This window comes from Homo sapiens, chromosome 14, assembly GCF_000001405.40.
Source record: "Homo sapiens chromosome 14, GRCh38.p14 Primary Assembly".
Classification (NCBI taxonomy): Eukaryota; Metazoa; Chordata; class Mammalia; order Primates; family Hominidae; genus Homo; species Homo sapiens.
The window spans coordinates 77660520-78237235 of record NC_000014.9 but is presented as its reverse complement, the minus strand read 5'-3'; the positions used below and the strand labels follow the sequence as shown (position 1 = coordinate 78237235).

Here is a 576716-nt window from a genome sequence, read left to right as displayed (position 1 = left end):
TGTCACTGACAAACTAGCAGAAGCTTCCATCTCATATGGCCACCTACACCCAGAACTCCCTGTAACCTGAGCCTCATGTCTTACCCACCTTTGCCATCAATGCTCTCCACACCCATTTGCCCATGCACTTGAACAAAGGCATAGGATATGGGCTTGTTTCTCTTCTTGTGTGTTTTGCAGGTGGACAGAGGCTTGTTCTTATACAAGAACCTCAGAAATGTGCTCCCTCAATTAAACTGTACCCCTCCAGACACCACACCATTAGGGCAAGCTCACATAGTCAGCACTATCTATCTTAATACAACAGCAAAGGCTCTACTGCATGTAGTGAGGGAGGTTAAGGCATGAATTCTCTCAAAGATATAAAAGTAGTTCAGGCTAGTGAGAGAGAACATGGGCTTTGGAGGCAGGCACAGCTGAATTTAAACCCAGACTCTCATTCCTATAGCTATTTAACCTTGGGCAACTCTCTTGAGTCTTTCTTCATCAAAAAAAAGGGGGGGGGGAATAATACCTATCTCATAGGGCAGTTTTGAACTTCATGAAATTTAAAAATTTATAAAAATGTAACTACTTTTGGAAAATTATGCTGGCAGTATCTACTAAAGCTGAACATTTTTACCCCAGGACTCCACAATTACCCTTTTAGGTATACACGAACAGAAATGCTTACAAATGTCCAACTGAAAATATGCATGAGAATGTTCATGGCAACACTATTCATAATAGACAAAACCTAGAAAATCACCCAATGTCTACCTGCAGTAGAGTGGATAAATTGTAGTCTATTCATGCAAAATACTATACAGCTTTGAGAATGATTGCTCTTCATCTCGACAGAAGCGTGGATGAATCTCACATACATAATATTGAGCAAAGTAAGACACATACTGTATGTGCTTCATTTATGTAAACCGAAAAGAGGCAAAATTATTTATTCTATGCTGTTAAATGTCAGAATAGTGGTTAATGATTAGAAGAAGGCAAAGGGGTGAAGGAATCCTGTTTCTTGATCTGGGTGATTCTGCGTAATGTGTTCAGTTTGTGAAAATGCAACAAGGGAGCTGTATACTTACAATGTATGTGCTTTTCTCTATGTATGCTATATTTCAATAAAAGCAACTTAATGCACTTCCTGATACATATATATGTTAATCTATTATTTTTGTTATGTCACTTGAAGAAGGGTTTTAAAGAAAATTATTACTAGTTCCTGTTTTGTAGGCTGGAACTTCCTTCTTACAGTTCCCCAAGTCAAAACCAACCTCTCTTCTAGAAAACTAAGGGCAAATATCCACCATGCTTTGCAATAGGAAGCTCACTGTCCTCTCTTTTGAGCCCACTCTATACCCTAGTCCTCTCTCCCATAATTTGGTCATGTCTAGGAATACCACCCTTCTTGCATCTTCTCTTCTTTTCCTGAAATCTGCGGAGCTGATCCTAGTCTTAGTCACCAAGCCTTACCCTTTAGGAAAAAGAAGGGGAAACAGCCTCCAAGGACCTTAATTCTGTTCTTAACAAATGGACACATAGAAAAGAGCATTTGAAGTTTATATTGTGCTGAAAGCGGAATGGAGATGGGGAGAGACAGGAAGAGACTTTTTTTTTAACCTTTAACTATAACACTTTTTTTTTTTTTTACTAAAAACTAAGTTTTCCCAAGAACTAAGAAGTCATGTCAGGCTAACCTAAATTCCTTTTCTGTCAAGAATACTGATCTGTTATGGTAGAGATACACATGAGTTATATATGGACTTCAGCAGATCTTCTCATGATATGAGAACTGTGAGGCAGACAGACCAAGAAGACTGGTCACTGGCTAAAGAACAGCATTCAAAGAAGGCGCAAACCCATTAGGACACAGGCTCTTGTGGGAGGTCAGGCCTGATCTCATCTTTCATGTTTATCAAGAGCCCCAGTGAAGATGGAGAGAGCCAAATAATCATGTGTGTAGATGAACTGACACTGAGAGTTATGAGTGTGCCAGGTGAGGCTGAAGGGACTCCAAGAGATCATGATAGGCTAAAACTACAGCCTATATCTAATAAGACAAAATTTGATGGAGATAAATGGAAAGGAATGCAACTTGATCCTCCAATATAAACAACCCATAAGGATGGAAGGTACAATTTGTAACTATATAGTAAACAAGAATTGAGAAATTAAATTGACAAAAAGACACACACACACACACACACATATATATATACACATATATATATATATATATATATATATATAAAAGCATTTGTGGCTGCCAGATAATCAAATGTAATTTTAGACTATGTTAATTGAAATATAACTTATAGGAAGAAAGAGATCATCATCTGTGTCAATCTGACCAGTCACTGAATTTTTATTCTGAGTCATACTCTGAGAAAGGTGTAGGTAAGCTGAAAGATAGTGAATGAAAAGAAAGTTTTTCATTTATTTTGTTTAACCATGGAGCACCCATGTTCCAGACATACAGATAAATAAATAAAAATAGCTCAAGCCCTGAAAGGCACTTATATGTTAGTAGAAAGGAAAGACATGAGCCTAAATAATATAAGGAGGTGGACCAAATGTGAGAAGCAGACTCTGCCAAGTGTGGGCTTGATATGGTGATGGTTAGCCTCTAGGGTCCAAAGTAGAAGACTGGTGCTAGGATGAGTGCCCCTCTCATGCAGGCGGGATAATGTAGTGGTTAAAGGCATGGGCTCTAGAGCCAGACTTCCTGGGTTCAAATCTCAGACCTGCTACTTGATGCCTATGTGACCTTGAGCCCATCACTTATCCACTCCATGCCTCCGTTGTCTTCTCTGTGAAACAGATGATAACAATGAATTATCATACGTAGGCACTTAGTACAAGTGAAAGCCCTTAGGACAATGCTCAGCACAGATAAGTACCAAATAAATGTTATCTACTGTTGCTGTCCACTGTTGTCCTTGATGCTTATTATTTCATGCTAGCAGCATGGCTAATGTTGGTGTCTCATGGGATGTATTAGTCCATTCTCAAGCTGCTAATAGAGACATACCTGAGACTGGGTAATTTATAAAGGAAAGAAGTTTAATGGACTCATGGCTGGAGAAGCCTCACAATCATGGCAGAAGATGAAAGAAGAGCAAAGGGACATCTTACATTGGGGCAGGCAAGAGAAACCTTGTGCAGGGGAACTCCTCTTTATAAAACCATCATATCTCATGAGACCTACTCACTATCAGGAGAACAGCTTGGGAAAGATCTGCCCCCATGATTCAATTACTTTCCACTAGGTCCCTCCCATGACATGTGGGAATTATGGGAGCTACAATTCAAGATGAGATTTGGGTGGGGACACAGCTAAGCCATATCACAGGGACTGCTTAGGGAGAATAGGCTGGGTAGATGGACTTCTTTAAATTTCATTCCAGTGTCACAGACAATGTGGAGAGTCATACATGAGTCTCTATAGGAGAAATTTTTGGAGGTGTCAGGGTGTTTGGGCTAACACAGGCAATGCAGCAGTGGCAGGAGCAGTGTCCACAGGAGTAGGAAGCATTCTTTTTTTTTTTTTTTTTTTGAAGCATACTTAAATTGGAAAAAAGATCCCACGGTTTCTCTATTGCCCTCCAGGATAGAATTTTGTCTAGTGAACGGAAGTTCTACAGAGAGTATTTATGTCTTTATCTTAGAAGCAGATTACCTCCAAATGAAGCAGGCTCCCTGTTACTGGGGATGACCCAGAAGAGACTGGACATCTTTAGGGGTTCTATGTCCAGTACTAAGTAGGTCTATACATGGAATACAATACAATCCAGAGGAACAAGATGACTCAGGGCTGGTGCGGTCAGAGGTTTCTCAGAGGAGAGGAACCTGCAAGGAAACTTGAAGGACAAGTAGGGCATAAGCAACTGCGGAAGAGAAATCTGATGTCAGGGAAAGACCACTAGATTGGAAGTCAGAACCAGACTGTCTTTTCACTAACTATTGGCCAAGCAACCATATGGATACCTCTGGATCTATTCAATTTTTTATTCTTCTCCTATAAATTGGGAAGAACAATGAATACACCTTCCAGGATGTGCACATCAAAGACTACACAAAGGACAGAAATAATCATGCCCTCTTACCATGCCTTGACAATCTTCTAAGGTTCATACCAAAAGCAACTCATGGCAACAGTCTCTTTTCCACCTACTACCTATACTCCATCCCCAAGGTAGCCTAGTTGTTGCACCCTGAGTTCTCTAGTGGGTGAAAACCAACAACAACAACAAACTCTTCTCTCACACACCAAAGAACTCAGGCCTTGTAAGGTGCCAACAGGCTCCCGAGCAACCTCAGTACAGCCAGGAACCCAAGAAGCTGTGGCCATTTACTTTTCAGCCTCCTCCCTTCTCTCACCCCCTCCTCCCTGGCCAGTGGGCCTCCCCAGCCTGGAGTTCCCAGCCATGGTTTGGAAAGCCATCTGGCTGCTGGGAGAGTTAATAATTTATAATGAAGATAATCACCCTTCAAGATCCTCCCCTCTTGGGACCATTAAAAAAGATTCAATTGAAAGCCAGTGAATTCTTTACATGAGGGGATAGGGAAGAGAAGCAGGGAGGGCTGGGGGAGAGAGAAAAAATGGAGAGGGAAAAGGAGGGGAAAATGAACTAGGTGCTTAGCTGATCTTTCCCCACAAAGCGGGTAAGGGGAGAGGAAAATTATTCAGCCCTAGAGGACAATCTTATCCAGCTTTCGCAGCACCAGCCCAGCAAGAGTGCAATTTACGAGTCTTTTCTCCTAGCCAACTCTCTCCACACAAAGAGGGGGAAAAAAATCAAACACATGTAAGAGAAGGGGAGAGAGGCGCAGACAAGAGAAAATAAGCCTGCCCAGCAATCATGTCTGGGGCTGCTGGGAGGGCTCTCTCTGTTCTCTTTCCAGGACACAGTAAAGCCCCCACTGTGCTAATTATTCCCATTACTTGACAAATTCTCCATTAATGGAGCAAGAGGTGCCAGAGCTGGTGAGGAGAACAGAACAAACTGGCAAAGGCTCTGGACAGATTTGAACTGTGTGAACCCAGACCAGACAGCCCCCAGCTTCACCACAGGGTGAATGTGGGGCCTGGCACAGCCCCATCTACCGGGCACACCTCACAGGTATGAGGCACAGACCACACCTCCTGCAGAGCAATGTGATGCCAGGGGGCAGGAAGCAGGGGCAGCAATGTGCCCACAAAAGGTATTTCCAGGAAGGGTTACAATGGGGGTGAAGGCTGAGCCTGGGAGCCAGGAGCAGATGACACACAGCCCCTAGAAAGGGGACAGTGTAGATCAGTGTGCTCAGGACCCAGACCCATGACAATTTGGTCCTTTTGTGATTTTGGAAAGCCAGTGGAAAGGCTGCTACACAGTTCTTCCAGCACACACACCTTACAACACAGCAGCAACAGCAAACACTCATAATACACTTGCTCTGGGCAACGCGCTATGCCAAGTATGGTACACGTGAAGTCATTTAATCCTTACAAAACCTCTATGATGTAGGAACTATTATTATCCCTATTTTGGAGATGAGTAAACTGAGGCCTCTGGAAAATGAAGTCATTTTTCCAAAGTCATATGCTAATAAGGGTGCAGATCTCAGCTCCTCACTTCCAAAATGACAATGAGGAGAAGGAACAACAGTCATGGCAAAAAGGACCACAGCCATATTCAGCCTATTTATTGCATGAATTTGGCCCTATGTGTAGCCAAGGACAAGGCCATTAAGAAGCTCATCATCCAAAATACAGCAGAGACTGCAGCCATCAGGACATGCATGAATCATGTATCTTCAAGGCTTTTGTGCCTCCCAAGCTGTATGTGAAACAACATTACTACATGAGTAGTGCCATTCATAGCAAGTAGTCAGGAATCACTGTGATGCCTAGAAGGACCAAACACCCTCACCCCAATTTAGAGCCAAGGCACTACACCCCTGACCTCTGCCAAAGTCCCTGTAAGAAGCTGAGTCCTCAAGGACTAAAGAAAATCTATTCTCTGGGGGAGAAAAAGAATATGGATACCATATGTTGAATGAATGAATGAATAACCGCAGAACTGGGTCTAGCTCCAGAGTTTATGTGATGCCCCTCACCCAATCTACCATCTCTCCTCCTCTACCTTCAGGCTCCCCAGGGTTTCCTTACCCGTTGACAGGATGTTCCAGGTTTGGCCCTGCATCCCAAGACCTCACAGGGGAGGCCGTAAGCTGCACTCCTATCAATTCTACTACACCAGTGTTTCTTTTTCTCTTGGACTATATACGGTTCTCCCAACAGGTATCCCTGCTTCCACCTTTGCTCCTTATGGAATATTTTCCATACAGCAGTCAGAATGACCTTTTAAAATGGAAGTCATCACTCCCTCATCCAAGACCCTCCAGTGGTTTTCAACATACTCAGAATGAAATCCAAAGTCCTCCCTGTGGCCTTTGAGACCCCACATGGCCACGGTCTGACACCAGCCACCTTTCCAGTCTCATCTACTACTCCTCTTCCCCTTGTTCACTGTGCCCCAGCCATGCTACCTCCTTGGTGTTTTCAGAACTCAATAAGTGCAGCCCAACCTCAGAGTCTTTGCAATTTCTTTTCCCACTGCCTGAAATGCCCTTCTTCAAACCTTCTCATGGCTGACTCCCTCTTCTCTGGGTCCCCACACTCCAGTGTCTCCTCTAGGACAAGTTTTAGGACTTGCAGAGCTTAGAAGGATGGCAGGTTTAGTGCCTGACACAGCTAGCATTCCCCAGCCTTCTCTCCTTCCATAGGAACTGTACCCCTCCATGTCACCCCAGCCTCTCCATCACCTAGGAAAGAAGAATAAAAGATGCAGGTCCTCCCGACAAACAACTAGACTTCAATTCTGCCCTTTGCTGAGGAAGTCACTGCCAGAGAGAGAGAGAGAGAGAGAGACAGACAGAGACAGAGACAGAGACAGAGGTGGCTAGAAGGGATCTAGGAGGCCAAGACGGGCAGATTGCTTGAGCTCAGGAGTTTGAGACCAGCCTGGACAACATGGTGAAACCTTGTCTCTACTAAAAATACAAAAATTAGTCAGGTGTGGTGGCTCATGCCTGTAGTTCCAGCTACTTGGGAAGCTGAGGCGGGAGGATCACTTGAGTTCAGGAGGCGGAGGTTGCAGTGAGCCGAGATCGTGCCACTGCACTCTAGCCTGGGTGACAGAGGGAAACCCTGTCTCAAGAAAAATACAAAATAAATAAAAATAAAGGGATCTACATTGGAAAAGCACTTTGGTCAGATGAACTTAGCATCCTTGTCAATGGCTGAAGAGAACTGGAGAGGGAACAGTGACCCAGTGAGCCCATCTGTTGCAACATCCTTAGGTCCCCACTTATTATCCCCTCCACTGCCAACCCCTAGAGAGTATATGGTGCTACCAACCCTCACACTGTGTCCTGTAGGAAGACATAAACATGTGAGGCATAAAGAAGGAAGACAGTGGCAAAGAAAAGACACAGCAAGAGGGCACACTTCAGACCCTCCCAGGCCAGGGCAAGTATTAGGACCTGCAGAGCTTAGAACGATGGTAGGTTTAGTGCCTGGCACAGAGTCGATCATAGACATGTGCTTGCTGACTGGACTAAGGTGGGAAGCAGACGGAAATTTGAAGGATTCAAGGGAGGGATTCTGGTTCGGATCACTAGCAGACCAGTTCTAGAACTTCACCCCTGGCAGTAGAATAGATCACAGATGCCCCTCCTGGAAGATGAGGAATACCAGATCTGGAGAGGACAGTGAAGATCGCCAGCCCAAGCCCCTCATTCAATAGATGAAGAAAGAAGAACCCCAGGGATCATCAAGCAAGTGTGCAAGATTACATGACTGGACGGTGGCGGAAGTGGCACTACAGCTCAACTATCAGGACCCTTTGACCGGGTTTATTTCCATTATAACAGGGCTTTCCTTTCTTAAGCCACAAGACTCTGATTGAAAAAAAAAAAAAGAAGTAAACCCCAAAACATAAGACAGTTAAAAGCAGAGCTTCTCTGCAGAAGTAGGAGGTGGAATCTTGCTTCCCAGCCTCCCCCATGACGGCCACAATAGTCATCAAGATTTTATAGTGTGAAACTCTACAGAGTCCCAAAGAACAGTTTCAAAACCACTGCACCTATACCAACCTCAACATTTAAGGGACCATCCCTAGAATCTCCTACTTTCCCCTCAAAAAGCCACAGAGGAGCTGTCATTTGCACAAATGTGCAAAAAAATTCTTGAACAGATTTTTCCTTTTTACTCATTTTTCCTTTTTACTCATTTCCTTTTTACTGAGTCTTATAACTTTTGCCAACCTCACACATCTGAGCATGAGGGAACCATCAGTAAATACTCATTTGGGGGACACATTCCTTGAGGTTATCACCGTCCGCATGAAAGGGAGTTGCTCATTGTTTGCCCTAGATTCCCCTGTAGTACATTTCAAGGGGTGTCCCTGCCCCAAGGTTCTGGTATTCTGGGATTCAGTTAAGAGCTAGACTAGAGTCAGATAAAACTGGATTCTTATTCCAGAGCTCTACCACTGAGGAGCTTTGTAACCTCTGACAATTACCTAATCTCCCTGAACCTCAGTGTTCTCATTTGTAAAATGCGAGAGGTAATATTAGCACTTACATGAAAGGGGTATTGTGAGGATTCAGTATGGAATAAAATGCAATAGGCTCCCAGCACAGACTGGTAGATAACAAGCATTCAGTAAATGTTAGCCATGACCATTATCATCATTACTATTTTTCTGTTCACCTTACTCACGCTATGATTTTAGAGATCTAGCCGGGCACAGTTGCTCACGCCTGTAAACCCAGCACTTTGGGAGGCCAAAGCAGGCAGATCACTTGAGGTCAGGAGTTCGAGATCCCCCTGCTAACATGGTGAAACCCCATCTCTAGTAAAAATGCCAAAATTATCTGGGTGTAGTGGCAGGCGCCTGTAATCCTAGCTACATAGGAGGCTGAGACAGGAGAATCGCTTGAACCTGGGAGGCGGAGGTTACAGTGAGCGGAGATCACGCATTACACTCCAGCCTGGGCGACAGAGTGAGACTCTGTCTCAAAAAAAAAAAAAAAAAAGAAAGAAAATTCAGCGATTTCTCCCATAATGTTGTGTAGTGGTTTGATTGGGTTTGATTGTATTAATGTCTCAAATTCTTCACTCTCCCCATCTCCATACCCTTGGCAATTTAACATCACTGAGCCCAGCCCTGGACACTAAGCTCAGACATGTGACTTGCTTTCGCTGAATGGCATATTAGCAAAAATGACACCAGCAGAGGCCTGAAAAGCATTTTCATATTTTCTGCTTGCTCACTCTTGCTCCTTTGCCATGAGAACATGCCCACGCTCGCCTCCTAGAGGATGAGACACATAGAATAGAACTGTCATCCCAGTTTTCCTGGCCAAGGCTTAAACTCTATGACGTTCTAGAGACGCAGTCCTGAGGCAGCTAAGGAAACTTAAGTCCAAGTCTTAGCTCCAAATTTACTACGAGCACTTAACATAGTAAGTTAAGTAGAATGGAACTTCCAAGCCTATAAGCACCACGATGTACTTCAGCCTCGTCTGCTTCGGTGTTAACTGCCTATGCTGAAGGACGTCACCGCAGAGAACCAAAGAGGTGGGAGGTGCTCTGGTGAGAGCCCTAGGCTAGTGGGTGTGCAAAGTCAGTGAGCCAGCAAAGCTTCCTGTGCTGTGAGCTGAGAATGGAAAACAGGCAATACGCACAGAAACCATCATATGTAACATGCACGGAGCAAACAAGTAAGTACTGACTGCATACAGCAATGATCTCATAAGCCTGATTAGAAAAGCTAGGCACTAATGTGTATAAAGTAACTCTGTCTCATCTAACCTCCATATGACAAATAAGGTGTTTTTTTTTTCAACTCCCATCTACCTATGAAGAAACTGAAGCTCAGAGACAGAACATGGTTCGTTCAGGGTCACAAAACAGTAAGTGATGCAATTGAATCTTAAATTCAAGCTTCTGAATAAGTCCCATATTTCTGTCATATATCACACTGATTAGTATTATACCACTGCTTCTGGGATATGTTAGATAAGGTGGCAAAATACATGAATCTTCCCTACACGTGTTCACAGCACACTTCACTAATCAATCATTAATTAATCATGGTACCATAATGTTGAGCCCAGAGGGAGCTTCAGAATCCTTCTCAACCAACAGTCTAAGAAGTGCTACCTTCCCATCAGTTGCAACAGGCATATGATATAAAACCTATGGGCTCATCCTGCAGTAATTAAATGCATTTGGATGGCACACAATGGGCCCACCTATGCCAGACTCTGCCCTGTCACAGTGAGTTATTATATAATATCAAACCTTCTCATCTAGGGATGCTAATCCAGAATTGTAATAATTTGAATACAGTTTCCATGATCCTCAAAAGGTAGAAGCCCCAATTACATCTTTCTCTACCAAGTTTCAGGTTTTACTTAACAGCAAAAAAAATTTCAAAGTTTTTTTTTAATTAAAAAGTCAGTATATTTTTCAAACCCAAGACTCAAAAAATTATTCTATCAGCATGGCTTCAACTTCTGGGCTCACTGGATAATTCTGGAATGTTTATGGTCCTTTATTTATGATTCATTATTATACAATCAGGACTAATACAATCTGTAATTTTGCATTAGTTTTCCCATTTTCCTTATTAGTACCTATTTATATCTTAGCTTTCAAAAACCTGCTATGCTTGAAAGGTAACAAAACTCTCTCTCTTTTTAAAATACCCATCTTTCTGCTATGCCAGGATGGGCATTTGTTATTCCAGGTTAGATAAATCTTTTAATATACGCAGAAAGGTGAAGGTGACAAGAGGGAGTTAAGCGGTCACAACCTCCATTTCATTCAACACAACGCGCCCTTATTCATTCATTCAACAAACCTCTAATAAATACCTGCTACTTGGGCCGGACCCGGTGGCTCACGCCTGTAATCCCAGCACTTTGGGATGTGAAGGTGAGTGGATCACGAGGTCAGAAGATCGAGATCATCCTGGCTAACGTGGTAAAACCACATCTCTACTAAAAATACAAAAAATTAGTCGGGCGTGGTGGCACGCGCCTGTAATCCCACCTAATCAGGAGGCTGAGGCAGGAGAATCGCTTGAACCCAGGAGGCAGATGTTGCAGTGAGCGGAGATCAGGCCACTGCATTCTAGCCTGGGCGACAGAGCAAGACTCCATCTCAAAACACACACACACACACACACACACACACACACACACACACACACCAACACACACACACACACACACCAAAAAAACACCTGCTACTTGCTAGGCACCCTGTAAGTTCCTGGAGTCCCAAAGATCCCAGCCAGGGTTTAGTGGGTGAGGAGAGATAGACATGTGAGCAGTAACCATAAGGGGAGGTGATAGATTAAAGAATGAATGGTTTTGCTAGACCCGGCCACAGGGGAGGTGTCCCAGCAGAAGGAAAACCACAAGTAAAGACAGTGGGATAGGAAAGATCATGGGATGTTCGGGAAGCCATAAGAAGTTCTATCTATCTGGAATGCAGGATGGGTGGGAGCGAATAGTGGGAAAAAAATGTAAGGCTAAAAAGTCTTGTTGGAAAAGCCAAAATTGACAAATGGGATCTAATTAAACTAAAGAGTTTCTGCACAGCAAAAGAAACTACCATCAGAGTGAACAGGCAACCTACAAAATGGGAGAAAATTTTCGCAACCTACTCATCTGACAAAGGGCTAATATCCAGAATCTACAATGTACTCAAACAAATTTACAAGAAAAAAACAAACAACCCCATCAAAAAGTGGGCAAAGGACATGAACAGACACTTCTCAAAAGAAGACATTTATGCAGCCAAAAAACACATGAAAAAATGCTCACCGTCCCTGACCATCAGAGAAATGCAAATCAAAACCACAATGAGATACCATCTCACACCAGTTAGAATGGCGATCATTAAAAAGTCAGGAAACAACAGGTGCTGGAGAGGATGTGGAGAAATAGGAAGACTTTTACACTGTTGGTGGGACTGTAAACTAGTTCAACCATTGTGGAAGTCAGTGTGGTGATTCTTCAGGGATCTAGAACTAGAAATACCATTTGACCAAGCCATCCCATTACTGGGTATATACCCAAAAGACTATAAATCATGCTGCTATAAAGACACATGCGGCCGGGTGCGGTGGCTCACGCCTGTAATCCCAGCACTTTGGGAGGCCGAGGCAGGTGGATCATGAGGTCAGGAGATCGAGACCATCCTGGCTAACAAGGTGAAACCCCGTCTCTACTAAAAATACAAAAAATTAGCCGGGCACGGTGGCGGGTGCCTGTAGTCCCAGCTACTCGGGAGGCTGAGGCAGGAGAATGGCGTGAACCTGGGAAGCGGAGCTTGCAGTGAGCCGAGATTGCGCCACTGCAGTCCGCAGTCCAGCCTGGGCGACAGAGCGAGACTCCGTCTCAAAAAAAAAAAAAAAAAAAAAAAAAAAGACACATGCACACGTATGTTTATTGTGGCACTATTCACAATAGCAAAGACTTGGAACCAACCCAAATGTCCAATAATGATAGACTGGATTAAGAAAATGTGGCACATATACACCATGGAATACTATGCAGCCATAAAAAATGATGAGTTCATGTCCTTTGAAGGGACATGGATGAAACTGGAAATCATCATTCTCAGTAAACTATCACAAGGACAAAAAACCAAACACCTCATGTTCTCACTCATAGGTGGGAATTGAACAATGAGAACACATGGGCACAGGAAGGGGAACATCACACTCTGGGGACTGTTGTGGGGTGGGGCGAGTGGGGAGGGATAGCATTAGGAGATATACCTAATGCTAAATGACGCGTTAATGGGTGCAGCACACCAGCATGGCACATGTATACATATGTAACTAACCTGCACATTGTGCACATATACCCTAAAACTTAAAGTATAATAATAATAAAATAAAACAAAAAAAGTAAATGTAGGTATGACAATGTCTCATCAAATAGAGAATATTAATAAGGAGATAACTTTAAAAGTTAAAAAAAAAAAAAGTCTTGTTGAGGGCAGAGTTCCAAAGGTCCTGGATGCCAAGCTAAGAAAGTCTTGGGGAGCTGTTGGAAGATTTTAAACAGAGGGAGTGATGAGACAAAGTCTGTATTTTCGATGGTGTGGGACCCGGTTTTGAAAGGAATACAGCAGGACACAGACAGACTAATAAGGTGGCCACGGCTCATATCCAGGGTAGATAGGAGAGGGGCCCGGGCTTGATCCCCGTGCCTAGTTCTCAACCATCCATGGCCATTCTCAATACGCCTGGGCAGCCAGAGTGTCCCAATACCTGAAGCCACATCCTATCCAGATATATAATCCAAAAGAGTGAGAATGTAGCAAATAGCCTCCTTTCTAGACTCCATACCTTACCTTGGAACTGCCTGATTTTCAGAATTCCTGATCCTGTCCCAGGTCAGCATGTCCAGCCCTCCCAACCTCTGGCCACATCTCTACATAAGCCAGTCCCTTTGTCCCCCTATCCCTCAGGGAAAGAGTTATCTTGGATGCTTCAAATCCTCCATGGAGTTCAGGGTGCTCTGGGGATAGTGGACCAAAGTAGAAGAACAGGCACAACCCAACGCTGAAACCTGAACATCCACCTCCAACATCATCAGAACAAAGGATAGCCAGATGTTTGAATCCACTGGGTGCTCTAAAAAGCAGCCATCCCATCCTAAGTATAAGGGGGAAAAAGCACTATTACATTTGATATAAGCACATCTAGGAGGGTGGGAGGGGAATGACCTTCAAAAGAAATTCAACAAGAATTGATCCAGCAGAATTAGTCAAGCCCACATTTCCAAACATGTGCTCCATAGAAAACCAGTCCCACAAAATGCCCTGAAGGCAAAAAGAGAAAAGAAAGAAAAACATACATTTTAGAAGCATCAGACTATTTTCCCCATTTTAGAGATCACAATGAACAATAGAATATTAAAGATTCCAAGAGGCCTTGTAGGAAAGAAATCTGAATGAATGCTTCAGCCTCCCCCTTTTGCAGGTGGACAAACTGAGGTCTGAAACATTTTCACGTGACTCTGCATTGTTAGTTAGTGTTCCCAAAGCTGCAAGTGAAGTCATGCAACCCTCTGGCAAGCACTGTGTCTCACACTTCATGAATGCCTAGTCATCCTGATTAATATTCAAGAGGACCCTAAATATTTGTTGAGTGACATTACCAAAAATAAGTTTTGAATTCTTTTATGTGGAGATGGATATACTAACTTGTAAATTTTTCATCATGCATTTACTCACCCACTCAAATGTATTTATTGAGCACCTATTATGTTCTGAGTGTGCTGCTAGCACTGGGTATAAAGCTATGAATAAGACAAGTCCAGCCTTGACTACAAGGAGCTTAGAGCCTAGTGGGAAAGTGAAGATCAAGAACTTCAAAAAGTAGTGAGAGGCTCTGCAAAGAGAAAAAGTGTAGGTCTGATGTGCCCCACCTCATCCACCTTTCTTGTAGAGCCTCTCTTTCCAAGGATGGATGTTATTTCTATCACTGTGTCTCCATTTAAATAGTTTTCTTCCCACACTCACCCTCTGGCTTCCTTATTTGTAGTGCCAAAAGGAAAAAAAAAAGTTCCCAACACCCTGCCAGAGTAAAAGCAATTGTGAAATCCCAAGTATAGTACAGATCTGTGACCACCTCCCCCTAAAACTATCTCCTCCCCGGGAAGCATCTGCCCTCCTCAGTTAGTCCGGAAGGGAGAAGCACCCAAAGCCTCATTCAAGGCGATGTGGCGGCTGGTCTTTACAACACCTTCCCAAAATAATAAGGCTTTGTGGGAGTTTACCTCGGGTGAGCCCACGCTCTTCTAGCAGCTGTGTGTGTGTGTGTGTGTGTGTATGTGTGTGTGTGTGCCCTTTATTCCTAAGGCTAGGACCTCCCTGCTCCAGCAGCTGCTCTCTGGCCCTGGGTAGCCAACTGCCTCCCAATGCCTCTTTCGAATTCTTCCCTCTGTGCCCTCCAGAATTCCCACTGTTCATATTTGACTCCTCACAATACAGAAAGCTATGCCTTCTCTAATCAAATGATGTCTCTGCCAAACACTCTGTGTTGGGGCCATGTGTATCTCAGGATGGGAGCAGAGTAGACAGTATCCTTTCTTCCCCTCTGTGCTTATGTCATCATTCAAGGGCCTCATGCCATCTGCAACCCCACCTCTCTTCCTCTTCACAGCTCTTACCTACCACTTGTAGTCAATTATGTTACTGTTCAGAAATATTCACTCACTGTCGCCTCCTGCCTGCATGGGTGGAGTCTATTTCCCCATATCTTGAATTCTGGCATGGCCACATGATTTGCTTTGGCCAAGGAAATATTAGTGGGTGTGACATGACCAAAAGTTTGAAAAGTGCTTGCTCTTTGGCACCTCTGCCCTCACGATGAGATAAGCATGCCTGTTCTAGCCCACCAGTTCCAACAGGTCAATGACCAGAGCTATTCCAGCCACCCACCCCAACTATGAACAACCTAGATCAGCCAAACCCCATCCAAACTGCAGGTGCAAGATCACTGGAATTACCTAGATGAGTAAGGCCTAGATCAAACTGCCTCCAGATGTGGAAGCTAAATCAAGGCTTACTATTGCGTATCATCCAGTTTTTTGTGATTGTTTGTTATGCAGTAATAACTGACCAATATATCACCCCAAGATTACTCTCCCACATCCACTGAGATATTTAACTGGCTATGTTTCCCTCTGTACCCTGACTCCCACTACTGTGATCAATGCCCATGTGCTCAATGCCCTGGCTTCATGGCCTTTGTGCCTCCGCTCCAGTAACCTGTACCCTTTTTCCTACTCCCTTATCACCGACCTGGACTTCAACCCAACCCAGAACTACCTCTCCAGCAAATACCTATCTCAGGAAAATCTTATTTCTATCTCCTGTCTCTTCCTAACCCTCCTTGCTAACCTCACCAAAGCTATACGGCACCCTAATCTCTTCACTCACAGTCTATCATCCCTCCCATACTCCATTCTCTTCACTTCTTACCTAGAAGAGGCTGCATAGTCAATCATTACCTCATCCCCTGAACTTCCACCACCCCACCAGTTCTCTATCTTGAGGAATCTAAGCAACCACTTCCCCTGCTCCTGAGCAACAGATAGGCACTAGAAACCAAAACCCCATCTATGCCAACAAATGCAACTACAATATGGTTCTGTCACTCTCAACCTCAGCTACTTAGCAATCCTTCAACTTTTCCCCAATATGCTCCCTTCTCCAGCTCTTCTAAACCCTTTTCCCCTTCCTCATTCAGATGCCACAGGGGCTCCTTTTTTACTGAAAAAAAAAAATTGAGGTTTTTAGTCATGAAGGCCTGTGCTTCTCTCCCCTCTGGCTACTCACTTTCTCTCCTACCTACCTTCCCTACTTCCCTTCTCAATGAAAAACGGTCCCTTTAAAACTGACTTATCCCCAGTGCTCTTTCTCCAAGCCCTGCCACCTCCCTGGGACCCTGTTCTATCAACACTTTCTTGAACCTCTATAGGCTCCCCACTCACCCCCTGCCCCCAGCAGCATGCCAGTTACCTTAAAAGAAAACGGGACTCTTCCCTCTTCCCTCGCCTTGAAGATATTCTCTGTAATCCTTTTCTCCATCAAAACTCATCATCTCCATCTCTCCCTTTCTATCCTCATCCTCTGCATTCCGGCTTCTGCCCCCACATGTCCCTGACTCACACAGCTCTCCCCAAAGTTACCAGTGGCTTCCAAAATACCAAACCAGAGCTTCTTCTCAGTTCCCACCTCCCAGGCCTTCCTGCTGCATCTGCTGCTTTCGGGCCCCCTTCCTGGCATGTTCGGGTGCCTCCCCTCCTCCCTCTCTGCACACCTTTGAAAGTCACTCTCAGGTGCTCCTTTTCTCCCCACCACCCTTCAGATGTCAGGGTCCCTGGAGCTCCATCTCCAGATCTCTTCACAAACTACCCACTCTCCTTGACCCTCTTAGTCCTGGATGCCCCCTAGACAACTCAGACATACTCTGACTACAACCAAACTCATTGTTTTCCTCCTCCACTTCCTCTCTTAACTGTTCCTTCTGAATTTACCTTCCTTAGTATTCTCATCCACTCAGCAGGCCCAGCTAGCAACCTGGGCATTATCCCACGCTCTTCATCTCCTCTCTCTCACACTGTCACATCCAATCAATTTTCTTATGTTCTGATGCTATCTTCTCAATATCCCTCCTCCTTTCCTTCTCTCTCCTTTTCTCTTCTATACCCCTCTTCCCTTCTACCCTCCATCCCCATCCACCTCAGTAACTCAGTTCAAACAGGTCTTCATCAGTTGGATTATTTCAAAAGCCTAATAGCTGATCTTTGTACTTCCAACCTCTCTCTCCTTCCAACTCTCCTAACGTACTGCTTCCAAGCCAGAATTAACTTTCTAAAACTCACATTTAAAGAGATCACTCCCAGGCTTCTAAAGAAGCTCCTTTCTGCCAATAGGAAAGAGTCCAAGCTCCTTAGATTCAGATTCTAGGAACAAATAACATTTTTGAAAACTCACCAGATACCCAGCACTGTGCTCATCTTATCCTTGCATAAATCCACTGATGTATTATTACTTCCACTTTAGAGGTGGGGAAAATTAAGACGTCGAGTCTAAGTAACTTGTTCAAGGTCACACAGCTAAGAGGCAGGGCCAAGATGAAACCCAAGCCTTCTAACTTGGATCAGGGTGCTTTCCACTGAGTCCTTTATTGGTCGGCCTTTGAGATTAATAATTTGGACTTGGGCTACATGGTCTTCTGTGTTTATCTGATGAGGTTTCTCAACAGTGGCCTTTTGGAAATTTCTCACCCTATTCAATGTCTCCTGGAAACCAAAATCTCAGTGGACCTCACTTTAAGAGGTCTAATTTTCCAATCCTACTAACTTTAAATTTAACATTGGGTTAAAAATCTCAGCATCAGATGTCACATGAAATTTCCACTGATTCTCCCCATCCCCTGGAAATAGTCACCCTGTATATTGGACAGGAATTGTTGGGGGCTGAACTGCATCCCCCCTCCCACCAAAACTCCTAACCCCAGTACCTAATGTGACTGTATTTGGAGTTAGATTATTTAAAGAGCTAACTAAGTTAAAATGAGGTCCTTAGGGTGGGCCCTAATCCAATCTAACTGGTGTCCTTATAACAAGTGGTGACTTGGACACAGATACACGCAGAGGGAAAGCAATGTAATGACACGGAGAGAATACAGCCATCTGCCCACCAAGGAGAGAGGCCTCAGAAGAAACCAGTCCTGCCAAAACCTTGGACTTCAACCTCTAGAACTGTGAGAAAATAAACTTCAGCTGTTTAAGCCACCCAGTCTGTAGTAGTTTGCTATGGCAGCCCTCAAACCAATACAGAGGGGCTCTCTTTCAGAAATCCTCAAGGATTAAAGGAAACTCTCACAGCTTAGGTACCCCATCACTTCTGACTCTTCCAATCCCAAAGGTAAGAAAAAGAAATGAGGGAAGGTAGAAAATTTGAAAAGCCAAGGAAGGCCCTGCCTTACAGATGCTATGAATTAGAATTGTGATGCAATTTCATTCTTCTTAGCAACTGATTGAGGACTCCTGGGGCCTTTGGTATTGCTTTATTCTAGAAGGATTAAGTTCTTAGAGAGAATTAGTATCCCAGAAAATGGAGATGCTTTCTAACCAGGACTGGGGGTCTACCCTGTGGCATCTGGCCAGGTTTCTAGACTTATAGATGTCATGGGGAAATAAAATTTGACCCCCTACAAAAAGAGAATGTGCCTAGTAAGGACATAAGATTAATTTTTTATTTCATCAAGTAAAGACTTTGGGAAAAAAAAAGAGAGCGATAGGGTCTTTCTTTGTTGCCCAGGCTGGAGCACAGTGGCGTGAGCATGGCTTACTGCAGCCTCAACTCCTAGGCTCAAGCAATCCTTCCACCTCAGCTTCCCAAGTAGCTAAGACTACAGGTGTGCGCCACCACGCCTAGGTAACTTTTTTTTTTCTGTAGAGACAGGGTCTTGCTATGTTGCCCAAGCTGGTTTTGAACACTGGGCCTCAAATAAAGGCCTTTTTATAAAACAACAAACTACAAACCAGTTAAAAGAAATCACATAAGTATATTATATACACATACATATATGAACATGGATAAATCTTTAAAAATGTTAAAGAAAGGAAAATAGCAAGATGCAGAATATGTGATGACACTGTTTATACACATTAAGACAATGCTATTTAAGCCAGATGTGGGGGCTTATGCCTGTAATCCCAGCACTTTGGTAGGCCAAGGCAAGCAGATTACTTGAGGTCAGGAATTCAAGACCAGCCTGGTCAACATGGTGAAACCCTGTCTCCACTAAAAATACAAAACTTAGCCAGGCATGGTGTACACGCCTGTAATCCCAGCTACTTGGGAGGCTGAGGCAGAAGAATCGCTTGAACCTAGGAGGTGGAGTTTGCAGTGAGCCAAGATCGCACCGCTGCACTCCAGCCCAGGCGACAGAGCAAGGCTCCATCTCAAACTAAAAAAGAAATACTATTTATATACATTAAGAGAATACTCATGCACAATACAATACCACAATACAATACCATTCAGACTTGTAAATGTATGAAAAAGAATGAATAATATTTCTAGAAGGATGCAGGTCAATATCATGATTATTCTTCTCTTTAAAATAGAGTTTCTCAACCTGAGTGCTATTAACATTTAGGACTAGATAATTCCTTGTTGCAGGCTCTCCTTGCATTGCTGGATGATTGGCAACATCCCTGGCCTCTACCCACTAGATGACAGTAGCACCCCCAAAACTGTCCTGGTTGAGAACCACTGCTCTCAGCAAAAAGAGAAGATAATGTAAGTGAGAAGATGGTTAACAATAATTTTTAAATCTACATTTGTAATATTTTTGTTCTTAAAAAATATTGTTAAGAAAATATATGTCAATTGTTCATTTGAGTGATAAAAATACGAGGGTTTGCTATTTTTCTGAGTCTCATACATTTATAAAATAAAAACTACCATCTATGAGAACTATAATTTTGTGTATTAAAAGGGTAATTTTTAAATCAAATAAGCAGGAAGGCTAGACTAAGATGAGGTGTTGTGGGCTGAGAAAGACATGTTGAAGTCTTAACACCTGGTACCTGTGAATGTGACTTTATTTGAATATAGGGTCTTTACAGATGTCATCAAGTCAAGATGAGGTCATACTGGAGTAGGCCGGGCTGCAAATCTAATCCCTAGTGTCCTTAGAGGGATAGAGAGATGTGGACACAGAGACACAGGGAAGACAACCATGTGATGATGGAAGTGGCCACTGGAGTGAGGCCACTACAAGCCAAGGAACGCCAAGGATTGCCGGTAACACCAGAAGCCGAGAAGAGGCGAGGAAGGAATCTTCCCTAGAGCCTTCAGAGGGACCGTGGCCCTGCCAACACCTTGGTTTCAGACTTCTGGCCTCCAGAACTATGAGCTAATAAATTTTTGTTGTCTTAAGCCACCCAGTTGCTGGTACTTTGTTAGAGCTGTCCCAGGAAACTAATGCATAAAGCTATGCTCCTTTTCAAACTCGCTGCATTGCTGGGGAGGTCTTCATTCTCCTACCAACCAGTGAAAACATTGTCTCAAGCCAACTTGCCTTTGCCAGCCACAGGGAAGCTCAGGGGCTCTGGCCAGCTAGAGAACAAGAAACCCTGTAGCTTCCCCACTGCTGTGTTGTGTAGTGGTAGAACAAGATGGGAAAACAGCAGCATTCACAGCAGAGCTGACACTGGTTCTGTGAGCTTTGCCAAGTGGGACCTCAGTTTACTCATCTGAGCAATGGAACAAAAAGAACAAGCCACAGAGACATCTGGAGGACAAAATGAGATCATGTATATGAAAAGGACTTACAAATGCAAACTGTCATCGGCACTAAGCTGTCATTTCACACCTGGACCAAAGAAAAGACAATTAGCCCCAGAAAAGACAATTAACTTGATACCTTTAGGAAGAAAAAAAAAATCTGTCTTTGAATATAATTACTTTTATACTTGCTTGGGAAATCTCTATCCAGTCTCAAGAGGGTTAAAAATGAGGAAGGGAGACAGATACACACGGAAAAATGGCCGCAAAAATAAAACCAATTAAAGTTTTTATACCATGCTCCCTAAAAATTTTTAACAAAACTTTCTCCTCTGTTTCCTCTTTGATTGGTCATCTTGGCAGGAAATTCCCCATGTTATCATTACACACAGAGCAGTTTATCAATCACTGCTGAGGCTGAGTTTTTATTATCTGGAGCTATGGCACCCAGACCAAGCCCTGGGAGGGATGCCCTTAAGAAGGAAGAAGCAGGAACGGGGTCAAAGTTCAGAACCCAGAACAGATGTGGGAGATCCAAAGAGTGGCCACCTAGGTGCACAAACTAACCCCTGCCCCCCCCACCCCCCTGCAGCACAAACGAAACCCCCCCAGCACAAACGAAACTTCCCAGCACCAACAAAGCAGCGGCAGGAAACAGCTGTGGACAAGGGTGCTTCCTAGTCTATTTCCCCAGTTCCAACAGAACTCCAGTTGAATTTTTCTTCTCTTTATAAAGACCTCCAGAATGCAATTTCCACAACCTTTGTTGCCTTCTCTATGTCCAGCATTTAACCATTCTGAATGCCAGAAAGTTCTTTCTGGGATCTAACAAATCTTTCAAGCTGGAGGCCATGCCGCCTCCCCTTGCTTTGTGCCCTGTTTGGGAGCCTGTCTGGTAATAGCCTCCCCTTCCTGATTTGAGCTCGTCCTGTTCATGAAGACTGATGGAGCTTCCTGCTGAAAGGAGCCTTTAGACATGAGGCAACCCCTTCCTTCCACTGATGAAGGAGCAGGGACCCAGAAGCTAAAACACTGGTCCATCCCACAGGTCTCCTCTCTCCTCCATAGAGCCGATGCTCCAAAAACGTTTTAGCTCCTTTTTAGAAATACATAAAAAGATCTCATCTACAGGGTCAGGGGGAGAGGGCCAGAGTGGGCTCGGGAACAGGATCAGCAACAGGGTCTGGACAGTACCCCCATCCACCCCCATCTCCAGTGGGTTTAGGCTTCTTTGAAAATACTAAGACGTGGCACAGTATTGACATTTGTAAAATACTTTAGAGTTTACAAAAGAGCACTCTTTCACATATTATCTCATTTAATATTCAAAGTTTCCATTTAAAATGCACATGACCACCCCCATTTTACAGACGAAGAAAGAGTCCTACAGGTTAATGGTTTATTCAAGGTCAAATCAACTCTGAGAAGACAGCCCATATGGAACCCAGGCATTTGCCTTCAAATCTCATGCTCCGTGACCACGCAAGGCCCCCCACAGCAAAGAGTGCACTCGAGTCAGAATCGAGAAACCAAGGTGTGAGCCCCAGCTCTGGCGCCCCTTGCCATGTAAACACGGGGAAGTCACTGGCCTCCTGATGCTTGGTCTCTTCTAATGCAAGACAAGGAGGCTGGGCAAACAAGGACTTTGAAAGTCACTCCCACCTCTGGAGTAGTGTGCCTCGCTCTGCCTTGTATTTTGTTTCAACACTTATTTTCTTTTTACTGATCGAATATCCACTTATTCTATTTACCACCCTCTTTGTAGATTATCCACTAGACCAAAACATCATGACTAAGCATCCCGAGTGTGTCCGGCATGGAGGCACAATGATCAGCAAAGACAGAGGTAGCCCCTGCCCTTGTGGAGCTTTTAGCCTATTGGAAAAATCAGGAATTTTGGAAATTTCTGATTCCAGCCAGGAAAGATGTGAAACTGTGACTGTAACAAATGCCACCAAGGCACAATGTACCATGTCTGAACACGGTACTTAAAGAGCACTAGGAGGGGACTCCAGCCCTCCCTGAAGAAGTTACTCTTGTGCAGAGATATGAAGGAAAGAGACTCTTCTGGAAGAGCACCCCAGGCAGAGGAAACATCATGGACAAAGGCCCTGTGGTAGGAATGAGCAAGGCAAGTGCAAGAGACTGAAAGGCCAGTGGGGCTGGAACAGGGACAGGGAGGAAAGCATAGTAGGCAATAAGAATGGAGGGCTAGAAAGGGCCCAGACCAGGCCCAGAAGGCAAGGATAAAGGGTGCAGTCTTTATGTGAAGAACAGTTGAAACCACTGGAAGGGTTTAGGAAGCTGGAGGTAAGGTAGAAGAGACCACAGGAACAGACACATCAGGGTATCCTTAGGTAATGAAGAGGGATCTGCTACTATGGGCCTGCTGCCAGCAAACTCAGATAACATGCTCACATGAGCTGAGCAAATCCCACTTGCTTGGACACTGAGTTTCTGGCGAATAAACAGACAACAGTTCACTATAGCTGTCCCCGGGTCTGGAAAAATATGTTTTGCTCTCCCTCCCCTCTCGCTGTGTTTCAGCAAATGCCTCATTGCTCTCTGGGTGGCCTGGCCCTCCCCTATGAGGGTAGCCATGGAAGTGCACCACTGAGATCTCTTTCAAGAGGACATGCCACAGAGAGCAGAGTTGACAACAGCACAGCTACCACCTTTTGGATCCATCACTGCATTCACATTGCGGCCACTCCCCCAAAGCTGCTTCCAGCCAACAACCAAGCACATTGGAGTACTCATGCCAATCCATTCCCATCCAATTCAGGATTCCTCTAACAATCAACTCTTGCTTGGGGACTTCCCATCAGCCTGGCTGAGACTTTCTCAGAGCTGGGCTGCAGAGGAGGCTCTTCCTACTCAATCTTTCCTTGCTGTCTCCTTTCACTGGAGTCAGGTGTGCATCAAGGTCTGAACACTCTCCCTCCTTCCTGCTCCCTCCCCTTTAATCCTACATAGGCATCTCCCTCAATAAGATTCTTGCATGTCTAATCAATCCTGTTTTGATGTCTGCTTCTTGGAGAACTCATCCTAATTCCCCTTCCATTCTCTTCCCCCATCTCAGATCAGTCTTCCTAAGAGGACTAAGATGATCCCCACTAACCTGGCCTGACTTCCACAGGGGCTCTCTGGGACTCAGGCAGCACATCCTGTCCTTTCTTGTAGCATGCTACCCAAGGCCTAGGCTTCTAGCCATCCTAAACTATCAAGAACTATTTGTTTCCAAGGAAAGCACTAGATGAGTTTTGCCAAAGCTGTGGTTCCTCAAAATCAGCCAAACCAGGGAGCTCCTCAGAACAGTTTTTTAAGCCATGTCCATAAAACCCAGGTCCTTAGAGATGCTCTAAGTGGGTCTAACAAAAGGGAGGCCTAGTTGGCAGGCCCTGGAGACCCCCAAACCACATTTTAACCAGAAAAGCTCCACTTTTTTTTATTTCATTTTGTTTTGTTTTTGGTATTGAGATTCTATGTAAGATTTCATTTGACCAAAAAAAAGTTCCACTACCAAAAGTAAAAATATATCTAATTGAAAAACTGCTACCAGGGGACTTTTTCTTTCTGGTAATGGCAGGCTATTACCATTAAAAACAACTAAAGATCTGGATTAAAAAGCACAGTGTATCTTCTTAAAATCACCAAAATGCTGATCAGATAGTAAGGAAAGACTAGTCTAAAAGTGAAAGGAAACAGGAATCCAGACAAGTATGAAAATCACTTTTGCCCTGAAGACATCTTGTGAGTCTGGCAAATTTGATCTTTATTTTGACAGCCTGGCAGGGCAAGAGAGAAAAAAATCCACAACCAGAACCCACATGAAATGGGGAGACCAAAAGTAGACCCTCCTCACAATAAGCTGGGCCCCTAAGGGTGAGGATAAATCAGAAATTGACTAGTCCTCAAGAGAATCTACAGACTGGGTTTGAATCACTTGTTTTTGAGGAAGCCTCAAGCCATTAATTTCATTTAAGGGTGGGGGCAAGATTTATAGTGCCCTCAAGTGTCTGCCAGAAAAATAAAATAAAATTGTTCTGTAGAGGAAGGCACCTTCATCATCTCAGGCTTAAGTTATACTTATAAATCATTTTCATGTACAATGACCAACATGCAATCAAAGATAACCAGACACACTGTGAAACCACCAGTGAGAACCATTAGAACTAACAGATATGAATGACCATCTCTCTCTCTCAGCTCTGAGACCCTATTGGTACTAGAAGTGTCTCCACTGAGTCACAGTAATCTAGTTAGTTGTGCTCAGAACACCACTCTGAGATCTGCCAGCTCCATCTATACTTTCCCTTCTAACAAAGTAGGAGGCTCCATTTGCTAGCCAAGAAGCTCCCATACTTTCTAAAGGACACCCCCAGACCCTAAGCATATGATCCCAGAGTCAGCCTTATGCTTTCACTGTAGGGAGGAAGTTCTACAGTTCCATCCCTATGGAAAGATAAAACCACTTATACCATGAAGACAACAGTGATTCCCCTTCGGGCCACCCCTACAACAGCATAGCCCCCCTTTTCCACTTTCTTCCTCCTCCCTAACAGTTCTGACCCTGTCTGCCCTCCCTCTTGATCAAGACTGCTCTCCTAATTAAAATAAACAAATGTCAGGAAGCAATTACTGCAGAGAAAGAGGCAGACGTTAGAATAGTGGCACTCTGGTATTGCATTAAGCAGTAACTTGCTATCTCTTCAAAGTTTCTGCACTTTAATTAAGCATCGTTATAGACAGGTTCAATGAGCTTTGGAGTGGGGTTTATCAAATTAGCTTCTCACAGGGCTGATGCTGTGTGATTGCAAGAGGTGTTCCTGATGCAAGGCTCAGCTGCCTGAGAGGGCCCAGGAGGGGAGCAAAGGGCAAGAAGGCCCAACTCCACTCCCTTGGCAGACCAGAGGAGGGGGTGAAACTCTACCCACAGTGGTGGGGAGGGTGAAACGGTGGAGAAAAACTAAGTGAACACTGAGGTAGGATTCAGACATCCCCCAAGCTGAGTACCTGCTTTTTCCCTTCATCCCCCTTCTGTGTGTGCCACCCACAAGAGCCTAGCCCAAAAGAGAAAGACCAGACTCTAGGAGGTGACAGGACAAAGAGTGAAATCAGACAGATCTCAATTCTAATTCTTCCTACAATCCAAATAACACTGAACAAACAACTTTTCTGTGCCTCAGGAGTTTTTCTCTTCATTTGCAAAATGGAAGTAATAACAGCTAACAATTTTTGAATACTCACTATGTGCCAGGCACCACTCTAAGCACTTTATGTGTCTAATTCATTTAATTCTTCTCTCTGGAATACTATAAGGTAGGTATGATCATTACCCCATTTAACAGATGAGAGGCTGGAGGCACTGGGAGAATAAAACTGCCCAAAGCCACACAGCTGGTGAGTGGTGAAGCCAAAACTCTAACCAGGCAGCCTGGATCTACAGCACATGCTCCCTGGTGGTCACAAAACACCACAAAGCAAATTAAAAAAACGATTTGCTCGACAATAAAATCAGATTTACCACGGCTGCTTGCAACATAGATAAATCTTTAAAATGTTATGCTGAGCAAAACAAGACATAAGTCCATTACATAAAATTCTGGAAACAGAAAAGTCCATAAATAATGACAAAAACTACATCGTGGTTGCCTGGGGCCAGGGGTGGGGACAGCAACTGACCACCAAGAGGCACAGAAAAACTTTTTGGGGGTGATGGAAATGTTCTCTATCTTGACTACGGTGTTTGTTACACAGGTGTATACATTTGCCAGTACTCAAATTGTACACTTAGAAAATTGAGGTACTTTATTGTACATGGCTTACACCTCAAACAAATTTTTGGAAACCTACTTACTAAATGAATGAACACAAAAATATAAATGGCAGTGTTATGGCCTGAATGCTCACATTCCCCCACCTAAGTTTATATGTTGAAATCATCCCCAGTGTGATAATAAGAGGTGGAGCCTTTGGGAGGTGATTGGGTCACGAGGGTGGAGCCTTCATGAATGGGATTAGTGCCCTTACAGCAGAGGCCAGAGGAAGCTTATTTATCCCTTCTGGCCCTTCTGCCATGTGAGCACACATTGAAGACACCACCTAGAAGAACTGGCCCTCACCAGACACTGAATCTGCTGGCAACTTGATCCTGGATTTCCCACTCGCCAGAACCATGAGTAAAAAATGTCTGTCATTTCTAAATTACCCAGTCAAAGCTATTTTCCTATAGCAGCCTGAACGGACTAAGACAGGCAGTGATCCTTGTGTGGTGGGATTCATTCATTCAATAAATATTTATTAAGCACTTATTATGTGTCAGGCAATGTTCTAGGTGCTGGTGACACATCAGTGTAAACAGATTAAAATACTTGCCTTTGTGGCTCTTAAATTCTAGTGGAGAGAGACAGATAATAAACAAACACATAAATATAACAAATAGTATGCCCAATGGTGACAAGTACTCAGGAAAAAATAATAAAGTAGATAAGAAGGAATTAAGAGTGCTGAGGGAGAGGACTGCAATTTAAAACAAAGGGTTCAGGGAAAGTCCACTTCTCAGCAAGGTACATGATATGGTTTGGCTGTGTGTCCTCACCCAAATCACATCTCAAATTATAATCCCCATAATCTCCACATGTTGAGGGAGGGACCAGGTGGGAGGTGACTGGATCATGAGGGTGGCTCCCCTATGCTGTTCTCGTGGTAGTGAGTTCTCATGAGATCTGATGGGCTTATAAGGCAGTTTTCCCTGCTCTTGCTAGCTCTCTCTTACCTGATGCCATGTAAAATGTGCCTCTTCCCCTTCTGCCATGATTGTAAGTTTTCTGAGGCCTGCCCAGCCATGCCGAACTGTAAGTCAATTAAAATTCTTTTCTTTATAAATTACCTGTTCTCAGACATGTCTTTATAGCAGTGTGAGAACAGACTAATATAGCACATGAGCAGATAGGAAGATGGACGAGGTAATCGCACCGGCCCTGAGAGCAGACCTGTCCAGCCTCTGTGTTCTCCTTCAGCCCTGCTCCGCAATCCTCCACCCCTGGCTGCCCTCTCCTTTACCTCAGGTTCTCCATGCTCTTCCTGTTTCACCTGCCTCTTCTTCCCACAGCTGGCACAGTCCTGCCCACCAAGGTCTCAGGCCCCCCTCACACCTCCAGCCACATCTCCCAAGCAAGCCTTCACACCTTGCTGCACACCACCTGCTTGGTTTAGAACATCTTGTCACCTCCCAGGTGCAGACTTATCTCCTTCAGACAAGCTTCAAGAAAACAAAACCAACCTGCTGGGGACAAGGCTTGGGAGGTCTGTGTGGCCAAGACACTGATTTTATCTCAAGTGGGATGATGAGTGTTGAGGCCCAGAAGTTCAGTTAACTGTCAATATTAGTGATCATCTACTACAGGAGATACTGGGATTATAAAGCTTAGTAAAACAGGGCCCCAACCGTCATGGGGACACATACGCGAACTACAAATTAAATAGCACATAATGGCTGTATTAGTGGAAATCATAACAATACAGTACTTGCTGTGAGCTTACCATGTGCTGAGAGTTGGACCCGGCACTCAGTACACACACGGCCATATAATCCTCACATAGCCTCATCAAGTAGGTAACCTACTCCTATCTTACAGATGAGGCTCAGAGAGGTTAAGTAACTTGCCCAGAGTCACAGAGCTTGGAGGTGGTCAAATCAGAATTAGAATTATGTCTGTCCCACTCCAGAGGCTCCAGCCTCGTCACTCTAATAAAACACACATGGGCACAGAAGTAGCTCAGGGAAAGAAGTGTTATCTGTGTCCACTGGTATAGGGATGGCCTCAGAGAGGAGGCATTTGATCTGAATTTTAAAAGATGAATAACTGATTTGAAGGATTATAAGGGGGAGGAGAGGTGGGAAGGAAGAGTGAAGAAGAAGAATCCAGGGACAAAAGGAAACACAAGGAAAAGCACAATGGTACTGAACAATGACAAACTGTTGAGTTTTATTGCAGGCACAGTGTCAAGGGCAGGAGGATAGAGAACTTGAGCTTGGAGAGGTCAACAGTGTCCAGTTTTGAAAGGCCTCTAGGTCAAGCTAAGGATATATATTTATTTTATTTAATAAGGCACACACTAACAAAGCACGTAGTAAATGCTACATAAGTAGTACTTACTATGTGCTAAGCACTTTTTTAAGCATATCACAAATATTAACTCATTGAATCCTTCTAACACCCTACAAATTATGTATTAATATTATCGCCCATTTTATACGTGAGAAAATTGAAGAACAGACAGATTATATAACCCACCTATGCTAACTCAGCAAGTAGAAGAAATTTAAACCTAGGCAGTCTGACTCCAGAGTCCAGGCTATTAGCCACTGCCTAGGCTACATTAATGAGATTTTACAGGCAAGGCAGTATTTCACACAAGGAATGCTGTGCTTAGTTTTATTTCCTTAAGATTTCTACCACCATACGTCAGGAAAAAAGAAAATGGAAGAAAAAAAGAATGGGTGGTAGGAAGACCCCCCAAGAAGGCACCAAAGTGTTCTGTTGAAAGCTGATAATGGCCCATTGGCAAGAAAGACACAGAGGAACAAGTGGAGTTCAAAGATATTTTAAAAGAAGAACCAAAAGGGCGTGATGACTAACGTGGTGGGGAAAGAGGGATATTGAAATTGGCTTCCACCTTTCCAGCTCAGATTCCTGGATAGATGGAGATGCTACCCACTCAGATACGCAGGAAATGATGACACGCAGACTTGGGTGTGTTAAGTCTAATTCTCAACTTACTATGGATTCAATATTGTAAGAACAAGTAGGAGTTGCCTGTGTAGCTCTGAAGCCAACACTGTTGGTTTTGCAGCTGTCAATCCTGATGTGCCTGTGGGTGGAGAGGACCAGAAGCCCGGTAATATAAGGTGTCTGAGAGAGTTCAAGGCTAGAGGTATCAACTGGGGAGTCATCCACCCTTGAACAGTAGTGAAAAGCATAGGATTAGAAAAGATATCACAGAGAGAAAAGGTAGAGTGCGCAGGAAGAAGGTGGGTGGCAGGGCTCTGGAGAAAGACATTTAAGGGTCGTATAAAAGAAACAAACCAAAAAGAAGGGGTGGGTTTTCACAGGCTTTAAGAAACAAACACACCCTGTAGATCTGTGGCTAGGTAATATTCCTTAGAAAGTCCAATGTGGGGAGGCCGGGCGCGGTGGTTCACACCTGTAATCCCAGCACTTTGGGAGGCCAAGATGGGCTGATCACTTGAGGTCAGGAGTTCGAGACCAGCCTGGCCAACATGGTGAAACCCCTTCTCTACTAAAAACACAAAAATTAGCCAGGCATGGTGGTGCACACCTGTAATCGCAGGTGCTCAGGAGGCTGAGGCAGGAGAATTGCTTGAACCCGGGAGGCAGAAGTTGCAGTGAGCCAAGATCTCACCACTGCACTCCAGCCTGGGCAACAGAGCAAGACTCCATCTCAAAAAACAAACAAAAAAAAAAGAATGTCCGATGTGGCAAAACAGGAAAAGAAGCCTGGAGGCCAACTCACTGTGTAACCTTGGACAAGTTGCTCACCACCCACTTTGAGCCACAGTTTGGACTCCATAATCTCCAACATCCCTGCCAGTTATGAAACGGGACCATGAAGTGACCTCAAGATGGGTCTGTGTAACCACCCTGAGAACATTCAGGACAGTAACTCCAGGGAAGGAGTGCAGGCGGTAGTCCTGCCAGCTGCCCTACCAACCAAGGAGGCCACTAGTTAAGCAATGGGAGCAATCTCATCTCAGCCTTTCACTCTTTTTTTTCCTCTCTTGGGCTCTCTGGGCCTTTGTTCCTCTTTATTTACAGAGAGAGAAGCATTCTTCTCAGGGCACAAGAGAGAGTTTCTTCCCCACTCAGGTCCCCCTCCTCTGGGCAGACTAGAGGAGGAGAAACCTGCCATTTCTGGGGTATGAGTGATCCAAACACAGTGTGGAAACCCCCTGCATGGCTGTATTCCAAGAAAACACGAACACCATTTCATGGGATACTGTGTCTGAACACTCTGCATTGAGAAAAGCTCCCCTAGTCCACTTCACAGGAATGGTGTGAGCACCTGGGAAAAGCAGTCATGAAAAGGTTTTGGAAGACAAGTCTCATTGTACATAGAGAAACTCCTCCATGGTGTCAGAGGAAAAAAGTGAGCCTCTACTGGGTACTTTACAAAACAAAAAGACAGGGCATCTCCACTTTTGTGCCCCACAGGTACCGCAAACACAATATGCCCCAACCTGGATTCATCAACCTCCCAGCAGCCTCCACATTTGCTTTGTGATCTGGTTTCTTGGCCTCATCAAATGGCACCCACAACCTCCCAATTGCTCAATACAAACTCTTCCCTTCTGCCTGCCTACCCCTTTCTATCCTCACTGCCACTTAACTCCATCACCATCTCTTACCTGAATTGTTGACCTAGACTCCTCACTTATCTCCTTGCATTCAGCCCTGGTCCTCTCTCACCCATTCCCACACTGGAGCCAAAGTGATCTTGGCATAATTTCAGTTCGAGCACACAACTCCTTTCCTTAGAGCTCTTCAGTGACTCTTGGTGGCTCTCAACATGGAGTCCAAACTCTGGCCTGGCAGGCAAGGCCCTTTCCCAGCTGTCTGCCACCTCTTTAGATGCATCCCTCTCATCCTGCAGCTGGCTCTTCCCTCAGCAATCTTTGTCTCTAATGCACCCTGCTGTCCCTCCACCTCTGCACAGACTGTTCCCTCTACCTGGAATACTCCTCTTTACCCTCTTGGCCTAAGCCAAGCCACAATCAACTTTTTGATCTTTCACCTCAATTCCTCCAGGAAGCCCAATCCTACTACTCAAAGAGTTAAATAATGCTCTTTCATGCAAACTCTACCCAAGCAAAGTGTAAGTACTTCAACAACATCCAAGTGTGCCGTGCATCGTCTCAGCCAATCTGAAAAGACCCAACACATGACACATTGCACCATGCCAGTGGTACTCTGGGTTGGGAAAGAAAAATAAAGATGCTTGCATGGGCAAGTGACTTAATCCCCCCCAGACCTCCATTTCCTCATCAGTAGGTAAAGGGATTGGCACAGAATTCTGTCCCCATTATGCTTGTCATTGTCAGAAATACTTAAACACATCCAATCAGTCCTCGCAATGATATTTAGACATTAACCCTCTGGCATCCCCAGCCCTTCAGTCTCCAAACACCAACTGCAGTGATCCTGAGATCCACTGGTACCTTGGGTGGCATGTTCAGCGTGCCCTGTGGGCTGGGGCAGCGGGCACCTAAATAGATTTCTCCTGCACTACCTGTGCCCCCATCAACACAAAGGGCAGAAGGTCAGATAGAAAGCTACTCTTGGTCTCCGCACTTTGACTCTGGTCTCCTAGAAGCCCCTCCTATGAAATGGTCCTGAAAACTTCCAAAGAACTCCACAAACCTCAAAGAACGTGAAAAGGCTCCATCACCTACAAAGTCCTCAGTAGAATCCAAGTGACCCAAAACCCAGTTACTTACGGCTCTTTATTGCCATGTATGATATTTTAGAATTTATGCTAACATTTGTTTTGTGTAGGATTACAATAATAATACATGTGCCTGCTAGAAATTTTTGAAAATACAAGAGAAAAAGCACAATTATGCCACTTAGAAATGATTAACATTAACCTTTGTAGTCTTTTTTCTATGCACATATTATTTAATTTAGATCATAATATACATAGTTTATAGCTTGATTTTTCCCTACACCATTAAGTTATTTTGATGATAGCATAATATTTCATTACCACCATTAATTTAAGTAATTCCCCATCCAAAGAACTTAAGATATTTCAACTTTTTAAAACTTTTCTCACAGTAACATTATAAATAAAACTGTGAGAAATATCCCTAAATATATTTTTATATACCTTTTTTCTTAGGGTGGAGATCTAGTGTTTCTGCATTACGCTGACAAAGGAAAAACCAAGAGGCAAATAAAGAAAAACAAACCAAGGTGGCAAACATATTTTTTCCTCACACCACTGAAGAACCCATTCATACATGCTCGTGCTCTTTCTTAGAACTGGCCAAGGTTAAAACAAAAAAAAAAATGTCACTTTTTTAGGCCTATCTAATAGGCCAGGCTTAGCAAAAATACATTATAAAGGGGCTGGAAAATGTTAATTCTTATACTCTGCAGGTGGGATGGTAATATGGCATAAACTTTAGCGGGAGGAACAATATTATTTTTAAATATAGAAAATGTAGAATTTAAATATCCAACAATAAGGAATAAAGTAAATTGTTACATCTCTGTAATGGAGTACTTTATACCTTTACAACCCTTTCAATAAAAGGTTAAAGAATACCTACTGGCACAGTAACAAGCTCACATTATAACACTAAAATCAGGAAAAAAAAATCAGACAACACAGTGTGTTTCTGTAAACAAATAAAAAAAGAAGTGTATACAATCTAATACAGACACACAAACCACACACACACACAAACCACACACACACACAAACCACACACACACACACACACACACACACACACACACCTGGAAGGATCTACACCAAAAAGTCAACAATGGTATGTGGTAGGAAAATAGTGATTTTTTTGCTTCTGTCTCTGTGCTTTTCTGACTTTTTAAAGTTTTCAGTATTAGTGTTTATCATTTGTATCACATAAAGTACTATGTATTAATAGTGGTAACGGAAAACCTTATCAGATTGGTGAAGGAAATAAAGCAACACTAACTGAGGTTTCCGAACACAGGTGGATTGGTCCCATTTCCTGTCCCTCCTTTCCACCTCTCTGCATGTGGCCATACCCCTCAGGGGACAGAAGAAAAACAACAAGAAAATGAGCCTGTGACATTTCCCACCCAGTTTTGAAACTGAGCCGAGCAGCTGAAAAAGACTAGGATCAAAGAAATACATCATACCTGGGAGCCAGTGCCATATCCCAGGCTACTCGTCACTGATGTCTAACCCTGAAACAGTAGCAATGGGAGAATGCTTTACCTAGCTCCAAAATGCCAACAATGAGTAATTATTAGTAATATTGCCCCTGGGCCCCAGGAAGCCTCATCTCACATGGGGGTTGGGGGTGAAACAAAGGAGTTGCCCCCTCTCACAAACCAATCTGCCTTCAGCACACCTGGTACTTCACATCTGCACAGTAACTCACAGCCTCAGGCCCCCAGGGCACATTCCCAGGGGAAAGCCCTCTCTATGGACATAAGTGTAAGAGGAAACATCTCATGTGTAAAGAGAAAGGCATGGGGACTCAGATATGAGCCTTGACATGCCCATGTATTGAAAGAGCCAACAAGCCCCATCCCCAGCCAGAGAAGTAGAGGGGGATGGTAGCCCCGACCAGGCTGTGGTCCTAGATGTCTATCTCTACTTGCTGGCTAGCTGTGTTGCTTTATTCTAGTGTTCTAATGGCTCTGCCCCTCTGTGTCCTCATATGTAATACAGAAAATGCTAATTCTACCTATGGCATTGGGTTAGGATTATAAAACTAAAATAATATACATCACAAACCTGAGTCTAGCACACAGTACTCGGAAATTGGTCCCCTTTTCCTGTCTTGCCCTTGTCCCTGGAAAAGGGCAGGGACTCTTAACAGTTGGCAGGGACACTGTCCCCACCCACAGCAACCAAGTTTTCCCTCGCAGGGTGTCAGTGAGGGGTTGGCCTTGATATGAGAGATCTGTTTAGCCCACCTGGCCAACACACATAGAAACAGAAAGCCCATCCCTGCCATTTATTTTTCCATCTAACAGATTTTTCACAGACCTAGGAGGGACTTTCAGGTGACCTAGCTGACCTCCTCCCATCCCCACATCCCCTGACTTTACAGCCCTGACAGGTGACCTTCAGGGAAGGCCCCCGGCAGCATGTCTGGTTATAGTAAGTCCAAGCACTTGACAAACGTCACACCATTTTACTCTTGACATCTCCAGAAACAGGAACAATAATGCTGCCACATCTTTAACCGACAGGAAATCCACAAAGTCCTTTTGCAGAGGCTGATCTAAATTTCATTTCACTTTTTACTTTAAAAATTCTGTCAAATCCTCTCTGACTGCAGACAAGAACAGGTGTTCCCTTCGTTTTCAGGCAGGGTAATGGAGGCATGCTTGTCTCAAATGACCCAGCCTTTCGTTTCCCCCTCCTACTTCACCCAGGATGGCACTTGGCTCTCTCATCCTGGAAGGCATGCCGCGGCTCACCCATGGCAGCTCACCCATGGCAGCTCACCCATGGCAGCTATGGGAGTTTCTCCCTCCCCACTGCTTTCATTCTGGGCTGCACCTGAACCAGCCACCCATTCTTCCCTTGGTTGAAGCCCTAGCCAGAAATGGACCTTAGATTCAATGGCCTTGGTCGCTGTAGCCAATTTCCGCCCTGGCGACCTTGCTCAGAGAGAGGCTTTGAATGGTGCAGGCTCATCGCACTTTCCTCCTGCGGCCTCCGAGTCACACTTCAGACGCGCGTCATCGGAGAAGATGGAAGAACAGCATGTCGGAGCGGCTGACAGCATCACCACAGCTCTGTCTCTGCCCACTGCTCTGTCTCACCAGCCCGTGGTGGTGAGATTTCTCCTTTCTTCTCCACCTTCTGTCTCCAGCCCGAGACTTGTCAGCAGCTCCTTCGTGTAGCAAACATATGCAACGGGTTGACTTAAAAGGTCAATTGCAGCAGATTTGTGCGTGTTCTCTCACTCTGACGTAGAAGTCCCATGCAAGCCAAGGGAGTACAACCAGTCCTCGATGCAGGCTCCCCCTGCTCCAACTCCCAGCTTCTTGCTCCTTCACCACTGCCCCCATGCCTGAACAGTGTCTACGGCCAAGGAAGGACAGAACGTGAGCAGGCTGGGTGCCTCTCACCACCTTTTCTGCACCAGCTCGAGATCTGGACATGCATTTCCATCAAAGTTGCCCAGCAGAAGCCATCAGATCTGTAAGCCCCAGAGCGGCCAGATGGAGAAGACATGGGGTTAGGGGCCTGCCCTTTTGTAGAGATTGACCACAGAGTTCAAACAGCTTGACAGTGTGGAGAATTTAGGCTGTACAAAGTCAGGGAGCCTGTTTTGGCTACGATCTCGAGGAAGAAGTCATTCCTATTAATGAGGCACCTGTCCTAAAATGCAGTTCTGAAATCAGGGTCCAGAGTCTTCAGTGCCCTGAGAGATTCTTCCAGATGGTCAGCAGGCTGTCACTTCCAATATTAATGTTGAAAATATGGCAGTGTCAACACTTCTGCTTCCAGCATGATGTAACCATGGCCTTTCCTTGGGACATCTCTGAGAACCATGGAGTGTCACCCCGAGGAGGGACCTTCAAGAGCTCCAAATCCAGCCTCATTTCACGGATGAAGAAGCTGAGCCCTGGAACCAGGGAGAGGCCCCCCATAGCTCAAGAGACTGATACACAGTAGGGCCAGAACCTAGGTCCAGAAAATTATATCACACCACCTTAACGAAGTGCCTGCCAAACCCCATGATCAAACAATAGATCTCCCACTGAAGTCTGGGGAAGGTTCTTTGCATGACAAGGATGAGGGGAGTAGCTAGACCCAGGAATTTTGCCTGAGATATTGGAGAACCATTGTGATTAATCTGATTTAATCCATAAAGGATGTATTAAGCACACTTTTAATTATATAATAATTACATAATATCAAGTCAGTTCAGGATTTTCTCTTCTCATCCTGAGAGCTGCAAGATCTGTCTAGGACACCATACCATCACTTACCCCAGCATACTCTACAGCTATGGTTTTCAACCATGTGCATCAGAATCACCTGAAAGGCTTCTAAAAACACAACTTGCTGGGTCCCACCCCTAGAGTGTCAGATTCAGGAAGTCTGGGGTGGGGCCTGAGAATGTGCATTTCACACAAGTTCCCAGAAGACTCTGGGACCCCAGGTGACCTTGAGAACCATGCACTGGAGTTTCAGTAAGACTGACATCCATTTCCATGAACCCCATCCCCCAAGTTGCACATTCACAACCGATGCACAGTTGCTCAGTCTCCTTCCGCATCGGCAACCATATCTGAAGTTTCTGCCCAATTAAGACAACTCACTCATGCTACAACATAACCTATTACCCCATTAACAGATGGTTGAAGATTTGGGTTGGCCTCCTTCCCAAGATCGCCTGCCACTGTGCTGTACCAAGTTCCCCCAAACCAGACAAAGCAGATGAACCAGCAAGGACTTTCCAACCACTACTCTGACAGTAAACTATTCCTGAGATGCACCCCATTGCCCCAGCTTTGCCAGAGATTGTTGAATGCCAGGAGCTGTCACAATCTGGTGAGAGGGACCCTAAAGCAGCACTTACCCTTGGTCTTCTCCATTCATTCCCCTCTTCCAGGGCTATGCTTCATTTCCAAAGCAGCTGACACTCGCCTGCTGCAGGTACAAAAGTCTACAATATCCACTGCAGGGGGAGAGCCACTCCTACATAATGTATGGAGTTCCTCCCTGGCTCACGGCAGGTTGGAATGCTTCCACCTCAGAAAAGGCCAAGGCAGCTGCTCGCATCAGCAGGTGTCTTCCAACACAACAGCCTTCAGGGCTCATCAAACCTCCTGGGAGACTGGTTTGTTCACTGGGGCACAGATAGAGCCAGGAAACAAACCCCAATTGAGGTTCCAGGCCCAGTGCACATTAACCAATCAAATAGCAGAGTGGGTTCATTGAGAGCTTGGCATGGGGTCAGAGAAGCCAGGAACCACATTATGCCTGTTCACCTGGAGCTAGTTGTGTGGCCCTGGGACAGTCAGTTAAGCTTTCAAAACACCAGTTTCCTTATCTGTAATATGGAGAAATATGATACCTACCTTACAGATCTGTTCACAGGAATAAAAAAATATACAGATGTGTATGTAATACTTGGCAGAGCACCCAGCACATAGTAAGTGCATAATAAATGTTAGAGGCTCTTATTATTGCTACTTTCAAGAAAAACCAGAATGCCCTACACCTAGTTCAAAGTGCCATGTGTCTAAGGCTGTGTGTTGGGTGTGGGGGGGGAGGGGTGTCTCAGATTCTAAATGGGCCTCTGCAGACAAACTGGCTGGACCACCTTAGTGAACATCCTGGGTGCCCACTTTCTCCTTATCCAACCTCCAACAGCTCTGGCCAAGATTCTCAACTGCCCTCTGGCTGCTGCACTTGCTTCCCTTAGTAGAGGCCTCTCCTGATGTTTTCTAGATATCTACTCTTGGCCTCTCATCAAAGTCCATTTTAAGCCACAATGCAGCTCTGACAATGTGCCTCTGCTGATCTCAACACTTTTCGCATTTCTGCCATCACTAGAATGTTCCTTGGAGCCAGGAGCCCTGTTCCTCAGCCAGAAACTGGTCAGAGGTTTTTTTCTCTGCCACCATATAACCAAGACATGCCCATTAGCTGGCCCTCACAGGAATCTGCCAGCCATGAACCAAGCTAAGGAATCTTTCAGGAATTTTTCTCAAGCTATAGGAAAAGAACATCTGAGGTTTGACTGAATGCTCTCTGGAAGGAAACACAACTCAAAATCTTACTCTCAGCCCATTCATTTGAGAAAATTCTGTTCCATTGGTGTCATCTAAGTGCTGGACACCTCAAAGAAGACTTGAACTATTAATAAACTTTTTATTTGCAAGAAGCAAAGGTCCCCTCCAGCTACAGTTAGGATAAGAGATTGTTGTGCATATATAAGGAATGGGACAGGCTAGGACAATAAGTCATTAGCAGAGGAGTTGGCTGCACCCTCTTTTCTCTTTCCTTTCCTTTATGATACTGCCACTTTGCTTTCGCAGCATGCACCATCCTCCCCTCTCTGAGGGTCACCATCTCCTAACTTCAACTCAGACTAAGTCCTTTCCATGATCTTTGAGCTTAAGAATCCCCACTAGCAGCTCAATTTTCCAACTCTAAACTCCTGAGGGAGCAGAACAATCAACCTGACTCATCTTTTTTTAAGCTCTCAATTGCAAGCCAGGATGTGGCTGGGCAGTTCTGTGTGCTCACCTCTGCCATAATAAGCCATGGCTATTACGGGGTTGGAGGAGGGCAGGGGAAGGTGACATGGTACAAAGCAAAGCAGCTGCTCACTCATCCGGAATGATGCGAAGAGCAGCTTCTCTCAGAAGAGGTTGTGGCTGAGCAGGGAGGAGAACAGAAAAAGAAAATCAAACTCATGTGCCAGATAGAAACCATCCCAGCAGAGCATTTCCCCACCCAGAGCTGTGCCAATACAGTGACCAACAGGGCAGTGGCCGCAGGATGAGTGTGGAGAGCAGGGCCTGGTCGTATCTTTCCAAGATGGGCAAAGATCCCTTCGGAATCATATTTATCTCTTGACTGAAAACATTTTCAAATGATTCCTGCCTCTGGGTAGGGAACCATGTGCCATGCTTCATATTGCTTTATATACAGGCAGGACTCAATCAAGGTTCTGGAATGGACAACAGAAAAGGATAAAGTAGAAGGTGTCAGGAGACAGCTACATCCCCCATGGACTGGAGGTGTTTTAGAAGCCATCCCCTCTCCTCCCTGATCTGAGCAGGAGAGGAGAAGGAAGCTGGAAGAAAATGACCCCAGTAATGTCTCCAAGGAGTAATACTTGGTCATGAATACCCCATGGAGGGGCATGTCAGGGTCAACCCAGCTCCTTCCATCAAGATGTGGGGAGCTAAGAATGTCCCACCCAATACTGCTCCACCAGGAAGGAAGCAAGGGAGCTTATACCCACTCTTGCCAGCCTGTTTACCAAGACTTGGGTACTTTAGACATGGTCAGAAGTTCTGGCAGTGCCAAGATCAGCAAGAGGAAAGCAGCATGAGAGGCCCAGCCTGCCGGTTGCCTAAGAGTTCTCTGGGTTGAGCCACGGCATAACCAAGAACCTCCCCAATTGCTGCACAGGAGGGTTTGGGGTCAGTCACAGGAGCCATGGCCCACCTGCAACCTTTTGCCATGCAGCCTTACAGAACTGGGAGAAAGCCAGAGAAGCAAGAAGGAGGGAGGCGTGGGGAGTAAATGCTGGCATGCAGCCAAGCTCTGAAAGCCGAAGTTCTTTTCTAGCACCCCAGCTAAAAGCAGTGACAGCCTCCTGTATTGATTATGCATGCACGCCACTGAGCGAAGAGTCTGGTTGGGCGAGGGCTGAGGCCTGCTGGATAATTTATATGCTGGCGTTGGTATTCACAGAGCCACGGGCAGAGCTCAAAGGAAAGAGGTGGAGAACAGAAGATACAAGCAAACTGCCACACTTCCGCAGCTCCAGTTTGTGGAGCAGGAGGGTCTCCTAAAGAGAGCAAGCAGGAATGGTACCCAAATGACACATGGCTCCCACTGGTCATAACATCCTCCAGCTCCAAACCCAAGCCATCCTCTCACCAGTAGACTTTGACTTCTCCATCTGGAGGAAGCCTAACCTATATTCCCAGCTTGAGCTAGGTGCCTTTGTTGGTGCTCCCCCAATAACCTAGGGCTGTCTTGATCGCAGGCTTCCAATTCATCCGTCAGGTCAAAGCACATCTGTAAGGAAGCCTTCTCCCGTGTAACTAAGATGGACCTCCCATTAGGTTCTAATAGCGCCATATACCTCTCCTTTATATCTTCATCCCTATTTGTATTTATATTTTCATTTCCCCCAAATGTGAGCTTCATAAAGACAGGACCTTGTCTGCCCTCTGAACCACTGTATCTCCTGCACCTACTGCAGCACCTTCCCTGCAGAGAAGCTCAATAGAGAGTGATTTTTAAAATGATAAAGGAATGAGATTTGCTACACCATACTACAGTCATATGTGTTGCTCTCTGTTGCCACCTAGCCTGTGAGATCCTTTAGGGCGCAGAGACCGCAGCTGGTCTTTTCTACCCAGCACAAGAAGGGCAGTGGGGTCAAGTGTTTCTGGTACCCTTGGAGATTATACTTTTCATCACCAAGATAAACCAAACTCACCTCATTATTTTCTTTCCCAATGCTTAGCATAATTCCTAACCTATAACAGGTGCTCAGTGTCTATTTTCTGATAATTTACCTTTTAAGGAGCCCTTGTCTAAGATTGAGAATTTGCCCTCTATGGCCAAACATTGGCAAATAGGCCCTTGAGTGGTGCTGGCATGGCCAAACAGTCCCTCATGACCGCCAGACATGGACAAAGGCAGTACTCGGAGATGAAGGAGCCCTGCCCAGGAGGTGGGAGACCCACACTTTCTGGCTGGGTGACGTGGGAAAAGCCTCAAACTCCCACAACTCTAAAAGGAGAGGAAATATTCCTTGGCCCATGGGAAACGAATCTATCATCCTATGTTGTGGTGACAAGCCACAGCGGGTTCGTCATACAGATCCGAGTTTGAATCCCACATTCTCTGATTTCTGGCTGTGTGACCATGGATAAGGTGCTTGACCCAAAGCCCAGTTACCTCATCTGTAAAATAGGTCTGAGGATAGTTTACAAGGACTACATAAGATGATGCAGGAAAAGCACTTGGTTACAATGGAGCCCAGCTAGCAGTTTATTGACAGCAACAGGTTATAGTAGAAAAACCATGGGTTTGGACTGAGAAAGGTCTCTTCCACTTTGCTGGGTAATTATGGACAAGCTGGGTTCTATGCTTTAGTTTCCTTGTCTGGAAAATGGAGCAAACAAAACAGTCTCTCTCATTCCAGCCTAGTTCACGCCCACCCAAGACGCCCGCAGTTGCTCTCCTCAGCTCTTCCGTTGCTCTCGCTCTCTCATCCCTCAAGTCTTAGCTCAGATGTCATCTCCCCAGATGGGCTGTCCCCGCACCTCTCTAAAGTCACACACCCACCCTTTACTTTGTTTTATTTCCTTCCTGGCAGTCACTTCTGTCTGAAATTATCTAATTGTTATGTGTTTATTGTCTATCACCCCTCTCACTAGAATCATGGCTCTATGAAAGCAGAAAGCCTGATCTTCCCTGTACTCACTACACCATGGTGCCTTGAGTGCTACATCTTAGGCACTCAACAAACATTGAATGAATGAATGAATGAACGAACGAACGAATGAACAAACCAACAATCGAGCAATTAAACAAACAAACACCCTCCAGGGTCACTGTGAAGAAACAAATGGATGACACCAGGAACAATGCCTAGCACAGTGCCTGGTTCATACTGGCCTCTTCGGGTTAATTTTTCTTTCTTTCCCTGAGAGCTAATTTTTCAAGAACTACAGTTCTTAAACATTATCTCAGCTTGAAATTTAAAACTTACTTAAATTAAGCCAAGGTTACCAGACAGGGAAAAAAAAGGGTGGGGGGTCGGGGGACAGTCATAATTAACCTCCCCACACAGATCTCCACCAAGGGCTTCTTAACACCTCTGAAATGTCTGAGCAAGAGAGCCTCCCAGGATCCCCTGAGTGCTCCAGAAGACAGGTCATCAATTGAGCCACTTCTGCATCTGCACACGTTGCAGATTAGACACAAAGACAAATGGCATTCAAACCAGTGCCAAGGGGGTCAGCGCCAGCCGGGGCGTAGATTGCTGGCTGGGCCCCTGAGAGGGCTCAAGGCTGAAATGCTGGCCTGACCAGGACCAAGACTGAGATATCTACTCTAGCATGCTGGATCATCCTTCTCTCCTCTGCAACTACTGCCACCTGTCCGTAGCCATCCGCCTCTGGAGCCCCTCTGCTCATTCTGGCTCACCCCACCCTTCTCCTTCTAACCCACCCGCAGCATAGGTAGCTCTCCCACTCTTCCCAAGGCCCTAGGCAACCATGGTAGATGAGCGGGTCCTCCCTTCTTCTGCCAGATGCAGCCAGGCCCGGCAGGCCAGGCCCTGACTATAAAGGGTCAAGGTGGCAATGACCTCACCTAGATCACACATTCTAGGAGCCCACACTCTGAGCCACTGAGCAACAGCTTCACTGGAACTCAGAGAAGTAGCACATCAGAGATCAAAAGACTCACACAGGTGGCTCTCAGAGCTTGGACTCCCCAGCAATGGGTTGAGTTTAACCTCAAGATGTTCACCAGAGCTTACTGCCCTGACCTTCTCCCAACTCTCCTGGGCAGACATAAGGAGCACCAGATATGAGCCTCCATGGTAAATGTCAAAGAAAAATGTTGCAGTCCTGTACTCTCAAACACCACGTTGCCTATCAAAACGCCAAAGCAAGGCTGCAATGGGATGAATCTGTGGTTTCTCATGATTGTGCTCAGCCCACTGCATCTAGAAAATCCTTTTCATGCAGATGGAAGGGACCGATGTGGGTCGCACATCATGTCCTCGCTCCAAACCCAGCGTGCGTTACCTCCACTGGACTAGATGGAGTATAGACACAGCCCCCTTTCTATGCCTATGGGCCAGAGTCCAGATGCAGAGGGGGAGAGTTAGCCTAGCAGCCAGCCGCAGAGGATGGGCACTATGATACCATGTCTAGCAGGACAGGTGGGTGAGGTACAGAGAGAGAAAGGCAGAGCCCTCAAGCCACCATGCATTGATGGGTCCAGTGCCTGGCAGGAGGGCTTTCCAAGGGCAGGGGCTGCCAGATGCCTTGAACTCTGAACTCTGTCTTCTGGTCAGTTCAGACATAACTTTTTTTTTTTTTTTTTTTTGAGACAGAGTTTCATTCTGTCACCCAGGCTGGAGTGCAGTGGCACAATCTCGGCTCACTACAACTTCCACCTTCCAGGTTCAAGCAATTATCATGCCTCAGCCTCCTGAGTAGCTGGAGTTACAGGTGTGCGCCACCACATCCAGCTAATTTTTGTATTTTTAGTAGAGATGGGGTTTCACCATGTTGTCCCGGCTGGTCTTGAATCACACCTAACTTTGGCCTCTTCAGTCCATTTGTGCTTGATATTCAAGTTTCTTAGTAAAAGGAGCCAATTCTGTTTGTAAGACATAGGCCCTTACCCTCCAGCAGACTCCCTGGCTAGCCTGTGTTTCCTAACACTGCCCTGACTCTTTAAAAGCCTTTCATGTGATGCTTTTCCAGGCTCCCCTACCCAAACTTACAGTTATTTAAGCAAAATCGCATCTGGATGCCAAGCCATACCAACCTGCTGTGTGACTTTATGCAATCCTAAACCTCTCTGAGCCTCAGTTCAAGTATTTCCAGAATGAGGGGTTAAATGAGACAAGCTCCAAAGTTTAATTTAGCACTAATCTTCCATAATTGTTTGAAAGAAAAGTTTATCCACTGGCCCAGCCCCAAACCCCCCTAGTTATGAATTTGCTTGCACTGAATCATGCAGTTCTCATGGCCTTAAAGCTCTACCCAAGAACCTTAAGGAGTTGTCCGCAACAATAATATCCACTATCTCAGAATTGAACCTGGACCTCTTTGCCTTCTGGGGTCCCAAGCCAAACAGGCTTTCTAAACTTTCTCTCAGCTTGCTAAATATTGTAAATAAGTCAATTTCTTCTCCCCATATTCCATTAGAGGTGGGGTATCAGGAAGGTAGAAGGCGTTGGGTAGGTTGAGAAGAAATTGAAAGTACTGGTTAATGGTAACTTCTTTTAAGAAAGAGAAAAATGCGAAGGTTCAAGCTCAGTGGCTAACACCTCCCAGGGCCTCTCCTACCCCTGCCCTCTTTGTGCAGTTTTTGCGTTGAAGTCTGCCCCAGCATTCTGGAGCCACACCACCCTCTCTAGGAGAGGAATTTCGGTGCCAAGCGTCTGATGGCTCCTCACATCAACACCCAGGGAGTCCTTCTTCACACTGATCTCTCCCTCATCCTCATATCCAATCCATCATCAACTCTGCTCAGAGAGTATCACCAAAATATGTCTTGACTCTGCCAGCTGTCACCCACAACTGCTACCCCTACTCCATCTCCAGCACCTATTACACTGTCTGAACCCAGCAGGTACTCAATAAAGATTTGTTGAATTGAATGAAATCCAAGAAGTCTTCTTTTTCTCTGAGAAACAGAACGGAGAGAGGCTATTTTTGCAGAGCAATGGTGAGTTCAGTATCTCCTATCCAGCTAAAGCATAAATAAGCACCCCACCCCAAGCCCTGTACCACTACCTGAGTTGAGTCCCTCTCTGCCTCCTTCCCAGACAGGTTTCAAAATTCAGGAGTGACAATGACACCACAGGCATCTCCTCACTCTATGGATAAGATCTGAGTGCCCGTATCAGTTTAACATCTGAGCAGTATTAATAGCCAGGAGCCATCTCCTGCCCTTAGGCAGTGTAACAATATCCTGACAACACACACCCTGCACTTACACACTTGCACACATGTATGCTCTCTCTCTCACACACACACACACACACACACACACACACACACACACACACTTTCGGGCAGCCAAAGGGGGCAGGGATATAGCTCAGATCTCTCCAAAGGGGCCTCGTGGCAGCCCCACACAGGAATACCAGGATTTTGTACCTCAGTCCACTGGCCCAGCTGGCATGATCTCAATGAGTGCAACAGACCACCCTCCCCCCCTCACCAGGGCCAGATACCCAGGAGTTGGCACACAGCTCAAAGAGGGGAAGGGATGATTTAATATCCCCTGCTCATCCCAGTTTCTGGAACTCTGACCCATCGGCATGGTGGTACTTGCCACAAGAGGCCCTGAGCTAAAGAGTGACCTAGGGGTCTGCTTGGTTCCCCCATCATTTCCATCTCAAGATTTTCCTCATTCAGTCACACTGGTGGCACCACTCCCACATTCCCACCTCCATCACACCAGCCCTAGACATGTCTGGAAGGAAACTTCCAAGCCAAAGAGATGAAACCAGGCTTTCCCAGTCTATCTGGCCACACAGCCAAGCAACTCTAGATCAGGGTGGGGAGCTATGGGAAAGGGACTATTGCAGCGGAGGCCAATGCCTGCAGGGGTCCTCCCTGGGAAGGTCTCAGCCTCCTCCCACAGCCTCATCAAATGCACTTCCATGTTGGCCCGTCTGTCCCTCCGTTCTGACTGCTCTGAAGCATGTTTCATCACAGTCACAAATACAGGCTCTGGAGTCAGTCTAGGTTCAAATCACACTTGTAAAGGGGTATACCGAGGGAAGCCATAAAACCTCTCTCAGCCACCATGCTCTGTCTGTAAAATGCAACCCATGAAGTCCACCTCACAAGATCACCATGAGAAGGCAATGAGTTAACTACCATGTGTAAAGCTTCTGAAACATGTAAGTTAGTCCTTCACCAATGGTCATCCCCCTGGCCCAGCCCCACACCCCACCAGTTGTGAATTTGCTTGTAATGAAACACACAGTTCTTCTGGTTTTACAGCTCTATCCAAGCAGATGCTTTGAAAAATAAGGGAAAATGAATTTTCCTTGTACTTTTCTGAGGAAATTTCATTGTCTTCCCTTATGTAGGACGCTTACCTGGTTAGAAACAAATCGATTTCCTTTCATATATAAAAGAGAGTCACTGGGTGGGGGCAGCAGCTCATGCCTGTAATCCCAGCACTTTGGGAGGCTAAGGTAGGTGGATCACTTGAGGCCAGGCATCCGAGACTAGCCTGGCCAACATGGTGAAACCCCATCTCTACTAAAAATACAAAAATTAGCCAGGTGTGGTGGTGGGCACCTGTAATCCCAGCTACTCGGGAGGCTGAGGCACGAGAATCACCTGAACCCGGGAGGCAGAGGTTGCAGTGAGCCAAGATCGCACCACTGCACTCCAGCCTGGGCAACAGAGTGAGACTCAGTAAGTAAGCAAGTAAGTAAGTAATTAAGTAAGTAAGTAAGTAAATAAATAAATAAATAAATAAATAAATAAATAAATAAATAAATGTTACTGACACAAGCTGCATTCTTCCAATTCCCAGTCCCACCATTATCAGACAACACTGCTGGTTGTCATTGTCATTCTGTCACCAGCTTCCTCAATGATATGCTCATTTGTATAATGTTCTTCCCAATCCTCTCCCGAGAAGAAATCTGTGACTTAGAGGAAAGCCTGAAAGATGGGCATCGGCTGTCACAGTGGTTCTTTCTGGGAGGTGGAATTCCAGGTGATCTTCATTTTCTTTTCTATGAATTTCTCTGTTTTCTGAATTTTGTTGTTTTCTAGTTTGTGTTGTTATTTTGCAATGCACATGGCACAGGTATTCCTGTTCAAAATGAGAAAGTTCCAGGCTTTGTCTGTGGAAGGTAGTTCCTGAAAGGGAACTGAGGATAGGAGGGTGAGACATTCTCATTTGGCCCTCAAGGACTAGGCAAGAAGTGGCCCAATGTAACAATGTGCCTCAATTGTGGAAGAGGGAAGGAAAGGTATTTGTTCATTCAGCAGGTGTTCACTGAGTGCTCACCATGTACAAGGTGCTGTTTGTGAACCAGTTAAAGCCCCAACCAGCCTTCAGGGTGATGAGACCCTATTCAGATGAGACAAGTGATAAGCAAAATAAACACATGTGTAACACGTCAGATGGTGGCAAGGGCTATGAATACGAAGTACGGTAAGGACGGCCAGAGTGCTAGGGGAGGAAAGTGCTGTTGTGGAAAGGGTAGTTGGGGGAGACTTCCACAATGAGGCTCATCTATGCACAGACCTGGGAACATGAAATGGCCAGGATGGATCACCTGAAGTCAGGAGTTTGAGACCAGCCTCACCAACATGGTGAAATCCCATCTCTACTAAAAATACAAAAATTATCTAGGTGTGGTGGCGCATGCCTGTAGTCCCAGCTACTTGGGAAGCTGAGGCAGGAGAATTGCTCAAACCCGGAAGTGGAGGTTGCAGTGAGCCGAGATTGCACCACTGCACTCCAGCCTGGGCGACAGAACAAGACTCCATCTCAAAAAAGGAAAAAAAAAAATGGCCCGGAAAATTGCCGGGACAAAGGCTTGGAGGTGGGACTGGGATCAGAGAGTTTAAGTGGCATCAAGGAGGCCAGCATGGCTGAGTCAGAAGAGGCAAAAGAATGGAAGAGGAGGCAGAAGGGCAGGAAGGTGCTGGGTGCCAGGGCCAGGCCCAGGGGACACTGCAGGTGGTTGTGAAGACCTTGGGGCTTACTCAGAGTGGAACAGGAGGCCAGCAGAGGGTTTTGAGCAGAATAACATGATCTGACCTACTTATTAAAGGATCACTCCAGCCTGCTGAGTGGAGAAACAAATGCACAGAGTCAAGAGTGGGAGCAGGAGCACAGTAAGGAGGTCACTGCAGACATCTAGGCAAGTGGTGGTGGGGGCGGCTTGGACCACAGAGGTAAGAAGTATAGTCATATTCCAGGTCCATTTTTAAGGCAGAGCTGACAGGATTCGCTGGTAGATTGGATGTGGGATGTGAGAGCAAGAAAGGAGTTGAAAACTGTTCTAAGTCTGTTAGGTCTGAGCAACTAGGTGGGTGGAGTTGCCTATTTCTAAAATAGAGAAGTCTGGGAGGAGCAGATTGGGGCAGGAGGTAAAATCAAAAGATGTTAAAGCAAGAAAGATTTTATTTGAATTAGAATTAGACACACAAGTAGAGATGGTGATCAAGCAGATGCATACACAAAGTGAGTCTGGCGAGAGGTCCAGGCCAGACATCATTCTGAGAGCACTAAAGTAGATAATTTACTGATAACTCCTCAATATTCCCAACCAACCCGTAGGAATCCGTAGGGTAGGTATGACGCCATTCCTATTTTGTAAATGACAAATCTGAGACTCTGAGAAGGGAAATTACTTGCCCAAGTTTGCACACACAGAACTCACCTGCATTCACATTTGGCTGCTCTGATTCCAAAGTCTATGTCTTAGGCCTTAAGAAATCCAAATTATAATAACCACACTGCCAAGAACTCAATGAACATAGCAGCCCATACCTTCCCCCATCTGTAGGCAGAGCTCCACCTACTTACAAGATCTGCAATTGTCCTTGTTGCCCAATTTTCCATGGCATCTGACCCCAAAGTGGTTGTCTAGCCTTGCACATAGGCTTCTGCCTTGGTTTCCTGATTTGCCCCCCAGTCTTCCAATGAGCCAGAAATCAGGCTCTAAACACAGTACTGTATCCCTAATGCCCTATCAGTCTTTCCAGTTCCCTCCCTGGAATCACATCTGCGCTCCAGGTGGGAGGTAACCTTGACCTGGAGATCCCATGACCTTGATCTCAGATGGCTCCTCACACTGTGGGATCTTGATCAAATCACTTGACCTCTAAGCCTCAGTTTCCCCAACTGTCATGGGGTGGAAAAGGAGTTAGACTACAATCTTTTTCTAAACACAAGTATCCTATAGGGGAAAAACCTTGAATCCTGCAGTCCTGTTTTTGGTCCCGGATGTAACACTTACTAGCTGGGGAGCCATGAGCCATTTAATCCATCCTGTTTCTCCATCTCTAAAGCCAGGGTGACAATATTAGCTGTGCAGGAGTATGTGGAGGACAGTCACATGGCCCGAGTGCTCCCTATGTGTTAATTTACCGAATACTCATTTTAGAAAAGTTAAAGAGCATACAGTGAATTGGTAGTGAAGTTGTAATTAGAGCTCAAATTTCCCAACTCTACATAGGGACTCCCCTTCCTCCACAGTACACATGAAAGCTTCTAGCATATTCCACTCAGCTATCTGATGAGTTCTCGTACCTCCTGCCTCAACCTATCCCACATCCCCACCCAACCTCAAAAAAAAAAAAAAAAACAACTAAAATCCTAATAGTTCAGTTAGCCCCGACTCTCACTTCTTCAGCTCCTACTTCCAAGAAAATCCTGGTAGAGGTTATTAGGAAGGAAAGAGAAAAATGAAAAGAAAATCTCCATGCCTGCTCCATCCATCACCAGAAGCGAAGACTTCCTATTAGCAGAATTTGGCCATCGTTATTACTGTGGCCACAGCTCCTATATACCAGAACCAGAGTGATGTGAAGTGTTGAGTGTGGATTCTAACATCAGACCATGTGGGTACCAATCCTGGCTGCACCAACTACTAGATTAGATGACCTTGCACATGTCACTTGATTCTAAGCCATCCCCAACTACAAAGATGATGGTATTACCTCTGAATGGCATGTAGACTCAGGAGGTAATCACTCAACTAGTAAACAAAAAGCAGGGAGTTACCTACCCAAGTCTGCATGAGTGACCCCAAAGCTCATGCTTTTCCCTCCACATCTTGAAACCCAGAGCATTGCAAGCTTTGAGGAAAAAAAAAAAAAAACACACACACACCACCAAAACATCTCTCAGATTTACACCTCACATACTTGCTAAGAGATCTTGGGCAAATTACTTAACCTGTCAGAGCCTCTGTTTTTGTCATTTGTAAAGTGAAGACACTAATACCTGCCTCATGGGGCTTCATGACGATCTGAACAGCACACGAAAAGCTTGGGCACAATCCATGCACAAAGTAGCCCCTTGATAACTCCGAGCGTCATGCTCACTGTCACCTTAGGGCTACTTCAAAAAAAAGAAGCATGCACATGTCCAAGATAGTCCTGGCATGCAGGTATTCCATGACTGTTTTCTGAAATTTAAAAGCCAAGTGTTTAGGGTCATATGGCTTAGGAATGACAAAGCTGATAATCAAAGCTTTTTTGCCAGCATCCCCTTTCTTCCAAGTCTAGGGCTCTCCCAAAAGCCAGCTAGAGCAGTGTGACCATCTGAAATCAGGGAGCATCATGTTCCCACCACTATCCTGTCCCTTTTATCTCCCCTACTGCAGCTTAGTTTTCAGCCACCCCAACAGATCCACACACAGGAGGAAAATCACCAAGTCAGAAAAGCCCTCTTTTGCCAGCTCAGGGAGAGGACCCCCTATTAAAAAGGCTTCTACGTCCATTTCAAGGAGCAGAAACAAAAAGCGTCCTATTGACTTTGAGGCATAAAGCAAATTAATTCTCCAAACATAGTCCAGAGCGCATAACCACCCAGTGAGGGCCCACTAAATACAAATGGAAACCAGCGCAGCGATTCTGAAGACATCAGATCCCTGAGGAAATGGTAATGTTGCAAAGGCAACTATCAATCAAAGCCAATCCTAGAGGAGCTATGCATGTACACGCTGCAAAAAGAATAAAAGACTCAAATCCATAAAGCATGAACTCAGGTTCCTGCACCTCAGGCTCTGCCTGGGAAGCCACAAGGCCTTTTAGAGGTATTTTGCAGAAAGCACCAACCCTCAGGATCCCCTAAAAGATTCTTAGCCTCTTTTCTCTGAAGAGTGATGAAAACCATAGGAGAACAACATTGACCAACGAAGACTGGCTGGGTCCTTTACTGTCACCCTTTCACTCTGCCTCTCCTCCTTCCTGCCCAATGCCAAGATGTGTCAAATGTACCTCCATGGACTAGATTCTAGAATTGGCTCTATGGCCCAGCTTAGTGGCTTCTGCTGAGACAGTAGAGCCAGTGTCAGCCAGGCAGTGTCCTTCCTGTCCCTGATTCTGCCAAATCCAGGGACATTACCACCCCTGGAGTTCTATTACCACAAAGATGAACAAGCCACCCCATGCACCAATACATACCATGCTCCAAGGACACACAGACTAAAGTCCAAATGCTTGTGTTCACTCTCTTGCATCTCCCCAAGTCCACTCTAGTCCCCACCCATGGTCTAGCTACAGGAGCATCCCATTGTGATTGGTCCAAAGACAGATATTTGATCCATGTTGGTCCAACCAAAATAAAGCCTGAGAATTTTGTTCAGTGGCTGGTGGACAAGTCATTCTCTCCAGATCTTCATTGTGAGGTGTGCTGGTGTGAGCTCTCAAGCTGCAGACCACTTCACTCCCATGAGCAGAGCCAGCCTAGGCTGAGATTATATCAGGCACCCCTAACTGACCCAAAGCTGAGGTCCATCACCTGAAATTTTACTCATGTGAACCCCATCCCCTACAAATTCCTCAATGGATTCAGATTAAGTTAGGATTCTTATAATAGGGATCATCCTAACTGAATCTCCTACCATTCCAGGTTCTTCAGAACCCTGACTCAGCATACCCTTTCAGCCCCATTTCTTACTCAGCCCTCCACCCATGTGCTGGAAATTTTGATCCCCTGTGTATTTGGAGGAATCTCTCCATTTCTTTCCTTTCATCATGCTACTTCCCTGGCCTGTCATCCTTAGTCCTTCTCTCCACATCTGCTGATATTCTTTAAATTCCACCTCCTTGGGGAAGACTTCTTCACACTCCCTTCACTGGCAGGAGGTCATTACTCCCTCCATCGAAACCCCTGGGTTCCCTCTATCCTATAATAGATCGAGGCCTCCTGCAGTGATTAGGTACATTCATATCATCCTCCACTAAAGAATGTCAACCATTACTCTTCTCTGTATTCCTAGCACTAAATGCAATGCCCTGGGCAAAGGAAGTGTCCAATAGATACTTGCAGAATTGAATTTGTGGAAGCCCACACAGTGCCAGCTCAACCAGCTTGGTCCGTGTATAGCAGTGGCTTTGCAGAAGGCATTCCCTTCTTCTCTCTCACTCCTCAGTCCTCTATACAGCCCCAGATGTACATCTCAGAGATGAAGAAATCAAATCTGTATCATAAACCTCCTTTAAGCACAGCATCCAAACTCGAGCAACACCAGCAGGGTTCCTCCATCCACCCAGCAAGGGCTGGACCACTTTTTACCAAATCTGCCCCAACTACTTGCGCAACTCCCTAGTTCAGCTCCCCAGGCTCCAGACACGGCTCTGCTGTCAACCACATGTGTGTCCCTGGACAAGTCATCTAGCCACTCCTGGTCCTCATCTCTACGCTGGAGGTGAGCTAGCCATAGGCTTTACATTTCTATGCACTCTCTAAGGAGTCAAGATTCTGTGAGGAAAATGGAACCTTCCCTCTCTAAACCTCTCATTTGGAGAAATGCCAGATGCCAATATTAAATAAAAGGTTAGAGTCTTTCCCACTGTCTAAAACAGCTTCTCTCCCTTTCTTATTTTCTGAGTAAAAAGACACATTTTCTCCCTAGGAGTCTAATATGGTACTGCCATAGACGCCAAAGAGAGAGAAGCCCTGCAGTGTTTCCTTCCCTCTTAAGACATAAGACTTGAGATGCCAAAATTTGCCAACTGCCTCATTACACCCAAAAGCTAAATCTGGAAGCTCAAAGACATGAGTGGCTGTTGTGGAAAAGTGTTCGTGATGCATCTTTATGTGAAAAATCAGGCTAGTGTGACAGCTTCCAAAATGTGATTCCAGTGCCTGGCATCGAGCGGGCGCTCAATTAGTACTTGTTAAATGAGTGAATGAACTCCTCTAAAAACAAAATAACACACCCTGGATTGCAGATGCTTAGAAATTAAGCTGGAATGATAGATATCAAAATTCTCCCATTGGTTATCTCTGGCGGGGAGATTTATAGGTGACTTATTTTTGTTTTTGGTGTTTTCTTAATGTTCTATAACAAACATATATTATTTTGTAATAAGAAAATCATCAACTCACATTTGTAAGGAGTTAATTGTTGTAAAATAAATAAATAACTACATGTACAAAAAAAGAAAAAAGTGACTGTCATCCAAACTCTACAACCCACACACGAGGCAACCTTCTTACTTCCCACACATCCGCCCCTTCTTGGAGAAAGCTTCCCCACCTTCCCTTTTCTATCTTGATTTCAGAAATCTGTAGAGTCAAGCTATTGCTTTCAAATGTTAGTCTCATCAGAATCAGAGCCCAGTATGGAGGGAGCTCCCTTTACCCCAAGACCTGAAGAAAAACAGACAGAAAGCCAGCCTGCCCACTTCTAGCTTCTCCCCTTGCCAGAACCAGCCCTTCAACCCCAGAAGAGATTTCAGTCAGAACATAGAGGAACCTCTATCTCACGGGGCACTTGTCCCCATGTGCAGACTCACTCACCTGCAGGACTGGGAATGGATATGAAAGAAATGAACTCCACATCCTGGCAAACCTTTCAGGAATTTAATATTTTATCATGCCCCATTGACACATCTCCTTTCTCTTTCTTCACCTTCTTGCCTCCTTCTCCTGGCTCTAGACAGAATTCATAACTAAGTCCCTGTACTTCTTCCTACCTACACTCACATCTACTGGTCAGCTCAGTTGGGCCAGGGGACCACACAACTTGGGTGAGCAGGCAGGGACAGTGTTCCAGTAGGCACCACGCAGAGGGTGGGACACAAAACTGCAAGTAACAAGCATCTCACTAATTAGCAACTAGGGATGAAAGGGAAGAGGAGAGAAAAAAGGCAATGGAGGGTATTACCTGAAAAAGTCATTTACTAGGGTTTCCAGGGCCAGCAGACCAGGAAGAGGGCTGGCCTGATGGTTCTTGCCAGAAGGAAGAAAAATGGAGCTTCCTTTCAGCACAGAGGGGCCGGCATGCCCTAAAGACGTCCCTTGTTTCATCCTTATTCTGGGTTCTCCCAGGCCCAGAACAAGAGGCCAATGGACTGTGGGGGATCCTCCTTGCCTCCCAACCTGCCATTGTTAGCATTACCCAGCAGGTGATGTCCAGGCAGGATGCAGAGATGTCCGCCGCCTGGGAACTGTGCCATCGCACAGACAGAAGCCCAGAGACAAGAGGCCCTGGCTCCAGACTCAGCTCTGCCACACCCAGCTGCTTCCTATCGAAAGTCACTGAACCTCCCAAAAACTTTTTTTTTCTCACCTGCAAAAAAAGGGATAAGAATTCCTACTTATCCTAGCTGCTGAAAGGATGTGGTGAGATAATTTTGATAGGCCAGGCGCAGTGGCTCACACTTGTAATCCCAGCACTTTGGGAGGCCGAGGCAGGTGGATCATCTGAGGTTGGGAGTTCGAGACCAGCCTGACTAACATGGAGCAACCCCGTCTCTACTAAAACTACAAAAAAATCAGCTGGGCTTGGTGGCACTGCCTGTAATCCCAGCTACTCGGGAGGCTGAGGCAGGAGAATCGCTTGAACCCGGCAGGCAGAGGTTGCGGTGAGCCAAGATCGCGCCATTGCATTCCAGCCTGGGCAACAGGAGCGAAACTCCATCTCAAAAAACAGATAATTTTGATAAAGTGTTTTGCACAGTGCCTAGCATCTAAGAGCTCCACACGTGGCCAGGATTATCAGTACTTTCCTAATTTCTCTGTTTTTTCTGACCCCCATCTGTCCTTCAGTTCTCAGCAAAAACATCTCGGTGGGATGTTAAGTGTAGGAGAGCCTTACAAGCTTTGGTTTTAGTTCCAGACTGGGCACCTTTCCATGTATCAGTTCCCTCTTCCGTAACAAGGCAACAATAATAACATTAGCTCTTCTCCAAGACCCATTGTGAAAATTAAATGAGGTGATACTTGTGAAGCCCTTGCAGCAGGGCCTGCAGACGGTGAGTGCTCAACGAATTTTAGCTATCATTGTCCCCCCCGGCCCCATCATTCTAAATTAGGTCTCTCTAATTCTCAGTGCCCCCCAATACTTTGCCTTCAGAACACTCATCATAATGTGTAATTATAGACATACTTGTGTTGTCTACCGCTTGCCCTTCCACCTAAGCTTAAATTCCATCAGGGATAAACTAAACGTCTCTCTTGATGGTGGCTGTATTCCCAGCACCTGGTATAGTGCCTGCATATAATAGGTGTTTAATAAATATCTGCTGGATGAACAAATGAATGAAAAAGTGAATAGAATATTAGCATTGGCACAGTGATCACCCAGGTCCCTTCCAGCTCTGAGAGTCTCCGACTATTCTCTATTCTGTGACAGCTTTAGAAGAAAAATTTAAAATGAGCCCCAAAGTAGCTGTTTCACCAATCCCAGGGGGAAGACTCAGGATGGTTGCTGCTGACAGGCTCCTGAACACTCAAGTTGTGCGGAGATTTACTCTGATTTTTTTTTTAAACTGAGAAGGCAGTCTGCCGAATTTCTAAGTTGGGATCATCCCCTCCTCCCTGAGGGCTGCCCACACACAAGGCACTAAGCAAGAGTCACTGCAGTGGGCAGCAGGGACCCAGGCCAGGCAAACCAGCTTTCTTTGTCAGCAATGGATAGCCAGGCCTGAGCAAAGGAGACCAAACCTCACAGAGCAACAGGTGACCATGGCAACCCATGTCCTCAGCCTGCACTCCCTTCCAAGGAAAGAGGACTTCACAAGTGCATGGAACAAAGGAGACCCGGGGCTACCCCTAGAGATCTCCACCTCACCTGGCCACAGAAGATGCTTGCTTATCATGCAGATTCCTGGGCCCCACCTCAGAACTTTTAAGTTAGGTCTATAGGTGGGGCCTGCAGACACCCGTTTTGTAAAAACTCCCTAGGCATTTCGGGCATATCGAAGTCTGAAAGCTGTTATTCTAATGAGAAAAAAACTGATCAATACACTATAAACATTGCCCCACTGGATATTACATGTGTGTGACCAATTACCTCCACACTTACCTAACTCTGGAAGAGATGCCAGCCTCCCAACACCTGCTTTGCAGGAGAGGCTGTTCCAAACTATCAGTTAGCAAGCCTGGTGGGATCACCTGGAAGCTTTAAAATACACCGAGGACAGGCTCTTGTCCCTAAAGAGTCTAATTTAGTTGGTGTGAGGTGCAGCATGGGTTTGGAATTTTAATATGGTGATTTCAATATGCAGCAAGTTTGAGAACTACAGCTTGAACTTATACTCATCACCCAGCTCCAACCACCACAAACACCCCAAAACAGGCTTTTCTCCACCAGAGGCTGGGCCTGAGTTGCCCTGGGCTGAGAAAGGAAGGGATGATAGAGTCCACACTGCAAGACCCTGGGATTTATGGGGCCCAGGATCTAGCCAGAGGGTCCATCCTGAGACCTCCACATCTTTATTTCCTAAAAGTCATGGGAGACTTCCTGAGCCAGTGTCTATGTCCTCAGTGTATATGGGACAATAGAACACAGCTGTAGAGGTCTCAACATCCTTTTTACAGAAATTTATTCCAGCTCCACCATTTACCAACTCTGCGGCCACAGGCAAGATAGTTAACCTCCCCAAGCTCCACTTTCCTCACCTGTACAACGAGAATGATTGCCTAACACTTATTCACTGAATCCTCCCAACTTCATATGCAAAGCACTTAACTTAATGCAGCGGCAGCTCAGCCAATCTTAGCCAATGAGAAAATATCAAATGGTTCTTTTTGTTACTACTGGATGCTTCATTTTTTTTCTTTTTTTCCCTTTAAAGGGGCTTGGGACTCTAGGTGGCTGTTCTTCCAACCTCAGATATTTTCAACTCCGCTAGGACTCCTTTTCTTGTGAAACCTTGCCAACTCTTTGACCTTGAACTTGTTACTTCTCTAAGCCTTAGTTTCCACATCTCCAAAGTAGGAATATAAAAGCGCCCTCCCCCATGTTTATTTTAAAAACCAAGCCAGGTGCAGTGGCTCATGCCTATAATCCCAGAACTTTGGGAGGCCGAGGTAGGTGGATCACCTTAGGTCAGGAGTTCGAGACCAACCTGGCCAACATGGTGAACCCCTGTCTCTACTAAAAATGCAAAAAAATTAGCTGGATGTCGTGGCACATGCCTGTAATCCCAGCTTCTTGGGAGGCTGAGGCAGGAGAATCCCTTGAACCCAGGAGGCAAAGATTGCAGTGAGCCAAGATCAAGCCACTGCACTCCAACCTGGGTAACAAGAGCAGGATTCTGTCTAAAACAAGAAAAAAAAAAAAACAAAAAAACAGAAACAAACAAAAAAAAAAAAACAAAGAACAAATATATGTCACATGCTGAACACGAGACTGGGTACACAGTCTCTATAAACCAAAGATGCTGAGGAAGGTGGAGAATAATTGTTCCTCCCTCCTTGAACTGGGGTTCAGCAAAGAGCCCTCTCCACCTGCCCTGGCACCCAAGAAGTAGGAAAGGTGCCTCCTGAAGGCTCTGGGAGAGTTGACAATTCCAAATTTGGAGCCAGGGGAAGAGGCAGCCCTAGTTCCCTTCCGACCCTCCTGGGGTGCCACTGGAGAATGCTGACTCCAGCTTGGGGCCCCTCTCAACCGCTCCCCATTTGCCACACTCCATTTAGCTCTGGCAATCCAATTCCCTTTCCTCCACCCAGAAATCGATGTTTAATTAACACATTATTGGAAAAAATAAACACAGTCTTCAATGGGACTGCAATGAAGCTGATGCAGCTCAGCCTAGGGGCTGCAGACCATCCTCTCAGTCAGAAAACTGTTCTTCTCCTATTCCCTGCCTCTCCACCAAGAAAAAGTTCCTTCTTCCTCCCTGGAGTCCTCCAGCCTGGGGGATCCCGCTCATTCCCTCTGTGCATCCTCCCTGCCTGTATCTAGGCAGCAGACCTGGCATCCCTTCCCACCCTTTATCCTGTGACACAGATGTAGGGGGATGTTGTCAGTGCACATGTTCCTGCTCCACGGGGGAAGGAGGTAACTCCTTCTGAACATCCCGCCTCCACCAGTGAGGCTGTGCATGATCCCATCTCCTCCTTCTCTCCAGGCCAGAACCAGCACCCCTCCAGCTCAGGGGTCAGCAGGTGTCTTCCCCTGTGGGTGTGGGGTAGAGGCAGGCCTAGAGGTGGCTGATAAGGATGATGATCCCCAGAGTTCCTATCCAGACCTCAGGAGCTGATTGGAAGACCTCTGTCTAGAGTATTTCCTCTTTTACCCCCAGTTTTAGATGATCCAATTCCCAGCTCCTCTTCTCCATGATTCAGGATGGAGGGTGGTGCAGAGTCCCTGGATTCAGACCCAAGTGTGGACCCAGGATCTCACTGTGTAATCCTAAAAAAGCGATTTAACCCCTCTGATCACCAGTTTCCTCAACAGATAAATGAGGACACTACCCACCTAAGTGAAAAATAGCAGAGCATGATGCCCTGCTCAAAGCAGGTGCTGGATAATTGTCCTTTCACTGAAATCTCACGCTGAGGGCCAGTCCCTGCTGCAAGGGCCATGGGGAGTGTGGCTGTCCCATGCAGGTTTAGGGCGACACAGCAAAGCAGAGACAAATAGGCTTCAGGTTCTCTACCTTCTGCCCACCTATCACCACCCCAAATCACCTCAACTCCCTCCTCAGACAAGGTGCATGAAGCAAGGAAGAAGGTAACGGGGACACCTTGGGAAACAGAGTTTCCTTAGTGCCATGCAAAAGACAACCAGCAGCATTACTCCTAAGCAGCAGTGCTACAACCAGCAGCCCCCTCCTCCTAAGCCTGAAATGCCTCTAACTGACAGCAGCACCTTCAGCAAGTCCCAGAGCTGTGAGTCAGCTGACTGCCTGGCAAATGGGCCAGCTCTTAGAATCAAGTTTCCAGACTTGCGGAACCAGAGGACAGGCCCATGGAGGTGGTACGAAACAGTGGTTAAGACCAGAGGCTTCAGAGCAGAGCCAGGCCCTTTGGGTTTGAATCATGATGTCATCACTTCCTACCTGAGTGGCCTTGGACATGTTACTTAACCTCCTTAGGCTTCAGTTACTTCATTTGTAAGACAGAGATGATAACAGTACCCACCTCACAGGATTGTTGGAGGATTATGTGAGATAATGCATGTCAAGTGCTTAGCATAGTATCTGGCCCATAGTCAGGTCTCAAATATTGGCCAATCGAAGCTTTAGTAAAAGTAGTTGGGTTTACAGCCATACCACCCTGAACATGCCCGATCTCATCTGATCTCGGAAGCTAAGCAGGGTCTGGCCTGGTTAGTTCTTGGATGGGAGTAAGAGTAGTTGAGAGAGAAGTAGTAGTCATGTTGGTAGTAGGAATACTCAGAAGATCCAGGTTTTTATCCTTCAGAAAGTGGGGGTAAGTGAAAGTAGAGCTGGGGAAAGGCTGTACTCTCAGTCACCTTCCTGCCCTAAAATTGGATTTCTCTCTCTAGTATGCCCCCTTCCTCTCTCTATTCCTTTAAGAGAAAGTGTGTGATGTCGTCTTAAAGAAGGATGGCCATATATTTTATCATCCAAACCGGGACACTTTTGAGAGTTACTAATTACACTAGGACAAAGGCCTAAACAGACACTGTCTCCCCACACCAGGGCGTCTGGCTACACCATCTCAAGGTCATGCAGAAATGCATTCATGCTCTGCTTCAAGGTCTTGGCTAAAGGTAAGACTTCCTTGCTTCTCAGAATCCAATTTTCTCTGGCCCCACCCCACCCCTGAAAAAAAAAACACACATTCATACTTGTCTAGAATGTCTAATCCTTCTCCCATTCAAGGTCAAGACCAACCCTAGAGTGGAACAGAGACACTGGTAGAAGGCCTTCACCCATATTGTATGACATCATGCCCCCCAACCAGCCTCTGGAAACACAAATGAAGCACACTGGGGCCAATGTCTGGATTCATGCTTCCCTTCGTGAGAAAGAAGGCTAGGCCAGTCTAGGAGAAGTGACAGGCTCCCAGAGTCGTCAGCATCCAGATACCAGCTGCTTGGCTCTCTGAATGGAGCCTCTGCTGGACCTGAAAGTACCCTTGACGGGCAGGGCTATATGGGATTGAGAACCTTGAGCACCCCACTGGAATGGGGGTCCTCCTCCATTCCAGTTTCTCCTCCCCCAGGAAGGTCAGAAGACAACCTTAACCACCACTCAGCTGGAATATAGCCCACCAGTCTTCTTCGAGCCATGAAACCCTGACCTCTAGCTCTGCAAGTGTGCCTTCCTTAGAGACACACCTACCACCCACCTGCCCCACCAAGACCTCACTCCCCTCTGAAGAAAGAGAACTAAGAAGGCACCCCAGGCAGCCCCCACAGCAGCAGCTGCAATACCCTTGGAAAAGGGCCCACAGCCCACCAGGCAGCATGATGGAGTAGAAAGAGCCCTACCCTGGCAGCCAGGAAACCTTGATTCTAGTTTTGTCTCTGCATCAAACGTGGTGCATAACTTTGGAAAAGCCATGTAGTCTCTCTGGGCCTCCATCTTGTCATTTGTACTTGAGGGCACTGAATAAGATGACAGATGATTCATCTCCCTTTTTCCTCTAACACTATAACATAAGGGTCCCATGCTTGGGCTCTGGCATGAGACAGATCTGAATTCAAATCCTCGATCTGTCATTTTATTAGGTAACTTTAAGTCTCAGTCTCCTCAGGTAATAATAGTATACTGCATTGAGTTGTTTGGAGAATTAAATGAGATACCGAGTGTTAAAAAAAAAAAAAAAAAAACTTGGAAGAGAACTTTGTAAATAGTAACTACTGCAGAAATGATAGCTATATCACGACTATTACTACCACTACTATGATGATGATGAGAATGGTGATTACTAATATTAGAGGGATCTCAAAGGAGGCAGAGTCATCTGAGCCAGGGATAGAGAAGCCCTTTCTACTAAACTACTGAAGTTGAGCATGTTGCAATTCCTCCAGCAGATCTAGACATTCAGGCAGGGCTAAGACAACCAGAGGCAAAGTCCACCCTTCCCAGAAGACAGGCCACAAGTGCTAGAGAAGAAAACTCCAACACTAAACCCATGTGGTTCTTTCCTCCAATCGACAAACATTTGTTGAGCACCTACTACGTGTCAGGAAATGTCCTACGCACTAGGAACACCACAATGAACACAAAGTCCTTGACCTCTCAGAGCTTGCATTCTAGAGGGGTAAAGAGACGAGATCCATCTTAAATGTTTCAATATATCATCGTATAATATAATATTAAATAATGATTCACCGATTAAAATTAAAGACAGTGTCATGGGCTGGAAAGCAGCCAGGAGGTTGGGGTAAGGGGACTATTTTAGAAAGCTGGTCAGGAAAGGTCTCTCTGAGGAGTATAATTTGAGGAACAACCTGCAGGAAAGGGCTGGGAGTGGGCCCCATCCATAGTCCCTGCCCCGAGCTCAGCATGGCCAACCTGCCCCGAGCCCAGCATGGCCACCTGTGGCTGGCCCAGCCACAGCACCGCACTTGCTTCATCCTCAGAGCAACAGAGCTGGCCCTCAAGGCTCAGAGCTGCAGCGCAACAGTTCTTCCCCCAGCAGGTCCCGGACCACAGCAGGAACCGGACCACAGCAGGAACCGGACCACAGCAGGTCCCAGACCACAGCCGACCACGGGCCAGCACATTTCTAGGCAGTGAGGTTTTAGAAGGAATGCTTCTTCTTTTGCAAGTCTCCTATCCACACCTGAGGGGTCATGTAAGGAGAACACGGCCGGGGGATACCAAGAACAATCTCTTCTCTGCATTGGGCACAATAATTTACCCCCAAGGCATCCTACTCCCCATTTATCCCCTTTCTCTGGCAATGACGTAACCCTGTCTCCCTAACTCCTCAGGGTCAGCCCCAAGAAGGGAGAGGGATGCTAGAAAGGTAAGACCATCAGCATTTTGCTCTGAGGATTTTGTGATTTTTTTCTTTTAGGCAAAATGTTTTCCAATTTCACTTATAATTACTAATAAAGAGAGACACACCTTCAGCTGAAGATGGGAAAATGGCGTCCGGTAGTTAAGGCAGCCAGAGCCCAGGAGAAAACAGGGGCTGGGCTGCTCTCACGGCCGAGGGTGATTTCAGCTCCTTCAGGCTGCAGCCTCCAACAAGGCCGAGCCGCCCAAGAGGTGGCTGATGCCAGGGGAGCAAGACCACCCTCCCGAGCTCAGCCCCAGGCTCTGTCAAGGCAGCAGGGAAAACCCTCAATTTCACCCACCTCATCCCCTTCTCCCCCTTCAATCTGTATCCGCCCACCAGTCATCCATGAGCCACCCACCCACGGGTTCGCTTGGTGGACGTGGGGATCTCATTTGAGGCTTCCTGCTGGAGGCAGGAGCAGTTTCTTCCCCTCTACCCTCCTCTCAACTACCTTGAGGACTCTTCCCCACTGACCATCCCTGCTTCTTGCCTTCCTTCCCCGTCACTACCACACCTGTCCAGAGCCACCGTATGAGGCTGGATACGCACATATCCAACAAACACAGCCACACCACACAAAGAGGCAGGCAGCCTCCTGCTTGAACCACACGCACAGTGTTGACAATCCTATGTTGTCCAATTGGAGGCACGCTGGTGCTTGACAAAACACAAACACCCTTCCAGTCCCCACCCGTAAACCAACACAAAGGCCACCAAGAATTTCAAGACCCAGAATCATCTGTAGAGAGGAGAACTGGGTCGGACAAAGACATTGTTCCATCCTCCCAACTAACCATCACAACTCTCTGGGATATTCTGCAGTGCCCTCTGGTTCGACACAGCCCACTGATCAGAGCTGTGCGTGTTGGTGTGTGTGAGAGAGTGTACACATGTGTATGGGGGAGGGGGCTGTGGCTCTACTGTCCAGGCATCAAATCTCCCCGGAGGTAACCCCGTCAGACTCTGCCTCCCCCACATAACCTTCCTCCAATGTACCGCAAACATATATTTCATGGATGGTTAAATTGGATCATTATCACTGGGTGCTTATTTGGTCAAAAAAAATTATTAATGTTATCTACCCCCATTCCAATCCCCTGCTTGTGAGGTCCCCTCCCACAAAGACTCTCCAACATGCTAATCCCATGAACTGCGACACACGACAGCTTTAGGGAAAGAATAATGGCGAGAAGAAAGAAGACCGCGGTTGCGGAGAGGAAAAGAGGCTCTAACGTGACCGCAGTCCCCATGCAAAGATGGGGGGAAGGAGCCATGGTGGAGGTAGAGTGGGGAAAGAGGTTAAGGGGAATGAAACCAAGCAAAATGAAGCCCTTGGCGCCTGTGTATGTGACAGAGACTGTGTGTGCAAGAGCGTATGCCAGTGTGTGTGTGGATGTGCCGACTTTGCCCTCCTATCAGAAGGCTGCATCCGTGTGGCATGTAGGAAAGGCCATCGCACGACTGTTGTGTTGCAAAAAAAAAAAAAAAGCAAGGAAAAAGGGAAAAAAGAGCCGCAGAGCCATCAAAATCAGAATTTTTTTCATGAAGATGGAAAGGGCTGGAGGAAGGGGGGGTGCGCCTAGGGTGGGGGGAGCAGTGTGTGGAAATAGAAGGCAAGATCATGGCAGAATTGGGGGAGGATGGAGGGGGAGATTGGTGGTGGGATGAAAAAATTTCACACACACACAGAGACACAAGCACACACAATGCCCAGACGCCAACCCGACCGCTCCACTGTTCATCCAAGACTGACAACCCGTCCCCCATCTCTCCGCTGCCTCTCCATGCCCCCAAAGCTGGTGCCGATGGATTTCTGTATCTCAGTTTTGCAGCAGTGGGCTAATTACGACCAAGCCCCCTCACCAAATTAACCCCTCCCTTCCCTCTCTCTTTTTTTTCTCTAAAAGGCCAATTGAAGAATAATGTGTTTTTATAGATAATGGATTTTTTTTCCAGGAGCGAGAGAAAGGGGGGTGCAGAATAGAAATTCTGCAAACCGGTGACTTCCAACCTCACCTCCGTCTCCCCCCACATCCCCGTTTGCTGTAGCATCTCATCTACCGTTCTCCCACCATTCTCTCATCCCCTACCACCCAAAAGAAAAGACCTTCCTACCATGCACATCGACAAACACACCAACCGCCACCCAATCTCAGTAGCCGATCTCAAAACCCCAAGCATCAGTCCACCTCAATACATCCTTTCCCTTATATAAGCAGCAAATCATCAACATAGTCAGGAGAAACGCAGCACTAAAATGAAATCAACAAAAACGGAGGCCAGAACGCCGTCAAAACCCCAATAATTAATAATAGGGAACTACCAGAGAAGCAAAGACGTAGCTGTCTCTCAAAATCTAGAATCCCTTTAATTTCTGCCCCCTCCTCTTCTCAAGAAGCAATTTTTTTTAAATTATTATTTCACTAGAAAGGGCCAGAAAGCTCCAGAAAAGGGCATTCGCACAGTCCGGTTGTTTTTAAAAAATAAACCCAGCCCTGTTGCTCACTTTAATAGCGAACTTCCAGTGTCCAGCCTTTTCCCCCCCTTCCAGAAGGAAGACTGACTCGCAGGATGAACCTCAGGCTGCAGAAAATGGGCCAAGAGCCCTTACTCCACTCCCCAACAACAACAAAAAATCAAACAATAGGAATATCTGCACAACCAGCACCCGTCTGAAATATCGTTTGCCCCATATGACTTAGGCAGATTAAGCCCGAAGATTAAAAAATAAATACCAGCCTTGCCTCCTCTCACTCCCCTCCATCCTTCCGCCACATACCCAGTAGCCCTTAGGTAAACTTGCCCATCATAACCAGCGGGACCATTTTAACTTGAAAGGCGATGCAGAAGCCCTTGAACGATGAAGGAAGGCTCTACCCAGAACGGCAAATTAATAAAGAGCCAGTTCTCCAGCCTCCCCAGACTAACCTCCAGGTGCCCCCAGATAGACTATCCTGGGTACCAAGTCACGCAGCGTGCTGGGAGTTCAAATTTCCACTGGAACCTTCATCACAAAGGCAAACGGTCATCTGACCCCCAAAATTACACCATCCTCCAGGTGTGACAAGGAGTGCCCCCTCTCCCTCCCAGGGCCATCCACAGGACCCAGCGGAGAGGAAGAAAGAAGAATGTTGGGGTGGCTTGTAGTGGTAAAAGAAAAACTATCTCCCCAAAGCGGGAACCGAAGGAAGCGGGGAGAAGACAGCTCTTGTCCTACCAGCTCTTTTATTTGCCCTGACTCTATCTTGCTCCATCCTAAGCTAGCTCTCAATGATCTCTGACCTTTGCATTAAAAAAAAAAGTATTAACAATAAAGATCAGAGAAGAGCAATCCTACTTTACCTAAACCCCAATAATGGTTAGCAAAAATATGATGTTCTCATTGCATGATGATATTTCTACATCCAAATTAAAAGAGGCAGACATTTAATGGAGGAAGGGAAAATTTTATTTTTTTTTAACAAGTAATCACAGGGTAAGTCACCTGCAAAGCAGCCGAGCCCTTAGGTTGGTATTACATCACTGGCCTAAGAAGGGATGGGGGGTGGGGGGACACATTTTTTTCCTTGTCATCAGGATGATGTTTCTAAAGCAGTTAAGTTTTGTGGTTAAAAAAGAGAGAGGGAAAGAGCTGAAACTCTGGGTACAGCACAATGCCTGGAAAAAACAATACATCGAACCAGGCTTTAAGGTCACTGAGAGCTTGCAAAACCCACAGTGCTTACACAGAGTGGAAGTTTTCAGGCAAGCCTGCTACTAAATCATTAATATAAACAAATGGAAGGCAGTGGAGGAAGATTCCCTTGTAACCGATCCAAACAGGAGCACACACCCGCGCACACACACACACACACACTCACACACACACTCCCTTTTCACCTTCTCCAAGTATGCCCACCTTCACAAGACAGGAGTCCAACCTGAATTTTTAGACTCTAGGACCACCTCCTCACACCCCCTCAAAAAAAAAAAAAAAAAGCACACACACACTCACATACACGTCAATTCCTCAACAGCTAGGGAAATCCCTGTCTCAATTCAATTTTGTTTTCTTGTGATCCTCAGAGTGTCCTTTCTGTTTCTCATTTTAACCAGCCCAAATAAATAAATGAATAAATGAGGGGGGAAGTGACTACAAAATGTCAAAAAAAAAGTATCTGCCCAAAATGAAGTGATGAGCACACATCATTTCAGACTAACAATTCAAGCAAATAGGAGAAAGACTCAAAAAAAAAAAAAAAAAAAGAAGAAGAAGATAAAAATCTAAAACATTCTCTGACTTTTCCAACATCTGGAGGAAAAGGACCCAACTTCCAGGAGAAACTGAAGGAAAAGAAAGGCAGTTGAAAAGCCATTTCCACAGTCAGCCAAGGCTCATGGATACAGTATTCAAAAAAGAAAATCTAGGTTGGTTGCTCCCAACTGAAAACTTCTACCCTCTCAGGAGCAACCTCTTCCCAGAACGGACAAGAACCTTGAGTTGTTTCATGCCCTGACTGCCTTCCTTTCCCCGCAAACCTTACCTTTCCAGTTGAACAGAAGATTTGGGATCTGTCTGTATGTCTGTTTGATGTTTAATCAACTGAGTTTGCTGGGTATGTTTCCTCTTTGGGTAGGTTCAAATTCCAGAATCTTTCTCTCTCCTTTTCCTTTCTCTCTGGGAGGGAGTGGCAGGGTAGAAGGGAGGGGTTGTTGGAGGTGCGAAAAGCAGGTCCTTGGTGGCTGGAGATGCCGAGGCTGAGAGAGGGGAGGACAGGTTGCCTCTCCCTCTCTGTGAGTTGCATGCAAGAGGCGATGTGTAGGGCTGAGCGCTGAGCCTGAGACTGCTGGAGGAGCCCAGGAATTTCACGCACTCCAGAGCCGGCCCCTCCCTCTCCCACACAGACCCCAGCATTTAAAGAGACAGACAGGCCGCCTGGCTCAGGGCTTCACCTCCTCCCTGACTGTTTTGCAAACAGCTGAGAAGATATCATGAGGGAGGGGCAGTTTGCAGCCCCCACAACTAAGAGGCAGTGTCTGAGCTCAGTTCTCCCCTTACTCCAGCCTGAGAGGAGAGTTCTTCCCTAGAATCAGAGTAGGAATTAATATAAAGACAAAATTCTTATTTACAGCTTCAGTAACCAAACCACTTCCCCACTGCTGAGGATGTGTGTGTCTCCTTGCAGACTGAGGGACTCTAACCTACAAGTGTGCCTCAGTTTCCCTGAGTAGTTGCTCTTCCTTGCAAAATCAGGGCAATCTTTGAGCATCTAGTGGAAGTCAGGGCTGTAACTAGGACACAAATCTATTCCTTCAACAAGCACTTTGAATGCCTGCTTAGGATGAAGCATACTGCAAGGGGCTGGGGACATAGAAATGAAAGTGACAAATGGGGCTTCCTCTCTCAGAGCCCCTAGCAGCAAAGACAGACCCAGGCACAGCCCATCCTATCCTAAGGGGCTGCCAGCTAAGGGTCAGAGGCCCGAATCAAGTGTTTTGGTGACTCAGGAAGATGGCTCTCTTTTGTGGCTTGCACTCTGAGCTCTGAGCCTAGACTGCACCCCTAAACCCTTGAAAATCCCTTGCCAGCCTTGACAAACTAGTTCATGTCTGTGGAAACGTTTCCCCAGTCAAACCTAAACAAGAGATGACAGTCGGTGGCACCCAATACAAAGGTTTTGCTCAGCATCAGGCCCTGGCACCTTATGTGAAAATGCAGCCCCAAACTCCTTTCTTCTCCAGCTCCCTTTTTAAGGGCTGCACTGGCATGTCCTCCCTTGGACCAGCACCAATCCACTAATAGCTGTTGAGCACTTACCATATGCCACTACGTGGGTCATCTCATTCAGTCCAGTGAGGTTTGTGCTATTTGACAGTTGAGATCCATTCCACAGTCTTAAAAGTTGAAGCTTTAGAGAGGGTGCCCAAGGTTACACAGCTGGAAGCTGCTAAGAATGAATTTGAACTCAAGTCTATCCCACTCCAGAGCCTGCCTGTTAGCCACAGTACTCTATTGCCTCCAGCCAAGGATGGTAGTTCTTATATTTCTGCCCTTTACTGGATGTTCTTGCAGCATCCTAGCACTTTCCTGACCCAGCAAACTTTAATAGCACATGTACCCGGCATCATGCTCATGAGAAACAAAATGAATCTATCAAGGTCTGAACCCCAAGGACTCCACTAAGCATTGGAGGAGGACAGAAATGTGTTTCTATAAAGCAAAGGGAAAATAATCATGAGAGCAATGTAAAGGAAGCTCTATGGGATTGTCGATAAGCAAGTGATTAATTGTGATTTGGAGGTGGGGGATATCAAGGCAAGCTTGGTGGACTAAAGTGGCATCTGGGCTGGGACTAGACGGACATATGCACTTCCATCATTACTAGCCTACTTTTCAGTCTATTTTGCCTTTCAGATCACAATCTCATTTTCTTATGTGTCTTCGGGTCTCCAGCCTTCAACACCTCCACGGTATCCAGTAGTTTTAGGAACACAAACGAACATGCCTTCATGGATTAATTTTATATGACATCTGACCTCCCACCTATTTACTCTAGACCTGAACTGCCCTGGCCACCAGTTCCATATCCTCCTTACCTGGCCTTCCTAGAAGTCTCTGTACCAAATTTGTCCACAGAATGTGGAAGGGAAGTTCAGAAGGCACAGTGCATGGGATTGCTCTAGATGTCAGGAGCTCCTGAGGGAAGAACCATGTAAAGGAGCCACCATGATCCAGCAGGACATCGGGAATAGCCAGGGAAACTGTACGCTCATCTCGGGGGCAGCAGGAAGAGACCTGAAGGACCTAAGGGATGAGAGGGCGGAAGCCTCAAGGGAGAGCCTGAGGACTCAGTGCCCTGCAGATGTCAGCGCCTGTGGGATTCCTGTGGCAAACACCAGCCTAGGAAGGACATCCCCGTGAGAAGTGCGTCTGCAGAACAGCCTAGAGGTTAAGGGACACGCCTGGATTCCAATCCTTTCTGGGCCACCTAAATTCCTTGTGATTTGAATAACTTTCTTTACCCTCTCCAAGTCTTAGCATCCTCACCTATAAAATGGAGGTAACACCTGTACTTACTTCACAGAGTTGTTTTGAGAAACAAGTAATAAAATACCCGTAGGATGCCTGCCCCACAGAAGTACTCAACAGATGTTCGCTACCCCAGCCCACAGGTCTGCATTTGCCCCTGCATGGGATTATTAACTTTGGACTGCCCCCTATAGTTGGCATTCCTTTATTTCAAGTTATTATATCCCTTTTAATAATTTAGCTTATTATTTAGGGTATCACTGTAGTCACTATTATTTACTTCATTTTACCCCCTTGATGTCTAACCTACTTTAACTTATATATTTTGAATATATTTGTTATTATCATTTTATTCTGCTTTGTACTTTCTTAGGCTCCTTAAGTGTTATTTATCTTTCAATTACTCCAGTTGTATCCTTTTAGTTTGCCTTTTATCATGAAATCTGTGGGCTTATTTTGTCTCATTCCTCCATACCATTTTAGTTAACTACCATTCGGCTCTTTCTAGTGATCCAGCATTCCCCAGATAGCTCCAAATTTGTGAAGATGGTTATGTACAAAATAGCAGGGAAAGACAACATCAAAGAGAGTAAGATGGGTCTCCTTGCAGACGTGTAATGCAACCATAAGCAAAAAGCAATATCAGTTGTTTGCCCAAATGATGGTGCCATGTCAGCAATGGTACTAATTTTTATTTTTTAAGGGAGGACTCAATGGGTACAACTGAAACCCTCAGAGACCCTAGGCCTTCTCAGCTCTCATCTCCGTCCTGGGATAAGGAGGGCCATTATCAGAGGTCATTAAGTTAGAAGGTTCTCTCACAGGCCTATCTTCCTTCCTTTGATTAGATTGTGGGGCTCCATCTTCACTCAGTTCAGGGACAGAACAGACCAGGGACTGTTTCAGCTTTTCTCAAATGTGCCAGACCAGTGCTTTCAGCATGTAGCAAGAAAAAATTTCACTACCAATCAAAAGAATACATTGCCCATGGCATTCTGAAAAAAAAAAAGTTATTTCAGTGATGATAATAACAATAATAATAACAACTGCTACCACAAGTTACCCCCTGCCAACCCTCTACTTAGAAGCATTATGGTTAAGATCCCAAGGCTCTGCAAACAGGACATCTGGATTCAAATCCCAGCTCCACCATTTTTTGGCCATGAGACCTCAGCCAAATTTTGAACATCTCAAGCCTCCACTTTCTCATCTATAAAATGGGAAAAATGGTATCAAATGCTTCCTGTGAGAATTGTATCAAAAGCACCGACAATAGTAAATGGCACCTGGGAAGTCCACAATGGAAAGTATTGGTCATTATTAACAGAGTGGAATTTAAAATATTTAATATCTGAGATGGTCCAGTCAGCAACCAATCAGATTGGAAGGTGACCAAGAGCAACTGGTTTGGCCTGACCAAGGTATACCAGCTACCAGCCTTGATTATTAGGACGTTTACCACCCGCCAGGTACTAAGTTAGGCATTTTTAGGCATTTGGCGTGCACTAATGCATTATCTCATTTAATCCTCACAGCAACTTGGTTTTATTATGTTATGTATTGAAATACATGCAATTGCACATTTATAAATAAGACTATGCCTATAAAATCAGAGTTCTGCATAAAAAGACTTGGCATATCCATTCCTGCCACCCTAATGACTCTTAGGATGTGAATTTCAAGGGTTGCTTTTTCTGGGACATTTTTAGCCTCATTACATAGGTTCCTTCTTTTACTTACTCATTCTTTCAATAACATTTGGGGTAAAAAATTACGGTCCATGTCTCAGTTTATTCATCCATTAAATGAGTGTTTCTATCTAAGTTCCCACTGCTCGACCCCAACCAAACCTGAGAACATCAGTCTTCTCCAGCCAAGACCAAGTCACTAGAAATCAGGCATTAGAGAGTTCTTCTAATCCCTCAGCTAGCACTTCAATTGAGTCAAACCCTCCAGGCTCCCAACCTGCCCCATAAGCTTGGATTTTTAGTCATTAAAGTCCACACATGCCTTATTCCTAAGCAGATTTCAAATTCAGCCCCCAGTGCTATTGGCCCAAAGCATTTTGCCTAAGGCCCCTTCAAACGTTCCTCATGCTCTTCTCTCCTCTCCTCCCCCAAGAGCTGTGCTGCAATGCTGGCCTGCTGGAGTTTATTTGGCTTTCTGTCACCTATGTGATGATGATTCCAGTGTTATTAATAGGTGACAGCTTATTAATTAGTATTATTAGACATGGGCCATGCAGTGCAGACAATACCACAGAGGGGCCTGGCATCCTTCAAGGAGAAGACTTGTACAAAAAGACTTGTCCCTGGGGCCCAGTGAAAGGACACAGGCCCAGCAGTGAGTCAACAGCAGTGCTTCCCAAATTCTAAAAGCCAGGCACCTAATCCAGACAACTGTGTCTGGCACGGGAAGGAGAGAGAAGCGAATGTGAGACTTACAGGCATGTGAGAACACGAGCCCAAAGAGAAGCCTGAGCACTCAGGCCTTAAGGAGGTCACCGCCCATGAAATGTTTCTCACTACAGGCATCCCTTCTACCAGGGTATCTGCTGCCCCCAAAGAGGCTGCAGGAAAGGCTAGCTCCTGGAAAGAGCAAGGGTCTCCAACTTCCAGTTCCAATGGGGAACTCTCTACCTTCGTGTTCCTATCCTGCTTATTCCATGGGAATAAAATAGTCTCAGGGGCTCACAGCCAGTAGAAGCCTCCCAGCCAACTCCCTGAATTCAGCAGCCTTTTGCCAGCCCTCCGCACAGGACTACCAACTCCAGCCTTGGGGAGAGCCAAGCTAGGAGGTAGCATGCCTGCCCAGTGGCTGCATCCTTCTCCCTGAGTGCTCAGGAGCAAGCAACTCATCTAGACTGATGGTGACAGAATATTTCACTAAGAAAACAACAAAAACAACAACAACAACTTTATGAGAAAAAAAATGAGGAGGAAACAATTTCTTCTCGGTAATAATTTTCAAAGCAATTCTAGAATTTCCTACTTGGAGATCAAATTTTAACATGGTCCAGGTATATTTGGAGTGTTTAATGGGCTTGAATGTTTGAGCAGCAAGGAGTTACCTATTAATACTTGATAACTGCTTTCAAAAAATTATTCATTTCTCCAGTCTATGGTGAAAGTTCTCATCTGTTTTCAATTTCATTTCTCCCAAGAAGTAGGTAAGAGCAGCCTGGGCTGGCACAACCATTCTTAGATTGAGTGCCGAGAGGGCAGAACCTACATTGCTGGAAGGAACAGCACAGTGTGATGGCAAAGGGCACAAGCTCCAGTTCCAGACCCTAAAGGCTGGAATCCAGATCTACCACCTACCGGCACTGGGACCCTAGGCAAGTTGCTTGACCTCTCTCTGCACCTCACTTCTCCCTTCTATGCAATGGGGATAATTATAGTACTTACTCATAGGATTGTTATCAGGATTAAATGAGCTAATATTTGTAAAGCATTCAGTTGATGTCATGGTGTAAGGGCTATATAAGTGTTTGTTCAATAAAACAATAAATAAAACAATTTCCCAAAGGCACTACTCTTTCAATTACTCCACTATCCTTACCCTTAATAAATCCCCCATCATAATGACAATGGTGATGCGCTGCTCCTGAAATATCTCAGGAACGTGGCAGGAAAGATGTTAACTCTGCTACTATTTGTGATGACCTTGCTGGTGTAGGTTCAACCAGGTCGGGTTCTGATGCCTTTGACCCATCTCCGCCTCCGCCTCTCCTTCCCATTGCCTCTCTCTCTCCCCCTGCTGGACAGCACTCATGCCAGCCCGACCCGTTCACATTCACTCAGCAGTGCCTGCTTAGCCTCAGGTGCAAGCACAGAAAGGCAGCCCCAGCAGTGGCAGCTTTGTGGAGGCCAAAACATACCCTAGACCCAGCCCTATCAACCATCCTCTGACCCATGCACTAAAACGATTTTTAAATTATATACTTTTGCCTGGTTGTGGGGGGTGGGGGGCAGAAAAAACCACCCTCCCCAGGATTCAAGCTGAAGATGGAATGATTGCCAAATGCTAACAGCTTTTCAAAGAGGACGTAGTTAAAAATATATCTGAAACGGTTTTAACTCAAACTCAAAAAATAGCTTAACTAACTGGGGAGCTGTAGGCAGTGGGGGTGGGGAAGTGGAAGAGGAAGAGGGATTCCCTTCTGAGGGGCCCACAGCAAACCTCACTACAGGGATACCTGAGGGATGCCTGGTTTGTTTTCCCTCATGAATAATACCTTTCAGAAGCACAGACCAGATCTCCAGGGAAAGGAGCAACACCAGAAGGCTTATTGCTGCTGCTCCATATGAGCAGATGCTCCTGATAAGGGCCACACTGTGTGGCTTCCTAGACCCTTAAAACTCAAAGTATGGCCACAGCAGCATTGCCTAAGAGCATGTGAGCAGGGCAGAATCTTGGTCCCCACCCCGGCAGACCTGCCAAACCAGAATCTGAATGTTAGCAAGTTGTCAGGAGATACAGATTCAAATTCTGATCCTATGCATACTACCCTGGACTTTATCGTGACACCTTAACCCTAAAAGGGCTGGACTTGCACGATTTCTCCCCATCTGACATGTGAGGTAACTGAGACACATGGAGAGACCCATCTAAGATCACCAGCTAAGTCAGGTCTAATGGTTATCATCCAGAGCCCTGCTCCATCTCCTAAGGCCCAAATTAGCCTTCATCATCAGCCCTACCCAAAGATAACAGAGAAGCTGTGATGTGTGTTTCCTAGGGGCGAAGGGCTTAGAACATAAGTCTATTGCTCAAAGCAACATTTCTCAAAGTATGTTCAGTAGATCATTATTCCCATCAGACACTCTGAGAAAAATAGTCTATCATCAAATGTACTTAGAAAATTCATAACATTAGGAATTTTAACATTAAAATTAATATATTTAAGTCTCTGAGATGTCCTCCAGCAAAGAAACCTGCATAACACTATTTACTCTTGAGTTTTTCAAACTTATTTCAACATTAAACTCTTTTTTCCCCACCAGGGACCTAATAGCATTAAGAAAAACATGATTTTTTTTATGTTCTGAGAAATAAATGTTGAGATTCACCAGTATTTCTCACTTAATCATTATATGCTCAACTAGTCTGCAGGAAAACATAATGTTTCTTAAAGGAAGAAGGTAGGGGTCAGGGGAGGAATTTTTTAATAACAACCCCCAAAATGTCATTATTCAATCTGTGATTGATCACTTCCTGCGACAGAAAGCTCACTACCTTACAAAGCAACTCAAGTCCTTGTTGGATGGTTCCAATATTTAGACACATTATTACACTAGGCTGAAATCATCCTCGTCATAACATCTTAGGCAACAATTGCCTAAAGTTTACCTTCACCACCAGTGTGTACAGGGAATTAATTCTTGTTTCTCACAGTTACCCATTACATATGACTCTGATAATAGCAGACTTCTAAGTCTATCCTCTTCTCTACAGTTCACACCTTCCAATTTTCTCAGGATCACCGAAGTTTAGAGCGTCAAAGTATTTTAGATATCATCTAATTTAACCCTTTTATTTAACAGATGAGGAAACCATGTCCAAGAGCAACCACATACTTTGCCCGAAGTCAGTGGAAACTTAACCTGGGAGGTGGGATTTAAATACAGTACGGTTCATTTTTTCTTTTCTTGGTAGGAGACCTTTCTTTCCCCACCAGAAATTTCTCAATGCCTGAGGTTCATATCTAACTTCCAAGGGCCATCACAGAAAACCACAGGACCTCCCACATTCTTCTCCTAGGAACCTTGTGAGATGCCACACTGGGGGCCAGATGAGTCACAGAGCTCAGCCAGCGTGGGGAGTTTTGTGTTCCAGCCTCTCTCCTCCTGGAGTGGCCGAGCTGGGACTGTTCTTCACCCCACGCTGCCTCCTCACCACCACTGCCATCTGCACCCTCCTTCTCCAGGATCACCATCTGCTTTCCTGATACCATTCAACCGCCCCAGCACTTTGCTCAGTTTCCTAGCCCACTTCTTGAGCCACTCTCCCTGCAACTTGTGAATTTCCTTTTCTTTTCCTTTTCCACCTTCACTTCCTCAGTCCACAATATCAAGAACTTGCATGTTTGTAGTCTCCCGCTTCCTCACTCCCTTTCATGTCAAGCCCCCACCAGCCTGGAAGTTCCACCAGAGCCCATTGCTTGGGCTGATATGTTGCCACTAGGCTATATGTGTCTGCCAAATAAATAAATGAGGCTCTTTCTTCCTGTCCCTTTTTTATCCCAGGGTGGCTTCCTATATACTGAAATATCATCATTTAAGCCCACTAGTCTCCGCCTTCCTACGAGAATACTGCTTTCCAGCAAAGGGGGCAAGGGCTGGATATACAGTAGGTGTTAGGTAAATGCAGACTGATATTACCAGGCCCCTAAGAAACATTCCTCTAAGCTAAAGATGATGGCTGCTTCTTTCCTCACTACAGAAATCTGCACTATAGGAAGACAGTGATCACATTTAGACAATCATGGTTATATCTAAAAGTTCTCAATAAATATGTGAGAAATTACTTTAAAAAAAAAGCTATGGGCACTTTTGAAGCTCGTGGCAATTTCAACTTGTTTGGTTCCTATTCTGTGCAAGACATTTCACATGTATTATCTCATTTAATACTCAAAAGAATTCTATACAGCTGGAAAAGGAGGCTCAGAGAAGGGATTTAGACCTCGAGCTTTCTGGCTTCCACATCTGTGCCTTTCCCTCTCCCTCCTGTAACCAAAAGTATTCATCAAAGGGGTCCAGCCCTATATCCTTCATCTCCTCATTTCCTTTACTAGATACCAGTTTGTTTCCTACTTCCTTTCTCCCCTTTCCTCATCAGTAGTTACTCTCTTCTCTGACCACTGCCTTCCATGTCTCCAGTCCTTTGAGAAGCTCTCCCTCCCAGACCTCCCATTCTTTACTCCCCATTGGATATGTAGTAAATGCAGACATCAGCAGACAGAATATTTGCACTAAAGGCTGCTCTGGAAGCAAACCAGAGTCCTATGTGAAGGGTAACTGTGAGAAACAGATTTCAGTGATTAATGCCCTATGCACATGGGTGATGAAAATAGATTTTAAACAATTGTTGACTAAGAAAACCTCAAAATATAAAAATCTGGCATGTAACTATGGGGACCAGGGAATCAACCTCTTCCCCCACCAAATGCTCTGATGCATCTGTTTCCAAACTCAAACTTAACTGGTTCAAGGCTTCTCTCTACTTTGCAGCCTCTAATAAATGAGTAAATGGGCACTATCAATGCCAGAAACTGAGATGAAAATTACCTAGAAGTCTAGAAAATCAACCAGACATGAATAAATCACCTTCTGAAGAATCCAAATATATCAAGAGCTTCACATTCTTAGTTTTTAAATATTAGCTCTCTATCTTGTTCTTCCATGCCCCATCACCTTGTCCACAATTAATCTTTAATTTATGTAACAAGTATAGTTCACTTTGAACACTGATGATCCCACTTCCCCTTAGAGCTCAGGCTTGAAGCACATGAGGAACATGCTGCTGGGTGTGGGTGAGACTGGTACAGTAGAGACTTGGGAAAAATACAAGATGTCCTTTTTATTTTCTGGAGAAGTCAAGGAAAATAGATGACAAGCTCATGGGTCAGACTGTCTTACTCTCCTAAGGCACACCCCATCCTCCTTCATGTCAATCTCCAATGTGATGTAAGAACAACTCCAGTGGAAGGGTGAGACATAGCAGATTCACAAATACAGACAGGAAGACCTCTTTACTTTGGCTCCCAAGAGTCTGTAGTCCTTGCTGATTGGAAGTGATCCCCTGACCAGATGTCTTTCATAGCCATGTGCTGAACTTTTCTCCGTTTATACTTGCTCTTGAAAAATCTATCCTGATTCAAAGGACTTTATTAACTCTTCCTCTCTCTCTCTCTCTCTGAATTTTTCTCCAAGTGTTTGCCAAACTATTCTTGGGCACGGTTTTATTTATTAATTATATCACATTCTGATTAGAGGGGATACGGCAGTAAACAAGACAGGCAAAGCTCCTGTTTTCACATACATTATATTCTAGTAGACATGATAGACAGAAAACAATAAAACACATAAACAAATGAGAAATTTTCAAATAGTGGTAACTGCCAGGAGGAAAACAAAATCATAAGATGTGGTGAAAAAATAGCTAGGGGAAAGAAGAGCCATTTTGCACTGGATGGTCAGAGAAGGCCTCACTGAAAAAAAAAAAAATTGACCTGAATCTTGACTGACAAGAAGAAGCATATCACGCAAGAATATTTTTTTTCAAGATGATAAGACAAATATTATTTGGTAAAATTCCAGCTAAAAGGTAAATAAAATTCCAGAAATAGCATTAAGGTGTGTCATTCTTAGAAGCTGGTCTATAAAATGAGGTGGGAGGCTGAGTGCGGTGGCTCATGCCTGTAATCCCAGCACTTTAGGAGGCTGAGGTGGGCAGATCACAAGGTCAGGAGATCGAGACCATCCTGGCTAACACAGTGAAACCCTGTCACTACTAAAAATACAAAAAAATTAGCCGGGCGTGGTGGCGGGCGCCTGCAGTCCCAGCTACTCAGGAGGCTGAGGCAGGAGAATGGCGTGAACCCGGGAGGCAGAGCTTGCAGTGAGCTGAGATCATGCCACTGCACTCCAGCCTGGGCGACAGAGTGAAGGCTCCGTCTCAAAAAAAAAAATGAGGTGGGAGACGTTTACTATAGGAAGAACATGAGAACAGGGGAGAGTCAAGGAACCAGCTTTTTTTTAGCCTCAGGAAACGTGTAACTACTTCCCAGAAAGTCATAATCTTCAATGTTTTATAGCATCATGTTTAAGAGAAGGGACTCTGAAAGCAAACTACCTAGTATCAAATTCTGGTTCTACTGCTTACTAACTATGTGACCTTTGGAAAGTTATTTAACTTCTCTGTGCATCATTTTCATGATCTGTAAAATAGTTATAATAATAATACTTACCTCATAACATTTTTGTGAGAATTAAATGATTTAATATATGTAAAGCACTCAGAACAAATCACAGAGAGTAATAAGTAATAATAATATATAAATATTATCATCTTTATTGTTAGATTCATCCTTCATGGACACTCATGCACACAACAACATCAGGCATTCTCCCAGATCACTACTCATGGCAATCATTACAAAGACCCCTGTGCAAATTGAGGGAGGCAGATCCCAGCAGGAAGCTGATTTCAGGCCTAAGCTTGAAGAGGTTTAAAAAACAGGCAGAAATGAAGAATCAGGGTGTGTAAAATTGTTAAAACCTCTGCTTCCTTTAGAACCCCCTCAAGGCACACAATGTACTAATAACACTCTGTACTAATAACACTCACATTTAGTTTATAGAAGCCACATAGGGAGGCCCAGCATTTCCAGGACTTTTTCCCAGGTCTCTTCTTGACTACAGTCACTATCTAAGGTCCAGCATTGTCAGTAACCAGATGTCAGTATTTGTCAGGGCAAAAAACAGCTCTCCTGGAGTCACAACTCATCTGATTCCTGTGTGAGTTATAAGTTTGCCCAAGGCTCAACTCCCAGCACATATCAGCCAGCATATTAAAGGTGCCTGACAAATGCCTGTGCAATAAATGAATTGTAGCTCTTTCATTATGTTTGTGCTTCAAGTGGACAATAATATAAAGCATCTACTTTTGCCCCTCACCACCAGGAAGAAAACCAAATGAAGCATTATAAAACAATCAGTTGGCATCATAGAATAAGAACAAATGTGAAAGTGGTCATTAGTTTGTACGATGGACATCCATCCAGCAAGCCCTCAAATGCTTGCTACTCTGGTTCCAACTCAACCCTCCTGTAGGGCAATAATGATCCTTAGAACTCTTGTGGGCAATTTCCCCTCAAATTTCCTGTGGAAGTGCATTGCTTCCAGCACCACGGAGAGCTCCCAGCAGCTGCCTTCTCCGTGGGGCCGGCTCCGTCTTCTCAGAACCACGGAGAACACCAGGAGACTCAGCAGGTGTACAGGATCTAACTGAAGTCTCCCAAAGTGCCCTAACGTCCAATAAATATCAAAAGAATCTACTATCCTGCAGCAGGGCTGGAGAGAGCGGGCCTGAAAGCAGCTGACTAATGATTGCAGCTTTTGTGCCAGATCAGCATTTTTATTCCCCCCAGCCCCCAGCAGTTAAATGCCCAAGGTGAATTCAAAAGCCGAAGTCCAAATTGTGATCAGATCAACTTGGCTGCGCCAGACAAAACTGATCTTATCTGAATGGTGACTTTATTCACTTTGGAGAGCAGAACTCATTACAATAATAAGGAGCGACAGAAATGGGAGGAAGAGCAATCACAGCAGATCCAGGGAAGAATTCACTTTACCATCATTTTGGAGGATTAATTCTAAGCTTCCCTTCTATAAACGTCATTCTTCACTCTAGCAGGAGGTCCAGGGTCTGAAATTATTCTAGCTGACTTGCAGAATGCATCACTTTGCACGTGATTTGCAATCCATTTCTGCTTCTTCCTACTAAGCTCAATGATATTTAATGGCCACTTGGCCTTCTGCATATCCTACTGAGCTGGTGTGAGGAGGTGCACACGCTGGAGGTCACATGGTGGGTCACAGGTGTTCACAAAGGTCTGAGTGTGTGTACATAAAGAAAACGGAGTGTGAGTGTACAAGCACAGAAGAGGTGTATGCACTCTCACAAAGAATAGAGCTGCTTTGCTGCAAGAGGGAGAGTAAAGAGGAAATGTGTTGAAGCAACTGTGTGTGCTTAAGATAATATATTATTTCTAGACCTGGTCCTCACTCTAGATCCCTACCTACTAGCCAGCTTAAGTGAGAAGATTATATAATTACCTGGAATCTTCTCATTGGGGATACTAATTATTTCGTCTCATTTCCCAAGCTACCTCCTAAATGCAAGTCCACTGCATTAACTGCCTTTTCTTGAACCTGCTACATACTTTCACACCTCCATGTTTTATTCATGCTGTTCCCTCATCCCCAAATTCCCTCCTACTTCCTCCTCTCCATCTCCTTACCCAATTAAAAATATATTTCTATTAAAAAGTATATTTCTATTAAAAAATGTGTTTCGAGGCCTAAATCAAAGTTCACTTCCTCACGGTGTTGTCTCTAACTCTCCCTCCATAATTACTCGTCTCTTTGTTCTCACAGCAAGCTATTTTTAACTCCTATTAGAGTTATTTGTTTGCATGTCTCTGTCTCTTCCTCTCTAGATTTTAAACTCCTTGAGAGCAGGGATTTTTCTTTTTAATCTTTGTATGTATCCCATCCTCATGCAGACAGTTTCTGGCTTATCACAGACACATCACAATACATTTTAAGTCAATAAATAATTGAATAAAACTTAACAATATAAAGCATAATATTTTCCTCTGTCACCTTTCACCTGAAATCTTGTATTCTGCAAATGGCCAAGGCTTTTCTTGTGCTGGTTTTCTCCACTAGCTTAACAATTAGGAAAGAAAGGAAAAGGAGTTGACCTGAAGTGTCTGGTGTCACTGGCTAAGACAAAGCTTTGCCATAAAACTAGAGCACACCTTGGTGGCTCTCACTTGTGCCATTGGTGACATGTGTCCAGCTAATTCTCAGGTTCTGGACCCTACTTTGGCCTGGAGGTGCTCACTTGGTATCTCCTACCCTTAGCAAACTTGTCTGAACTTGACTTCTAGCTTTTCAAGAGTTATATCTCCTACTCTTAGCAAACTTGTCTGAAATCTCCTACCCTTAGCAAACTTGTCTGAACTTGACTTCTAGCCTTTCAAGAGTTACGGTGTCTCCCTGATTTTACAAGTCCTAGCTATTCCTTCAAAATTCCTACTCTTACCTTCTAGCTATCTACCACCTCACTGAGCTTCAGGTGCTGAATCCTTCAAAGTACCTCTGTGCCACATGACAATGTATCATTCCAGAGTAACTATATGTGTGAGTGTAGACGTAAACATGACCAGACACAACATGTATATATTCAATTCCTTACACTCAGAACATCACTCTGAGTGCTATTATACAGAGGTCAGTGCACCCTCCCATTAGGAATGGCGCACTTCACAACTCCTCACAGAAAGAACACTGATAAACTTGATGTCAGAGAAATGCCTGCATCGCCTCCCTCATAACCTCTCTATCTAGGAGCAGTTGTCATTTCCCAGCACCTGCATCCTCTACATCCAGCACTCTCAGGATGGAGTCTGACCAATGGGAGGAGAAAGTGAAGGCTGCTGAGTCTCAGAGAGAGGCTGCCTCATCACTGGGATCCTACGAGAGAGGCTGGTGCTGGGATCTCTTTCCCAGATTCCCAGTGTCCCCATCCCATGCACCTCACATCACTGGTTTTTTCATGCATCCTTCTCCCCACCTCATCTTGTCCAGTTCTTTTCAGATTTCTCGGCTGAATTTTGGTGGATTATCACCTTCTTATCTTGCTTAGCTCACTGGAGTCTGCGTCCTTTGCTTTTCGTTTATCTACTTCCTGACTCTTGAACTCTAAGTGGGCTCTGTGTTCTGAGATAGCGCAAGATTCTTGCTTTTCCTGCCACCTACACTATGGCAAGATGAGAGGCATGCAGGGCACTTGAGATGAGAAGGAAGAGTGGGGGAAGGTAGCACTGTGCTTAATATGCCTAGTGTTCCATTACTGGAACACTAAGCATGTGGGAGTTATTTATATCCTACTGCTCAAGGTCATTGCCAAGGTCTGATTGCAAAAATTCAAAAAATTGCAACCCCAGGCATAAATAGGTTAACAGATGTAACAGTCCTGCATCCTGAATGATCAAGTCTCACTGCAATCACTTTCTAAGGACTTAGTGGTTAATTTGCATTATTCCAAGATCATTTCTCATTTTATTCACAGTAACTGCTGTTTCCTCTGGAACCAAAAGAGTTAAGAGAGGCAGCCCACATGTAGCATTATACTGAGTTTAAACTTAGCACTGCCTCTTCAAGCTCTGGGCCCTACCTATCTTGAGACTCAGTTTTCTCATCTGTAGAATGGAAATCATACTTAACTGAGGACTGCAATGACTATAAATCAGATGACCTAAGGCAATACAATACCAGGCACAGAGCAAAAACAGTGTGTTTTGAGCCCTGTGGTGCAGGCCTGCAGGACTTCTGTGGTTAGTGTGAACTTGCGGCAAGTGGGGGCAGCAGAGGGCCACTGGGGGAGTGGAGATAAGCCTAAGAGGCCTGGATCTTCAGAATCCTTGATTCCAAGGGACAGGTTCCAGGAGCAGACATATCGAGGTGAGTGGGATCCTCTAACAAGAAAATAGAGAAGAGAAACCAGGTAGGCAGAGGCCCAGGTAGGCACACACAGGTCTACCTGAGGTCAGTGGGTTGTGAGGTCAGATGTCTGGAATTCATGAGAGATTGGCAACACAGAGCCAGCTAGGCCAGCTGGAGAGCCTGGGGGTACCTGACAGAGGCCAAGAACCCTGCAGTCACAGAGATTTCCCCTTGAGTGCCTCCCAGAGCCACCATGCCATGGAAAACAGCTTTTTGTCAGCTCCAACACAGGCAGCCCACATCAGCAGAATCATTTTGTTGAGAGAGGTTGTTTTTTTTTTAACATATAATAATTTACACCCTTAGCCCAACTATAAAGGTTTAAGATTCTCTTGGGCTGACAATGCCCCTGTCTTAAGGCCCTTGCTAAAAAGCCCAACCTTTCAGCTTCCTTGTCTCATATTTTCCAGCTACAGAAATAAATCTCACGTGTCCTGGGGAAAGTGTCAAATATCTACCTCCAGACATCTGGACCCAAGTTGCATCACATATAAGAAGAGGGTGCTGGATCAGAACTCTTCCGCTTCTCAAACCACTAAGATTCAAAAGCTGAGAGTTTCTGATTTTCCTTCATTCACCTTGTGCTAAGCAGCAGCTCCACACTGAGCAATCTGCTTAGGAAATAACATTATGTTACTGCCAGGGACCCTCCATTGGCGGGGTGGGGGGTGAGCATCAGAGTAGTTCATCTGCCCCAACATTAGATCCTGGGGCTTCTTTTGTTTTTCATTTGTTTGCTTGTTTGTTGAGACAGGGTCTCATTCTGTCGCCCAGGCTGGAGTGCAGTGGCATGATCACGGCTTACTGCAGCCTCAACCTCCTGGGCTCAGTGGATCCTTCCACTTCAGCCTCCTGAGTAGCCAGGATTATAGGCACATGCCTGGCTAATGTTTGTATTTTTTGTAGAGACAGGGTTTCACCATGTTGTTCAGGATGTTCTCAAACTCTTGCCCACCTCGGCTTCCCAAAGTGCTGGGATTATAGGCATGAACCACTACTTCTGGCAAGGAAAGCTTTTTAAAAAGACTTATCTATGCCTAGGCCTCCATTACCAGGAATCTTTATTTTATATATATATATATTTTAGTCTGGTGTAGGACCAAGAATAATGGTTAAAATATCTACTGACCAGTAAGGCATGAGCCCCAACCACTCTGGGGCATGCTGGCAGGTACACCATACCTGCAAGTACAAATTGGGTGTCAACCTAGCCAAGCGGGGGTGGTTGGTCAAGCAGCCCAGGTGATTCTAATGTGCAGAGTGGTGAGACATTGGGTCAGACTTTGCCTCTGGGTAAATATCCAGTAACTGAGGCTCCTCCAGGCATGAAAGCAGTTTACAACTAAACCCACCTAAGAAGCTCTGTCTGCACTGACGAAGAAATCAAGATGGGGTTTTGGTCACGAGGCACACACACAAAGGATCATGTGGTCTTTGAGGGCAGGAACTATTTTGTCTTCCTCTTCGAAGACACACAGTGTCGCCGCCTCTCACAGTGCTTGGCACATAGGAGTTGAATGCATCTGATGAATGTATGATTGAATGAATGAATGGCACTGGCTTTCTCATGGGCTTCTGCCATGAGGCAAAATGACACACACACACACAGCCTCATGGAGAATGCATAACCTGTGTGCAAATGCTGCTCACACTTTCTGTAAAGAAGGATTTATTTTTATTGGATGAAGGGAAGGGGGTGCTGTTGTTCATTTTTCACATCAAATATTTCTGGGCAGTTTGCCCAGAAATCACTAAGCAGTTTGCAAGGAAATGGGGATTTCTTGTCTTTGTGTAACCACCCCACCTCTATCCCTCTTTTGGGTCCAGGAAAGCTTTCTGTGTGGGTGAGCTTTCAGAGGCACCAGCCAAACCCTGTGTTCTTGTCTCCAGAAGTTCTGGCGGGTGATTCAGCTCTCTCGGTCCCCTGGTATGTCCTTGGGCCTGCTGTCCCAGCCTGACCATGCTGGCCCTTTATCCTTGCTTCTCCTGCCAGACCCCCCACCCCCATCCCCGGCAGCACTGACCCATTTCTACCTTCTGCACCGTGGTGTAGGTCTCTGACTGAATTGTGGGGGTGGGGGGAGAGGAACAGACTGCCGTTTGGAATCTTAATGAGACCAAGTCCATTTCATGATGCTGTCATTTCATATTTCACCGCTATGATATGAAGGCTCAAGAGGCCCCAGAGCAACTTTCTGCTTTGCACGCAGGGTGCTGAGAGGCAGGAAGAAGGAGGGAAGTGGCTGACAGACGGCAGGAGACCACTCCCCCTTCATCAGCCTCCCTGCCCACACCAACACCAAAGTGGCAGAGGATGAGTCCTTTCCTTGGAGACTAAAAATGAGACCCAAATGCATGAAGCCAAGGAAGGAGTTTTCACCAGGTAAAAGAGGAGCCAAGATCAACGCCGGGCAGGAAGGGAGGAGCCACCCCCTCACTGCCAAGCTCTCGCATGTTCTCAAATACAAACAGAGCTGGCCTCGGGGCATCATAGAAATTGCTATTATAAATTCAGATGGTGCACCAGGGGGTGCCTCATTTTCTATTATTGTGGTTGGTCTCGTGAGCCACTCTGGCAATAGGATCTCAAAAGTGCAAGTGCTACCCCCGGGGGCACTGTTAGAAACACATTATTTTAAAGCACTGCAATAAAGCATGAACTCAAACAACTTCATTGAAATAAAGATTAATACGGAGCATGTGTTCCTCAGCCTCCTCCCACCCACACACCCCACAACTCATACCTTTTTCCCCACATAAACACCTGGGGATCAAGCTCCCTGGCCTATCTGCCTTGCCTACAGGTCAGGGCTTGATAGGATATAGGACACAGAACTTGAGTGACCATTAGGAGAAGAGGTGTAGGAAGGCCAGGCGGTGTCCAAGGCAAAATGTGCAGACACAAAGGGATCATCGTGCTGTGATTCCAGGCCCTTTAGCCTATGGGATGCAGTGGAAAGAGGCCTGGACTAGGAGTCAGGGGCCCTGGATTCTTGTCCAGGTCCAACTGTTAACTAGAGGCATTAACCTGAGCATATCATTTAACCTCTCACATCCCCAATTATGTTTTCTATAGTCCTAGTCTCCCTGTTTCACAAGATTTATGGGTGGGAGGCAGGGGATGAAACAAGATAAGGCAGGTAATATAAAATGTTGTGAAAACTAAGATGTGTCATCCCAACATAAGAGACGTGTCCTTTTCTCCAGGGTGTGGTTCAGGAGGAAGGGGCCTCAGCTCTCAGCCCACCACAGGGCTCAGATGCAACACCTTCTTCTAGCTCAGCAGAGCAGGGGACTGAGGGTGGGAAGGGAGGTATCCCCTACTGCTCAGAGCTGCCAGGGCTTGGAAGGGAATTGACAAAATGGGACACTCCAGGCTCTTTTCACACAGGCCCAGGAGATACAAGCAGGACAGTAGAACTAGACTAGTGAAAAAGAAAACCCAGTGACCCTCTGCTCACAAAGGCTTGGAGGAAGAGGATGTGGGCTCCGAAAGGGAAGCACTAAACAAAATAATCCTGCTGAAATTCATAACCTTCCCTTCAACCACAGAGCACTGAGCCCCTTCCTTATGTTCTCTAATCTCCATGGAGGGTAGGGAGTAAGAGAGTCTTCTACCCGTATAATAGGTGGGACACAGATGGCTTATCTAAGTCAGGAGGTAAAACCAGGACTAGGACACACAGATACTGGCCTCTAATCCAGACTCCTTTCCTTAGGACCCAGGTCTTGAAGAGGAATATTTAGAGGTAGCTCTCATTTAAGGAAAACTATTAATCAGATGGGGCTGTCTACAATCAATGAAAAGACATGAAGTAAAATTCATGCTGCAAGATCTGCCTTTTGTTCCAGGTTAAGAGAAGAGCTCAGGATCTTCCTTGAAGCCTTGTCCTGTTGTAGCTCAGCAAGACCATATGGGGGTGACTGGGAACACTGGAGACCCCTGGGGGTCCAGGGAGGAGAAAAATGATGAGGGTCTGGCAGCGGGGTTAGAATAGAGCACGCTGCAGTCACTACTGCTAGTGTCATGCAAGAGGAAAAAGGACTAATTAAAAGTGGGAGACAGATGCCCCAGTGGGTTTTGCATCTCTTTTGCTTTCTGTTTCTGGAAGGGAAAGAGGATTGTCATAAAAATAACTGAACTGACATCAAATATTTAAATTTCAGAAATGGAGGATAAAGGAAAAAAGTAAAATTGAAAGTGAGATTAAAATATTCTGTAAACAAGGCAGGAAGCCAGTCTGTGAGAGGAGGGCATTTTCGTCTCCAGCTTCGTGGGTGTCATGGCCATGCCACACCAACATGCTGCGTGCCGGATGTATCCAAGGAAAGGATGAACTTCATCTCTGAGGATTGGAGAGTTGAGGCAGCAAGCCCAGGTCACAGCGCCTATGTGGGCTGTGGAGCTTGGCTCTGTTTAGTGGGCCAGACTGTACTTGTCGCCCCAGCCCACTGCCTCTGAAATGCACATCACTGGCCATTAAGGGGACCAGGCAGAAATGTGGAGGAGGCAGTGAAGCCCAACTACAGCATCAGAAAGCCAGAGTGTGGGCCAGCCACAATATCTCTGCCTCCAAGGGCCGTGCATGGCTCAGCATGAAATCTTCAGTGAGACATGAGAAGAGGGAAGACAAGAAACACAAATTCAGGACCATGGTTGATAAAGAAGTGACTGAGTGAAACACAGATATACCCTCTCCATCCTTTCAGGGATGCATGAACTCTCCTCGCCACTGTAACCTGTGTTATGCTGGGATGGGGGAGGCAGCAGAGCAGAGTGGAGAACCAGTCTTGGAGCTGTAGTTATAGTTGTCTAGTCAAAACAAGCTGAGGGTCAGGAATGCAGATTTGGAGAGATGTGTGGGACTCGGAGCCTGAAATACAGGAAGGTGTGGAGTCCAGGCAGATGGACCAAGTACATTAAGATAAAATAAGCAGATGATAAGGCTGTAGCAGAGCTTCCACAGTGGACTCAGCCAGCATTTGTAACTGAACGGAGCAAGCCTGGGTTTTCAGGTTTGGGCAATTGATCCAGGGAGTTAGGAAGTGAGTGGAATGTTTGGTGAAGGTAAGACTACAGGGATCTAGAGGAAGGATGGGGGACATGGGATGTCAAGGAGCTTTTCTTACTGGAAGCTTGGAGAGAGGATAAAGGGACAGAAAATTAAACTTCCAACAGAAAGGCTGCTGTGGGAAACATGTGTCCCCATCCATGCAGTGTTCAAGTAGCATCTGAGTGGAGGAGATTTCCAACATCAAGGTGACAGCTGTCCTACATGAAAACTGAAGTTCCCATGACTCCATGACATTTCTCTTCCCCCTACCCACGCTACCACAATCTAACTCCCATACACACATATTGTTACCTTCCACCACTCCTGTCATCAAATTAATAGGAGAAACTGGTTGGATAATGGAAATGTTTCAAACATATATACAAGTCCACTGAAATGCAAGGAAGTGTTCTATCAAATAAAAACTGAGACCTGCCATAGTCCAAAAGCCAGAACCTAAGACTGTTTTTTTCCTCTGGATTATAACCATCTGGGTGTTGCCACAGAGTTCTTATGCCCTCCCGGGGGGACAAGACATTCTGGTCAGCATCTCTTTGGCTATAAGGGGCTCCCCTTCTGATATATGAGCTCTGTAGCTCAGAGCTCAAAGGGAACTGTGGGGTTCCTGGTACTTGTCTGCCCAGTAGCACTGCCACCCTACCTCCCATCATGTCTCCTAAATAAGCTCAATTTTGTTCCAATATCAAGCAACCACAGCTTTATGAAAGGCTAACCCCAGCCCCAGAGAATGAATTTTGATCAGTCCAAGCCAATGTGGTCATTCCATTCCTCTTCCTAGTGATTGGTTTAGAAAGGGGCAGGTGATGCCTTTCTGACCAATGAGACTTGAAAGAGAAACCTGGGCTTCTGGGAAACTTTTTCCTTCCTCTTCAAAATAGCCATGTAGCATATCTTCATGTGATGCCATCTTTAAACCACCTTGGGACCGTGAGGAGAAGTCAGCCTAACAGGATAAGCCTAAACTCAAAGGATGGCAGAGTAGAATGAGAGAAAGAATTTGGAAGCATGTTGGAGCCACAGATTTCACTAACTCTGGTTTGCCTATATAGACTTCTTGTTCTTGGAAATGGCATAATATTTACCTTATTATTAAAGCCATTTTTCTTTGAGTCTTATGTTACCTACAACTCAAAGCATGCTCATTGATAGCCATGCCATACTGCTCTCACCTTTAGGGCCTTTGCACATGCTTTTCATTCCATCTGGGCTCTTTTTCCTCCCAATCACTCCTCTACCTGGATAGTGCTTACTCATCTCTCAGGTTTCAGCATAGATATAGGCTGCTCCAGGAAGCCATCCCTGACCTTCTCGCTTCTGCTCTCCCAGCATCCTGTACTTCACCTCTCACAGTGCTTATCCCACTGTTTGACCCTACCCTTCCCTAAGCTGTAAGTTCCATGAGGACTGGGACAGTAAAGGTTTTGTTGACTGTTCTATCCCAAGTCTAGCATACAGTAGTCACTCAACGATTTTATTCATTCGACAGATAATAATAGTGGTTAACACTTAATAAGCACTTTATATGAACGAAGTTCTATTCTAAACATCTTAATCTTCACAACAACCAATGAAGTGAGAAAACAGACACACAGTGGTTGAGTCACTTGCCCAGGGTCACACAGCTAGAGAGTGGCTAAGCCAGGATTTTAACACAGGTGGTCTACCTCCACCACGAAATACAAAACAATTATTGAGCACCTACCACATCCGAGGCATAGCTCTAGGTGCCGGAAATACAGTATGACCAGACAAAGTTCCTGCCTTTGAGGTGCTTCCATTTGAATGGGAGGAGATGATAATAAGTAAGCAAATACATGCATACATATATTGAATGGATGAGTGAGCAACGGGCAATGCATGATGTAAAGTAAAGCAGTGTGGAATACACACTGGCCTTGAAGTCTCCAGACTTAGATTTAAACCCTGCCTCCTCCATTACACGATAATATGACCTTGGGCCAGTTACTAACCCCCTCTGAACCTCAATTCCATCAGTCAGCTGTAAATTGGAATAAAATGAGGATACTTGTAAAACAGGCTTTCACCTTCTCTGCTACATACTAGGGCTTTAATAAAATGTTACTTGAATCTGGATCCCCACAAAGTATGAGCCTCATGAAGAGAAACAAGATGAGTCTTAGAATTGGAGAACTGGCTGAGAGAATCTACAGAAAATCTAATTGGTAAATTAGAAAAGGGTAATTTATCTTCCTGGACTAGAAGGACTCCAGAGCCAAGCCAACGCCTGACTCCCATTTTCCCCAAACATCTACATCTACGTCTGTTTGAGACAAAATAGGGATTGGCAAGGTTGGGGACAAGATATTAATTTCTGGTGTTAAATCACCACTCATGATACGGAAGAGGCTACCAATACATTTGCATTAATAAGCCCCGTCTGGCCTGCTAGGATCTCAGTAACTGTCCAGAAGGCCAGCAAGGAGACCATCATCAGCGCAACAGACCCTGGCTGGTGGATGGTGACAAGAAAGTTTAGAGTCCTGATTCTGATACATTCTGCCTTCTATTATAAAGTAACCCTAATTGCATTTAATTATTAATGCATATTAATCAACTTATTGGAAACTTCATTATTTCAGAATGGGTAAATTGTAAAGTACTTAACGGGTCCTAGTTGAAAACTGCAGCCCCCTTGAGCTCATCTGTTTGACTGCCTCAGGACAAGGAATACCAGAGCTTTATACAAAGTAGAGGAGCACTAACCCCAGCTAACAATCATGAGGTAAGGAGCAGTCTTAACTATCAGACTAACATCCATGCCAGGCTAAGAAAGTTTCAGGATCCTGCCAAAATTGGCTTTCAAAAAAGTAAAGATCCTATTAATACCTGGCCACCATACCATTTAAAACACAGAAGCTCAAGACTTTGGGAGAAAATATCCTGACTTGCTTCCAGTGACTGAATACATGTTCCTTTAAATACAGAAGCTTTATATCTAAAAGAGTGCCTTCTTCAAATTATTCACCTTTGAAATCATACACTTAAGCCAATGATATACCATGGCTTAAAACATTCATGGAACTCTGCTTTTGGATATAGCATTAAGTCAGATTGATCCACCCAACAGAACTAGATTTGTTATTCTACAGTCACTTGAGTCTGTTTGTTTTCCCAAAACATATTAGCTAGTTTGATAACAGAGATACCTTGGCTTGGCTCTAAATGACTCCGACTATTTCCAAATATAAAATCCACCCCCTTAAAGAAAAATATCTGGACCACTGAGAATGTTCAAAGCAATGTGCCACAACATGTTGGTAAGCAGCCTAAATAACAAATAAGAAGCCGATATAAAGATTATTGCCCCCAATTCAACGAATAAACATACATATGTAACCACATGTGTATTTACATCCATATTTGCAGATTCACAAAAAATTACCAGAAAGGTATACATGCATTTTGATGGAGGTCTTCTCAGGAAACCAAAATTATGGATAATTTATTTTTTAATTGTGTTTTCCTATACTTTCCAAACTTTTTGCAACAAACCTGTATAACTTTTGTCATCAGGAAAAAAACACAATAAATATTTTATAAATATATTTTCAATGTGCCACAGACCCTGAAGGCAACTTGAAATCAGAAGTTATAACAATGCTTGGCTCAGGAAAGCGCCAATGGATTAAATGCATTGCTTTCCATGCTATCACTTTTGAAGGGCACAACCCTCATTTAGAGGTACAACTTCTATTACGTTTGTTTTTTTAAAAAAAATCGCTCTCCATTAACTTAAGGCCATATCGTATAATGTCATTCCATCTGTGCCAGTGGCAAGTAAGCATTGTAATGAAGACCTTCGGGTACATGCAGTCACTAACCCCAGTGGACAGAGCCCAAGACAGACCTGCACTGTACCAAATGCCATCCCACTACACAGGGTCGTGGTCCAGAGCAAGGCCCCTGTGAATTTCTCTTGAAAAACCCTACACCACACTTGAGAAACCTTTCTAAAGGAGAAGAGAATAAAGGCATGACCCCATCTGAAATGTAATTTCTTATGTTCTCTTTCACAAGATCTCCAAGAGTATTGGCAAGAAACAGCAATAACAATAACAGTGGTTGGAGTGGCAGGGCAGTCCCCAGTGCTTCAGGTACTATATGCAAATAGGAATTTCTGCTCCTTTTTCAGGGACCAATTGCCCCAGGCCCAAATTGCTTTATGATGTCACAGTTGATGCTCACCGAAAATGGGAGGGTAAAATGCAGTGAGATAGAGCCACACTGGCAAGAAAGAGGCAAGGTTCTTGCAATAAGGAAAATTGGAGAAATTGGATTCCCGAAATGGGTTCTGAAGATTTCCACCAAATCACATTTTTTTACAGGAACCAAATTTTCCCTTTCTTGGTGCCTCACATTTACCCAATTCATGACATTATCTCTTCTAATCTTTCTGATGTGGAATCACCAAGAATATTCAATAACAATGACAACAAAGTTGTGCATGCTACTTAGAAAAAAGGGAAAAGAGGAAAGAAAGTGATCATTACCATGACTTGTAGAATGACCTGCGTGGTTTTGGCCAACTGAAACTTAGAGGTACCTCCTTCTTACGTGATAGAACCCAGAAGCAGCTTAGATGAGCTGAGGAGTCAGGGAGGGGATGGGCAGAAGGAAGCCAACAGAAATGGTTGAATTGCATCTGTCAATTATTTTTAACTATAAAAACTTTTAACAAAAGCCTAAGATTCCAGAGAAAACCATAGGGTTGGTGGCAGTGGGCGGGGAGGGACTCCCCACCCCCACCACCACCAAGGGATACAGAAACTACCTGGCATCACTATATGTTGGCTGACAAGGTGAACCCTAAAAGGGGGATATGTAATTTTGCTGTATATAGACTATACCTGACATTTAAAAAAGAGGACACCCAAATGCAGAGTGTAGAAATTTTTCTATAGAATTCTGCCCCCTCCCCATGTAACCAGCTCCTAGTAATGAACAGCAAGGTGCATGGGGGAACCCCACTCTGGGCTTCTCCGGCTTCACAGAGATGGTGAGTGTCACAGAATCCTCTATGAGGATTCCCTTTCCAGTTGGCCTAGGTATTGGGACGCTCTGACAGAGCCTTGAAGCCACTAAATGTCTTCCTTGGCAATAAAAGCCTCCCTACTGTGAAACATCTTTAAACTGCTCTGCACCTCTCAAAAACAGACTCCTGAAAGGTACCACTGTGCATCTGTAATGATGTAAAAGAGAAATACTTTCCTTGCCAAGGAGCTAATCATTCAATCACCACCTAACCTTTTAAAAATGAATTCATCCACACTTCACTGGGCTACCTGTCTATCTAAAAATCAGGACAGCATCATGGGATGTGCCTGATAATAGTTCAACAGATGGTAGAACTTTAAATATGGAAAACAATCAACCAATCAACAAAGCAATGAAGTTTCTGAGCATATGTTCTTTAGACACATAGTACTAGACACTGGAGGAGACCAAGTGTGAGGGAGAGGTTCTGCCTTTACTAACTTTTTGGTCACTCCTGGTGAGATAACTTACTCATTAAACACTGAATACTTTAATAGTTTGACAGTTTATAATCACTTTCACATAAATTAATTCAACCCTTCCTACATACCTATGAAGGGTGTGTTAATCACCCTGTCTCATCATTATGTAATCTAAAATGAGGGTATAAGCAGTGTCACACATAGGATACGATGATGGGCAAATGCATAATGTAATTCATGTTATGGGCTTGCGTTTCACAAAGGAAACAGAGATCTAAGCTTTAAAGGTGTAAAGTATCTAGGTAAAAGTAAAGAGAAATAAGGGCACTTATGGCAGACAGAGTGGTGTGAGCAAAGGCACAGTTACATAATCATAGCAAGAGAATCAATCACTGAGCAACAGAAGACCGTGGCCCTGGAGAGAATGCAAGGCTCATGGTCATTTTTAATCCCATACAATGACCCAGAATGAATGCCAGAAAAAAATGGAAGAATGCACTAGATGTAAGAGTCCTTGGCAAAACGATTCTCCAACTTTATCTAGATATATATGACAGTCCCATGTGATACCACATAGAAAATGATGATCAAACTAGGTTTCACAGAGATGAGTGGCTATCAAAAGGGATGTTTAGAGAGAGACATCTGGGTCCTGAGTCATGGTCCTGAGTCATCGCTACACGTCCAACACCGCTGACTGGCTTAATCATTCTTAGCTACCCCTTTCTTCTTCCCTCTGCCAAAAAAAAAAAAAAGAAAAAGAAAAAGAAAAAAAAGAGAAAGAAAAAAAGAGAAAACTAAAGACAATTCTAAGTTTGTGTGTATATTGTGTAGTTTAATTATCATTCTGAAAGTCCTCGAAAAGTTTCTCATGAAAAACATCACTGTAGTGTGAAATGATGTCATTACCAGTCATTACCAAAATCTAGAATATTCTTGCATTCCTATAGTAAAGAATTTATAATCTGTTCTCTGGATCTTTCTAAACAGGTGGTTAGACCCAGTTGGTAAACAAAGAAAAAAATGGAAGGTTTAAAATAAATTATAATATTTCACTCTGACACATCATTCGCTGAATTCAAGCTTTGTCCAAACTGCATTAAACCAGAACGTAAGACAGTGTCTCCACCCATTGCGAAATTTTATGTCAGTTGTTTCAGAGCTGTGTGCCGTTCTCTTCTCCATGGTCTGAACTTAATGGCCAGACATTTATCAGTGTCCTTTCAGTAAGCAAACATCACTTATTCCATATTATATGCTGCTTAGGCTGCACCACAGAGGCAGCCTGAAAATGCCTTGGCAGCACGGCTTCTGCATTTCCCTGGAGGAGTTAAGCCTTAAGCAGGCATCTTATCCAGATGTATCTTCCCCTCCAGACTGAGTCTTATCACCACCTCAGTCACCCTCTTAACCTTCTTCTGAGAAATGAAGACTGGGGGCCAGAAAGCAAGATTGAATAGTGCCCTCCCAGACTCCTGCACAAGCGCATCTTTCTTCTACAGTTGCATTTTCTGAAAGGTTGGGAACATGTAGATGTTCCAACCTGAGGGATCCTATTATGGAATCTTCAAAGGAATAAAATGAATATCATGGTTCCTTATGTAGGACAATATTGCAAAGTTCAAAATATGCTTGCATCCAGATGACTAGATAGGACATATCTGTGTCATTTGTGCATATGCGAATAGTTTTAAAAGAATGGCAGCATTGTGACTGAGGCTTCCACTTCCTATTATCCTGTCCATGGTAATATAAGCTTCTTCCTTCAAGGAGAGACGCTACTCAACTATAGGAATATGCTCCAAGTAATTAAAGGTAACTCCATTGCTCAGCCTCCTTCCTTTCAGAGATTACCAGAAAGAGTGCGGAAAGCAAAATGGACCCCACGACCTTCTGAAAAGGATGACCACTAAGCAGGTCTTAACACTGTCTACAAGAGAGTCCTTATGTTTTGGAACATTTGAGATTTACAGGAAGCCACATTGGTTTAGAAGTGAAGACTCTCATCTCTAGGAAAATGAATTCTAGTGACCTATTTAGGTGGGAGGCATGGTAAGGATTAAATGCTTAATATTTATCGAGCACCTGCAGTGATCTATGTCCTGTTCAGAACATAGCAGAGGAGGCATAACTTCTCTTTCAATCAGGTTAATGAGGAATTGATTTTTGAAACTTTTTAAAAACACAAAGTATGATGCCAATGTTAAACACCAATCACATTGGGACTGGTGCTCACCTAGGCAGCTGCCTAATATGGAAGGAAAATGTGGCCAATCAATAGCAGATCTATACCTCTTTCCCAGTGTGGTATTAGAGTGTTTTCACCCTCGGCAGCATGTACAAAGGTGCACCATCCCTTTGCTCAAAACTGTGTTAGGAATCAAAAGGGAATTCAGCTTCTTACTATAAGTAAATGGGTCCCCTTTACAATCAAGAGATGGGGCTCAGACAAAATCTAGATAGGATACATACACTGGGCAACAAGCAAAAGGCTCTCTTGGAGCCTTTTGCAAAATGCATATCATGGTTTCTCAAGACAACTGAGCCACCTGGTGTTAGAAAGTTAACAGCCAAAGCACCTTTCTCTCTCCCTTCCTCAGAAGGCAAATGAAGACTTTCTCAAATGTCCCTCAGTACAGTGGAAGCCAACATCCTCGACAATGAAGGTGGATTCAGCATTAAGTTTCTCGACTCCAAACATCCCAAATAATGGTCTGGGAAGCACTCAGGGGCACACCCTGTGTTGTGTTGGTCTAATTTGGATTGTGCAGACAAGTTTGAATCCATCACTGTCTAGATGAGACACATTCATATTGGCAATAGCAAAATTACTACTAGCTACCATTTACTGAGGACTTACTGTGTGCCAGACCTGGTGTCAGGCACCTTACCTACCATATTTCATTTAATCCTCACAACAACCCTGTGGTGGATGTATTATTATCACCATTGTACAGATGAGAAATTGAGGGTCAGAGAGAAATGAGTTGTCCAGCTGGTAAGTGTTAGCATTGGAATTCCAATCTCAGGGCATGAGATCTCAAGTTTCCTTAATCACTCTACTATTCTGCCTTTCACAGTTATAGCTACCATCTACTAAACACGTACTTACATGCCATGTTTAATGATGGGCAGATGATACATGTCATCTCATAATGTAGTACGGAGAGTAATTCAGCAACTGTTTAGTCTACTGAGGACTGACCTTATATACTTTGCCAAGATGTTTTCTAAGTAGAAAGGAAACAAAGGTCACTGCTCCCAAGAAGGTTGTCATTCTTCCTACTGACCCAAAGTGAATCCTAAGACAGCACCATGATGGGTTTTCCTATTGGGATAATAATGCAGCAAGAACTCACTGAGATACATAAATAGCAACTCTGTCTGAATCCATTTTTAAAAGTCTGAATTATAAAACGTTTTTAAAGAAATATAATTTTTTCACTTTTAGAAAAAACGTAAAACTAGACTAAGGTAATGATGCATTGCCAAGTAAAACTCCTGAATAGCTAAGAAAAATTCTATTTATCATTCCTCTTACTTTTGCAAAATAAAAGTGTTTTTCTAGTGCCTGCAAACAGTTGATTCTCTTAAGAAGATGAAAGAGCTCCTCTGGAATCCAACTGTTGCCGGAATGATGACAAACTCTAAATTAGTGGTTCCCCAGGAGGATCTATATTAGTGAATACATATTTTATCTCAGATTTACTTTTTTAAATAGCTCTTTTTCAAGGAATGCAAATAGTTTTAGCCCATCATCTCATTTACTTTTATATAATAAAGTAGGATAAGTTGTGATCCATAGGTGAAGTTGCATCTCCCAGGTGACACACTAAACTGAAATTAGAATCCAAACCTGGCGATTGGGCCTCTTGGGTCAGACTTGTTCTTTCTTCCGTTTCTTTTCTACCTGCTGTGGTGAATTATGCCCATCCCTTGCCTTGACGAGTGAAATCTAGAACTCCTTAGTCTAATTGTTTGTGTTTTTGTGCATAAATTAGCAGTTAATAATTTTTAATAACTATATGTTAATAATAATTAATTATGTTTAACAATAATAGAGGTTAGTCAAGGAGGAAGACTATACCCAGCCAGAGAGGAAGAAAATGGAGAAAGAAAGAGATTTGTTTATTTGTTGTTTGTTCATCTATCTGTCTGTTTTTAAGTTTAGAAGAAACAAGCAGACCATGGCATGTGCCAGAACTGCTAGAAATTTCCCCATTCTAGTCTCTTTTCTCCTCCTCACTACAAAACTTCAATTTTGTTCAGGGCTACAATATACTCAGCTGGAAACATTTATTTTCCCAGACCTTCATATAAAGGAGCAGTCATATGGCCCAACTCTGGCCACTGAGACAAAAGCAGAAGTCTATCAGGGATTTCTGAGGAAAACTTCTGTTTTTTGTTGTTGTTTTTTTTCAATACTGGCACCTTCTCTTCTTTCCTCCTTCCTCCTTCTTTCTGCTGGGGGCATGATCACAACTCCTGGAGGCACAGCAACCATCTTGTAGTCATGAGGATGAAAGTCACATACTATGAACGACAAAGCCGGAAAAAATGGAAGAAGCCATGGTATTGGATGACAACCATGGGCATCTACACCAGCCATGAACAGCCCCATCCATCACCTCCGGGCTTCTCTGTGTAAACAGAAATAGCCCACTTCATTTCATTCATCATAATCAGAACTTCTATTATTTGCCATCAGAGAGATTTGGAGGGTACACTAAACAAGGTAACCAAGACTTGGGATGTTTAGAGCTGAACACACTATAGAGGTCATCTAACAGAAATGCTTCTTTGAGCAAATGAGGAAAGCAAGGCTGACTAGAGAAGGGAAATTCCTCAGGTTACAGTCATTCTTAACCCCTCTCAGTCCACTGTTCTTTCTACCATTCCACATTGCCTGCCCTGAAGAGTTAGAGTTTGGAATGAACTGCAAAGAGAACTGTCTCTTGGGTAGCCAGATAAAAGTCAACTCTGGGTGAGAATAGGCCAGACTCAGTAGCTGGACAGAGACGTATTCAAAAACTCTATTAGAATAGTCCTTTCTCTTACAGACAAGCACTCATGGACCTCTATAACTAGAAGTCGGAAACAACTGTTAATTAAATTATTTTAGCAGTCTTCCCAGGGTAAGCTAGAAATTGTGTTGATTTTATTCTTCTTTAATATAAAGTGGAAAATTTCCCACTTCTTATTTGAGAAAAATTGATCAAAAGACAGTTCTTTGTCTGTGTAGTGTATACAGTCTCTGTACAGAGCCTTCCCTATCTCTAGAGGCTCAAGGCATCCACTCTGGAGCCAGATGCCTGGGTTCAAATCCCAGGTCCACCACTTACCAGATGTATGACCTTAGGTAAGTTACATAACTTCTCTGCACTTCCTTTTTGTCACCTATGAAAGGTGTATGTGGTAGTAATACTTACTAATAAGGTTGTCGTGAACAATAACTGAATTAATCTATGTAAAGTGTTTAGAAATGTACATAGACACACATAGACATACATGTATGTTATCATTATTGTGATAGCCATGATCACATGAAATGGAAAACTAAGAAAAGGAAAGCCCAAGTCTCCAGGGATATTTTAGCAAACTGAGAACAAAAGCACCCATATGAATGACTTTCTAATCTGAAGGACCTGACCAAAGATTTGTTAAATGAATGAATGAATACCATCAGCCAAAAAAAGCTACAACAGTTTTTAGTGCTTAACAGGCCTGATGTCCCAGATTCCTATAAATCTCAGGTAAGACACCCAAGAGTAACAGAGAAGACAAAAATTTTAGTCGAAGTTTGCAAATATGGTTAAGATTACTTTAGCTACAAATTACTATTAGTGAATAGTAAGAAAATATGTAATTGTACTTCTGGCTTATGTTTCTTTTGTGATCTGCTAGAAAAATACAGTGTTTACATTAGTTTTAATAATAAAATTATATTTTTCCTTTTAAAAGAGATGGAATGACTATAAATCTGTACTTGGAGGCTTAGTAGCTCCAGTGAGAATGGAAGGACATATGTAGCACCTGGGCTCAGAAGACTGAGTCCTGACATCTTACTGCCATTTGGTGGACACTCACAAGGACAATGAGGGCAGGAGACTAAGATCAGAATTCTAGGCACTGGGTATTGCTATGTGAGCTTGGGCAAGTCATGTGACCTGTTTGGGTCTGTTTCTGACAAGAAAAATGAGGGACTTGAATTCTATCATTACCAAGGTTTCTTTAAGTCAAGTGATTCTAAGAAATCCTCTATTGGGATAAAATTAAAAGTTATAGGATATAAATTGTGAAAAATGTCACAGATATAAAGCCAAATAATATCAATAAGGTTATCCTTGAGACCCTGACAAACTTGGACTGTTTTACCTACTTTTAATGTACCTATCGCTATTAACTTGCGTTTAGTTTCTACCATGATTATCAACTTCTTCTTGCAGAAAATGGTGTCTTTTGCATTTAAAATATCTAAGCTATTGCAATGACCTGGTATGGGGCCAGGGAAGACGGCACATCTCCAAGACCATACTCCCCAGAAGGAAAAATAAGGCAGAGAGAAGTGATTAGAAAGACCTGCAAGATGGAAATTAAAAGTGTGCACAAAACTTCTATCAGAGAAACCACAGTGAATGCCACATCAATGCTGGAGGCAAGAGCGAACTTACAAGACAAAGTCAAGTTGCTTGCTGTAGAAAACATCTGTTGCTGCCCCAGCATCTATTCCCACTTCGCCTTTCCCAACATTGTTGAGAATTTTAGAGCCAAGCAATTTGGCATGGTTGACTCAACCTCCAGCAATGGGAGTTGAGTCCTGATTGGTCTAAGCCATTCTATGTAGCCCATGGCTACAGTGATTGGTTGAGGAAAGGGTACATGATCAAAATCAAGCCAATTAGGGCTAAGAAGACTGAGTCTTGGGTTGAAAGCTCAGAGAGGCAAAGTTTCTCTTTCTCTTGGATATTAATGACAGAACTGCCCGGGAAGATGTCACAATCATCTTCTCATACAAAGGGAAAGCCTACTTGATAATGGGGCCAATCTCAAGGATTGTGAGAGCCAAAAAATGGGGAAAGAAGCCAAGTTCTGGTCACTTCATTTGAGTCCTAATTAAAGCCTTGCCCAAACCATTCAGTTCCAAAGCAAATAGATTCCCCTTTTCAGCTTTAGCCAATTTGGATTGAGTTTTCCATTATTTGAGACCAAAAACTTCTTAACTGAAATACTTCCTGTCTGTTGGAATGGAGAATATTAACCGCCAAATGAGACTGCATATCAGATTCAGTCGTGATTCAGGAGACAAAATTACCAAAAGCAAATGAGTTAGCAGAAAAGAACTAGCAGAGCAGGCCTGAGGGAAAGTGGGGTGATAGAATTCCACTAGAAGTAGCTGGCTCACGTCTCCACCTAAAACAGCAGGCCCACACTTTCTCCTGGTGTAATAGGATGTCTTATGTGGGAGGAGTACAGACAGGACGCCTGTGGGACTCTCAATCTGCCAAAGCATGGAGCAGCTCCACTGAGAGTTGTATCAAAACCCCATGTTCTGTCAAGAGAAAATAAGAGAAGGTAAAAAGGCTTGATAAATGAAAATTTTAGATCATTGTTTAAAAAGGCCTGCAAATGTCCAGTATGACCCACAGTGCCCAGCACTATGGGGTAGGAGCCTCCAGGCAGTAGCAATACATGCAGACAGATGATTTGGTGTGGTTTCAGGTGGGTAATCCATTTGTGGGTAAGACCCGGGCAAACTGAGAAGTACAAGGGGAAGGGTGCCACCTCTTGGGGCAAAAGGTTGAAGTTCATGAGAACTGTGCAGTAAACCCCTCCTCTTGCATCTCTAGTATGGTTTCTCCTTCTTCACTTCCATCCCCAACACTTCAGTAACTTAGTAACTCAATATTACACAATCATCCCTCAGTAACAGTGAAGGATTGGTTCCAGGACCACCCCCATGGACACCAGAATCCTCAGGTGCTCCCTTATATAATTACTTAGTATTTGGATATAACCTACACACATCCTCTTGTACACTTTAAATCATCTCTAGAGTACTTATAATACCTAATATGATACCTACACATCATTTCATTTGTTTGATTCAACATAGTACTAGGCACACAGCAAGTTTAAGTTTTGCTTTTTGGAACTTTGTGTAACTTTTTTCAACTGGATATTTTTGATTGAATACACAGATGCGGAACCCACAGATATGGAGGACTGATTGTACTTTATAAAGAACTATGCAGAAATACTGGAATGTCCTTAATGTAAGCTCCACAAGGGAGGCGACTTGTGCCTGTTCATTGCTCTATCTCCAGCAAACAACACAGCATCTGAAACATAAAAGGTGTTCAATAATACTCATTGAATGAATGAGTGTACTTGGCAGGCTGCTGATACTAGATCCCAAGAAAGAAAAAGGGACTCTGGCTACAATGGAGAAAGTGAAGCATTTCACAGGAAAAGGCTGGGCTGGTGTAGGTGGGGAGGGGAGTGTTGATGGGCACGTAGAAACAGCCACTTCCTCTTTGGCAACAGACAAAACTCTCTATGAAAATATTTACTATGGAGGGGATTGATGGGGTAGTCAGAGGTGACTTTCAACCAATACACATTAGTTCAGCTGTACTGGTTGTTTATAGCTGAATGGTCAGCGTCATTGTTATACCGGTTATTAAATACTTAGAATATCACCCTAGAAAGAGTGCATAGTATACTCTCTAGTCTGGAAAGCATGACCCCTGGGCATGGGCATGACTAAGCATGCAGGGGAAAGCCACCGGATCAAAAGAAGAATCAAGACAGCCACAGCCAAGACTCATAAGATAAGACTTAGGTTCTGTGACTCATGCCTGGATACTTTTTTCAGCAGCCATACCCTTTGGGGACCCGGGATAAATTAAACAAAGACCAAAGTAATCCAAATTCCACAACTTAAAAAAATTTTATTAATATCACATTCCACCATGAGGACCAAAATTTAAATGCTTGTACCTGGTCCTAAAATAGGCATTCTGAATAAGGCTTATATGAGGGGGGAAAAATACCCCTTCTCCTACTTTGCCATCATGATCTTTGTCCTCAATTTGTGGATGTTTATCCCAAGAAGTCCCCATCTACTTTGAATCTCCAGATTCAAGCTCATTCATTTATTCTTGCATTCAAATAATGTGCTTTGAGCTTATACTCCATGCCAGGCACTGAAGTTACAGCAATAAACCAAAAAGAAATGATCCTTTCATTCTGAGAGTGTATAGTCTATTAAGAAAGAAAGATAATAAGCAAATAAACAAATAAGATGGGTCTTTTAGACGGTACTAAGTGCCATAAAGAAAATAAAACAGGGCAATAAGGTAGACAGCAACCATGGAAGAGGGAGAAGCTTTAGAGAGAGTGGCAGGTAAGTATATTTTGAGCTCAGACTTGGATGAGATAAGATAGCAAACCCAGCAGATATTTGAAGAAAGAGTATTTAGAACTTAAAAACACATGAAGGCAAAGGCCCTAAAGGTTAGAATTTGCTTGGTGTTTTCAAGAAATTAAAAGAAGTCCAGTGTCACTTGAGCATAGTGAGCAAGGGGAACCCTGATTGGAAAAGAAGTGGGACAGGAGGGCAGGGGCTGCTTCGAGGAGGGGTCGGAAGCCATAGCTGGGAGTTAGCCCAGTCATCAAAGTTTAATGGAGAGCCAGAGGATTTTAGGTAAATGAGTGACATCACCTGACTTACATGTTTAAAACTCATGCTTGTGTGGCTAAGGTGGACACAGAAGACGTCAGGAGCCAGGAAGAACAGGAGTCTGTTACAGGACTCCGGGCAAGAGATATTGGTGGCTTAGGTGGTAAGGATGGAAAGAAGAGGAAACCCACCCTCCTTGGGGGTTCTTAGCACCTTGGAAGAGTTTTAGTCCCTTCCCTGTGTCCACATCAAAAGGTAGTAATGATAATAACAAGAGCAGCAGCTCTGAGCAGTAACTGTATGCCAGATACTGTCCTCATAACATCCTTTTCACATGCAATCTCATTTCATCTTCTCAATGAATCCATGAGAAAGGTTGTTAGGGACTGAGCTGTGATTCCCCAAAATCCATATTTTGAAGCTCTGCTCCCAATGTTACTATATTTAAAGACAGGACCTTTAAGGAGGTGGTTAAGATTAAACGAGATCATATGAGTAGGGTCCTAATACAACGGGATTGGTGTCCTTATAAAAAGAGCAAGAGAGGACGGCATGGTGGCTCACGCCTGCAATCTTTGGGAGGCCAAAGCGGATCACCTAGGTCAAGAGTTCAAAACCAGCCTGGCCACCATGGTGAAACCCCATCTCTACTAAAAATACAAAATCAGCCCGGTGTGGTGCAGGCGCCTGTAATCCCAGCTACTCAGGAGGCTGAGGCAGGAGAATCACTTGAACCCAGGAAGCAGAGGATGCAGAGAGCCAAGATCGTGCCATTCCACTCCAGCCTGGGTGACAGAGCAAAAACTCTGTTACAAAAAAAAAAAAAAGGAGAAGACGACGAAGACGAAGAAGAAGAAGAAAGAAGAGGAAGAGAAAACAGCTCTCTCTCCCTCTATGTTCATACAGAGGAAAGGCCAGGAAAGGACACAGAGAGAAGATGGCCTGCAAGCCAACAAGCGAGGCCTCAGGAGAAACCAAACTTGATGACACCTTGGTCTTGGACTTCTAGCCTCCAGAACTGTAAGAAAATGACTTATGTTGTTTAAGCCACCCAATCTATGGTATTTTGTTAGGGCAGCCTGAGCACACTAATAAAAAGGTACCTGCATCAAATAGCATGTAGAGGCTGGGCGCAGTGGCTCACACCTGTAATCCCAGCACTTTGGGAGGCTGAGGCAGGTGGATCACAAGGTCAGGAGATTGAGACCATCCTGGCTAACACGGTGGAAACCCCATCTCTACTAAAAATACAAAAAACTAGCCGGGCATGGTGGCGGTTGCCTGTAGTCCCAGCTACTCGGGAGGCTGAGGCAGGAGAATGGTGTGAACCCGGGAGGCACAGATGTTGCAGTGAGCGGAGATCGCGCCACAGCACTCCAGCCTCAGCGACAGAGCGAGACGCTGTCTCAAAAAAAAAAAAAAAAAAAAAAATAGCATGTAGAACAGGGTCCTCCTGGTTAGACTTCCTGAGTTCAAACCCCAGCTTCACACTTCATAGCTTACCTACTTCCTTGGCTTCTGTTTTGTTTTATTGCTTTTTAGCTTTATTGAGGTGTAACTGACAAATAAAAATTACATATATTTAAGGTACACAACTTGATGTTTGATATATAATGTGAAATAATCACCATGCTCAAGCTAATTAACATCTATCACCTCCCATTGTATTTTATATATGAACGATGAAAACACTTGCAAATTTCAAGAATACAGCAAAGTTTTGTTAACTATCATCACCATATTGTACATTGAATCTCCAGAATTTGTTTTTTATAACTGAAACTTTGTACCCTTTAACCAATATCTCTGCATCTCCCCTGCCTTAGCTTCTTAACCATGATGCTCTATTGCTTGTCTAATGAACAGCAAATGACTCCAATGAATATAAATTATGTCAAAATTATATTAACCCTATATACCACCCAGTTGAAGATGAATATAAAATATCCTCAGCCTAAAAACCAGGTGATCTATCAGCAAGTAGCTCTGTTTAATGGAAAAGTAATGAGGGGCAGGCAGAGGATAGTATTTAATACTGGAGCTCAGTGAGGAAAAAGCTGTTCCCCCAAAAGCTTTGACTCCAAATACTTGGCAGCTAAATAAAAAATCTGTAAGACCTCCCTCCTTTCAACCTCATTCTGATTGAAGCCACCCTCAATAGGTTCCATCAGGCACACGGAAGCATAGAATGTTAGCCCAGGGAGAAACAATGGAGTTTCTATCTTGTCCAGGCCCTTATCTTGACAAGTGAGGAGATGGAGGTGCAGAATGATCAAGTGACTGCAGAAATTTACAGTTAGTGGGGCCACTGTTATGGAATTGTCCAACTGTTGCTTTAATAAATTCCATTTTTAAATCTCTCTGAAAGCCGTCTGTATATTTTAGCAGAACAGCATGTCCCGCCTCAGACATGGCTGAAGTTCAGGCTGATCTAATGAGCAAAAAAGCTTGAAGGAAACCTTCCTGGGGCTGCTTCTGGCCATTATTTTAATCCTTTTTTCAAGGACATGCAGCCCATACCACAGCCAGGTGGGTGGGAGCAACTCCTCCGGAGCAATTCAGCCACTGGAAGAGATGGGGCATGGTGCTCCCAGCAGATTTTTTTAAAATAAATGCTCATTTCCTTTCACATTTTGCAAGAGGACCATTTAGTGACACAAATTTTTTTCCCATTCACATTCAGCTGCCTACAGGCATGTGACTTCATGACTTTCTACAGATGCTTCCAGGCACTGATCACGCCAGCTCTTTGTCACTGATACACTCCTGCCATTGAGCTGAAGTTAGCAGGAGGATGGAGGTGGCATTTTTCCCTTGAAAGGCTGAGAAAATCCCTCGCCCCCACATCCAATCAGCCTCTGGAGTCTGCCATTTCTTCCTTCCCAATGTCTCTCGCATCTGTTTCTCCCCTCCCCTCCCACTGTCACTGCTCTGGTTCAAGACTCGATCACTTTCTGCCTGGGCTGCTGCAACAGCCTCCTCCTGCCCTTCCCACCTCTGGATTTTCCCTCTGGATCCACCCAGGATACCACCATTCGAGCCATCTCCCCACTGTCTTTATCACTCCCCTGCTCAGAAACCTCCAGTGGCTTTCTATGGCCTAATGTATGAAGTCACATCTCCTTAGCTCAGAATTAAAACCCTGTGTGTTGGGCCCAGTCTGCCTTTCCACTCCACCCCCAACAAGCCCTGTGCTCTAACCAACAGATTCACCCAACGTATCCCAAAGACGTCACACATCACTTCCCGTTTCTGAAATTTTACTCATGTTACTTCACTTGTCTTTAATGACTTCCTGACTGTCTTCCATCAAAGCCCTATTGATTCTCTAAGAACCAACTCTGTATTCATTCATCCATTTTTTCATTCAGCAAAGAATGACTGAGAAGCACATTGCCTCTCCCAAAGCGCTGGGGAAGCAGTGGATGAACAAGGCAGATGTGATATTTACAGTCTAGTGACAGAGAGAGATAAAGAAATATACAAATAATATAAAGTAATATCCATAAATGCAATAATGGCCTACCCATAAATGCAAGAAGGGTTAGTCAGGAGAAAAATGGAGGGAGAATTATTAAGCCACCTCCTTTGGAATGGGAGGTCAGGAGGCCATCTCTGGAGCAGCGACATCAGAACTGAGAGCTGAAAAGTGAGTTGGCCTTTACCACTCAAGACAGGGAGTCATGAAAGGCTCCAGAGGTGGTGAGGGAGGCAGCGGTGGGTCTGACCTCCTGAGAAATTAGAGTACAGAAAGACAAAGCAGGAGCCAGTCTCCAAAGAGATGATACACACTCAGAAACATTGTTTACCTGTCCCTTTTGCAAGCATAAGAGGACTTGTGAAGATGTACTGCCTGTTCCATCACGGATCTGGTTAAGCCAGTGGATGGTGACACCATCGAATAAATAACCTACAGCCAGCTAGTTAACAGTGACCAGGAGGACAACCTGCTTATTGATTCACTCAGAACTACTGGGACATTCCCAAAGCTCCTGGCATGTTTCCTGGCCTCTCTTACTCCTTTGTATGTTGTATATACTCACACACACACACAAATCAAGGAGCACTTTGTACGTGTGTGTATGTAAGGAAGTAAAGGTATGTGCTGGCAGTTACTAGGGATACAGGATGTTAGAGTTAGCCTCTGTTAATCTCCAACCCTTCCTCATTCTCTGCTCCTGACTCCTAACCACACACCATTTCTGGACTTACAGGCACAGTGCAACTGGAGCCAAATGTCCCCCAAATTTGACCAATCCTTGAGACATCTCTGGTTCCTCAGCAGGGAGAGTGCAGTTGGCCTCTGCCTCACCACCCTTCCCAAGACTGCAACAGTTTTAAGTGGATCCTATGCACTCTCCCCTGATACTCTAAATTCTATGTCCAGGCACAGAAGTGAAAGCTACAGGAGTCCCCTAGGACAGGCCCTGGCAAGCGGCAGAGAACTCACCTTACGGAGGAGACTTGTGCCTCCTTTAGTTGCTTTTGAAGGGGCTGGGAATGAGCATGTGGGAAGAGGGATAGACATGCATGTCATCAGCCCTTTAATAATGAGTAGGTGAAAAGGGAGGAAGAGGGTCTCCAGGCAAAGGGAACAGACTGGGGAAGGACCTTGAGGGGAACAACCTTGGTGTCTATAAAAAAAACATGTTTTCAAAGTTTGGCTGGAACACTGAGAGGGACAAAGACCCAAAGGAGACTGGGGAGGTTGGCAGGGGCCAGGTTACTGCAAGCTACATTCTAAGTGTGATGGAAAGCCACCAACAAATTTTAAGTCAACTATAGCACCCCCTTCCTCCAGGGATCTTCCACACCACTATCCCAAACCCTAGTCTCTTGGCCGTTTGCCATGAGCTACACGGTGACAGCTTCTCCATCAGTGTCTACGGATTCCATGTTCCATGTTCAAGGTACCAGAGATGAATTTGACCCCTGCAAACCCTCATGAGCTGTGGGTTGAAACCTTCTTGTCTAACTCCACCATGTGACCAGCTGCTTTGTGTCACCTTCTGCCCTGCTCCTCCTTGCTGCTCCGTTCACCAATTGGGACTGAAGCCCAGTCCTGTACCCCAGCCTGGAGGCCTGAGGCCCCTGGCCACTCTGCTGTCCTATGACCCTTAGTGCTGGCTGCTCCCACATCAGAAGTTCAGCTGTTAGGAATTTTTTTTTTTCTTTTTGAGACAGGGTCTCACTCTGTTCCCCAGGCTGAATGCAGTGGCGTGTTCACAGCTCACTGCAGCCTCAACCTCCCAGGCTCAAGCGATTCTACCACCTCAGCCTCCCCAGTATCTGGGACTACAGGCACACACCACCAAACCTGGCTAATTTTTGAATTTTTTGTAAAGACTGGGTCTATGTTGCCCAGGCTGGTCTCAAACTCCTGGCCTCAAGCAATCCTCCGACCTCAGCCTCCCAAAGTGCTGGGATTACAGGTGTGAGCACCATGGCTGGCCTCTTCTAGGATTTTGATGCCAGCCATCCTCAGACCTTGAGCCACTGTTCTCAAAGTGGTCCATGAGGCATCCACATCAGAATCACCAGAGATACTTCATACATGCAGATTTCCAGGTCCACCCTGGACCTTCTCAATGTGGAGCCTAGACATCTGCGTTTTTAACAAGTTTCCTAGAGAATGTTTTTGGACACACAAGTTTGAGAGCCAATATTCTAAGCCCTGGATGTTTGACAATTTAAGTGCTGGTAGCACTACTCTCCCCAGCCAGTCTTGGCTCACTCTTTTCTTCCTGCCAAAAATTCCTGGGATACTAGAGAATCTAGACCATGCTACCCACAACACAGCCCAAGCAGAGTGGCTTGAACAGGGCTGATACTTTGTAATTATGTTCCAAATCATTGTAAATGGCCTGGAATTTACAGGCCTCATAGCTGCCAATGGGCCACTCCAGCCTCATAGCTGCCAATGGGCCACTCTAGGGTGCTTGCAACTGTACATCATTCTATGTGAGTGAGGGCCATCCTTCCACTGTAGCTAGTACATTAAATCAGATGGCAAGTGAATTCTCACACTAGCTGCACATCTTTTCTGCCAACACAAGCAGTAACCTGGAACTCAGTAGGTCCCTTTGTCATTGTTCCTGCAAAACCACCTCTGTTACTGGACCAGCCACAGTGAATGCATGCACGCCAGATGGAGAATGGGAAAGTGAGAGCTTCCTCACACAAATACACACAACATATTTTAGAGTCACTATTATTACATTTCTTAAGGTGAAAGTGACTTGACTTTGCCCACATATGCTTCCATTCAGGCCAATGAGAACAAAAAAATTCGTTGCTTAATTGATTACTATGAGCAACGCTGTTACGTGTAATAATTGCCATTCCTGCATATAGTACAGGGACCGCTGGGGAAGTGTCTCTTTCTAGAAAAGCAAAGGTGACACAGTAGGAAGGGCGTGGCTCTGGCATCAGGCAGACCCAGGTTTAATCCTAACTCTAGTGTCATAGCTGAGTGACCTTGGGTAAGATCCCTGGAGCTCAGCTGCTTAACCCCCCACCGAGCCTCACTTTCCTCATCTGTACAGTAGAAATACCATTCATAATTGGCCTGGATATAATAAGTCCTAGTCCCTCCTTCCCTCCCTGGTGATTCATACACCGGCTGAGAAGAGGGGGCCAGTTCCACCTGCAGTGCCGCCCCTGCTCGTACTTGAAGCCGTGAAGTCAGTGTCTGTCCTAGGCCCCTCTGAGGTCCTTGGACCTCCTCATCCTCAGAGGCAGATCTGCAGAATGAATAATGAAGAGAACCATAAGATACCCAAGCCAGGCAAGTGACAACAAACCAGGCTTTCCATAGCTCAGGTCTCCTGCCTGGGTCAGGTCATTCATTAGGTTTAATTACATTCTTCCAAAGTCAGAGGATATATACCTAATGTAAATGACGAGTTAATGGGTGCAGCACACCAACATGGCACATGTATACATATGTAACAAACCTGCACGTTGCGCACATGTACCCTAGAACTTAAAGTATAATATATATATATGTGTGTGTGTGTGTGTGTGTGTGTGTGTGTATATATATATATATATATATAAAGAATGACTTAAAGCAAGAGTAACTTTGCACTTCATGCAAGCCCCATGAGAACAGAGAACTATTACTGCTGTATTCCCTTTGTGATCAAGCACAGCACGAGGTCCATGGTAGATGTTGGGAGAACCCTGGCTCCAAGGCATCAAATTTCCACAGAGTAAAAGAATGCTCTCCGCCCCTTTCTCTCTGCCCCTACTCCCTGTTCCTTCCTTCCAGAGTCATGACTTATGTGATCAGTGAGTGTGGGAGAAGGAATTGAAGATGTTTCATTCCAGTCACCCCACCCTGTCTCTCTCTCATTTATAGAGAACCCTGACTTCTAGACACAGATTTTTCTCTGCTTGTCCATGCAGTAAATCTACCAGGATCTTCCCCAGTAATGACAATAATAACAACAATGACAATCAACACCTACAGAGCTCTTACAATATTCCAATTGCTCTCCTAAGCATTTTATGGGTATTTCATTTGATACTCACAATGACATCCTATACGGTACCTTATTATCATTACCTCTATTTTACAGATGAGAAAACAGAGGTTCATAGAGATTAAATAACTTGTTTCAGATGACACAGCCACCAAGTGGAAGAGACAAGATTTGAACCCAGGCAATCTGGTTCCAGTGGCCTCATTTCGAACCTCTGTGCACGCTGCCTCTTGTTACACTGTTAAGAAGGAGGTGTCAGTTTGGGGGAATGTTAAACTCAGGGGTATGTTTTAGAAAGCCACACTGGAGGCTATGTGCTAAGCCAAGTTCTCATACTCGGCCAGGACCTCCCAGAGCTTTCAAATGATTCTCAAGAACCCTCTGAAGCCAGGAGAGACAAAAGGCACAGGGTGAAATATCAGATGAGTGTGTATCCAAAGCCACCTGGTAGACCCACTGGGAGGAGAACCCAGCTGTCTGCTGGACACACTCAGCCATCATCCTAAGTCATTCATTCAACACCAGAGGTAGCGTGGCACAGAAAGAACACGGGCAGCTACGGAAAGCATGTATGATATGACTTGGGTGGGGGAATTATATTAGTAATAGCAAAGATTTGCATACTACCAAACACTGTTCTAAGGTCTTTATTTTATATTATTTCATCCACACCACAAGCCTATAGGGAAGTCCTATTGTTATCCAACTTGATAGATGGAGAAGCTGAGACAGAGAGAAGCTAAGTAACATGTCCAAAGTCACACAGCATGTGAATGATGAGGCTGAGACGGGAATCCAAGCAGTCGGCCCCAGAGGCCATGCCCTTAACCACTCACTCCACTGAAAGAAAAAGAAATAGAGAAAGAAAGAGATTGAAAGAAAGGAAGCAAGCAGGCAAAGGTTTTGACATCAGATCCAACTTCAAATCCTATCTCTGCAAATGTATTAGTAAAGCATTGCAGTTTGCACACAATTTCTGAGCCTCAGTTTGCTCCTGTGTACGAACTCCCTCATAGGACTGTGGTGAGAATTCAGTAATGTAACATATGCCAAGTTCACAGGAATGTGGTAGGAAGTCGATCAATGTTGTCCCCAATCCCATACTGCAGTGCCAGGCCATGTGTAGGGCCCTGGGGACACAAAGTTACCCCAAACCTCAGCCCTGCCCACAAGGATCTGCCTGCCTTGCAGAGCTTGATGGAGACCTAGAAACAGGATTGCAATATAAGGTAAGACACAGAGTGAGAGAGACATGAACCCAGGGCCACAGAGGACAAAGGAGAGGGTGATTTCTTCTGCCTGGGAGGGTCGGTCATCGGATCCGGATCTTGCATGCTAAATGGAAGTTCGCCAGGTGAGAGAAGAAAGAAAATATTTCCATCTAACTTGAAAGCCTTTTACTGCTGCCACTGTCAAGGTTGGCCCCTGCACTTAGATTCTGTTTTCCCTTCTTGTGACACCGTGGGGGAGGATAAGAATATATGTTTCACCAACTTTTCATTGAAGGCCATCACGGGCCAATAGCAGGAGAGCTGACTCCATCCAGAGGCCTGCCTGTGGGTTGCATTTTAAACTGTTATTGTTTTCTCATAACACAACAGGGAACCCAAGAGGCTGTTTTATATTCCAAATACCTAAAGATTATATCCCTTATAGGGATGTATTTGTTCTGGAACTGAGATGATGCTGGGAAAAGCTGCAGAATTAATCACCTCAAGCTATAAATCTCCTATTTATTTCTTGATGAATTTACAATGACAACTTGTAAATTTCCCCACACCTACCTACCTACCTACACACACACATACATACATACACACATACACACACACACACACAGGGGCTGTTTAATTGGACAGATAAGCTATGGAGTCGATTGTATCAGTGACAACAACACAATAATGGCAACACTAATAGAAGCTACAATTCAGTGAATGGTTCCTGCATGCCAGGTCTATACCAAGTGCTAAACATACAGGTTCTCACCCGGTCCTCAGAGCAACCCCATGAGGTAGGCTATATTGCCCCATTTTAGATAAAGTGACAGACTGAAGCTCAGAGAGGTAGGGTAATTTGCTGAAGACACAGAGCTAATAAGCTAAGCCTCAAGCCCGAAGCCAAGGGATGCAGGTGCATGTTGGAAACCAGAAGTTGTCTCAAGCGAGCCTGCTAGTATCAGTGAGAGCTGTTCTTTGTTTGGACCACAAGGCCCAAAGCACTTCCAAGTGGGGGCTTCTAAGGAGTCAGGATGCAGATTCTCTGGAGTTGTGGGTAGAGCTCATCATGCCCAGTGCCACTGGGCTGGAAAGAGTACGAATGAGGGGCTTGCAGGAGCAATACTTTGAAAACCAAATAAGTAGGCATCTGTTTCAGTTCCCATCCGTAGCCTGGGTGGTAGGTGAGAGACCAACACAGAGATGCCTATTAAATGAGGGGTGGAAGGTAGAGGAAGAAAAAGAGGAAGGGAGGGTAAGACAAAGAGAAACATAAGAGAAATTAGCAAGTTTTCAGAAAATAGAAACTCAGGAAGCAGTTGCTAGGGCAATGTAATAAATTCCACCCAATGACATATTCCTCACCCAGAAGCCCTTGAGACAAACCAAGCAAACAGAACACCAATACCTACTTTATAACATCTTACAGAAGCTGCCTCACTCAGGATAAGATCTGCAGTATCCCCCAAATAAGCCCGGGACCTTTGCACCCCACACCTCTGACCCAAGCCTCAAGACAAGATTCTATAAGGGCAAAGCCTGAAGAGTTTATTAATTAATGTTATTTATTCAACAAATATTTCAACTATTGTAATGGGCAATGAGCTGGGAGTGGATGATGCAGCAACGAACAAAATGCTCACAGGGTGTAACTCCTAGTAGAGGAAACAGACAAAGAGGTAAAATATAAGGTATATTACATGGTCATAAGTATGATGGAGAGAAATAGAAAAGGGAGCTAGGAAGTATCAGGTGGGAGATGGGAAGAGTGACTTTCAATAGGAATGTCAGAGAAGGCCTCACATGAAGGTGACAGTAAGCAAAGATATGAAGATGGTAAGGGAACAATGGAGGAGGGAGGTTTTCAAGTAGAGAGGACAGCAGGTGCAAAGGTCCTGAGGCATAAACATGCCTGGCACAGTCAATGACCTCCAAGGCCAGGGTGGCTAGGGCAGAGTGAAACAGAAGTGGAGTGGCCAGAGACGCCAAGATCAAGGAGTGGGGATGTCTGAGGCTACTGTAGGAACTTTGGCTTTTATTCCAAATAAGATGAGAAAGCACGGAAGGTTTCTGGGTAGAGGAGTGACATGAAGAGATTTATGCTTCATCAGCATCATTCTGGGTGTTGAGGATAGACTTAAATGGTACAAGATAGGAAGCAGAGAGGCCAGTCAAGAGGTTATTGTAGGAATCCAGGTGAAATATAATAGTAGCTTGGATCAGGGTGTGGCAGAAGAGGCCATTAGAGTACCCAAATCAGGATTGGCCAAAGGATTGAATGAGGAATGTGAGGGTAAGAGGAGCCAAGACTGACTCCAAAGTCGCCCGCACCCAGCTCTGAGTTCTTAGCTGAATTCTTATGGAGACTTCACGTCTAAGCCTCCTTGATATCTGAGTGACAGTTTATTCTTCAATTTTGTTTCCTTTCCTTACAGTAAGTGCATGAACTGGAGGTGTCATGGGAATAACAATGTATGGGGGAAAGGAATCCCCTTTCACATTTAAATCCTTCCCATTAATTATGTGCCATTCACATGCGACCTCATTTAATCCTCCCCACACCTCCAGGAGATGAACACTGCAATCATCATGTTATAAACTAAGTTTCAGAGAGATAAACAGCTTGTCCAGAGCCACACAGCAACATTTGGTCCCAAAGCCCGGATCTCCTGATAGCGTGTCTCATGAGCTTTCTATTACTATTACCCTATAGCTGCCTCAATGATTTTGGTTTTGTCAAAGTTCATTCGGCAAATAATTATTAAGCATCTCTAGGGCAAATACCAGGCGCTGTGCTTATTTCTGGGTCATAGCAGGAGAGTTACAATCCTGGCACTTAAGGCATCTCAACCATGACTTGGGAGGGAGACAGACCCAGCCACCTCCACTCTCTACATTAGGAAGTCCACACCTCTGTTTTCTGGGGAGGGAAGGAACAATGTGTCCTCTGTGCTCCGCTCACCCTCCTTTTCCTCTGCCCTTCCACACAGCTAGGTAGGCAGGCCCTTCTCCCTGGAAAATGCTAGAATCCAGCTCTAGACCCACTGGATTGGAACCGGCGTGCTGACCTGGTGCAAACGAATCGCTGCAGCGAGGCCACCAGCTAGGTGTGGCAGAATTGGCTGCAAGCAAAGAGACAATAAAGAAATCTCTAACATGTGCCAAGGGAGGGATTATCATACGGGCTCTTGCTTTTTATGAAATAGGAAAAGCGGATTTTTCTAGTTGACTGCATTTGATCGTTTTTCCTCCATTTGTTTTAAAGTTGAACATCTGATCTGGCAGGGACTTCTTACACTCAGCTGAAAAAAGATGTCTTTTGGGCTCCTCTCCCAGGCTCCTGTCAGAGGGGATGAGGGTGGAGGGCTTAGGGCATCACTCCACCACCCTCTCCACATACAGCACAGCCCTTGGCATAAATCTGCCTAAAATTCCTTCTAATTTTGTCTGTGCTTACCCGCCCAGGGACCTCATCCTTCTGGGCTTAATATATCGCTTTTTATTTTTCCCATGGCCTCACAATTTTTTCTATTACTTCTGAATCTTTTTATAGAGCTGGCTTCTCTCCCTAATATAAATTATTACTTCCACCTGGAAGCCAAGAAGAGGCCACCTCAATAGGACCAGAAGGCCCAGAAATCTCCCCTATCCAAACCCAAACCAAGCACAATTGTTGTCACTGCCCTGAGACTCTCACCTTGGACCTCTAAGTCCAGGGGGCTGGAAGGTTCTGAAGCAGAAAGGCAGCAACACGGAGCAGGGCAGGGCATGTCAGTGTTCAGTGTACAAACCTGCCACCTGGGATCTCGTTAACATGCAGATTCTGATTCAGTAGGTCCAGGGTGGGGTCCGAGATTCTGCACCTCTAACCAATTCCCAGGTGATGGCCAGGCTGATGGTCCACGGGCCACACTTTGAGTAGCAAGAATGAAGGCGGAAAGCCCATGGGTTAGGAAGCCTTGACTCTACCATTAATTCACTCCAAGTGGACAAGATTGCTGTTTCCAGATGTGGTTTGCAGAATATAAACCCCTTGTGATGCTCCTTAAAAAAAGAAAGAAAGAAAGAAAGAAAGAAAGAAAGAAAGAAAGAAAGAAAGAAAGAAAGAAAGAAAGAAAAAGACGTTTATGATCAAGGTTAGGTAGGGTTGGGAAATACTACATACTTTATGTGTACATTACACTTGCTAGCAAAGGCCCTGCAAAGTTCTGTTTTGATATTATTTAACTCTGTATACCTCAGCAGGATGTACTTACTCTCTGGGTGAAGAGATACTTAACCCTGGAGACAGTCTGTTCATCCATCCCTAAGCAGAGACCCAGTTGAGGGTTTGCTCTGAGGTTTTTGAAGCTACCTATGAACAGGAGTCAGGGAATCTATCAACCTCTGAACTCTTGGGTTAAAGCTACTCAGCACACAGAGTTTCAGATGATTTTACCACTTGCCCGCCAGAGGGAAAAAACCAACACCCCAGCCCTCACATAACCTCTGTTTCTCTGCATTGAGAATATCTCCAGAAGCACCCCATGGTTCACAGGCCTGCAGCCGCACCAATACCTGCCTTCAACAAATATTTGAAGAGGATCCAGGGAGAAGTTATAGACCCAGCAACAAGAGATGCTGTTTGCCTGGCATCCTATATGCATGTGTGTCAAAGGGACTTTGCCCCAGACTTGTTGGGAGATAATAATCTCTCGTGTTCCCAATGTGATTTGTAAATTTCAGCCACTGAAATGCCAGCCATAATCCATCCTTGTGGCAATCATTCTGTTTCTGTCCAGGAAGGGGTGTATTCTTTGGGTCCTGCTATCACTTAAGCACAAATCTGCCCCCTTAGGTACATCCCCTCCTCCCTTCTTTCTGGGGAAGTCAGAGAGGGGCCACCAGCATATTCTCCCCTCAAGCCTAAGATCTGGAGACAGACCCCACAGCAGAGTCTCAGTTCTAGAGAATGGGTGCATATATCTAGGAACAGAATCCTGGCACCACAGGAACTCACGGGGGCTGCCTCCTACAAGACCAAAGCCTTGTTTTGCACAGAAGAGTTCATTGGCTTAAAGTCTATGGATTTAGGCAGCAAAACCAGGAAACCCAATTGGCCAGTGACGTTGGGGAAAACTTTTCTCTTTCAGAGGTACCTGCTATCCTAATCCTAACCTTGGAAATATTCCACACCAACAAGACTGGAGCAGAGCAGGCAAAACTCAACTTTCCTACTCTACTTCTCCTACAGGATTCATAGTGTCAAAGGCCTTATAGCCAGTGCCAAGAACCGGCCTTCCCCGCCTCTATGGGAAATAGTCACAGATAACTGCAGCAACTCTTTGTCTTCATGGCTTCCCAGGAACTCAAGAGCTGACATATAAACAAAATAGATGCAGCTTATTTATTAAACCCACTGTTACAAAAACGCTCTGTAACTTGAAGCTATAGCATCAGCAGCACTGAATCTCTGCAAGACCGGGAGGTAAATAAGAGGGAAGAGACCAGCAGCCAAGACCCCATAAAATTATTTCTTTCTTTAAAAAAAGATTTTTTAAATATTCAAGCACAAAGTATACTAATGGGATTGATAGTCTTATTGAAACTTTCAGTCACTAATTGTAGCCCAGTGAAATTACAAATTAATAAATGCAATGAAGTGCGTAGACTACTCACAAATACATAAACGAATGATTACAGGCATACCTGATTTTATTGCACATCACAGGATTACAGGCATATCTTGTTTTCTTGTGCTCTGCTTATTGTACTTCACAAATAGTGTGTTTGTTACAAATTGTGGCAACCCTGTGTAGAACAAGTTTGTGTCATTTTTCCAACAGTGCATGCTCATTCCTTGTCTTACATTTTGATCATAATCAAAATATTTCAAACTTTTGTAAATCTGTGATCAAAGATCTTTGATGTTAGTTTTGTAAATGTTTGGGGGTGCCACCAACCATGCCCACAGAAGGTGGCAAGTTTAATTGACAAACATTGCATGTTTAGACTTCTCTGTTTCCTTATCGCTCTCCCTCTCCTCAGGCCTCCCTATTCTCTGGGACACAACAATATTGAAATTAGGCTAACTAAAAACCCTACAATGGCCTCTAAGTGTTCAAGTAAAGGAAGATTATACATCTCGCACTTTAAATCAAAAGGTACAAATGATTAAGCTTAGTGAGGAAGGCATGTCAAGGGCCAAGATAGGCCAAAAGCCAGGCCTCTTGCACCACAGTTAGCCAAGTTGTGAATGCAAAGGGAAAGTTCTTGAAGGAAATCAAAGGTGCTACTCCAGTGAACACATGAATAAGAAAGCGAAACAGCCTTACCGCTGATATGGAAAATGCTGAGTGGTCTGAATAGGTCAAACCAGCCACAACATTTCCTTCAGCCAAAGCCTAATCCAGACCAAGGCCCTAACTCTCATCAATTCTGTGAAGGCTGAGAGAGGTAAGGAATCTACAGAAGAACAGTTTGATGCTAGCAGAGGTTGTTTCATGAGGTTTAAGGGAAAAAAGCTATCTCTGTAACATAAAAGTGCAAGGTGAAGCAGCAAGTGCTGATAGAGAAGCTATGAGTTATCCAGAAGATCTAGCTAAGACTATTGATGAAGGTGGCTGCACTAGACAGATTTTCAACGTAAATGAAACAGTCTTATTCTGGAAGAAGATGTCATCTAGGGCTTTCACAGCTGCAGAGGAGAAGTCAATGCCTAGTTTCTTTTTTTTTTTGAGACAGAGTCTCACTCTTGTCACCCAGGCTGGAGTGCAGTGGTGTGATCTTGGCTCACTGCAACCTCTGCCTCCCAGGTTCAAGCGATTTTCGTGCCTCAGCCTCTCAAGTAGCTGGGACTACAGATGTGCACCACCATGCCCGGCTAATGTTTGTATTTTAATAGAGATGGGGTTTCACCATGTTGGCCAGGCTGGTCTCAAACTCCTGACCTCAGGTGATCTGCCCACCCCAGCCTCCCAAAGTGCTGGAGTCACAGGTGTGAGCCACCACACCCAGCCAATGCCTGGTTTCAAAGCATCAACAGACTGGCTGACTCCCTTATTAAGGACTAATGCAGCTGGTGACATTAAATTGAAGCTAATACTCATTTATCATTCTGAAATCCTATGGCCCTTAAGAATTATGCTAAATATAATATGCCTGGGATCCAGAAAAAGAACAATAAAGCCTAGATGACAGCACATCTGTTTATACCATGTTTTACTGAATATTTTAAGCCCACTGTTGAGATCTACTCCTAAGAAAAAAAGACTCCTTTCAACATATTACTGCTCATTGGCAAAGCACTTAGTCACCCAAGAGCTCTGATAGAGATGTGCAAGGAAATTAATGTTTTATTTTATTTTATTTTCTTGTAAAGACAGAGTCTTGCTCTGTTGCCCAGGCTGGAGTGCAATGGCATGACCTCGGCTCACTGCAACCTCTGCCTCCTGGGTTCAAGCGATTCTCCTGCCCCAGCCTCCTGAGTAGCTGGGATTACATTTCTTAAAGACTAAGACCTGAAAGTCAAAATTATTCCTTGATCCATGGGCTGCAGAATGGATGTTGTGTTAGCAGACACGGAAATTAATGTTTTCATGTCTGTTAATTCCTCTCATGGACCTGGGCAAAGTAAATTGAAAACCTTTTGGAAAGGATTCACCATTCTAGATGCTATTAAGAACAATTGTGATTCATAGGAGGTCAAAATATTAATATTGACAGGAGTTTGGAAGAAGTTGGTTCTAATCCTCATGGATGACTTTGAGGGGTTCAGTGGAGGGAGTCACTGCAGATGAGATAGAAATAACAAGAGAAATAGAATTACAAGTGGACCCCAAAGATGTGACAGAATTGCTATAATCTCATGATAAAACTTTAACAGATGAGGAGTTGCTTCTTATGAATGAGCAAAGAGAGCAGTTTCTTGAGATGGAATCTACTGTCAGGCACAATAGCTCATGCCTGTAATCCTAGCACTATGGGAGGCCAAGGTGGGTGAATCACTTGAGGTCAAGAGTTCAAAATTAGCCTGGCCAACATGGTGAAACCCCGTCTCCACTAAAAATACAAAAAAAAAAAAAATAGCTGGGCGTGGTTGTGAACGCCTGTAATCCCAGCTATTTGAGAGGATGAGACAAGAGAATTACTTGAACCTGGGAGGCGGAGGTTACAGTGAACTGAGATCATGCCACTGCACTCCAGCCTGGGCAACAGAGCAAGACTCCATCTCAAAAAAAAAAAAGAAAGAAAGAGAGATGGAATCTACTGCTGGTGAAGATGCTGTGAGCACTGTCGAAATGACCACAAAGGATATAGAACATAAATAAAAATCATAAACTTAGTTGATAAAGCAGCAGCAAGATTTGAGAGGATTGACTTCAATTTTGAAAGTTCTACTATGGGTAAAATGCTATAAAGCAGCATTGCATGCTACCAAGAAATCTTCCATGACAGGAACAGTCAATTGATGCAGCAAGTGTTATTGTTGTATAATTTTAAGAAATTGCCACAGCCACCCTAGCCTTCAGCAACCAACACCCTGATCAGTCAGCAGCCATCAATATCCAAGCAAGACCTTCCACCAGCAAAAAGATTACAACTCTCTGAAGGCTCAGATGATCATTAGCATCCTTTGGCAATAAAGTATTTTTTAATTAAGATATGTACATTGTTTATTGGACATAATGCTATTGCACACTTAATAAAATATGCTATGCACACTAAATAAAGTATGGTATAATGTAAACATAATTTTATATGCACTGGAAAACCAAAAGGTTTCCGTGACTCACTTTACTGCAATATTAGTTTCATAGTGGTCATATGAAATTGAACTCACAATATGTCTGAGGTATGCCTGCATCTGGCTCTACTGAGGCTCAGCCTCAGTGAGGGAACTGGAGGTAGGGGACAGGGAGTGGAAGCAGATGTGGAGACTGATTAAGCCCTCTGGGGTCATCAAGGGGTAAGGTTTGAGGAACAAGAGCATGAGGCATCTGGGAGGACTTTAAACTTCCTTCCCACCCACCTTCAGCCAAGAGAACTCAAGTACCTTGAACTGCCAGACTTGGAAGCCTGAACATTTTAAGGTCTTTAATGTCCTTCCCTCTCATTTTATAAAGTCAGTAAACTGAGGGCAGGGAGATCAAGCAACATTTATACAATCATACTGCCAATTAGTGACAGACTATGGGCCCAGATGAATATGGAGTTTCCTTCCTTAGTAGAACTCCACAAAATTGTCTTACCGCCATGCAACTCTTATCCAGTAACTTCCACTGGGCCCCCGGACTAGGGGAAAGGATGAGGATAAGGAGGAGGAGGGAGACAGACAGATCGCAAGGTAAAAGACAAATTCAGTTTAATCATTTTACCCAATGCTGCCCAACCTCCCTACTTTCCAACTGACACCAGCCCATATAAACATCACAGCTACTATGTTCAGAAATGGAGTCCAAAATGGAAGAATCATTTCCCGTCCCAAGAGGAGTTTTTCTCGGGATCCTATACTGGTGGGATGAGGACACAGGAGCCAGGAGTATGGAACAGCCATCATTGCCACTTACAGAGGGTCCCTGATGGCTTTCCCAAGTTTTCCAACTTCCAGCAATTTGAAAGTCAGTTCAATTGACTCAGCTCCTTATTTAAAATAGAAATGTCTTTTGGGAAAGTTAATTCACCAGTTAGTCACACCTGAGTATGAGTTACTGTTACTCACCTGATCAAACTGCCTAATTTGAAGGTGGAGGGAGGGGGAAGCAGAGATTTTAGAATAAAAATACATGGAGAAGGGCCTCGGTTACCTATTAATTATAACATTTTTAAGAAATAAACTGGCCGGGCGTGGTGGCTCACACCTGTAATCCCAGCACTTTGGGAGGCCGAGGCAGGTGGATCACGAGGTCAGGAGATCGAGACCATCCTGGCTAACATGGTGAAACCCCGTCTCTACTAAAAAATACAAAAAATTAGCTGGGCGTGGTGGCGGGCACCTGTAGTCCCAGCTACTCGGGAGGCTGAGGCAGGAGAATGGCGGGAACGCGAGAGGCGGAGCTTGCAGTGAGCCGAGATCGCTCCACTGCACTCCAGCCGGGCGGCAGAGCGAGACTCCGTCTCAAACAAACAAACAAAAAGAAATAAGAAATAAACTGCTCTTGGCACTATGTTAAGGATACCAAGTTAGAGTGGAAGATGTCTTTTCTAACTATGCTTAAAAATCTAAAAGGCATTTTGTAAAAATTGATAAATATGACTACATAAGAAATCGTTAAAATGAAAATAACTTCTTCCTAGCAAAAAGAAACCCATAAGCAGAGTCAAAGACAAGTAATAAACAGCAAAAAAATTTTTCACTCATGCCATAAAAACTTTATCTTCATAATACATAAAGAACTATCAAAATCTGTAGGAAAAAGGACCATGAGAATAGGTAAGAATAAAGTCCATTAAAAATGGAAAAAGAAATATTACAGCATTCACAGAAAAAGAAATTCAATGGTTCTTAAATGTATAAAAGAAATAAAAATTAAAATACATATACTATGATGCCATTTTTCACCCATCAGCTTGGCAAAACTCCAACAATTTGATTACTTATGTACTTTGTTGGTGAACCAATAGAGAAACAGGTACCCTAATACATTCCTAGTGATAATATAAACTCATACAATCCTGATTGAGGACAACTGAGTAAAACCTACCAAAATTATAAATGAATAAGCTCTATGATCTACAATTCCATTTCTGGGAATTTATTCTATAAATATGCTTATATGTGCACAAAATAACATATGAACAAAGTTATTCATTGAAGCAATATTGAAGTAACAGCAAAAGATTGGAAACAACCCAGATCACCATTGATAAGGACTGGCTAAATAAATTATGGTACACCCACACTATGAAATTCTATGAAGCTATTCAAGAATAAAGATGCTTTCTATCCACAGATATGAAAGTATCACTGAGATATATCACGAGGAGAAATAAGCAGAAAATTAGGTGCTGTATAATAATTCTTATTATGAAGAAGAGTGGGATGGCAGAGTATAAGAATTGATTCATATGTGCATAAGCATAAAGAAACTCTAGAAGCTGATTTAAGACACCAGTGACAGAATGCCTGGGATGGGGCTGGAGTTGAAACTGAGTGGATGAGGGCAGGAGGGAGAAGAAGATTTTGAATCACAAGAATTATATTATCTATTCAAGAAAAATTAAATTACAAAAGGTACTAAGAAAGTAAGACCCATAGGCTGGGCGGCTCATGCCTGTAATCCCAGCACTTTGGGAGGCTGAGGTGGGCAGATGACCTGAGGTGGGAGTTCAAGACCAGCCTGGCCAACATGGTGAAACTCTGTCTCTACTAAAAATACAACAATTAGCTGGGTGTGGTAGCATGTGTCTGTAATCCCAGTTACTTGGGAAGCTGAGACGGTAGAATTGCTTGAACCCAGGAGGCAGAGGTTACAGTGAGCCGAGATTGCGCCACCACACTCCAGCCTGGGCAACAGAGTGAGACTCCATCTCAAAAAAAAAAAAAAAAGAAAAGAAAGTAAGACACAGACCCTGTCTCAAAGAGCTTACAGGTTACCTGTTGGTTCTCCTACACATCTGCACACAAAAGGATTTACTGAAGTTCTGCTAAATTATGACTTAGAAATGACAACCGTTGTTCCAAGCAGCAAGTGATATAATCAAGCCCAGTGGCATGTCTTCGTCCCACCACACCTCTCCTTGACTGCAGACTTCAATGTCAACACCTGTGTATCTGAACACACCAAGGCCACCTGAGGAGCAAGTGCCCAGCCAGGCCTCCTCCAAGATGCACAGATCTGCCCATCTTTAGAAACACAGAAAGGGTGTCAACGTGGCTTCTATGGATAGGGGCCCCCTGGCAACCCAGCCTCCCAGCCAAGCCCCTTCTCCTGCCACCTCCCCTACCATACGTAGGTGTTTGTATTGGGGTGAAGGGCAGGGACAGCATAGCAGATGCTCTGAGTCCCAGGAAAGTTCCTTACCAAAACAATCTCTTAGTTTGGACTCCTTCAAAGCCAACCCAGAGACAGAAACTCTGGTACACATAGTTTATCTGGGAGATGATTCCAGGAAGCACAGTTAAGGCCTAAAGAAGTAAAACAAGGAGGGGAGGAATCCCAATTAAAGACATGATAAGGAGCAGGTCACCACTGTGGGAAAACTGGGGCTCAATCCCACCCCAGGAACCTCTGAGAGATTGTTTAAAACACATGGCAGGATTGGTCCCCCCACTGGAGGAGGGAGCTGGGATATTGATTCACCAACTCTCATCCCGCATTGGTTGAAGGACATTCTGGCAGGTCATTTTCCCAGCATTTCCATCTTGTACAAGTAAGTGGTGTGCTTATCGGGCTTGAGAATTCTGAAGGCAGAGAGAGGAGACACCACGTCCAGGAACTACATTAAAGTGACCTCAGTGAGCCAAGGGGACATGGCAATAAACCTTCAGCATCTTCTACACTACCTGTCTACACTGGCTGGGGCTGTTATCACAAAAATACCACAGACTTGCCGGGCGCGCTGGCTCACACCTGTAATCCCAGCACTGTGGGAGGCCAAGGCAGGCGGATCACGAGGTCAGGAGATCGAGACCATCCTGGCTAACACGGTGAAACCCCGTCTCTACTAAAAATACAAAAAATTAGCCAGGTGTGGTGGCAGGCTCCTGTAGTCCCAGCTAATCAGGAAGCTGAGGCAGGAGAATGGCGTGAACCCAGAAGGCGGAGCTTGCAGTGAGCCAAGATCGCGCCACTGCACTCCAGCCTGGGTGACAGAGCGAGACTCTGTCTCAAAAAAAAAAAAAAAAAAAAAAAAACCCACAGACTGAGCAGCTCAAACAACAAAAATTCATTCCTCACTGTTGAAACTGACCCAACAGTCCCATAGACAGGATTTTTTTGGATAAACATAGAAATTGACCTTTCTGGTTTAAAGCTTGCAACTTACACTTGTTTTTTCTGAGTTTCTTCCTCAGAAAAGGACCCCCAGGCATCTCCAAAAGTATGAAAGAACTGAAGCTCAACAGATCATGGCATCTGGACAATGAGACACCAGGCCCCTCATTCATCACGATTGCTTCCTTACCCCTCCTGAGTTCCTTTTTTCCTACACACTGTTACTTTTCTGTGCTGATATATAAACCCCTAATTTTACTGGGTAAGGGAGATGGATTTGAGACTGATCTCCCATCTCCTCAGCTGCAGCACCCAATTAAAACCTTCTTCCTTGGTAATAATTGTTGTCTCAGTGATTGGCTTTCTGTGCAGCAAGCAGCAGGACCTAGACCAAACCCCTGGCATTTCAGTAGCACTGTTCTGAAGGTTACAAGCTTAAGATCAAAGTGTCAGTGGATTTCGTGTCTGGTGAGGGCTCTCTTTCTGGCTTGAAAGCCACCTTCTTGCTGTATCCTCACATAGCAGAAAAAGAGATCATCTTTCTCATGTCTCTTCTTATAAGGGCATTAATCCCACTCATGATGGCTCCACCCTCTTGATCTTATTACTTCCAAAGGCCCCACCTCCTAATACCATCACACTGGGGATTCAGGCTTCAATATATGAATTCAGGGTGACACAAACATTCAGTCCATAACTTGCCCTACTCAGAGTTCAAGAGGTTTAACTTGAAGGAGAAAAGACTTATGGAAGAATGCAACAATATTTTCAAATATGTAATGATCTCACACAGAGTTTGTGGAAGTATAAATTACTACAAGCATTTTGGAGGGCATTTAGAAATATCTACTTAAATTAAAAGTCCAGAAACCAACTGGCCCAACCAAGCAATAATTCAGATTTTCCTGATCCTTTCTTTCTTCATTTAATAAACATGTATGTTTACAAGGCATTAGGGAGACAAAGATTAAAATATCATGTTGCTATCCCCACTCATCGAACCTCCTGTCTACACTCTGCCACACCCATCATCACCAAAACTTACCTATTCTATGTCTCATGTCTTTAAAGAGTTGTAAATTAAAATGACTAAAAGGGCCAGCAAGGAACACAAATGAAAGAAGTGAGCTAAAATAATTAACTAGGAAATGTCAGGTGCTGTGGTACCTTGAGAACATAAGCCCCCTTTGAGGTGCTCAAATGCAGTTTAAAAAACAGTATTGTTTTAAAGAAAAAAAAAGTTATCTAAGGCGTCTGCTTCTATCCAAGATGGAATAATGGGAAGCAGATTTACCCTGCCACTGAAATAACCAGGAAACCAGAAAATATATAAGGAGAAAATGGACACCAAAGCCAGTGATCCCTGAGAGAGCAGAAACAAATGAGATAAGCCCTAAGATTACCCCCAGCTTACCGCCTTGAGAAAGTTTCCAGGCCCTGATGCAAGTGGGACCCAGCAGACTCCCTGAGTTGACAAGACATCTGAGAGTCTGGGGAGACTAAGGTAGCTATTGTCTGCAAATCAGATGATCAGAGAGAAGAGAGCCTGGAAGACAGAGAACACCGGAGATCTCCAAAGGGTCCCTCTCAAGTCTTCATGTAAGTAAGGAAACTAACAGAGGCTAGGGAAAGAACTGCTCAAATGGATTAGAGGAAACAGGACCCAACACTCACTCAGGGATGAGAATAGAGCCTGTTCCCATTAGCCAGACCAGAGAAGCCCAGAATTCGTGGGACATTGAGTCGAATACCCAGAAGGGTCTTTCTGAAGTGTCTTACTGAGAATACTCAGTAGTGGGGAATAATTAGCCCTAGACCAGCAGTCTCCAACATTTTTGGCATCAGGGACCAGTTTCATGGAAGACAATTTTTGCCACAAACTGGGGGCAGTAAGGGCAAATGCTTTTGGGATGAAACTGTTCCACCTCATATCATCAGGCGTTAGATTCTCATAAGGGGCGCACAGCCTAGATCCCTCACATGTGCAATTCACAATAGGGTTCATGCTCCTATGAGAATCTAATGCCGCTGATCCAGCAGGAGGCAGAGCTCAGATGGTAATGCTTACCATCATTGGTAATGGTCCATGACTTACCTCCTGCTGTGCGGCCCGGTTCCTAACAGGCCATGGACTACTACTGATCCAAAGCCTGGGGGCTGGGGACCCCTGCCCTAGACTAAACACTGCTCAAGTCCTGTGTAACAAGGTTGACCCTTGAACATGTGTTTGAACTGCACCAGTCCACTTATACATGGATTTTCTTCCATTGTCACCCCTGAGACAAAAACCAATCCATTCTCTTCCTCCTCCTCCTCAGCTTAATCAACATGAAGACAATGAGAATGAAGATCTTTATGATGATCTACTTCCACTTAATGAATAGTTAATATATTTTCTCTTCCTTATGATTTCCTTAATAACACTTTCTTTTCTCTAGCTTACTTTATTGTAAGAATAAAGTACGTAATACATGCAACATATAAAAGACGTATTAATTGACTGTTTATGTTATCAATAAGGCTTCCAGTCAACAGTAGGCTATTGGTAGTTAAGGTTTTGGAAAGCCAAAAGTTATACACAGATTTCTGACTATGTGGGGAGTTGGCAGTTGAAGTGGGTGGATCACCTGAGGTCAGGAGTTCAAGACCAGTCTGGCCAACATGGCGAAACCCCATCTCTACTAAAAATACAAAAATTAGGCCGGGCGTGGTGGCTCATGCCTGTAATCCCAGCACTTTGGGAGGTTGAGGTGGGCAGATTACCTCAGGTCAGGAGTTCGAGACCAGCCTGGCAAACATGGTGAAACCCCATCTCCACTAAAAATACAAAAATTAGCCGGCCGTGGTGGTGCCGCCTGTAATCCCAGTTACTTGGGAGGCTGAGGCTGGAGAATCACTTGAACCTGGGAGGCAGAGGTTGCAGTGAGCTGAGATTGTGCCACTACACTCCAGCCTGGGTGACAGAGCAAGATTGTGTCTCAAAAAAAATAAAAAAATAAAAAAATTAGCCAGGTGTGGTGGTGCATGACTGTAGTCCCAGCTACTCAGGAGGCTGAGGCACAAGAATTGCTTTAACCTGGGAGGCAGAGGTTGCAGTGGGCTGAGATCGCGCCATTACATTTCAAAAAAGAAAAAAGTAAGATCTCAAAGGATCACACTGTTTTCACGTAACTTAGCTCTATCCCAGAATAATAATCACATTAAATATAAATGATCTACATACCATTTATTTTGAAAGTCAGAGATTTTGTCGGGTTGGATTTTTAAAAAGCAACTATATGCTGCCTACAAGAAATGCTCTTTAAATATACAAACAGAAATAGGCTAAACAATAAAAGATAGAATATGGTATACCATGCTAATACTAATAAAAAGCAAGTTTGAGTGGCTGTATTAATATCTAACAAAGTAAGTTTCAGAGTCAATAATATTTGACTATTAATAATAGCTATTTTATATTAATAATTATTCATAATATCATTATTATTCAAATAATATTGCCAGATATTCAAAATACATGAAGCAAGAGCTTATAGAACTGCAAGAATAGATGAAAAAACTTATAGTCAGAGATTTCATACCTCTCTCAATAATTGATAAGACAAATAGACAAAAAATCAATAGGAAAATGAAAGACTTGAACATTATCAACCAACCTAACCTAACTGACATTTAAAGAACACTCCACTCAATGGCAGAATACACATTTTTTTTCAAATGCACACAGAACGTTAACCAAGATAAACCATATTCTGTGTTATAAAATATGTTCCTCGATAAATTTTAAAGGATTCAAGCCAGGCAAAGTGTTAAAAAATCTCTAAAAAATACTCAAACATTTGGAAACTAAATAGCATACTTCAAAATAACCCATGGGTCAACAAAGCAATCAAAAGGAAAAACAGAAAGTATTTAGAAATGGATAAAAATGAAAATGCAACATATCAAAATTTGTGGGATGCCACTGAGGCAGTACTTAGGAGAAATATCATGGCACTAAACATCTATATCAGGAAAGAAAAAAACAAACTAAATTAATGACCTCAGCTTTTGTCTTAACAAACTATATGAAGCAGGGGGGATTAAACCTAAAGTAAGCACAGAGACAAGGTAATAAAGCAGACATGAATAATACAGGAAAAAAGATAAAATCAATAAAAACCAACAGCTGGCTCTTTAAAGGAATTGATAAAACTCATCAGACTGATCAGGAAAAAAGAGAGAAGATACAGATTACCAATATCAGGAATGAGAGAGACAGATGACCTCATTATATATTCTACAGATATTAAAATGATAAAGGAATATTATATATTACTTTATGCTAATAAATTCACCAACTTAGATAAAATGGACAAATTATTTCAAAGACATAATCTACTAAAGCTCATTCAAGAAGAAATAACTAATCTGAATAGCCCTTTATGTATTAAAGGAATTAAATTTGTAGTTAAAAATCTTCCCACAAAGAAAATAGGCCCAGACAGCTTCAAAGGTAAAGTGTACCAAACATTTAGGAAAGAAATACTACTAATTATTATATATACGAACTCTTCCATAAGACTGAAAGGGGGGAGTAATTCCCATAGCATTTATGAAGCCAGCATTATCCAGATACCAAATCAGACCAAAAAAAAAAAAAGAAGAAGAAAACCACAAACTAATATTCCCTCATGAACATATATGCAAAAATTCTGAACAAAATTTCAGCAGATTGAATCCAAAAATATGGAAAAAAGATAATATAAGTAAGATATATCCTAGGAATGCAGGGTTGGTTTAATATTCAAGCAATGTTATTCGTTATATTAACAAATTGAAAGAGAAAAACCACATGATCATATAAATAGATGCTGAAGCATTTGGTAATATCTAATTCTTTTCCTGATTTTAAAATAGTCGAACTCTCAGCAAACCAGGGATAGAAGGGAATTTCCTCAATGTGATAAAGGACATCAATGAAGAACTCATGGCCAATATCATACTTAATGGTGAAAGACTGAAAGTATTCCCCAAAGATCAGGAAAAAGGCAGGAAAGACCACTCTCACCACTTCTTTTCAATATTTCACTGGAGGGCCTACCTGGTGCAATTAGGCAAAAAAGAAGTAAAAGGCAATTAAATTAGAAAGGAAGGAGTAAAACCGTTTTTATGCATAGAAAACATGATTGTTTATGTAGACAACCCAATGGAATCTACAGAAATCTACAAGGACTAATAAGCCACATGCAAAATATATGAAAATCAATCGTATTTCCATAGGATAGCAATGAACAATCAGTTACTAAAATTTTAAAAATGTTCCAGGTAGGGGAAAAACACTTCACACCCCTCCCAGATAATTCACAGGGTTTTCAAAAGCCTCTTATCCCAAGAACTGAATAAATGTGGCATTTCATACAGACTTCACAGGGGTCACATTCTAGGGCACATTTCCCACTGTCCTCAGATTATCCTGCCCTGCCAGACAGATTGTCAGTGAGGCAAGTTCTGATCTCAGAGTAATCTTCTAAGCTCACCACACTGAGTCCAGGGGCTCAAAGAAGTCTCCACCTCACTGACAGGTGAGATACCTTCATGGTTCTAGTCTCTCTACCTACAAAAATGAGGTGACCTGGCCATCCCTACATAAGAGGACAGTTGTTCTGAAGTGGCTGTTCAGTGTGAAAGAATGCCAAGAATGCAGAGAAGGAAGATGAGGAAGTGCCCCATGGTTGAACTTGAGGTTGGCCCTGAACAATCTCTCTCAGTTGCCTCAGTTGTCAAATAGGAAAGTTCCTTAAGCCAAGGAGAAAGGAGACTGAGGATCAAGGCAGAAGCTGCCTCCAGAAGTTCTGAGCCAATGAGTTCCCAGAACAGAGGCCAATGCAAAAAACTTAGAGGATTCAAAAAACCAGCTCCATGGGTAAGGAAGCACAGGGGAATGCAACCCTATCACCTCACAGAGGGCCCCTGTATTAATTTGTTGGGGCTGCCATCACAAAATGCCACAAACTCAATTCGTTTGGCAAGGGTTTTGGCTTAAAAAATAGAAATTTGTTTTCTCCTAATTCTGGAGGCTAGACATCCAAGATCAAGGGGTGGGCAGGGCTTGTTCTTCCAGGTCTCTCTCTCTTGGCTTGTGGATGGCTGTCTTCTCCCTGTGTCCTCACATGGTCTTGCCTCCAAATGTGTCTGTGTCCAAATCTCTTCTTCTTATAAGGACAACAGTCATGATGGATTAGGCACACTCTAATGACCTTGTTTTAACTTAACTACCCCTTTAAAGAGCCTATGCCCAAATACAGTCACATTCTGAGGTATTGGGGAATAGAATTTCAACATATAAATTTGGAGGGGACATAATTTGGCCCATAACCACCCCTCATATCCCTCCTCTTGCCTCTACCCTCTCCCATATATTTCCAGCCTCTGAAAGACACAGGATCCCTGTCAGTTCTTATTACATTTCACAAATGAGGTCAGACAGATGCAGGGTTGTTCTCACACACACCATCTTCCACTTGGTTCAAAGCCCACAGCCACTTCTCCATCAATTCACTTAGGGATCCTTAACGCCTATCACCAAGGTTTCACACCCCTAAAAGCGGGACCCTGAGCTCCAACCACATCTTCCCTCTCCCTCCTGATGCCAGTTAGGCTTTTCTCCCTCACCCTCCCTTGCTCAGTTCATTTCACGATTACAACATCTAGGAAACCAAGATGACCTATTTAGGTTCTGACCCACTTACAACAGAAACACCAATAACCAACTCTGTCCAGAAAAGAAAAAAAAACAGATGACCACAAATGTAACTGATTGTAAGTAAAAAGGAATGGTGGAGAACAAGCCTTCGCAGGTACACCTGCTGTTGATGCCATTGCAAAATATCCTGAAAGGGGAGCTGCCAAGGAAATTTGGACAATACCCAGGTAGCCCCCTTTGGTATCCATGCACTGTGTGGGGTTTGCCAGCCTTGTGAGCAGCCTAGAAAGCAATGAAATAGGTCCTTGTGCCTTGTTTTGCTCAGAGATGGGATGAGCATCTCCAGATGCCTAGAGCAGATGATTTCCTGCCAAGACAGGGGACAACCCAATGCACAGGTGTGAACACCGAGGTATCAAGAGGAATATCGGGTCAGCCTTCTCTATTTCCCCAGACCAAGAATGGATGCAATTAGTTTGGAAGCTTCTGGAATAAAGCCTTTTATAGTAAATATCAATTTGTGTGGCTGCCTGGCTCACAACAGCAGTCTATTTTTCTTTTCTCTGGGAATGGTCCATTTCCTAAGGGCAGTTGTGTCTTTGCTTCATGACCCTTAACCTCCTGGGCATGGCATATCATTCCCAAGAGGGACACCTGATTCAAGCCTGAGCCAATTAGATTCTGTCTGGGGTATGTAAGTCTTAAGGAGCTATAAAAGGCTAGAGATCTTTGGAGTCTCTTAAAGATTCCTGATAAGAGGGCACCAGGGCACCCTGGCAGGCCTGGCTCCTGCTCTTCCAGACACCTGGCTAGTCTCCCTTTCTGTTGATCCTGGAAACCACCCCAAGATCCTTCCTATTAATTGCCCATTTGGCTTATATTTGCCAGGGTTGCTTTCTGTTCATTACCATCAAAGGAATCACAAATGTTATTTCGCTTTTTTCATCTTTTGGTCCCAGTACCTACCACAAGATTTAATATGCGGTAAACATTCAATTACTTTGTTTTAGATTTATGAATGCCCAATATCCCTCCCCACCAATCAACCTCACATGAGATACAATAGAACCTCCTGTGGCGGACAGGAAAATATTGGTTGGTGCCAACCTCTCCTAACAGAAGTTATATGAAGACTCAGGATTTCCCTGATAAGGCAAGACACTCTAAAATTTTCTAGCAGAAACAATAACCTGATATGCGAGATGCAGAGCAGGTCAGACGTGGAGAATATTGGGCCCTAATCTTTGCTGACTTGTAGGTTACATCTGCAGTGAGAAAAAGGGGAACTTCTTGGAGGTGATGGACACTTCACTGACTGGCTGGGATCAGCAACTGTAAAAAAAAAAAGTCTCCTCCCTTTCTGATATGCCTACTTGAGTGAAGGTGGAACTTCACTCATTATATCCTCACTGGGGCTCCTCATGTGTGTATATTCTCTCTACACAACTTCCATCTCTTATCCACCCACCTAGCCAGCCATCCCTCCACCCATGTCTTCATCCATCATCCACCCACCCGCCACCCACTCCAGCTTTCATATTCACTTAGTCCCTGGCCATGCCTCTCAGTAACCATGCCAGTCCCAGAAGTACAGTGGATGGACAATGCTCTAGGGTCACTCCAAGCCCTCCATTCACCCCTAGAGATCTATAGCTTCCTTCTCAATGGTCACTTAATCCCCACCCCTCCCTTCTGTAGTCCAAATTTCACTGTACCAATATTAGTTTCCCCAGATGCCAATTTAACCGCATCAGTTTCCTACTCAAAAACCCTCACCAAAGCCCAAATGCTTACCTTGACATTCAAGGACACCCAAACCGGAACCCAATCTATTTTTTAAACTTTTATCTTTATTCTTCCAAATGTATGTCCAGCAGGAAACTTCTAGTCTCGCAAAAACAGCCTGCTGGCCACCTCACTGCTGAGCAGATGGGTGCAAGCCTGGAGCTTCCAAAAGCCACATTGCCAACACACGGAGAAAAAGAAGCCAATGTAGAGAAAGCGGTACTGAGAGATGGAGAGACAGAGATCCCCAGTGACGTCACTTGAGAACAGAGATCAGGTCTCAAGTTAAGTCTACATATGGATTTCCTGGCTATAACGTCCCTCCCACGTTTGTTTTTTACTTGAGCCTTTTTGTCCTCACAATGGAAAGATTACTAGTACATCCATTTACCCCATATGCCCTATTTTGGGCAATGGCTCTTGTCTCCAATTTCCTATAATATTATGGTCTGTGTCACTCACATGAGCCTTGCCACACACTGCATAGTGACAGCTATTTATTGACCCTTTTACACAGGTAAAAGCCTCTTATTATTACCAATCCCTTCTCACCAACCCCCATGCATCTCAACTTGCTAAAGCCAATGCCTGGTTCAGTGGTCAGAGGGGCAGGCTGGACCATATGACCCAGCAGTTCCATTTCTGGGCATATCCCAAAAAGAATGGAAAGCAGGAACATGGACAGGCAATTTGTACACCCATGTTCACAGCAGCATTTTCCACAACAGCCAAAAGGTGCAACCAGGGGGAGCAGAGACTGTTCAATCGTCCTGAGCTAATGACCCACATTTTCCTTTCAGAGCCCACTCCAGCTAAGCCTTGGACAGCTTCCAGCAGCCAGTCTGGTCAAGTTATCTGCCCACAGGGACCAGCTGGGGGAAGAAGGTGAAAGATGTCAGGGTAGGAGGAGGAAGAAAAGAGAGATGAAAATCAGAGGAAGAGAAAGCCACAGACTCACAAAGGCCACAACTACTGATGGGCACAGCCTGTGAGATGAGGCCAAGGAACACACGGACCAAGAGTGAAGCCACAAGCCAGGCTACTGGAGCAAGACTTGCTCCTTCTGCTTACAGTGCCCATCCCTCCACTTAATCCCCAGCTGCTCCTCAGACAACCCTGCAAGGGAGCCCTCAGAGGGCAGACCTCCCGTAGAGGGCAGGTGCAATAGGGGAAGCTCCAGCTGTCAGCAAAAGTCTGCTGGGCATGTCCTCATTTTGTCCTCCCCTAGCAAAGGCCTGGAGTCTCACTGCCTTTAGAGGCTCAGGTGACCTGATGCAGCCACCACACGGCACTTCAGGAGCCCAAAGGTGGATGCCTGGGAGTCACACCACGGCTTGCATTTGTCTCCCGGGACAGTGTTTCCCCACCATCATTGCAACTCAGAGACCATCTGAGAACAAAAAAGCAAGAGAATTTGTGAGGCCAATGAGGTGCAATGGATGTAAGTTACAGGTAGCCCAGGTCCATTACTCTATTAGTTTGGCAAGGGTTTAAAACAGGGTTTCCCGAGGGCTGTCCGAAGAGCTCTAGGGTTGCAAGTAGATATCTTGGTGTCTCTGCAGAGGGTGGAAAGGAGATGAAAAGTCAGAGCTGTGTGCATCCACATCCCACTTCAGCCTCAGCAGCTCCACTTATGGCTATCTTAGCTTCCTGATTTTGGGCAGAGGCAGGGTGGGGAGTTGTTTTGTGTTAAGCATTTTAACTATTTTTTAGTACATTCATATCGTTTTGCTACCATTGTCACCATCCATCCACAGCACTTTTTCCATCTTGCAAAACTGAAACTCTGTACCCATTAAACAATAACTCCCCATTCCCTGTTCCCCCTAGCTCCTGGAAATCACCATTCTTTCTGTCTCTAGGAATTTGACTACTCTAAGCAGAATTGTACAGTATGTCTTTTTGTGACTGGCTTATTTCACTTAGCATAATGTCATCATGGTTCATTCATATTGTAGCATGTGTCAGAATTTCCTTCCTTTTTAAGGCTAAATCATATTCCATTGTGTGATTTTGTGTGTGTGTGTGTGTGTGTGTGTGTGTTTTGTTTATCCATTTTGCTTATCCATTCACCAGTCGTTGCTTCGTTGGGTTGCTTCCACATTTTGGCTATTGTAAAAAGTGCTGGCCAAGCAGGGTGGCTCATGCCTGTAATCATAGCACTTTGGGAGGCTGAGGCAGGCAGATCACTTGAGTTTAGGAGTTCAAACCAGCCCAGATAACATGGTGAAACCCCATCTCTACAAAAAATACAAAAAAAGTAGCCAGGTATGGTAGCCATGTGCCTATATAGTCCCAGCTATTTGGAGGGGGGTCCTGAGATGAGATAATTGCTTGAGCCCAGGAGTTCAAGGTTATAGTGAGCTATGATCATGCCACTTTACTTTAGCATGGGTGCCAGAGTGAGACTCTGTCTTAAAAAAAAAATGCTGTGATGGACATGGGTGTCCAAATATCTGTTCATGTCACTGCTTTCAATTCCTTTGTGTATATATCCAGAAATGGGACTGCTGGATCATATGGTAATACTATTTTTAATTTTTTTGAGGAACCTCCATACTTTCTATAGCAGCTGCACCATTTTACACTCCCACCAACCATGCACAGGGTTCAATTTCTCCACATCCTCCCCAGCACTTGTTATTTTCTAAGATTTTTTTATAATGGCCATCCTAATGGGTATGCTTTTAAAAAATTAAAAATAAAAAAGCCTCCACTGCTAAGGTTTGGAAAACACTGCTCTAAAGCACTCATCTCTATTACCCTCCCAAGCCCCCCCTGTGTCCCCGTTCACCCTCCATCCATCCACACCATTTGACCCAGCAGACCCAGGCTGAGTGAGCTCTTCCTTCCTACCACTCACCCTCCACGCCATCAGTGTATCATAGCAGATTCCCAGCTCCACACCAGCCAGGCTTTGGATCCAGCCTGCCCACCCCATGCCACTGAGGCCCTAGCTAGCAGGCCACTTAGACTGCATACCCTCAAGAAGCTGCAAACTGCAGCTTCAGTAAGTGGAGAGGCATTGGCAGCTAGGAATTCCTGACTGGGAGGGTGGTAACCTGATGTAGGAGCCACTGCTCTGAGATAAGAGGCCTCAGACATTCCAGGATACCTCCTCGTCCTGGCCAGATGCTTCCAGGCCGGACACCTGGTCATCTCAAGAGCCAAGGCAGCACCAGGACATGAAAAGAGCATTTAAGTCCAGTAATCTCCTGCTGAAAGTCATTCCATGCTACTAACCAGCCATTGACCTTAGGACTTGCAGAAGATTAAAACACTGACCCACCCCCAAACAAGTTCATAGCCTAATCCCAAGAACCTATGACTATGTACCTTATATGCAGATGTGAAGAAGCTAAGGATCCTGAGAGGGAAGATTTTCCTGGATTATCTAGGTGGGCCTGATATAATCACAAGAGTCCTTATAAGTGGGAAGCAGAAATCAGAGAGAGAAGAAGGCAGTTCGACAACAGCAGCAGACAGGGGAGTGGTACAGCCACAAGCCACGGAATATGAACAACCTCTAGAAGCTGGACAGGCCAAGGAACCAAGACTCCCTAGGAACCCCCAGAAGGAACCAACCCTACCAGCACCTTGACTTTGGCTCCATTAAGACTCATTTCAAGGTGACTCGGAGGATGGGGGCCGTTGCCAGAGGAACTAACAATGTGATTGGAGGGTTAAGACCTTCAGCCCCACCCCTAGATCACTGGAAAGGAGAGAGAGGCTGGGGATAGAGCTAATCACCAATGACCACTGACTTAATCAATTATGCCTACATAATAGAACCTCCATCAAAACCCCATAGAACACAGTTCCAAGCGCTTACCAAGTGGTGAACACAGGGAGGTGCTGGGAGGGTGGCACTCCTGGAGAGGGCGTGGAAGTGCTGTGCCCCTTCCCTCATGCTTTGTCCTCTGCATCTCTTCCATTTGGCTGTTCCTGACTTGTATCCTTTATGATAAACTGGTAATAGTAAGTAAAGTGTTTTTTTAAAAATTAAAATTTAAAAAAAGAATCATTTCAGACCTCTGACTCCCAGACCTGTAAAATAATAAATGTGTGTTGTTTAAAGCCATGTGTGTTGCAGTGACTTGTTACAGAAGAAATAGAAAACACATTCAAGACCTCTCTGGGTCTGTTTCCTCCTCTGCAAGATGAAAGGCCCTGGACTAAATACTTCTTTTTGTTACTGTTGTCAGGATACAATTTTCACAATTAATTTTTTTACTTCCTTTCTAGCTCTCCTGACGAGAAAAATTAATTGAGTACTTAAGACATGCCAGGTCCTGTTCTAAGTCCTTAATATGCATTACTTCTTTAAACCTCAAAACAAGGCTGTAATTGAGGCACCATTAGCATCTCCTCCCAGATCAAGAAAATCAAAGCCAAGGAAGGTAAAGTCACTTGCCCAAAGTCACACAGTTGTAAATGGCAGAGTGAGGATTTCAATCCACAGTCTGGCCCTAGAGAAGCCATGATCTTAACCAGCAAGCAAAGCCAATACTGGTGTTCTGGTTAGGGATGAGGAAGCCCAAGACCTGGTCACGGTGACATGGCTAGATAGAAGCAAATCCAGATCTCATGATGCCAGGGATTTCCCCAACACTGCACCCGATTGCCTAGCTTCCAAAGCACATTTGGACAGCAAATGAGAATCATAAGGATCCAGCTGCCCTCTTAGTCTTCAAATCCAACTCTTGCTTAGACTCCCCAGTTCTGTCCCCTCTCTCTACTCTTAACTCCTCTGTTCTTTAAAGGAAGTGAGATAAATGAACCACATGGATGCATTTTCTTTCTCTCCTCCTCCCTACTTCCCCAACTCAGTCTTCGGTTTGCCACCATAAATCACTGGCAACCCAAAAAATTGTTTCAGAGAAAATGGGCCCTCTTGGTTTGATGGATGTGTAAATTTCCATCTCCTCCATATATGTCTTACTTTCCAGAGGAGAAAAAAACCTTTATTGGCATTACCACATTTATATGAGTTTAAATAAAAACAAATACATCTCCACTGACTGTAGTTACTATGCTCAGTTTCATACAATGTAAGCGCTTCAAATAAAAATAGATTGGTTAGAGTGAGGGTGCAGCAGTTCCAATAATGATGCAGCCAGTTTCCATAGAGCATGTGTTTCGGTTAATGCTCCCTCAGCTTGCAGAAGGGGAAGCACATTGCTTCATGGAGCTCTTAGGCTCCATTTTTTCTGACTAAACGCTCCGAGTAGGTGTGAATGTTTATTAGAGTCATGAAATGCATCTGGCAGGCAAAATCTGGACTTCACAGAAGAGACCAAAGTGTAATTGCTGAGGATGGGCTATACTGGGCAGAAAGTACAAATTCTGTGGTGTGCAAGCCCAGCACCAGCCCACCAAATGTATATGCAGCACTTACTGCATGCTTGCCACCAGGCTAGGATGGACACAGGACTGAATACTTATAATTACCTATTTAGGTCTGTCTTCCAAATGGGATTATGGCTCATGAAAGGGAGAGCATCTCTCTGTGTTCTTATCATCACCAGTTCCTTAGTTAGGCTAAATGCATAGGCTTTGGCATTGGATAATCTGGATTCAAATCCCAGATCCAGCATTTAAACAGTAAGCACACATTTATGGAGTACTGACTGTATACCAGAACTGTTCTTGGTGCTGAGGCAGGGAGCAAAGTCTCTGGCCTTCTGGAGCTTACATTCTAGGGTAAGAGGGGTTGATCCCAAGCAAGCTGTATCTCTTGAATGGCAGATTATTCATCAGTATGATGGAGATAATAGGACCTGCTTCATGGGGTTGTTGTGAAAATTAAATAAGAAAATTCCTCTAATGCACAGGGCCTGGCACACAGGAAGGACTCATTGTCAGCTGCTATCATGATCATTGCCAGTTTTCCTATTGGACACCTCCTATGCACCACTTCAGATCCTTCTGGCCTCACCTCATTCCAGCCACTGCTGCAGCAAGCAATTCAGTGTGCCTGCTGACAGGTTCACGCAGGTGCAACTGACAGCCTGGCCACCTTAGGTTCACGTCTAGGACTTCTCACCTCCCACCACAACGCTTGTGTGTTCATGCCAAGCAGGAAGCCTCTGGTCTTGATGTCAGTGTCCAATATGGTTTGGCTGTGTCCCCACCCAAATCTCATCTTGAACTGTAGCTCCCATAATTCCCATGTGTTGTGGCAGAGACCTGGTAGGAGATAATTGAATCATGGGGGCGGTTCCTCCATACTGTTCTCATGGTAGTGTGGTAGTGAATAAGTCTCATGAGATCTAACGGTTTGATAAGGGGTTTCCCCTTTCACTTGGCTCTCCTTCTCTTTTGTCTGCCACCATGTAATATTTGCCTTTCACCATCTGCCATAATTGTGAGGCCTTCCCAGCCACATGGAACTGTGAGTCCATTAAATCTCTTTTTTTTTTTTTTAATAAATAACCCGGTATTGGATATGTCTTTATCAGCATCATGAAAATGGGCTGTTACAGTAAATTACAGTCTACGGTACCAGTAGGCTGGGGTGCTGCTGTAAAGTACCCAAAAATGTGGAAGCGACTTTGGAACTGGGTAACAGGCAGAGGTTGGAACAGTTTGGAGGGCTCAGAAAAAGACATGAAGATGTGGGAAAGTTTGGAACTCCCTAGAGACTTGTTGAATGGCTTTGACCAAAATGCTGATAGTGATATGGACAAAGAAGTCCAGGCTGAGGTGGCCTCAGATGGAGATGAGGAACTTTTGGGAACTGGAGCAAAGGTGACTCTTGCTGTGTTTTAGTAAAGAGACTGGTGGCATTTTGCCCCTGCCCTACAGATCTGTGGAACTTTGAACTTGAGAGAGATGATTTGGGGGATCTGACAGAAGAAATTTCTAAGCAGCAAAGCATTCAAGAGGAACCAGAGCATTAAAGTTTGGAAAATTAGAAGCCTGATGATGCAATAAAAACTAAAAACCCATTTTCTGGGGAGAAATTTAAGCCAGCTGCAGAAATTTGCATAACTAACAAGGAGCCCAATGTTAATCACCAAGACAATGGGGAAAATGTCTCCAGGGCATGTCAGAGACCTTCACAGAAGCCCCTCCCATCAAAAGCCCAGAGGCTTAGTAGGAAAAAATGGGTCCAGAGCCCTCCTGCTGTGTAGCCTAGGGAGCTGGTGTCCTTCATCCCAGCCGCTCCAGCCATGGCTACAAGGGGCCAAGGTATAGCTCAGGCTGTGGCTTCAGAGGGTGCAAGCCCCAAATTTTGGCAGTTTCCACTTGGTGTTGAGCCTCTGGGTACAAAAGTCAAGAATTGAGGTTTGGGAACTTCCACCTAGATTTCAGAGGATGTATGGAAATGCAGAGGTGTGCTTCAGGGATGGAGCCCTCATGAAGAACCTCTGCTAAGGCAGTGTGGAAGGGAAATGTGGGGTGGGAGCCCCCACACAGACTCCCTACTGGGGCACTGCCTAGTGAAGCTGTGAGGAGAGGGCCACAATCCTCCACACCTCAGAATGGTAAATCCACCAACAGCTTGCACTGTGCACCTAAAAAAGCTGCCGACATTCACCGCCAGCCCATGAAAGCAGCCAGGAGGGAGGCTGTACCCCGCAAAACCACAGAGGTGGAGCTGCCCAAGACCATGGGAACCCACCTCTTGCATCAGCATGACCTGGATGTGAGACATGGAGTCAACAGAGATAATTTGGGAGCTTTAAGATTTGACTGCCCCACTGGATTTCAGACTCGCATGGGGCCTGTAGCCCCTTCATTTTGGCCAATTTCTCCCGTTTGGAATGGCTGTTGTTTACTCAATGCCTGTATCCGCATTGTGTCTAGAAAGTAACTAACTTGCTTTTGTTTTTACAGGCTCATAGGCAGAAGGGACTTGCCTTGTCTCAGATGAGACTTTGGACTGTGGACTTTTGAGTTAATGCTGAAATGAGTTAAGACTTTGGGGAACTATTGGGAAGGCATGATTGGTTTTAAAATGTGAGGACATGAGATTTGGGAGGGGCCACAGGTGGAATGATATGGTTTGGGTTCGTCCCTACCCAAATCTCATCTTGAATTGTAGCTCCCATAATTCCCATGTGTTGTGGGAGGGACCCAGTAGGAGTTAATTGAACCATGGGGGGCAGTTTCCCCCATACTGTTCTCGTGGTAGTGAATAAGTCTCATGAGGTCTGAAGGTTTGATAAGCAGTTTCCCCTTTCATCTGGGTCTCATTCTTTTTTGTTTGCCACCATGTAAGATGTGACTTTCGCCTTCTGCCATGATTACGAGGCCTTCCCAGCCACATGGAACCGTGAGTCCACTAAACTTCTTTTCTTTAAAAATTACCCAGTCTCAGGTATGTCTTTATCAGCAGTGTAAAAATGAACTAATACAGTGTCTCTCTGCAACCTGAAACTATGGTGGAGTTAGCATGGTAGGGAAAACCTTTAATAACTGTGTTGTGGTTGAACTGCATCCCTCAAAAAGATATGCTGACATGCTAACCCCTGTGTTTGTGAATGTGACCTTACTTGGAAACAAGATCTTTACATATGTAGTCAAGTTAGGATAAGGCTATACTTGATTAGGATAATTCTTAAGTCCAATGACTACTGTCCTTTTAGGAGAGGGATTTACAGACACACAGACACAAAGGAAAGATGGCCAAGTGAAGACAGAGGCAGAAATTACAGTAATGCAACTATGAGCCAATAAATGCCGAGGGTTGCAAGCAGCCAATAGGAGCTAGGAAGAGACAAGAAAGGATCCTCCCCTAGAGCCTGCAGAGGGGACATGGCCCTACCGACAGCTCAGTCTCAGACTTCTGGCCTTCAGAACTATGAGAGAATAAATGTCTGTTGTTTTAAGTCACCCAGTTTACAGTAATTTGTTATGGCAGCCTTAGGAAGCTAATACAGATGATGGATAGAAGTGAGTAGATGGATTCTTCTTCCTCACCCACCCGGGACAGGTGGTCCAGGAACATGTTTCATATGGTGCCTCAGATCTCCCTAGGGATCCATCACCCAGTCACCCACAGCTGTGGCCAACACAATAGTTCATCTTTGTTTTAGTTCCCCCTTCCCCCTTGATTTGTTCTTCTTGCCCCTCATCCCTGCCCCGTGGGATCACTCCCCAATAAGTCATTTGTCTCAGGTTCTGCTTTTTGGGAAACTCAGGTATAGGGTCCTCCAGTTTCCCCATGTTTTTCTCTAATACAGACTGCCATGACCTCTGTGTTAGCTGGTCAGCTGCATGTTTCCCCATGCAGGCTTCAAGCCCAGCCAGGACCTTTAATATTCCCAGACACTGAGAGAGCTGTTTAGGTTGCTGCCCAAAACACTGAATAAACTAGCCCTGGCCCTGGGCCAAAATCCTGAAACCCACAGATAAACACCATGCCTAACCCCCTGGCTACAGACATACCTAGGTAGACCATCCCTTTCTCTTGATGCCTGTTGTGAGGACTACTGCAAGCGCTAACTTAGAAGCACTAAGTTCCTCTAACAAATGCTTTGGACTGATCACCCCAGTGTTTAGTGCTTCTGTTTTTGAACTCCCAACCAGCCCCATCTCAGGACACTTTGGGGCAGCCCCTTGCAGGAATACTACTTTTGTGGCAACTCCATTCACAGGTTCTTCCAGACAGAACACCAGGTTAAAATAGTTTTTACCTGGCATATAGTTGACATTTGATAAATATTTATTGGCTGGCTGAATAAATGAATGAAGATATGAATGATGAACCAATCCCACCTTCAAGAAGCTTTCAGTCAAATTGCTAACAAACACAATTTAAAGAATAAATTATAGGGGTATTTGAAATTCCTAGCTACCTGGCTCAGCATACAGGGTAAGGCGGAACAGCAATTTCTAAAATTTTCAGTGGTTTCTATCCCTGCTTCTCTCCACCCACGTATCAGTTACGGTTTTTAACCACAAACAACACAATCCCACTCTGATTTAAGAAGTAAAGAAATGTATTAAAGTGGTAAGTGGTGGCTCACACCTATAATCTCAGCACTTTGGGAAGCCAAGGTGGGAAGATAGTTTGAGGCAAGGAGTTCAAGACCAGCCTGGACAACATAGTGAGACCCCCATCTCTACAAAAAATACAAAAATTAGCTAGGCCTGGTGGCACATGCCTGTGGCCCTGGCTACTCTGAAGGCTGGGATGGGAGGATCACTTGAGCCCAGGAGTTCAAGGCTGTAGTGAGGAGCCATGATCACATCACTGCACTCCTGCCTGGGTGACAGAACAAGACTCTGTCTACAGGGGGAAAAAAAAAAAAAAAAAAAGGATACTAGGGACCTTAAAGAATTTCCAAGAAAGTCAGTCTCAGAAGAACAATATCTAATCACTTCATAAGGGTATCTCTGGGAAATACAAAGCCAAGGGAAAAAATTAGCCACAAATCAGATTCTTCTGGGTGAATAAACTAGTCCCTGGCTGTAATCTGGGAAATTCAAGAAATACATAAAGCAGCTTTGGCCTTGGGGAGGTCTCTCTGAACAAAATTATTTAATATGATATGCCAATTCTGGGGTTTCCAGATCCTAGTAGCAGAGTGAAATGTTTTCTACCCCCAAGGTCTTTTCTCTCGTGAAAACTGAGCCTTTCCATCTCTGTTGAATCCACAGACCACTCTGTTATTGAGCCAAGTACAGGGAATAGAGCCAACCAAACCTCACCTGCCCCTTGGCCCTGTATTATAAATCCAGACCCTTCAGGGAAAACTGATTAGTATCTCTTTTCCAAGGCCTTCAGCTATTATTAAAATTTCCGGAGCCTGCCTATCTGGTAAGTAGCTAAAGCAGAATTCCAGCCCAGGATCTGGGTCCTTGAGGCTCAAAGCCTGGTTTGTGGACAGGGAGTGTCCACATTACCGGAAGCTTCTTACAAATGAAGAATCTGGGGCTCCACCCAGACCAGCTGAGCCAAAATTCAAAGTTTAACAAGATGCCCAGGTGATCTCTAGGCACAGAACTTTGAGATGCTCTGGTCTGCTGCTCTTTCCTTAATTCCAATGGTTTCCAAGTCTGGCTAATTGTTGGAATCCCATAGAGATTGTTATTAAAATAAAGATTCCCAAGCCCTGTTATTTTTTTTCTTTTTTTATTTATTATTTATTTATTTATTTTGAGATGGAGTTTCACTCTTGTCACCCAGGCTGGAGTACAATGGCACTATCTTGGCTCACTGCAACCTCTGCCTACCGGGTTCAAGTGATTCTCCTGTCTCAGCCTCCCGAGTAGCTGGGATTACAGGTGCCCACCACCACGCCCAACTAAATTTTGTATTTTTAGTAGAGATGGGATTTCACCAGGTTGGCCAGGCTGGTCTCGAACTCCTGACCTCAAGTGATCCGCCCGCCTCGGCCTCCCAAAGTGCTGGGATTACAGGCATGAGCCACCTTACCTGGCCAGATGAAATTATTTAATAGGCTTGGGGTAATGGAATAGGGCCCAGGCATCTGTATTTTCATGTTTAAGTTCCTTGGCGGTTCTTGTGATCAGCTAGGTTTGGGAATTGGTACCCTAGAGTGTATAGCTCTTGTCCTCCAGTAACCAGCCTCCCAATCAACATTACAGCAAACTCAGGAATCTTAGAAGACCAGACTCCAGGGACAATGGCCAATCACCCCAGAAACCTGACACAAACGCAGACTCCCAGCCTCACCCCCAGAGCCTGGCTGGGAAGGTCTGGACAGAGCTATCTTAGGACTTCAGGAAGCCCCAGTACTCTTGCTGTGGGGAACACCACCCCACATCATAACAAACATATGAAAAGCCATCTGCATCCCACATTAAATATAAATGATATGTAACTATGTGAGAGTGAGTTGACTTGTGGTTGATGAGTTGACATAGTTATATTTCCTAGACATTTAATTAAACATTTATTAATTTTGATTTTGCAACTTTCTTTTTGTTTACTATGGCCAGTAGTTTATTTTTCCTCAAGGATAACTGTTCCTTCCAGCCCCTGAAGAGCTAGTTTATAAGCTCTTCCACAAGCCACTACCCCTAACACACTCAATGGGCAAGATGGGGGTAGGCCTAGGGAGGGCTTGGGACTTTGCGTCTTAACAAGAGCCCCCAAGGTGGCCCTGGTGAGGTGGTCCCCAGACCACTGGCCTTCAGAGAGATGAGGGTGGATCTCTGGGGCAAGCCTGAAGTCAAACTGGCAGGCTGGATGGAGAGCCATCAGGGCTGGGAGCAGGAGGGAGTCTAGAGCTCCACTGACCGGCAGGCACACCCTGTGATTCCAGAGAAGCCCTCTGAGCAGGGCACATTCCCCTTGAGGATCGCCTAATACAAAAACGGTGGTGTGTAGGGAATGCTGCAAAACCCTGTTCCATCGGCATTGCTCAGACTATGACCCTGGGGCCACAGCTGGCCCCACACCAAAACAAGCAGGATTTGAAAGGATCCGAAGAGCATTACAAAGCACATAAGCAGCTAGGAAGTGGATGGTTAGAGAAAACAGGGTTATTTATTTGGAAAAGAGGGGGCCAGATGACCCACGATGATCTCCAAGCCAATAGCGAATGATTGCATGAACAGGCCTTCCTGCCTGAGCCTGGGCATGTGGTCTTGGAGGGGGTCCCGATGGGGCAGGCCTGCCAGAACCTCTCTGGGAAGTCTGATGATCTTCCTGGGGATCTTGCAATCCGAGGAAGCCCAGGGCCAGACCCCAGGGATGAATCTAGTCAGGCTCTCAGACCTATTCCCGGCCACTCCTCAGGGAAACCAGGTCAGAAGTCTGGAGGATAGGGGGATGCTGTACATAAAAAGTGAAAAGACAGACCTCAAGGGAAAATCTATGCGGGCAAGGCAGATGCAGAGCTGTGTGAGGACACCACTTCCCTGCAGACTGTGACCATGAAAATACACTAAAAGGACTTATCTGCCCTCACCCTCACCCCCAGCAATCCACGCTTCACCACAGACACAGAGGGTAACCTTGGTAGCACAAAGCCTTCAGAGACAGGATGGACAGGCCTGGTGAGAGACGATGGGAAGGGTGGTGGTGTCTGCTAAGAAATAGCTGGAAGCTTGGTGAGAGAAGGGGCCGGCAGGCTCTGGGGAACACAGTGTGATGGGCTGCTGAGCAGCTCAGATGTGATCACGCAAGACCCCCTGCCACCAGGCACTTCCAGCAAGCTCAGGGATGAAAGAACTTTGCAGGGGTGAGGTTCCAGGTAAGTAGGTAAAGTCCGAAGCCAGGGAAACAGGTCACTGTTGTCCGTGTGACTGATTCACACTCTCATATTGGTAAGGTCTGAGAAATAGGTCACCAGGGTGAACAGTCAGTGGTGATGGCCAGATGGCCAGATCAAAGAGGGAGCTTAATGGCACTGACTTTGATTCTGCCCCAAATGGTAGATGCTCGGGATCCCGCAAAGAGCTCAGTCACAGAGTCCATAGATGTGAACAAAACCAAGAGAAAGGAAGCAACCAACCTACGTGCTGACAGCTACAGACCCGGGCTGGGTGATTTACGTTCATTAACTCAGTGAATCCTTCCCATGCCTCCAAAGGCAGGCATTGTTATCCCCATTCTCAGGCAAGCAAACAAGGGCAGAGAGATTCATCTCTTGCTCAAGGTCACACAGCCAGTACACAAAGGAGCTTGTATTTGAGCCCACTTCTGTCTGACACCAGAGAGCAGGTTCCCAACCCGTGTGCTATCCGTGCGGCTCTAGAGGCAGAACTAATAAAAGGGATGGAAGGAGGGTCAGCTCTGAAGATCTGGGCTCTGAGGCTCTGAAGAACCGTGTCCAGAAAGCCCTCCATAATAGGGTAGCAGGAGAAATCCACTCTCACATTGCCGATGCCCAGTGGTGAGGAAACCAGGAGATAAGCGCATTCTATGCCCCATTCTCTACCCACAGCCTGCTGAGCTTAAGGAGTCACTGCCAACCTCCCACTGCTTAGACCCTGCCCTGAGACTCAGTAGCCCGCATGTCCAATGGGTCAGCTGTGCCCAGAAGGTTAAAAAGCAATGCTCCCAATGACACCAGACCCCTGCTTTCCACTCTGCACCACACTGCAACGCATCGCCTACCCTAACCAACACACACACATAACCAAGGGCCCCGCATTTGGCTTCTGAAGTCACTCTGGTTCCAGGACTGCAGGGCCCTGCAGCTGTGGGAGCAGATGTTCCCCTTGCACATGGCTGGACTTGGATCTCAGTGGGGATGGACAAGCATCATTGACCAGGGTGGATGGGCAGCTGCAGAGAATGAGGAGGAGACACCAGCTCCCACCCCCACCCCATCTCCATCTGCAGGATAGTGGCCACCCACCTTCTGAGGCCAGGGAGAGCAAGAACACCTGAGACAGCTGAACATGACCACCCTCCCCACCATTGCTGCTGGGATGAGCACCCAGACCAGGGCACCAGAAAGCCACGGAAGCCACAGCCACTAGCCCTGAACCTTGCACACCCCTGGAGTTTCTCTCCCCTCCCTGTCCCCTCACCAACACCTTCCAGTGCTTATTCTGCTGTGTCAAAATGATCCTTCTGTTGCTGCACTGTCATTACTGTTGTATGGATTTATAATTATTGTCCAAAAAAGCCCCGAGCCTGGTACAGAAAAGGCATGGGGAAAGATGTGTCAGAATGCACAGTGATTGTTCCTGGATGTGAGGACGACACCCGACTTTCACTTTTTCCTTTCTCTCTGTAATTTATTTTCCTTGTGCTGCTTGTATGCTTTCTTATTTATTTAAAGCTAATCCGCATGTCACGGCCCTGGGCTCCCTTTTTATGTTGAGAATGAGATCCTCCGTGTAGGTCATTCACAATGACAAGCTCCCTGTGCCACTGATTACCTAGGAACAGGGAACACCCTTGGGCCTGAAGCAGGACTTCATCAGAAGGTACTAGAAGAGCATTGGGAGTAAGAGAGACTCAGACCAGTGGAGACAAGCTGGCTGAGGTAGGGTCAGAAACCCACGTGTGGTAAACTGGATGTGTTTATGTCTTATACTGTATGCATTTTTCTCTTCGGTTTCCCCTAAATGCTCTGATATATGTTGAATTTCTACATCTTTTGGCTACACCAAAATAGATTAAGGAAAAAGAGCTTTACCTGCACTGGGGCCTGATCTTTAAAGTGGGAAATAGCACCTCCCATGAATGACTATTTCAGTGACCACGGACATAATGTGTGAGGGTCCCTCCCCCAAAGGCCACTGAAACTCAGGGAGGAAAGAGCCCTTGAGTCGTATCATCCTTCCCTGCATGCAAAGCTGTCCTGCGAATGCTGAAAGGTTTGCTTCTGTTGTAAGGATTATTAAACTAAGAGAATTTTAATAAAAAGCATGATTCATTCATATGGGCACACACACACAGGAGCGTCATTCACCTCAGCTAATCACTATGTCTCTTGGAGATACTCCTCAGCCACCACAAAGCAGGCGGCTCATGTTGCACTCCTCCAAGTGGTTGTCTCTGTGAATGTCATCCCTTCGAGTGACACAGACCAGAGGCCAGCAATCCACAGACCATGGGCCAAATCCAGCTTGCCACCTGTTTTTGTAAGTAAAGTTTTATTGGAACAAAGCCATGTCCACTCATTTAGGAATTGTCTATGCTACTTTCATGCTACAACAGCAGAAGTGAGTCATTGTGACAGGGACTGTATGGTCCACAAAGCCAACAATGTTATCTGGCCCCTCTGCAAGTTTGCCACCTCCTGCTACAGACCAGGATGAGAATGGTTCCCCTCAAGTTGTGCAGTGCGCAGCTTTGAAGGGAGATTAGAGTTAGGGGCTACACAGGACAGAGCAGGACTGAGATGGGCAGACACAGCTCAGGACCCAGAGAATCCTCCTGGCTCAACTGTCCTTATTCTCAGCACCCTCCCCCAGGGCCACCAAAAGGCAGTGACCTTTGCAGAGAACTGAGAACTCTGGAGTGTGGCATCAGGTAGACTTGGGAATTATAAAGCAAGTCTCTAATTATCTTTTGTTATTTGCAAAATGGTATTGATGATAGAATCTCTCTAACAGGAATGTTGTGAGAATCAAATTAGGAAACATAAGTGGCATGTTTAGCATTGTACCTGCCGCATAGTAAGCATTCGACAGATATGAGGAGTAGTCACGGTGGCAGTATCCACCAAAGCATTGTCCTTAGCCCACACTGCCTTACTCTAGTGGAAGCAGCCATCCGCTTGCTACTCTGATAAGATCATGGGAATAAAAGGTAGGACCCCAGAAGGGCTCTGCTCATAGCCTCGCACCCAGACACCATGATGGCATTGGAAGCTTCCTTTGGCTACAGCAAGCTGTTAATTCTCTGGAATGATTTCAGTAAAAGATTTTCTCAGTAATATCGATCAGGTCCCCTAATTGAACAGCACACGCACATGAGCACACATACACAAAACCAAATAGACTTAGGACATCTCCAAATTCTTTACACAGTAAAAAGGAAGGGATGTGAACAGAGGGGCCAGAAGTACACCACAGTTTGCTATTTCCTGATGTCTTTCAGATCATTAAATTAGGCCCTAGGTTGTTGGGTTTTTTAACTGAGTGCATTTTGTAGACTGATCTGTGTGGGGAGATTCAAGATACCCTAAGTCACAAATGTGCAGACATCCTCATCCTGTAGACCGTAATAAAGCTCCTAGAGCAGATAACCCCAAAGGAGGAGAGAGGCTCCCCTATAGAAGAGGCAGGCAGGAGAACAGGATGGAACCGGAGACGTGGCTGTGGAGGTACCTAATCAAAGAAATTCCAAAATAATTTTCCTTTCTATGAAGCGCTTTGCACGGTTGGCTACTTTTCTGCAAGCTCTCCCCTTTTCTTCAATATTGTCTTAATTTTGTGCAAGTAGTTGCTAATACATTTTTAACACCTGTTAATCTCCCTTTTTAAAAGCAGGTTATTGGCTAGCCTGGCAATTACTGTAGTCCCAGCTAAGGATCAGGAACAGAACTCTGATACTACATTTTCTCAGACGTGAGAAACTTTTAGTTATAAGAGTTACCATCGGCCAGGCGCGATGGCTTACACCTATAATCCCAGGACTTTGGGAGGCCAAGGTGGGTGGATCACGAGGTCAAGAGATCAAGATCATCCTGGCCAACATGGTGAAACCCTGTCTCTACTAAAAATACAAAAATTAGCTGGGCATGGTGGCCGGCACCTGTAGTCCCAGCTACTCAGGAGGCTGAGGCAGGAGAATCACTTGAACCCGGGAGGCGGAGGTTGCAGTGAGTCAGGATTGCGCCACTGTACTCCTGCCTGGCGACTCTGTCTCAAAAAGAAAAAAAAAAAAAAAAAAAGTTACCATTGGTTTAATAACAGCTCTTGAGGGAACCACCGCATCTAAAATGCACATACTGACTTTAAGACATAACAAGATGCAAATATATTAAAATGTGGGGGGCAGGGGTAGCAGGTGGATCTTACAATAGAGGAGAAAAAATTTTAAATTCCACCAGCAACAATAGCTACCATTTATTGAGCAACTACTATGTTCCAGGGACTATGCTATGGGCTTTCTCTGGGTTTTCTTGCTGAATTCCCATGCTAGGGTAAAGAAGATATTATTATCTCATTTTACAGATAAAGAAACTAAAACTCAGGGAGCCTTGATATCTAGACAGTTGAGCCCCAAAGTAACCAAATTCAGAGCAGCAGAGCTCCAAGAGTTTTTGTATCTTACCATTCCAAGAATGGAGCACCAGGGTCCCACCAGAGACCTCAGCCAGAAGCCAGTTCCCTGAAGTGAGACTAGCCCAGGAGGAGTGGAAAAGCCCAATCCCTTCCTCCAACAGGAGGCCACAGAGTGCGAACGCCTGCTGGGCCTGTGGGAACTTATGCTGAGCAGCGCCTCCCCCTAAGCACTCCGAAGTTCCACTGTTTAATAATAAAATGTTTATGAAAATACACTCACCTGATGACTCTTAAAATGAGGGTTAAAAAGGATTGGAGGAAGCAAGTATCAGCAAAGCACAGTAAGACTGTTGGAAAGGTCATAGCTCCCTCCTCTACAGATCAAAATGGCAGGCCACACCCCTTTGCAACCTTACCCCGAAATAACACCCCTGTGCTGCTACTGCCACCTCCACCCAAGACCCTCCTTTTTTCCTCTGCAAGCTCCCTGCTGGTCACTCCGCTTTTTCCAATGCTACCTCCCTCATAGTCCTCAGGAGCTAGGGCAGGTCCAGCTGGAAATTAGCTTCAGTTGGTCCCCTACTGCAGCTATCAAGAAATCTGACCGATCTAGCCACAAGCAGGCACAGAAGGGATCGATTCCAGCCCTACCAATGTCGCCAGCTTTTCATCTGCACAACCCGAAGGTAGTGTCCCAAGATACAGACCCATGGCAAGCAGGGCGAGGACAGTGCTCGAAAGAGGCTTAAAGCTGCCTTCTGTGTGATTGATACAGAGCTCCCTGGGACTTACTGTCCTGGAATTGATTGCCTTTCCCTCCCCTGAAAGCCCAAAGAAGGGGAGGCCTGGAAGTGGGTAGGAAGTTCCTACTGGCTTTTAACCCCATTATTGTGGACATTCTCATCTCCATTTCCCAGATAAGGAGGAAGTCACCTGCCTGATGTACACAGTAAGTGGCAGAGGCTTAGACTCGAATCCAGGTCTGCCCAGCTCCCAACCTCTTCCAGTTTAGTTTAAATAAACATTGCTTACTAAGCACCTACTATATGCCTGCTATGCACCAAGCCCTGGGCAGAGAGCTGTGGGAGTATAGAAATGAACCAAATCACTGAGAAACATCAGTCCATGACTCCATTAGTGTCCACGCCTCTCTGCACAGGTAGAATCACCTGGAGAGGATTTTTTAAAGGATTTTTGGTCTGCATTCGGAAGATTCTATTTCTGTAGGTTTAGGAAGAGACCCAAGAAATCCCTACTTTTTAAAGATTTCTCAAGATGGAAGCAAATAGGCCAAGGGGGAATTTCCTTTTGTTCTTCTTAATATATATAAACATTTTTAAATATCAGATTTGTATGCTTTTAAATATGAGATTGTATGAGTGACATTTACCTTGAATAGAAGGTGGGGGTCAATAGTTACCAAATTAACATTTTTCTAATTAAGTGAAGTCCTCCCGTGGCAATTCCAAAAGTGCAGGCAGGTTTGAGAACTCGACACAACACAGGGCTGCCTCTGGTGTTTCTTTGGAGTTGATGCACACTGTGAGAAGCATGGCAGTAGAGTAGGGAGCAACGCACCTGACAAGTCCATTCACACTAAGATTTTAGAGGCTTCATATTCATAGTACACCACTCTCCCCAGGTGCCACCATTTTAAACTAGGATGTCATGGAGACAGCACTGTTTACCCCCAAAAGACTAAATCCCTAATGGTAAAATATAGTCCCCAGATGAGCTGTTTTGAGGCAGGAGAGTCTCCTGACTTCTTCAAATAACACAGCTGCTATATGCAAGAAAGAATCAGGGCCTAAATGAGTTCCATGAGGACTTGTTCAAAGTTGGGGAGGGATGAGAAGGGGAGGGGCCAGATGCTTCATCACTGACACAGGATGCTGAGATGCAGAGAGAGTAAGGCCTAGTGATTTATAGGCCAACCACCTGCTGGGCAGCCTGTGCCAGCAAGCCAGTTCAGGGCAGCCTGAACAGAAATACTTACTCTTCCTCAAGTCAATCATCCAAGCCCAGGGCCCTCCACCAGGAGAAGAAGGATGCCACAGAGAGGCAGGGCAACTGCTGTTTTGAAACACTGGAAGAGATTTTACCTGGAAGGAGTCAGTTATCTGTGGAAGACCAGGGTTAGTATCATTATAAGAAAAATGTATGAACAGCCAAAGCTCACAAAGATAGAACTGGCTTCCTAGGTAGACACTACGTTCTCCATCACCAAAGAAATTCAAGCAAGGAGTGCTTGACAACTGGAGAGAGTGCAAGCTCCAGGTAGATCGCTAGAACATTGCATTTCCAAACTGCAATGTTTGGACTTAATATTGAGTCACAAAATTAATTTAGTGAGCTGTGGGTCAGCACATGAAATAGAATAGAAAGTATATGCATAGTAATGGTAAGTATTGTCCTTATGTTCTGAGGGTTCCCATTGGATATTAGACAAGTTTTTTGTAATTTGGTCAATGAGATTGAGCATCTAGATTGCGCCTCATTTAAGACTGAGACCTAGAGTTTACAAAGAAGCCAATCACTCTTGCTCTCAGGGAACCTATGATCTGGCTGGGAAGAGAAGACGAACACATATGTCAAGTCCGAAGCCAAGGTAAGGAGAGAGTGAACAGGAAACCATACCCTACCAGAGTGAATGGGATAACCTAGCAACAGTTAGCCCAGACGACAGGTAACACCTCTCTATGTACCATCTGCCAGGCACTGTTCTAAGCATTTGTGTATTAACTCATTTAATCCTCAAAGCAACCCTAGAAGGATGTGCATTGTACAAAGAAACAGGCCCAAAAATGTTTAGTAACTTGCCCAAGTCACACAGCTAGCAAGTGCTAGATCTAAGACTAAACCCAACTAGTGTGACTCCAGAGCAATGGTATGCTGGTAAATGCTTAACAACTGTCTTTCCAGGGGCTGGAACCCTATTGCATTTGCCAGTCCCTGTAATGTAAATATTTTCCCCATGACCAGTTTCAAGCTACCAATGAGACTTCTCTGAGCACAGAATTGGGACAAGATAGAAAGTAATACATCAGATATTATTTCCACCATGCAGGTACAATACACATAAATAACTTCAAGAGCATAGATAACAGTAAAATGTAGTCAAGTAATTCAGAAATAAGTTTTGAGTACTTATTATCCTTGTGTTTAGCATAATTTATCTGTAAGTTATAGAATTTAATTTTTAATAACAACTTTAATAATCAGCTCCCAACATTGCTGAAAATTTGGAAACTGACTCTCATGAGCTGGTCCATGCTGAATCAAGCACACCACTGATCCAGAGGTACTACATTACACAAGACCAAGAGATGGAAGAAGACACAACTACTATTTTGAAACACTTGCTTTGTAAAACTTTTGTAAGATACAGTTATATGATAAATAGAGAGATGACTGATAAATGATGTAAAACTTTTGTAAGATACAGTTATATGATAAATAGATGACTGATAAATGATAGGGACAGACATATATATTTGTGTGTATATACATATGTATGGATAATGTAATACATACATACTGGTTCATAATATAAGATATATTTCTTACTGTGGGTCATGATCAAAGAAGTTTGCAAAGTATTAGAATAAATGATAAGGTAACTTCTAATTTTGACATTCTATAATTCCATAATATCTCATTAGCTAACATTTGATAGGTACACCCTGTCTCTCCTACAGAGCAGAACAGGGACTGTGACTGCTCACTATATACATCTCCATCCCTGACCCTGCATCTGACCCAGTAAATGTCCTTAAAGACATGTTCAGCAAAGGAGACAGGGATGGAAATAAATATAAGAATTGCTTTTACTCCTGGGGTGGAACTCGGCCACATGCAATTCACCCAGGAAGAATTAAGCCTAAGAGGATGTTTTCCCACAGGATCTCTCTCTCTCTCTCTCTCTCTCTCTCTCTCTCTCTCTCTCTCTCTCTCTCTCTCTCTCTCTCTCTCTCTCTCCCTCTCTCTCTCTCTCTCTCTCTCTCTCTCTCTCTGGAATGTTCCTTCTGATGGCAGAAAGTGCTCTGCAAAACCCATCTCAACCAAGAGGTGCTCCACATGAGGACCAGAATTTATGAGTGGAGGTGAGGGTGGGAGAATGATTTACAGATCAAGATTAATAAGAGCCCTGTGCTGTTTGCCTGGAGCTCTTCAGAGAGGCAGACATGGAAAGCCACTGTTGCAGGGAAAAGGGTAAACTGATACCCAGTGCCGAGGTGAGGGGCAGAAGGAAAGGATGGCTGGAGATGGAGATGTAACACTGAAAGCCTAGGGAAGGCAAGAGGGAGAAGGAAGGAGCTGGCACAATGATAGGTGTTGTTTTGTCGAGAAAAGCCACATAAAAAGCCACATGGAAACAAAAGACAGCCGTGCCCAGGATTTGGCCACATGTAGTTATTTTATGTCTGTTTACCCCTCTGAATTCTAAATTCCGTGAGAACCAGCATTCGTTGGCTGGTCTGTCCCTGGCACCTCTTCAGAAAGCAATAAATATTTGCTCACTTAACAGAAAGATGAGCTTGTGAACGTGGTATCTATGATAACAAGGGGTCCCACTGCCTCAACTAAACTAGAACTGCCTCCCATTGTGAAAATCATTAACTGAATACAGCCCCCAATAATGCTGGTGCTGGGGCAAAGACTAGAAACCATTTATTCAACATTCAACAAATATTTTGAGATCCAACTATGTCCCAGTTGCTTTTCTAGGTGGCCAAGTGTTAGTAGCTCAGCCAAAGTGTTGGTGGGATGGCCATGGGCTTCTCCTATAGCTACAAAACTAAATCCAGGTAAGTCTGCCCAAAGACAAAGAAAGCTCATCTCCCAACTTGTCATAGAACTCTGAGTGCAAAAGGGAGTGTGTGTTTCACATTTCCCATTCCTAGCTCACCTGGACTCAGCAAAGGCCTGAATAAGGCAGCAAACTCTGGCCATCGGGGTAAAGCTCAGTTCAGAATACCCTGCAAAACGGTGATACAGAGCAGACCTAGAAGCAACTCACCCACACACTATACCTTAAGAAAGAAATGTTCAGAGGAGGCTAGGGAGGCAACCTCTGCAGGAAGGAAGAAAAGAGCAGGCACACAGAGCATACTCCCCCAACCCAGTGCTCAGGAGGCTTTGGGACAGGGCAGGAAGAAGGCAGACTTAGAAGTCAAAGAAGCCAACTCTGAGCTCCTTTGTCCCTTACTAACTGAGAAAGTTCCTGAACTTCTCCAAGACTCAGTTCCCTTGCCAGCAAAATGGATATATCACGGTCTATAATCCAGAGTCATTTTAAGGAGTCATGAATGTAAGTACCAGCACAGTGCCTGACACAGAGCAGACACACAATTGATATAGATATTGATAAATTGGTGGCAATCATATTCTTTACACCCAGCCTCACCAAAACTAAAGAGCCCTTCCTAGGTGAGTTGCTGGCACCTCCTATCCCAGGCAAACAGGCTCAAAGACACCCTGATGTGCCTTTGTCTGAATCCTGTCCTCACTGCACCCTCTTCACTGTTCCCTCACCTCTTTGAGCTTTTGCTTGCTTCTCACGTGTTCTCTGGGAACTCACCTCACAGTGCTGGGCATTTCCTTGTTCTTGCTCCCTCTCCTTTACTCTTCTTTCTGCTCAGACCCTCTCTTCCCACTCCCAGGATAAATAGATCTCCTTTTCCTGCCTTGCCCTGATACCTAAAATTATTCCCCATCTTGTTCCATACCTTAGACTCAGTGCAAGAGTGAAACCAATAAAGAATGGAGGACTATCTAGTTTCATCAGATTTATCTGCTTTTGAAATGTTCAGCCTACGTGTGTTAAAAATGGGGGCTCACACCTTACAGGCGGGAGGGGGAAGCACTTACAAAGCCAAGGTTGGCTCAGAAAACTTAGAAATAAGAAATGGAATTAAAGGGGGAAAAAAGTTTTCCCATTAAGAATTAGCCAGAAGAAATAAATGAATTCAACAAGATTTCAGGATACCAGATCAATATACAAAAATCAATTGTGTTTTTATAAACTTGCAATGAACAAAGATAAAAATTTTTAAATTTCATTTATAATAGCATCAAAAAGAATAAAATACTTAGAAATAAACCTTTTAAAAAGTGTAAAATTTATAGTCTGAAAACTACCAAATGTTGTTGATATCAATTAAAGTAGACCTTAAAAATGGAAAGACGGCCAGGAGCAGTGGCTCACGCCTGTAATCCCAGCACTTTGGGAGACCGAAGCCGGCGGATCACGGGGTCAGGAGATCGAGACCACGGTGAAACCCCGTCTCTACTAAAAATACAAAAAATTAGCTGGGCACGGTGGCAGGCGTCTGTAGTCCCAGCTACTCGGGAGGCTGAGGCAGGAGAATGGCATGAACCCGGGAGGCGGAGCTTGCAGTGAGCCGAGATCGCGCCACTGCACTCCAGCCTGGGTGACAGAGCGAGACTCCAAATCAAAAAAAAAAAAAAAAAAAATGGCAAGACATCCTATGTTCATGGATCAGAAGAATTAAAACGTGGTCAAGATGGCAATACCGGCTGGGCACAGTGGCTCATGCCTGTAATTCCAGCACTTTGAAAGGCTGAGACAGGAGGATCACTTGAGGCCAGGAGTTTGAGGCCAGCCTGGCCAACATGGTGAAACCCTGTCTCTACTAAAAATACAAAAAAATTAGCCAGGCTCGGTGGCTCATGACTATAATCCAAGCTACTGGAGAGGCAGAGGCAGGAGATGCACTTGAACCTGGGAGGCGGAGGTTGCAGTGAGCTGAGATCACGCCACCCACTGCACTCCAGCCTGGGAAACAGAGTAAGACTCCATCTCATAAATAAATAAATAAATAAATAAATAAATAAATAAATAAATAAGCCAGGCATGGTGGCATGCACCTGTATTCCTAGACACTTGGGACACTGAGGCAGGAGGATTGCATGAGACCAAGAATTTGAGGCTACAGTGAGCTTTGATAGTGCCACTGCACTCCAGCCTGGGAGATAGAGTGAGTCTCTGTCTCAGAAAAAAACAAAAAACCAAAAAAAGATGGCAGTACTCTCCAAGTTGATCTGCAGATTCAATATAATTTCTATCAAAATCCCAGCCATCTTTTTTGCAGAAATTGACAAGCTAATTCTAAAATTTAAATGAAAATTCAAGGGATCTAGAATAGCTAAAACCATCTTGGAAAAAGCACAAATTTGAAGGACTTATATTTCCCAATTTCAAAAGTTACATCAAAGCTACAGTAATCAAAACAATGTAGCACTGGCATAAGAATAAATGTATAGATTAATGGAATAAAACTGACAGTCCAGAAATAAACTTTTTAATGTTGGACATTTATAGGTACACAATTAGCGTTATTGATTTTGAGGTCCTCTCCCCCATTCCCTTCCCACCATGGGTCTTAGGGATTCAGCTCCTCATATGTGGCTTTTCCAAGGAATTAGACCAGAAAATTTCTTGATCAAATTGATAGGGTGAGTTTTTGTTTCATTTTCAAAGGAATTTCCCAAAGGAAAAGCAAGGAAATCAAAGAGAACAAAACACACCAAGGAATACACAACCTGAAGCAAAACCATATGGTTCCCACACTAACCAGAACCCTTTTATTCTCTGCTTCCTTCACACACAAAAAGATGTAAGCCAACCCATTGGTCTAAAGCACCCACAGTGGTCCTAGGAACCAGCTCAAAAAGTCTGGACTTCCTAAAACCCAGGAATACATCTCAGGAGTTTATGCTTTTACATCAGTTAAAATTACCTCAGCTGCAAGGAATAGAAATATCACTAACGGTGGCTTAAATTGTAGACAGTTATTACTTACTGGACACAAGGTAGAGGTGGGCAGTCCCAGGGTAAGCATAGCAGCTTATCTATGTCCTTGGGACACAACTCCATCAATCCTCTGCCATCCTCACTATACTACACTCCCCCTCTTAGTCACAACATGGCTGCCATATTCCAAGCATCACATTATCACATAACAGTATCCAAAACCATACTGCAAAAAAAAAAAAAAAAAAAAAAAAGAGTAGCAAAAATGGCATTTTCCTTTCCTGCTTTTCACTTATTAGGAAGGAAACATCTTTCCCAGAAGCCCCCAACAGTCTTGTTCTTGCAGCTCTTTGGTCAAAATTTGGTCATCATAGAATTACCTTACCCTGATCCCATTTTAAGCAACTCCTCAGATTTACTTGACCTGGCTTGCTCAACAAGAGGACCCTGGCCACAGCTCCCTTCAACCAATCTCCTAACACAACCAAACCAGCTCAGCCTCCCTGAAGGTGAGGGCTGGGCTTTGATGTGACCTCCAATGGACCCACCAGCAGCTCTGGCCCTCAAGCCTGGCCTGTGGGACCACAGAGACTATGGCTCCTACCACCATTTTATATTTGTAGATTGTGCAATGATCTCAAAGGTTTTGCTCACTATGGGCCATGCAGATGCTCACCTGCACCTACTCACCTTATTCATCCAAAAATATGAGCTGTGGAGACACGTATTAGCAAATGTCCCCATGTAATAAATGGTGGGAGGGACAGAGAAACAGACAGCTCTAGGTTTCTCCCCCATACCTAAATTCATATAACTACACACTTCCTTCAGAGAGCATTAAGTTCACTGAGAAAAAATCGATTCATCCTCTTGTTTCTTGCCTGTTTTTAAGCCCTTTTAACCTGTCTCAGCAGAGACTCTGGTCCAGCCAGACTCTGTGGAGAAGTGTGAAAGGAATGGGGTCTGGCTGGTGGCCGAGGTCAGGGCCTGCTTACCAATCATGCTCTGGCCATGCTTCAGGCAAACTTCCACCTGGTACTCAGAGAGCTGAAACCTTTCCATTAATCCTGAATCTGTCATCTTCCACCATGTTCACAGGGAAACAGCCCTGGGGGAGGTGGGTACCCTGAACCGAGTTCCGACTCTGGGCTCCCATTTGCCCTTCTTCTCCCAGAGGCCCCCCTGTGCTGCCCTTTCTCAGCCTGGTCCCCACATACACCCTTCCTTTCTCAACTCTGTTGGCAGCTTTTTCTCACTTCTCTTGTCTCCCCTCCAGCCACGTCCTCGCTGCTTTTTTCTGATGGGTAAGACCATGAACTCTGGGGCCAGACAGCGGGGGTTGAAGTCCTGGGACCACCACTTACTAGCTAGGTTACCTGGGCAAGTTACTGCACCTCCCAGTGACTTGGTTTTCTTCTCTGCAAAATGGACATAATGCCTCCCTCCCAGGGCTGCTGTGAAAATTAAATGAAATCTTAATAATAATGAAATCTTAAATGAGAAGGGACATATTCTAAGCACTTAGCGTGACAGTCACTGTTCTACAGACACATAACTATTCTACCTCAACAGACACGTAAAAGGCTTAAAACAGTGTCCAGAATACATAAGTGAACAAAAAATATTAGCTGTGGTTAACGAAATTATTATTATTTTCTTGTTGTTGTTGTTTAGAGATAGGGCCTCACTTTGTCAACCAGGCTGGAGTGCAGTGGCACTATCATAGCTCACTGCAACCTCAAATTCCTGAGCTCAAACAGTCCTCCCACCTCAGCCTACTGAGTAGCTGGGACTACAGGTGCATGCCATCTTGCCCAGCTAATTTTTTAATTCATTTTTGTAGAGACAGAGTCTCGCTATGTTGCCCAGCCTGGTCTCCAACTTTTGGCTTCAAGTGATCTTCCTGCCTCGGCCTTTCAAAGTTCCGGGATTATAGGCGTGAGCCATCATGCCCAGCCCCCTTTTCCCCTCACCCCATGGGAAAATGGGAATTCATTCATTCATTCATTCATTTACTCACTCAGCAATTACCTGTCACCTGTCCACCTTGGGGTGGCCCAGGCTGGAATAGGGGAGGCACTGTGCTATAGAGGAGCTTGCAGACTAGCCAAGCATTCCCCTTCCCTTTTTGGGCTGATAAATGACTGCTAAAGCCTAACCAGAATTAAAATGTGTTGGCAGAGCTATATCATTACTCAGTGTGACAATATTTTGATAACTGTATCTCCAAACAAGAACCAGCATAGGCGCTCCATGGAGCTGGCAATAAATTCTGTTGGGGGCACCCCAAACCTGTGGGTGGCACCAAGTTGGATTTCTTCATCCCCATATATATTCCAAGTAGAGGGGGAAGAATGGAAGGCCTGGAGAGAGGGGGCCCCGGGCAGGACCACAACAGTGGCCAGAAGGGAAAGGCCTGAGAGCAAGGGCTCTTTGCCACTTCCCATGGCTTCACAGGAACCCACTAGGGTCTCTGTTGCTAATCTCAAATAGGCATAGGCCAGGTGCAGTGGCTCATGCCTATAATCCCAGCACTTTAGGAGGCTGAGAGGATCACTTGAGGCCAGGAGTTCAGGACCAGCCTGGGCAACATAGCAGGAGCCCATCTCAAAAAATGAAAATTAGCCAGGCATGGTGGTACATGCCTGTAGTCCCAGCTACTTGGGAAGCTGAGGCAGGAGGATCAGTTGAAGCCAGAAGTTCAAGACCAGCCTGGGCAACATAGCAAGACCCTGTCTCTAAAATAATAATGATAATAATAATAATAATAAAGTTATCCAGGTGTGGGGGTACATGCCCGTAGTCCTAGCTACTTGGGAGGCTGAGGTGGAAGAATCACTTGAGCTCAGAAGTTTGAGGCTATAGTGAGCTATGATGGTGCCACTGCACTCCAGCCTGAGTGACAGAGCAAGATCCTATCTCTTTAAAAAAAATTTTAAACTAAATGAGTGTAGTAGTCTAACCGACATCCCTCCTGGAACATTGTGAATATTAAAAGAAATACTAGTCAAGGAAGGGCTTTGAAATCCCCAAAGTGCCGTGTCCCTGGAAAGGATAAGTGTTATCCACATTGGTCTTCAAGACAAAGTGAGTGCACTGAGGGCAGAGGTTGCAATCTGTAGGCCCCACGCAGCCCACAGCTGTGTTGTGTTTGGCCTGTGCTTTGTGTGGTATGTTCATTAAAAATATAGATTTGTTGCCAGCATTTAAAAACCAGGAAATTTCACATAAAAATCCAGATTTCTGGCTTGTCCTGAAAAATCAGAAGATCCAGCAACAATTAGCCACAGCTGAACAGTATCTGCCCCTTCAACCAGGGCTGAGAGGAAGCTCCAGTCCACCACCAGAGACGGTGTCTGCTCTCTGAGCCCTACACACACAGGCTTCCTCTGTGCAAACAAACACACACACGCATATACACACACACAGCCCTCTTCAATCATTCATCCGAGTGGCCTGGCCCCTCCGTGTATCTGAGTTTGGGCCTTCTGGTTCAGCGCTAAGACCTTAAGCTCTGAAGATAATTGCACCTGGTTGCTCACTGCGGCTCTACCACTGACCCTGTGACTGTGAGAATTACTTCACCCCTCTGAGCCTGTTTCCCAGTCTATTAAATAAGCATTCATTTATTCAATCAATATTTATTGAATGCTCATTCTAGGCCAAGCATTTAGCAAACAAGATAGACAAAGCAGACATTAAACAAGTGAAAAAATAAACAAGATAATTTACCGGTTGTGATCTTGCTAGCAAGAAATACACCAGGTGAGGTCCCAGAGAGTCAGTGATGGGGTCTAGGTTGCAGGGGCCACTTTAGCTAAGGTGGTCAGGAAAAAGCTGGGGAAAGTGGTTGTACTCACTTCCCGGGCTGTTTGGGGATTAAAAGTGAAGCACTTCACAAGCACAATGTCCCGCACCTGGGCAGGATGCTGTTAGTGGTGCCATCACATCACCACGCTGGATCTTGTTAGGAGGCCTGAGAAGCAAAGGGGGTCGGGGAGGCCAGCTCCCAGGAGCAGGTGGAACCCAGGCTCCCCACCCCCACACAACAGCCCCACACTTCAGAACTGCTTTCAAAGCCTCCTCAATTATCCCATCTATAAATACAGCCTCTCAGCAGAGAAGGGGCAGAGATGCTGGCAGGAAGATTTAACCCTTCAATGGGCCTTCCCCCATCTCTCTTTCCCTAAAGGTTTTTCCCCCGCCCCCTCTCCTCCCCATCCCTGCCTGTGGCCTCTTCCTCTCCATCTCTGAATCCCTTCCCACTGCCAGCTGAATCCACGTTTGACTTGTACCAACAGCCGCCCCACTACAATCTGGAAAGGATTCAGTGGAGAGCATGGATAAAAATCTATTACTCGGTGGTATTTCCCTACGAGCCTGTGGTGTTCAGTGTCAGCTCCAGCGCTAGCCCTGGGCTCCTTGCAGACACCAAGCACACTGGGCCACAGGCCAGGTTGGTTTTAAAGGGCCCTTGGCATGTCTGTCTCACTCTGGGCAGGGGAACCACTTGCTGCAGGCCTGGGATTGAGTTGCATTGAGGGGAAAACATATTTGTTTAAATAAAAGCTATGGTTAGATTTTCTATTCTTCCAATGTTAAACAGGCACCTACTAGATCACCCATTTTCCCTGGCTCCCAGCTCCCTGGCCTCCTTTTCTTGGTTTCCAGAATATCATTGCTTCGTCCACCCCAGGGCACTTCTGTCCCACTGTGTGGAAAAGAGTCCCCCTGTGTCTACTGAATACCTCCTCATCTTTCTGATCAGGGAAGCCCTCCCTTGCACCCCAGACTGTACCAAATCCCCTCATACAGCTTGATCACTGTTGTGATTTTTGACAATGTGTTCCTTCCCCATACACTGTCCTGTGAGTTATGATTCTGTTTAAACTCACTGTTATGGCCGGGCATGGTGGCTCACGCCTATAATCCCCAGCACTTCGGGAGGCTGAGGCAGGCAGATCGCTTGAGGCCAGGAGTTTGAGACCAGCTTGGCCAACATGGCGAAACCCAGTCTCTACTAAAAGCACAAAAATTAGCTAAGCATGGTAGTGCATGCCTGTAATCCCAGCTACTCAGGAGGCTGAGGTGGGAGAATCATTTGAACCTGGGAGGTTGGGGCTGCAGTGAGCCAAGATCGCGCCACTGCACTCCAGCCTGGGCAAAAGAGAGAGACTCTATCAAAAAAAAAAAAAAAAGAAAGAGAAAAAAAAGAAACTCACTGTTGTACTGTTGTATTTCTGCACCAGGCACAGTGCCTGGAACCTGATTGGTACTCAATAAATATTGGTGAATGAGTAAAGAGGTGAATGAATGAATGCCCAGCAGGTGTCAGCACCCTGACATATGCAGAAGAACCATAAGAGTCCTCTGGAATGTGTGTGCATGGGGTCCAGGGCACTGCCTGCCCTGTTAAACACTGTCCCCAGCACTTGGCCTGGCACATATCTCATGCTTTGGGAATACCTGGTGGTGGAGCTGAATGGATGAAAGTTAGTGCCAATGAGTCCATATTTAGGATGAGCTCAGTGAGGGCCTTTTCAGCAACGTTGCAGCACAGTTCAGAAATTTTCCAGCAAAGCTACTGTAATAAACTTTACAAAACAGGCTGTAAAGTTAGTATTTACAAAAAAAAAAAAAAAAAGTCCAATTAATTTTAACCATTGATAACAAAGGAATCAATAGCAGGTGAGTTACGAGCTGCATGTGAAATGTGGGTCTCTCACAGGGTGAATGATGTGGTAGAGACAGAGGACTCGTCGGCCAGAATACTTACAGAAGGTTTTCCAGTCGAGGTAGGGCTAGACCTGGCCAGAATTGTCTAGGGGAGAGGGGGAGAGCCCCCCTATTTAATTTATCCAATAAAACCTAAAACGTGTTATTACACAAAGCTCCAAGACCCAGTGAGTGTCCCATGAGAGTGCTCCATCAGACCTGACAGCCATTAGCTATTATCATGCCTGACGCACACCATGATACAGGTCTAGGCTGTGGGCATGCAATGAGGGGGAAGATAAGATCCCAGCCCTCCTGAAAATTTCATTCTAGCTGAAGGACAAGTAAAGAAGTTCAGAAGATCATTTCAGAAGAGAAGCACTACAAATAAAGTGACTAGCAGAGGCCATCTTTAGACAGGGTGGTCAGAAAAGCCTCTATGGGCAGGTAAGCTGAGGGTGGAGGCAAAAATGAGCCAGCCATTAAAGAAGCAGGTGTGTGTGGAGGTGAGCAGGGTGCCAGGACAGGGTGTGCTAGGACCAGGAACAGGCCCATGCAATGAGACTCTCCAACTAGAACAGGTAGGGGGATTCAAGAAACAAAAAGACCAGGATGGCTGGACTGGTAGTGAGCATGATATGAAGACTGACCCGCAAGCTCTTACTCACAATTCCTGTAAGAGACTGAATGTTTGTGTCTGTCCCTTCTAGCCCCCATCCCCCCAAAAAATTTATACACTGAAACTCTAATGCTCCAGTGTAGCTGTATTTGGAGATGGGACCTAAAGAAGTAATTAAGTTAAATGAGGTCATAAGGAGGAGGCTCTGATATAATAGAATTAGTGTCCTTATAAGAGATGCAGAGAGACTGGGCATGGTGGCTCATGCCTATAATCCCAGCGTTTTAGGAGGCTGAGGCAGGTGGATCACTTGAGCCCAGGAGCTTGAGACCAGCCTGGACAAAATGGCAAAACCCTTCTCTGCAAAAAATACAAAAATTAGCCAGGCATGGTGGTGCACACCCATAGACCCAGCTACTCAGGAGGCTGAGGCAGGAGAATCACCTGAGCCTGTGGAGGTCGAGGCTGCAGTGAGTCGTGATCATGCCACTGCACTCCAGCCTAGGTGACAGAGTGAGACCCTGTCTCAAAAATTAAAAAAGAAGAGACCCAGAGAGTATTCTTACCCCAACCCCATCGGGCACATAAAGAAGAGTTCCTTTGAGCTCACAGATTGATTATGGTCATCTCCAAGGCAAGAGAAAAGGCCCCAGAGTGAAACCTTCCTTGCCGGCACCTTGATCTTGGACTTCCTACACCTCCAGAACTATGAGAAATAAATTTCTGTTGTTTAAGCCACACAGTTCTGTGGTATTCTGTTATAGCAGCTGGAGCAAGAGTAATACAATTCCAAAACCAAAAATTCTGAAAAATAATTAAAGTGTTTTATCAGCTTGGGACAAACTCAATTAGTAACAAACCTGCCCTGACCTGATATGAGGCTACTTATTTTCTTCACTTATCCAACTTTATGTGAATATTTGTACATTTCACTGATGAACTATTGACCCACTTTTTTGACCCAGAACCTGCTGGGGTATTAGAGGATATATGGTATGTAGACTGTATTACCTTTTTAAAATCTAAAAAATTCTGAATCCCTAAACACATCTGGCCCAAGGTTTTCTATGCAGAATCAATGTCCCCTTTAAAGATCTTTATCAGAGAGGGGCTCCTGGTTTCCTTTGGCAAAGTAAACTGAGAAAGAGCTAGGTAGAAGTGGATGGCTTTCTTCACTTTTTTTAAAACTTTATACGCAACTCTATCAACAAACACAAAGGATTGTAAGTGAAAAGCAAAATAAAATGGTTGGTGGCTGTGGTGAGTGATTCCTCAGACAATAAAGTAGTCAGAGTTCTGCAGCTTAGCCATTAATTTGACCAAGACATGCTGGAATTGCTCAATCAAAATGGATGATTTTTCTGCCCTGTGGAAGCGCACCTCTTTTTTCATAATGGACATCAGTGGGGACTGGCTGGTGTCCCTGTGGTTGGAGTGAGTATCCCCATTGGTATGTCCAGTACCCCCCACCCCACCTCCACTGTGGGCAGCTGAATGTGCTGACATCTCAGTTTTATTTCAGGGGTTGGGGCTTATTTGGTCTGAGTAGTAGCTACAAAGGATGCCCAGCAGCAGCAGGAGCAAGAGTGTATCTAAAACTGAAAAAGCCACAGAGGTGAGTGTGGGACATATAAGAGGAAATGAAACCCAATGGCCAGGAGCCAGGTAGGCACAGGAGGGAAGGAGGTGGCCGGAGCAGAGGCAGGGAGCAGGGACAGAGGCTGCATGACTGTTGCCTCGCCCAGGCCTGGAACTCCAGAGGTTCTTTCTCACTGGGAGGGTAAGAGAGTCCTGTTAAAGATGCAGGGTCAGGAAGATGCTGGAAGGGTGGGCCTGAGGAGCTGGGTTTGACTCTTCTGGCTTGAGGACATCCTTTATCTTTTTCCTTCTAAGTCTGAGCTTTCCCAGAGAGCACTGACTTTAGTTCAGAAGCCTCTGAAGCAGCTTGGACTTCCCCAAGAGGCTGGGAAAGGTGTCATTCCTGTATCCAGTGTAGCTTGGTCTTCCAGAAGTGAATTTCTTAAAGCATAGTCCTGGGAGGTGGTTTCCCTCCTTTATCAAATAAGTGTGGGAAACACTGCATTCTGCATCTCCATCATGATGAGTCATTATTACATTAGAAGTTCTTAGAAACCCTGCTGGTCCTTATGGAAAAGATGGAAAAACAGGGCCTAGATTTACCCTCCCACCCTAAACAACTTAAAAAACCAGACAGAACATGTGAACATCAGTGTTCAGAGATCAGACTGCAGTTGCTGAGAAAAGAAAAGAAACGTGGTGAGCCCTAGCACTCCACCAGCTTACTGCATAAAGGCAGTTTCTGACCACAAGAAAAGAGGGTACATTCACAGAGCCTGGCTGTCTCTCTGAGTGGAGGAGATGGAAATCCAAGTTCAGGATGCCATGGTGAGGTACAGTACCAGAAAAGAAGTACTGCAAAAAGGCCACCATGAGTAGGTTCCTGAGTACTGATCTGCACATCTGGAAGAGGAAATTATCTGAGATTGGAGAAAGACCCACTGGAAAAGAGCAGTCAAAATATCCAAAGGTCTTGAAATAGCTCATGTTCCAACTAGCCAGAGAAGAAAATTGTAGTGAGACCTGGAGCATTGGGGGATTGCTTTAATAGCAGGAATAAATTAGCCCTAAAGGCTGCTCTACATCTACCCTAATGCAGCTTTCAAAGGCATCAAAAGTATCCAACTGAATCCAAGGAACTTATCAGTGCCAACACAAAATTAAATATTATTTAAAGGAGCAAAACAAAATCCAGAAACCAATTATGTAAAATTCTGAGAGGCTTAAGACAATGGAAAGGTATTCTCTCACACTTCCAGAGGCCAGAGGTCTGAGAGAAAGGTGTCCATGCTGCCACCCTGCCTCCCGAGGCTCTGAGGGAGATGCATTCCGTGATTCTCTCTCCTGGCTTCTGGTGGGTGCTGGAAGTCCTTGACATTCCTTGGCTCCTAGCAGCATCACCCCAATCTCCCTACCTCCATCTTCACATGACCTCTTCCTCTGTATGTCTTCCCTGTGTGCCCGTCCCAAAACTCGTTCTACCTCACTCTTATAAAGATGTATGTGACTATTTAAAGCCTACCCAGATAATCCAGGATAAGCTCCTCCCCTCACAGTCCTTACCTTAATCATAACTTTTGCCACAAAAGGTAATCATTCATTCTTTTTCACTCTAAACAATCACAGGTACAGGGATTAGGACGTGGACATATTTTAGGAGGGCCACCATTCAGCCCAATACAGTGCTATTATACATTTTTTATGCTATATGTCAAGAGGTATAATGTTGCTTGAAAGTAAAGTAAGATTGCTTAAAGATGTAAGGATACAGAATAATTTAACAATGCTATTAACTTACTTGACCTAATTGATATTTATTGAACAAGCCACCCAGCAATAGAAGAATACACACTCTTTGTAATTATATATGGTGCATTCACCAAACAGACTGTATTCTAGGCCATGGAACAAGTCTCAATAAGTTTAAGAAGATTGAAGTCATACAAAATGTTCTCTGATCACGATGGAATTAAACCAAAATCAAAAATGGTAAAATATCTGGAAGATCCCTCAACATCTAGAAATTAATTAAACAATATACTTCTAAATAACACACAAGCAAATAAAAAATCAAAAGTGAATTAGACAATATTTTGAATTGAATAAAAATGAAAATACATTATAGCTAAAGGAGTTCTTAGAGGAAAACTTACAACATTAAATGCTTACAGCATAAAAGAAGAAAAGCTTTATTTAATGATCTAGGCTACTCATCTTAAGAAACAAGAAAAAAAAATTAAACCTAAAATAATCCGAATAAATGAAACAACAAAGTTAAGGGAAGAAATGAAGGAATTTGAAAACAAAATCAATTTTTAAAATTCAATATAACAAATAGATTTTTTTTGAAAAAAATCAATGAAAGTAATAAAACTCTAGAGAGACTCATCAGGGAAAAAGACTAAAAAAATATATATCAAGTATGAAAGAGTTGACATCACTATGGATCCTAAGACATTTAAAAGATATTAAGGAAATATGAACATTATGCCATAAATTTATGAACTTAGATGAAAAGAAAAAATTTCTTAAAAGACACAAAGTACCAATATCCCTACACCTATTAAAGAAATTGAACTGTTTTCATTCTATTCTTGTTAATAAAACTAAATTATTCAATTTAAAAAATTGAAGTAAAGACTTTCCACATAGAAAATACCAATTAATTCTTGTCCACTGGTATACCATACCAAGTCACCACAAATTCAAGTTTGTACCACTGTGCTCCACCTACCACCAGTAACCCCATCCTCACTGCCACCCACGCAGTGGTCATCTAGACAGCTCTAAAATTCCATCCTATAACTGGCTAGTTATATGCAGAAGATTGAAACTGGACCCCTTCCTTACATCATATATAAAAATCAACTCAGGGCCGGGCATGGTGGCTCACTCCTGTAATCCCAGCACTTTGAGAGGCCAAGGCGGGCAGATCACCTGAGGTCAGGAGTTCGAGACCAGCATGACCAACATGGAAAAACCCCCGTCTCTACTAATAATACAAAAGTTAGCCAGGCATAATGGTGCATGCCTGTAATCCCAGCTACTCAGGAGGCTGAGGCAGGAGAATTGCTTGAACCCAGGAGGGAGAGGTTGCAGTGAGCCAAGCTCATGCCATTGCACTCCAGCCTGAGCAACAAGAATGAAACTCCATCTCAAAAAAAAATCAACTCGGGATGGATTAAAGACTTAACTGTGAAACCTAAAACCTATTTTAAAAAACCCTGGAATATAATCTGGGAAATACCATTCTGGATATAGGCCCTGTCAAAGATTTCATGACAAAGACACCAAAAGCAATTGCAACAAAAACAAAAATTGACACATTGAGACCTAATTAAACTAAAGAGTTTCTGCACTGCAAAAGAAATTATCAGCAGAGTAAACTGACGGCCTACAGAATGGAAGAAAATATTTGCAAACTATGCATCTAACAAAGGTCTAACATCTAGAATCCATAAGGAACTTAAACAAACTAACAAGTAAAAAACAATCCCATCAAAAAAGTGGACAAGGGACATGAATACACATTTTTCAAAAGAGATACATACACCCAACAAGCAGATGAGAAAATGTTCAACATCACTAATCATTAGAGAAATGCAAATTAAAACCACAATGATATACTATATCAATCCAGTCAGAATGGCTATTATTAAAAATTCAAAAAATAACAGATGCTGGTGAGGTTGCAGAGAAGAGGGAACACTCTTACACTGCTGGTGGGAATGTAAATTAGTTCAGCCATTGTGGAAAGCAATGTGGGGATTTCTCAAAGAACTTAGAAATACTATTCAACTCAGCAATCTCATTATTGGGCATACATCCAAAGAATATATATCATTCTACCATAAAGACACATGCACATGTACGTTCATTACAGCAACATTCACAATCGCAAAGACTGGAATCAACCTAAATGCCCATCAATGGTAGACTGGATAAAGAAAATGTGGTATATATACACCATGGAATATTACATGAAACAACAAAGTTAAGGGAAGAAATGAAGGAATTTGAAAACAAAATCAATTTTTAAAATTCAATATCACAAATAGATTTTTTTTAAAAAATCAATAAAAGTAATAAAACTCTAGAGAGACTCATCAGGGAAAAAGACCAAAAAAAATACCAATATCAAGTATGAAAGAGTTGACATCACTATGGATCCTAAGACATTTAAAAGATAGCCATTAAATAGAATGACATTATGTCCTTTGCAGCAGTGTGGATGGAGCTGGAGGCCATTATCATAAGTGAACTGACACAGGAACAGAAAATCAAATACCGCATGTTTTCACTTATAGGTGGTAGCCAAACATTGAGTACACATGAACACAAAGAAAGGAACAACAGACACCAGGACCTAGGGCCTACTTGAGGGTGGAGAGTGAGGATTGAAAAACTACCTATCAGGTACTATGATTATTACCTGGGTGACAAAGTAATCTGTACAACAGGCCCCCATGACACAGTTTTCATATATGACAAACCCGCACATGTAGTCCTGAACCTAAAATAAAGGTTTAAAAAATAGCAGGTGAAAAAATAAATAAATATGTAAAATCTCATCCTAGCATCTGCTTTCCCTGACCATCTCTGGTACCTACTGTCACAGGTTAGCTTCCCTGAGAAGCAGGATTTGAAATGGAGATTAGCACTCAAGAAGTTTATTATAGGAGGCACTTAGAATCAACACCCATGGAGGGGAGGGGAAAGAGGCAGCTTGGGCAGACAGAGCAGCTGAATCTGGATGTAGTCTCAATGCAGGCTTCTGCTGACCCTCCAAGGTCAGTTTTGAGGCTACGATGACACTTCTGAGTTATCCTGACTTGGGGGGAGGATGCCAGAGCTTTGTACCCTGGCTTCCATCAGTCACTGGATATAGCCACCCCAGAAATTGGGTCGGACGCTGAACCAGGCAGCTCTCTGCAACTGATGCCATCCCAGGAGGGCTGGCAGCTGAGCATGTCACAGCATCCACCACTCTTCCCAAAAATAAACTACCTGCACCCAAGTGCTGGCTTCAGCCTTTACTCTCAGGGAAACTGAAACAAGAACAACTGCAAACATTTGGGATGCACAGTTCACTCATAAGGCGGGAGAAATTCCCATAGTACACTAAATTGTTATTTAGAAAAGAAATGCATGAAACCTTTGGGACTCTTTTCTATATTTCTTTTCCAGGAAAGTCCTTTATTTCACCCAGCTTGAACATACTCACTCAAGGAGGACTCTCTGGGCCTCCAAACACTGAACATCAATCTCTGTGAACAGAAAGCTGGTCATTGAGGAATTAAATTCCAAAGTTCTCATGTAAGGCTTTACTATACATAAGAACAGGGCAAGGCCAGGCTGTGTGGTTAGGCCCTGATAGCGGTCTAGGCTTGGAGTGGAACTACATCCATGAAGGCAAGTTCAATCCAACTGTGCCTCATATTTGCCTTTCTCCTACTCTTTCCTAGACACATTGTCTTAGTTCATTCCTGCTGATATAATAAAATACCTTAGCCTCAGTAATTTATAAATAACAGAAATATATTTCTCACAGTCCTGAAGGCTGGGAACTCCAAGATCAAGGCACTGTCAGGTCAGGGGTCTGGTGAGGGCCTGTTCCTCATAGGTAGCATGGGAGACAGAAGGACAAAAAAGAACCTATTTCCCTCTATCCCTTTTATAGGGCATTAATTTTATTTGCAAGGGTGGAGCCCTCATAACCTAATCACCTCGCAAAGGCCCCACATTCTAACACCATCACTGTGGGGTATAAGTTCCAATATATGAATTTTGGAAGGACAGCCACATTTAAACTGTAGCATTCTATCCCCGGCCTCCAAAACTCTTGTCTTTCCTACATGCAAAATACATTCATTCCACCCCATTAGCCCCAAAAGTCTTAACTCACTCCAGCACCAACTCAAAAGTCTAAAGTCCAGAGTCTCATCTACATCAAATATGGGTGAGACTCAAGGTACAATTCAGCCTGAGGCAAACTGCCCTGCAGCTGTGGACCTATGCAATCAAACAAGTTATGCCCTGGCCCCCTCTTTTCAAATCATTCTGCCATTGAGGTCCTGGCACTCTGGGCCTGCGATGGGTGGACAGCCATGAAGATCTCTGAAATGCCTTTGGGGCAATTCTTCCATTGTCCTGATGAATAGCATCTGACTTTCATCTATTCATGCTAATCTCCTTATCAAATATTCACTTGGCCACACACTTTGGTGTTTTCTCCCAAAAATGCTTTTTTATTCTTTACATGGCCGGGCTGAGAATTGTCCAAGCCTTTAAGTTCTGCTTTCCTTTTGATTCTGAACTCCATGTTTAATTCATTTCTCTCCTTACAGTTTACTGTAAGCAGTCAAGAGAAGCTATGCAGCACCCTCACCACTTTGCTTAGAGATTTCCTCTACCAAATATCCTAGTTCATTACTCTTAAGTTCTGCCTTCCACAAAGCACCAGAACACAGACACAGTTCAGCCAAGTTCCTCACCACTTTATAACAAGGATGGTCTTTCCTCTAGTTTTCAATACTTTGTTCCTTATTTCCATCAAAGACTTCATCAGAATTGCCTTTGCTGTCCATATTTCTACCAATGTTCTGATCACAACCACTTAAGCAATCTCTAAGAAGATTAAGGCTTTCTTGATAGCTCTCCTTTTTTCTCAGCCCTCCCCAGAATAGCCCTGTGTGGTCCATTCTTTACCCATTACCCATTCCCAAAGCCACCTTTACATTGTCAGGTATTTGTTATAGCAACACCCTACTTCTCAGTACCAATTTCCTAGTCCATTTCTGCCACTATAACAATAAACTGGGTAATTTATAATCAACAGAAATTTATTTTTTCACAGTTCTGAAGACTGGGAAATCCAAGATCAAGGTGAGGTGCCAGCAGATTCAGTGTCTAGTGAGGTCTTCTGTATGCTTCTAAGATGGAGCCTTTTTCCCATGTCCTCATGTGGTAAAGGCAAACAGGAATGAACACTGTCCTCACATGGCAGAAGAGATGGGAGGGCAGAAAGGCACCATGGCACTCCCTCAACTTCTTTTTATGAAAGCACTAATCCCATCTATAAGAATGGAGCCCTCATGGCGTAATAACTTCCTAAGTGCCCTACCTCTTAATTCCATCACCTTGAAAGTTACATTTCAACAGGTATTTTGGAGAGAAACAAACTTTAAACCATAGCACACTACTTTCCAGGGCACATCCCATCTCAAAGTAGCACAAAACATAAGGAGAGGTCTTAGAGCAAGTTTGTTCAACCTGCAGCCTGCAAGCCATATGCAGCCCAGGATGGCTTTGAATGCAGCCCAACGCAAACTTGTAAACTTTCTTAAAACATTATGAGTTTTTTTTTTTTTTTGCAGGGTTTTTTGTTTGTTTGTTTGTTTTTTAGCTCATCAGCTATCATTAGTGTTAGTGTATTTTATGTGTGGCCCAAGACAATTTTTCTTCTTCCAATGTGGCCCAGTTAAGCCAAAGGACTGGACACCCCTGTCTTAGAGCTTTAAGCAGCTGGTAGAAACTGGGAAAAGATTGGTTTCATTGCAAGTCCAATTTAGGCCTAGGAAGAAATCAGGCTGATGTGATATGATAAATGATCCAAGGGTGCAGGAAGAGGCACATCCTCTGGACTGGCCTCATTTATATCATCATTCTAGCCATTACCCTGCTTAATTGGGCCAACTGGCTGCATCAGCCCCAGACAGTAGCTTCATCCTTACCCAGAGGCTCCAGCAGCTACAGGTCAGCAACTACATTGTCCCAGCCTTTCCTCTTCTCCCTCACGTGGAATCTAATCTGCCCCTCCCTACTTATTGGAGATACTCTCTCTTTATTGAAGAACAGAAAGGTTGGGTACCATAGTGAGATGTGGTATAAAAATTATTGCCTTTGGCATCAGACTGGCTACAGGCCCAATCTCAGCTTTACCAATTATCACTCTTGCATCATGGGCAACTTAATTCTGTATGCCTTGCTTTTCTCATTTGCAGGACTGTGAATATTATCTAATTTATAAGGTGGTTGTAAGGATTAAATGGGATCATATATTTGAACCTTGCCCAAGGTGCTTAACAAAATCTACTTCCTTCATCTCCCACCATCAGGTGACTTTGATTGTCCTGCCCTGTACTAAGCATTACTGGGATACAATCTATGACACTTGTGAAAGCACTTACAATCTGTAAGCTCCACAGAGACAAGGACTATGTTTATTTTGTTCACCAGTGTACAGCCAGCATCTAGTACAATGCCCGGCACATGCAGGTACCCAGAAATATTTGTTGATTGAATGACAAAATGAATTATGCAAACTTGAATCATAAAATCTTAGAATTATAGCATTGAAAAGGCCCTAAAAGAGCATCTAGTCTAGGGATGGTATATCACTTACTTGTTTGTCCACTCCAACTTATATGTAGTTAATGCCTAGGGCACTGTGTTAAGAAGCATTCTGAGGCCACATTTGTCCTTACTAGGTGAGAGTGGTGCGACTAATTAGCAATGTCTGGCAAAGGTGTGAAAGGGGATCAAGCATCCCTAGTACCTGTACTTACCCTCTTTGGTCTAAACTAACACACCATTGTACAGATGAGGAAACAGGAGAACAAAGATCACACATCCAGTTAGTGCCTGACTTGGGCACAAAGCCACCTCTTCCAACACTCAACTCTGGATGTGAGCAGCAGAAAAAAAAAAAAAAAAAAAAAGACTGGTAAAGGTCTGATTTGCAAGATAATGACAGCAAGTTGGGAACGAAAGGTCACAGAGACTCTAAGCAGCCTTTCCTTCCAGCCATGGTCCCAGGATAAACATTTTTCCTCCACCCCTATGAGCAGGGTACAAGCAGGAATTTGGAAGAGATGCTGATGGGTAGCACTAACTGAGAAATTTCAGTGGGACCCAGGGACCAAACTCCCTCATTAATTCCCTCTTACCGGCATCACTTCCTTTCTGGCCACTTCAGTTCTTCATCAGCCCCCACCCCATTTTTGGTAAGGGGCTGCTCCTCCCTCTTCCTCAGGCTCCCAGGTTCCTCAATCACGGTCCTCATTTAACGTAACTTTGTCTCATCTCTCTCCAAATCCCTGTTTGGGAGAAGCAAAGAGAAGAGTAATTAGCAAATTCAGCATTCTGGTAACTCTTCTACAGGGAAGAATAATCATCTGTTAGCTTAAGTAAATCCCTGGATCTTGATTAGCTGTCCAGCGCTGACAAAGAAATGAGAATGGGCTCACTCACTGTGCCTGAGGCTCTGCATGAGACTTGGAGGGCAGGCAAAAGGCAAAATAAAATTTTTTTCATTTAAAACGGAGAACTCCTCTCAAGGAAGTAGAGCATAACTTCCTACTCATTAAGCGTGGGCTGCATGCATATAGAGACTTCCTTCTAAAAAGTCCAGTACAGAAAGATGGAAGGGCTGGGGGGATAGCTTTACAGTGGAGAACCCCGACAAACACTATCCCAGCTAGGTGATCAAGCTCAACGGCAGTGATAAGACATGTTGATGGCATGCACCCTTGAAATGATGTGATGAGAAGGGCATTTCACCTCTGTGATTTACTTTTCCAAAACACACAACTCCAATCTAATCATATGACACCTCAGACAAACTCTAATTGAGGGTCATTCTACAAGTGTCCAGCAGCTACTGGTCAGCAACTACACTGTATTGCACTGAAGAATACGCTAGTATTCTTTAAAATTGTCAAAGTCATCAAAAGCAAGGAAAGTCTAAGAAATGTTCACAGCCAAGAGGAGCCTAAATGTAATGTGATATCCTGGATGGGTTCTGGAACAGAAAAAAGATAGGAAGGGATAAGGAAATGTGAATAAAGAATGGACTTTAGTTAATAATAATGTATCAATGTTGGCTCATCAATTATAACAAATGTACCTTACTAATGTAAAATGTTAACACTACTGGAAATCGTATTTAGGTCTTAATCCATTCAGGCTGTGATAACTAAATATCATAGACTAGTACCTTATAAACAAAGGAAATTTATTTCCACAATTAGAAAAGCAAGAAGTTCAAGATCAAGGTGCTGGCAGATTTGGCATCTGGTGAGGATCCATTTCCCAGTTAATAGATGGTGCAGTCTTGCTGTGTCTTCTCTTGGTGGAAGGGGAGAATGAGCTCCCTCAGGCCTATTTTATAGGGGCACTAATCCCAACCATAAGGGCTCTGCCCTCAGAAGCTAATCACCTCCTAAAAGGCCCCACTTCCTAATACCATCACCTTGCAGGGGTAAGATTTCAACAAACGAATTTGAAGGCAGGGCTGGGGGTGTGGGTCACCAAGATTCAGACCACATCCTAGAGTATATGAGAATTCTGTATTATCTTCACAATTTTTCTGTAAATCTAATACTATCCTAAAATAAAACATTTTTTAAATTAAAGGCAAGGATCTTATGGGTCACCTGAAGAACAGCCCTGGCCAGCAACTCTGGTTATACTTGTGACAACAGGATTGTCCACATTCTCCCTCCCTCTGAAATGACTTTTTTACACTGAACAGCCACCGGCCCCTTCTCTTCCCACCCATGGTCTGAGTTCTGCTCTCCAAAATCCACAGAAAAAGTCTGGAGTCTACACTTCTCTCCAGCACAGCCCCCAAATATTTCAATTTCATGTCTCATCAAACCACAGAAGACCTGCAAACATCTTCCACTCCCAAACCTTCATTTTAGAACAGGAAACATGGGCCCAGGGAACAGGAAACTCACCTATGGTCATACAGACACTGACACCCAGGTTTGCTCACACCAGTCTATAGCCCTCTTTTTTAGAAGATTCTGCTCATAAGAAGAAAGTTAACATGTGCCCCGGTTTGCTCCTGAGAGTACACATCACTATTTCCTTCACCATTCATCATAATTTGGGACATCCAGATGCTCCAGAACCCTCCCAGGAGGACCCTCATCAGCTTGTGAATGTCTCCCTTACCCTCCCCCAAGTATTTTTAAGAAGAAACTGACTAGCGGAGGAAACGCTGGACTCCTTAGCAGAAATTTTTGAAGACCTTGCAGATGAGCCATATGCATTTGAGGACTATGATGTTTCCTTTGGGAGTGGTGTCTTAACTATTAAACTGGGTGGAGATCTAGGAACCTATTTGATCAACAGGCAGGCACCAAACAAGCAAATCTGGTTATCTTCTCCATCCAGTGGGCCCAAGAATTATGATGGGACTGGGAAAAACTGCATGTACTCCCATGACAGCGTGTCCCTCCATGAGCTGCTGGCCACAGAGCTCACTGAAGTCTTGAAAACCAAACTGGACTTGTCTTCCTTGGCCTATTCCAGAAAAGACACTTGATGCCCAGCCCAGTTTTAAAGATATTAAAAGCTAACAGACCAAGACCCCAGCTTCATTACACAGCTGAGGTCTGTTGGGTTTTTTTGTTGTTGTTGTTGTTTTATTCTTGCTTCTGAAGACAGTTGGGCAATGGGTAATGGCTCTGTGGAAAGAATGTGTGGCCTCCCACCTTGCCCCCAAGCTCTGATTTTTAATTTCTACAGATTTTTTTGGATTAATTATTTGATTTCCTCCCTCCCTCACACCATATCCCTTATCTTTTTTAATGTCTTATGCCTATGCCTGAATAAAATAACCTTTAAAAAAGCAAAATAAGAAGGAAAAATTCCAGGAGGAGAAAAAAAAAAAAAAGGAAGAAGAAGAAGAGACCAGAGTTAGGGATGTTAAAGGAACCAGTATCTTCTCCCTCCTAACAGTTGATGCCCAAAATTGAATACTGCAAATGACAGCTAACCAATGTAGTAACTCTGTGGCATGCAGTTACAAATAAATAAACACACTATCCCTAAGTGAGCCTCACGTGCACACTGGCTAATGGTCACATACATCAAGCATGGGTCTGAATGCAGCCTTTAGCCAACCAAATCATCAGGGTCAATGTCACCAGCACTTCATGTCCGCCTCCTTCATACTTCTTCCAATAAGTTTTTACCCAATGAGAAGGGATAAAGGAAGGAGCCAGACGAGAACTGCACGAGGTGCATTACATATGTTATCCATTGACTAATTCAATAAGCTGTTATGGAGTGCCATCGAGTGCCAGGAATTGGGGGAAGAACTGAGGATACAAAAATCATAAGATACCACCCAGGTCCTGGATGATTTCAGTTTGGTCGGAAAGACTTTCATGTCAACAACAAATTGCACAACAATGTGACTGAAACAATGGAAGCATGAGGTTAGGAGGTAACCCCCAATACTTTGTGAGGGATGTATTATTTGCCTATGGTTATGTTTTCCCGATGAGGAAACTCAGGCTTCAAAAAGTTAAATACCTTGCCCAAAGAAACAAGTTACTCAATGGTAGAGGTAGAAATTTCAAGTCAGGATGACAGAGCTCCAGAATCCATACTTTTCCAGTTACAGTGGAATAACGTTTCCCAAATGAAGTTATTGGTACGTGTTCTGCAAAATGTGTCCCATGGTCAATTAAGTTTGAGAATTTAGTATAGTACTTCTTTGTCTAGGAAATTCAAAATGTCCATATGGCTCTAAGAAGTCTTGCAATAAAAAATCTATTTACAATTTAAAATATGTTACAAATGCCCACCTAAATATTTTTTCTGAACCCTTTATTTCAGAGAATACTTATTCAGATATAGTGAACTAATGTTACAGGAACTGTATTTTGGAAAACTCACCTCTATACCCTGCCGTCAACCATAAGGTAAACAAATGCAATTATGATGCCCTTGTAAAAATAAGCTTAACTTGTACTTGACATGTTAGAACTGACAAAGCCAAAAGTATCCCTCTGAATAGATTCATAATCCATGAGATTTAACAGGAGTTTAAGTCTAGATGGCATAAAGGTAAAGATATGCCTTGGGCCAAGACCTCTGGGTTCAGCTCCAAATGCTTTACCCAAACGACCTCCCAGAGTTCTTTGGGTAGCTCTGAGGCCTTGACTTGCAGGAGGCCAATGAATAAAAGTACTGGAGGAGGTATTAAGTGAAAGAGGAGGTGATAAGGAAGGAGAAAGGCACATGGCAATATAAGAAAATAAGAAGAGGAGGAGGAGGAAGAGAAGGAGGAGGAGAGCAATAAGAAGATGATTGGAAAAGTTCCTTGGAAAGAAGGAGAGGGGCAATGTTATCCTATCATTGCAGCCTTGGCTTCCAGGCACTATTTGTGATCATGAAATGCTACTGATAACACCATATTCATTTCCTTTTTCTTTGAGACAGAGTCTCACTCTGTTGCCCAGGCTGGAGTGCAATGGCGCAATCTCGGCTCACTGCAACCTCCGCCTCCCAGGTTCAAGCGATTCTCCCGCTTCAGTCTCCCAAGTAGCTAGGACTATAGGCACGTGCCATTATACCCAGCTAATTTTTGTATTTTTAGTAGAGATGAGGTTTCACCATGTTGGCCAGGCTGGTCTCGAACTCCTAACCTCAGATGATCCAACCGTCTCGGCCTCCAAAAGTGCTGGGATTACAGGCATGAGCCACGGCGCCCGGAATTATTTCCTTTTTCTTATCAATCTCCCTAAATCAGGATTTCTAAACTATGGCACCACTGACATTTTGAGCCAGTCCATTCTTTGTTTGGGGGTGAGGCAGCGGCTGTCCTCTGCATTGTAAAATGTTTAGCAGCATGCCTAGCCCCTCCCATATGCCACTATTATTTGCCAGTAGCACCCTTGCCCCAGGTGTAACAACTAAAAATGTCTCCAGACATTGCCAAATGTCCTCTCCCAATTTCAAACCACTGCCTAAATGGTTATTTGGTGTCTGTCATCATCCCATAATCTCCAAATCAGAAAGATTAGCTTGCAAAACAAAGACATAGCCATTCCTGAATATTATTACCTGGTCCCCAGGCGCTTTTCAGTAGGAACCCACTAGTTACTGCCAGTTCATGCCAAATTCTACTCATTCCTGAGAGCCCACCTCAAATCTCACCACCTGCTTCCGTTAAGTCTTCCTGCCAGCTTAAGTCAGTGATGATCCCTCCTCTTCCCACTCTATCCTACCTTTCGTTGTACTGTATTATCCATTATTGATACATGATTGACTTCAGTTAAGCAGCTATATGTCTTTTATCTTGTACTGTCCTATATTAGTTCATTCTCACACTGCTAGAAAGAAATCCCTGAAACTGGGTTGGTTATTTATTTATTTATTTATTTATTTATTTATTTATTTACTGGGAGACAGAGTCTGGTTCTGTTGCCCAGGCTGGAGTGCAGTGGCACAATCTCAGCTCACTGCAACCTCCGCCTCCCAGATTCAAGCAATTCTCCTGCCTCAGCCTCCCAAGTACCTGGGATTACAGGTGTCCACCACCATGCCTGGCTAATTTTTTGTACTTTTAGTAGAGATGGGGTTTTGCCACGTTGGTCTGGCTGGTCTTGAACTCCTGACCTCAAGTGATCCGCCCGCCTCAGCCTCCCAAAGTGCTAGGATTACAGGCGTGAGCCACCATGCCCAGCCAGACTGGGTAATTTATAAAGAAAAGAAGTTTAATTGACTCATGGTTCCACAGGCTGTATAGGAGGCATGATGTTGACCATCTGCTTCGTTTCTGGGGAAGCCTCAGGAAACTCACCACCATGGTGGAAGGAAAAGGGGGAACAAGGCTTTCACATGGTGGGAGCGGGGTGGGTGGGTGGGGATGCTACATGCTTTTAAGCAACCAGATCTTGTGAAAACTCACTCACTATACGGTACCAAGAGAGCATGGTGCTAAACCATGTATGAGAACCCCACTCCCGTGACCCAGTCCCCCCCCACCAGGCCCCACCTCCAACACTGGGGATTACAGTTCAACACAAGATTTGGGCGGGGGTATAGATCCAAACCTCATCATGTCCTGTAATTCATTTTCAGTGAGCAAACATCAATAGAACATGTATGATATATCAGACACCGTGCTGGTGCAGCACCACATGTAGACACATATAGGATACGATCCTTTCCCTTAAGAAGTTCACAGTCAGCCGGGTGCGGTGGCTCATGCCTGCAATCCCAGCACTTTGGAAGGCCAAGGCAGGTGGATCATGAGGTCAGGAAATCAAGACCATCCTGGCTAACACAGTGAAACCCTGTCTCTTCTAAAAATACCAAAAATTAGCCGGGCCTGGTGGCGGGCGCCTGTAGACCCAGCTACTCGGGAGGCTGAGGCAAGAGAATGGTGTGAACCTGGGAGGCGGAGCTTGCAGTGAGCCCAGATCGCACCATTGCACTCCAGCCTGGGCGACAGAGGGAGACTCTGTCTCAAAAAAAAAAAAGAAGAAGAAGAAGAAGAAGAAGTTCACAGTCTTTGGCATAATCCCAGCACTTTGGGAGGCCAAGGTGGGTGGATCACCTGAGGTCAGGAGTTCGAGACCAGCCTAACATGGTGAAACACCATCTCTACTAAATACAAATAAAAATAATAATAATAATAATAAGCTGAGCATGGTGGCGCATATCTGTAATCCCAGCTACTCGGGAGGCTGAGGCAGGAGACTCGCTTGAATCCAGGAGGCAGAGGCTGCAGTGAGCTGAGATCATGCCATTGCACTCCAGCCTGGGAAACAAGAGCAAAACACCATCTCAAAAAAAAAAAAAAAGTTCACAGTCTCATAGGAAGGTATACCCAAAAGTTGCAGTCTTGCACAGCTGTTTGTCTTGTGTCCTCTCTCAGGAAACACATGTGTCCCTGAGGGTAAAGGCAAAAGTCTTTTGACAAAAGTCCAGTTCTTCTTTTGTGTCCACTACAGTGCTGAGCGTGCAGTAGGTGCCAAGAGATTGCACTGAACTGGGATCAGAAGAGGCAGACCTGGATCACATCAAAAGAACCAAAAAGCTTCAATGAAAGCACATCTCCACAAGGGCAACTGACATCCTTCTAGGACCACATTGAGCAACTTCTTTTATGAAATGATGGTAAACGTAGGTGGTAGTTGTCTTTTTTTTTGAGACAGGGTCTTACTCTGTTGCCCAAACTGGAGTGCAGTGGTGCAATCATGGCTCACTGCAGCCTCGAACTCTGGGCTCAAGTGATCCTCGACCTCAACACCCTAAGAAGCTGGTAGCTGAGACTACAGGCACATACCACCATGCCTGCCTAATCTTTTTTTTTTTTTTTTTTTTTTCAGAGACAGGGTTCTCACTATTTTGCCCAGGCTGGTCTTGAACTCCTGGCCTCAAGTGATCCACCCACCTCAGCCTCCCAAAGTGCTGGGATTACAGGTGTGAGCCACTGCACTCAGCCTTCTTTTTTAACTTTTACTCCATGAAATCCAAATGTCTGTGACCTACAGCTATAATAGGGAAAGTACAGAAAAAGAGAAGGGGAAAGGAAGGGACTAAGAAATACCTTTCAGACAAATAGGAAGTAATGAAGACTGCAAAAATAACTACTGACAACAAATAGGCTAAGGAACACTTGGAATAGGTGAGCACATGTCAAAGCAGCAAATCACAGGAGTCTGCATTACTGAGTCTATGAGGGATATGCTGACACGCTAACATTTTTTAAAAGAGATGGAGAACAAAGGGACAAAAGGTGTGCAGGAAGGCAGGTGGAGGTATTCACCTTCTTAAGGCAGAAAAAACAAGAGCCCTAAATGGCCATGGTTCAAGAAGGTTGGCTTTGGCATTTCTAAGAAACCATGAAATAGAGTTTAAAATGTTTAAACAACAAAGATGAATAGAGGCTGTGGGACCAGGAGCAATGGAGCAGAGGCCACCAGTTTGAGCCAGCAAGCAGAATCTACAGTGTCAAAGCGTAGAGATGCTGAATAAATAGCAGAGGGAGTTAATAGTATTATTACTGTCCCATTAAGAGTTACCTGGAACAGGCCGGGCGCGGTGGCTCATGCCTGTAATCCCAGCACTTTGGGAGGCCGAGGCAGGTGGATCACGAGGTCAGGAGATCGAGACCATCCTGGCTAACACGGTGAAACCCCATCTCTACTAAAAATACAAAAAATTAGCCGGGAGTGGTGGCAGGCACCTGTAGTCCCAGCTACTTGGGCGGCTGAGGCAGGAGAATGGCGTGAACCTAGGAGGCGGAGGTTGCAGTGAGCCGAGACTGCGCCACTGCACTCCAGCCTGGGCGACAGAGCGAGACTCTGTCTCAAAAAAAAAAGCAAAAAGAGTTACCCGGAACAAAGCAAGCTTCACCTGGCCCTACAGGCTTTTCCCTTTCTCTCTTTTGACTTGAACTAAGATCACATGTGACATTTATATGCAAGCCTTGAAAAGAACCAAGCTGGTGGCTATAGGAAATTTCTAAACATTCTGTCCTTGACATGCACCAGAGAAAGGGAAGCACAACACCGGGTGGCTAATGGAACTCATGCTTTTCTGGTTTTAGAGCACCCCTTTGCCCAGGGCCTATACAGATCTAAACACACATCAGGACACACTCCACTCAGCCTTTTCCTCTACAACCAAAGCCCATCCTGCCCCATCACCATTCTCCAGCCCCAGAACGCATTTTCCTCCTCACCCTTGCCAGTCATAGAAAACTCAGGAATCCAGGCTAAATACAGCCAAAGGCTTTCCTTGCACAGAACTGGAGCCCAGGAGCCAGCAGCCCACAGCAGGAGGAGAAGTGGTGGCAAATTAAAGCTGGGTGGCCCGAGGGGCAGGGAAAGACCAAGACCATCTCCACACCAGGTGCTGGACATTGTTAGGCAAAAGTGTTCAAATGAAGACCAAGAGGTCTTAAAGAGAAGATGGCACTTCTTTAGACAAGTCCAAACTTTGCCAAATAGGGACGAAGCCTTTGACGCAGTTACTTTCAGGCCACAGCTCTAGTCTATCCTGTCCTGGAAAATCAGAGCTTCATGGAAGAGTCCTATTCATGGGCCCTGGAAAGATGTACAGACCTCAGGGCCAGCCCAGGCCATGAGATGTGCAACATGGGAGAAATGAGAAACAGTCTCTATTGACCTGGACATGGGGCCCAAGAACACAAAGATGAGAGGAATGGTTTGTCTTTTAAGGTCCTTTAAAGCCAGGCATGGTTCACATGCCTGTGGTCCCAGCTACTTGGAAGACTGGAGTGGCAGGATTGCTTGAGTCCAAGAGTCCAGCCTGGGCAACGTAATGAGAACCCATCTCTTAAAAAAAGAAAAAAAGAAAGTTGAAGCAAAAATATGCAAAGTCTTCCTGCTAATATTAACATATCCATAGATCCTGACTCCCTAATAGGTAGTAAAATCAACTAGCAGGTTAAAAGCCTTTTTAAAAACCAAAATAGCATAGAATAGAAAATAGAAGACTAGGCGGGGTGCAGTGGCTTACACCTGTAATCCCAGCACTTTGGAAGGCTGAGGCAGGTGGATCACTTGAGGTAAGGAGTTCGAGACCAGCCTGGCCAACATGGTGAAATCCCGTCTCTACTAAAAATACAAAAATTAGCCAGGCATGGTGGCATGCCCCTGTAATCCCAGCTACTTGAGAGGCTGAGGCAGAAGAATCACTTCAACCCAGAGGCAGAGATTCCAGTGATCTGAGATCCTGTCACTGCACTCCAGTCTAGGCAACAGAGCGAGACTCATTCTCAAAAAAAAAAAGAAAAGAAAGTAGAAGACTGCATCACATGTAATAATGGTGAGTATTGTTTCATGAAGTGTCTCTGTGTCTATGTGTATACTAGGTCTTAATTTAAAATATTTGTTAAAAAAAGAAAAAAGATAAATAATATTTTTAAAAATATGTCAGCTCTAGGGAAAATAATAATAAAATGCATTCATTTACTGCAGATTATTGTCAAAAAGAAATTAAAAGCCACTGTTCTCAAGTAAACTTTGGTAAACTCTTACAAATTTCTAGTCAAATAAATCATTCATTCATTCATTCATTCATTCAGAAATATGTATTGAGTACCTACTCAGTGGTAGGCCTCTGCTGGACACTGGGGATACAATGCTAAGAGTCACAATAGGGAACACACTAACCAGTTGTGCCACAGAGACTGCTTCACAATTGCTACAAAGAGAATAAAATACCTAGGAATACAACTTACAAGGGATGTGAAGGATCTCTTCAAGGAGAACTACAAACCGCTGCTCAAGGAAATAAGAGAGGACACAAACAAATGGAAAAATATTTTGTGCTCATGGATAGGAAGAATCAGTATCCTGAAAATGGCCATACTGCCCAAAGCAGTTTACAGACTCAATGCTATTCTCATCAAACTACCATTGACTTTCTTCACAGAATTAGAAAAAACTACTTTAAACTTCATATGGAACCAAAAAAGAGCCTGTATAGCCAAGACAATCCTAAGCAAAAGCAACAAAGTTGGAGGCATCACACTACCTGACTTCAAATTATACTACAAGGCTACAGTAAACAAAACAGCATGGTACTGGTACCAAAACAGATATATAGACAAATGGAACAGAACAGAGACCTCAGAAATAACACCACACATCTACAACTATATGATTTTCAACAAACCTGGCAAAAACAAGCAATGGGGAAAGGATTCCACTATTTAATAAATGATTCTGGGAAAACTGGCTAGCCATATGCAGAAAACAGAAACTGGACACCTTCCTTAACCTTACACAAAAATTAACTCAAGATGGATTAAAGACTTAAATGTAAAACCTAAGACCATAAAAACCCTAGAATAAAACCTAGGCAATATCATTCAGGACATAAGTATGGGAAAGGACTTCCTGACTAAAACACTGAAAGCAATTGCAACAAAAGCCAAAACTGACAAATGGGATCTAATTAAACTAAAGAGCTTCTGCACAACAAAAGAAACTATCATCAGAGTGAACAGGCAACCTACAGAATGGGAGAAAATTTTTGCAATCTATCCATCTGACAAAGGGCTAATATCCAGAATCTATAAGGAACTTAAACAAATTTACAAGAAGAAAACAAATAACCCCGTCAAAAAGTGGGCAAAGAATATGAACAGACACTTCTCAAAAGAAGACATTTATGTGGCCAACAAACATATGAAAACAAACTCATCATCACTGGTCATTAGAGAAATGCAAATCAAAACCACAATGAGATACCATCTCATGCCAGTTAGAATGGCAATCATTAAAAAGTCAGGAAACAACAGATGCTGGCGAGGCTATGAAGAAATAGGAACACTTTTACACTGTTGGTCAGGGTGTAAATTAGCTCAACCATTGTGGAGGACAGTGTGGCGATTCCTCAAGGATCTAGAACCAGAAATACCATCTGACCCAGCAATCCCATTACTGGGTATATATCCAAAGGATTATAAATCATTCTACTACAAAGACACATGCACACATATGTTTATTGAAGCACTATTTAAATAGCAAAGACTTGGAACCAACCCAAACGCCCATCAGTGATAGATTGGATAAAGAAAATGTGGCACATATACACCATGGAATACTATGCAGCCATAAAAAAGAATGAGTTCATGTCCTTTGCAGGGACATGGATGGAGCTGGAAGCCATCATTCTCAGCAAACTAACACAGGAACATAAAATCAAACACCCCATGTTCTCACTTACAAGTGGGAGTTGAACAATGAGAACACATGGACACAGAGAGCGGAACATCACACACTGGGGCCTGTTGTAGGGTGGGGGTCAAGAGGAGGGAGAGCATTAGGACAAATACCTAATGCAGGGAGGGCTTAAAACCTAGATAACGGGTTGATGGGTACTCCAAACCACCATGGCACATGTATACAAACCACCATGGCACATGTATACATATGTAACAAACCTCCACATTCTGCACATGTATTCGAGAACTTAAAATAAAATAAAAATAAAAATAATTTTAAGAAAGAGTCACAATAATGAATAGTATTTGCACAGTTCTGGTTATATCTGGACACTCTCCTAAGTTCTTTACTTATGCTAAAGAATTTAGCCCTTACAACAAGCCTATGAGATAGGCTTCGTTATCATCAACATCTTTGTTCAGATGAGGAAACAGGTACTATGCAACTGAGTAACTTACAGGTCACACAGCTGGTAAGTGGCAGAGCCGAAATGTGAAACTGCCCAGGCTAGCTGCAGAGTCCCTGGTCTTCTCCATGAAGCTGTCATGCCCAAGGATTTGCCCTATGGCTCCCAGCAATATCCTTGTCACAGAAGTAGATCGTCTAAACCCAAGACCACCACAGATTGGACACATATTACTAACTCCCTGGTGTGAACTTGTACTGAATGGTCAAATGGAGGCTATGGTTTGGCTTCTAAGAAACCTGCCGTAGGAGAGAGAACACACTGCCCAGAATGGCCATTCCCTTTGGCATTTCTCCCTATACCAATTGATGGACTAGCATTCTCTTGATAGGAATTATATACCTCAGTGTCAATTAGCTTCATGGGCTGATAGATCAGTACTTGGAAGCTGTAAGCCTGAGGTTCAGTCCTGGACCTCAGGGACTGCAACAAGGAAATGCCCCTCAACATTTATGTGCCCTTGGCAGTTACCCTTCTGTGCCTTGGTTTCCTCCACCGTGAAAGAGGGATGACAACAATATCTACCTCATAAGGTAGATGTAGGCATTTAATGAAATAGTATATGTAAGGTGTTTAGCAAATGCCTAGCATATAGTAAACACCCACTTAATGTCAGCAAAGTGTTATTATTTATTTAGTGTTTACTAGCACTGAACTCAACCAATGGGAGAGAGAATGTGTAAGCCAATCACACCTGTAGAATGCTATGCAGAATGGAGGAGTTCTGGAAAGAGACTTAACTCCGCCAGGAAACTTCACAGAGGAGATATTACCTTGAAAAGAGTCTTGAAGAATAAACCAATGGGTGAAGCATGGGGAAAAGGACATTCCATCCAAATAGAGGGAATAACTTGGCAAAGACAAAGAGGACCTTCATGAACAAAGTATAAATGAATAAAATATATATAAAATATATAACAAAGTATAAATGAATAAAAATATGTCAGCACAATTTCCCCCTAATGCAGGCATGCCCATGAACAAAATCACTCAAAAAATCTCCAGCAAAAACTCCTGTAGCATGAGTTTTTTCCAAAGTTGTTTCAGATGTTGAAATATACATGTAACGTGCATATGTATACATACTCATTTCTAGGCAGGTGAAAATCTCAGCCCTAAAAGAAATTTTTTTAAAAAAAGTCTGTTCATATCCTTCACCCACTTTTTGATGGGGTTGTTTTTTTCTTGTAAATTTGTTTGAGTTCTTTGTAGATTTTGGATATTAGCCCTTTGTCAGATGAGTAGATTACAAAAATTTTCTCCCATTCTGTAGGTTGCCTGTTCACTCTGATGGTAGTTTCTCTTGCTGTGCAGAAGCTCTTTAATTAGATCCCATTTGTCAATTTTGGCTTTTGTTGCCATTAGAGATATACCTAATGTAAATGATGAGTTAATGGGTGCAGCACACCAACATGGCACATGTATACATATGTAACAAACCTGCACGTTGTACACATGTACCCTAGAACTTAAAGTATAATAATAATAAAAAATATATATATATATATAAAAAGTCCCCAAATGCATTAGAAAAGGGAATCTCTCCCATGAGGCTGGACATTCTTTAGAGAAGTGTTTCTCAAAGTGTGGTTCCCAAACCTGGGGAGTTGGAAATGCAGATTCTCAGCATTTGCATCAGACCTACTGAATCAGAAACTCTGGACGCGCAGCCCAGCCATCTGTGTCTTAAAGCCTCCAGCTGATCCTGATGCACACCACAGTTTGAGAACTGCCGCTTTAGAGAAACTCACCAAGAAAGAGACAGAAAACCACCAGCAGCAGCAACAGCAGCAACAGTCCAGGCAACACCTGGTATGAAGAGCCATGCTCACAGTACCTAAAGAAAGGTACAATTTAATACAATGGCTGAAGAGCTCAGGCTCTGCAATTCTCACAGCCCTGGGTTTGAACCCCAGCTTTCACACTTGCTGGCTGCCACTTCCCTTAGCCCCTGCATCTGCAAAATAGAGATAATGATTCCTCCCTCTTAAGGTTGTTCTAAGGACTCAAGAAGACCTTATCTGTTAGGCACTTAGCACAGAACAGCACATTAAGTGAAAGCCACTATACCAGAAGGGAAACTCAAGCAAATCCATCCTCTGCAAAAGTGTTAACATCTCTATGAGTTCAACGTCCTCTGGAACAGCAGTCTAAATGGGGTACTCATACCCTAGTGGGTACAAGCAGACTTGGTTTGGGGGCATGAACAGATTTGTGAAGCTCAGTTTCCAGATCCTCAGTTTTCCTACAGGTTCTCCTGAAACTGATCTGCCTGCAAAGGGGACATGAAGCAAATTCTCTTTCCCTGCCTTCTCTTTCCACAGGAGCCCTTCTCCCACGTAACAGAAGAAAGCCACAGTTCTCAGCTATCCCAAATCTTAATACGATGCATCATGGAATATAAATGTCCAGGGCTCTAACAGAGAGTAAACGGAAATACTGAGGTTGTGAACAATGATTAGATAGCAAATCCATTTGCAAGTGAACAGCTCAAACAATGGGGTAACAAGTTCTTTTCCAAGTCAAGCGGTTCCTACATAACTGAAGGAAGCCCTAATTGAGCTGTAAATTGATAGATGATTAAAGATAATTTTTGATGATAGATCACTGTGACTTTTAAATATATGACTTGAAAGCAGCTCAAATAATTCAAATGTATCAATATTCCTAACATTTCCACCTACTTATGTGAGCAACATTTTCAGCCCTTGTGTCTTAACAAACAAAAAAGAGAATTGTAATTGATGCCAACATTTGTCTCATTCTAGCAATAAGTAATATTTGCCCACAGACACATGAAACAATTTTTAAAAATCCTACCCATCTCATAGCAGGTGCATTTCCAATGTAATTTTACTTTTTGTGTCTAATAATTATATATCAAAATATATAATATAGTTATGTTGTTTTTCTCAATTGTGTAGTAGTAATAATTTTCATAATTCAATCCAGAAGAAATTTTTCAATACTCAGAGCCTTTTAGTCACATGAAATGTTTTAAAATGTTATTTCAATTTATATGCACGTTTTTGTTGCAGAGAAGAATGATGCAGAAATCAATAAAACACTTTCAAGCATAAAATATATTACATTAGGATAAAATTTGGTAGGGAAAGTGGAATGAAAATACAAGTTCAAGGAAAAAAAAGGAATGATGGGAAAATTTATAACTACTAAAGAAAAGCTTGTTTGTGTCTTTTTAAATAGAAGGTAGCAGTATCAAATTACTATTTTATACATATATATGGCTTTCATTAGGAACATATAAAAGAACAATGTAATAGGTTCATTTTTAAATGTCAGTATTTACAATATGCCAAATATTATATCCTTTTCAACTATGCATAGTTACAATTTAAAAAGTAGATATCAAGTCTAAAATATGCAAGGGGGTACATTGTCTTTCAACATTTTTTCAAGAGCTATGCAAGGAAAAAAATGTAAAGACCTTTGCTCTGAAAAACGTCTTCCTTTTTTTCTCCTTTTTTTCAACAATTGAACACAGTAAACAGGAATTACATTCTCAGTGCTATATTAGATGCTAACGAGCATTCCAGAGAAGTAACAGGGTTTGTCTCTGTCAAAGACTGGCCATTTAGTGGAGCCAACCAGAAAACAAGTAAAACATTTGAGGTATGTGCCAGACACTGGTCTTCCCCACATAATATTTATGTTCTCCTGTGTCCTTGCTAAGCAAACCCAGATTGTGTTTAGGACAGCAATGTGCCCAGGTAAGTACTCATTTTTCTCAGCCTCCCTTCCCATTAAGGATGGTCATATGACAAAATTCCAGCCAATTAGATGCAAGTGAACATCTGGGAAGTTCTGAGAAAGCTTTTGCTTTCCTAATAAAATCATAGAGATGAGGCTGGCTCTGGCCGTCCTTTTTTCTAACTTGCATGCAGACACAATGCCCGGAGCTACAGCAATTATGCCAAACTATGAAGCAACAAGCATGAGGACAGAAGCCATTGTATGAAGGATGACAACCTGAGCATGTGGAAAGAGCCTGGGTCCCTGATGACACTGTTCAACAGTGAACTAATGCCAACAAGAGCCCACCTCTGGATCTCCAGCTATATTAAATACATACATTCATGTACCTCTTTTGCTGTAAACTACTGTTCCTTGGGCGTTCCAGTTACTTTTGGTGTGTAACAAGCTACTCTAAAACTTGGTGACATAAAAAAGTCATTTGCATGATGTTTTATGACCTAGACTCATGCAGAAGTCATGTAGTATTGTTTCTGTGGTACTCAGTTGGCCAATGAGTCCCCAGATTCAAGGGGAGGAGACATGGACCCCCACCTCTCAATTGGAGGGGTGTCAAAGAACTTGCAGCCATTTTTTAAACTATTTGTCAAATAAAGATTAAATATATTCAAGGTATATGATGTAATGATTTATGTGTATACTGTATAATGATTAGCACAGTCAAATTCATTACCACCCATCCTGTACATTAAGTCCCCAGAACATTTTCCTCTTATAACTGCAAGTTTTTTCCCTTTGACCAGCATCTCCCCATTTCCCCCACCTTCCAGCCCCTGGCAACCTCCATTCTAATCTCTGCAGCTTCTATGAATTCAACTATTTTAGATTCCACATATAAAAGTGAGATTGTATAATATTTCTTTCTGGGTCTGGCTTATTTCACTTAGCATAATGTCCTCCAGGTTTACCCATGTTGTTGCAAATGGCAGAATTCTTTTCTTAAGGATGAATAATATACCTTTTTTTTTTTTTTTTTCAAAACGGAGCCTTGCTTGGTTGCCCATGCTGGAGTGCAATGGCACAGTCTTGGCTCACTGCAACTTTCACCTCCTAGGTTCAAGCAATTCTCCTGCCTCGGCCTCCAGAGTAGCTGGGACTACAGGCGCATGCCACCATGCCCAGCTAATTTTTGGTATTTTTAGTAGAGACTGGGTTTCACCATGTTGCCCAGACTGGTCTTGAACTCCTGAGCTCAGGCAATCGCCCGCCTCAATCTCCCAAAGTACAAGGATTACAGGCATGAGCCACCGTGCCCGGCCTTTTATTTTTTTATTTTTATTTTTATTTTTTTGAGACAGAATCTCGCTCTGTTGCCCAGGCTGGAGTGCAATGGCACAATCTCAGCTCACTGCAACCTCCACCTCCCGGGTTCAAGCAATTCTCCTGCCTCAGCCTCCCAATTACCTGGGATTACAGGTGCCCGCCACCACACCCAGCTAATTTTTTGTTTTTGTTTTTTTTTTTTTCGGTAGAGACAGGGTTTTGTCATGTTGGCCAAGCTGGTCTTGAATTCCTGACCTCAGGTGATCCACCTGCCTCAGCCTCCCAAAATGCTAGGATTACAGGTGTGAGCACCATGCCCGGCCAATATTCCATTTTATATATCACATTTTCCTTATTCATTCACCCATGGATAGACACATTGCTTCCACATCCTGGATATTGTGAATAGTGCTTCAGTGAACATGTAGGTACAGATGTCTCTTCAAGGTACTAATTTCCTTTCCTTCATGTATATGCCTTCTGGATCATATGGTAGTTCTAGTTTTCATTTGTGGAGGAACTTCCATACTATTTCTGTATTGGTTGTACCAATCTACATTCACACCAACAGTATACAAGGGTTCTCTTTTCCCTACACTTTTCCCAATATTTATCTCTTGTCTTTTTGATAATAGCCATCCTGACAGTGATGAGGTGATATCTCATCATGGTTTACATTTGTATTTCCCTGATGGTTAGTGATGCTGAGCACCTTTTCCTAGACCTATGGCCATTTGTATGTCTTATTTGGAAGAAAATTTCTATTCGGGCCCTTTGCCCATTTTTTAATTGGACTATTTGGTTTTTATGCATCCTTTTTTTTAAACCACAACATTGGTTGGGGTTTTCTTCCTTGCAACTTAACACATTCCTAACTGATACGATGGATGATATAAAATGTACATGAAGTTGAACAGTACAGTTGTGCTGTTTGAGCTCAAAGGAGGAGGGAATGATGAGAGAATTAGTCAAGAAAGCCTTCATCATAAATAAACATTTACTGAGGGTCTGCAGGTACACAGCCCAGAATAAAATGTCTGCAGAAATACGGCAAGACTCGATGTCTGTCTCTAACGCTAAATATGAGTTCAGATCTCAATCTAATATTCACAAGTAACTTGGCTTTGGAAAATCCTAGCTCAGACTCAGTTTCTATAATGGCAAAATTGAAAGCATGTATCACGGTTATGGTGAGGCTTAAATAAATAGCATGAGAAGGGCCTAGCATGTGCATGGCACCTATAATGCTCAATAAATGTTGTACATTTGTTTAGACGTTCAAGGAATATACACATGTGGGAAAATTAAATGAGCATCAAACAGAAAATTGACAGAGAGATAGTATTCCCCAAATGTAAGTCAGAGCCCCAAATCTCCCTTATGATCTCAGCAAGCCCTACTGAAATTGATATGGTGCAAAGTTTAGAGTATTTGGACCAATTTTTGTCTAGTAAAATTGGAACACACTTTAGATCTCCTGGTGCCCAGGCTAAGAGTCAAGGTTTTTTCATGCAAAGCCCATCCCAGCATTGCTACCAATCTGGAAAATTCTAGAGCATTTTTTCACAAGAGGTCAACCATCCAAATCTGGGATAAGTTTTCTAAATATTAGATCTAAACTGATTTATCCCTAAACACATTGGGCCACAATCTTCCTGAATGGATTAAGTCAGACCTTCTATTTTTAGTAGCTAGCTCATTCAGTCACATTTCCTTACTATAAATACCTGAGTGCACTTGTTTTAAAGTAGAATTCTTTTGTCATCTGATTGTCCCAGACTAGATGAGATGCAGATAAGGGACGATAATAAAAAATGGAATGGGGAGAGAACAGAAGAGAGACTGTATTTCTTTAGTCAGCTCACTAGCTATTTCACAGACTCCAAGACCCACAGTAGACTGCACACAGGAGAAAGCCCAGAGGTTCTAGCCCTTTTCAACTCATTAACCTTGAGAAGTTGGCAGCTGTTTGGGACTCAGTGGAGACACCCAGGCTCTTTTCTATCATCTCATCCATTGACAGTTTCCCTTCTAGAGTCCCAGAGCTCAGTCTCCCTACTCAGAGCATGTGGATACTCACCCCAGCTCACAGGCAGGCCGAAGACAGACTCCCCATAGCCTCATCACTCTTTAGTGAAAACTATTTATTGTACTATCTCATATCCATCTGCCTGGAGTCCCAAGGAGGACACTTGTCTTTCAAAAAATATTGATCAAACCCCTACTGAGCTCCAGGCACTATGAAAAGATAGTTCAGAGTCAGATTAAGGGGTGAGTCTGCCAGGCAGGTGCCTGGAGCACCAGCGCATAAGGAAAGGTGCACCAAACCTCACAAGGGTGCTAGTGTGTCACTGGAAACAAGGAGATGGAGGGGAAAATGTTCTTCTCAAAACTCTTCTCAGGAAATGTAGAGTAAGGGTTGAAGGAATATTGTAAAATGATCCTGGATATGTGGCTAAGACCCCTAAAGGCTGTGCTTTCATAGTGGATATTTGTCAAATTAGGGAGGCCGCTATCTAACTATTCTCCTTATTTTAAGGAGGGGCCCATATCTCACTATAGAAATCTGAGGAGCAGATATTCCCTCTCCCATTCTTCAACGGCCTGAGAGACTGACCCAGGCTTGGCCAATTGGATGCTTCTACATAGGACCCTGAATCATGGAAGAAAGTGATGTCAAGACATGGAGCAAATCAAAGATGTCAGAGATGACGCACCAGCCACTGCAGAATCAAGGGCCCCAACATGTTATGGTGAGGTCCGGGGATGGCAGGATCCACAGTGACATGCTAAGGTAACTCTTCTCTGGTTCCTATACATTTTCTGATTCTCCACCATATGCCCAAGATTCTGTAAAACTGCCATCATAAAACCCTTTTTTGCTTAAATTTTTGTTTAAATTTCTGTTTTTCTTCTTCTACACTGGAAGAATATTTGAGTATCAACAGAAGCTGCCTTCTAAGGACAATGGGGCCAGTTATCTTCAGGACATTCATCTCAGGCAGGGGCTAAATTGGTTAAAGGACAGGGAAACTGACGTTCCACCAGTAGTCTTCCTTCCCCACTCTTCTACTCACTCTCCCAGTTTTCAGCTCCTCCCCCAAATTGAAGTTGAACATTTCATTTGAACAAATATACTGATTCAAGGAGGGCAAGATGTTGTCACCAGTCTACCAAGATTCCCACATGTCTCAGTCTGGGCACCCCACCTGAAGATCTCAGAGGGTTACCAAAGCTCACTTATGTAGACTTCAGACACCATGGGACCACTGTGATCCCAAGCAGCAGCTAATAGGGAGTAAAGTCTCCAGGGCTCTGACAGATAAGTGAAATGCAGATGTGTTCCAAATAATAGAAAAGAAAAAAGCATTCATCAAATATTTCCCAAGACAATTCATACATTATGACCAAGTGGGGTATATCCTAGGAATGCAAGGCTGGCTTAACATTCAAATGTCAATCAATGTAATTCACCATATTAACATAACCAAAAAAAAGACCATATGATTATCTCCATTGGTTCAGAAAAATATTAGGAAATGGTTCATAATAAAAGTTCTCAGTAAGCTAAGAACAGGGGAAAAAAAAATCCTCAATCTGATAATGGATATCTCTGGCAAACTTACAGCTAACATTATACTTATGGGGAAAGACTGGATGCTTTCCCCTTAAGATCAAGAACAAGGTAAGACTATTTGCTCTCACCACTTTTATTCAACATTATACTGAAGGTCTTGACAACTTTAATAAGGCAGCAAAATAAACAAAAGGCATCTAGATATCAAAAGAAGTAAAACCATCTTTGTCACAGATGACACGATTGCTTATGTAGAAATCCTTTAAAATCTGCAAAACAGCCAATTTTAGAAAGAACACAGGATCGAGGTCAATATTTTAATAATTTCTACATGACAGAAACAAAGAATTAGAAATTAAAATTTAAAAGATATTAATTTTTTACAATACTGTATTAGTTCTTTATTATTGCATAATAAATTACCTTAAAATTTGACAGCTTAAAGCAATAAACATTGTATTTTTTATCTCACACAGCTTCTGAGAGTCAGGAATCTGGGAGCAGCTTCACTGGGTGGCCTGGCTTAGGGTCTCTTGAGGTTGTAGTCCAGATGTCAGCGAGGGCTGCTGACATCTGAAGGCCTGACCAGGGCTGGAGGATCCACTTCCAAGAAGACTCCTGCACAGTGTTGATGGAGACCTCAGTTCCTCGTTGAGGAAAGTTCTAGTTTCCTCGTTGAGGAAAATCTAGTTCCACATAGACCTTCCAATAGAGCTGCTCCCAGTGTCCTCTAGAACAGGCAATTCAAACAAGAGCAAAGAAGACATGATGTCTTTTATGTCTTTTAGTACCACCTAGTCTCAGAAGTAGCATTCTATCACTTCTGCTATATTCTCCTGGTCACACAGACCAACCCTGGTACCATGTGGGGGATAGGAGGGACTGTACAAGGGTATGAATACCAGGAGGGAAGGATCACTGGGGGACAATCTGGAGGCTGGTTGCCACAAACACCATTTACAATAGCATCAAAAAATATGAAACACTTGTGGATAAACTTAACAAAATATACAGTAGTCCCTCCTTATCCACAGGGGATATAGTTGAAGACCCCCAGGGGATGCCTGAAACTGTGGATAGTACTGAACTCTATAGACGCTATGTTTTTTCCATACATACATATGATAAAGTTAAATTTATAAAATAGGCACAGTAAGAGATTAGCAACAATGACTAATAATAAAACAGGATAACTATAACAAGATACTGTAATTAAAGTTACATCAATGTGGTCGGTCTCTCTCTCTCTCTCAAAATATCTTTTATTATACCATGGGTAACTGAGACCTTGGAAAGTGAAACCATGGATAAGGGGGAGCTACTGTATGCTAAACCTCTACACTGAAAACAACAAAATAGCCACCGAAAAAAAAAGACCCAAATAAGTGATGACATATATGTTTACAGATTGGAAATCTCAGTATTAGGGTATCAGTACCTCCTAAACTATTGGGATTCAATGTAATCTGCATCATAATGCCACCAGGTTTTTCCTTATCAGAAATTGACAGCGTGATAATAAAATTTATATGTAAATGCTCAGAACTTAAAATAGCCAAAACAACTTTGAAAAAGGAGAACGAAGTTGGAGGATTCAGACTACCTCCTACACTACATGCTAAAATAGTGTAAGAGCTACACTATTTTAAGATTTGCCATAAAGCTACAATAATAAAGATAATGAGCTATTAACATAGGGCAGACATATAGATCAATGAAACAGAATAGAAAGTCCAGAAATAGATCCACTCAGATACGGTCAATTGATTTTTGACAAAAATGCCAAGGTAATCCGATGGAAAAAGATCTTCAACAAATGTTGCTAGGACAATTGAATATCCACAAGCAAAAAATACGTCTTGAAACTTGCTTCACACTATGAATGAAAATTTACTTAAAATTGATCATAGGCCTAAATGTAAAAGCTAAATTAAAAACTAGAAGGAAACATAAGAGAAAAATTTTGTGACCTTAGTAAAGGCAAAAATTCTTAGTATATAGAAACATGTACTCTAGAAGAAAAAAATTTTTGATAAATCAGACTAGCTCAAAATAAAATCCTCCTATTCTTTGAAAGACAGAATTTTTTAAAAAGGCAAACCATAAACAGAAAAAGTATATGTGCAATACATACATCTGTAAAAAGGCTTATATCTAGTATATACGAAGAACTCTTGTAGCTCAATAATAAGATATTAACTCAATTAAAAAGAAGCAAAAGATTTGAATAGACACTTCACAAACGAAATACAAATGGCAAATATGCAAATGAAAATATGCTCAACATCACTGTCATTAGGAAAATGCAAATTAAAACCACACGATACTGCTACCACCACTAGAATAGCTGAAATTAAAAAGAGAGCAGTACCAAGAGTTGGCAAGTATGGGGAGCAACTGGAGATCTCATACTTTGCTGGTAGGAATGCAAAACAGGGCTGGGCATGGTCGTTCATGCCTGTAATCCCAGCACTTTGGGAGGCCGAGGCAGGCGGATCACTTGAGGTCAGGAGTTCAAGACCAGCCTGGCAAATATGGCAAAACCCCGTCTCTACTAAAAATACAAAAATTAGCCAGGCATGGTGACACACACCTGTAATCCCAGCTACTCAGGAGGCTGAGGTGGAGAATCGCTTGAGCCCAGGCTGCAACCCAGAGGTTGCAGTGAGCCAAGATCGCACCAATGCACCCCAGCCTGGGTGACAGAGCAAGACTCTCCACAAAAAGAAAAAAACAAATGCAAAATCATATAGCACTTTTGAAAAGCCTGGCAGTTTCCTGTATAGTTACATATTCACTTACTATATGACCCAGCAATCCCCTGGGTATTTATAAGTGAGGAAACTGAGGCAAAAGAAGAACAAGCTTATCTAAGTACTACAGTTTGAATGTTTGTCCCCTCAGAAACTCATGTTAAACTTAATTCCCGACCAAGTGGGGTGGTTCACACCTGTAATCCCAGCACTTTGGGAAGCCAAGTCAGGCAGGTGACTTGAGGCCAAGAGTTAGAGAGCAGCCTAGCCAACATAGTGAAACCCTGTCTCTACCAAAAAAAAAAAAAAAAAAAAAAAAAAAAAGCCAGGCATGTTGGTGTGCATCTGTATTCCCAGCTACTCAGGAGGCTGAGGCAGGAGGTTCACTTGAACCCAGGAGGTGGAGGTTGCAGTGAGCTGAGATCAAACCTCTGCACTCCAGCGTGGGTGACAGAGTGAGATCCTGTCTCAAAAAAGAAAAAACAAAACAAAACTTAATCCCCATTGTAATGGTATTAAAAGGTTGGGCCTTTTAGGGTGGGTAGAATATTAGTTTGCTAGGGTTGCCGTAATAAACTACTACAGACTGGGTGACTTAAATAACAAATTTATTTCTCACAGTTCTGGAGGCTGGAAGCCCAAGATCAGGGTGTCAGCAGTTTTGGTTTCTCCTGGGGCCTCCCTCCCTGGCTTGTGGGCCGTCTTCTGGCTGTGTTCTCATCTGGCCTTTCCTCCGTGTGTGAGCACACCTAGTGCCCCTTCCTCTTCTTATAAGGACACCAGTCCTATTGGGCTAGGGCCTCACCCTTAAGCCCTCATATCATCTTAATCACCTCTTCAAAGGTCCTGTCCCCAAATACAGTCACATTGGAGGTTAGGGTTTCAAAATATGAATTTGGGGGAAAAATATAATTCAATTCATTACAAGGGGCTACGTAATAATCACACAAGACACAAGTGAACCCCAAATTTATCCAAAATGCATTTGCTGGGCATCTGGACACCAGGCTCTACCCAGGCACATTTTCATATCGCCTTCTAGTGATTCTTCATACAGTTGTGCCTCTTTTAATACAATGGATGGGATTTTGTCCTGTAAATTGAATTCTTATGAAATGGGAGAAAAGAGAAAAGAACTGAGGCTTAACTATTTCTATGCCTCAGTCTACCGCAGACCAAGATGAGAGAAAAACCCCTGAAGAAGAGTGAAAGGAGGGGACTGAACCACCTGGAAGACAAAGGACCCCAAACTGAAAACAGAGCACCCGTTTCCTCCAGTCATCAGAACATGCGAATCCAGCCACCTGGGTGCAGTTTCAACATAATTTATTCAACTCGTCAACTATTTACCAAGCATCAGTTATAACCAATAATAGCAAAGCTGTCATTCCCTGAGGCAGAATTGATAAGGGGTTAGGAGGGCAGGCTCTACCTTTGAAAGAATGAGGTCAAGCTATATGGAACAATCTCTAAGATAATAAGTGACAAAAATTAGGTGCAAAACAGTACTGTAGCAAAGGGTATTTGTAGAAAGAACAGGAGATATATATGCTTGTTTATGCAGAGAATACTGTAACCATGGGAACAGCCCAAACTGGACCTATTCTGTTAACAAAATGTCCAGTTACCTTTTAGGTACAACAGAGCCAGAAACTGCAAGTGCATGCAACTGAAAAAGACTTTGCCTCTAAAAACATCTGAGATCAACAATTCCTCCCCTCAGAACCAAGGAAACTGGGACATGACCAGAACCTGAACACCAGAACTCTTTCAGAAGCAAGGAGTCCATTGGCCTGGAAGATCTGGTGCTAAAATCTGCTTCAGCATCCCTTACCACAAATGGTCAAATTTGAAGCCCTCCAACCAGACCCTGCCAATTTAACATTCCTAAATCCTGGCTGGGCATGGTGGCTCACACCTGTAACCCCAGCTCTTTGGGAGGCCAAGGCAGGATCACGAGGTCAGGAATTCGCGACTAGCCTGGCCAACATGGTGAAACCCCATCTCTACTAAAAATACAAAACTTAACCGGACATGGTGGTGGGCACCTGTAATCCCAGCTACTCGGGAGGCTGAGGCAGGAGAATTGCTTGAACTTGGGAAGCGGAGGTTGCAGTGAGCCAAGATCGCGCCATTGCACTCCAGCCTGGGGAACAAGGGCAAAAACTCCGTCTCAAAAAATAAAATAAAATAAAATAATTCCTAAATCCTTTCTCTTTCCCTCTAATCCCTTAAAATTTAGACCCCAAATGATGGAGACAGATTTAAGCGCACTCTTGTCTCCTTGCTGACTGGTTTTGTGATAAAGCCTTTCCTTTCTCAAAAGCCAGTGCCATAGTTATTAGCTTCTGTGCACATTGGGCAGTGAGCCCATTCGCCAAATAAAAATATCTCTGGAAGGATTAAAAAAAAAAAAAAAACTAGTAAAACTTATACTATTTTTGGCCACAATGGAATAATAGAGAACAGATTTATCCCCTTGCCTTGCAAAACAACTTAAAAAAAAAAAAACAGACAAAATAAAACAATAGTTTTAAGACACTGAGCGTCAGACAGTACAGGACTGCTAAGAGAAGGTAAAAGAAGGGAAACAAAAGAGGAGAGTCCTACAATAACCTCAGCTTACGGCCTGAAGTTTGCTTCCAGGCCACGATGCAGGGAGGAGGAACTGAGGCAGAGCTCAGTGGTCTCCCTGAATTAAGAAGACAGAGATTGCAGTTCAGGGTGGCCAAAGCAGCTAAATTTGCAGAGCCAAGAATCAGAGAAGAGAAAGCTGCATACAGAAGCGCTCCAGTGATTGGCAGAGGGGTCCCCTATGGTCTGGGCCTGGGTGCTGACTGGCACATGTGTAAGAAGCAGCTACCTGCAGCTGGGAAAGGACCACTGGAGAACAGGAAGCCAAGCAATTTTCAGATATCACATAGGGCTGGAAATAGGTTGTGTTCCCAACAGCCAGAGATGAAAGACCTCATAATACGCGGGGCATTGGGTAGAATACTCAGAAGTGGGGGTACACTAGCCCTAGACTAAAGACTATTCTGGATCAGCATAATGAAGCTTCAAAGTAGGATTTCAGGAGCGGATGATTAGGGGGCAGGAGTGAAAGGGGGTGCTCACAGCCAGCGCTTGAAGTATAACTACTTTGTCACTGTACATCCTTTTATGCTGTTCAGAATTTTTACTGTGTGCATTTCTTTTTAAAAACATTTTACAGGAGGAAAACTCTAAAATCAAACTGCCAGGGTGACAATCTGGCTCCAGTCCTTGTGAGCTATGTAAACTCAGGCAAGTCACTCAACCACCCCAAGCCTCGGTTTTCTCATTGGTGGAGTGGATTTTCTTTGGATTGTTGTGAAGATTAATTGAAATGTTCATAGAAGAACTAGAAGTGCCTGGCACTTCTGTACAAATGCTGTTTTTGCTTCCCTCTAATCCATTTCTCATGTTTCTGGCAAAAGCACCCCATTTTTATTTTGGGGAACATCCCTGCCCCATTCAGTCCACATGTTTCAGGAGGGCATGATTCCATCCCAGCTCCAGGGATAGGAGTGTTACCCAGGCCTGACCAATCACCACGTTTCATGCCCCAGCACAGGAAGTAAATTGGCCAAATGAAGGTGGTACTGAGACTCTAGCTGAAAATGTTGAGAAAGAGATACCCTCTTTCCACTAGGGTTGCTACATGAGTAGACTGAAGCTGCTGCTGGTCATTTTCAGGAAGCCAGCTTAAGAATTAAACCAAGACAGAGGAAAACAGAGCCTAGAGATGGATGGAGACGCCAGGCACGGTGGCTCACGCCTGTAATCCCAGCACTTTGGGAGGCCAAGGTGGACGGATCATGAGGTCAGGAGTTCGAGACCAGCTTGGCCAACATGGTGAAACCCCATCTCTACTAAAAACACAAAAATTAGCCAGGCGTGGTGGTGCACGCCTGTAATCCCAGCTACTCAGGAGGCTGAGGCAGGAGAATCGCTTGAACCTGGGAGGCGGAGGTTGCAGTGAGCCCAGATTCCACCATTGCACTCCAGCCTGGGCAACAGAGAGAGACTCCCTCTCAAAAAAAAAGTCGGGGGCCGGGCGCAGTGGCTCAAGCCTGTAATCCCAGCACTTTGGGAGGCCGAGGTGGGTAAATCACCTGAGGTCAGAAGTTCGAGACCAGCCTAGCCAACATGGTGAAACCCCTGTCTACTAAAAATACAAAAATTAGCCAGGCATGGTGGCACATGCCTGTAGCTCCAACTACTTGGGAGGCTGAGGCAGGAGAATAGCTTGAACCCAGGAGGCGGAGATTACACTGAGCTGAGATCACGCCACTGCACTCCAGCCTGCGCGACAGATCAAGATTCCATCTCGAAACAAAACAAAAAGAAGAAGAGATGGAGGGAGACACAGTCCGGATGATGTTGTTTGAGTATCTGGATCCAGCCATGCCTAAAGCCAGTTTCTGTCATTTGCAACCAGAAGAGGCCTGACAACTTTAGAAGTAGTTATCACTAATCAATTCATTCAACAAAACACTGAGCCCAGACAAGACACCAGAACTGTGCTAAGAGCTAGACATTCAAACATGAGGTCCTTTCCTTCAAGAGGTTTAGTGGAGGCAACAGACACTAATGCAAAGTGACAACTACTGAGATAGATAGTCCCTGGTGCAGTAGGTGAGGTGCCTAAACTGAAGCTCAATGGATGCTGAAGAAGTAGTCAGGAGAAAAGAGGAAGTAAGAGAATACCAGACAAGGAGGTGAGAGAAAGATGGCGAGACAAGGGAGCAGTGAAGAGACAGGGGCTAATGAAATGAGCAAGGAGAAAATCACGAAGCACTTCATACTTCATGCCCGAGAGTGTGGACTTCATATTCTGATCATTATGGGCTGCCATTCAAAGATTTAAATCAGGGGAGAAATAAGATCAGATTTTTGTGTGGAGAATAGATTGGAAGGCAACACAGGTAATGGAGGCCAATTAGGAGGAGGTGGGAGTAATCCATGCTTAAAATTATAAGGGACTGAATTAAGAAATTAGTAGGGATGAAGAAGTGTTTTAAAAAATGAATTTGAGATGTTTTAAGGAGGAAAATTGACTGGACCTGGAGCTAAAGGATAATGTTTGGAATATTAAAATAGGAATAATAATTAACATTTTTATAGTACTTACTCCCCATCAAGTCCTGCTGTAATGCTTTACATAAATTAACTCCTTCAATCCAGCCCCATGAGGTAATACTATTGTGATTTCTTACTTTACAGACGAAGAACTGGGCCACTAAGAGGTGAAATTAACCAATCTAAGGTTATACTCTATCAAGTGATGTAATTGCATTCAGAATGGTGGCAACTCAGGACCCCAGCCAATGCTGTAAGCCACTACACTCACTGCCTTTCTCATGCCCATTGTTTAAAAGGTAGGCAAAAAATAAGAGGAGCTAGCAAAAGAGAATAAAAACAACAGAAGAGGCAGGGTGTAGCCTGGACAGTGTATTGTCACTGAAACAAGGAAGGAGAAAGCTTATTTCTTAACTCAGGTGTAATTAAATACCCAATCATGTAATTGGAGAAAAACAGGCTGGGCTTAGCTTGGAAGAGTGGGAAGTATTTTCTCACATATTCTCTCTTTTGTTTTACATTTCTATGAAAGAGATGTTTTTATAGCCCCACCCTAGCCATGTGGAAACTGAGGCTCAGAGAGCTCAGGGCTAATAAGTGACCTGGATATGATCTGTGTGCCAAGCTCGGTTCACTGTAGTGCCGTCCAGGGCCCCAGGGGTGTATTGGGTAGAAGAGGGGCACACAAGGATGGTCACATCCTCTGCTCCCAGTGGGTCTGTAATCTTGTCGCTCTAATGAGGCGAGAGCAGATGAAAACATTAGGATAGCGCTAAGGCAACACAGAGGTGTGCACCTGGCTGAGTGGTGCAGACTCCGAGTGCCTAGAGCAGGTGAGAAGGCGGTGCTCTGGTGGTGGCAGGTGAGGTAGACATGGGTGGGGCATTGAAGGAAATACAGGGATTGCCTGGGCTGGGCCATCCCCCGGTGCCCTGATTTGGTAGTGGGCATCTGCTGTTTCTGCCTTTGCAGCTGCCCTGCTGTGTCCCGCCCAACTGGGAATCCACACAGTTTGGATAGGGCTGACCTCATGCATCTCTCAGAGTGCAGGGGGTGGGCACTAGATGCCAGCCTGGCCAGTCACTGGGTTTCATTCCCTTCAACCCAGTGATTGGCTCTGGACTCAATCCAGCCCAACAAGGCTCAATCTCAGGTGGGTGCTGGGAACATGGAGAAGGGGAAACACTCTCTCCTGGATGGCTGGATCTAGAAGTAAAGGTAGCCTGGAGGTGCTGGGCCCGTGTTGTGGAAAGGTCACTCTGAGAGTAAGGCCCATATGGAGGAAAGGGGAGAGGAAGGGGAGAGATCTAATGTTTGAGCCCCTGGATCCAGCCACACCTGACTGCAAACATCCCTGGAAGTTATTTGAATCAATAAATTCCCTTCATTTTTGATGTCAGTATAAGTCAGGGTTTCTGTCACTGGCAAGTGAAAGGGGTTTTGTTGCCACAGAACCCCAAAGATGGTATTATGCTCCAGGAAACAAGCCAGCATCAGTCCACCCTACTGAAAGGATAGGAGTTGGGGAAGGGCGTATAGTGAAGTAAAAGCTATCAGAAAAAGGAAAATGCAAAAGAAAATTTTAACAATGACCCATGATGTTGTAGTCAAGCACATGGGTAATAAAACCTAGGTCTGTAAACTAAAGCTGACCTCTTGCCTGTGTAACTGGAGTTTGTTATATATTTCATTGACTGGTACTGATTATAAACCTGTTTATCAATTGTAGAACAAAAAGCAGAATTAGTCACCCTCCATCAGATCCTAAGATGCCTAACCTTTCTTTCTCTCTACCCACTGAACCTCATAGTCACCCTATCTTAGGTACAGCCTCACTGAGCAGCAACGAGAATTTTTTTTTTTTTTTTTTTTTTTTGAGGAAGTCTCCCTCTGTTGCCCAGGCTAGAGTGCAGTGGCCCAATCTCAGCTCACTGCAACCTCTGCCTCCTGGATTCAAGTGATTCTCCTGCCTCAGCCTCCTGGGTAGCTGGGACAACAGGCATGCACCATCACGCCCAGCTAATTTTCATATTTTTAGTAGAGACGGGTTTCACCATGTTGGCCAGGCTGGTCTGGAACTCCTGACCTCAAGTGATCCACTGCTTTGACCTCCCAAAGTGCTGGGATCACAGGTGTGAGCCACCGCATCTGGCCAGCAATGAAAACATAACTCCTGCTACACCTCCTGCTTCTCCCACCTTCTGTGCCACACATGCCCCCTGTTAGAAAACGTGTATGCTGTGAATCATGGAACCAACTTCAGGACACATTCTCAGTCTGTACTGAGTCAGTGTTCCCAGGCTTCAGTCCTCAAGAATAAATCTAACCATGATTTCTCCAAGTTTGGTTGACAGGGCCATGAAAGAGAAAAGGCTTCTGTGGAGGGTGAGACTACTTTGGACTTCACAGAAGGGGTTGTAGTTTCAAATGTATCTCTAAACATTTCACCAAATGGCACTGGGGAAGGTGTAATGCAGGAGGAAAAGGACAGCTCCACATGCGAAGGCAGAGAAATAGAAAAGTACAGAGTATGTTCAGGGTGCCACATGCGGTGGGATTTGGCTAGAGGACAAAGTGATGAGAGGCCATCGTGAAAGGTAAGATTGCAAAGGTGCATTAGAAGGCCTCAAATGCCAGGGATGTTTGGGGACACAGATATGACAGTGTCATGGGATCAGAGACATGTTCCTCCTCTATGGCCTCTAGACTTTTAAAAAAGAATTTTAACTTTTTATTTTATTTTTGAGACAGAGTCTCACACTCTGTTGCCCAGCCTGGAGTGCAGTGGTGGGATCTCAGCTCACTGCAACCTCTGCCTCCCAGGTTCAAGCGATTCGCCTGCCTCAGCCTCCTAAGTAGCTGGGATTACAGGCTTGTGCCACCGCACCCAGCTAACTTTTGTATTTTTAGTAAAGACAGGGTTTCACCATATTGGCCAGGCTGGTCTTGAACTCCTGATGTTACGATCTGCCCGCCTCAGCCTCCCAAACTGCTGGGATTACAGGCGTGAGGCACTGCACCTGGCCAAATTTTAACTTTTATTTAGATATAGGGGGTACATGTGCAAGTTTGTTACACGGGTATATTGCACCCAAGTAGTGGGCATAGAACCCAGTAGGTAGTTTTTCAACCCCTCCCTCCCTCTCCACGCTGGTACTCAGCAGTGTCTATTGTTCTCATGTTTATGCCCATGTGTGCTCAATGTTTAGCTCCTACTTACAAGCAAGAACATGTAGTATTTGGTTTTCTGTTCCTGCATTAATTTGCTTAGGAGTATGGCCTCCAGCTCCATCCACGCTACTGTAAAAGACATGATTTCACTCTTTTTTATGGCTACATAGTATGCCATGGTGTATTTGTACCACATTTTCTTTATCCAGTCCACCACTGGTGAACATCTAGGTTGATTCCATGTCATTGCTATTGTGAATAGCACAGCGATAAACATATGAGTACATTTTTGGCAGAATGATCTATTTTCTTTTGGGTCTATACCCGGTAATGGGATTTGTATCTTAGGGAAACCAGAGCAGGCTCCTAAGATGTCACAAAGCAAGTAAAGAGCTAAGTGTCCAGCTAAGAAATGACGGAGGTTCTGTTCCCTGGCTCCACTCCGTGGGGCAAGAGACTACATCCTATCTCTGAACCTGGGTCCCCTCCTCCCTGCTCCCGCCGAGCCCAGGACAGGAGATGAAATGGATCCTCACACAGGCGAGGTCCAAGAGGAGCTTCCCCCCCGCCAGGGTCCCCCACCAGGACACCCCAGCCCTGGGGAGGGGGCACTGAGTTTCCTGGCACCCCTCAGTCTCCCTTACAGTGCCTCTCAGCACCTCACAGCAGCCGCAGCCAAGGGGATTTGTCCCTGCTGCTTGAGTTAATTACAGTAATTATACCTGCTCCCTCTTCGGCTCTGGTTCCCTTTGTTCCCAGTTTCCTGCCCGCTCATTTGCAAATCTAATCGCTCTTGGGATTGAATTTTTTTTTAAGAGAGAAGGGGGATGGAGAAACAAAGAGAGAGAGCAGAAAATGTGGGAGAGAAAAGATGGGGGTGGGGAGGGGCCCGCCGGAGATACAGTGGTGGAAAAAATGGACGGGAGCATCAGAGAAGGGACAGGACTTGGGAGCAGCAAAGCACCTCTCCTTTACGGCAGGGGGAACCCCAGAGTCACCAGTGGAAGCTGGGAAGGTAGCACTGCGGAGACCACAGTCTCCATGGTCTTCTGGGCTTTCTGCTCAGTCCCCCGACTTCTCCCAGGCTAGTGATGGTAGTGATGGGGTTTAGGACATGCTCCCCCAAAATATGGCACCTTGGCATTTCAGGACACAGCAGAAGCAGGCCATCGAAACTAGAAAGAATTCTTCTCATCCCTACACCCCAGAAGAGGCCATAAAACCCAGCTATGAGCCACTCATTCCAGCAGAGTCCTCCCTGTACCTGGAAGAAAAGAATGTTCTTATCCTCAGGTGGGCATGGAGGCTCACACCTGTAATCCCAGCACTTTGGGAGGCTGAGGTGGGTGACCACTTGAGGTCAGGAGTTTGAGACCAGCCTGGCCAACATGGTGAAAACCCATCTCCACTAGAAATACAAAAATTAGCCGGGCGTGGTGGCATCTGCCTGTGGTCCCAACTACTCAGGAGGCAGAGGCAGGAGAATCACTTGAACCAGGAAGGCAAAGGCTACAGTGAGCCAAGATTGTGCCACGGCACTCCAGCCTGGGTGACAGAGTGAGACTCCATCTCAAAAAAAAAAAAAAAAAGAAAATAAAAGAATGTTCTTATCCTCAAAGACACTTATCTAAGAAAAATCTGAATAAACAGGCCTTGCTAAGCTCCCTCCAGTTTCCCACCATCAGATCACACCCTTCTGTCCTCCAGCTATACTTCTGCACAGCCATCCATAAAAATAGAATTGTCCCTGTTTGGGGAGGGTCTTCATTTCTGAATGCTCTCATGTCATATAAAACTTATATTAAACAAATATGTATGCTTTTCTCCTGTTAGTCTGTCTTTTATTATGGGTGCCTCAGCCAGGAATCTTGTAATGGGTGAGAAATCTTCCTCCCCTACACCAGCCTGGCACAGATGACAGGAAGCTGGAAAGAGGCTTGCGTTCAAACACTACCAGAGGATGTCCCTGCTCCTTCATTACTGCTCTCCCCAAGAATCTGTGGAACTTTGGCTCATTCAGAACACCTGGCAGACACTTCAGTGTCAGATGGCTGAGAGGCCAAAGTGGGGAAGTCACACACAGAGCAGGATGGAAGCTGAAAAAATTCCAGGAAGGAGAAATCTGAGACAGCAGTGGTAGGTCTTTCCTCTCTCATTCAGTCCCCTCTCCTGGAAACCCGTAGAAAACATCCAGGTCCAACAGGGTGTGGTGGCTCACACCTGTAATCCCAGCACTTTGGGAGGCCAAGGTGGGTGGATTAGCTGAGGTCAGGAGTTTGAGACCAGCCTGGCCAACATGGTGAAACCCCGCCTGTACTAATAACACAAAAATTAGCCGGGTGTGGTGGTGTGCACCTGTAATCCCAGCTACTCAGGAGGCTGAGGCAGAATTGCTTGAACCTGGGAAGCAGAGTTTGCAGTGAGCCGAGATCACACCACTGTATTCCAGCCTGGGCCACAAGAGCGAAACTCTATCTAAGAAAAGGAAAGGAGAGGGGAGGAGAGGGGAGAGGAGGGGAGGGAAAATCCGGGTCCAAGGATTTTCCAAACGTGCTCTAAGGAGCTCTAAGGCTTCATGAGGAATCCCCAAGGGGAAGGGAGAGGGAACGACAAGTGGGTACCTATATCCTCCCAACACCCCGTCAACAACCTTTTTGTGTGAAAATAATACAAACTAAAAGAAAAAGAATTCCCTGCTATCAACAGATTGGAAAACAACTGATCTAATGCAAATATCTCATCTGTCAGGCATAAGAAACTGAGGCTCAAATGGGTCAAGTGGCATGTCCTATATCACACAAGAATCAGACCACAATCCTCTTGACTCTGAGTCGAGGGGGATTTCCACCACCCCATGCTGTTTCTTGGATGCCAAGGGGATGCCGGGGATTTTCCCAAAGCCCCTGGCTCTTCTTGGGTCCCTCTGGAAAGAGAGGAATGTGACTGCTGGCCTCGTCCTGCCAGAAGCCCTTGGTGAATCCAGGAGTCTTGCTCTTCTGTCCTCTGAATGAGCTCGATAGGTGGTGTGCGAAGAGCGTGTTTTCCAAAAATGGCTGCGACTGTATTTCCCACATTCTCTATTTAGAACCTGGCCACCACCACCACTACCACCCACAAAGAGGTAGACTCCATTTCTTGAGACTGGCAAGGACTTTGTGACTGCCACAAAGAATAAAATATGGCAGAAGTGATACTCCTGTTATATAGTTTCCAGATATTATTTGGATTAACTTGGCAGAATTTCCTATTAATTCACCAGGAAAGGTCAGAGTTCAGGACCATTTGGAGGTGGAAGTGGGAATGGGAGTGGGTGTCAAGAACATCCTACAAATCAACTCTTCCAGATGACAATTTCCCACCTGGGATTCAGCCAGTGTTTACTGAGTGCCTACCATGAGTCAGACGCAGAACAGAGTCCCCGCCCTAAAGGAGCACAGTATAATTGGGGAGGCAGGCACATCCACACTCAGAAGTAATTATAATGCAATAAGTTAAGTTGCCGTTAAAAATAAAAGTTTTGGGGTACTTTGGGAACAGTCAGGAGTATCAATCTCAAATGTTTAGTCTGGGATGGTTCCTATCCATTCAGAGGTGTAAATGTCATCTCATGGTTTTTAGCCCTTGGAATCTAAATCCCTAGTCCAATCCCTAGAACTAAAGGCTTGTGGTACACCCTTGCTTAGAAACAGTCCAGGCTTAATAAATATCTTTTTACATTTTATATAACCCTGTGGAAGACAGGGTTAGCTGTCCCCAAAAATCTACTGTCCCATTCTCCAGAATAACAGGAACCCTGTGTTTTTTGGCTGGGTTTCATGGCCACCTGGAATAGGGATTACATTTCTCAGCCTCCCCTCCTTGAAGCTATATGTGGCCATATGACCAAGTTCTGGCCAATGAGATGTATAGTAGGTGATAAATAAAACTTTTGAGTTGTGTCCTTAAAGGGAGGGAACATGCCCTTCTTGACACCATTTCCTCCTCCTTCCTGCCTGAAATAAGGACATGGTATTGAGGTATTCTGTATGATGCAGATGAAAGAAATGCCTTAGAAATGGCCAAACATGGGTTTCTTGTACCTTAGAGCTCTGTTCCAGCTCTGGTCTGCCTAGCAGCAGACTATTGCTATTCCATGAGAGAGAAATAAGCCCTTGTCCTATTTAAGACACTATTATTTGAGGGGTTATATTAGTCTGGGTTCTTCAGAGAAACAGAACCAACAGGGGATAGGTATGTATATTGTCTTACTTGGTTACGAAGGCTGAGAAGTCCCAAGATCTGTATCGGCAAGCTGGAGACCCAGGAGAGCTGATAAGGTAGTTCTAGCACAAATCCAAAGGCCCAGGAACGAGGAGAGCCAACAGTGGAAGTTTTAGTCCAAGCCCAAAGGCCTGAGAACTAGCAGAGATAATTGTGTAAGTTCCAATCTAAATCTGAGCCCAAGTCCAAATGCAGGAGAAAACCCATGCCCCAGCTCCAAGACAGAGAGCAGATCCTCTCTTCCTCAGCCTTTCATTCTGTTCATCCCTTCAATGGATTGGAGGATGCCTACCCACATTGGAGAGGGCCATCTGCTTTATTCAGTTTACCAATTCAGAGGTTCATCTCCTCCAGAAACGCCTTCACAGAGGGACTCATCCAGAATAATGTCTAACCAAACATCTGAATATTCCATGGCCCAGTCAAGCTGACACATAAGATTTATCATCACAGGGGTCTGTGTTACTAAATCAACTCCTAACAAAAATTGTCCATTAACTTAAACCATTAGCTATTTATTCCTGTGTGCATGCCTACCCCCTCCTCCCCCAACACACACACACACACACACACACACACACACACACACACACACACGCACTCACTGTGCCCTAGCTCCCAGTAGACACTCGAGAATGAACTGAAGAATTTGTTGTTTGATGAGATCAATGGCACAGTCACTAGCATCAATGCTTCCTGCTCTCTGGGGTACCAGCTCCCAAGTGTGCAAGATTAATCTTTCCCACAGGGTTCTGATGCCCCTGAGGGTACCTGCTGGCAGTATGTCATGTGATATGCAAAGTACCTCTTTCCTAGAGACCATTTTGCTCCAAAATGTGATGAAAATAGTTTTGAATTCTTCATCTCTTAAAAGGGTTTTTTTTCTTTAATATGCACAAGACAAAAGCCACAGAATTCTACTTTCTAGTGTCAGCCAATCTTGTACTTTCCATGAACACCAGGAAAGCAGGAAGCATTTATGTGTAAGGAATGATTGAAAGCATTGTTCTTTTTATGTTATCAGTGAAGCCTCAGCAGTATCCCGGTGAACTGGGTCTATTGCTTTAGGGAGAGGAGATTAAGCCAGCCTTAGCCTAAGCATGCTCTGTTGATGGATGTTACATGGGAAAAGAAAGGAAAGGTTTCGTGGTCAAATGAGTTTGGGAAAAGCCTAATTAGAAACTATAAACAAGTTTCTTTGCTGTGGGATTTCTCAGAGCTTTCAATGTGGTGATGTGCATTATGAATCTCAAACAGAAGACCTAGTTTGCAGAGCTGCCCATAGAACAGCTTCTCGTGCACAATTTCATAGTGAAGCATTTCCAAGGAACTCCCTTGTGAATTATGTGATGTGACTGTTCTCACTGTCAGTCATGTCTGTAGAGGGGCAGGAACATATTTTCAGTCTATTAAATTCTAAGAAGTAAATTGCCTGCCCACTCCTGGTATTTTGCCCTTCCCCTTTCTTACTCTCCCCTTCCCATCATGGTGGTTAGTTTTATGTATCAACTTACACAGGTAGGAGTACTCGGTTATCCAATCAAACACTAATCTAAATATTGCTGTGAAGGTATTTTGTAGATATATAATAGTTAACACCTCTGATCAGGCTAAATATCGCTGTGAAGGTATTTTGTAGATATATAATAGTTAACACCTCTGATCAGGCAACTTTAAGTAAAGAAGATTGGCCTTGATTACATGGGTGAGCTTCATCTAATCTGTTGAAAGTCCTGACAGCAAAACTGAAGTGTCCTCAAGGAAGAAGAAATTCCACCTATAGCCTGCAGCACAGCTTCCACCTGAGAGTCTTCCAGCCTGCCCACCTGCCCTACATGATTTGGGATTGTTCAGTCAGAACCTATTAATACAATTATGTAAGCCAATTCCTTGGAAACAGAAAGATATAGAGAAATCAACATGGATATTCGTGTGTGTATGAGCATGTGCGCAAACGCGGAGGCAGGCAGCAGCAGGGAGCAGGGGTGTCACGAGGTTCGTGTATCCTCCTTCCTCTGTTTCTCTAGTAGAACCCTGACTGACCCACCATTGAAACAGATCAGAGGCCAGGCACAGTGGCTCATGCCTGTAATCCCAGCACTTTGGGAGGCCAAGGCAGGCAGATCACCTGAGGTCAGGAGTTCAAGACCAGCCTGGCCAACGTGGTGAAACCCTGTCTCTACTAAAAGTACAAAAATTAGCCGGGTGCGGTGTTGCATGCCTGTAATCCCAGCTACTTGGGAGCCTGAGGCAAGAGAATCACTTGAACCCAGGAGGCGGACATTGCCATGAGCCAAGATTGTGCCACTGTACTCCAGCCCAGGTGACAGAGTGAGACCCTGTCTCAAAAAAAAAAAAAAACAGATCAGCAGGCAGCCTCCTGCTTCCTGCTCAGAACATGGAAAAGTGAGGGACATGGGCCTAACTGGAGAGGCAGTATAGCACAGTGATTAGGACGAGCGACTTGGCAACAGATGGCCTGGGTTTTCATCTCCTCTGCCACTTCTTGTGTGACCTTAGGCAATTTCCTTTTATCTCTCTTTGCTTTAGTTTCCACATCTGTAAAATGAAGCTATTAATAGTACCTACTTCATTATGAGGTTTAATGTTAATCCACAAAGCGCACTTAGGAAAGCACCTAGCACATAGTAAGCTTAATAAAATGTTAGCTATAACTGTTATTTCTTGAAGAGAGTAATCTAGAAGCACCTCTACCCACCCACCCCCACTGCTACCCAGGGCAGGGGAGGCCTCTCTTTCCAGGAGCTGGAGGCAAGGAAACTTTCCCTCTTAAAAAATCTTCTGAGAAAATAGGATTGCGGTGCAGAAGACAGGGGTCTTCTCCCTGGATTACCGAGGGCACCTATGCCCCACCCCTAGGGTTCAGCATGGGCCAGGACACATCCTCTCTCTTCAAGTCTGGTTGATATCAAGTAACATCATTTAACTAGAACTTGATCACTTACAAAAGATCTCCTCCATATGGTCCATTTGGCCCACATCACAGTGGTGTGAAGTGTAATTATTCCCATTTTTCATATGGGGACACTGAGGATCAGAACAGTCACGTGACTTTTCCAACTTCACAGAGCTTGATGCAGATGAGATGAAAAGCAAACCCAATGTTCTTCCCCCAGATCAATGGCCCTCTCATGTGTATGTCTCATTTGGTCTCCCGTGTCTCTTTCTGTCTTTCTCTATGTCTCTCTCTGTCCCTTTTTCTTTTTGATGACTATTTGGCTGTCTTTTTCTCCCACATTTTCTTCTCTAATTTTCATTTCTCTTCCCCCTTTCTTCCTCCTTTTCTTTTCTGAGAGACAGAGTCTCACTCTATCACTGAGGCTGGAGTGCAATGGCACAATCTCAGCTCATTGCAACCTCAGCCTCCTGGGTTCCAGCGATTCTCCCACCTCAGCCCCCGAGTAGCTGGGATTACAGGTTTGTACCACCATGTCCAGCTAATTTTTATATTTTTTGTAGAGATGAGAATCTCGCCATGTTGCCCAGGCTGGTCTCGAACTCGTGAGCTCAAGTGATCTACCTGCCCTGGCCTCCCAAAGTGTTAGGAATACAAGCATGAGCCACTGCACCCAGCCGTTTTTCTTTCTCTTTTCCCTTTCTCTTTCTTCTTAGTTCAGACCTTGGATTCCCCACAATCCATCTAAAACAAAAGGGGCTTAGGGTAATTAGCAGCCCAAGGCGATTCCAACTCCCATTGCCATTGGCGGGGATTGAGCTGTGTGTGTGGAAATACAGGACAACTTTGTTACTCCAGGAATAAGGGCAGAAGAGCTGCTCCTAATAGGGAGAGAGAGAAGCAAGCACTGCCAAAAGCAGCCCCCTCAGCCATCCTGTCCTCTTTTTTCATTTCCATTCTACCCTCATTATAATCCTGTTACGATTATTCTCCTGGAACCCACGGCTTATCCTAAGGGGAGAGAAACTCAAAGAAATAGAGGTGGTAGCGGCACCTCTAAAGGGAAGAGAGAAGCAAGCCTAACCCTGGGCAGAGAAGTGGCTCTGACAGCTGAAGAAGTGAATTCCCATGCAATTTCCCTCATTACGGGAATTGTGTAACTGTTCAGAAGAAAGAAACACAGTTCACTGCATCTGAGAGCCTCTGAAATGGCTGCCCAAGCTACAGGAAGCGCATCATTTTCCCTCCCCACAGTAATGAAGAGCCACAACCAACTGGGCAGAGAAAGGGCGCCACCTCCTGGCAAGACACGAGTTTAGGACCAACAGTTCATGACCCAAGTCACACCTACTACAGGGCAATTTTGCACAACCTTCACTGCCCTATGCTACTGTCACCCATGGCCCCTTTTAGGCCTTGGAAATTAGCAGACTCAGTTGAGCCATGACAAGATGACCCTGCCTCCACTCGACAATTAAATTCAACAAGATCACTATCCTTGTCGGCACAGCCATGTTTAGTTGGGCAACTGTCTTAACATTGTATTGAATTTGCTGTATTTTTTTTAATAACTGGGAAAAGAAAGAGGAAAGTGAGAAGGTAAAAAGTCTTACAAATTTAGGACAACGGAATCAAAGGTGAATATCATCAGGCTTGTCCAAAGTGTTGAATCATTAGTCTTGACTGGCCACCCAGCTCCTCCAGCCAGCCAGCCAGTCTGTGTTCAACTGTAAAGGCAAAAAGAGAAATTAAAGACATTCTAGGGTGCTAGAAATAGAGCAATAGATGTGGTATCTGAAAGGCAAGATGTAACTAGGGCTTATATAATTTGATGAATACCCTTGATAACATGTAAGTGTATTGTTTGGCTTTCAGACATTCTTTTTGTGTGTGTGTGAAATGGAGTCTCACTCTGTTGCCCAGGCTGGAGTGCAGTGGCATGATCCCGGCTCACTGCAACCTCCACCTACCAGGTTCAAGTGATTCTCCTGCCTCAACCTCCCCAGTAGCTGGGACTACAGGCACCCACCACCATGCCCCGCTAATTTTTGTATTTTTAGTAGAGACAGATTTCAGTATGTTGGCCAAACTGGTCTCCCACTCCTGACCTCAGGTGATCCGCCCACCTCAGCCTCCCAAAGTGCTGGGATTAAAGGCGTGAGCCACCATGCCTGGCCAGCTTTCAGATATTCTGCTTCTATATGTTTTATCTGAAAGTATATTATGACCAAAGCAAAGGTAGCAGTATCTTCCCGGCTTCGAGGTACAGGCCAAGCAGTAAGTGATTAGACTCCGTTTCCCCAGAAATGACACCCTCTGACACCATCAGAAAGGAGCTGGGGACAACATGGTGTGAGAAGACCACATGGGACCAAAGACCTGAATTCAAATCCTAACTCTCCTATTTTAAAGCTCTGACTTTCAGAAAGTGAGAATAAATCTCTCTGGTCTCAGTTTTTTAATCTGTAAAATGGGAATGATAACAATAGCTGCCAAACCTATCTTCCAGAGTTGTATAAGGCTCAAATGAGATCAGGTCAAGGAAATGGGGAAGGAGCCTAATGGCCGAATGTGTCCATGCTGGCAGTGGGCTAAGCATTTTATGTGCACCATCTCCTTTAATCCCATAAGGACTATATTATTACCTGCACCCCACAAATGAGAACATTTGCAGAAGTAAATTTTCCAAAGATCCCACAAGTCATTAGTAGGTAGAATTTAAATTTAAGAGCACCTGACTTTTTATACAATATTTAATAAAATACCATAAAAATGTAAGGGGAGTTTTTATCTAGGAAATTTATATGTGAAATTTCTGGGCCCTTCTTCCCACTTCCCTTGCTCTTTGCCCTAGACCTCAGATTCTCTCTCCGACAAAAGCCCCCAATTCTGGGTCCTGGAAAGTTCCAGTATGAGTTGTCTAGATGTCTCTGTAACCTGAAGTGAAGGGGCCTTCTCATGGGACTGCCTGTCTTCCTAATTTCTCTCTAGAGGCCAAGTGAATCACTTTCCCTTCTAAGGGAATTCCCAACACCAAGGAGCTGAAGAAGCCTGTGGTTTCTGGGAGCAGAGATGTTCTCATAGTTGCCAAAGCCACATCACCTACAGGCTCCATTTAGGATGGACCTTACTGTTCCTATTATGGACCACTATAACCATTCTTCTTACAATGCCCCTGAATGCCCATCCGAGATGGACTCCCAGGATGGATAGACCAGTTGTCAGTCCCAGTGTAGAATTCTATTATGTTCTATTATGCATTCCCATCTGATATGGTTTGACTGTGTCCCCACCAAAATCTCATCTTGAATTCTCATGTGTTGTGGGAGGAACCCCGTGGGAGGTAATTGAATCATGGGGGCAAGTCTTTTCCATGCTGTTCTCATGATAGTGAATAAGTCTCACGAGATCTGATAGTTTGGAAAAAAGGAGTTTCCCTGCACAAGCTCTCCCTTTCTTTGCCTGCTGCCATCCAGGTAAGACATGACTTGCTCCTCCTTGCCTTCTGCCATGATTGTGAGGTTTCCAGCCACATGGAACTATAAGTCCAATTAAATCTCTTTCTTTTGTAAATTTCCCATTTTCGGGTGTGTCTTTATCAGCAGCGTGAAAATGGACTAATACTTCACCAATCTCTCAGAGCCCCTGAATTCCATGCCAGGAAAACAACTGCCTTCTCCATCTCCACCTGCTAGTCCCAAGGTATCTCAAACTCAAACCCTCTAAACAACCAAAGTGTCTCAGTCAATAGCATGACCTTTCACACAGGCACCAAAGCAAATTCCACAGTGTCTGACACATAGTAGGGATTCAATAAACACTTGTTAAGTTCATTCATTGAACAAAAACATTGATTGAAGGTCATCAGTGTGTCAGACATTCTTCTTGGAGCTGGGGATACTGTGGTAAACAAGTTAGATGAAGGATGAGAAGGAGACGAGAGATAAGTATGTAATATAACTTTGTGTAGTTTAAGTACAAAAAGAAAGTTACGCAGAATAAGGAGGTAGAGGGAGATGAGTGTGAAGTGGAGGGAGGGGTCTGTTTTAGATAGAGCAGTCAAGATAGGACCCTCTGAGGAGTGACGTTTGAGCAGAGACCAAGTTGGAGGAGGATATGAGATATTCAGATATTCAGAAGGAAAATATTCCAGGGGATGGCAAGTATGAAGGCCCTGAGACAGGACCAACTTGGAAGTTTGAGTACAAACAAGAAGGCCAAGATAGCCAGAGCAGAATGCACCAGGAGACAGACAGTAGGAGATGAGGTTGGAAAGATAGGCCAAGTAGGGTCCTGCGGGGCCCAAAGACCTGGGAAAGGACTAAGACTGGAAGTCTTTGAAGGCTTTGATCAGGGAGTGAAATGATCTGACTTACATTTTAGAAGATAATTATATCTTGTGACTAATGTATATTCTTATATAACACATATTTTCATGACTTGCATATATTCATATATTATAGATATTAATATATGTATAACTTACATATATTCCACTGTACATATCAAATATTACTTAATTTGGAATTTAAAATCTAAGTTTTAGCTCAAAATATTCAGAATGGAATACTAATTAGCCATGAGGCACACTTCTATTGTCAGTCTTCATATGACAGGGAAAATAATTTAAATATAAGTAGGCGCTAACTAGCTATAGTATATTCTGAATAAAGAATAGGGTCTGGATCTAGAATAATAGTCTGAAAACAGTTATGGTTCCTTGCAAGCCCATAAAAGGCCAATAATTTATTTCATAATCTTTGAATTCATTTCTTTTTTGCAAGATTGTTGACGAGTTCAAAAGAAAATATTACAATGTATTTTAAATGCCTTGAGAAATACTTTTTATGCTATTTTTTGAGCTGTGGTAAAAATATACATAACAAAATCTGCTATTTTAACTATTTTTAAGTGTGCAGTTCAATGGCATTAAGCCGTTTCACAGTGTTGTGCAACCACCACCATCACCCACCTGCAGACCTTTTTTTTTTGTCATGCAAAACTGAAACTCTGTAACCTATTAAACAATAACTCCTCATTCTCATTTCACCCCCAATCCTCTTTTAACTTTCCATCTCTGTGATTTTTACTAGTCTAGGCATCTCAAATAAGTGAAATCATAGAGTATTTGTCCTTTTGTGACCAGCTTATTTCACAATGTTTTCAAGGTTCATCCATGTTTAGCATGTGACAGAATGTCCTTCCTTTTTCAAGGCTGAATAATATCCCACTGGATGTATAGACCACACTTTGTTTATCCATTCACCTCTCACCGAACACCTGGGTTGCCTCCACCTCTTGACTATTATGAATGATGTTGCTATGAATGTGAGTGTACAATTATCTGTTCATATCCCTGCTCTCAATTATTTGGGGTATATCCTCAGAAATTGAATTGCTGAATCTATCTTTTAATTTATTTGAGGAATGATCAGACTGATTTCCACAGTGGCTATTTTACATTCTCATCAGCAGTTCACAAGGGTTCCAATTTCTCCACATCCTCAACAATACTTGTTATTTTCCGTTGTTGTTGGTTTTTTATCGTAGCCATCCTAATGAGCGTGAGATGGTATCTCACTCTGGTTTTGATTGTATTTCCCTAGTGATTAGTGACGCTGGACAGCTTTTTATGTGCTTGTTGACTGTTTGTATATCTTCTTTGGAAAAATGTCTATTCAAGTCCTTTGCCCATTTTTTAATCAGGTTGGTTTTTTGTTTTTGAGTTGTATGAGTTATTTATATGTTCTGGATATTAACTCCTTATCAGATATATGGTTTGCAAATATTTTTTCCCATTCCATGGGTTGCGTTTTCACCCTGTTGACAGTTTATTTTGATGACTAACAGTTTTAGGCCAGGTGCCATGGCTCACACTTATAATCCCAGCACTTTGGGAGGCTGAGGCAGGAGGATCACCTGAGGTTAGGAGTTCGAGACCAGCCTGGCCAACATGGTGAAACCCTGTCTCTACTAAAAATAAAAAAATTAGCCAGGTGTGGTGCCACGCACCTGTAGTCCCAGCTAACTTGGGAGGCTGAGGCAGGAGACTCGCTTGAACCTGGGAGGTGGAGGTTGCAGTGAGCCAAGATCATGCCACTACACTCCAGCTTGGGCAACAGAGCAAGACTCCGTCTCAAACAAACAAACAAAACACAGTTTTAATTTTTGTATAATTTACCTATTTTTTATTTTGTTGTCTAAGCTTTTTGTTTCCCACCTAAGGAATGTTTTTTAAATTATTCTGACTGCCATTTTGAAAATTGACTATACTGGATCAAGAATGAAAACAGAGAGGAAGTATCTATAATGACAGAGGAAAGTTTATAGGATTATGGACTAAAGTGGTCTATAGTAGGGATGGAGAAAAGTAGATAGATTTTGGGATACGTTTTGAAGATAAAATAGATACAACCTGATTAGTTGGATGAGAGATACAAAGAAAAAAAAGAATAAAGAATGACTCCTACTGTTTTGGCCCGAGCTGCTAGAGGACTGGTGGTACCATCATGAGATGGCAACAATTAGGGAAAGAGCTGATTTATAGAAGATTTTATCATGTTTTGTGGAAGCTATCATATATCCAAATAGAGTTGTCTGACAAGTATCTGGATAGATATACAAGCCTGGAGTTAAGAGGAAAGAACCATGTGGTAGATTTGGAATTCCCTTGTTATCTATTGCCACAATACTGCATAACAACTATAAAACCCTAATTGCTCATGCATGGAGAAAGGCTGACTAGATAGCTTTGACAATCTTGGCTAAACTCACACATCAGGGAGTCAGCTAGCTGGCTGTTTATCCAAGCCAGCCTCACCTCTCTGCTTCACATATCTCCCATCCTCCATAGACTAGTCCAACGATGTCTTATGGAATTGACAGAACTGCAAGAGATAAAGACCAAGCCTAATTGTCCAAGCGTTTTTCAAGCCTCTACTTGCATCAAATTTGCTGATATTCCACTGGTTAAATCTAGTCACAGGGCCTCGCCCAGAGACCAGAGTGGGGAAGCATTGCAAAGCTACTTGGCAAAGAGGTGAAGAAATGGAGCCACTTTTGTAGTTGCCACATCACAACTGTGTAGAGATTGTATTTAATGCCTTGGGACTAACAGGAAAGTATAGAAGATGCAAAGACAGATGACCACTATCTGTCTTTGCCAAGAATCAAAGAGGATAATGACCGGCACCATCCTCTGAGACTTAACTCTGATGGTCTGCATGTCTTATCTGGACTACTTGCTGTAAGAATGGAAACAGCAAGATCTTAGGATGATTTGAAGAATGACTAGATTCTGTCCTAGGCTGGTAGGTGATAGAGTTTCTGAGACATGTTCAGATTCAGATAACTTTTAAAGGTCAAGCTAATAGAACTTTGATGGAGTATGACAGACAGGTAAGAAACAAGGAGATTCCTAGGTTTCTTGCCTGAACAATGAGGAGCGCCATTACTAGGACGGGAAAAACAGAGAGAGGACAGGTTTGGCACATAAAACAAGAATACGGTTTTGGAACATGGAAGTTTGAGATCCCAGTGGAGCTGCTTGGCAGGTAATTGAATATGAGAGTGTAAAGTTCAGGGAAAAGTTTAAGTTTAGAGATATAACTTTAACAGCTATCAACAAATGAGGCTATTTAAAACCATGTGAATGGAAGAGATCACCTAAGTTACGATGCATGTAAAGAAAAGATGATGACAGTCTAACCAATTAACTGTGTTCTACTCCTTGACCTCTCCATCTGGTAGACACCCACTACCTTCTTCATAGCTCTCAAATGTGGACCCTCCTGTGTCATTCCTACAATTCATACTGTCTTAGTCAAAGTCTTCATCTTTCACCTAGACCACTGCAATTGCTTCCAACTGGTCTCACTGTCTCCAAGGTCACTTCATTAGCTCATTCTCCATATACAGTCACCAGGGGAGATCTTTGTCACAGCAATCTATTTTTGCCACTCCTGCTTTAAAAGCTTAATACAAACTCAATCATGAATGGATCAATCTGACATCATCTGAATTCAGTGACTAAAGGTAACATCACTAATCATGGAACAAATGTGATTCTGCAGGAAACACATCGCACCACTGATGAAGTTTTCCTGCCAAAAGAGAGAATCTCATCTGATCAAGCCTCTAGCTCTAACTACTAGTGCGTAGAAAGTAAGGGAGTTAGAGGAGCTTGTAGTACCATGAGGGGACAATTAGCCAAATCCAAACTTTGGGAGACAACAGGACAACCTAGTTTCCTAAAACAATAACAAAATTTAAGCGGGGGGAACTATGGGGGGAAATGTGGAGAATGTAGATTAAGAGAGAATCAAGAGATGAACCATCCACATGCCGTATGTGCACTGTGTTTGGATTCTGATTTAAACAAATCAACTGTAAAAAGACATGTTTGAGACAGGAAAAATTCAACATATGCAGTATTTTAAATGCTATTAAGGAATTTTTGTTTATTTTCTTGGGTGTGAAAATGAAACAGTGGTTGTATATTTTAAAAGAAATTATCTGGTATGTTTTTATGGCTATATTTTTTTAAAAAAAGAAATTATATTGAAATGTCCATGAGTACTGGATTTGCTTCAAGATACTCCAGAAATTAAAAAAGAAATTTGGCCAAACATGGTGGCTTGCACGTATAATCCCAGCACTTTAAGAGGCCAAAGAGGATCGCTTAAGGCCAGAAGTTCAAGACCAGCCTGGGCAACATAGTGAGACTCCATCTCTAAATTTAAAAATATAAGAAAATTTTAAAAAGAAAATTGAGAGAAACCATGAAACAAAAATGGGAGAAAGTTGGTAGCTATTAAAGCTGGGTATGGGTACACAAGGCTTCATTGTCCTATTTTTGTGTGTTTGAAAATTTTCCATTATAAAAAGCAAAAAAAGGAAAAATCATAACACATGTAGCAAGTCAAACTGAGAGGTGACAGCATGCTGGCAGTCCTCACAGCCCTTGCTTGCTCTCGGCACCTCCTCTGCCTGGGCTCCCACTTTGGCGGCATTTGAGGAGCCCTTCAGCCCACCACTGCACTGTGGGAGCCCCTTTCTGGGCTGGCCAAGGCTGGAGCCCACTCCCTCAACTTACAGAGAGGTGTGGAGGGAGAGGCGCGAGCGGGAACCGGGGCTGTGTGCGGCGCTTGTGGGCCAGCTGGAGTTTCGAGTGGGCTTGGGCTTGGCGGGCCCCACACTCAGAGCAGCCGGCCAGCCCTGCTGGCCCCAGGCAATGAGGGACTTAGCACCCAGGCCAGTGGCTGCGGAGGGTGTACTGGGTCCCCCCAGCAGTGCCAGCCCACCGGCGCTGCGCTCGATTTCTCACCGAGCCTTAGCTGCCTTCCCGCGGGGCAGGGCTCCAGACCTGCAGCCTGCCATGCCTGAGCCTCCCACCTACTCCATGGGCTCCGGTGCGGCCCAAGCCTCCCCGACGAGCAGCACCCCCTGCTCCACAGCGCCCAGTCCCATCGACCACCCAAGGGCTGAGGAGTGCGAGCGCACGGCGCGGGACTGGCAGGCAGCTCCACCTGCAGCCCTGTTGCAGGATCCACTAGGTGAAGCCAGCTGGGATCCTGAGTCTGGTGGGGAGGTGGATAGTCTTTATGTCTAGCTCAGGGATTGTAAATACACCAATCAGCACCATGTGTTTAGCTCAAGGTTTGTGAGTGCACCAATCGACACTCTGTATCTAGCTGCTCTGATGGGGCCTTGGAGAACCTTTATGTCGAAACTCTGTATCTAACTAATCTGATGGGGACGTGGAGAACCTTTGTATCTAGCTCAGGGATTGTAAACACACCAGTCTGCACCCTGTGTCTAGCTAAGGGTTTGTGAGTGCACCAATCTACATTCTGTATCTAGCTGCTCTGGTGGGGCCTTGGAGAACCTTTATATCTAGCTCAGGGATTGTAAACCCACCAATCAGCACCCTGTCAAAACAGACCACTTGGCTCTACCAATCAGCAGGATGTGGGTGGGGCCAGATAAGAGAATAAAAGCAGGCTGCCCGAGCCAGCAGTGGCAAGCGTCTCAGGTCCCCTTCCACGCACGCTGTGGAGGCTTTGTTCTTTCACTCTGCAATAAATCTTGCTACTGCTCACTCTTTGGGTCCATGGTGCTTTTATGAGCTATAACACTCACCACGAAGATCTGCAGCTTCTGTCCTGAAGCCAGCGAGACCAAGAGCCCACCAGCAGGAATGAACAACTCCAGACGCGCTGCCTTAAGAGCTGTAACACCCACCGCGAAGGTCTACAGCTTCACTCCTGAGCCAGCGAGACCACGAACCCCCCAGAAGGAAGAAACTCTGAACACATCCGAACATCAGAAGGAACAAACTCCAGACGCGCCACCTTAAGAGCTGTAACACTCACCACAAAGGTCTGCGGCTTCATTCGTGAAGTCAGTGAGACCAGGAACCCACCAATTCCGGACACAAAACGTGAAGCTGGCTCTATCTTCATTTCAGTCTTTTCTCTTTCAGCCTCATAACATGTTATATTCCAGATACTCCAAAATTAACAGTTATTCAATAAAATATATACATGATTTTAGTAATGCATACTTTAACAAGATGTTAATTAATATCTATTTTGGGTTTTTTTTAAAGTCAGACATATTCAAAATGCCCACAACTAACACCAGTCTATTGCTGACAACAGTCTGTAACAGAGCAGCATTTATTTTGTGTTCTTAATGCATACATTTTATTGGAGCACTGTATACCCCATTTTCTGAACACCTATCCAATCCTCTTTCATATCTCCAAACCTTTCCTCATACTGTTTCTGCTTTCTGGGTGCCATTCTTCCACTTCACCACCTGGAAAGCTCCTCCAATGTCCATCTCAAATGCCAGTTCCTCCATGACCCTTCCTATGACCTCTCCTCCTTGACCCTCATCTGCCATTGTAAGCAGGGTCAGCTGCTACCTCTTCTGTGCTCCCCGACTTTATCACCACTCTAAGTCATGTCAGCTGCCTCGCCAGCTAGATGGAGAACTCTTTGGTGTGTATATCACCCAACCCTAGCACATGGTAAATGATTAATAAATTCTTGAAGATAAAATGAGGACGGGAGGGAAGAGAGAAGGAAGGAAGGAAAGAGGGAAGGAAGGAAAGAAGGAAGGGGAAGGGGAAGAGAGGGGAGGGAAGGAAGGATTGGTTTCACCTCTCTTCCTCCCCTATTCTAATTGCAGAGACTCCTCACATAGTACCTGTGTCCTCTGAGGGCCCAGAAGCACTTCATCCCTTATTGCTCATATCAAGCATCGAAAGGAACCTACTGCCCACCCAGCTCATGCCCCACCAGGGTGGACAATATTTAAGCAGGCGTAAGCTTCCTACATAGAACTCACATTTCTTCCCCTCCTCCAATCCCAAAACGAAGAGTAATGAAATGGAGAGAACTCAACCTCCAAGTTTCTAAAGAGCTTTGGGGATTTTTTTGGCCACCACCCAGTACCCCATAAAAGAGGGCAGGCAAAGTCCTATAACCTTTTTCCTAAGAGCTCCCACTTGGGAAGGCCTCCAGCAGAGTATTTTGGTGCCTTGCAAAATCCAAGGCCCTGATAGAAGCAGGAAATGTGATTATGACCACTCTCTCTGGCAATTACTGGCTCAGGCACTCTAATAGCTCTTAGCAAAAAATTACCCGTCCATCATGATGAAGACAGAAACAGAAGTTACAAATGAGTGCCAACCGCTGCAGCACATTGCCTGCAAGGTTAACCTTTGGGATCCCGCAATCTGTGACCCATACCTCTAATAGCTGGGAAACCTGAGGTTCCAAAAGGCGCCAATGCCCACACCCCCAGAGGTTGCTCCTACAACTTTCCCAGAAGAGCTGTGTGCTCTTCAGTTAGGTGACTGCCTCTGGTTTCCTATCTAAAGCCACTCCTTTACAGGACAATTCTGCGGCCACAGATTGAGGTTGAATTCCCACTTAAAATGTGATTATATCCCAAGGGTAAGTGTAAATCTACTTGGCATGGCCCACCACCCTCCCAGAATCTAAACATGGCACTTCTTCCCAGTTATATTTGGTTCCAAGAAAGAAACTTCCTTGCATTTTGGTTTATCAAGAAAACATAAAACTAAACTGATACACAGAGAGAGTGGGGTGCAGAAGGGTGCACATTCAAACTGGATTTTTCTTGAGTTGTAAGGAAAGAGGATAAATCCCCAAATGTCCTAAACATGTGTTGAAATAGCAAGTGACTTTAGAAGTCATCCTACCTCTCCAACACAGTCCCCAGTCCCCAAGGCATGTGAGCCATTTGCATTCTGTAGGAACCCCCAGCTAAGGGAGGCAGAATAGAGGCATGATTAAGAGCAGGCCCTGATAATCAGACAAACCGGGTCCAAATACTGACAACATCCCTTATTAGCTGTGGGTCTTGGGAGAGTGTTTCTTCCAACTTGATGACTGATCTGCCAAGTCTCTTTTTTTAACTCCCTTCTCTGGGTTGTCAGGAGAGTTAAATGAGACGATGTGTAAATTACCCAGTGCCTAGCACGTGGTAGCCATAGGGTACTCACCCCGATGAGTAGTTTCTGTGATTAGCCCAGAGGAACAACAAAAGCTGAGACTGACTGACTTATTACTTCTTCAATAACAGCACTGACTCAGTGCCAGGCACTGTTCCAAGTGCTTCAGTGCACCATGCTCACTCATGCAATCCTCATAACAACTGGAAGAGGTAAATACCGTTATGATTTCAATTTTATAGATGTCAAAACTGAGGCACCATGATGGCAAATATTTCTCTCAAGGTCCATAGCAAATCAGTGACAGAATCAGGATTCAAGCTCAGGCATCTGGCTCTAGAGTCCAGCTCAAAGCCCCCACATCCACTACATCTAGTAGAATACCCCAGCAACTAGTGATTGCAGAGCCATGTTCATGCCATCAAGCACATTAGCACACCTGTCCCACTGACCTATCTGGTGAAAACAAGCTCACCAGCCAATGAATGGGCCTCCCCATGCTGTCTTGCTGCAGAGATATCAGAACTGCTTGGCATTTTTCTTGTTGCTTTTTATTAGGTATTTCATTTGGTATCTTCATTTGCCTAGAGTGTTCACCATGATGTTCTGAACCTTCCTATAGTTATTTCCCTCCTGGCTTTCTCCTTCTGGGTAATTCTCTTTTGGCATCAAGACTCAATTCAAACATCAGTTTCTTCTGGAAGTCTTCCTGCTTGATTAAATGCCCTGGCTCCTTGCTTTCACAGCACCCTCAGCAAACATCTAACAGAAGCATTTATTGCATTGAATTGTCATGGTTGGTTGATGTCTCTGTCACCACCCCTCTGAGCTACATGCTCTGTGAGGGCAGGGTTAGTATTTTATTCCACTTGGTGATCCAACCAACATGGGTTCCTACCTCTAGTAAACGTATCAGTACATATGTACAATCAAATGAGGGCCTTGTACCCTCCATAGTTTTTGGTGAAGGGACTTCAGAAACACTGTGTTGACAGTAATCTTGCTGTACTACCTAGTCCAATATTTTAAGAACGCATGTTGATCGAGAGCAACAATAAAATATTTCTGTATTCCTGTCTAGATAAAAGAGACTGCCCCCAGCCTCTTCAAGAGAGAAAGGTTAAAGAGAAGGAGAAATGGAGAGGAGGTCTCTTTCAATATGTCAAAATACTAGTACAGATGCTGCACTTAAAAAAATCAACTATAAAAAGAAATGAAGTACCAATACATGCTACAACTTGGATGAACCTCAAAAACATTATGCTAAGTGAAAGAAGCCAGACATAAAAGACCAACATATTGTATGATTCCTTTTATATAAAATATCCAGAATAGGCAAGTCCATGGAGACAGAAAGCAGATTAGTGGTTGCCAGGGGCCGGGGGTGGGATAGGGAATGAGAAAGGATTATTTAAAGGGTATTTTCTGGGAAGATGAAAAAGTTTTGAAACTAGAGAAAGTCATTGCCCAACATTATGAATGCACAAAATGCCACTGAATTGTACACTTTAAAATGGTTAATTTGGGGCAGGGTGTGGTGGCTCATGCCTGTAATCCCAGCACTTTGGGAAGCTAAGGCAGGTGGATCACCTGAGGTCAGGAGTTCAAGACCAGCCTGGCCAACATGGTGAAGCCCCGTCTCTACTAAAAATACAAAAATTAACTGGGCATGGTGGCATGTGCCTGTAATCCCAGCTACTTGAGAGGCCGAGGCAGGACAATCGCTTGAACCCAGGAAGCAGAGGTTGCAGTGAGCCGAGATCACACCATTATACTCCAGCCTGGGCGACGAAAGCAAAACTCTGTCTCAAAAAAACATAAATAAATTAAAAATAAAATGGTTAATATGGCTGGACATGATAGCTCATGCCTGTAATCCTAGCATTTTGGGAGGCCGAAGCAGGAGGATCACTTGAGGCCAGGAGTTCAAGACCAGCATGGGCAAAAAAGTGAGGTCCCATCTCTATAAAAAATAAAAAATTAACCTGTGCATCTGTAGTCCCGGCCATTCAGGAGGCTGAGATGGGAGGATTGCTTAAGTCCAGGAGGTCAAGACTGCAGTGAGCCATGATTGTGCCACTGTACTCCAGCCTGGGTGACAGAGTAAGACCCTGTCTCAAAAAAAAAAAAAAAAAAAGATTAAGTTTATACTATGTGGATTTCACCTCAATTTTTTAAAAAATAAAAGAAAGGATCCCCAGACCCACCCTAAGAGGCTTGTTCATGCAACTGTGAGCTTGTCAAGTATAGGGAGCCCACCCTATGCCTGCCCTGGTGTCCAGGGCAGTGTCTAGGGCAGGAGACACAGGGCAGAGGCTGCAGAGATAGGCTCTACTCCCAAGAGATAGGCTCGAGGACACCCGGAGGGCATTCTTGGGACTCCCTTCCTGGATATGATTACCATAGCTGAGTGCAAAAATATTAGGTGAGAAAAAAAATACAGGGCCAGGGACAAAGCACTCTAAGTGCCCCAGCTTAATACAGACTTTGCCCAATAGTCTTAAAATCAATGTGGCTGTCACTTAGCTTGTGAAGGATCATCCTCTTGGGACAAGACACATTACTATGGGCCTGGCACACCAGGAGGGAGAAGGATCTCTATCCAAGTGTTTCAAAAGGCTGCATTGCTCTGAACCAGCCCCTGCCTTTCTGCCCTCACTCCTCTGGCCTGAGAGACCCTAGCCCAGGGGTGACCTGCCAACTTGCAAACTTCTCCAAAGCCAGGAGCTTATGTTGCAATTTAAAGGCAATGTTCTTCATTTCTCTTCTAGGAAGCTTTGCAAGTGACCTCCTGTGTATCAGGGAGTCCAATAGAAGTCTGAGGTTTCTCCTGTTTAGGTGCCATTTAAGCTAGGGAGTTGAGACAAGCAAAAAGAGTGATTATAGACCCCAAGGGCCAGGACATCTAAAGTAGATACCTGTGCCCTGGCGTGGTGGCTCACACCTGTAATCCCAGCACTTTGGGAGGCCAAGGCAGGTCGATCACTTGAGGTCAGGAGTTTAAGACCAGCCTGGCCAACATGGTGAAACTCCATCTCTACTAAAAATACAAAAATTAGCTGGGCATGGTGGTGCATGCCTGTAATCCCAGCTACTCAGGAAGCTGAGGCAGGAGAATCACTTGAACCTGGGAGGCAGAGGTTGCAGTGAGCTGAGATGGTGCCACTGCACTGCAGCCTGGGTGACAGAGCAAGACTCTGTCTCAAAAATAAATAAATAAATAAAAATAAAATAAAATAGATACCTGCCAAGTTGTCCACAGCTGACACTCCCTTTCTTCCCCACCTTCAATCCACATGGCAGAAATGGACTCCCAGTCACCATCTTTGCTCAGAAACTTAACTCACCCACCTTGGCCATAGTCGATTGAACCAAGGGTGAGCACATGACTTTAGCTAGCCAATCAGAGACATCCCTCTGAGAATCTGGGATTGAAACCATAAGACAGAACCCGATTGTTCCACAAAACTGCATGTATAGATATAAATTTGAGAGCTCATGGACAGCCACTGTTTTCTAGTCTATGGTCTGGTCTGTGGTCAGCTGTTCTTAAAATGACTCCTAGTCATCTACACCTCCTGGTATTCACACTCTTGTGTAATTTCCTCTCCTTGAGTGTAGGCTAGACATAGTCACTTGCTTCTCACAAATAGAACATGGAAAATGTGATATCACCTCCGAGATTAGAAAGTAAAAGGCTGTCATTTCTATCTTGCTCCCTTCTCTCTGGCTCTTCTCACTTGCACTGATGAAGCAAACTGCTATATTGTAAGGCGAGGCCCACATGGCCAGGAACTGAGGATGGCTTCCAGCCAACAGCCAGCAAGGGGCTCTTGGTCTAACAACTGTCCAGGAACTAAATCCTGCCAACACCATGTGGTGAGCTTAGAATCAGATCATTCCCCAGTTGAGCCTTGAGATTACTACGGTTCCAGCTCACACCTTTTATTGCAGCCTCTGAGAAACAGAAGACCCTGCTAAGCCTCACCTGGATGCTCAATCTACAGAAACTATGACATTCTTAATGTTATCTTCAGTCACTAAGTTTTGGGGTGATTTGTTACACAGCAACAGATAACTAATACATAGTCTAAGGTTAAAGAAAAGGGAAGCCACGCTGAAAAGAGAAGACAATAGAGCAGATGCACATAGGGAAGGAGAAATGAAAGACAGAGGGAAAGCTGGAAGTCAGAGTTCTCTGTGGATTGGATTGATGTGGCAAGACCAATTAGAGGCAATTGCTGTCATTCAGGCAAGAGATGATGGTAGCAGATGTAATGCCTATTTCTGCGAGAGAAGACTAAGGGAGGAAAATGTTCAGGGAGAAAACCAAGATATCAGTTTTATTTCAATATATGGTCAGTTAATATACAAAAGCATGACATAGCAAATGCATAACGAACTGTGTTGGTACTTCTCTAATACTACAAAGATGAGGAAGACAAGATCCTTTTCCTCAAGGTACTCACAGTTTATGGGAGGGCAGGCAAACATGCAAAATGTATTCTGTAGTTCATTTGACCTGTGAGCAAAGTGTTATATGTTAAAAAGAAAAGGAAGTGCTTTATTGTGCCTGGGAAGACAGAGAAGCTTCTCAGGGAGTGACAGGAATGTGCACACTGATCACACCTATGGAAAAATACATTTCATGCAGTGGCAAGGATATAAAGGGAATTCAGAGTAATAAAATGAATACAGTTCTATATTCCTTGTATTCTTTCTTGTCTTCAGGGCATAATAAAACAATTCATAATTCATTCTTTAATTCAGGGTAACATAAAGGTCTTAGATCAAAGAGTAAAGTGAGGTCCTATTAGGCAGTTTGGAGAGTTCCATGTAGCCTTTGCCCACTTTGGAAAAACAGATGAAGGCACAAGTTTTCACGGAGAACAGTAGCCTTAGGTGAGTCACAGTTACGAGTGGAGGCTCTGGAGATAAACTTGGCTGCTCTCTGTGTACCCTGACCCTGCCATTGATCACCTATGAGACTTTGGCCAACTTACCTCTCTAAGCCTCAGTTTCCTCATTGTAAGCTGGTGATGATGATTTTTGTCAAAAGATTAAATTTAATAGTATTGCAGTGTTTTTCCAATTGGGATCCACAAATACATTTTCTGAGTCTTATGGATTTTTTAACTACATTTTTTAATATGAGGTTTTCATTTGGAGAGCAGGCTAAATAATCTAATATTAACACATTGCAGATCATCTGAATGACTACCTCATAACTAAGTCCTGCTGGGAGATTTAAGTATCAAAGTTTTCAAAGGCATTTGCACTAGTGTTGGCACCAGCAACTACTATTTTTATGACCTTGGGATGTTAATGAGAGACAGATTTAATATGTAAATGTGCTAATATCTTAATATGTTAAAAGACAGAGAGTTAATATGTAAATACTGCTTTGAGTCAACAATAGGCCAAATGACGTGATAGCACACTGTACAAATGAAGCCTTCAGGGTGGGGCAGTGGTTAAGCAGAGGAATTAATGGGAGAATTGAGTCATCACTCAGCATGAGGAAGCATTGATATGGCAAGAAAAAACCCCACACCACAGTCAAACACTGCAATTCACAGTTGAACAGCTATTTAGTTTCAACAAACATTGTCATCTGTCACATTAAATAAATGATGTTGATTTGCATTGTTTTGTGCCCTACTTTTGTTTGCATTTAATTTATAAATTTCATTTGGTTTTATAGTTGTTTAAGCACTGTAAGCATAAGAAGTTTTGACCTAGCAGTGTGTCAATACTTATTAGTTTTGTTTTGTTTTTCCATAGGTCTACATCAGTCCAAAGTGTGTCAATACATATTTAAGGAACAAATAATTTTTAAAATACACTTTAGCAGCCCATGAAAGAATACTTTTCCTTTTAAAGGAGGCCACATATGAGTTAATTTGGAGAAACACACAATAAGCCACATAAAGCATTCAGCATGGTGTGTAGAAATGGTAATTATTATTAAATATTTGAGAGAACACTAGAGTTCCAGTCCCAGGGAAGATCAAGTAAACACATTTCATCCTATTTCTCTTATCGAGTGTAGCTACAAATCTTAGAATGTATGGAGCAGCTATCTCATTGCTTGTGAGTTTACCATTTTTTCCAGTTAGTATTCCCCAGCCTGAACTTAATGTAGCCCAAACCTCAGAAGAAGCAGTGGGGCAGAGAGAGTGAGCTCCAGGAGAAGCCTCTTGGTCTGGCTAAGAGATCAAGAAATGGGGCTCCTAATGTTCAGTGAAAATGCAGAAATCTCCAGATTTTTAAATTTTTTCCCTCTATTATTTCACATTCCAGTTTGCCCCCCCACTGCCCCCTACAACCCACCACAAAAAAATCCAGTGGTAGCAACAGAATCCCAAAGAAATCAAAACTCAGAGGAAGGGGAACCTTCCTCTATGATTAATGAAGATGTGATCCTAAGAGAATGCAATGAATCCCCATTGCTTTTTTTCTCTCTATGTCCACCCACTGGTTGGCCTTAGGCATGGGCACACTTATAAAAGTGGGTAGCAAAACTGGATAGATAAAGCCCCAGATTTCTGCCTGGAGGATAGATAAGGGAGTCTTAAGAATCCAGATAATAATAAGGAGGTTGTGGAAAGGAAAGAAGTTAGGAAAGTGGCCCCATAAAATTGATTATAAACTCCTGGACTCACCCCTAAACTGTGGATGCATGGGTCTGATCTCAATCAGCATACCAAAGACAGTGAGCACTGAGCTAACAGTTAGACCAACATTCAGGTTCCAGACTAGCCACTGGGTAGCATACACATGGATGAGAGTCAAATAGCACACAAAGGATTTAACAATTAAATTGACATGGGAACAACAGCCCACAAAAAGTTAGTTGGAACTTGCAGCCTGAACCTGACCAAGCTACTAATTGCCTACTAAGACAAAAATATCAATGTTTTCCAAGGACTTGTAAAAGGGCCCAGAGAGGCAGAAGTTGCAGTGAGCCAAGATCACACTACTGCAGTCCAGCCTGGGCGACAGAGTGAGCGAAACTTCATCTCAAAAAAAAAAAAAAAAAAAAAAAAAAAAAAACAGGGCCCAGAGTCTCATAACGAAATATTCAAAACATTCAGGATACAATCAAAAATTACTTGACATGTGAAGAGCCAGAAAATGTTCAACTCATTTGGGAAAAGACAATCAATAGATGTCAACACCTAGATGACAGAAATGATGGAAATATCTGATAAAGACTTTAAGGCAGCTATTATAAATATGCTCCAATAAATAATCACTAATACTCTGGAAACTAATGTAAAAGTAGAAAGTCTGGGCAAAGAAATAGAAGACATTAAGAAAAATCAAGAGGAAAGTTGAGAACTTAAAAATACAATATGGCCTCAATAGCAAAATAGGGGTGACAGAGGAAAGAGTCAACAAACCGGAATGTAGATGAATAAAAAAATCCAAACTGAACAATAGATATAAACTATTTTTTTCAATGAGCAGAGCCTCAGGAGCCTGGAGGACACTACCAGAATGTCTTATATTTGTATTATTATAGTATAAAACAGAGAAAAGAAATAACATGCTGCTGAAAAACATTTGAAGAAATAATGGTTGAAAAGTTGTCAAATCTGGAAAAAGAAAAAACCTACAAACTCAAGAAACTCAGTAAACTGAAAACAGGATAAACCCCCAAAAACCATGACCAGACACATCATAATCAAATTGCTGAAAACTAAATGCAAAGTAAAAGTCTTAAAAGTTACCAGAGAAAAACACCTTATCTAAAGGACAGCAATAATTTAAATGACTGTGGATTTGTCATTAGAAACCATGGAGGCCAGAAAGAAGTGGCACACTATTTTTAAAGTTCTAACAGTAAATAAATGTCCACTCGAGTTTTCATATCCAACAAAAATATCCTTCAGGAATTAACGTGAAATAAAGACCTGCTCAGATAAAGAAAAACTAAGAGAATTTATTGCCAGCAGACCTACTCTAAAAGAATTGCTAAAATAAGTTTTTTGGAAAAAAAAAGAGAAATAATACTGATGACATTTTAGAACATCAGGAATTTTAAAAGAGCAACAGAATAGGTAAAAATCTGGTAGAGTATAATAAACTATTCTTCATTTCTTAAGTTCGTTAAAATACATAAAATGTCTTTGATGATGAAAAGCAAAATTATAACATCCTCTAGTGAGGCTTTCAATGTATGTACATGTACTACTAAGACAACTTGAAGATCAAATGGGGAGAATAAAGTGACTAATGCAGAAAGATATCTCCATTCCACCTGAAATGGTAAAATATAAACTCCAAGCAGTTTGTGAAGTTAAGTATGTACATTGTAATCTTCAAAACAATCATTTAAAATTATATAAAGACATAGACTCAAAAGAAAGAGATTAAAATGAAATACTAAAAACAATTTTTAAACCCTTAAAAAAAAGCAGGGGTAGAAAAGGGAACCAAAGTGTATGAGTTCTTTTTCATACTCCTGATAAAGACATACCTGAGACTGGGCAATTTACAAAAGAAAGAGGTTTAATTGGACTTACAGTTCCACATGGCTGGGGAAGACTCACAATCATGATGAAAGGTAAGGAAAAGCAGGTCACATCTTACATGGATGGCAGCAGGCAAAGAGAGAGAGCTCGTGCAAGGGAATTCTTCTTTTTTTTTTTTTTTTTTTTTTTTGAGACAGAGTCTTGCTCTGTCGCCCAGGCTGGAGTGCAGTGGCATGATCTCGGCTCACTGCAAGCTCCACCTCCCAGGTTCATGCCATTCTCCTGCCTCAGCCTCCCCAGTAGCTGGGACTACAGGCACCTGCCACCATGCCCAGCTAATTTTTTGTATTTTTTTAGTAGAGAAGGGGTTTCACCATGTTAGCCAGGATGGTCTTAATCTCCTGACCTCGTGATCTGCCTGCCTCAGCCTCCCAAAGTGTTGGGATTATAGGCATGAGCCACTGCGGCCGGCTGGGAATTCCTCCTTTCAAAACCCTCAGATCTCACGAGACTTATTCACTATTACGACAACAGCACAAGGAAGACTTGCCCCCATGATTCAATTACCTCCCACCAGGTCCCTTATCAGGGGAACCTGCCCCCAGTATTTCAACATAGGTTCTTTCTATTTTCCATAAGTGTTGGCTGGCTGAGAAATAAAGAGAAAGAATACAAAGAGAGGAATTTTACAACTGGGCCGCCGGGGGTGACATCACATATCAGTAGGACTGTGATGACTGCCCGAGCCTCAAAACCAGCAAGTTTTTATTAAGAATTCTAAAAGGGGAGGGGGTGTACAAACAGGGAGTAGGTACAAAGATCACATGCTTCAAAGGGCAAAAAGTAGAACAAAGATCACATGCTTCTGAGGAAACAGGACAAGGGCAAAATCAGGACTCTTGATAAGGGTGTATGTTCAGGGGTGCACATATTGTCTTGATAAACATCTTAACAGAAAACAGGGTTCAAGAAGAGAGAACCGGTCTGACCAAAAATTTACCAGGATGGAGTTTTCTGAATCCTAGTAAGCCTGAGGGTACTGCAGGAGACCAGGGCTTATTTCAGTCCTTATCTCAACTACATAAGACAGACACTACCAGAGCGGCTGTTTGTAGACCTCCCCCCAGGAATGAATTCCTTTCCCAGAGTATTAATATCAATATTCCTTGCTAGGAAAAGAATTTAGCGATATCTTCCCTACTTGCACATCCATTCACAGGCTCTCTGCAAGAAGAAAAATATGGCTCTTTTTGCCTGACCCCCTAGGCAGTCAGACCTTATGGTTGTCTTCCCTTGTTCCCTAAAAATTGCTGTTATTCTGTTCTTTTTCAAGGTGAACTGATTTCATATTGTTCAAACACATATGTTTTACAATCAATTTGTACAGTTAATACAATTATCACAGTGGTCCTGAGGTGATGTACATCCTCAGCTTACAGAGATAACAGGATTAAGAGATTCAAGTAAGACAGGCATAAGAAAGTATAAAAGTATTAATTTGGGAACTGATAAATGTCCATATTAAAATGAAATCACAATTTATGTTCCTCTGCCGCGGCTCCAACTGGTCCCTCTGTTTGGGGTCCCTGACTTCCTGCAACAGTCCCTCCCACAACACATGGGAATTCAAGATGAGATTTGAGTGGGGACACAGCCAAACCATATCACAAAGGAACAAAAACCAGAGGAAACAAAAAGAAAATGAGTAATAAAATGGCAGACCTAAATTGTAATTTATCATTAATTACATTAAATAAAAATGGTCTAAACATACCAGTTAAATTTTCAGAACTTTTTTTTTTTTTGAGACAGCATCTGGCTCTGTTGCCCAGGCTGGAGTGCAGTAGCACCATCTCAGCTCACTGAAATCTCCATCTCCTGGGCTCAAGCCATCTTCCCACCTCAGCCTCCCAAGTAGCTGAGACTACAGGTGCACACCACCGTGCCCAGCTAATTTTCGTATTTTTTGTAGAGATGAGGTTTCACCGTGTTGCCCAAGCTGGTCTAGAACTTCTGAGCTCAAGCAGTCTGCCCACCTTAGCCTCTCAAAGTGCTGGGATTACAGGCATGAGCTATCACCCACAGCCTAGAATGGATTTTTTGAAACCCGTGAGCCAACTGTATGCTGTGTAGAGAAATCTACTTCAAATATAATGATATAGGTAGGTAAAAATTAAGGTGGGGGGAAGATATATGATGCAAACATTAAACAAACAAAAAAAAGAAACAGTGGCAGCCATATTAAAATGAGACAAAAAAATTGCAGAAATGAAAAAATTAAAGACTCAGTTTATCAAAAAGAAATGACAGGCTGGGCATGGTGGCTCATGCCTGTAGTACCAGCACTTTGGGAGGCTGAGGCAGGTGGATCACAAGGTCAGGAGTTTGAGACCAGCCTGGCCAATATAGTGAAACCCTGTCTCTACTAAAAATACAAAAATTAGCTGGGCATGGTGGTGCGTGCCTGTAGTCCCAGCTACCTAGGAGGCTGAGGCATAAGAATTGCTTGAACCCCAGAGGCAGAGGTTGCAGTGAGCCGAGATCGCGCCACTGCACTCCAGCCTGGGTGACAGAGTGAGATTCCATCTCAAAAAAAAAAAAAAAAAGAAAAGAAATGACAATTCTAGAAGTGTTTCTAACAAGAGAGCTTCAAAATACTTGAAGCAAAAACAAATAATAACTGAAAGGAGAGGTAGGAAATTCTATAATTATAATTGGAGACTTGAATATTCTTCTCTTAATGATAAATAGAACTTGTAGATAGAAATTCAGCAAAAATATAGAAGAAAAGAATATTACCATCAACGACTGGATCTGACATTTATAGAACACTCCATTCAACAATAGAAGAATATACACTCTTCTCAATAGAATACTCTCCCAGAAGAATAGCAAAATACAGATTCTTGGAACATTAACAAAGACAGATGACACTGCAAGTCATAGAATAGACCTTAGCAAGTTAAAAATAACTGAAATCATACAAAGGATGTTCTCTGACCACAATAGAATGAAACAAGATCAGTAAGAGATAACAGGAAAATCTCCTGTTGGAAATTTTAAAATACACTTCAAATAATCTATAAGTCAAAGATGAAATCCCATGAAAAATTAGGAATTATTTGAGAGTAAACAAAAATGAAAATACAATATATCAAAATTTTTGAGATTTATTAAAGCAGTACATCAACAGAAATTTATAGTATCCAGTGATTATATTAGAAAATAACCAAGGCTCCAAGTCAATAATCTGTCTCCACAGTAAGAAACCAGAAAAAGAAGAAAAGAATAAATTGAAAGCAAGCAAACAAAAGGGAATAATAAAGAAAACATATTATCAAGGAAATTGAAAACAGAAAGATAAAGGAAATTAATAAAACCAAAATCTGATTATATGAAAAGATTGATCAAATTGAAAAGCCTCTAGAAAACCTGACAAAGGAAAAAAGAGAGAGAAGAGATACAAATTATCAATAACAGCACTGAAGAAAGTGCTATCATTATAGACCCTACAGACACTAAAAGGATAGGAAGGGAATAATACAAACAATTCTACATGCATAAATTTGACAACTTAGATGAAATGGACCACAATGCTTCAAAAACCACCAACTACCCTAACTCATCTTACATAAAATAGATAACCCAAATAGTCTTGTAACTATTAAAGAAATTGAATTTCTAGCTAAAATCTACCCAAAAATATAATCCACAAAGCTCGATGTTTTCATTGGCAAATTCCACCAAACATTTAAAAAAGAAATAACACTAACTCTAGAGGATCTCTTCCAGACAATAGAAGGGGGTGCATTTTGTCTCAGTTTTTGGAGCTCATATTACCCTGATACCAAAAAACCAAAGACAATACCAAAAAAGAAGGAGCAGGAAAAGAAAAGAAGGAAGAAAGACAAAAGAAAGCTAAAGACCAATAGCCCTCATGAGCATAGATGCAAAATATTCAAAGAATATTGCAAATTAAATCCAGGCAAATGTAGAAAGAATAATACACCATAAACAAGGGAAGCATATTCTGGAAATGCAAGGATGGTTTGATATTTAAAAATCAATGGATGCGATCCATCACATCAGCAGTCTAAGAAAGAAAAACCACACATTGGCATCAGTTGATATAGAAAAGCCTTTGATGAAACTCAACAAATGATCACGTCTTTTTTTAAAACCCCGGCAATCTAGGTATAGGGAAATTCTTAAGTCTACTAAAGAGCATCTACAAAAAACATACAGCTGATAGCATAATCAATGGTTAGAGACTGAATTATTTTTGCCTAAGATTGGGAAGAAGACACTCTCACCAGTCTGATTCAACATCATACTAGAAATCCTAGTTAACATAACAAAGCAAGGAAAAGAAATAAAAGACATGCAGATTTAAAAGAAACACAACTGTCTTTATTCATTCACAAACAACATAATTTCCTAGGTAGAAAACCCTAAGGAATCAACAAAAAACAAGCAAACAAAGAAAATTCTAGAAACAATAAGTGAGCTTAGTAAGGTCATAGGCCAGCAGGTCAACACACAAAAATCAATCACCAATCATATTTTGAGATACTGGCAATATAAAATTGGAATTCAACATTTAAAAAATATATACCATATACTATTGAAACCCCAAAATGAAATATCTAAGCATAAATTTGACAAAATATGCATAGGATCCACATGATGAAAACTACAAAATGCTGATGAAACAATTCAAATTTTGCCTAAGTAAATGGAGAGACAGACATACCATGTACACAGGTTGGAAGACTCAATACATAAAGATGTCCATTTTTCCCAAATTGATCTTTAATACAATCTCAACCAAATTTCTATTAGAATTGTTTTTTTATAGATTTAGGCAAGATAATTCTAAAATTTGTATGGAAAGGAACTAGAATAGCCCAAACAATTTTGAAAATGAAGAATAAGATTGTAGAAATCATACTACCCAATTTTAACACTTGCAATAAAGCTACAGTAGTCAAGACATGCTGTTACAAAGAAATACACACATACATATCAATGAAAAAGAATACAGTCCAGAAAAAGATCCACACAAATATGGCCAACTGATTTTTAACAAAGGTGCAAAAGCTATCCAATAGAGAAAATGACACTCTTTTTAGCAACTTGCATGGGAGCAACTGGACATCTATATGTTAAAAAAAAATGAACTTCAAATTAAACTTCATATTACATAAAAACTAGCAAATATTGTATATTATATATAAAAACTTGGTCACAGATATAAAATGTAAAACTACAAAATTTGTAGAAGACATAGGCAAAATCTTTTAGATCTGGAGTTAAGCAAAACATTCTTAGATATGACACCAAAAGCATAATCTATATTTTAAAAACTGAAAATTAGACTTCAAAATTAAAAACTTTTGGTCTGCAAAAGACACTGTTAGGAGAATGAAAAGACAAGCTATAGACTGGGAGAAAATATTTTGGAATTACATATTTAACAAATGACTTATATCCAGAATATATAAAGAATTATCAAACTCAACAATAAGAAAACAACACAATTTTTAAATGGAAAAAAGACTAGGACAAACATTTCACCAAAGAGGATATATGAATGTGAATAAGCGCACACACAAAACATGTTCAGCATCATTCACCCTTAGGGAAATACGAATTAAAGTCTTGGTAATATACCACTACATACCTATTAGAATGACTAAGATAAAATCTAAAAGTACTGATTTTTAACAAAAGTGCAAAAGCTATGCAATGGAGAAAGGACAGTCTTTTCAGCAAGTAGTGTGTGTATCAAAAATCCCAAGGGCTGATGGAAATTTGGAGTAACCGGAACTTTCACACCTTGCAATTGGAAATGCAAAATGGTGTGGCCACTCTGGAAAACAGTTTGGCAGTTTCTTATAAATTTAAATCGACACTTACCATATGATCTTGCAAATCCCATTTATTTGCCTCAGAGAAATGAAAACTTATGTTCACATAAAAACCTGAATACAAATGTGTATAGAAGCTTTATTCATAATTGCCCAAAACTGGAAAACATTTAACTGTCCTTGAATGGATAAACAAGCTGTGGTACAGCCGTGCAATGGAATACCACTCAGCAATAAAAATGAACAAATTATTCATACACACAATTTGAATGACTCTTAAAGGCATTATGCTGAGTGAAAGAAGAGAGTCTCAAAAGGTTACATATAATATGATTCCATTTATATGACATTCTTGAAAACACAAAACTATTGTGATGGAGAACAGACACTGAGTGCCGGGAGCAGAGGTGAGGGAAGAATGCGACAAGGAAGCACTAGCATGAGGAGCACTAGTCTTTATATTTTGAATTATTATTTTTAATGTACAAATCATAGTTGTGTACATTTATGAGATACAATGTGCTATTTTGATATATTTATACATTGTGGCATGATTGAATCAAGGTGATTAACATATTCATCATCTCACTTTTTTTTTTTCTTTTGAGATGGGGGTTTCACTTTGTCACCCAGGCTGGAGTGCAGTGGCACAATCTCGGCTCACTGCAACCTCCGCCTCCCAGGCTCAAGCAATCCTCCCACCTCAGCCTCCCGAGTAGCTGGGACCACAGACATGCGCCACCATACCCGGCTACTTTTTATATTTTTGGTACAGACAGAATTTCACCATGTTGCCCAGGCTGGTCTCGAACTCCTGAGCTCAAGTGATCCACCTGCCTCTGCCTCTCAAAGAGCTGGGATTACAGGTGTGAGCCACCATGCCCAGCCACCCCTGTTTATTAAAGCCACCGTGAACTGGTAAGTTTGTTCCTCCTTGCCCTAATTATTCGTAAGTGAAATAGGTACCTATGTTGTAGCTGTGATTAGAGCATTAAATGAGATAGTCAGAGGGCCTTCTGGACAAAGGCTCGAAAGTTTTTCTAGTTTCTCTGCAAAGTCCTTTTTTTTGGAGACGGAGTCTCACTCTGTCACCCAGGTTGGAGTGCAGTGGCGTGATCTTGGCTCACTGCAACCTCCACCTCCTGGGTTCAAGCGGTTCTCCTGACTCAGCCTCCCAAATAGCTGGGACTACAGGCATGTGCCACCACACCTGGTTAATTTTTATACTTTTGGTAGAGACAGAGTTTCAACATGTTGGCCAGGCTGGTCTCGAACTCCTGATCTCAAGTGATCCACCCACCTCAGCCTCCCAAAGTGCTAAGATTACAGCCCTGAGCCACCACACCCAGCCTTCACCACACTTCTTTTTGTGATGATCGTTGCACGAACCCATTTATGTGTTAAAAATAGAACGGTGCACACACAAAAGATCAACTTTACCATGTATTAATTTAACCTATGAGACAAACAAGTTTTATCAACTCAAAGCTAAGAATGCATGGCCTTGTAGCCCCTGTCTTTTTTTTTTTTTTTTTTTTTTTTTTTTTTGAAATGGAGTCTCACTCTGTTTCCCAGCCTGGAGTGCAGTGGCACACTCTCGGCTCACTGCAACCTGTCTCCTGGGCTCAAGTGATTCTCCTGCCTCAGCCTCCTGAGTAGCTGGGATTACAGGTGCACACCACCATGCCTGGCTAAGTTTTGTATATTTAGTAGAGCTGGGCTTTCGCCATGTTAGCCAGGCTAGTATTGAACTCCTAACCTCAGGTGATCTGCCCAGCTCGGCCTTCCAAAGTGCTGGGAGTACAGGCATGAGCCACCATGCCCAGCCATAGCCCCTGTCTTTATTATCCTTGCAAAAGGCCTGCAAGGTCCATCAGGTTATGGGCTGTTACCACACAGCAAGCTCCAGGGTTCAGACAATGATTGGAATAATTTTAGAAAATAAATTAATTGGAAGGTGATTCTTGGCATTAAAAAAAAATGATTTGTCACTTAGCCAAAGGTTCCCTTTGCATAGAGAACTAGCTAGTCCCCCTGAGAGCATAATGGCAGACTTAATGGTAAAGAAATCAAAAACTGTCCCTGTCCCTGTCCCTGTCCCTGTCCCTCTCCCTCTCCCCACAGTCTCCCTCTGATGCCGAGCCGAAGCTGGACCGTACTGCTGCCATCTCAGCTCACTGCAACCTCCCTGCCTGATTCTCCTGCCTCAGCCTGCTGAGTGCCTGCGATTGCAGGCGCGCGCCGCCACGCCTGACTGGTTTTCGTATTTTTTTTGGTGGAGACGGGGTTTCGCTGTGTTGGCCGGGCTGGTCTCCAGCTCCTAACCGCGAGTGATCCGCCAGCCTCGGCCTCCCGAGGTGCTGGGATTGCAGACAGAGTCTCGTTCACTCAGTGCTCAATGGTGCCCAGGCTGGAGTGCAGTGGCGTGATCTCGGCTCGCTACAACCTCCACCTCCCAGCCGCCTGCCTTGGCCTCCCAAAGTGCTGAGATTGCAGCCTCTGCCCGGCCGCCACCCCGTCTGGGAAGTGAGGAGCGTCTCTGCCTGGCCGCCCATCGTCTGGGATGTGTGGAGCCCCTCTGCGTGGCTGCCCAGTCTGGAAAGTGAGGAGCGTCTCTGCCCGCTCGCCATCCCATCTAGGAAGTGAGGAGCACCTCTTCCCGGCCGCCATCCCATCTAGGAAGTGAGGAGCGTCTCTGCCCGGCTGCCCATCATCTGGGATGTGGGGAGCGCCTCTGCCCGGCCGCGACCCCGTCTGGGAGGTGAGGAGCGTCTCTGCCCAGCCGCCCCGTCTGAGAAGTGAGGAGACCCTCTGCCTGGCAACCACCCCGTCTGAGAAGTGAGGAGCCCCTCCGCCCGGCAGCCGCCCCGTCTGAGAAGTGAGGAGCGTCTCCACCCGGCAGCCACCCCGTCCGGGAGGGAGGTGGGGGTCAGCCCCCACCAGGCCAGCCGCCCCGTCCGGGAGGGAGGTGGGGGGGGTCAGCCCCCCACCCAGCCAGCCGCCCCGTCCGGGAGGTGAGGGGCGCCTCTGCCCTGCCGCCCCTACTGGGAAGTGAGGAGCCCCTCTGCCCGGCCACCACCCCGTCTGGGAGGTGTACCCAACAGCTCATTGAGAACGGGCCATGATGACAATGGCGGTTTTGTGGAATAGAAAGGTGGGAAAGGTGGGGAAAAGATTGAGAAATCGGATGGTTGCCCTGTCTGTGTAGAAAGAAGTAGACATGGGAGACTTTTCATTTTGTTCTGTACTAAGAAAAATTCTTTTGCCTTGGGATCCTGTTGATCTGTGACCTTACCCCCAACCCTGTGCTCTCTGAAACCTGTGCTGTGTCCACTCAGGGTTAAATGGATTAAGGGCGGTGCAAGATGTGCTTTGTTAAACAGATGCTTGAAGGCAGCATGCTGGTTAAGAGTCATCACCACTCCCTAATCTCAAGTACCCAGGGACACAAACACTGCGGAAGGCCGCAGGGTCCTCTGCCTAGGAAAACCAGAGACCTTTGTTCACTTGTTTATCTGCTGACCTTCCCACGCTATTGTCCTATGACCCTGCCAAATCCCCCCCTCTGCGAGAAACACCCAAGAATTATCAATAAAAAAAAAAAAAAAAAAAAAAAAAGAATTGGTAGAAACTGGTTGCCTCCAAGAACTCAATGGCTGGAAAGTTATGGCGGCAGGAAGACTTTTTGCTGTATATTCTTTTGTGCCTTATGAATAATAAACCATGATAATATATTGCTTAAAAATAAAATATTTTATAATGTAAATTGAAAAAAAAGAAATCAAAAACTAAAACAATGGGAGCTTCTGCTTAATGAACTCAAGCTAAAATGATGCCATCCACAGTTCTAAAATTAGAAGATAAAGCAATAAGAAAACAAAATAAAATTTATCAAAATTTCAGGTCTACAGATTTTAAAATCCAGTTATTATCTACAGGATGTATTCAATAGATACTTGACCCAGCGGAAAGCACATGTGTGGTAGATGGAAAATCATCCAGCTAAGGCCTGAATTGCCTTCTCCCCAAAACAGAAAGAGAAAAGTGGAGTGACCCAGCTCCTCGGTTCCTTTTCCCCAGTCTCTCTCTTTCATCATTATTCCCAGGGAGCAGATCTCACAAATCTATGTCAAGACTGCAGAGAGGCCAGACATGGTGGCTCACGCCTGTAATCCCCACACTTTGGGAGGCCGAGGTGGGTGGATCACTTGAGGTCAGGAGTTCGAGACTAGCCTAGCCAACACAGTGAAACCCCACCTCTAATAAAAACACAAAAATGAGCCAGGCGTGGTGGGACATGCCTGTAGTCCCAGCTACTCGGGAAGCTGAGGCAGGAGAATCACTTGAACCCAGGAGGTGGAGGTTGCAGTGAACTGAGATCACACCATTGCACTCCAGCCTGGACGACAGAGTGAGACTCTGTCTCAAAAAAAATAAAGAAATTAAAAAAAAAAAAAAAGTCTTTGCAGAGAGAAACTAGAGAAACTTTCAGGTCTTTGTCCAGAAGGGCCTCTGACAATCTCATTTAATGCTCTAATCACAGCCACAACATAGGTACCTGTATCATTTAGGAATAATTTGGGCTATGAGGAACAAACTTACCAGTTCACACTGGCTTTAATAAATAGGTGTGGCTGGCATGGTGGCTCACACCTGTAATCCCAGCTCTTCGGGAGGCCGAGGCAGGCAAATCGCTTGAGCTCAGGAGTTCAAGACTAGCCTGGGCAACTTGGCAAAACCCCATATCTACCAAAAATACAAAAAAATTAACCAAAGGTGGTGGCACATGCCTGTAGTCCCAGCTACTTGGGAGGCTGATGTGGGTTTGAGTCCAGGAGGTGGAGGTTGCAGTGAGCCAAGATCGTGCCATTGCATTCCAGCCTGGGCAACAGAATGAGACCCAGTCTCAAAAGATTAATTAATTAAACAGAGGTCCATTCTTCTCACATAAAACATAGGCAGTCAATGGCTTTGTTTCAGCTGCCCTACAAAGGCAGGAGTATGGACAGGTGTCCCAACATTCTCTTGGTCTCTTGGTGATAAACTCAGCAAAGTTTCCCGGTAGGCAGCAGGGGGCAACCTAAGCAGAGAGACTCTTCTCACCCTCTGACTTCACATCAAGAAGGAGACTGGGGTCAGACAAAGCAAAAAGATACTCCTTGTCCTTCTTCTCTTACCAGGAGGGGAATCTTTCCCAGAACCACCTCGGAAAATTTCCTTTTTCATCTCATTGGCCAGAAATTATCACAGGATCACTCCTGGACCAGGAATGGAGCCCACGTCCCCCAGAAACTGTGGGAAGTGATATCTGAGCAAAACTGATCATCTGTTGCCAAGGAACACAGGAGCCAATAAACAGTGTCTGCCATGGTGTCGTTATTATTTCCTCCTTTTGACAGATGGGAAAACTGTGGCTTAGAAAGGACAAGTGACAAGGTCACCCAGCTGGTAAGCACTGAAGCCAGGATTCAAACCCAAAACTGTGTGACTGCCATGCCTGCACTCTGAATCTCTATGTGACAGTGCTTCTTTGGGATGAGGTTGAGGCTGTGATCAATCCCTTCATCCCCAGAACAGCAAGCCAGGAGGGCTAGCGGAGACTGTCATCAGTTGTTCTAGAGAGACAAGAACAACAGCCACACTGTGGATCAGTGTCTGGGGTGGCCTGCACCTGCTTCTCCTGACACAGATAGTACATCTGTGAAAGCTCTGTCTTCCTGTGGTTCCACCTGTCTGGGCCTCTTCCCACTGCAGAGCTGGGTAAAGAAGCTGGGCTGGAAAATTCTGCCCCTCTGGCTCGCTCCCTAACCCAGCCACCCTGGGCTGCTTCCTTGACCCTGTTGTGTGGGTTCTTCTCCCTGCTGATTTCTGCAGGGACCCTGACACCCAAAATAATACAAAAGGCGCCCTATATGACTCTACTGCTAACATATTTTCCCCTAAAGTGAAGGCGGCAGATGACATTTCAATGAGAAAATAAATTAGCAGGTAATAAATTTTCCATTCTTTCTCTGTGTTCCTACTGGGCCTTGAAATTAGCAAGAACCAACTGTCACATTAATTTCACTGTTGGGGCCAGCACTAAGGGTGACATCATAGTGCCCCTTGGGACCAGGATTCATTTGCCTGGGTTAGAGGTAGGCAAGGCTGAAGCCCTAACATGGGCCAGGTGAAGAAAGGGAAGCGGATACTCTTCATGAGCAAGTCCCATACAAAGTCCTTTGTGATTTGTTTCTGGGTTTCTGAAAAGGAAGGTGTTAGGTCTCTGAAAAGTTAAAAAAAATATAATGGTTTGGGCTGTGGGGGCAAGAACAGATTTCCAACACTTTGGTCCTGTTACTAAACACACTGCTTGTACCACCATTCCTCTTTCAGGAGGCCTTGTGGGGAAAGAACATCTTGTTGTATCTAAGTGATGGTTTCTGTGTTCCTAGAGAATTTCTGCAACATTATTGAGTGAGACCATCTTGGCGGACAGGAAAGGATTAGCAAGTCCTCGGATTACTTGAGCAATAAAGATATATTGCCATGGGCCTTTTCATTTAGAACTCAGTCTTGGTCAATATCAACATCTTAACGGCAAGTCAAATAAATCGCAGTATCAACCACAGTGGAAGTGTCAATGCCTGCTGCCAGCAACTTAGTTTATGGTGAATCAAGACCTCGAATGAGGCTTTAAATTTGCTGATGCTTTTTTCTGTGGGGTTTGTCGCGGCTCACCCAGCCAGATCGATTCGATGTGTCGTGCTGGGGTGGAGGAAAAGGTTTGTGGCTCTTAGAGTATTAGCAAGTTCATTTCACGCTGATGCAGCGACAGAGGCCGGGGAAGGTTTACAGAAGCCGCATTCATCAAGCCAGCTGGTCACCCACGACCTCCCTCGGGCTTGGAACAGAGAGGCAGAGAAGGGAGGGGACTGCGGCTGGCAATTCACAGAGAACACTGTAGCTTTCTTTGGCAGTGGGGGCAGGCAGTGAAGAGGGGACAGGATTTGGAGGCTCGGATGGCTCCCTTAGGACTGCCGTGGGATGTTTTCACAGCCTGCAGAGAGGAGCCAGATGTGGGCAGTGGCCTCGTTCACTTCAGCCTTCAGGAGCTATTTGGGGCTAAGGGCTTCTCCTTTCCCAGAGAGTTTGTGGCAGATTGACTACAAAAATGGCCCTAATCTTTCATCCCTCCCACAGCATTTGCAATGTGACTTGATAGTTCCTCTCATCAAGGGGTTCAGCCTATTACCCTGTTCTTTGAATCTAGGCTGCCTTGTCATTTACTTTGACCAATAGAATGCAGCAGAAGTGACAGCATGTCAGTTCCAAGCCAAGGCCTTGAGACCTTTGCCCACCTCTCTCTCTCTCTCATACACACACTCGCTCACTAGCTCCCCTTGCCTCCATCATAAGAACAAAAGCAACTAGACTTCTGGAGTATGAGCTAGCATGTGGAAAAGATCTGAATCACCCCAGCTGAGGTCATCCTAGACCAATCAGCCTCTGGCCAACCTGCCAACTGACCACAGATGCATGAGCAAGCCCAGCTGAGACCAGCTGAGCCCAGCCCAGATCTGCAGAAAGGGCTAGCCAGTCCATAAACCTGTGAGCCATGATAAATAATTATTGTTTTAAGTCAGTGAGGTTTGGGGGATAGTTTTCTATTGAGCGTTCTTGTGGCAATAGATAACTAATACAGAGTTCATCAGATTGTTTTCGTAACCAGAGCCATTCCCCTGGACTTTAGGGTTTCTGATTCTTTGAGGACCAAAATTCTACCAGCTGGCACTAAAAGCCTGAAGCTTGTATACACATGTGAGAAAAGCAACCCACAAGACCAGTCCGTCCCTTCCCCAAATAGACTGCCAGCAAAAAGGCTGCTGTCGTCATTCACATTCGCTCAGTTTAATTTCTTCTTAGGGATAAAGGTCATGATTTCCAAGACAACCAGCCAGCTTTAGTTCCAGGACTCTGGACAACACCACCTTTTTTTTTTTTTTTTTTCTGTAATGGATGGGCAAATGTCCATCTGGCCTCCACCTCCCCACTCTGCCTCTGAGTCACTGAACCGTTTGGATTAAGTGGCAGGGGCCAGCCATTTCAAGCCAAAAACATAAGTGTATCTGTCTTAGTTTTCTGTCACTGTCATAACAAACTACCACAAACTTGGTGGCTTAAACAACACGAATTTATTATCTAAGTGTTCTACGGATCAGAAGTCTAACCTGGGTCTCATTGGGCTGAAATCCAGGTGTCACCAGGGCTGCATTCCTTTCTGGAGGCTCCAGGGGAAAATCTGTTTCCCTGTCTTTCCAGCTTCCAGAGGCTGCCCTTCTTCCTTGGCTCATGACCTGTTTCCTTCATTGCCAAAGCCTGCAACAGTGGATCAAGTTCTTCTCACATCACATCTATCTGACCTATTGTTCTGCCTCGGCTGTTCCACTTTTAAGGACTTAGGTGATTAAATTGGACCCAATTGGATAATCCCAGATAATCTCACCATCTCAAAGTCCTTAACCTTAATCACATCTGCAAAATCTAATTTTCTATGTAAAGTAACATATTCACAGGTTCCAGGGATTAGGACATGGATATTTTTTGGGGGGTCCATTATCCTGACGACCACAATATTATTGAATCTTTGTATAACAAGAATTGAGAGAAAGGAAAGCTGTTCCTTTCTTGGACATCTCCATGGAATTGATGGGCCTACACCTGGAATTCTATAAAATGGGCTCATGTTGGAAAAGACAGGAGGGATGGAAATGAACCAGGGTCAATAAGACCCCATAATTCATCCACAAAGTTGCAAGGTTTCTCTCCCTCCATAAGATGGTGATCTTACTACTAAGGAAGCAGGATTTGGCTATCAGTTCAAAGGCAGGATTAGATAGCTTTAGTCCAGAAGAAACACAGCTCTTCATGATGCCATACCCCTGCATAGAACTTCCAGAAGTTGGTGATACCCTTTGTGGCAATTTCAGGGGGACCAATCAGGAGCCATGTTAGACTCTACAACCAACAAGGTTCTATCCTGGTTTACTGAATTCGGGCACTAATTGCTGACAGGGTACAGAGATAATCCTAAAGACATTCTGCCCTCAAAGCATTTATAGGCTAGAGCATTATGCAAAACAGATACATAAATAAATGACTATTTACAATTTTAGAAGGAGAAAAGCACAAAAAAAATACAGATAAATTGTGACAGAAATTCAGAGCAGGAAAAGATGGAAAAGGTAAAGAGTGGCTAGTGAGAGGAGGAGGAATAAAGAAGAATCTGAAAGGCCAGGCATGGTGGCTCACACCTGTAATCCCAACATTTTGGGAGGCCAAGGCAGGAGAGTCCCTTGATCCCAAGAGTTTGAGACCAGCCTGGGCAACAGAGTGGGACCCTGTCCCAATTTAAAAAAAAAAAAAAAGAAGAAGAAGAAGAATCTGAGAAGGCTTTTTGAAAGAATTCAATGAAGCATAAAACAAATTTAAGTGCTGAATTTTATGGTTTAAGCCAGGGCAGATAGTAAATATTTTAGGCTTTGCAGTTTATATGATCTCTGCTGCAACTATTCAACTCTTCTGTTGTAATGCAAAGGCAGCCAAAGACAATATGTAAATATGTGAGCATGGCTGTGTTCCAATAAAACTTTATTTATAAAAATAAGCACTGAGTCAGATTTGGCCCACAGGCTATAGTTACTGATCCCTGTTTTAAGCCATGATGTAGCACCCAGTGAAAGCTAGCATAATCATGAACAGATTTATAAACGATACAGTGCTTTGGTTAAGCTTTGATGAAAAAACAGAACTGGAATATGCAGCAAGAACAATCATAAAAAAGGTGCAATTAACAATTTGTGTGAGATATTAAAGAGACCAGGCCCTTAAGAGTTTCAAATGGAGAATTTTGGAAGGGGAAAATGCTTGAAGTAGAACTAGTTTGAGTAGGGTGGTTTTATGGAAAGCTTTGATAGATAAATAAGAAGTTTAGGCTAAGACAATGCGAATTAGGCAGACACTGAGAGTTTTTCAACTAGAAAATGATGGCATGCAAATATTTTTCAAATCACTAAATTCAAGAATTGGCCTCTGGGGCCATGAAGCATGCAAAACAAGGGTGCTGAGGCCTTTCCTCACAATCCAGGAGATACAAAAGGTGAATTTTTTTTTTTTTTTGAGACGGAGTCTCACTCTGTCCCCCAGGCTGGGGTGCAGTGGCACGATCTTGGCTCACTGCAACCTCTGCTTCCCGGGTTCAAGCAGTTCTCTGCCTCAGCCTCCCCAGTAGCTGGGATTACAGGCACCCGCAACCACGCCTGGCTAATTTTTGTCTTTTTAGTAGAGACAGTATTTCTAGTTTCACCATCTTGGCCAGGCTAGTCTTGAACTCCTGACCTCGTGATCCACCCAACTTGGCCTCCCAAAGTGCTGGGATTACAAGCGTGAGCCACCACGCCCAGCCAGGTGAAATTCAAAGTTAAAAATTTGCCCGTTTGCCCGGGCGTGGTGGCTCATGCCTGTAATGCCAGCACTTTGGGAGGCTCAGTTGGGCAGATCACTGGAGCCTAGGAGTTTGAAGCCAGCCTTGGCAACATAGTGAGACCTCATCTCTACAAAAAAAATATAAAAATTAGCTGGGTGTGGTGGTGCACGCCTATAGTCCCAGCTAGTCGAGAGGCTGAAGTGGATCTCTTGAGCACAGGAGGTTGAGGCTGCAATGAGCCATGATTGCACCACTGCACTCCAGGCTGTGTGACAGAATGAGACTCCTTCTCAAAAAAATATAAAATAAAGTAATAAAATAAAACACATAAAACCTTGCCCTTTATCTCCTGGCCAGCTAGTGGCCATCTGCTTCCATACACAAGGAAGGAGCCAGTCTGTACCTCACACATAGCTGGGCCCAGATTCTCAGAAGATTTCAAGTGTCCAATAAGGTCTGGGTTTGGCTTCCCTAAAGCAATGGGCATTTGTGTCTTCAGGTCCTCCACAAAAGGGACTCTCCCTCCATCTCTTCCCTGGCTGTCTCCACTTCCTCCACCCCAGAGCCCTCCTGCCTCTGTGAATCACATGTTGTAACAAATGAGATACCAAAGGTTCCGACAAGCTGCTCATCGTTATCCCCAGCAGGAGAAAAGCAGCCATGACCTGGAGCTGGGACCTTGTTAGAGTTTGTAATAAGCTGACGGGAAAATATTTCTGCCTGATTAGAATCCCTAATGAGCTGCTGACTATGATGAGCAGGGAAAGGCTGACTTCCAGCTCTCTCCTCAACCCCGCCCACACCTCTTCCTGTTCTCAAGCAGAGGTCCAGGCAGGAAAGGGTTCTTTGCCAGCAGTTAAAACCACAAAAACAAACACAAAACAGCCCCAGCAACCCTCAGCCCAGTCCCCCTTCTCCTGCGCATGAGAAGAAAGACTCCATCTTACTCATTTTTTCATGCACACCGTCCATGGACACCTGCCAACATCCTAATGATGCCACCTGGACCTATCTATAATTGGTGACCCACAGGTCCTGGTGAGGTCCTCACTCAAAAAGAAAGGGAAAGATGGGAGAATACAGCATCTGATGAACCACTGGAAACATGAGACCACAGCCAAATTCCCACAGTGGCCAGACAGAGCAAAATCCCAAAATGCAAACAATGTTGCTCAGTGTCAATTCAGAGAATATTTTGATATTCCCACTTTCTTCCAGTTGACTGGCTTTAGAAAGCATCTGGATTTGCTCCAGAGTGAATTGATCCACCACAATGAAGATTTTTAGAAGGAAAATGAAAACTCAAAACATATTTTGGGGATAGTTCATGGTTTAATAAAAAAATATATATTTGAGTTTAGTTTGAGATTCAGATTGTACTTATGTTCAAGGCCCTGTGGAGAAGCGACTTGAAATTTTGAAAGTTTAAAAGATTTTCATGTAGTCCAGTGTTGTGACCTCAGATGGAAGAAAGATGTTTTGTAACGGTAGAAAATGAAAGTATTCTAGGATTTGGTATTTTTTAAAAATCCCCCTTGGGGTCCCGGTGGGTTCTGTCTGTGGGATACAGCATCTCCCTCTTCATTCCCAAGGGATGAGAGAGAGAGAGACAGAGACAGAGATAGAAAGAGAGAGACCTTCTGCTGTATCCTCCTCAGAAGCAAGCTTTGGCTCTAGGATAAATCGCAAAGAATTAGGCTTTCAGCTGCCACCAAGCATATCACATCAGAGCAGTGGTTCTCAACCTTGGCTGTATATCATTATCACCTGGGGAGCTTTTAAAAGTTTGGCTCCTAGGGCCCACCCCCAGAGATTCTGAGTCAGTTGGTCTGGGGTGTGATTTGGGTATTGAGACCTAAATGTGCAGCTAGAGCTGAGAACGCTAGTCTAGACCAACGTTTCTCAAGCTTGAATGTGTATAAGCGTAGTTGCGATCTTGTTAAAAATGCAGATTCTGGTTCAGTAGGTCTGGGACGGGCCTGAGATTCTGCATTTTCAACAAGCTCCCAGGGGATGCTGATGCTACTGGTCCTTGAACCACTTTGAGTAGAAAGGATCTAACATCCTGAAGTGATGCGACATTTCTTTGACACCGTATTTGCCAGGACTCTGTCCACTGCAATCAGTAGAAATTCAAGTCAAATTGGAATCGTCAAAAGGAGGAATACACGGCTGGGGGTGGTGGCTCACACCTGTAATCCCAACACTTTGGGAGGCCGAAGCAGGCAGATCACTTGAGGTCAGGAGTTTGAGACCACCCTGGCCAACATGGTGAACCCCATCTCTCCTAAAAATACCAAAAAATTAGCTAGGCATGGTGGCATATGCCTGTAGTCCCAGCTACTGGGGAGGTTGAGGCATGAGAATCATTTGAACCCAGGACCTGGAGGTTGCAGTGGTCACACCACTGCACTCCAGCCTGGGTGATAGAGTGAGACGCTGTTTTAAAAAATAATAATAATAAAGAGAGAAAAATATATTGGTACAAATAAATGAGAAGTCTAAGGGTGGCTGGCTTTAGGCATGGCTGCATCCAGGAGCTCAAATTATGTCACTGGGATCTTTTCTTTCTATTTTGCTTTCCATTGAGTTTGCTCCATTTTCAGGCAGGTACTCTCCATGTGGCAACAAAGACGATGATCCCAAGCAGTCCCAGGCTTGCTCCATTCACATAGCTCATGAGGCCCTCTCTCCCTCATCTTCCATATTGGTCCCTGAAAATGACTCATTCTCCCCAGCTTGGGTCATTCGTGCACTGCAGAGCAGGGACAGGCAGAGCTCTCTGGTTAAGAGCCTCACCTGAAACACAGGTATTGGGGAATAACAGTTTTCCAAAGGAAAGTATGCAGGGCAAACCACAGAGGAGCACCACATGAGCTGCTGAGCCTGTGCTTTTAGCCATAGTGCTGCCCTCAGTAAAGCTCAGTGGCAGGAAATCCAGAAAGGAAGTTGTCTTCAAAGACAAAAAACTGACTGCCTGCATCCCAAATATGGCATCAGTCCTTGGCCTCTCTGTACCTCAGTTTCTTCATCTGTAAAATGGAAATCATAATAATATCTACCTCATAGGGTAATTGGATGAATTGCTACACATAAGCTGTTAGAATAATACCTGGCACATGGCTGCAAGTATTTTGATTCATTTGTTATAGCTACTCAGTGCTTAAAATGTTTTGTTTAAAGAAAAATATGAATTAGTTGCCAGTATTTCTTAATCAGGTTTTTGTGTGAAAATCCAGACGTCCAGATTCTTCTGAAAAGTTATAAGATCTGCCCTCATTCTACCTAATGCGGTAATAGCTAGCTGGAGCTGGATCTGGATCACAGCTGGGTACTCCCACTCCATGGTTTATGCCCTTTAGGGAGTTGCTCTCATTTCCTTTAACTCCTCAGCACCCATAGGCATCTGAGTTTGAGACCCTTGCTTTCTGCTTTTTAAAATGCACAGGCTGAATGTACTAGGATGGATGGTGTGCCAGCCACACATTCACCTGGCAGGCCTCACACCTGCTATTCACCCATTTAAAGATGAGGAAGCTGATCTCAGAAAGGCTAACTCACTCAGTGTTGAAAGAGCAGAGCCTCGGAGCCCAGGTCTTTGGTTCCTGATTCAACACCCTTCACCAACCTCTGGGCAAAACCTGACTCAGAAGCAGCTCAGGGAGCACTCTCAGTGCTGGCAGTGGGGTGGGATGGAAAAGGCCTGAGGGCTGCCCGGCAGCTCACACCTATACTCCCAGCAATTTGGGAGGCTGAGGCAGGCAGATCACTGGAGCTCAGGAGTTCGAGACCAATCTGGGCAACATAGCAAAACCCTATCTCTACAAAAAAAAATAGAAAAATGAGCCCAGCGTGGTGGTACGTGCCTGTGGTCCCAGCGACTGGGGAGGCTGAGGTGGGAGGATCACTTGAGCCCAGATTCGGCCACAGCACTCCAGCCTGGGTGAAAGAGCCAGACCCTGTCTCAAAAAAAAGCAGGGATGGGGGGAGGGGGCACCTGAGGGCTCTGCCCACCCTTCCTGGCTCTATGGACACTAGGGGCCAAGACAGCTGACTCTCAAGTAGGGTTACTAGATAAAATTCAAATGCCCAATTAAATTTGTATTTCATATAAATTTCAGATAAATGACCGATTTTTTAATGTAAGTATATCCCATGCATTATTTAAGATATACTAAATTTTTATACTAAAAATTTCATTGATTTTCAATAAAGGATGAATTATTTTACTATGTTTCAAATGCATAAGGCTTCCATATGCTAAAATAAAAGGGTTCATTTATCTGAAATTTACACGTAACCCGGTGCCCCGTACTTTTTTATTTGCTAAATCTGGCAACACAGCCATACAAAAGCCTGAGGGGGAAAAGAGCAGGGACCTTCAATCCACGGCTGCTTAGGAGCTCTGGCTTGGGAGGGACAGCAGCAAAGCAGCCCACCACCCCTCATCCTCACCCAAAATCAGAACTTTTGTTGTCCTCCTGACACTTATTTTCCGAGTCAGTGCTGTTTTTATTTCGTATTGTGGGCGCCATTCCTGTCTCAGTGATGAGGCCTCCAAGGGTCTTCATTCAGCCCTGCCACTGCCTCATTTCTGCAGTCACCAGGAAGCCCACCAGTGGTGGGAAACAGCGGGGATGGTGGCCAGATGATTCAGGTTTTTGGGGGGGCGACGGAGGGGCGGAATTGGTTGCTTTTTTTTTTTTTTTTTTTTTTTTTTTGAGGCTTTATCAATGCTAAATTCCTCGTGGGCTGAGAACAAGGCGAGTTTCTAGGGGCCCCTGGACTGCGCCCTGCCCTGCCGAGAGCGGCGAGACCGCCCGGGAGCCGCTGCTCCTGGGAACCGCAGGCGGGCTGAGTTTGTTCCAGGGCCGCTTGCCCGCCGGTCCGCCGAGCCTTTGCCCAGGTGGAGGCTGCTCCTGCGCTCCCGGGCCGTGGACGGCGCAGACACCCAGCGGGACTGCCCCCGCAGCTAGGGCTCTCGGCCTTCATTGGCAACCACAAGGGCCTGGGCTGGGGGAGGGCAGCAGGCGGAGCCCAGGCCTGGCTGAGGGAGCCTCTGCCCTCCCCGGATCCCAATCTGGGGCGGCGCGATAGCCCCTGCAGGCACCTGCCCAGGTGAAAGGGGCGGAGGAAGCGCGTGGCAGCCGAGTACGCAGGAGCGCGTGCGCGCGGACACAGGAACACGCACGCGCACACACACACGCACACACAGCCCGGCCTTGACTTGGGCCCAGCCGACCTCCCTGCCAATCCACCCACCTCCTAGGGTTAACAGTCAGCCCCGAGGCAGGGCCAGCTGTTCTGGGTGGAAGGCGACAGCTCGAAGACGCGCTAACCTCCAGCTCCGCCTGTCGCACTATTTCCTAACTCCTGAAACCCCAGGCTGCAGGTCAACACCAAAGCAAATTTATTCAGGGAGAAGAGGGGCTGCCTCTACCTCCTGCAAAGAGGCCAGCAACTGTGGCCAAAAGATGGGACCACGCACAAGGGGCAGTTCCCAGGGAGCCCAGTGCAGAGAGGATGCCCCGCCCCTAAACTGTCAGGGTCCTGTTGCTCTTGTCTTCTAAGCCTCCCTCACTACCACCCCCACCTTCCTTCTCCCAGTCCAGCCATCATTCAACTAACCCTGTTTTGTCTTCTGCTTTGCACTTCGCACTACCTGATGGTACATATTTGTTTGTTTATTGCCTCTCTCTCACCTGGCCCCTTCTAACACCCCCAGCACCTACAACAGTACCTGACATACAAAAGATCCTTCAGCATTGTGGTGGACGCTATAATAGCGTTGCCTCCGCTGAAGAGAGCTGCCTGGCCCAAGTCACGGCATCCTCCCCAGGTTGGACTGATGGAGGTCCAGCATCTGTTTCCAATTCCGAACAACTTTGAGGAGCACGTCTAGCTCCCGAGCGTTCTGTGGGGTTAGCTGAGGCTGTTGCATGGTCTCCCTTTGTGCACTCTTAAATCTGTCCCGAACTCCTCAAACAGCCTGCGCAACAAACTCTGTCTCAGTTGGCTTCCCAGGAAGCCCAACCACAAACCACAGCAATAAATATTTGTGGAATAAAAGTGGGGGCTGGAGGAGAAAGGGCTTTCTCTTTATTGGAGGACTCTTTATTGTTGATCACCTCCCACATCCAAAAAGTACCTGAAATCTGTGTACTTCTCTCCCCGTCCAATGCCACCACCATAATCAAAGCCACCACCCTCTCTTGTTTGGTGCCCTGCTTACCTCTGCAGCAGCCACTGTTGATGCCCGCCCCAGACCTCCTCCACCCTCTTCTGAGCTCATCTGCAGCTGCGGCGGAGGATTACTGAGACCCCTAGGGGGCAGCTCCCACCTCTAGTGCTCCTCCACTTGAGGGCGTTTTCCAGCACCACAGGAGCTTGTTCAGCCTCTAAGCAGGGCAGCCCACAAGGGTTAGGGATTTAACACCCCCAGGGACGCTCCTCAACCCACAGGAGCAAGAGTCAATAGATAAATACCCCATCTTATCCCTCACGTTCCACAAAGTGGGCTTCAGCCCCAGGTGCCCACAGCGGCAACCCATCATTAATCTGCCCTTTATTTACTGGCATTTCTGTCTTCTCTCCTCCTTTCTCACATTTCCTCACTTGTGCTTCCCAAATAACAACCACCTGCACCCCACTCCGTGTCTCAGTGTCTGCGTTTGGGGAAATCCGCACGAGGCCAGCCCCCTACCCAGCCTCGTCTCTTCAACTTTGCTGCTTTGAGCCTCCAGAAGACAGCCTTGCAGAGACACTGGCCTTATCTCAGCTTCTTTCATGCCACAGGGACTTCAGTTGTGCGACTCAATGTATTCTTTCATTCAGCAACTATTCATGGAGTGCCAACTGTTCAAGGCACTGGGATACAGCAGCAAAAAAGAGTCAAAAATCTTTGCCCTCATGGAACTGAGGGTGTCCATCTACCATTAAGTCTCAGCTTCAGCATCCCATCCTCAAAGTCATTGTACCTGTCCTGCCCCTCCCCCATCTAACATCCCCTAATAACTACCCCCACAGAGCTCAGTCCTTGCTCGTCGTATCTGTCACCGGATGATTCTGTCACCACCATACGGACTCCATCAGCACAGGTCTATGCCTCTGTAACCCAATGCCCACTGTACCCTCTGCCCTTAGCATGATGCTTGGTGCCCCATTAGGGCTCAGAAAACATTGGAATGATAATGAACGAACTAATGCCACCATTGTCGTGACTGAAAGATGAGACGAGAAGTGAGAAACTCATCCTCATGAGTGGATAAGGAGAGGCAGTCAAGGAGGAAAATTTCACAATGACCAGTACTTGGACAGCACTAAGGCTGAGATGACCACAAATTTTGGAGTCCTAGACCATCTGGTAGCATCAGGAATGTCCCTAGGGCCTGGAAATAGTGGCAAGAAGGAGAAACAGGAAGATGCAGAAAGGTCAGGTCATCAAAAGCGTATCTCTCTCCTTCACCATCTCCCAGCCACAGAATGTCAGAAATGGAAGGACGCTCAGAGACCATCCATTCTCTCATTTCACAGGTGAGAAGACCAAGGCTACAGGCCCCTTGGCCTAGTGAAGGGCCTACGATTAGTGACAAGCTTCCAAACTCTAAGCTCATGGCTTGCTAATCTGAGCCTCAAGGTGGTCCATTGTAGGCTTGCAGTGGACTGAATGTTTGTGTCTCCCAAAATTCATGTGTTGAAGCCCCAGTCCCAGTGTGATGGTATTTGGAGATGGGGCCTTCAGGAGGTAATAGGTCACATAGGTGGAGCCTTCATGAATGGGATTAGTGCCCTCATAAGCAGCCCCATGGAGCTAGTGAGCTCTCTTTCTGCCATGTGAGGATACAAGGCAGCTGTCTGCAGCCTGGAAGAGGGCCCTTACCACAACCCAACCGTGCTGGTATCCTGAGCTCAGATTTCCCAGCCTCCAGAACTGTAAGAAGTAAATGTTTGGTGTTTAAGCCCCCCAGTCTATGGTAATTGGTTATATCAGCCGGAATGGACTGAGATAGGGCTATAGGCACAGCCTCTCAAGCCACTGCCCTTAGCCATTTGAAGCTCATTGTTCCAGGGGAGAGGGCTTCCAGGCTATGCACCAGCAATCAGTGACTCATAGGATGGCAAACCCCTCTCTTTGGAACCTAACACTTTCTCCTTTCTTGCTCCCCACAAAAGACTGTTCTAGGGAGACTCCTGCTTTCTAGAACTTATGCTTTGGATTCCAACAACTCCTCTCAAACTCTTGCCCTATTCCCACATTTAGGGCTCCTCAAAAAAGCTCAGTGTCCCCAGGAGAGTCTGTGCATACCACATGTGACTTGGACAATAAAAGCAAGCCTCCCTCATTGACACCGTACAAGGTTCTGCCCATTCTTTTGGATTTTGTCCCAGAAATAAGCCTCAGCCCAAACTGAATGGCAGATTGTCAATGACGACTAGGAAGTGTCCCAACCAGTCTTCTTATACTTTGTCTTCAGTGTATCAGAAGAATGAGCAAACATACAGAAAAAAAAAATAGCCCACATGTATTGAAGGCTTAGTATGTGCCAAGAACTAAGGTAAGCACTATATTGGTTTTATTGCAACAATCTTATGAGGTAGGTACTTTTATTATCAGCCCCATTTACTTATGAGGAAACTGAGGCTTAGTGAGGTTAAGTGACTTGCCCAAGGCCACACAGTTCATAGGTGAAAGTATTAGAAATCAAGCTCCATCTCCTTCCTAGCAACCCTACCCCCACTTCTCTCCCCTCTCTCAGACTGACTCTCTTGCTCTCTCTGTCTCTCTTTTACACACACACACCCACACACACACACACACACACACACCCATTGTTATGCAGAGAAGTGGATAGGGAGTTAGTGGTGTGTCCTGTAGGGTGTATTTCTTTAGAGCATTTACAGTTTTAAAGTGGATGTCTAAAGAGGCAATACTAACCAAAGAATGGGTGGTTCTCTGCCTTAGAGTGTCCCAGTTGTAATTTGTTACTATTAACAGCGAAGGAACTAAAATTTGGGCATTAGCTGCTTTTTGGAAAACTAGAGTGAATTCAAGATCCTCTCTAAAACCCCACAGTCACTTGGATTTGACACGTATTCTTGAGTGGAAGCAAGAGGATGGCATGACAGCTAGTTCACTGGTAACTGCATAACCCACAACCCATTTTGATTATGGCACATCCAAGTGAGTAATTATGACAGGTGTATTATTAATAGTTGTGGCATTTAGAAAGTAGTATAGCATTTTCTTTCTCCCAGTATTTTTAGACTTTATCAAAATTTGAGTATCCCCACGGGAGTATATTCCCTGACATGGGAACATCATCCATCATGCATGTGGCAGTTGGAAAGAGAAGCTCTAAAAAAAAAAACTGCAGGCACAGAAGGCTCTTTGCTGAGCTATATAGGAAGCCCCGACAGTGGGTAAGGCACTTTGTATTTATTCAAGAAGGTCCCTGACCCTACATCTTCCATGAAATCTTCCTCTATATTCTGTCATTACATGCCAGGGCCAGGTAGACTTGCAAAGGGAATGACTAGTGTGCAATTGGTCCTCAGGTGACTGATGCAAACATTTATTCATTCATTCATTCATTTATTCACCCACTTATTTACTGAACTGATATTTATTAGCACTTGCTATGTAGCAGACATAGTACTCTGCATTGGGGTTACTTTGCTCATTCAAGTAAACCTAGTCTCTGCCTTCATAAAGATTACAGTCTCAAAGATGATGATACCCATGACAGTCAGACTCTGTGCAGAAGAGAGGACCAGATGTCAGCCTAGGTCTCCATGGGGTTCATGCATTCATTCAGCAAACATTTAGTAAATGTGACTGTTGCTGGGACACAGGAAAACTCAGACAAGAGTTCAGAGTCAAGAGGCAAATGCAGAATGCCAACGTGGCACAGTAAGTTCTGCAGAGTTCAGTCATGACATAAGTGCATGTAACATTTGTGCATGCATTAAACAGCAAAAGAGAGAGAGAGAGAGAAAGCAATCAGCTAAATAACACAGTGATTCATCTACCATTCCTTTCAGTAAGCAATGCCCCAGCATTGACCTGAGATAGCAAAGGTGAAACTTGTGTATCTTCAGTATTTTCCAGTTCCCATGTACCTCTCTTGGTGTGATCATTGCCCACCTCACTGACATCCATTTATTATTGAAAACACACATTTTTTTCTCCATACAAGGGTCCCTAAGCTCAAGGCACTACTGCATCCAGCAATCAGGCAAAGAATCAGGCATCTGTTTCATCACTGGCTGGACTGGACTTCTCATGGGCTGTGATGTATTTAACAGGTAGGGTAACCAGATAGTTTATCATCCAACTGCTGAGAGAGAAGTGAGGCACTATTAATAATTACACCAGAAGATGAGGCATAAACAGATTGTCCTGGGAAAGCCACACATAGGGCATCCATCTTCACAGGTAGGTGAGTTAAGGGATTCTTATTTATTTATTCTTTAATCTAAAAAGAGAGGCTCGGTGCAGTGGCTCCTGCCTACAATCCCAACATTTTGGGAGGCCAAGACAGGAGGGTCACTTGAGGCCAGGAGTTTGAGACCAGCCTGGCCAACATGGCAAGACCTCGTCTCTATGAAAAATAAATTTAAAAATACAAAGAAGGGTTTTTTTTAAAAGAAAATAATGGGTTTTGCTCTACAGGTATTAAATGTAAAAATGTTCTCTGGTTTTCATTTTACTTTTACTTTAAAATAGATTAAAAGTTCACCGTTTATTCAAAAGTGAAAACTCCTCCTCCCAGTCCTGTCCTCAGCCATTCACTTGCCCCAAGAGGCAACCAATGTCACTAAATTCCTGCAGGTCCTTCCAGAGATGTTTAATGCATATTCAAGCATATATATATATATATAGATATAGATATATAGATATATAGATATATATATAGATATATACACATACACACACACACACACACACACACACACACATATATATGTGCTTGGCTCAATTCCCATGGCTCTTCCAATACCATCCAACATAAGGAAAGTATGACACAGGGAAAATCAGAGTAGAAACAGACAGCAGTCTTCATAGTTGCAGTTGAAATAAACTTTTGCAAAGATGGTTACAAAAGCACATGACCATGTGATACTTTGCTAGGCCCTCCCAAGGCCTTGGGAGAGGTTTCTAGAGGCAAGTGAGGGGCTTAGCAGCTTAAGCGCCATTACCCTGTGGTAGACACCATTGGCCAGCAGGGTTCTACATACAGTCTGATCAATCAGTTGTGCATGATTTGGAAGGTGGAAGGGAGGCAGAAGCCCTTTTTCCACTGCAGCAGTAGAGGGTGAGGCTGGCTTCAGCAGATATGAGTTTGTGGAGTGGCCACTGGGCTCCGTATTCCACAATTCATCACCGACTTTGGAGCTATAGACTGTAAATTAGCTATGTGGGTCCTGCAGCAGCTTTCACCTATTTTTGGTTTGTTTGTTTGATTTAATGGAATTTCCATTTTAGCATGCAGGAAATAAGAGAGAGGAATACAACACTATATATATATATTAGCACGGCATTCACACTATTTTGCATTTACTTTTTCTTTTAACAATATGCATTAGAGATAATTCTGTATCAATACAACAAGCTTCCTCCTAATATATGATGCATATTATTTCACTGTGGATATGCATAATTTATTTAACCTGTCCCCATGGATGGACATATAGATTGTTTCTCATCTTTTGCTGCAATGAATGACCTTGACCATACATCATTTTGCCTATGTGCCCGAATACCTGCAGGGCAAATTCCTGGAAGTGGTATTGCCGTGTCAAAGGACAAATACATATATCAGTTAGGATTCTGTTCGGTTGCTCACAACAGAAAAGGCAAGATAACAGTCACTTGAACAAGAAAGAGGTTTATTTCTCCCTCAAATAAAAGGAGTCTGGAGGTAGGCAATCCAGGGCTGCCATGAGGCTTCCCAATGTCATGAGGGACAAGAATTCTATCCTTTTGCCCTGCCATTCTCTATCCAAAGTTTATACAACTGCAGAAGCCTTTTTTAAGTATTAGGTTGGTGCAAAAGTAATTGGAGTTTTTGCACCAACCGAATAACAAAATACAAAATTGCAAATAGTTATATGGAATGAGAAAAAAAATCACAACATATTGTAAATTTTAAAAAGCTGTAAGACTACAAACATCACAAAATCCAGGAAAAATAATGTTATATTTATTCAGCTGCTCAATATACCTTTATAATAGGGTTTTTTCCCACACTTTGGGGGTTATATTATCTTTGATCACTTTTTCACAGGACAAGATTTTGCAATATTATCTTCTGGAGAAGAAATAGAAAGACAATTGATGTTTTCCTCTAGCATAGCTTATTATTTTTATTATTGACAGCTGTTACGTATAAAACATATGAGACATTCATTGTTTATAGTATCGTGACAGGTTTGTGCCTTACAAATATAAGAATTCTGATAAACTCTATAATTCATGATGCCCATTTAAAAAACTGGTATATTTATAAGTGTATAAGCTAAACTACTGGGCATATTTCTCACAGGAAAAAGCTTCCATTTTGACTAGGCATCAATGAGTAGCAAATTGTCTACTTAGAATTTCACACAACTGATAAGTGGAAGAATATTACACAGACTGGTTTCCAGATCATGCATTTTAATCTCTTTCCTCCTCCACTACCAACATACTTCTGATGCTGTACATAGAACACATTCTTCTTGTGATCTGACCTCTCGCCCTGCGCTTTTGTGTCATAAAGCCAGGTGAGCTGGCACTGTAAGCAGTAGAGGTACTCATAGAACCATTCCTATGAGAGAATGACTAGCAAATAACCGCAAATTACAGAAACACCCGCCAAACACCGGCTAAATGCATCCCAGCTCAACTTCCTCTTAGCTGGATCCCAAAAATTCCCATGGCTCTTCCAATACAATCCAACATAAGGAAAGTACGATACAGGGAAAATTAGGGTAGAAACAGACAGCAGTCTTAATAGTTGCAGTTGAAATATACTTTCAACTTGCAAAGATGGTTACAAAAGCATACGACCATGTGATACTTTGCTAGGCCCTCCCAAGGCCATGGGAGAGGTTTCTAGAGGCAAGTGAGGGGCTTAGCAGCTTAAGCGCCATTACCCTGTGTTAGATGCCATTGGCCAGCAGGGTTCTACGTACAGTCTGGTCAGTCACTCATGCATGATTTGGAAGGTGGAAGGGAGGCAGAAGCCCTTCATCCACAGCAGCAGTAGTAGGTGTGGCTGGCTTCAGCAGACCTGAGATTGTGGAGTGGCAACTGGGCTCCATATTCCTCAGTTCATCACCTACTTTGGAGCTATAGGCTGTAAATCAGCTATGAGGATCCTGCAGCAGCTTTCACCTGTTTTTTGTTTGTTTGTTTGTTTGATTTAATGGAATTTCCATTTTAGCATTCAGGAAACAAAAGAGAAGAATACAATGAACACTCATGTACCATCCACCTGGTCTCAGCCATTGTTAATATTTGGCCATTTTTTGCCTTGTAACTGAATCATTTCTTAGTAAATTAAAAACATCATGACACTTCACCCCTAAATACTTCAACATGTATCTCCAAAACCTAGAGAAAAAATTCCAATTAACAATACCAGAATTATACCTAACAAAAATAGTAATAGTCCCCTAATATCATCCAAAACTCACTTTATATTCAAATTTCTACAATTGTCCTAAAAATGTCTTTTATAGCTTTTCTTTGGAACCAGAATCCAATAAGTTTCATACAGTGAGTTTATTTATTATGTCTCTTAAGTCTTGCCTAATATAGGACAATCCCCCTTCATCATTTTTTTAATGACATTGAGTCTTTGAAGACATCAGGCCCACTGTCATGTAGCATATCCCACATTCTAAATACATCTATTTTCTCATGCTCTCATTTAAGCAGTATTAGTATCTTCTACAAATTGAGGTAGATCTAATGGCTTGTTTTTTTTAAAGCCAGGTTTACTAAGGTAAAACTTAGGCATGGTAAACTTCATCCTTTTTAGTTTACAGTTTTATTTGTTTTGATAAATGCATATAGTCATGTAATCTAAAAACTTGGTTTAATTCAGATTTAATGCAATTGATCAAATACTTTAAATGATGCTATGAACTTCCTATTGGATTTCATATCACATCAGCAGGCACATAATGTCTAGTTGTCCTATTATTAATGATACTAATTTAGAACATTTAGTTCTTATAGCTTTCTGATCTCTGAATGTGCGTTGGTTTTCTATTGCTATGCAAAAAATTACTACAAACTTGGTGGCTTAAAGCAACACCTACTTATTAGCTCACAGTTCTATAGGTCAGAAGGCAGGCGCGGCATTGCTAGGTTCCCGCTTAGGCTATCATAAGGCTAAAATCTGGGTGTTGGCAGCTACATTTTCTTTTTTTTATTTTTTTGAGAGGGAGTTTCACTCTGTCAACCCGGCTGGAGTGCAGTGGCCCAATCATGGCTCATTGCAACCTCCGCCTCCCGGGTTCAAGCAATTCTCCTGCCTCAGCCTCCTGAGTAGCTGGGATTACAGGCATGCACCACCATGCCTGGCTAATTTTTGTATTTTTAGTAGAGACAGGGTTTCACCATGTTGACCAGGCTGGTCTCAAACTCCCGACCTCATGTAACCCGACCTCATGTGATCCACCCGCCTCCGCCTCCCGAAGTGCTGGGATTACAGGCATGAGACACCACGCCTGGCCTACATTTTCATTTGGAGCTCGGAGTCCTCTTCCAACCTCTTTAAGGTTGGAGGCAGAATTCGGTTCTGACTGATCTTAATTGTCAAGGGAAATTTTTTTTTTTTTTTTTGAGACTGAGTCTTGCTCTGTCGCCCAGGATGGAATGCAGTGGTGCTATCTCGGCTCACTGCAAGCTCCGCCTCCCGGGTTCACACCATTCTCCTGCCTCAGCCTCCCGAGTAGCTGGGACTACAGGCGCTTGCCACCACACCTGGCTAATATTTTCTATTTTTAGTAGAGACGGGGTTTCACCGTGGTAGCCAGGATGGTCTCAATCTCCTGACCTCGTGATCTGCCCGTCTCAGCCTCCCAAAGTGCTGGGATTACAGGCGTGAGCCACCGCACCCGGCCTGGTCAAGGGAAATTTTGACTGATGCTACTCAGTGGTGACTTGAGGGAGTACATCTGGAACCCAGAGGATTCTTTGGAATGCCTACTAGTACCTAGTGATGGTTAATTTTGTGTCAACTTGACTGAGCCAAGGGATGCCCAGATTAAATGTTATCTCTGGATGTGTCTCTGAGGGTGTTTCCGAGTGAGCACAGCACCGCCTTACCAGTCACCCTGGCCACAAAACTAGCAAGACTCTGACTCATCTCTTTATCTCAGCACCCCTCTCTCCCCATCCAATCCTCAGCAATCCATTGGCTCTACCTTTAAAATTCATCTAGAACATGATGTCCACAGCCCCACTATGGTCCCCAGCTTATTGTAGCAGCCTCCAACTGTCTTCCCTACTTTCATTCTCGTCACCTAAATCTACTCTTAACACAGCTGTTGGAATGATTTCCTTAAAGCATGTCATATCATGTCACTATGTGACATGTCCGATCACAGTCCTTCATTGGAATCTGATATTATAGTAACAGCCAGCTCTTGCAATGGCCTACAAAGCTCTCCAGAATCTGAGGGTTATGCCAGGTCCAGTCTCCAGTTACCATCTCCATGCTCATAAAAGAAAACAGGAAGAGCATACCAGGAGCGAAGCAAAGCGGTCTTCCAAGGGACTGAACCATGATAACAGAGAGAGCTCTCGGGGTAGGAGCAGCAGACTTGGTTTCTCATCCTTGCTATGCCACTAACTCTAAGGACCTTGAACTACTTATTGCCTGCTCCAAGCATCCCTTTCTTCATTGTGCAGAGAGACAGCTGGCTCACATAATCTCACAGGTTCCTTCCAGCTTGGAAATTCCACAATCGACAATCAAGGTGCCAACTCCATTAACAAGGGAGATAAGTGCATATCATAGACATACCTTTCCTGCCTAAAGTATCTGAGTTACCAGTACAATGTGTTAAAGGAAAAATAAACACATAACCAGTGCCTGCTAGAAAGGCCTTTTCTGGGAGAAGCAGAAGCTCTAAGAAAATTACTTAGAAAGGAGGAGTTATAAAGAGAACTGGGTGACTGAAAGGCTGTCCATAAAGGCTGGCACTACTCACCTCACAGATGTGTTTATAACCAGTGTGCTCATTCTTTTTGTGTAACAATTATGATAATGGCAAGCAAAAATGTAGACTCCACAACATGCCAGGGAAAAGGCTAGGAATAAACTTAATTCCTGAAAACCTAGATTTAGGAAGCCATGACGCTAAAAAGGCAGAGTTTCGTGCATATACACGGATCTATAAATAAGTTGAAGCTTGTGTTGGTTTATGGACACATCTGGCCATATGCCCGTGCTTAGGTGTACATGCCTATACACACATTCACATATTGGAGCCTGGCTCTTTAAAATGGGGGATAATGACACTGGAAATTATTCTAAGCTTTTCAGAGACATAAATGACCAAACTGCCTCCTGACTCCTGAATTACATTACCCAGAAAGAACTTAATAACATGGTATTATCACTTCTCCTCACTGACAGGATTTCAGGGCTGAAAAGACAAACAAGGAATGCGTTCATAATCACCAGCACAGTCACCTCTGCCGAGCTGCGACCACTGCTAATTCCAGGTAAATGCTTCAGGGTAGACGAAAGCCTAGAGCTGTAATGTAACTTGGTGCTTGGTAATTGTCGCTAGTTCAGCTGGGCCATCACCATCTGAGAAGGGGCCTCCGGGAGCTCATGGAGCCAACAGAGAGTCTCATGGGGTGAAGGGCAGTGAAGAGAGACTACATTATGGGAAACAAAATAGAATTTCTCAGTTCAACTGAGATAATGTAGGTGAAATTCCTTATAAACTGTAAAGTGCTCCACAAATGTGACTGTGAATGTGAGGGGATAGCATTAATGGGTGCTGTTTGTGTTCTCAGGGCTGCCATTTACAGCCGTAGACTGTGCACTGTTCAACTTCTGAGAATGTCATTAGTCTATGTGAATGATGCTCCCTGGAGTTGTGCATTGTGGCAGTCCTGTTGGTTGAAATGGGCCCAGCTGACTGATAAAGACCAATATGAGAGCTAATGTTCTTCTCCTGGACAATGCTTGAGCCTTAATGATGGACCATCCAGGAGATAGTCAACAGTTCTAACAGCAATTTGCCAGTGCTTTGGGAAGTTTGCTTCAGAGTAATTAAAAGGCAACTACAAACAAGATCATTGAGGGAAGGAGCCATATCTTATTCATATCTTAGTATCCCAGTCTTGCAATATGTTTGGTATGTGATGAATATTCAGAAAACATTTGTTGAATTTAAGATGAATAGTGAGTGGATGGTGCCAGGCACGGTGGTTCATGCCTGTAATCCTAACACTTTGGGAGGCCAAGTGAGAACTGCTTGAGCCCAGGAATTTGAGACCAGTCTGGGTAACGTTGGGAGACCCTATCTCTACAAAACAATTTTTTTTTTTTTGAGATGGAGTCTCGCTCTGTTGCCCAGGCTGGAACACAGTGGCGCGATCTTCGCTCACTGCAACTTCCGCCTCCTAGCTTCAAGCAATTCTCCTGCTTCAATCTCCTGAGTAGCTGGGACTACAGGCACCCACCACGATGCCTGGATAGTTTTTGTATTTTTAGTAGAGAAGGAGTTTCACCATGCTGGCCAGGCTGGTCTCGAACTCCTGACCTCGTGATCGGCCTGCCTCAGCCTCCCAAACTGCTGGGATTACAGGCGTGAGCCACCGCACCCAGCCTACAAAACATTTTTAAAAATTAGCCGGCCATGGTGACACACACCTGTAGTCTTAGCTATCCAGGAGGCTGAGACAAGAGGATCACTTGAGCCCAGGAGGACGAGACCGCTGTGAGCTGCTACGATCACGTAACTGCACTCCAGCTTGGGCAACAGGCTGAGACACTCTCTCCAAAAAAGGAAAAAAAACAAGAATGGATTGATATTGATATTGAATGAATGACTCCCTGGGGTCAGCTCCTGGAAAGAATAATTGGGTTGTGATCGTTGCAAAGAGCATGTTTATTTCAACAGGTACAACTGCATACTCTGCCCACGTCACCTTTTTCCATTAATAGGGTTATGGGAAGCCTTTTGTGAAGTCTTCTGTGAAGGGCCATCGACATGTCATGGTTTCAGCAAGAGTTTGTCCAGGATTTGTGATGTGTCTCATCCAGTGCTAGGTGCTGTGGGCCTGTGTGATGGTGATGGCAGTGGGGACAGCAAACAGAGCACAGGTTGTGGTCCTTGTCATCAAGGATCTTCCAATTCAGATGGTTTGGTCACATGTAAGTTCATATAAAAAGTAGAATAATGCTGCCAAGTGGTATGAACCCAAATACCATTGAACAGCAAAAATGGTGAGTGTTACCAGAGGCCATGGCAGAAAGCACAGGATGTCTCCTCTGCCACTTGTTATATGTTCATAAGAAATCTACTTATTTGTCTGAGCCTCTGTGTCCCAGTTTGTAAGACAGGTAATCATGTCTGCCACACAAGATACGGACTAAACTCTTTAGGACACAGGTCCTTAGACAGCAGATTGAAACAGATATTTAAAGTACATAACAGTACCTGACACATGGGAGAAGTTTCCAGAAGGTTGGTTCCTGTACAAGGATTTTTCAGTCACAAGTGCAGAATCCTAACTGATCACAACCTAAGCACAAAAGTGGGGTGGGGAGTGGGGGGACATGACTTATTGATTTATATAACCCCCAAAGTGCAACAATAAATAGGCTTCAGGCATAGCAGGATCCAGGAGCTCAAATGATGTCACCAGGGCTCTGCCTCTATTGCCATTTCTCACACAAGCCATTTCTCACACAAGCTAGAGGGGTAAGAATAGGCAGCAGCAACCTGAGTCCAGGTTAACCCCAGAAGGAGCTCCTCTTCCCAGAAATTGGGGGACGAAAGTCTCCAGGAGGTCTCTGATTGGTGCAAATAAGCTCATGCATCATCCCTTACCCAATCACTGTGGCCAGAGGAATTCGATGATCTGATGGGCAGGGCCTGAGTTCGGTTCCCACTCCTTTGTTGACGCGGGTGAGGGCAGTGGTAGGACCACCCAAACCATGTGGAATGAGTTTCTGAGTGGGAACAGGCTACCTAGTTCTTCTGTAAACTCAGAAGAAATTAATAAAAGTGAGAGCTGCTTGTTTCTCCGGGGTGAAAAATGGGAAAGCTCATATTTCCTTACAGAAACAAAAAATAGGCCGACTCACGGCTGTAATCCCAGCACTTTGGGAGGCCGAGGAAGGCGGATCACGAGGTCAGGAGTTCGAGACCAGCCTGACCAACATGGTGAAACCCCATCTCTACTAAAAATACAAAAATTAGCCAGTCGTGATAGCGGACGCCTGTAATCCCAGCTACTCAGGAGGCTGAGGCAGGAGAATTGCTTGAACCCAGGAGACGGAGGTTGCAGTGAGCCAAGATCGCGCCACTGCACTCCAGCCTTGGCGACAGAGCTACTCTCAAAAAATACATATATAGTATGCGAACGCGAACAGAGTGTGTACGTGTGTGTGTGTGTGTGTGTGTGTGTGTGTGTGTGTGTGTGTGTGTGTGTGTAGCTTCCCTAGGCTGACTAGGGGAGTGGTACCCGCTGGCCGGGCAAGCGGGACTTCCGCGACCCCAGGGAACAGGCAAAAAGCGCAAAGCGCAAAGCGGGGAGCGCATCCGGAGAGGGTCCCCGGAGGCCTGGGGTAGTCGGAGCTGAGCCCTCGTTAGAAGGAGGGCAGTGGCAGGCAAAGGGGAGGGAGGCAGGGACGCGCCCCGCCTGGCTGAACCTGGAGCCGGTGTCTGAGCGGCTATTCTGGACACGCACTGGGCAGGAACATCCTGGCGCCCAGAGGAGAGCAGGGCACCGACACCCAGCCGCTCGCGGTCAGAGCAGCCGGGCAGCCGACCGTGGCCGCCGGGAGGGGCTGAGCCAGGCGCCGGCACAGCCCGCGAAGCCTCCTTCCCTAACGTTCTGTTCCATTTTCTCGGTATTGAAAGTAAAAGGGCGGGGGCAGGGACGGAGGGCTGTTTACCTAACATCCTGTAACTGCGGCCTTGAGTAACCAAGCATTTAACGTCAGAGAGCAGGAGAGAGGGAAGGGGGAGAGAGAGGGAGCAGAGACAGAAATCAAGCATGGGCATAAAATGTGCCGTCACCATCATCACATTCAATCATTTACATGCATGTTTGTCCGGTGCATGCTATTTTTCTAAACTATATTTAGGACACAGGAGTTAGGAGAGCAAGCCCAGAGTGGGACTGCACACATCCCAGCCACCTCCTAGAGCGAGGTACTTAGCCTCTCTGTGCCTCAGTTTCCTCCTTGGTGAAATGAGGTACAGTAGTTGTGAAAATTAGAATGTCGTTTTTACAAAGTATGTTAAAGTACTTAGCACCTAACTATTATTATTATTGACTTTATGGTGCTATAGTCAGGAATTACCATCAACATGGTGCTACCTTTTCTGAGTTTATTTAACCAACTCAGGTATAGAAACACATTTTGGAATTTCTGTTTGTAAAAATATCTGCTGGGCTGAAATAGACACGTAGAAAACATGTCCTGTGATAAGGCTGAATTCTAAGATGGCCCCCCAAATCCCCACACTACTGCCCTCCCACCCCACCCCTACACATCTTGTATAATCACCTCATTTTCAATGTGGGCCAAACCTATGAATAGGATGGGATGTCACTCTGTGATTGGCTTATGTTACCCAGCAAAAGTGAAAAGATTTTGCTGCACAGTCGATTCGGAGTTCATCAAAGGAGATTATCTGGGTGGGCCTGGCTTAATCAGGTGAGAGGAACTGGGTCCTTCCTGAGGTTGGAGAGACCCTCTCCTGCTGGCCTCGAAGAAGCAGCCATGCTGTGAACTGCCTATGGAGGGGTCAGCATTTAGGAACTGAACGCTTCCAGCTGGGTGCAATGGCTCATGCCTGTAATCCCAGCACTTAGGCCAAGGCAGGTGGATCACCTGAGGTTGGAAGTTTGAGACCAGCCTGGCCAACCTGGTGAAATCCTGTCTCTACTAAAAATACAAAAATTTGCTGGGCATGGTGGCGCACGCCTGTAATCTCAGCTACTCGGGAGGCTGAGAGAGGAGAATTGCTTGACCCCAGTAGGCGGAGGTTGCAGTGAGCCAAGTTTGCGCCACTGCATTCCAGCCTGGACAACAGAGCAAGACTCTGTCTCAAAAAAATAAAGGGAACTGAACACCTCAATCCTACAACCACAAGGAAATGAACTCAGCCAACAATCTGAATGAGCTCAGAAGACAACCTGGCACCTCAGATAAGAGCACATCCAGTCAGCTTTGACTGCAGCCTTGTGAGACCCTCTCTGATCAGAGGACCCAACTAAGCTGTGCTCAAACTCCTGACCCACAGACACTGTAGACAGGTGTGTGCTATTTTAAGCCCCTGAGTTACTGCTAATTTGTTATATAGGCTGAGGCACACAGTTCACCTGAGGTCAGGAGTGCGAGACCAGCCTGGCCAATATGGTGAAACCTTGTCTCTACTAAACATACAAAAATTAGCTGGGCATGGTGGCACACACCTGTAGTCCCAGCTACTCAGGAGGCTGAGGTATGAGAATCCCTTAAACTCAGGAGGCGAAGGTTGCAGTGAGCTGAGATAGTGCCACTGAACTCCAGCCTGGGTGACAGAGCGAGACTCCATCTCAAAAGAAAATAGTATGCATTCTATATCTGCTTAAAAACTGTTTAAATTCTGCTTAAAGGGTGAGAGACAGAGAGAGGAAATATGAATAAAAACATGGCCATGTTTTCTTGTGATTGAAAACGTGAAGTATCATCCATTCAACAGGCATTTATTAAGCATCTACTTAGTACCTGCAAGGCAGTGGACTGGGAATTTAATCAGAATCTGAAACCAACACTGAGGCCAGGCATGGTGGTTCATGACTGTAATCCCAGCACTTTGGGACATCAAGGCAAGAGGATCTCTTGAGCCCAGGAGTTCAAGACCAACCTAGGCAACACAGGGAGACCCTGTGTCTAAAAAATATTTTAAAAATTAGGCAGGCATGGTGATGCATGCCTGTGGTCCCAACTACAAGGGAGGCTGAGGTGGGAGGATTACTTGAGCCCAGGACATTGAGGCTGCAGTGAGCCATGATCCTGCCACTGCACTGCACCCTGGGTGACAGAGCAAGAACCTGTCTAAAAAAAAAAAAGAAAAGAAACCAGAAAATGTTACTGATACTACCCAGAAGAATTAAAGGAAAAATTGTTGACATTGAAATATAAGGTCTCCTTAAATCATTCTTATCACAGCTTATATTTGTCAAGGATAAAGGTTTCTTTGAGGTAGGGAATGAATAACAATAATATTAATAGTAATAATAATAATAGCCAATCTAAAGTGTTTAGTTTGTACCAGGCAATGTGCTAAGCAGTTGAAGTGCCTCTTCTCATTCAGTCCTTATTCAAATAACACTAAGAGGGTAGAAAGTGGGGACCATTACTATTTTCATGTTATAGAGGAATAAAAAGGGCAAGTGATTTGCCCAAGGACTCATACAGCTGGTAGAAAGCAGAACCAGAATTTTAGTCCAGCTCTGTGTAGCAAATTCCATGCAAACATTTGTTGAACACCTATTATGTTTAAGATCCTATGCTAGATGCTGTGGGAGAATCAGAGAAGACTCAGATGTGGAACATAACCTCTTAGAGCTCCCTATCCACCGGAAGAGATAAGCACACGAATAACTAACACACAATGGAATGAAGTAAATGCGCTTCGACAGACACCCAGAGTGCAGGCATTTAGAGGAGAGCACAGGATAGGGGCCAAGGGTTTGGCCCTCTAAAGACTCGCTAAAAAATCAACTCATAAAAGGCAGATTAGCTGGTGAAAAGGCACACACATTTATTTAATGTGTGTACACAAGAGCCTTCAGAATGAAGACCCAAAGATACAGGGGAAATTGTTCATTTTTATGCTCAGGTTCAACAAAGTATGGACAGCCCCGTAGAAATATGATTGGACGAAAAGACTATGATCTAATGGTAATAAACACAGGGGAAACCCAGCAAGATCTGTCTATCTAGATGTTTCTTGGCCTCTCTGAGCCTGCATTTCTTCCTCTGGTTATGGGGTAAGGCCCTCTCTGGAATGAGACCTCTGGAATAATCTGCAGTCAAAAAACGTAAGTCACATAATTTCTTTATGACCAGTTTTTACACAGAACATTTCTAGGTTTTATGGCTGGCTTTCAAGAAAAAGTGTTCCGGTTTCTCTGACCCGCCTTGGGGAAGAGGGATTCTAGTTTCTATAGCTGGCCTGGAAGAGAATGGGATGGAGAGACAGGAGGGCAGGAGAACATCAGAGAAAACTTTTGCTTCTGAGGTTACTCCCAAGGCCTTCACTTTGCAGTACTGTTTTCTGAGCCCCAGTAACTGTCATACTCATTATTGGTGTGGGGAGAAGCGTGACAGGGAGTCAGGAATGGTTCCATGAAGCAGGTGGGATCTGAGGTAGCTTTGGCTGGTGGATAAGATGTAAACAGGCAGTGATTTGGAATAGGAAGGCCATGCACAGTTAAACGTATGGCAGGAGGACCAAGTAAGGCATATTCAGAAAGCATTGTTCAGATGAACCACCTGCTAAGCAGGATTTACGAGTGCCCACTCGGCTGGGTGCAGGGGCTGAGCACTTTGGGAGCCTGAGGCAGGCAGATCACTTGAGAACAGGATTTCGAGACCAGTCTGCCAACAAGGTGAAACCCCGTCTTTACTAAAAATACAAAAATTAGCCAGGCATGGTGGCACATGACTGTAATCCCAGCTACTTGGGAGGCTGAGGCAAGAGAATTGTTTGAACCCAGGAGGCAGAGGTTGCAGTGAGCCAAGATCACGCCACTGCACACTGCACTCCAGCCTGGGCAACAGGGTGAGACCCTGTGTCAAAAAAAAAAGAAAAAAACAGTGCCTACTAACCAACCCTTTGTATAATTAGATACTGCACGTACGGTAGAGGGAGCAGTTCAACAAAAGTATAAGTCATTTGGCCCTGCCAATGAAGACAACACAGCATAGAGGGGAGGAAAACAGAGGTTATCTCAGAGAGACCAGAGATAAGATCCTGGGTCCACTATTTAGTTGCAAGCCATACACTCTTGGACAGTAACAATTACTTGTAAAGCTGGGCTTCCTTCTATGTGAAATGGGAGGATGACGTTGAATCAGTGTATTGCAAAATGTCTAGCACAAAAGAGGGAAAGCAAACAAGTTTTCATCTCATCAGCCTGGACCAACCAGTCCAGGCTGCATGGAGCTCTAGGCTACATGGAGCTCTAAGGTAGATGGGATTCAGAATCTTTTGGTGTTTTTCCTTATTCTTGCTGTCATCTTAATGGATGCGTGCCATGATCAATTAGCGCTGTCTACTCAGAGCAAGGGGTAGACTGTGGTGTCACCTCTGCCACATATTTGGCAACAGGAGTAGAAGCTTTGAAAGTCCAATTTCCCTCTCCTTCCTTCCTAGAAGGCGCTGAGATATCAAAAGTTAAGTTACAACTAAGCGATTATAAAGATAAGACTAACACACACTATGGTTAGCAGACTACCAGACACAGCCGCTCTGTGTTTAACGCTCTGGCCAGACTGTATGTTAGGGCTGAAATTGGAGGTGGTCAGTAGTAGTGTGGACCAGAAAGTCTGAGATGACTTCATGGAGATGGGGTGTGAGGGATTGGACGGTGGAGGAATAGACCCCAGAAAGGGAGAACCGCATACCCAGAGGCCTAGAGGCAGGTCCATCTTTGGTGAATAAGGGAGGCAGCATGAAGATGGGCCTCATGGAGGGCAGGACGATCCCCGGGGAGTATTAGGAGGTGGACACTGGAGAAGTAGAGTGGACCATTTGGAGAGCCTTGAAATCAGGCCGAGATCTTAACTTGATGGGCAACAGGGATAGGAGTGAGGAATAGCACCATATTAGTTGGCTCAGGCTACCATGAGTCTGTGCTACCCACAGACTGGGTGGCTTAAGCAACAGAAATTTATTTTCTCACAGTTCTGGAGGCCAAAAGTCCAAGACCAAGGTGCCATTAGGGTTGGTGTGTGGTGAGGCCTCTCTTCTTGCAGGCAGCTGCCTTCTTACTGGGTCTTCTCAGGGTCTTTCTTCTGTGTGTGCTCAGAGACAGAGAGAGCTCTCTGATGTCTCTTTCTCTTCTTATAAAGATATCAGTCCTATCAGATGAGGGACCCACCCTTATGTCCTCATTTAACTTAAATTATGTCCCTAAAGATCCTATCTTCAAATATACTCACATAGGGTTAAGACCTCAGCATATGAATTTTGAAGGAACACAATTTAGTCCCTAATAGTCATATAGACTCTTTATTTTTTGGAAGGAATTGGACTTTTTAAATGGAAATATAGCTCAAATATGGCATTAAAGATACTTGCTCCAGGCCAAGTGCAGTGGCTAACGCCTATAATCCCAGCACTTTGGGAGGCCGAGGCAGGTGGATCATTTGAGGTCAGAAGTTCAAGACCAGCCTGGCCAACGTGGCAAAACCTCATCTGTACTAAAAATACAAAAATTAGCTGGGTGTGGTTGCTTGGGCCTGTAATTCCAGCTACTAGGGAGACTGAGGCAGGAAAATTGCATGAACCTGGAGGCGGAGGTTGCAGTGAACCGAGATCGTACCACTGCACTCCGGCATGGGTGACAGGAACAAGATTCCATCTAAAAAAAAAAAGATAAAAATATACTTGATTAAATTTTGGCATTTCTGGAATAGAGGGAAATATCTATGTTTAAAAAGACTTATATCGTATATTACATCTATCTGATGAGAAATAAACATGTATATAAAAGTTTCTAAGACCAGAAAGAAAAGTGCCTATGTTACAGTGAGGGAGATGGGGAGGTAAAAGATTATTTAAGGGGAAAAAAAATCAAGACCAAAGTATACCAAAATGATAATAGTCCATAACAATTAATTCAAATTCTACTGTAAGAGCTGTCCTTTCTCCTCCGTTTATTTCTTTGTTCAGTGTATTAGTCTGCTTTCATGCTGCTGATAAAGACATACCCAAGACTGGGCAATTTACAAAAGAAAGAGGTTTAATGGACTTACAGTTCCACGTGGCTGGCAAACCCTCACAATCACGGTGGAAGGCAAGGAGGAGCAAGTTACATTTTACATGGATGGCAGCAGGCAAAGAGAGAGAGATAGGTTGTGCAGGGGAATTCCTCTTTTTAAAACCATTAGATATTGTGAGACTTATTCACTATCACAAGAACAGCATGGGAAAGACTTGCCACCATGATTCAATTCCCTCCCACCAGGTCCCTCCCACAACATGTGGGAATTCAAGATGAGATCTGGGTGGGGGCACAGCCAAACCATATCATTCAGTTATTTATATCAGTACACACTCATGGACATGTATTTTATTCTACAAATTATAATCCAATACTGTCATTATTTACTTGGTTGTTCAGATTGACCACATCTAGCCATTGGGAGCTCCTTCATGTTGGCTTCTGTGTCCTATCAATGTGCCCCCATCACCTTATAGAGAACTTCTCACTATTTAGCATCACAATCTTGTTCCAGTCTTTTCTTAGAGTTTCCCTACCCCAGCCCTGGAATCACCCATTACTCTAAGAGGTACAGGGTTTTTTTTAACTGGAGAATGGTTTAGAAACCAGCATCTAGATATTAGCTGTGCTCATTGCTACTGGAATGTCATTGCTTCTAGACCTTATTAGCATAGTCAGAAAAAATATGTATATGTACATGTACCAATATCTATATACCTATTAACAACTATTAGTTAATATGGTTACCATCAATCAGTTTCAGGGCTCATTTTAGCATTCCCTTTTTTCATTTGTAATGTCTTTCTCTGACAGTAAGAAACCTGGCTTTCATTATCCACAATATATTTATTTATTTGTTCAATCCTACTAGCTTCAGCATCACTAACTCATATCCCCTTTGAAAAATAAATTTACTAACTAGAGGACAGTATTTGTGTAGAGTTCTTTTTCATCTGTAGCCTTGAAGTATATAGTCAAAATTCTGTTTCCCTACGTTATTTATGTTAGTTTTTTCCCTTTGGTGTGGTTATATTTTTCAGTAGTGATAGAGTTAGGTTCATTTGTTACTGTTAGTATCCCATTTGGATTCCTCCACATCCAGATTGGTTTGAATTATTTATTTTTTGAGTATGTGAACCATTAACATGATTCTAAAAGTCAAAGCTATACAGAAAGTTTCTGCTTTTGTCCATTTTTGTTCTTAGTTTTTGAATTTCTGGTTCATAGTGGTTTTTCATATCCCCAAATGCTGGCTTTAGTCTGTTTAAATAGTTTGGAGGAATGTCTTACAGTTTTCTTCGGCCTCATGGTGATTTTTCAGGGAGTAATTTTGTTTGTTTTTGTTTTTTGTTTTTTTGAGACAGAGTCTCACTCTGTCGCCCAGCATGGAGTGCAATGGCGCGATCTCAACTCACTGCAACCTCCGCCTCCCAGGTTCAAGTGATTCTCCAGCCTCGGCCTCCTGAGTAGCTGGGACTACAGATGCCCGCCACCACGCCTGGCCAATGTTTGTATTTTTAGTAGAGATGGGGTTTCGCCATGTTGGCCAAGCTGGTCTCCAACTCCTGACTTCAAGTGATCCACCTTCCTTGGCCTCCCAAAGTGCTGAGATTACAGGTGTGAACCACCATGCCCGGCCCAGGGAGTAATTTTTATGAGTTCAGGCATGTTGAATCTAGTTTTCTGATTTATATAATGACTCCGTATAGATTTATTCATTTTCCCCCTGTTCATTTCAGTGATCTGGGAGTGGTTTACCAGATGTCTAGTTCAATGGCACCTTTTCTACCAGTATAACAATGTCCAGGGTTTTAGTGGATTCTTTTTGGAGCTGAAGGGAGGGTTATATGCCATCTGATTTGGGGGGTTATTTTTTGTCTTGTAGAATCTTAAATGGTCCCTTTTTGTTTCTCGTCCCCTTCATCCCCAAGTTCCAGGGGACACCTCTCCTTTCCATCTCATGGAGACGATGGCACCTGCCATGTCACGTCATCTCTCAATGTTTCCTCCAAAACCAACCAAGAACAAGATGAAAGAATAAAGCAACACAAAAAACACACCCTCAGCATAACGTGAAGATAGGGAATGCCTAAGCTTCAAAATAACGTAAGAGAAGGAAGGAAGGCAGGCAGGCAGGGAGGGAGGGAGGGAGGGAGGGAGGAAAGGAAGAAAAGAAAAGAAAGAAGGACCCAGTGAGCAATCTTGCCCATCCTGCCTCACCACAAGGCTTTCCTGTGGGCATGGGCTGGCCTGGAAAAACTGGGGGACAGGAAGGGGGGAGCCAGCGACCAACCTAAGGCTGACCTAAAACTGCTGTCAAAAGAGCATGAAAATGCAAACCAATAAAGGGTGTCCCACTAGAATAGAGCATGGCATATCTTCTGGTGGATAAAAAGGGCAAAAAGGAAGAGAGACACACCCTTTGGCAATTGGACCCTCCCACAAGCCAAAAAAGAACCGAAACATCAGGAATACCTCACTAGAGATTCTTTAGCAAATGGAAGACTTGACATAATTATGACAGATTCAGACTTTTTTTCACAACTCAGTGATGAGACCCCCTCCTCCCACTTTTCCTTTTTCACCTCCTTCTTCTCGTCCCCCATTATCCAGCAGCAACCAGGCCTTTCTTTGCATTTTCTTCAGGAAGAGGTGAGGCTGCAGAAGGCTGGGGATGGGGGAACAAGAAGGAGTCTCTTACTGGCTTTTGATTTCAAAAATCTACTTATTTGGATCCTTCTTAAGAGAATGGAATAGACTCATAATTGAAGCAAAAGATTTGGGCAAAAACACGATGGAGATTCCTTTCTCCCCTCCCCACGCTCACTACCACCTCCCATCCTCAACTCCAACCAAAAACATATATAAAATATACATATAGTTTTTTCTAGGCTGGGAGGAGGGAGACAGTCAGGGGGAAAATTGTGAAAGCTGGGACATCAGTGGATCCTAAAGAAGGAATTCTCTACCCTCCCACTCTCAGGAGTCCAGAGGGGTGTGAAGTCCTAGAACACCTGTGGCCACTTCATAGGTAGAACTGCCTCTGGACTAGAGGTGAGACCCCAGACAAGAAATGGTTATGTGGCATGTGTAGATTTACGGTCTCAGAGCTTCCCCGTGTCCCAGCATGGTTCAGGAACAGTGCTACTGTGATTGCTGTGCGCGGAAGTCGTAATAGAGTCACCTTCCCTGAAGAGGTTAAGCAGAGAGGAATGAGGAACATCACCCAGGCAAGCACAGTGTTAGAGGTTTACAAGGTAAGTGTCTCCAGGAAAGGCAAAACCAATGCTCAATCTGACTGAGAACCAGACCATCCCCGGTGGATGTCTGCACGGCTGGACAACATCAAAGGCAAGATGGAAACCTGCAGGACCAGAATGTCATCCAAGGGAAGAGCAGGGAGAAATGATGAATATCTCTTTCCTGGCTGAGTGAACTTGATTGTGAAGTGGGGAGATCCAGTGGCCTCAGCCTCATGTGAGAGATTCAGAACGTGGCTCTGTAGCACTGCTTAGGGAGCCCGGGCAGGCAGGGGAGTGGGGGGATGAAATGCATTCCCCGTGAAAAGCAGCACTTGTTTGTGCTGCAGCATCTGAGCAGGACAGGAGAGGCCAGGAGAAGGGGATCCCACCACTCCTGGGATTCTCAACCTGATGAGCTGTTATCAGACCAGGCTGTGATGACAATAGACGTGATTACAGCTCTTCCTCTCTTCTCTTGGAGAAACAGCCCACTGCCAATCCCCTTTCTTTGTTGATTGCCCAGCAGCTAGATTCCTCCGTTTTACTAGAAGCTGAAGGGGGACCAAGGACAAGGAGAAAAGCAGAGATAAAGGGGAAAGAGACTGAGGCGGAAGAGCTCTGGGAGTAGGGCTCTTTCCTTTTTGGCTGGCTGGTTCCCAGAGGGTCCTCTGACTCTCATTCAAACAGCCCAGGCTGCCTGCATCCCTGGTAAAGTGGATATGCAATCACCCGGGCGCCAGCCGTAGCTGGCCCTTCACGTTCCTTGGAGCAGAGCGACCAGGACAGTTTGCTCCACGTAGGATGCAGATCACATTGTACCACCATGTGTTTGGTTACACGCCTACTTCTCCTATTCCAGGGGGGATCTTTTTTTTTTCTTTTGTATCTCCTTTTTTTCTCTAGGGCCCAGCTCCTTCTAAGTAGACAGGAAGTATTAATAAATACTACGTGAATAAATTACTTAACAAATATCTAACCAAGCCCAGCACATGGTGGCACATGCCTGTAGTCCCAGCACTTTGGGAGGCCAAGACAGGAGGATCGCTTGAGCCCAGGAGTTCAAGACCAGCCTGGGCAACATAGTGAGACCCTGTCTCAAAAAAAAAAAAAAAAACCTAGCCAATCTCTAGGACATGTCACCTTTCTTACCACATCTGAACTCACTTGGTGAGCTACTCAATAAAACTACTACCAAGAAAAGTAAGAATGCATGCCCTCCTCCAAAAAGAGAACATAGAAGGATAGAAGGAAGTAATCCCCAATCCAATGAGACAGTAATTGTCCCATTCTGGAGAATCAGGACAGTGCGGTCTCCTCCACAACAGAACCTCAGTTTTGTGGTCTAAATGTTTGTGTCTCCCACCCCCACAACTTCATATGTTGAAATCCTAACCCCCAAAATGATGGCATTAAGAAGCAGGGCCTTTGGGGGATGATTAGATCGTAAGGGTGTGGTCCTCATGAATGAGACTGGTTCCCTGATGAAAGAGGCCCCAGATAGCATTAGGAGATATACCTAATGTAAATGATGGGTTAATGGGGGCAGCACACCAACATGGCACATGTATACATATGTAACAAATCTGTACATTGTGCACATGTACCCTAGAACTTAAAGTATAATAAAAAATATATTAAAAAAAAAAAGAAAAGAAAGAGGCCCCAGAGAGCTAGCCTGACACGTCTACCGTGTGAGGACATGGTGAGAAGTCACCATCTACAAACCAGGAAATGGGCTCTCAATAGACACCAAATCTGTGAGTGCCTTTATCTTGGACTTCTTAGCCTCCAGAACTGTGAGAAATAAATTTCTGTTGTCTATAAACCACCCAGTCTGTGGTACTTTGTGATAGCATTCTGAGCAGACTAAGACCCTCAGTGTTTAATAACCTCCCTTTGGCTTCTCCCTCAAGGAATGACAACTCCTGCCGGAAAGGTCACCGAGTGGCCCTAGCACCTTGGGACTTAGACATGTGGTCTGCAGACCACAGCATCCACATCACTTGCACACTGCAGCATCCCGCACCGGGAGCTTGCTAGTGATGCAGAATCTCAGACTCCACCCGAGGCTTGCTGCAGGAAACTCTGCACTTAAAAAGGGGCCCGGTCCAGGCATGGTGGCTTATGCCTATGATACCAGTACATTGGGAGGCTGAGGTGGACAGATTACTTGAGCCCAGGAATTTGAGACCAGCCTGGGCAACATGGCAAGACTTTGTCTCTACAAAAAATGGAAACATTAGCCAGGTGTGGTGGTGCACACCTGTAGTCCCAGCTACTTGGGAGGCTGAGGTGGGAGGATTGCTTTAGCCTAGGAGTTCAGGAGCCTGGGAGGCTGCAGTGAACTGTGATCACACCACTGCACTCCAGCCTGGGTAACAGAGTGAGACCCTGTCTTAAAGAAAAGAAAAATAGAGGCCTGGATGATCCAAATGCATATTCAGGGCTGAGAAGCAAGGCCTCAGATTACAGTGTGATGGGGAGAGCCCCAAGAGGGGGTTAGCAGTGAGAAGACTAGTGAGGAGATTGAAAGTACTTTGGGCGGCAGATGATCATTGTATCTATTAATTCTTTAACCAATTATTATTCAAGAGTCAATGAAAGAAAAAACCAGAGAGACCTAGAGTACAACATGTGACATCTGGCGCCAAAACCAGCCTGCTGAATCCCACAGTGTGGTGCACTTGAGACTTTTTAGCATACAGACATTCACAGGTGATCTAGAAGGCCAGTGGGACTTTATCTACCTGTCACTTCCCTCACTAAGTCCTTGACTACTACCAGCTGTCCCTAGGAGGCTTTTCTTAACAACCCCAGCCCCACCCCCATCCTCCCTCCACAGGAGAAATTGACCATTTCCTCCTTTATTCCCAGCACAGAGTAGGCGCTCAATAATTGTGTGCCAAATAATGAAAGTGTTGTGCTAGCAGGCACGGATCAATTAGTGACTGTAATTGAAGCTGAATGTAATTAATTATATAATTTGGGGCTGTTCAAGTTTAATTCCACTAAAATTACCTCATGGAAACAGGGCATGAGGAAGGATTACAAATAAAAGGAAAAAAGCTATCAGTAATGCTTCCACACAGTAGGCACACATTTGAGTTGGATCCCTTGCTGTCTTAGTCAATTTGGGCTGCTATAACAAGAAAACCATAGACTAAGACCAGACACAGTGGCTGACACCTGTATTCCCAGCAATTTGGGAGGCTGAGGCAGGAGGTTAATTTGAAGCCAGGAGTTCATGACTACCCTGGACGACATAGTGAGACCCCATCTCTACAGAAAATATTAGCTGGCCATGATGGCACATGCCTGTATTCCCAACTACTCAGGAGGCCAAGGCTGGAGAAACACTTGAGCCCAGGAGTTAGAGGCTGCAGTGAGCTATGATGGTGCCACTGCACTCTAGCCTGGGTGGTACAGCAAGGCCCCATCTGTTTAAAAAATTAAAATAAAAACATAAACTCATAGACTAGGTGGCTGAAACAACACATATTTATTTCTCATAGTTTTAGGGGCTGGGAAGTCCAAGATCAAGGCACCAGCAGATTCACTGTCTGGTGAGGGCCTGCTTCCTGGCTTATAGACAGCAGCCTGTTCATTATATGTCTAAAACAGAACTCATCTCTCTTTTAATTTTTTATTTTTGCAGATGGGGTCTTACTCTGTCACCCAGGCTGGACTACAATGGCACGATCATAGCTCACTTCAACTCCTGGGCTCAAGCAATCCTCCCTCCTCAGCTTCCCAAGTAGCTAGGACTACAGGCACATACCACTGTACCCTGCTAATTTTTTAAACTTTATATAGAGATGGGGTCTCACTATATTGCCCAGGCTGGTCGCGAACCCTTGGCCTCGAGCAAACCTCCCGCCTTGGCCTCCCAAAACCCTGGGATTACAGACATAAGACACCATGCCCAGCCTCCTGTGTCTTTTCTTAAAAGGGCACCAATCACATTGATGAGGGCTCCACTCTAACAACTCAATTACCTCACAAAGACACCAACTTCAAATACCATCACTTTGGGTTTTCAGGCTTCAACATACAAATTAGGAAAGACACAAACATTCAGTCTATAACACTTGCCAACAATACAAAATTCACAGAGTTGCATAACAAGGGAGTTCTGATCCTGAAGCCCATTTAGACATGAAGTCCAAAACCAAATACATTAGTACCCAGGTTATGCAGCAGTGGTCACTCTCAGCAGTGGACGTGCTCAATTTGGGAACATAAATTTACCTTGACCCATTTCTTTTTTTTTTTTCCATTGATACATTTCTTTCATTTTTGCCATCCGATATTCTTTTTTTTTTTTTTTTTTTTTTTTTTTTTTGAGATGGAGTTTCACTGTTGCCCAGCCTGGAGTGCTATGGTGCAATCTTGGCTCACTGCAACCTCCGCCTCCCAGGTTCAAGCAATTCTCCAGTCTCAGCCTCCTGAGTAGCTGGGACTACAGGTGCCTGCCACCACGCCTAGCTAATTTTGATATTTTTAGTAGAGATGGAGTTTCACCATGTTGGCCAGGCTGTTCTCGAACTCCTGACCTCAAGTGATCCACCCACTTCAGCCTCCCAAAGTGCAGGGGTTACAGGCATGAGCCACCGTGCCCAGCCACCATCCAATATTCTTAAGAATTTATAGCATGCTGAAGTTTACATCATGAAAATGACATATTAAAATTATTTATTTTGGGTTTTTTACTTTTCAACCTTATTCTGAAACTGTCCTCAGGGGTCAGCTGCCACTCAAATCCCCTGTAAATGTTTTTTCAGTTCATCCTCTAATCCTGGACACCTATTAAGGGCAATCGTCTCTAAAGTTCTTGGTTTGTGGAGGGATTTAATGATGGGAGATATGTTTTCTGAGACACTCTGTGCCTTGACCCATTTCCACCACTGAATGTTTTCCATTATTCATGCCACCTAATCTCCCTTCCACTCTCACAGACACAGACTATGTAAGAGTGAAAAAGGATCTTCAGGCATCTTTAGACCAGTAGTTTTTAGCCCAATCAGACCTAACACACCATTTTTACAACAAATGTTTGGTAATGTCCCCTTATGGTCCTGAAGTGAAATTCATAAAAATGGCAATGTACCCACACACATAATTGTTTAGTTTTTTATTGAGATGGGGTCCTGCTATGTTGCCCCAGGCTGGTCTTGAACTCCTGGGCTCAAGCAATCCTCCTGCCTCAGCCTCTCCAGTAGCCTGTGCCTGGCTACACATAATTTTTTTTTTTTTAAGATAGGGTCTGGCTCTGTCGCTCAGGCTGGAGTGCAGTGGCATGATCATGGCCTACTGCAGCCTGGACTTGCCTGGCTCAAGTGATCCTCCCACCTCAGCCTCCTGAGTAGCTGGGACAACAGTTGTGTGCTGCCACGCCTGGATAATTTTTTGTAATTTTGGTGGAGACAGGATTTCACCATGTCCCCCCAGGCTGGTCTTGAACTCCTAAGATCAAGTGATCTGCCCACCTCAGCTTCCCGAAGTGCTGGGATTACAGGCATAAGCCCCACTGCACCCAGACTGGCTACACATAATTCTTAAAGTCACATTGATACAGCAGGTTGCACTGGCCATTCAAGTGTGTAGGCTCTGCCTTGCCATTGGTTATGTGGTTTCCCAAAATGGTGAACAATAACTCCCACAGAAACAAATCATCCAACTTTCATGGTAATTGCATTCCTGAAAATTTCAACAGATACTAAAACCATGCAAAAAAATCCTTTGCCTTTACATGTAAAATGGAGTTAGGTTGTTGATTTAGTTCATTACAACCAGGATTTTTCACTACATGCATATCCGGTGGAGCATTTGGAAACCACACAGGTCACAGGAAAATTCTTTGTTGAGTGAGGCTGTATTGCCCACAGGAAGACATCTGGCATCCCTGACCCCACCCATTCAATGAGAGTAGCACTCCCCATCATTGTGATGGCCAAAAATGTCCCCGCACATTTCCAGAAAGTCCCTGGAGGCAGTACAACCCCCACTAAGAACAACTGATTTAACCCAATCTTCCTAATTTACAGGTGAGAAATCAGAAAACAGGCGAGGGGGAGATTTTCCCTAAGTGCCAGCATCAACAGTTCTCTGGACTCCCATCTGAGGATCCTTCCCAGCTCCATGAGGCAGCTTGCCAAGCTGAACACCGTGGGAGGAGACTGGACTCTTGCTCAGAGCTCTTTTGGGTTTCAGTGCAAATGACTCAGGAGGATTCCTATACCCCAGAAAATCAAACTCCTTACAAAAGAAAACACAGCTATAAGTGTTGGTGGGAAAGTCCTCTGAACTAGGAAATGTTATCGCATTAAATTAATCTTCCTAAATGAGCCCAAGATGTCTGCTCCACATCATCAGAAAGCTAGGAATGTTCTGGAATGGTGGAGAAATTAAGCAGAACATCCTCCTACCTTCATTTATGAGAGCCCTAAAACTATCCCAGATAAAGAAAGGCTCCCAGTTAGAGAGCAAAAACAGCAAGTAAGCACTACATGCCAACCCTGCTCAATCAGTAGCAGTTGACTGGTCTGCTGTGTTAGGTAGGATTCTGGGGTCCTGTCCTAGCTCAACCTGAAAGGGTGCAGTGATCAATATGTGGAGTCTGCTTTGGCCATGGTAAGGGTGGCAGCACCATGCCAGGCATTTGCCATGTCTCTTTTAGAACCCCAAACAAATCTGATTTACTTTCCTGGGACAAACGCTCACTCATTCTACCAATGCCGGTCTGTTTCATTCCATCAGTTTCCTTGTATAAAATCTGAGGCAAATGTCTCCTTTGTGATAGTTGACACTGTTGAACTGCGGGATAAACTGCTTTGCTATGTATGGTGGTACTAGGACCTCATCTCAGAATCTCACTCACTCATACGCTCAGTACGCACAAGTTGAGTGTCCGCTAGATGCCAGTCATTGGAAGTGGAGAGATTTAGCAAACCAGTGGTATTGCATATAAGAATAATTATTTTTCAAGGTTGCTAATTCATAAAATATTATGTGCCACACAAAACTTAACATTAATACCCACCATTTTTTTATCTGAAATTAACATACCCTCAGTTAAGGGACCAATAATGACAGTGTATAACAATTGATTATAATTAGTGTCTTGAATATTTATTGCTTGGACAGCTATATTTTGAGGAAAGTGTCTTTAAACAAAATAGCTAAATATTGGTTATCTTTAAAGTTCATTAAAGTTGCTAACTTAGAAAAAAAATCTAACAGAATATACAATAATCATTCACCAAAAGCTGCATGTTTAATAAATATTTATTAGAAACACAAAATTAAATCAAATGCTCTTTCATGAATTGGTTTTTAAAACCTTTAAAATGCCAAAGGGGGGACAAAGGCAAGGCAAGAAGTAATAGAAGGGTGAATGGCTCTAAAAATAATCAAAAATACTTGATTTTGGCCAGGCACAGTAGCTTATGCCTGTAATTCCAGCACTTGGGGAAGCCAAGGTAGGTGGATCACTTGAGGCTAGGAGTTTGAAACCGGCCTGGCAATATGGAAAACACCATCTCTACTAAAAATACAAAAATTAGTCATATGGGGTGGCACACACCTGTAATCCCCTCTACTCAGGAGGCTGAGGCACGAGAATCGCTTAAACCCAGGAGGCAGAAGTTCCAGTGAGACAAGATGCACTCCAGCCTGGGCTACAGAGCAAGACTCTGTCTTAAAAAAACAAAAACAAACTTGATTTTAAGTAAACTGGCCTTTGGGAGAATTGAACCTTAGGCAAACAAGTTTTTGGCAATGTGCTTATAGGCGAGTTGCCTTTAGGTGAAGAAGAACCAATTTGGTGGCAGAGGGGTAGGGGAAGGGGGAGGGGGAAGGAGGATAAGGGGCACAAGATAGGAGACCAGGAGACCTGTAAGGAGACCAGATCTCAGCCAGGTAGTGGGGAGGGAAGGAGGGGGTGGGGGTGGGGAAAGGGTTGCTGTATTAGTCAGCTCTCACACTGCTATAAAGAAATACCCAAGACTGGGTAATTTACAAAGGAAAGAGGTTTAATTGAGTCACACTTCCACATGGCTGGGGAGGCCTAAGGAAACCCACAATCATGGCAGAAGGCAAAAGGGAAGCAGCCACCTTCTTCACAAGGCAGCAGAAGAGAGAAGAGCGAAGGAGGAACTTCCAAAAGCTTATAAAACCATCAGATCTTGTGAGAACTCACTCACTATCACGAGAACAGCATGAGGGAAACCACCCCCATGATTGAATCACCTCCCTCCCTCAACACATGGGGATTACAATTCAAGATGAGATTTGGGTGGGAGCATAGAGCCAAACCATATCATTCCACGCCTGGCCCCTCCAAAATCTCATATCTTTTCACATTTCAAAATCAATCATGCCTTACCAACAATTCCCCAAAGTCTTAATTCATTTAAGCATTAACTCAAAATTCCAAGTCGAAAGTCTCATCTGAGACAAGGCAAGTCCCTTCTGCCTATGAGCCTGTGAAATCAAAAGGAAGTTAGTTACTTCCTAAATACAAAGGGGATACAGGCATTGGGTAAATGCTCCTGTCCCAAATGGGAGAAATTGGCCAAAACAAAGGGGCTGCAGGCCTCATGCAAGTCCAAAATCCAGCAGGGCAGTCATTACATCTAAAAGCTCCAAAATAATCTCCTTTGACTCTATTTCTCACATCAAGGGCATGCTGATACAAGGAGTGGGCTCCCACAGCCTTGGGCAACTCCTTCACAGGCTGGTGTTGAGTGCCTATGGCTTTTCCAGGCACATAGTACAAGCTGTTGGTGGATCTACAGGGGTCTGAAGAACAGTGGCCCTCTTCTCACAGCTCCCCTAGGCAGTGCCCCAGTGGGGACTCTGTGTGGGGGCTTCAACTCCACATTTCCCCTTTGCACTGCCCTAGCAGAGGTTATCCATTAGCGCTCCACCCCTGCAGCAGACCTCTGCCTGGACATCCAGCCATTTCCATATGTCCTAGGAAATCTAGGTGGAGGTTCCCAAACCTCAATTCTTGACTTCCGTGCACCCGCAGGCCCAACACCATATGGAACCGGCAAGGTGTGGGGTTTGCACCCTCTGAAACAATGGCTCAAGCTGTACCTTGGCCTCTTTAGCCATGGCTGGAACTGGAGCTGCTGGGACACAGGGCAGCAAATCCCAAGGCTGCACACAGGCAGGGCCTTGGGCCTGGCCCACAAAACCATTTTTTCCTCCTAGGCCTCCAGGTCTGTGACGGGATGGCTGCCACCAGAATCTCTGACATGCCCTGGAGATATCTTCCTCATTGTCTTGGTGATTCACATTTGGTTCCTCATTATTTATGCAAATTTCTGCAGCCAGCTTGAATTTCTCCCCAGAAAATGTGTTTTTCTTTTCTATTGCATGCCAGGCTGCAAATTTTCCAAACTTTTATGCTCCACTTCCTTTTTAAACATATGTTTCCATTTCAGATCATCTCTCTCAAATTCAAAGTGACACATATCTCTAGGGCAGGGGCAAAATGCCACCAGTATCTTTGCTAAAGCATAGCAAGAGTCATCTTTGCTCCAGTTCCCAAGAAGTTCCTTATCTCCATCTGAGGCCACCTCAGCCTGGACTTCATTGTCCACATCATTATCAACATTTTGGTCAAAATGATTCAACAAGTCTCTAGGAAGTTCTAAACTTTCCCACATCTTCCTGTCTTCTTCTGATCCCTCCAAACTGTTCCAACCTCTACCCATCACCCAGTTCCAAAGTGGTTTCCACATTTTCAATTATCTTTATAGTAATGCCCCACTCTCCATAGTACCAGTTTTCTGTATTAGCCCATTTTTCACACTGCTATAAAGAAATACCTGAGACTGGGTAACTTACAAAGAAAAGAGGTTTAACTGACTCACAGTTCCACGTGGCTGGGGAGGCCTCAAGAAACTTACAATCATGGCAGAAGGTAAAGGGGAAGCAAAGCACCTTCTTCACAAGGCAGCAGGAGAGAAAAGTGAGAAGGAGGAACTTCCAAACACTTATAAAACCAACAGATCTCATGAGAACTCACTCACTAGCATGAGAACAGCATGGAAGAAACCACTCCCATGATCCAGTCACCTCTTTTCCTCAACACATAGGGATTACATGTGTCAGGGAGATGAGATCTTGGTGAGATCACAGAGCCAAACCATATCAGTTGCTATAAAGGTCAAGGAGAGGTGTAAAGACTGACTCTTCTGGCTTCTGGACCACATGACTGCTGGTGGCACCATCCACTGAGATAATGAAAGCAGGTCTCCTGGTCAAAATGAAATTCTGGGAGATCCTGGCACTAAAGAGAAATATAGAGATGGTCTCCTCAAATCTTTCTTCCAGATAGGGCTGCTGACTAGCACACTGGTCCCCAAGAGTTGTCTAAATCCCTTTCTCTCCTCCCAGACTCCAGGCTCCTGGCTCACCCCTGCATCCCTTCATCAGGGACTACAGTTCCTTAAGGCAGGCACTGTGCCAGATTCATCCTGTCTCTCCACTTCCCTCTCCTATAAATGGGCACTGAAATGGATTGAGGCATACATAAATGGCCACACAATGAATGAAAGGCTGACTACAGCCTCCACTATCATGGTGTAAAAAGGCATGCAAGAGACAAGGAAGAAACAACCCTTGCTCTCCAAGGACTACACCAGGCAGGTAGACAGTTGAGTGTGGAAGGTGGGAGCGGAGAGAAGTGTCCAGAGAACCAGGATGGGAGGCAGTAAGGGCAGAGTGGTCTTGGAGGTTCCCCATAGAAGGCAGGATTTGAGACTTGTCACCACTACAGAAAGCAAAGAGCCAGACCATAGATATGGGTGAGCCTGGTGTCTATAAATCACCAAGACCAGCCTGTTCAGGAATCTCTAAATGATGGCATAACCAGGGACAGAGAGAGAGAGGTGACAACCCTCACCCTCACTCAAGCTCTCACTTTACTCAACCACACATATGAGATTAAGAAGAACAGAGCGGGAAAGAGAGGTTTCCACACAACACAATTACAATCCAAGTTCCCAAATTTGTCCCTGGTTCAGTATGGCTCCTAAGAACCAGCCAGCCTCGCTTGTAGGCAGATAGAGAACACCCATGTGAGACTGTCCTTATGTTACATGCTCCCAGGGATGTCTATATCTAACTAATACTGTGATTAAGAAAACAGCTCCTGGCAACTCTCTGGGGGTGACCAGTGTGGACAGTAACTAGCAGAATCAATAAGAGAAATTAAGCCTATTCCAGCTAAATAGCCAGCTCTAAGAACCCCATGGGTCATTTGAACACAGGCATCATTTGACAAAAATATATCCACACAACTGGCATCCAGCCAGAATTACATGGGCCTTTCTGCTTTTTTTTTTCTTTCTGCTGTTTTTGACCAGAAAATGGAGAATATAAAGTAACTGATCAGTAGCCCTTACTCTCATAATCTCAACAACAGCAATAAGAACTCATTGCAATTTAACCCTGTTTGCTCTTATTCAGCTCTCTGGAGAGTGTCCAGTCTGTTGATGTCTTTTTATTTTCTATCCCTGTAGACATATGAAGATTTTCCTCTAGACTTCTCCAGGCTCTCACAGTTCCCAGATGGATCCAGGGCCCTTAAAGATAATAGCTGCAATGCTCAGGGCTCTTTCAGTTAAAAATCAGATAACCAATTTAAAGTAATTTACACAAAAAAATGGGGGTGTGGGAAAGATTGCAGATTTATTGGTTCATATTATTGAAAAAATAGGGGTGGATCTGGCCTGCAGGAATGACTACATCCAGAGGTTCAAACGATGAAGAAGGTGAGAGAGTCCCTGGATCTTCACAACCAGCAGAAAATTAATTATTTTTCAGAGCTCCAGCTGAAAGATACAGGAAGTTCTGCTTGAAGGCATGAGCCCACACTGAAATCAATCTCTGTGGCCAGAGGGGTGGCCGTCTGTCTACCCCCCTGGCCTGTGGGAGATGCAGAGGTCAGCACACTTGCAGGAATGGAAGGGAGTCCTATTAAAGCTGCAAGGGATGCTAGGTAGATAAAATGTCCACTACCAAGCTGTGTATCTGTTGGTTTTTTACTGTTGCTTTTCACGTCACGCTCACTGGCACTGGCACTATCTATTCATATTCACCATAGCCCTCTGAGAAGGCCAACCTGCAGATAACCATGGCTATTTCACAGCAGGGGAAGTGGAGGCTCAGGGAACAAAGCCACCTTCCCAGTGGTAGTAGAACTAGGATGATGGACGAGACCTCCTGCTGCCTGGCCCAGTGTGGGTGACACTGGCCACTGCCCAGAGAATAATCCATTCCAGGCCAAAGGTAGGGAAAGATCAGAGCCTACTGGGGACACCTCCTGCCATCAGATTATTCTGGATACAAACTACTACAAATCAGAACTCACTTCTAATCAGCTCATCAAAACATCTGAATGTTTATGATTTCTCCCCTAAATACCTTCACAGTATTGTCACTTCTCCCTAAACACTTGGGAGAGAGAGAAATAGAAGAAAAAGGAAGAATTTCTATATTCCTACTTACTTTTGGGCAGAATTGAATTTCTGCCAATATTAACTCCCCTTACAAAGATTTCCCTAGAAAGGGGCATGTCCCAGCATCCAGAGAGGCCCAAGGTGGTGGGGGTCTGATGCCCTGCTGGCTGGGTGAGCTCTGGGCTATACAGGCCCCTGCTCTGTGCAAACAGATGACTGCTCAGGGGGGTACCCCTGACCAGCTGCACCCACTGTAGGAATAATATAGTTTGGATATTTGTCCCTGCCCAAATCTCATGTTGAATTACAATCCCCAATGCTGAAGATGGGGCCTGGTGGGAGGTGTTTGGGTCATGGAGGCGGGTCCTTCATGGCTTGGTGATGTCTTCGTGATAGTGAGTTATCGTGAGATCTGGTCATTTAAAGGGTATGGCAATTCCCCTCCCACTCTTGCGCTTGTTCCTGCTTTGGTCATGTGACGTTTCAGCTCCCGCTTTGCATTCAGCCATGACTATAAGCTTCCTGAGGACTCATCAGAAGCTGAGCAGACGCCCAGTGCCATGCTTCCTATACAGCCTGCAGAATCATGAGGCAATTAAACATCTTTTCTTTATAAATTGCCCAGTCTCAGTTATTTCTTTATGGTAATGCAAGAACAGGCTTAACATGCAGAGCCACAGAAGCCCACCGCTGCTGCAGGAGCCCACCAGCTCCAGACTGAGGACACGGTGGGAAGGTAGAAAGCATCCAACCTCTAGCAGCCTTGGCAGGACTGGGCTCTGTGGAAGCAGCCTACTCCAGCAAAGGAAAATAGAAAGTCAAGGACACATCGCATGTGGTCAGAGGGTGAGAGGCCAAGCTTTGGCTACAGACTGCCTCGGTTCAAAGCCTGAGCCCGCCATTCATTGCCTGTGTTGCCTCCTGAAAACAATTTACTCACCTGTACAAAGAGGACAATGGTGGTCTCTTGACTTCACAGAGTTTCACATGAGTTGAAATTGAATCCATGCAAAGAAGCTAGCATGTGGTCAGTGCTCAGTAAGTATTAGCTGTCATGATTATTATTATTATTACTGTGTCATTTGTTGATAGCTAATTCTTCCACTCAGAATGAAGCCTACCTTAGCATTCCCAGGCCTACCACAAGATTCAGTGGTGTGGCAGGTAGAATAAAGCCTCCTGCCCCCCAAATATATCCATTTCCTATTCCCTGGAACCTGTAACTGTTACCTTGCATGGCCAAAGGACTTTACAGGAAAATCAAAAGGACTTTTCAGGAAAGTGATTACATTAAGAATCTTGAGATTGAGAGATTTTCCTGGATTATCCAGGTGGGCCCAAATTAATCACAAGGATGTTCCTAAGAGGGAGGTAGGAGGGTCAGAGTCAGAGGTGACAGGGGAAGCAGAGGTTGGGGTGATGCAGCCATGAGCCAAGGAATGCAGGCAGCCTCTACAAACTAGAAAAGGCAACAAAACAGATTCTCCTTCAGAGTTTCCAGAAAGCAAGCAGCCTGGCTGATACCTTAATTTTTGAACTTCTCACCTCCAGAACTATAAGAAAATAAATTTGTGTTGTTTTAAGCCACTCACTAAGTTTGTGGTAATTTGTTTTAGCAGCAGTAACAAACTAATACAAATGATCATTGTGTCCTGACACAGGCCTCCTGACTACCTCCTCCAAGCCATAGGTGTAGGGAGCATTTGATTAAAGAACACTCAGAAGGAAGCTCCTCGCATCTAAAAGCATCCCTTTCATGTTCATTTCTTCAACAGATATTTATCATGTGTCTACTCTTGCACGTAACCCATGCCCACAGCTACAATGAGCAAGGACAGAGGACAGGAGGGATCATCAGAGACCCAGGCTCTTCCCATCCTTCTGGTGGGCTCCCCGAGCCTGTTGGATTCTCATGTACAGTAGAGTCTGACTCCATTTCTGATGTTGACCTCTGACAGCTTTCAAGCCCTGCACCTCTCCCACTTACCCTTTTGCCCAGGTCTGGCCAGCCCATAAGAAAGCTCAAGGCCTTCCCACTTGTTGCTGGTGGGGAAGTTCAAGCCAGGCAAACCCTGGCCATGCATGGGAACCCCCATCCTGGTTCCACCCCAGCCACAATAGAAAACCAGAACCATTCTACCTCAAGTACCTCTCATTCAGGTTTCACTCCAGACGGAACCTGAGCCCTTCTCCTTGGGGAATCCTTTTGCTATTTACTACATAAGTAATAAAATTTATTTCACATTAAGTCATTGGTGCCTATGAGGCCTCAGTCCAACATCCATAAATTCTGGGAGGGGGGACCACCCAGCATTGAGCAGAGAAGGCAAGTACCTGTATGAGCTCAGGCTGCCATAGCAAAGTACCATAAAGCACAATGGCTTAAACAACAGAAATTTGTTTTCTCACAGTTCTGGAGGCTGGAAGTCCAAAGTCAATGTGCCAGCCCAGTTGGTTTCTGGTGCTGTCTTCCTGGCTTGCAGACAGCCACCTTCTCACTATGTCCTCATAGAGCCTTTCCTTTGCGCACGTGTGGAGAGAAAAAGAGCTCTGGTGTCTCTTCCTCTTCTTACAAGGACACCAATCCTATTGGTTTAGGGCCCCAGTCTTATGATCTCATCTAACCTCATTAATTACTTTAAGGCCTAATCAAATAGTCACATTTGGGGTTGGGACTTCAACATAAGAATGTTGGGAGAACATAATTCAGTCCATACAGTGGCCAAACAAAACATCATGCTGTGCTTATTGCCTCAAGGTCACAAAATAGCTGCTGTAGTTCCAGACGTCCAAAACCACACATCAGTCTCCCCTACAGGAAGAAAGAGCAAGGGGCAACACTAACAAACTATACCTTTATCAACTTCTAAAGAAAAACTCCACCGGACGTGGTAGCTCACTCTGGGAGGCTGAGGCAGGCAGATCACTTGAGGCCAGGAGTTCAAGACCAGCCAGGCCAACATGATGAAACCCCATCTCTAATTAAAAAAAAGAAAAGAACAACTTCTCCAGAAGCCCTCCATAAGATTCCCCTTCACCTCGCATGTCATGTGCCACTTCTAGCTGCAAGGGAGGCTGGGAAAGCAAGAGCTAAGGGGGTTGGAAATAGTCTGCCACAGGAGCTAATAATAAAAATAAAACATATTTATGGAGGACTTACTATGGTTTATCTTCTCCAAATACTTCTCCAAACACTTCTCCAAGTACACAGTATCTATTATCTAACTTGATCCTCCCAATGTACCCTATGAGGCAGGTACTATTATCTCCACCATTCAAATTTGGGAATTGAGGCCCAGAGAGGTTGGATTACTTGCCTAAGATCACACAGAACCCTGAGGGCAAAAGGATTTGAGCTTAGGCCAACTCAAGGGCCCAGCCCTTAATTACAACCCTATGCTGCCTCAGAGACAGGCAGTGTGGGGTCGTAATTAAGGGCTGGGTCCTTGAGTTCACCATCCATTAACAGAGGTCTGTAGATGCTGATGTGTACATGCTTACTTTTAGCAAGAGAAAGCAAGCAGTGGACAGGGAAGGATACCACCCACCCACTACAAGCAAGCAGTGGGCAGGAAAGGAGACCTCCTACCCACTACACAGCCCTGACAGCTGAGTTGTCCTGACAGCTCCAAGAGGATGGGGAACAGCCAGAGCCCCTGACCTCTGTCCCCAGTTCAGCAGCCTGGGGAGACAGGAAGGGCTTCATGTCCCACCCAAGGTCAGCTTTGGAGAGAAAAGTCCACACTGCTGACCATCTGTCCCTCCAGCCGTCCCTCTCCATGATTACCCTCCTATAGAAAGGGCCACCGACCACTTCCAACATTCATTACCCGGGGCTCATGGGCTTGATACAGCTGGCCACCAGCTCAGGTGAGACGCTGGCTGGCCCCTGCTGGGCACCAACAGGTGGCTGCCAGGTTGAGTTGGTGCAGATGGTTCCAAGCCCACCACTCATGGGGACTGATCAGAGAGCTCCATGCCAACACCCCACTGGGGAATCCCATTTCTAGAACCGCAAATATGCCTGGAAAACAAAATCCGTAGTGCCAGACCTACCTTTTGGGAAGAAGGGCTCAATGGTCATGTTTGTGATGTTACATCCATTTGTCATTACATTTGTGTGTATGCATAAAGAGTGAATTTGTGGTCAATATAAATATGAAAGCCACACCACCCTTTGTATTACCTTCTTCAGCATATCTGCAGCTTTTAGTTTCCAGAGCGCCTTTTAATTTGGGAGTAGCCAGCCTCTCCTAATCTCAAAGAGGTGCTGCCTAATGCCCACAGGTGGGGTTCATGAGCTGCATTTCTTCCTTCTCTGGAAGACACCTGGAAGGGGTGAGAGCCTGAAGCAGGAGTCCCAACCCTGACTGGTGAGCATTAAAGAACAAAAGCAGTAAGTCATGTTGATATCTTGTTCTCTGGATAGGATGCAATGAGAGGGCCACTTTCACCTGTGTTGTGTTTGTTTCAAAACCCCTAACCCAGTCTAATCATGAGAAAACACCAGACAAACTCGAACTGAGACACATTCTACAAAACACCTGAGCAGTACTCTTCAAAAGTGTCAAGGCCATGAAAGACAAGGAGAGTCAGACAAACTGTCACAGATAGGGGGACACTAAGGAGACATGACAACGGAATGCCAGGGGGAATCCTTGATGGGGTCCTGGGACACAGAGGACATTAGTGAGGAAATTGATGCAATCTAAAGACAAAACACAATTATAAAAAAATGCCTGGCCCCTGGCCAGGTGCAGCCGCTCAGACCTGTAATCCTAGCACTTTGGGAGGCCGAGGCGGGCAGATCACTTGAACCCAGGAGTTCAAGACCAGCCTGGGCAACATAGCGAGACCCCATCTCTAAAAAAAAAAAAAAAAAAATGCAAAAAAAAAATCCAGGCATGGTGGCACATGCCTGTAGTCCAAGGTACCTGGAAGGCTAAGGTGGGAAGATCACCTGAGCTCAGGAGGTCAAGGCTACAGTGAGCTGTGATCGCACCACTGCACTCCAGCCTGGGTGACAAGAGTGAGGCCCTGTCTCAGAAAGATGCCTGGCCCCAAATCAAACCAATTAAATCAGAATTGTGAGCATTTGAAGCTTTCCAGGTGGTTGCTCTGGGCAGGGAGGGTTGAGAACCATAGATCAGTGATTTTGAATCCAAGTGTGAGCATCAGAATCCCCAGGAAGGCTTATTAAAACAGATGGGTGGGTCTCCCCCAGAGTTTCTGATTCAGTGAGTCTGGAGTGAGGCCTGAGAATCTGCATGTTTCAACAAGTTCCCAGGTGATGAGTGTGCTGCTGGTCCTGGGAACACATGTTCAGAACCACTGACCTAGATCCTTGCAACTCAAAGTATGGACCAGCAGCATCAGCATCACCTGGGAGCTGGTTAGACATGCAAAAACCTCAGACCTCATCCCAGACTCACTGAGTCAGAACCTGCATTTTAACAAGATCCCAAGTTATGCATTTATGCATGAAAATCTGAGAGGGATTGCTCTAGAATGAACGTGCAGGGAGAGGGAATGAGAAAATAGGAGCTGAAATGGTAGGGGTCAGGGAGGCTTAATATCCATCATTTCACCAGTCTTAAGAGTCTATCCTTTCTTCTCGCACACAGGAAAGTGAAAAATAGGAGCAAACATCAGAGGAACTCTGCAATAATCAAGCCAAAAGCAGAAATGGGCAGAAAAAGCCTTCACTGCCCCCAGCAGTGCTGGCCAGGAGCACAGTGACCTGGCTGGGAGGGTGTCCTACCTAGCTGATGGCAGGGCTGAGGTAGCTTCTGCAGAAACCAAGCAAACCAGGCCAGGAGGTACTGACTGCAAGGAAAAGGACACGGCAGGTAGAGTCCGGGGTTTAACATTTACCCTTCCGAGGGCTGATCCTGTCCTTCCTTCAGTAAAGGAGTGAAAACCAAGTCAGCCTGTGCAGCCCTATAATAGACTTTGCTTCCCAGGAAGGAAAGAGTGGGAGAGACAGGGAGAAGGAAGCAAGGAGGAAGGGGACAAAAAGGAAAAACAGGAAGAAGGGCAGAGGCTTTTTGAACAAATGGCTCCTTACCAAACCGCTTTTTTTTTTTTTTTTTGCGATGGAGTTTCTCACTCTTGTTGCCCAGGCTGGAGTGCAATGGCGCCATCTTGGCTCACTGCAACCTCCACCTGCCAGGTTCAAGCGATTCTCCTGCCTCAGCCTCCCGAGTAGCTGGGATTACAAGCACCCGCCACCATGCCCAGCTAATTATTTTTGTATTTTTAGTAGAGACGGATTTTCACCATGTCAGTCAGCCTGGTCTCGAACTCTTGACCTCAAGTGATCCGCCCGCCTCAGCCTCCCAAAGTGCTGGGATTACAGGCGTCAGCCACCACCCCCAGCCCCAAACAGCTTTTACTGAAATGTTTTGTGGACTTAAGGCTTGTAGGGTGGGCTGTGGCGGGGGGTGGTGGGGGTCGGGTGATGGGAGCTGGTCTTCCCACAGTTCCCATTTGGCGAGTTACCAGTGGCAGTGGCACCCGGTCACTCGGCACTCAGGACCTCTCTTTAAATATGGGCCCTCCTGATCTAGCCCAAGAAATAGCACTGCTCCACTGGGGCAGGCTGCCAGGAAGACACCACCCTCTGTGGTTCTTTCATCCTGTTGAGATCATACGTGATCACCAGCTCCCAGCTTGGATCCTAGCTCCTCGTGGCTACACTCTTCCTAACCACTTAAGTCCAAGTGCCACTCTGTGTGACTCCACTTAAGACACACATTTGCCTAAACTGAGGGCTACTCCAAACCTCCCAACAAATTCCATTGCCCAGGATTTGCTGGGGTGCCTCTTGGAGCCACTATGTTTTCTGAGATAATATTAGATGCTCGCAGTTTTAGAGCCCTGCAGCTGTGGCAGCAGGGCCCTGGGCATCCTGTAATGCTGAAACAGACCATCTCTGATCTTGAGAGTAGGCTAGGAATGCTGCAGAAGTTAACCTGATGACCAAGCAGCACCTCATGACAGATGAGAGCATGCGCCGCTTTTTAAATACACAGATTTCAACACCCCTGAAAAACACAAAGAATGGTGCAATTCTGTTTCTTATTTTTATTTTTTGAGACAAGGTCTTGCTCTGTCACCCAGGCTTGGGTGCAGTGGCACAATCTCAGCTCACTGCAACCTCCACCTCCCGGGTTCAAGCGAGTCTCCTGCCTCAGCCTCCAGAGTAGCTGGGGAGGTGTCAGGCGGGCACCACCATGCCTGGCCAATTTTTGTATTTTTATAATAGACCTTGCTTCCACAGCAAAGTCACGCGCCACCATGCCTGGCTAATTTTTGTATTTTTAGTAGAGATGGGGTTTCACCATACTGGCCAGGCTGGTCTTGAACTCCTGACCTCGTGATCCACCCACCTCAGCCACCCAAAGTGCTGGGATTATAGGCATGAGCCACCATGCCCAGCCAAATGGTACAATTCTAAATACTTGCATGCTTATGAGCACTGTATCATAAGCCAGGACATCTACACTTACATATCTGAGAGGCTCTGGACCAAATGGGCCAGGGTCAGAATTCCTCTTCCCTCCACCTAAGAAGAGGGAGGAGGAATAATAGCTGTGTTGCCTAAATCAAAGAGGCCAACAACTAGATTAAATAAGAAGTATCCACCTGTTAAGAGAAAACATTCATCAAAACTGGCGATGCCTTGCAGAGAGACATTATCACTGCTAGGGGGTGGGGGAAGTTGCAGAATTTTGTTGAAAAGCACCAAACCCAAATCAATGGCCAGCCCTCATGGCAAATTCCACAGGAGAGAGAAGGGATCAGTGCAAAGTTCACCCGAGTGTTTCTGAACTGCAAAACAAGATCCGGGAGAGAGGGTTCTCCTATGGATTTGAACTCCAGAGATGACTCCTCCCAAGCCAAGTAGAAGGCCCAGGACAGCAGCCAGTCAATAAAAGCTTACCACAGCCCCAGGATAAGTCAAGGACACATCACAGTGGTTGTCAAATAATAAAGAATTTGCCTGGTCTTTGTGCTGTTTCCTCTAAATCCCTGGAAACTCCCAACGGATAGGAATGTCTGTTATTCATGGTGTGCCCCTTGTGGCACACCTAAGTTTATACTAACTAGATGACTTTGAATGGGGGCAAGATCACCCCAGCCTCCTCTAGGGAGGGGAAAGAAACTGGAGATTGAGTTCCTTTAATGTGGCCCATGAGTCAATCAATCATGCCTGTGTAATGGGACCCCAATAAAAACTCTGAACACTGAAGCTTGGTGAACACATTGATGTGCCAAGAAGGTGATGCCCCTTAATCCCATGGGGAGAGGACACGGAAGCTCTGCACTCAAGACCCTCCCAGATCTCCCGTGTGGCTCATGTGGCTGGTCCTGAGTTGTATCCTTTATATTAAAAGTGTAATTACAAGTAGAGTGCTTTCCTGAGTTCTGTGGATCATTCTAGCAAACTATCAAACACGAAGGGGCTATGGGAATCCCCAAATTTGTAGTTGGTCAGAGGTACAGGTGGTCTGGGGCCCCCCACACCTGAAGCTTGTGGCTGAAGTGAGGGCAGTCTGGTGGGGAACTGTGTCCTCAAGACTGCAGAGTTTGCACTAACTGCAGCTGGTTAGTGTCAGAACTGCACTGCAGAAATGTAGTGGTCCAGGTCCATCCTGTCTGAGGCCCTGGGTAACATCTGCTGGTGGTCTGCATCTTCCAGGGCTTTTGCCTTCTTTACCCATCTACTTCCTCCCCTTACCCTACTCCTGTAAATCCAATTTCCTCTGAATTCAGGACATTTGAGACCCAAACTCAGGCATATAAGACAGCCCAAGGAGCAAATGTATTCCATCTCTACAGCACTGTATAATTTAAAAGAAAAAAACTAAAAACCACAGGCCACTACTCAGCAGCTGTGTGGCCACAAGCAAATTACTAAACCTCTCTGAGCGTTGGTTCCCACCTCAGTAAGATGAGGCTAATAACCCCTCCATCACAGAGGGGATGGGAAAACTCAATGATGTAACATATTTGCAGAGCCTAACACAGACTCTCACATATGGAAGGCACTCAGTAAACATCTACCTCCTCCCTTGCTATCTTCACACAGTCCCATACTCCCAACTCTTCTTGCCTCTCTGCTCACCCCAGCTAACTGTTCTGGGTGCTGGGCCCACTGGCACCATGCTGATGTTTTAGATCCCAGGACAGCACGAAGCCAACCATTACACATACCCAAACTAAAAAGCAAGTAACCATGACCTTGAACAGAAAGGACATTTATATTTACTTCAGTGGCTATAAAAGACACCATAAAATATACTATGCAGCACACATCCTCAAGATTAATAATCAGATATTGCAAATTATACTCTCAGGTCCCTGGGTGCATCCAACTGGTCACTAAGAACAATTAATTCTTTTGGGAAATAAAAGGATTGTGAATTGTCACTGATCACTGAAAAATCTGCTTGCTGTACTATGAATAAAGAGTACAGAAAATTAGGCTCAAATTCAGGATTTTTTCTGCCCTTGTGAATTGGGTGAAGTAAGATCAGAGAGGCTCAAATACAATTACTGTCCGTGAAAGCAGACAGTAGGACCTGCCAAAGACAAAGACATGGGAATTAGAGCAGGAGCTTAGGGATGTCCAAGAAACAGAAGCAGACAACCAGGCTGGGGGGAGAGGCAGTGCTGGCAGCAAGCAATGGGGTAGAAACACAGAAGTTTCCCAGTGAAAACCCAGCCACAGTGACGGAGGTTTCAGCAAGAGGACTAAGGTCTCCAGAAGGACTGGGGGGAGACAAGTAGAATTCCAGGCCTAAAACTGGGGCCACTGAATGAGAACCAAAGGGATAAGTCAGGAAACAGTAGAACAAGGTTGGTACCCAGGTCACAGAAAAACAAGGTCCAAGGTTTCAGCTGAGCCTCTGAGTTCCTGGCCTTGGGCTTCTTAACTCCTCCAACCAGAGTCTGAGTCTTGGAAGGTAAGAGAAACCCCCAAGAAGCAGGAAGTGGCCCCATAGTGGAAGTGGCCCCACAGGTTGGAAGGATTACAGGAGCAAGAAGCCAAGCAGAAGATCACACCAATACTCGATTCAGGTCCACTCTGACCTAATGGGCATTGTAGGTGAACTCCCAACCTATAAGGAAAATCCCACCAAACAGCCCCTGGCCTTCTGTTCCCTAGATCTCCCTGGGAAACCCTGAGGAAGCAGCAACCAAGAGGAACCATAAGCCCTTGGCGAGGACCATGAGCACATTCTGGAAGGGCACGTGCCTGGGGTCAGGTGGGAGGCCAGTGAGTTATGATGGACAAATCCTGCAACCTTGAAGGAGTTTTTATTGAAACACAGTACAGAAAACACCAAACGTCACTGACAGCAGTGAGCTCATAGCTGTAATGGAGTTGGCCCCAGATGCCAAACCACCTCGCTGAGGTGTGACTTCCTCTGGAGGGTGACATGGCAAGGAAAGGGAAGGTGTTCTCTGTCAAATTCAGAGACCATGTGCACCTCCAACAAAATCACACTCCCTACAAGTTCAGTGTGCCCCCAGTGGCACCCGTGGCACATCTTGACAATGGGAAGGGTTAACGGAAGTAGTGGGGACATCCAACCCAATGGCACATACCAGGAATGGGAATGTAGGCTGCTGAGTCTTCTTGGAGAAGAAGAGAGAGCTATGCCACAGTTCAGCTTGTGGGCCCTGAGACAAGGGCCACAGTGTGCGGAGAGGATTCCAAAGGAGGAGAAGGATGGTGACATGGACAGTGACTCTGGGGCTGCGGGCCACGATGTGGCAAAAATGGAGCAGCTGGGTGGAGGCAAGATGAGGGGCTGAGGAGTGGAAAGACACCAGAATGGGGCAGGGAGAGCAATTCCACTCAGAGTGGAGCAGGGAACAGCCAGCATATTAGGGCCAAGACCCGGTCAGCCAGCTTCAACCCCTTCACACGCAGGATGAGCTCATGGAGGTTGATCTGCCATAAGTTGAAGGCCTCGCTGAAAGAGATCTGGGTCCTTCTGAAGAATGAACAGGTATTCTTCTTCTTGTGCCTGGAAAAAGGGAAAGAAAAAAGGAGAAAAGAGATAAAGAGGCAAGAAACACTAGCTCTGTATCATTTAGAAAAACTAAAGATGGTGGCTTTGGCCAACTCACCAGCTCCCTGCCCCTAGGGACTACTCTTGGATACAGGATCATACTATACCACTACCCAATCGGGAGCCAGAGGAAATCAAATATTTCAAAGGAGTTTTTCAAATAAGTGGAATAAACAAAAGCAGTTGTTTCACAGGGCATCAATGGTCTAATAAACCCATTGGGTAGAACATTCCAATGTTTCTTTCTCCAAAAGCATAGTAAATCTATGCCAACCAAGAATCTCCCAAACTCAAAAATAGTCAAAGCCTTTCCAAACTTTCTAAGGATAAGAATCACTTGGAAACCTGGTCAGGTGGTCCTGGGAGGCTGAGGCCATTATGAATTCAGCCCAGCTCAATCCCTTCTGCACCAACAAAAGGACATGATGAAAACTGGTGTTTATGATGATGACCTATTCAAGACTTCATTTCCTGAACCCTCAGAGGAAGAATAAATCAAAGTTGGCCCTTTCAGTATGCAGTATATTATGCTGTAAACTAATTTAATATTTGATAGTGGGTACGTGATATACGTGGTCAAATCTCCTTTCACCAGATAGGTTCCCAGAATGGTCCATTCCCAGCACGGAAGGGCTGGAAATTGAGCATTACCTAGGCTTTCTCTCTTGAGTGAGAACAATCATCCAGAGCGGGGCCCTTCCGACGTATTTGTCACACTCAGTAATACAGCCTGAAACCCTCTTTCCTCTGGAACTAGCTCCCTGAGGAAGCACACTTCTCTTCCTCATTAATGCCCAAAGGTGCTGAGGCATCTAAAAAGATCTGAGGTTGGACATGGTGGCTCATGCCTGTAATCCCAGGACTTTGGGAGGCCAAGGAAGGTGGATCACTCGAGGTCAGGAGTTCAAGACCAGCCTGGCCAACACGGTGAAACCCCGTCTCTACTAAAAATATAAAAATTAGCTGGATATGGTGGTGGGTGCCTGTAATTCTAGCTACTCGGGAGACTGAGGCAGGAGAATCGCTTGAATTCGGGAGATGAAGGTTGCAGTGAGCCGAGATCACACCACTGTACTCCAGCCTGGGGGACAGAGTCAGACTGTGTCTCAAAAAAGAAAATAAATAAATTAAATAAATAAATAAATAAAAAGATCTGAGATCAAGAGAACCTGAGTCACAGTCTCATCTATAGGACAAAGAGCACTGGCCTGGCTGACAAGTCCCAGGACCAATTAGTGGAGAGATACACATCACGGCTTCCTGACTTCAAACTTGGGATACTTAGATGGGGCTGAGACTCTCAGAAAACATTTCAAACTTTAACTTTGCCTGCAGGGATATCTGGAGATTGGGAAGCTCAGGCAGGGCCCTGTAGACTGGTGGGGAAAGGTGGCAGCAAAAGCAGGACCCCTGGGGCAGGCCAGGGGGCTAGGAGGGGAGGAGAGGGAGGAGCCCACACTCACTCAGCTAGCGCTCTGATGCAGCAACGTGACATGTTGAGAAAGGAGCTGGCGCTGGCGCGGGTGCCCAGGGCGGCCTCAATGCCACGCAGCAGGTCGTTGGTCTTCAAGATGAGCAGCATCTGGCGCGGCACGTGGTTGAGGAGATGGCTGATCTGGGGGAGGTAGTTGGCCGCGTTGTTGCGAATCTCTAAGTCCTGAAGCAGCAATGGGGCAACAGAAACAGATGGTTGGTATGGGCAGTGGGGCCAGGGGTGGCAGGGGTCTGGCAGGCTGTGACCAGAGGGCTGCAAAGAAGCCCCAGGAGGGAGCTTCAGGCACCGCTGTCTTGGCACTGCTAGGAGCACTCCCCATAGAGAAGTCTAGCACAAGGCACTGTATAGCCTGACAAACCCGGAAGGGGATATCTCAGCCAAACTTCTAGGAAAGCGTTGGATGTGACACAGTATACATTGCGAGAGACCAGGTTATTCTCCATGGCTTTTTCACTGGCCGCAATTTTAGATCAGGTCTGGAAGGACCCCCAGAAGCCAGTACCAGCTGAGTCTGGTCTCCTACCCCTCCAAGCCTAGCTCAGGCTGACCTGACTTCAACCCAACTCCAAAGTCCTGCCCCATAGCCTGCACCCTGCCAGACCATGCTGCTGCTCACGCTCCATTGCTTACCACTGTCCTCGCATGAGAGCCAGTCTCATCCCACCTGTGGCCCAAGGTCTGATGCCCTGGCCTAGGATCCAGGATTAGCCCTTCATGCTGGTCATCGCCACAGCCCTTGACCTACCTGGTCTTTAAGTTTGGGGTCTGGCCTCCCCACGATCCCTGTCCCTACACTCTTCACAGCTCTAAGCAGATAAATGCCCCCAGCAAAATCCTAAATATAAGTGTGGTTCTGACCCCTTTTCAGTCTCCATAGATATGATGATGATGGTGACGATAAGCACCATATATTGAGCATTTACTAAAGAAGCCAGGCACTTTGACAATGTTGGCACGTATTAATTGATTTAATCCTCACAACAACCCTATCGGTGTATTATCCCCATTTAAGATGAGGAAACACAGGCATTGAGAAGTTAAGTGCTAGTAAGTGGTGAGATGGGACGTGAACCCAGGCAGTCCAGCTCCCGAGCCTGTGCCCTCACCATCTGGCAATACCACACCTCCTCACCTCACCACAGGACTCGACGACTCTGGGTAAGTCCTCTAATCTCTTTCAACTTAGTGTCCTCACCCAAAAATTGGGAATGCCAATACCCTCTGTGCCCGCCTCCCAGCAGCACTGGGAAGGTCACCAGAGATAAGGTCTGAGGAAGCAATCAGTGCCAAGTCATAATGAGGAGACCCGGGGTGCTGCTGAAAGTCTTTACCACCCCACTCCTCTCCGAAGCAGCAGGGCTCTCAGTCCTTTCAGAAGCACGTGTGCGCTGCTGAGAACAGAGTCACTGCAAAACTTGAAATGTCTTGAACTGCCTCTCAGGCAGGAACTATCAGACTGGAACATCTCAACACAAAGCCAGACCTTAAGAGGCACCTATGGCCACAGCTACAAGTCCCCTGCTCACCACAGGGACCCCCCTCTCAGCACGGTCGGACTGGCCTGGCAACAGCCTCTCAGCAACTTCAGTCACCCAGGCTACTACCGGGGGACAGCTCTCAGAGCAGCAGTCTCCAGCTAAGACACATCCTGATGGTGGGTGTCTGCAGTAGACCCTGTTGGGTATCTACCTAAGTCTTCACCCCAATCTCCTTTATTAAAAGAACCCAGGCTCACACCTGTAATCCTAGCACTTTGGGAGGCCAAGATGGGCAGATCACGAGGTCAGGAGTTCGAGACCAGCCTGGCCAACATAGCGAAACCCCATCTCTACTAAAAATACAAAAGTTAGCCAGGCATGGTGGCATACACCTGTAGTCCCAGCTACTCAGGAGGCTGAGGCAGGAGAACCACTTGAACCCAGGAGGCAGAGGTTTTGGTGAGCTGAGATCACACCACTGCACTCCAGCCTAGACAACAGAGCGAGACTCTGTCTCAAAAAAAAAAAAAATTTTGTTCACTTGATCCCTTGGGGTCATGCTCCATAGGGAGGTGCAGCCCCTCCCTGGCCCCAGCAGGGAATCTGGATTGAGTTCAGCCAGGGCTAGCTCTGAGCTCTCAGCCCCTTGCCACATGACTGGTTTAGGCATGGACACGTGACCTGCGTCAGCCAATGAGGCAAGAGGAAGCTGTTGGAGGGAGGCCGGCACTTCTAAAAAAGGTTTTCTTGCTCTTAAATGATATAAGGAGACATAGCGCCTTATTCCTGCCTCTAGCCACACTGAATGAAGATGTAAAGCTTGGAACCACACAGTCATCTTGAAATTGTGGTGGAAAGCCCAGAGAATCACAAGTTAGCCCAGGGACCTGAATTTGTTGATCCACTGAGCTAACCCACCCATCTCCAGGCTTCTTGTAGGAGAGAGAACAAATTCCTTATGTTTAAGCCACGGTTAGTTGGGGAAAACATTCTCCTTCATACAATGTTGGAGGTTCCCCTAATCCTCAATGAGAGCAGGGCTCAGAAAGACTGAGCCTGTGGATCCCTGAGACCAGGCTGACCTGGAGTAGCTAACTTTATGATCTATCTGGGTTGTCTAAAGTGAGCAAATGGAGGAAGTGTCTCCAGAACATTCACAAATGCCCCTCTACCAGACCCAGTCCCAGGATGGCAGGGACCTTATAAAAAGATATACAAGACGGGGTCTTTGCCTTCCAAGTACTCACCACATAGTTGGAGAGTTAAGGCGTGCAGACAAATAACTACAAGGGGCATGGTGTACTTGCCTTGTTAGTAATACAAGTATTAAGGGGTGACTTTTGGCAAAGGTGATAAGAACAGGCTTTCTGGAAGAGACAAGACTTTTTCAAAGGACTGGCATTTAAACTGAGTCTTTATCAATAAATAAGAATGCAAAAACAGGCTGGGCACGGTGGCTCATGACTGTAATCCCAGCACTTTGGGAGGCCGAGATGGGTGTATCACAAGGTCAGGAGATCGAGACCATCTTGGCCAACATGGCGAAACCCCATCTCTACTAAATATACAAAAATTAGCCAGGTGTGGTGGCACATGCCTGTAATCCCAGCTACTCAGAAGGCTGAGGCAGGAGAATGGCTTGAACCTGGGAGGCAGAGGTTGCAGTGAGCCAAGATTGTGCCACTGCACTCCAGCCTGGACAAGAGAGAGAGACTCTGTCTCAAAAAAAAAAAAAATGCAAAAACAAAATTCTATCTTAGTTAATAAAAACAAATATACTGAGAACCTAGTACATGCCACGTGACCTCATCCAGGCCTGAGGTTTTAAATATCACCTTACCCTGAAGACTCTTAAATTTGTATTTTAAGTCTAGACCTCTTCTGTGAACTCCAGTCTTAGCTGCCCATGACATCTCTACCTTCACAAGAGAACCGTTGACTACCCCACCCCAAATATGTCCTTCCCAGTCTTCCCTACGACAGGAAGTAGCACCATCCCCCACCATAAAACTCATCCCAAAAAGCTATGATGCAGCCTTGGCCCTGCCCTTTCCCTTCTCTCCACATCCAATCCTACAGAAACTCAATCTTACTTCCAAAACACACCTTGGCTCCACTGCCTCTCTCCATCTCTGTTGCCACCAGTGCAGCCTGAGCCCCTGTCATCTCTCAACCTGGAGTCCCGGCCTAGGCTCCTAAATGATCGCCACCACTCATCTCACCCCACTCGAGAGAGATACTTAAAAAGAGCAAGCCTGGGCATCTCCCTCTCCTGCTCAGAGCCTACGAAGGGCTTTGTTTTGTGCTGAGAATTAGTTGGAACATCTTCCCGTGGCTTTTAAGACCCTGCGTGATGATCTTCCTGCCCACGGCTCCTCCGTCTTCTCATCCCACCGTCCTCCTCACCACGCTCTGGGCCATACCAAACGCTTTCTTTCCCCTTGGCTTGAGTGTGCCTGGAATGTGTCCTTCAAGTTCTTCCTGGAACTGGTGCCTTTCTTGTCCTTTGGGCCTCAGCTGAAATGTCACCTCCTCAAGCCAGGTCTTCTCTGAGTGCTGCTCCGCCCCCTTACTCACAGCACCCTACTTGTTTCGTCCAGGGCACTGACAACCTGCAGTTATTCCATTCACCTGTTTGTTCACTTGTTTACTGTCTGTCTCCCTCAACCAAAGTGTAAATTACACAGAAGGCCTGTCTGCCTGTTCATCATGGGATCCTCAGCTCATACCCACAGCCCAACAAAAACAAATGTTTGTCAAAAGAACGAACTTCAGGAACTATGGGTAAGCACTTTACATGCACTGTCAATAAAGTGGAAATTATCCTTATCATCCCTATCCCTATTTTACAAAAGAGGAAAATTGTCTGTCTTCCTTTGAGATGACGGGCTTCAAGGCTGTAGAAGCCGAGAGTTGGTCGTCATCTTTGCCACCAAGCTTGCTGGAGAAGGATGTCAACTTGGAGGAAAGCGGAGCCGAGAGATGGGGACGGATGGTCTCTTTGATGACATCATTTGAGAATCTGGATCTAGCCATTCCCAAAGCTGCCTATCACAAAGCAGCTTACAGGGTAAGCAGCTTACCCTGAGGCTCAAAGAGGTGATGAGGACCACCCAAGGTCACACTGTAAGGAAGACGAGGCGCTGGAGCCCAGGGCTTTCTGACTGCACAGGCAGAACCCTGTCCCTGATGGTGAGCAGGGGCCTCAGCTGGAGCCCAAGGCCATCCCCCACGTGGATTCAGGCAAGTCTAAGTGGGTCTGGCAAATTAATAGGCTGTGAAGACAGCAGCCAATTCTGGAGGCTGGAAAAGCCCCCTGGAAGGGAGCCCACCCTGAGCCAGGAGGAATGAGCTCGCCCCCATAAGCTTCTGTCGTGCAAGCAGAGGTGGGTCTGAGTACTGGGTGGAGGTGCTCCCGATGTGTCTCCCAGCCCAGACTCCATGAGACTCTTGTCTAGGTGAAATAGAGAAATGAGCTACAAATAATGACCACAAAAAAGCTGCTTTAGCCTGGCCAACATGGCAAAACCCCACCTCTACTAAAAACACAAAAATTAGCCAGGCATGGTGATGTGCACCTGTAGTCCCAGCTACTCAGGAGGCTGAGACAGGAGAATCGCTTGAACCCCGGAGGCAGAGGTTGCAGTGAGCCGATATCATGCCACTACACTCCAGCCTGGGCGACAGAGCGAGACTCCGTCTCATTAAACAAACAAACAAACAAAAAAGTCTGCAGACAATGAGATGAGCACCCCTGCTTGAGTGCCACCTGAGAAGTGAAGGGCTCTCTCAGCTTGTTGCCTTAGAGGAGCCATGTGATGGGAGACAGTGCCAGGCAGGACACAGCAGAAGTACTGCCAGATTTATTTAAGAGATAGTCCCTAAGGATTCCCAGAGGTCTTGTGGGAGAACTTGGGGAAGGCCTGGAATCTAGTGTGAGCAGGTCAGAGCTAAAGCTACAGAAGTCTGAGTTATTATGGTTAATGTGCACCTGTTTCCTCCAGACTGATAAGACTTGGAGGGGAGCTCGGGAGGTATCACCCCCTTTCCCTCCTTCCATCCAGGGCATTATTTCTCCTTGTCTTTCTCTTCTTGTCCAATATAGCTCCAATTCTTCCCCTCCCCCAACACACAGCCCACCAGTCTAGACTCTTAGACCTTACTTGGAAGGGGTCCACAGGCCACCTCTAGCCCTGCCTTCTGCATTTAGGAAGAGGCAGGGCCTGGAGGGGCCCCCTACCTCAGTGGCAGTGACGGGAGCTTGGCTGATGCCTCTGTTGACCGAGTCCCACGATCGCGCCGTCAGCATGCAGGCAAACAAGGGGTAGAGATCCCCGGCTCCCAGTCGCTGGCTGTACTCCTTCACTCTCTTCATGTCAGTCCAGATCAGAGACTGCCAGAGGTGGCAGTAATTCAGGCGGAATTCTTCCGTGAGCATCTAGGGTGGAGGCGGCAGCGGTGGGACCTAAGCCTCGTCTCCCCACCAAAGGCCCAAGTCCCTGGCTGATGCCAACCATTGCAAAAGACGACGGTGAGGACTGTGCCTTCCCACGACATCTGTTTCTCCCCCAGAGCTCTGCCATCCCTGAAGCTTCAAGTTCAAAGCGACTCTTTGGCAAGCCTCGACCCTGAGTGGTAGTGACTATTAACTGCCCAACCAAGTCTACATTCTCCTCCTCTTCCCAGGTACAGCCTCCTTTCTCAGCCTCCCTCAAAGTTAGATGTGGTCCTCAGCATGAGCCCAACTGACGGAATGTGGCAGAAGCTCCACTTCCAGGCCTGGCCCACAGAAACTTTCCCCTGCAGGCTCCTCCAAGCCCTCACCCTGCCGCCAGCTGCCAGCACCATCACCTCTGGTGAGGCTTGGGAGGCAGAGCCTGGCAGTCTCCTCCACCCATCCAGGACTGGCATGTGAGCAAGCAATTAAGCTCCTGCTGTATCTGGGCCATCATTTTGGGGCCACATGTGAAAACAGCTAGCCTACCCTAAACTAATGCATTCTACTTCGTTAAGCCTTTCAGAAGAGGCCAAGATTCTGGGATGTGGGATCAGGTCACTGAGAGAAGGAGCAGAATCCCCTGGGGCCCAGATTGGCAGTGAACTTCCCATCTTCCAAGTAGGAGCTCCTGGCTCCTTTGAACCAGATCTGCATCCTGAGGACACAGTCTGAGGCCCTCCAGCCCCCACTGGCTGCCTGCCCCCTTTCCCACTAGGTAGTATATCCTCAGTAGGCCTAAACATGTAGTTACTCCTTCCCCGTAAAGTCCCAGCTCATGCAGAGGACAGCTCACTTCTGAGGATCCTTGCTGGCCTGGGGCTCCATGGGAAAGTATAATCTAACATACAAGCCTATTTCCATCTACTCTTCACAATAGCCTGTAAAGGGGGTACCGTCACCCTCACCTTCATGAGGAGGCAGCTGAAGCTCTGAGAGCTCTGTGACAGTGACTTGCACAAAATGACAGCTCCAAGGGAGAGGGAAGGGTCCTTTCCAGCTACCCTCGCTATCTCCCTCCCGGTTCTGCAGCTAATTAGAGTGGTCAGCAGACTCTAACCCCAGAGGCCCCAGGGCTGGGTAACAAAGGCCTCTTCTACCTGGTAAAGCCCATGGTCCAACAGGACAATCTCCGCCTTTCCCGTGCCGGGGTGCTTCCGCACCAGTACATTGCCGGGGTGGGGATCGCAGTGCACGAAGCCATTGACGAAGATCATCTCACTATACATCTTGCCCAGGTGGCGTGAGATCTGAAAGAGAAGAGGGGCAGGTGGGAGCTCCTCTCCACTCACATCTATCCGAGGGACCTCTGTCTGGTCTCTCAATGTGGTCACTTTTAAGGGGAGGCCAGAGAAAATCGGTGGGCCGGAGCGGTTGTGGTGGGAGTGATTGTTTGAGATGACATACTCTTTGAGTTTAAGATTTCTTAACTTTAGCTGCACCTTAGAATCATGAAACCATGTGGGCGGTACAAGGCACCAGTATTTTTTAAAGTTCGAGGTGACGTGAACATGGGATTAGGTAGGAGAACTGCACTCTCCACCTCCCACACCCGCCCCCCGACTTGTCCCCCATTTCTCTCCTCCATACCCTTTTATCAGTCCTTCTCCATTTCCCCCCAAAGCTGAGAATGGGCTGAACAGCTGGGCTGAGGGAGTCATTCCACTCACCCCTTCTCCAAAGAACAGGGTGAGGGGGCTGAGGATCAGGAGCAGGTGACCCCACCGCCTCCTCTGGGGCTGCCCCACCTGCTCCAGGCCTGTGCTAGGTGGACCCAGAGTCACAGGCCCGCCTCCCCTCTCCCTGCTCCCCTCCCCTCTCCCTGCTCCCCTCCCTGCCAGAGCCCAATGCTAATCTGATTTATGATGTCTGCACAGAAGAAATGACACTAGAGAAGCCGTTTAAATCATCCTGTCACTGCTGCTCTCCCTGACGAGGCAGTCTTCTTATCTCTAGTCCCTTTTTTATTAAAGCTAAAAGCCTCTTCCCCGCTAAGGAACAGCTGCTGAATAAAGCCAGACCTGGGCCCATAGAGGGTCTGTTGACAGGTTTCCAGGGAACAAAGAGATGCTCGACCCAGAAAGCTGACACGCCAGGACACAAGCTGCCCTAGGCAACCCTCTCGGCCTCGGCTAGACCCCATGGTCATTAACAAACCTAACCTGGTCAGAGGGGAGAGGAGCTGGGGCCCACGGGTGGGGAACACAGGATTGGGATCTTAAAAATTCTCCTCTTTCCCCCAGCCTACAAAGTCCTACCTGACCAGGCCCTGCCTCCTGCCTGGTCTCATCTCACACCACACTGACATTCCAGCCATATTCACTCTTTCTCTTCCCCAGCAATCCGTGTGCTTTCTGGCCTCAGGGCCTTTGCACATGCTATTCCTGCTGCCAGGAGCATTCTTGCCATCTCCCCTTCACCTGGCTTACCCTCTCTCTTCCTTCCCATCCCAGATCAGCATCACCTCTCTGAAGAAGCCCTCCCTGGCCTCCCAGGCAAAATGAGGTTCCCTTGCCATACGTTCTCAAAGGCCTTTTCTTTCAGGGCACTAGCTCACTATTTGTGTGATTATTTGATTAATGACCATCTATCCCACTATCATAAACTCCCAAGATAGGAGGGACTCGCTCTGCTTTATTAAACAGCTTTGTTGAGGTATAATTTATGGACCACAGACTGGCTCTATTATGTATCCACTTGCTTGTAACAGTGGCAAACACGTGACTACGACTCTGCGTTCAACGTGAGACCCTCATCTCTCTGTTTTCCTAAGATGCTGTGGTTCCTGCCTCGATGTTTATTCTAACCCCATTCATCTCCTCTGAATCCCAATCAATTATAATTTGCCCCAAATTAAATCATCAAGAATGACCCTAATTTAGTAACAACCAGCTGACATCCTTATTAGCCTCCCAAAGGTAGGGACAATTATGATCCTCATTTGCAGATGTGAAACTGATTCATCAAGGTTTAACTAACTCATGGCTAGAAAAGGGTCGAGCCAAGATTCACACCAGCTGACCCCGCAGCCTTCTAGTAACTGCTATTCTACGCTGGCTTGCACCCACTTCTGCACTTTTCAATTGAGCGCTGTGACCTTAAACAAGTTCCTTATGCCATCAGCTTCAGTAAAATGGAAATAATAATAGTCCCACTCTCAGGGGTCACTGGGAAGGTAAACGAGAATGCCACGGTGCTGTGCCCTGGTGACTCTCATAAGCGCCCCCGATTCCTCATAACACCCCTGGAAGGTGAGCAGACTAGCTTTCATTGTATGTTTATAAGAGGTGAAGAGATGTAAGACACTATGCCCGCTACCACGCCAGCCCTCCAGCTCCTGCCATTTTCCTGGGGTGAAACAGACATCCCTGCACTCAGTGTCTGTTGGCCTTAGGAGCAGGACTTTGCCCCAGGTCAAGTTCTCAGACTCAGGCTGAGATGCCAGATGCCCCAGGGCCACCACTGTCTGCTTCCCTGGAGAGGGGGCCCCCAGCCAGGGCTGGTCCTGGGTGGGCCAGCAAGTCAGTCCCCATCTCGATGCCACCAATAACCTCTTCTGTGAGGCTCTTTGGAGCTTCATGGAGCCATGCTTTGAAAGGCTGTATCTGCCAAACCAATTGCATTTATTAAGTAATCATTCATTTTTATTTGTCAAGGACACATATAAGGTCCAATCAGGGCTCCTGATCAGCCCAAGATAAGCAGTGCAGCCAGACTGAGCTGACAGAATTCCAGCCAAAAAATGAGAGAAATGACATTTCATTTAGTCTGGGCAGGCCTGTCATGGGGAGATGTATGATCTCCCTTAAGCTTTCTGAAATATTGCTAATCGCTCTGGGCCCCCTATTACTACATTGAAAGATGGCCCCTAAGGGTCTGGGGGCTCAGGATTGGGAGCCCTTGCCTCTGAGGAGTGAGCTGCTGCTGGTGGGGTTGGGAAGGGTGGGGGCTGCCAATTGCTGCTCATATCCACATGAGAAGAGCCACCAGAGTGGCCCGCTCCATCTCAACACCCCCAATCCACCTGCCTCCAACTCTATCTTTCCATTTGGGACTGTTCCTAATGTTTGTTTTAACCAGATTTCACCAGCATAGACAGAGACAGGAGGGGGAGTCCCTGCCAATGGCATGGTTCTGTCACTCTGGGCATGGGAGATCTGGGGATAAGGCACCTCTCTTCTCAGTCTGGGTCCAAGTTCCCTTAGCGGCTACGTGGGACTAACCCCACCTGCTCTACTTGCTCACAGAGCAACCTTGAGATTCAATGTCAAAATAGGATCACATATGAGAAAGCACTTTACACACTATAAGACGCACACCACAGTTTGTTTTTCATGCAGTAGCTTAACTTTTTTTTCTTTTTTTTTTTTTTTTTTTTTTGAGACAGAGTCTCACTCTGTCGCCCAGGCTGGAATGCAGTGGCCCGATCTCGGCTCACTGCAAGCTCCGCCTCCCAGGTTCATGCCATTCTCCTGCCTCAGCCTCCCGAGTAGCTGGGACTACAGGTGCCTGCCACCACGCCTGGCTAATTTTTTGTATTTTTAGTAGAGACAGGGTTTCACCGTGTTAGCCAGGATGGTCTCGATCTCCCTGACCTCTTGATCTGCCCTCCTCGGCCTCCCAAAGTGCTGGGATTACAGGCGTGAGCCACCGCGCCTGGCCTATCATTTTTAACTTAGAAAAAATACATACCCACTATCACCCTCAAAGCCTAATTTTCAAAGTTTAAAGCACGGCTCATATAAATATAGAATGTGTGCCAGGCACAGTGGCCCACACCTATAATCCCAGCACTTTGGGAGGCTCAGGAGGGATAATTGCTTGAGGACAGGCGTTTCAGACCAGCCTGGGCAACATACCAAGACCCCATCTCTACAGAAAATTAAAAATTCAGCCAGGTGTGGTGGAGCATGCATATGGTTCTATCTACTTTGGGTGGCTAAGGCAGAAGGATCACTTGAGCCCAGGAGTTTCAGGCTGCAGTGAGCTATGATGGCACCACTGTACTCCAGCCTGGGTGATACAGCGAGACCTTCTCTCTAAATACATAAATTAAAAGTAAAACTAAATAAATACAGAATGAACATGTGTCAAAGTTTTTTTAACTCGTTAATAAGGGGGCAAGTCCACATAGCCAAAGTAAGACTAAGCAAAAAGAATAAATCTGGAGGCATCACATTACCCAACTTCTAACTATACTACAGAGCTATAGTTACCAAAACAGCATGGTACTGGTATAAAAATAAGCACGTAGACCGATGGAACAGAATAGAGAACCAAGAAATAAAGCCAAATTCTTACAGCCAACTGATCTTCAACAAAGCAAACAAAAACAAAGTGGAAAACGACACCCTCTTCAACAAATGGTGCTGGGATAATTGGCTAGCCACATGTAGAAGAATGAAACTGGATCCTCACCTCTCACTTTATAAAAAATCAACTGAAAATGGATCAAAGACTTAAATCTAAGACCTGAAACCATAAAAAATCTAGAAGATAACATCAGAAAAACTCTTCTAGACATTGGCTTAAGCAAAGATTTCATTACCAAGAACCCAAAAGCAAATGCAACAAAAACAAAGATAAGTAGACAGGACTTAATTAAACTAAAAAGCTTCTGCACAGCAAAAGAAATAATCAGCAGGGTAAACAGACAATCCACAGAGTGGAAGGAATCCATAGAGTAGGAGAAAATATTCACAGCTATGCATCGAACAAAAGACTAATATCCAGAATCTACAAGGAACTCAAACAAATCAGCAAGAAAAGAACAAACAATCCCATCAAAAAGTGGGCTAAGGACATGAATAGACAATTCTCAAAAGAAGATATACAAATGGCCAACAAACATATGAAAAAATGCTCAACGTCACTAATGATCAGGGAAATGCAAATCAAAACCACAATGCAATACCACCTTACTCCTGAAAGAATGGCCATAATCAAAAAATCAAAAATAATAGATATTGGCATGGATGTGGTGAAAAGGGAACACTTTTACACTGCTGGTGGGAATGTAAACTAGTACAACAACTATGGGAAACAGTGTGGAGATTCCTTAAAGAACTAAAGGTAGAACTACCATTTGATCCAGCAATCCACTACTGGGTGTCTATCCAGAGGAAAAGAAGTCATTATATGAAAAAGACACACATGCATGTTTATAGCAACACAATTCACAATTGCAAAAATATGGAACCAGCCTAAATGCCCATCAACCAACAGGTAGATAAAGAAAATGTGGTATACATAGACCATGGAGTACCACTCAGCCATAAAAAGGAATGAAATAATGACATTTGCAGCAACGTAGATGGAATTGGAGACCATTATTCTAAGTGAAGTAACTCAGGACTGGAAAAACAAGTATCGTATGTTTCCACTTATAAGTGGTAGCTAATCTATGAGGACACAAAGGCAAAGGCATAAGAATGATACAATGAACTATGGGGACTTGGGGAGAAGGGTGAGGGATAAAAGACTACACATTGGGGCCTGGCGTGGTGGCTCACGCCTGTAATCCCAGCACTTTGGGAGGCAGAGGAGAATTGCTTGAACCGAGGAGATGGAGGTTGCAGTGAGCCAAGATCACACCATTGCACTCCAGCCTGGGCAACAAGAGTGAAACTCCATCTCAAAAATAAATAAATAAATAAGGGGGCAAGTAAGATGGTAGAGCTGGTTCAAAGAGAATTTTGAGGAAGCAGGTGTTTATGGGCGTTTAAACAGGAATAAGAGACTAAGGTTTCTGGATTAGCTGAAAAACAGGTTACTGTTCTATGAGGCATAAAAAGAAGTCACAACCTTTGAGGTTATCTTTTATACTAGACAGAAATTATTTGCATCTCTACTGGATAAGATCTTCAAGTTGATGTATGACCACTCTGTGCCTTTAATTAATTGTCAATAGCAAAGTCAAACAAAAGTACATTTCCCTAGATATTAAAATAAATCCTCTAGGGAGCTGGTTGAACAATGCCCAAGAATGTCACACCACACTCTCCTGGCCTTATTTCTAAGTGTTGGATAACAGCTCTTAGAATTGTGTTAGTCTTTCTAGGAACTGAATTTCCCAGAAGAGGGAAGCCAGCCCCCTCCTACTCAGAGGCATTGAGGAGCAACCTAAGGCCATTACTGGGCACACGACCCTCTCTCCCTTCTATAATACATTATGTGTCTTGCTTAAGAACAGATCATTGTGTCCCTAACACTGCCCCATGCCCTGTGAACGGTGGCATCTGCATAATGACAGGATGCACCATCTTTTTAGAATGGGGCATGATAGACACATCTGACAGTAATAACTTAAGCAGACGATTAAGGCAGACACACCTGACTTAACTTCAGAAATATGGGTTGCTAGGTGAAGGTTGCTGAGGACAGGGTACTAAGTGAAAATACGATATGAACTGCATGCTTTTTACAAGTGGTGGTGGTTTTCCTGTCCAGCCTGCTGCCACTGAACTGTCTTGTAAGTTCCCCCATATAAACCATTTGTTTAAATCTATGTTTCACTCACCGTCTCTTCTTTGGCCTCTTGAACCTGGTGCCATCCCTACTGAAGTTGACAGGGGTCCAGCATGACAAATAATGATGGCTAACACACTATACCAGGCACCATGCCAGGCACTTTACACTAACAGATTCAGCACTCACTGCCATCCTCTGCATTAAACAGGTGAAGGAATCAGGACACAAAATAGAAAGTTCGGTCACTTGGTCGGCAGTTAGTCTAAACCTAGGAGCACTGGCTCCAGAGAACAGGCCTCAATCGCTCCGTTATACTGCCTCTCCACTCACAGGGAAGCTCCTCCTGGAGACAGAGACTGCACCAAAGACATCTGAACACCACCCCACTCCAACCCCAGAAGCCGGCAAAATGTTCCATTTTGAAAAAAAGAGTCTCAGTGGGAAATCCAGGACTGTCAGCTAACCAAAACCACACTGTTAACTAAAGCTACAGTACAGTGCCATTTAGGAAAAAAAAGTCAATGAGAAATCTTTTAATTGTTCCACATAAAAAAAATGTGCCTTTCACGATAAGTGATTTCAGTTATTATGCAATGCCTTTATTCTCTAACAGTAGGGAGGGGAAAAAAACCAGGAATCTATAAAAAGACTGAGTAGAGAATTAATTTAGTAAATAATATTTAAATCAATGAGTTATTTTTGGACTTTTCTCAAAACTTGAATTGGCTAAAAGTACTTTAATTATTCTATAATTACATGGATTAATTTATTCCCACCCTCAAGAGAAAATCTATTCATGTTCCTGGGGGGTGTCTTAAAAGAAAGGCCAAGATCTCTGAAGGAAACGGGGTTGGTGTTACAGGATATTGATAATCACATGAGTAGCCTGATATTAACTATAAGGAGGTTAATCATTCAAACTCTCTCTGCCTTTCCTCCAGTTTCTGCCCAGGCTTTTTGAGGCATAACAGCTTGAAAGACTAGACCAGACCTAGAGCTTTTTGAAAAAAAAAATACGGGGTCTCACTCTGTAGCCCAGGCTCAAGTGCAGTGGCACCATCATGGCTCACTGCAGCCTCGAACACCTGGGTTCAAATGATCCTCCCACCTCATCCTCCAGAAAAACTGGGATTACATGCATGTGCCACCATGCCCAGCTAATTTATTTTTTTGTAGAGACAGGGTCTCACTATGTTGCCCAGGATGGGATGGTCTCAAACTCCTGGCCTCAAGTGATCCTCCCACTTCAGCCCTGTCCAAAGCACTGGGATTACAGGTATGAGCCACTAGTGCTGGCCCTAGAGCATTTTACCATAATCTCCACCCCTGTCCCCAGGAACCACCTTTGGGATTTGTAAGCCTCGATTAAAAACAGCTGCCCAGCATGGAGTCCAAACTTGTCCATGGGTGGAGCAATCTTGGACTAACAAATGCTGAGGTGGAGTCTGTAAGCGCAAAGGTGCTGGGAACCTCTTCGACCACACATGGTGTCGGGAGAGATAGTGAGGAAGAAAGAAGAGGGGCTTTGTGAGGCCGAGGCAGTCAGATGGCTTGAGCCCAGGAGTTTGAGACCAGCCTGGGCAACATGGTGAAACCTCTATAAGAAATACAAAAATTATCTAGGCACGGTGGCGTGCCCCTGTAGTCCCAGCTACTCCAGAGGCTGGGGTGGGAAGATCACCTGAGCCTGGGGAGATCCAGGCTGTGGTGAGCTGAGATCGTGCCACTGCACCACAGCCTGGGTGAGAGTGAAAACCTATATTAAAATAAATAAATAAATAGAAAGAAGAGATGCTGAGTAAAATCACAGGAAACTGGGAAGTTACTCTAATTTTGGAGCTTCTAGGTACCTAGTGAAAGCTTCTCTAGGTTAGGATTGAAAAGGAACATCACAGAGAGGCATGGCATGGGGTATTTAATGAGTCTCTCTGGCCAGAGAGCCTCCTCAAGTCTCTGGCCAGAGACATTCATTAAAGTTACCCAGATACCAGAGCAGGTGGGAGGGGTCCTAGGGACCTTGGCTATGGGAAGACACAGAGAAAGGGAGGAAAAGCAGAGACATCTGGCATCTCTGGCCTTGGACAACAACTCAGTCCAAAGAAATACTTTCCTATCTTTCCACCTTACCTGGGTCAATATGAAAAATGGGGAAAGGGTTTCTTCCCTACATGTTTCCCCCCATCTTTTGGCACATAATGTACTACGAGCACCACATGACACCACAAAATTCCAAGGGGTGGAATTCAGCATAATTCAACATGTGATGAGGACATATGCTGGGCCTGGCACCGTACCAAGCGTTCTGTTTCAGTCATCAAACGATCCAGTGGGTTACTCTCTTGTATCCCACTTTACAAAAGGTAACTGGGGCTTCAAAAGGGTGAGTAGCTTCACCAAGGTGGCACAGCTTATAAGCAGCAGAGCCAACACCTGAATCCAGGAAGGCCAACTCCACAACAACACAGTTACTCACTCCTGACACCTTTGCTGTGGAGGAAATAAATTTCCAGGAACTCATCTCATACACCTGGACCCCTCTAACATCCCTGAGCTCTTTTAAAGATTTGGTCCTTTTGTCCTTGTGATAGTTTGCTGAGAATGTTGGTTTCCAGTTTCATCCATGTCCCTACAAAGGACGTGAACTCATCATTTTTTATGGCTGCATAGTATTCCATGGTGTATATGTGCCACATTTTCTTAATCCAGTCTATCATTGTTGGACATTTGGCTTGGTTCCAAGTCTTTGCTATTGTGAATAGTGCCACAATAAACATACGTGTGCATGTGTCTTTATAGCAGCATAATTTATCACTCATAGTTGGGAATTGAACAATGAGAACACATGAACACAGGAAGGGGAACATCACACTCTGGGGCCTGTTGTAGGCTGGGGGTAGGGGGGAGGGGGGAGGGATAGCATTAGGAGATATACCTAATGTTAAATAACGAGTCAATGGGTGCAGCACACCAACATGGCACATGTATACATATGTAACTAACCTGCACGTTGTGCACATGTACCCTAAAACTTAAAGTATTAAAAAAAAAAAAAAGATTTGGTCCAAGAAGCAATGAAGGGATGGACAATGGAAGAAGATGTTTTCTTCTGGTGATTTTGGTAGAAGGTCTTCATGCCTCCGCAGCTGCTCTATGTTGGTCTGGGCATCTTCTACCAGACAGCCAGACAGGCCCAGCAGGGGAAAAATGACACTGAGCCAAAATGCAAATGTCCTATTCAACTGGAGGTGGTGACAAGGGGAAAGGTAGAAACTTCAGCATGGCTTTTACAGTGGGGGTAAGGGGGTACCATATGCTTAATAGATGACTATTACCCAACTCCAAGTCTTTATACTCAGAAAATAGAGGTAAGTGGGCAGGAAGGGGAGCAAAGAGGATTCTCGAAGATTCTATGGAGGAAGACATGCCTCTGTGAACCATGAACGCATGAATTATAAGTAACAGTAACATTGTTTTTACAAAACTTCACAGTTTGCAAAATTCACACAATGACCCTATGCAGTAAGTGATGTTATCTCTCCAACTGCATAGATGAGAAAACTCACACTCAGAGGATGTTGCTTACCCAAGGGCACCAGCCAATACACAATCTCAGGGGCCCTAACTTTGAAACCCTCTGCTCTTCCCACCCAGGACCCAACCTCTATAAAGCCTCACCCAGCCCCACCCTCTCCCACACTCTGCTCACACCTCTATTGTAGCAAGTGCACTCAGTGCTTGCACATGGTAGCTGCTCGAGAAATCATTTGCTGAAAGCAAATGTGAGACCTTTTCGCTGCTCCTGCAATGACACAGAATGGAATTAAGAACTACTAGAAGAAGCATAGCAAGGGCTTCTGGCTAAGCATGGCAGGTGGAACCCAGGCCACGGACTCTACTCCTTCACGAACCCCACTAAAGTGACTCTAAAAGTAGTAAAGAAGGCAAAGACCCCACCACAACAAGAAAAGAATAGAGAGGCAACAACAGAAGGCAAAGTGAGATAAGCAAAATTGTGTTTGCTGCAGGGAGCTACTGAGAAGTGACTCAGCAGGCTAGAAAACATGGACCCCTAAGCTGGCAACAGGAGAGCTTTATAATTATTACTGCTGAGCCTCAAGCAGGCTCAGAAACTGAGGGACTCCAGCACCTCTGAAAATGAGATTTGGGGGTTCTGAAAAAGAAAGATTAACTGAAAGACTTTAAAAGTACCAGCTAAACCCCTAGATCCCCACCCGACCCTGACAGAAGATGGAGACTGATGCTCTGGGAACAGACAGGCTCTGCAGGCTGCACCACACACCAGCAGCACCACCCCAAGGACAGGGGACTGAACCTAAGTCCACATAATGACCACTGAGGAGCTCTGGCACTCTCGCCTCCTGGATCCCACGTCTCTGGGACAGCCAGGCTGGTGTCCCTTCTAAAACCCCATCCCAGGACTACCCCCAATCTTCACGGACAGCAGTGTCTGCCCACCAGACCTCCAGTCATCTGTCCCTGCTGCCCCTACACTCCTGTCTCTGTCACCTCTTTCTTGGCTAATTTCACACAAATTACATTGAACCTCAGCCTCGGCAGGATCTTAAACACAGACTCACTGAAATCCAATTAACCTTCGATAAAGGTCCAGCAATCAATAGTTGTTCTGTGGCTTGGGGAGGCGCCACCCAGCCCGGGAAAGAGGACTCCTGCACGACCTTTACTTTTAATGAGATCAATGACAGTCATTGTCGCCAGCTCTTAAAGTGACTGGCAAATATGATCACCAGGTCAGGCCCTTGGTAATATCTGCTTCTGGGCTCACAGACACAAACAAATGAGGGCCCCTGCAGGCTGCTGGCTCCCGAGGCCCGTGCTTGCTGGCAGGTGGGCACCCCTGGGCAGGGCTGTCTCGGGCCTGGAGGTGCAGATCAGCAGGGTGAGCGCAGATGGCACTTCTGGCAAGGCCTGAGCCCCTGGCTTCATGTTTCAGTATGGGGAGTCCTGAACTTCAGTGAGTGTCTGAACCGCCTGGACAGTCTGTTGAAATGCAGATTCTTGCAAACTTCTACAATCCTTTCCACCCCGGATTTGGATTAGTGAGTTTGGAGTAGGGCCCAGGAATCTGCATTGTTAAATAAGCTCCCCTGGTGATTCCTTTTTTTCCCCTATAGTGATTCTAAAAGAGATGGTTGGTGAACAAGTCTTAGCTCCCACCAAGCTGAAGAATCAATGTTCTTGGTTAGAGCCTAGCTAGTTCCACACCTTCAATAAGCATACTGAGGACCAGAGAGAGGATGTGATTTGCCTAAGGTTATACAGCAAGCTACCAGCAGGACAGAGATTGAACCTATCCCTCTTGCCTGCTAAACTGTTGTTTCCCTATCCAAGTCTATTGGGCCGAGTGGGACTGGGATGCTGTAGGGTGAGGAGGCCTCTTCAAAGCGGAGTGAGGCTGATACAACAAGTGGTTGGGGGCTCTGGAGCCATCCCCACCCACCTCAAGAGGGGTCCCTTCTACAGCCATCTTCCAGGATAGACATCTGCTTATAGCAGCTAAGATGCCACTAATCACACTACACCCTAGGATTCAGAGTAAGACTTTCGCCCCTGTCACTCCTATCTAGCCCTTGTACCTCCCTCCCCAAGGAATGCTCACAGCCAGGCTGCCCTCAGGAGGGAGTCACTCCAGGGCTGGCTCGCTGAGTACCACAGTCCTAAGGAGACTTTAGAACCTCAGGAGTCTATCTGAAACTTTCAGGATTGTGGACTCTTTCATTACACACACACACACACACACACACACACACACACACACACACACGCTCCTCCGTAGTCTTCAAGGCCGTGGCTTTGATGTTAGTTGGTAAGAGACATGATAGATTAATTTATTCAGAGTAAGGCCTGTCCCTAATCTACTCCCAACACTACTGATGGTAAGTGACAGTACTTAGAGCACCATAGTGGCCCATAGCCCACTGTGGGGGTTTCTGCGGAAGTATTTAATAACATCATCTCAGACTGCCAAAGAGCTACCAAGTCATGCAAAGCCTAAAAGCCAGGGACTGGGGATTAAGAAATTAACATAGTGTGGCATTACAAGGATAGACCAATGAAACAAAATAGATTCCAGAAGAGCCCCACATTGATGACAAAGACGTCAGATCCCAAAACTGTATGATTCCATTTATGTGAAGTTCAATAATGGGTGCAGGTCATCTATGGTGGCAGAACTCAAAAGAGCATTAGCTCCGGGAGGGACGTGAGAGAGCTCGCCAGGGAGCTAGAAATGACTTGCAACTTTATCTGGACAGTGATTACATATTATATTCACATGGAAACTTACTGAGGTATACAATTAAAATTTGTGACCTCAGGTAAGTTATCTTCCCTCTCTGAGTCTCTGATTCTTCATCTGCAAATCTGAGACAATAAGACCTCCCTCATAAGTTGATAATGCAGAAAGCTCCTGGTACACAGAGCCAGGCAGTCAGTAAACATTAATGGTTTAAAAAAAAAAAAAAAGAAAGCTGGGGAGGTAGAAGAGAAAAAAATAGCCCAATGACAACAACAACAACATTCATCTCACTATCATTTTGGGGAACTTACTTAGCACACGCCAGGCACTGTGCAAAGCATTGTTTGTGCATTAACTCACACAGTCCTCACAAAATCACTTACTTAGAGATGGGTACGATAAAACAGAAAAATGTTTCTATGAAGTGATCCTTGATGTAAGCCAGAGAGAGAGGTGTTACATTCAGACACTGCCTTGGTGCAGAGCAATGCTTCTCAGATGGTGCTCCAGCTCCTCTGAGTAGTTAGTTACCAAGTGGCTCCAGGTTCCAGCAGCCCAAGGTATTGGGTTGGTGCAAAAAGAATTGTGGTTTTTGCAATGGCCCAAAATAAAAAACAAAACACACATTTACCTTTGCACCAACCTATAGATCCCTGGCAGGGAAATGGAGAAGGTAGAGGGGCAAGGACTTTGGAGTCATGCAGACCTGAGTTCAAACCCTGGTTCTACCCCTGCTAGCTGTGTGATACGGGGCAAGTTGTTTAACCTCTCTGAGCATTTGCTTTCTCATCTGTAAATAGGGTTAATAATATATACTGTATAGGAGAGCTGTAATGAGTAGAGATTATGTGTGTCATATGCCTGGCACATATTAGTTGCTTATAATTATTATTAGTTATTGTTTTTCCCCAAATAACTCTGATATCAGCTTGCCCCATTCTGCATGTCCACAAGAAAACAACCAACACTCTCCCCTAGGCCTGCCTGGTAGAGGCCAATCTAGGGTGTGAGGCTGGTTTGTTTACCCATTCACTAATTTAAGAATGTCTACCAAGGATCTGCTCTGCACAGACCACTGGCTTTATCTACAAGGTATCAAAAGAGCGGGGAGGCAGAAGCAGATGAGACCAGTCCTCAGAGGGTACGCCCTGCCCAGCTCCTACTGCCCAGCTCCAGCCTAGCTGCCCCCTCCGGCCAGGCACAGCACTCAGCCATAAGCAAACAACTACCCAGAGCGCACCTTTCTGTGTTTGCATTTGTTTGGAAAATCAACGTTGCCTCTGATTAAACACCATTACGGCTCTGGGCTCACTGGATCCAAAGAGATTAATGGACTTGAGGGTGTTGCTGGAATGAAAATGCCTCCACAGCTGGTAGTAAGTAAATGCCAGGAACCTGGCGGGGATGAGGCCTCTGGGATATTTCCTGATCAGCAGGCGACAGACCCTGTTTCCCTTTAAGGCCGTTCAGGAAAGGCCAGAGGTGGCCTCCCATCCCATCGAATCCCTTCGCCACTGGAACCAAAGACTGTATTCTGCTTGAACACCTCCCATGTACCACCCTAGAAGCCACCAGTGAAGGCAGCAGAGTCAGAAGCCCTGACTTGTGTTACTGGCCAAGTGACCTCAGGAAAGACATTTGCTCCCTCTCAGAACTTTTCACCCCATCTGTAAAATAGAAGGATGAACTCTTTTTCTCATCCCTTTCCCTCCAAGCAGCAGAACTCTTCCAGAAAAGTCCAATAGGCAGCTCACGCATTGGCAAAGCTGCCCTGGGTAAAACAGAGTGGTATCTGTTTCAGTGTAGCCTGCCCATATCCCACACACCCCAAGGCCCTTGAATGGGTTATTGAAGCACTGTTCCCTAAGTCAGGGGACAACAGCTTTCCTAGAAGGCCTGAGCCAGCCACAGAGAAACGTTCCCACCATGCTCCTGGCAGCAGCTCTGTGCACTTTGATGCGGCCCCTCCTTTGTGGCCTAACAGGAAGAGTGAAATCAGGGAGACTCAGGTCTCAATCCCACCTCTGCTAAGCTGTGTGACCTTCTCTCTCTGAGACTCTGATTCTTTGTCTGCAAAATGGAGACAATGAGACCACCCTCATAAGTTTATTATGGAGAAAAGGGCCTGGCACAGGGAAGTTAGGCATGCAATAAATGCTAATGGTAAAAGGAGAAAGAAAGAACAGAGCCCAAAGATAATATAAGGAAATCAACAACCACCACCCAGCTACTCTTCTGGAATGCTAGCCACACACCAGGCACTGTGCTTAGCACTGTTTGCACCCTAACTCACATAGTCTTCACAGCCCCTCTTAGAGGCAGATACTGACCCCATTTACAGCAGTCACATGGCCACCAGGAGGCCTGTGCAACCACCACACTCCCCTGCCACCCCCCTGGGCTCATCTGCTGAGCCAAGGTATGGCTTTCTCCTGTGGGCCAACTCCCCATTGGGACCACATGCTCACGCTCATCTTCATGCACTGCCTGTGGACATGGGGAGTGGAATAGAAAAGAGCATTCACAGCCAGGCGCGGTGGCTCACGCCTGTAATCCCAGCACTTTGGGAGATCGAGGCAGGCGGATCACCCGAGGTCAGGAGTTCAAGACCAGCCTGACCAATATGGAGAAACCCTGTCTCTACTAAAAATACAAAATTAGCCAGGCATGGTAGCGCATGCCTGTAATCCCAGCTACTTGGGAGGCTGAGGCAGGAGAATCACTTGAACCCAGGAGGCGGAGGTTGCAGTGAGCCAAGATTGCGCCATTGCACTCCAGCCTAGGCAACAAGAGCAAAACTCCGTCTCAGGGAAAAAAAAAAAAAAAAAAAAAGCATTTACCTCCACTGGGCGTGGCCCACTTCCTTCCTTCCATCCCAGAGGGCAGAACATGTTGCTGCACTCCCCAAAACCCTGAAGTGACTCCACAGTGCCTCAAGGTCACACCCAAGACCATTACTTTATCTCCCCACACACCCCAAGGAATCCTGCCCCAGCCCTGCCAAACTTCACCCATTCCCTTCCCCTTCTTGCAAAGCCACTCCCTGGAAAACTCCTACTCATCCTGCTGGGGACACCAACCTGTGGCAGGCCTCAGTGCCTCTTCCTCACTCTCCCTGGGGTTCTCCTCACACCCTCTCGCTGCCTGAGATACAGCAAGGATTTAGATGTGTGTCTGACTCTGATGCTAAGCTCTGGGGACTAGGTCTGGTCCCCCTGCGAGCCCCCATACCTAGCATATAGCAGACACTATTAAAATGATCAATGTTGAGCCTGGCCACGTGGCTCACACCTGTAATGCCAGCACTTTGAGAGGCCAAAGTGGGAGGACTGCTTGAGCCCAGGAGTTCCAGATTACAGTGAACTATGATTGTGCCACTGCACGCCAGTCTAGGCAACAGAGCAAGACCCCATCTCTAAAAACATAAAAATGAAATTATGAATGTTGTTGAAAAAGTACAACTCCACCCATTCCTGTGGGACCCTGTGCAACCAAGAAGCAGAAAGTGAGGGACAGGTCCTACCCACTGGCCAGTATTCCCTGGGACAAGGGGGATGGGAGGGGGGACACACAAAGCCCACCTCTTTTTTCCTGCTCTAGGAGGCTGATGCAGTTGGTTGCTGCTGTCCCCTTTTTGCCTGATCCCTTGAGATCTGGGAAGTGGGAAGGAGAGAGAAGGGCAGGAAGAGGGAAGAGACAACAGACAGGCCCCACAGAGCCAAAAGGATTAAGTCCCACTGATTTTGCATCATTGTTCTCTGTGGCCGCTTAGCTTTGTGGGGCTCAGATGGTACAAAGGAAAAGCAGGTAATGGCAGAAGGGGTTCAGCATGTCCCTGCAGGCCGCTGTGTGCACAGGGCTGGCCTAAATGACCTGAAAGAATCTTTCTTGCTCAAAGTTTATAATTCTCCAGACAATGGGCCCTATTAAAGACAAGGGGGCCAGACTCTGAGGCCTCACCTGGACACACAGGCACTTCCTGGGCAGCCTTGACCAAGCCCACGTTCCCCGGCACAGCAGCCCTGAGCTCTTGACCTCACCTCATTGACGTCGATCTTGTTCCTCTCCATGTAGTCTCTGTCATTGACCTGCCCGCCATCCACAAACTCCATCAGGAGGACCCGCTCCGTGGACAGGTCCCAGTGGATTCGGGGGACCTGGGATAGGAAGGGACAGGTCAGATGGTCTGGGGAAGCTGGGAATCGGGCAAGGATGACAATGTGGCACAGCGAGCCAGACAGCAACAGAGGCTCCTCCCAGAGCAAGGGAGAAGAGGCCCAGGAGGGACCTCAGCGGTGACAGTGGGGATGGGACAGCCAGGCCAAGAGGGAGGCTGGCTACTCCACCTCTGCTCAGCAGGCCTCCGCCCACTCCTTTAGATACCGGCTTTGCCAACTCTCCTCAGTGCCTTCTAATGCTGTTAAGAGCCAAAACTAAAGTTGGGACTTGGGAGGAAAATGTTGGAACACCTCACACCTGGGCATTGCTGTTAAGGATATTTCCTCTCCCCATCCCGCCACCAGGCCTACTTCGGACTCCTCCCTCTGCCTCCAATATTTCACCCAGGTAATGGGTGCATTGTGTGTATTGAGCAAATGACTGAGTTTTAACCAGATGATAAATTTTGTTTCTCATGCCTGTTTCCTGTAGGAAAACACGTTTCCTGGGGCAGACAACATTGGATATTAACCCAACATCTATTCCCAACCCTCCTCTTCCCTAGAGATGAAAAAAACTAAATACTGGGGCCAGGCGGAGTGGCTCACACCTATAATCCCAGCACTTTGGGAGGCTGGGGCAGGTGGATTGCTTGAGCTCAGAAGTTCAAGACCAGCCTGGGCAACGTGGCGAAACCCTGTCTCTACAGTAAATACAAAAATTAGCCAGGCATAGTGGTGCGTGCCTGTGATCCCAGCTTGGGAGGCTAAGGTGGGAGGATCGCTGTCAAAGCCAGTGTGCTGTGACCTTATACATCACACCACTGCACTCCAGCCTGGGCAACAGAGCAAGATCCTGTCTGAAAACAAACAAACAAATAAAAAACCTAAATACTTTCCTTGCCTGCTTTATAGTAGGTATGGCCATGTGACATAGTTCTGACTTATGAACAAAAATGGAAACCTGCTAGGGGATTCTGGGAAGGTTTTTATTTCCTTGATTTAAAAAAAAGGGGGTATTTGCATAGTGCTACTCTTCTTCCACTTCTCTTCTTGCCTCGAAAGTGAATGTGAATGTGACTGTTGGTGCTGTAGCAGCCATCTTGCAACAATGAGGAAAAATAAAAAAATTTAAAAATCTGAGAAGCCAGCTCTGGTACTGTTAAACCACCAAAACCATATGTCAGTAGGCAACCACTGCAAACCTTCTTGCTATGTGAAGACAACAAATTCTTTTGTTTAAGGCACTCTAAATGAGGCTTTCAGTTGCCTACAGACAAATGCATTACTAACATACACTCTCCAACCCTCTCTGACTCTCATAACACTCAAAAACCAAAAAGAGAACAGATTTCTCCAGGAGCGGGCAAGAGACTAGAATGCAACCAGGCTGCCATGTGAGCAAGGGACACCCACCAGTACCCCCACAGCCAGGAGGGAGGGGTTACTGGGCTTCCAGCATGCCGAGTTTCCCCCAAATTGTGAGGAGTTTATTTCCTCTTACAAATAAAGAAACATGGGCAGCTTTTTCAAATGTTTTGGAGAGTAAGATTTTCCTTTACCCTGACCACCCAAATTCATCTAGCAATAACATAGTGGCCCTCAAGTCAACAGACCTATTTCCTGTTCCTAATTCTGCTAATACTGTTGTGTCTTAGACTAGCCACTTAACTTCTTTACATCCCAGTCTTCCTCACTGGAAAGCAGAATTGTTTCTGCCCTATCTCAGTAAGGACCTCTGAGGATAAATGGGGGCTGTACATACAAGTGAAATGCTCTAGTTGGAACAAAGTTTCCACCAGAAAGCAAGGTGTTATTTTGGTTTGCTGCTTGACTGCGGTTTCTGCCATTTGAAAATCTGGGCCAATAGAGAAATCTGTGAAACTGATACTTTGAACTTAAAATTTAGACTTGCTTGGCATTTTTCAAAAAGTTTCTTTTTAAAAAAGTGAGTGCATGTTTGCTATTGTTGCTTTGTCGGTTTCTTTAGAGACAGGGTCTCATTCTGTCACCCAGGCTGGAATGCTGTGGCATCATCATAGCGCACTGCAGCCTCGAACTCCTGGACTCAAGAGATCCTCCTGCCTCAGCCTCTCAAAGTGCTGGGATTACAGGCGTGAGCCACCGTGCCCTGCCTGTTGTTTTTGTTCATGGCTTCCAAATGAATGGGACATATTTTCGGGTTAAATTCTTCCCTTGGGTTTGTTTGTAAACCTACCTTTGACAGTGGGCCCCTAAGGCTCTGGAGACAAGAGGTCAAATCTCTAGCCAGCCCCACCAGAGGCAGCTTAAAAAACAGCGAGGGGCTGGGCGCAGTGGCTCACGCCTGTAATCCCAGCACTTTGAGAGGCCAAGGAGGGCAGATCACTGAGGCTGAGGAAAGAGAATCGCTAGAACCTGGGAGACGGAGGTTGCAGTGGGTGAAGAATACGCCACTGTACTCCAGCCACGGTGACAGAGGGAGTGAGATTCCATCTCAAAAAAAAAAAAAAAAAAAACCAGCTAGGAAAGAGTCACAGGTGGAAACAGAAATCCCACAGGCTGGAGCTTCTCTGTGCTTGTGCATCAGGGTCCTGGGTGTACTGCGGTTTCCCCCTTTTTGGTCTCCCTGCAAACATCACCATTCCAGTCTAACCACAGAATGTGCCCCTTGCTTCTGCTGCTTAAATCTGAAATGACTAAAATATCAAACCTGGGAAACAGTGGAATTTGTCATGGGAGCTTCAGAACCACAGGTGCCCCTGGACAGACATAACATGGAAATGACTGCAAAATGCCAAACTGCTCCTGCTCAGTTAAAAAAGTGAGCTGCGCCTAAATCACCAGATGGGCAGGAGGACCTGGGGGTGTGGGGTGAAGTGAGCGCCCACATTTCCTGTCCTATGCTTCTTCCATCAAAGAAGGAAAAAATGAAAAAGAGAAATTTGAAAGAGTCAATAAGCACCCCGCACTCCCCCATCCCACCCCCAAACAAAGCAAGCTGAAACTCTAAGGAGCTCATGGCCAGGGTGCTCAGCGGCCCCACCAGCAGGGTCACACCCTGACCATTAGGACCCCTGGGTCCAGGTTCTACCTCTTTGCCACAGAGCAGAGGCCTCCCTCCTGTGGGCTCCTCCTGCCTCCCACACGGATGCCAATCTGGACCCCAAGAAGGAGGGCACCAATTAGAGAAGTTTTAGCCCAAGACCCTGGGCCTCAGCCTCACAGTCTGGCCCTGACCTCACATTTCTGCTTTGTTTCTATGCTTTGGTCAACATGCCCACGAAACAGGCTGCGCCTGGCTTGTCTGAGACAGTGCCCATCACCCTAGGCCCACAGTCCTCCTGGAGCCTGAGTCCAGCACAGCAGAAGGCCTGGAGACATGCAGTCAGACCGGCAGATTTGGAGTCAGGCTGCTGGCTGGAGCCCCGGCTCTGCCACCTAAAAGCTGTGTGACTGTGGGTAAGTTATATAACCTCTCTGAACACCAGTTTCTCCACCAAAAATATGGTGATAATGGTTACAGTGGAAGCACAACCCCACCTCCGCCCCCATTTCCCACTACTATGAGCAGAGTACTGGCACTCAACATGGAACCAGACACTAGCAGCTGCTGGAAAAAACATCGATTGCTCTTAGGACAGCCACATCGAGTTTCACAGAGGGCTCTGATACACACCAGGGCTGAGAGTTATGCTCTAGACGGTTCACTGGAATTCACAACTTCCCCACAGAGCAAAACCATATGGAGGGTGAACATGCAGGCTCTGGAGCAGGCTACCTCTATTCCCTCCCCTTAGTGGTAAGCCTTGTGACCCTGCCCAAAGGGTTGATAGCTCTGAGCCTCAGTCTCCCAACTGATGATATGGGGGTGATTATGGCACCTCCCTTGTGAGGCTGTTGTAAGAATTAAAGAATTAAAGAATATAAATCACTCTGCAAAAAAGAAGTTATATATTAATTACTATCCATCTGTAGTTCCTAATCTTTGAGATTCATGGGAAGTTATCATACTTCCCAAAAAGCATGCACATCTCCTCAGGGTTTGTCCACAATTTCTAGAGTCCTGGGCTCCTTACCTCACACTAAGGAACCCTGGCATGGCCCTGCACACCTATCCCCACCTCCACACATACAGAAATGGTCTCATCACTTCCAGTCCCAAACCCTGTGGTTATAAAGCTTCTCCCCTGCCACCTTGTCCCCAGGTGAGTCACAAACCCTACCACTTGTCCTGTTTCCATCCCCTGGCACATACGCTCTGCTGCCAGATCCACTAAGCCTGGCCTTAATCATTCAGCCTAGCTGCCCCCTCACCCTCTCCCAGTCCCCCTGACGCCATATTTGCATTCAGTGCTTGTCTGAGCCTGGGAGATTTATAGCACAGGGCTGAGGTTCTTAAACCGCACATAAGCACCGGAAGATGCCTCACACACTGAGAGGTAAAGTCTTTGCGGAGGCTTAATTATGCACAGATGTTGTGATCGGGAGCCAGTGTGCAAAAGCAGTCTATCTCCAGTTTTAAGAGCTGAACTGGGTTCACAGTGCAAAATTCACTTCCCCCTTGTTATGTGTTTAGGCAAAATTAATTACTCAAGAGCCTTAATTCCACCACTGTCTTAGGAAGGGTGTGCAAGTTTTGGAAACAGCAGGTCAAATTGGTATATTCATTATTTACCCATTTGGCATCTTCATTTGAAAAATGTGTGTTATTGTTATTATTGCATGTCTTGGTCTGGCACTTGCCAGTTGGCCCCAGCCAGGGGACAATTTTGCTGTTTCCATGGGAACAGTAGAGGAGATGGTTCTGTCTGGCTCATAGTTCTGGCTCTGAGGGGCACCCCTGCCGGTAAATGGCAGCAGAGTATCCTGAGAGGAGCACCACACTTGAAGTCAGAAAATCTGGGATGTTGCCCTAGCTCCTCTACTCAAACTGTCCTCTGCAATATGGGCTGATGCCTGCTGGAAGGACTCAACACCATAGTACCTGCAGACTGTTCAATGCAGCAGCTCCTGATGAAGAAGAAATAATCAATATATATTGCCTATAGTCAATACTTCTTAGAAGCACTCACCAGAGCCCTTTATCCTGGGTAGAATTACGTACTTCCTCTTGGGAATCCACAGAAACACAGATGAATGCCTGTCATGGTGCTAACAAACCTGCACTGCAACAACACATTGCTGTGTCTGTCCCTCCACTAGATGAGAAGTTTTCCAGAGCAGGGACAAACCTCAGCTCCCAGCACAGCAACAAGCTTGGGAATAAAAGAAATGGAATAAGCAAGTAGAAGCATGTATTAGACTCTATAGCATTATGCTAATTAGTTAACATTATCACTTGTCTCAAAGAGCCAAGTTTTCACTGAACTGGTGGTTTGAGCTCCAAGGCTGGGGCAGTGACACCAGATCTAGGCTGCACTCCTGGATTTACACACACAAGAGGGTCTGTACATCCACACCGACAATGGCAGCCAACAAAATGCCAGTCAAGCATACTGGGAGTATGGAGACGTACCCAACCCTCACCACACACAAAGAGCTAAACTTCATGGGTTCTATCTTCCACCACAGTCAATGTGTCAATACACTGCACTGATCAACACAGCTGCGGTTCTTCCTCCTGCGGATTCTCAAGTGGTTAGAATAGACACATCTTCAGTCATTCCATCCCTGTTAGTCAATCAGGAGAGCAAAAATATAGACACTTCCTCCATTTCTCATGATGTCTTCAAAAGCCAAAAGGACACCTTAGGGAAGAATGAGAGAGTCCCTTTTCCCTGATCCAATGTTCTGAGCCATCCTCCCCAAGAACAGCACAGCTTGACTGTTGGCTCTAGAACCTGCACATGGAGCTCCTGAGGGCTTGGTGACCCCTCTCGTGCATTCTCCAGGCCTGGTAAAGAAGAGGGAAGGGTGATCCATCCTAGAGTTGGAAGCTAAGCTCAGTGTAGACAACCAGAAGAGCCCTCCAAGCCCTGCACTGTTGGGATAAAGGGGGTAACCCTGTTTTAATAGGCATACACCTCAGGAAGGACAAATGTGTTGGAAGAACAGTGGTGTAGCATACATCTCTCTCCCCAGTTCCTGTGTGCTCTGAGAGAACACCAGGATGGTCCTTAAAGACCAGCTCCGGCCGGCCGCGGTGGCTCACGCCTATAATCCCAGCACTTTGGGAGGCCGAGGCAGGCGGATCATTTGAGGTCAGGAGTTTGAGACCAGCCTGGCCAAAATGGCAAAACCGTGTCTCTACTAAAAATACAAAAATTAGCCAGGTGTGGTGGCACACACCTGTAGTCCTAGCTACTCAGGAGGCTGAGGCAGGAGAATCGCCTGAACCCGGGAGGTGGAGGTTGCAGTGAGCAGAGATTGCACCACTACGCACCAGCCTGGGTGACAGAGTGAGACTCTGACTCAGAAAAATCATAATAATAAAATAATTAATTAAAAAAAAAAAAAAAGGACCAGCTCCAGGGCCAGGAGCAGTGGCTCACACCTGTAATCTCAGCACTTTGGGAGGCCAAAGTGGGCAAATCATTTGAGGTCGGGAGTTCAAGACTAGCCTGACAACATGGTGAAACCCCATCTCTACTAAAAAAAAAAATACAAATATTAGTAAGGCATGGTGGCACATGCCTATGATCCCAGCTACTTGGGAGACTGAGACAGGAGAATTACTTGAACCCAGGAGGCGGAGACTGCAGTGAGCTGAGATCGCGCCACTGCACTCCAGTCTGGGCAACAGAGCGAGACTCTGTCTCAAAAAAAAAAAAAAAAAGAACACCAACTCTAGTGCCAACTTCTCAGCAGAGCCTGCCCTGACCCAGTAGGCCATGGGAGTCCCTACTTCTGAATCCTCAGAGCATGTAGAAGCCGTACTTCTCATGGGGCACTGACAGCTGCGACTTCATATTATCTGATATTGTTTCCCACATTAAGTGTCTCTTATTACATAGAACAGTTCTGCTATAATACTTGTTTTGAAAACACAAATTTGTTCCAATGCAATTGATATGTTAGGGAATAGTTTGATCATAATGCAAATTTTGGATGTGCTTATGTGTACTATCATCTGCGAGAAACACTGTGAATGCAGAAAGCTGCATCCAGCAGAGCCGTGCCACATTGGAATACACAAAACAAACACACCTCGACATCGCTGCGAGTCGGTGAGTCACCCACATCTGGCCTTACAACTTTCTGTCCCATTTCTTTTTTGTTGTTGTTGTTGTTCCTTGAGACGCAGTCTCGCTCTGTTGCCCAGGCTGCAATGCAATGGCATGATCTCAGCTCACTACAACGTCTGCCTCCTGGGTCCAAGCGATTCTCCTGTCTCAGCCTCCCGAGTAGCTGAGATTACAGGAGTGCACCACCATGCCCAGCTACTTTTTGTATTTTTAGTAGAGACAGGGTTTCACCATGTTGGCCAGGCTGGTCTTGAACTCCTTCCCTCAAGTGATCTGCCCACCTCCGCCTCCCAAAGAACTGCGATTACTGCCATCAGCCACCATGCCCAGCCTCCGTCCCATTTCAAAGGACTCCTCCCACCACCCCACAAAACTAACAAGCAGCAACCCTTCTGATGCCCACTTCCACAGCAGGCTCAAGGTAAAGTGCCATGTGTATTGTGGTCTTATGTATTTCTTAGCCATTTAACATGTGTAAAACTATGCTACTGGTTTTTATTCATTCCTATCTTCTTTTCTTTCCTATATTACTGTATTACTGATGAATTTTCTTTTTTTTTTTTTTTGAGACGGAGTTTCACTCTTGTTGCCCAGACCTGAATGCAGTGGCGTGATCTCAGCTCACTGCAATCTCCACCTCCCGGGTTCAAGTGATTCTCTTGCTTCAGCCTCCCAAACAGCTGAGATTACAGGCACATGCCACCACGCCAGGCTAATTTTTATATTTTTAGTAGAGACGAGGTTTCACCATGTTGGCCAGGCTGGTCTCGAACTCCTGACCTCAGGTGATCCACCTGCCTCAGCCTCCCAAAGTGCTGGGATTACAGGTGTGAGCCACTGTGCCCAGCCACTGATGAATTTTTTTGAGTGTTGTGCCCCTAACTCTATTTTCCCCATAAGCTCTGTGGTTTCTCTTATGTGATTTTCCATAACTGCAGTATTTCTAGGGACACATATGTTTTGTTACAGAAGAACCAACTGTATGAGCCAAGGTAAAACACATGTGTTTAAAACAGTCCCAGCGTACAGTAGTGTTAGCTATCAGCATCGCCATCATCATCACCATCCCATGCCTCACAGAGGCAGAGACCACGGCATATAGGTTCTTGGCTAAGGCTCAGTGTCTTGTAGTTGTCGATTATTCAATAAACATCTGTTTAATTGACTAATGGGTCAACAATCACACTTGATATTTCTTTGCAAATTGCCTTCAAGTGATTTAATGCACATCACCAGTGATGTCATTCATCCTCAGTAAGAGGACTCAGGAAGAAGATGTCCCAATTATGTCCTGAAAGGGATGCTCAAGGCAGGGACCCACATACCGCTACACTCTTCCACCAGACCACCATACCCTGCATTGCATCGTCCCACCTACCTTCAAGAAGTCAAAATGCCTGAGCATCTGGGACACCTTCTCAGCATTCCTCCCTTCATTGAGGAAATCCAGCTCCAAAGGCAGGTTCTTCTTGGCTTCATCCACAAGCCACATAAACTCAAACTCTGGGAACAGCTGCTTCACAGCCAGAACGAGCACCTGAAATCCAACAAGCACCCCAGTCATTTGGCCCACAGCATATACCAAGGGACATTCCCTACCTTCCTGCCTGGTTCTCCCCTAGAGTAAGGGAAACTGCTCCCCTGGGGCCCATCCCTCCTCTGAATTCCAGGAGGGAAACATAGTAGGCTCCTGCTCTCCCATAAGCTTGGTACTCTGCACCAAGTCCAAGATGATGATAGCCCAACAGCCAGCATCGGTAACCATGACTACCACTTGCTGAGGGTTCCCCTCGTGCCCAGCACTAACTAAGCACTTATTTTTTATTTTATTTTATTTTTTAAGTTCTGGGATATGTGTGTAGGATGTGCAGGCTTGTTTCATAGGTAAACGTGTGTCATGGTGGTTTACTGCACCTATCAACCCATCACCTAGGTATTAAGCCTGGCATGCATTAGCTCTTTTTCCTAATGCTCTCCCCCACCCCCCAACCGTCGCCCAACAGGCCCCAGGTGTGTTGTTCCCCTCCCTGTGTCCATGTGTTCTCATTGTTCAGTTCCCACTTATAAGTGAGAACAAGCGGTCTTTGGGTTTTTTTGTTCCTGCATTAGTTTGCTGAGGATAATGGCTCCCAGCTTCATCCATGACCCTGCAAAGGACATGATCTCATTCCTTTTTATGGTTGCATAGTATTCCATGGTGTATATCTACCACATTTTCTTTATCCAGTCTCCCATTGATGGGCATTTGGGTTGATTCCACATCTTTGCTACTGCGAATAGTAAACTAAGCACTTTACTTACTACTAAACTTAATCCTTGCAACAACTCTGGGAGGCACACAGATACACATCTTATCATCCCTTTTCTGTTGTTTAGACAAGATGTCACTCTGTAGCCCAGACTGGAATGCAGTGGCGTGATCAATCACAGTTCACTGCAACCTTGACCTCCAAGGCTCAAGTGATCCTCCCACCTCAGCCTCCTGAGTGGCTGGGATTACAGATATGCATCACCATGCCCAGCTAATTTTTTTAATTTTTTTGTAGAGACAGAGTCTCACTGTGTTGCCCAGGTTGGTCTCAAGCTCCTGTCCTCAAGCAGTCCTCCTGCCTCAGCCTACCAAAGTGCTATCCCATTTTATAGATGAGGAATTTGAGGCTCTGAGGGGTTATATGATTTTCAAAAAATCTGCCCAGCAAGGAAGTACCGAGCTAGAATTCCCCCTGGGAATTCCACAGCCAACTCTACAGCCCTTGCTCTGAAACACTTAGCTCAACTGCTGCTGTGGCTGCTCCCCGATCTGTTCTGGTCTGTTCACAAAGCACTGGGAGGGTGCTGCAAATGTAACTGTCATTACTTTATTTCTTAAGTTGAATGTTTGGTGCTTGAACATTTATAATACTATTTTCTATACTTTCTGTACGTCTAAAATGTTTCATAATAAAAAACTAAATTGGAATAAGAAAACAAAGCTGGATAAGACGAGAGGAGACAGAGAGAAGGAATTTGACCACTTGGATGAAAAGCTTTGATTTTTGGCAATTTGACTCCACTGTGGATTCTTGAGTGATGACATGTTAAGAGGGGGTTTTAGAAGATGTATCTGGCATTCAGGGGTCAGTTTAATGATGTGAAATTAAAGAAGAGCCCAGTGATCTGTGCACAGCATACCACAGCCCCTGCCATGAGCAGAGACACAATCCTAAGGCTGCCCCACCACCAGGGCCCTGGATTTGAGATGGGTGCCCAAGTTCCTGGATGATGGCTCTGTAGTGGGTGAGCAAGGGTGATACCAGGGACATAGGAGGTGTTCCAGAATTCTGGGAGGGAAACAGAAGGGCCCTGACCTCCCATAAGCTCTCCTGCTGGCATTCGAAGCCAGGCCTGGGGAGAACATTGACTGATTGACCCAGTAATTCTTAGTATAAATGACAGTCCGAGTTATCTGAGAACAACCATCTCTAACCCTGGCTATAGCAGATGGCAATAAGAACTAACAAGCTGTGGGCCTGTTGGTACCAAAAGACCTTCCCCTTCCCATCTTTCCAGAAAGACTTACTGAGCCCCAGATAAAAGCCTTGTCTCATGCTTCTTTTTGCCCTGTTCTATGATATTTTGCCCAATGCTGTGTTGGCAAAAGAAATCAATCTAAAGCCAGACTATTAACTACAAGGCATTTACAGCTTTGTTTTCAAGCCCTATGTCCTGGGTGATGTACCAGACGCCATTCCAAAAAGAATCATCGCACCGTGTTATCATGCTCAATTTCTACCAAAACTTCTTTTAATTACATTTGGCTGTAGTTTAATTTCTTTTGAGTTTTGTCTGGTCTTTCATGGGCTAGACCTGTGACCTTATGATAATTGATTTAGTTTATGTTTTGTTTGTATCAAGCAAGACTAGAAGGGAGAGGGGGCAACAGAGAGGCCTGGACTGTATGCCTCAAGCCCTGGCACCTGGGCACCGCAGCCTCCAGACATCAAATCTCGTCACAGTGCCCTCAGATGGCCCTTGGCAGCAACCAGAGCAGATGCAGAGCAAGTGAACGGGAAACAGAAGTGATTCCCCCAGGCCCAGGCGGAGGCCAGCCATGCCATCTAAGTCACCTGAATTCCACTTTTCTGGGCTTGGAATGCAGGCAAGAAAAGCTATCCAGCATTTTGCTCCAATCTCAACTCCAGAGGGTCTCGCCCGAGAGGGGCAAGGAAAGGGGCCACAATGAGGCTCTCTCATTTGTCCAATCAATATTTACTGATTACCCTCCAGGTAATTACCATAGGCCAGACGTGGATATGCACAGAGAGCTACCTGTAGCCCAGTGAGGTCTCTACTTGGGGGTGAAGCTTCTGGCCAAACAGTAATTCCTCATCATTTATTGTATGGTCACTGTTTTTTGTGGAATTTTTAATTATCATTGATATCCAAGCAGCACTGAAAGGCACATTAAAGATTTTCCAGTTACTAATCAATTACATAATTAGTCATTATTAATACTATTCATTATTATTAACACTTGGTAATACCTGACATCATTAATCATAAGCAGTCTATTATATTAACTAATATTAATTGCTAGTAACTAATTAGTAAGCTAATTCATAACACAGAAAACTTTACAGTGCTCATCGAACTGGTTTCTAAGGCATCCTGTGGGTTGTGGGTCACTTCCTTGGTTACTTAAAATGAAGGGGGTTCTTTGAATAGAAGTCAGTGGTTCTCAGATTTATGGAATGTCACCATCCCCTTTATAGGAGGTCACCAATTTTAAAACTTGATACCCGCTACGAAGCCCAGAAAATGAACATACATAATTTTGCACATAATTCAAGGGGTTCACCAACCCCTTGAAATTCAGTGGGTGGGGAGGGGGTCAGGTTAAGAGTCGTCGGGTTCAAGTAGTTCGGGCTGCTGCCATTTTAGACTTTTCTTGGCTGAAGAAAGTAAAATAAAACTCAGTTTCACCGTCTGGTTTCATTCAACTCCCTTCTTAAATGAATCTACTTAGCCCACCTTAAGCAGATTCATTTCAATTTTTCTTTTTGACAACACATGCAATCAACTAAAATAAAACAGGTGTTGTTATCAATTTGACTTTTTGATTTTTCTCCCAAAATGCATCTTCTCCATAAAATTCTTCTAACAGCCAATGTTTTCACCAGTGCCTACCACCTACTCAACACTCCACAGATGTTTATTGAATACTCACATGAATGAATGAATGAGTAAATGAATGAACAAATGAATATTTCAAAGAGTTTGTCTGCTTCTCTGAGATAATTATATGTTCACATGTGTTATCCAAAGAAAATGAGTTTTTCTATTTCTGAGGTTTTAGTGGAAAGAGCCATAACTTCTGAATTTGGGGGAATCGTAATTTCAGAATGCCTGAGAATTCTCTACTTGATCTAGAACCTTATGAATCAATCAAGGTATATTTAAAAATTAATACTTCCTTCAAGGTAAAATAATAAGACTATCTTCCTATCGGGTCATTGGCTTGCAGGAGGAAAAATCAATCATGGGCCACACAGAAATGTAATGGAAAAAATGAAGAGTCACACATAAGTTTGAAAACTAGTCAATGGGCCAAGCGTGGTAGCTCACGCCTGTAATCCCACCACTTTGGGAGGCCAAGACGGACAGATCACTTGAGATCAGGAGTTCAAGACCAGCCTGGCCAACATGGGGAAACCCCATCTCTACTAAAAATATAAAAATTAGCCAGGTGTAGTGGCATGTGCCTGTAATCTCAGCTACTCAGGAGGCTGAAGCAGGAGAATTGCTTGAACCCAGGAGGCAGAGGTTGCAGTGAGCCTAGGTCATGCCACTGTACTCCAGCCTGGGCGGCAATAAATAGAGTGAGACTCCATCTAAAAAAAAAAAAAAAAAAAAAAAAAAAACAAGAAAAGAAAAGAAAAAGAAATAAAACGACTGACTGTTATTTACAATAGCAAAAGAGAAGGGGAATTATCATTATTTAGTTCCTACTACATGCCAGGCACTGTGCTACGAACACTTTACACATACACTTTCATTTAATCCTTTTCTTGCCAATTTTACATAGTAGAAAACAGGAATTGTCAAAACAAACTCTGACCTGGGCTTTTCTTGTTCGTTCTTTATGCAGCCCTGCCTCGTGCAACACAACACAACGACACAGGACAATACAATAGGAAGCTCAAGATAAGGCAGAGGAGCTTTGTAAACTGTAAAATGCAACTAGAAATGCAAGTTACTGTTATCAAGTTACTGTACATTATAAAAGAAATAATGTTCCATGGGAAAACAGCACACTAAATAGAATGCCTGTACCGATCCAAACTGGTAAAAATGAACGTTCAACAAGGATCGAAAATCAGTTCAGAGTGATGTACATAGCTTGCCATTCACGGGGTTTATCTTTGTTCTGATAAGTTATTAAAGTACACGCTTTTTAGAAAACAGATTTATAGGGTGAAGAGAAGTTTCCTTGGGTGGCCCACATCTCTGGATATTTTTTAATATATATTTTAAAAAATAAAATCGCTGTTGGATTCTGTGCCGACATAAACATTGCCTAGCCACCCACTGTTCAAACAACACATTTAGTAAAGAAACAAGATGAGGCTGGACGCGGTGGCTCACGCCTGTAATCCCAGCACTTTGGGAGGCCGAGGCAGACAGATCACCTGAGGTCAGGGTTTAAGACCAGCCTGGCCAACAAGGCAAAACCCCGTCTCTACTAAAAATACAAAAATTAGCCAGGCGTGGTGGCAGATACCTGTAATCCCAGCTACTTGGGAGGCTGAGGTAGGAGAATCACTCGAACCCAGGCAGTGGAGGTTGCAGTGAGCCAAGGTCGCACCACTGCACTCCAGCTTGGGCAACAGAGTGAGACTCTGTCAAAAAAAAAAAAAAAAGGAAGGAAGGAAGGGAAGAAACAAGATGGTAGACAGAATGCACTGAAAATGCTGCTCAGAAAAGGTCAAAAACATGACTGCCATGGGTTTTCACTTTTTGAGACCCTTGGGATGGGCCAGATGACATCAAGCAATAGATCAGATTTAGTGCTCAGGCCAAAGAGTCCCACCCCAACATAGCCGAGCACCTTGGGGCCCAGTAGTGCATGAAGGGCATAGTACTTGGCAATGAGTTAGATTCCTTAGGGTGAGAGGGCAAGGGAGTGTTCCTCATCAATTCAGAAGCTGGAGAAATAACTGGGAGTGATACAGGGTGATTAGGACCTGGAGATTATGGTAGTCCCCCAGCTCAGGGATCATCTGAGTCCTACCCTGCCCTCAAGCAGTGAGAATGGCAGTGAGATATGGCCCGCTAAGCTCCCCAATATTGTGGGTAGAAAAGAACTGCTGCAAAGCCAGCCCGCCAGCAGACGGATGGACTATGCTTCATCAGTTCACCCCCTCCTGCTGAATCATTGTTCCAATCTCTGGGCCCAATTAGTCTGGCTCTGGACAGCCATTCAAATCAATAAGAGTCACTGGCCGTGCATCTAGAAGTAGAGTTGCCCCAACTATTAAAGGGACAATATCAGGTGATAATGACAAAGCTGAAAAAACATCCCTGGCTCTGCCTTTTTCTTTTGTGCAAAGTCATCGACACCATCAGATTCACTGAACACCATTTACTGAGAATCAGCCTCCCTTCCCTGCCATCCTTCAACAGTCTATCCTAGAGGCTCTCTCCCCTCTCCAAGGGAGAAGGTTCACAGGAGACACAAAACTGCCAGGTTCAGAGTAGACACAAAACTCTAGGGTAGTACATGCTATTGGAGGCCAAACCAACAGCCATCTCCCCCATCATCCTGGCTAACACAACCCCAAGTTTGTACATCCTTCATGTCCTTCAAGGATAGCAGGTCTGAGAAGGTGAGTCATGATTGGTTTAAGCCAATCAAGGTGGTCTCAGTTTTCTTGCCAAGACTGATTTGGGAGTGGGCATTACTTCTGGACAATAACAAATGAAGGGAACTCTGCTAGGGATCTCTTTTTTTTTTTTTTTCTGATAAAGAATATGAGGATGTCCCCTACTTGTAACACCAGGAACTGTTGCAGCTGTGTTGGGACTACGTGCGGTGCTCGCTCAGGAGGGCGAGCCAGGAAGCTGAGATAGCAGAGTGAAACATGGAAAGAGTCTGAGTCATTACAAACAATGAGGTGCTGGGCTGTCAGCCTTGGAACAGCTGACCCAAGTTCCAGACATCTTCACATGTGAGATAATAAGGGTTAGTATTAGCTATACCACTTTCAGTTGGATTTTCTGATTCTTAGAGCCAACTGAAAGCATCCCACCTGACACAACCAGTAGTCACCACCCCCTTGCTCTCAAAAGTCTCACCCCTGTAGACCTCTATCACCCTGTAAATGCACAGTAGTTATGAGTTTGGGTGTAGAAGGTCACCTCTTAAGATGCAAATATAAAGAGGTTAAGCCTATCAGTCACTCTCTTTACTGTGAACTGCTTTCATCAGATTGCTTTCCTCTTAAGACCAGGCTGTGATCAATTATGGGGCAGAGGAGAGTGTACAACAGTGGGAGAGAAGCATAAGGGCACACCACACCTGGAGTTGGCATGAAAGGAGACGTAGAGGCTATGCAGAAAAGTAGCTTTTCCTCCTCTCTGTCCCTAAGTTTCTGGTAGCCCTAAATGTCCCCTAGAAATCACTCTTCAAGCCAAAAATGCTTAATACCTTTCTTGGATTGTCATTCCTAAATATAAGACACCATTTAGGTCTCAACACAGAAAAACAAAATATTCACTTCAAGTACGAGCTTTCCAGTTGGGCCCTTCTTGGTTTTGTACCAGAGAAAGACCCAGGCAGGACTTTTCCCACCAGAGACGAAGCCCAGTGAGATGGCAGTGTTACCCAGTGCTGCTGCTAATCCTGATGATCCATGGGGTGGTGGCCTCAGGCCTCCATTCCAGCTGTTCTCCTGAAGGGTATGAGTGCGGGTCTCAGGTTTGCCTTGTGGTCCCAGCCCCAGAACTGCCTCAGCCACTACTAAGGAGCCACTCTGTACTCTGCACACAGCCTGCCAGGCTGTGCTTCCCAAGAAAAGCATGTGATGCTTATCTCAGGGAGGAAGATGCCAAATCTTTATTACTGCTATTATTGCTCTGACCTTACAGCAACCATTACTTAGGGAGCCAGCAAGAAAACGCAAAGAAAAAGCGACAGCTGTCCTCACTGTCCAAGTGGGCCCTGATGGCTTTACTACGCAGAGGCAGCTTCCTGCCTGACTCAGGAGTGGCTTCTGGGATTCAGGAAACCCTGGGATCCTCCAAGTCTCCCAGGTCTCTCCCAGCTATGGCTGCTCCACAGCTGCTGACAGGTGTGCTAGAAAAATCAGGTTTGTAGGCGGATGCTCAGGGCCACCCAGCAATCCTGCTCTCCTGCCCTGGTCAGCTCCCTTCCACTGCACACAGTAGCTGTTCCAAACCTTCACCCACCTCGAGTCTCCAATGCTACCTTCTACCCCCTCATTCTCAGCAGATGGTCTTGCCTCCCACTTCAGAGAAAAAATAGAGGCTATCAGGCTGCTACACACTCTGCTGCCCACTTTCCCTCCCCCTCTCCTCTGCCCCACACACTCATCTGTACCCAGCCTTCCCACCTTCCACTGGGCTCGAAACAAAGGCTAAGGTTTCCACCTGTGTTCTTCATTCCCAGTCGCTTGAATCTCCCTTAGGACTTGATCTAGCAATTACTTCTCTCTGCTGAATCCCCAACCTGCCCCCTTCCCCATCAGCTACGATTCCACTGAAGTCTCCTCAGTATTTAATCCTATGCTCTGCTCTGACCACTACCCTAACTCTCCCAAACCTTCCACAGCTAAATATCTGAAAACAGTACATTCTCCATGAAGAGTCTCCACTTTCTTGAGTCTCAATTCTTTTTCACCCCGATCAGGCCACTGTAGCTGCTCTTTCTAACCACCCTAAATCGCCAGATCCAAAATACCCTTTCCAGTGCTTTACTGATTTGATCTCCCATATGACAACGTTGAGGAATTCTGGCAGACTATGTTTTCCAAAACGGCTGCAACAGTACCTCCCATTCTAATTCACTTCTAGAACCTTGCCACTCTCCCATTAAGAGGTAGAGTCTATTTCCCCAACCCTGAACTTAACTAAGGGGGCCTTTGTGACTGCTTCATCCAAAAGAGTAAGAAAGAAGTAATCCTATGTAGTTTCCAAGGCTGAGTCATAAAACTGTGATGTACTTTCAGCCTTATTCTCTTGGGCCACTTGCTCTTAGAACCCAGCCGCCATGCTGTGAGGAAGACCAAGCAGCCATGTAGAGGCTGATATGGAGAGGAACTAAGGCCCTGGCCCACAGCCCCAGTTAAGCTCCCAGACAACAGCTAGCACCAACTTGCCAGCCAGGAAATGAGCCACTCCAGCCCCCAGTCAAGCTACTCCAGCTAGAGCTGCATAAAACAGATGAGTTTCTCTACCAAGCCCCGGCCAAACTGCGAATTCATGAGCAAAACACATGACTGTTGTTTTAAGCTCACTGTGTTTTGAGGTGACTCATTATGCAGCATTAGATAACTAATATAGTGCTTTCATCTTTAACTTTTCTCCACTGAATATAGCAGCATTGCTCAATCCTGGTTTTCCTCCAATCTCTCTGACCATGCTTTCTTAGTCCCATTCATGAACTTATCCTCTTGGGCTCACCCCCCAATGTTTTGCACAGTTTTTTTTCCTTGCCTTCTTTCTTCTTCTTCTGTTTTTTTTTTTTTTTTTTAACTCTATATACCTTCTCTAGTGATCTTAACTACTCCACCACATTCATCTATCAAAAGTATCTTTACTCATACATGCTGAATTTGTATTCCAGCCTGGATTCCAGACCAACAGGGATATCCCTATCCAAAACTGCCAAGAGCACTATTTTACCCTATTTGGTTGCTGCATTGACCATTTCACTTTGTTCTGAGAGGCATCCCGATCCCCTTACTCTTATAAGAACTTCCATTTCCCAGGCTCCCTTGCCAACTTGCTGCCAGCTAGGTTTTGCCCAGAGGCAACACTGAGGGATACTGGCATACTGGGGGGGCAAGAGGAGATGGAAACTCTTCTGCCTCAAACAGCATCTGCAGCTCCCACTCCCATGTCTATGATCTGGGAGTAACATAGAGCAAGTTATTTTCCCCAGCTGTACCCTGACTGATAAATAGTTGTCCCCCTTCTCTATAGTTTAGCTTTCCAAGGTTTCAGTTATCCAAGGTCAACTGTGTCCTGAAAATAGGTGAGTACAATACAACAAGATATTTTGAGAAAGAGACCACATTCACCTCACTCATTATAATTATATGTTATAATTATATTTTATTAGTCTCTTACTATGCATAATTTATAAATTAAACTTTATCATAGGTATGTATGTGTATTAGTCTGTTCTCACGCTGCTAAAAAGACATACCTGAGACTGGACAATTTATAAAAGAAAGAGGTTTAATGGACGCACAGTTCCACATGGCTGGGGAGGCCTCACAATCATGGCAGAAGGCCAAGGAGAAGCAAAGGCACATCTTACATGGTGGCAGGCAAGAGAGCCTTTGCAGGGGGACTGCCCTTTTATAAAACCATCGGATCTTGTGAGACTTAGTCACTGTCATGAGAACAGCATGGGAAAGACATGCCTCCATGAATCAATTACCTCCCACCAGGTCCCCCCCCACAACATGTGGGGCTTATGGGGGCTACAATTCAAGATGAGATTTGGGTGGGGACACAGCCAAACCATATCAGTGTGTATAAGAAGAAACAGCGTATATAGGGTTGGGCACTATCTGAGGATTCAGGCATCCACTGGGGGTCTTGGAATGTATCTTCACAGATAAGGGGGAACTACTATATATAGTTAAATATACCTAAACGTAATCACTTAAGCCAGAAACCTAAGATATTTGTCTCCTTCTCATTCATACCAGTCCTTGCCCCCACCCCATGTGTAAAGCTGGTCACAAATCCTGATGATTCTGCCCCTTGAACCCATCCATCTCCCTTACTCCCATTACACTCCTCACTTCACATCATTATTTCTGTCTCAGACCCATGCAGCAGCTCAATTCGTCTCCTGGCTACAGTCTTTCTGCCTTCCAATCCATTCTCCAGACTCCCAACAGATTTTTATTTCTAATGCAAATCTGATCATGACAGTCCCCTGATTAAAATTCTTAAATGGTTCCCCACTGACTACAGGAAAAAAATCAGATCTGCTCAGATCCACAAATATGTAGTGAGTGTTGACCATACATACCATTCTACGCCTTAGCTTGGAATACAAACCCCCCGTGTTCTGTCCTACCTACCTTCCCAGCCTCATCTCCACTTCGAGCTCATACCATCTGAACAGGTCGAAGTTATCCAAGTACACTCTGTCCTCCAAGCAGTCAGGCCCTCACACCCGCGGGGCTGTCCTTCCGCTGCCTGGCTATCTCAAGAGTCACCATCTTGCTGCAGCCCCCTTGGTGCCCCATCCATCCAGGCACAGTGCTACATGGCACTGTGCAAACACGCTGTGACTGTTTACACGCCTGTCTCCACTAAATGAGGATTACCCCAAGATGAAGATGGGGCTCACTCACTCTCATGTCCCCAGCACCCACCTAGCATAGGGTGCAGAAGACCCTCAATATATGCATCAAGTTTGGTTAGAGTTGAAAGAATAAACTAAGAGTCCAGAGTGAGGAAGGGGAGCAAAGGAAGGGAAACAAGAAAAGGAAGAAAAGGGACATACTGACAAATTAAACAGATTGCTGACCTCCCCGTAGGCGGTGATGGCTACTGACTCAAGCAGTGGCTGCTCAGCACCTTCCGCCCTTACTCTGAGCACAGAGCTAGAAAAGTCCACTAAGGGTTTTTCCTAGGACCGTTCAGACACGTGAATTTCTTCATTCCAAATAAGTACCAGAGAAGCAAACCTGCAACCTGCATAGATGTTTCTATGTGATCTGTATGTCATTTTTATATCCCTGTTGACCACATGCTCCCTTTTGTTACAATTTAACAAATTAAGATGTAATTTTGTCTATCCCTTTGGTAGACAAAAAACACACCTTTGGTTCAGCTCATTTCTACAACATCCCTTCCCTGAGGTCCCCTTGGCCCCTAGCAGCCACTTAGTGTGTTTTGAGACCATCACAGGCAGTTCCTGGGAACTCCAGGGACAAATCAAGAACTAACCCATGCTGCCACAGGGTTTCATGGTCAGGGAGCTGTCATAACACCTCCTCTGTCGTAATCTCAGCTCTCCTCTCCCTCTGCTGCTTGAAGGGCCACACTCCACTCACCAGCTTGAACCAGTTCCACCTAGGTGGCCTGGATCCCAGGGAAATGTAGACTGAGGACACAGGAAGGAGAAAGGGAGGGCTCTCACCTCCATCAGGAGAATGTCCTTCGAGCTCTGAGCCCGCACCTTTGGGTGCTGGACCTTCACGGCCACCGTCCGCCCATCATGCAGCACTGCCTTGTGGACCTGGGCCAGGGAGGCCGTCCCCAGAGGGGTGTCATCGAAGCTCTGGAACAAATCATGGATCTGTCGGGAGTGGAGAGAACAGAGCAATGAAAAAGATGACCCAGTTCAGTGAGAGGGAGCCAGGAAGATGGGCCAGAGTCAGGGCTGCCTAGTGCCCCCAGGACAGATTTGAGAGAGAAAGAGAGAGAGAGTGTGTGTGTGTGTTGTGCGTGTGTGTGTGTGTGTGTGTGTGTGTGTGTGTGTTGAGACAGAGTCCCGCGCTGTCGACCAGGCTGGAGTGCAGTGGCATGATCTTGGCTCACTGCAGCCTCCGCCCCCCAGGTTCAAGCAATTCTCCTGCCTCAGTCTCCTGAGTAGCTGGGATTACAGGTGTGTGACATCACACCCAGCTAATCTTTGTATTTTTTAATAGAGATGGGGTCTCAAATTCCTGACCTCAAGTGACCCACCCACCTCAGCCTCCCAAAGTGCTAGGATTACAGGCGTGAGCCACTGCACCCAGCCTCCAGGACAGATTTTTTTGCTTTATCAGTTGTGTACCAGCCCAGGGTCTTGCCTGGTCCTCCACTGCTGGACATTCACGGTAGGCATACAGAGGAAGGGGGACAGAAGACGTACATGGAAGGCGCATCCTCATACCTGTGCACGGGCCCCTAAGCACCTCCATCAAAGGCCAAAGAAGTGCTCTTCAGAACTGAGCTTTATTTGCCCATTGAACTGTCCACCACTGTGCCTTCTAGGCTCTTACATATGGACAATCCAGCATTAACAGAATGTGGGCCCGGGGCAGCCCCAGTATCTCAGGGATCAGACAGAGGATGTGGGCCCAGGGCAGCCCCAGTATCTCAGGGATCAGACAGAGGATGTTTCCATTCTACCAACCAGGGGAGCTCAAAGAATCCTGGGCAGAGGCTCCAGACCAACAACTGCCTTTTGTTCCGGCCTGAGCAGCAGCCTCAACATGGGTCACCAAGTCCACTCCCAGCCTGGCCACTCCAGCAGAGACCCCAGGGCTGCAAGCCAGAACTTTGCTCTAGGTCATCACCTGCAATGCCACTCGAAGGTAGGCCTGGACAAAGCCCCTTGCTTTTTCTGTGCCTCATTTTCTTTTTCTATGAAGTAGAAAATATACTCCTCACTCTTCCTTCTTCTTTCTTCCTTCCCTCCTTCCCTCTTAGAAATGCCATACCAATATTCCTGAAGGAAATAAAATTCCCTGACTTGAGTGGTCACACCTACATGTCCAGATCCAAATATTCTGCCAACTAGGAAAGAGGCCCCTAAAGGTCTTTTCCAAGATTGGCCAAGGCTGAAATCCTAATCCTCTCCATTTCTTTAAGCCTCTGTGCAGCCTCACAATCCTGGAAAGTCCAGACATGTGCACACACATGCACAAGCATGTATAGATGCCTGCTGTCCTGGCCCACCCTCCTAGGCCCTCATGCTTTGAAGTCTATTCAGTCTGCACAGCCCTTCCTCCCTCTATCCCTGCTACTGCAGCAGCCACTCTGCCCTGCCCCTCCACTCCTCTCCTTGGACTTCAGATGTCACATGACCCACAGCCACCATCCCACCCCATCTGCTAGGCTACACCATCACTTTCCTAATCTCGTCTCATAAATCACTCCCTCCAGCCCTGTCATCATTGTTGTAGCTTTCACTAAACTCCATCCCCATTTATCAACAACCTGCCCAGATGAAAGGCCCAGGCCACATGAGGAAAGGCCTACGCTTCTCTGTCAGGAGAGATGGGTATGGGATTCGCTTCCCTGGCCCCCTTCATCCTGGTTGGTTTGTTATTTGTGTCTCTCCCAGTGTCTGGTTCTCCCTGCTCCCCCAAAAACACACTTGTCTTTTCTCCTCCTTCGTGAATTCTAGACTCCCAATAGCAAAATTCTTCCCTTGTCATCCACCCAATCACCCTGAGTTTCTCAGCATAAGAACCCTTTATCTTGGGCCTGGGTTTGGGATCATCATCCCTGTAAACCCCATTAGGACATCAGCTCCAAGTGGGCAAAGATTTTTGTCTGTTCTGTCACTGCTGAATTTCCTGCAACTCCCTAGAACAGGGCTGGAACTAGTTGGTGCCAAACAAATTTGTTGAATGAATGAATCCACTATTCCACTGGAGAAGAATTGAATCAACTTTTCCTTCCCTTTGAAATGGCTAGACCTTCCTGTCCCCACATTCCTATGAATCCAAAGACCTCAAACATGGAGCTTTCCAAAATAGAAAAAGCACACCTGTTCCTCCAAGGCAGGTGTGAGGCCCTGGCCTGGCCAATCAGGACCCTGAATATCTCTGGCCACATGCATTAGTTCAGAGATATACAGGTAACTCAACTGGTCCAATCAGACTCAATCATTTTACTTTCGTTTGATATAGATGTTTTTCTCAGTTGAACCTGAACATAAAAATATAAGCCTGGGGTAGAACTGCTGAGGGTCACATAGTAGCAACAAAGAAGAAAGCCTCTGCTGCAGAGACAGAGGGAGTGAACCCGGGCCACGGTGTTTGAGCCTCTTGATCCAGCCATGCCTGAGTACCCACCCTATGATTCCTTTTCCTGCTTAGGTCAGTTTCAGTTATCTGCCACACACAACTGAAGGGGCTCTGATGGATATAGTGTTCTCAGGCCCCAGCAGGGATAAGTGAAAAAAACACAGACCTGGTGCCCAGGCCCCACACAAGACCCAGTAAATGTGAGTTCCATCCCTTCCCCACCCCCTTGCTGGGACAGGGACCCAGGAATGGAAGGGAAGGCAGAGCCTCGGCAATGTCCTCAGCTGTTACATAATGAGATCAACACCAAGTCCCTTTGCAAGCCCTCTGGAGTTCCTGAAGGAGCACCAAGCAGAGGGTTTTCTGGAGCAGAGCTGTGAACTCACACCCTCATCTCTCGGGCAGCTAAAATGGCCCAATCTTCCCACTGAAAAGGGATTTGGGGGTCATCTGACATCAGTCCTTACCCCAAGCCTCCACCTGACTCCCAGGAACATGTGCTCATTGTCTGAGAAGGACAACCAGTCTCCAAGCCAGTGTCATTGCAGGGGCACTGCAGAGTCATTGTAACTGAAGAGTGACATGGCATCACTAGGGCTGTGTAGCAGGAACAGCTGCCAAGAGCACCCCACAGGGAGGTGAGGGAAAGAAAGAGCTGAGGCGAGCAGATCCTAATCTCCAGGGCGAGAGGAAGCCTGGTCCACCACATCCCCAGAGGACATGAAGGAGGCCTCCCACAATTCCCCATCCCCACCAGGGGAATCAAGGGGGCCCCAAGATACCACCTAATCCCAGTGGCCAACTCAGCACCCTAAACAAGAGCCAGCTGTGAGGACTTGCCCACATCCCAGTTCCACCAGCAGAAGCAAAGATAGGCATGGGGAATGAGGATGCACCCCTCACTGGGCACCGGAAACCTGTCACACAGACACCCCACCCCACCACCTCCCCAGTGTCCCTGCAGCCATCTTTTCCTTCTCTATCAGGAAGCAAGTCACACGCCCACACCCTCCTGTGCTTAAGCAAGCACACACACATACACACACATGATAATTGATTGCTAGTGGATGTTCCTAGCTGGCTTATAAAAAAGGTAATTAAAGATTGGTGCTGCAGCCTGTAATTAAATATGAATAAAGTATCTCTAAATGGAACCTTGATTCAAAGTGTTCAGTGGAAGTACTTTATGCTGATAGATGGTAAGGAAAAATAGACCCTGTCCCGAAAGCAGAATTATACCCCCCATGCAGCTGAAACAAACACCACCCCCCTCCAATCAGGCCTCGTCCCCCAGCCCTTTCAGCAGAAAACCATTACCAGAAACAAACTGCAGCATTTGCAGCAATTAGATTCAAGCAGGGCCCTCAGCTGCCTCCAGTCACTCACAGAAACTTGCCTCCTTTTCTAAGGCTTTCTTTCCCCATTTCTTTTTTTCCCCCGCTCTGGGTCTAGCGGCAAAATCAGTTAAGTAAAACAACTGCATTTTAATATGACTAGTTACGTGCTTTTTAATTACTGTCGGCCCGTGATTCAAATATATCGATGTCCCTGTCTGGAAAAGGAAAAATAATCAGAAAAAGAGTTTCTCTGGCTTTTTATCATTTGGTTTCTTTCTCTGTGTGTGTGTGCACACATGTGCGAAGGGGGGAAGTGTTTGTCATTTAATGAGCAAAAAAGCACGGGGGGGGGGGTGGTGTAAGAAAAAATGTGTCATCCCCTAGGGGCTTGACAAATCTGGGGCAGTTAAGTCCTCAGCAGTCTGGCTTCATGAGCCTGGGAATCAGGAGACTAAGTGACATCATACCCAAGTCAAAGGGCAGAGTAAGAGACTATCCAGAAACTCCACCCTGCAGAGTCCCATGAAGCCAGGGTACTGGACAATGTTTCCAAACTGCCACACTGAGCAGCCAAGCACTGGCCAAGACCAAAATAAGGTGACAGGAAGTCAGGATCTTCTAGAGAAACCACACGACGCCTCCTGAGGAGTTTTGCTTGGAGTACCTTAAACAGCCCCTCCAGATGCCACAGCGTGGCCAGCCTCAGGGCCCTCAGGGAAGGGGCTCCTCAATCACAGGATGGGGGACGGCTGAATTCTTCCAAGATAGCCCACTTTCAAATATTGCAGCCTGCTGTTCCCATACTCGGTCACGTCAGGCCGATTTTGGTTTTAGAAACTACATCACCGTATCAATAATGCATCTCACAAACACCGAAATGTCTGGCTCCAGATGCAGACGGAAGCCTGCCTCAAAGCAGGCAAGCCCAGGCCTAGATGCCAAGACCAAGCAGTTCCCACTTAGGGCACCTGGGGCAGAACCAACTCAGGGCAGGTTACCATGGCATCAGCAGCAAACAACATCTGGCTCCTGCAGTCTCGAGCTGGCCCCCCCTACACCTGGCTGGGTGCCAGCTGCCATCCACTGGAGCCTGGTGAGCAGAGAGACAAGTATCTGTCCACACTAATGGAAGTGGTTGGAGAGAGTTTCACCCACCCTTTCCCACCCCCAGCCTAAGGCAGACACAATAACTCCAGCTATCTAGGACTCTGCAAAACTCAGATGTCTGCCTTGGGCAGAAAACCCACCACCACCTCTCCAACACCTCTGTTTGGAACCCATCCAGTTCTCCCCGTACCACTTCCCAGGGACCTGCCCCAGATACCCCTATATCTTGTCATTGCCCTATCAGCCAATACCCGCTTTTGCTGCAATTCCTGCCCCTCTCCTTTAAACATGTCTGATTTGTAACCCACCTCTTCAGAATTATTCCTGTATCTTCCAAGGTGACCTGACGGTAACAGCAAGTGGCACAAGCACACTCATTTCCCGGTGATAGCTTTAAAATATGTTCACAATGGCCAGGTATGGAGGCTGATACCCGTAATCCCAGCACTTTGGAAGGCTGAAGCAAGAGGACTGCTTGAGGCTAGGAGTTCAAGACCAGCCTGGGCAACATAGCAAGATTCTGTCTTTACAATTAATTAATTATTAGGGGGGAAAAGGGTGAGAAACCACTGCAGTGTCCTAAGCATGGAAGTGACATGCCCTGATAGGTGTTAACAGAATCTTTTTAGTACCAACTGGATGTTAAAAATTAATTAATTAACTAAATAAAACATGTCCATAATTTTTTAAATAATACTCCTCCCTTTGAGAGGGGGCACCTATTCCCCTCCCTTGAGTGTGAGCTGGAATTAATGATCCACTCCCAACAAAGAACACATGGAAGAAGCGATAGCATGGGACTTCCAAGACCTAGTCATAAAGGCTGTGACGAGTCTCTCACTCGCCCTTGGATTGCTTGCTCTGGGAGAAGTGAGCTGCCACGGCATGGTGACACTCGTGCAGCCTGCAGAGGGGTCCATGTGGCAAGGAACCAAGGCCTCCTGACAACAGTGAGCCGTCTTGGAAACAATCCTCCGGCCCCTGCCAGGCCTCCATAGGACTGCAACCTCATGAGAGACTCAGCCAGAGCCTCCCAAATTCCTGACCCAAAGAAACTGTAAGATAACAAATGTTTATTGATTTAAGTCACAAAGTTTTGTAGGTGGGACGTGGGTAATTTGTTATGTGGAAATAGCTAACTAACACACCCCAAGCAAACCCATGCCAGACATCACCAGTCCATTCCTGATGATCCCAGATGGTGCCTTGGAATCTCAACACAGTGCTCCAGGCAGCCACTACAAATTGACCAGAGTTCATATACGAAATGAAACCAATTTGCTATTCCTTAGCCTAAGCCAATCAGTCAACACATATTTACTGCAGGACCATCATATGACAGGAACCATGTTAATTACATAGGGTGTACTTAACACAGTCTCTGGCCATGAGGAGACGTCCAAAGGCAACAGCCTCTCAGAAAAACACACTTGTATTTTAGCAGGGCCTGCTGGAGACAGTGCTTCCTGCACATTGCTGCTTCCTCCAATCCTGAAAGAAATGTTCGGCAAGGTAAGAAGAGGAGACCTCTGATGTGACCATGGTGATCAGAGGGGAGAACAGGCATCAAGTGTCTCTCTCCCTCCTCACTCCTTGTCTGGACCTCTGTCCCACTCAACAGCTGCTCTGCCTCAAGGTGGGAATACCCTCACCACCAGCTTCCCGCTCAGAGCAATTTATTATAATAAAAATAATAATGGCAATAACAGCTCAAGGACACGCCGACCTTGTCTTCCATGGAGTTTGTGTTCTTTCTGGGGTTCCAAAAGATCAAACTATTGGTTCTGCAGAGCCATTAGCTATTGCTGTTGCCAAGCTGAAAAGAAAATGAAGGGCCAGCAGCAGAACCTGAGGCCCTCCTGACAAGGGCCAATCCCAGAAATTACAAAACTGTTCCTGCACTGAGGCTGGCACAATGCTTGCCAATTGCTGAACCGCCTCCTGGCACAAGGCCATCACCCCCCTGGCTCTGTCAAGGGCATCACAGGTCAGACCAAGCTTCTTTCTTCCCTCAAGATGATGACCAGCGGCTGACAGGTAGGGAAGAAAAGAAGCCAGGGGCACCCATACTCCAGGATGGCTGTGTGCGCACTCTGAGACACGTCTATCAGCTCGTCAGGACAGTCTAGCCTGAGAAGCTGTAAGGCTTGGTGATTCCAGTGCAGGCTCTAGGTCAAACTGCCAAGGCTCAAATCCACTGTACCTCAGTTTCCTTATCTGTAAAATGGTTATTTTAATATTGACCTCATAGGGTCATATGAAACCACATACATAAAGGGTCTAGAATAGAGCCTATAGTAGCCCCCCAATAACTGCCATAGTAGTGGGTGCCTCACATGACGCCTCCAGTTATGAGGGCAGAGTGCTACAGTGAAGAGTGCTGGGCACAGAGTCAGCAGTTTCGGACTCTCAGTCTGCTTCCATCAGTGAGTGTAAGCCACCACCCTCATTTCCCCAGAGACTGCAATGACCTCCTCACCAGCCTGCCCTATCTCTTCCAATCCAGCCTACACATGCAGCTAGGGTGAGTTTCCCAAACATAAGCTGATCATGTCACTTCTCGCTGCATAAGTCACTACACCAGCTTCCTAGAGCCAAAATCTTGAACATGACCCATGGGGTCTGACCCGGCCTACCTCTCCTGCCCCACCCTCCTCCCTCTGCTAGAAACATATGACCTCGTTCAGCCACCAGCATGCTCTCTGCATGCACCATGGGCCCTTTGCACACACTGTCCCCTCTGGCCAAAAGGCTCCCTTCCCCCACTCATTCTTCCAATCACAGCTGAACAATCACCTCCTCAGAGAGGTCTCCCCTGCGTACATTCTCAGGGTTCATGCACCTTCCTTGAGAGCAATCGCCACAGCTGCACATTTACCTCTTCATATTTGCTTAATCTCCCCCTTCTCTTCTAGACTATAGACATCTGCTTTTGCTCAGCACTGCATCAAAAGCACCTTACACCTGATGGTACTCGGTAAGTATTTCCTAACAGATGAATGGAATTCAGGTTAGATTTCCCCTGTCCTCATCAGGGAGAGGGAACCTTGGGCCCTCCAGCTGATCCAGGGGAGCTGAAACACCTCCCAGAAGTGGCTACAGTTCCTTCACGGTGGCTGAGGGAGCCTCCTAGGTGCTGGGTACCTTGAGAGCTGTGGATGAAGGGACTCTACGGAAATGTTGTGATAATAATGATTAATAAAAAGCAGATAAACACCCAGTGTGGCTGGCCAGCCTGGGAAGCCATCCAGTAGAGCTGTCATTCATTCGTGGGGGGGGAAGGGACAGTCCAATCAGACCTCCCAGTTTAAGCAAACCTTCTGTAAATTGTAGGCCACAGGCACTGACATTTGATAAATTATTCTTCATAATCCACCGTTGGCTATCATAAATCTAATCTTTCAGCATTCCCCATCTTAATAACATCTATAGCCTCACAGGGTGACATATCTATGTCCCTGCCTGTAACAGAGATCTCTAGGGTAAAAGAGACCAGAGGTCCTGGACACAGTACAGTATGAAGCCAGAGACACCCAGAGCCAGGGCCCAGGCCAGGCAGGTAACCCCTGGGTGATCCAAGTACTGAGGCAATGAGCCAGCCCTGAGCCCCAGAGGCCAAGTGCTTATGCCCCACCACAGTTGAGAGAGGTGGTACCAGGAGATTAGACCCAGGCAAGACGGGCCCTGCACCCAGCACTGCAAGCCTGCCCACGTGAGAACCCACCACCTCCCCCTTGAATTTGAGCTTGGGTCAATACAAGGGAATGTCAGGATATCTTTGCCCTGCACGGACTGAATGCTCAACCATGGGTAGTTCCTTATATCTGGGTAAGGTCTGGTCCCTTCAAAATGCTCGTATGTAATTCTCAACCCTCTCTTGAGGTTAGAGGAGAGATTATTGCCTACATTTTATAAAGGAGAATATATTCGCTATGGATCACTCATTTATCTATCCAACATATGTTTACTAAGTGACTAATATGTGCAGGGCACGATGTTAATCACTGGGCATTTGAGGAGTAAATCCAAAGTGGGTACAGCCACCAGCCTCCGGAGTTACAGCTAGAACTTAGAAGTCAAGGGAAGGCGATAGAAAGTAACCACATAATCACAAATAAAAGTAAAATGGCCAACTCTGACAAGTGCAATGAAGGGAAAGCTGGCACCATAAGAGCCTATGCTCAGGGGCTGAACCTGCTCAGGGAGAGCAGAGAGAGCTTCTCTGAGAAGATGACAAACAGCAGAGATCTGAAGGCTGAGGAGCCAGTTAACTAGCTGAAGAAAGGAAGGAGAAGCTGGCCAGGTGCAGTGTCTCAACATCTGTAATCCCAGCACTTTGGAAGGCCAAGACAGGAAGATCACTTGAGGTCAGCAGTTCAAAACCAGCCTGGACAACATTAACAAGACTCCATCTCTACAAAAAAATAAAAAACTAATCAGGCATCGTGGCACACACCTGTAGTCCCGGCTATTTGGGAGGCTGAGGCAGGAGAATCGTTTGAACCCAGGAGGTAGAGAAGCCTTCCAGGCAAAGGGAACAGCATGTGTGAACCATGAATAAGGAGAATGAGACACAGAGACTGGAGAGAGCCAGAAATACAAAAGCCAGCAACTCCCAAACTAGGAATCCAGACTTGGTTTCCCTATTTCCCCCTTGGGAAGGGGTCCCCATCCACAGCTCCTGCCCACTGAGGTGAACGCCCAGCCACAAAGGCTCACATTCATTTCTGATGAGGGCCGTGAATTCTAAAACCTGACAAGCTCACCCTCACAAAACCCCAAAGGCCTTTTCCGACAACCCTCAGTTGTTCCTGCATCCACAAAGCACAGCATTCTTCACTTACAGCAGCTCCATTTGCTATCAGGACAGACGTCCTGGGCTTCAGGAGGTAGCAAAATGCCACACAGCAAATGTGCCTAAGCTATGATGCTTGCCTCGGAGCCAAAAGCAAGTAAATACCAAAGCCCTTTGTGTTTTTGTTTGTTTTTGAGACAGAGTCTCACCCTGTTGCCCAGGCTGGAGTGCAGTGGCATGATCTCAGCTCACTGCAGCCTCCACCTCCCAGGTGCAAGTGATTCTCTTGCCTCAGCCTCCCAAGTAGCTGGGACTACAGGTGCGCATCACCACACCCGGCTAATTTTTATATTTTTAGTAGAGACAGGGCTTCACTGTGTTGGCCAGGATGGTCTCGAACTCCTGAAGTCAGGTGATCCACCCGCCTTGGCCTCCCAAAGTGCTGGGATTACAGGCGTGAGCCACTGCACCCAGCCCCAAAGCTCTTTGTACATGCAAGGATGTTGCACCCAGTAAAAAGCTTTCTGGATTCACTTGGCATATGATACCAGCAGTGCCCAGGAATTTTAAAGGGAGGTAAACCCAGGCTCCATGGATCTACTGGGGAGACGAAGTCCACACTTGGGAGGTCGGGGGGTGGCAGTCAACATAACTCTACTGGCTCAGTTCAGCAAGCAGAGCAGTGATTAAGAACACTAGCACAGGGATCAGCGACCCATCTCTCTCTGCCTTGGTAGACCTGTGGTTTACTGGGGCGCATGCTCATTTGTTGACATGTTGCCCATGGCTGCGCTTGTGCCACCACTACAGAGGTAACCAGTTGTGACAGAGAGATGGTATGGCCTGCAACACCTAAAACATTTATTATCTGACACTGTGGTAGGCAGAAAATGAGCCCCCCAAAGATGTTCACCTTATATGGCAAAAGATACTTTGCAGGTGCCCCAAAGGCAAGGCTTTTGAGGTGGAAAGATGAACGTGGATTATCCAGGTGGGCCCAATATCAACCCAAGAATCCTTACAAGAGGGAGGTAGGAAGGGCAGAATTAGAGAAAGAGATGACATGACAGATGCAGAGGTGACAGGGTAAAAAAGGCAGAGGGAGACTGGAAGATGCTATACCACTGGCTGTAAAGATGAAGGAAGGGGCCACAAGCCAAGGGAGGCAGGTGGCTTCTATAAGCTGGAAAAGCCAAGAAAAGGGAATCTCCCCTAGAGCCTCTAGAAGGAATACAGCCCAGTCAACACCTTAATTTTCAGACTGCTGGCCTGCAGGATAAGATAATAAATGTGTGTTGACTGAAACCATGCAATGTGTGGTAATTTGTGACAGCAGCCAATAGGAGCCTCATGCAGGCCCTTTACAAATTTTACAAACCGATGATTACAGCACTAGTGTTACGCTCTCAGTGGAAGTCCATTTTTAGTCTTTTGCAATATTTTGCAGGGTCATGGTGGGGCTGGAAAGCTGGGGAATGAGATGAGGGGAACATAGGTCAAGTGTGAACCCCAAGATGTGAGACCAGGAAGGGGAACATCACAGCTTCCTAGTTCTGCCATGCCAGGCGAGGACACTTGAAACCAGTCCCTGTTTCCCTCCTGGGCTTCCTCCTCAATGTCATTCCTTCCCAGCACCAGGGCCAAATGCTCAGCCCTGCTCAGTTGAAGCGACATCTTCCTCTCTTCCCAAGGAGCCCAATTTCCTCTGCCGCTCACGTGCAGGCAACAGTCCATAGTTCACACACAGCAGTGGGGCCAGGCCAGACTCTCATCACTATGAGGACTTCGTGGCTGACGTGCAGGAGCAGCTCTAGCTGTTGAAATAACAGCCTCTCCATCCACAAACCCGGTGACAGGGAAACACTCACACCCCAGAGCTCTCATTAGATCAGGGTGCTAAGGAGTTTTCTTTTTTTTTTAATATCTAGAAACCAGGGACCGTAGGCTGTTCAGCCTCTCAATGCTGAACCCCACATTGCTCAGTGCCACTTGCCGACGTTCTGACCACAACCCACTCGCTCCTACCCTGAGGAAAGAGGAGGCAACTATGCAAATTCCAGCATTATAGAAAATTCCTTCCCCGACTGCCAGTAGGATGACCTGCTAACACCCACCACCGTCCATGCCAGAACCTGGGGAGGTGACTGTGGCACCTCCACCTCCTCCACACCTCTCCATGTAACCCATCCTTGAGTCCTGTGGTTTCCATCTGCAAATATGTCAGTCCTCTCCTCTCCACTTCCCTATGTCCAAGCCACCGCCCCATTTTGCCTGGATGACCATAACTGCCCCATAACTGGTCTTCCAGTGAGTTCTACTCTTGTTCCCCACACCAGCCTCAGACCCCCTCAGCACACCCAGCTCAGCTCTCCAGCCTTATCTTTCAGGGTCTCTGTCTGCCCTGCTGCCACCAAGCCCCTCCTGTCCCTGGACAGACCCAGGCTCTTTCCCATCCTGAGGTCTCTGCATTCTCGTTCTCATTGTCCCATCCACCTGTCCCTTAACCATCCTCTGGTCTCAGCTTCAATACTGCAACCTCCCTGCAGTCACTCAAATGCCAAGAGGAAAAGTCTAGGGCACTTACCACAGGTGTTATTAAAGCTTTATTTTTCTCCTCACACATTTAACAGCTGCTATTCCCCTATAAATAGATCATAGTGCCCTGATGGTAGCTTGTTCACCCTCATAACCCCTGGGGCCAGCACACAGAAGCGCACTAAATACCTGCAAAGTCAAACAATGAATACACAAATGATTGGTGAAGCCCCAGCAGGGAGAGGGGACACGCAGAGTCCACATACAGTAGCCCCTGCCTGTGGACACCCAAGCCATCCAGGCCCAGCACCTGCCCCACCCCAGCCTGGGAGACATAGGCCTCCCTAGTCTGGCCTCAAGGTTCAGACCCCACCCTCAGGTGACACCATAAAGGACTTCTTCAGTCCTGCCCCAAAGGCCTTCTCCATGCCTTTCTGTACATTCTCCTCTTGACCACACTGAAGTCCTGCTCACCTCTCACCTCCTCCAGAAAGCCCCATCCACCCCTCCTGCAACCCTATTTGCAGATTCCAAGAACACCCAAATGCTGTAACCTAAACCTCAGATAACTTTCTCTCTTCTTGTGCTGACCTCTTTCAAAGTTCAGTCTATAGCTCTTTCTGTACCATAAAATGTAAGCTCCTCAGAGGCATCAGGGTGGTTGTGATGAATCAAGAGAACTCAAGCAAAGCAGCCCATGCAGTTCCTTCCTCCAACCCTCTTGTCCCATTTGTACCACTGTGGAAAGAGTTCTGCACTCTCAGTAAGAGTACGGGGATGGGGGGCAGTCTAGTCCCACAGTCTCCCCACTGCCACCACCCAGCTGTGGGACCTCAGCGAAGTCACCTCACCTTGGGTATTAGTTCCTCACTTGTAAAAGCAGAGTGTTAGAGTACTTGATCCTGATTAGCCTTTCTAATGCCATGATCCTGTAACTCCTACCTTCCATCCTAATGGTAGCCCAGTGTATTATTCTGTTCTCACACTGCTAATAAAGACATACCCAAGGCTGGGGAATTTATAAAGAAAACAGGTTTAATTGACTTACAGTTCGGTGTGGCTGGGGAGGCCTCAGAAAACTAACAATTGTGGCAGAAGGGGAAGCAAACACTTCCTTCTTCACATGGCGGCAGGAAGGAGAAGAATGAGTGCCCAGTGAAGGGGGAAGCCCCTTATAAAACCATCAGATTATGTGAGAACTAACTCACTATCACAAGAACAGGATGAGGGAGCTACAATTCAAGATGAGACTTGCATGGGGACACAGCCAAAGCATATCACCCAGCCTCATCCCAGCCAACCTACACACACACACAAGTGCACACATTCAAACACAAGTACATACTCAAGTCCAGTTCTCCACCTGGGGTCAGGCTACACTGCCCGGTTACATGCAGGCACACACACGCACACTTATGCACATGCCAGCAGTTGCCGAGGCTTCCCTTCCAAAGTGGCACAGGTAAAGCCACTGATGAGCTCCCCTTGAACAGGGCCTCCCATGGCATAAATCACCAAGGAGGCCTGGCCTGGGAAATGGGCTTGTTTCTGAAGCTCCATGAATAAAGAAGCAGGCCCAGCTGGCCTATTCATAATCAGCATAAAAACTTGATTAGCCCTTTCCAGATTAAACATTATTGTTTTAACAGTGAACATAAATCAGCTAGACATGGAGGGCTCGGCTCCCTCTGCTGCCAAGTGGCAGCAGCAGGTAGAAAGCGGTGGGGAGGGAGGTGAGGGATAAGAGACTACTTATTGGTTACAGTGTACACTGCTCAGGCGACGGGTGCACTAAATCTCAGAATCACCACCAAAGAACTTACCCATGTAACCAAAAACCACCTGTACTCTAAAAACTATTAAAATAAACATTAAAACTTTTTTAAAAGCAGTGGGGAGGCCGGGCACAGTGGCTCACTCCTATAATCCCAGCACTTTCAGAGGTCAAGGCCGGCAGGTCACCTGAGGTCAGGAGATCGAGACCAGGCTGGCCAATATGACAAAATCCCGTCTCTACTAAAAATACAAAGAATTAGCTGGGCGTGGTGGCGGATGCCTGTAATCCCAGCTACTCAAGAGGCTGAGGCAGGAGAATGACTTGAACCCGGGAGGTGGAGGTTGCAGTGAGCCAAGACCATGCCACTGCACTCTAGCCTAAGCAACAAGAGTGAAACTCCATCTCAAAAAAAAAAAAAAGGAGTGGGGAAAGGGGACCTGGGGGCGGCACAGCAAGAAGACCCAGCTCTAAGGAAGCAGGCGGGAGAGCAAGAGGGCACCCCCACTCTCCCCCCAAGGCCAGCCCCCCATCTGAGAGCACAGAGAGGCAGCACCTTTCCCAGGGGTAAGACAGGGAAGAGCCTAACACCCCACTTCCCTCTTCTTCAAGAACCTCCTCAGCCACCTTATGATTGGCTTTTAGGGAACACAGGTCAGAGGCCAGCCCGGAGCGGAAGGCAAGATGTGCGGTCAGAGGAAAGGTGCTGGCCCCGCCCAACCTCGCAGACAGATCTCTCGGGTCACTCACCTCCCAGAAGCAGCTTGTGTGACTGAAGTGTGTGTCTCTGGAGTCCGGTGACACTCAAGCTCAGTTCCTGGCTCAGCCACCATCCTGCTGTGTGACCCTGAGGAAGTTACTTAACATCTCAGAGTCTCAGTTTCTATGTCTGGAAGTGATGGGAAAGGGACGCCAATCTCTCTGAGCTGTTGTGAGGACTAGATGAGACCATGTGTTTGAAAACATCTAATTCATGCCCAGGACAGAGGAAATGCTAAATATTCAGTTCCTTGACCTGCGAGGTTTCCTCATCTGCCTGCCCTGCCTCCCACTTGGGAATGCTGACAGAAGGCGTAAGCTGCTAAGATGAGAAAACTTTGTGAAAAGCGCAGGACCCTTTGCAAAGAGCCATGGAATGCTGGGGTTAGAAAGCCTGGGTTCTGAAGCCAGACCTGACTCTGCTCACGCTCTCTGAGTGACTTAGGCATGAGACCTAACATCTCTGGCCTCAGTTTGCACCTCTGTGAAATAGGAATAATAAAAACAGTACTTACTCTCACAGAGCAGTTGTGAGGCTTCTTTGAGATGATGCTGGCCTAGCCCTGACAGTGCTCCACCTGCTCCCCTCAGACCTCCCCTTCAGCTCCTGCATGACCCCCAGGATTTGCATCTGTGCCAGAGACTCCCTGGGACTTCCAAGTCTCAGGAAGTATCAGCTCCCAGGAGCAGCTGTCAGTTAAAGAAGTTAGGGCCGGGCACTTTGGGAGGTCAAGATGGGCAGATCACCTGAGGCCAGGAGGTTGAGACCAGCCTGGCCAACATGGAGAAACCCTGTCTCTACTAAAAATACAAAAATTAGCCTGGCTTGGTGGCGCATGACTGTAATCCCAGCTACTTGGGAGGCTGAGGCGGGACAATCGCTTGAACCCGGGAGGCAAAGGTTGCCATGAGCAGAGATCATGCCACTACACTCCAGCCTGGGCAACTGAGTGAGACTCTGTCTCAAAAAAAAAAGAAGAAGTTAGGAAGTTGGTGTATGAATGAATATCCTACCTTGGCCCTTGGGTGGGATGGGTGAAAGGTACGTATTTGACACCATTTCCCAGTCTGCCCACAGGACTAACCTGATTTTGCCCACAGTAGCCACTGGTTTAAGAGCAGAGAGTTACCAGCTGCCTCCCCCTTCCTGAACCACATCCCCACTTCCCTACTGGCAACATCTGAGCATCCCACAACATCACTTTTACTCAAATTATTGTTTGTTTTTAGGAAAGCCCAAACTAAGACAAGCATGTATTCCTCACTCATTTGGCCATGTTGGCCAGTATGTTCATTGTACATCTGGGCAGGCCTGAGGCTCCTCCAAAAAGCCATCCCCTCTCCCAGGACTGCCACGAGGAAGAACAGACCTCTGGGTCACGAGGAGACAGGGAGAGGCATCAGAAGCCACTGCAATCACATCCACCCTGCCCATACTGACAGCCCCAGCCCTGAGTGGCCTGCAGGGGAGACCTGTTCCCCTTCTCCCTGGAGAAGAGAGGGAAGGCCACGAGTTCCAGTCAGGGAGGAAATGAGGACTCTGTGACCCCTGTGGCAGTCCTAGAAGGCATGGGGCCAACTGCCAGGGCAAGTCCTTCAAGAGCCATAACCATGGCATTTGTCCTCCAGGCTATGGCCTCCTGACTCACTGCCCAACCTGGGACACTCACGCTCTGAGCTCCAGGGGGATGTTGAGGGGAGAAAAAAATGGCACCTGCCCCAGCTTAGGGAGACAGCTAAAAAGGTTCCATAGGGAGAGCTCACCTTTGCAAGATATGGATGATGGAAAGAGCCTCCTCGCAGGGCCCCTCCTTTGGCTCCCTCCATCCGTCCTACACCATTAGCTCACTTTGCCTAAAATGTCTCTTTATCAGTCTTGGGCACACACAAGAACACACAGGCTATTAGCTGATTTGACTTTACTTCTAAGACCTGGGGCCTAAGAAGATACCCTAAAACTTGCCACAGCAAGACCCAATGCCTATGGCTCTCTTTAACGTCCCCCAGAAACCAGCCCTTCTGCAGGGCTAGGAGCTGCATAGCGGGAAGAGTGGAGATGTCATCAGAGCTCAAATCCTGGTTCTGCTTCTTACTGGCTACATGAACATAGCTGTTACCTTCTCAGGGCCTCTGCCTCCTCAGATGGAAAACCAGAATGGTAATCTACCAGCCTTACAGAGTTATTGTAAAGGTTACAAACAATATCTGTAACACATCCAGCCAATGCACACTACATAACAAGTACCAAATAAACACAACCATATGTTATTATCCACCAACACTAATACCTACCATCTTGTCTGCCTTTACCCATCTGTGTTGGTCCATTCTCACGTTTTTATAAATACCTGAGGCTGGGTAATTTATAAAGAAAAGTGGGGCTGGGTGGAGTGGACACTATTTAACCCGGTACAACATCTGACTTAGGCTAAGTCAATCAGAGTCCTGAAATTGGGGAGCAGGGTCAGGCCCTCTTAGGTGTGAAGCTGAGAAGAGGTGAGGCTAAAAGCTGTCAATGGCAGCTGGTCATGGAGGGAAGCAGCTGTGAATGAGGCTGACCCACAGACAGAAGTTGCTGGGAGAGATACAAGAGTCCCAGAAGACACCCCAAGGCCCAACTCTAGCCCAACCCTAACTACAATGTAACACATCTCCTTTTTTGCCTTAGCTAGTTCAAGTTGGAGTTAAGATCCTTACAACCACAGAAGACCTAATGCACCCATCTGTTGTGGGTTGAACTGTGCTCCATAAATATTCATATGTGGAAGTCCTAACCCCAGCCTAGAATGTGACCTTATTTGGAAATGAGGTCATTGCAGATATATTAATAATTAGTTAAGATGAGGTCATACTGGAATAGCACAATCATAATCCAACATGACTGTGTCCTTATAAAAAGGGGAAATTTGGACACAGAGCCAGACACCCACATAAAGAGGATACCATGTGAAGATGAAGGCAGAGATTGGGGAGATGCATCTCCAAACCAAGGAACAGCAGGGATTGCCAGCAAACCCCCCAGAAGCTAGGGCCGAGGCCTAGAACAGATCCTCCCTCGCGGCCTCAGAAGGAACCCACCCTGCTGATACCTTGATCTCAGACCTCTGGCCTCCAGAACTGTGAGACAATACATTTGTTGTTTAAGCCAGAGGTTTGCGGCTAGCCCGAGAAAACCAATACGCCATCCAACCAAAGCTCCCTGCCACTCCAGGCCAGCTTGTCGGCTCTCTGGGCATTGAATTACCTGTGGTCATTACTCACCACCAACTGCCAACCCTGTGTGCCCTCAGAATTCCCCTCCTCAAATCTTACCCACCCTTCAAGGACCAGTTCAAAGCCCAAACCCCCACCACCAGGAACCCGCCTCTGAACTTCCCCTGAACTTCCCAACCATCAGCCCCACAGCTGAGGGCTTAATTGTTCTCTAATTACTCCCTCTGTGCACGGTTCTGCCTGCTTGGCTTTGGAGGGAGGGGCACAGCTTTAACATTCTGTATATCCCCCGCTGCAGTGGCACATGGGTAAGAGAATAGCAGTTGCTCTACAAATCTGTATTCTCTAGGTAAGCAAACCAACAAGTGGTGGGTCCCAACCTTCCCGGGGTTAGTGAATGGGGCCACCATGGGTTGAGGCCTTTTATCTGCAGGAAGTGGGTATGGAACAATCCAGACACACCAGCCGATCAGAGGGCTTGGGCACGACCCTGAGCACTAGATCCCAACAAAGGGGAGGCACCCCACGTGCAGCCTGTGGACTGAGAGTGAACTGGTGAGCACATTAGTATAATCACCCCAAACCACTGGCAAGACAAAAGACTGGAAGAAGGACAAAAAGAACCATAGGATCCTGGACTTAGGAAAATATGGCTTCCTCAAAGTCCGCAGGAAACTACAAGGTCCCAAGGACAATGCAAGCTACGGAGGCCCACTGGGTGGCTCTGACAGCAAGCCCAGCCCGATTGCTCGATTGAGTGCTGCCCTCTCTTCCGGGCACTGAGCTTCCATCTGAAACAGAATAGTCCAGGAGAAAGAGCACTGGATCAGGAATCAGGAGACCTGGGTTCTAGTCCTGTTTCTACCACCAACCAGTTGTGTCATTAAGCAAGTGACTGCCCCTCTCTGAGCCTCAGTTTCCTCACCTGTGAAATGTGGGGGTCGCACTAAATGATTTATAAGCCCTCACAACCCATGAGTGATTCTCCCAGATAACTTTTGTCCAAAGCACTTGCCACTGAACAACAGAAGGTGAACAAACAGAGTCAGTATTTGTTAAACCTCAGGAAGATCGAGGCACCAGGCAAGGTGCTGGATACAAGATGAGGGTGCTGGTCTTAACTGCCAAATTTTGCTCTCGCAACAACTCGACACGTAACAAGCACAGCTGACAGTGAACTGGCATTTACCATTCACCAGGCAGTGCACTTTGGCTGGGCTATAGCATTCATTCCTCACCACAGCCCTATTCATGTGAAGGCTCTCTTATCATCCCTGTTTAAACATGAGGAAACCAAGGCTCAGCAAAATCACAAAACTTACCCAGGATGACATAGAACATGGTGACACCAGGATTCAAGGTGCAGGACACAGGCCGGGAGCAGGGCACAGACAGGGTACAGGCCTGCAGGAGGGCAGTGGTCACAGGGAGAAGGTCGGGCCAGATGGGGCATCAGCAGGAAGCACAAGCCAGGGCCACCTCGACCATTGCCTTGCCTCTCCCGCAGTGACTAACAGCAGGCCATCCGTCCGTGCTGACAGCAATGCTTCCTGCCATCCATCTCCCACTAGTTAAATTGCAATTTTATGGCCGAAATCTCTCTCATAATTGATAAAAATCTTCTTTTGATGTCAGCATTATTGGGGGGGAAATGGGTTTTTTTATTCTTCATTATGTTTTTAATACAAATGTATTTTTTATTGAGAGCTGCTGGGAAGGCAGGATGAGGCCCAGCTGGGAGGAGGCGATCCCACTCCCTGGCCCCTAGTCCTCCTGTACATGGCTTCATGGCCACCAGATCCTTCTGTTCCATTCCCAGAATATTCATTTGGTAGCCTTCTTGGGGACAGTCTGGGGAGACAAACCAGATGCCTGAACAAACAAAGGTGGTGCTCAGGACCAGGAGAAGCAAGTCTACAGACCGCCAAAGGTTTCCAGGTAGCTTTGGGCCCGTGATGCAGCCTGGGCTGCTAGAGGGTGAGCTGACCTCAGCTGGACCCTGCCAGCATGGGAGAATGGCACTCCAAGGGGCACAGCCAGGGCGCTCCAGGGGGCAGGAACCCCAGGGGCTGGTGTAGTACCTGGCACAGAGGAGGTGCTCAATAAATGCACATGAGTAAATAAGAGGAGGATGGGGAGAAGTTGGATCAGTGCTGGAAAGAAGCAAACAATATGAGAGCCTGGAGGCATCTCTCCCCTGCGGGGGCTGCAGGCACAGGTGGAGTCAGACCCCAGGGTAGGAGGGGCTCTCCTGCCCCGCTTCTGCTCTAACCACTTCCCTACTCCTAGTCCAGCCCAGGGCATGCTCAGCCCTGGATATAGCCCACACCCGGCCCCACCAGGACACTGTAAGGGAAGCTGAATCTGGCTGCCACCTTGCAAGTGAAGAGGGTTAGGTGAGTGGGTCCTAAATACAGCACAACCACCAACTCCATGACTACAGGCACCTGTGACTCCTTGTTGGCGATCTGGCCAGACTTCCACCTCCTCTCACCCCTCATCCATGGAATTAGCCCTGCCTGGAGACCAAGAGCACATACTTCAGAGTCCCTAATCCAGAGGAGAGCTGCCAAAGGGCCTTGGGAAACTGCAGCAATTAACCCTAACCAGCTGAGCTGCCCCCCAGGTAACCCCCCAAAGTGGGAGACAGAGCCCTAGAAACCCAGGCTGCCTGGGAGCCTGTGGGGATTTCTAAAAGTAGCGGGAAGAGGCTGACCAGATAGAGTGCTGGGTACTGATCAGGAAGAGGAAGAGAAAGGAGGATTATTCTAGCAAAACAGTACAGTCATGTGCCGCATAACAACATTTCGGTCAACAACGGACCACATATACAAAAGCGATCCATTATATTAATAATACCATATTTTTACTGAACCTTTTCTATGTTTAGACAGATAAATACGCACCATTGTGTTACAATTGCCTAGATTCAAGCCTCCCTCAGTCTCATATTCTGAAAAGAACAGGCTATACCATATACCCAAAGTATATTGTAGGCTGTCCCATCTAGGTTTGTGTAAGTACTCTATGATGTTCACACAGCAACAAAATCACCTAATGATGCATTTCTCAGAACATATCACCATCATTAAGCAACATATGACTGAATATGGGACAGAGAGCTGTACCAGTTATCAGAAAGCCCAGGTAAAGATGGAACTCTGCCATTTACGAGTCTCTCAGAACCCCAGTACCTGCTCATAAAAAGCACACAGCACAATACACAGAAAGAATTATTAACGTTTACTGCCCCTTGCCCTGCAGCAAGCTTGCACTAGATGCTCCACAATCATTAACTCAATCCATCCCCACAACAAGCCTAGGTGGCAGGTAGTGTTATGATTCCAATTTTAGAGATCGGGAAATGGAGGGACAGGACAGAGAGGTTAAGTAACATGCCCAAGGCCACAAAGCCAATATACCAACAGGCAGTTTGGCTCCTGTCTACCGCCAAGGCTCGCTATGAAGCTCCAGGCCGTGTGAAAGCAGACCGAGGGTACACATGTGAAATCCTGGCTGAGGGCCACATAGGGAATCATGATGGTTAATTTTACATGTCAACCTGGCTGGGCCACAGCACCCAGATACTGGGCCAAGCATTACTCTGGATGCTTCTGTGAGGGGTTTTGTTTTTGTTTTTGTTTTGATACGGGGTGTCACTCTGTCACCCAGGCTGGAGTGCAGTGGAGTGATCTTGCCTCACTGCAACCTCCACCTCCCGGGTTCAAGGGATTCTCCTGCCTCACCCTCCTGAGTAGCTGGGATTACAGGTGTGCACCACCACACTTGGCTAAATTTTGTATTTTTTTTAGTAGAGACGGAGGTTTCACCATGTTGCCCAGGCTGGTCTCGAACTCCTAACCTCAGGTGATCTGCCTGCCTCAGCCTCCCAAAGTGCTGGGATTACAGGCATAAGCCATCGCACTCAGCTGTGTGAGGGTATTTTTAGGTGACATTTACAGTTTGTTTGTTTGTTTTTTTAATTCAATTTTTTTAACTTTTTTTTTTAACAGAGATGGGGTCTCCCTATATTGCCCAGGTTTGTCTCGAACTCCTGTGCACAAGCAATCCTCCCATCTCAGCCTCCCAAAGTGCTGGGATTACAGGCATGAGCCACTGTGCCCAGCCAAGATTTACAGTTATATTAGTGGACTTTGAATAAAACAGATTACTCTCCATAGCATGAGTGGGCCTCATGCAATCAGATAAGGGTCTGAACAGAACATAGACTGACCTTCCCCAAGCAAGAAGGAATTCTGCCAGCAGGTAACCTTCAAACAGCCTTCAGACTTGAACTGCACCATCGGTTCTTCCTGGGTCTCCAGCCTGCTGGGCCACTCTGCAGATTTTGGACTTCCCAGCCTCTATAACCCACATCAGCCAATTCCTTAACATCAATCAGTCTCTCTCTCTCTCTCTAGCTCTAAATACACACACACAAGCAAACATGCATGCACAAACACACATACACACACACACACACACACACACATTCATATCCTATTGGTTCTGTTTCTCTAGAGAGCCCTGAGTTACACAGGAATGAAATCCAGCCCAGCTCTGGCCAACCTGCCATAGCCTGGAGGAAGAGATGCAAAAAGAGGGCACCTTTTACCCCCTCCCATCAAGTTCTCCATGGGACAACAGAGGTGCTGTGTGCCCCTCGCCCAGGCAGGCCTTCTCCTGCCTCATCTCTCCACTTCTGCCTTGTTCATGCTGGTCCTTGCGCCTACAGTGCCTGCTCTCTGCCTCTACCACCAACAAGTTGGATAAACAGTTTATATTCTTGGAGGAAAGGCTTCTTTATCTCTTTTCTGAACATTTGCTTAAACCTTGAGCAAACAAGACAAGCTGCCCTCCCACTGCACCCACAGGCTCTTACAAAACAACTGGATATGAATTATTCTACCCGTTGCACAACGGTACCCCTGCACCTTCTCTCTCCTTCATTCTCATTGAAACTCCAGTCAGATGGTGCATCAAGAACACAGAGCACCTGCAGCATACGCTTGTCCCTACGTACTATGGGGAGCTGTAAAATAAGTTCCCCTGGGAGGAAAGACCAGGGGGTGAAAAACTGATAAAAACAAATTTCAGAGTACAAAAGCCAAACCACACCACCCAGACACCAATATAAGCATTGCCCCTAACAGAGGTATTTCTGTGCTCCATGCCAGCAGCTGGCCTCATTTCCTTCAGTTTCTCATGGGATTTCAGAGGTGGACAGAACCTTATCTGATATAACTATATTCTAGGACAGAACTGGACCATTTCTTTTTTTTTTTCTTTTTGAGACAGAGTCTCACTCTCTTGACCAGGCTGGAGTCCAATAGCCTGATCTCAGCTCACTGCAACCTCCGCCTCCTGGGTTCAAGTGATTCTCCTGCCACAGCCTTCCAAGTAGCTTGGATGACAAGCGCCCACCACCACACCCAGCTAATTTTTCTATTTTTAGTAGAGACAGGGTTTCCCCATGTTGGCCAGGCTGGTCTCGAACTCTTGACCTCAAGTGATCCACCCACCTCAGCCTCCCAAAGTGCTGGGATTACAGGCATGAGCCACCACGCACGGCTTGGACCATTTCTTGAAATAGGCTGTAACAAGATCTGACTTGTCTGTATGTCATGGGGGCAGGTATAGATGTGTGTGTGTGTGTGTGCGTGTGTGTATGTGTGTGCATGACCAAAGATAACAGCATAGTGTGGCTGACAATTCAAAGATCATCCCTTAATTTCCACGATAACTCTATCCCCAAGCTTCCCACCCACTTCAAACCTCCCCATCTATATCTTCCTCCACTTTTCAAAGATGACCTCATCTCCCACATTACTAAATATTCAGCCTATTAGGCAAATTCCTTCAACCACCCGACCACATGCCCCACCCCACTCCGTATATCTCAGTCTCTTCGTCCTTCTTTTGATCAGGTCCCTCCCCAAGTCCTCCTCTCCCTCAGACTCACATTCTGAAAAGAACATTCTAGGCCCTTCATAATGTGACCTCAGCCCCAATCCTACAACCTCTGCTCCACTATTCACCGGCTGAACGCCACATTGTAATCAACAAGACCTCACTGTTCACCTCCATGCTTTATGCTTTCCTGTCCCTGCACCTCTGCTGAACCCAGCTTATTAATCAGTAATCACTTCCTCCAACATCCACCTCCTCCAATTCCATCCATCTCTAAGGGGCTGGGTCAGAGGCCACCTGCTTCAGAAAGCCTCCATCTGCCCAAGGCAACCTCTCTCTCCTCTGCAAGCTCGTTGGGCACTATGTGGCCATGTATTACCATGATGAGTGAACCTCCCATGACCCTGGACTGTGAGGACTGGAATGAGGTCGTACCCATCCCTGGCTACACCCAAATGTCCGGCACTGTCCTTTTTCACTAAATGCCAACCGCGTAGACCAGCAGGAGAGAGAAGGAATGAAGGAAAAGGTGCTGAAGCACAGAATCACTGGCCATCAGAGACTGCGGAGCATCAGAGAACTCCTAACTCCAATACCACGTCCTCCAACATGGAGTCAAGGGCTGAGGCACCCAGGGTGGTCAACAGCCTCGTGGCTGAGGCTATGCATGCCCATTCAGGGTGTAGAGATGTCAGCCTGCGTTCCTTCAACAGCACGAACCATGCCCAAGAGCAGAAAGACCCCCAGTCTCATCCACCTGGTCAGGGATCCCCCCACAAAGAGAAGGGCCAGGTCTTTACAACCATCCCTGACTTGCAAGCTCAGGCGCCATCTGCTGGCCAAGGTCAGCACTGCATCTGGACCCACAGCCCCAAGGGCAGTCAAGGGGACCAAGGCTGGGACCACCCCTGACCCAGTCCAGAACGAGGTCACTTTTGAGGAGGCAGAAACGACCCCACCTCCCAGAGGCTGGGCTCCTGATTGCTTCCTGGAACCTGTCTTTCAGGATATAAGCCTAACAACCAAATAAAGGAAAAAAAGTAAGTTTCTTTCTGGTAATACTAGCTGAGAAACTTCCAAGATACACACAGACACACACACAACTGCTTTTTTTCCTGCCAAACAGAAGCTGTTATGTAGGGGACGAATCACCAGCCTGGGAATTAGAGGACATGAGGTCTCATCCCATTGCTTGTCACCAGCCCTCCCTTAGCAATGTGGCCCCAGCGCACTCCCTGCCTGAGCCAATGCTATGCAAGGAGAGTGCCCCTTCGAGTGCCCTCACCTCTGCACTGATGGTGCCAGCTGATGTGCAGAAATTCTGGCTGATCCAGAAATGCATATGAACCGTGGGGTCCAGAAGTACTGCACCCTCAATCTTACCCCCACACCTATGCTGGGAATGCCCCACAGGGCCGGGCCCCACCTGCCTGCAACAGGGATGGGTCTGAGGACATAGTGACCTCTAACACTGCTGTTGACCATCCAAGCACCTCCCTCACCACACCACCGCTCTCTACAGTCTGAGCTTTAGGAGCACTTATGGAATCTCTGAGCTCAAGGTAACCTCAAAGCCTATCCGAGGACTGGGACCTAGGAAGGTGGTGAGGCATAACTGACAGCCTCTTTTAAGCCAGGGATGAAATGGAGCTTTCTGCAGAAGGTCTTAGGGCTGGCATGGAGCTGAGGATGAGTGGGGCCCACTCAAGCATCCTGGAGGCGAGACTGCTCCCCGAGAAGTGTCATGGGAGGGGCTGGAGGAGGCTGGAAATGCCAAGTGAGTGACATTACCCCGCCCTCACACCCCCACACGCACCCACCCTTCTTCCCACATGGCCCCGCTCCCCTCCCTCCACCCACACACTGGGAAAGTGTGTCACCAGGGAACAAATGCCATCTTCCAAGGGGGAGGAGGAGGAAGAGGGCAGGGAAGACAGAGTGTGTGCCTGTGGGGCCCTGGTAAGAACCCAGAGGGCTCTGAAGAAGCTCCCCAGCTGCGAGGGACACCCCTCAGAACCATGACATGGACAGTAGCCCATTTCCTCAGGGGTCTAAAGAAGCATTGTGGGGGCAGGAGCCACATGGCCACTGTGCTCAGGGCTAATCGGCAGGGGGTGGAGGGGACTGGAGAAGGGGCCCTGAAGATCAGGCGACGTCTTCCAACCCCAAACATTCTTTAGCCAGCTGGGTGGGCCACCATGACTGCTGACACTCCAAACTTCCCTCACTCCACCCTGGCTTGGGGACAGCCACTAACCTGCCCTTGTCCCACCTCCCTCCCCAGCTCTCCAGACAAGTCAGCCTCCAAGGGTTAACCTGCTGCCTCCTGCTCCTTGTTTCCACCCCCAGAGAGCTGCCACACGCCAGCAATGATGCACTTCACACTGTTATTACCGTGATTTATTTAGTTTTAATTTGGGGGTGAATCTCGTGCTGTTAGAAGCTGGGGGCCAAGAGTCTTGGCAAGAGGCAAAGCCATGAGTGGGCCAGCACTATGCCAATTCAGTCCCCTCTGCCTGGGGTCCCTCTCTCCTGACCCTGCTCCTCCCAGCTTGCAGCCTGCTCCCTGACTCCAGCCACAGTTCGGGTTTACCTTTCACTCAATGTCTCTCCCTTTGGAGGACATGTTCCTCAGTGGCAGAGGAGTCAGAGATGTTTCTATGTTCACCTGCTGTATGATCCAACCCCCGCTCCAGGCCAGGATATCACTGAGAAGTGGGACACCTTTGAATGGATGCTGCGTACCTGGGGCCAGCTCCACATTAAGGGACCAATAGTCAGTGCCAGCTCCCTGTAAAAAGGGAACCACTGGTCTTTATCAAACCTCTGCCCTACTCTCCTGGCCCTGCGCCAAGTAGCCTAACAACACTATTTCTAGTTCATCCATTGGCTCTTTAAGCAGACCCAGGGCACCTGCTAGGTACTGTTCCAGAGCTGTAAATACAGAGTAAAAGGACTGTCATGGTCTTCATCCTCAAAGACTATGACTTGCAGGGAAATCCTTAGACACAACTAATCAAGCCACAAGTTGCACAAGTGCAGGGAGCAAAGTTCTGCAGAGCCCAAAGGAGGGATAAGATCGGTCAAGGGAGGGTCACAGAAGACTTCCTAGAAGAGCTGGGGTTTGGACGGGAAACCCAGCACCTAGCACCCTGCCTGGGATTTGCTAGCTGGGTGGACAGATAGGCAGATGGCCTGAAGTCACTTGACAAGTAGAGAATGAAGCAAAGACATCAGGCAGATGGTAGACCACGGCACAAGCACTGAGGACTAAGACAACACAGTGAGTTTGAGACAGGTAGCACAATGGGACCAGAGCGTAGGGAAACAACAACCACAATAGTATAGAACACCATTACTATACAAATAATAGCTAATATTTGTTGAGCACTTGCTCTACATCAGGTACTATACTAAGCACCTTCTATTCATTATCCCGTGTAATCTGCACAGCAACCTTATGTGGTGGGCTATAGATAAGGAAAGTGAGGTGCCAAGATCAATCATTTGTGCAAGGTCCAAGCTCTTGGCTCTAGAGTCTAAACCACAGTGTCACTCTGCCCCACCAACTTACAGACAGGTAGGTTGAAACCAGATGGGATGGGGCTTCAAAGCCCTACTGAGGATAAAGCTTCAATAAGGCCTTAAACCTTCAGTAAGTGACATTTATTATTAGGTTGAACCATATGAATGATATATAGGTTTCAGGTCAATAACAGTCTCATATGAACTATTTCATATGGTTGAACTGGTATGTTTCACTGAGGGCCACTGAGATTCCTTCTAACCTCTTTGATTTCAGCACTGAGAGTGGCTGTGACATTTGGTTTTGTGTCACTGGTGGATCCCCAGCACCCTGGTCGAGGCTGCAAGAATTCAGCCGGGGCCTTTTCTGAAGCATCCCAACCAAGGCCCATCCCCCCTGCAAAGGTGGGTACCTCCTTGCCCAGATCTTCTCGGATGACCTGGCGGATCTCTTGCATGCTGCTCTGTGGAGCCTGGCTGTGCAGTACCTTCAGCGTGCTGGTGTACTCCTCTGGCAACAGGTAGTCCAGAGCCCCCAGGTGCTGGCCCACCTTGATGAAGGTGCCCCGGTTGGCACAGCAGAGCTCACAGAGACGCCTGGCAGAGCGAAGGTGCACCTGCAGGAAGACAGGCCAGGACCAGAGAGGTGTGAGTGCAGACTGTTCCCTACACCTTGTTCCCTTCACCTTCCTGCTCTGCTTGAAAACCCTCATTACCCCACAATGCCCAGGGCAGATGCATGCACACACACGCACACACACACACCTTTTCCCTTGGTGTCCAGCTTCCTGGTACACGGGGCAGTCAACTCCAACCTCATACAGAGGCCGCCCTTCAAACACGGCCCAGTGCTTCCTATCTCCTCCTCTTCATCAAAACTTACCTAGTCTGGGTCCCACTCCCTAGAAATAAGCATTCAAGGCTTTTAACCAAGTCTAACCTACTAATGACTCATTCAAGGGACACAGAGTTAAAGTATTTGCCACCCACCCCTCAGACATACCAATTATGCTTTGTTTGTTTGGATTGCTACGTTTTATAAAACATGGTCATATGTATGGTATCTTTTAATCTTCACAGCACCTCAGGGAAGCAAGTTTTGGTATCTTTAAAGAAGATAAACTCCGTCGTTTTGTTGCTAAGGAAATCACTAGGCCAGGCGCGGTGGCTCACGCTTGTAATCCCAACACTTTGGGAGGCCAAGGCAGGTGGATCATGAGGTCAGGAGTTCAAGACCAGCCTGGCCAAGATGGTGAAACCCCATATCTACTAAAAATACAAAAAAAAAATTATCCAGGCATGGTGGCGGGCACCTGTAATCCCAGCTACTTGGGAGGCTAAGGCAGAGAATTGCTTGAACCCAGGAGGCGGAGGTTGCAGTGAGCCGAGATCATACCACTGCACTCTAGCCTGGGCAACAGAGCGAGACTCTGTCTCAAAAAAGAAAGAAAGAAATCACTAATAAATATCAAAGGAAGGTCTAGAAAACACTCCAAAATCTAGGGCTCTTTAGTGCAGCAAACTTTAGCAGGGGTCTCCTATTAACTGGAGGAGTCACTGTAGTGGGGGGTATGAGGCACATGGAGAAGGCATCTGGGCAGGTTGCCTAGGACAGAGTAGCCTTAATTAACATCCGGATGCTCACCGGTCCTTCCAGAGTTGGGAGGTGGCCCCATCTGCCGCCAGGCTGCATATCCACAGTCATCCCCCCTGCCCAGTTGAGGGCCTTGGTACTATGAAGGTCCTACCTTCTAGGAGCTAAAGCCTCTGAGGCAGGATGGGGCCATGGGCACATGCAGAAGACAAGGGACCCCAGTACCCTGTGGGGACCTGGTACCTGCCTCCTCCCATCTCAGTCAACCAAGAGAGTGAACCACGAGGATGGACTTATACTCTTCAGTGCCACGTAGGACGCTGATGTAATAACACATATTGGGGGCCATAAAATCATGCGAGGAGTTAAATAACAGTTGACAACAAAGGTGGAAAAAGCATTCAAAGATCCTGTATAATTAGTTGCCAAGTGAACCACACAGGAAATTTAGAAATTAAGAAGTTTTTTTGTTTTCGTTTTTGTTTTAGCTCCCACATGTAAGAGAGAACATGTGATATTGGAAGTAGAGAGTGGAAAAACAGATAACAAACCAGCCAGTATGGGTGTTGGGCAGGCAGAGGATGAAGAGAAGTGGATTAAAGGGTACAAACATAAAGTAAACTTGAAAGGATAAATTCAATGTTTGATAGCAGAGGAGAATGACTATATTTAGAAAACTGTATTGTACTCAGGTGATAGCTACCCTAAATACCCTGACTTAATCACCACACATTATAAATGTGTAACAATTTCCCATGTACCCCATAAATTTGCACAATTTTTTTTGAGAAAGGGTCTCACTGTGTCTCCCAGAGTGAAGTACAGTGGCATAATCATGGCTCACAGCAGTCTCCATCTCCCAGGCTCAAGCAATCCACCCACCTCGGCCTCCCAAAGTGCTGGGATTACCATCATGAGCCACCACGCCCAGATCGCTGCTGCTCAGAAGAGACTGCTGCAGCCCTGAACACCCTCAACCCAGCAGCCAGAGGGCCCATCCGCCCACCTCCCGACACAGCAGAGGGGCTGTCTCAGACTCCAGGCACTAGCAGGCCATCCTTAGGCCTGCAGGGGCCTGTCCACTTCAAGCTTTGCTAGACTTTTTTTTTTTTGGAGACACCCAGGCTGGAGTGCAGTGGTGCAGTCTCGGCTCACTGCAACCTCCATCTCCCAGATACAAGCGATTCTCCTACCTCAGCCTCCTGAGTAACTAATTACAGGCGCATACCACCACACCCGGATAATTTTTGTATTTTTAGCAGAGATGAGGTTTCACCATGTTGGCCAGGCTGGTCTTGAACTCCTGACCTCAAGTAATCCACTCGCCGTGGCCTCCCAAAGTGCTAGGATTATGTAATGAGTTTTAACCTGCCTCATATTAATTAAAAGCATTGTCACAGCCAGCTTGGTTTGGGGTTTGGGAGGGAGGCAGTGAATAGCTAATAAGATCAACTCAGTGTTGATTAGTTATTGATTAGGTCAGATGGAGTCAAAGCCCAAGGAGGGCAATCCTTTACCATATCTAAAGCCCCAAGAGCAGGGGCCCTAGTCCCCAAGCTAGGCAGAAAGGTATCAATGTCACACTGAATCCATGGGACTCCCCTTCAGAACTGGGCAATATCTCCAATGGGGCTTAGGGGTGTGTAAGTGTCAGAGTGGAAAGAGACCATCAGACAGTCATACATACACACCCCACACACAGAGAGACAGGCAGACATGGAAAGAGAAGGCAACAGACCCCAAACTGACCTTTGATTAATTCTTCTAGTCAGAAACTTAAGCCCTAAAGGAATGAAACATTAACAGTGTTATCTCTGGGCTGTGAAATTATAAGAGTATTTTTTTCTTCTATATAAGTTTTTCTGTATTTCCCAAATTTCTTTTTTCTGGACACAGAATCTTGCTCTGTCGCCCAGGCTGGAGTGCAATGGCGTGATCTCGGCTCACTGTAGCCTCTGCTTTCCGGGTTCAAGTGATTCTCCTGCCTCAGCCTCCTGAGTAGCTGGGATTACAGGGGCCCGCGACCACGCCTAGCTAATTTTTGTATTTTTAGTAGAGAAGGGGTTTCACTATGTTGCCCAGGCTGGTATCGAACTCCTGAGCTCAAGTGATCCACCCACCTTGGCGGGTGTAATCCCAAAGTGTTGGGATTACAGGCATGAGCCACTACACCTGACCTGTATTTCCCAAATTTCTTATGAATAATAAATATTATGATAATGGGGGAAATTTTTTTATCATCCCTTTTCAGCATCTTCTGAAAATGGAAAGTCCAGCTGATTACTTTTTTCAGCTCTAAATGGACAAGATTCTGCCACGCAGACTAGACCAGCTTTGATTAGAGAGAATCCAGCATCTCTTTCCTAATTTGGCAGGGTCCCATGGCACACATGTGTACTGTCCATCAGAAAAATGAAATTGTAACCCCTCATCCCCAAGAAATCAGGCCCACACTGTCCGCAAGGTCTCTTTTCTAGATGCTAATCTTTACGTTGTCATTTAGACAGCAAAGTAAAGCTCATCATGTCTTAGGGGAAAAAACAAGTTGCAGTTTGTAAACATATTAACAGAGTTTAACCTCAGACTGAACCCCACCCTGACCACACATGGGATAGTTCTGCAGTTAAGAACACAGGACTTCAGAGTGTCTCAGGCTACATCCCAATTTCACCACATAGAAGCTGGTGGACTTGGGCAAGTTACATAACCTTCCCCTACTTCAGTCTTCACATCTATAAAAGTAAGATAATAATAGTACCTACACCTCATAGGGCTGCTACGAAGATTACATGGGGTATCCATTTAGCCAGGGCTAGTGTTTCCATACTTACTACAAGGGGATTGGGATTTGTTTCAATCACGCATGGTAAGACACACAAACACAGAAATGATTACCATGAAAGCAGAAGCCTTTACTCACAAGTCTCTAGAAATAGACGGCATGATGGCATGCCATGCCAGGCCACGTGGGGAAAGAAGCACCAGAGTCAAAGGCAGAGGGGGAAAGCAGGAAAATGTGGACAAGAGTCTTTGCTGCTATTCCATGCGAAGGAAAGGTCAAGGCAGGGTAAACAGGATTAGGACTGGTTAGTTGGCATGGGAGCTCTCCCTACTTGTCTACTACCTAATGATGGGGCAATTAGGGCAGAAGAATAGTAGTCCAGAGTTCAAGAGCCTAATAAAGTAGGTGGTTGTGAGGTAGGGCTCTGAATTTGTTGATTTGCATATGAAAAGCACACTCCTGTGAGTGGGTGGCTGACGCCTGTAATCCCAGCACTTTGGGGAGCCAATGCAGGTGGATCACCTGAGGTCAGGAGTCCAAGACCAGCTTGGCCAACATGGTGAAACCCCGCCTCTACTAAAAATATAAAAAAATTAGCTGGGCATGGAGGAGGGCACCTGCAATCTCAGCTACTCAGGAGCCTGAGGCACAAGAATCACTTGAATCCAGGAGGCGGAGGTTGTAGTGAACCAAGATCACACCACTACACTCCAGCCTGGATGACAGAGTGAGACTCCATCTCAAAAAAAAAAAAAAAAAAAGCCCACTCCGAAGAGAGCTGCTACCTCTCTAAGAATTAGTTGACCCTGGGAGGAGCGGTCCCTCCAATGCCAGCAAAACTTCAAGATGTCAAAGCACCAGAAAATATAGAAAATAAAAAACAGGATTAATCCAATACTCTAACTATACTCCCTTGGGGATCTCATCCAGTATCATGGCTGTAAATACCATCTGCACATTGATACACACAAATGTGTATCTCCTTCCCAGACCTCTCCTCTTACTGGAGCTTGCTGATTACAACTGCCTCTCTAACATCAATTACTCCAATATCCAACAGGCTCTTCAAACTTAGCCTGACTTTCCCACCACTCCCACCACCACCAAACCTGTTCTTCCCAGTCTTCTCCATCTTAGAAAATGGCAAGGCTAAACTTGGACTTTTTCAGGCCATAAATCATGATGTCAACCTTGACATTTCTTCCAAAACAGGAGCTAAAATTACCTTCCCATCTGAAAAAACTGGACAGCATATATAAAACAATGGTGTTCAAGACACTTGACATTAGGCAAGGAAGAAGAGTGATTCCTGAAAGATGAGAAAGAAACAAGGTGACAAGGTGAACATGATGAATGCCCCAGTTCACTGCATTGGGAGTTTCCAGGCTGAAGTGGCAGGGAGGGGAAGCCAGGCAGTGACCAGAAGACTCCTCAATTGAGGAGATACAGCTGAGAGTCCAGAAAGAGTTCAAGGGACAGAGCAGTGAGGAGAGAGCTGTACAAAAAAAGAACACTAAAGATCTGCAGAGACCCCACCGCATATACAGCTGAGTACCAATCAGCACGTGCATATCCAAAAATTGTCTGAGTCCAGGAAAAGAATAACCCAAAAAGCTTAGGGTTAACAGTACCCAGCATTCACACAGGACCTATTTCCACCAGCCAAGATGAAAAAAATCTCATAGTTCATGGGACATTTGTGGCAACACCCAGAAGGGCCTTGCGTCAGTAATGGCATATATCCCAAAACAAATACTGTTCCATTCCCATCTAACAAATATTAAAAGCAAGATCCAAAAAAAGCAAACTACTTCAGGTAACTTAACTGTGTCCCAGAACAAAGCTCAATATTTATAAGAATACAAAAATATCTACCACCCTAAAAATAAAAGCACAATGCCAGGCACAGTGGCTCACACCTGTAATCCCAGCATTTTGGGAGGCTGAGACAGGCAGATCACCTGAGCTCAGGAGTTCAAAACCAGCCTGGGCAATATGGCAAAACTCCATCTCTACATAAAATACAACAATTAGCTAGACACGGTGGCATGCACCTGAAATCCCAGCTACTTGGGAGGCAGAGGCAGGACAATTGCTTGAGACCAGGAGGCAGAGGTTGCAGTAAGCCAAGGCATGGATGACATAAAAGAGACAGAAAGAGAACCCTATCAAACTTTTAGAGATGAAAAATGTAATGCATGAGATGAAAAGCACACAAGATGCAATTAATGGCAGATTAGACATTGCAGGGGGAAAAAAATATCAGGCCAGGCATGGTGGCTCACACCTGTAATCCCAGCACTTTGGGAGGCCAAGGGGGACGATGGGTTGCCTGAGCCAGAGATTTTGAGACCAGCCTGGGCAACACAGCAAGACCCTGTCTCTAAAAAAAAAAAAAAAAAAAAAAAATATATATATATATATATATATATACACACATAAAAGATTAGTGAACTTGAAAACCTGGCAATAGAAACTATTCAGAATGAAACACATAGAAGTAAAAATAATTTTTTCTTACTGAAAAGAACATCAGTGAACTGTGGAACAAATTCAAGCAGCCTAGTAAATATGTAGTTGAAGTCCCCAAAGGAGAAGAGATGAGGAGTGAAATATATATATATATATATATATATATATATATATATATATATATTTATTTATTTAAAGAAATAATGGCTGAAATTTTTTCAAATTTGATTTTTTTTAAATGTATAAACTAATAAATTCAAGGACCTCAACAAGCCCCAAGCACAAGAAACATGAAGAAAGCTACATAATATTTTTAAACAATTTATACAGAGAAAAAAGATACAGACAGAAGAATAAAGATACGAATGATGGCAGATTTTTCACTGGAAACAATATGAGCAGAAGTTAGTATAGCAACATCTCTGAAAACAAAGAATTCTAAACCCAGCAAAGAAAATTTTTCAAAAATAAAGGTATAAAAGTTCTTGCAGATGTAGGAAAACTGTAGGAGATAACATCTCCTGCACTACAAGAGATGTTAAAGAACTGGCCAGGCTTGGTGGCTCATGCCTGTAATCCCAGCACTTTGGGAGGCCAAGGCAGGTGGATCACGAGGTCAGGAGTTTGAGACCAGCCTAGACAATAAGGTGACACCCCGCCTCTACTAAGAATATAAAAATTAGCCAGGCGTGGTGGCGCGCACCTGTAGTCCCAGCTACTCTGGAGGCTGAGGCAGAAGAATCACTTGCACCCGGGAGGCAGAGGTTGCAGTGAGCCGAGATCGCACCACTGCACTCCAGCCTGGGCAACAGAGCGAGACTCTGTCTCAAAAAAAAAAATTAAATAAATAAATACATAAATAATAAAGAGCCTTCATCAGGCAGAAGAAAAATGAAACCAGATAAAAATATGAATCTATATAAGGGAACAGAGAGACCAGAAATAGCAACTTTATGAGTAAATATACAAGAACTTTTTTATATTTTATATCTCTTTAAAAGACAAATGATTGCTTAACCAAATTATTAACAATGTAATGTGGTGTTTATAACATAAAAGCATGTATTACATCAATAGCATAAAACTTCAGAAGCAATGAAAGTATACGATTTTAAGATTCTTATACTCTTTGAAGTACTATAATATCACTTAAATATAGACTGACAAGATGTATACTATAAACTAAAGCAATCATTAAAGTAACAAAAAGAATTATAACTCATAAACCAACAAAGGAGGTAAAATACAACCATGAAAAATACCCAATCCAAAAGAAGGCGTGATAAAGGAAACAGGAATGAAGAACAAATAGGACAAACAGAAAACGAATAACTAGAACAAAGACATAAATCCAACCTTATCAACTATCCCTAAACACCCTAAGTAAAAGTAAGAGATTGTCAAACTACTCTTAAAAAGACCCAAATATGGCCAGGCGCAGTGGCTCACAGCTGTAATCCCAGCACTTTGGGAGGCCAAAGTGGACAGATCATGAGGTCAAGAATTCAAGACCAGCCTGACCAATATGGTGAAACCCTGTCTCTACTGAAAATACAAAAATTAGCCAGGCGTGGTGGCACGCACCTGTAGTCCCAGCTACTCGGGAAGCTGAGGCAGAAGAATTGCTTGAACCCAAGAGGCAGAAGTTGTAGTGAGCCAAGATTGTGCCACTGCATTCCAACCTGGGCAACAGAGCAAGACTCTGTCTCAAAAAAAAAAAAAGACCCAAATGTATGCTGCCTAAAAGAAACGCTCTTCAAATATAAAAACACAAATAGGTTAAATGTACGGAGTTGATGCAAAAGTAATAGCTGTCTTCATTAAAAGTAATGGCAAAAACTGATTACTTTTGCACCAACCCAATAGAAGGATAAAAAAAAAGATACATCGGGCCGGGTGTGGTGGCTCACACCTGTAATCCCAGCACCTTGGGAGGCCAAGGCAGGCGGATCACAAGGTCAGGAGATCGAGACCATCCTGACTAACATGGTGAAACCACATCGCTACTAAAAATACAAAAAAAAAAATTAGCCAGGCGTGGTGGCGGGCACCTGTAGTCCCAGCTACTCGGGAAGCTGAGGCAGGAGAATGGCGTGAATCCGGGAGGTGGAGTTTGCAGTGAGCAGATATTGCGCCACTGCACTCCAGCCTGGGTAACAGAGCAAGACACCATCTCAAAAAAAAAAAAAAAAAAAAGATATATCATGCCAATGCTAATCAAAAGAAAGCTGAAACAGCTATATTTATAGCAGACAAAATTGATTTCAGAGAAAAGAATATTATCAGGGATAAAGAAAATTATTTCATAACAATAAAGGGATCAATCCATCAAGAGGATATACCATCCTAAACATTTATGCACCCAATAACAGCTTCGAAATACATGACGTAAAAAAACTAATGAAACTGCAAAGAGAAACAGAAAAATCCACATTATAGGCAGAGATTTCAATATCTTCTCAATACATGATATAACAAATAGATAGAAAATGAGTTAGGATATAAAAGACTTGAACACTATCAACCAATCTGAACTGGCATTTATAGAACACTGTCCAACAACAGCAGAATATACATTATTTTCAAGTATAAGAGGAACATTTGCCAAGAGAGACCATATTCTTTCTGTTTGTTTTTTGAGACAAGGTTTTACTGTGTCTCCTAGGCTGAAGTATAGTGACACCATCATTGTTTACTGCAGCCTTGAACTCTTGGCCTCAAGGGAGTTTCCTGTTTTGGCCTCCCCAGTAGCTGAGACTACAGGCACACACCACCACACCCAGGTAATTTTTTAAAATTTTTTGTTGAGTCAGGGTCTCACTATGTTGCCCAGGCTGGTCTCACTATGTTGCCCAGGCTGGTCTCAATCTCCTGGCCTCAAATGATCCTTCTGCCTCAGCCTTCCAAAGCACTGGGATTATGGGCATGAGCCACCACATGCAGCTGACAGACCACATTCTGAGTCATAAAGCAGATCTCAGTAAATTTAAAAGGATCAAAATGTATAAAATATTTTCTCTGACCACAATGGAACCAAAGTATAAATCAATAACCAAGAAATCTCTGGAAAATTCCCAAATATTTGAAAACCAAGGCCGGGCTCAGTGGCTCATGCCTGTAATCCTAGCACTTAGGGAGGCTGAGCTGGAAGGATCACCTGAGGCCAGGAGTTCGAGAGCAGCCTGGGCAACATAATGAGAGCCCATCTTTACAAAAAATAAAAATGAAGAAAAATTAGCCAGGCATGGTGGCATATGCCTGTAGTCCCAGCTACTTGAGTGGCTGAAAGGTGGAAGTACTGCTTGAGCCCCGGAGGTCAAGGTTGTAGTGAGCCATGATCATGTCACTGCACTCCAGCCTCAGCAACAAAGCGAGACCCTATCTCAAAAAAAAGAAAGAAAACTAAATAACACCGTTCTAAAGAACTCATAGGGCAAAGAAGAATCAAAGGTAAATTAGAGAGTACCAGTTGGCCAGGCAAGGTGGCTCATGTCTATAATCCCAACATATTGGAAGGCCAAGGCGGGAGGATTGCTTGAGGCCAAGAGTTCAAGACCTGCCTAAGCAACATAGAGAGACCCTGTCTCTGCAAAAAATTTAAAAATTGCTGGGTGTGGTGGCATATGCCTTTGGTCCCAGTTACTCAGGAGCCAGAGATGAGAGTATCCCCTGAGCCAAGGAGTTTGAGGCTGCAGTGAGCCATAATTATGCCACTGTGGCCGGGCGCGGTGGCTCACGCCTATAATCCCAGCACTTTGGGAGGCCGAGGCGGGCAGATCACGAGGTCAGGAGATGGAGACCATCCTGGCTAACATGGTGAAACCCCGTCTCTACTAAAAATACAAAAAGAAATTAGCTGGGCGTGGTAGCGGGCGCCTGTAGTCCCAGCTACTCAGGAGGCTGAGGCAGGAGAATGACGTGAACCTGGGAGGCGGAGCTTGCAGTGAGTTGAGATCATGCCACTGCACTCCAGCCTGGGCGACAGAGTGAGACTCCGTCTCAAAAAAAAAAAAAAATTACACCACTGCACCTCAGCCTGGGCAACAGAGTAAGACACTCTCTCAAAAAAAATAAACAGGCCGGGCATGGTGACTCATGTCTTTGTAATCCCAGCACTTTTGGAGGCTGAGGTGAGAGGATCACCTGAGGTCAGGAGTTGGAGATCATCCTGGCCAACATGGCAAAACCCTATCTCTATTAAAAATAAAAACATTAGCCAGGCATGGTGGCACGTGCCAATAATCCCAGCTACTAAGGAGGCTGAGATAGGAGAATTATTTGAACCCAGGAGGTGGAGGCTGCAGTGACCCAAGATCGCACCACTGTACTCCAGTCTGGGCCACACAGCAAAACTCCATCTTAAGTAAATAAATAAATAAAATAAAATGCATGAAGTCTTTCACACACATTATCTCACCTGACCCAGGTAAAAGCCCTTGAGATAGGTACTATCATTCTCCTCATTGCACGGATGCAAGAACTTGGGCTCCAAAAAGTTAGAGGTCTTACCAAGCTTACTCAGCCAGTAAATAGTAGATTCAGGGTTTGAAACATTGCCCTCTAATTGCAAAACATCTGTCTTTCTCTACACTCTGCTGCCCATCCACACCATTACACATTCCTTGTAAGTGAGAAGAAAAACATCCAGGCCGGGGCTCATGCCTGTAATCCAAGCACTTTGGGAAGCCAAGATAGGAGGACTGCTTGAGGCCAGGAGTTCGAGACCAGCCTGGTCAGCAAAATGAGACCCCCATCTCTATTTATTTTAAAAAATTTTTAAAAGAAGAAGAAAAACATCCAGGTGGCCACTACCCACTATGGGGCCCTCAGTGTTGCCCTCCCCGGTTCCTCACAACACCCACCCACCCTGGTCCCCAGCTGAGCCCCAGCTAAGTCTCAGGGTTAGGCCACACGGCCACCATGGCTCTGGCCACGTCTGGGCTCCCGGGAACTGTTCCAGTAAGCCAGAAAACAAACTCTGAGATTGGGAACAAATTCATGAACACACAGGGGGATCTGGAAGGCCTCGTTATAGAAACAGATTGGGAATCATTGTGAGAAGGAAGCCAGGGAAGCCCTAGAAGCATGGGGTCTCTGATGACAGCAACTGGGCCACACTAGAGGACTGTGCAGCCCAACAAGGCAGGGCCAGGAAGGGCAGCACACTGGCCACAGTGGGAAAAGGGAAACAATCTTCAACGATAACCCTTCAAAGGTCCTCACTGCCTCACTGGCCCTGGTATGAAGTGGGTTTTTTGTGGGGTTTTTTGTTTGTTTGAGACAGTCCCACTCCATCACCCAGGCTGGAGGGCAGTAGCAGGATCTCAGCTCACTGCAACCTCCACCTCCTGGGTTCAAGCAATTCTCTTGCCTCAGTCTTCTGTGTAGCTGGGACTACAGGCGCCTGCCACCACGTCCAGCTAATTTTTGTATTTTAGTAAAGATGGGGTTTTGCCATGTTGGCCAGGCTGATCTCGAACGCCTGACCTCAAGTGATCCACCCACCTCAGCCTCCCAAAGTGCTGGGATTACAGGTGTAGGCCACAGCGCCCAGCCTGGTATGAAGTTTAAACTCCTGACAGGCCCATACAAGGCAGCCCAGCTGTCCTGCGGCTTCATCTCTTACACTCCCCACCTCACTCTCTACCCTCCAACCACAGTTATCAGCTCTCTCCTGTGCCATCCCCTGCCCCCAGGCCCTTGCATAGCATCTCCATAATCTCACCACACCACTCTCCTTTTCACCTGCGAAAAATCCTCTCAGCCTGGACCCAAGCCTGCCTCCCTTCACCTCCTCCTAGTCCTGACTTGACCCATTCTCCGTGCCACGCCTCTCCCCTCTCACAAGTGATGTTACTGCCTTCCACAATCCCAGGATGAAGGGCAGAGCAAGGAGTTCCTTTCACCCAGTGTGGCTCAAAATCCTCTTTTTGTCTGAGCCTCTCTTGGAGAAGATGGGGCTTCTGCCCATGCAGCAGCTCCATGGATATGATCAGCTTCTCCGCTTCGGGTCCACAGAAGAAAAAGCAGGGGAGCAACCCTAGACATGGCCAGGTTGCAACCAAACGAGTCTGGGACCCAGTGAGAGACCCAGAGCAACAGAGCTTTCCAATGTCAGGGACAATGACTTGACCGTTCCCCAGTGGGAAGGCCTCCTTCCCACCAGCCCCCACTCTGCCCTTTCTCAGCAGGGATCAGCTGGGCAGATCACTAGAGGGTCTCTGTTGGAGGATCCAGAACAGGGGTTTTTCCCAAAAACCAGTCAGGATATGGAATCACAGATGATTCACTCAATGAGAGCCACCTGCCCATCACAAGACACCCAGAAAGCCCTCCACAGTCCTGTCTTGAATCATGCAGGGGTCAGCTCAAAGCCCCATCACACCAGGCCTGGCTTCCAGGACAGTCATGGACTCCGACTGCTTCTCAAGGCTTCCCTGGGTCCCCCTCAGGGTCACCCAAAGGGAACTGTTACCCAGGGTCCTGCATGGCTGGATTAAGATGGGGAGAGGACCATAGCATAGCTTTGGGTCTAGGCTTTGACTAGGCCCTGCTTTCTAAGCCTATAGGAGAGGCAGCTGTGAGAAGACGGGGGTGGCACCAGCTGGCTATTGAAGTCCAGTCTAAGAACGAGGTTCAGGGTAGGTGGGAGAAGATACACTGGCTTAGGGGAGCAGAGATGGTCGGAAGGAGATACTATAGTGATGTTCTGGTCAGAGGAGCAACTAAGCAAAATGGCCAAGAGAGGCCCCATGTGGCAGCTGGTTCTTGGGGAACCACAGCCAAGCCTCCAGAGCTGCATCACACACCCAAACCAAAATGAACTTCTGGAGTGTGAAGTACGATAGCAAAAGCTGCCCCAGAGCCACAGGTAGTTACAGATCCAGCACCATCTCACACCTGGTTATTAGTACTGTGGGACTTTTCATTATGAAATTGCAAATTCCAGGAGCACTTCAAACCCAAATGATTCCAGAGCATACCATGGAAAAGAAAGAGAAGCAGGTATTTCTGACAGGCAACTCTGAGGGATACTGCAGAGGGAGTGAGCAGGGGATGATTTTGTGTCTGTGTCCACCAAGAATCTAGAAAGATAAAGCAATTTAAAAAGGAACATTTTGGCCAGGTGCGGTGGCTCATGCCTGTAATCCCAGCACTTTGAGAGGCCGAGGTGGGCAGATCACTTGAGGCCAGGAACTCGAGACCAACCTGGTCAACATGGTGAAACCTCATCTCTACTAAAAATACAAAAATGAGCCGGGTGTGGTGATGCATGTGCCTGTAGTCCCAGCTACTCAGGAGGCTGGGGCAGGAAAACTGTTTGAACCCGGGAGATGGAGGTTGCAAGGAGCTGAGATTGTGCCACTGCACTCCAGCCTAGGTGACAGAGCAAGACCCAGTCTCAACAAAAAGGAAGAAAAAAAAAGGAACATTTTAATTGAGCTACTATCATGGATTAAGTATTTACTATGTGTTAGGCCCTACTCTGAACCCTTTATACATGTATTTTCTCATTTATGGTAGGCATAATTATTATCCTCTCTTTTAAAGATGAAGTTAAGGCTCAGAAAGGTTAAATGGCTTGGCTAAGGCCACACAGCTTATTAGTGGCAGAGCTGGGATCTGAATCCCGGCAGTCTAACTCCAAGACCATAATGAAATACCTCTTAGAATACCAGTATAATTCAGAAGAAAAAGTTTTGAATCAAGACTCAAGGGACCTGGATTCTGGGACAATTCTGCCAATTACTGCCCCTACTTATGCAATCCTGAACAAATCATCTCAGCTTGTTGGGCCTCAGCTCATCTGTAAATTGAGAAGTTGAGCAGGGTCAGGAATAGGAAGTGAGTGCATATGCGCCTCTCCTCTGTTACTGTGCCCGTGGCACACATCAGACATCACTAATCAACCACAGCACGCACTCTGAGTCCAGGTGACGACTTGCCTATTCTCCAACCTGCACTCAGACAACCACTACTAATCAAGTGGAGTTTGCAAATGAAATGTCTTTGCTTTCCCAGAGCTAGATGTTTCTAAGGTGTCTTCTGACTCTTAAAAACCTATAACTGTTACTGGGGTTCTAAAGACAAAATTTTAATTCTAGCCCCAACTCCAAGTAGATTATTGTCTCTATGCCTCAGTCTTCCTTCTGCAAGATGGACAGTCTGTCACACCATCATCTATGTGGTCAGCTCCATTTTCTCCCCTGTCCCAATGAACTACACTCCAGGCCAACGCCCAATCTGAGTTACACAGACCGAGTCTGCTCTTGGTGGACCTGACGGGGCCGGCTCCCCACACTGCCTCTCTAAGGGAGTCCAACAGGGGGGAGAGCTAAGACCAACGCCACTGACATGATAGGATGAAGGGACACCGGTTCCTTTGCATTGAGCACTGTTTCCAGAAGGTTCCAGTCAAAATAAGAATCTTCCCTAGAGGTGGTAACATAAGAAATTATGATCAGGCCAGGCGTGGTGGCTCACATCTGTAATCCCAGCACTTTGGGAGGTCGAGGTGGTTGGAACACGTGGTCAGGAGATCAAGATCATCCTGGCCAACATGGTGAAACCCTGTCTCTAGTAATATACAAAAATAATTCACCGGGCATGGTGGTGTGCGCTTGTAGTCCCAGCTACTTGGGAAGTTGAAGCACAAGAATTGCTTGAACCCAATTGCTTGAACCTCCAGGCAGAGGTTGCAGTAAGGGGAGATCACATCACTGCACTCCAGCCTGAGCAACAGAGTGAGACTCTGTCTCCAGAAAAAAAAAAGAAAAAAAGAAATTATGATCAGTCATTCACATCCTGGCAGGAGTTTCTTTACCTGTCTCTTTCCAGCCAGAGCAACTAACCTAGAGCAGATTTCTATGAAATGGGACAGTTTCCAAATGTAAGTTCTGTTTCAGAGAAGCCCATCCTAAAAGGAAGGTGGCAGATGGGGGTATCTGGAGAGGGCAGTTGCTAGTGGCTAAGAAAGCTTAATGAATAAAACATACAACACAGCTGCCAAGGATACTTGCATTTTAATAGAGAACAGAGTTTAAGCGAAAGGAATTACTTTCTAATGGTGGAATTACAAGCATCAATAATGATTTAGGGAAGAATTAAGCAAAGAAAGTTGTTCCAGCATCCCTGAAATCCCAACAAATGAGCTGATGTGACTGTGCAAGCCCTCAGCAAACAGCAAATGGGCTGCAAATTTAAGGGATTAATAATATTATTACTGGCAACTTGTGACTCTGCCTGCCAGTGAGCAAGCCTGCCATCACACAGACAAACCCAGATGCCCACAGGAGCCCAGGACATGTACTCTTTGGTCTGGAAAGCATCCATTTGGGAACCCAGTTGCCAGAAAAGCTGAAGAGGACCCTTCCCTCCATCTGCCCCTTAATCACACACACTGAGAAGATGCATAATTAATTTGTTCTCAACAGTTGTTCAGCGGCTAGAAGAGTGAGGGCATCTCTGGAATGGCAATTACAGTCAAGAAAAACAAGTGTTAGGCCGCGAGCAGAATGCAGCAGCCAGCCTGCTTCCCTTCCCCACCATGCTTGCTCAGGCCACAGGCCTGAATGTGGGACAGGAGTCTTTTTCATTTCCTCAAAGCCTGGGGCTCTTGGGGGCTGGTGGGAAAGAATAGAAAACAAAACTCTGGCTAGACAAGGTTACTCACGCCTGTGATCCCAGCATTTTGAGATTCTGAGATGGGAGAATCACTTGAAGCCAGGAGTTTGAGACCAGCCTGGGCAACTTAGTAAGACCCCATGTCTACAAAAAAAATTTTTTAATTAGTTAGGAGTAGTGGCACACACCTGTGATCCCAGCTACTCAGGAGGCTGAGGCAGGAGAATCACTTGAACCCAGGAGGTGGAGGATGCAGTGAGCCATGTTTCAGCCACAGCATTCCAGCCTGGATGACAGAAAAAGACCTAGTCTTAAAAAAAAAAAAAAAGAAAGAAAGAAAAGAAAAGAAAAGAAAAAGAAAAAATACCCTCGACCAGGCACAATGGCTCACACCTGTAAACCCAGCACTTTGGGAGGCCAAGGCAGGTGGATCACTTGAGGTCAGCAGTTCAAGACAAGCCTGGCCAACATGGTGAAACCTGTCTCTACTAAAAATACAAAAATTAGCTGGGCGTGGTGGTGCATGCCTGTAATCCCAGCTGCTCTGGAGGCTGAGGCAGGAGATTTGCTTGAACCCAGGAGACGGAGATTGCAAGATTGTGCCACTGCACTCCAGCCTGGGTGACAGAGTGAGACTCCATCACAAACAAACAAAAAAAAATAGAAAGGAAGGAAGGGAGGAAGGGAAGGAGGGAGGGAGGAAATGAAGGAAGGAAGGAAGGAAGGAAGGAAGGAAGGAAGGAAGGAAGGAAGGAAGGAAGGAAGGAAGGAAAAAAAAATACCCTGAAAGATACAGGGAAGAAGGCCTCACTCTAACCTCAGAGAGACAGCTAAAATAGGCACAAAGCTCAGGGACAATGTGAAGACCAACAGGCAGCACATTTGGCGGACAAGTGAACACACATAGAAATTAGATGAAATTAAAGAACTCCTGTTAATATCATTAGCTGAGATAATCACATGATAACTTAGAAAAATATCAGTTTTTAGAGATGCACACTGAAATTACAGGTGACATGCCATGATTTCTATAATTTGCTTAAATTTGTCAGCAAAAAAAATAATAATAATAATGAAAGAATTATGGCAAATTTTTTGTTTGTTTGTGTGTCATGTTTGATTGTTTTACAGAGACAGGATCTCACTCAGTCGCCCAGGCTGGGGTACAATGGTGCCATCATAGCTCTCTGCAGCCTTGAACTCCTGGGCTTAGGCGATCTTCCTGCTTCAGCCTCCCAAGTAGCTGGGACTACAGCTGGTCTAGAACTCCAGGCCTCAAGTAACACTCCTTCCTCAGCCTCCTAAAGTGCTGGGATTACAGGCATGAGCCACCATGCCTGGCCTGGCAAATTTTTTTTTTTTTTTTTTTTTTAAAGAGTGTCACTCTGTCACTCTGTCACTCAGGCTGGAGTGCAGTGGTGTGATCTCGGCTCAGTGCAACCTCCATCTCCCAAGTTCAAGCTATTCTCCTGCCTCAGCCTCCCAGGTAACTGGGATTACAGGCACACACCCACGCCTGGCTAATTTTTTTTTTTTTTTTTTTTTTGTATTTTTAGTAGAGATGGGGTTTCACCATGTTGTCCAGGTTGGTCTTGAACTCCTGACCTCAAGTGACACACCCGCCTCAGCCTCCCAACCAAAGTGCTGGGATTACAGGCCTGAACCACTAAGCCTGGCCTGGCAAATTTCAGATCTAGGTGCCAGGTATAGGGGTTCAGCCTATTATTCTCCACACTTTTTAATTACATTTGAAATTTTTTATATAGAGTTTTTTTTCCCCTAAAGATCCAATAGCAGATCCCAGCCTGCTGTTCCTAACTCTTCACTGCCACGTAGGAGGCCCTGTGTTCTTGACCTGAGCTCCCAGGGTTCCTCCAGGCCAGTGGTCCATACAGCATGGGGTTCCGTGTTGTTCCGTTGACCTGTGCCAGTCTCTCTCGTCTCATTTTGTACCACATGCCCTATCGTTCACTCTAGTCTATCACTCGGGCCTCCCTCCATGTCCTTCAGTGAGCCAAGCTCATTGCCACATCGGGGCTTTTAGGCTTGCAGTTTCCCTCTCCAGGGCTGGCTTCAAGGGCATGCAGCTGCCCTGCACTTGGGAAGGCCTGAGTGTGTGGTTTAATGCCCTGCAGTCACTGTGGAAGTCAGAATAATGCCCTTGCCACCTGAGATGTACATGTCCAGCTCCCTGGAATCTATGAATGTGTTACCTTACATGGCACAGGGAATGAAGATTGCAGAAGAAATGAAGGCTTCTTTCTTTCCCCTTCCTTCCTTCCTTCCTCCCTCCCTCCCTCCCTCCCTCTTCCCTCCCCTCCCCTCCTCTCCCCTTCCCTTCTCTCCCTCCCTCCCTGCTGCCCTTCTTTCTTTCAGATTGAGTCTCACTCTGTCGCCCAGGCTGGACTGCAATGGCACCATCTCAGCTCACTGCCACCTCCACCTCCCTGGTTCAAGCTATTCTCGTGCTTCAGCCTCCCAAGTAGTTGGGACTTCAGGCGCACACCACCATGCTTGGTTAATTTTTGTATTTTTAGTAGAAACAGGGTTTCACCATGTTGTCCAGGCTGGTCTTGAACACCTGGCCTCAAGTGAACCACTCCCCTCAGCCTCCCAAAGTGCTGGGATTACAGGCGTGAGCCACCACACACGGCCAGTTTAATTTCTTAATCTGCTGACCTTGACAGTGAGATTATCCAGAATTACTCAGATTGGCCCGGTGTAATCACCATGGCTTTTATAAGTGGCAGAGAAAGGCAGAAGAGAGCCAGGGAGATGGGAGGGGGAGAAGGACTTAGCCAGATGTCACAGGCTTTGAAGATGGAGGAATGGGACCATGAGCCAAGGAATGTGGACAGCCTTTACAAGATGGAAAAAAAAAAAGGAAAAGAATTCTCCCCTAGAGCCTCCAGAAGAATCGCAGCTCTGCTGACACCTTAATTTTCTCCCAGTGAGAACCGTTCCAGACTTCTGACCTCCAGAACTATAAGAGAATGAATGTATAGTTTGAAGCCACTATGTTTGTGAACATTTGTTAGAGCAGTCACAGGAAACTAATAGTCATAGGAAGCTACTGTATTAGTAGCTGCCACCTCCACCTCCCTGGTTCACGCTATTCTTGAATTTGAAATTTTTGAATTTGTGTTTTGGAAGTGAAGTCTGATAGGACAAAGGAAGGTGCGCCAGAAGATTCAGCTCCACACAGTCCCACCTCCTTGGCTGACCATTCCCTGCCCCGAGTACCCCAGCTCCTCCCCGCCTCCCTACTTCTTTTTTCCTTTTTTTTTTTTTTTTTTTTTTTTGAGACAGGGTCTCACTCTGTCCCCCAGGCTGGAGTGCAGTGGTGCAATCTCAGCTTGCTGCAGCCTCGACTTCCCGGGTTCAAGCGATTCTCCTGCCTCAGCCTCCCAAGTAGCTGAGGAGGCGCGCACTACCACACCTGGCTAATTTTTGTATTTTTAGTTTCATCATGTTGCCCAAGCTGGTCTCAAACTCCTGATCTCACGTCATCCACCTGCATCGGCCTCCCAAAGTGCTGGGATTACAGGCCAGCCACCACATCGGGCCCCATCTCCCTACTTCTACCTGCCATCACTGCTGCTCTCTGCAAGCAGTGCACCGGGAAGGGGAGGCCTGCATTGTGCACTGCTCTCCACCCTGCAGGTGGCCTTGACACAGGCACGGGGAGGGTTGGGGTCACACAGGTGCCACATGTTATCCAGCCCCATCCTAAACTAGAACAGCCACAGCAAGCTGAGCACACAGCTTGGCAGGCACCTCTCACCCACCCCCATCCAGATCCTGAGCTCGCCCCAGCACACAGCTTGCCATTTCCCGGAACCTGCCCATCCTTTGAAGGTTGGGGCAGCAGGGCCATGGGAAGGGAGGCTTTCCCACGCCCAGCCAGAGCCCAGCATTTTCATTTTGCACTAGTCCTCGTAATCACATGGCCGGCCCTGCCTCTTCCTCTAACAGTCTCCCCGCAGCCCTTCACTTGCTAGTCCTTTGATCATTCTTCAGTTTCAGCTGAAAAACATCATGCGAGAGAGCCCTTCCCAGACTCTCCCTCAGCCCCTCTTTATCCCATGACTACATTTTATCTCCTTTAGGGCACTCAGCAAGAGCTGAAATGACCTTGTTTACTTAGACCCACAGTGATTTCCTGAAAAGTGTACACTGAGACCACTCTGTGTGTGGCAAGCACTGTTCTTAGTGCTGCAGACACAGCAGCAAGCAATACAAACAAGTCCCCTATCCTCCTGGAGCGGATGTGCTTTTGAGTCCCATCATTGTGAATTACCTCTTGTCCTCCCAAGAACAGACCATTGTACACCCAGCACCCCACACAGTGCCTGGAACATAGTAGGCATTCAATAAATATCACTGAACAATTGGCTGAATGAATAGTGGCTTAGATAGTCTGCACTGTGGCCAGGCACAGCAGAGAGACATCCCCCTTCATCCCATAACATGTTGGGGGTTAGGGGGTAAAGATCTTTTCCATAAGCAAAAAACTGGAGCGGGAGCAGGTGCAGTGGCTCACGAGTGTAATCCCAGCAGCTTGGTAGGCCAAGGCAGGTGGATAGCTTGAGCCCAGGAGTTCGAGACCAGCCTAGGCAACATGGTGAAACCCCATCTTTACTACAAATACAAAAAATTAGCCAGGCATGGCAGCACGTGCCTGTATTCCCAGGTACCTGGGAGGCTGAAGTGGGAGAACCACCTGAGCCTGGGAAGTCCAGGCTGCAGTGAGCCATGATTGCACCACTGCACTCCACCCTGAGCGACAAGAGTGACACCCTGTCTCAAAAATAATAATAATAGATTGGAGGGAAGAGAAGCTTAAAGACAGATTGGGGCTGTGGGAGGGACAGCACCCCAGTTCCTGAACCACCTTGCCTTAAATTAGCTTCACATATGTCTTGCTGTTATCAGTCAACAGTTTATTTGTATATTTAAGTGAAGTTATTCGGCTAATTGGACATATGTCTCACGGTTCTACAGGGAAAAGTCTATTAAAAAGTCTTGCTGTAACAGGCAAGAGCTTTGAGAGTAGTTTTATTCAGGGACAGGAAGAGAGCTGAGTGGATTTTAATTTGGTAGAAAATAGCTGCTTGGGGCCAAGACAGTGAGAAGTGGGAAATCAAGAACAGGCTATTAGATTATTACTGCTGTTAACAAGCATCTCGATCACCCTTACGGCTGCGGAGTGCCTTCCGTCAATTTTATTAGTTATATTACAGCCTTCCATCTAGCCCTGCTATTCCAGCAATTCGCATTTTGGAGCTGTGGCCACTGAGGCAAGAGAAACACATCTCATCCAAGCCAGTATGAGTCTGTCCTCACAGCACCTGCAGCCTAACTTTGTCAACATGTTAATACATGGGAATTTTCTGAGTCCAAGATGAACAGCCCAAAGGGTTTCAGGAAAAATTGCAGAGGGCTGAGGGGATGGGAGAGAGGTAGAGAAAAAAACACTGATGTCTCGAGGCTTGACAGATGGCTCTGATGCCCTGATACAACACAGAACCCCATGCTGTATGGACCACTGGCCTGGAGGAACCCTGGGAGCTCATCCAGTCCAGATTAGTGAGCCGGGGAGTAGAGTGGTTACAGGCACAGCCTGAGGAGCTGCACCATTTGGCATTAATTCTAAGTTCCTGTAGTGGGTTGAATGGTGGCCCCCAAAACAATATGTCCATGTTCTACCCCTGGAATCTGTGACTGTAACCTTATTCAGAAAAAAGGGTCTTTGCAGATATAATTAAGAATTTTTAAGATGAAGCTGGGCATGGTGGCTCACGCCTATAATCTCAGCACTTTGGTAGGCTGAGGCAGGCAGATCACTTGAGCCCAGGAGTTGAAGACCAGCCTGGCCAGCACAGCGAAACCCTGTCTCTACAAAAAAATACAAAAATTAGCCAGGCATGATGATGCATGCCTGTAATCCCAACTACTTGGGAGGCTGAGGCAGGAGAATCACTTGAACCCAGGAGGCAGAAGAGATTGTACCACTCTACTCCAGCCTAGGCAACAGAGCCAGACTGTCTCAAAAAAAAAAAAAAAAGAATTTTTAAGATGAGATCATCCTGGATTGCCCAGGTGGACCCTAAATCCAATGACAGTTGTCCTTATTAAAAACAAGAGGTAGGCCAGGCACGGCGGCTCACTTTGGGAGGCCAAGGCAGGTGGATCACAAGGTCAGGAGTTCGAGACCAGCCTGACCAACATGGTGAAACCCTGTCTCTACTAAAAATACAAAAAATTAGTTGATTCCCCTGTAGCCGGATGAGGTGGCAGGCACCTGTAATCCCAGCTACTCGGGAGGCTGAGGCAGGGGAATCGCTTAAACCCGGGGGTCAGAGGTTGCAGTGAGCCAAGATCGCACCATTGCACTTCAGTCTAGATGACAGAGCAAGACTCCATCTCAAAAAAAAAAAAAAAAAAGAAAGAAAGAAAGAAAAGGTAGAGGAGATAGAGGCTTAGATTGCAGAGATTGCAATGATGCAGCCACAGGAATGCCTGGTGCCACCAGAAAAGGCAAGGAAGGGTTCTTCCCTAGAATGCTTCCCACCAGCAGCATGGTCCTGGGGGTTCTTTGATTTTGGGCCTCTGGCCTTAAGAAATGTAGGAGAATAAACTTCTATTGCCTTAAACCACCCAATTTGTGGTAATTTGTTATGGCAATCACAGGAAATTAGTACACCCGCTTGCTAGCTGTGGACGCTTGAACAAGTCACTCCATCCGTCTGTTCATCAGTTTCTTCATCTGTAAAACAGGGATGATAACAATGGTATTTACCTCATTGGGCTACTGTAAAAATTAAATGAGATAATAGAGACCCCTAAGTACAGTGCAGCAGAAGCCATCTTCATCCATTTGTGCTTCTATAACAAAATCCTTGAGACTGGATCACTTTTTAAAAACAAAACAAAACATTGTTTTAAATAGTTCTAGAGGCTGGGAAGCCCATGACCAAGAGACCCGCATCTGGCAAGGGCCGTCTTGCTGGGTCATCCCATAATGGAAGGTAGAAGAGTCAGAGAGCCCATGAAAGGGTGGGGATTGTGGGTGGAGACAGAGAGGGAGAGAGGGAAGGTACCCAAAATGAACCCATTCCCACGGTAACAGCATTATTCCATTCATGAGGGCAGAGCCCTTATGACCTAATTATCTCTTGAAGGTCCTACTTCTCAACACTCTTGCTTTGCAGATTAAGTTTCTAAAACACGAACTTGGAGATACCCATTAGTAGGAGCCTACCTGATGAACTCATTAAAAATATGGCTTTTGGCAGGGCTCATGCTTACAATCCCAGCACTTTGGGAGGCCGAAGCAGGGGGAATGTTTGAGCTCAGGAGTTCTAAACCAGCCTGGGTAACATGGCGAAACCTTGTCTCTACAAAAAATACAAAAATTAGCCAGGTGTGGTGGTGCAAGCCTGCAGTCCCAGCTATTCGGGAGGCTAAGATGGGAGGATCAATTGAGCTCAAGAGGTAGAGGATGCAGTGATGCAGTGAGCCATGATCAAGCCACTATACTCCAGCCTGGACACCAGAGTGAGGCTTTCCAGGCCTTACCTCAGAATCACTGACAATAAATCTTTAGTGTACAGGACCAAGGAATGTGTGCTTTATAAGGCTCCCCAGGTGACTGATTGTCTGACAGGTTGTGAACCACCTGGGTGCTGTCCCATTCCCACCTTAATGACAGACATAAAATCTCTTCTGTTTCTGGAAAGCTGCTTTACAGCTGTTCTGGGTGAAGGACATTTGGCTTTGTTGCATGGGAATGATAAACAATGAATCCAAAATACTGCTTAATTCTGGTTATACAGAAAGAAGGCTGGAGTCAGGAAAGAAGTACCCATAGGCTACAACTGCATGGGTAAGGTATTATTTTTGAAATTGGGCAATGATCATGAGGGTGATCACTGAATTATTTTTTACACTTTGTCTTAGGTCTTAAATATTTCGCATTTTTTAAAATACAAGCTGTATGCAGATATGGAAAAATAAAATGCTGGTATTGGCCATGGTCCCTAGGTAACTAATAAGTCTAGACCAAGGATACTTCTATGCACTCCAGTACTAAATTGCCTCAGCCACAGGGAAGTCCTAGCTTATGCCTACCCCGCATCTCTCATGATGTTGCCACATCCATTTCCAGCAGAGGTGGAAACAGCTCCGAAGCACCCAGTCCAGGGCGGGTCAGAAAACTGCTGGAGGTTTTCAGTGGGGAAAGCAATCAGCAATGAAAAGCCCAGCCTGGGTTGGTCTGGGATAGGGTCTGAGATGGGCAAGGGTAGGCTGAAACCAGGGTTACTCCAGTTCCTGCCCCATAGAGGGCCTTGTTAGAAGTGTAGGTCCTCACAATGCAGGACCTTCTCTGTGGAGCTGGGTGTTGTGCCTGCTCCACTTACCCTGTAGAACCAGGTGGTAGGGGCAACTGGAGGGCAGCTCTGAAGTAGCAGGAAGCCCACCCATGTGTCCAGGCAGCCCACATAGGTGAGGGAGCTGCAGACATGCACACGAGAGGAACTGTGTGCTGATCAGAATGGAGAGATGCCCAGCACACAGCAACGGGCTCATACCACCAAAAACCCAGGGGGTTGTTTTGTTTCATTATAGCTGTGGCCTTTGGAAAAGATCACTGCTTTAGAACCACAGCAGCAAACACCATCACATCAGGCATCTCCAATCCTAAAGCATTCCCAGGAGATGAATGGTGTGAGCTAGGAAAAGAGAAGAGCCGGAAAGAGAGTAGCCAAAAACAGCAGGGTAAAGATCGAGACAAGAGTGGGTGCAAGCCAGGGCATAGCCCAGTAGCATCTGCTACGGATGCTGCAGCCTTGTTTCTCAAAGTACGACCTTGCAGCAGTGATGGTATGCAAAAGGTGGTACAAGAGGCAATTTCAGCTGGTACCCAGAATATTTATTTGCATATGCATTAGATAGACAGAGAGAGAGAGAAAATCAAACCTGTAATTTCACAGATATTTTTGCTTAGAACAAAGCCAAGAAAGGAAAAAGTGTTGACAGGATGAAAAATATCACAGAAATACCTGAATAGTTGGTTATAAAGAAGTGTATGGGAATAATAAACAATGAATTGAAAATACTGCTTAATTCTGGATATGCAGGAAGAAAGTTGGAGTCAGGGAGGAAGTACCCACGGGCTATAACTGCATGGGTAAAGTGTACTATTTCTGAAATTGGGCAATAAGCATGAGGGTGATCACTGAATTCCTTTTTACACTTTGTCTTAGGTCTTAAATATTACACATTTTTTAAAATACAAGCTGTATACAGATATGGAAAAATAAAACGCTGGTGTTGGCCATGGTCCCTAGGTAACTAACAAGTCTAGACCAATTGAGAGGGTAGCTGGCATTTCCCTGATTGCCTAGGACCTACAGAGAAGCCACTACACAGTGAGCCCAATCTCCAGGGAGAATCACATTTTCTCCCAGGCCCACATTAACCCCCAGGACTCCCACTGATGGCCATGGGCCCTACCAAGTTTCTCCCCAGGTCACGTCAAGGCTCAAGAACCTACTCCTACAGAATCCTCCAGAATCAGAACGGTTTTGAGGTCAGGGCCACTGTGGAAAACTGCACAGATTTCGATGCAGTATTCAGAAAGCTAAAAAGGAGGTGCTAGACTCACAGACTCTGTCTCCCTAATTCCAAAGAACTGGTCCTTAGATGACCCAACCAGAGAGAATTAAATGCAGCTCATGCTCCTGCAGAAATTATCACAAACTCCGAGAAAGCCAGTCACCAAGATAGCAAGGATTCAATTTCTCTCCTCCTCTATGCAGAACACTCCCAAGCAAACATTCCGTGATGACAAACAAAAGCAGCAAAAGTGGGTCTAGACGCACAGTGCTTGAAAACTCACTGAAAAGATTCCATGACAGGTCGACAGGTGCTGCACGTGCAAAGGAGCTGTAGCTCAATGAGACCCAGACCACTACTCCAGGAGGAACGCATCCCAGCCCCATCTCCCAAGAAAAGCTACCCCTGAACATGCCCACCTTGCCTGGAAGTTAGCTGCTGTCAGGGATCAGGAGAAGTAATTCCAGACCAGGGGCCAGAGTTCTAATAGACAAATCAGTCCTGTAGCTGGTGATTTCATGCCTTCTGCCCCCCTACCCCCAACCCTCAACTATGACAACTTGAGGGCAGAGGTTGAGTCTTACTTCCCATTTTCTCCTCTGAGCCTCACCCTGTACCTGACACAGAGCAGGCTCAGTTAACGTTAGCTAATGTAATAGATGGATGGAAGGATGGTGAAGAAATGTCCTGGTTTGGCCAGACCAGATCCCAGGTTTCAGGGAATATTCCTGAAGAACCAGACATTGCTACAGTTCCCTTTGCAGACAAACAGGATCTTTAAAATGCTTAGTGAATTATACCTTCACTAGACTGGTAGGATGGTTATCCTCAAAACTGGCAGTTGTTCAATAGCTTCAGAGTTGAAACTCTTTCCTGAAGCAAAGAGCCAGCACCTATCAATTCCTTTTGAAGGGTCTACCCTCCCCTCCATAGGAGAATGCTAAATATTTGTTAACTGTTTTATTGATTAAATGAGTAAAGGAACTTCAGGGAGGTGGCTCTATTGCCCTTCTTCCTCCTCCGGTGTTTCCCAAATCCATCCCAGGCAGCAGCAGAGCCTCAGGCTCAGAGGAGGGAGGGTGAAGAGGCAGGAGGAGCGACTCCAGCAGCAGCAGCCAGTTGGCAAGAGCTGCTGCACAGGCATCTTTGTGTCTACTTTCTGTCCAACTTGGTGCTTTTCCCCAGACTGGAAGCAGATATACAGGGAAACGACAGAGTATAAAGTGCAAAGAACATGAGATTGGGCAGTATCTGAACATCAAGATCAAGTTCATGATGTGCTACACACCTGCTGGGGATGTAAGAAATCACATCACTGGCCAGGTGCGGTGGCTCACGCCTATAATCCCAGCACTTTGGGGATTACAGCCAAGGCGGGCGGATCATATGAGGTCAGGAGTTCGAGACCAGCCTGGCCAATACGGTGAAATCCTGTCTCTACTAAAAATACAAAAATTAGCCAGGCATGGTGGCATGCGCCAGTAGTCCCAGCTACTCAGGAAGCTGAGGCAGAAGAATTGCTTGAACCCGGAAGGTAGAGGCTGCAGTAAGCCGAGATCATGCCACTGCACTCCAGCCTGGGTGATACAGTGAGACTCCGTCTCAAAAAAAAAAAAAAGCCATCACATCACCTTTACAGAACTCTACTTCCACATGTGTACATTAGAGGCTTGAGCTTGCTGATGCCCAAGATGTCTTTCTCAAGTGCAGTGGAATAGTTATAGAGTTGTCACCCGACCTTAGCCCCTTACTCTGCCCCTCCAACCAATATCCACAGGCCAGAAATTTGAGTCCCTTTTTCTCCAAAACACTCTACCATATCCCATGGTTCTAAAGGTTGCAGGAGGCTGGGCATTGTGGCTCACACCTGTAATCCCATCCCAACACTTTGGGAGGCCAAGGCAAGAGGACTGCTTGAGCCCAGGAGGTCGAGGCTGCAGTGAGCCGAGATCACACCACTGCACTTCAGCCTGGACAACAAAGCAAGACCCTGTCTCAAAAAATAAATAAATAAAATAAAAGTTGACAGTGTCTGACTCTTGCCTCTAAGTGCAGATTTTAGTAATGCCAAAATAGCTGTCCCATACTCCAACCCAAAACACCCTATGTTCCTAAGCAAAGTTAGATGTAAAGATTAGCAGAATTTGATAGAAACAAATGGTTCTTATAGCAAATTTACAGCTACCTCCCCTCCCACAATCAGTACTACAGGAGAACATTCTATCCCTATGTTTCACACAACCATGCGGAGGGAGCCCTAGTATGCATAACACTCCTGACCTCTCTGTCCCACTCCTTCACTCCTTGTGGGAGAGATAATCACCAATCAGATTAAGGAATTTAGGAGAAGAAACAGAGTTTGCTCAGCTCACCCCTTCCTCTCTCCTCTCTGTTTGGGATCTGCTTATCTGCAAAGCATTGATTTTCAGCTCCTTCCTCCTCTAAGAGGCAGTCCCCCAACTGAGAGGCTTGTCCAGCCATGTCTGCCTGGGTAGGTAAGCCTCTCAAATTCAGGGGTGAAGTTCAGCAAGCCCACCTCCTCCAGACCCCAAACTATATGCTCAGCCCTGTGTCTATCAGTAATGAAGCTGATGAATTTTGATCACCACCTGGCAGGGTCCTGCATCTCCCTGACTCTGCTTCTCAGGTAAGGAAGAAGATATTAACCATTACTTGTAGTCCAAATATTAGGCGCTATAGTAACTAACCAAACAAACACATACTACTGACCTGAATCATCTGATACCACAGAAGCCCAGAGACCTACCTGGGAACAAGAATTTGAGCTTAGCTAAAAAAACTTCACACTCAAAGTAGCAATCAAGGTCACCTCCGACATTTAACTCTGATTTAAAAAAGAAAAGGTTCCTGTTCTTTTTCTCTCTCATAAGCACACAGACACATATAAACATGCAGGTTCACACACTTCTACCCACTGTCCAACACAGAAGCTCAAAAAATATTTTTGGCAAGTGGCACTGGTGTTAAAAAAAAAAATTCAATAACTGGTTGGGTACAGTAGCTCACGCCTGTAATCCCAGCAGTTTAGGAGGCCGAGGTGGGAGGATCACTTGTACCCAGGAGTTTGAGACCAGCATGGGCAACATGACAAGACTCTGTCTCATATTTAATTAAAAAAAAAATTGGCGAGGCACGGTGGCTCATACCTGTAATCCCAGCAATTTGGGAGACCAAGGCAGGCAGATCATTTGAGGTCAGGAGTTCGAGACCATCCTGGTCAAGATGGGGAAACCCTGTCTGTACCAAAAAATACAAAAATTACTTGGGTGTGGTGGCGCATGCCTGTAGTCCTAGCTACTCGGGAGGCTGAGGTGGGAGAATCGCTTGAACCTGCGAAGCAGAGGTTGCAGTGAACGGAGGTTGCCGTGAGCGGAGATCGCACCACTGCACTCTGGCCTGGGCAACAGAGCGAGACCCTGTCTAAAAAAAAAAAAGAAAATTTAATGATGCAATAACTTTAAGCATTCTCAATCACCAAAGGCTTAATAAATAACTTTACTGGAGAATTTTCCATGGCTCCCTATTGTCTATGGCTTAAAACCTGGCCTTGAGTCCCTCTGTTACCTAGCTCTAATCCTATTTGCCACTATGCCCCTTCACTCTCCTAGTCTCCAGTAACATTGAATTAATCTTTTTCTTATAGACAACCCCCAAAATTTCACCCATCACGCTCAGCCAAAATCACCTTGTCCCCAAGGCTACATGTTTCCATCAACCCACCTTTCCAAACTCAGCTCCCATACCAACTTAACTCATTCAACCTCACCTATTTCAGACCATTGTCTCTGCTCATGAATGCTTCAGTGGTCTTAACTATTTTAGAGTGTAAGAGAGTCAAACAAATAAGGAAATATATTGTAGATAAGAGGCAGGTTTATCACTGTCAGAGAAAGAGGTGATATTTAAAAAAGGGAGAATGCTAATATGGACTCTGTGATGTTGGACTAAAATTGGAGATATAAGCATCATTTCATAGTTTTTTGCCCAGATACGGTGGCTCATGCCCATAATCCCAGCACTTTGGGAGGCCAAGGCACCAGGATCACTTGAGGCCAGGAGTTCAAGACCAGCTTGGGCAACATAGTGAGACTCTGTCTCTACAAATAATACTTTAAAAAATTAGCCCTGCATGGTGGTGCACACCTGTAGTCCACTACTCAGGAGGCTAAAGTGGGAGGATAGCTTAAGCCCAGGAGTTGGAGGCTGCAGTGAACCATGATCGCACCACTACACTCTGGCCTGGGTCGTGACAGGGCAAGACCATGTCTCAAAAAAAAAAAAAATCTTAGTTTTTTAGTAGAAAGACAGAAGTGTGTGTATGTGTGAGTGAGTGTACACACATATATATCCTCACTCTGTCTCCTAGAAGGGCCTAGAAGCAATGGTACCCCAGTAGCAAAACGATATACCTAACCTCTACAACTTGGTTTCTAAATACCATTCTCCAGTAACAGGAACCAGGGCTCCTTGGAGAAGTAATTGATTCCAGGACAAGGAAAATACAGGATAAGCCTGAAGTATCTTTCAGTACAAGAATGTAAGGCAGTGCTCAATATAGGTTGGGGGTATATCAAAAGGACACAGGAGCCAACCTGAAAGAGCTCCCAGTGGCCAAAGGTGGAACCATTTGAGCAATAAAATAATGATTGTTTTGGATATAAAGGAAAAGTATTGTCTGGATTATATATGGGACATAGACCCCATAGAATAAAATAAATATCCATGAGTTCATAGTGATAAAAATAATTAAATGGCTGGGCGCAGTGGCTCACGCCTGTAATCCCAACACTTTGGGAGGCTGAGGAGGGCAGATCACCTGAGGTCAGGAGTTTGTGACCAGCCTAACCAACATAGTGAAACCCCGTCTCTACTAAAAATACAAAATTAGCCGGGTGTGATGGTGGGCACCTGTAATCCCAGGGAGGCTGAGGGAGGAGAATCGCTTGAACCCGGGAGGCAGAGGTTGCAGTGAGCTGAGACCACGCCACTGCACTCCATCCTGGGCAACAAGAGCAAAACTCCATCTTAATAATAATAACAATAATTAAATAACTAGGGGAGAACGGAAAGGTCTTTCTCACAGAAGAATTCCAATTAATAAATGTATAGAAGAAATGAGGAAAATAGAATATCATTAACATGTTCATTAAAATGATAAGGAGCTATCAAGGCTAACCCTATGCTCAGGATCTCCTCTCTGGCTGGTTTAAATAATCCACAATGTTAAATTAAGCAAAGCTTCTCATTTCCATTCTTATAAACGGAACAGGGGCAAAGGCTACCACCATCATTTTGTGGATAGAAAAGCAGAGGCTGGCCAAACATGGTGGCTTACGTCTGTAATTCCAGCACTCTGGGAAGCCAAGGCAGGTGAATCACCTGAGGTAAGGAGTTAAAGACCAGACTGGCCAACATGGTGAAACCCCATCTCTACTAAAAACACAAAAATTGGGCTGGGCGCAGTGGCTCATGCCTGTAATCCCAGCACTTTGGGAGGCCGAGGCGGGCGGATCACGAGGTCAGGAGATGGAGATCATTCTGGCTAATACAGTAAAACCCTGTCTCTACTAAAAACACAAAAAATTATCCGGGCATGGTGGCACTCACCTGTAGTCCCAGCTACTTGGGAGGCTGAGGCAGGAGAATCACTTGAACCCAGGAGGTAGAGGTTGCAGTGAGCCGAGATCACGCCAATGCACTCCAGCCTGGGAGATACAGCAAGACTCTAGCTCAAAAAAAAAAAAGCCTTTTAAAAACTAAAAAAATAAAAGCAGAGGTGCTTGGCAGTGGAGTAGGACTAGGTGCCAGGGGACCTGGCTCCAGGTCCAAAATGGCTCCAATTCTACCCAGCACCATCCAAACCTCTCTGCACCCTCCTTAGGCACTAAAATTTTTGAATTTCATTTCTTCCCTTGAGTTACGGGCCCTCCTGTGACTATCAAAACTCCATTTATGCTTAAAAGACCCAGCATGTTTAAGTGGCAAACTGAGGGCCATAGAAAAAAAGAAAAAGAAAAAAAAATAACCCCAGTATGCTTCTCCAAGAATCCACAGTATATAAGGACTCATTCGGCTGCAAGAAACAGCAAACTTAACTCAAACCACCTTGGGCAAAAAAAAAAGAATTTCCTGGTAGCTATAACTGAAATTCCAGCAGTAGTCTAGCTTCAATTTCAGCTAGATCTAGGGACTCAAATTATGCATTTCTTTTTTTTTTTTTTTTTTTTTGAGACAGAGTCTCACTCTGTAGCCAGGCTGGAGTGCAGTGGCCCAATCTCAGCTCACTGCAACCTCCACCTCCCAGGTTCAAGTAGTTCTCCTGCCTCAGCCTCCCGAGTAGCTGGGACTACAGGCGCCCACCACCACGCCCAGCTAATTTTTGTATTTTTAGTAGAGACAGGGTTTCACCATGTTGGCCAGGATGGTCTCGATCTCTTGACCTCGTGATCCACCCACCTCGGCCTCCCAAAGTGCTGGGATTACAGGCGTGAGCCACCGTGCCCAGCCAAATTATGCATTTCTTTGCAATACTAGCTCCATTCACAGACAGGCTTTCCCCTCATGGTGGCAAAGATGGCTGCCAACAGCTCCAAGCCAACATCTTACATTCTCAGCTCACTCAGCAGAAAAGAGAGAGCTGCTCTTCCCAGAAAAGTCCTGCGCACTGGCCAGAACTGGCTCTGGTGCTCAGGTTTCCTGAATCAACCTCCAGGGCCGGCAGAATAGACTCCGCTGATCACCTGGCTAATAAGGGTGGGGTGAGCCCTTCCCAAACTCATAAAGTGTACATCAATACAGCGGCTCCCCAGAGGAAAGTTTATATGCTGTTCCCCAAAATGAGAATGGCTTCCAAACTGAAAAATTAACAAATATCCACTACATCACAAACCCTCATCAGAATCAACTCTATCTTCTCTCCTCCAGCCCCATTCCTGGATGTCTACACCAGCAATGACTTCTGTATGCTTTATGAATAAGCCAGCTCACACACATCTCAGTTTATAAGCATCTTGAACACCAGGGATCTGGTTCTCCAAAGCACATGAGCCCCTCCCCACCACCTTGGCTGCCTAGCAAAGGGCCACTATGCCTCTAGAACACACTTCACGTTGGCTCTTAGCCCTCTGGTTCCAGATCTGAGTCACTGAGATCCCAGCCTTCCTGCGCCAACCTTGAAAGTGCTCGAAGTCACCGCCTGCCGAAGCTAGCCTCCTGGCTCTGACATACTCTGAGACCTGGAGATGCTGGCTTGACAGTTGAGATAACTATGTTTTACCCTTCACTCATTCCTTTATCAGCCACACTGACGAGAAGGGATAAGCGCTCCAATGGAAGAAAACACTCCTGCGGTATTTACTCATGCTCTTAGTGCCAGCCAGCTCCCCCTTCCCAGGCACAACTCCCAGAGACGGGCCTACACCCTGTTATCTGGTGCCAGCCGCCACGTGCTGTTCTCTTGTCAAATGCCAGGCTGCACTTTCCTTACTGCATTCCCCAAAACTGTCAGCTTATCTAGGAGCTACAGTGTCACTGCCTTTCAGATGACTTACATGTGACACGTGACAGGCAACTGTCTTTTTGACACCCATCGCCTGCCTCCTCTGCAGATTCCGTAAAGCAGAGGCCTTGCCCCTGTGTCCGAGCCTGCAAGCTCTCCGTAGAATGTTACACCAGTGGATGCCAAGGCCCATAGCACCGGTTAGCTGGAGAAAGAGGGGCAGGGAAGCGCAGTGGGCAATTATGTCTCAGAAGCAGGGACTTTGAGATCCTCCATAAAAACTAACATTTCGGTGCCTGTAGTCCCAGCTACTCGGGAGGCTGAGGCAGGAGAATCACTTGAACCCGGGAGGCGGAGGTTGCAGTGAGCCGAGATCGCACCACTGCACTCCAGCCTGGGTGACAAGAGCAAAAACTCCGTCTCAAAAAAAAAAAAAAAAACCTAACATTTCATTCACTCGTTCGTTCAACAAACCTTTATTCAGGACCTGTCACATCCTGGTGATGGATGCTGCAGACATGGAGATTCACAGCACAGACCAAGTCTCTGTCCTCATGGAACATACCTTGTAGGAGACATCTGACTTGTTTTTGATACCTGCTTTCTATTTCACAAGGCACTGAGATATTATCTACATAATCCTGAGTAAGTGGCATAACCATCTCTAATGACAAATGGCATCTCCAAAAGGCTAAATGAATATCCCAAAGCCGGCTTAGCTAAGTCACAAACTCGGGTCTTCTAACTATTAACCTCGTGCTCTGTCTGGGACCTCCCCAAAGGTAGGGAGGTGGCAGGATACAGGCTGGCATTGAAACAGACATTAAATCAACACAGGCCTACGCATCATCGCTAGAGATACAGATCGAAAAATCAAAGACTCAATCCCTGATCTAAAGGAACAGATAGTCTAAAAAGAAAGGCATGTAACCAACTATCGTCTGTGGCAAGAATAAAGATAAAATGATTAAATTCAAATAGGAAGACATCTCTGGAAGAATGCACAAGAAATAATAATTGCCTCCAGGCAAGAAAATTGGGTACCTGAGGAACAAGGGTAGGAGGGTCATTTTGTATGTTTCAAATACCGTATATTTTGATTTATGTACTATTTGAATGTATTTCCCATTAAATAACACTTTGAAGATGTAATCAGCCAAATCCTGAAGGTAGGAAATTCTACAGGATAAATTATCTGGTTTCTTCAACAAACAACTCAAAAAAGAGGGAGAGCGACGAAATGTTATAGACTTTTAAAGATGTAGAAAATGTCAACCTTAATATATCTACCTTATTTGGACATTTTGATCCAGATTTGAACAAACTAACTGTAAAAAGGCATTTTGGGGCTGGGCATGGTGGCTCACGCCTGTAATCTCAGCACTTTGGGAGGCCAAGGTGGGTGGATCACTTGAGGTCAGGAGTTCGAGAGCAGCCTGGCCAACACGATGAAACCCAGTCTCTACTAAAAATACAAAAATTAGCCAGGCGTGGTGGTGCGTGCCTGTAATCCCATCTACTAGGGAGGCTGAGGGAGGAGAATTGCTTGAACCCGGGAGATGGAGGTTGCAGTGAGCCAAGATCACACCACTGCACTCCAGCCTGGGCAACAGAGCAAGACTCCATCTCAAAAAAAAAAAAAAAGAAAGAAAGAAAGAAAGAAAGGAAAAGACATTTTGGGGACAAGGGAAATTGAATATGGACTATCTATTAGAGATTATTAAGGAATTGTCAGTTTTGTTAGGTATGATCATGGTCTTCTGGTTATATTTTTTTAAAGGTCCTTATCTATTGCAGGTATATACTAAAGTATTTACAGATAAAACAATGTGATGCCTGAGATTTGCATTTAAATATTTTGGGGAAAAAAATTAAGTGAATGAAGCCAGGCATGGTGGCTCACACCTGTTTTCCCAGCACTTCGGGAGGCTGAGGCGGCGGATCACTTGAGGCCAGGAGTTCAAGACCAGCCTGGCCGTCATGGCGAAACCCTGTCTCTACTAAAAACACAAAAATTAGCCAGGCGTGGTGGCCTGCACCTGTAATTCCAGCTACTTGGGAGGCTGAGGCAGGAGAAGCACTTAAACCTGGGAGATGGAGGTTGCAGTGAACCAAGATCACACCACTTCACTCCAGCCTGGGCCAAAGAGTAAGACTCTGTCTCAAAAAATAAACAAATAAATGAATGAATAAAAAAATAAATGAAACAGGCCTGGCACAGTGGCTCACACCTGTAATCCCAGCACTTTGGGAGGCCAAGGCAGGTGGATTACTTGAAGTCAGGAGTTCAAGGACAGCCTGGACAACATGCTAAACCCTGCTTCTACTAAAAACACAAAAATCAGCCAAGTGTGATGGTGTGCATATGTAATCCCAGCCACTCAGGAGGCTGAGGCAGGAGAATCACTTGAATCCAGGAAACGGAGGTTGCAATGAGCCGAGATCACACCACTGCACCCCAGACCGGGTGATGGAATAAATAAATAAATAAATAAATAAATAAATAAATAAATAAATAAAGGGGGGAAAGATGACTAACAAGATGGGCAAAATGTTGATAGTTTCTGAAGCTATATGACAGTTCCACCAGAGTTCATTCTACTGTTCTCTCTACTCTTGTGGATGGTTGAAATTGTCATAATAAAAAGTTTAAATAAAAATTTAGAAATTAATTATTCCATCCACATAGGAAAACTGAGAAGAAAAGCATCACAGAGGAGAGCTTGAGCCGAGTCCAGAAGGATGACGAGGACTTTTCTAAGGGGCAAAGGGGTTCCTTTGCATTCCTGGCTGAGAGGACTGCCTGAGCACAGACATGCCAATCTATCACAAACCTCTCTCTGGAGGAGCCAAAGGTATCTACACTTGACCTCAAACTCAACCTACATCCACAAAAAATGCCCTCTTGTTTGATCTCCCAAGTCTCCGGGATATCTAAACACATATCAACATCAACTACCCTGTTCCAAGTGACGACAGAGAGTTTGGGGTTGACAGCTCAACTCAGAGGCCTACGAGAGGCCCCAGAGTAGGCCTCAGAGGATAGGACAGCAAGTAACCTCTTTCAACTGGGTTTTGCCTGACAAAACAGTTTAGAAGCCAGCTGAGTTATCTGCGGGACAGAGCCTACATCCCTCCTGAGTCATCCCAGACCCTTGTACTCCCCAGAAACACACACTGGCCTCTCCCACAGCACCTTGCAAATTGATAACCTCAGTACCATGGCATCCAGCTTGATGACAGTCTGACAGCACCCCTCAGAAGCACTGAAACCTCTGTGTGAAGGAGGAAGTGGTCCTCCTCTCCTTCCTTCCAAACCCTCAGTGGCCAATGCCCCCAGCCTCAATCCCCTACACTGCCCTCTGCCCAATTCCAGCTGTACACAGGAAGCTTCGTGGCTAGGCAGCTGCTTCAGGATTTATCCAATCCTAGGCCGGGCACAGTGGCTCATGCCTTTAATCCCAGCACTTTGCGGGGGTGAGGTGGGAGGATCACTAGAGCATAGCAGTTCAAGGGTTATCCAGTCCTGGCCTGGCTCAGATGGGTCCCATGGGTTACTTACCTTAGATCTCAGCTGCAAGTACTCCTCTGAGCCATAAGGGACACTCTTCAGGGAAGTGAGGTAGTCGTAACTGATGACAGCCGTCTGTGAACCAAGGCAGTGGAGAAAAGCTTAGCACCTGGACATTAAGTACTACTACTCTGCCCAAACCTTGCAGTACAGGTCCCTGACACAGCTGCTATGTCTGGGGGAGTGGCCAGTCCCACCCCTAAGATGCCTGGCCCCTGGATCTTATTCTAGCTAGCTTCCTCCTGTTATTCAGGACTCTGTGCAAATGCCACCTCTGCAGGGGCCCACGCCAAAATTGCCCCTCTTACCTGAAACATTCAATTATTTATCATAACAAACTACCATCCAACATTACCTTGCTCATTTGTCTCCTTGTTTATGAACTGTCTCTTCCTATAAGCTTAAACTCTAAGCTCTAGAAGCACGGGGGCTTGTCCTTCCTGTCCATCACTTACCACAGCACCTTTTACACTGCCAGGCACATTGAGTAAATGCTCAATCAAAGCTACTTGAATAAAGTTGTTACATAAACTTAGCCCACTTCTCCACATCACAAATAAACATTATTTTATATGTATGTTTGCTCTAATAGCATAAGTCTTTTTTTTTTTTTTTTTTCTGAGACAGAGTCTTGCTCTGTCACTCAGGCTGGAGTGCACTGGCATGATCTCGGTGATCTTGGCTCACTGCAGGCTCGGCCTTCCAGGTTCAAGCAATTCTCCTGCCTCAGCCTCCCAAGTAGCTGGGATTATACACACATGCCACCACACTCGGCTAATTTTTGTATTTTTAGTAGAGATGGGATTTCGCCATGTTGACCAGGCTGGTCTCGAACTCCTGACCTCAGGCGATCCTTCCACCTCAGCCTCCCAAAGTGCTGGGATTACAGGCATGAGCCACCGCGCCTGGCCCTAATAGCATAAGTCTTGATTCTGTGTTCCCTTATCCAGAGTGAATCAGAAAATTCCAATCTCCACGATATCCTAGGCATGGAAGGGCCTTAGGGATTATCTACCCCAAACCTTCCTTTATAGAATTGAGTAACTGGGACCCTAGAAGTTCAGGGACTTACAAAGTTGATATTAAGAAGAGTTTCTTCCTTTGCACTCTACAAAGCTTTATCCTATTCGACATATGCTTGCTGGACACCAACCACAAGCAAGACTTGGTCACTGAGTAGTGTTCAAAGACAATCCAGACCAGAGCTCTGGCCTTTAAAAAATGGACAGCTTTGTGGCTGTTTATAAAGCGTATCTTCCTCCTCCTTTCCAACTATTCAAATCTCTAAGATTCCATTCCTGATCCATATCTGCCTCCCTCCTTTCCAACTATTCAAATCTCTAAGATTCCATTTAAAACCTGCTTCTGGCTGGCCTGAAGGTATTGAGTTATCTCAATTGATTGTTCACAGTCAGTCACAGATCAAACTCCTTGCTCTACTCTTTCTCCCCTTCTCACTATTGCACTTGACTAGTCTAAAAATATATATATACAGGCCGGGTGTGGTGGCTCACACCTGTAATCCCACCACTTTGGGAGGCCAAGCCAGGCAGATCACTTGAGGTCAGGAGTTCGAGACCAGCCTGGCCAACATGGTATAACCCCATCTCTACTAAAAATACAGAAATTAGCCAGATGTGCTCACTTGGACCCAGGAGGTGAAGGCTGCAGTGAGCTGAGATGAGATCACACCACTGCACTCCAGCCTGGATGACAGAGCAAGATTCTGTCTCAAAAAAATAATAATAATAAATATATATATATATGGATTTGGATGCATGGATTTGGATTGTTTTTTAACCTATTACTGTAGGCATTACTCAACCATATATGTGTGTATACACACACACACACACACACACACACACACGTAAAATTGGCCTGGCACAATGGCTCACACCCATAATCCCAACACTTTGGGAGACCAAGGTGGGCAGATTGCTTGAGCCCAGGAGTTTAAGACAATCCTGGGCAACATAGCGAAACCCTATCTCTACAAAAAAATAGAGAAATTGGCCAGGTGTGGTGTCAGGCATCTGTGGTCCCAGCTACTCGAGAATCTGAGGCACGAGGATCTCTTGATCCCAGGAGGTGGAGGTTGCAGTAAGTGGGTATCACACCACTGCATCCCAGCCTGGACAACAGAGCAAGACCCTGTCTCAAAAAAATAAAGATTTAAAAAAATATACATATATATATATATATCATAAAATAAAACCTGCTACCCCTAGGATACCAATCCTGACTCCCAGGCCACAGCACTCACTCTAGTGTCTGAACATAGTAGCGGGCATCTGAATCACCCACCTTGGCACAATGCATGGATTTAGATTGTTTTTTAACCTATTCATGTAGGCATTCCTCAACCAGAAGCTACTTCGTAGCTGGGTCTAGGTGGGACAGTTTGTTTCTGCCCCTCAAAGCATGTAAGACAATGCTCGACCAAAAAAAGGCATTCGGTAAACACTTGGGAATTGTTTTATGTTCCGTAGCCTGATTATCCAAAGTCTATCTGTCAGTATTGGTTCTACGACTCAGCTCAGCCTTGAAGACAGGCACATCAGTGCCCTCCCCTGTGAGCCAGGGCTCAAAAGACACCTGACAACACTGAGTATTAGGGAGATGGTGAGATGACAACCACAATAGACTGTGCATCAGATTGAATCTACGTGAAGGGGAAGAAAGCTTGAGCTCATCCTGCAGCAGATAAAGGAGGAAAGCAAGCATGAGGCATGTGGCCATCTACCCACCAATGGGACAATTCTATAGGAATGTCTGGGAGAGTTGTTGTCAGCAGAATTAAGAGGACCTGATCACACCAGGATGACGTTCCTGTTGAGCCACTGGAGAAAACCTCTAAACATAAAATATTCAACTCAGGTTCTCTGTCAGTTTGGAGACTGGAGGGGATCCCTCAAAGTTGTCTGAGGGCTAGACCATCTGGGTATGAGTCCTGCATCAGGAACCATTCATCCTAGCTCACTGGAGAGGGATTGAGTTTTCTAGTAGAATTTAATCAAAACTGTAAAGTCCTCCTTGCACATGCATTTACTGAAGAGCACGGCCCCTCTTGGTGTGTTGTTAAAATAAGATACAGAACCTAAAATGTAAAGGCTTCAGAACACAGACCCAGTGCAGTCCCATTCTATGTTACCTCAGGATCACAGGAACCCCTGAGGTACAGGAATAAAGGAATATGAGGTTGTGTGTTCAGGAATAAAGGAATATGAGGACACACATCCATATGTGTACACCTGTGCAGATGTAGCTTTTGCACATGTAAGGATACACAAGTATCTCCACATATGCATAGCAGGCATGTCTATCTGCTACATGTATGAACACCTGCAAGTAATCCTGCAGCTTCTCTGCTACCCCCAAAAGGGAAAAACCTACCGTAGCAACTGCTCTGCCCACCCTGACAGCGCCAAAGTCATTAGGGTCCAAGTACTTGTTACTGTAGAAGTAGATGCCAGAGGCAGCAAGAGCCATGCTGGTCCACGAAGCAAGCTTGAGAGCCTTTCTGGCCATGTCGCCAGATCCTGCAGAAAAAAGGAAAGTTGAGAAAGAATAGCAGTTAAAAGTTTCATAGTTAGTCAAACTGAAGTTCAAATCCCAGCTCTACCACTTAGATTATATGACCTTGGATCATTAATCTCACTGAGCCTTAGTTTCTTCGTTTGTAAAACAGGATAATACCTACCTCAAAAGTAGTTGGGATAAAATGAAATAATGTACATAAAATCCTTAGCATAGTACCTGGGGCAAGTCAGTCCTCAAAGTCCTTCCTTCAACAGTGCCAGGCACTGTTCTAGACATGGGGAAAGACAGTGAACAAAACAAAGTTCTTGCCCACTTGGAGCTTACACAGATAGATCACTATAGAATATCAGAGCTGGTATAAATGCTGACAAGAAAAGCAGAGAGAGGCTGAGCATGGTGGCTTATGTCTGTAATACCAACACTTTAGGAGGCCAAGGTGTGCAGATCACTCGAGTCCAGGAGTTCCAGACCAGCCTGGGCAACAAGACGAAACCCCGTCTCTACGAAAAATACAAAAATTAGCCAGGCATCATGGCACGTGCCTGTGGTCCCAGCTACTCAGGAGGCTGAGGTGGGAGGATGGTTTGAGCCCGGGAGGAGGAGACTGCAGTGAGCTGAGATCGTGCCACCACACTCCAGCCTGGGTGACAGAGCCAGACCCTGTCTCAAAAAAAAGCAGAGAGGGCTAAGGGATCAGGAGAGAGGAAGAATGTTATTTTAGAAGCAAAGCAGAAGAGCAGGTTAACCATTGCTACTGTGTCTATCATGATACCACAATGCACATACAGGCATCACTAGCCCACTACACTCAGGTCAAAAGTGGTCAGGCCACAGCCAAAATGGCGGCTACTCAGGAGCAGCCAGGTGAGCCCTCTGTGTATGGTTGATTTTCAAAACATTTACTTTGGTTAGAGAAGACTACCCCTTGAGGCCCAGCGTGGTGGCTCACGCCTGTAATCCCAGCACTTTGGGAGGCCAAGGCGGGCAGATCACAAGGTCAGGAGATCAAGACCATCCTGGCTAACACGATGAAACCCCGTCTCTACTAAAAAAAAAACAAAAAATTAGCCAGGCGTGGTGGCGGGCGCCTGTAGTCCCAGCTACTCGGGAGGCTAAGGCAGGAGAATGGCGTGAACCCGGAAGGCGGAGCTTGCAGTAAGCCGAGATTGCGCCACTGCACTCCAGCCTGGGTGACAGAGCGAGACTCCGTCTCAAAAAAAAAAAAAAGAAGACTACCCCTTGTCTTGAATGGAGGCTCCTTGAGGGCAGACACTATGACTGTCACTACTCTGCCCACTCACAGTCCTGTGGAGTTTTTTACAGTTAGAGGCTTAATGCCTACCTGCTGATTTGATCTGTTCAAATTCATACTCCTGGTCAATGTGACCTTTCCCCACCCTACTTGTACCTGCTCAGTCCACCAGGTGGCTGCACAGTCACTCTTTGCGGCCAGTGCACCCAACAGAGTGCTTCCCCTTCAATTCCTGAGCAATTTATGTCAGACTAAAGTCCATGACCACAGCTGCAGCTGCCAGGAGAGAAGTGCCACACGAGAGCAGCAGCACGCCACCAAGCCACTTGCAGGCACCAGCCTTGCACGCCTTGTACCCTCATCCCTCTGCTCTGGAATGAGTCTGTGCCTGTCACCTCCCTGCTCTGTGCCTGTTTCCCCTTTGTATGGAAACTATTATTACAAACAAGCTTATCTTCATTTTATTTGTCTCTGAAACAGGGTCTTGCTCTGTCGCCCAGGCGGGAGTGCAGTGCCGCGATCTCGGCTCACTGCAACCTCCGCCTGCCAGGTTGGAGCGTTTCTCCTGCCTCAGCCTCCCGAGTAGCTGGGATTACAGGTGGCCACCACCATGCCCAGCTAATTTTTGTATTTTTAGTAAAGACAGGGTTTTGCCATGTTGCCTAGCCTGGTCTCAAACTCCTGACCTCAGGCGATCCGCCTGCCTCAGCCTCCCAAAGTGCTGGGATTACAGGTGTGAGCCACCACGCCCTACTCATTTTCTTTAAAGTCTACTTTGACTTATGCCTTATAATATAGCCACATTTTTTAAATATATATATATATATATATATTTACCATCTACTACCTGGAGATGGTGTCAGATCCCATGGGTTGAGGGCCCAGTCCCCAAGACTGCATCCCCCACTTCCCCCCACAACATCAGTCACAAGTCCAGGTCTCTGGAACTTCTGACCAACCAGCTTCAAGCTGGGGTTCCCACAACCCCTTCTTTGGGTTCGATCAAGCTGCTGCAGCAACTCACAGAACTCAGGTACACACTTACGTTTGCTGGCTTATTATAAAGGAGACTGCAAAAAATACTGATTAACAGATGTGCAGGGTCAGTTAACAGCGAAAGGGCGTGAAGCTTCCAGGACTTCCCTAGGCGCACCACACTCCGCAAATCTCCAAGTGCTCAGCTATCAGCCCTCTTGGGTTCTTGGGTTTTTATGGAAGCTTCATGATATCAGCATTCCTTCCCTCAGTGTATAGGGCAGAACCTACTCTAGGGAGGGTTAAGATCCACAATCAGAAAGGTGGGGAAAGACCACGATCCTGCCTTGGGGCAGGTGAGAGGAGGGCAGGAAAGAGATTCTGATTCCTAAGGCCTGGCCCTGAGGCCTAACACACACCAAAAAAAACCGTAACAAGGGCTGTGGGAGTTATGAACCAAGAACAGCAGACAAAAACCAATATATATAATAACACCACAATAGTCCTTTTTTATAATTCCATTGCTCTTCCCTTTGGAACCTTCATTTCCTAATCTAGTATTTCTAAAGTATAATCAGAGGAACACCTGAAAAAATATTAGCCTGGATGCCATTTCAAAAATGCAGATTCCTGGGCCAAGAGAGGTAGCTCACGCCTGTAATTCCAGCACTCTGGGAGGACCAGGCAGGCGGATCTCTTGAGGTTAGGAGTTCCAGACCAGCCTGGCCAACATGGTGAAACCCCATCTCTATTAACATTAGCTGGGTGTGGTAGTACACACCTGTAGTCCCAGCTACTTGGGAGGCTAAGACATGAGAATCACTTGAACCCAGGAGGTGGAGGTCGCAGTGAGCTGAGATCGCACCACTGCACTCCAGCTTGGGCAACAGAACGAGACTCCATCTCAAAAAAAAAAAAAAAAAAGCCAGGTGCGGTGGCTCACACCTGTAATCCCAACACTTTGGGAGGCCAAGGCAGGCAGATCACGAGGTCACGAGTTCAAGACCAGCCTGGCCAATATGCTGAAACCTTGTCTCTACTAAAAATACAAAAATTAGCCAGGCATGGTGGTGTGCACCTGTAGTCCCAGCTACTCGGGAGGCAGGGGCAGGAGAATCACTTAACCCAGGAGGCGGAGGTTGCAGTGAACTGAGATTATGCCACTGCACTCCAGTCTGGGCCACAGAAAGAGACTCCATCTCAAAAAAAAAAAAAAAAATGCAGGTGCCTGGCTGGGGGCAGTGACTCATGCCTATAATCCCAGCACTTCCGGAGGCCACAATGGGAGGACTGTTTGGGCCTAGGAGTTCAAGACCAGCCTGGGGAAGAAAAAAGGGAGACCCCATCTCTACAAAAAATTTAAACATTAGCCTGGAGTGATAGCCTACGCCTATAAGTCCCAGCTACTCAAAATGCTGAAGTGGGAGGATCCCTTGAGCCTAGGAGGTCTCGAGGCTGAAATGAGCCATGATCACGCCACTGCATTCTAGCCTGGGCAACACAGTAAAACCCTGTTTTAAAGAAAAAAAAAAAAAAAAAAGACAAAACAAAATTTTAAAACATTTTTTAAAATGTAGATTCCTGGGCCAGGCTTGGTGGGAGGCCAAGGCAGGAAGGTCAAGAATGCCAGACCAGCCTAACCAACATGGTGAAACCCCGTCTCTACTAAAAAAAAAAAAAAAAATTAGCTGGGCGTGGTGTCACGTGCCTCTGTAATCCCAGCTACTCGGGAGGCTGATGCAAGAGAATTGCTTGAACCCAGGTGGTAGAAGTTGCAGTGAGCTGAGATGGTGCCACTGCACTCCAGCCTGGGCGACAGAGACTCCTTCTCAAAAAAAAAAAAATTTTTTTTTAATTTTTTTAGTAAAATAAAATAAATAAATGTAGATTCCTAGAGTCCACCCCATGGGCCACCGAACTACCAACTCTAGGGGTAAGATTCAAGAATGTGCATTTTAATAAGATAACAAGTGATTTGTCTGAAAGCTCAAGTTTGAGAGCCACACTTCTATTTTTCTTCTTTTTTTTTTTTTTTTTTTTTTTTGAGAGTGTCTTGCTCTGTCACCCAGGCTGGAATGCAATGGCACAATCTCAACTTACTGCAGCCTTGACCTCCTGGGTTCAAGCAATCCTCCCATCTCAGCCTCCGGAGTGGGCTAATTTTTGTTGTAAAGATGGGGTTTCGCCATTTGCTCAGGCTGGTCTCCAACTCCTGAGCTCAAGCGATCCACCCACCTTGGCCTCCCAAAGTGCTGAGATTACAGATGTGAGCTACCATGCTCAGAAAGGATTTTTGTTTTTTGTTTTTTTTTTCAGTAAAGAGAGGCTTCATTGTCTACCAATGGGTCAGAAAAAAAAAGGGGTCAGGTGCAGTGGCTCACACCTGTAATCCCAGCACTTTGGGAAGCCAAGATGTGAGGATCATTTGAGCCCAGAAGTTCAAGACCAGCCTAGGCAACATAGCGAAACCCCATCGCTACAAAAAATACAAAAATCAGCTGGGTGTGGTGGCATGCACCTGTTGTCCTAGCTACTTGGGAGGCTGAGGTGGGAGGATCACTTGAGCCTGGGAGGCAAAGGTTGCAGTGAGCTGAGATTGCGCCACTGCACCCCAGCCTCAATGACAGAGTGAGACCCTGTCTCAGAAAAATAAAATTTAAAAAAAAAAATAAGGCTCGGCGTGGTGGCTCACACCTGTAATCCCAGCACTTTGGGAGGCCGAGGCAGGCGGATCACCTGAGGTCAGGAGTTTGAGACCAGCCTTGCCAACATGGCAAAACCCTGTCTCTACTAAAAATACAAAAGTTAGCCGGGTGTTGTGGCATGCATCTTTAGTTTCAGCTACTCAAGAGGCTGTGGCAGGAAAACCACTTGAACAGGAGGTAGAGGTTGCAGTGAGCCGAGATTGCACCACTGCGCACTACAGCGTGGGTGACAGCATGAGACTCCTCAAAAAAAAAACAAAAAAAAAACAGGAAAACAAAGAGAGGCTTTGCTGAAATTTAGTGTTCAACTTCATCAGTGAATATTCCCCAAAAACATGCCTCCCCTTCCCCAACACCAGAGGACTGTATTCACTCTACAAGGGTAACTGCAAGCAACGATTTTTAAGGAAATAATTTAAGAAACTCAGGCTGGGCACGTGGCTCATGCCTGTAATCCCAGCACTTTGGGACGCCAAGGCGGGCAGATCACAAGGTCAGGAGTTTGAGACCAGCCTGGCCAACATGGTGAAACCCCATCTCTACTAAAAATACAAAAATTAGCTGGGCGTAGTGATGCACGCCTATAGTCCCAGCCACTCGGAAGGCTGAGGCAGGAGAATTGCTTGAACCCAGGAGACGGAGGTTGCAGTGAGCTGAGACCATGCCATTGCACTCCAGCCTGGGCAACAAGAACACAACTCCATCTCCAAAAAAATAATAATAATAAAATAAAAGGCCAGCACAGTGGCTCACGCCTATAATCCCAGTACTTTGGGAGGCCGAGGCAGGTGGATCACCTGAGGTCGGGAGTTCAAGACCAGACTGACCAACACGGAGAAACCCAGTCTCTAGTAAAAATACAAAATTAGCCAGGCATGGTGGCGCATGCCTATAATCCCAGCTACTAAGGAGGCTGAGGCAGGAAAATTGCTTGAACCCGGGAGGTGGAGGTTGCAGTGAGCTAAGATCACACCATTGCACTCCAGCCTGGGCAACAAGAGTGAAACTTCGCCTCAAAAAAAAAATTTTAAGAAACTCACTTATTTCTTTCCCTAAACAGAAATGCTCAATCTCTCCCAACTCCTGGGATCAGTTCCTACCTCTGCAAGAATGAGATTGTGACTTTGTAAATAAAAAGAATATGCAGCCGGGCATGGTGACTCATATCTGTAACCCCAGCACTTTGGGAGGCCGAGGCGGGCAGATCACTTGAGCCCAGGAGTTCGAGACTAGCCTGGCCAACATGGCAAAACCCTATCTCTACTAAAAATACAAAAACTAGCCAGGCATGGTGGCTCACTCCTGTAATTCCAGCTACTCAGGTGGCTAAAGCACGAGAATTGCTTGAACCCAGGAGGCAGAAGTTGCAGTGAGCTAAGATCACGCTACTGCACTCCAGCCTGGTCAAAAGAATGAAACTCTGTCTCAAAAAAAAGAATATGCAGTAGTATGCACAATAGCCAAGATGTAGAAACAACCTAAGTGTCCATCCACAAATGGATGAAGAAATTGTGAAATATATATATATACACACACACACTATGGAATATTATCCAGCCATAAAAAGGAAGGAAGCCTGCCATTGGTGACAACATGGATGAACCTAGAGAACATTTTGCTAAGTGAAATAAGCCAGACACAGAAAGACAAATACTGCATGATCTCACTCTTAGGTGGAATCTAAAGAAGTCAAACTCTTAGAGGCAGAGGTTAGAACGGTGGTTACCAGGGGCTGGGGGTTGGAGGGAAATTAGGCGATATTGGTCAAAGGGTACAAAGTTTCAGTTACAAGATGAATAAGTTCTGGGGACTCTAATGTACAACATGGAAACTCTAGTTAATACTACTGTATTGTTTACTTGAAATTTGCTGAGAGAGCAGATCTTAAGTGTCCTCACCACACACACACAAAAGGGTAACTATCTGAGGTGATGGATATGTTGATTGATTGTGGTAATCATTACACAGTACACATATATCAAATCATCAAGTTGTACACCTTGAATAGATACAATTATTTGTCAATTACACCTCAATAAAGCTGGAAAATAATAAATTAAAAGAATAAATTAAAACCTTGCTTTCTAGCATGCTCTTTATTTCCTTGATATTTCTCTTTATTTTATGAAAATTTCCCTGTCCCCATTTTATTATGCCAATATTTTAATAAGCCAAGGATTATTTTTGGGTGTTATCATTGTTTTTCTTGCTGTTGTTGTTGTTGTTGAGACAGGGGTTTACTCTGCCACTCAGGCTGGAGTACAGTGGTGCAATCACAGCTCACCGCAGCCTCAACCTCCTGGGCTCAGGCAATCCTCCCACCTCAGCCTCCCAAGTAGCTGGGACCATAGGCACAAACCACCATGTCTGGCTAATATTGTTTTGTATCAATTTTGTAGTGACAGGGTCTCTCTATGTTGCTCAAGTTGGTCTTGAACTCCTGGACTCAATCTTCCCACCTCGGTCTCCCAAAGTGCTGGGATTACAGGCGTTGAGCCACTGCACCTAGGCAAGGATTCTTTCTGGACAGGAGAGTGTACTGACGGAGATCATGAACTCTGGAGTCCAATCAGCCCAGGTTTGAGTCCTGGCATGGCCACTTATGAACTGGGTGACCATAGGCAAGCTGCTAAATCTCTCTGAACCTCATGATCTCGTCCATACACAAAGGGGATAACAGCAATACCTGCTTGATGGAGTGGTGGGAAATGAGATAAATCATGTAAAATGCTTAGCAAGGTGCCACCTACACAGTAAGAACTCAAGAGTGGCAGATGCTATTATCCTCCATTATTAGCATTAGTATTATTATCATTATTATTATCTCCTCACCCAGTGCCAGGCTTTAACAAATGCTCCCCTGCCTATCAGCTCCCAGAGGAATTCTGCACACCCTACTTCCAACATTCTAGGTGGCCCCCACTTAACCCTACCCTTTCTCCTTGCTCTCTACACCCTCAGCCTGGAGTATTTTCTGCTGAAAGGGGCAACAGACTCACCCTCTACTTTGTTTCCACCGAGACACAGGTCCCTAATCAGATCCAGAAACCGACCTTAAATTAGACTGAGTGACTTAAGCTCCTTACACAGCTTCCTTCTTCAGTCAAGATCATGAGAGTGATCCAGGGACCCTTCCTGTGGGCATCCAGAGAAGCCCACATTAGGAAGGCAGTATGAAGAGACCGTGGGTAAAGAACCCAGCCTTGCCGGGCACGGAGGCTCACGCCTGTAATCCCAGCACTTTGGGAGGCTGAGGCAGGCAAATCATGAGGTCAGAAGATCGAGACCATCCTGGCTAACACGGTGAAACCCCGTCTCTACTAAAAATACAAACAAATTAGCCAGGCGTGATGGGGGGCGCCTGTAGTCCCAGCTACTCGGGAGGCTGAGGTAGGAAAATGGCGTGAACCCGGGAGGCATAGCTTGCAGTGAGCTGAAATCGTGCCACTGCACTCCAGCCTGGGAGACAGAGCGAGACTCCGTCTCAAAAAAAAAAAAAAAAAGAACCCAGCCTCTGAACACCTTGAGTAAGTCACAACTCCTTGCAGCTTCTGCATAATTATCTATGAAGGGGAGCTCTTGAGAGTACCCACCTTCTAGGCTCATTGTAAGAATTAACTGGCCAGGCGTGGTGGCTCATGCCATTAAGCCCAGCACTTTGGGAGGCCAAGGTGGGAAGGTTGCTTGAGTCCAGGAGTTCAAGACTAGCCTGAAGAACACAGCAAGACCTCATCTCTACAAACAATAAAAAAGTTAGCTGGGCATGGTGGTGTGTCCCTGAACTCCCAGCTACTCAGGAGGCTGAGGTAGGAGGATCACTTGAGCCTGGAAGGTCGAGGCTGCAGTGAGTGTAGTGGTGAGTGCCATCGCACTTACCCTAGGCAACAGAGCAAGACTCAAGAAAAAAAAAAGTAATTAACTGAATACTACTTTAAGGCAATGCCTGACATACCCAGTAAATAAGACTCTCTTGTAATTTTTTTTTTTTTTTTTTTTTGAGACAGAGTCTCACTCTGTCACCCAGGCTGGAGTCCATTGGTATGATCTCGGCTCACTGCAGCCTCCGCCTCCTGGGCTCAAGTGATTCTCCTGCCTCAGCCTCCTGAGTAGCTGGGACGAAAGGCAGGTGCCACCACGCCCGGCTAAATTTTTTTGTATTTTTATTAGAGAAGAGGTTTCACCATGTTGGTCAGGCTGGTCTCGAACTCCTGGCCTCAGGTGATACTCCCACCTTGGCCTCCCAAAGTGCTGGGATTACAGGCCTGAACCACCACACCCAGCCTCTCTTGTGATTTTAAACCTCATTTATTTGTTACTGAAAAGTCAAAAGTCAAAGAGCTTATGAAAAACTCCTAGCACCTAAGGAACCAGGATTTGGCATAACGTCAAATAATTAATAAACAGGGAGGCCAGGCACAGTGGCTCACGCCTGTAATCCCAGCACTTTGGGAGGCCAGCAGGCAGATCACCTGAGGTCAGGAGTTCAAGACCAGCCTGGCCAACATGATGAAATGCTGTCTCTACTAAAAATGCAAAAATTAGCCAGGCGTGGTGGTGGACGTCTGTAATCCCAGCTACTCAAGAGGCTGAGGCAAGAGAATCGCTTGAACCCGGGAGGCGGTAATTGTAGTGAGCCAAGGTCACGCCATTGCACTCCAGCCTGGGCAACAAGAGCCAAACTCCATCTCAAAAAATTTTTTGTATTAAAAAATAAAACATAAACAGGGGAAGTAGGCCATCATATCTTGCCTGAACTACTCAACCATTCTCCATTCCAAACTGACTTCTCCACATCCCATCTAATCTTTACTCTGCCACTCAAGTTATCTTGGTCATCCTCAAGTGTATTCATACCATTCTTATCACCTCTCCACCTACCACAAAGCCCAAACTCCTTGCAAGACACTCAAGGCCCACCAAATTCTTACCCCAACTTGCCTTTCCAGCCTTTTTCTCCCAAAATATACCTCCACACTCAATCCCTCATTATCCTTCCATGAAGCTTCTTGTGAGCCAATCACTCAGAATTCCTCATTCATTCCTCACTAGTCTAATTATATACTGCTTTTATGGATAATGATTGGGTCTTATATCTGCCCTCTCCACTAGATCCAAAAGGAAGACTCTGTTAACAAATAAATGAATAAATAACTGCAGTGGGCCAGGTGCAGTGGCTCACGCCTGTAATCCCAACACTTTGGGAGGCCAAGGCGGGTGGATCACCTGAGGTCAGGAGTTCAAGACAAGCCTGGCCAGCATGGTGAAACTCCGTCTCTACTAAAAATACAAAAATTAACCAGGCGTGGTAGTGGGCGCCTGTAATCCCAGCTACTCGGGAGGCTTAGGCAGGAGAATCACTTGAACCCAGGAGGCAGAGGTTGCAGTGAGCTGAGATCACGCCATTGCACTCCAGCCTGGGCAACAAGAACGAAACCCTGTCTCAAAATAAATTAATAAATAAATAAATGTAGTGGATGTCTATAATTTTATGTTGCCTTGGCATCCATTTTGAACATAGTTTTAACTTTCTAAGGCCAGAGGCATGTTAAACCCTTGACAGTTTCAGTTCTCTACCTCCTCCCAGTTCCTCAATGTGATTGATCCAGAAATCTGCCTTAGACAATGCCTCCTGGTGACCACCCCACTATGGGACAGCTACCTACAGCCTACTTTAATCACCCCATCAACCTGCACACCCACCATGGACTGTGCAGATATACCACAGTGACCACCCCTCAGTCACTGTGTGACTCCACGGAACTCATGCCTGCTTATTGTAAACCCACCAATTAGAACTCCCCATGAGAAATCTGCCTGGCTTAACACTCTTGACCCCAAAAAAGGCTTTGGTGCACAGGTCTCCTCTCTTGATCTCTCTCTCCTCGCTCCCACCCACCTGCTGGTTGAACTCCATGCTGTCTCCAGGCTTCCTATCCACCCTCATGGGCACCCTTTTCTCCAGTGGATCTGTCAGGAAAGGCTTCTGTTATTTCGTATGTTTTGTTGTGCTGCCTGTGTCTGTGTTTCACTTGACCAACACACCTGAAGCCAATTCCTGTCTTGGTCAGGTCTCTCTTAGAGAGTGACTCTCAGGCCAGGAGTGGTGGCTCATGCCTGTAATCCCAGCACTTTGAGAGGCTGAGACGGGTGGATCACTTGAGGTCAGGAGTTCAAGACCAGACTGGCCAACATGGGAAAACCTCATCTCTACTAAAAATACAAAAATTGCCGGGCATGGTGGTTCACGCCTATAATCCCAGCACTTTGGGAAGCCGAGGTAGGTGGATCACCTGAGATCGGGAGTTCAAGACCAGCCTGACCAACATGGAGAAACCCCATCTCTACTAAAAATACAAAATTAGCCGGGCGTGGTGGCACATGCCTGTAATCCCAGCTACTCGGGAGGCTGAGGCAGGAGAACTGCCTGAACCCCAGAGGCGGAGATTGCAGTGAGCCAAGATCATGCCACCACACTCCAGCCTGGGCAACAAGGGCGAAACTCCATCTCAAAAAAAAAAAAAAAAAATTAGCTGGGCGTGGTGGCGCACGGCTGTAATCCCAGCTACTTAGGAGGCTGAGGCAGGAGAATCACTTGAACCTGGGAGGTGGAGGTTGCAGTGAACCAAGATCACACCAACCTGGGCAACAGAGTAAGACTCTGTCTCCAGGCCGGGCGCGGTGGCTCACGCCTGTAGTCCCAGCACTTTGGGAGGCCGAGGCGGGCGGATCACGAGGTCAGGAGATCGAGACCATCCCGGCTAACATGGTGAAACCCCGTCTCTACTAAAAATACAAAAAATTAACCGGGCGTGGTGGCGGGCGCCTGTAGTCCCAGCTACTTGGGAGGCTGAGGCAGGAGAATGGCGTGGACCCGGGAGGCGGAGCTTGCAGTGAGCCGAGATCCCGCCACTGCACTCCAGCCTGGGCGACAGAGCGAGACTCCGTCTCAAAAAAAAAAAAAAAAAAAGACTCTGTCTCCAAAAAAAAAAAAAAAAAGAGAGAGAGAGAGTGGCTATCTTAGGCCGGGCGCAGTGGCTCATGCCTGTAATCCCAACGCTTTGGGAGGCTGAGACGGCTGGATCATTTGAGGTCAGGAGTTCAAGACCAGCTCAGGCAACATGGTGAAACACCATCTCTCCTAAAAATACAAAAATTAGCTGGGTGTGATGGCATGCACCTGTAGTCCCAGCTACTCAGGAGGCTGAGGCACAAGAATCACTTGAACCCAGGAGAAGGAGGTTGCAGTGAGCTGGGACCATGCCACTGCACTCCAGCCTGGGTGACAAAGCGATACTCTGTCTAAAAAAAGAGTGGCTATCTTGGTGGGAATAACCTGGACACAGGTCAGATGAGCCACAGGGCGTCTGCCAGTTTAAACAAGTTTACTGTGGGAGAGACACCTAGGCACAAGTCAGACACAGGCATTAGGCTGTCCAGCAGGATAAAGAAGAACTCCACGAAAGGCACACTGAAAAAGTCCATGACCAAAGCCCTTGGATTCCAGGCAAGGCAGAGCTAGATCTCTCTGGAGAGAGACCTCAAGACCAAATTAAAAGCAAATACAACAATACCACTGATAATTGAAACCACCTTCACAAAATTATGAGAGTAAGAAAATTTGCCGTAGTTGACTCCATCTTGCTTCTGACTTCCAACCTGTCCTTGCTCACTCCTGGGTATAGACCAAGCTAACTTTGGGAGGAATATAGTTTATAGTTTAATTTGAAAGCAAGGATGATAACCATCCCTCCATAAAACTAATCCCTCTTGCTCAGAGACCTAAAACCACCTTTGTAAAACTAACAAGGCCAGGTGCAGCGAGTGCTCACACCTGTAATCCCAACACTTTGGGAGGCTGAGGTGGGAAGACCGCTTGAGCTCAGGAGTCCAGACCAGCCGGGGCAACATAGAGAGACCTCATCTCTCAAACTCCTGACCTCGAGCAATCCGCCCACCTCAGCCTCCCAGAGTGCTGGGATTACAGATGTGAGCCACCGCACCCAGCAACAAGACCTCATCACTTTAAAAAAAAAAAAAAAAAAAAAAAGCCGTAAGAATAGGATTATGGGAGGAACCAGAACTCTGCTAAAATGTAGCATAGTTTCTATAATCCCTTACTGCTCAGGAGTCACGTGATCAGAGGTCACAAGATTTGTGACTTTCCTAATTGTTCCCATAGAATATATAAACATCACTATTGTAGAACCTAAGATTGGGAGGTTTTTTGAGATTTTTTTCAGACTGAGCCCCCTGGACAAGTTCTTACATGGTCTAACTCTCAATTCCCTCTAGGGTCTCATGCCCTACCACTTTCCCCTTCACTCGTTCTACTCCAAACGCACTGGCCTCTGTGCCATTCCTCAAACATGCCAGGCATATTCTGACCTCCCAGAGCTTTTGCACTTGCTGTTCTCTGTCTAGAACAGAGGTTGACAAATATTTTTCTATAAAGAGCCATATAAGAGTAATTTTTGGGCCAGCACAGTGGCTCACGCCTGTAATCCCAACACTTTAGGAGGCCGAGGCAGGTGGATCACTTGAGGTTAGGGGTTTGAAACCAGCCTGGCCAATGTGGTGAAGCCCTGTCTCTACTAAAAATACAAAAATTAGCCAAGTGTGGTGGCAGGTGCCTGTAATCCCAGTTACTCGGGAGGCTGAGGCAGGAGAATCACTTGAACCCAGGTGGCGGAGGTTGCGGTGAGCCAAGATCGTGCCACTACACTCCAGCCTGGGCAACAGGGCAAGACTCTGTCTCAAAAAAAAAAAAAAAAAAAAAAAAAAAGAATGCAAAGCCAAAAATGACTCTTTTTTTTTTTTTTTTTTTAAATGAGACAGAGTCTCACTCTTGTTGCCCAGGCTGGAGTGCAGTGGTGCAATCTCGGCTCACCACAACCTCCGCCTCCAGGGTTCAAGCGATTCTCCTGCCTCAGCCTCCCAAGTAGCTGGGATTGCAGGCATGCGCCACCACGTCCGGCTAATTTTGTATTTTTAGTAGAGACAGGGTTTCTCCATGTTGGTCAGGCTGGTCTCAAACTCCCAACCTCAGGTGATCCGCCTACCCCAGCCTCCCAAAGTGCTGGGATGACAAGCGTGAGCCACCGTGCCCAGCCTTGGCTTTGCATTCTATAACATCTCTGACGCATCTACTCAACTCTGCATTGTGGCACAAGGCAAACACAGAGGATGTATAAAGTAATAGGTGTGGCCAGAATTGAACCTCAGGCTGTCATTTGCCAAACCCTGGCCTAGCACATAGGGGGCGCTCCAAAAGCATTTACTGAACGAATGAATCAATGAATGGACAAACTACAGCCAGTGAGGCCTGAGACCTGTGCAGAGCAAGGAACAATGCAGGTCCCCAGGTGAAAACCACATGCCCTGGGCTGACAATTCATCACCAACACCCCATCCCACCCCAACACCACCTCCCAGCCCCTGCCTCCCCTGAACCCCCTCTTCCTGTTACACCAACCTCCACACCTGTCCCCTGTATGCAATGAGGCCACCCCTACCCTTGAGACCACCTCTGGGTGGGAAGTAACAGCGAAGCAGACACAACTCTCGAAACCCTGTTTTCGTGCAAATGTCCTCAGTGATAAAAGAGATGGAAATTGAAATACATAAAATAGATGATACAGGAGCCGAATGGCATCTAAATAGACTGGAGCTAGAGTTTTCCATAAGGTGTCCCTGAGTCTTTAACATGCAAATGAGTTGCTTCCCTCGGGGTATTGTAAAAGACCCTGTCAGGCGTGAAATATGTCTGTCAATTGAAAACATTTTTCCTTATTAAACCCTTTGTTAATGAATCACCTGCCCTGTTCTGCTTACTAGCCTTTTTGACTTTCACCTGAGTCACCTCTCCTAACAGTACATACCTTACAGGGGGTCTGAGGCCACCAAAACCCTTAAACCTAATCACTAGATAATAACACTAGCAAGAACTAGCCTTTATATTAAAATAGAGCCCTTTACACTCAACTCATTAGATATTCCACACAACCCAGTGAGGAGAGACAAATATTATTACCATCCCCAGGTATAAATGAGGAAACCAAGGAGCAGAGAGGGTGAGAGATTTGTCCCAGGTGGCTCAGCTAGTAAAATGGCTAAGAGCTTGAGCAGGGCCTTCCCACTCATTCCAAGTATTCAGCCCTTCTCTTTATGACAGGTAACGTCTTTGATAGGAACACCTGGACTCCTGTTCACTAAAGTCCTTACTGCTGTTCTCAAGTAAATGCAACTGTTGCTGTGGGCAGAGACTATGATTTCTGACCCAGTGCCAGGCATGTGGGAGGCACTGTTTGGAGCCCCCAAAATCAACAGGATGTCACAAGATCAACCAATGCCTCCCACTAGAAACAAGCCATTTCAGTCTATCAAATGTTTAGGAGAGCTGCAAAGCTGACATGGCTGTTTTATTGTCAAATCAATGACAAGAATGGAATCCATCTCGCTGGACCACAGGAAACACCCCAGTAGGTTATGAAAATGAAGCAACAGGAGAGTCTGGGACGTACAAATGGGAAGCTGATGGTCACACGAAATGTCCGTCCCCTTGACAGAACTAAATGGGAAACCAAGCACTTACTGTTCATCGGAGTCAGTGACTAGCTAGGCCTTTTCAGTTTCCATCCATTGGCAGCCCTCTCCCTATGCTACATTTCAGGACTAAAGGCCTGGAATCACCTTTCCCTGTTTGGTGCACAAATGAGAATTACCACAGAGAAAAGGCACTTAGGTCTCTAGTTCCATGAAAAGTGACCATGGCCTCCTCCCATTTCCTAGAGAGACTATTATACCAATGAGCATTATTTCTTCTAGTCTGCCCCCAAAACTGAAAAAAGACCCAAAAATACCCTTGGAGAGAGTGATAGGGTCTTCAGAAGAACCTGGTCCCTGATATGGATAGAAAGCACACAAAGTGAATGATACCATCATGCCTCAAGTCTGGAAAGATGCCAAAGACACCAAGTCAATAGCAAGGGACTGTGTGAAGTTGGCCTGAGCAGGTTTACAGTCTGCCCTCCCTAAGATAGTAATGTAGTCCAGGAACCAAATTGTATTTATTTATTTATTTTGAGATGAAGTCTCATTCTGTCGCCCAGGCTGGAGTGCAGTGGCGCAATCTCGGCTCACTGCAAGCTCCGCCTCCCGGGTTCCAGCCATTCTCCTGCCTCAGCCTCCTGAGTAGCTGGGACTACAGGCACCCGGCACCACGCCCAGCTAATTTTTTTGTATTTTTTTTAGTAGAGACGGTGTTTCACCATGTTAGCCAGGATGGTCTCGATCTCCTGACCTCGTGATCCGCCCGCCTTGGCTTCCCAAAGTGCTGGGATTACAGGCGTGAGCCACCGCGCCCGGCTAGGAACCAAATTTTAATCAAACTCCCTTTCCTAGTGTTTGATGCCTAAGCACTCAAGGTCCTTAAATCAATGTTGATTAAATAAAGGAATCCCGGGAGGCTGAAGCAAGAGAATTGCTGGAACCCGAGAGGCAGAGGCTGCAGTGAGCCAAGATCGTGCCACTGCACTCCAGCCTGGGCGACAGAGCAACACTCTGTCTCAAAAAATAAAAAAAGGAATCCCTGACTGATGCCAAGGTCCCAGAATAGACAACAAAAATAATTCTCACCCAGGCAAGGAATAGAAATCCTCCATTCAGTCCATCCTAGGAAAGGCAGACTGAGGGAGAATAGGGCAAAGCCAGATGCAAAGAGCAAGCAGCAGGTAAGAGAAGAGAGTGAGCTTCCAACGGGAGAGCTACAGTACCAAGCACTTATTAGCTCATTAACTCACACAACCAGATTCCGAGGTGCATGCTATTAGAGCTTCAATCTATGGATAAGGAAGTGGTGTTTTAGAAAAGGTAGAAAACTTGGCCAAGGAGCTGGTAAGTGATGGAGGCAGAACTTGAATCCATGTATGACTGCTCCCACCAAGAGAGCAAAAAGTGCACAAGAACAAGCAGCTTGCTGGGCCCTGAAATAGGCCACTGGAGTCCCTGCAACATGGAAACCTTAACCCAGGAGGCATATTTAGTGAGTTACCCTGGTGAAGAAATGGATGGCTGACCCAACTAAATTTTTTTTTTTTAGACGGAGTCTTGCTCAGTCGCCCAGGCTGGAGTGCAGTGACACGATCTCGGCTCACTGCAGCCTCCGTCTCCCGGGTTCAAGCTGTTCTCCTCCTCAGCCTCCCAAGTAGCTGGGACTACAGGCACACACCACTACGCCCAGGTAATTTTTTTGTATTTTTGGTAGAGATGGGGTTTCACCATGTTGGCCAGGCTGGCATTGAACGCCTGACCTCAAGTGATTCGCCCACCTCAGCCTCCCAAAGTGCTGGGATTACAGGTGTGAGCCACCGCACCCGGCCCCAACTAATATTCTTACAGGTCCTTTGTCTGACAAGAAAATGACTGCATAGCAGAAAGTAAGAATATGCACACTCTTCTAGTACAGATCAAATCGCACATCCCTGAGGCCAGTTGAGAAATGGCCAAGCAAAGAATGACCCAATAAGGTAGAATATGATGTAACCAGGAAAAATGACAAGTATAGACTACATTAAAATCTGTATATAAATTAATATGGAGGGAGTTAACAGTGTACAAAGTAATATGCACATATTTACAATCACCAAAAAAGTAAAACTGGCAAATAAAGACAGAAAGACCCGTAACCAGGTGTGAAGAGATAGTGCTTTAAGTTCACAGGATTTTTTTTCCTATAAAGCAGTGGTACTCAACGTATGGTCCCCAGACCAACAGCAACTGCATCACTTGGGTGCATGTTAGAAACGCCAATTCTTGGTCCTCATACCAGACTTACAGAATCAGAAACTTTGGGGATGGGGTCCAGTACTGTGTGTTGTTACTAGCTCTCCAGGTGACTCTGGTGCATGCTAAAGTTTGAGAACCACTGTAGTAAGAAAATTATTTTATTTATTTTCCTTTTTTTCTTTTAATACAGACGGGAGTCTCACTATGTTGCCCAGCCTGGTGTTGAACTCCTGCCCTCAAGCAATCCTCCCATCTTGGCCTCCCAAAGTGCTGGGATTACAGGCATCAGCCACCACATCCAGCCCCAAGAAAATTATTAAATAAAACATATGAAGCCACAGATAAAGTCTAATTCACTTCAACTCTGCAAATATTTCTTGAGCACCTACTAAGTGCCAAGTATCATGGAGGTAAACAATAAATACTTGTTGAATGACTTTCTTGTTAGTAGAAAGTAAATGCCACTTAACCCTGGGAGAGGGCTGTTCTAGGTGTCTTATCTAAAGGTTGCTCTCCACACACACTGGCTGCTGTTAGCACATATCTACTGTGTGATCTGGAAGCCCAGGGCCCTGCAAGATGCTGGAGATAAGCAGCGGTCTGGGGCACGTTCGCAAGACCGGGTGGAGGGCCAGGATATGGGCATCGCCCCCTGCTCTTGCCCAGACCACGCTCCAGCTCCAGCTGCTTCTGCCTCGGAACTCACAGGGCCACCAGGGGGTGAAGGCGTCTGGGTGAGCCACCTCCGGCCCTCCTCCAGCTCTGCCCACTCGGGTGCCTGCAAGACTGTGCCACTGAAGTGGACAGGTCACATGAAAGCCCACTGGTGTGCCAAACTGGAGAAGTCACTGCAGGGGGGCGGGGCAATGCGAGTCACCCGAGCCACGTGGCCGCGCGCCGGGCCCAGGTGACAAGGTCATGGGGCTGTCCCTCCCGGCGCCCAGGGCGGCTGCACAACCGGAGCAGAGGCCGACTCCCGGCGTGTCCATGCCGGTTCCCTCGCGCTCCAGGCGCGGTGCGGCCCTGCCAGGCTGGTCGGCCCGAGCTCTGCGCCGGCCTCCGGCGAGCTGCCCCTACTCACCCCGAGGGAAGCAGAGCCGCGGCGCCCGGCTTCCGGCCGCAACCCGGTAGCGGGGAATTAGCTGGGAACCGTGCGGGGACAGCCACCTGACTGCGCTTAGTGAAGCCGAGGCGCGCGCGGCCTGCCGGGACTTGTAGTTCCTGGTTCCCCACGCCGCGATCCCGCGGGCAGTACTGTGGAGGCACAGGGGTCTCGGGCTTACTCCGTCAGGTGGCCTTGTTGCTTTGCCAGGGCGACGGACTTGGAATATTACTGAAATATTTTCTTCAAGACATTCTAACTACGTCCCAGGTTCGTGTTTAATGAAAGATGAAGTGGATTTGTAGATTTTTTTTTTTTGAGACTGAGTCTCGCTCTGTCGCCCAAGCAGTACAGCTAATTTTTGTATTTTTTTTAGAGATGGGGTTTCACCATGTTGGCCAAGCCGGTCTCAAACTCCTGACCTCAAATGATCCGCCCGCCCAAAGTGCTGGGATTACAAGAGTGAGCCACTGCGCCCGACCTCGTAGATTTTATTCATTCATTCATTCATTCATTCATTCATTTTGAGACAGAGTCTCACTCTGTCGCCCAAGCTGGAGTGCAGTGGCCCATCTCGCCTCACTGCAACCTCCGCCTCCCGGGTTCAAGTGATTCTCCTGCCTCAGCCTCCTGAGTAGCTGGGATTACAGGAGTGTGCTACCACGCCCTGCTAATTTTTTGTATTTTTAGGAGTGACGGGGTTTCGCCATTTTGCCCAGGCTGGTCTTGAACTCCTGAACTCAGGCAATCCACCCGCCTTGACTTCCCAAAGTGCTGGGATTACAAGCCTGAGCCACCTCACCGGGCCATAGATTTTAAATAAGATATTGGAACTAGTAGGCGAAGAAGAAATTTACTGACAATTGATGTATGCTGGCGGGGCGGTGGCTCACGCCTGTAATCCCAGCAGGCCAAGGCTAGCAGATCACCTGAGGTCGGGAGTTTGAGACCAACCTGACCAACATGGAGAAACCCCGTCCCTACTAATAATAGCAAAAATTAGCCAGGCCTAGTGGTGCATGCCTGTAATCCCAGCTACTCAGGAGGCTGAGGCACTAGAAACCCGGGAGGCAGAAGTTGCGGTGAGCCGAGGTCACGCCATTGCACTCCAGCCTAGGCAACAACAGCGAAACTCCGTCTCAAAAATAATAATAATAATGCTGGCTGGGCAGGACGCAGTAGCTCACACCTGTAATCCCAGCACTTTGGGAGGCTGAGGCGGGCAGATCACCTGAGGCTAGGGGTTGGAGACCAGCCAGGCCGACATAGTGAAACCCCATTTCTACTAAAAATAGAAAAATTAAGCCGGGTGCGGTGGCTCATTCCTGTAATCCCAGCACCTTGGGAGGCCAAGGTGGGCGGACCACTTGAGGCCGGGAATTTGAGACCAGCCTGGCCAACATAGTGAAATCTGTCTCTGCTAAAAATACAAAAATTAGCCTGGTGTGGTGGTGCACGTCTGGAATTTCAGCTACTCAGGAAGCTGAGGCAGGAGAATCGCTTGAACCCGGGAGGCGGAGGTTGCAGTGAGCTGAGATCACGCCACTGCACTCCAGCCTAGGCAACAGAGTGAGACTCTGTCTCCAAAAAGAAAAAAAAGAAAAAGAAAAATTAGCCCAGCATAGTGGCGGGCACCTGTTATCCCAACTACTCGGGAGGCTGAGGTGGGAGAATTGCTTGAACCCAGGAGGTGGAGGTTGCAGTGAGCTGAGATTGGGCCACTGCACTCCAGCCTGGGCAACAGAGCAAGACTCGTCTCAAAATAAATAAATAAATAAATATAATATGCTAGCTAATCTTAGTTATCTTTGGCCCTTATTCATTCATTCACTGATCTCCATTATCAAATGTTGACTTATAAGATGCACTTTGAAGACATGTATCAAAAACATTTCTCTTTTTTTTTTTGAGACAGGGTCTGGCTGTGTTGCCCAAGCTGGAGTGTAGAGGCTCCATCACTGTAGCCTCAACTTCCTGTCCTCAAGGTACCCTCCTGCCTCAGTCTGTGGAGTAGCTGGGACTACAAGCACATACTGCCACGCCTGGCTAAATTTTTTAAATTTTTTCTCAAGAAAAGCTGGGGGGTGTGGTCTCACTATATTGCCCAGGCTGGTCTCGAATTTCTGTGCTAAGCCATCCTCTGGCCTTGGCCTCCCAAAGTGCTGGGATTACAGGTGTGAGCCACCACGCCAGGCCTCAGACGTTTGTTTATTCTATAAACATCTCTTGAGCTATTTTTTTCATGGGGGAATTAATCTATCAGTCCAATGCAGTTCCAATCAAATTTCCAACATAATTTTTTCTGGACCTTCACAAACTAATCAAAAGTGTGTATGAAAAAACAAAGGGCAGCGCAGTGGCTCGTGCCTGTAATCCCAGCACGTTGGGAGGCTAAGGCAGGTGGATCAGTTGAGGTCAGGAGTTCATCACCAGCCTGGCCAACATGGTAAAACCCCATCTCTACTAAAATACAAAAATTAGCCAGGCATGGTGGTGCACACCTGTAATCCCAGCTACTCAGAAGGCTGTGGCAAGAGAATCCTTGAACCCGGGAGACAAATGTTGCAGTGAGCCAAGATCATACCACTGAATTCCAGCCTGGGTGACAGAGCGAGACTTTGTCTCAAAAAAAAAAAAAAATACAAAAAACAAAAAAAAACCACCACTTTAAGGCAAAGCATAGCCAAAACATTCTTGAAGAAGAAAAATGTGTTTCAAGGACGCACCCTTCCATGTCAACATGTATTATAAAGCTATACAAATTAAGACCATGTGATATTGGAATAGGGAAAGGCAGAGGGGGAAATGGAACCACCTACAGAGCCCAAACATGCAGGCATCTATGAAATGAGGTATGGCTGGAATTATAGTTCAGTGAGGGAAGATAGAGTATTCAGTACATGGGCTGGAACAACCAGTTACCTGTTGGATCCCCTATGCAAAAACTAATTCAAGGTAGGTTAAAGACTTACAGGGGAAATTAAAGCATTTTAAAATTACAACTTTTTTTTTCTTCTTACTATCGTTCCCCAAAATTATAACTTTTACAAGAAAAGAAAACATCCTTATGATCTCAGGGTAGGGTTTATTAAGTGCCATAATCACAAACTGTAAATAAAACTTTGATAAATTTAAACTACATTAAATTTAAGCACTTGTCTTTATTGAAAGACAGCATAGACTGAGCACAGTGGCTTATCCCTGTAACCACGACAGTTTGGGAGGCCAAGGCAGGAGAATCGCTTGAAGCTGGGAGTTAGAGACCAGCCTGAGCAACATAGCCAGACCCTATGAGATTACAGAAAAATTAAAAATTAGCTGGGCATGGTGGCGCATGCCTGTAGTCCCAGCTACTCTGGAGGCCAGGGAGGGAGGATCTTGAGCCCAGGAGTTCAAGGCTGCAGTGAGCTTTGATGAGTCTTGCCACTGCACTCCAGCTGGGCAACAGAGAGAGAGCTAAACCCGGTCACTAAAAAAGAAAAAAAAAGATAATTGCAGCACAGAGGTAGCAGTAGTATAGAGTTAAATAACACAGCCCCCACCATCTAAAGTTTGCAATGTATAGGCATTAAGATAAGAAGATTGATAACTTCCAAATAATGTGAGAAGTGTTAAGATTGAGGTATGAACAAAGTGGCTTAGGAACAGAAAAAAGGGAGCATTAGGCCAGGTGCAGTGGCTCACACCTGTAATCCCAGCACTTAGGGAGGCCAAGGCAGGCAGATCACTTGAGGTCAGGAATTCCAGCCCAGCCTGGCCAACATGGTGAAACCCCGTCTCTACTAAAAATACAAAACTTAGCTGGGCGTGGTGTCACACGCCTGTAGTCCCAGCTGCTCTAGAGGCTAAGGCAGGATACTCGCTTGAACCTAGGAGGCAGAGGTTGCAGTGAGCCGAGATCATGTCACTGCACTCCAGCCTGGGTGACAGAGCAAGACTCCATCTCAAAAAATAATAATAAATTAAAAATAAAATAATAATAAGGGCCAGGCACAGTGGCTCATGCCTAAAATCCCAACTACTCAGGAGGCTCACGTGGGAAGATAACTTGAGCCCAGAAGGTCAAGGGTACAGTGAGGCATGATTGCACCACCACCGCATTCCAGCCTGGGTGACAGAGAAAAACCCAGTCTAAAAAAAAAAATCACCTGGAGAGCTTTAAAAGTCTTCCTGGGCCATAGCTGGCACTAGCACCCCTTCAACTACTGGGAATGGGACTGAGTCATAGGTATTTTGTAGAGCTCCCTGTAGGATTTCAATGCACAGCTGAGGTTAAAAACCCCGATTTAGAGTCAAAGAATCTTATTTGAACTGGGTGACTCACAGCAGGTTTTCTAATTTTGGCAGAGCTTTAGTTTCTGTCTTGATAAAATGGAGTTAATACTATTGTCAGTCCTATCTACCTCAAAGGGCTTGTGAGGATCAAGTGCAATGGTGCAAGTGCTTTGGAAGCTGAATGTTGCTGTTCAGAGGAGTGTCATGACACTGAGAAGAAAATCCAAACTCTTTGCCTGATGTGGGGAAAAGCAAGAGAGATCAGATTGTTACTGTGTCTGTGTAGAAAGAAATAGACATGGGAGACTCCATTTTGTTATGTACTAAGAAAAATTCTTCTGCCTTGAGATTCTGTGACCTTACCCCTAACCCCGTGCTCTCTGAAACATGTGCTGTGTCAAACTCAGGGTTAAATGGATTAAGGGCGGTGCAAGATGTGCTTTGTTAAACAGATGCTTGAAGGCAGCATGCTCCTTAAGAGTCATCACCACTCCCTAATCTCAAGTACCCAGGGACACAAAAACTGCGGAAGGCCGCAGGGACCTCTGCCTAGGAAAGCCAGGTATTGTCCAAGTTTTCTCCCCATGTGATAGTCTGAAATATGGCCTCGTGGGAAGGGAAAGACCTGACCGTCCCCCAGCCCAACTCCTGTAAAGGGTCTGTGCTGAGGAGGATTAGTATAAGAGGAAGGCATGCCTCTTGCAGTTGAGACAAGAGGAAGGCATCTGTCTCCTGCCCGTCCCTGGGCAATGGAATGTCTCGGTATAAAACCCGATTGTACGTTCCATCTACTGAGATAGGGGAAAAGCGCCTTAGGGCTGGAGGTGGGACATGCGGGCAGCAATACTGCTTTGTAAAGCATTGAGATGTTTATGTGTATGCATATCTAAAAGCACAGCACTTAATCCTTTACCTTGTCTATGATGCAAAGACCTTTGTTCACGTGTTTGTCTGCTGACCCTCTCCCCACTATTGTCTTGTGACCCTGACACATCCCCCTCTCGGAGAAACACCCACGAATGATCAATAAATACTAAGAAAACTCAGAGGCTGGCGGGATCCTCCATATGCTGAACGCTGGTCCCCAGGGTCCCCTTATTTCTTTCTCTATACTTTGTCTCTGTGTCTTTTTCTTTTCCAAGTCTCTCGTTCCACCTTACGAGAAACACCCACAGGTGTGGAGGGGCAACCCACCCCTTCAGCCTGACCCTCCTGGCTCCCCAGAGGCTGGCTCCACTCCCTCTCTCCAGCCTCATTTCCCACCCTTCTCTTCCCTGGCTCACTCCACTCCAACCGCATCAGCTTCCTTTCTGTTCTCAATCTGCCAAGCTGGCTGCTATCTGGGCAGCCGTTACACTTGCTATTCCCCCATATCTTCAATGGTCTGCTCCATCCTGGCAATTTGTTCTCTGCTAATGTTACTCTCCAGAGAGGTCATCCCCAATTACCCCTATCTCCCCACTCACCCCCACATTCCCTGAGACACACTCTACCTCCTTACACTGTTTTATTTATAAAATTTATTTAAAATCACTTATCAATACTTGAATTTTGTGGGGAGGGGGCAGTTTGGTACAGATGTTCTTTATCTTGGTGGACCTTATGTCCGAATATAAATGATTAAAGCTCAGATCATTTCTTCTTCATGTCTTCCCATGTTACAACAGTGGTACAGGCTTAATGTGAAGACTCAAACTTGCTTTGTTGTTGTTGTTGTTGTTGTTATTGTTGTTTTTGAGACCGAGTCTCATTCTGTCACCCAGGCTGGAGTGCAACGGCACCATCTCGGCTCACTGCAACCTCTGCCTCCCCGGTTCAAGCGATTCTCCTGCCTCAGCCTCTCAAGTAGCTGGGATCACAGACACCTGCCACCACGCCCGCCTGATTTTTTGTATTTTTAGTAGAGACAGGGTTTCGCCATGTTGGCCAGGCTGGTCTCAAACTCCTGGCCTCAAATGATCCATCCGCTTTAGCCTCCCAAAGTGCTGGGATTACAGACATGAGCCACCACAGCCAGCTTATGATGTGAAGAGTCAGACTTGTATTTTCTTTTTTTTTTTTGGAGATGGAGTCTCACTCTGTTGCCCAGGCTGGAGTGCATCGGCACAAACTCGGCTCACTGCAACTTCCGCCTCCCAAGTTCAAGTAATTCCCCTGCCTCAGCCTCCCGAGTAACTGGGATTACAGGCATGCACCACCATGCCTGGCTAATTTTTGTATTTTAGTCGAGACTGGGTTTCACCATGTTAGCCAGGCTGGTCTCAAACTCCTGACCTCAGGTGATCCGCCCGCCTCAGCCTCTCAAAGTGCTGGGATTACAGGTGTGAGCCACAGTGCCCAGCCTGAGAACAAGGATTTATCTGCCTCTGACTGCTGAGGAATCCCAGAAAAGGCACATCACCTAAGCCCTTCAGAGTTCTTATCTGTTATAGGGAAAGGAAAAATTCCATGTGAAAAACAGCTGATAAGGCCAGGAGCCATGGCTCATGCCTGTAATCCCAGCACTTTGGGAGGCAGAGGTAGAAGGTTAGCTTGAGCTTAGGAGTTTGAGACCAGCCTGGGCAACATAGGTGAGACCTTGTCTCTACTAAAAAAAAAATTAAAAGAAAAAAATGTTTAAAAGAACAACTGATATATTTCAATAAGGGTAAAAAGTATGGTTGGTTGGTTGGTTTTTTGAGACAGGGTCTTGTTGTATTGCCCAGGCTAGAATGCAGTGGCGCAATCATGCCGCACTCACTACAGCCTTGACCTCCCAGGCTCAAGTAATCCTCCCACCTCAGCCTCCCAAGTAGCTGGGACTACAGGCGTGGTGCATCATGCCCAGATAATTTTTGTATTTTTTTGCAAAGACAGTGTCTCCCTATGTTGCCTAGACTGATCTCGAACCCCTGTGCTCAAGCCATCCTCCCTACTCAGCCTCCCAAAGTGCAGGCATGAGATGGAGTCTCGCTTTGTCATCCAGGCTGGAGTGCAGTGTGTGATGTCGGCTCACTGCAACCTCCACCTCCCAGGTTCAAGCGTTTCTCCTGCCTCAGCCTCCCAAGTAGCTGGGACTATAGGCACACACCACCATGCCTGACCTCAATCACAGCCACGTGAATTCTTTTTTTTTTTTTTTTTTTTAGATGTGGTCTCTGTCGCCCAGGCTGGAGTAGTGCAATGGCACAATCTTGGTTCACTGCAACCTCCACCTCCCGGGCTCAAGAGATCCTCCCACCTCAGCCTCCCAAGTAGCTAGGACCACATACACACACCACAATGCCCAGCTAATTTTTTTTTTTTTGTATTTTTGATAGAGATGGTATTTCATCAAGTTTCCCAGGTGGGTCTCAAACTCCCGAGCTCAAGCAATCCACCTGCCTTGGCCTCCCTAAGTGCTGGGATTACAGGCATAAGCCACCTTGCCCAGCCAACCACATGAATTCTTTTTTTTTTTTTTTTTGAGATGGAGTCGCGCTTTGTCATCCAGGCTGGAGTGCAGTGTGCAATGTCGGCTCACTGCAACCTCCACTTCCCAGGTTCAAGCGTTTCTCCTGCCTCAGCCTCCCAAGTAGCTGGGACTACAGGCACATACCATCACACCTGGCTAATTTTTGTACTTTTAGTGGAGACAGGATTTCACCATGTTGGCCAGGCTAGTCTCAAACTCCTGACCTCAAGTGATCTGCTCACCTTAGCCTCCCAAAGTGCTGGGATTACAGACATGAGCCACCACACCCAGCCAAACCATGTGAATTCTTAACCAGAATTCTAAACTAATTTGGGGGGTAGAATATATATATATATACACACACACACACACACATACATGCATATATATACACATACATGCATATACATACACACACACACATATTTGTTTACATCATATATATATATACACACACACCCCACATGTATACTGTTATTTATCATGCACTCATTATTGGCAGATGCTAGTCTAAGTGCTTTAAATATATCTTCTTATATAATCCTCATGAGATATGAGATAGACATCATTATTATCCTCATTTTACAGTTGAGCAAAATAAGGTGGAGGGTTAAATAACTTGTCCAAGACCATTCTGTAAGGATAGGGCTGGGATTCAGCCCCATGAGCCTGACTCCAGAGCCCACACTCTGAAATGGGCAGCCTACTCTGATCATAGATATATTTAGAGAAAGAATCATTTGAGGCAAATGTCTGGGGCCAAAGTAAACTATACCCTGAGGTCTTAACAGGAAATAGGTCAAGTGGCTCAGTAGTAATCCTTTATTACCAACCATTAATTGACTACAGCTCAAAACTAAGAAGCAGTATGGACTGGAAGTTAGGCAAGCTGGCTTCCAGTCCTGCCCATGCCACGAATTAGCAACTGACCTTGGACCAGTCCTTTCCCCTTCCTGGGCCTCAGGATCCTCTTTATAAAGTAAAGGAATTTTACAGGTAGAGCTCTAAGGGCACTTCCCACTCTCACATTCCATGATTCTTTGAGCCTGTAAACAATGTCCCACTTCCTATAGAGTATGTCTCCACTCACCAAAAAAATGACACTGGGCCAGGTGTGGTGACTCACATTTGTAATCTTAGCACTTTGGGAGGCCAAGGAGGGTGGATCACTTGAGGCCAGGAGTTTGAGACCAGCCTGGGCAACATAGCAAAACCCCGTCTCTACTAAAAATACAAAAATTAGCTGGGTGTGGTGGTGCACTTATGTAGTCCCAGCTATTCGGGAGGCTGAGGGAGAAGAATCGCTTGAACCCGGGAGGCAAAGATTTCAGTGAGCTGAGATTGCATCACCGCACTCCAGCTTGGGCAACAGAGAGAGACTCTATCTCAAAAAAAAAAAAGACACTGCTGTGGATGGCACAGGTGAGTCAGCCCCTGTGCTGAACACTCTCTGTATCTTCCCAGGTGCTCTCTCCACCCTTCCTTCCTGCCCTGTGCCTCAGGAGGCTGACCTGCAAGAGCTGCATCTCTAGGCTCCCCTACTCTCTGTCTTCTAGCTGGGTTTGGCCAGTGGTAGCATGAGCAGATGGGAAGGCAGAGGAGGGAGAGACCTGGATGTCTGTATATATACACACTCACACACCAGCTGCTGCTGCCCTTCCTGCTGGTGTTCGGGCAGTGGCTGGGTTTCCCTCCTGTCACAGCTCCTGTCTGGATGCTTCTGCCATACCCCCAGCTGTCAATGGGCTTCAGGAACACCATTCTCACACCATGTCCCTTTAAACCTAGGGGTGGTGATGGCTTCCTGCTGCTGCCAGTACCCGGTAGCTTCCCCATTGCTTGTTGGTTCCTTTAACTGCCCATAACTCTGCTAAGTAGTCCATTCATTGAATATTCTGTTCTGCATGTAAACCCCTGAATGTGCCATCTGTTTCCCATAGGATCCTTACTGCTACAGCCCCAGGAGCGATGGCTTTCCTCCTCGTCCTTGCTACCATGACACTGGAAATTCCTTCATGTGTCATGAGCCAAAACAGGAAACCTAGAGCTCCTTTAAGCGTCCTATAGGCATCCCCACCAAGCCCTACCACTAGCAGAGGACCTAGAAATAAGCACTTTTAGGGCAAGAGAGCGGGAGTCTCCAACACCAATGTTTTATCAGCCAGAAGTCTAGAAAAACTTTTGAGAGAGGAAAACATGGAGTCAGTCTGGGCACAGTAGCTCACAATCCCAGCATTTTGGGAAGGGATTACAAGCCTCAGCCACTGTGCCCAGACTGACTCCAGCAGGAGAATTGCTTGAGCCCAGAAGTTCAAGACCAGCCTGGGCAACATGGTGAGAGCCCATCTCATTAAAAAATAAAACAAGATTAACCATGTGTGGTGGCACACACCTGTAGTCCCAGCTACTTGGGAGGCTGAGGCAGGAGAATTGTTTGAGCCCAGGAGGTTGAAGCTGCAGTGAGCCAAGATTGCACCGCGGCACTCCAGCCTGAGTGACAGAGTGAGACCATGTCTCAAAAAAAAAAAAAAAAAGGACTCACACACAAAGACCTGGGTTTGAATTCTGACTCAGCCACATACTGACTGAGACTACCTTCACCTTAGATTCTTCATCTATAAATTCGGAATAATTATATCTGCCTCTGAAGTTTGCTGCAAGGATTGAATAAGACAACCTACGTGAGCACTTAGCACAGTGCCTGGCACATACTAAATAGATGCCCAGTAAATGTTAATTCCCTTCCTATTAGGCAACTGGGAAGCCATGAAAGCAATTGGATGAGGTAAAGTGGCTTCCCCAGAAATACCATACCACCTCCTGCAGTTTTCCAGTGGAAGAGCCAGGCACTGGTATGGCAGTGAACCAAGGCGGAAAGAAAAGAACAACTCATCAGAAACCAGCCTTTTGTCAGAAAAAAAAAAAAATGCTCAAACCCAACTGCAGTGAGCAATTAGGGAATAATAGCTAAATACTTTCTATAATTAGAGAGAGAGGAACCATCGCAAGCGATCCAAGTGCCTTTGTCTGCACTGACCCTCTGCACCCAAAGAAGATCTTGGCCCACGTGGGACGGATCCTGGGGATCTTGGCATCTTTTTTAGTTTTTTTGAGAAATTAAATCTCACATCACCCTTCTGTTGCCAAGAAAGGAGATCAGGAAGTGGTGATGACCCTCTCATCAGAAAAGAAAGGCAAATGAAGATGTGACACATGCCAAGGGGGAATTCAATCCTGAAAGAGGAGGGGTCTTGCAATCTGCCCCGAGAGCTACTAACATGATGATGGCACAGGGAATGAGTTGGCCTCTCTGTAGGAGGAAGAGGCCAATTGTCTTTGGCCTCCACCTTTTTTGCCAACATCTGAGGAGAAGTAAATCCTTACTTTTTTTTTTTTTTTTTTTTTTTGGAGATGGAGTCTCATTCTGTCACCCAGGCTGAAAGTGCAGTGGCCTGATCTCGGCTCACTGCAACCTCTGCCTCCTGGGCTCAAGCGATTCTCCTGCCTCAGCCTCTGTCCCTAAATAAATAAATAAATACAGGAGATAGCCAAGAAGGAGGCACCAAGATCTGGCAAAATTCGTGAAGGTGATACCTGAATGACTAAACTTTGGAAAACATTGCCAAGCTCAAATATGCTGTGACAGTCATACTCAAATAGGGTGATCTTTGTCCCCCAGGGGATCTTTGGCAATGTCTGGAGACATTTGTGATTGTCATGACTTGGGAGATGCTACTGGCATCTAGTGGGCAGAGGTCAAGTGTGTTGTTGGACATCTTACAATGCACAGAACTGGCCTTCACAACAAAGAACTGTCCAGTTCCAAATGTCAACAGTATCACTGTGGAGAAACCCTGGTCAATCTATCAGGTGAAGTCCGAACCGAGACTTGCCATGAACATGACCTCCTTCCAGCTGGCCCCTCACCTATTCCATGCTGTCTGCCTCCTTGCTCCTTTGCTGGCCCTACCCCTGCTCCCTTCTGTCTACTGCGCACTCCAAATCTTGCCCAGCCTTTAAGGTCAACTCTGTGACTTTCTTTTTTTTTTTCTTTTTGAGACGGAGTCTTGCTCTGTCACCCAGGCTGGAGCGCAGTGGCGCGATCTCGGCTCACTGCAAGCTCCACCTCCCGGGTTCACGCCATTCTCCTGCCTCAGCCTCCTGAGTAGCTGGGACTACAGGCACCCACCACCCCGCCCAGCTAATTTTTTTTTGTATTTTTAGTAGAGACGGGGTTTCACCGTGTTAGCCAGGATGGTCTCGATCTCCTGACCTTGTGATCCACCCATCTCGGCCTCCCAAAGTGCTGGGATTAGGGGCATGAGCCACCATGCCCGGCCGAACTCTGTGACTTTCTTCTAGCCACTCTAGCACACACTGATCTTGCATTGGTCAAAGCTTTTTTTTTTTTTTTTTTTTTTTTTTTTTGAGATGGAGTCTCGCTCTGTCACCCAGGCTGGAGTGCAGTGGCACAATCTTGGCTCACTGCAGCCTCCGCCTCCCAGATTCAAGCAATTCTCCTGCCTCAGCCTCCTGAGCAGCTGGGCTTACAGGCACCCACCACCACATCCAGCTAATTTTTGTATTTTTAGTAGAGACGGGGTTTCACCATGTTGGTCAGGCTGGTCTCAAACTCCTGACCACGTGATCTGCTGCTGCCTCAGCCTCCCAAAGTGCTGGGATTACAGGCATGAGCCACCGCGCCCAGCCAAAACCTTTTTTATTACTCAGCCATGATTACAGGCTTGGTTTTGTTTTGTTTTGTTTTGTTTTGTTTTGTTTTAAGACGGAGTCTCTCATTACCCAGGCTGGAGTGCTGGAATGCAGTGGCGCAATCTCAGTTCACTGCAACCTCCACCTCCTGAGTTCAATTGATTCTTGTGCCTCAGCCTCCAGAGTAGCTAGGATTACCGGCGTGCATCACCACACTCAGCTAATTTTTGTATTTTTTAGTAGAGACAGTGTTTCGCCAGGCTGGTCTTGAACTCCTGGCCTCAAGTGATCTGCCCACCTCGGCCTCCCAAAGTGCTGAGATTACAGGCATGAGCCACCGTGCCCAGCCTACACTGCTGCTTTTTTAACTATAGGTTCTTAGAGCAGGATTCTGTTGGGTTTTTGTTTGTTTTGGGGTTTCTTTTTTGAAACAGAGTCTCACTGTTTCCCTGGCTGGAGTGCAGTGACATAATCATGGCTCACTGCAGCCTCGACCTTCCAGGCTCAGGAGGTCCTCCAGCCTCAGCCTCCCAAGTAACTGGCACTACAGGCCAGCATCACCACACCCAGATAATTTTCTTTTTGTAGAAATGGAATCTCCCAATGTTGTCTAGGCTGGTCTTGAACTCCTAGGCTCCAGTGATCCTCCCACCTCAGGAGTACTCATTATAGGCATGAGCCACTGCGCCCAGCCAGTTCTGGTTTGTTGACCCCTGGGAGGCTTTCTAGGGATCATGAACTCCTCAAAATTGTATGTATTTGCTTAGATATATGTATCTTTCTAAGCATAGAATCATAGCAGCCAAATAAATGTTCGAAGGGGTCAATGAATAGTAAAAATCAGTCCTATATGTCAACAACTTTCACATTCATTTATTATGCAGCTAGTATCTAGCACAGTGCTACCCACACATGAAGTTGGTTCCAGGAAAACAACCATTTGGAAGAACACATACGTGCATACATAAATGAACACATCCAATAAAATGTTTCCTGGGAGAAAAAGAAAGAAAAACAAAGAAAAAGAAGACTATAAAACAGTACTGGGAAATATTTCAGCTCCCCAATTCTCCTGTACAGATTTACTTCCTTAGGAGTTTTCACATTTTTATAACTATGTATTTCATCAGACTTTTCACTCTCATAAACCAAAGTAGATTGTATTGAAGCTGAAAAACATATTTCTTCATTTTGATTGGTATTTACATTCCAAAAGACTGTCAGTTAAATCCACCTTTATTCCTCCTGTATGCTTTTGTTTCAAACACTCAGAATCCAAGTAGTAGCTGTTTGTGAGGCTAAGAGAGAAAAGGAGACAGCCAGGCTTTTGTTTCTAAACCTGGTGAGCCTTTATTGCAGCACGATGCGCTGGCTTTCCAATCCAACCCTGGAGGCGGGTCATCCCATTTATGTCAGGGGCCCTGTTGCTTAGGTAAGGGGGTAAGATGCTAAGAGGATTTGCTTTCTTCTGCATGTTCCCCTATAAGGCTTTCAGGAAGATATTCTGTTTCTTCTTTTTTTTCCTTCTTTTTCAATCTGGATTTTAGTTTTAGCGGGTACATATGCAGGTTTGTTACCTGGGTATACTGCGTGATGCTGAGGTATGGGGTATGAATGATCCCGTCACCCAGGTACCCAACAGTTTTTCAACCCTTGCCCCCTCTCTCCTCCCCGACTCTAGTAGTCTCCCGCATCTACCATTGTCATCCTAATGTCCATGAATATCTGATGTTTAGCTTCCACTTTCAAATGAGAATATGTGGTATTTGGTTTTTTGTTCCTGCCCTAATTCGTTTAGGATATTCTATTTCTTGGACATTGGAGTGCTGCAAACTGTTTTTTGGGGAGAAAACTAGATCAGTTTTGAAGTCTAGGATGGCTGCAATTCAGTTCTGTGAGAGGCAATGGAGAATAGTTGTTTTCACTCCATTGCCCCCTGCCCAGAAGGATCATTTATTGTGTATTTACTGTGTTCCAGGTATTGAGCCACAGTTAAGCACCAGGCTGTGTTCCAAGGATACTGATATAAATAAGATGATGTTCCTGCCCTACTGAGAAGCCCATAGTTCAGTAGTAGGCACATTATTTTTTGTTGTAATTGTGCAGTTAATTTAACAAGTGATGTGCGGTGTGAAGCAAAGTTAATGGGAGGCCATCATTTGGACCAGCCTCCTGCACTGGGCCCCATCAGACCAGGCCAAACAAGAATGGAGTCACATGTGCTAAGTGCCACACAGTGAAACTAAAACAGGCCAGTTTTCCTTAAAAAACAAAACAAAATAGGAGGGTCCAGCTGGGCATGGTGGTTCACTTCTGTAATCCCAGCACTTTGGAAGGCCAAGGTGGGGGACTTGCTTGAGGTCAGAAGTTCCAGACCAACCTGGCCAAAAAGCAAGACTCCATCTCTCTTTTAAAACAAAACAAAACAGAAGATTCCAGTCAACCGGAGTCAGCATAATAAAGTAATCACCTCTGTTTTAACTCTTTAAGGAAAGTAACTTGAAAACAACCAATCTCCATTTTGTTCTCTGTTTTTGCTTTCCTTTTTTTTTTTTTTTTTTTTTTTTTTTTTGAGACAGGGTCTCACTCTATCACCCAGCCTGGAGTGCACTGGCACAATCTCAGCTCACTGCAACTTCTGTCTCCCAGGTTCAGGTGATTCTCCTGCCTCAGCCTCCCGAGTACTTGGGAATACAGGTGTGCACCATCACACCCAGCTAATTTTTGTATTTTTGGTAGAGACAGGGTTTCACCATGTTGGTCAGGTTGGTCTCGAACTCCTGAACTCAAGTGATCTGTCCGCCCTAGACTCCCAGAGTGCTGGTATTACAGGTCTGAGCCATCGCGCCCGGCCCATTTTTGCTTTCTTCAGCCCTCTTCTACCTATAAAGCCAACCTCTCCTGCTCAGCTCATCAGAACACTCATTACTCATTCTATTTTCTAGAATGAGGTGTTGGCTGATTCTATAATTGCAAATAAAAACCAATTAAGATCTTTAAACTAAATTTGTTGTAGTTTTGTCTTTTAACAGTAGACATGTGTGTAAAGTAATGCTAGGAGTGGGCGTGAGCCCCTCTGTTCCTGTTACGATAAAGCACAATGGGGGGCGGTGGCTCATACCTGTAATACCAGCACTTTGGGAGGCCAAGGTGGGAGGATCGCTTGAGCCTGGGAGATGGAGGCTACCATGAGCTGTGATCATGCCACTGCACCACACAGCCTGGGAAACAGAGCCTTGTCTCAAAAATAAATAATTAATTTTTTAAAATAAAAATAAAAAATACAATGGAGCACAATGAAGTTCAGGATTCAGCAGCTGGGTTCCAGTGTGGACTCTCCCACTTGCTAGATGAGAGGCCCCAGGCAAGTCCCTGATGGTGTCTGCTACAAAAGGAGCAATTGCAATTCCTTTTAGAAGTCTGGAAGAATATACACCAACTTAAAATGAACATTGTCTCCGAGTGGTAAGATTACAAATTTTTTTTATTTTTTTTGCTTGCTCCTATTTTTAAAGTTTTCCATGGAGGAACAAAATCCTTTTAAATCAGAAAAAGAGAATGACCAATTTTTTTTTTCCTTTGAGACAGAGTATCACTCTGTCACCCAGGCTGGAGGGCAGTGGCGCGATCTCGGCTCACTGCAACCTCTGCTTCCTGGGTTCAAGCAATTCTCCTGCCTCAACCTCCCAAGTAGCTCAGATTACAGGCACACGCCACCACACCCAGCTAATTCTTGTATTTTTAGTAGAGACAGGGTTTTGCCATGTTGGCCAGCCTGGTCTCGAACTACTGACCTCAAGTGATCCACCTGCCTGAGCCTCCGAAAATGCTGGGATTACAGGCGTGAGCCACTGGGCCTGGCCGATAATCACTAAATTTTTTTTTTTTTTTTTTTTTTTTTTTTTTTTTTTTTTTTGAGACGGAGTCTCGCTCTGTCCCCCAGGCTGGAGTGCAGTGGCGCGATCTCGGCTCACTGCAAGCTCCGCCTCCCGGGTTCACGCCATTCTCCTGCCTCAGCCTCCCAAGTAGCTGGGACTACAGGCGCCCGCCACCACGCCCGGCTAATTTTTTTTTTGTATTTTTAGTAGAGACGGGGTTTCACCCTGTTGCCCAGGATGGTCTCGATCTCCTGACCTCGTGATCCGCCCGCCTCGGCCTCCCAAAGTGCTGGGATTACAGGCGTGAGCCACCGCGCCCGGCCAATAATCACTAAATTTTTAAAACATGGCTTAATCCTCAGAAATATGCTGCAAGATACACTCTTTTTTTTACTTTCTTTTTTTTTTTTTTTTTTTTGTATTTTTAGTAGAGATTTCTCCATGTTGGCCAGGCTGGTCTCAAACTCCTGGCCTCAAGTGATCCACCCGCCTCAGCCTCCCAAAGTGCCAGGATTACAAGCAGGAGCCACTGCGCCCAACCAAGATACACTCTTTTAAAGCATTTTCCCTCCTCTTCCCCTATTCACTCTCTCTCTTTCTATCAGTCAGTCTGGCAATGTTCCTCAAAGGTTAGTTTTTAGGACTACCTACTTCAAAATCATTTGGAAGGCTTACTAAAATACAAATTCGAAGCCCTACACCCAGATTCAAGTTGTCTGGAGTGGGACCCAGAAATCCATACTTTTTTTTTTTTTTTCTTTTTGAGACAGGGTTGCTCTATCGCCCAGGCTGGAGTGTGGTGGTACCATCACACCTCACCTAAGCCTCAACCCCCATCCTCAAGCGATCCTCCTACCTCAGCTTCCCAAGTAGCTAGGACCACAGGAGTGTGCCACCTAGCTAATTTTGTTTATTTTTTGTAAAGATGGGGTCTCCCTGTGTTGTCCAGGCTGGTCTCGAACTCCTGACCTCAGGTGATCCTCCTGCCTTGGCCTCCCAAAGTGCTGGGATTACAGGCGTGAGCCACCATTGCCTGGTCCAGACACCTATATTTTAACGTGCTCCCTAAATGATTCTTTTCTGCACCATAAACCTGAGCAAATGAAGCATTCTATTTACACTAATTTTCCAGACAGCTAAGGCTTCCATATATGAAACTTTAAAAAATGTTTTACACATACCTCTAAAATAAGTTTGCTAAATAGAGTTTAAGGTTTTCTTGGGGACTAAGGCTCGCATCCATGTGATGGTGTGATATGATATTAAGATGCATTCATTCCTTCAGGGCCTGTTAAGTTGTGAGACTATCTCCCCCTCACTAATGGGGTCTTGGGCTGCAATACCTTCATAGTTCTATCAGTTTTGTACTGTTATTCATTACCTAGTATCTGTTATTTCTTACTTTTAAAAATCATTCACTTACCACCTTATAGCATGCAAATTGCCCCACTAAAAGAAACCAGGGCCTCTTACAGAAATGAGTCATTCCAGATCTGGGGATGGAAATGTACAACATGATCCTGGAATACCTTTTTTTTTTTTTTTTTGAGATGGAGTTTTGCTCTTGTTGGCCAGGCTGGAGTGCAATGGTGCAATCTCAGCTCACTGTCACCTCCTGGGTTCAAGCAATTCTCCTGCCTCAGCCTCCCAAGTAGCTGGGATTATAGCCGCCCACCACCAGGCCCAGCTAATTTTTTTGTATTTTTAGCAGGGACGGGGTTTCACCATGTTGGCCAGGCTGGTCTCAAACTCCTGACCTCAGGTGATCCACCAGCCTCGGCCTCCCAAATTGCTGGGATTACAGGCATGAGTCACCGCCCCCAGCCTGGAATACCTTTTATACCAGAAAGCAGGGAAGCCATCAAAGACTAATGGGGTTGGTTTAAAAAGGACTCAGAAGCTAACATGGAGAACCTTCTACTTGCTAAAAGGAGGATAATTTGAGCATCAATAGGCTAAAAACATCACTGGATGAAAGCATATTAAGTTTATTTAACTCTGTGAGTTTATAACGTTACCAAAAAAATTTTATCAGTCACCACTGAAGCATGCTAGGAAAGCACCTAATTTTTTTTTTTTTTTTTTTTTTTTTTTTTTTTTTTTTTTGAGACGGAGTCTCGCTCTGTCGCCCAGGCTGGAGTGCAGTGGCGGGATCTCCGCTCACTGCAAGCTCCGCCTCCCGGGTTCACGCCATTCTCCTGCCTCAGCCTCCCAAGTAGCTGGGACTACAGGCGCCCGCCACTACGCCCGGCTAATTTTTTGTATTTTTAGTAGAGACGGGGTTTCACCGTTTTAGCCGGGATGGTCTCGATCTCCTGACCTCGTGATCCGCCCGCCTCGGCTTCCCAAAGTGCTGGGATTACAGGCGTGAGCCACCGCACCCGGCCGCACCTAATTATTTTTAAAACTGGTCATTAAAGAGAAAGAATCAGGTATTTATTTTCTCTTTCCTTTGTGATCTCTTCCAAAGAGCACCTAAATAGTTAAAGAAAAAATTCTCTTGGAATATGGAGCATTCTAACTACTAAATGGAAAAGAAACAATAGAATAAGAACATCGCCAATTTGCAATCCCTAATGATGTATGGGTGTGGCAATGATCATAAACAGTTGCTAACATCACAAGAAAGACCATCAGACACTGGATCCTTCAGATAGAAGTAAATGCCTCCCCTTGATAAGTTTCTTCGTCCCTTCTCCCACTGTACTGCACAAACAAAACAAAAAACTCTGAGTCTGATCAAGCCTCTAGGTCTAATGAAGAATTTACAGGAAACAGACAGATGAGGGACATGTTAAACAACATCATGAGCTACAATTAACAAAACCAAGGCTATGGCAAACTAACAGGCAAATGACCCAATTTCTTCAACAAAATATTACATGAGAAAAAAGAGATGGAGGGGGAGCCTATAAGTAAAAGAGATAAAATATATAAAACACATAAAAACACAGTCAGGGCAATGTGAATATTATTTGGATATTTGATGATATTAAAGAATTAACTATTTTAAATTTAGATGTGATCATGGTACTGTGGTTGTGGTTTTTAAAAAAAGGAGCCCTTGGCCAGGTGCAGTGGCTCATGCCTGTAATCCTAACACGTTGGGAGGTCAAGGCAGGAGGACTGCTTGAGCTCAGGAGTTTGAGACCAGCGTGGGCAACATAGCAAGATCCTATCTCAACAAAAAATTAAAAATTAGCCAGACGTGGTGGCACAAGCCTGTAGTCCCAGCTACTTGTGAGGCCAAGGCAGGAGGATTACTTGAGCCCAGGAGTTCAAGGCTGCAGTGAGCTATGATCACACCACTATACTCCACCCTAAGCAAGAGTGAAACCCTGTCTCAAAAAAATATAAAAATAAAAAGGAGCCCTTATTGGTTAGAGAAACATGCCAAAATATTTACAAATGAAATATGATGTTTGATATTTGCTTTAAAATAATGTGAGTGAGGGAGAAGGAATATGACAGGCAAGATTGGCTTTGTGTTGACAATAATTAAAGCTGGGGCAAGTTCATCTCATTTTTCTCTTTTCTCTAGCTTTGAAAATGTTTGAATTTTCTTTCTTTTTTTTTTTTTTTTTTTTGAGAGGGTCTTGCTCTCTTGCTCAGGCTGGAGTGCAGTGGTGCAATCATAGCTCACTGCAGCCTTGACCTCCCAGGCTCAAGTGATCCTCCCACCTCAGCCTCCCAAGTAGCTGGAACTACAAGCATGGGCCACCACATTCATCTAATAACTTTTTTTATTTTTTGTTTTCTTTGTCTTTTTTAAATTTCTTTTCCTTTTTTTGTGGACAATCTTGCTCTGTTGCTCAGGCTGGTCTTGTACTCCTAGGCTCAAGCAATCCTCCCACCTTGGCCTCTGATATGGTTAGGCTTTGTGTCCCCAACCAAATCTCACCTTGAATTGTAATCCCCATAATCCCCATAATCTCCAGGTGTCAAGGGAGAGACCAGGTGGAAGTATTTGAATCATGGGGCTCAACAAACAAACAAAGAAAAAACTAGCCAGGCATGGTGGAGTGCACCTGTAGTTCCAGCTACCTAGGAGGCTGAGGTAGGATGTGGGAGGATCGCTTGAGCCCAAGAGGTCAAAGCTGCAGTTAGCTGAGATCAGACCACTGCACTCCAGCCTGGGTGACAGAGCAAGACCATGTCTATTTAAAAAAAAAAAAAAAAAACTTCCAGAAGAGTAAGGTTTTGGGAAAAGAGGAATTCTACCTCACTAATGGTAGGAACAGAAGTGGATGTAGCCTTTCTGGAGAGCAGTTTGGTAGTACTAAACACTTGTAAATGTTTATATTCCTTTAATAAGTAATTCTACTTTTAAAAAAATCAGTGTTGTCTGAAAAAAAGATTTTCAAGAATGTGTATGGCAACAAATTTTTAGTGAAAATAGAGCACTGATTAAGTAAATGTTAGAAACTAAAATACCATTGCAAACATTAATAATAATATTTTAGAATTTTTAATGACTAGAAAAAATACTATCTTAAGAAAGCAGGCCAGGTGCAGTGGCTCACACCTGTAATCCCAGCACTTTGGGAGGCCAAAGTGGGCAGATCACTTGAGGTCAGGAGTTCGAGACCAGCCTGGCCAACATGGCGAAAACTTGTCTGCACCAATAATACAAAAATTAGCCAGGTGTGGTGGTAGGCGCCTATAATCCCAGCTACTTGGAAGGCTGAGGCAGGAGAATCGCTTGAACCTGGGAGGTGGAGGCTGCAGTAAGCTGAGATTGAGACACTGCACTCCAGCTTGAGTGACAGATAGACTCCATATCAAAAAAAAAAAAGAAAGCAGATTACAAAACAATATTCACAGCTGGATTTCTATTGCATATATTATTTAAAAGGCTCAAAGGATATACTATAAAATGATAATAGTGATTATCTCTGCAGAGTAGGATTATGGATAATTTAAATTTTCTTCTTGTACTTTTCTGAAAATTCCAAATGTCAATCGAAAACTTGTAGAACATTTTATCTATGAAAAAATGCAGGCTGCGTGTGGTGGCTCATGCCTGTAATCCCAGCACTTTAGGAGGCTGTATTACTCCAATTTCATGCTGCTATCAACAACTGCCTGAGTTGTTGTTATAAATTACTGGGTAATTTATAAAGGAAAGAGGTTTCATTGACTCACAGTTCAGCATGGCTGGGGTGGCCTCAGAAAACTTATAATCATGGCAGAAGGCAAAGGGGAAGCCAGACACCTTCTTCATAAGGTGGCAGGAAGGAGAAGTGCCAAGTGAAGGGGGAAGAACCCCTTATAAAACCATCAGATCTTGTGAGAACTCACTCACTATCATGAGAACAGCATGGGAGAAACGTTGTTTATAGAGATGGGGTCTCACTATGTTGACCAGGCTAGTTTTGAACTCCTGGGCTCAAACAAACCTCCTGCCTCAGCCTCCCAAAGTGCTAGGATTAAAGACATGACCCACAACGCCTGTCCTGGAAGTTTTTGTTTTTGTCTTTGTTATTGTTTTTTTGAAACAGCTCCCGGGCTGGAGTGCAGTAGCACTATCTCAGCTCATTGCAACCACTGCCTCCTGGGTTCAAGTCATTCTAGTGTCTCAGCCTCCCAAGTAGCTGGGATTACAGGCAGGTGCCACCACACCTGGCTAATTTTTTATTTTTAGTACACAGAGGGTTTCACCATGTTCGCCAGGCTGGTCTCAAACTTCCAACCTCAGGTGATCCACCTGCCTTGGCCTCCCAAGGTGTTGAGATTATAGGCATAAGTCACCACACCTGGCCTCCTGGAAGTTTTACATTTGCTCTATTTAATAATAAGTTAAGGCCGGGCGCGGTGGCTCACGCCTGTAATCCCAGCACTTTGGGAGGCCGAGGAGGGTGGATCATGAGGTCAGGAGATGGAGACCATCTCCTGGCTAACAGGGTGAAACCCTGTCCTTACTAAAAATACAAAAAATTAGCCGGGCATGGTGGCAGATGCCTGTAGTCCCAGCTACTCAGGAGGCTGAGGCAGGAGAATGGCGTTAACCCAGGAGGCGGAGCTTGCAGTGAGCCAAGATCGTGCCACTGCACTCCAACCTGGGCAACAGAGCGAGACTCCGTCTCAAAAAAAAAAAAATAATAATAATAATTAGTTAAAAGACCAATTGATAAGTGTGCTGGAGCCAGTCAAGGCTACCTTTGAATTCCATTAACTGTGTGATACTGAGAGAGTTACTTAAGATCTCTGGACCTGTTTCCTCCTCTCTAAAAAGAGTAACACTGGGAGATCATGGCCGTTGAATAAGATCACTAGTATAATGATATATTATCTGTAAATACCTTAGCATAGGGACTGGCTTTGTAATTGTTATCTATAACTATCAACATCACCATTATTATATTATTATATCATTGTTGGCCCCCATAGAATAAAATTAATAGTTTTGTGACAGTTATTTTCCTTTTCACGAAGAGGTCTTTTTACTTGCTTCTGCAGCCAAGCCAGTATTTAAGATAGCTTATGGATAAGTTAGGATGCTTTCAGTGGTTTGCAAATAACAGAAACCCCAAGTTAAACCGATATAACTGCAGCACTTAGGAGGTAAGAAGGACCCAGACATTGTCTGACTCTGTTCTTAGTGATTCTCTTGGCTCTGCCCTTCTGAGTGTTGTTTTCTTTTTTTTTTTTGAGATGGAATTTCACTCTTGTCGCCCAGGCTGGAGTGCAATGGCACAATCTCGGCTCACTGCAAACTCTGCCTCCTGGGTTCACACTATTCTCCTGCCTCAGTCTCCCGAGTAGCTGGAATTACAGGCGCCCACCACCACTTGCAGCTAATTTTTTGTATTTTTAGTAGAGATGGGGTTTCACTATGTTGGCCAGGCTGGTCTCGAACTCCTGACCTCGTGATCTGCCCACCTCGGCCTCCCAAAGTGCTGGGATTACAGGCGTGAGCCACTGCTCCCAGCCTGTGTGTGTGTGTGTGTGTGTGTGTGTGTGTGTGTGTGTGTGTGTGTATGTGGTGTATGATGGAGTTTCACTCTTGACACCCAGCCTGGAGTGCAATGGCCCGATCTCGGTTCACTGCAACCTCCGCCTCCCAGGTTCAAGCAATTCTCCTTCCTCAGCCTCCCAAGTAGCTGGGATTACAGGTGTTAGCCACTATGCCCAGCTAATTTTTGTATTTTTAGTAGAGACGGGGTTTCACCATGTTTGTCAGGCTGGTCTGGAACTCCTGACCTCAGGTGATCCACCTGCTTCAGCCTCCCAAAGTGCTGGGATTACAGGCATGAGCCCCTGCACCCGGCTGTGAGTGTTGTTTTCAACCCTATACTAATGTGCCTAGAATGAGGCAGCTGTTGACAGAACCTAAATCTACATGCTTTTCGTTCATGTCCAGGTGAAAAAAGAAAGAGTCCTGGTCACTACCATTCAGTTAGATCTTGAGATTTCTACTGACTGGGAAAATGGTTTTGTTCCATTTTAGGGTTTTGTTTGTTTCTTTGTTTGTTTTTGGTGGAACTTAATTAGCAGATTCTAAAAAGGATCAAGACAAAACACTATTGAATAAGGAGAACAAGGTGGGAGGACTTCCTGTAAAAGGAACAAAATAAAGAGCCCTCAAACATATCAATACATGACATTTGCTACATAACACTTGCTACATGACAGAGATGGCCTGCAGATGAGTGAGGAAAGAACAGGCTTTTTAATAAATGGTGCTGATAAAATTGAGCATCTATGTAGAAAAAATTGAAATTGCCCTCAGTCCTATATCAGATCGTGCACAATATTCAATTCCAGGTGGAAATGACCTAAGTGTAAAAGGAAAAACTATAAAGCTTTTACAAGATAAGACCTCAGGACAGGGAAGAATTTCTTGAACAAGACAAAAAGAGCACTAACTACAATGAAAAAGATTCATAAATTTGCTTACTTCTGAATTAAATTTTTTTGTTCATCAAAAGATACCACTGGGGCCAGGCATGGTGGCTCACACCTGTAATCCCAGCAATTTGGGAGGCCAAGGCGGGTGGATTGTTTAAGGTCTGGAGTTCGAGACCAGCCTGGCCAACATGGTGAAACCCCGTCTCTACTAAAAATACAAAAAATTTGCCCGGCGTGTTGGCAGGCACCTAGAATCCCAGCTACTTGAGAGGCTGAGGCAGGAGAATCGCTTGAACATGGAAGGCAGAGGTTGCAGTGAACTGAGATAGCACCATTGCACTCCAGCCTGGGCAACAAAAGCAAAACTCCATCTCAAAACAAAAACAAAAACAAAAGATACCACTGGCAGAGTAGAAGTCAAGCAGAATAGTGGAAGGTATTGAAATAGATAAAGAATTACTCAGTACCCAAACCATGTGAAGAATTCTCACAACGCAACAAGAAAAAGACGTATAACTCAGTAGTAAATGGACAAGAGGCTTGAACAGGAATGTCACAAGAAGGAAATCAAAGGTGCTCCTCCTCATCAGTAACCAGAAAAATGCAAATTAAAATTGATGCTGTCATTACATACCAGGGTAAAATTTTAAAAGATGAGCCTATCAAGTATTGGAGAGGTTCTTACTGGAGGTGGGAATGTAAATTGAATCATCCACTTTGGAAAACGGTTTGGCATATCTGTAAATATGGAGGTAAACATACCCTGTGCCTCAGCAATCCACTCCTAAGTGTATACCCTAGAGAAAATGATGCACAAATATTCAAAGCAGCATTACGCATTTGTAACCTCAAACTGGAAACAGCTCAATGTTCATCAACAGCAGAACAGATAAAGCCTTGGACAAGTTAACCATTATCAACTCTAATAAAAATAAGTAAATAATGATAATATTAATAGCTAACACTTATATAGGGCACTTACTATGTGCTAAATACTATCCTAGGGGTGTAATATATGACTATTAATATGTATAACATATATTAATATATAAATAATTATTACAAATACTAATACAGGATTTATTATGTGCTAGGTACTGTTCTAAACATAGTTCATATCTGTGGTCATTTTAGATTTACACTTACCCTATGAGGAAAGGACTGTTATTATCCTCATTTTTCAACTGAGGAAATTGAGGTCCAGAAGTTAACTAGCCAGGCATGGTGGCTCACGCCTGTAATCCCAGCACTTTGGGAGGCAGAGGCAGGGGGGATCACCTGAGGTCAGGAGTTCAAGACCAGCCCGCCCAACCTGGTGAAACCCCATCTCTACTAAAAATACAAAAATGAGCCAGGTGCAGTGGCGGGTGCCTGTAATCCCAGCTTACTCTGGAGGCTGAGGCAGGAGAATCGCTTGAACCCAGGAGGCAGAGGTTGCAGTGAGCTGAGTCGCACCACTGCACTCCAGCCTGGGTGACAGAACAAGACTCTATCTCGGGAAAAAAAAGAAGCAGTTAACTAGGCCATGAGGCCAGGCGCAATGGTTCACACTTGTAATCCCAGAACTTTGGGAATCCAAAGTGGGAGAATTGCTTGAGCCCAGGAGTTCAAGACCAGCCTGGGCAACATAGTGAGACTCCATCTCTATCAAAGAAAAAAAACCCTAGTGATATGGTTTGGCTGTGTCCTCACCCAAATCTCATCTTGAATTGTAGCTCCCATAATTCCCACATGTCATGGGAGGGACCCCGTGGGAGGTAATTGAATCATGGGGGCAGTTCTTTCCTCTGCTGTTCTCATGATAGTAAATAAGTTTCACAAGCTCTGATGGTTTTATAAACGGGAATTCCCCTGGACACACTCTTGCCTGCCACCATGTAAGACGTGACTTTGTGCCTCATTCACCTTCCACCATGATTGTGAGGTCTCACCAGCCATGTGGAACTGTGAGTCCATTAAACCTCTTTCCTTTATAAATGACCCAGTCTCGGATATGTCTTTATTAGCAGCATGAGAACAGACTAATACACCTAGCTGGGCATGGTGGTACGTGCCTGTGGTCCCAGTTATCTAGGAGGCTGAGGTGGGAGGATCACTTGAGCCCAAGAAATCGAGGCTGCAGTGAGTCATGATGGTGTCACTGCACTTTAGCCTGGGTTACACAGTGAGACCCTGTCTCTGAAAAAAAAAAAAAAGAAAAAAAAATTTTTTTGGCCAGGCACTGTGGCTCATTCCTGTAATCCCAGCACTTTTGGAGACTGAGGCAGGCAGATCACTTGAGGACAGGAGTTCGAGACCAGCCTGGCCAACATGATGAAACCCCATCTCTGCTAAAAACACAAAAATTAGCCGGGCATTGTGGTGCATGCCTGTAATCCCAGCTATTCAGGAGGCTAAGGCATGAGAATCACTTGAACCCAGGAGGCAGAGGTTGCAGTGAGCCAAGATCACACCACTGTGCTCCAGCCTGGCAATAGAGTGAGACTCTGTCTCAAATACTACTAATAATAATTTTATAAATTAATTAACAGACTATTAAACATTTTAAAGAAATTAAGTAAAGAGAGGCTCATGAATTTTTGTTGTTGTTTAGATGGAGTCTCGCTCTGTTGCTTAGGCTGGAGTGCAGTGGTGCGATCTCGACTCACTGCAGCCTCCACCTCCCAGGTTCAAGCAATTCTCCCAACTCAGCCTCCCACGTGGCTGGGATTACAGGTGCAACACCATGCCTGGCTGAATATTTTTTTAAAATAGAGGAGAAAGAGGGAAAAGTCCATTGTGGTTCCTGGTTATCTTAGGGGTAGTCTGAGGAAACCTGGAACAGATATATTTTTAAAAAACAGATTTTTTTTTTTTTTTGAGACAGAGTTTTGCTCTTGTTGCCCAGGCTGGAATGCAATGGCACGATCTCAGCTCACCACAACCTCTGCCTCCTGGGTTCAAGCAATTCCCTTGCCTCAGCCTCCCGAGTAGCTGGGATTACAGGTGTGTGCCACCATGCCTGGCTAATTTTGTATTTTTAGTAGAGACGGGGTTTCTCCATGTTGATCAGGCTGGTCTCAAACTCCTGACCTCAAGTGATCCGCCTGCCTCGGCCTCCCAAAGTGCTGGGATTACAGGTGTGAGCCACCACGCCACCACGCCTGGCCAAAACACAGATGTATTAAGATATAATTCACATACCGTAAAATTCACCCTTTCAATGTGTACAATTCAGTGGTTTTCATGATTATTCACAGAGTTGTACAACCATCACCATTATATAATTTTAGAACTTTTTACCTTTCAATACTCCAAAAAGAAACTCCCATCCACTCGCTGTTTGTTCCCTTTCTCAGTCCCTGCTTCCTGCCCCACCTCACCGGCCCTATCCCCAGGCAACTGCTAATCTGCATTCCGATGGATATGCCTATTGTGAACAATTCAAATAAATGGAATTATATAATATCTGGTCTTTGTGACTGGCTTCTTTCACTTAGCATTATGTTTTCAAGGTTCGTGTAAGTTGTATCCCGTATCAGTACTTCATTTCTTCTTATTGCTGAGTAATATTTCAATGTGTGGATATACCACCTTTTGTTTATCCATTCATCAGTGTGTGGCGCATTTGAGCTGCTTCCACATTTCAGCTATTATAATGCTGCTATGAATATTTGCGTATAAGTTTTTGTGTGAACATGTGTTTTCATTTCTCTTGATCATATTAAGAGTAGAGGCTGGGAGCAGTGGCTCACACCTATAATCCCCCTCAGTACTTTGGGAGATAGAGGCTGAAAGATTGCTTGAGTCCAGGAGTTTGAGACCAGCCTGGAAAACATAGGGAGATCCTGTCTTTACCAAAAATTAAAAAAAAAAAATAGCCAGGCATGGTGGCATGGGCCTGTAGTCCCAGCTACTCAGAAGGCTGAGGTGGGAGGATGACTTCAGCACAGGAGGTTGAGGCAGCAATGAGCTGTGATTGCACCACTGCACTCCAGCCTGGGTGACAGAGTTAGACCCTGTCTCAAAAAAAAAAAAAAAAAAAAAAAAAAAAAGGAATGGAATTGCTGGGTCATATGGTGTACTAAGGTATGAGGTTTAATTGACTCACAGTTCTGCAGGTTTAACAGAGGCATGACTGGGAGGCTTCAGGAAATTTACAATCATGGCAGAAGGCAAAGGGGAAGCAAAGCACCTTCTTCACATGGTGGCAGAAGAAAGAGCAAAGGGGGAAGTGCCACACACTTTTAAACCATCAGATCTCACTCACTATCATAGGACATCAGAACTCACTATCATAGAACAGCAAGGGGGAAATCTGCCCCCGTCATCCAATCACCTCCCATCAGGTCCCTCCCCCAACATTGGGAATTACAATTCAACATGAGATTTGGGTGGGGACACACAGCCAAACCATATCATATGGTAACTCTCCGTTTAAAGTTTTGAAGAACTGCCAAACTGTTTTCCAAAGTGGCTGCACCATTTTACATTCCCACCTGCAATGTACAAGCATTCCAGTTTCTCTGCATCCTCACTAACTCTTATTATGTCTATTTGGTTATAGCTATCCTAGTGGGTAAGAAGCGGTATTGTGGTTTGGAGCAGAGTTCATGACTGTAGATTGGATTTAACCTTGAACTCCACAAGTAAAGTCCCTTTCATCCTCAACCTTCACCCAGCCTCTGCCAAATCTCTCAGATCGCTGGTGGGAATGGGCTTCTGTTTGTGAGCAAGGATAGGCTTAAGTCAGTCCCACCTGTCAGACCCAGGCCTGCTCTATCCTTTGTGAGATATCCTCAAAAAAAATTGGGGTGGGGGTCTTAGAATCTACCCACTATGAAGGAAATTATTTTTCCTATGAACTCAGTCTGGCCCTGCCCATTTAGATAGGTTTCTATCCTCCTGTTGGAAGGAGCTAGACTCATTCTCCCTCAACTTTTCTAGATTCCCTCCAGAGAAACACTCTCACCTATGGAGGCTTCTCTTTATTGCCCTGGGAGGAATTTTTAGTTGGTCTTTGTTAGAAACAGGCATTTAAGTGTGGTTTTTTTTGTACACAGGCTGTAAATTCCACCTGCCACACTGACTCTGACTTCTATTTTAAAACTAACATATTCTCAGCTCTTCATCTGAAGGAATAGCCCTATGTTATTGTTGGTACATAACTGGGTGATGGGTGTAAAATGTCCTACTTTAGGAGCCTGTGTTGATGGCATTTTGAAGGGTGGTCCCCAAGGTACATGTATGTCTGGTGAGCCAAGAAGAGTCTAGAGATGTGAGTGCCACTAATATATGGAGGCTTGGCCATTGACTGGGTTCAGTTATCCTTCCTCTGCCAGTGATGAGATCGCCAGAGACACCACCCCCCTTGAGAAGGTGTCTGGGTAGGAAGTTCAAAGGCAGGTGAACAGATCAAAATCTCCCAACTTATTTTATATTATATTTTATTTTTTTGAGATAGAGTCTCACTCTGTCGCCCAGGCTGGAGTACAGTGGTACGATCTCAGCTCGCTGCAACCTCCACCTCCTGGATTCAAGCGATTCTCCTGCCTCAGCCTCCCATGTAGCTGGGATTACAGGTGCCGCCACCATGCCTGGCTAAGTTTTGTATTTTTAGTAGAGATGGGGCTTCACCATGTTGCCCACGCTGGTCTCGAACTCCTGACCTCAAGTGATCCACTGGCCTCGGCCTCCCAAAGTGCTAGGATTAGAGGTGTGAGCGACCATGCCCGGCCAAAATCTCCCAACTTTTAAATGTCTGGAACTAATTCAAAAGTTTTAAAGCATGTGAAGGACAAACAGAATATGTATGGGGGCCAGATTCAACCCACAAGTCCCAGATGTACCAGCCCATTGGTTTTGTATTTTTGTTTTTGTTTTTTGAGATGGAGAGTTTCGCTCTTGTTGCCCAGGCTGGAGTGCAATGGCGTGATCTCAGCTCACTGCAACCTCTGCCTCCCGGGTTCAAGCAATTCTCCTGCCTCAGCCTCCCGAGTAGCTGGGATTACAGGCACCCGCCACCATGCCCAGCTAATTTTTTGTATTTTTAGTAGAGATGGGGTTTCATATGTTAGCCAGGCTGGTCTCGAACTCCTGATCTCATGATCTGCCCACCTCAGCCTCCCAAAGTGCTGGGATTACAGGTGTGAAGCACTGTGCCCGTCCCAGCCCATTAGTTTTTAGGGCAAGACTATACAGACTTTAACTTTGAATTCCCCCAAATTAGTACAGGGTTTAGTACAGAGAAAGGACTTGATACATTTTTATACACTTTTGAAGAATAAATTGATATTTATTTAGTACTCAGTGTCAGCCAAGCACTTAAACACTTTACATTCATTACCCCATGGCATCCTCACAGCCTTCTGAGGTAGAAAGACTCACTGAAGGTTCAGTAAAGTGGGGAGGAAGGCACGACTTGAACTCAGGTCTGTCTGACTCCAGATGTCTTAGAAAGGTAGAATCTTTCACTTGGAAGACAGTATGGTTAAGATCATGTTCTCCGGGCCGGGCACAGTGGCTCACACCTGTAATCCCAGCACTTTGGGAGGCTGAGGCAGGAGGATTGCTTGAGCCCAGCAGTTCAAGACCAGCCTGGGCAAAATAGTGGGACCCCATCTCTGCAAAAAATAAGAAAATTAGCTGGGCGTGGTGGGCCTCGCCTGTAGTCCCAGCTACCTGAGAGGCTGAGGCAGGAGGATAGACTGAGCCCAGGAAGTCAAGGCTGCAATGAGCCGTGATTGCACCCCTGCACCCCAGCCTGGGCGATAGAGTGAGACCCTGTCTCAAAAAAAAAAAAAGAAAGATCATGTTCTCTGGGTTTAAGTTCCAGATTAGTCACTTTCTATTTGTCATCTTGGGCAGCTTACATATCTAAGCCTCCATTTTCTTATCTGTAAAGTGTGGATAAAAAGAGTTAACTACTCACAGGGCTGTTACAAGGAATAAGTGGGATAAATTGGCATAGAGAAGCTAATCAATAAATAATAACCATTATTATTATCCCAGTGTTTATCTCCTTAGGGTTATTAAATCACAGCCTTAGCCTACAAACAGGCATATTCTGGTGGAATATCTTGTTACTGGAGAAGAGAGGGAAGAAATGTAGGCAGTCACTTCAGCTATCAGATGGCTGCCTTCTGGGCCAACAGCACATTTGATAGGAATGAAAATGATCAAAACAAATGACAGGGCTCAGGGCAAGGGGCAAACTGTTCCCCTGCCAGGCTGTTTGATAGAAAAAGGAATGGTTTTCTTAGTTCTAAAGCTTCAACCACACTGGATCCTTGTGTTTTCACAACCCTTAAGGTTAGAGCCAACTTTCAAAAAGAATAATTAAATCGGGAAAGAAGTGGGGTCAGCAGGTTTCGTAGTGCTTTTAAACAGGAAGTCTCAGAACTCATGGAGGGAAGTAGCTGACAGCAAAACTGCTTTCCTACTCATCAACCCAAAGAACTGCTTAATTCCAGAAGAAGATAGAGGAGCACATCTCACCAAAGACAAGTTGACCCTAACTCTTAAATCATCTACAGCCAAAAAACTGATTCTGTACCTGGTTGATCATGCCTGTAAAAAATAAAAAATAAAAATTAAAAAAATTGATTCTGCCTATAAAATGACTGACATGTTTCAGAACATTTTTGACTTACTTAATAAAAATTACTGTTCTATTTAGTAATCATATAAAAACAGAGATTGCATTCATGATTTTAAAAATGAAATACCAAAATTAATATCCTGAAAGATGTGTACAATCTATATAAAGACAACTTCAAAATGTTATTGAAAGATATGAAGGAAGATTTTAATAAGTTAAAATCTAAACAGTGTTCCTGGCCAAAAGCAGTGGCTCACGCCTGTAATCCCAACAGTTTGGGAGCCCAAGGCAGGCAGATCACTTGAGTTCAGGGGTTCGAGACCAGCCTGGCCAACATGGCGAAACCCCGTCTCTACTAAAAATACAAAAATTAGCCAGGTGTGATGGTGCATGCCCGTAATCTCAGCTACTCAGGAGGCTGAGGCAGGAGAATCTCTTGAACCCAGGAGGCAGAGGTTGTAGGGAGCCAAGATCGTCCACTGCACTCCAGCCCAGGCAACAGAGCAAGACTCCAACTCAAAAACCAAAACCAAAACCAGTGTTCTTGAGTGAGAAGACATAAAATTGTAAAGATATTGGCTCTCTCAAAATTAATTTATGGACAATTCAACGCCAATCAAAATGCCTACAGATATTTTTCAATAGAATGCACAAAATAATTCTAAATTTCATTTGGAAAAAAATGAAGAGATACTATATTATACTTTTTATTCACTTATTCATTTTATTACTTTTGCATTTTACTTAACTTTGCTTCTACAGCTTTATTGAAATGTAGTTCACGCACCATAAAATCACCTTATTAAAGTATGCAGATTAGAGGCGTTTAGTATATTCAAAGTTGAACAACCGTCACCACTAATTTTTCAACCCTCCCCCAAAAGAAACTCATACCCATTAACAATTATTGACCTTTCCTAACACCCCCACAGGATTTGTTTATTCTGAACATTTTATATAAAGGTAATAATACAATATCTGGTCTTTTGTGACAGGCTTCTTTCATTTAGCATAATGTTTTCAAGGCTTCTGTAGTAACAAATTTAACCTTGTCCAAAGAGAGATCTGGCTTTTGTCCTTAGCTTCTTGGAAGTAATCTCTAAACTCCTGAAATGTCATGCCTAATAGGAATGTCTTTGTTTGCCTGAAGGTCTTGGGACTTTTCACTTTCTTTCTTTTTTTTTTTTTTTTTTTTTAGACGGAGTCTCGCTCTGTTGCCCAGGCTGGAGTGCAGTGGCACAATCTTGGCTCACTACAAGTTCTGCCTCCTGGGTTCACGCCACTCTCCTGCCTCAGCCTTCTGAGTAGCTGGGACTACAGGTGCCCGCCACTACACCCGGCTAATTTTTGTATTTTTAGTAGAGATGGGGTTTCACCATGTTAGCCAGGATCGTCTCGATCTCCTGACCTCGTGATCCGCCTGCCTCGGCCTCCCAAAGTGCTGGGATTACAGGCGTGAGCCACCATGCCCGGCCCTTCACTTTCTTGATGATGTCCTTTGAAGCACAAAACCTTAACTTTTGATTTAGTCCAATTTTTCTATTTTTTCCTTTGTTGTTTATGCTTTTTGTATCTTATCTAAGAATTCTTTGCCAAATCCAAGATCATGAAGATTGACCCCTGTGTTTTCTTCTAAGAGTTTTATAGTTTTAGTTTTCACATTTAGGTCTTTGAGTTATTTTGAGTTAATTTTTGTATAGGGCGTGAAGCAAGGGTCCAACTGCATTCTTTTGCATTTAGACATACAGTTTCCCAGCACCATTTGTTGAAAAAACTATGTCAATAATAGTTTTAGATGGTCTTGGTACCCTTGTCAAAAATCAGTTCACCATAAACATATGGGTTTATTTCAGGACTCTCAATTTTATTCCATTGATCTATGAATCTATCCTTATGCCAGTACCACACTGTCTTGATTACTGCAGCTTTGTAGTAGGTTTCTGAAATTGGGAAATGTGAGTTCTACAACTTTCCTCTTCTTAAATTTTTATTATAAAAATTTTCAGGGCTGGGTGCAGTGGCTTACATCACTTTGGGATGCCAGGCAGGAGGATCACTTCAGTCCGGGAGTTCAAGACCAGCCTGGGCAACATAGTGAGACCCTGTCTCTACAAAAAATAAATTAGCCAGGCCTGGTGGCACATGCCTGTAGTCCTAGCTACTTGGGAGGCTGAGGTAGGAGTATCGCTTGAGCCTGGGAGATTCGGGCTGTAGTGAGCCGTGATCATACCACTGAACTCCAGCTTGAGCAACAGAGTGAGACCCTGTCTCAAAAAAAAAAAAGAGATAATTTTCATATATATATAAAAGTTGAAACAATAGTTCAATAAACACCTATACAGTCCACACTCCCCCATCTAAGCTTAAATAATTGTTAACATTTTGCTTTCCCTTTCATGCTCTCTCACACTCTCTCACTATAAACACACACACACACACATTTTTTGTTGTTGAGATAAACTATTTGAAAGTAAATTGAGGCTGGGCATAGTGGCTCAGGCCTATAATCCCAGCACTTTGGGAGGCCAGGTGGATGGAGCACCTGAGGTCAGGAGTTCGAGACCAGCCTGGCCAACATGGTAAAACCTCGTCTGTACTAAAAACGCAAAAATTAGCTGGGCATGGTGGCAGGCGCCCATAATCCCAGCTACTTGGGAGACTGAGGCAGGAGAATCACTTGAACCCGGGAGGCAGAGATTGCAGTAAGCCAAGACTGCGTCACTGTACTCCAGCCTGGGTGACAAGAGCAAAATTGTGTCTCAAAACAAAAAACAAACAAAAAAGAAGAAAGTAAGTTGACACATTTCATCCCCAAATCCTCTGGCATGCATCTCCCAAGAATAAGAACGTTCTTCTACTTAACCACAATGTCATTAATACTCCTAAGAAATTTAGCAAAAATTCTACAATGTTGTCTATTATCACTCCATATGCAACTTTCTCCAAATGTCCCAAGAATATTTTTTATAGTTTTCCCCAACTGAACCAGAATCCCATCAAGGTTTACTAATTTTATGTGTCATGTCTCATCAATCTGTTTTCATCTATTCTATTCACATCCATTCCATGACATTGACATTTTGTAGAGTCTCAGTCAGTTGTCTTGTAGAATGTCTCACATTCTGGATTTTACTGATTGTTTCCTCATGCTTTTAAACTTGTTACTCTATCCCCTGAATTTCTTGTGAACTGGACATTAGGTCTGGTTTGATCAGAAAATTGGTGAACTTCCGGCCAGGTGCAGTGGCTCATACCCGTAATCCCAGCACTTTGGGATGCCAAGGTGGGTGGATCACTTGAGGCCAGGAGTTCAAGACTAGCCTGGCCAACATGGTGAAACCCCATCTCTACTAAAAATGCAAAAATTAGCCAGGCGTGCTTGCTCATGCCTGTAATCCCAGCTACTCGGGAGGCTGAGGCAGGAGAATCGCTTGAACTAGGGAGGCAGAGGTTGCAGTAAGCCGAAATCGCACCACTGCACTCCACCCTGGGCAACGGAGGAAGACTCGGTCTAAAAAAAAAAGAAAGAAAGAAAGAAAGAAAGAAAGAAAGAAAGAAAACTGGGGAACTTCCTATTAAAAGCACCTAGTGTCAGATTGTTCCACTGTTAGTGAAGCAAAAGTGATGACAGCCAAATCTCTCCATCGTAAAGATACGTTATTTCTTTCGCAGTTCCTAAGTAATCATTGGCTCTAGCCTTTTTAACTATGCTTTAATGCAAACCAATATTTTAATTAAAAAAAAATTTTAAACATTGAGAGGGCACGTAAAACACATCCAAAAAGTAAGAACGGTGTGGTGGAGCAGCTCTACTTTTTATCAGAGAATGATTATAATAATATAGCCATAATAACTAAAGCATAATGGCATCAGAGCATAAAATACTGGCATTGAAGTAAATTTAAAAAAACATCCTATAGTAGAAAATGTTAGTGGGAAGGTACCCCAGAAATAAAATTGAGTTCAACTGCCTCACTTTGCAGATGCAAAACCTGAACCTTAATAAATTAAGGCCAATTCATTAAAGCCAGAAAGCATAATTAATTTTTGAGCGCTTACTCTATGCTGGGCATTTTTCTAAGCACTTCACATGATTAACTCATTTAATCCTCCCAATAGCTTTATTGAGGATAAGTTATACTGATTCCACGCCCCTCACCCTTTTTATTGGCCAGTGAGAAAACTGAGACAGAGAGAAGTGACTTATCCAGAATCTACAGCTCATAAATTAGGGAGCTGGGATCAGAAGGCAGGAAAGCTGACTCCAGAATATGTGCTTAACTTGTCCTCCCTACCACCTCACAAGCTATATTACTTGTGGCTACATAGCCACACCTACTTAGGAATCAAATTAGGCCCTAGGTTCTCTGAGAACAATTCTACTCTCTATCCAGAATTCTAAGACTGGAGTGAATTGATTGCTTCTTGCAACCTGGCGCATTACTGATTCCAGCATGCACTGGGCTCTCTACATGAGCAGGCAGCTGCTAATTACCTATGATAATGAGGGATGGATAGGCACTGAAGATTCAGCATAGCTTAACACCAAACCCCCTCCCCAACAAAACCAAAGAAAGCACTAGGCCTTTGGGTATAATATTGTATCACGTTTGCAGTAGATTTGCTTTCTTAATTGTTTTGATAGGATTGCTATTAAAGTCAGTTTCTATTCTTTACACACCCCCAAAACAGCGAGGGACTATGACTGGTGGAAATGCCTTGCATGATGTGCCTCTGTGGAAAATGAGAGTGGATTGCAAAAGCTCTTCTCCACCCTGTTCTTTCAATCCTGCATCCCAGGTCTTGGTCTATGTCTTACTGATTTCCCATGTTAATTATTTTAACCTTGTCCTCAGTAGCCTCCTTTGTCTCTCATTGCCATAGAAACCCATTCTGCCTTAAGAATTGTCTTTCTTGCCTGTTCCTTTGACCCAGGCCCTCTACTTAAGTCCTCCTTCAGCTGCAAATCACCTGCTGAACTAAATCTAAGCTCCTTGATCTTGGCTTCCAGGACGTTCTATAATTTGCTTCTCTGTTTTTCTCCTTTTAGAAATAATACATTCCTGGAGCAGAGGTTGAAGTAGATCACTGTCAACCAAAATATTAACTGTAATAACTAACATATTTACATAGTACTTAAGAGTTAAGTAAAAACATATCCACCTACATTACCTCATTTAAGGCTCATACTCTGCTGTATTGTATATAATTATTTTACATTTATATAAATATAGGTAAAGCAGATAACATGATCAGCATTTTAAGTTCAATAAAACTGGGGCCCAAATAAATTAAATGACTTGCCCTATAAGAATTTATTGGTGCTGAAGCTACATCTTTTTTTTTTTTTTTTTTTTTTCTGAGACAGTTTCACTCTTGTTGCTCAGGCTAGAGTGCAACGACGCACGATCTCGGCTCACCACAACTTCCGCCTCCCGAGTTCAAGCGATTCTCCTGCCTCGGCCTCCCGAGTAGCTGGGATTACAGGCAAGCACCACCACGCCCGGCTAATTTTGTATTTTCAGTAGAGACGCAGTTTCTCCATGTTGGTCAGGCTGGTCTCAAACTCCCGACCTCAGGTGATCTGCCCGCCTCAGCCTCCCAAAGTGCTGGGATTAAAGGCACAAGCCACCACACCCAGCCAAAGCTACATCTTAAACTCTAATCTTCGGGCTCCCAGGCCATGCAGGTTATATTACACAATGTGATTAACAATCCTGTATTTACCAAAAGATTTTTTCTTTTTGTTTTTTTGGTTTACATGCTGTGGCAGGCAGAATTCTAGGATATCCCCCAAGATCTCCTCCTCACCCAACCCCCACAGTACCTGACCTACATAACCCCTGGGGCCATGACTATGAAGATTCTGATTCTGTTATGCGGTGTGGCAGAGTTGATTTTTTTTTTTTTTTTGAGACAGAATTTTACTTTGTCACCCACGCTGGAGTGCAATGGTGCAATCTCGGCTCACTGCAACCTCCACCTCCTGGGTTCAAGCGATTCTTGTACCTCAGCCTCCCAAGTAGCTGAGAAAACAAGAGCACATCACCACACCCAGCTATTCTTTTATATTATTTATTTATTTATTTATTTATTTATTTTTATTTTTTGAGACGCAGTCTCACTCTGTCGCCAGGCTGGAGTGCAGTGGCGTGATCTTGGCTCACTGCAACCTCCGTCTCCTGATTCACACGATTCTCCTGCCTCAGCCTCCCCAGTAGCTAGGACTACAGGAGCGCGCCACAACGCCCAGCTAATTTTTGTATTTTTAGTAGAGACAGGGTTTCACCATGTTGCCCAGGCTTTGTCGAACTCCTGAGCTCAGGCAATCCGCCCGCCCCGACCTCCCAAAGTGCTAGGATTACAAGTGTGAGCTACTGCGCCCGGCCAAGAGTTGATCTTAAAATAGGGAGATTATCCAGGTGCTCCTGATCTAATCACATGAGCCCTTTAAAAGCAGGGCATTTTTCTCCAACAGTGGCAGAAGAGGAGTCAGAAAGATGTGCCTCAGAAAGCAAATATCCATGTTGTGAACTACCAATAAATAGGGCTCATGTGGGAAGGACTCGAGAGTGACCCCTAGGAGCTGAGGGTGGCCACCACTAACAGCACAAAACAAAACAGGGAACTCGATCCCACAACCGCCAGGAACTGATTTTTGCCAACAAGAATGAGTTAGGAGATGGATTTTTCTCCAGAGCCTCCTATGAGATTTCAGCCTTGTCATACCCTGGGCAGAGAACCCAGACACTCGGTAAATTACCAAGGATTACGAAATATCTCCCCAAGAGAGTGTTTTGGCGGGTGAGAGGATATGGTTTAAAGAAAAGTTTTGAGTGTGAATGTTTTCAGAGAGTCCAAGGACTCTCCATTAGCTAGTCTCATTATTACCTGTCGTTTTAAACGCCCTATCACTCTTACTTAAAGTAGCTGTCCCCGGGAAGCTTTTGTATTTTGTACCCCTTCTCGGGGAACGGGACTGAGTAAGGAACGTAATAAAGCGGCCTAAAAGGCATCTCCCTGTATCTTTGATATTTTGCCTAGGGAACGCCCTATCATGTCGCATATAAGCGATCGAGTTATGCATTTGTTGCTAGCTGAAGAGATTATTCCTTGATAACCGCTTGGTCTGGTCAGAATACAAACGGTACTCCTGTTCAAAGAACTACAAATCCCAGAAGGCCTTTTCGGCCAGAGCGCCTGCGCATCGCGCACTCCTTCCTTTCCGCTCCTCATCATCTGGAAAGACCCGCCCAGCGGTGCTGTCGCTCGCGCTGGAAGAAGCGGAAGAAGATGGCGCTCACCAGGTGGGTTGTTGATTGGGGTCCTCGATACGGAAGGGTCTGGGAGTACCAGTCTTCTTCATTTCTCTTCCCATACCCTCCGGGCGGTGACCTGACCCGGGGCACAGAATGACGTGGGCCAAGACTACGGCTACGCCCTCCCGCTGGCCGCCGCTACGACTAGGCCTAGTCGAAGCTGGGGTCTTTCAGCGGTTTCCCGGGTTTAGTTCACCCGCTCACCGAGGCCGAAAGCTGCGGAGTGGTCTCAGACACTGAAGAGTGGGTTTTTCGCGTGAGCATCTTGCGGGGAGCGGACAGCGCTCCCTCAGGTCCGCGGCTCGGGCGAACGAGATGGGGTTGGTGACGGTAGTGGCTTATTTGGGCGGAGTGAAGCGCGCGGGCTGCGACTGCGCGGCTTTCCGGCCGTTTGCCTGTGGTGGTCTCTCTCCTTTCGCTGTCCACTGGGTGTCCCGAAACAAGGATTCCTGAAAAAAGAGGCCCGGAGCTGAACACAGATTTAAATGAGCCACAGTAGTGACCGCCGTCTGCTGATATGCGCCACTGCTCCGCATTTTAACTTTGGAGCTTAGAATTTCTTCCGTAGATAGAACCACCTCAGTTTTGCTGTTTCCGGTTACCTTAGTAACCGTCTGTAAAGTGCTCTCCGCCTTTAAGAAAAAGATGCTTTTCAGTGGGAGAGTCCGAGAAGTTACGCTACTCCTACTAGTTCCCAGCCTTGCTGCCCCATTTTAAGTGGAAAAACTTTCCATGCGAACTCAACAGGAAAAGGCTAGTGTTCAGGAAGGTTATAGATAAAGTAATCCTTTCAGGACATCAGCTTGAGCTCTTTTAACACCCTTCATTCTCCTCACGCATGTTTTTTTTTCTGGCTGATGACAGTATGACTCCAAAAGTTTTAATCAAAAAATTATTTTGGGAATTACTGTTGGTGCCTTGCTCTGTCCTGGGGGTTGTGTACACAGAAGAAAATCTGTCTTTGGCAACAGGGAAGATAGGGGTGCAAGGTATACAGACATAAAACAATTACAGAACACAAAATGTGCATTTGTGTAATACTAACCTTAGTGCAAAAAGAATTGAATGGAATAAGTTATGTGGGCTGGAGAGTTTTCTCCCCACCCTCGTTTCTAAAATTTTTTTGCTTTTTTTTTTAACTTTATTTTTTGAGATGCGGTCTCGCTGTGTTGGCCAGGTTGGTCTTGAATTCTTGGCCTCAAGCAGTCCTCCTGTCTCGGCCTCCGAAAGTGCTAGGATTACAGGCATGAGCCACCATGCCCGGCATCTGAAATTTTTTTAAAAAAAAACTAGAAATAGGGTGTTACTGCGTTGGCCAGAGTGGTCTCCAACTCTTGGCCTCCATCAATCTTCTCACCTAGGCCTCCCAAAGTGCTGGGATTGCAGGCATGAGCTACCATGCCCAGCCAAGAGTTTGTTTAGTAAATGTTACAGGCAGCAAACATTTGAGTGCTCCCCAGGTGTGAGACACTGTGTCATAGACTAGTAAAGTTATGAGGGGAGACTTTGTGGAAAAGGTGGAATTTGAAATGGACACACAGGAAAAATTTCTAGAGATGTCATGGGTATTTTTTATTTATTTTATTTTTTGATATAGGGTCTCACTCTTGCCCAGGCTGGAGTGCAGTGGCCCAATCACAGCCCACTGCAGCCTCAACCTCCCAAGGCTCAGGTGATCCTCCTGCCTCAGCGCCCTAGAGTAGCTGGGACTCTAGACGCTTGCCATGATGCCCAGTTAATTTTTGTTTTTTTTAGTAGAGATGGGGTTTTGCCATGTTGCCCAGCCTGGTCTTGAACTGGGCTTAACTGATCTGATCTACCCATCTCAGCCTCCCACAGTGCTGGCATTACTGGCGTGAGCCACCACATCATCTGGCCTGTCATGGGTATTGCGTGCTTAAAATTGCAGTGGCAGAATGCGATCTTTAAATGGCCAGTCTTGAGGACTCCAGAGCTTTCCATACCTACCATCTGGTGTTCCTCAGTATTCTTTGTAATATCCTTTAAATCAGTAAACACATTTCCCTGAGTTCTGTGAGCTGCCCTAGCAAATTAGTTGAACCTGAAGATGAGGTCATGGGAACCCTGGTTTGTAGTTAGTTGGCCAGTGGCCTTGGACCTACTGTTGGCATCTGAAGTAAGGGCAGTCTTGTGGGACTGAGCCTTCAACCTGTAACATCTGACAGTATCTCCAGGTAGATAACATCAAAATTGAATTGAATTAGAGGACACTTGACTGGTGTCCAGTAGACACAGTTGATAGCTTGCTTGATATGTGGGGAAAAACCATCACACATCTGGTATCAGAAGTGTTGTGTGTTGTTGATTGTTGAGTGAAATAATAGGAGAAACTGAGTTTGTTTTAATTTTATACTCTATCCACATGGAGCTTACACTCTAATGGGACAGAATTGGAATTCTAGTGGGACAGAATTCTAATTAGCTTACATTCTAATGGGACAGAGTGAGTAAAATCATAATGCAATTTCACGTAATACATGCTAGGAATAAAATAAAGACCGGGTTAGAGAGTGACTCAGAGTTTGGGGTGAAGTGGCTATTTTGGGTAAGGTGGTCAGAAAACAGCTCTAGAGAGAGGTAACTGAGCAGAGACAAGAGTGCTGAGATGCAAGCTGTTGAAAGATCTGGGGCTACTCTAGGCATACTGCCTGTGGGATAGCCCTGCCCAGCAAGGAGCAATCAAAAAAGAAAAGATCTGGAGATCTGGAGAAGAATTTTCTATAAAAGCATACGAAAATTTGTTCTTTTTTTTTTTTTTTTTTTTTGTGGCAGAGTCTCACTCTCACCCAGGCTGGAGTGCAGTGGAGCAATCTCAGCTCACTACAAACTCCACCTCCCAGGTTCAAGTGATTTTCCTGCCTCAGCTGGGATTACAGGCGTCCGCCACCACGCCCGGCTAATTTTTGTGTTTTTAATAGAGACAGGGTTTCACTATATTGGCATGGCTGGTCTCGAACTCCTGGCCTCAAGTAATCCACCTGCCTTGGCCTCCCAAAGTGTTGGAATTACAGGTGTGAGCCACCTCGCCCAGCCGGAAAAATTGTGATTGATTGCAATAGATAGATAGATAGAGAAAAATTGTGATTGATTGATTGCAATAGAGAAAAATTGTGATTGATTGATTGCGATAGATAGATAGATAGATAGATAGATAGATAGATGATTAGATTGATTTGATGGCAGAAGGAATAGCCAATGTAAAGATCCTGAGATGGCTTGTTTAAGAAAAGATAAGAAGGCTGTAGTGAAATAAAGATGGTGAGTGCTGGGGAAGAGTGTATTTATTTCTCCTACAACATTTAAGGAGCTCGAGCTGTGAGCTAGAAGTCTTGGAGCATTAGGGATGAAAGAAGCATAAGGCGTGATTCCTGCAGAGCTGCTCACAGTCTCATGAAAACAGAATAGTTAAATGAGTAGATGATTGCAATACAGTAAGGTAATGTTGTAGTAGTGGTATGTAGAGCGTTTTGGGGGAGCATAGAGACAGGCAGTTAACCCAAACTGGAGGAGTCATGGAACAGCCCTGAAATAATCAAACATACAGAACCTGTATTGAAAGTGTCTAGATACTATACCAACTGGTTCATGGATTTCTCTCATTTAATACTTATAAGAACCTTATGAAGTAGATACTCTTATGAACTATTATTACAGATGAGAAAACAGATTCAGAGAGGTAAGTAGCTTATCCAGGTTAGTAAGTGGCATAGGTCGGATCTGAATTCTGAGCCTAGCCATCACTTACCTCCCCAGACTGGATTAGATCCCTCTCATGTAGACTGTCATAGCATCTATATTTTTCCATCATAACTTAACATAATGTGTAATTATAGATTTGTGTGATTTTTTTTTTTTTGGTCTCTGTCTGCAAGACTAAGCTGTCTTTCTCCATTTATAGTCTCATGCCTAGCATAGTGCTTGTACCCAAATAATAAATATTTTTGAATAATTAATAAGCTCTGCTACTTAGGTATGCTTACTATCCAAGAATCACAAAGGAACTAAGGTTATTTTCTCCATATTCATCCATCAGGATCCTTTTGTAATACTTTGGAGTATCACTGTAATACTTTAATACTTAAAAGTTGTTAAGAACCATTTAGTAGAAAGGTTACCTTGACTAAAGAATAAGCTGCATCTTCAGGGCTTCTGCTTTGATTCTTTGGCCTCTAAGGGTTTTTTTGTTGTTGTTTGTTTGTTTGAGATGGAGTTTTGCTGTTGTTGCCTAGGCTGGAGTGCAATGGTGCAATCTTGGCTCACTGTACCCTCCACCTACCGGATTCAAGTGATTCTCCTGCCTCAGCCTCCCGAGTGGGATTACAGGCGCACACCAGCACGCCTGGCTAATTTTGTATTTTTAGTAGAGACAGGGTTTCACCATGTTGATCAGGCCGGTCTTGATCTCCTGACCTCAAGTGATCCACCCACCTCGGCCTCCCAAAGTGCTGGGATTACAGGTGTGAGCCACCATGGCTGGCCTGGCCTCTAAGTTTTAAATTTCATTGTAGATACCCTTGACACTTAAATATGCAACTTGTGTTTATTTTATCCACCTCTTTTTTACATTCAGTTTTAATCCTAGTTCTTTTGTATTTACACTGAAGTAGTTTAAAGTAAGGAGCATAATGGTAAAAATGTTAAAAACAAGGAGTAGCCAGGCGTGGTGGCTCATGCCAGTAATCCCAGTACTTTGGGAGATGGAGGCTGATGGATCACTTGAGGTCAGGAGTTCGAGACCAGCCTGACCAACATGGGCCAACATGGCAAAAACCAGTCTCTACTAAAAATACAAAAAATAGGGATGTGGTGGCATGCACCTGTAATCCCAGCTACTCGGGAGGCTGAGGCATGAGAATCACACGAATCCAGGCGACAGAGGTTTCAGTGAGCCGAGGTTGCACCACTGCACTCAAGGCTGGGCGACAGAACGAGACTCTGTCTCAAAAAAAAAAAGGAGTATAAGAATAGCAAGTATATACTGGACAGTTTATCCCTGAAGTATTAGGAATGTTTACTTGTTTGTTATAAGAAATATGGAAACAGGCTGGGCGTGGTGGTTCACACCTGTAATCCTAGCACTTTGGGAGGCCGGGGCGGGCACATCACCTGCGGTCGGGAGTTCGAGACCAGCCTGGCCAACATGGCGAAACCCTGTCTCTACTAAAAATACAAAAATTAGGTGGGCGTGGTGCTGCACATCTGTAATCCCAGCTACTTGGGAGGGTGAGGCAGGAAAATCACTTGAACCCAGGAGGTGGAGGCTGCAGTGAGCTGAGATGGTGCCACTGCACTCTAGCCTAGGTGACACAGAGAGACTCTGTCTCAAAAAAAAAAAAGGAAAGAAATATGGAAATACGGAAGCATGGCCAGGTGTGGTGGCACACGTCTGTAATTCCAGCACTTTGGGAGGCCAAGGTCAGCGGATCACTTGAGGTCAAGTTCAAGACCAGCCTGGCCAACATGGTGAAACCCCATCTCTACTAAAATTGCAAAAATTAGCCTGGTGTGGTGGCGCATGCTTGTAATCCCAGCTACTTGGGAGGCTGAGGGAGGAAAATCACTTGAACCCAGGAGGCAGAGGTTGCAGTGAGTGGAGATGACACCACTGTACTCCAGCCTGGGCAACAGAGTGAGACTCTTTCTCAAAAAAAAAAGGAAATATGGAAGCATAAACGCTTAAGAGTTTGTCTGTTATGTGAAATATCTGTTAATTTTTTATTCTGGACATCATTTGCTGTTGTCCTAGTCAGATGTTTTTACTGTGTATCTTTGAGTACTTCTGTCTTCCACATATTATAAAATGGCTAGTATTGAGTACTACCATAAATCATTGAAAAATCTGCTCTTTTTCTGAAAAGTAAAAGCATCGTAGGAAAAATTGTCTCTGTGGCCAAGTTGCAGTGGTCAAATTAAACATAAGAGTTTTTTAAATTTCTGACTTTTATTATCTTTGCTTATAGCTTTTTACCTGCACCTACTCAGCTATCTCAGGACCAGCTTGAGGCTGAAGAAAAGGCAAGATCCCAGAGATCACGGCAGACCTCACTGGTCTCCTCCCGAAGAGAACCTCCCCCGTACGGATACCGGAAAGGCTGGATACCTCGGTTATTAGAGGTACATATAGATCTTAAGTTTAGATTTGTTAAATTGTGCTGAAATTTATTATAGCACACTATAACATAAATTTAAATGTTAGAACCTCTGATTATGAATGTCAGTGTGATAGAAATTCTGGTTATGTGCTCTCAAGATGTATATTTCCCTCAGAAGATGTATCATTTTCTTTTTGCTTATTATCTATCACTGCTTTGTGGTCACTAGAGAACTGTACCATTTGTCTATTCCTATATCAAACTATTAAATATTTACAAGAAAACTAATATTTTATAAATTCAGGAATTACGGAAAATAATGGGAAAGTAAAAGATAAGAGAGATGAAAGTGGTTTTCATATTTGGGCTCCTCCTCCTCCTCCTCCCCTCCGATAATACCACATAACCCTGAAGAGACAACTTTCCTTCAGGGAAAACTCCAGTAGCACTTCCTTTGCTGATTTCTTTCTCTTCACCTGTTTTCTTACCTTTAATTTGAGAATGTTAATATATATCTGATATATAGATTAAATATATTTTTGCGGGTATAAGACAAAATTTGGTTGATTTGAAGGCAATGAGGGAGAAGGAACCATCTGGAATAGCTCTTTCTATCTCTAGCTTGTTGCCAAATAACAAGCTTCCGGTCGGGCGCAGTGGCTCACACCTGTAATCCCAGCACTTTGGGAGGCCAAGGCGGGCAGATCACCTGAGGCCAGGAGTTCGAGACCAGCCTGACCAACATGGAGCAACCCTGTCTCTACTAAAAATACAAAATTAGCCAGGTGTGGTGGCGCATGCCTGTAATCCCAGCTACTCCGGAGGCTGAGGCGGGAGAATTGCTTGAACCTGGGAGGCAGAGGTTGTGGTGAGCCAAGATCGCACCATTGCACTCCAGCCTGGGCAACAACAGCAAAACTCCATCTCAAAAAAAATAAAAAATAAAAATAAAAAGAACAAGCTTCCTTGGCAGCACCTATTCTAATTACTCAGGATCCTTTACATTAATTAATTAATTTTTATTTTTTTTATTTTTGGGATGGAATCTCGCTCCGTTTCCCAGGCTGGAGTGCAGTGGTGCGATCTTGGCTCACTGCAGCCTTCGCCTCCTGGGTTCAAGCGATTCTCCTGCCTCAGCCTCCCAAGTAGCCAGGATTACAGGCACGTGCCACCACATCCAGCTAATTTTTTGTATTTTTAGTACAGACAGGGTTTCACCATGTTTGCTAGGCTGGTCTTGAACTCCTGACTTCAGGTGATCCACCTGCCTCGGCCTCCTAAAGTGCTGGGATTACAGGTGTGAGCCACCGCGCCTGCCCCACACTCTTTATTAGAGTTTATAAGAGGAACACCCAACTAGATCATATCTTGTCCTATGTATTCCAAAAAACCCACATGTAGGTCTTTTTGTTGCTTTTTTGTCAGCTTTCCTCTGGTCCTTATGAATGCTGGTGTGTGAAGGCCAGTCATATTGCAATTATTAAGGGATTTTTGTTGCTTTTGTTCTCTCTGATAGTGTTATTTATGGGAGGCAGAGGAAGATGAAAGATTATCAAGGAGTCTTACCTGGGGCAAAAAAGTAGTGATTGGCATCATCTAATAGAGCAGTTGAGTGTCTCTGTTGAGGCATTATAAATATTGTTTGGTCTGTCAGTACATTGCACAATGAGGGTGACAGGCATCATCTTACATAGAATGTAAATCTCATCCATGCATTTCAGCATTACGATACTTGGTTGCTATTAGATTTTTAGATTCTTACTTGGCTATCAGTGGTTTCATATATCCTGGTGAAACAGAACAACTTATTTGAAAATCAAGTTGAAATGGCTAGCTAATCTGGAAATGCTATGGATGCTGCTTGAGGGGAGTGAATGTTCTGTGGAAGAAGGCATTTTGTTCTAGTTTTCAAAATAAAAGCTATGATTTTCTGGCAAGCTTAATGACCACATAATGCTACAGCTACAGTTCTGAAGTACTTATTATAGTTGAAAAACTCTAGCAAATCCAAGCATGTGTCAGATTGATGGCTTGGGTACGGGAAGCACTTATCTTAGGAATGCTTTAACTCTTTCTCATTTACAAGAAAATGTCTCTCAGCTTTATTCTCTTGGTTTTCAAAAACTTCAAACATCTCTTTAGCAAATAAGCATATTGTACTTAGGAACTCATATATCTTAGATCTAACGGAGTATTACTTAAAGAGGTCTTGTAAAAGTGAATATTTTCTTTTTTTTCCATCAAACCCCCTCTAAATGATTAATTTTAATTTGTGTTTTCTATTATTTCTTAATAGTACTCATTTGGCTGTTTTGAGCTAAAAGAAAGGTATTTCATAGTAGTAGAAAATACAAAGCTTTTCGGAGTCTCAAAAGATCTGGGTTCAGGTGCTGCATATAATACCTATGAGATCTCAGGAACACCGCTTAATTTTTCTAAGCCTGAATGTTTCCATTTAAAATGATGTTAAAGAGTTACAAGGATTAAATGAGATAATACATGTGTGAATCATGTTTAAAGTGTACTAAGCAAATACTACTGAATTTTTTTTAACTACTTAAAAATTATACTTGATCCTCATGTTTATTTGATAAACCTTTTTAAAATACTACATTTCATCAGCAAACTTTATTTAGCTTGTTCTACTTTAGCAGTCTCAGTTCTCTCTCCTAAATAATTATGTATAATCACTAGTAGAAATGTAGTAAACTCATTTCTGGATCCTTCCTATTGTATTCATTTGCTTCTCACATAACAATGAATAAATAATATGTTAATAAAATCTGATTCCAAGAAAAAATCTTTTATATTTCTGCCCCAAGTATAGCTTTACCTGTTCCTCACTAAAATATGTATTTATATGCTAAAATATATACACATATATTTTGCCTTGTCCTAGCCATTTTACTTAGTTTCGTCCTGCATATATGAAATCCACATTTTCTTGCTGTAGCATGTAAGTCCCTTTGTGATCTGGTGTTTTTTACTCATGTAACTTGTGCCTCAAGCTCTGCTGTCCTTATTAAGCTGTTAGCCCCACTGAATTCTCATTTCCTAAAATATACCAAGCTCATTCTTGCAGCAGGGCCTTTGCATTGGCTATTTGATCCATCTAGAAAATGCTTTGTGTGTGTGTGTGTGTGGTGTGTGTGTGTGTGTGTGTGTGTGTGTGTGTGTGTGTGTCTTCCCATGACTGCTTTCTAATCATTCAGGCTTTAGCTCACATGTTACTTCTTCACAAAGGCTGTCCCCAACCACCCTATCAAAAGTAGCCCCTTTTCCCAGTCTTTTTCTTTTATATTACCTTCATGGTACTTATCACAAGCCAAAGAATGTGTTTTTTATATCTTTGCCTACTAGAATGTAAACTCCACAAGAGGCAGGGAACTCTGCTGTATCTCTAGCATCTAGCATACTAAGGACTCAACAATTACTTGTTGAATGAATGAATATATCTTGAATGTCAAATGATGATTAACTATTTTATTTAACTACTTCTAATGTGTAGGATTTTGGAGATGGAGGTGCTTTTCCAGAGATCCATGTGGCCCAGTATCCACTGGATATGGGACGAAAGAAAAAAATGTCGAATGCGCTGGCCATTCAGGTGGATTCTGAAGGAAAAATTAAATATGATGCAATTGCTCGACAAGGACAGTCAAAAGACAAGGTAATCCTCTCATGTTTTCCCTGAATGATAAATATTTTAGGAAACATTTTAAATTTTGTGGACACGATAAATCTCTTGCTGTTTGAATTATGTTAAAAGTAGCAGTGGCTGGGCATGGTGGCTCGTACCTATATTCCCAGCTACTTGGGAGGCAGAGGTAGGAGGTTTGACTGAGCCCAAGAGTTTGAGGATACAGTGAGCCACTGCACTCTTGCTTGGGTGGCAATACCTTGTTTTAAAGGGGGAAAAAAGTACATTTTAAAACAGTTACTTTATATTACTAGCATTCTAAAACTGCCAGTAAATTTTTAAAAATCTGCAACCCCAGAGCCTTACCATCAACTTTTAATTTATCCTGTAGTTTCTTCTAGTTTTTTCCTATAGTCTTGACTCATTTCCTCCATGTACTTAGAGTACTTACATGTACTCTATTACAAGTATTTAATAGTTTATTTGAGTATAATAAATTACACAAACTTCTTTTGCCCTAGATTAAGTACAAAACTAGCATTTGCTATCCAGATTTAGGATGGCCCTGCTACGAAGTAATCCATAGGCCAAAAATAAAATTTGCTTAAAATAATCTCATCACAGAACAGCTACACTCAGGGCCAAGGAACTATTTTTAAGAAGACCTAGTTTTTTTTTTTTCTTGTAAATAAATACTCAAGATAGAAGTGAAAGATTTCCTTAGAACTGATGATGTTTGGAAAAATACTTGAGAGCTTTCAGTGCCTATCATTGGCCTCTCTCTCCCCGCCAAACTTTTTCAATTTACCCTCTAAAATAGCACTAACAACCCATCCTTTGCTTCTGCATCATGGCTGCTGAGCTTTGGGGGAAGACAATTATGCAATCATGCAGATTTATATCTCCTATTTCAGCTCAGCTCCCTTGGTACTCCCACCAAACTTTAATTCCTACTCCTTTCATCCCATCTCATCCTTAGCAGGTGACTCCCCCATCTATTTGAATATAAAGACTATTGGAAGACAATTGTCAATTTTCTTCATCCTGCACTTGTCCTTTTTCCTCGACTTTTACTTTTGTTTTTGCACGAAATGCCTTCTTCTGTCTAAGCCTAATCTTTTTTTATTTTATTTTTTATTTGTTTTTTTGAGACAGGGTCTTGTTCTGTTGCCCAGGCTGGAGTGCAGTGGCACGATGATGGCTCACTGAAGCCTCGACCTCCTGGGCTCAAGCATTCCTCCCACCTCAGCCTCTCGAGTGGCTGAGAGCACAGGTGTGCACCACCATGCCTGGCTAATTTATTATTTTTTTGTAGAGGTGGGATATCCCTATGTTACTCAAGCTGGTCTTGAACTTTTGGGCTCAAGCAATCCTCCTGCTTCTGCCACCCAAAGTGCTGGGATCACAGGCGTGAGCCACTGCACCTGGATCTACACCTGATCTTGCCATATGTATTCTGGATCCCAATCCCTTCCCTCTTCCTCTATGAACCTTACCTACTAGTTAATCTTCTCAACAGTTCTTCATCCCTCCTCTTCTAACGGCTCTTTCCTGTTAGCATTTGAATGTGCTTGTTTTTCTTGTCATTTGTTTGTTTATTCTTTTTTAGATTGTAGTGCCCTGGCACCCTCATAATTCATTGCAACCTTGAACTCTTGGGCTCAGGCGATCATCGTATGTCAGCCCCCCGAGTAGCTGGGACTACAGGCGCCTGCCACCATGCCCGGTGAATTTTTTTGTATTTTTAGTAGAGATGGGGTTTCACCATGTTAGCCAGGATGGTCTTGATCTCCTGACCTCGTGATCTGCCCACCTCGGCCTCCCAAAGTGCTGGGATTACAGGCATGAGGCTGCCTGGCCTTTCTTATCTTTTGAAAGATAGGCTTTTCCCTGAGTACCTACTCGCAGTGTTCTGTCTAGCTACCACCTAATTTTCTTCACTTTTTTCAGGCTTGTTTCAGGAGTTGTTTTTGCCCTGTTTCTTCACTTTCCTTTCACTCTTCAATTCACTACAAAATGACCTCACCTAAACCAGTTTGATGAGGTGCTCTCTGGCAAAAGTCTCTTAACACATTTTTTTACAGCACATTCTCTTTATATATTTTTTTCTTTTAATCATTCTGTGACTTTAACCAAAAAACACAGCACATTCTCTTTAACTAATGTAATTTATTTGCCACTCATATGCTGATGACTGTTCAATCTGTGTTTCCAGCCCAGTATTCTCTGCTGGGCTGTAGGTCCTTATATCTTACTGTCTACAAGGGCAAGTGTATCTAGATTTCCCTAAAGTGCTACTTAATCAAATCCAAACCTAAATACATAATTTTCCACTTAATCTACCTGCTATTTCTGTAACTCAGTAAGTGGTAGTGATATTTTCCTAATTGTTTATGCTGAAAGCCTGGGAGTCATTTTTTCTTACTATTATATTGATTTTTTTAAAAAAAATTATACAAATAGGCTGGGTGTGGTGGCTCACACCTGTAATCCCAGCACTTTGGGAGACTGAGGTGGGTGGATCACGAGGTCAGGAGATTGAGAACATCCTGGCTAACACAGTGAAACCCCGTCTCTACTAAAAACACAAAAAATTAGCTGGGCATGGTGGCGGGTACCTGTAGTCCCAGCTACTCGGGAGGCTGAGGCAGGAGAATGGCGTGAACCTGGGAGGCAGAGCTTGCAGTGAGCTAAAGACGGCACCACCGCACTCCAGCCTGGGCGACAGAGCAAGACTCTGTCTCAAATAAAAAAAAAAGTTATACAAATAATATATTATAGTAAAAGATACCATAAGTATATATCACAAGTATATATAGTCCTGCCCGCTTTTCTCCTACTTTACTTCCCAGAGGTAACTGCTGTTACTACAGTGATATATATAATTCCAAATTTTTTTTTCCTAAAATATTTTATTTATTTATTTATTTATTTTAGTATTTATTGATCATTCTTGGGTGTTTCTCGGAGAGGGGGATTTGGCAGGGTCATAGGACAATAGTGGAGGGAAGGTCAGCAGATAAACAAGTGAACAAGGGTCTCTGGTTTTCCTAGGCAGAGGACCCTGCGGCCTTCCGCAGTGTTTGTGTCCCTGGGTACTTGAGATTAGGGAGTGGTGATGACTCTTAACAAGCATGCTGCCTTCAAGCATCTGTTTAACAAAGCACATCTTGCACCGCCCTTAATCCATTTAACCCTGAGTGGACACAGCACATGTTTCAGAGAGCATGGGGTTAGGGGTAAGGTTATGATTAACAGCATCCAAAGGCAGAAGAATTTTTCTTAGTACAGAACAAAATGGAGTCTCCTACGTCTACTTCCCTCTACACAGACACAGCAACAATCTGATTTATCTATCTTTTCCCCACATTTCCCCCCTCTCCATTCGACAAAACCGCCATCGTCATCATGGCCTGTTCTCAATGAGCTGTTGGGTACACCTCCCAGACGGGGTGGCCTCTGGGCAGAGGGGCTCCTCACCTCCCAGACGGGGCGGCCGGGCAGAGGCGCCCCCCACCTCCCGGATGGGGCGGCGGCCAGGCAGAGGCGCCCCCCACCTCCCGGACAGGGCGGCTGGCCAGGCAGGGGCTGGCCCCCACCTCCCTCCCAGACGGGGCGGCTGCCGGGGCGGGGGCTGCCCCGCACCTCCCTCCTGGACGGGGCGGCTGCCGGGCGGAGTCGCTCCTCACTTCCCAGATGGGACGGCTGCCGGGCGGAGGGGCTCTTCCCTTCTCAGACGGGGTGGCCGGGCAGAGACGCTCCTCACCTCCCAGACAGGGTCCCGGCTGGGCAGAGGTGCTCCTCACATCCCAGACCGGGCGGCGGGGCAGAGGCGCTCACCACATCTCAGACGATGGGCGGCCGGGCAGAGACGCTCCTCACTTCCTAGACGGGATGGCGGCCGGGAAGAGGTGCTCCTCACTTCCCAGACTGGGCGGCCGGGCAGAGGGGCTCCTCACATCCCAGACGATGGGCGGCCTGGCAGAGACGCTCCTCACTTCCCAGACAGGGTGGCGGCCGGGCAGAGGCTGCAGTCTCGGCACTTTGGGAGGCCAAGGCAGGCGGCTGGGAGGTGGAGGTTGTAGCGAGCCGAGATCACGCCACTGCACTCCAGCCTGGGCAACATTGAGCACTGAGTGAGTGAGACTCCGTCTGCAATCCCGGCACCTCGGGAGGCCGAGGCTGGCAGATCACTCACGGTTAGGAGCTGGAGACCAGCCCGGCCAACACAGCAAAACCCCATCTCCACCAAAAAAATACGAAAACCAGTCAGGCGTGGCGGCGCGCACCTGCAATCCCAGGCACTCGGCAGGCTGAGGCAGGAGAATCAGGCAGGGAGGTTGCAGTGAGCCGAGATGGTGGCAGCACAGTCCAGCCTCGGCTCAGCATCAGAGGGAGACCGTGGAGAGGGAGAGGGAGAGGGAGACCGTGCACAGAAGGGGGGAGGGGGAGGGGGAGCTATAATTCCAAATTTTTATTATGGATTTAGATATTTATGTATATCCTCATTTTATGTATACATACAAACTTAGAAACTGTTGTTTACATGAATGGAATTTTGATGCCCATAACTTCCTTTGACTTGCTTTTTATTTTACTTAACACATTTGACAATTTTTGTTAGTACATATAAGTCTACTTCATTTTTTTTTATTAATCTATATAGGATTCCGTGGCATGGTTATCTGCTAGTTTTTTTAAGCATTGGTGGTTTTTAGTTTTACAAACAAATGTATTCAAGATCCACATACAAACATCTTGTTGAACATGATTATTTGTTTAAATTCTTAGGTGTGGACTTACTGGCTCAAAGGCTATTTAGATTTCACATGTGACACATACTGCCCATATGTTCTCTCTGCTCAGCAATTATTCTAGTTCTTGTTTCCCTCAGACCTTCCATCTATTTATTCTCTGTGAACGATCTTATTTCCTTAACACTTCTCAAGTATATTCCCCTCTCTGCTACTTAGTTCAGGCTGTTTTCATTTCTTGCTTGATTTACTGCAGCCAAGCCTGCAACCATCTCATTGACATTTGTCTTGCTGGCATGAACAAACAAATTCATCCATGTCTGTTTGTCTTTCTCATCATGTATATACACATACACGCAAGTGTGCACAATTAAAATCTTTCTATGGCTTCCATGGTCTTTAGGGTAAGGACTAAGCTGCTATGGCATGCTTGACCCCTTACTCACTTTTCTTGGCTAGCTTCAACTCTCCTGATCGGAATACTGAAATCCAAAAATAAATAGTTCAGTTTTAGCCATTCTGTTTGTTTTCACTATAAAATAAATACTATTATATGTGTTGTTGTTTGTTTTCGAGACAGTCTTGCTCTGTCACCCAGGCTGGAGTGCAGTGGCACAATAACGACTCGCTGCAGCCTTGAACTCCTGAGCTCAAGTGATCCTTTCACCCCAGCTTTCTAAGGAGTTGGGACTACAGGTGCACACCACCATGCCCGGCTAATTTTTGTATTTTTTGTAGTGACAGGGTTTCACCTTGTTGCCCAGGCTGGTCTCAAACTCCTGAGCTCAAGTGATCTGCCTGCTTTGGCCTCCCAGAGTGTTGGAATTACAGTTGTGTGCCACTGCACCTAGCCAAGGTGGTTGTTAAGAAGAAAAAAACTTTTTTTCTGAGACCAAATCTTGCTTTGTCCCCCAGGCTGGAGTGCAGTAGGGCAATCTCAGCTCACTGCGACCTCAGCCTTCCCAGTTCAAGCAGTTCTCCTGCCTCAGCCTTCTGAGTAGCTGGGATTACAGGCGCCCGCCACCATGCCCAGCTCGTTTTTGTCTTTTTAGTAGAGATGGGTTTCACCTTGTTGGTTAGGCTGGTCTTGAACTCCTGACCTCAAGCAGTCCACCTGCCTTGGCCTCCCAAAGTGCTGGGATTACAGGCATGAGACACCGTGCCCAGCCAAGAAGAAAAAACATTCAAGCATTCCCTATAAATATTTGCCATGAGGAACTACTTGTAGTTCCCATAATATGACACATTCTCTCTTGAGACTTCCCATGGATATTCTTTTTCCTAGAAAGTTCTACCCTTATTCATTCTCTGACTTAATTCTATTGCTTTCCATTCTCAGCTCACTCTTCACTATTCCAGGGTGTTGTCCTGGACCTTCCCTGGCTAGACTGAGTGTCCCTCTTCTCTACTCTCAATGTTTATCATAGCAGTCTTCACCTTTTGTTGTAATTATCTGTTCACTCATAATCTGTATCATTTGACTATAATGTTTTTAAGGGCAGGGATTATATATTTATATTTCCGTCTTTGGTGCCTTACTTACTGCCTGAAAGTTTGACACATAAGGCGTCCACCAGTGTTTGTTCAGCAAATAATAGTGGTTTCCATTGTATAACACAAAACCACTTCTGAAGCCAGTGAGGAAGTGTAGTCCACTCCTGCAAAAGGAAAATTAGGCCCCTATACATGGAGAACATATACTGGAAATTTACTCTATACCATGGAGGCCTTCACTTGACTTCAGTTGCCTTTGTTTTGGTGCATTTCTCCTTGGGGGTAATCACTCTTCTTTATTGGTATGTGCTACCTCTCCAGTCCCATTTGGTAGGAAAAAACAACATCTAAGGGCAACAATTTGGCATTGGCAGGTTGTGTTATTTTGAATGAAATACAGCTTTGGTCCGTTTTGCATTATATTTCAAGACTGGAAAGCAGGAGTTTTATCTGATTTCTAGGGAATGATGTTTAAATCACTGTCTGTATTGGTGATTATTTTGTATTCAAAATAGAGTAGAACTGTTCAGACTGAACTATCTATTTTTGGAGTTTAGTATCTTGGCCAAATAAGGTCTCCAAAGCATTGTTCCTTGTTTTTTCTCTTTTTTTTCTTTTCTTTTCTTTACTTTTCTTTTTTTTTTTTTTTTTTTTGAGATGGAGACTTGCTCTGTTGCCCAGGCTGGAGTGCAATCTTGGCTCACTGCAACCTCTGCCTCCCAGGTTTAAGTGATTCTTCTGCCTCACCATCCCACGTAGCTGGGATTACAGGCGCACACCACCATGCCCAGCTAATTTTTTTGTATTTTTAGTAGAAACAGGGTTTCACCATGTTGGCCAGGCTGGTCTTAAACTCCTGACCTCAAATGATCCATCCTCCTCAGCTTCCCAAAGTGCTGGGATTATAGGCGTGAGTCGCTGTGCCCAGCCTATGCTATTTTCTTTTTTTCTTTTTTTTTTTTTTTGAGATGGAGTCTCACTCTGTCACCCAGGCTGAAATGCAGTGGCACGATCTTGGCTCACTGCAACCTCCCAAAGTGATGGGATTACAGGCATGAGCGACTACACCCGGCCAGATCGTTGCTTTTGTCTGTAATGCAGCCACTAGAAACAAACCCCAAACTGGGACCACTCTCAGGTTTATATCTTTTTGTTTGTTTGTTTTCTAGAAGTGGATAGATTCATGCATGAAGTTTGGAATGCATTGAGTAATTCAACATTAATCAAGTAACTATTATGTGCCATTGGCACTGGGGGAGCACTTTGATTGTTTAGGACCATCTTCAGCATTGTACAATGTTTAGCATAAGTGGCACTACCTATAAATCCCAGTAGCGTCCCCATCCTACCCCCATTGTCTTAACTAGAAACACCTCACACATTTACAAAGGCACTGGGAGAGAGGAGTTAGAGGTGGCAGTGATGCCCTGTTTGACAATCACTGATTTTCCTGTTTTAGAAGAAATAGAAATGGACTGCATAATATATAAAATAGGATTTAAAAAATTTGTTATTCCAGAGACTGAACAGGTTATTGGATTTATGAATTTGGACTAAGATTTCTGATTTGCTTCCGAGAGGTCTGGTATTCTTCAGAAACGAGGGAGTTCTCACTGAAATATTAATAGTGAATGAGTAAGAATGGAAAATACTAGGTGTTAGGTATAAGAGGTGAGAAGAATCAGTGAGGATTCTAAGACGTAATATTCTAGGACAAGTCTAAGGCAATTCTCTACATGTGAAGTAAGTACTGTGTATACGACTTATTAGTCATACAAAATTGGGGATGAAAAAGTTTTTTTTAGTGTAAATCTTGATACAACCAAATGCTTTTTTTTTCCTAATTATGAAAGTGATAAATCTTTTTTTTTTTTTGAAACGGAGTTTTGCTCTTGTTGCCCAGGCTGGGGTGCAATGGCACGATCTCAGCTCACCGCAACCTCTGCCTCCCGGGTTCAAGTGATTCTCCTGCCTCAGCCTCCTGAGTAGCTGGGATTACAGGCATGTGCCACCACGCCTGACTAATTTTGTATTTTTGGTAGAGACAGTGTTTCTCCGTGTTGGTCAGGCTAGTCTCCAACTCCCAACCTCAGGTGATCCACCCACCTCGGCCTCCTAAAGTGCTGGGATTACAGGCATGAGCCACCACACCCAGCCAAGTGATAAATCTTGAAATAAAGGGCTTGGTGTATGTATTTTTCCCTCTGAAATAGTTATGTAAGAAATACTACATACAGGCCAAGTGCATTGGCTCATGCCTGTAATCCCAGCACTTTGGGAAGGTTGAGGTGGGAGGATCATTTGAGGCCAGGAGTTTGAGACTAGCCTGGGCAATATAATGAAACCCTATCTCTTAAAGAAACGAAATGTTACACACGTACTATACCCAAAAGAATGCCTTCAACGTATTACCCCTAAAAAACCGTAACAACTTTAAACTGACCCCATGATAAATTATATGTTATCTTGTTTGTATGATTTCACACACTAGCTAAGCTAGATTAGCGTTTTCTTTCTACCTCACATAGTGAATGTTTTGACAGGCTTATCCTTTTAGTCAGTCTAGTTCTTTGCCAGTTTTCTGTAATAAAATATCTGTTTCACAGATGAGTTACTACTTTATCTTGTTGACAAAGCTTATTTGTGCTTCTGATACTTTCAAGAGTATATTGTATTTTTCAGAAAACGCTCCCCAGCCCATTTGCCTCCTGGTACTCAGTTTCCTCAGCACATTTAATTCTCAGACTATAAAAATTTGGGGTTTTGGCCAGGTGCTGTGGCTCACGCCTGTAATCCCAGCACTTTGGGAGGCCGAGGCGGGTGGATCGCCTGAGGTCAGGAGATCGAGACCAGCCTGGCCAACATGGTGAAACCCCATCTCTAATAAAAATACAAAAATTAGCTGGACGTGGTGTCATGCGCCTGTAATCCCAGCAACTTGGGAGGGAGGCTGAGGCAGGAGAATGGTTTTAACCCGGGAGGCGGAGGTTGCTATGAGCTGAGATCACGCCATTGCACTCCAGCTTGGGCAACAAGAGCAAGACTTCGTCTCAAAAAAAAAAAAATGGGGGGTTTTATAATTAATTACTATGGAGGAATCTTGCTCTTCAGATGTCCTTCACTCAGCCTTGTGAGATACTAGAATCTTATTGATGCTCATTTGAAGGGTTATTAACTTTGGAATGCCCAAATAAGGAGCAGCAAATGACTCTTGTATGCTAAATTAGTATTGACACTTTATGTTGAACATACATGACTACCAGGGAGCCATTTACTTAGAATCCTTTCCTTATAACCGTTGCTATGGAGAAGTGATAAACTCCTCATGATTAACTCTTCATAGAATTGGTATTTTTTTCTTGTGTTGTTATATAATTTTCAGCTTAGGGTTGTATAGGTTTTTCCATGCTGAGAGGAAATAAGACTTTTGAGGTCAGATAGTAGCTGTATGATCTTAATGTACTGAACCTCACTCTTTTCAGTAGAGTGAGCTTTATGGTCCCTTCCAAAATCAACACTCTTAGAGTATGGTGACACTAATAACTCACATATCAGTAGTACGTGTTTTGTGCTAAATCATCTTAGGCTTTCTTACCTGATCCCTCTTCTCACTCCTGAGAAAAACAAGCTGGAGATTTTAGTGTATAGCCATGAGATAGTTTTTTCTGGGAAATCAGTAGCTTATAGAAAGTTCTGTACGGCCTAAAATATAAACTTATTTATTTATTCATTCATCCATCCATTCTTTAAAATAGAGATAGGTCTTGCCATGTTGCCCTGGCTGGTCTCGAATTCCTGGGCTCAAGCTATCCTCCAACCTTGGCCTTCCAAAATGCTGTGATTACAGGCGTGAGTCACTGTTCATGGCCTATAAACACCTTTAGCATGTAACAGAATATCTCTAAAATTCATTTATTTATTCATTTGTACAAAAAATATTGATCAAATATCTCCAGTCATTATTATAAAGCACAGGAGACACTTTTTTTTTTTTTTTTTTTTTTGGAGACAGTTTCACTCTTGTTGCTCAGGCTGGAGTGCAATGGCATGATCTCGGCTCACTGTCACCTCCGTCTCCTGGGTTCAAGCGATTCTCCTGCCTCAGCGTCTCATGTAGCTGAGATTACAGGCACCCACCACCATGCCTGGTTAATTTTTCTGTTTTTGGGAGAGACGGGGTTTCACCATGTTGGTCAGGCTGGTCTTGAAATCCTGACCTCAGGTGATCCACCCACCTCGGCCTCCCAAAGTGCTGGGATTACAGGCGTGAGCCACCGTGCCCTCCCCGTTTTTATTGTTTTAATACGGGAGACAGATAATAACCATGTAAAGTAGATAATTTCATGCTGTGAACAGTCTTGATCACAGTAAACAGTGCTATGGAGCAAATGATTGGGTGGGGAGGGGTTACTACTAAGGCAATCAGAAGAAGCCTCGATAATGGAGGACCTTTGATCTGAGACACACAGATTGAGAGCTTACTTGAAGAATGATAAACAGAACTCTGTAAAGGCCTAGAATTGGGGAAAAGTATGTTATGTTCAAGAAACAGAAGATGAGCTAGTGTGACTGAAGCATAATGAGTGAGAGAGTGAGAGTTGTAAGGGGAGATTGAAGGCATAGGCAAAGTCAGGTCAAGTTGCATAAGCCATAAAGTGGCTCACACTTTTTTGCTCTGTTTGGAGTAGAAAATTAGAAATAGCATGCATTTCCTTTAAACTTTTTTAATGAATGATGTATGATAGACTTATTAATATAAGACTTTGGCTTGTAGTGGTAAACAGTTCTACAAAAAAAAATTCTGGAGATCTCAAGTGCCTAGGAATTTGATTTTCTTTGATATTTATAAGTTGTCCTTTCTTTTTATGTACCTCAAAGAATTTCTGACTAAAGCATTAAAGGTAGAATGCCTATTATTTATTGAATTTTCTGTATCTCTCTCTTTTTTTTTTTTTTTTTTTTTTTAATATACAGTGTCTTGCTCTGTCACCCAGGCTGGAGTGCAGTGACGCAATCTTGGCTTACTGCAAGCTCTTCCTCCCGGGTTAAAGCCATTCTCCTGCCTCAGCCTCCCGAGTAGCTGGGACTACAGGCGCCTGCCACCACAACTGGCTAATTTTTTGTATTTTTAGTAGAGACGGGGTTTCACCATGTTAGCTAGTATGGTTTCGATCTCCTGACCACATGATCCAGCCACCTCAGCCTCCCAAAGTGCTGGGATTACAGGCGTGAGCCACCGCGCCCGGCCCCTCTGTATCTCTTTTTTACTTTAAAATATGCCATGTAAATTGTTATGAAAATATTTAAGAAGTATAGATGGACCTGAAAGTAACCAGTATTCTATTTGTTAAGAGCCTACCACATCAGTGTCAGCCTAATAGAAACCATGTTGGGCATAGTAGAAGTCATATAACAGGCCTCAATTTGGATAATGGATATAAAATAAGTTGTATATATAGAATATATTTTTCTTTTTCTTTTTTTTTTTCTTTTGTCTTCTCATGGAAGAAAGCATTCTGGGTTTTTTAACTGTGGCACATGTTTATTTTCTTAGTCTGTGAATAGAGTTGATGGCAGAAAAGAGAAGCGTTATAAATAGGATGAGGTCAATAAAATTTTTCAGGCCCAGTGAATTTGGAAATTATTTGGTAACCTGACTTAAATTCTGATGAGTTTGTAATCCAGGTTAATGGTGCTATAGGCAATTTGTATTATCATTAATTTCAAGTTTTAGTGGGCCTCAAAAATAGTGATCATCAATGCATGATTTTGTTGGCATGGTTTATTTGGATACTAACTTGATTAGAAGATCTCAAACAATTTAAATGCATGAGGTCAAGGGAAAATTACTAACTTACAGCCAGGGTAGCAATTTGTTTATATATTTTAAGCTTCCTTGGTTTTAAAATCTAAAAGAGAAAATCTGAGTGTCCTAAATTTTTAAGTGTGCTGAGAGGGCATGTTGACATCTGAAATGGCTAATGAGGTTTCTTTTCGTTGTTTGCTTTTCTTAAGCCTGCTTGTGTTTGAACATTTTAGGTCATTTATAGCAAATACACTGACCTGGTTCCAAAGGAGGTTATGAATGCAGATGATCCAGACCTGCAAAGGCCCGATGAAGAAGCTATTAAAGAGGTAACTGGGAATTGATATATTCGATGACTATTTACATCCTGATTAACTTCCAAACTCTCAATGTGATATTTCCTATTTCAGATAACAGAAAAGACAAGAGTAGCCTTAGAAAAATCTGTATCACAGAAGGTCGCCGCAGCCATGCCAGTTCGAGCAGCTGACAAATTGGCTCCTGCTCAGTATATCCGGTATGAATCATGCCTAGAAGACTTAGTTTCATTCTGAACTTGATTCAGCTTGGGGGGTCATGGTATTCTTTCACTAACCCACTTAGCAACCATTATAAATGCATTGTTTTCAATAATGACTCAAAGCCTGTCTACTGTCTTTGCAGACAATTGAAAGCAGAATTTTTTAAGGTGTCCACTTTGGTTTTTGTTTGTTTTCTGAGATAAAGTTTCTGTGTTGCCCAGGCTGGAGTACGGTGACACCAACACAGCTCACTGCAGCCCCCACCTCCTGGGCTCAGGTGATCCTCCTGCCTTGATGCCACCATGCCTGGCTAATATTTTAATTTTTTGTAGAGACAGGGTCTCGCTGTGATGCTCAGGCTGTTTTCGAACTCCTGGGCTCAAGCAGTCCTCCTGCCTTGTCATCCCAAAGTGCTGAGATTACAGACTTGAGCCACCAGACTTGGCCTCTTTTTATGCTTTTTTTTGGGGTGGGGGACAGAATCTTGCTCTGTTGCCCAGGCTGGAGTGCAGTGGTGTGATCTTGGCTCACTGTAACCTCTGCCTCCCAAGAGATTCTTCTGCCTCAGCCTCCTGAGTAGCTGGGATTACAGGTGCCCACCACCATACCTGGCTAATTTTTGTATTTTTTTTAGTAGAGACAGGGTTTCACCATGTTGGCCAGGCTGGTCTCGAACTCCTGAACTCAAATGATCCATCCTCCTCAGGTCCCAAAGTGCTGGGATTATAGGCGTGAGCCACTGTGCCCAGCCTATGCTATTTTCTTTTTTTTTTTTTTTTTTTGAGATGGAGTCTCACTCTGTCACCCAGGCTGGAATGCAGTGGCACAATCTTGGCTCACTGCAACCTCTGCCTCCTGGGTTCAAGCGATTCTCCTGCCTCAACCTCCTGAGTAGCTGGGATTACAGGCTTGCACCACCATGCTCAGCTAATTTTTGTATTTTTAGTAGAGACAGGGTTTCACCACGTTGGCCAAGGCTGGTCTCAAACTCCTGACCTCAGATGATCTGCCCACCTCGGCCTCCCAATGTGCTGGGATTACAGGCATGAGCCACCCGGCCTGGCCCTATGCTATTTTCAAATTATATTTTTTGTTTTTAGAAATTAACAGTTACTTGTGGTATATGACCTAAATCACAATTATTATTTATAGTTTTCCATTTATAAGTAATAGATATCTTTATAATACTTCTAAATTTTGAGGCGTTTTACTTGACTAAATCTGCATAGAGAATTGAATCACATACAGATATTGAGGAAAAATTCAGAGCTGGTAGGGCTGCTGTCATTATTCTTTTCTCTGTTTTATAACCTATGATTAATCAAAAACTGCTAACCGTAAGTTGCCTGCTGGGATTATTATGAGTGTTTTTTCCTCAGATGCAGGCATACTAAATAGGTACTATTTTCTAGACTGCTTATCTGTGAAACTGAACACGGCACCTTCCATGTTGGAAAACATATGAGGATGGGTTATTTGCAAACTAATACCACTCAAGTTTATATTTTGACTGTAACTCATAATTTATGTTCTTTTATCCCTCTTGCTGTCTGCTTTGTCTAAATATTTTGTTAATTTTCTGTTAATACTTTGCGAAAGGAATTGAAAATGTAGTCTAGCTTAAGATTGTAATAGAAGGAAAATACCTACTGAAAGCTTGAACTAATTACACCTTTAGTTTTTATCTGCTTTCTTCAGATACACACCATCTCAGCAAGGAGTGGCATTCAACTCTGGAGCTAAACAGAGGGTTATTCGGATGGTAGAAATGCAGAAAGATCCAATGGAGCCTCCAAGGTTCAAGTAAGTGAAAAGGAATAGGCTACTAATACACACAATAACATGGATGAATCTCAAAACAATATGCTGAGTGAAAGAAGCCAGGCAAAAACAAGTACATACAGTATGATTCCATTTATCTAAAACTCCAGGAAATGCAAACTAACCTATAGTTACAGAAAGTAGATAGGTGGTTGCCTCTGGGGAAGGAGGTAGGGACAGAGAGGAGATGGGAGGGACAAGAGGAATAGGCAAGGGGCAAGCAGAAACTTTTGGGGATGATAGACATGTTCACTATCTTGCTTGTGATGATGATTTCACAGGTGCATATTTGTGTCAAAATTTAATCAAATCGTATGCTTTAAATATGTATAGCTAATAAATGTCAATTATCTCAATAAAGCTGCCTTTTTTTGTTTTTGTTTTTGTTTTTGTTTTTGTTTTTTGAGAGACAGTCTCGCTCTGTCACCCAGGCTGGAGTGCAGTGGCATGATCTCAGCTCACTGCAACCTCTGCCTCCTGGGTTCAAGCGATTCTCTTGTCTCAGCCTCCTGAGTAGCTGGGTTTACAGGCGTGTACCACAATGCCCAGCTAAGTTTTTGTATTTTTAGTAGAGACAGGGTTTCACCATGTTAGCCAGGATGGTCTCGATCTCCTGACGTCAGGCGATCTGCCCACCTTGGCCTCCCAAAGTGCTGGGATTACAGGCATGAGCCACTGCACCCGACCTAAAGCTGCTTTTTAAAGTGGAAAAAAGTATATTACTCTGCAAAATGACAATAATGTTGTGGAGGTGGGGTGAGTAACAGTTTCAAAGTTGGCCATGTTTTATTCATTGTCAAAGTGGAGTGGTAAATGTATATCATTATACAGTCTCTGTTTTTGTCTATGTTTGAAACTTTTATGCAAGAAAAAGGAGGAGAGACTTGATATGATGACTAAAAGGGAGGAAACTATATCACTCTCTGGTTGTGTTTTTATACTTCAGGATTAATAAGAAAATTCCCCGGGGACCACCTTCTCCTCCTGCGCCTGTCATGCATTCTCCTAGCCGAAAGGTATTCTTTGCTGTAGTCCAAAATATTTTTTTCTACTCATGGTTATTAATTTTATAGATAACCTCCCTATGCCTATACAGGTGCATGTCACCACACTGACTTGTAGTTTCTTTTTTTATTTTTCAAGATGAAGTTTCAAGAATGCTTATGAGAATGTATATAACATGTTAGCTGTAAGTTTTGTTATTAGTAATGCAAACCCTACTTTTAATGGAATGGACAGGGTCTGCTGTTTCAGTTTAAGGATGTTATAGGAAGTGAATATATGGGTTCATTAGGTCCCTGGTAATTTGACTTTTTAAGATATGTTTTGTTAATCAAAAGAACAATTTTTCATCCAAAAGAAGTCACATCGGCCGGGCGTGGTGGCTCACGCCTGTAATCCCAGCACTTTGGGAGGCCGAGGCGGGCAGATCACCTGAAGTCGGGAGTTCAAGACCGGCCTGACCAACATGGAGAAACCCCGTCTTTACTTTAAAAAAAATTAGCTGGGCATGGTGGCGCATGCCTATAATCCCAGCTACTTGGGAGGCTGAGGCAGGAGAATCACTTGAACCCAGGAGGCGGAGGTTGTGGTGAGCCAAGATTGCACCATTGCACTCCATCCTGGGCAACAAAAGCGAAACCCCGTCTCAATAAAAAAAAGAAAAAAGTCACATCACTTTAAATATGGAAAAATACTAGCCAACATTTATAACTGTCAAGAATAATTTCTAGATTATTTTCCATTTTTCACACTAGTTCAAAGTTATTACTAGAATTATATGGTAAACTAGTGCTAGCAAACAAATGGACTGCTGGCCTTTTACTACGGCTGTGCATATGTCAGTGTATATGGAGCTGTCTTTGAAGATAAAGATTATACTTAGATTTACTTTGTAGACTATAAATCTAAACTTGTCTCTTCTTTCCCTCTTCTCTCAGATGACTGTAAAGGAACAACAAGAGTGGAAGATTCCTCCTTGTATTTCTAACTGGAAAAATGCAAAGGTAATTAAGTTGTCAAATCAGTCTCTATTAGTATAACCTACTGGAAAACACCAGTAAAACAACTACAGCCTGCATAACTGTAGTTGAAACAACACGTGGTTTAACTGAGCATTTTCAAAAAGGAATGCCCAATTTGGTGACTTTTTTAATGTAATAGAAATGTTAGTATGCCAGGCACGTGAATACCGTGTCAGTTCCTTTTTTTTTTTTGAGACGGAGTCTCGCTCTGTCACTAGGCTGGAGTACGGTGGCATGATCTCAGCTCACTGCAGCCTCCACCTCCCAGGTTGAAGCGATTGCCCTGCCTCAGCCTCCTGAGTAGCTGGGACTACAGGCGCATGCCACCACGTCCGGCTAATTTTTCGTATTTTAGTAGAAACGGGGTTTCACCCTGTTGGCCAGGTTGGTCTTGATCTCCCGACCTTGTGATCCGCCGGCCTCGGCCACCCAAAGGGCTTAGATTGCAGGTGTGAGCCACCGCACCCGGCCCCATATCAGTTCTTTTAGTGAATTGTAGCTAGCAGAAGCACATAGAGAAGGAATAAGTAGAATAAAGTGTCATATAAATACAAGATGGTATTTAGAAAACTCAAATTTATATCTAAAAATTATTTCTAAAAGAAAGTAAACTGATGTAAAAGATTATATGACAAAAGAACAGAGTAAATGCTTGGATACTTTAAGTGCTTTAATATTCAACTACTGGGCTCTGTAGTAGTGAAGGCTTAAGCTATATATCTCTAATAATTGCCAAAGTTTCTAGGAGTTGTTAAGAATCTGTAGATTGTGGGATAGATTTGCTAGTTACTGTTTCATCTTCCCTGAATCATAGTTCATGATTTTATTTTTGATGGATAAAGAAGACCATTTCAGGTTTCTTAAGAGAATTTATATACTCACCCTAAACAAAGAGGTTGCCGACTGGTCTGATTTGAGTTGATTGGTATTTTGTAACTGGATGGTATCTTGAGCTGGTTCTATAATGCTTCATTTTATTATGAGACCATGGACTAAAAGTCAACATTTGAGAGACTAGTCAGATATCTGGAAAATAAAGCTAAGCCTGAAAGTTACATAGACATTCAAGTACAGTTCTTGAGTTATTGAAATGGGATGCAAAGTTTTAGAATGTAGAAATTCAGTTGTTTAGCAAACATTTTTTTTTCTTTTTTCTTTGGTTTTTTTTTTTTTTTTTTTTTTTTTTGAGACGGTCTCGCTCTGTTGCCCAGGCTGGAGTACAGTGGTATGATCATGGCTCACTGCAGCCTCAACCTCCCAGGCTCAGGCGATCCTCCCACCTCAGCCTCCCGAGTAGTTGGGACCACAAGTGTGCCCCACCATGCCTGGCTACTTTTTTGTATTTTTGGTAGAGACGGGGTTTCACCATGTTGCCAGGCTGGTCTTGAACTCCTGGGCTCAAGCAATCCACCTGCCTTGGCCTCCCAAAGTGTTGGGATTACAGGCTTGAGCTACTGCACCCAGCCTTTTTTTTCTATTTACTAAAACTTCAGGATTCTAAGAATATAACAGATCATTAAGACAGTACAGCAGATTTAACTTCCTATAGATGCTAAGATTATAGTGATTCTACCTTTGTTTGACTGTTAAATTTACTTGAGGAGCAACTGTTGAACTGTTTGACAGTGATTTCCTTTTATTAAAATCGACAATTATTAACACAAATATCTATTTTTCCAGAGCTTGGGTTCTGAAATCCTGCTGAGTTTAAATCCTAATCGCCCACTTACTAACTGTATGACCTTGGGGATGTTACCAAAGCATCAGTGAAATGGACACAATAATGTTAGAAGCTTTATAGAGTTATCGTGAAGGTTAAATGAGACCATAGGTGTAAGTGCTTGATCTTCTACATAAAGCACTCATTGATAGCTGCTGTTGTTTTGCATCATTGTGAAGAAAGATGCAAGGAAAAAGAACCTCCAGTTAAGTGGTTCTCAAAATGTGGGCATATTTAAATTTAATTTTAGCCAGGCTCGATGGCTCATGCCTGTAATCCCAGCACTTTGGGAGGCCAAGGGCGGATCACTCAAGGTCAGGAATTCAAAACCATCCTGGCCAACATGGTGAAACTCCGTCTCTACTAAAAATAGAAAAACTAGCCGAGTGTGTGGCGCACGCCTATGGTCCCAGCTACTCGGGAGGCTGAGGTAGGAGACTCGCTTGAACCCAGGAGGCAGAGGTTGCAGTGAGCCGAGATGGCACCCCTGCCCTCCAGCCAGGGTGACAGAGCAAGACTCCAGCTCGAAAAAAATAAAATTAATTTAACTTCAGACGATTAATTGAAGCACTTCTGTGACTGGGTTTTCTGTCTGCTTTCACTCTAGGGTTATACAATTCCATTAGACAAACGTCTGGCTGCTGATGGAAGAGGACTACAGACAGTACACATAAATGAAAATTTCGCCAAATTGGCAGAAGCCCTCTACATTGCTGATCGGAAGGTTGGTTTGTTATAATTTGTTTAATGCTCTTGTTACTTTTAAAATCCATTCTTGGTTACCTAAGGTACTGATAATTTAACTATAGTACCGAGCACCCAAAGAGAGTCTCACCCATGGTACGTGTGTCAGAAATGGCAGCTGCTAGTTGGCAGCTCTCTGCATGCTCCCAGCTTTTGTAGATGTGTACATACACCCCACAGTGGTGATCCGGCTCCCTCACAACATGTCAGAATAATGGTTTCCTAGGATGATCCCATTTTTTGAAGATTGCTAGGTTTCATAATTTTTGATTTCAAATTTTCCTCTATTTTAGATGTAGATGTCCCCCAAAAGGGCAGTTGCAGGAAAAGGCAGATAAACATTCTAATGAATTGAATAGTACATAAAATGGCGTTCATAGCATTGGCCATCTATTAATGTTACATAATGTATTAAATATTATGGAATTAGGCTGGGCACAATGGCTCATGTGTATAATCCCAGCATTTTGGGAGGCCAAGACTGGTGGATTCCTTGAGGTTGAGAGTTCAAGACCAGCCTGACCAATGTGGTGAAACTCCATCTCTACTAAAAATACAAACATTAGCTGGATGTGGCATGCACCTGTAATCCTAGCTACTTGGGAGGCTGAGGCAGGAGAATCTCTCGAACCCAGGAGGTGGAGGTTGCAGTGAGCCAAGAACGCACCACTGCACTTCAGCCTGGGCAGCAGAGTAAGACACTTCATCTCAAAAAATATATGTAAATATAAATATTATGGAATTAATATGTGATATTGAAGTTCACATGCATCATAGCATGTGTTTGGAACATAAAAAAAATGTCTTTTGTATCACAGTGAGTACCCTTATAAAAATTATCTAGCAGATGTAAGTTAAGATTTTATCTTGAGTTGACTTGATTAACTTTGAAAGTGTTATTAATTTTGAAAATGTTATTTTTTTGAGATGGATCTCACTATGTTGCCTAGGCTGGTCCCAAGCTCCTGAGCTCAAGCAGTCCTTCCACCCTGGCCTCCCAAAGTGCTAGGATTGCAGGAGAGAGCCACTATGCCTGGCTTTAATTTTGTTCTTTAGATTGTTTCTGAGAAAGCATTAGTGAAATACTTGACTTACAAGATTAATTGGGGTCACGATAGTTTCAATCACTAAAATATTCCCAGAGAAAAAAGCTGACCTTGCAGTGTCTTCCAGGCAGGATATCTTTTAGTGGACAAGACTCTTTGTTTTAATTAGCAATAACAAATCTGAATTCTGTATAATTGCTCTTACCAGCCAGATGTTAGGGAGTTGGATGATAGCCATAAATATTTATCCCATGATAGTGTCCTGTTTAACATGTGACTTTACCAACAGGCTCGTGAAGCTGTGGAAATGCGTGCCCAAGTAGAGAGAAAAATGGCTCAGAAAGAAAAGGAAAAACATGAAGAGAAACTTAGAGAAATGGCCCAGAAAGCCAGGGAGAGAAGAGCTGGGATCAAAACTCATGTGGAAAAAGGTATGACATTCTCATTACTGAATTGAATTTTGCTTGGTGAACAAAATATATCTTATTTTAGAAAATCTTTTTCCTACTGCATATAAAGTAGGTACATATAAACAAAATTTAGATACATCAGATATAGTGTAGAAATGGAGAGTAATCTCTGCCTTAGTAAGCTGAAGCAACAGGAGATAAGAAAAAAGTGGGTCTTCAGTTTGGGACTGTACCAGAAATTTTTAAACTTCTGAGCAGTGTACTTTTCAAAATTGCATTATTACTCAAATGATAGGCTTGATTTTCTCTTATCTTAATCTCAAAACTTAAGAGAAATTAGGTATCTAACAGAATAATTCAGCTCCCTCATATGGTGAAGTAATCCAGAGTTTTTCTATCTTGTAGGCTCCAATGCATTTCTCATCATTAAATCTGCCAGTATTTTCTCTCTGACTTTACTTAGTGGTCTACATTGGTGTATTAATTCAATTAGAGTGGGAAGTCGAGTCCTAAGTATAATTCAAGAAATTTTGTGAGGGTGGTTATTTTTTTTTCATTACTAAATTCTTACCTGGTACATTTATTCATTCTTTCATTTATTTAGTTCATATTGAGCATCTGCTGTGTGCAAGGTTCTCTTTTAGACACAAAGTGTTTTTGCTAGACAGTGGGTAGGGGGATGGGATATAACAGTCAACATTCTGGTGAGTGTAGACAGACAGAAATTAATCATGTAGTATAGTAAAAGGTAATAATTGCTGTGGAGGAAAAATAATACAGGGAAAGAGGATATAAAATTGCCAGAAGGTGAGAGTGGTCAAATAGCCCTCACTTCTGAGATGGTGCTGTTAGCAGAAATACTTGAAGAAAGTAAGGAAGCAAACCATGTGGATTTCTGGGGGAAGAGCATCCCACACAGAAGGGCCAGCAAGTACATGGCTCTGAAATGGGAGTATGCCTAGTGTGGCCCAAGGAAGAGCAGACAGGCCAATATGACTGGATTTGTATGAGAAAGAAGGGGATAAGTAGGAGATGAGGTGTCAGAATAGTTAGGGCAGGTGGGAAGAGTAGTGGCCAGATCATGTATGGCCCTTTAACCTAAAGATAAAGCTTTTACTACAAGTGAAAAGGGAAGCAATTGCAGGGTTTTGAGCAGAGTAATGACCTGACATACTGTTTTCCAGCTTTATTGAGGTACAATTGGCAAATAAAAATTGTATAAAACATACAACATGATGTTTTAATATACACTGTGAAATATTCACTACTGCCAAGCTAATTAACTTACCAGTCATCTCTTATAGTTACTTTTTAAATTTTTTGGTGAGAACACTTAAGATCTACTCTCTTGGCAAATTTCAAATATACAATGCAGTACTGTTAACTATAGTTAACATACAGTATATTAGATCTCCAGAACTTACTCATCCTGCATAAATGAGACTTTGTACCATATGACCATTTCCCCTAACATATATTTTTAAAAGACCTCCCTGGCTGCTGTGTTAAAAATAGAATACTGTGGAATGGGCATGGGCTAATGCCTTCCAAATAAACTGTAAGAGAGATAGTAACAAGAGGTAACAAAAACATGGTCCCATATTGGATGTATTTTGGTAGTAGAGTTGACAAAATTTGTTTGTGGATTAGGTGGAGATACGAAAAAAAGTAGGAGTTAAGGATGACTCCAGAACTTTTATCCTAAGCAGTTGGGAAGGATTAAATTGCCAATTGCTCAGGATAAAAGTAAATATTACTTTTATTTACTAATATTGGGAAGACTGCAGGAGGAACAGGTTTGGGAGGGAAAGATGAAGAATTTATTATAGTTAAGGATATGTTAAGTTTAAGATGGAGGTGCCAGGTAATTGGTTACAAGAGTCTAGAGTTCAACCATAGGGAAATAACCAGGGTTTTAAGTAGTGATCCACTTCCCTCAGTTATATATGAATGACTTAATAAGGTGAGATATAAATACCTGCCTGGTTGTATACCTAACCATAGAAGATAATTAGAAGTAAAACTTACTGCATTTGAGTTCTCTAAACTAATAAGAAAAAGACAACAGAATCGTTCTCAAGAAATTAAAAATTTTAATGAATCTCTTGCCAGATAGTAGTAAAAACTAACATTTATCAGGTGCTTCTTATGGTGGGCACCACTCTGAGTACTTTATTTGCATTATCTCATAATCCCTGGGATAACCCTATGTAGTGATACTATTATTGTGACTGTTTTACAGAGGAGGAAACTAAGGCTTATAGTATTAAGTAATCTGCGCAGGTCACATGGTTAATTGGCTATAGAAACAGGATTTGAATCCAGACAGGCTTGCTCCAAATCTTATGCTCTTAACTGTACTCCATTCCCTCAGACTGGCGAGGGTAGAAAAAAATGAAGATAGATATAAATGCAGTGGAAATCAAGATCCAGCCAGCCCCTAAGGGAAATAAGCTGACAGTTCTTTATTCAATAGAATCTTTGAAAATATAAGGGAAACATTATGCATAATTCCTTTTTTCTGACTTTTTTATTATTATTATTATTTGGTTTTTTTGAAACGGAGTTTCGCTCTTGTTGCCCAGGCTGAAGTGTAATGATGCAATCTCAGCTGACTGCAACCTCCGCCTCCTGGGTTCAAGCAATTCTCCTGCCTAAGCCTTCCAAGTAGCTGGGATTAAAGGTGCCCATCACCATGCCCAGCTAATTTTTTGTATTATTAGTAGAGATGGGGTTTTACCATATTGGCCAGGCTGGTCTCAAACTCCTGACCTCAGGTGATCCACCTGCCTCAGCCTCTCAAAGTGCTGGGATTACAGGCATGAGCCACCACACCCAGCCTTTCCTGACATTTTATTATGAACATTTTCAAACATACAGAAAAGCTGAAAGAATTATATGATGAACACCCGTATCTCCTACCACCTAGATTCTACACTAATTTTTTTTTTTTTTTTAACAATTAACATTGCTCCCATGAAAGAAAAGCTCAGGATTTGACAGCTTCACTGCCGAATTTTTCCAAACATTTAAAGAACTAAATACCAGTTCTACTCAGACTATTCCAAAAAATTGAAGAGAAGGGAATGCTTCCAAATTCATTCTACAAGGTCATTAGTATACTGACACCAAAACTAGACAAATATACAACAAAAAAGAAAACCACAGGCTAACATCCCTGATAATCTTAGATGCAAAAATCCTTAACAAAATTCTAACAAACAGATTTCAACACATTAAAAAATATCATTCATCATAATCAACTGAACTATCCTTCATCCCAAGGATGCAAAGATGGTTCAGTATATGCAAATCAGTAAATGTGATACATCACATTAATAGAACCAAGAATAAGAACCATAGCATCATTTCAGTAGAAACTGAAAAAGCATTTGAAAAAATTCAACATCCCTTCATGATAAAAACTCTCAACAAAGTGGGCTTAGAAGGAACATAACTAAAAATACTTAAGGCCATATATGACAAACCCACAGCTGACATACTGAATGGAGAAACATTGGAAGTCTTTACTCAGAGATCTGGAAGAAGGCAAGGATGCCCACTTTCACCACTGTAACTCAACATGGGACTGGAAGTCCTTGCCAGAGAAATTTAGGCAATAGAAAGAAATAAAGGGCATCCAGATTGGAAAGGAAGGCCAGGCACAGTGGCTCACACCTGTAATCCCAGCACTTTGGGAGGCTGAGATGGGCAATCACTTGAGGTCAGGAGTTCAAGACCAGCCTGGCCAACATGATGAAACCCCGTCTGTACTAAAAATACAAAAATTAGCTGGGTATGATGGCGTTCACCTGTAATCCCAGCTACTCAGGACGCTGAGTCACAAGAATTGCTTGAGCCCAGGAGGCAGAGGTTACAGCGAGCTGAGATCATGCCACTGCACTCCAGCCTGGGCAACAAAGCAAGACTTCATCTCAAAAACAAAAAAAAACAAGACATCAAATTATACTTTGTCAGAGACAGTATGATCCTATATTTAGAAAAACCTAATGATGCCACCAAAAAACTTAAAACTGATAAACGAATTCAGTAACATTACAAGATACAAAACCAACATACAAAAATCTGTAGCATTTCTATATACAAATAGGATACCCAAGCTGAAAAACAAGAAGGCAGTCCCATTTATAATAGCTACCAAAAACTACCTAGGAATAAAGGTTTTTTTTTTTTGAGACGGAGTCTCACTCTTGTCACCCAGGCTGGAGTGCAGTGGCATGATCTCAGCACACTGCAACCTCCGCTTCCCAGGCTCAAGCAATCCTTGTGTCTCCGCCTCCTGAGTAGCTAGGACAACAGGCGCACACCACCACGCCTGGCTAATTTTTTTTATTTTTAGGAGAGATGGGGTTTCACCACGTTGGCCAGGCTGGTCTCAGACCTCAGGTGATCTGCCTGCCTCAGCCTCCCAAAGTGCTGGTATTACAGGCATGAGTCACTGCACATAGCCTCCTAGGAATAAACTTAACCAAAGAAGTGAAAGATCGCCACAAAGAAAATGATAAAAGACTGATGAAAGTAATTGAAGAGGCTGGGCATGGTGGCTCACACCTGTAATCCCAACACTTTGGGAGGCCAAGGCAGAAGGATTACTTGAGGTCAGGTGTTCAAGACCACCCTGGGCAACACAGTAAGACCCTATCTCTTTTTAAAAGAAAAAAAATTAAATTTTAAAAACAGAAATTGTAGAAGACACTCTAAAAATGGAAAGATAGCCCATGCTCATGAATTGGAAAAATTATTATTGTTAAAATGTTCATACTACCCAAAGCTAGCTCTAGACACAATGCAATCCCTATCAAAATACCAATGACATTCTTCAAAGAAATAGAAAAAACAATACTAAAATTTGTATGGAACCACAAAAGACCCCAAATAACCAAAGCAATCCTGAATAAAAAGAAAAAAAACTGGAGGCATCACACTGCCTGGCTTCAAAATATACTACAAGGCTATAGTAACCAAAGCAGCATGGTACTGCCATAAAAACAGACACATAGACCAGTGGAACAGAATAGAGAACCCAGAAATAAATGGATCGGCTATAAATGCATGGAATTTTTGATTGTTTGGAGACAACGTCTCACTCTGTCATCCAGCCTGGAGTGCAGTGGTGTAATCTTAGCTCACTGCAACCTCCGCCTCTCAGACTCAAGCTATCCTCCCACCTTGGCCTCCCAAGTAACTGGGACTAAGGCACGCACCACCACGCCTGGCTAATTTTTGTGTTATTTTAGAGACAGGGTTTTGCCATTACACCCAGGGTGGTCTCAACCTCCTGGCCTCAAGTGATCCACCCGCCTCAGCCTCCCAAAGTGCGTTACAGGCATGAACCACCACCATGCCCAGCCAATGCGTGGATTTTTAACGCTGATGCCCAAAGCATACATTGGGGAAAGGATAGTCTCTTCAATACATAATGCTGTGAAAACCGAATAGTCACATGCAAAAGAATGAAAATAGACCTCTTATTTCTTATCACATACAAGAATCAAATCAAAATGGATTAAAGACTTAAATGTAAGGCCTGAACTATGAAACTGCTAGATGAAAACACTGGGGACATGCTTCAGGACATTGGTCTGGACAAAGATTTTTTGGGTAAAATCTCAAAAGCACAGACAGCAAAAGCAAATATAGACAAATGGGATTGCGTCAAGCTGAAAAGCTTCTGCACAGCAGTCAACAGACTGAAGAGGCCACCTACAGAATGGAAGAAAATGGTTGCAAAATATCCATTTAAGAAAGAATTAATAACCAGAATGTACAAGAACTCAATCGCAAAGAAACGAGATAATCTGATTTTAAAATGGGCAAATGATCTGAATAGACGGTCTCAAAAGAAGACATACTTATGGCCAACAGGTGTATGAAAAAATGTTCAGCATCACTAATCATCAGGGAAATTCAAATCAAAACCACAGTGAGATATTATGTCACTCCAGTTAAAATGGCTATCATTAAAAAGGCAATAATAGATGCTGGCGAGGATACAGAAGGGGGGGAACACTAGTACATTTTTAGTAAGAATATAAATTAGTACAGCCACTATGGAAAACAGTATGGCAGTTCTTCAAAAAACTGAAAATAGAGCCACTACGTGATCCAGCAATTCACTGCTGGGTATATATCCAAAAGGAAATCAGTATATCAAATCAAAAAGGGATATCTGCACTTCCATGTTTATTGCAGTGCTCTTTACAGTTACCAAGATACGGAATCAAGTTGTGTCCAGTGGGTGAATGGATAAAGAAAATGTGGTCTATATACACAATGGGATATTACTCAGCCATAAAAAAGAATGAAATCATGTAATTTGCAACAATATGGATGGAACTGAAGGTTATTAAGTGAATAAGCCCGGCACAGAAAAACGAATACTGAATCTTCCCACTTGTATGTGGGAGCTAAAAAAGTTGGTCTCAAGGAAGCAGAGAGTAGAATGGTGGTTACCAGTGGTTGGGAAGGATGTTGGGGACAGGGAATGAAGAGAGATTGGTTGATGGTACAGAAATACAGTTAGAAAGAGTAAGTTCTAATGTTCCTAGTACAGTGGGGTGAATAGTTAGTGATAATTTATTGTATATTGCAAAATAGCTAGAAGAGAAGAATAGTTAATGATAATTTATTGTATATTGCAAAATAGCTAGAAGATTTAGAATGTTCCCAACACAAACAAATGTTTGAGGTGATGGATATCCTAATTACCCTGATTTGATTATTACACATTTTGTTCATGTATCAAATATATATACCCCATAAATATGTATAATGATTATATATCAAAAATAAATTTTAAAAGCAATTAACATTGATAAATTTGCTTTATCACATATTTGCCCATCTTTCTGTCCATCTGTCTGTCCGATTTACTGCATTGCATTTCAAAGTAAGTTGAAGACAGCAATACATTTTACCCTTAAATATTTTAGCCGCATGCTTGATTCTAGAATTCACATTCAAAAATTAAACTAATATCATTTATTAGACTTAAATTAATTGCAAGTAAGGTTTAAAAGGCTGAGTGTGACTACAAAGAAGTTTGGAATTTTCTAAGGTTAAAAAATATTCTCTTGTTCAGAATATTGGCTGGGTGCGGCAGATCACTTGAGGTCAGGAGTTTGAGACTAGCTTGGTGAAACTCCATCTCTACTAAAAATAAAAAATTAGCCCGGCATGGTGGTGCACACCTGTAATCCCAGCTACTTGGGAGGCTGAGGCAGGAGAATCGCTTGAACCCGGGAGGCAGAGGTTGCGGTGAGCTGAGATCGCGCCACTGCATTCCAGCCTGGGCAGCAAGAGCGAAACTCCGTCTCAAAACAAACAAAATACTAATGGGGCTGAGTGCAGTGGCTCACACCTGTGACTCCAGCACTTTGGGAGGCCTAGGTGGGAAGATCACTAGAGCCTGGAGTTTGAGACCAGCCTCGACAACATAAGTGGGACCCCATCTTTACAAAAAATTTAAAAATTAGCCAGGCATGGTGGCACACATCTGTGGTCCCAGGTACTCGGGAGGATGAGGCAGGAGGATCACTTGAATCCAGGAGGTAGTGGCTGCAGTGAACCATGTTCATGCTACTACACTCCAGCCTGGGTGACAGAGTGAGATGCTGTCTCTTTTTAAAAAATTATATATATACACACGTGTACACGTATGCACACATATAATACATATTACAGTGAAGTACTTTTCAACTGTTCACACAGAGGATGGGGAGGCACGTGAGAGGGATGAAATCCGGCATGACAGGCGAAAAGAGAGACAGCATGACCGGAATCTTTCCAGGGCAGCTCCTGATAAGAGGTAGGTGTTATTTAAGATGTGTACCAATCATGGTGGCCGGGCGCAGTGGTTCACCCCTGTAATCCCAGCACTTTGGGAGGCCAATGCGGGCGGATCACGAGGTCAGGAGATCGAGACCATCCTGGCTAACACGATGAAACCCTGTGTCTACTAAAAGTACAAAAAATTAGCCGGGCATGGTCGTGGCAGGCGCCTGTAGTCCCAGCTACTTGGCAGGCTGAGGCAGGAGAATGGCGTGAACCCGGGAGGTGGAGCTTGCAGTGAGCCGAGATCACGCCACTGCATTCCAGCCTGGGCGACAGAGCGAGACTCCATCTCACAAAAAAAAAAAAAAAAAAAAAAGATATGTACCAATCATGAAGAGTGGCCTTTTTGTACCTTTTAGAGCAGAGTTTTAGTCCACTAAGATCAGTTTTGCTTCTCTCCCTTTCTTCTTTAGTTTGATAACTTAATAAATTAGCACTTAATTTTCTTGTACTTAACTACTTTGTCTTAGCTCTAGTTGACTGTCTTTGGAATTAATCTTCCATCACTTAAGTCAGAATTGAGAATGATGGGAATATAGAAAACGGAATCGAGATCAGATTTTTGAAAAGGATGTAGTAGTAAATTTGGACTGTTATAGTCCGTTCTTTTTCTACCTCAAATGGTGAGATAAATGGATTATGTGCCTCTTTAGACAGGAAATAAGCTTTCATGCTTTTATTGAGATCATTTTATATGCATAGTACTGCATCTAGTACAATTGAGGAGAAGAGCAGTTTTGAAAGAAGTAGAAAATCAGCTCATTTTTAGGAGTAGTTTAACTTACAGTTCAGAAAGACAGAGCTATCCATAAAATAATTTGAGAAAATTTGCAAAGCACTCTTAGTAAGTATAAACGTATAGAACAAACTAAATATATATATGAGGGCATAGAGTAAAGTAGGAATTGGGGAAGTTTATGGCTCACCAAAGGCTGAGGACTAAAAGTTCTGAAAAGTAGAGGGAACGCTGCAATACTAAGGTGGAATTCTGAGTGAGGGTTAAATGCAAATATAGAATATTTTCTTCCCAAATGAACAGTTTTCTGTGCTCTGATCATCCCATGAGCCTAATACATTTTTCAAGTCATATTTTAAACACAAAAAAGAGGCCGGGCACAGTGGCTGACACCTGTAATCCCAGCACTTTGGCAGGCCAAAGCACGCGAATCACTTGAGGTCAGGAGTTCAAGACCAGCCTGGCCAACATGGTGAAACCCCATCTCTACTAAAAATGCAAAAATTAGCTGGGTGTGGTGGCACATGCCGGTAGTCCCAGCTACTCGAGAGGCCGAAGTGGGAGAATCACTTGAACCCTGGAGGCGGAGGTTTCAGGGAGCCAAGATCGTGCCACTGCATTCCAGCCTGGGCGACAGAGTGAGACTCCGTGTCATAAAAAATAAAAAATAAAAAAATAAAAATAAATAAGCATGAAAAAGATTCCTGCTGGTATTAATTGGCATATTTCATCTCCCTGGATAAATGATGTCATGGAGAAGCAAAGACTCTTACTCTTGAGAGTTGAGGGTAAAGTACATGTAGAAGGAGGAGCAAAGTGTGAAAGTGTTTAATTAATGACAGTCTTGGTTAGTAATTCCTAAGTTGTAAAAGTTACAATGGCTCTGTGGATAAATTGGGCCCTCAAAACGAGTAAAGTGGCTATCAGAATTGACAACATAGAAAAGCTGTGAAATTGTAACTGGATGAAAATCAAACAGCCTATAGAAATCATTTTGTGACCTGAGTTTTTAGTAAAACAAGTAATGACAGTTACCATGGTTTCATTGGGATGTAGGTTGCATATATAATGCAACAGCCAGGAAACCAAATTAATCTGAATGTCAAAAATCATACTAATTCAGTCATTGACATGTTTTCCTCAAAATTCTAGTGGGATAAAATTACTAAATGTGGTTAGATAAAAGAGCTGTTTCTAGCTTATTTAAAATGTTTCGTGTGCTACATCTAAATTGTATCCACTTCCCCAACCCCCAAACCATCATATAATGATAGTAAATATAGACCATAGCAATTTTATATCTCAGCATGGTTGTAAGGTGATTGCTTATATTAAAGAATTCCATGTCAACGAATCTGTTAGATGTTCTTTTGAGCTAACAGGACGTCCTAATTGTAAAACTCTCCCTCTAATCTGAAATGCTTTATAAGGGCTGCCAGCTTGATTATGTATCATCAAGGAATATATGTTCACAAGATGTGAATGTGACATATTCACATCCTTTGTTTCTGAGATTGGTTGTATTTCTATTGAACATATTCAGCTTGTCTATAAAGAGTTTTCAGTTAGTGATGTCGTATTTCAAAATAGGTCGAAACTTCAGAGAAATGAAAATCGGGATATCAGTGAAGTTATTGCTCTCGGTGTTCCTAATCCTCGGACTTCCAATGAAGTTCAGTATGACCAAAGGCTCTTCAACCAATCCAAGGTACAAGTTTAGGAACAGCATATTGTGTGTGTTGATGTGAATACCTATCCTCAGGGAAACGAAAATTAACATACTTTACATTTGGATGTAAATGCCAGCATGATGACAAAAAAATTGGAAGTTGTATGTTGAAACTTGAGACAAGATGAAACAGTTCTGATTTTAACTTCTTATAGTGGGCTGAGATTTGAGACACTAGGAGAAGAAAGAAATTAGGTGATTAAAAACTTGGTGTTGTGGTATGTCAACCTTTTGTTTCTAAAATAGAACCAGGGAGGCCAGGCATGGTGGCTTTTGCCTGTAATCCCAACACATTTGGAGGCCGAAGCGGGCAGATCACCTGAGGTCAGGAGTTCACAACCAGCCTGGCCAACATGGTGAAACCCCATCTCTACTAAAAATACGAAAACTAGCCAGGTGTGGTGGTGCACGCCTGTAATCCCCACTACTTGGGAGGCTGAGGCACGAGAATTGCTTGGTGAGCCAAGATTGTGCCACTGCACTCTAGCCTGGGTGACTGAGACTCTATCTCAAAAAAATAAAAGAGTCAGTGTCCTACAAAAGTGCCTCTTGGGTTTTTTTGTTGTTGATTTTTGGATTTTTCTTTTAATGCTATAGAAATATATCAATTTGGGATTCTTTTAAAAATGAAGCTGTAAAACGGGATTAAAGTACTAGGCTGGCTGTCAGGAAATCTGATTTCTAGTACCAATTGCCATTAGCTAACTAGGACACTTTAAGCCTGGGAAAACACACGCGGGCGCATGCGCACACACAAGAATACAGAAGTGTAAGTTCTACTGGAAAGTAGAGTGGGAAACTTAATTATGACTTGGAGGTTTTAAGTAAGCTCTTCTAAGTGATAATTTATTAGATGCATTTTATATTCTTGGCATTGTTCTAAGTCTTGTTATTATCTCAATTCTTACAAAAATCCTATGAAATAATACTATTATCTCTTATGTTATAGATGAGGAAATTGAAACACAGGTTTAGCTTGTGACTGATGGAATTAAGATTCAAACTGGGTGTCTTGATTTCAAAGTTTTTTTTGTTTGTTTTTGTTTTCTGATATGGAGTCCCACTCTGTCGCCCAGGCTGGAGTGCAGTGGTGCCATCTCGGCTCACTGCAACCTCCACCTCCCAGGTTCAAGGGATTCTCCTGCCTCAGCCTCCTGAGTAGCTGGGATTATCACAGGGCATGTGCCACCATGCCAGGCTAATTTTTGTATCCTTAGTAGAGACAGGGTTTCATCACGTTGGGTCAAGCGGGTCTTGAACTCCTGACCTCGTGATCCTCCTGCCTTGGCCTCCCAAAGTGCTGGGATTACAGGCGTGAGCCACTGTGCCCAGCCAATTTCAAAGCTTTCTTAACCACTATACAATGGCAACTTACCAGCTGAGCAAAGGGATCTAGGGGTGAAATTTCACGTAAGTAAATATTTTCAAGATAATCACCTGTTAGAAGCTTAAGCTTAAAACATTTAAAAATTGTGATGAAAATATTTCTGGCTGGGCACTGTGGCTCACGCCTGTAATCCTAACACTTTGTGAGACCTAGGCAGGCAGATTGCTTGAACCCAGTTTAAGACCGGCCTGGGCAATATGGCAAAACCCTGTCTACAAAAAATTAGCTGGACATGGTGGCACACACCTGTACTCCCAGCTACTTGGGAGGCTGAGGTGGGAGGAACACCTGAGCACAGGGAGGTCACAGCTCCAGTGAGCTATGTAGCACTTTGTGAGACCAAGGCAGGCGATCACCTGAGGTCAGGGGTTCAGGACCAGCCTGGCCAACATGGTGAAACTCTGTCTCTACTAAAAATACAAAAATTAGCTGGGTGTGGTGGCACATGCCTGTAATCCCAGCTACCTGGGAGGCGGAGGCAGGAGGATCACTGGAACTGGGAGGCGGTGGCTGCAGTGAGCCAAGATCACACCACTGCACTCCAGCCTGGGTGACAGAGTGAGACTCTGTCTGAAAAAAAAAAAAAAAAGAATCCAAAGTTGTTATGAAGTTCATGTGCTACCAGTTTTTTAATGAAGACTTTTTAATTTGCAGTTCAGATTGTTGAAAATGTGAGCTGTACATTAGCAAGGGTTTACTGTAAACATGTTATGATTCAGCTTTTGATAAACAATGTTTACACTTTTATTTAATGTCATCCATTTTTCCACAGGGTATGGACAGTGGATTTGCAGGTGGAGAAGATGAAATTTATAATGTTTATGATCAAGCCTGGAGAGGTGGTAAAGATATGGCCCAGAGTATTTATAGGCCCAGTAAAAATCTGGACAAGGACATGTATGGTGATGACCTAGAAGCCAGAATAAAGACCAACAGGTGCCAAGCCATACAACTCAATTTCAGTGTTTACACTGGTGAAAGCAAAGTAGTTCATAGTTTTTTCTCCTTTTCCTTAGATTTGTTCCCGACAAGGAGTTTTCTGGTTCAGACCGTAGACAGAGAGGCCGAGAAGGACCAGTGCAGTTTGAGGAAGATCCTTTTGGTTTGGACAAGTTTTTGGAAGAAGCCAAACAGCATGGTGGCTCTAAAAGACCCTCAGATAGCAGCCGCCCCAAGGAACACGAGCATGAAGGCAAGAAGAGGAGGAAGGAATAGGCACAGGTCTCTCCAAAGTGAATGAACTCTTACCCATAACCCTAATGATGCAAGTCATATGGGGGAACACTTTGTAAATGGTCAGGATAAAAACCAAATCTGGGTGCCAGATCCCAGCACTACTTTTTATTACTGGAGAAATGGGGGGGATAGAAAATTCTACTTTGAATTATTTAGTTTTTTTTAAAGAGTGGGTTGTGTTTGTGCTTCTCCCACCTTTCAGCATTTATAGAACATGCTGCCCCACATACAAAGTCAAGACCACTTACTTTTATGTGACACTAGTAGTTTGGGGTTAATGTTTTGTGTAAGAACAGCTGCATATGAGTAAAGTTACCCCAACCACAGTGAGGAGGAAGATGTTCACATACTGGAACTGTCCTGCCAAATAAATTTTGCCCCTATTGTGCTCTGTTTTAATTTGGAGTGGGCAAAGTAACCTCTTGCTTGGTGCAACTATTTGTTTCAAATAAAAACATTTAGACAAAATTCTCAGTTATGTTAACTTTATTAATAGGCTGCAGTCTCAAAAATCTTTCTTTTCATCATCAGATGTTTGCGGAAGTTTTGGCCTTCTAGTGTGAACCTGGACCTTAAAAAAATAAGCACTGTAAGGGAGGAAAGGCAATGTCTGCAAAAACATTCAAACTGAAAATCACTTTATTAGGGAGTCAGTATGAATAATGAATAACCCAGGCAGTTTTTATTTGTCCCTTGTTCTTTCGTTTTCTCCTCAAATTCCTTTTACCATCTTTGTTGGTATTATGACTCCCTAACCCTCAATTAAAAATTGTAAATCAGACCAGGGGCAGTGGCTCAGGCCTGTAATGCCAGCATTTTGGCAAGCTGAGGCAAGAGGATTGCTTGAGGCCAGGAGTTCAACACCACCCTGCAACATAGCAAGGCCCTGTCTCATTAAAACTAAAATTTAAAATAAAATAGTAAATCAGTTTGGCCCAGGATCACATGGTGGGTAAGCCAAGATTTCAGCCCCAGCTTGCCTGACCTGAAAAGCAGACTGCTGGCCAGGCGCTGTGGCTCACGCCTGTAATCCCAGCACTTTGGGAGGCCGAGGTGGGCGGATTGCCTGAGGTCAGGAGTTTGAGACCAGCCTGACCAACATGATGAAACCCAATCTCTACTAAAAATACAAAAAAAATTAGCAGTGCGTGGTGGCGCATGCCTGTAATCCCAGCTACTCGGGAGGTTGAGGCAGGAGAATCGCTTGAACCCAGGAGGCGGAGGTTGCAGTGATCCAAGATTGCACCATTGCACTCTAGCCTGGGCAACAAGAGCAAGACTCTCAAAAAGAAAAAAGAAAAGTAGACTGTTATGTCCACTGTGTTACATATCTTGCTACCCATTAAAGGGTCATCTTGTACTTTCCTGGACCTTTTAAAACTGGGCACTCTACCACCCCCCATTTTTTTTTTTTTTTTTTTTTTGAGATGGAGTTTTGCTCTTGTTGCCCAGGCTGGAGTGCAATGGCGCGATTTTAGTTCACTGCAACCTCTGTCTCTTGGGTTCTCCTGCCTCAGTCTCCTGAGTAGCTGGGACTACAGGCATGTGCCACCACGCCCATCTAATTTTTTTTGTATTTTTAGTAGAGATGGGGTTTCTCCATGTTGGTCAGGCTGGTCTCAAACTCCTGACCTCTGGTGATCCCCCCCGCCTCGGCCTCCCAAAGTGCTGGGATTATAGGCATGAACCACTGCGCCTGGCCTACCACCGCACCATTCTTTTTTTGTTGTTGTTTTGTTTGTTTGTTTGTTTGAGATGGAGTCTCGCTATCGCCCAGGCTGGAGTGCAGTGGCGCAATCTCGGCTCACTGCAGGCTCCACCCCCTGGGGTTCACGCCATTCTCCTGCCTCAGCCTCCCGAGTAGCTGGGACTACAGGCGCCCGCCACCTTGCCAGGCTAATTTTTTGTATTTTTAGTAGAGACGGGGTTTCACCGTGTTAGCCAGGATGGTCTCGATCTCCTGACCTTGTGATCCGCCCGCCTCGGCCTCCCAAAGTGCTGGGATTACAGGCGTGAGCCACCGTGCCCAGCCTCCACCCCACCATTCTTAACAAGCATTAAGGCAGCTTCAGTTACAAATCTCTCCAAGTCCCCATCATTCCACATTTATGATCTATTTAATTGATACATAATTAAATAGTACCTACATGTATATCATGTATGTATCTGGCATAGAAATAAATTTACCTTTACTCCATCTATAATATGATTTTCCTGTTGTAGTGCATTCCGAAGTCCTTCTTCTGAAGAAAACTGAACCCAACCCAAACCTCTGTGAAAGCCAGTCTCCTTGTCCTAAAAATTCAAAATATAGGAAAAGATTAATCATGAACTTCAGAAAGTTTCCATGAGTTCCAAATCAAACTACCAACTTTTTCATCTGCCAAAAATCGGACTTTTTAATTTAATTTTATTTTATTTTTAGGCAGGGTCTTGCTCTGTCACCCAGGCTGGGGTGCAGTGGTATGAACGCAACTCACTGCAGCCTCAACTTCCTGGGTTCAAGCAATCCTCCCACCTCAGCCTCTTCAGTAGCTGGGATCACAGGTACATACCACCATGTCTGCCTCATTTTTTATATTTTTTGCAGAGATGGGGTCTTCCCATCTTACCCAGGCCGGTCTCAAACTCCTGGGCTCAAGCAATCTTCCCATCTGGGCCTCCCAAAGTAGTGAAATTACAGGCATAAGCCACCATGCCCAGCCAAAAATCGGATCACAGACATTTATAAGTGTCAGTAACCTTGCTTTACACCCTTCCTGATTACCCAAGGCTAAATCCCTGTGTTGTTAAGCTTCCTGTTTTCCTTGCTGCCATTAGAGAAGATACGGGTCATGAGCTTTCTGTGTCATTCTAGATGCAAACCATACTAACAGTAATAGCTAAGGGAAATTTTGATCAGTACTCTTGTTCTAAGCTTCGTTTCTAGAAACTAGAAAATTAAGCCTCAAAGCCTTGTTGCACTCATTTCTGAATCCAGTCACCCTCACCACCACCACGACTATCATCACGTGTTCCTAATGAAAAACAAGAAAAGATAATATTTAGCCCTTACTCAACCTAGTTACAGACTTCTGGTTAATTTAAACAATTTTGCTATTTTCCCTTGTGCAAAAGTTTCAACCTATACATCGCATACGGAAAACAGATTCTAGAGTGCTTGGATGTACCCTGCCCCTCCAGCCCTTCGACAGAAAACAGATATTAAGATGTCTAGTCCCTGTAGATGACAAACTGGTCCTCATTAGTCTCATTCAAGTCATGCTGTGCTTTGCCAAAAAAAACAAAATCTTACAATTGCTCCTCTACTTCAAGGATAACTTTATAAGGATTAACCTAGAAGACGGAAAGTTTCTGGTGATGTCCCAATGATCCATTCATTGTAGATACAACAATTTCTAAAGCATTCCTTTATTGTCATGTGACCACTTCCACAGTCAAAGGCATTAAGAAATTTGTTTATATTAAAACATAGGCCAGGTGCAGTGGCTCAATCCCAGCACTTTGGGAGGCTGAGGTGGATGGATGGCTTGAGGTCAGGAGTTTGGGACCAGCCTGGCCAACATAGTGAAACTCCATCTCTACTAAAAATACAAAAATTAGCTGGGTGTGGTGGCCCATGCCTGTAGTCCCAGCTATCTGGGTGACTGAGGAAGGGGGATCACTTGAACCCAGGAGGCAGCGATTGCAGTGAGCTGAGATCACGCCTCTGCACTCCAGCCTGGGCGACAGAGCAAGGCTGTCTCAAAAAAAATAACTCAGTCCAGGTGTGGTGGCTCATGCCTGTAATCACAGCACTTTGGGAGCTGAGGTGAGTAGACTGCTTGAGTGCGGGAGCTCGAGACCAGCCTGGGCAATATGGTGAAGCCCCATTTCTACAAAGAGTACAAAAAATTAGTCAGGTGTGGTGGCACACGACTAATCCCAGCTACTCAGGAGGCAGAGGCAGAAGGATCCCTTGAACCCAGGAGTTCAAGCCTGCAGTGAACTTGATTGTGCCACTGCACTCCAGCCTGAGTGAGAGAGAGAACCTGTCTCAAAAAAGGAACCAGGATTTCCAACTAGAGTACAATGAATGGAACAAAAAAATATTTTTTTTGTCATATTTTATTTTGTTTTACCAACATCAAAGCCGCCTTTTATTTAAATCTAAGATCTATTCTTTGCAGGTCCTATTTTATTTATGGACCAATAAAAATCTATTCATTTTTTTGCAAGGAACTTTTTATTTAAATGCTCTTGAAAAAATTGAAGTTTTCAAACTTACAGAAAATATTTCATGTCCATAATACATGTGCCCAACTTTTCTATTCAACTATATAAAATTCCATTGCATCAGTGACTTAATATCTAATCAATCCCAGTGATGAACATTTAAGTTTCTTCTTCTTACTTGACATTAAATAATGCTGCTTTGGAATATTCTTGACCACACATTTCTGTAGGATAAATTCTTAGAAAAGTAACCGCTAGATCAAAGCAAATATAAATTCTTAACTTTGGTATTTTGCCAACTACACAACAGAACTGAAGGTACCAGTTGAACTTCTCAACAACTTGAGTGCCAGATTCCCTACACCTTCACCGGCACTATATATAACTAATCTGTTAGTCTTTGGGAGTCAAGTAACATTAAACCAAGAATTAAGAATTTAAGTTCCTTTATGTTGTTATTTTACCACAGCCCTTACAGTGCTGCAAGGAAAAAAGGGTTTCAGTGAAGTGTGTGTGAACTCTATGTACTCACATCACACCCTAAAAAAGCCCACAGAAAAATACAGCCCAGGATAAATTTATAGGCTGATTTCTAAACCCTCACAAGAAAGCAAAGGAAATGTAATTAATATAAAAATATTGTTTTATTAGTTATAAATCTAAAAAAGAAAATGGTACTCAATGAAGATAAAACTTAAAATATCCTCTGCCAATTATTAGAAATCTCAAGTCCTTATTAGAATACTGTAGTAGGCAGAATTCTAAGATGGGCCCCATGATCTCCATGCATTCCCCATGTTACACCCTATATAATCTCCTCCCCTCCTTGGGTGGAGGAGAAACCTGACTTGCTTCTAACCAAAAGAATACAGCGAAAGTAATGGGATGTCACTCCTGTGATTATGTTCTGTATAAGATGCCATCTTAAGCAGACTGGAGAAGCCCTTGCTGGCTTTAAAGAAGCAAGCTGCCATATTGTAAGACAGCCTACAGATAAACTAGGTAACAAGGAACTGCAGGGAGTTCCTAGGTGAGAGCAGCTCCCAACTCAGAGCCAAAGGTCAACAAGAAAACAGACCTCAGTCCTACAGTTAAAGATGAATTATGGCCGGGCATGAAGGCTCACACCTGTAATCCCAGCATTTTGGGAAGCCCAGGCGGGCGGGTCACTTGAGGTCAGGAGTTCGAGACCAGCCTGGCCAACATAGCGAAACTCCATCTCTACTAAAAATACAAAAAATTAGCCGGGCGTAGTGGCGGGCGCCTGTAGTCCCAGCTACTCAGGAGGCTGAGGCAGGAGAATGGCGTGAACCCAGGAGGCAGAGCTTGTGGTGAGCCGAGATCGCGCCACTGCACTCCAGCCTAGGCCACAGAGTGAGACTCCGTCTCAAAAAAAAAAAAAAAAAAAAAATTAGCCGGTCGTGGTGGCGCATGCCTGTAGTCCCAGCTACTCAGGAGGCTGAGGCAGGAGAATGGCTTGAACCCAGGAGGCAGAGGTTGCAGTAAGCTGAGACTGCACCACTGCAACTCCAGCTTAGGCAAGGGAGAAAGACTCCATCTCAAAAAAAAAAAAAAAGGAATTTTGCCAACCACATGAGGGAGCTTGCAAGTCAGTCTTTTTCCCCAGTTGACCCTTTGATGAGACACACCACAGCCCCAGCTGACACCTGGAATATATAGCTATGTGAGATCCTAAGGAGAGGACCCAGCTAAACTGTGCTCAGCTGTGAGAGATGTGTTGTTTTTGAGCCATTACGCTTGTGGTATTTTGTTATACAACAATAAAAAAACTAACACAAATACCTATGATAAAGCTTTTTCACTTTTTAATCAAGTATCACTCAAAATGTAATCAATAAAGACTGTAGGCCGGGCACAGTGGCTCACGCCTGTAATCCCAGCACTTTGGGAGGCCAATGCAGGAGGATTGCTTGAAGCCAGGAGTTCAAGATCAGCCTGGGCAACATGGCAAGACCCCCATCTCCACAAAAATAAGCCAGCACAGTGGCTCACACCTGTAATCTCAACATTTTGGGAGGCCGAGGTGTGCGGATAGCTTGAGCCCAGGAGTTCGACGAGACCAGCATAAGCAACATGGCGAAACCCCATCTCTACAAAAAATACAAAAATTACCCAGGTGTGGTGGTGCATGCCTGTAGTCCCAGCTACTCAGGAGGCTGAGGTGGGAGGATCACCTAAGCCTGGGAGGCAGAGGTTGCAGTGAGCCATGACTGCATCACTGCACTCCACCTGGGGTGACAGAACAAGACCCTGTCTCTTAAAGAAAATGAAAATTAAAAAAATTTTCCAGTCTGGACAGTATGGCGAAACCCTGTCTCCACTAAAAAATACCAAAAAAGTTAGCTGGGCATGGTGGCACATGTCTATAGTCCCAGCTACTCAGGAGGCCAAGGCAGGAAGATCACTTAAGCCTGGGAGGCAGAGGCTGCAGTGAGATCAGGCCACTGCACCCCTGCAGGGGGACAGAGCGAGACCCTGTTGCAAGATAAGAATTTTTTAAAACACTTTAAGCTTTTTTTTCAACAATTTTTGTGAGTGTATAGTAGGTGTATATATTTATTTGGGTATATATTTATATATATTTATATATTATTAGGTGTATATATTTATATATTTATATATATAAATATGTATATTTATTATGGAGTACATGAGATGTTTTGATATAGGCATGCAATGTAAATTAAGCACATCATGGAGCATGGGGTATCTATCCCCTCAAGCATTTATCCTTTGACTTATGGGGTATCCATCCCCTCAGGCATTTATCCTTTGAGTTACAAATAATCCAATTACACTCTGAGTTATTTTAAAATGTACAATTATTATTGACCATAGTCACCCTGTTGTACTATCAAATAGGTCTTATTCATTCTATTTTTTTTGTACCCATTAGCCATCCCCACCTCCCACCTACTTTTCCTTAATACTTACAAAAGGTAAAATGCACCTTCTGACATGGCCGAACTGTGCAAAGTGTTCTTTCAGCTGACCTGTGTGGCAGAAGAAAACATTAAAAGTAGTTACTATATTTTGGATTCTCTATCTTAGACTGTAGAAAGACAGGGTCACCAGATTTCTTGTGGACAGGAACTACTTTGCATTTCCTTAAAGGCTTAAGATTTAGGAAGCAGCTATGGTACTGACTATAAAGCCATAATGTACCAGACTTGGTGGTGAGATGGACAGAGAAGTTGTTGAGTTGGCTGCAGTCTCCATCCTCAGCAAATATCGAGTGTTTTCATACCAGTTACTGTGCTATGTGGACTATGATCCCTGTGAGCAGATCACAATGAAGAAAAAGACAAATTACAATCCAGTGTGTTTCCCGGTATACTGAAGATTTCCAAATAAAATCCCAACTTACTGGTCTTTCACAATTTAGTAAAATGTGTTGAGTTGCCCTCACCTACCCTTCCTGCCTTATTTCCCACTGCTAGCCCCTAGTTACTCTCTAGTACAACTAATTGAATTATCTTTATCTGTCCTGCGGGTTACCCTCTTTGCATATGTTGTTCTCTCCCCTCCATATGTTGGTAATCCTATCTCCCCCTGGCTAACTTGTAACACTATAACTATCCTTCAAGACCCAAACCAAGTACATCCACTGAGTATTACTTTATTGGGCTCCTATCACAGTACAAGACAATGTACCAGCCCTGTGAGACTTCAAAGATTTAGAGTATATAATCTTAAAGACTAAAAACTACACGATCTGTTTCTCTTCTGAACTACAGTGCTTGTACTTCACTGATTTACTTTTTATAATATCTATTTAGTTCTCCTAGTTCACCAAAACCTCACTGGTTCAACAATTGCCTATATTTGTTCTAAGTCTCTTCATCCCCACCACTAATTGTAAGCTCCCTCAGCATATAAACCACTATGTTTACAGTGACCAATAAACAGCAGGGCCTCAATATTGGCTAAATGAATAAGTAAAAGTCCACTAATCCTTCCAACAATCCACAGAGACTAAATTTTGAAGGGCTCTAATGGTTAAGTCAAACCAACTGGCAAGATCAAGGTCTCACAGAATATGATACTGGAGAACAAAATAATGTTAAACATATGTTTTATACCAGATAATTAAAGTCCTAGAAGACACTGATTTCAAAACAAACCAGCTCTGGAAGGTAACCCTCTTCCTAAATTGCCTAAAATGGTGAAGGAAAAACAGCTGCAAGCACCAAGAACAATGCCTACCACAGAATAGATACTCAAATAAATATTTGCTGAATCAATGGAACAACAAAGAGAAACTGTTTCGAAGCTGTACATAATGCTGACTCTTTTTAAGGGTTTTAAACTAGCCCTTTATTGTCTGGAAACTTGCATCCGCAAGATGCTAATGAAACTCCTCAGCCTTTCCATAAAGTTTCACAGGGACTACGGGAGACTTTACTGGGCTTGGTCTTCACCAACCACATGTTTAAAACACGGGGCACAAACCAACCTATTTCCCATTCTACTACTCACATCTGAGCCACTAAAAACTTAGAAGAAACTAAATCTTGCTCCATTTTGTTTCCAGGGGTTGACCTGAAACATGAATATCTACAAAAAGAGTGACCACGAATGTTTACATGTTGGTAAGCAAATATAAAAACCTCATCTCAAAACTGCAGCTGACAAAAATTGAAGGTGGTGAAAGATTTCAGAACTAATTATTCCAACCTTTATCTGTAGACTAGGCCTCTCCCGTAAGTTTCAATTTTAGTTACCGTGAAAATAACTATCATTTGCTGAGTACTTACACTGTATCTAACACAAGTCTAAGAAGTTTGCATATAAACTCAATCCTCTCAACAATCCTATGAGTTGGGTATTATTGACTCCATTTTATCGATGAGTAAACTGAGGCCCAGTTGTGAGCCCTTTTCCCATACTAACTTCAGTTATTCAAGTGATAACAACGATTAAATGGCCAAGTTGGAATTCTAACCCCAACGGTCTAGCTTCGGAGTCCACTTCTCAGCCACAATGATATACAACCTTTGTCCAATTGCCTGACGGAAACCTCACAAGTTTCTCAAAGTCAACACATTCAAACTTTACTCATCTTCTCTTGGCCTGCTCCTAACTTCTAAACAAACAATTCACCAATGCTAAAAACCCAGAAATCATTTCTCCCTTTCCTTTATTCCGTACACTTCTCCCACTTAAGCCATCACGAAACGGCATCTAATTTGCTTTTAAAACATTAATGCATCTGACCACCATCCTTCTACCATCGCCCTAATTCAGGTCCTCACGTTTTAAGTAAATTAATGAAATTGCCTTTTAGCTCCTCTGCACGCCTACAATCTTGCCACCTTGAATCCATCCTCCACACTACAGTCAAAATTATCCCTTCTAAATTGTAAATCTTGGTTACCAAGTAATAAATCTTTACACCAAATCACTCCTAAAGGCAAGAGCCGGTGCATTCGTGACCCCAAAAGCTCAAGGGACATCCCTAAACGGTTAACTGCAAACAAAATTTCTTTCTGCTCACTTGCATGCTCAGGAGCAGTCTCCTAATTCAGCCACCACGCTGACTTAAGTACCCTGCAAAAAGCAGAAGCTTTGAGGATCACTTGGACCTAAAAATTCCACTACTCCCACATCTCCATCACTCACTCGACGCCGCAGTCCAAGGAATTCTTCTCACAAAAGCAACCGGCTGATTGATACTTCTACGCAGCGCCGCAGCACCTCTCGCTGCTGAGGCCGCCATCTTCAGACTAAAGCACCTTCTCGAGCCGAGGTCGCGGCCCCGGAAAAAATTTCCGGATCCGGAACACGAGAGAATCTGCTTCCGGATCAGAGGGTATAGGCCGCGAGATGGGGAAGATGGCAGCGGCCGTGGGCTCTGTGGCGACTCTGGCGACTGAGCCCGGGGAGGACGCCTTTCGGAAACTTTTCCGCTTCTACCGTCAGAGCCGGCCCGGGACCGCAGACCTGGAAGGGGTCATCGACTTCTCGGCGGCCCACGCAGCCCGTGGCAAGGGTCCTGGTGCCCAAAAGGTACAGAGAGAGGAGTGGCGCGCGTCTCTCCATCGCTTTGCCCCGCGTCTTGGAGGGACTTACGTGTCTTCTTCGCCTCTTTTCACCTCCAGACCGATTGTTATTGAACGATTCCTGACCTCCTTTGGCTGCAGAGTCGAACTCCCCACTAACCGTCACACTTAGCAATAAAGCGTTGAGATGCCTGTTTCTTTAGGCGGCCATTCCTGGCGGGGGCGCTCAGTCAAAAGAGCCTGGGAATCCGTGTTTATTTCTTACTGTAACTGTCTCCTCACATTTCTGTTTGGGTTTTTGTAAAACCCCATAGAACGTCTTTGTAGACGGTAGGGTAGACTTCTGCAGCTTAAAAAAAACCACTCCCGAGGAATCCCAGAACTGACAGGGATGCGGCGCTGTTTGTTAAGCCACTGTGCGTAAAACTAGTCCCTGTCTTCTCCTCTGGCTCTTTTAGAAGGAGGTCATTGAAGGATTCTGAGAATCCCTCCGTGTTGAAAATAAATGGCAAACAAGTATATATGGAATACAGGCACCGTTCTCTCTCTCAGCTTTTCCCCATGGAGATTAAGAAGGGGAACACAGTCCGGGAGCGGTGGCTCAAGCCTGTAATCCCGCACTTCGGAGGCCGAGGCGGGTGGATCGCTTGAACCCAGGGGTTCGAGACCAGCCTGGGGCATGGCAAGACCCCCGTTTCCGCCAAAAATACAAAAAATTAGCCAGTCTCATAACCTGTTCTCAAGTAAATAGATTTTTTAAAAATTATTTTTTTAAGGGAACATAACAGGCAAGAGGGAAAACGGGGAACCAAAACTGTAGTCCAATTTATATTTTCTTTCTTTACAATCCACTTTAACGTTGAGGATATGCAGTCCCTTAATTTGCTCTTGGTGTTGTCCACAGATGTCTAGATGAGGCATTCTTTCCAAGCTTCCTAACAGCTCTGATAAAATTGGGATGCTACAGTATTAAGTGTTAATGATTGCATACTTGAGCTCAGCTTTTCAGCACCTTCATTTGTTAGGGAAAAAAAGTGGTCTTAGAGTTGTCAAAATACAGAAAGTCCACACCCCAATAATAATATACTTTTTCTCTCCAGAGCGCTTCAGACTCTCATTCAGCTCCTTTTACCTACATTTTACCATAATATGTACATGCTTTTTAGAATGTCAGCCATCAGGGAATGAGCCATTATGTGTCTAGTACAGGACCTAAAACAGTACTAAGTACAGTATGTGTTGAGTACATGAAAGCTTGGGTGTTTAGTTCCTCAGCTCAAAGCAGATTAAAGTAGTAATTAAGAGAAGTTACTATTACAAGCCAGCTGATGAGACTGGTGGGGAAAGTGGTGGTTAACAGTCTGGCAAGGGAGGAAAGAGAAAACCTTTTATAAAAGCTCAGTGGTGTCGTTCAGTTTAGCATATGATAGAATAGGTCCACTAACATCACCTCTGAGAGTGTGTTGAATTATAGTGCAGTATTAAGTATGGCCTATTAAAGAAATCATGACAAAATGCTTAAAAGTGTTTTACCAGTGCCTAGGTACCTGGAAAACTCAGCTGATAGTACTGTCAGAGGGTTTCATATAGCCCTTTTATTATAGAGACTGGTTATACATCAGCAAACTTTTGGTATTTTGTCCAGGAATCTCCACACTTGGAGAAGTTGATAAGATAAAAGATCATTCTCTTTCAAAGAGAATGTTTCATATATATATATATGTGTGTGTGTATATATGTGTGTGTATATATAATATATATACTTTTTTTTACTGAGACAGCGTCTCACTGTGTCACCCAGGCTGAAGTGCAGTGGCGTGATCTTGGCTCACTGCAACCTCCATCTCCTAGGTTCAAATGATTCTTCTGCTTCAGCCTCCCAAGTAGCTGGGACTACAGGCACGCGCCACCATGCCTGGCTAATTTTTGTATTTTTAGTAGAGACGGGGTTTCGCCATGTTGGCCAGTCTGGACCCAAACTCCTGACCTCAGGTGATCTACCTGCCTTGGCTTCCCAAAGTGTTGGAATTACAGGTGTGAGCCACCGCTCGGCCTGTTTCATATATTTTAAGGCAAGGCAGACCCTAGGTTTACTATTCAGGGAAGAATAAAGGTTTTTTCCTTTAATGTTTTGACTTCAATGACTGCATAGTGGGTCTCTTAACCAATGTAATGAGCCATCCATTAGATACTCACATACAAAGAAAACTTCAGCCCCTGAAATACTAAATTCATTTCTAAGTAATTAACAGAAGCAGAAGTTGTAGCGTCAGTTGGACATTTCATCTAGAAGAGGGCAAACAGGATTTTTTAGCTTTTACTTTTAGCAGACAGGATTCCCAGTGTCTCACTGCAACATTTTTTCTGTCTGTTTACAGCACTCTCTTTTCATTCTCTTTTTTTTTTTTTTTTTTTTTCTTAGACGGAGTCTTGCTCTGTTCCTAGGCTGGAGTACAGTGGCACAATCTCAGCTCACTGCAACTTTCACCTCCCAGGTTGAAGCAATTCTGGTGCCCCAGCCTCTCGTAGCTGGGATTTCAGGCGCCCGCCACTACACCCAACTAATTTTTGTATTTTTAGTAGAGACGGGGTTTCACCATGTTGGCCAGGTTGGTCTCGGACTCCTGACCTCGTGATCCGCCTGCCTCAGCCTCCCAAAGTGCTGGGATTACAGGCGTGAGCCACTGCGACCGGCCTTCTCTTTTCATTTTCTCACCCTGTCCAGCTTGGTGTTCCTTATAGCTCTGTTTAAATACCAACTCTATACAAGTGTCTCAAAAGCATTACTGTTAGCCCTAACTGAAGTAAATAGCTTTGTGACTCAAGATATTTCAGTACACCAAGCACCTTTCATGATTCAGCCCCATAAGAAGTTGGAAAGGTATGATGTCATAGGAAAAAGTAGTTTTGAAAGCCAAAATTAGCCTGCTTAAGTTTTCTTATTACCATTTTGCCTTAATTTTGGGTGACTCTACTGTTACTATATAGATGAGAAACTGAGGCTCTAAGACATTAAATGACTCATCTAAAATGCCCAGATCAAGTAAGCAGTACAGCTAAGATTAACCCCAGAGTTAATACTCCTTGCTTTGGCCAGGCACAGTGGCATATACCTCTAATCCCATTGCTTTGGGAGGCCAACACAGGAGGATCACTTGAGTTCAGGAGCTTGAGGCTGCAGTGAACTATGATCATGCCTCTGCACTCGCCTGAGCAATAGAGCAAGGTTCTGTATCTTAAACAAGAATCCTAGCTTTGCCTCATACAAGAAATGTGTTTGGAGGTTTGAGGTTCCCGGGGTTGACCTGCAAAATAGATTTAGTCCTTTAACTTCTGTTTCCTTCCTGCCAGGTGATCAAATCTCAGCTAAATGTGTCTTCTGTCAGTGAGCAGAATGCATATAGAGCAGGTCTTCAGCCCGTCAGCAAGTGGCAAGCCTATGGACTCAAAGGCTATCCTGGTGAGTGTAACTGACCTCAGAGAAGGCAATATCACTCAATCATTTATGTCTTCATGTCTTCAAAGAAGGTACTGTGTGTGAGCAAGTAAATAGACAAAGGATACACATAATAAACAGATAAATGTTTCATTTCCAAACCCATTCTAGACTGTACCTTGTCTAAGACGTCCGTTTTGAAAGGATAGAACAGGAGTCAGCAGTGCCTGCAAATGTGGCTGAAAGTGGCATGACCATTGAAAAAATAAGGACATTGCCTCTGGGCTCCCTGCCACAACTCTGAACATCTGATTTGGCAGAAGTGCTGTGAAGAATAATTTATCATTATCATTGTAATAAATGTCATAATAGTTATGAATAATTCATAATTGTCCCTCTAGTCACATTCTCAAATGGCATAACAACTTAAAACTTGTTGCTATCAAGGCTGAACATATTTAATAAAGAATTACAATTAATGACATCAAAAGTCCTCGCCAGGCGTGGTGGCTCATGCCTGTAATCCCAGAACTTTGAGATGCCAAGGTGGGTGGATCACCTGAGGTCAGGAGGTCAAGACGAGCCTGGCCAACATGGTGAAATCCCGTCTCTACTAAAAATACAAAAATTAGCTGGGCATGGTGGTGCGTGCCTGTAATCCCAGCTACTTGGGAGGCTGAGACAGGAGAATCGCTTGAACCCAGGAGGTGGAGGTTTCAGTGAGCCAAGATCGCGCCATTGCACTCCAGCCTAGGCAATAAGGGGGAAACTCTGTCTCAAAAAAAAAAAAAAAAAAAAAGCTGGACGCAGTAGCTCACGCCTGTAATCCCAACACTTTGGGAGGCCGAGGCGGGCGGATCACGAGGTCAGGAGATTGAGACCATCCTGGCTAACAAGGTGAAACCCCATCTCTACTGAAAATACAAAAACAAAATTAGCCGGGCATGGTGGCGGGCCCCTGTAGTCCCAGCTACTCGGCAGGCTGAGGTGGGAGAATGGCATGATCCCGGGAGGCAGAGCTTGTTGAGCCGAGATTGTGCCACTGCACTCCAGCCTGGGCAATAGAGCAAGACTCCATCTCAAAAAAAAAAAAAAGAAAGTCCTAATAGGGACCAGGCGAGGTGTCTCACACCTATAATCCCAACACTTTAGAAGGCCAAGGTGGGAGGATCATTTGAGCCCAGGAATTTGCGACCAGCCCGGGTAACATAGTAAGACCCTGTCTCTACAAAACAAAATTTTTTTTTCCCAGACAGTCTCACTCTGTCGCCCAGGCTGGAGTACAGTGGCACAATCTCAGCTCACTGCAACCTCCGCCTGCCAGGTTCAAGTGATTCTTCTGCCTCCCGAGTAGCTGAGACTACAGGTATATGCCACCACGCCCAGCTAATTTTTGTATTTTTAGTAGAGACAGGGTTTCATGTTGGCCAAGCTGGTTTCGAACTCCTGACATCAAGTGATCCACCCGCCTCGGTCTCCCAGAGTGCTAGGATTACAGGCGTGAGACACCTCACCTGGCCAAAAAAAATGTTTTTAATTAGCCAAGTGTGGTGGCATGCCTCTGTAGTCTCAGCTACTCAGGAGACTGAGGTAGGAGGATTGCTTGGGGTGCAGTGAGCCGAGATCGTGCCACTGCACTCCAGCCTGGGTGACAAAATGAGACCCATCTCATTTTGCAGAATAGATTCGTCTGCAATTTTAAATTTAGTAATGTTAGGTAGCTGCTTTTACAGAGAATGAAATTAAGAAAATAATGAAGAATAGGTAATGTTATTAACCTTTTTTCTAGGCTCCTGGGGCCATTGTAAAAGTTAACATTGCACTTGTGATTTCAAATATGGGTTAAAAGTAAGAGAAATCTTTAAAAAGAAATGTTAGTTTTCATTGTGCCAATGGCCAGGACTCTATGGTACAGCTCTTAATACGTTATGACCACCGAAATACTTGTTAATAGCTTGGGAAGATATAACAGCCTGGCTCCTCTTGAGTTTGGGTAAATGTAGAGCATGCATCACCAATAGTCTTGTTCTTGGAGGCCGCTCCTCACCTTTCAACTCTAGCACTTATTTTTATTTATTTATTTATTTATTTTGAGACAGAGTCTTGCTCTGTCGCCTAGGCTGGAGTGCAGTGGTGTGATCTCCGCTCACTGCAGCCTCTGCCTCCCAGGTTCAAGCAATTCTCCTCTCTCAGCCTCCCAAGTAGCTGGGACTACAGGCACCCGCCACCACGCCCAGCTAACTTTTTTGTGTTTTTAGTAGAGATGGGGTTTCACCATGTTGGTCAGGCTGGTCTTGAACTCCTGACCTCAGGTGATCCACCTGCCTTGACCTCCCAGAGTGCTGGGATTACAGGCGTGAGCCACCACGCCCGGCCTCTAGTACCTATTTTTAAGGCCATGATTCTCTGTTGCTCTAGGCTTTCTCCCCTTAACAGATTGTTCATGCCACAAACTTAACCCCACTTGAGTTTTAAATTGTCTAAACTGCTGTACTTGCTTTCTGAGGCTTTCTAGGATTTACTGCTTAATTAAGCCACATCTTTTGGGTGGGTGTCCCATTATATCCTTGGAGAGTTTATTCTGTCTCTCTTGCCATTATAAGCTGTGTTTATTTTATTTATTTATTTTTTACTTACTTTCCCCTATAAGCTGTATTTAATAGAAATATAATGTCCAAAATACAGGAGAGAACAGTCTCTTCTTACTCTGAGTTGATCAAAAGGATTGTGTTTACTTCTGGATCTGACTTAATCTGAAGGAAGCTGAGTATACTACAACCTGTCCTCACACTTGTGTGAGGACACATCCTCTTGAACAAGAGGATAATAGGCCTGGAAACCAGAAACAGAATCTAGGGAAGAAAAGACTTATGGGGGAACTTGACAGCATTAAACATTGAAAAATTGTCCTGCACAAGAAGTGGTGGGAAGCAGTGCACACCAGTGGTTAAGGCGTAGGTTCTGGTGCCAGGTTACCTGGGTTCATATCCTGGCTCTGCCATCTACTAACTGTAAGACTTTGGGCAAGTTTTTAAATTCTCTTGCCCTCAGTTTCATCATATGTAAAATGTATATAAAAATAGTACCTACTTCATAAGGTTCTTATGAGGATTAAATGTTAATGTATATGTTAACTGCTTAGATCAGTGCATTTATCAAGCACTTAAAAATGATTTGGGGTTGCTCTAGGTGTCAGAACCCAAGACCAATGACTGAAAATTATAGAGAGGCAGATTTTTTTTTTAATCTGGAGAACATGTAGATGCAAGATGGGCAGAGTTTGGTTTTGTTTGTTTTCTTGAGACAGGGTCTCATTCTGTCACCCAGTGGGGTGCAGTAGCACAATCACGCTTCACTGCAGCCCTGACCTCCCAGGCTTAAAGGTTCCTCCCACCTCAGCCTGCCTAGTAGCTGGGACCATTGGCTTGCACCACCATGTCCAGCTAATTTTTTTTTTATTTATTTTTTGTAGAGATGGGGTCCCACTATGTTGCTCAGGCTAGTCTGGAACTCCTGGACTCAAGTGATCCCCCTGCCTCGGCCTCCCAGAGTGCTGGGATTACAGACCTGAACCACTGTGCCTGGCTAGGAGGCAGATTTTAACCCACTAAAAAGAAGACAACAGTTGTCTAAAATGGACTGCCTAAAGAGATGTTAAATTTCCTGTCACCATTCAAGCTTGGACTAAACCAGAAGTATTATTCCTTTAGTCTAATATGTTTGGGAATATTATAATATTCTTTATTTCGTGAAATTGTGGTGATAGCAGGTGGTAGGTTGTTGGGGGGTTTCCTATCTTTTTCCATAATATTGATGATCCTATCATTCTCCCAAACTATTTGGAGAATTTTACTGATAAATGAAACATAAAATCCAAATGTATTTTGGAGCTACTTTAGAAGACATATGAAAAATCAGATTACTGGTAAACTTTGTCTGTATGAGGTTTCCTTGATGCCAAAAGCTCATTGACTTTGGTCATTAGGTTTACTTTGGAGTATATGCTATTGATAATATTAAATGGTGGAACAGGATTAATCAACTGCAATGAGGAACCTGTCCACATTGAATATCTCTAAGCTATCTAGTTTTTTTCTATATCTGCAAGAATCTAGACATAGAATTTTAAGTGCTTTTAGTAAGATTTAGTACAGTAGAGGAATCTTCAGGTTATTTCCTGTGTATTTCTACGATGGCATAACCTCCTTTCAGCTGAACCATATGTGGTTTTAAATCTCTTTGAAATTCTGATAGTGGACCATTGATGATATTGTTCAGAGATTTGTTTGGTTAGAGCCTAGTATTTATTTATTTATTTTTATTTATTTATTTATTTTTTGAGACAGAGTCTTGCTTGTCGCCCAGGCTGGAGTGCAGTGGTGTGATCTCTGCTCACTGCAAGCTCCACCTCCCGGGTTCATGCCATTCTCCTGCCTCAGCCTCCCAAGTAGCTGAGACTACAGGCGCCCGCCACCACGCCCAGCTAATTTTTTGTATTTTTTAGTAGAGACGGGGTTTCATTGTGTTAGCCAGGATGGTCTTGATCTCCTGACCTCGTGATCCGCCCTCCTTGCCTCCCAAAGTGCTGGGATTACAGGCATGAGCCACCGCGCCCAGCCAGAACCTAATATTTATAATGCAAAGAGCATAGGTTTGTTGCTTATGTGGGCTTACTGGTTTTGCTTGTTCCATGGCCGCAAATCCAACTCTGTTTGTCGTATCCCAGATTGTTTGTTTGTCTTATCTCAAATGTGTGCTAGCCTTGTGATGGGCCAGGAGAGAGGGATGAATCAGTGAAGCCATGTTACCCCTCTGAAATTCTGTTCTCTTATCTGCAAAACTGGATTAATAACTTCCTCATAGAGTTACTGAAGATTAATGAGATAGCATAAGGTTGCTGGCACAGTGTCTGACACTTGTAGGCATCTAGTTATTTTTAGCAGCTACTATAATTAATGACTTAGGAATAAACTTACTTATTGTTAATTGCTGTTATTAAACTTTATCATTATTCCATTAATTTATGACTAAATTATATGCCAAAGAGAAAAGAGGAAAAGTAGTTAAGTAATAACAAAGTTGTTTCTGTTTTAGGCTCTCGGCTCAGTGTCTTTACTGTCTGCTTTCCATAGTAATTCTCCCTAAGGATATTTCCATAAAATGTGTCGTTATTGCTAATAGTCTACGCCAGGACTTGGCAAACTGCAGTTTTATTGTAAATACATTTTATTGGAATACAGCCACACCTTTTTGTTTACTTACTATGTATGGCTGCTTTCTGGCTACAGTGACAGAATTGAGTGCTAAAGAGACCGAATAAGGGCAAGCGCAGTGGCTCAGGCCTGTAATCCCAGCACTTTGGGAGGCCGAGGCGGGCAGATCAGTTGAGGCCAGGAGTTCAAGACCAGCCTGGCCAACATGGCAAAATGCCGTCTCTACTAAAAAATAAAAATAGAAAATAAATTAAAATACAAAAATTAGCCAGGCATGGTAGTCCAAGCCTGTAATCTCATCTACTCAGGAGGCTGAGGCAGAAGAATCGCTTGAACCAGGGAGGTGGAGGTGGCAGTGAGCCAAGATTGTGCCTGGGTGACAGAGCAAGACTCTGTCTCAAAAAAATAAAAATAAAGAGACCAAATAACTGTCGAAGCCTAGTCTTTACTATCTAGTTCTTGACAGAAAACATTTGCTGACCTCTGGTCTAGACTAGATCTGGAGTTCAACCAGGAACTGAAGAAGACCTTCAAATTATTGCCAGCATTTAATTCAGAAATCCTTAAGCTTTAGTCTGTTCATCTGTTTTTAAAATCCTTTTGCAAGGGGAACATTACACTAATATATGATGCTTGGCTTTTATATCATTGCTTGGATTCCTTCTTGTTCCTCAGGACCTGTCCAACCATGCTCACTTTTGTTGAGATGACCTTGCTATTTATCTTATTGGGAAAACTGAGTCCCTCAGGCACAAACCCTTTGAGCCTTCAATGCCCCCAACACTTATAAGCAAATGTTCTCATTTCCACCATCCAGTCGTAGAGGAGGAGTTCCTTTAGTTCAAAGCCAGTCTCTCTACCCTCTTGATCCATCTCACCTTCTTAAACCTCTTCCAGCTTTCAAGACCTTGCTCTATTTCTTTCCTCTCTTCTGTTTCCAAGTGGCTCTTCCCTGTTGGCTCTTTCTTCACAATCTGTAAGCATACTTAGGTCTTGCCAGTCCTTAAAAACCAAAAACTACCCTCTTAACTCTATTTTTCTGTGACTATGCCTAAGCTTTTATTTTCTTTCATAGCTGGTCTTACAAAAAGGAGTTTAACTTGTCTTTATTGCCCCCTCTCCAGACAAGGTTTTTTATCACTTTATCTCTAATTCTTTTTTTTTCTTTTGAGGCAGTCTGTTTTTGTCACCCAGGCTGGAGTACAGTGGTGCAGTCTTGGCTCACTGCAACCTGTGCCTCCTGGGTTCAAGCGATCCTCCCACCTTAGCCTCCCAAATAGCTGGGACTACCTGCGTATGCCACCACGCCTGGCTAATTTTTGTATTTTTTGTAGAGACAGGGTTTCACCATGCTGCCCAGGCTGGTCTCGAATTCCTGAGCTCAAGTGATCTGCCTGCCTTGGCCTTTCAAGTGCTAGGATTACAGGCATCGGCCAGGCCACCATGCCCGGCTTCTAATTCTTTTTTTTTTTTTTTTTTTTTATTACAGCAAATGATTTTATTTGTAATTTCTACCCCACTCAGTGCCTCCTCCCAAAAAACCTGCACATGAATTTACAAACCTATTAACGTATAAATAATGAGAAACATCCTGGCCAGAGTCTCCCGGTTGTCTTTGCTGGAGATTAAGACTGGAGGGGACGCTATCTTCATACACACTTCCAGTGACATCGAGAGTCACTTGGTGGCTGTTCTGGGCCCACAGCTGGCTTTTTCAACACCTCCAAGTTCAACCACCAGTCTGTCTGCTGTGTCCAAGGTAGAGCCCAGGGACTGCGAGCATGTGCAGCTCCATTGCCCGTCATTGCTCCAGCTGAGGTCATGCTGGAAGGGGTGCTTCCTCTCCTGACAGTGCTTCATGGTGGCCAGCCCGCTCCTGCTGGCACTCAGAGCCTCAGTACTGGGCCACCTGGCAGCACCCACAGATTTTGAACTCCTGGAGCTACTTCTCAATCACTGTGCAGGAAGGGTAATGCTGCTATAGTAGGTGTAAGAATTCAACTCTTCCACCACGTCTCCATTGGTGTTACAGTACCAGGTCACAGTTAGGACAGGTCACTGCTCTTCTTTGGGGTCCATGGGAAGCTGCTGAATTGCAAACCAGTACAAGCTTTGCTACCTCTTCTGGAGGTCTCTTTGGCTTTGGGCCACCAGCCCCACAGCACCAGCTACAGGTTGTCCAGGCAATTGTCTCAGTCAGGGCATTGAGACGTACCGCCTGGAACCCAGGGGTCATGCCTCTTCTGTGCTCCCACAGCAACTCATGAAGGAGTCTTCCCAATCCTCTTCCTCAGTGCTTGTCAAAAGCATACCTGAATATCTTAGTACCATTTCTATCTGCATCTACTTCCATTTGGACCTCAGAGGAGTATCCCTCCACCAGCAGGATATCTTTGCTCATCTGTCAGCGTATTTGGTCTTTATCTGACTGCATACTGCCTATACTACTCTCTCCTACCAGAAGCTACAGCCACTGGTGACAGGAACAGAGCTCTCATGAGGGTAAAGTCCCTGGCTAGTACAGCTACACAGGTAGCTCCCTCGCAGCCAATGAGCTGAGCCATGTGATGTCCAATTTGAAGTCAGTCACAGCCAGGCCTATGCTCTCAGCCAGCAGTGCCACTCCCATGGGAGACAGGGGTGCTGGGGCAAGGCCAGGGCTAGGGTCAGGCCAGGCAGGCCCCAGGTAGGACAAGACCAGGCCCGGCTCACCTTGTTCATGCCAGACCTCCCAGGCACTGACCTCTAATTCTTAAGAAAGTGCCTAGTACAGACCAGCCTGGCCAATATGGTGAAACCCCGTCTCTACTGAAAATAAAAAAAATTAGCTGGGTACAGTGGCAGGCACCTGTAATCACAGCTACTTGGGAGACTGAGGCAGGAGAATCACTTGAACCCGGGAGGCAGAGGTTGCAGAGAAGCAGGATCACACCACTGTTCTCCAGCCTGGGCAACAGGATGAGAGAGACCCCCATCTCAAAAAAAGAAAGAAAGAAAGTGCCTGGCACATATTGTGTGTTTGATGAATGAATGAATCTTTACCATGCGTAGGATTCCAGTTAAATATTATTATTTATCTTTTGTTTTTGAGACAGAGTCTGGCTCTGTCGCCCAGGCTGGAGTGCAGTGACGTGATCTTGGCTCACTACAACCTCCACCTCCTGGGTTCAAGTGATTCTCCTGCCTCAGCCTCCTGAGTAGCTGGGATTACAGGTGCGTGCCACCACGCCCAACTAATTTTTGTATTTTAGTACAGACGGTTTCACCATGTTGGCGAGGCTGGTCTCAAACTCCTGACCTCATGTGATCCGCCCACCTCAGCCTCCCAAAGTGCTGGGATTACAGGCGAGAGCCACCACGCCCGGCCTATTATTAATCTTTTACAGAGAAAAATGAGGTTAGGTTGCTGTCAAGGTCACAAAGATCTTTAACACACATGCTGTAATTGTTTACAAACACTGAGATAATACAGAGACACTAACTGCAGGAATTTGCAAACACTGAGATATTACAGAGACAGTAACTGCAGGAAGCAACTGTCACCCCTGCAGCTGAGAAGAACAACAAAAGAGCTTGGGATTACTACATTGAGAAGCTTGGAAAAGGGACTACATGGAACTGGGGCTTAGACTTCTGAGGAGAGGACATAATGAGGCTGATTCTAGTGATGTGGAAAAGCTACATTAGAACCAACTTCCGCCCTCCAGTCTTCCATTAGTGACCCTTATAGGCACAGGTTAGCAGACAGCCAGCTGGCAAATAAGAAATGTAGCTGGCAGGGTCTCAGCCCCATATTATGAAGCTAAGTATAGAAGAGTGGATTTGAAACTGAGAGAAAATAGACCAATAATGAGCACGCCATTCATTAGACGATGACTTTCAAATCTATGTTTTAGCTAAAATTCATTATAAGATTTCGTGTAATCATGCCTGTAATAAATGAAATAGGGAGGTAAAGAAGTCTCGGATGACTCTAAGTGTCAAGACCTGATAAAAATTAGAGGTGTACTTTTACCACTTCCAATTCTAAAGTTTGCTTTGGGATAACAGTTGTTGTGGAATATTTATTTCTCTTGAGAATACCCAGAAAGCCAGACACATTTGCATAGGGGTAGATGTCTAATGTTCATCAAAACCTACCTGTTCATTAACTTGAAGCATGACCAAAAAAATATGGGGAGTAAATAACAAAATAGTGAGTATAAAGATGTCAAAATTATTTGAATAACTGATGGAGAATTTCCCCCTCTTCTTTTTTTCCCACCCATCTTTTGTATAGGGTTTATTTTTATCCCAAACCCCTTCCTCCCAGGTTACCAGTGGCACTGGGTGAAACAGTGCCTTAAGTTATATTCCCAGAAACCTAATGTATGTAACCTGGACAAACACATGTCTAAAGAAGAGACCCAAGATCTGTGGGAACAGAGCAAAGAGTTCCTGAGGTAAGTCTTGTCAATCAGAATGAAGTGTTAATACTCAGCTCAGATCATCACAGGTCTTTGAAGGAACTGTTCTATAACAATGCAGTAAAAGTGACTGGCTGGGTTTTTTTTTCCCTTCATTGTTTCCAAGCAAAAACAGCACAATTGTATTCTTTCCCCAGGAACATTTGGACAGATGCTTTGACAGTTATAGTAAATTGAGATCCATTTTAAAGACTTGCTTATCATAGCTTAGATAATTGAGTTCATCCTCATTAATCATCACATGATCCATTTCCATTAGCTTCAGCCATTTTTTTCTACTTAAAGTGAGTTCCTTTGAAGGCTTTTGGTATCCTAGGAAAGGTAACATCGAAAGCTCTTTGCTTCTACCCTCCTAGATGGATTCAGTGGTACTAGCCGTTTTATGATAGGTCAGTTGTTCCTGATGAGAATAACTAATATTTTCACCTTCATGCTTCAACATTCATTCATTCATTCCACAAATACTTAATGAGGGTCAGTAGTGTGTCAGGCATGATGCTAGGCGTTGGACACAGAAAGATAAAGGCACCCTCCCTGCACTCAGTAGTGCATAGTCTCTGGCAAGAATGCATTACCTATGAGAATAATTACTGTAGAGCTCAGAAAGTGTTATGATGCGGTTTAGAAAAATACTGTGGGAGCATAGAGGAGGAAATAATTATTCCAGGCAGGGTAGAAGTGTGAACGAAGAAAAAATGATTTTTTGTTTGTTTGTTTTTTGTTTTTTGAGACAGAGTCTCACTCTGTCACCCAGGCTGGAGTGCAGTGGCGCGATCTCAGCTCACTGCAACCTCTGCCTCCTGGATTAAAACGATTCTCCTGCCTCAGTCTCCTGAGTAGCTGGGATTACAGGCATCCACCACCACGCCCCACCAATTTTTGTATTTTTAGTAGAGATGGGGTTTCGCCATGTTGGCCAGGCTGGTCTCAATTCCTGACCTCAAGTGATCCCCCTGCCTCAGATTCCCAAAGTGCTGAGACTACAGGCGTGAGCCACCAAGCCCGGCCTGAAAAAATGATTTTTTTATTGGGTTATCCTCCTTTCACTGTCCATTTGAACTAATCTTCAAAAATGAGTAGGGGTTTACCAGTCAGAAAAGTAAAAAGTCTCTACTGAGTAGAGAAAGCAGCCTGAGCAAAGATACAATATTTAAGACAGAATAAATCGTCCTGCGAGACAAGAGCATAGGATGTGTACTTTCTTACGTTTATTCAGTTGTTATCTATTGAGTTTCTGCTATGTGTCAGACACTGTGCTTTAGTGTTAGAGATTCAAAGGCAGATAAAAAACAGTTCCTGTCTTCAAGAAATTTGTACTTTAGTTATGTTCAAAAACCTACAAACAGATAATTAGATACAATTTGGGTCTGGGCTTGGTGGCTCATGCCTGTAATCTCAACACTTTGGGAGGCCAAGGTGAGAAGAACACTTGAGGCCTGGAGTTACCAGCCTGGGCAACATAGCAAGACCCCATCTCTATGAAAAAAAATTTTTTTTTTTTTTTTTTGAGACGGAGTTTCGCTCTTGTTGCCCAGGCTGGAGTGCAATGGCATGATCTTGGCCCACTGCAACCTCCACCTCCCGGGTTCAAGCAATTCTCCTGCCTCAGCCTCCAGAGTAGCTGGGATTACAGGCAAGCGCCACCACACCCGGCTAATTTTGTATTTTTAGTAGAGGTAGGGGTTTCTCCATGTTGTTCAGGCTGGTCTTGAACTCCCGACCTCAGGTGATCTGCCCACCTCGGCCTCCCAAAGTGCTGGGATTACAGGTGTAAGGCACTTCCCGGCCCCAAAAAAATTTTTTTTTTTAATTAGCTGGGCATAGTGGTGTGTGCCTGTAGTCCTAGCTACTCGGCAGGCTGAGGAGAGACTGTCTCTAAAAATAAATAAATTAAATAAATAAATAAATAAATAAATACAATTTGGTAGGTGCAGGGACAGACATTATAAGATATAATGGGAATGGTCACTTAAGTAGCTAGGCTGGAGGTAGATTATAGAAAATGCTTCCTGGAAGCCATGAGTAGGTGGAATTGGTAAAACATGAAGGAGGAGAGGTGGATTTGGGCCAGATGGTAAAGGTTTTAGTGATGTAGAGCAGGGGGGTCCCCAATCATGGGGCAGCAGACCTAGACAGCCAAGCATTACCACCTGAGCTTCGCCCCCTGTCAGATCAGCAGCAGCATTAGATTCTCATAGGAGCGCGAACCCTGTTGTGAACTGTACATGCAAGGGATCTAGGTTGCGCACTCCTTATTGAGAATCTAATGCCTGTTCATCTGAGATGGAACAGTTTTCATCCCCAAACCACCCCCCATCCCCACTCCATCCATGGACAAATTCTCTTCCATGAAACTGGTCCCCAGTGCCAAAAAGGTTGGGAACCACTAATGTAGAGCACTAGTTCTGGAGTCAGACTGACTGTGTTCAGATCCCAGCTCCACCACTTAATAGCTGTGTAACCTTGAGCAAGTTCCTTCACCTTTCTGTGTCTCATAACAGTTCTTTCCTTATTGAATAGTATGAGGATTAAACAAGATAATACGTGAGAAGTCCTTTAAAGTGCCTGTTAAAACCATTTTACCAACTTTGTGTCCCGTTTGGTGTTACGTGGCCTTAATTTTGTAGTTTTCAGAAACTGTCATGCCGATTCTAACAGAGTAAAGAGAAGATTTTCTTAAGGGGAAAGGAAAAGTAAAATTCAGTGGTTTTTTTTAAACCTTGGTCTATAGGTTATGGTATCAACAGGAGCAGTGAGGAAAATCCTGTCCATGAGCTTTTAGTAGTGTCTTCTTCGCAACTGAGAGCAGGGGAAAGGAAGATCGTGGTTAAGTAAAATTAGTCCAAGAGAACCTACTGCTATTAAACCAGCCTGTGTTTTCAAGTAATTTTTTTTCCTTCTGATATATGACTCTGCAGAAATCCCAGCTGTCTTTTAAGATAGCTCAGATGAATCTCTGTAATAAATCATCCTGTAAACAATGGTGAGATACCTTTTTTTTGGTCTAATAAATTAGCAGAAATAAAAAATTTGATGGTCGTACCTTATGTTGTCAAGGGTTGGAAGAAATTGATATGCTCAAGACATTGTACTGGCAGCACTGAAAATCGATTAAGGCCAAGTTTTCATTGTATCACTATGTGATACGTGCTTCAGTTTCCTCATGTAAGAAATGAAGGTATTGGACTGGATAAGCCATTCAAGGTAATTGAATCATGGGCAGTCAGGGTCATGTGGACAGTACCTGGCAGCTCTCCCAACTTTGCCAGAGTCTCTCAGAACAGGAGAGAGTCTGTTGAGTTCAAAACAGTTCCCCTGGAGATTTTGATTAGGTATCATAACATCCTCTGACATTGAGAACCACTGAAGTAAAGGACCTCTAAGATCCTTTTGGTTTTAATTTTCTAGAATTCTATAGTCAGGGAAGAAAAAACTTTAAATAGGAAATGAAGAAGAAATACTTGAACTTAAGCAAAAACAAAAATTATTTAAAAAAAAATACTTGAACTTAAGGACTGTTCAAAAAATTAGAGTACCTCAATTCTGTTCTTTTTTTTCCAAAGTGAATGGCGTAGCTAGAGATTGTTGTAAAAGTGTACAAGAGTTATGTGCAGGCCGGGCACGGTGGCTCATGCCTGTAATCCCAGCACTTTGGGAGGCCGAGTTGGACAGATCATCTGAGGTCAGGAGTTCGAGACCAGCCTGACCAACATGGTGAAACCCCGTCTCTACTAAAAATACAAAATTAGCCGGGCATGGTGGCGCATGCCTATAATCCCAGCTACTCAGGAGGCAGAGGCCGGAGAATCACTTGAACCCGGGAGGCGGAGGTTGCGGTGAGCCGAGATCACGCCATTGCACTCCAGCCTGGGCAACAAGAGTGAAACTCCGTCTCAAAAAAAAAAAAGAGTTATGTGTAAACATCTTCATTGTGACATTGTTTGTAACAGAAAAAAAAAATGCAAAACAGCCTAAGAGTTCATCAACAGGCGACCAGGTAAATCTAACGTGACATATCCCAGACATAGAATGCAGCTGCTGTGCAAGGATTAAAAAAACTTTAAATGCAACCCTCTAGTATATATTCCAGACTTCAAAGCCAGAATAAATTCAGTCATTTCTCACCATCTCCATCACAACTGCCTTGGTCTAAGCTGCCATCATTTCTTATCTAGAGCACTGCAGTAGCCTCCTAACCAGCCTCCCTTCATAGCACAAACTCAGGTGTGGTTCCAAGGGCCCACCTTGATTAACAGTGACACTTTATCACTCAGGAAATTTCAAGGGTTTAGAAGTTCCCTGCCAGGAGCCAGGGACAAAGACCAGTCAAATTCTTTGTTGCATAACATCATCACATTTAGAAAAAATCCAGAATTCTTAACCATGGCTGTAAGGCCAATATGACCTGGCCCACAGCTACCTCTCTACTCTCATTTCCTACCATTCCTACCTCATTTCCTTTTCATTTGTTCTTTTCTGCCACATTGACCTCCAGTGCTATCCTTAAACACACTAGGCATGCTCAAGATTTTTTTTTTTGTACAGGCTGTTCTACCTAGGAAGCTCTTCCCTTAGATCAACAGTGTCTTGCTTCTTGTAAGTCTTTGTTCTAATATCATCTTAGAAGAAAGTCTTCACTTATCATTCAGTCAACAAGAATCTCCTACTTCCCCTCATTCTTTATCTTCTTGCTTTGGTTTGTTTGTTTATTGCCACTTTTTTTTAGAGATGGTGTCTTGCTATGTTGCCCAGGCTGCCTTGAACTTCTGGGCTGAAGCAGTTGCCCCACCTCAGCCCCCTGAATAGCCGGAACTACAATTTTCTGTCTATTTTTTGTTTTCTAAATTTTTTGCTTGATTTTTTTTTTAATTAAGTGCAACATAGTTGCCAAATAACAACTTAGCTTTATTTGTTCTGTAAATTAGCTTATGAAATACTCTATTTTTATGTATATGAAAGCTTTTTTCCCACTGTTACCCTCATTGTGGAAGCAGAATTAATCCTCTCCTCTTTCTACTTGACTGTTTATAATGCTAGTATAGCATTTTTTCTAGTGAATTGAGTTATCTACCCCTGTCTCCTTCCATTGCCTTCCTCTCCCATCTTGAAAATTTTGTAGCCTTGATTCTTACCACAGTTCTTTGTATATATTAGAAGGTGCTCAGTAAATATTATTTCAATTAAATTCATATTCCCTCTTTATTAGTCCAATAAGAACAATGCTAAATTTGAGAAGGATCATTTAGAGACTATATAGCTTTTCTTCTTATTTTCACTAATTTATTAAATAATGTACATTTGTGTCTTAGAAAATATGTGATGCTAGGATAGCTATGAAGAAGAATAAAAGCCAGTGAGGGAGGGACTGTTAAAGGAGGAACCCAGGTACTTAAATAAGGAATTTACAATACCAAAGCATGTATACTTGAATAGAAGTTGCAAGGTGCTTTGGGGGCACGATATAGGAAATGGCTGGGAGAAAGACTTCCCAGAAGAAGTGAGTGTAAACTGTATGAAAAAACAAATTGGAAAAATCTGCTAGGCTGAGAGTGGAGTAGAGCATTTCAGTAGAGAAAATTGTATAGTCAGAGGCACGGCCATGAAAAACATGAGAATAGCATACCTTGTGGGAAATGCTTGGAGATGAGACTAGAAAGGTTAGTTAGAGCCAGAATATAAATGGCTCTGCATGTCATCTAAGAGTGTGGACTTTGTCCTATTAACAGTGGGTATTTATCAGGATTAATAACAGATTTTTCACTTCAGAAAAATAACTCTGGTAGTGGAGGAAATTGACTGAAAATGCAGTGGTTGCAAAAAGCACAATTAAGAATTTAGTTCAGGCCAGGCGCGGTGGCTCACACCTATAATCCCAGCACTTTGGGAGGTCAAGGTGGGGGGATCACCTGAGGTCGGGAGTTCAAGACCAGCCTGGCCAACATGGTGAAACCCCGTCTCTACTAAAAATACAAAAAATAGCTGGGCATGGTGGCAGGCGCCTGTAATCCCAGCTACTAGGGAAGCTGAGGTGAGAGAATCGCTTGAACGTGGGAGAATCGCTTGAACCCGGCAGGTGGAGGTTGCAGTGAGCCAAGATCGCACCACTCTACTCCAGCCTGCGCGACAGAATGAGACTCTGTCTCAAAAAAAAAAAAAAAAAGGCTGGGTGCAGTGGCTCACACCTGTAATCCCAGCACTCTGGGAGGCTGAGGTGGACGGATCACGAGGTCAAGAGATCAAGACCATCCTGGCCAACATGGTGAAACTCTGTCTCTACTAAATCTACAAAAATTATCCGGACATGGCAGCACGCACCTCTAGTCCTAGCTACTCAGGAGGCTGAGGCAGAAGAATCCCTTGAACCTGGGAGGAGAGGTTGCAGTGAGCTGAGATCACGCCACTGCACTCCAGCCTGGCGACAGAGCAAAAGCAGAGCAATTGAGACTCTGTCTCAAAAAAAAAAAAAAAAATTTAGTTTAATCCATGCAAAAGATGATAAAGGCCTCAAAAAGATGTTGTCTACAGAACTTAGTTACCAAGCAATTATAAAAAGTGAGAGAAAAGAAAGTTAACAATTATCTACTGATTTCTACATGGCAGTGAGGGTAATACTGAGGCTTGTAATGGAAATAAGTATTGAAAGAAGAAAAGAATGAGCAGAGACTATCCTTAGTGTAGTTGGGGCCATACTGTTTTTTGAAATGCCTGTAGGGTATCCAGGTGGAGATGTCCAGCATGATTTTGGAAATACAGAACTGAGCTTAGGAGTAACTAAGGGTGAGAGGGACACGAAGAGAGATGAGATGAGGAGTTACACGTAAAGGCCATAGTAAAGCGCTGAAAATAGATGTGGTTTTCTTTCTTCTCTTCTTTTCACTTTTCTTTCTCATCTATAGAAAAGAAGGCTGTTGGCCCCAGGAAGCCTCAGCACAGGATGAAGAAAATAGAGCAGGAAAAGACATCAAGCAGCCAGAAGGATATGAGGAAAAACAGAAGAAATGCTGTTAGAGGCTAAGACAGGAAAATGTTTCAAGAAGAGAAGGGCCAGCCATGTCAAATAGGTCTAGGATTTGACAATTAATTGGTGTAATGAAAACTAAGAAACTAGATTCAGTAGTGGTGTAAACAAAAGTCAGATTATGGTGAGGGGAGAGAGTGAGGAAGGCAAATGCTGAATTTTTTAAAAGTTTAATTATAAAGGGAAGGAAAGATAGGGGGTAGAAGGAGGTGAGGTATAAGCAGGGTAGCTTGCATAAGTGACAAAGAAAATGTTTTTATTGTCTATTCTTAAGTATGTAGGAGTATTAAACATGTTTGAAGGCCAAGAGGAAAAAACAAGTTCAGAAGAGGACTTGAAAGTATGAGAAGAAACATTCTATTAATGGAGAAAGGCCTCAGAGGCTGTGTCAGGGAAATAGGATATAGTATAGGTAGAGAATTAGCTTTGGAAGAAAGAAGTAGGACCACTTCTGAAACCAGGAGGATCAGGTGAAAATTTAGAGAAGTTTAGTGGTGTGGGGGAGGAAAGTTGAAATTGTTCACTGGATCATTTGAGCAGGCTTCTGTTTTCTCACTGACATAGAAGGAAATAAGAACAAAACTAAGGACTTGAGATGAATGGTGAAGGTTTAGAACAGAAGACGGTTAGATAAGACTGAATATTTGCAGGATAGCAAGAGGATGTTAGCAGTTACAGTGGCATTGGATGTCCATTTGCAGTGAGTGACTGGGAGTGTCAAGTTGAGAAGGGAGAGAGAAAACTGGAAGCACTCAAACACTGAAAGAATGGGGTGGCCAGGCACAGTGGCTTACGCCTGTAATCCCAGCACTTTGGGAGGCAAAGGCGGGTGGATCACAAGGTCAAGAAATCGAGACCATCCTGGCCAATGTGGTGAAACCCCATCTCTACTAAAAATACAAAAATTAACTGGGCATGGCGGCACACATTTGTAGTCCCAGCTACTTGCGAGGCTGAGGCAGGAGAATCACTTGAACCCAGGAGGCGGAGGTTGCAGTGAGCCGAGATCACGCCACTGCACTCCAGCCTGGCGACAAAACGAGACTCTGTCTCAAAAAAGAAAAAAACAATTGCTAAGAGAAATGCCAACGCTTACATAAGGCGCTTACCCATGACATAAACCAAGCAAACTGCTGTATGAGCACATTCACCAGGGGAGAAGGTGGCCAACCCACCCATCCATCATCCTTCTGCTAGTGCCTGGAGAAGGCAGCAGGGAGCATAGCATGTTTCTTTTTTAGTGAGACCCAATAATTAGGGTCATGTTTGCTTGAACACATTCTTTTGGATAATTGGATAAAGATGTATTAGGTGCCAACGTATTTCCTGCATTCTTCAAGGTGAGAGTTGTATTGGTACTGATCCTTCTTGACCTCCTTTTGGACAAGTCAGGTTTAAAAAGAGAACAACCCACCCCCTTCAGTGATTCTCTCAGTATTTTATGCTTAAAAATGATCCGGAAGCATGTTAAATGGTTTTGGTCTTACTATTCACAGTGTTCAAGAACAAATCTTGGAATTTTTGTTACTCAGGAGGCCCATGATTAACCAGAAGGGTCCTTAAATAGTACTAAGACAAGAAATGTTTGGTGCTGGCCAGTCCTGCTCTCAACATATTGAAGGCAGATATTAAGAGTTGTTGCTACTTTCCTTTCAGAAAATACAAAGGCAAGAATTGAAATCAGGTTTTCAGAAGAGAATATAAAATGAGGGTCTAATGCACTTACATGGGTCTAATACGTTACAAAAATATATATGTCATTGCCCCCAAAATGGCATAGACACTCAAAGATCACAATTTTTCTTTTTGTTATGAGGACTGAACTTAATGCTTTTCAATGTAAGACTCGACTCTGGCTTGTTTTACATCCCTGGACCAGTCATCCTCTATAATATAACGCAAAAACTCAAAGCCTTTTTTTCCCCCCCGAGACAGGGTCTCACTCTATTGCCCAGGCTGGAGTGCAGTGGCACAATCTTGGTCTACTGCAACCTTCTCCTCCCAGGCTCCTGCCTCAGCCTCCCGAGTAGCTGGGACTACAGGCGTGCACCACCATGCCTGGCTAATTTTTTGTATTTTTAGTAGAGACGAGGTTTCACCATGTTGCCCAGGCTGGTTCTCCAACTTCTGAGCTAAGGCAATCTGCCCACCTCGGCCTCCCGAAGTGCTAGGATTACAAGCGTGAGCCACCACGCCCAGCTCAAAGCCTTTCTTTTAATCATACAGTTAGAGTCCTTGTTTTTTTTTGTGTTTTTTTTTAAGACGGAGTCTCACTCTGTCGCCCAGGCTGGAGTGCAGTGGCATGATCTTGGCCCACTGCAACCTTCTGGGTTCAAGCGATTCTTGTACCTCAGCTTCCTGAGTAGCTGGAATTACAGGCACCCACCACCATGCCTGGCTAGTTTTTGGTTTTTTAGTAGAGACAGTGTTCCACCATGTTGGCCAGGCTGGTCTTGAACTCCTAGCCTTAAGAGATCCGCCCATCTCAGCCTCCCAAAGTGCTGGGATTGCAGGCGTGAGCCACCGCTCCCAGTGAGAGATGTTATTTTGGCTTCTTAGGAAAGGAACTAAATTAGAAAAGGTATATTACAGGATGATTCTATTCATGCTGTCACTATAATTTTGATAATTTTTATTGTTAATAACATAAACCTGTGTTTATAAAATGTATTCTCTGTTCTTGAATATTAGACTAAATCTTTTGGTGGAAAAGCAGTTTGTTGCGGCCATATCAAATGTCTAAAATACTGTCACCTTTTGAATTATTTCCAAAGCAGCATTATTGTTATGTTTATTGTTTCAGATCAGTCTGACATTGATATAATAGTATGGATTCTTCATAAAATGAGGCTGGGCATGGTGGCTCATGTCTGTAGTACCGATACTTTGGGAGGCCAACGCAGAAGGATTGATTGAAGCTAGAAGTTCAAGACCCACCTGGGCAACATAGAGAGACCCCGTCTCTACAAAAAAATTAAAAATTAGCCAGGCATGGTAGCACACACCTGTAGTTCTAGCTACTCAAGAGGCTGAGGTGGGGAGGATTACTTGAGCCTGCAGCAAGCTGTGACTGTTAGGAGGCTGAGGCAGGTGGATCACCTGAGGTCCAGAATTCGAAACCAGCCTGGCCAACATGGTGAAACCTCATCTCTACTAAAAATACAAAATTAGCCGGGCGTGGTGGTGCATGCCTGTAATCCAAGCTCCTTGGGAGGCTGAGGCAGGAGAATCACATGAACCTGGGAGGCGGAGGTTGCAGTGAGCCAAGATCGCACCATTGCACTCCAGCTTGGGCAACAAAAGCAAAACTCCGTCTAAAAAAAAAAAGAAAAAGAATAAAGCAATCTGTTATTGAGCTAGAAAGAAACAGACGGTATTGTGTTTTGTTTTTTAGTTTGGGCTAGAATAGTGGTTTTCAAAGTGTAATTCCTGGACCAGCAGCATAAGTATCATTTGGGAACTTACTAGAAATGCAGTTCTTAGGCCCCCACCCTAGACCTGCTGAATAAGAATTTATAGGCCTGGACCCAGCCATGTGAGTTTCAACAAGCCTTCTAGATGATTCTGATGTACACTAAAGTTTGAGAAACACTCGGCAAAAATTAAGTGGGTTCTGTAATTAAGACAGGTTCTGTAAAGGCTTTCAGTAGAGCTCTTAAGACTGCGCTTTTCAGCTGGAACTGCCATCTTCCAGTAATTTGCGAAAATGACGAAGACAAAGGGAAAGAGGAGAAGTACCTGATAGATGTTTTCTAGGCCTTTTAGAAAACGGAGTTTTTCCTTTGGCCATGTATATGCGCATCTGTAAGAGGGATGATATTGTCAGCTGGACGCAGTGGCACATGCCTGTAATCCCAGCACTTTGGGAGGCTGAGGCGTTTGGATCACCTGAGGTCAGCAGTTCAAGACCAGCTTGGGCAACATGGGGAAACCCTGTCTCTACTAAAAATACAAAAATTAGCCAGGCGTGGTGGTGCATGCCTGTAATTCTAGCTACTTGGGAGGCTGAGGCAGGAGAATCGCTGGAACTTGGGAGGTGGAGGCTGCGGTGAGCCGAGATTGCACCACTGCACTCCAGCCTAGGTGACAGAGCAAGACTGCATCTCAAAAAAAAAGGAGGATGATGTTGTCGACATTAAGGGAATGGGAATGGGTACTGTTCAAAAAGGAATGGCCCATAAATGTTGCCATGGCAAAACTGGAAGAGTCTACAGTGTTCCCCAGCATGCTGTTAGCATTGTTGTGAACAAGTAAGTTAAGGGCAAGACTCTTGCCAAGAGAATTAATGTGCGCATTGAGCACATTAAGCACTCTAAGAGCCGAGATAGCTTCCTGAAACGTGTAGTAAAATGATCAGAAAAAGAACCCAAAGAGAAAGGTACCTGAGTTCAACTGAAGTGCCAGCCTGCCCCACCCAGAGAAGCACACTTTGTGAGAACAAATGGGAAGGAGCCTGAGCTGCTGGAACCTATTCTCTATGGATTCATAGCATAATAGGTGTTAAAATACCCCTGGACTGTTTGTAAAAAAAAAAAAAAAAAAAAAAGACTTTACAGCTTGGTGTGATGCCTCACTTAGCACTCTGGGAGGTCAGGGCGGAAGGATTGCTTGAGGTAAGGAGTTCAAGATCATCCTGGACAACATGGTGAGACTACATCTCTATATTTTTCTTTTTTGTTTTAATTAAACAATAAAAATAGGCCAGGTGCAGTGGTTCACGCCTGTAATCCCAGCACTTTGGGAGGCCGAGGCGGGTGGACCACCTGAGGTCAGGAGTTCAAGATGAGTCTAGCCAACATGGTGAAACCCCATCTCTACAAAAAATACAAAAATTAGCCAGGCGTGGTGGTGCATTCTGTAATCACAGCTACTTGGGTGGCTGAGGCAGGAGAATCACTTCAACCTGGGAGGCGGAGGTTGCAGTGAGCCAAGATCGTGCCATTGCCCTCCAGCCTGGGTGACAAAATGAGACACAGTCTCCAAAAAATAAAATTTTTGAGAAGACTCTTTGCCATTTAGATACTCAGGGTGCCATCTATTTTGAGTTCTAGATTCCAGTCTTAGATGACCAACTTCTTTCATCTTTTACTACCACTTCTACCATCTCTCTTTTCCCCCTCCTCAAAAACGCATAGCTTCAATATTCATAAGATCATCATCATCATCCTTTTCTTCAACAGCATTTTCTTGTATCCTAGAGATTACCTTAAAATAAGGAATTGGCTACAAAGTAATACCTTGGAAAGAGAAATAGAATGGATCACCTCTATAAGGTGCTTATGTAACTCTGGAACTACGTTTATATTTCCATTAACCACAAAGTCCACATGAGTCATACTTATTTTTCTGTCTCAGGCTACTAAAATAGAACATGTTCTCTAGAGGAGAACATCAAGGAGTTCTTTTATTTGTACCTTTAGCTGAATAAACATTGGTAGACCTCAAGTTGTGTTAATAACTACATTACATTTTTTTCATATTTCAGTTTTTATGCACAAAAATAATGTGTGGTTGTTATCCATATTGTAATTGTTCAAATCAGCTAGTTGCTGTCAGTGGCCAAGCCTTATATTTTTCCCTAAATTATTAGTTATCTGTCTCCTGTTGTGTCAGGGAGTCCCCAAAACCACACCCAAATTTGATGATTCGCCAGGAAGACTCAGGACTCAGCAGATGGTTGCACTTACAGATTTATCACAGTGAAAGCATACAAAGCAAGATCAGCAAAGGGAAAAGGCACCTGGAGCAAAGTCCAGGAAAAACCAGGTGCATGCCTCCAAAAGTCCTCTCCCAAGGAAGTCACACCGGATATGGCAATGGGTTGTGACAAAATCTGTGAAATGTTTACCAAAGAAACTCAGTGCCTAGGTTTTTACTAGGAGCTTGTCATGTAGGCAGCCTCTGCCTGACACATGCCAAAATCACAGACTCCCAGAAGCAAAGCAGGTGTTGACCATAAACCATATTGTTTGCACAGTTTAGGTGCAGTAAGCCACTCTTAACACTTCCAGAGAATTGTGTGAACCTTGCCAAGGACCATCTTTGTAAGCAGACCATCAGTCAAGTCTGCTATGTCTCTTCTGCACACCTGTCCTAAATAAATCAGTGTGTGTTCATTTCTTTTTATCTGCTGGTCTTGATGTATGTATGTGTCATGATGTCTTTCTTAGAATGTAAACTCTGTGAGGACAGATAGCATCTATTCTGTAAACTCTTCGTCAAACATCAAGATGAGTGCCACTGAACAGTGTGGGTCTCAATAAATCCTTTGCTTTTGCTTGTGCTGTGTGCCCATATTGCCTACTGCATCACTCCCTATTTAAATGCTGCCCATTCTTCAGTGCCGTGCTCAACTCCCAACTCTGCCAAGAAGCCCCAACTGATTCGACAGCTGACTTTGAGCTCTCCTTTTTCTTAATTCTCGTGCCCCTCAAAGTCTGCTGTTTACTTTAGTACTAGACTTTATACTGCGTTCAGTTTCCCTCTAATTTCTCCTTAGACTTTCTATTACATTTGCCATTTCCTGTCACAATCAGATTCCTTAAAGGAATCTGATTTTTTCTTTTTTACACAGCCATAGTTTTGGACAAAAAAATTTTTGATTGATCAATGATGTAAATAACAGAGAAAAATTAAATCATTAGACCTACCATTCTCATATTTTTAGATATTTGGAGGTGAGCCAAACAAACAAGCTTCCTTTTTAGAAAAAGAGTAGTGGGCCAGTTGTGGTGGCTCACGCCTGTAATCCCAGCATTTTGGGAGGCCGAGGCAGGCGGATCACCTGAGGTCAGGAGTTCGAGACCAGCCTCAATATGGAGAAACTCCGTCTCTACTAAAAATACAAAATTAGCTGGGCGTAGTGGTGCATGCCTGTAATCCCAGCTACTTGGGAGGCTGAGGCAGGAGAATTGCTTGAACCTGGGAGGCGGAGGCTGTGGTGAGCCAAGATCGCGCCATTGCACTCCAGCCTGGGCAACAAGAGCGAAACTCTGTCTCAAAAAAAAAAAAAAAAAAAGAGTAGTTAATCACATAGATTTGATCAGATGAGATGTAATTGCAGAAAGAGCACGTCTCGGTTGTACAGAAACCTCCTGTGGTTTGAACAAGGGTATGTCAGAAACCAAATCAGTTACAGTGGTGCCTTAATTGTTAGCTAAGCCTCAGTTATCTAAGCTATGTTATACAGAGTTAAAGAAGTCATGTTAAACCAGTTATTTTTTATTGTACTATACACTATATTTTGCTAAACTTTTTTTTTCCCCAACCTGCAATTCTGGGAAGCCACCCTCATTATAGACATAGAAATCATTGTGATTAACTGTACCCTGCTTTTAGCAAACCAAACTGAAAATGTTCTGTAAGTCAAATTTTTGATTGCCCATAGTGCTCTTGGTACCATTTCCCATGGACAGGTAAAGACATTTCTCTTGTCATTGTTGTCATTCTTATTTTATCATTACCAAGATGCTGGAGGCTTGTGATTTAAAGTTGACCCCATTCAGCAGAGGATTTAGAACAAAGGATTATAAATTAGAAGTGCTAACATGTTTTTCTCTGTTAATGTATCTGTGGTCTACTCATTTATCTCTTCTAATTTCTCCTACTGAGTCTTGGCTAACGGCTTATACCATGTAATACTAAATTTTAACTCCAGAGTCCATACAAACGGCTATTGCTGCCATTTTACATGAATAATTCCTCTTTTGTCACCAATCTTTGCAGGTATAAAGAAGCGACTAAACGGAGACCCCGAAGTTTACTGGAGAAACTGCGTTGGGTGACCGTAGGCTACCATTATAACTGGGACAGTAAGGTATTCAGGTTTTCTTAATTCTTTTGTTTTCTGTTTATAGGCTTCTTTAGCCCACATAGTTGTATTTCTTCCTAACCACGCTTAAGATATCAAGATTATACATTTGTGGGAGGATCCCTTTCTTTTATTTCCTTAAAAAATCTCAACTGGGCCAGGTGCCGTGGCTCACATCTGTAATCCCAGCACTTTGGGAGGCTGAGGTGGGCGGATCACTTAAGGTCAGGAGTTTGCTGCCAGCCTGGGCAACGTGGCACAACCCTGTCTTTACAAAAAATACAAAAGTTTGCCGGGCCTGGTGGCACATGCCTGCAGTCCCAGCTACTCAAGAGGCTGAGGTGAGAGGATTACTTGGACCCAGGAGGTGGAGGTTGCAGTGAGCCAAGATCGCACCACTGCACTCCAGCCTGGGTGACAGAGCAAGACTCTGTCTCAGAAAAGAAAAAAAAAATCTCTCCTCAGGTATCTCAAGAGGAATGAATTTTATTATATCAGAAGTCACCAGTGCTTTCTCACAGTAGGTTCCAGGAATATAGAACTCTTTTCAAGAGCAGTTCTCACCATCTTTATTTCCATTATTAGTGAGAGTTTGTTGAGCATATATTTTTCTTTTTCTTTTTCTTTTTTTTAATTTTTATTGTGCAACAAAAGCCACATTCAAGAGCACTTATTTTTCTATGTAATATCTGCCTGGAGTAAAAGAAGCTCCATGTATTTCAATTGTTCATTCGTCAACTCACAAAAGAACTTTCAACATATGGATACCGATCACACGCGGTGGCTCACTCCTGTAATCCAAGCACTTTGGGTGGCTGAGGTGGGAAGATCGCTTGAGCTCAGGAGTTCCAGAGCAGCCTGGGGCAACATAGTGAAACCCCATCTCTACAAAAAATAGAAAAATTAGCCAGATGTGGTGGTGCATGCCTGTGGTTCCAGCTACTCAGGAGGCTGGGGAGGGAGGATCGCTTGAGCCTGGGAGGCAGAGGTTGCAGTGAGCCAAGATCGCACCACTGCAGTCCAACTGGGTGATAGAACAAGATCTTGTCTCAAAAAAAAAAGATATTTGCCTGCTCTATAATGACTAGGAAGGAGGGAGGTGGGAAAGAATTTCCTACAGTTGACAGTTTCGTGTTTTCTTGAGCTACGATTTCTTCTTTCCTATCCTCTATGCTTTAGAAGATGCCTTGTAACTAGCAGTGCAGTGCCTCTTGTCTCAATTAGACATTTGCCACCAAGGGAGTATACTGATTATAAGAATAAAATGAAAAAAAAATATTGGTATAGACCATTTTCTTTGCCTACTAACCAGTTACTTTGTCTGTTTTTTTTTTTTTTTTGTAATGGTCTTACACTGTCACCTAGGCTGGAGTGCAGTGGCACAATCACTATAGCCTCGACCTCCCCAGACTCAGGTGATCCTCACACCTCAGCCTCACAGTAACTAGTTACTTTCTAAAAGCTCCACAGTTTCAGCCAACCCAACTTAGATACATTAACTGCTCCAAATGATGACAGATTTGTTTTAAAAATATTTGTGATATAATTCTGACTTTCAGCAATACAGACTCAGTAGGAAACTAGATATTTTTTGAGGGGAAATGCCATGTGATTTTCTTTGGATTAGACAGCCTGAGTTTGAATCCTTCCTCCGGTAATGATAGTGCCTACCTCATAAGGCAGTTGTGAAAATTAAGTGATCAGTGCCTGTAAAGTGATCTCAATGGTGTCTGGCTATTCTAAGCAGTTAAATGCATTATCACAATAAATGTTAGCTTTTTTTTTTTTTTTTTTTTTTGGTGATAATATTTTTACTGTTGATATTGTTATTCCCCAAGACCTCAAAGTTAACCTCATTGACTAAGAAAAATAGGGAGTAAAAATGACCAAAAACTGAATGAGTAGTCAGAGAAAAGTGAAAGAGAACTTTAAAAGAAAAAGTAGTGAGTAATGCAGAGACAGTTTGGACAGGGTTGAAAGCCCAAAAGGGTGATTATTTCATTATAGCAGAGGCTATCTACAGCTAGAATGACAGCCTTGACTGTTTGATTATCTGAGGGACTAAAGCTTAAAATGATAGAGGAAAACTTAAAGTTCTTTAATCACACTTTGAGTTTTGAGAAATTGAATAGGAACTCTTCTAATTTACAGTTCAGTAAAAGGAGAAAAAATGAAAAACAGAAAAGTTCCAACTGAAGAGACCAGGCCATTCATCAAGAGTCTTCCTTACACCTGAAGTTAAAGGTCGCTTCTGGCCAAAGTAAATACTTGCTGTCCAGACCTATGACTGCTGCTTCAGCTAGAATATATTCAGACGCTAGTAGAGATATGAGACAAAAGTAGATTTTCTGATCAGATTTGAGGTTAATTTAGCAAAGAAAGAAGTGAGAGCAGAGGAGCATCAAGACAAAAGAAGAGTCTGTCAGGTACATATAGCCCAAATAGCCCTCAGATTCATCCATATAGGAACCTGTAAGTGAAAGTCTTAATCATAACTGCAGCCATGTCACTCATGCAGAAAGATGTTATAGAGAGTATTATGGCCAGGCCAGGCATGGTGGCTCACACCTGTACTCCCAGCACTTTGGGAGGCCGAGGCAGGCAGTTCACTTGAGGTCAGAAGTTCAAGACCACCCTGGCCAACATGGTGAAACCCTGTTCCTACTAAAAATACAAAAATTAGCCAGGCATGGTGGCAGGCACCTGTAATCCTAGCTGCTCAGGAGGCTGAGGCAAGAGAATCACTTGAATCTGGGAGGCAGAGGTTGCAGTGAGCAGAGATCGTACCACTGCACTCCAGCCTGGGTGACAGAACGAGACTCAGTCTCAAAAAAAAAAAAGAGTATTATGGCCTTTGATATATTTTTTTTTAACTGGAAAAAGATATTTGTGATCCTTAGGTGTAAAAAACAGAGACAGCCCAGGGAAGTAAGTTCAGGAAATTACTTCCAATTTAAAGGCCTATCTTGGCCATGCTATAAATGAGAGTTAGTTCCGATGTTTTGAGCATGTCATCCCATCAGATTGACCAGTCAAATTGCCACTAAGCCATGTTGCAAGCTGAGAGGTCCAAAACCAAACTGGCTATAGTATTTGAGTTGCCTTTTTATAAATTAACTTTTTAGTTTAGGATAGTTTTAGATTTGCAGAAAAGTTGAGAAGATAGTACAGAGAGAGCTCGTGCTCTCCCCCTATTATTAACATTTTACCTTAGTATGGTACCTTTGTCTCAAATAGTTAACCAATAGTAATACATTACTGTAATAGCATTTGTACTTCATTTAGATTTCCTTAGTTTTTAACTAATATCTTTGTTCTTATATCTAATTTTCTAATATCCAGGATCTTATCCAGGATACTACATTATATTTAGTCCTTGTGTTTCCTTGGGCACCTGTTGGCAATGACGGTTTTGAGTTGCATTTTTACCCTAATAGAACTGTCTCATTTACAGATAGAGTATACTAACTAGAGGGTGGTGGAGTAATTGCTTCATGTATAGACTCAATGCAGTATATAGCACAGTGCCTGTTATATAACAGGTACTTGGGTTTTTGAATGATTCATTATTAGATCATTAGATACCCCAAGAATGGATGGATAGACCGGGCACAGTGGCTCATGTCTGTAATCACAACGCTTTGGGAGACTGAGGCAGGAGGATCATTTGAGACCAGTCTAGGCAACATAGTGAGACCCCATCTCTGCCAAAAAAAAAAAAAATTAGCCAGGCATGGTGGCACGCACCTGTGGTCCTACCTACTTGGGAGACTAAGGTAGGAGGATCACTGAGCCCAGGAGGTCTAGGCTACAGTGAGCCATGATCACACCACTGGACTTTAGCCTGGGCAACAGATTGAGGCCCTGTCTTTAAAAAAAAAAAAAAAGAAAAGAAAAGAATGGATAGATAATGCTGTGTTAATATGTTAATATGACTTTGTAAGTAAGATTATTTTAAAGTGGTAATTAATCTTATAGTTTCCTGTATTCCTGAGATCATTGTTTATTTTTCTTATTCTCTCTACATTTACCAAAGAAATACTCAGCAGATCATTACACACCTTTCCCTTCTGACCTGGGTTTCCTCTCAGAGCAAGTAGCCGCTGCCTGTGGATTTGAGGATTTCCGAGCTGAAGCAGGGATCCTGAATTACTACCGCCTGGACTCCACACTGGGAATCCACGTAGACAGATCTGAGCTAGATCACTCCAAACCCTTGCTGTCATTCAGGTGAGTTAGTTCCAGGGATTTGGGATTACTTTTTATCATTTAATTCTTTTTTCTAAGACATTTTACTCTAAAATAAATACAGGTATTTAACTTTAAAAAAGTGGTTGGACTCTATAATCTTCCACTTCTGGGAATTTTAATAAATTATAGTTAGTATCTCTGTTTAAGACACATGGAGCCTACCTTTTATTTTATTTTTATTTTTTATTATTGTTTTTTTTTGAAACAGAGTCTCGCTCTGTCACCCAGGCTGGAATACAGTGGCTTGATCTCAGCTCACTTCAACCTCCGCCTCCCAGTTTCAAGTGATTCTCCTGCCTTAGCCTCCTGAGTAGCTGGAACTACAGGTGCACACCGCCACACCCAGCTAATTTTTTTTTTTTTTAGTAGAGATGGGGTTTCATCGTGTTGCCCAGGCTGGTCATGAACTCCTGAGCTCAGGCAATCCGCCCACTTCGGCCTCCCGAAGTGCTGAGATTACAGGCATGAGCCACTGCACCTGGCCGTAACCTACCTTTTATAATGAAAGGTATTGTCAGTGCTCTGTGGAATAGACAAGTGGAAAGCCATAAAAGCAAAGCGAGTGACCTTTGGTATAGAAGAGCAAACTATAGAGCAAAGCACAAAAGCCTGAGTAGTTTACTCTCCTTGTCTCCCTAAAAGTAAGTTTAAATTTGTGCCAAGTTTTGCACCTGCATCTCGGGAAAGTGCCTTTTATTAATTGCCTTATCTTTAAAATGAGGAAAGGTAAACATAGTAAAGAACTCAAATGATTTTATTGAAAGACTCAAAGACACATCAATAGGCTGGGCATGATGGCTTACACCTATAATCCCAGTACTTTGGGAGGCCGAGGCCAGTGGATCACTTGAGTTCAGGAGTTTGAGACCAGCCTGGCCAACACGGTAAAACCCCATCTCTACTAAGATACAAAAATTAGTCGGGTGTGGTGGCACACGCCTGTAATCCCTGCTACTCTGGAGGCTGAGGCACAAGAATCACTTGAACCCAGGAGGCTGAGGTTGCAGTGAGCCGAGATCGCGCCGCTGCACTCCAGCCACTCCAGCCTGGGTGACGAAATAAGGCTCTGTCTTTAAAAAAAAAACCATCAATAAAACTTAAATGGATAACATTAAAGCTAAGTTCTCCATTTGCTTATTTAACTGCATCCAATTTTATTTTGCAGCAGTTCTGTGGGCTGTCATAACTATAGGTAGAAGGTCATGAGTTGGTCACTCATAGACACAAACCAGAAGAGAAGGATCTTAGCACAGTTTAAAAAGGAGGATTTGGGAGCAATAAATATCAACCTGAAATTACAAAATAACACAGTTGGCAGTAACTTTCCCAGTCATAGTTAATAAACAAAATTTATACTTTTTTATTGTTGTGTGTTTTTACTTATTTTTTGTAGCTTTGGACAGTCCGCCATCTTTCTCCTGGGTGGTCTTCAAAGGGATGAGGCCCCCACGGCCATGTTTATGCACAGTGGTGACATCATGATAATGTCGGGTTTCAGCCGCCTCTTGAACCACGCAGTCCCTCGTGTCCTTCCAAATCCAGAAGGGGAAGGCCTGCCTCACTGCCTAGAGGCACCTCTCCCTGCTGTCCTCCCGAGAGATTCAATGGTAGAGCCTTGTTCTATGGAGGACTGGCAGGTGTGTGCCAGCTACTTGAAGACCGCTCGTGTTAACATGACTGTCCGACAGGTCCTGGCCACAGACCAGAATTTCCCTCTAGAACCCATCGAGGATGAAAAAAGAGACATCAGTACAGAAGGTTTCTGCCATCTGGATGACCAGAATAGCGAAGTAAAACGGGCCAGGATAAACCCTGACAGCTGAGACTTGGAGATCCCATCCTTTTTACTCAGGCACCTGCTTACCGTAAATGATCATGTTATTGTGTATTGCCGTGGACTTCAGCACCCAGACAAGCCAAAAACAGAGACAGGGAAGAACTCATTGTTGATCACACTGTTGCCTTGGAACCCACGCAGAAGTAAACTCAGCCACTTTGCTCAGAGAAGTGTTTGACATGGTCTGTTCCTAGTTACATGTTGGCTGTAATGTATGTTGAGAAGTCAGTCCAAGGAGGTATGTTCTTCCACAACAGCCTTCTCAGCCTCTGCTATTTCCTTTGAGGAAGGTAGAAGTGAGTTTCCATGTTTGCAGAGTATTTAAATACCTCAGATTTTATTAATGAGAAATACAGTACCCCTCCCTCCACTCCATCTGGTAATTTATGGTAAAATTGTGGTTCTGTGAACCAGCTATTAGTCTCATCTTCTTAACTCCCTCAGGCATCATCAAATTCTTTGATCTTCTCTTCCACCTCTCTGGCTCTCATGGAAGAATCCTTTACACATGAAAACAATGGAACTGGAAAATCTTGTCTTTTAGAAAAGAAATTAATCACAACTATCTCTCTTGCCTAAAAGATAAATATAGGTAAACCCAAGGAAAGGGGAATTTAGTTTCTCTACATGTCATTTCGGTCTCCAAACTCCCTGTTGGCTTTTTAATGCAATTTTAATTGTTGGAATAAAAAAGTCCCAAGGGTGTTTTGTTACTGTTTTCTCCATGAATAAACTCACTTGATTTTAAATTAAAGATCTATATCTGTCTTTGGGGTTTAGTCTATCTGGGATTAAGGTTTTTTTTTCTGTTTTTCTTTGCTGTATTGTTCATGCTATTGAAGCCCTCTAGCTGTTTCTGCCCTACACCATTCTGCTGTGCCCTAAGTATTCTTTGTGGCTGTCTCACAGAAGAGAGAACATTTCTTAATATTCCAGTCACTGCTGTTATTGTCTGAGGGTAGGCAGCTTGGAAAAATGTAGGCAACACCAAGTTTTAATCTTTATACCCCCAACAATTTGACTGACTATATCATGGTCCAGGTTACTTTACATTTCTCTGGACCTCGGTTTCCTCATCATAAAATGAAGATACTGTAGACTACCATCTTCCTAAAGGGATATTGGTATTTGAAAGAGAATTAAGTGCTCCTTTCTACAAACATGATGTGCCAAAATTGTTTTATTATAAGGGCTCTTTGAAACATCCTAACTTCCTTGTGTGGAGGACTGGCTGGAAGCCCATTTGGTACCTACTGTTTGCAATGCATGTTATTAAGTTTACATGTCTCCTCTGTCCTGCTCTGCCCCTTTTTTAAATTACTGGCATTGAATATTGAGTTCATATGGTAATAGCAGGGTTTTTAAATGAATAAAAATTATGGATTTATCTCTTATGTGTAAGCTAGGTTCTTTGTTTTTTGTTTTTTGTTTTTTTTGAGTCAGAGTTTCACACTTGTTGCCCAGGCTGGAGTGCAATGGCACAAGCTCAGCTCACTGCAACCTCCACCTCCCGGGTTCAAGCGATTCTCCTGCCTCAGCCTCCTGAGTAGCTGGCATTACAGGCATGCGCCACCATGCCTGGCTAATTTTGTATTTTTAGTAGAGATGGGGTTTCTCCATGTTGGTCAGGCTGGTCTTGAACTCCTGATCTCAGGTGATCGGCCCGCCTTGGCCTCCCAAAGTGCTGGGATTACAGGCATGAGCCACTGCACCCAGCTTAGGTCCTAAAATTAATACATAGGAAATCTTTATATAATTAAATAATACCACTGGATAAGATTACCACTGTTAACCTTAAATTTTCTACAATGTATGTTAAATGTGACCTACAGAAACCAACGTACTGTCATTTAGTAAATCCAACAGAGACAGTCTAGCATTAAGACAGATTATTCTTTCTTCACTTGTGTGTCAGATAAAGGCATTGGTTTGTGTATGGGAACCATGTTGTACAAAAAACACATAACTAAATTGTAGACTCACTCCATGAAGTGAGATGTTTATGCTATGAGAAGCAGGTAGAAACAGGCCAGCCAAGAGAATAGCACATTCCTGTCTCCTGGGATGGTGAACAGATCATTCGTACAATTAAATATTCACGCTCTCTCTCTCCCCGACCCCATCTCCTCCCTCTAGCCCTCCCCACTTTCTCTGGCTCGCTCTCTACTTTTATTTATATATTTTTATGAAGCACATATAATTGAAGATGTATATAATGTAACTCAGTCGGGCGTGGTGGCAGGTGCCTGTAGTCCCAGCTACTCAGGAGGCTGAGGCAGGAGAATGGCGTGAACCCGGAGGCAGAGCTTGCAGTGAGCCGAGATCGCGCCACTGCACTCCAGCCTGGGCGACAGAGCGAGACTCCGTCTCAAAAAAAAAAAAAAAAAAAAAGAGTAGGCCAGGCACAGTGGCTCATGTTTGTAATCCCAGCACTTTGGCAGGCTAAAACGGGAGGATCACTTGAGCCCAGAAGTTCAAGGTTACAGTGAGTTACGATTGTGCTACTGCACTCCAGCCTGGGCAACAGCAAAAACCTGCCTCTAAAAACAGGGCTGGGCGCTGTGGCTCATGCCTGTAATCCCAGCACTTTAGGAGGCCAAGGCAGGTGGATCACCTGAGGTCAGGAGTTCGAGTCCGGCCTGACCAACATGGTGAAACCCAGTCTCTACTAAAAATACAAAATTGGCCGGGCGTGGGGTGGCTCACACCTGTAATCCCAGCACTTTGGGAGGCCGAAGTGGGTGGATCACTTGAGGTCAGGAGTTTGAGACCAGCCTGGCCAACATGGTAAAACCCCATCTCTACTAAAAATACAAAAATTAGCCAGGCATGGTGGCAGGCGCCTGCAATCCCAGTTACTCAGGAGGCTGGCGCAATAGAATCGCTTGAACCTGGGAGGCAGAGGTTGCAGTGAACTGAGATCGTGCCATTGCACTCCAGCCTGGGTGACAACAGCAAGACTTCATCTCAAAAAAAAAAAAATACATAATATTTAGCTGGGCGTGGTGGCGGGCGCCTGTAGTCCCTGCTACTTGGGAGGCTGAGGCAGGGGAATCATTTGAACCTGAGAGGCGGAGGTTGCAGTGAGCCAAGTCGTGCCATTGCATTCCAGCCTGGGCAACAAGAGCAAAACTCCGTCTCAAAAAAAAAAAAAAAACAAAAAGTAAAGTCACAGACGTTAGGCCCTGAGAAATTGGTTTTCTAATAATCTGTTAGTAGGGATGTAAATTGCTATAGCCCCTAAGGCACAATTTGGCATCATGTAATGTGTGACTTTTTATCCTACTTTGACCAGGGTAGTCCTGGATCTCCTTTTCCACCGAGAAGTGGTCTTTCATTCAATGATAATTTATGTGGTCATCCTAATAATGTTTTCAAATGTATACCCTTTGTCCCAGTAAATTTCACTTCTAGGAATTGAGTCTGTGGAAAGTAATCAGAGCTGTGCAGAAAGATTTTTGTGTGAGAATATTCATAGTAGAGAAAATATGAAATATACTCAAAATCCAGCAACAGGGAGTTAAATTCATGTACTTTTCAGCACGTGACTACTGAGCACTGTTCTTTGGCTGCACAAGTACTTTCCTTTGTGGAGCTTGTATACTGGATATGCCATAACCCTATGTAGCCTTTAAAGGCCATGTTTTACAAGAATAGTTAGAGATAAGGGGAAATGTTTATACTATATTTAGGTGAGAAATCCAATTATGAAACTGTCCATAGTAACCTAATTTTGTATAGAATGTTGACATTTTTATTTTATGTTTTTTTGTTCAGACCTCTCAGAGATGAAATGTTTACATATTTTTTTAAACTGGAATGATGTGAATACCAAAACATGAATGATGGTGGAATTACAGTTGATACTTATTTGTGCTTTTCTGTATTTCTGATTTTTAATTTTTTTTTCTCTTTCTGCGCACCCCCCTCTCCCCCTGCCCCATCTACTGGGCACCAGAGTTATTTGATTTTTTTGTTTGTTTTGTTTTTTTGAGACAGGGTCTGGCTCTGTTGCCCAGGCTGGAGTGCAGTGGTGCAATCATAGCTCACTGCAGCCTCAATCTCCTGGGCTCAAACAACCTTCCCACCTCAGCCTCCCAAGTACCTGGGACTACAGGCACCACCATGCCTGGCTAACTTTTCTAATATTTTTGTAATGACAGGATTTCACCATGTTTCCCAGGCTGGTCTTGAACTCCTGAGCTCAAGTGATCCACCTGCCTGAGCCTCCCAAAGCTCTGGGATTACAGGCATGAGCCACCGTGCCTGGCTTGTCTGATATTTTTGACATTAAAAATCTTTTTAAAACATTTTTTTAAGACCGGGCACAGTGGCTCATGCCTGTAATCCTAGCACTTTGGGAGGCCGAGGTGGGCAGATTGCCTGAGCTCAGGAGTTCAAGACCAGCCTGGCCAACATGGTGAAACCCCACCTCTACTAGAATACAAAATAATTAGCCAGTCATCATGGCACGTGCCTGTAGTCCCAGCTACTCGGGAGGCTGAGGCAGGAGAATCACTTGAACCTGGGAGGTGGAGGTTGCAGTGAGCAGAGATCACGCCCCTGCAGTCCACTCCAGCTTGGGTGACAGAGCGAGGCTACGTCTCAAAAAAAAAACTTTTTTTTTTTTGAGGCAGAGTTTTGCTCTTGTCGCCCAGGCTGGAGTGCAATAGCACAATCTCTGCACACTGCATCCTCTGCCTCCCGGGTTCAAGCAATTCTTCTGCCTCAGTCTCCCTAGTAGCTGGGACTACAGGCGCCCGCCAGCACACCTGGCTAATTTTTGTATTTTTAGTAGAGACAGGGTTTCACCATGTTGGGCAGGCTGGTCTTGAACTCCTGACCTTGTGATCCACCCACCTCGGCCTCTCAAAGTGCTGGGATTACAGGCGTGAGCCACTGCGCCCAGCCAAAAAAAAAAAAAAAACTTTTTTTTTTTTGAGACGGAGTGCACTCCAGGCTGGAGTGCAGTGGCGCAATCTCGGCTCACTGCAACCTCCGCTTCCCGGGTTCAAGTGATTCTCCTGCCTCAGCCTCCTGAGTAGCTGGGACTACAGGCACGTGCCATGATGCCTGGCTAATTATTTTGTTTTCTAGTAGAGATGGGGTTTCACCACGTTGGCCAGGCTGGAAGAGGAATTTTCTCTGCACTTCCTCTTATTTTAAAATATGTCTGGCTAAGGTGGATCCACTCACTACTCTCTGCTTATTATTTTGGTAGAGCCTCTTGCCTGTTGCTCTTTTTTTGCACCCCATGTCTGGTTTTTCCTGGAAGGGTGCCAAGGCCTCAGACATAGATGTCCTGCTGAACAGGACAGACTCAGTGAGACTTGGCTTTCCAGTGTTCTCATTTTTTCAGTTCTTTGGTCACTAAGATAAGCTGGTCTTACCCCATTTCTCTTTTCCCTTAATCTAAAATATTGGTTTATTAGAGTAAAAAAAAAAAAAAAAAGACCCTACCCTAGGTGGATCCAATAAGGCAAATTAGAATGGTAATGAGGCAGAAGGGAGCCCTTGGGGTGACTTGATCTCAACGTGATTGACAGGAGGACCTAGAAAGAAAGACACCTCACCTGTTTTCTGTTTCCAAGGTCACAGTAGAAGCAATGCAAATCTAATGCCTTAGGCTGAATGGTAAATTTCTACTGATTTTGATCAGCTACCTATACAAATTCGAGCCCTCCTGGAGATAGGTTTGTTGGCTCTAATTTTATTGGTAAGACAGACTTCTGGCCAGGCACAGTGGCTCATGCCTGTAATCTCAGCACCTTGGAAGTTCAAAGCAGGTGGATCACGAGGTCAGGAGTTCAAGACCAGTGTGGCCAAGATGGTGAAACCCCGTCTACACTGAAAATACAAAAATTAGCCAGGCATGGTGGCACACGCCTGTAATCCCAGCTACTCGGGAGGCTGAGGCAGGAGAATCGCTTGAACCCGGGAGGCAGAGATTGCAGTGAGCCGAGATCGGGCCACTGCACTCCAGCCTGGGCAACAAGAGCGAAACTCTGTCTTAAAAAAAAAAAAAAGACAAACTTCTTATTAAGATAAGATGGTACAGTAGATGGAAAATAACATTGAGTGGTTACCAGAAAAGCTAATTCTAGTAAAAATTCCAACACTTAGCTGTGTGACCTTGACTAAATCTTCAGCTGAGCCTCAGTGAACCTTTTTGGGCCCCAGTTATCTCATCTATAAGGAGCTTGCCAAGTAATTCTTGTGTTGCCTACCACTTCTGCAATACTATATTTCTAAAATGAGAAGTTAATCTTACAGAGGTTGGATAAACAGCAAACAAAAGTTACCCCATGAGCAGCAAGATTTTTGGTAAGGAAATGAAGTGTTAACCAAGTAAAACTAAAGGAGAACAAAGCAAAACTGAAACTTCTCTGAAGAAAACAATACAAATAGCCAATAAACATCTAAAAAGATGCTAACCTCACTAGCAGATAGAAATGCAAATTAAAGCAATAGATGTGTATTTGTACCCATTTATTTGGCAAAATTAATTACATTATCTCTTGACTGTCTTTCACTCACATTATTCTACTTTTTTTTTTTTTTTTTGACTCCCGTTCTGTCACCCAGACTCGAGTGCAGTGGCACTATCTCTGCTCACGGCATCCTCCGCCTTTTGGGTTCAAGCGATTCTCCTGCCTCCACCTCAAATAGCTGGGATTACAGGCGTGTGCCACCACACCCAGCTAATTTTTGTATTTTTAGTACAGATGGAGTTTCACCATGATGGCCAGGCTGGTCTTGAACTCCTGACCTCAAGTGATCCACCCACCTTGGCCTCCCAAAGTGCTGGGATTACAGGTGTGAGCCATTGTGCCCGGCCCACTCAATCCTACTTCTAATACCACAGGAAATGTTGGCTCTACCTTTCAAGTATCCAGAGTCTAACCACTTGTGTTTACCTCACTGTTACTGTCCTGGCCCAAGCCACTATCATCTCTCAACTGGGTTATTACAATAGTGTCCTAATAGCTCCTCCTTCCGTGCTTTGCCCCCTTCTCTTCCCCCATATTTTATCCTCAAGATAGCAGCCAGAGTGAGGCTATTAACACCTGAGACAGGTCATGTCACTCTTGTGCTCAAAACTCTTATGTTGCTCCTCACTCTGAGTACAAGCCAAAGTCCTGTCAATTGGCTACAAACCCCAACCCATCTGGTCCCTCATTTCCTCTTGGTCCTCTCACCCACTCTGTCTCAGCCACACTGGTCTCCTTGTTTTACTTCTGAAGATGCAAAGCACATCCCTGCCTTGAGACTTTCACACTGAACTGTTTCCTTTGCCTGGAATGCTCTTCTCCCAGAGATCTGCACCCTCACTGCCTTCCAGTCTTTGCTCAAATATCACTTTGGTGAGATCTTCCTTGACTACCCTCATTGAAAGTTTCAATTCTGCTGCCATTCCTAGTTTTCTTTACACAGTATGGTAAATACTCTGTTTTTTTCATAGCATTTCTGATATAACATTCTACATAATTTACTAAATAAGGAAATAACCCTTTTAAGGAAATAATGATAAATAATTATTGTCCCCTCCACTAGGCTGTAAGTGCCGCATGGCAGAGACGTGCCCTGGTGTCTAGTACAGTTCCTGGCACATAGTAGTTACTCAGTATATGTTGAATGAATGGATATTCACTGTAGGTGTGGACGTGTGGAAATGGGCACTCATGTACTACCGTGGGAATGTAAATTGGTAAAGCTCTTTGGAGGCTAATTATCAGTGTTCACATAAATTTTGACCTAGCAATTCTACTTCCTTAGTATCTTCCCTATAGAAATAGATGGACACAATATGTGTAAAAAGATATTCATCACAGTGTTGTTCATAACAGTGAAAAACTGGAAACAACCCAAATGTTAATCAGTACTAAAAAGATTAAATTATGGTTAATATGCACTATGGAATATTATGAATATGTATTCCTTCACAAGAATGTACTGACATCAACAGGGCTCCAGGATATTTTGGTTAGTAAAAACAAGTTGCAAAATAATAAATACAGTGTAAAAACATGTAAAACTATTATATATGTATATATATATATATATAAACTAATATGTAAAAACTAAACAAGTCTTTCTTTTTTTTTGAGATGGAGTTTCACGCATATCACCCAGGTTGGAGTGCAATGGCGCAGTCTCGGCTCACTGCAACCTCTGTCTCCCAGGTTCAAGCGATTCTCCTGCCTCAGCCTCCCAAGTAGCTGGGATTACAGGCGCCGGCCACCATACCCAGCTAATTTTTGTATTTTTAGTAGAGACAGAGTTTCACCATGTTGGCCAGATTGGTCTCCATCTCCTGACCTCAAGTGATCCACCTGCTTCGGCCTCCCAAAGTGCTGGGATTACGGGCGTGAGCCACCGTGCCTGGCCTAAACAAGTCTTATCTATATATGCACATATGTTTGTAAATGCATGGGGGGAAAGGATATGTCCAAGGATAAGGGTGGGGAGGAGAGAGATTAGAAGATTGTAGAAGGTACTTTCTACTATGTGATTTTTGGCCTTAGATTTTTTAAAAATTTTTTAAAATTTACATTTATTTATTTATTTATTTATTTATGAGACAGGGTCTCACTCTTTTGCACAGGCTGGAATGCAGTGGTATGATCTCGGCTCACTGCAACCTCTGCCTCCTGGGTTCAACTGATTCTCTTGCCTCAGCCTCCTGAGTAGCTGGGATTACAGGCACACACCACCATGCCCAACTAATTTTTGTGTTTTTAGTAGAGACGGGGTTTCACTTCATCGCCCAGGCTGGTCTCGAACTCCTGGGCTCAAGCGATCCTCCTGTCTCAGCTTCCCAAAGTGCTATGATTAAAAGCATGAGCCACCATGCCCAGCCTGGTGTTTATTTTTTTATAAGAATTATTCACATGTTACTTATATATTTTATTTATTTATTTATTTATTTATTTATTTATTTATTTATGAAGGAGTTTTGCTCTTGTCGCCCGGGCTGCAGTGCAACGGCGCGATCTCCACTCACTGCACTCTCCGCCTCCTGGTTTCAAGGGATTCTCCAGCCTCAGCCTCCCGAGTGGCTGGGATTACAGGCGCCCACCACCACACCCAGCTAATTTTTTTGTATTTTTAGTAGAGACAGGGTTTCACCATTTTGGCCAGGCTGCTCTCGAACTCCCGACCTCAAGTGATCCGCCCGCCTCAGCCTCCCAAAGTGCTGGGATTACAGGTATGAGCCACGGCGCCCGGCCACTTATATATTTTTAAATTATTTAAGTTATATATAGCAAACTTTAAAGAATCATATGCAGTAATAAAAATTTGAGGAAATGTATCTTTCTCCAAATTCTCTGAAAGTTTTTGTGTTGTTATAAATAAGATCTGGTAGTGTGTTAAATCACGGGAAAAGCAGCTGATTTTGGCGGCCGTCATAAACACTAGTTCTGGTCTCTGAGTTGGATTCACCATGGGCTGGCCAGAGAATGTTCGATTGTACCTATTCAGGCAAGAGAAGCAGCCCCTTGTTTTTCTATATCCTAAATTCATGTACATTGCTGTGCTCAGGAACCCCAATAAAAATAGGAGGCTTTGGATGCTAAGGCAATAGACAGTCAACCTTAAGGTTGAGCCACTTGTGAGGGCTATAGTCCTCTGAAAAAGATTACTGTATTCTCCTAGGGACGTAGCTAGCAGATAGCATTGATATCCACAGGGCCCCATGGTGTATTATTTCTGTTTTCTCTGTGGCAATGGCACAAGGGAGGAGTGGTGGAATCTGCCGTTTTTGGCACACTGAGAGGTATTTGTGCACATGTACACTGTGTATTCCCTTTTCTTGTTAGGTATTAATTGTCCTATCCCCCAAAGTGAGCGTAGGCCTACAAGTGTGGCCACCAGTGGCTGTTTGCTTCCGTCCGCTCTCATCCACAATAATCAAGCACTTCCTGAGAGCCACTGGATACTGGACCTACAGGCTTTATATCTTCATTTTTAACAGGGGCTCAGCAGAAGGGCACCAAGCTCAACAACAGGAAAAGCGTGAACAAACCGTGTTTCTGGCTATGGAAGATTTTTCTCTGTCTTTGAAGACAGTGATGCTATGTCTGTGTTATTAACCAACTCTTTTTGCCTTTGGAAGGTCACGTAGTGTAAGAATTGCCTAAGGGAGTGAAATAAACATCAGTATTGCTGCTGTCAGTTAGGTGTCAAGCCCTTGTTATTCATCCAGCAACTACTGAGCATCTGTGAAGTGAGTCACTGTGTTAGGTGAATGTAACAGGCATTGTTTCTGCCCTCGGGTCCTTCCATGAGTGGGAAAAACACCTACGTAAGTAGGGTTGCCATAAAAGTATGCTCCCATGGGCCAAGTACAAGGTGTAGTGGGAGGGGCATTTAACCTAGAAATGGCAATGACAGGCTTCCTGTAGGAAGTGACATAAAAGCGGACGAAGAAGGAGCTAGACTTAGCTTCACTACCCTCCTATTTGGCTTAAGGCCGTTTATTATCTCCTCTATTGTTTCATTGGTCTTGTGGGAATAAGAGCATCTGGAAAATCTTGAAGACCTTTTTAGCCTTAATAGTTTATGATTCTGTATGACTCACATGATAAAAATCATTTATTTTGTTCATAGCCCTTAGCACTATCTGCTATTATATCTTTTTTTACTCTTTATTATTTGTGTCCTCCAAAGAAAAGCAGGCTTTTTTCTTTTTTTTTTCTGTCTTGTTCTGGGCTATTTCCCTGACACCTAGAATTGTTCTTGGTACATAGTAGCTGCTCAATTAAATATTGTTGAATGAAGAACATTTTATCATACTGTTAATGTGTTGTTGTATATCACAGAAGTCCTTTGCAAATAGTTGGCTGGAGAAGGGGGACAGCATCTTTTTAAGCATTTACACATATGCAAGCAGTCTTTTTTCTAGGAATTCACTGTTTATCCTGAGTGGGGATGTGGCTCCAAAAGGCACTGCTAGCATCACAAGCCAAACCTAACCCAAATACTCTAATGCCTTAATCAGGGATCATTCCACTACAAGACACAAACCCACTAAATTACAAAAAACAACCAAGGGTAGGAAGTGCAGCCAAGCCTCACTGGGAACTAGAATTGGTAAAAACATCAGGACTCACAGCAGCTGCCATATTCCACTCTCCCCCACTCTCCCTCCCTCTTGGTTTTTTTCTGCCTGTCTGCTTCCTTCTTATTGCAACCCTCTTTGTTAATTTTACTTGCACAGTGATGCCCCTAAATGGCACCTTCAGTCCCCAGTTTTCCAGGTTGCTTGCATATAGATGCCCTAAATCCCGATTGCTCAAAGAAAATCAGCTTGGCATTTTTTGGATTAGTTGTCTACCCCAGATCAGTTACCTGTGGCCCTGATGATACAGAGGACTTAACTCTTCAAAACCAAACAAAGAACAATGGATGGATGGAAAGGAAGTAATTAGTGTGGGGAAAAGAAAGAGAGATCAGATTGTTACTGTGTCTGTGTAGAAAGAAGTAGACGTAGGAGACTCCATTTTGTTCTGTACTAAGACAAATTCTTCTGCCTTGAGACTCTGTTAATCTATGACCTTACCCCCAACCCCGTGCTCTCTGAAACATGTGCTGTGTCAACTCAGGGTTAAATGGATTAAGGGCTGTGCAAGATGTGCTTTGTTAAACAGATGCTTGAAGGCAGCATGCTCCTTAAGAGTCATCACCAATCCCTAATCTCAAGTACCCAGGGACACAAACACTGCGGAAGGCCGCAGGGACCTCTGCCTAGGAAAGCCAGGTATTGTCCAAGGTTTCTCCCCATGTGATAGTCTGAAATATGGCCTCGTGGGAAGGGAAAGACCTGACCGTCCCCCAGCCCGACACCCGTAAAGGGTCTGTGCTGAGGAGGATTAGTATAAGAGGAAGGAATGCCACTTTGCAGTTGAGACAAGAGGAAGGCATCTGTCTCCTGCTCGTCCCTGGGCAATGGAATGTCTCGGTATAAAACCCGATTGTATGTTCCATCTACTGAGATAGAGGAAAAACCGCCTTAGGGCTGGAGGTGGGACATGCGGGCAACAATACTGCTCTGTAAGGCATTGAGATGTTTATGTGTATGCATACCTAAAGCACAGCACTTAATTCTTTACCTTGTCTATGATGCAGAGACCTTGTTCACGTGTTTATCTGCTGACCTTCTCTCCACTATTATCCTATGACCCTGTCACCTCCCCCTCTCCGAGAAACACCCAAGAATGATCAATAAATACTAAGGGAACTCAGAGGCTGGCGGGATCCTCCCTATGCTGAACGCCGGTCCCCTGGGCCCCCTTTTTTCTTTCTCTATACTTCGTCTCTGTGTCTCTTTCTTTTCCAAGTCTTTCGTTCCACCTAACGAGAAACACCCACAGGTGTGGAGGGGCAACCCACCCCTTCATCTAGTGGAAGAAATTACTGGCAACTCTAATGGTGTTATTATACACATTTTACTTCTGGAATGAAGTGCTAGGTGACTGGACCAGGAGATGATAAAAGTAGAGTGTGTCGGTGGCTCTCTCCAGCCCCCTTCACCAGACACTACTCCCAGGCACCCCCCCCCAACAAACAAAATTCACCCGTGCCCCCTGTGCCATCTCCCCTGCTTATCGCCTCTTGGGCTTTGTCGAAAGGTTGGAGACAACGGTGAGGCATCTGGTGCTCCCACGGTCCCATTGCTTTGGAGACCAGAGGCAATTGAGGTGCTTTCAGCCGGAAAAATATAATTTAAGGGCTTGGCATCTGGCTGGGAGCAGAGAGCTATGTTGCCATGGTAATGCCTCGCTTCATTTAACAGCAACATATCCCCAAGTTTGGTCACATCCACACTCAGGCACATACAGCACCCCGTCAGCAGCCCCCGTGACGTGCCCACACTCACCTCTGGCAGAAATCCCTCTGCAAGATGCAAAGCCCATTCCCTGCACCCTCCTCTCATCATAGACACCCACACTCCCCCATATCCTTTCCTACAACACCTCGGCCAATTAGGTAGATTCCAAAAACACCTCCAGACAGCACAGAACACTCCAGGGAATTTTGTTTTGTTTCGTTTTGTTTTTGAGACGGAGTTTCACTCTTGTTGCCCAGGCTGGAGTGCAATGGTGCGATCTCGGCTCACCACAACCTCCGCCTCCTGGGTTCAAGCGATTCTCCTGCCTCAGCCTCCCAAGTAGCTGGGATTACAGGCACCTGCAACCACGCCTGGCTAATTTTTTTGTATTTTTTAGTAGAAACGGAGTTTCACCATGTTGGCCAGGCTAGTCTTGAACTCCTGAC

General features: G+C 44.7%; 5 protein-coding genes, 2 long non-coding RNA genes and 6 pseudogenes across 79 annotated transcripts in view, besides 30 other annotated features; 7 read left to right on the top strand and 6 right to left on the bottom strand.

Annotated features, from left to right (window-relative positions):
- The window catches only part of NRXN3 (neurexin 3), a 1697919-nt gene extending 1631056 nt beyond the window's left edge, over nucleotides 1-66863 (bottom strand). For all 51 annotated transcript variants that reach the window (NR_158973.1, NR_158975.1, NR_158974.1 and 48 more), the window contains exon 1: nucleotides 66562-66863. The gene's annotated coding sequence lies outside the window, so the exon portion shown is untranslated. The remainder of the gene's footprint in view (nucleotides 1-66561) is intronic.
- On the top strand, nucleotides 2669-2741 carry TRSUP-CTA3-1 (tRNA suppressor (anticodon CTA) 3-1; annotated as a pseudogene).
- On the top strand, nucleotides 5617-5959 carry RPS26P48 (ribosomal protein S26 pseudogene 48; annotated as a pseudogene).
- Nucleotides 59315-59433, top strand: RNA5SP388 (RNA, 5S ribosomal pseudogene 388; annotated as a pseudogene).
- Nucleotides 139680-140180: an enhancer, noted in NCBI's record as "H3K27ac hESC enhancer chr14:78563399-78563899 (GRCh37/hg19 assembly coordinates)". NCBI's record gives its function as "activates a minimal SCP1, AML or CMV promoter by ChIP-STARR-seq in naive H9 embryonic stem cells {active_cell/tissue: H9 hESC(naive)}" and the evidence as "EXISTENCE:reporter gene assay evidence [ECO:0000049][PMID:30033119]".
- Nucleotides 146205-146704: an enhancer, noted in NCBI's record as "H3K27ac hESC enhancer chr14:78556875-78557374 (GRCh37/hg19 assembly coordinates)". NCBI's record gives its function as "activates a minimal SCP1, AML or CMV promoter by ChIP-STARR-seq in primed H9 embryonic stem cells {active_cell/tissue: H9 hESC(primed)}" and the evidence as "EXISTENCE:reporter gene assay evidence [ECO:0000049][PMID:30033119]".
- On the top strand, nucleotides 176950-177642 carry FXNP1 (frataxin pseudogene 1; annotated as a pseudogene).
- Nucleotides 204343-204844: an enhancer, noted in NCBI's record as "H3K4me1 hESC enhancer chr14:78498735-78499236 (GRCh37/hg19 assembly coordinates)". NCBI's record gives its function as "activates a minimal SCP1, AML or CMV promoter by ChIP-STARR-seq in naive H9 embryonic stem cells {active_cell/tissue: H9 hESC(naive)}" and the evidence as "EXISTENCE:reporter gene assay evidence [ECO:0000049][PMID:30033119]".
- Nucleotides 206681-207483: an enhancer, noted in NCBI's record as "OCT4-NANOG-H3K27ac hESC enhancer chr14:78496096-78496898 (GRCh37/hg19 assembly coordinates)". NCBI's record gives its function as "activates a minimal SCP1, AML or CMV promoter by ChIP-STARR-seq in naive and primed H9 embryonic stem cells {active_cell/tissue: H9 hESC(naive and primed)}" and the evidence as "EXISTENCE:reporter gene assay evidence [ECO:0000049][PMID:30033119]".
- Nucleotides 207484-208287: an enhancer, noted in NCBI's record as "OCT4-NANOG-H3K27ac hESC enhancer chr14:78495292-78496095 (GRCh37/hg19 assembly coordinates)". NCBI's record gives its function as "activates a minimal SCP1, AML or CMV promoter by ChIP-STARR-seq in primed H9 embryonic stem cells {active_cell/tissue: H9 hESC(primed)}" and the evidence as "EXISTENCE:reporter gene assay evidence [ECO:0000049][PMID:30033119]".
- Nucleotides 223002-223685: an enhancer, noted in NCBI's record as "H3K27ac-H3K4me1 hESC enhancer chr14:78479894-78480577 (GRCh37/hg19 assembly coordinates)". NCBI's record gives its function as "activates a minimal SCP1, AML or CMV promoter by ChIP-STARR-seq in naive H9 embryonic stem cells {active_cell/tissue: H9 hESC(naive)}" and the evidence as "EXISTENCE:reporter gene assay evidence [ECO:0000049][PMID:30033119]".
- Nucleotides 243003-243622: an enhancer, noted in NCBI's record as "H3K27ac hESC enhancer chr14:78459957-78460576 (GRCh37/hg19 assembly coordinates)". NCBI's record gives its function as "activates a minimal SCP1, AML or CMV promoter by ChIP-STARR-seq in naive H9 embryonic stem cells {active_cell/tissue: H9 hESC(naive)}" and the evidence as "EXISTENCE:reporter gene assay evidence [ECO:0000049][PMID:30033119]".
- Nucleotides 256089-256607: an enhancer, noted in NCBI's record as "H3K27ac-H3K4me1 hESC enhancer chr14:78446972-78447490 (GRCh37/hg19 assembly coordinates)". NCBI's record gives its function as "activates a minimal SCP1, AML or CMV promoter by ChIP-STARR-seq in primed H9 embryonic stem cells {active_cell/tissue: H9 hESC(primed)}" and the evidence as "EXISTENCE:reporter gene assay evidence [ECO:0000049][PMID:30033119]".
- Nucleotides 269171-271074, bottom strand: LOC105370581 (uncharacterized). 2 transcript variants are annotated; one of them, XR_944052.3, is made up of 4 exons: nucleotides 270961-271074; nucleotides 270137-270286; nucleotides 269744-269828; nucleotides 269171-269363 (listed from the first exon to the last, which is right to left on the bottom strand). It is a non-coding gene; the product is annotated as an uncharacterized LOC105370581 (long non-coding RNA). The 2 variants fall into 2 exon arrangements; XR_944053.3 differs by lacking the exon at nucleotides 270137-270286.
- A 31147-nt stretch (nucleotides 271075-302221) lies between these two features.
- ADCK1 (aarF domain containing kinase 1) lies at nucleotides 302222-437127 on the bottom strand. 15 transcript variants are annotated; one of them, NM_001366490.2, is made up of 12 exons: nucleotides 437066-437127; nucleotides 418123-418268; nucleotides 414718-414801; nucleotides 409265-409382; nucleotides 377957-378160; nucleotides 349987-350145; nucleotides 337978-338136; nucleotides 329317-329433; nucleotides 312630-312779; nucleotides 311275-311472; nucleotides 305525-305718; nucleotides 302222-304016 (listed from the first exon to the last, which is right to left on the bottom strand). In NM_001366490.2, exons 5-12 carry the CDS (start codon nucleotides 377999-378001, stop codon nucleotides 303845-303847), a joined length of 1194 nt encoding a protein of 397 aa, NP_001353419.1. In that variant the 5' UTR covers nucleotides 378002-378160; nucleotides 409265-409382; nucleotides 414718-414801; nucleotides 418123-418268; nucleotides 437066-437127; the 3' UTR covers nucleotides 302222-303844. The 15 variants fall into 15 exon arrangements, 12 of the variants coding, with proteins under 12 accessions (NP_001353419.1, NP_001353416.1, NP_065154.2 ...); NM_001366487.2 differs by lacking the exon at nucleotides 409265-409382 and adding an exon at nucleotides 322708-322798 and having other exon boundaries at nucleotides 329237-329433; NR_158989.2 differs by lacking the exon at nucleotides 409265-409382 and having other exon boundaries at nucleotides 328858-329433.
- Nucleotides 323869-324384: an enhancer, noted in NCBI's record as "H3K4me1 hESC enhancer chr14:78379195-78379710 (GRCh37/hg19 assembly coordinates)". NCBI's record gives its function as "activates a minimal SCP1, AML or CMV promoter by ChIP-STARR-seq in primed H9 embryonic stem cells {active_cell/tissue: H9 hESC(primed)}" and the evidence as "EXISTENCE:reporter gene assay evidence [ECO:0000049][PMID:30033119]".
- Nucleotides 374596-374795: an enhancer, noted in NCBI's record as "active region_8815". NCBI's record gives its function as "activates an Ori minimal core promoter by ATAC-STARR-seq in GM12878 lymphoblastoid cells {active_cell/tissue: GM12878}" and the evidence as "EXISTENCE:reporter gene assay evidence [ECO:0000049][PMID:35858748]".
- Nucleotides 419729-419778: an enhancer, noted in NCBI's record as "active region_8814". NCBI's record gives its function as "activates an Ori minimal core promoter by ATAC-STARR-seq in GM12878 lymphoblastoid cells {active_cell/tissue: GM12878}" and the evidence as "EXISTENCE:reporter gene assay evidence [ECO:0000049][PMID:35858748]".
- Nucleotides 434291-435130: an enhancer, noted in NCBI's record as "H3K27ac hESC enhancer chr14:78268449-78269288 (GRCh37/hg19 assembly coordinates)". NCBI's record gives its function as "activates a minimal SCP1, AML or CMV promoter by ChIP-STARR-seq in naive H9 embryonic stem cells {active_cell/tissue: H9 hESC(naive)}" and the evidence as "EXISTENCE:reporter gene assay evidence [ECO:0000049][PMID:30033119]".
- Nucleotides 436512-436591: an enhancer, noted in NCBI's record as "active region_8813". NCBI's record gives its function as "activates an Ori minimal core promoter by ATAC-STARR-seq in GM12878 lymphoblastoid cells {active_cell/tissue: GM12878}" and the evidence as "EXISTENCE:reporter gene assay evidence [ECO:0000049][PMID:35858748]".
- Nucleotides 436602-436651: an enhancer, noted in NCBI's record as "active region_8812". NCBI's record gives its function as "activates an Ori minimal core promoter by ATAC-STARR-seq in GM12878 lymphoblastoid cells {active_cell/tissue: GM12878}" and the evidence as "EXISTENCE:reporter gene assay evidence [ECO:0000049][PMID:35858748]".
- Nucleotides 436725-437263: an enhancer, noted in NCBI's record as "H3K27ac-H3K4me1 hESC enhancer chr14:78266316-78266854 (GRCh37/hg19 assembly coordinates)". NCBI's record gives its function as "activates a minimal SCP1, AML or CMV promoter by ChIP-STARR-seq in primed H9 embryonic stem cells {active_cell/tissue: H9 hESC(primed)}" and the evidence as "EXISTENCE:reporter gene assay evidence [ECO:0000049][PMID:30033119]".
- Nucleotides 436842-437201: a silencer, noted in NCBI's record as "silent region_5981". NCBI's record gives its function as "represses an Ori minimal core promoter by ATAC-STARR-seq in GM12878 lymphoblastoid cells {active_cell/tissue: GM12878}" and the evidence as "EXISTENCE:reporter gene assay evidence [ECO:0000049][PMID:35858748]".
- Nucleotides 437264-437802: an enhancer, noted in NCBI's record as "H3K27ac hESC enhancer chr14:78265777-78266315 (GRCh37/hg19 assembly coordinates)". NCBI's record gives its function as "activates a minimal SCP1, AML or CMV promoter by ChIP-STARR-seq in primed H9 embryonic stem cells {active_cell/tissue: H9 hESC(primed)}" and the evidence as "EXISTENCE:reporter gene assay evidence [ECO:0000049][PMID:30033119]".
- Nucleotides 440907-440956: a silencer, noted in NCBI's record as "silent region_5980". NCBI's record gives its function as "represses an Ori minimal core promoter by ATAC-STARR-seq in GM12878 lymphoblastoid cells {active_cell/tissue: GM12878}" and the evidence as "EXISTENCE:reporter gene assay evidence [ECO:0000049][PMID:35858748]".
- Nucleotides 440967-441016: a silencer, noted in NCBI's record as "silent region_5979". NCBI's record gives its function as "represses an Ori minimal core promoter by ATAC-STARR-seq in GM12878 lymphoblastoid cells {active_cell/tissue: GM12878}" and the evidence as "EXISTENCE:reporter gene assay evidence [ECO:0000049][PMID:35858748]".
- Nucleotides 445609-446525: an enhancer, noted in NCBI's record as "H3K27ac hESC enhancer chr14:78257054-78257970 (GRCh37/hg19 assembly coordinates)". NCBI's record gives its function as "activates a minimal SCP1, AML or CMV promoter by ChIP-STARR-seq in primed H9 embryonic stem cells {active_cell/tissue: H9 hESC(primed)}" and the evidence as "EXISTENCE:reporter gene assay evidence [ECO:0000049][PMID:30033119]".
- On the bottom strand, nucleotides 467494-476468 carry SLIRP-OT1 (SLIRP overlapping transcript 1). Of its 2 annotated transcripts, NR_161323.1 has the most exons (3): nucleotides 476120-476468; nucleotides 468771-468784; nucleotides 467494-467838 (listed from the first exon to the last, which is right to left on the bottom strand). It is a non-coding gene; the product is annotated as an SLIRP overlapping transcript 1 (long non-coding RNA). The 2 variants fall into 2 exon arrangements; NR_161324.1 differs by lacking the exon at nucleotides 468771-468784.
- Nucleotides 474567-475341: an enhancer, noted in NCBI's record as "H3K27ac-H3K4me1 hESC enhancer chr14:78228238-78229012 (GRCh37/hg19 assembly coordinates)". NCBI's record gives its function as "activates a minimal SCP1, AML or CMV promoter by ChIP-STARR-seq in naive H9 embryonic stem cells {active_cell/tissue: H9 hESC(naive)}" and the evidence as "EXISTENCE:reporter gene assay evidence [ECO:0000049][PMID:30033119]".
- Nucleotides 475889-476208: an enhancer, noted in NCBI's record as "active region_8811". NCBI's record gives its function as "activates an Ori minimal core promoter by ATAC-STARR-seq in GM12878 lymphoblastoid cells {active_cell/tissue: GM12878}" and the evidence as "EXISTENCE:reporter gene assay evidence [ECO:0000049][PMID:35858748]".
- Nucleotides 475889-476890: a biological region, named in NCBI's record as "H3K27ac hESC enhancer GRCh37_chr14:78226689-78227463".
- On the top strand, nucleotides 476080-519637 carry SNW1 (SNW domain containing 1). 3 transcript variants are annotated; one of them, NM_012245.3, is made up of 14 exons: nucleotides 476080-476122; nucleotides 482116-482269; nucleotides 485756-485917; nucleotides 498175-498270; nucleotides 498352-498458; nucleotides 500161-500265; nucleotides 501230-501299; nucleotides 502224-502289; nucleotides 504635-504751; nucleotides 506107-506248; nucleotides 513959-514055; nucleotides 516408-516525; nucleotides 518706-518869; nucleotides 518950-519637. In NM_012245.3, exons 1-14 carry the CDS (start codon nucleotides 476109-476111, stop codon nucleotides 519146-519148), a joined length of 1611 nt encoding a protein of 536 aa, NP_036377.1. In that variant the 5' UTR covers nucleotides 476080-476108; the 3' UTR covers nucleotides 519149-519637. The 3 variants fall into 3 exon arrangements, with proteins under 3 accessions (NP_036377.1, NP_001305773.1, XP_047287068.1); NM_001318844.2 differs by having other exon boundaries at nucleotides 518706-519637; XM_047431112.1 differs by lacking the exons at nucleotides 513959-514055; nucleotides 518950-519637.
- Nucleotides 476116-476890: an enhancer, noted in NCBI's record as "H3K27ac hESC enhancer chr14:78226689-78227463 (GRCh37/hg19 assembly coordinates)". NCBI's record gives its function as "activates a minimal SCP1, AML or CMV promoter by ChIP-STARR-seq in naive H9 embryonic stem cells {active_cell/tissue: H9 hESC(naive)}" and the evidence as "EXISTENCE:reporter gene assay evidence [ECO:0000049][PMID:30033119]".
- Nucleotides 519638-529165, bottom strand: SLIRP (SRA stem-loop interacting RNA binding protein). Of its 4 annotated transcripts, NR_052025.2 has the most exons (5): nucleotides 529028-529133; nucleotides 526571-526681; nucleotides 526340-526398; nucleotides 521357-521464; nucleotides 519638-519740 (listed from the first exon to the last, which is right to left on the bottom strand). NR_052025.2 is itself a non-coding variant. In NM_001267864.1 (4 exons), the coding sequence occupies exons 1-4, from the start codon at nucleotides 529122-529124 to the stop codon at nucleotides 519742-519744; spliced, it is 279 nt and encodes a 92-aa protein (NP_001254793.1). In that variant the 5' UTR covers nucleotides 529125-529165; the 3' UTR covers nucleotides 519638-519741. The 4 variants fall into 4 exon arrangements, 3 of the variants coding, with proteins under 3 accessions (NP_001254793.1, NP_001254792.1, NP_112487.1); NM_001267864.1 differs by lacking the exon at nucleotides 526571-526681 and having other exon boundaries at nucleotides 519638-519756; nucleotides 529028-529165; NM_001267863.1 differs by lacking the exon at nucleotides 526571-526681 and having other exon boundaries at nucleotides 519638-519734; nucleotides 529028-529165.
- On the top strand, nucleotides 529213-564832 carry ALKBH1 (alkB homolog 1, histone H2A dioxygenase). 2 transcript variants are annotated; one of them, NM_006020.3, is made up of 6 exons: nucleotides 529213-529414; nucleotides 532759-532867; nucleotides 542336-542498; nucleotides 557266-557356; nucleotides 561387-561580; nucleotides 562995-564832. In NM_006020.3, exons 1-6 carry the CDS (start codon nucleotides 529232-529234, stop codon nucleotides 563422-563424), a joined length of 1170 nt encoding a protein of 389 aa, NP_006011.2. In that variant the 5' UTR covers nucleotides 529213-529231; the 3' UTR covers nucleotides 563425-564832. The 2 variants fall into 2 exon arrangements, with proteins under 2 accessions (NP_006011.2, XP_047287804.1); XM_047431848.1 differs by lacking the exon at nucleotides 562995-564832 and having other exon boundaries at nucleotides 561442-561535.
- Nucleotides 529250-529579: an enhancer, noted in NCBI's record as "active region_8810". NCBI's record gives its function as "activates an Ori minimal core promoter by ATAC-STARR-seq in GM12878 lymphoblastoid cells {active_cell/tissue: GM12878}" and the evidence as "EXISTENCE:reporter gene assay evidence [ECO:0000049][PMID:35858748]".
- On the bottom strand, nucleotides 539872-540467 carry ZMYND19P1 (zinc finger MYND-type containing 19 pseudogene 1; annotated as a pseudogene).
- Nucleotides 551057-551556: an enhancer, noted in NCBI's record as "H3K4me1 hESC enhancer chr14:78152023-78152522 (GRCh37/hg19 assembly coordinates)". NCBI's record gives its function as "activates a minimal SCP1, AML or CMV promoter by ChIP-STARR-seq in naive H9 embryonic stem cells {active_cell/tissue: H9 hESC(naive)}" and the evidence as "EXISTENCE:reporter gene assay evidence [ECO:0000049][PMID:30033119]".
- Nucleotides 551557-552058: an enhancer, noted in NCBI's record as "H3K4me1 hESC enhancer chr14:78151521-78152022 (GRCh37/hg19 assembly coordinates)". NCBI's record gives its function as "activates a minimal SCP1, AML or CMV promoter by ChIP-STARR-seq in naive H9 embryonic stem cells {active_cell/tissue: H9 hESC(naive)}" and the evidence as "EXISTENCE:reporter gene assay evidence [ECO:0000049][PMID:30033119]".
- On the top strand, nucleotides 553209-554046 carry RPL21P10 (ribosomal protein L21 pseudogene 10; annotated as a pseudogene).
- Nucleotides 554773-554973: a silencer, noted in NCBI's record as "peak2210 fragment used in MPRA reporter construct". NCBI's record gives its function as "represses an SCP1 promoter by STARR-seq MPRAs in K562 erythroleukemia cells {active_cell/tissue: K562}" and the evidence as "EXISTENCE:reporter gene assay evidence [ECO:0000049][PMID:32103011]".
- Nucleotides 568623-568823: a silencer, noted in NCBI's record as "peak2209 fragment used in MPRA reporter construct". NCBI's record gives its function as "represses an SCP1 promoter by STARR-seq MPRAs in K562 erythroleukemia cells {active_cell/tissue: K562}" and the evidence as "EXISTENCE:reporter gene assay evidence [ECO:0000049][PMID:32103011]".
- Nucleotides 573917-574748: an enhancer, noted in NCBI's record as "H3K27ac-H3K4me1 hESC enhancer chr14:78128831-78129662 (GRCh37/hg19 assembly coordinates)". NCBI's record gives its function as "activates a minimal SCP1, AML or CMV promoter by ChIP-STARR-seq in naive H9 embryonic stem cells {active_cell/tissue: H9 hESC(naive)}" and the evidence as "EXISTENCE:reporter gene assay evidence [ECO:0000049][PMID:30033119]".

Bases quoted from the DNA above. Each gene is read 5' to 3' on its own strand.
- SNW1 (NM_001318844.2), top strand. The intron at 498,459-500,160 runs GTATGAATCATG...TGCTTTCTTCAG, and splicing joins GCTCCTGCTCAGTATATCCG to ATACACACCATCTCAGCAAG. The intron at 504,752-506,106 runs GTTGGTTTGTTA...CTTTACCAACAG, and splicing joins TCTACATTGCTGATCGGAAG to GCTCGTGAAGCTGTGGAAAT.
- ADCK1 (NM_001366487.2), bottom strand. From the start codon at position 418,257: ATGGCCAGAAAGGCTCTCAAGCTTGCTTCGTGGACCAGCATGGCTCTT. The intron at 322,799-329,236 runs GTGAGGCCTCAG...GTGTCATTGCAG, and splicing joins GGAAGTGCCTGTGTGTCCAG to GAGCAGCGAAAAGGTCTCAC. The intron at 311,473-312,629 runs GTAGAAGAGGCC...CCTCCACCCTAG, and splicing joins TGGACCATGGGCTTTACCAG to ATGCTCACGGAAGAATTCCG.
- ALKBH1 (NM_006020.3), top strand. From the start codon at position 529,232: ATGGGGAAGATGGCAGCGGCCGTGGGCTCTGTGGCGACTCTGGCGACT. The intron at 529,415-532,758 runs GTACAGAGAGAG...CCTTCCTGCCAG, and splicing joins AGGGTCCTGGTGCCCAAAAG to GTGATCAAATCTCAGCTAAA. The intron at 532,868-542,335 runs GTGAGTGTAACT...TCTTTTGTATAG, and splicing joins TGGACTCAAAGGCTATCCTG to GGTTTATTTTTATCCCAAAC.
- SLIRP (NM_031210.6), bottom strand. From the start codon at position 529,124: ATGGCGGCCTCAGCAGCGAGAGGTGCTGCGGCGCTGCGTAGAAGTATC. The intron at 526,399-529,027 runs GTGAGTGATGGA...TCTGCCACACAG, and splicing joins TCCTTGGACTGCGGCGTCGA to GTCAGCTGAAAGAACACTTT. The intron at 521,465-526,339 runs GTAAGTATTAAG...TTGAATTTTTAG, and splicing joins GAAGGTGCATTTTACCTTTT to GACAAGGAGACTGGCTTTCA.